Genomic DNA, 406,184 nt, shown 5'->3' with positions numbered 1-406,184 from the left:
TTAATTCATTATTTCACTATGATTTATCATTTTGCAAGATTCTGTGTACAAGTGGCAAGACCGATGTTGTCACAAAGTCAAAATTTTAAAACATTTTCTATGGTTTGAGATATTTCAGGTGAAGGTTTATCACCTAAATTCACGGTCCAATTAGAAATTCTGAAAAAGTCGCGCGCTATGTATCAATCGAGTTTACGATTTCTGACTTACATTAATACCTATGATAAATTTCAATTGGTCCTCAAAGCAGGGATTTAACATTAACCTTGCAGTAACAATATCAATTTTTCAAAACACACATTTGTGTTTTCTGGCGTAACATATGGGGGTTATTAGAGTTTCTTCACGTTTCTGACACTTTTCGCGAGGAATCTGCAAGTACTAATTTTAACACGCGAGTGTCAAACTGATTTAAATGTCGAGAACAGATATGGAAAACTTTAGTGAAGGAAGCCCCGACAAATTATATATAACTTCAAGTTTAATAAAAACAGCAAGTCACCGAAAGTGTATTTTCGTGTAAAGTAAACACACTTGACCTTACTCGAGGAGCTAAGATTTGATCTCCCAGATAACAGCTGCAATTTAGTGTAATAATATTTTGATTCGGATCATTAAAGAGAACAAATTTATTGCAATGACGTAGTAACATATTCATTGAAACATAAGCCATATTATACAATTAACTTAAATTCAACTTGAAGAATCTTTTACAGTGTTTTGACACTTTATAGTATTTTAACGAGAGTTCCATTTATCATTATTTCTAACGTGAATACTATTTGAATTTCGAACTATAAAAATTTATATTTTTTCATCTATTAATATACATTTATACAAGAAAAAGAATCAATCAAAAACATGTTTCTCAAAATTCTATGTTTATTTTAATTATACTGAACACTGTATAAGTTGAATCAATCTGACAAAAAATGTCTAATTAATTATAAAATAATATTAAATTCTATTCATCTCTTAAGATTATATAAAATTAATCAATTATTTAAGTATTGAACAGCCCGACATGTTATAAATGTAATAACTTATTTACCGGTTTGCGTGCACAAACATACTTGAGTGGTAAATCTATATCAAATTTCTGAAATTATAACATAAAATTCTCAATGCTCGAAATTGAAATTTTACGACTTTATATTCATCTGCAAGCGTAATTAGAGTTTTTAAATGGGAATTTTCTATTTCCGTTGGTTATTGTTTGCTCTAATAACTCATTGGCGTATCTATGGAAACACATCTGCAGTAACAATCAATATCGTAGTTGCAAGACGTTTTCCGTCTTTTAAATCTAGTCGCAATCTAGTCGTAAATGCGTAATGAACTGTATTATTATTTACAAGCATAAATTTTGACTCTTTATACTTGTATATCACATTCTCTTTTGACAAAATGGTGTGTCTCGCTTATTTGTTGGCTCCTTACATGAACTGTATTGCGGCATTTGGATTCAACGTGATGAAATCGTGTTCATGTGTTTCGAATGACACTCATCAGAAGGGACACTTTGCATCTACTCGGCTGTTTCGAATCTATACGCATTTCGTAGAGTGTTTTCTCTGGTTTGTCAATATTCTGTTTTTGATAAGGCTAATTGATGGAAACATTTACGGTTTACGAGTTAGCAATATGTACGGAAAAGATGCTTTCAAAGATTCAGTTGTAAATGCATTAATATCGAGTTATCTGTCAATCCAATACAGTATTGTCAAGAGGCAACAAGTTTCTCTTCATTGTGTGTTAAGTTCGTACAAAGGGGAACAAAAGGAATTTGACAAAATCGGAAAATATTTTTTTTCTGTTTTGCTGAGTACGATTTTTGCCCTAGCCATAGGAGCAACAGTTGTTGCAGACTTAATATTCTACAACGAAATAAAAAAACAGAACGGAGCAGATTTGGAAGCGTTTCTTGTCGCTGTTTTACACGGTTTGCATCTTCTGTATACCATTGGCCATATTACAGCAATTTTGACCGGAATCGCATTACCACTTTATATTCTACAGAGAAGATTGGTTAAAATGTCTGAAGAAATAGCTGAGTTGAATATTAAACAACGGTTCCTGCGACAAAAATTGGAAAGTATCATCCGAAAACACATTGAATTTTGGCTATGCATCGACGGATTTAATGAAGCAATGAGCGATATGTTATGTGTCAATTACACTTTTTACCTGTATCTCACCTGCTTCTTATTGTATGAAACATTGTTTATTGAAATGGACATTGTTTTGAAAATGTCTACGGCAATTTTCTCGACAGGGTTTACTATTGGAATAATTGTATTCACTTGGGGTCTTTCTATCTTTGCCTCATCAGTAAGTGACTAATGTTATATGTGAAAAAAAAGCTGGTTTGAAAACTATACAGCGGTGCCTCATATAACGTACTTAATCCGTGTCAGGTGCATGTCCGTTAAGTGAAACGTCCATTATACGAAACGCATTTTCCCATATAAATACATGTTAAAACATCTAATTCGTTCCGCAGCATAAAATAACCGTACTGTATCATAAAAAAATGAACATGGAGTGGGTTCTTTTATTCCTCCACGTAACTATGCGCGAGCGACATCCGTTTAAAAATTCTTGCGGAACGCTTTCTTAAATTCCGGTAAAAGTGCACGCCGTCGAACGGCAGAAACGGCCGCTTGTAGCAGTAGTTTAAATGGAAAGCAACATGGCGTCCTCCATGGCTCAGATAGGTTCGTTTCTGGGTCTATTATGTGGTTTTATAAATGAGAATTTAGAAACTGTGAAAGCGCGAGTTAGCTCACATGGTGATGTAAGTGTTTTTACGAATTTTTTTTCGAGGCTATTTTGAAAGCTCCTTCAACAAATAATCCATTTTATGGTTAAATTTTACAATTGGGACCCTTCTTTTGCCTTTTAAACTCATATTTTAGAATTATAGATTCCTCCATCACGATACTATCGATAGTGCGGGCGCGCCATTTTTCTTTCTTTCTCCTTCGTTCCTAAATGCCTACAAACTGCAGCGCACTCTGTAGTAGCGATGACGCGAAGCGACCGGTATTAAAGAACGCACCCATGGAGCAGTGACCAATTATGCCGGAAAGTTTGTTGTTCGCATCGTCCGTTATTCGAGGCGTACGTTATACGAGGCACGACTGTAATTTGTTTAATTTAAAACATATATAACATTTGAAAATTTAGTTTTAACAAATTTTAAATAACTAGTTAGCAATACATTACCAATTGTTTTTAAAAATTACGTGCTATTGAATTTCTATATTGCATATTTAGACACAAAGTCATACTCATCACGGTACACGTATCTTGCTCTTGACTCTTAACTCAATTTTGACTAATTAAATTCAAATTTATTTAACTGTACTTATGGTATATAGATTTAGTGTGCCGTACTGAAATTTCAGCAGTTTAAATTGTCAATAACTAAGTACTATATACCACAATTGAAAACAATACATTCAAAAACTACACAAAACATTTTGTAGGTTTCATATTCATTTGTAATTTTCGCTTTGCAATAATTCACTGTTTGAATTTCAGCTCTACGACAACTTCGTGTCCATCGAGAGACTTTCACCGGCAGATCTCCCATTGACTTTCAAGCTTCAGGTATTTCTTTATTTTTTTTTCCTTCGAATTTTGTGCTAATTAAAATATCCTAAATCTTGATGCATATTCAGAATAATTCATTGTGGGGATTAATGTTGCGCTAGCATATTTGAACAATTAATGAATAAGTATGATGTAGTTCAGTCGTATGTTGATACAACTGATCTACACCAAATGCTTGCTGAGAGAATTATTTATTTTACTCGTCTTATATTTATTTTTAAAAGCCTTCTTCAGGCTTGTAGATATAAACGTAAATCCTTATCAAAGACAACAGTTGAATAATTGTCTTAGCAAATATTGTTTTTGTGTATTACAGTTATTTTCTTTGTGTACAGAATGCCGTTTATATTGTAAGCTGTTCCGAACACTAAAAAAAATTGGTTTATCTTTAATTAATAATAAACAAATTTATCAGAATCACGTACTGCAAAGCTCTTTCAAATTTTAGAATATTTTCATCTTCGAGATATTTTTGGTAGCGCGTCACATTTACTGTAACGTAAATAATAATACAGTTTATAGTTTTCTGCGAAATCACATTTCATTTTGAAAACATTTTCCAACGTATCAAACACTGTTTTAATTGGATAATTCACAACATTGTTGCTAGATTTTGCTGTGATAAATGTTGGTAAATAATATGATTCATGTAAAATGTCTATTTTTTCGGAACAACACAACGACAGTTAGTGTACTTGTTAAATAATATTAATATAATATTCAAAAATTCGTATCGTAATTAATGTGTAACTTTTTTTAGTTGACTTCCTTTGTCAAGAGGTTTACGAAGTTTCCTTTGGGATTTTCAATCGGAGGGTTTTTCTATGTGAAAGAAGACTTTGTCATGAAGGTAAAGGTCATTCTATATTTACCCTTAAGCAATTATTAATACCGCTGAGTGTTTTTATTTTATTTTATTTTTTTTTTGTTTAAGATTTCAGAAGCGTTACATTCGATATTTACAACATTGATAGAAGTAACTGGAGTTATGGAACAGGAAAACCGCTGTGTTGTAAAGTCTGTCTCTAATTCCTCGTCCATTCATTAATTAATCAGTGCACAATAGCAGATAAATTCTCAAAGTTCTTGTCTATTTGTATAATTGAAAGTTAAAGAAAAACTTTATGTTTATTACTGCACTTGATTGAAAATGTAAATTTCAACAGTTAAACCGATGCATCGGTTTAACTGTTGCAATATTCAATTACATGCAAGATAATGACGCGTATTGTTTTGTTTTAGTTTCTTTTTGCCTAATATTTGGCTGGTGTTCGTCGCTCGCTTAGTGATTCTATACTTAATGTTTAGATCTGTAATTAATAGTGAATTGAAGCTTATGATAGCAGTCTAACTCTATTTGCTTTGTAAGTTGTTGGAATTGATCATGTAAAGGTAGACAATGTTTTCCTTCTGGACAAGAATATTCTAATTTATATCGATATGTTTTGACTTTTTTCCAAGAAACTCAAAACATATCGACAAAAATTAGAATATTTATTTTAATACATTAGAAAACAAGAAAATACAATGTTTAAGTGAAATATAGAGTGGATCGAAAAAAGATGCCGAACATTTTGCTTATAAGGCAGAAAAGTATACATTATGTTCATTTTATAGATAAACAAATATTGAATTTTACTTAAAAAATAGAAATAATTGTATCTTTTAAATACGTTCCGTGTGTGCGCACAACATAGCCTATATTCATTCAAATATAAATATAAATTTATCAATTGTCAATATATCAATCTTTTGTTTAAAGTTAGATTTTGATATTTAAACTTATAATTCACATAAAAAATGATTTCAAAGTTTCATTTGAGTGGAACTGTCAACTGGTTTTTTGTAAACATTTTAAAAGCTTTTTAGAATAAGCAGAGGAAAATAACACTTTTCAGTACATCTCCCGGCATTATGTTTTTGTATTTTTTAAAAATAATTGCGACTTGAAAATGTAATTGAAAATAAGTGACAGTGGTTTTTTTTATTATAATCTATATAAATCTGCGTGGACGAAGCCATTAAACACTGGTAATTAGCACTAATTGTGTATCTGATTAATCAGCTGGCTGCGTGAAGTTTTCCGGGTTTTCTTTACGTGTTCGAATCCTGAATAGGGGCCAGTTTATAATATAAAGTCTTCCCGGAAGGCACACAGATTTCACATATTGCACCGAATTGCATCAATTGGTTCGCTATGATAGAAAAAACAAATGTAAAGTAATGCTGTTTGAAAATTGAATATTTGAGATGTCGTAAACACCTAGCAATTTGATACATCCTTAGATGACAATAGCATAATGCTTACAAAATAAGAGCACAAGTAATAATCTTTAGCTTTTATCTAATGCGATAGAATGTTCTATATTATTGATATTCTACTACATGGAATAGTGTTTAGTTAATGTACTTTAATTATAGCATTAAATTGTTATAATAAAATTATGAACTAAAAAAATGCGGCTTTAATTTATAAACTGTTGCTGATCAATAAATGTATTAAAAAAGCGCATTCAACTTAATACTATCGATCACATTACCATTAAGTGTTTATCAGATTCTTAAAACTGGATTTACAGTTAAATGAGTTATTTAAAAAATTGCGATTTTTCTTCGCGTGAATTGTACCCTAATTGTAACCAAAAACGGACAAGTAAACACACTTCATTTTATTAAACTATTTCTCACACACTCAAAAATTTGTTTCTTTGCTACTGTACCGTGATTTTTCGTTTCGTTGTAACAGATATCCAATACTCATTTGGTCAATTTTTTCCATGTATATTTGTATTTATTTACTTATTACACATAAATCTATTAAACTTGATTTGCTAGTTTTACTTAAAATTTTGGTTGTATATGACACCTATTGTTTCTATGCATCTAAAACTAATTTTTGTCCCTTCCGTCCTTATTCAAGATTGTCCTAAATGATCGAATTATTTGTTATTACTAAATTATAAACAAACTACATTTAATTATACATGTGTACCTCTTTGTATTCTTACATACCGAAATAGATTTAGTAAATCATCCTAAAGGCATTTATTGACAAAAAATTACGCATTCAGATAGAATCGTCCGATTATTAAAAACTGCCACTTAAATGCTCTAAAACCACTGCCACATTAGCCTATGAGAAAGATTTAATATACTCGCTATGTTCAAAATTTTCAGCATACTTCTTTCAATATCTTCGAAAGACAGAAGTGACACAGTTAAAGACACTTCGAATAGCTCTCAGAATTTCAAATTATGCTGCATCGTCGGAATGATGTCAGTAGGATGACCGCTTTGCTGAATTTGCCGCCACTTCAGTTGTTCTGATTATACTCTGATGCCAGGTCAATAGACGAGGAAATTCCGCCACCAGCCAATTTTTTTTAAAGTCCACGGGATCGAATCCAAGTAGTTCGACATTCCGCAGGAATATTTCGGGAGAAAAAAATAAAAGCAATAACTTCTTCACCTCACACTCAGAAAGAAGTGAGGGTACAAGCAGAATGGTCTTCATCTCACATTCAGCAGATAGAAAAATTGCAAAGAGGGACTTTCCTTACTTCAGTATCCGCACGGTTTCTATTCTTACTGTCTTCGTTCCTCGAATTAAACACTGAATAAACGGAGCGAAGTTAAAGTGAAAAAGAATCATTAAATATTCGCATACAAATATCGATCTGAACATCAGTTCTATAAATGTATTAGAATGATTGTAAAACTTAATAAAAAGTACCAATGAAAGGAACGATTTAAACATTTCATTGATATTTGAAATTTTTAAATATAACTTGAATGGTTTTTATTGCGTATTTGTATTTTAAACAATTCTACAATAAAGCGAATTTTAGAAGAAATAAAAACTAACTTTATTTATTTTATCAACTGGTGACATTCCCATATTAAGAATACACGACAGAATACACATAGTACGAGTTTACACAGGTATTACAAGCAATAGAATTAGCCACAGTGACGTAATGAGAGACGCGCGTGAACAGAAGCGGTAAAAAATTTCAGGGCTCGTGGATATGGGAATCCGCAGAGGGGCAAGTGGAGCACTTGCTCTTACCTGAAAACAAAAAATTCGACAAATTATAATCGTAATAGAAATTGCCCATACTTTTACATGTACTGCGATACACGTACTTTTACACTCTGAACGATGAAACGTTTCGTGTGGGTGAAATTTCTTGTCTGTCTGAAAAAAGACGTGAGAAATGTAATAACTAATTAATAAACTTTCATTATATACTTCTAGCTTTCCTTTTTCCTGAGTAATTTTTACACAGGGAAAAATCCGTCGTGCAACGATGTACAGTTAATTGGGGCATCCTAGTCATAAGGTTTCCATATCTGGTTTCGTCTTTCTATGTAACTCCGTTCTCGAGTATAAGAAAAAAACGGAAGACTTTACAGGTCAATAATCTTTTGAAACTGTAGACCTATAAATTTCAAACAGCATTTTAAACAGACTCTTATAGAAACTGATCTTGGGAGGCATCTCATCGAATCAAACATTGGTTGCATTGATTTTTCTTATTAATTAAATCTGAGGTACAGCTATTTTCATAAGATACAAATAAACACTTACGTTAGTATGTTTCTCAAAAATATTAAACACTGAACCCTTTTGTCTATGAATTTTTAAATTTGTCATTTTGCGTGGTATACGACATTGCAGCCAGCAAAATATATGACCATCCAACTTCTAAATTATGTGAGTTTCCAGACAAGTCCGAAATCGTGTAAATAACGAAATTCTTGCGTTTAAATCATAACAATAGATTATATAGAAGAAAGAGAGAGAGAGAGAGAGAGAGAAAAAAACTCTTGATCTAGACATCGCGACGCAAAATGTAAACAACGAGTGTTGAAACATGTGCCCGAACACGTGCCAAAACACGTGTTAAAAACGATTCGTCCATGTCGAACGGAAGGGTAGAATTCTGACACGAAAATTCATAAATAGGTGAAGTTCTGATTCGAGTGCTCATAAATAGTCGATCTAAGAAGAGAACTTCGGAAGGGGGGACAGTTTTAATAGATAGAAAAACATCGCGCTTGAATCGTAAAAGTTCCTAGATGACAGAAATCGAAATAAACTGGCTAAATTATGGGTTTGAGTCTTGTAAATTTATCAACAATCTCCGAACACAATGGTCAAAAGGCGCCAGATGGGCACCCCGATCGGACCTTTCCCAGGACCCGAGTCGTCCCGAGTTTCGCCTAGAAACAAAGGAAAGACCAATCGGCAAACGGGAAAGGGGATGAGGGGCCAATCGAAAATTGGAATAGCGTGCGAAAAACTATAAAAATCGGAATCTCCAAAATCGGGGGAGTCTCTCCTCTGCATCCTGCCAAGAGTCGTGATCTGTGTTGTGTTGTGTCGCCGCCAACAACGTAGGACGCCTCAGCATTTCTGCGAGCAGATGTCCAGCGATCTCATCTCATCCGCCCCGGGGCTTCGACAGAAGGGAAATCCACGCCACTCCGGAGGACTGTAAAGAAGTGGAACTGTCAATTGTCGATGTAAGCATAAATGTTATCCAATAAACGGGTTTCCTTATGTAAAACACTCGTCATCATTTGCCTCCTCCGCCACACCCACATGCATACGTCCCTTAAATCCATCCTAATGCAGGATTAACTTATCCCCACCTGTCGGCGACCATACAATTAGTAATTTTAGAGTGAGTTTCGGATGGTCGTGGATTCTTAGTAAGGTCAATGTCGTAGAGAGTTCCTGCTATAAAATATTTATGTGAACGTTACTGAGGGGGGATCGACAAAGAAGATGGATGCGAAATGCTGTTAAATAAAACGTATGAAAATATAATTATTTCTGGGTTATTCCTGAACTCTGGAGAACAGTCGAATTAAAAGAATGTAACCATTTTTGTTTATTAGTCCATAAACCCTTTAAGGTGATTGGCTAAATAATCGATTAATGTATATTTATGGTAATTAAATTTATACTGAGAAGAAAACGTTTGAAGATTGGTCCATTAGAAATAAAGGAGAAGCAGTGCATGTATAAAAGTTTTTTTAATTTATATTAACTAGTTAAGTAACGCTGTATCTGCGTGTAGTCGGAACGAAGCTGCTCGCACCTTTATTTTTTAGATTATGAGGGAAAAAAGAAACAAATAATCATTCGTTCTCAACAATATATTTGATTTCTATTGGATCATTTAAAGGTACAAATATAAGGTCAGAATAAGCCATTAATTAATTGCTATGCCGACGTCTCACGAAATTCTGTTTATCACTATGGGCCTTGGACTTACAGATTGGCTCGTAGCGATCTTTATTGTAACTCTTTAAAAATACTGAGTTAGTTATTTTTTTCACTCGACTCAATGTAACACAGGTAAGACCGATAGCTGTCTCTTTCCCTCCATATATCTATTTTGATTTTTGGAAGAGTTAATCCCTGTGATTTATGTATAGTCATGGAGTGTGCTAAGGTAAGGGGAAACTCTACGAGATCGCAATACGTATATTGCAATCGTTCGAAGAGCGTGTTATGGGGATTATTGGAAACAGATTATCATAGATGAAAGGTCCTTGATAGCTATCGAATTCCACTAAAACAAACAGAGGAAGAGCTGGAGGGCGAGCATTAGGAACATATATAATGTAGCGTATAGTTCCTAGTGAACCATTGACGAGACCTCCTTGCACCCATAAGTTGACTCTCAGAATGATTCTGGCATTAACTGAGAGATTCAAAAACTTGGAGGGACCGAGAGACCAAGAGCTTGAGTCATCTTTGGACGAAGGCAGGGCAATATCTGGAGTGTTTTCAGATGATATATAACAGGCATGGGCAAGTGCGGCTCTTTTTGAGTTACATGCGGCTCTTGCTGAAAGTGGTATCCTTTCCAGCCTTACCATACTATTCACCACGATAGTACAGAACTGCGGTTCCCATGCATTTTGCAAAACCTACATTTCGGCTCCCACTGAACTCTTGCTTGCCCACCCCTGCTATATAAGCAAAAGGGCATCCAGTTGACTGCAAGTAGTCTTCATTGCTTTGTTTAACTTGCTCGTTTGTTGGATATAGCTCTACTGTCGTTTGGAACTGATCAAGTTCATCTCTGGATAAATAGACTCGATTTCTTGTCGTCAGAATGTTCAGATCTGTATCAGAGAAATCACCCGAAGCTAGATGTTGTAAGACATCCGTGAAGGAACAATCTGCGCTATTTTGTCTATGAGAATTACTAAGTTCAATGAACTTCTCAAAAGAATCAAATGCGAATCTACCTTGTTGGGACATTACATCGTAAAAAACACTCGAGTAGAGAGGAGTATCTTTAACAGGAGGAAGCTGACGAAAATCACCAAACAAATAGATAAAGAATCCACCAAAAGGCTCATCTTTCTCGGGGTTTATCTCTCTCAATCTTCTCTCGATTATGTAAAGCATTCTTGCACCAATCATTGACATTTCATCGATGATGATGAATTTGAGCAACTTCATCTCAATTTGGAATCTCTGCGCAGCTTCTCCATTTAGAGATCGAAATTTCGTACTAACGATAGGAAGACGAAGGAGAGAAGGGATCGTAAAGCCATCAATATTGATCGCTGCTGCTCCACGATTTAAAAAGAAGACTTGTTTAAACTTATTATTCTATAAAGATTCTTTATATTTGTTGTGTGTCCAGTTAGCGACAACATTTACCTTTCAAAATTACCGTTTTAATGCTTGTCATATTTTCCGACCACTAGATGGCGTTTCTACACGTGCGTGCAGGAAGCGACTAACACTTCACTTCATGCATTCCTTGTCAACAAAATAACTCTAGAATGAGTTGTCCGATCTTGATGAAATTTTCACGACGACTCAACATCACTCAAGGATGAACTGATTAAAATTTCAACTCTCAAAAATGATCCATACTGAAGAAAAACACCTATATCCAGTTCTACAAAAACGGATCATTTTTGAAAGTTGAAATTTTAAACATTTCATCCTTGAGTGATGGTGAGTCGTCGTAGAAAATTTCATCAAGATCGGACAACTCATTGCAGAGTTATTCTGCGGACAAGGAATGCACGAAGTCAACTATTAGTCGTCACTACGTTCCGACAATTAAAATTTCAAATTATATTTATAAAATATTTATTTGTTTTCAAATGATTGAACGACGTTTACACAAATTATGTCAGTCTTGTGTTTCATATCCACTACTTCGGTTTTCTGAATACCGCTACTGATCTCAATATTTAATTCATAATTCGATTGCTCTTCTTTATCTTTCGGAGTCTACACTCCAAAGACTAATGATGGATAATTGTCGTGCTTTGTTCAAACCTATTGTATTCAAACATTGTAAAGTTTGTAGTCCGTGAAAAGCCTTCTGTGGTTCTTCTATGTTTCATTTCTGGAATCAAACGTGGCCTTCCTCTTTTTTCATTCTACATTATAGCAATCTGTATTACTTCGAAGTAGCAAAAGAATATCGGTAGAAATTCACCAGTTTTGTCATTTGGTGATGAGAATAATTCACTAAAAGTTTCAGCAATTTTTTGCATCCAAATAAAAAGTCTCTTCACGTGCCGAATTTCTTTCCATTTCTTTTTTTCCACATTTAATGCCGAAAACGGAAAGAGCACCCACAAATGCTGTATTTTAGAATGACCTTTTTGTTCTTGCTAAAATCCTATTAATAACCGCCATTTAATGTTCAGCAGTTAATAAAAAAAAGACTAAGATTGTGTAACTTGCGATACAGTACACTAAGGTAATTTATTGTATGACTAAAAAGGTTTAAATAAACGGACGTCATCAGAACAGTAGAGAGCAGCCTTGTTAGATTCGGCTACATTGCGCCAAATTTGCTCACCCTTTTATCAGTTTGGCGTAAAAAGTATCATTTGGCGCATTGGCTACATAAATTTTACTCGGCTAAATTATTGGCTACATATTATTTATAAATATATCATTTGAATAAAAATGCACTTTAAATGGTTCTTTGTTTTTTATTAAGTAGGGACCCAAAGGAAACAAATATTTGTTTTTTTTCAAATATATTTTTGTTTGTCTCTTTTGTAATAAACGAATTTATTTATTTCTAAGAGAAAATTGGAACTGTCTGTAGGAGTAATTTTTTAAAATATTCTTTATCGAGATTGTGAAAATTCGATCCCGCCAAAACCAAACTGTAACAATAAAATTTTTTATTGATTAATTCCCACAGAGAAAAAAATGAATCATGCAGAACAAAAACCGAATAGTGCTGGTTGGTAAAGGAGAGGAACGTGACAGAGAAGATAAAAGAGTGACAAGAAAGGAAAATAGGGTCGGTTACGTAACGTAGTGTCTGTTAAGCAGTGTGTCCATCCCGATGGAACCTGACGTCAGACAAAAGGATACCCGAGTCAAGGATTACCTTGAACTTGAGAAAGATCTAATCGGACCAAGAGGTATGACCTCCCCAAATTCATGTAAACTTTCCCTCCGGGTCTTCTAAACTTAGGCAACGGTTTCTCGCCCTCATTTGTAGCTGTAGCTTTTAATCCTAATAAATTGTTATTGTTTTTATCGGTTGTCAATGTCTTTTATTCGAGTATCGCCGTCGCTCTATCGTCAGACCCATCCACTTCCTCCACTCGCGTAACGCATAACGCGTAACAAACCCGAACCGCCATCTTGACCGTAGGCAGGTCGCACCGACCTGTTAACCCAGAAAAAGGAGGTGCGACTCTGTCCATTTCCCGGTGCATTCACAAATTGGTTTTTCAGGAGTGGGGTTCGACTCCTTCGAATTATCGATAGAGCGAAAAGGACAATATTCGAATAATAAGAACAAGTCTAGTCGAATTAGGGATCTAAACATTAAGCAGAAGGGCTACAATAATTAGCAGAGGTAGTTCCAATTTAAGCGAAATTTAGGATAAATGGAGAGCGATCCGCAACCCGTGGCAGGACCAGCTAACCTGAACTCAAATCCCCTCACGCTAGGAGGTTTGGGCAGAATAATTCTGTTACTGCCGTGTTTACTAGAGAAACAGAAAGCATTAGAGTCACGAATTTTTTTGACACATTAGCAGACATGAGGAAAGTAGCGACATGGTCAAAGGCTGAAATGCTGGCCATTGCTAAACTCAAACTTACCAGGATAGCTCAGGAATTTGTCAGAAAGGAGCGACGACTTTGACGAATTCAAGCGCTTAATGATCGCGCGGTTCGAGCGGGAACCCTTTTCGTTTAGGCTTAGTAGATTCTATACCTGCATACAAAGACAGGACGAAGACGTACAAGCATATGCTGTCCCGGCTTCAAGTGCAAGCCATGGAAATCGAGATCACACCGGAACCGGGTGCGGATGTCACGGAAACTGCTATTATTCAGCGCATTTAAAGAAAAAAGTTATATGAACGTTTAAAAGTGCAATTTCTCAATGGAATAGATATCAGGATCCTCCAGCGAGTAATGAGCCGCGAGGCTGAAACCTTTGATAAGGCGCTCAAAGCAGCCATCAGCGAAGATCGATCGAGCAGCTGACCGCCCATCCTCGGGGAATTATGCGAACCGTTAGGGATAGCGAGCAGGTGACAGACTCCCCCTCACAAGACGAGACAGCTCAATCAACGTCGGCTATGCAAGAACTTAAAGCCAAAGTGGAAGGCCTAACTTGAACCTCATCGACAAATAATGCTAGAACCCCTCCATGGAGGTGAAATAATCAAGGGAATTATAACAACTTGCCTTTCCGGCGAGGAGGATACCGCCCAGTTAATACTAGCCATAGACCCCACCGACCAAATGATCAAAACTATAGGAACCGGAACCCCCGCGGCCACAGAGATACTAATAGTAACGCTTCTCCTACGCATCAACGAAATGAATCTGCAAGGAGACACGAAAGCGAAATTGATCAAAATAGCTCTCAACCTAAGGAAGAAAATCGAAACGAATGGACAGGCATTATTCGAAGTATCCAAGATCAACGACCTTAATATAATTAATCTACTAGGTCCCCTTATCCGGTATCTAAGTAAAAGCGACACTATACGGAATCAAGTAGAAACTTTTCTCCACCCCAGCCAGATTCGTCCGATTAAAATGAGACGAGGTGGAACGGCAGGATAGGAATAACTAGAACTATCTCAAAGCACGAACCTATCATATTAGTTTATATTAACAACATTCCAGTAAAAATGAAAGTTAATACTAGTGCAGAACGTACGCTCAAGTCAAATGACATAGCGAATAAATTGAAAAGGAAAGCTCCCATAAAATTTGGGCGCCGACAGAATTAGAAAACGGCTTGGGGGAGCCGATCAGTTACCGCTATAGGATCAGCGACGCCTACGTTTAAATTATGGGGAAAGAAATATGCCATGCCATGTGCCATCGTACGAGTTGAAGTCACAAACCTGTGTGAAAAAATCTTCGGGCGAGACCTCATCGAAACCGCACGATTAATTTTACATCTTGCTAATGATCAAGTTATCTTACCAAATGGGAAAACGATACATTTTTGTACACTTAGAAGGCCGCGCAGAGGAAGAAAGCAGCGTAAACACCGCAAGGAAAGAGACAAAATCCTGTCAGACATCCTTCAAGCAGAACGAATACCTCTTGCCAAAGGGAAGAAGAGTCAAAAACTACAAATCTAAAGCGCGAGAAGAAGGACCGCTGCTCATTGAAAGGCTAAGCGACCCCGAATACAACAGGATAACACAGACACTATCATCCAGCCACCTGTTGCATCACCCTGTCGAAGACGCATTAACGACCGTACTCCCTTCACTAACAGAAGAGCAATCTAATCCCAGCGATGAAACGGAACCAGAAAGAGAACGCGAGGAAGCAGAGTCCGACCTTCAAAGTGAAGTTTTCAAACCAGAACCGGAAGGAGAAAAGGAGATTACACCTCCATACGCCCTTCGAAGCCGAGTGCCAGTAGTAGACCAACCATGACTTATGCTGCAGCCCACTCGTAAGCGTAGCCGGATACCTCAGTTTATTTCTCCCACTACTAGTCGGACCTCTTCCAATTAAGCTCTGGGCACCAAACAAATGAGGGCACCAATGGGAAGGTACCCCAGAAGGTGGATGAAGATAACTTATCTAATAAATTTATCGTTAATCTAATTAATCACGACACGCTAATATATTTTCTCCCTTTCACCATCTATTCATTCGATATTTCACAACAAAGCTATGGATATGCGTTATTCAGCAGAAAGGAACTACAGGTCAAAGACCTATGCAATCGGCGATCATCAGTTACAATACGCCAATCTTTAAAAAGTTAGATCAACCAGGAGTATGGATTTATACCACTCCTGAGCCTCTCACTTTAACTATTAAGTGCCCAAACAGGCATCAAAAGGCTCCGTTATATCTACGACCAAAAAATTAAATTATACTGGGATAATCAATCTCCCAAATGCGTGTACAGGCTATTCGCAATGAGTTATCCTTACATCACATTTCCGAGAACAGTCAACTCTATCACTACAGTTGGCACAACAATTGGTCGTCCCACAAATCGACCTTATCATCAATCAAACAGAGATTCAACTATGTCAAACCTGTCTTAATGAACCGCAAACGCAAGAAATGTTAAAATTATCGACAGACTACGATATCTGGTTGGCAGATCGGTCCTTATTCAACGTCAAATACGATCTCAACTACTTGTTGCAAAGGATGTCAACCCCCACACCAACTTTTTACTTACATACGTTAATCACCACACTTGCTAATTGTTTCGGGCCTGCAATATTGTTTATTTGCTTTATCTATATGGTCTGTTCTATTATATGCCGCCGCCGACAACTCCGGCAGTACGACAATAACCGCAAGAGAACAGACAGGAAAAAATCCCTCTCCACAAAATGGAAGCTCCACTTCCGGGAAGTGCCCAACCCTACCGAGAAACAACCCCCCTGGAGCGATATAGCACAATCAACCCAACGTCCTATTGTTCAAACTTATTAACATCGCCATTTTAAGGTCCTTTGTTTAGAGTCCTATATCGAGAAGTCTTCGCATTTTGCATAAGCATAAAAATATCTTTCATATTATATTATCAAATTATCTTATATTATATTCGCCTAGAATATCCCATTTATTCGAATTTTATCTAGTCTTAGAAGTACACGAAAAGTATTAGCTTTTCCTATTAGAATTAATTTAGAATTTTATCGTAATACCAGCCTACCAGCCTGAGAGAGAGTACCCCAATTATATCTGTAAAATGCGTACCTCTATCCGAGAACAAATAAAATTCTCATTCCAATAACTGTTTTATAGGGGAGACTATCCGATTTTCTTTTGAACAATTGGTTTGAATTGCTGTTTTTTTCTTTTCTAGAAGGGACATTTGCATATGTGGTGTGGCGGACTTACCATTAGATGCGTTTCATATTATTGCTGTTTGTTCTTTTTTGTCAAAATTACGTGAGGAGACTTTTGGGGTTCCCAATTTTTCATTTAATCAGTTTAAAAAAGTTATTTCTGATTTTGATTTATTCTTTAAGGCTTAAAGCGAAAGCTGTGCTTATTTATGTAAATTACGTTTTGGGGCGTGGTCTGCCTACTATTTAATCTGTGGTTGCTTGGACTGCTTGGGAGACTATCCGATTTTCTTTTGAACAATTGGTTTGAATTGCTGTTTTTTTCTTTTCTAGGTAAGTCTAGTTTATAATTATGTCCAGGCTCGGAAGAGGAAGACCTTTTCTCCAACCTTTCCTGAAAGATCAACATCTAGGTTTAAGGGCGAGACTTCTTCTGGTGAAGAGGATATTGCGAACTTATTACAGGACTCAAATTTTGATGTGGCAGAGGGAGTTAGGCTTTTATTGCGATTGCATGTTTCGTTGAACGGTAAGGTTGATGAATTTATTAGAAGACTGGATCATCTGACAGAGTGGCTTCAGAATGTAGATGAGGCGTTGATTGACTTTGAGATGAGGTTGGGGGAGGTTGAGTCAAAGGTTGGAGGGGAGGTAACTGGTGTTGGGCATTCGTTGGATATGGATAAAATTTTCACGAAATTTTCTTTTTTTGAGAGAGAACTGGATGTTATGGATAATCAGAGAAGGATGAACAATGTTGTTATCCACGGATTGGAAGAGAGGAAAGAGGAGACGTCTTTGGAAATATTTGACACTGTTAATTCTTTTGCGGTTAATACATTAAATTTATCCCCGCTGCATATTGTAAACGCGTATCGGGTTGGGAAGAGAGTTGGAGATAAACCCAGACCAGTGATCTGCCAATTTGGGTCTTTTGGTGATAAATTGAGGTTTAAAAAGACTGTATTTGAGAATCGGAATCTTAATGTTTCTGTGTATGATGATTTTTCTAAACGTTTGCGGGATATTAGATACAACCTAAGGGTATTTGGGAAGAAAAAAAGGGAAGAAGGAGCAAGAAGTGTTCGGTTAAGTTATGCATAAAGTAAACATAAGTTACTGGTAGATGGAGTTTGGTATAAAGTCGATGAAGTATCAGCTAAGGTGGTGTCGATCTCATAGCAACCAGTAATGTCTTCTGTGTTTTCTATTATGGCGTGGAATTGTGCTGGGATTGGTAATAAACCGCGGTCTTTTTGGAGTTATTTATTGAAGTATGATGTGGTCTTTTTATCGGAAACTTGGTTTATTAAGGGTGGGAGCAGATGCTATTGGGAGGAATTAAGAGAATATCATTGTATTGTTGGTGATGCTTTGAGGGCTCACAGTAGGGGTAGACCTATGGCTGGTTGGTTGCTTTGCATTAAATCATCTTTGAAATTTAATATTATTTATAGGGATAGTTATATTGTATTGATTAATATTCTGCTACCATTAGGAGAGTTTAATATTGGTTTTGTTTATATGCAGGAACAAAGGTGGCAAGAAATTTTTGATGTACTGTCCAGGTTTGAGGTCGATGAATCGAATTGGATTTGGTTGGGAGATTTTAATGCACGGACTGGTAACGATAATGTGATTTCGACAAATATATGTGATAGTAGTGGTATTGCTGTTAATAAGAGAAATAGAGCCTCCAAAGATGTAAATATGAATGTGAGAGGATGGAAAGTTCTTGAGTATTGTGCAGATAATGATCTAATAATTTTAAATGGTCGTGCTTCTGGTGATGAAGCAGGAGAGTTTACTTTTGTTTCCAACCGAGGGTCCTCAGTTAATTGATTTGGGAATAGTTACTCCTTCTGTGTGGAACTGTATTAAATGTTTTAGAGTAGAGAGTTGTTTTTGGTCTGATCACTGCCCGATAGTACTTTATTTGGAAGATCGTGCTATAGATTCTTTGAGCGGTTCTGGTACTTGTTACCAGAGGATTTTCTGGGACAGTGGTCAACAGGAGTCGTTGTCCGCTGATTTGTGGCGTTGTTTGAAGCAGACCCCTAATTTATCTTTGTTGGAGCTAAGTAAGGTGATATTGGATTTTGCCAAAGTGAAGGGATTGACTCAAAGGAAAAAGACTATGGTTGGAATTGATGATTGGTTTGACTTGGATTGTCGATTAATGGTTAGAGCCAGAAATAGAGCTTGGTTAGAGTTCAAGAAAAATGGTTTGCCGGCTCAGAGGAGAGTTTTTGTGTTATACCGAAGTTTGGTAAAAAAAATTATGTTTAGCAAAGAAGAAAGAATTTTGTAAAAGGTTACAAAATGTTAAAAATTTTTATAAAAATAATAGATTATTTTGGAATTTATGTAAAGCAAGGGGAAATTATGTTAAGGTTAATATTAGTTTATTTGATTGGTTTAGTTATTTTTTCTCCCTTTATGGCTCTGAAAGTCCATATGATGTTGATTTAGTGGTTTTTAATGATTGTGTGACTTGGTCAAACGAAATATTGGATTCTTACATCTCGGAGGAGGAACTTAGAGTCGTTTTAAGTAAGTCGACTGTTGGTGGTGCTCCTGGAATAGATGGTATTCCTACTGAATTTTGGAAAATTAATAGTGCTTTTCTCTGTTTATTAGATAATTTTAATAAGGTTTTGAGAACTGGTGTTATTCCAGATGAATGGAAGAGTTCTTTATTGGTTCCGGTGCCTAAGGGTGGCTCAAGGTCAGTGCTTACTAATTACAGAGGTATTTCGTTGTTGTGCTGCGTTTCTAAGATTTTTTGTAGAGTTTTGTATTACAGGTTAATAAGTTGGTTGAATATGAGAGAGATTCTGTCAGAGAGTCAGGCGGGTTTCCGTGCAGGTTACTCTACTGTTGATAATATTTTTATTCTGTGTACTGTTATCTCTAAGACATTAAGTAGGAAACGGCGTAAGGCTTATGCTTTTTTTATAGATTTAGCATCAGCATTTGATTCTGTTGATAGGAATTTATTATGGAGGAAATTATTAAAGTTTGGATTAAGCTTTAAGTTTGTATCTTTATTGGCGGAGTTATATAGTGGTTCGAATGTTAGGATTAAATGGAGGAATTCTTGTTCTCAGCCTTTCTTTTCTGATAAGGGTGTTAAACAGGGTTGTATCTTAAGCCCTATTCTTTTTAGTTTATTTTTAAATGATTTATTAAATTGTATTGATGATTCAGGTGGAGATGGTATAGTTGTCGGTGGTGTGTCTGTTAATGTATTAGCGTATGCGGATGATGTGGTAATTGTGGCGGATTCTCCGAGGTCATTACAGAAGTCGATTGACCTTCTGGATAATTATTTAAGCGATAATAGTTTACAATTGAATCTTGCTAAATCAAAAATTGTGGTCTTTCGAAATGGTGGTAAGGCTTCTAAGGCTGACAAATGGTGGTTTCGAGGTGTTCCAATTTCGGTTGTATCTCAATATAAGTATTTAGGTGTAATTTTTAAAAGTAATGGTTATTTTAATACTCATGTGAGGTCTTGTCAAGTTAATGCTGAGATAAAAATGGACAAAGTTATTCATATGTGTCAGTCTGCTAAGTTGTGTAATTTGAAGGATCGGTTAAGGTTATTTAATGCCGTGGTGGGCTCATCTCTCCTTTATGCTTCGGAGGTGTGGGGGTTTCAGGCGGAGAGTTTGGATACGGTATTAACTACTTTTGTTAAGAGAATGTACGGGCTTCCAAGGTGTACTCCTAGTTATCTAGTGTCTATGGAATGTTCATTGATTCCTTTGTCTTGTTTGATCTTGAACAAATCTGTTAATTGGAGTTTTAGAACGTTGAGTTTAAATGAAGAACGCCTTAGTAAGATTTGTTTGCGTTATGTTGTGAAACACGTTCAGTTGCCTTTGTCGAAGTATTGGTGGGCTAGTTGTTCAAGGAACGGAATCGATTTTGATAATTTGTTACAAGATTTTAATAGTGTTTATTTACTAAAGTTAAATAATTTTGATAATTATATTTTGAAGTTGAATCATGGCATATTATTAAGTTCTTATTGTGAATGGTATAAGAGTTTGAATAAACCGTTTTTTGATTGTTCTATTTATAATAGTAATTTGTCTTCTAATGTTATGGCCGTATTAATGCAAATAAGATGTAATTCATTAAGTTTTTTATGTAATTACAGAAGGGACATTTGCATATGTGGTGTGGCGGACTTACCATTGGATGCGTTTCATATTATTGCTGTTTGTTCTTTTTTGTCAAAATTACGTGAGGAGACTTTTGGGGTTCTCAATTTTTCATTTAATCAGTTTTAAAAAGTTATTTCTGATTTTGATTTATTCTTTAAGGTATTTATTTTCATAAAGAGGGTTAAATTGTTTATTTCATAATGTTTATTGTATATTTGATTTTGATTTCCTTTTCATTGTTTTTTTTAGGCATAAAGCGAAAGCTGTGCTTATTTATGTAAATTACGTTTTGGGGCGTGGTCTGCCTACTATTTAATCTGTGGTTGCTTGGACTGCTTGGGAGACTATCCGATTTTCTTTTGAACAATTGGTTTGAATTGCTGTTTTTTTTCTTTTCTAGGTAAGTTTTAGCTCTGTTGGTTGCTAATTTTTTTTTTCGGATAGTTCTCCCAAGTAGTTCTTTAAGTTTTATTTTCTGATTTTGGATTTAGTTTAAAATGATAATTGCAAAATTTATAAATTACTAATGTTATTACAATTGATGAATATCTGTGAAATATGTTTTTGTTATTTTATAAGATTATGTATACTTTTGTTTTGTTCTATCCCTGCATCAGGGTCTTTGTACCAGAATGCTTAAATAAATAAACTGTTTTATAATTAAATTTTGTGAGTACCAGATGGGACAACATCATCACCTCAATAGAAACCCTCGCCTAAGGCTACAACTATCCACTGAAGTTAAGAATCACTTGCACTGATACCACGACCCTACAACGAACTACAAAAAGTCACCACTCATCTGAATCCTCCATCCATCAAGTTCCAGTTTCTATCTCTAACGGACAAGCAAGCTAGGTAGTACTATCTAGCAAGCACACTTCAGCAAAGGGGACTAACGAACACTTAAGACTTTGAACTTTTACTCTCGCACCCAACGACGAAAGGAACCTATGTCAGCACCACGTGCCAACGGGGAGAACAACCCTACTTCCGGGAACGCTGTTATTGTTTACCAACCCGAAGTGTCTGTTCTAACATAGCAAATTGTTATCACGCGCATATTTTTTTGTCGCGAAGGAATAATTTGTTAAATTCACCATTTAACTCACTGTCGCTAATTTAAGTTGCCATTTAACTCACTAATTAGGGAGAGAAAGAGCACTAAGTATACCCATCCTCCCAAGAAAAAATCGAACCTGCCCTTTAGGGACAAGTATGATTTTGGAAAGCCCAAGGTGGTGTGAAAATTCGAACCCGCCACAACCAAACTCTAACAATAGAATTTTTTATTGATTGGTTCCCACGGAGAAAAAAATGAATCATGCGGAACAAAAACTAAATAGTGCTGGTTGGTGGAAAAGAGGAACGTGACCGAGAAGATGAAAGGGCGACGAGAAAGAAAAAGGGGGTCGGTTACGTAGTGTGTGTGCGCAGGGAGGTGGATGGAGTCGCACCCCCTTTTTTTGGCTAACAGGTCGGTGAGACCTGCCCACGGTCAAGATGGCGGTTCGGGTTTGTTACGCGTCACGCGTTACGCAAGTGAGAGTGAGGAAGTAAATGGGTCTGACGATAGAGCAGTGGCGATACTCGAATAAAAGACATGGAAAATTTATAAAAACAACAACAATTTATTAAGACTAAAGCTACAATTACAATAGGGGCGAGCTATCGTCGCCTAAAGTTAGCGTACTCGGAGAAAGAGTTTACACAAATTTGGGGAGTCATACCTCTTGATCCGAGTGGGTCCTTTCAGAAGTTCAACGAAAGTATCCTCAGCTTTTTCGTTCGACGTCGGTTTCCGGACTCGGGACGCACACACTGTCTAATGGACACTACGTAACCGACCACCTTTCCCCTCTCGTTGCCCATTTATCATCTTGGTCACGTTTCTCTCCTCCACCAACCAGCACTATTCGGTTTTTGTTTCTCATGATTCAGTTTTTCTCCATGGGAAACAAACAATAAAAAATTTTATTGTTTGTGTTTGGTTCTGGCGGATTCGAATTTTCACAGTAGTGTCTGTTAACCAGTGTGTCCATCCCGAGGGAACCCGACGTTGGACGAGAGGATACCCGAGCCGATAATTACCTTGAACTTGTGACAAAACCTACTCTGACCAAGAGGTATGACCTCTCCAAATTCGTGTGAACTCTCCCACCGGGTCCTCTAAACTTAGGCGACGGTTTCTCACCCTCATCTGTAGCTGTAGCTTTTAATCCTAATAAATTGTTATTGTTTTTATCGGTTGTCAATGTCTTTTATTCGAGTATCGCCGCTGCTCTATCATCAGACCAATCCACCGACCTGTTAGCCGAGAAAAAGAAGGTGCGACTCTGTCCACCTCCCGGTGCACCCAAATGATTAACTTTTAATACTTATTACTATAATCTGGACATGTTAATCCTTAAATAAAAGTATAAAAGATAATATTATATTAATTTTCCTATTACAACAAACTTATATAACAACAGTTATTTAATTTGAGATTTCTTTATTAAAGTTATATGTGAATTTTCGGTTCATCAATACATTTCATCAACTTGTTTTTTGTTTTAAAATATACTTTAAAAGCGATTTTAACTTTTGTTAACGCTATTTGCTATGATAAATTTCACATTTGTTTTTAATATTTTAATTTTCTTCTGTGGTCTACTTTCTGTACTTTGGGATGTAGGCATTCTTTATCTGTCATTATTATTATTATTATTAAAAAGAATTTTTCTCAGTGGCTACTTTTTAGAAACTTTTTGGCTACAAACAGTAAAAACATCTGGCAACGTGAGTTGGTAGAGAGACAGAAGAATGTATTGTTCGTAGTGTGTAACTGTGTGTTGTTTAACATCTAACAAATGCGCGAATCAGTCAGAAAAACACTTTTTACGTAGATAATTAAGCAATATTATTGTTTTTGAAGTGGATTTTACGTAAATGTAAGTATTAAACTTAAATTCTGAAATTTATTTTATGGTATACATTATGTCAAAGACAGACCACAGTGGCAATTTTACTGTTTACGACTTCGTGGTTTTCTCTGAAGCGAACGTTTTCCATTCCGTAAAGAAATCTTATCCTTTACTAATGGGAATATTTATACCTAATCTGACGTCCTTTCGCATGCAAAATCGAATGATATATATACAATAAATGCGTACGAACTGTCGCGTACTTGAGTATATTTATTTCATTTAAGATTGCGTTTATTAATAAAATTTTTAGTGTTTAGCAGGAAAGCTTCAATGTCACATGACGTTATAGTCATCTTATGACTCGCGGGAAATTTTGCGCAGCGATCTATTTTATATCGAATTTGCATAATTATAATAATAAATTATTAATTTTTATTAAACAGATTTATTTATTGTGAATTAATTAAATTCATCGAGTTTCATGAAAAAAATTTTTAACATCTTTAGCATTTATTCAAAAACTTTTTGTCATGTGATAAAATTTTTCACAGGAGCATTCTATATGAATACGTTGGCAGCAGATTTTTGTAGAGTGTGGTTTGATGTTTCTATGTTTCACATTATCTTTCGAAGTTTACTGCGATAAATTTTTATTACGTAGATTCATACATTTTGCGTTGTTTTTGACAAATAAAAGGCGAAAATCTTACTGTGACTTTAAACTTTTTTGGAATATGCTACTTTACAGAAAGAAAAGTTAAAAAATAAATTATTTTTGACAATTTGACAATTTACGAGAACTGATCTTTGTTTGGATATAAATGTAGGCATGTTTACTAATTTATTTGTGCATATAATTATCTAGTTCTAATTTCGAAACATTGTATTGTTAGTGTTTATATGCGTGTTATCTAGACGTGTCTACCGATTTTCTGCTATTACGTAAAACAATGTCAAAAAAGAATACAAAGTTCAATTAGCAAGTAGTTCCTTTATTAGCACATTAATTTGTTGGTAGATTTTTTTATATTTTAAGTATAATTAGATGAAACTAAATGGATGTGAATATAGAATTTAGAATATCCCAAAACTAATAGATAAAAGTATTGATACATTATTACTCGATTAAAAATGTTAGAAAAATTTATAATTTAAGAATTTAGTTGTAATTATTATGGCCTAGTGATCATATTGAAAATATTTTTCAGTTATATTTTCATTCACAGTAATAAATTATGTAAAATTCAGTCTTGATATAAAAATACATCATTCGAATAGTAATGGCGCTTAAAATATTTAAAGGATTAATTGAAGTTTTCGAGTTTTGTTTGACGAAAAAATGTGAAAGGCAAGGGTATCGACAGTTGTATAATGAACTGAATTTAATTGAATTAGTTGACTTTGTATGTTTCGATTTAGTTTTTTCGTAATATTACGATATACGAACTTTTTATTTCGTAAATTGCATTATACTAAAAAATAGAGTTTATTCTCCTATATAATGATACATTTATAATGTTTCTGAACTAAATAATACTTATTAAATTGAAATTCAAGCTTTACAAAATACTATGAATATTAGAAAAGACCATTTTACTATAAATTACTACGTTTTACTGTGATATTGATTTTACAAAAAGTAGGTCAGACAAGGACCGATAGACAAATGATGTAGGCTGTTTACTTTTGTAACGGTACTCTCGCGATAGCGTCATTTACAGAAGTCATACATACTTTTTTCTGACGCGAGCCAATTAAAAATATTAATCATTTTAACCAATCAGATGACGGCGGTAAATTTAAATTCGATTTATATCGATAGATGGCCGTCTAAAATTTCATATTTATTTTAATTTTCTCTTTTTTATTGTAATTTCTCGAGAACTAAAGGATGTTCCAGAACAAAGTTGGAGAATTTAACTAACCGTGAAAATTCTAAGACTTCACGAAATGGTCCAGGTATTTTATAAGAATTATTTTGCGGATGTATAGGTCGCTCACCACTGCCACACGATTGCCCTTGACGTATATATACGTCGCTCATTGTTAAGAGGTTAACCCTTCAAAATCCTCTATATTATACAGAATAATACGTTATATTATACGCATTTTCTAAGCGAACGATTTGAATTTGTTGGAATTTCGATGCTGAAGATGTTATGCTTTGTTTGAATTAAATTATTAACGCTATCGTTACGTTAATTAAAATTAAGATTCTAATTATATTCAAGAGTTAATTAATTCCAAACGTAATAGATCTCATTTTATTTAATTAAAAGATTTGTGACGTGATGTAAGGGTGAAGTTTGCATTCATACATGCCAAAAACGTTTAAACTTCCCGTAAATATCGAGTTTTCTGCACCGATAAATTCAACGTAAGTTACTACTTTTGTCGTTTTATCGAAAAACTTGTCAAATCGAAGCAATAAATTCATTCTTGTACATTTCTTCTTCTCTGAAACTACAGTCCAGTCACCATTTTTATGATTTCCTTCATAAACTTTTATGCTTTATTTAAGAGTTATAGTTCTTCTTTTATATAAGGCCCTATTTTTTTCAAAAATATGAAGGTATGTAAATAAAGTCGATAAAATTTAGAGTCGTAAAGGGAGACCATTTGAATTTGCACTAATTAGAACAATCTTAATATTATTATAGGCCCTGTGCGAAGCAGTGCACTTGGCCCTGCATGCACAACCTATGGGTGATAAGAAAATCAGTGATAAATTCCGGTCTGTGCATAAATTAACGTGGTTGCGTTAAGACTGCACTGACAGGTAAATCATTTATTTGTGTTTCTATAGTACAAATGCTACACTACACTTCTTATGCGGATAGGTCTATACTTACAGAATTCACACAGTATAAACAGTTAAACAGTATAATTGTACAGGTAGTCCTCGAGTTACGACCGAGTTCCGTATCGACACCGTGTCGTAAGTAGAACAAGAAAAACGTAATAACAATAAAGAGATACCGCTCGAAAGCCTCATACAATAACTCTTTTGTAGGATTAATACATTATAATCACAAGTCATTTTTACATTAATTATTGTGTCATTTTAACGACAGAAACACTCAGAGCAATTACTGATTATGTTCGGTATTGGTATTAGCATTACTTAGAGGTATGGATAAACATGAATAAAATTACGAGTTATTGCTTTGTACAGTATATTTATTGTTCGTTATATGTTATATTTAATAGTTATTATCAACAGTAACATTGGCGAGTGCATGCAATTATTGCGACTCGAAAATGATGTTTTAAATATACTACTCTGGCCGTCGTAATTGAGTGCTGAGTAATCAGTCCAAGACTTGCTGCACACTACTACAAGCTTACTGCATAGATTATGCACGATAAATAATATTAGCAGTAAACATTACAGTGTATAGAATTCAGCTCTGTACCTACTGAAGTACTGTACATTACACAGTAGATTACAGTATGCAATGTATTATATACTGTATTCACTATCCTGTTGAATTGCTTAAAAACGTTCCGGATACTTTTTTATAGTTATAGAATTACAGTTTTTTTAATATTTTATCCTAAATACAAAATAATCTACTTTTATACTTAAAGTAACTGAATATATTTTTTCATATACAGTACAGTACTGTATTTGTGCAAAATAAAGAAATAATTTTTAACGATACAATAGCGACGATTATTACTTTTAAAAAAATTTTGTTAGACTTAACATCCATGAAAATTCAACGCGAAGTAGGTTAATAGCGATATACTAATATACTAATATACTATACTAATAATGTATTTTTTCATACTTTTCGGTTATTCGTTTTCCAGTTATCCGTCCAACTCCTGTCCCCAATTTAGTCGGATACACGATGCTCTACTGTATTTATATTTCTTAATCTTAGTATGTAAAATAACTTTAATTCTGTTATATAAATAGGTTTGATTTGATGGTATAAACATGTGAGAGATTTGTCAAAGGAGAATTCATTTCAAGTGGAATTTCTAAAGATAACTCGTTACTATTTAGATGAAGAAAAGTCCAAAATATTTGGGTGACTAATCCATTGGTGAGAATTAAACCCGCATCAAACTATTAGTTTTTTACCGGAAAAATTAAAGCATTACTTTCAGAAGTGTTATCTTTGTCATCAGCTTCATCTATGTGACCTTATCATAAAAAACTATAATACTTCTAATTGCAGTCTGTAATTTAAGTGCATAAATGCAAACTTATGATGTAGAAATGTTAAAATTACGAGAATCATTTGAGAAAGTAGCGGGTATACAAGATGATGACGAAGTTCCGATCATGATGTCTCGAATCTCTAATAGCATATTGAATACGGTATACAAACCATGATATGCCTGAAAAAAGAAAATTAAGTAATACATTTACTCAAATATAATTTCGTTTGTATCATTTATTTTTACGAAAGTAGATTAAACTAAAAAATAATTCTGTGCTAAAAATGAAAAATTCATTTATATATTTGCTTGATGACTCACTCATACCTCAATAGGCGAATCTTTAGAAAACATGAAACAATCGCCGCAATTCAATCCAATTTTCTTTTCTTGAAATCTCTTCATGAAATTTAATATCTACATAACAGCAATTATGTATATTTCTCTAGTATCTAGTAACATTAATCTATTACAAAACTTACCTTTAATTTGTCAGTTAACGAGAGGGGAGACACAGAGAATCTTCTGATTTCTTGAAAAGAATCGTAAACCTGTAAATCAGATTCACAAATTACAATCGGAACATTAAAGAAAATATTTGTAGAACATTTTAATTACCGCAGCGATAAAACGAGAAATCGCAAAAGCGATGACGATGGCTACAATTATAAGAATTATTGTAGAAAAGCACATCATAATGTGATGGTGTAGAAGAAATCTTCCGAAAATACATGCGTACATGCGAAACGACAGGACAAAGAGGCAAATTCCGTATAAAACGAAGATACATTTATTCCACTTCTCATTGATATCTTCGATAACTTGGCAAAGATTCACGTGGTTTGAAATCAACTCGTCGAATTTCTCTTCTACAGGTTGCATTTTTGCCTGCTGTAACTTTACAGATAAAGAATCGAATCTCTGCACTAAGCAGAGAGCAAACAATATGTTTGCGGAAATGAACCACATCCATGTTGTCGATTCGTACATGAAGCTGATTTGGAATGCGACAGAACAAATGAATGCTCTCGAATTACTTGAAGCCATTTCTATTCGTTTGAAAAGAAAATTTGAAGTGAGGGAAGTGATCAGAAATAACCCGGAGGCATAAGAGACGGCAATAAAGAGATGCGTGAAACGTTGGTACAGACGTAGATTTTGTTTATTCTCTTCGTATCCGGTTACTTTAAGATCAAGAGACAATTTTTGTTTTCTGCCATTTTGCATTATCAAAAAGGAACCGAATGATATACACAGACCTATTCCAGACAAAATATGGGCATTATCTTCTCCTGCTGAATTGACAATCGGGCTGCAGAGGATGACGTTATCTTCTGTTCCGAAATGTTGAATAGCAATCGTAAGAACGTGGCTGATTATTATCAGCTGCACGAAATTGGCATGAATGCATACGAATTTCTTTTGTCTGGATGTAAGTTGATGGCATTCGCATCTTTCGAAGTGAATGTCGCCATAAGGTATTGACAAAGAAAATGTCTGATGCAGAAGACAATACAAGCAATTTTCCTCCATGTTGCTTTGTTCAGTTTCTCGATTATTATTCTATCGATCGAGTTATCAATATTCACGCGCTTTTAAGGTTTAATTCGCAAACAACGATTTCAAGAACATGCATTAATCTATAATGAATTTTCCAACTCAAGAATTTTAATGATAATGAACGATTATACAACTATATCGGAAATTCCCTAAAGCGTTTCTAGTCAATTTATGATGCTATTTGTTATGTAGATATTTATTTTGTAATATAATTATACTAACAACGACAATCAATCGTAAAAAAAATGTATTCATTAAGGAAAAATGGTGCACACGTTAAATCAGATAGGAATTATACAATTACAAATAACAAAATTTAACTCAAAAAGAGAGTATGAATTTAAGACTAATTAATAATCCGAAACTAAGAAATTTGGCTACAGGTTGGCTACAGGTAAAGTTTAGCCGCGACGATGAATTTGATAACCATGAATAAATTAACTTATTACATATATAGAGAAAACTGAATTTATAAGATGTAAGTGTACCATTTGAACTTAATCATTAAACGGCTATAATTTTTTTCACAAGGAACATCTTTAATATTTTTCATTTCTGCTTTAAATAAGAACTTTACACAATTCAGTTTACAGATTTTTGTATGTATTAATTAGCCTATGTTAAATTTCTGTAATCACAAATGTGAAATGGAAACGATGGCTTGAGAAGTCACAAAATTCTATTAGTGCTCGTTAATAATTCGACTGATACATCTTTAATAAATAAACTAATTGAAAGTTAATAGGTTTTAATGTTAATTTCAAATCTACGTAAAAACTCGATATTGTTTAATCAAAGTTATGTACTGTTCAGTAAAAGTTTTCATATAATTCATTTTTTATGTCAGAGATATACGTTAACATACATTTTTGTTTATTGTGTGCATTATGGTTGTCAATAAAAAAATTATGTTATAAAACACGTTTGTTAGAAAGCTTTATGGAAACTTTTCTGTTAGTAATAGAGTCCTACCGATCCTGTCAGGGAATACATTTTGTATTGAAATAACGTGACTCCCGGTGTGCATCGGTAATTCTCATATAGTTACTCGGGGCCTACTTCTCTCACGCTTTTCATATCTGTCTTAATTTCATTTATCTAATTATCTGTTGAGATTTAGACAGGGCAGACAAACCGATACACAATGAGAATTTATAGGTGTACATTTTTTTCAAATTGCAACCCAATAAACAAGATGTCTCTAGAGGAACAGATAAAACTATGACGAAACTATGTTGTACCGGGGCAAAATACCACTAAACTCCAAATTACATACGCAAACCTTAATGCTAAGAAACTCGATTAACTATATACGAACTTTCGGTTGAGTCCAGCAGTCTCGTACTTTTTTAATTTGATGATGACATAATTAAAATTGGGGACCAGAATTGTAACAATATCACAATGAATAATTCCTCGTTTTAATTTAATTTATTCAAATCAGTAATAAGTATTTCTATTTTAGTGACTGTTGTGATATTGGACATTCTTCCGACTGTCATCTTGTCGGCCCATATTTTCTTCAAAATCAGTTGTGAAAGTATTAAGGGTAGAGAGAGAGTCGTAGTAAAGAAAAAGAAGAGGGAAAAACGGGAGACGGACGAGAGTTGGAAAGGTAAAAGTACGGTATGGTAAAGAGAGAAGACGTGGTGGCATTCGAAAGTAGGCAAAGGAGAGGTAGTAGGCAAAATTTAGTTTCTACGTACACGATCCGAATTGTAGTGTTTCCTGAGATATTTCACTGTTTCAATTTGGTACGACGAACCAGCAGGAAAAAATGGGTAAATGCTGATTGCATTATCTACAGCAACATATAGGAATATAAAAATGTTAAAATAAACTTTAGTATTAATACTTTTTTAAATAAATGCATTACATAAAGGAACTCGTGTTGCTTATTTATGCTAGAAACAACAATTTTATTCAGAATTAGAATATTATGCTTCCAAAATTATCAAATGACGCAGCTTTGCATATATGGCTCTTACGTCAAAAAACACCAACCAACCAACCAAAATTATCAAAATTACTATATGTAATCAGTTAATCTCTATTAAAATATTCTGAACGGAAATTATATATAACCTATTAAGCTCATGTACATAAATTTCCATTAATTTAACGACAACCAGAAAATTTTCCCACGTTTATATAGAACAAAGGAGCAATAAAAGTCGTCTTCAAAGTAGATTTACTCTTACATAACGTAATGGAAACCATAATTGATATTTTATTATGTATGCAATACACAAGAGTACAATTATTACAATATTTTGAATTAATTCATCGAGGCTTTTAGTGAAATTAGCATCCACTTTTCTTATATAAGAAAAACGCAGATAAAACAAAACAGGCACTCTATATCGACGAAGCTTCTCGTGTTTCTTTGCAAGTTAAGTCTTTCGTACTCGATCGTATCACTTAATTTATATTAATTTAATTTCTATAAATAATAGAAGCCATAACGTAAAACAATGTCGCTTGAACACAAGAAAATATGTTTGGATTATATTTTAGCTCCAATTTTGGATTCCGCTAAGGTTTACGGATTGGATTTTTGCATTCGATGTAAGTGCATGTCAAGCGAAAAAAACACGCAAAACCACAATTATCTTTCGACTTTGTTCAAAATATACAGCGGTTTCATCGAGGTATTTATGTGGACAGTGGCAGTACTTTTCATTATCAGATTGTACGACATAAATTTGTATGTTTTACGTGTAATTCATATGTATAACGATTATGCCTTACCAGCAGCGGTGGCATGCGCTTTTTTATCCATTTATGCAGCTTCTCAGTTCAGCATTTTGAAAAGGAGCAAGATTTCACTTCATTGCATAATTAGCAGTTACGATGGCGAATGGAAAATCACCGAGCAGAAACAAGTATACCTGATTAGCATACTTTCCTGTTTGTTTTTTATCTCCATGTTGCTTAATGTGATGACTGGAATTTCTTTTTTTATAATAATAAAGAAACTACACGGCACAGATATGGAAGCCTTCATTTGTGTTTCCGTTCACACAGTTTGGTTTTTATATGTTGCAGGACAGACCATGTTGTTCTTACTAATATGCACATTAATATGCATTACATTGGGTAAAAGATTGATAAATATCTCTTCAGAACTATTGAAACTAAATCTAAGAAACTTGTTGTTGTTAGAAATGAATGAAAGAACAAATAATATTAATGCGCTAATGTGGAAACATCAAGAAATCTGGGAGTTTTTTCAAATGATTAACGAGAAATGGAATATTCTCATACCATTTATATACATTCATTTTCTGTATGCTACGTGTTTTTCTTCTGTATGCGACATTATTTGTTGACATGGAACTAACACTAAGGACTTGTTTTGCAATTCTTTCACTCATATTACTTTCAGGAATAATTTTAGTGAGTTGGGCCCTATCTTTTTTCACGACATTGGTAAGTTATAAATACTGGTTAGGTGTTGATGTAAAATATTTTAAAATCGATTTACAAGAATTACACTTTCAAAAGAATATAAAAGCTTTTTTCGATCAGCTTCAATAGGTCTAAGTAAGTCTGTAACGATCCATTTAACTTCAGTCGAATTCACTAACGGCAAATTATTCCGTGATTTATCACTCCCAACGCAAATTTTTTGATAATTCAATATATACGCCTTTGTGTACTTATTATATATAGTTTACTATATAAATGTGTACTAAAACATATCGTATTATTAGGACTTAATGCACTGCTGTCCTTTTTCAGCGAATTGAGGAAAGTTATTCAGAGTCCTAGTAATGCGATATGTCCTTGTAGACATTTGTATAATAAATCGTCTGTAATACTGTAATTTATTTAGAAAAAGATTGAGGTTCAGATGCATTGCTGTTATTCTTCAAATTAGTTTCGGTAGATTATCATTTAAACTTTGCTATAAATATTTTATATGTTTTTATTTATATTTCATTTTTAATAATATGATTGTATAATAATAATATTGTATTTAATGATATATTGTAATTATTGCTTCGTGTTTACAACGAAAGGTCTAAGTTTGTAGCAGGACTCGGCTAACATTACAAGTTGTATAGTCGAAATTGTTTCGTGTGATTGTGATTTATTTCTATTTTACTATACATTAGATAGGTCTTTTCAATTGTACTTCATTTTACTTTTTGATATGTTATATATGACAGTAGGAAACTATCGATTTCGATCAAAAAATGACGATGTAAACGTCAAGAAGTACAAAATATCGTAAATTTTTTCTATATGTTTAAATAATGAACGTACGAGTGTTCTGTATGGAAGGCCCGATTTTGTTCACTCAATCTGAAGCGTAATAATTCGTACGCTTTTGTCGCAAATCTCTGAAATTTTGCAGGGAGGTTTGATTTATAGAGTCATTCAAGCTGTTAAATTTCGGTGGTTAAAGTTGTAAGCAGTAGAGAGATAAAAGGGATCGTGTATAACTCCAGTAGGGTCAAACTTAATGATGATTTTACTCGTTACTATGATTTATAATTTCTTATATATCTTATTCCTATTCTGAAAATTAAGGATTTTGAGAGTTTATAATAGTTGAAAGAATAAAGAGCTTCTTATAATACGATAACAAACAACGCCAACAAATGTTGCAGGAAAACCTAAATAACGCAAAACCGGATTTTTCCTCATTAATTCTTTCTGTGTTGTGAGACTATTTCACTAAATTTAATCTCTAATTAGTTACTTTTTAGGAAATTGTTGATTACGAGATAATTAATATTTCTTCACTGTCTAAATGAACTTTTCTTTGCTTTATAACAGAAACTTTAGAAGTGAAATATCTAAAAATTAGCAATAACTAATAATTATTTAACACTGCAATGTCATGTAATGAAGAAATTTACATCACTTTTCTTTTTTTTTAGATGTACGACAGCTTTATAAATATTGAAAAGATTTCTTCTGTGACCTTTCCTTTAGAATTTAAGTTCAAGGTAATGCGTTTATTTTTTTCATATTGAAATTTCTCATAAGGTATCAATTGACAAGCGACTTACTATATTAATAAATTTTAGATAAGATAAATAAATAGAAGGTTATAATCTTCATAAACTTAAATTCACAGACAAACTCTTGTATAATTAATATATTTTTAATAAAATTTAATTAATTTTTTTCAGATCGACGATTTCATGAAGAGATTTGGAAAGAATCCTATTGGTATATCCGTTGGAGGATTCTTTTATATTAAGAGGAATTTTCTCATAAGAGTAAGTATTTAGAATCACTTGTACAGGTGATTGCAAAGCGTAACGAAAACTAATATTCTGTCTGAAATTAGTAAGAATTCAATTGTGTTTAATTATAATTTCAGGTAATTAGCGGCTTATACTCTACATTGTCTTCGTTTATTCAAATTAGTGGCGTATTGCAACGCGAAAACAAATGTGTTATGAAGTACAGAAACCACACAAGAGCTGTACATAATTCGAGTGTTATATTTTAACTAAGAACATTTCAGAACTATTCTGCAAGTATTCTATAATTATTGAACATATTAAAGATCTGAATTGTGTTTGAAACTTTGCATTGAATTTTTACTTTCGAAAGTCAGTCTAGATGTCTAGAATAATAGATTAGAATTTGTCGAATAAACTGTTGAACATACAAACAAAACATCAGCATTTATATAAAAAATTAATTTCGTTTGAAACAAAAAAGATAACACAGAAAAGTCGGTTAATAAAACTACAGGAATGTACTGTTCTAGGTAAACCATAACATATGATATAACGAGCGATTATTCAATGTGATGTAGTGACAATGCCGAACTGCAAGTTTTAATCATATTTTTAAATTTATTTTAGTTAAAATATAAGCTCTCCATTTCAAATTAATCGGGACCTCATGCCCTAAACTTTTCATATCCGTGTTTAATTTTATTTACCTAACAATGCTTTTGAGATTTAGGAAGGTTTGAATAAATCCGTTAATGATTTCTTTGTTCGGTATACGGACAAACAAATTGTATAACACTTAATATCGTATTTTAAGCGTGTCTAAACTTTAATTTGTGATAATTAAATTTTTGTTTCTGTTCGGCTAACCTGTCTTTCTGTGCAAAAGGTTGTGTAAATCATCTGTTGTGTTCAATTACTGCATAAGCATTTCTTAGTTACCATCACGTTACCGACGACGTGTGGTTTAATTTAACATTTAATTTGTCAAAATCGGTCCATTTTTTCCGTAGTTACAGTCATTTTCTGTCGCGACCTCCTCGTTTTCTGCTTTCGGCGTTTTCGAATCACTGTCCCGAGTCCGAATTTACTCTTAATATTTTAAGCAATATAGTTCTTGTAGAATATTTTATGCTGTTTACAGCGTTATACTTTTTATTGCGTTACTGTAATTACACGAGATTAACGGCCGGTTAAATATTTGCGATTTGCGGGCTTTTAGAGTACTGCACGTTATGTTTCGCGGGCCATTTGTTAAGCGATACGTTCTTCATCGCGATATCTACTCCCCGCATAAATCTGAATGATCTAGGCCATTTTAAATAACGATATTAACGATTTAGTCGGGTGCGTTAGACAATGGTCACTGTTCCGTTACTCTAACCAACACTAATTCGGTATGTCAGCGATCTCTTCTATCGGTTTTTCCGGAACGGTTTAAACGTTTTTAACGGATTTTTTTTCCGCAATTTTCTGTATCGGTCTTCGGGACTAGGGGTTTTTAGTCTCCACTGGTAGCCGCGAGTCGGCATTGATTTATATACTGTACAGTAGATATACAGTATATACAGTACAAGAGAGAAATACAATAGAGCCAAAGTAATCGACATATTCAAGCCACACATTTTATAAAAGTTATATAAATACAGGATTACTGTTTATTCATTACATATTAATGCAAAAAATTTAGTATTTAGTTTATATCACTTTACAGCATTACATTAGTACGTTACTGATTTTACAGCAAAGTCATGTTCAAATGTTTGTCAATTTTAGAGCTATGTGTAGTGGCGCCATCTGCTTTTAAGAGAAAAACATTAATTGGCTGATACCTTGTATATTTGAATCAGGAAACAAGTATTTTTAATGCTTTATGCTGACACTGTGAAGTGACCTTTTTTCAAACACTTGACAGGTTTATTCATCTTTATTCGGTTAGAACGCAAAGGTACAAATTGCGTTTCGGGCATTCGCCCCTCCTCAGCTAACTAAATATTAAATTAAAACATGAGAAAACATACGTATATACACGCGTATTAAACATGCTAGCATCGCATAATTAAAAAGGTACATACCTTAAAAGTGCAAATTACACATTCAGAAATAATGGATTACATTTAATACCATTGTTTGCATTAGGAGTAAAAAGATTGACAGATAATAAACTTGGCAACGTGACATTCGAACCTAGCGAACTTCAATGTTGAATAAATGACACCTAAATGATATATAACAGGGGTGGCCAACAAGTCGATCGCGATCGACCGGTCGATCGCGAAGCCAATTTTGGTCGACCGCTCGCAATGTCTTTACTTTATGTGTTACACTTGTAACTGAACGCGACGCCTGAACGTAACAAGCAAACGCAACAGTATGCATGCAGTTATGACTCGACTCATAGAAAAACACAGCCATTTAGCTTGAATATTTGGTATTGTCATACGGTAGCTTCTTTTCTTTAATACATGTATTACCAATATTAATACTATTTCTCCCATTATTATTAAGGTAATAAAATAAATTCCAAATCTGTCTTTATCTGTAGCTAATTCGAATTAATAAATATTGTTAATAATTACTCATGTTGTTTTAATTCCCCTGGATGTGAGTTTTTGGCCCGTTAAATAATTATGTTGTTTTTTACGTAAGTAGATATACAGAGTGTTTCAGTACGACGTGCACTCCCGCGATCGATAGATTAACAAAGAATAAATCTAAAAATCTTATATCATTCTTCCATGATAATCTTCAATCAAATTATTAGCCATACTGTACTTTTTCATATTTACGAACAAATAGTACCACAACTTATACATTGCAATTGATTTTAAAAAAATTTAATTATATTGTAAGTTACTAAAAATCTATCTTGAAAGATTTTTTTAGGTACCGCCTGTACAGAATGAACTGGTAGCTGCAAATATCAAAAGTTGGGTCTGGAAATTTATTTTTTTATGAGCATTATATCCAGTGGTGATATTCGGCGGGTTCGCACAGGTTCGGCCGAACCCGTTGTTAAAATTTTCAGTTTTCCGAACCTTGTTAAACACACGGAACATTTCTCAGTGGGTTTGTTTTTTTAAAAAAAATATATTAAAATATGCGTATTATCCTCTGTAATACTACTAAACTAGGGCCTTATACCCAGCGGCCGGATGGCCGAGCGGTCAAGGTTAGCAGCCTGCCGCCCTGGGAGACCTGGGATCGAATCCGGACAGGTCGAAAAATCCCCAGGAATTTTTCGGGGGGTGATCCGTCCAGATATGTCGGTCCCCGTCCCTCACCACCCGGCTGCCCCATTGTGGGCCTGGCCGAACCCACAATGGGCTTGCTATAAGAGGCCCTCTTAGTGCCCACAGGGCGGAAAGAGTTACAAAAAAAAGGGCCTTATACCCCGTTTGCACCGAGCATTTCAATCTAGATTGTGAGCAAAATCAGGGAGTATGTCTTGGTGCGATCTCTCTCGACCGTTTCAATCGAGGTTTAATCGCGATCGATTGAAGAGTGTTCTTGAAAGTAGATCCAGTCATAAGAGAGATACCAGAATGCCACGCGTGCGAGACAATACAAGATGGATGTGGAACACGTGTCGGGCTATAGACAGCGAAAGAAAAAGTATAATGTATCTCGAGAGATAACGACATGTGCTAATTTCTAGAAGCGCCAGATTGCGGTAAAGAATTTCTCTACCTCGAAAAAAAAAAGGTCGACAGCTCTAAAATACTATTGTTACCTGGCCTTCTCCCATGGCTCGTTACGTTCTAAATACGCCACTGATTGTTAGATATATTGTTGCAAGAAGAGGTATTGTATTTATTTCTAGCCAAAACTTCCATTTCGTTTGTCGGTGATTGTCAGGGAAAAATTTTCTGCTAGCGAACCCCTTGTTAAATATTTCGAATATCACCACTGATTATATCTTGAAAACTTAATAAGTGATTTAAAAAATAGGAAAATGGTTTTGAATATATTTTCTTATCTACCCATAGCTCGCGGGAGTGCACCTCGTACTGAAATACAGTGTATAAACATAGTATGTATTACACACCTCCCCCTTGCCACTTAGACTATGCCTATGACGACAAGTCAATCGCGACACATTTTTAAGATAAAAAGTAGATCTTATGTACACAAAAGTTGGCCACCCCTGATATATAAAAAGTGGTCATATTTATAAAAGGTATATAACAGTAATTGTATTACCTTTAATTTATATTTTAAATTATTGCCCAAAGTCACACAATGACTGTTATAACATTTACAGACTTACTCCTCGTACATCCATAACGACGACGCAATCCAGTATACTAATTTACATAAATATCGGAAATCAAATTCAAAATGTACAATAAAATTGTCTACAAACGTAAAAATTTACCTATGATAGATTGGGATTTTTTACAATCATAAATTCGGTGTTCCAAATGTTCAACAACGATAGTTGACGCTGATAATTTAAAATGATTGACATGAGAGTTGAATAATCCTAAGATAATACACAATCAAAAAAGGAACATACCTTTAAAGCTTGCCGCCCGGACTCGAGATAACTCGGGCATGTTACATAGCGTTACAAAACAAACGGTACTTTTGGCCCCGAAAAAAAATTTTTTTTCGATTTCTTGGCTGTTTTTTAAGTCTCCAAATTTTTTTAAAATTTTTATCCGCGCGAAAAAATTTTATTGCAATTTTTATCAATCTTTAATAACGCACGGTTAACGCTTGTTTTTTATGGGAATTTTAAATAAAATTTAATTCATCGTTCTAAAGTTCTAGTGCACCGATTTTACCTCAATAAAGTTATTTAAAGCTACATTCTGATGTGAAAAACGACATCCAATAGTTTCTTTATTTTTTAATTAATATATTTTATTATACATACGTTAAATTAAGTCGGGGGGTCGGAAATCGCAATAAAAAACATAATTTTTGAAAAATGTTTAGAAATATATTGCCAACTGGTATTCACCCTACTTTATACCCTTCTCCTCCTGAGACTTCTATGAGAATGTCCCGCCAAAGACGACACCAGCTCTTCTCAAGGTCATCCAGCTGTAAACACAATAACTTATCGCTGTCAAATTTCACAGAAAGGCCAGACAAAGGAAATTAAAGTTTGAAGCATTCTCTTCAAAATTAAGGCATTTCTTTTCGTCAGTTTTAAGTATTTTTATTGCTTTTAATATAAAATTCTAAATTAATTCGTGCTCCAAAAAGTTAAAACGGTAGAAACAAAAAAGTTAAAACAGACAAGCAACATGTTGAGCTGTATCCAATTCCAAAAAACGGGTTGACTGATTTTACATGTATGGAACATGATAGCATGGTCTTTTAAATATAACGAAATTTAGTTTTATATAATATATTATAAATAGACTATAACAATAGCTATTTTACCTGTAATTCACAACTTAAATCGTGACCTAGATTTACAGTAACCCTTGTACACTGTTCAGATAGATCCTGCGCACGTCTATCCCAACGACACAATCTAATTTACTAATTTGCATATTTAACTGCGTACAAATCAATCCAATAACAATCACAATAAAAAATTTTGGACTACAATCTTGAAATATTAATAATCATCAGTTATGAGAGATGCGGATTTTTACAATTAACGCATTAATATATAAAGAGTTATAATTACCGGTAATTGACGTCACAAAAAATGTCCAATAATATGTAACACTATTATAGTGTTTTTATCCAGTTTATGCAGTTATCAATTCATAGTGTCAGCATAAAGCAACATAAATCACAATACGGTTTCATTGGTATCAAAAGTATTTTTAATTTAAATTTGCTTTGAATATTTTATTATTATAAAAGATTGTTTATTATTACATTAAAATAAAATAAAGTTACATTATGTTATTGTTTCGCATTACGACTAAGATTCTGAAACGAATTATACTCGTTAAGCGAGGTTTCACTGTACTATAATATTCTAAATTTTTTACTATATAATTTAATTTTTAATACAGTCAAACCTGTTTTTATGCGCTCTTTTTATGTGCGATTTTTATTTGTGCGATTTTTTTAATGCGAATTTTTAATTTGTGCGGTATAGTTGGCGACTAGTCTCGTGCGATTCGTCTGTCTCACGTTGACTTATTATAGCTAAATAAACTTATTATAGCATAAATGCACTTATTATAGTAATATTATTGCATGAATATGCGAAAAATGAAATAATTTACTTTTTAAGTCAACAAAACACCACCTGGACAAAAATATGTAAAACAGACGATAGACCAGACGATGCAGTCAAGTGCTGACATCTGTTGTCAATAAATTCTATTTCGTACGGTTTTGAGTTATTTTCTGTGAGACTTTTTTTATGCGGTCCCTGTTGACCGCATAAAAAAATTATTTTTTTAATTGTGTTGCGAAAACTATTATTTACAGCCATTCGTGAAGTTTCGTGAGATTTTTTTAATGCGTTTTTTTAATGCGGTCCCTATCTTCCGCATAAAAACAGGTTTGACTGTATTTTAAATAAAGCAAAAATTTTGAATATAGGTTTAAAATTCTGTAATGTTATTTTTATATTGATTAATATTAAATAAATATTTGTCACGCTTCGAATTATTTGTAATTGAATTAAAGTATAACTGACATATTTATGAGATAATAAACATATAAGTATTAAGACGACTTAACTAAATATTCGTAAAAAATTTATTTCATTTAAATGTGAAAGTAATTATTTTAATTATAAAAAAAATTCTACTGGTAGAGATCCATGGAAATATTTTTCTTTTCTTTTTATTTTTTCATCTAGGGATTACAGCTTATTGGGCTGTAATTTAAAAAAGTCGTACACCTATATATTCTCACATATCTATTTACCTGTATGTCCTTCCAAATTTTTGGCAGAAATGTCAGATAAATGAAATTTACGATCAGATATTAGAAACCATAATAGAAAGAGGACCCAATTAACTGTATAGAAACTTCTGATAAAAAACGGAGTTACGTTATTTCAATTCAAATCTTCCTGTGAAAAGAGTTCGACAGATGACTGGCAACACTCTTTTGTTAAAGAAAAAGTATGATATACAAGACCAAGACACTACAGTACTTATTTAAGGTGGAGAATATATTTTTTAAATTAAACAAATTAAAAATATGATTAAAAATTTCAGCCCGGCGTTGTAACGATATTACAATAAATAATTGATCGCCATATCTTATGTTATGGTCTGCCAAGAAAGGTAATTTTCTGTTGTTTTATTAACCGTCATTTGAAAATACTCTTTCTGGTAAAATTCATTTTAACTGAACTAAAATAAAATATGAAGGAATGCCAAATGATCGAATGAATTACACTACATAATGTTTAAGTAATGAATAATATATTTTGTGAAAAATTACGCAATATATTACACGGATCTTTAAGTGACTTTCGAAAGTAATGATTCAATGAAACGTTTCATACACAATTGAGATCTTTAATATATTCAATTATTACACAATTGCAAAATAGTTCTGAACATTTTTTACTTAAACTAATTAGTAACTAACTCGATTATAACATATCACTCGAATTATGAGCAGCTCTTGTGTGGTTTCTGTACTTCACAACACATTTTGTATTACGTTGCAATACGCCACTAATTTGAATAAACGAAGATAATGTGGAGTATAAGCCGCTAATTACCTGAAATTATAATTAAACACGATTGACTTCTTACTAATTTCAGACAGAATATTAGTTTTTATTACGCTTTGCAACCACCTGTAGTAGTCATTTTAAATACTTACTCTTATGACGAAATTTCTCTTTACATAAAAAAATTTTCCAACAGATATACCAATTGGATTCTTTCCAAATCTCTTCATGAAATCGTCGATCTGAAAGAAAATTACTTCAATTTTATTAAAAATCACTTAATTACACGAAAGTTTGTTTATGAATTTGACTTTATGAACATTTGAATATCAATCCAGATAATTATTCACACCAGACAATTCAAAGCCGCGTTTATTGGTAGTCGTGTTTAAGGAAATAGTATGAAATATATACAGATTTAAAAGATTATCTTGTAAAACTATTGATATTTATTAAACGAAAATATTAATGTATTCATCAGTGGCGTGCCGTGACATTTGATGATAGGGAAGCTGTGTTTCTCTAAGAAGCAGACTTCCACGGGCAATCAGTTAGCTGCATCTTTCACCTATGTTTTTTTAAACTAATAAATTTTTCTCTAAATTAACCGTTTTTTCGCGTCTTTCGTGACTGGTCAGACCGGTCCGGTACATGACATTTCCATTAAAGTTTTAAACAAATACCGGAAATGACAAAAATAAACAATTTATCTATTTTAGTTTTGAAATACAAATAACACATACATAATACAAATCGATACGATACAAACAATGTTAGAACAACTTAATTTTTTAATTTTTTTATAAACTAACTCTAGTCGGCGATTTCTTATGCAGAGTCGTTAATTACTTTGTCAAAAAATTCGCTGGTCGTCGAGTCCATTGACGTATTTAAAAATCTTTTTTATCGAAAGCAACACTAGCGACGACAATTTTTCCTCTGCCGATTAATTTAGATAAATTGTAATTTAGATAAATCAAAACATTTCCCATAAAATTTACTTAATATATAGAATTAAAACACGCTTGGAAAAATTGTTTTTCATAATATTTAAATTATTAACATCTAAAAGTGTTAAAAATTCTAAAGATTTTATGTCTGAAAATCTATCATTATAATAACGGTATAATTATAAGAAAATTATAATTAAATATGACATTGCAAGAAAAATGTACATAACAATAACATTGAATACTCTTTACTTTTTAAATCTTAAACAATTCACTTAGTCACATAGCGCCCTACCCAGTGGCTAAGGGATAGAATCGTTGGAAGCGTTACATGTGTGTAGCTTCCACCAGCTAAACCGGATGAGGTTGGTGCTCTGTAAAGCCCATGCACCAATGCTCTCTGGCTGCTTTACACTATTGAGTTATTCTCGCCGTGGAAGCTGTCTCGTGAGCGCTTCCATTCCTCCACTGATATTCGAATATACAATAGCAATCTTATCGTTTTTTTCAGATGTAGTATAGAAATTGATAATAAAATACATAATGCAATTATAATAAAATATTAATCTGAATCAATTCAAAGTACGTTAAAATATGAAAACTTATATTTTACAAACTACAAGGAAAGGTCACTGCAAGGTAGAAGCGGCGCTTCCACCGCTTCCAATGACGGCACGCCACTGGTATTTATTATTACTGTTTATTAAAATATATTTTTTACGTATGACAGTTAAAACTTTACTGCCTCTAATAATTGATTAATATAGCCAGTCGCTTGTCAATTAATTTTTCGTGATAAATTTAAATAATAATAATAATAAAGCAGTACCTTGAACTTAAATTCTAAAGGAAGGGCCACAGAAGAAATTTTTTCTATATTTATAAAGCAGTCGTACAGCTGAAAAAAGAAAATTAGTATAAATCTCTTCATTAAATAACATTCTGCTGTTATATGATTATCAGTTATTACAGAAGTACTTTAAAGCAATAAATGTTTATATTTTGGACTACCACAATTGAAGCATTTTCTGTTGAAAAACGAAGAAAAGTTCACGTAAAAAGTGAAGAAACGTTAATTATCTCCTAAGCGACAATTTTTTAAAAACTAGCTGAACAGCAAAGTAAAAATAAATGAAAGAACGTCTCACAAGACAGAAAGAATTTAATAGGAAACCACGGTTTTGAGTTGCTTAGCTTTTCTGGCAAATTTTGGTAGTGTCATCTCTTATCGTATTGTATTAAGAAAGCTTTTTATACAATCAAGTATTATAAACTGTCAAAAACCTTAATTTTGAAGTTAGGTATCGGTTTCGTGAAAAATTATAAATCATAGCAACGAGTAAAACGTCATTAAATCTCAACCTACTAGAGATATACATGACCCGCTGGTCGTGAATATCTATCTCCACGTATATATTATAATTTTTATACCTCTTCACTCTAGCTAGACCTTTATCCATTAAAATTTAACAGCCTCAATTCCTGTAATAATCAAACATGCATAATACAATAATCAATTTCATTAAAAATTAAATATAAATACATATGAAATATTTTAAAGAAAAGGTTAGATTATAATCCGGCCGAAAGTAATTGAATACATATGATCCTGTATTTTTTTGTAAATAAATCATAAAAGAATTGGCGTGAGTAGTTTAAAATCACGGAGGCGTTTGCTGTTAGTGAATTAAAGTGAAGCTAAATGGATCGTGAATTGCTACTGAAGCAGGTCTAAGAAAGTGGTTATATCAAATGTAATTTTTATAATTCAATTTTCAAATGCTTTACATCAACACCTAAACAGTATTTATAACTAATTGCAATTGCTTTGCAGTCCTTATTTCTAAAGTTATTTTTAATTGTTTCAATAGGCATTACTTATTACTACGACTTTACACTGGTATTTAGATTTGACAATTTAAAATAAAGTCTTTATAACTTACCAATGTCGTGAAAAAGGATAGGGCCCAACTTGCTAAAATTATTCCCGAAAGAAATATGAGTGAAAGAATTGCGAAACAAGTTCTTAGTGTTAGTTCCATATCCACAAATAATGTCGCATACAGAAGAAAACACGTAGCATACAGAAAATGAGTGTATATAAATGATATGAGAATATTCCATTTTTCATTAGTCATTTCAAAAAACTCCCAGATTTCTTGATGTTTCCACATTAGCACATTAATGTTATTTGTTCTGTCATTCAGTTCTAACAACAACAAGTTCCTTAGATTTAGTTTCAATAGTTCTGAAGAAAGATTTATTAATCTTTTACCCAATGTAAAGCATAGTAAGGCGCATATTAGTAAAAACAATATGATCTGTCCTGCTATATATATATACCAAACTGAATGAAGGCAAACACAAACAAAGGCTTCCATATCTGTGCCGTTTAGTTTCTTTATTATTATAAAATAAGAAATTCCAGTCATCACATTAAGCAACATGGAGATAAAGAACAAACCAGAAAGGATGATAATTAGGTATACTTGTATCTGCTCGGTGATTTTCCATTCTCCTTCGTAACTGCTAGTTATGCAATGAAGAGTAATCTTGCTCCTCTTCAAAATGCTGAACTGAGCAGCTACATAAATGGATAAAAAAGCGCATGCCACCGCTGCTGGTAAGGCATAATCGTTATACATATGAATTATGCGTAAAGCATATAAATTCATGTCGTATAATCTGATCAAAAAAAGTAACGCTACTGTCCACATAAATACCTCGATGACACCGCTGTATACTTTAAACAAAGTCGAAAGATAATTGTGTTTCTGCTTGTTTTTTTCGCTTGATTTGCACTGACATCGAATACAGAAATTCAATCCGTAAACCTTAGCAGAAGCCAAAATTGGAGCTAAAATATAATCCAAACATATGTTTTTGTGTTCAAGCGACATTGTTTTACGTAATGGTCTTTATTAATTTTATAAATTAAATTGAAATAAATTAACTTATACGATCGAGTACGAAAGACTTAACTTGCAAAAAAGTCTGACCAGCTTCGACGGTAAACAGTACCTGTATTGTTTTATCTGCGTTGTTTCCGTATAAGTAAACTGGATGCTAATTTCCCTAAAACCCTTGAATTATTGAAAATATTGTTAATATTTGCCTTCTTGTGCATTTTGTCATCTGTGCATTAAAACATCAATTATGGTGTCCATTACGTTACGTAAGAGTGAATCTACTTAGAAGACGACTTTTAGTGCTTGTTTGTTATATACAAACATATCAAGATTTTCTCTTGATCATTAAATCAATAGAAATGAGCATAAGCTTAATGGCTTATATCGATTTTTATTTGAAAAGATTTTAATAGACATTAATTGTAGGTTTAATATGGCAAGGTAAATCGTGATTTGTTTAATAAATTACTGATTACATATAGTAATTTTGATAATTTTAAAAGTATAATATAAAAATTCTGTGTAAAATTGATTAAAGCATAAATAAGCACCACGAGTTCCTTCGTGTAATAAAATAAATTTTTGTTATTTAATTCAACATAAGCATATTTAATCACGAATTTTTCAGTACCATTTATATTACGTGATTCTCAATTTCCTGGTTTTTATTAATCAATTTGCTTTAGAGTCAACTGAGGCACGTACCAAAAATGGAAACCGAACTGTTCGAAAAGCGAAGCGTTCGAAATCCGAGTTTGATTGTATACAGAATACTTGATGACGACACCAGAGGGCTTTTCATAATTCATATAACAGAGTATCTGTAATCCGACAAATATTGGACTGGCAAGTGTTGGATTGCTGAATTTTGTATGTACGTACCGTACATACAAAATTCAGCAATCCAACACTAACTCTACGTTCAGTAAAAGCCACACTGTCCACGAGTTATTTTTTTTGTATTAATCGAGTTATATTTTTGGGTTAATGTTACCTTAGGTTCCGAGATGGCGGCGGTGGGAATTTTTTCCTATCTTGGCGACTGCGGCGGAGAAAAATTATTTTCCTAGAGTCGTGACGTCGACGCCGTTGAGAATTTTTCCCCGTTCGGTTTCAACCCTGAGATCGACGTTGCCGAGTATCCTGTAACCTCGAAACGGCGACGGTCGTGTGTAAATTTGCGACGGTAGAGGGAGTCTTTTCGTGACGTCGTGCGAGCGGGAAATTCGTAGTTGTGTTACGAACGAATATGCAAATGCTCGATCTGTGACGTGATTTTCGTTCATTTCAATGCAATTTTATGCAAATCGACTCGTTTCCAGTTGGAATCGTTTACTGCAGTGTTGCGACGAATTGCGTATTGGAATATTTGCTGTTTATTTTTCTGGTTACGATATTTCATTTTTTTCCTCACCACCTCCCCGCGTTTAGTTTATTGCCAATTATTCGATAATGAGTAGTTTTGCCGATTTGAGTTTCAACGACGAATTTCGGTCAAGTTGCATCGCACGTGATTTCTACAAGTTAATGGAAGACGAGTTCTTGGAGCTAGATTTGCCTCCCCGTATCGATAACGCATTGAGATTTCCGAACTTTGCTGTAAAATTAAGCATACAGCCGACCGAGTCCGTTTGCATTCCGTGCGATTCTAAATGCAAATTATATCATCGGAGTAATAGAGAAAGCTGTTTCTCGCGAAGTAGTAAGTGCGGAACGAGGACTTCTGCCTTTGAAGGAACATTTAAAAGTAATTTTGGCCACATTTCTTGGGGTTGCATTCTGTCGTTTATATGGCCAAGTAGTAATAAATCGAACAGAGGGAAACGCCAATCGACCAATAAAAGAGCAGCCAAATCGAAAAGAACAGGGAAGAAAAGAGCCGTACCAAGAGAAAAGGAAAGTATCCAAGCTGGCAAAACCGAAGAAAAAATGGATCGGAAATGAAAACAAAAAAGTAGGAAGAAGTAGGCAACCACCATCGAAAAGTGAGTAAAATTTTTTTTTTTTTTTTTGTTATTTCGGTTAACGTCCGCGGAGTCTGCAGAGAAATTCAAGATGGCGGCCGGAAACGCGGCCATCTTGAATCGAGGGAAAAATTTTTCCCCGTCGCAGTCTCCAACGTAGGGAAAAATTTTCCCCGTCGCCATCTCGGAACCTAGGGTAACATTAACCTATTTTTGTATTAATCATGTGACCGCTAGTGACAACTAGTGACTGGCAGTGTAGTGCCAACGAAACATGCAAATTATGGCATAAACCGTTAGAATTAACATTATCAATGGTTAATGTTACCTTAGGATCCAAAATGGCAGCCAGGGAAAATTTTCCCTACGTAGGAGACTGCGACGGGGAAAAAATTTTTTCCTAGAGTCGCGACGTCGACGACGTGGGGAATTTTTCCCCGTTCGGTTTCTACCCTGCGTTCGACGTTGCCGAGTATCCTGTAACCTCGAAACGGAGACGGTAGTGTGTAAATTTGCGACGGTAGAGGGAGCCTTTTCGTGACGTCGTGCAAGAGTGAAATCGGCGGGAAATTCGTAGGTGTGTTACGAACGAATATGCAAATGCATGATCTGTGACGTGATTTCTGTTCATTTCTGGGCAATTTTATGCAAATCGACTAGTTTCCAGTTGGAATCCTTTACTGCTGTGTTGCGACGAATTGCGTATTGGATTAATTGTTGTGTTTGTTTTTCGTAACGATATTTCATTCGCGCACAAATTGCTATCGTTGAATATTAATTATTATTATTTCCTCCAGTATTAGTAAGTACTGTTATTTCTTTTATAACAATTTAATCCTAAAAGTTAGAGAACCAAGTAATCAGAAATTAAGGATAAAGCGTGTTTTTCCCTATCCTTACCTCCCCTTGTTTAGTTTATTGCCAATTGTTCGATAATGACTAGTTTTGCCGACTTGAGTTGCAACGACGAATTTTTGTCGAGATGCACTTCCCGTGATTTCTACAAGTTGATGGAAGACGACTTTTCGAAGCTAGGTTTGCCTCCCCGTATCCATAACGCATCGAATTTTGCTGTAAAATTAGGCATACAGCCGACCGAGTCCGTTTGCATTCATTGCGATGAAGATAAGAATTGCTTCATATGTCAGGTGAACGACGAATCAGAAAACACTGTAAATTGAATCGTTTATAAATACGTGAATTCCGGCAGTACGATAATAACGGACGAATGGAAAGGATATATGCATATTGACGACATAGAAGGAGTAGTGGTCGAACATAGAACTGTCAACGATTCGAAAAATTTCGTCGACCCCCAAACAGGAGATCATACTCAGAATATCGAACAATCGAAAAGTGAGTAAAAAACTCCTCTTTTTGTTGTTTTTTATTGTTTATTTCGGTGAAAAAATCCGCGGAGTCTGCAGAGAAATTCAAGATGGCGGCCGGAACCGCGGCCATCTTAAATGGAGGGAAAATTTTTTTCCCGTCGCAGTCTCCTACGTAGGGAAAATTTTCCCTGGTCGCCATTTTGGATCCTAAGGTAACATTAACCTTATCAATATATTGTACACAAAAATATTTTAATTATTGTGAAAAATAAATCAACGTAATCCTTGACTTAGGGGTAATCAACAGGTTTTGACTCCGGGCCGAATTGAAAAAAAAAAAAATTTTCACGGGCAGAACGAAATATTAAAATTAAATCCTGTTAGATACAAATACGCTGACCCGGGCGGCAGGTCAGGTTTGTTCTTACAGACGTTCCTGACGCATGCGCAAGGTTAGGATATCCAGCTTTCACCCAGAAGGCCCGGGTTCCATTCCCGGCATGGAAACATTTAGACGGCCGAATGGCCGAGCAATTAATTAAGGTGGCAGCCTACTGCTCTGGGAGACCTGGGATCGAATCCGAACGGGTCGAATAATCCCCAGAAATTTTTTGGGAAAGTGGTCCATTCGGATATGTCGGACCCCGTCCCTCACCACCCGGTCGCCCCATTGTGGGCCTAGCCGAACCCATAATGGGCCTTCTAAAAAAGAGGCGCTCTCAGTGCTCACAGGTCGGAAAGAATTTTTAGAAAAAAAAAAAATGCGAAGAAACATACAAGCAAAACAAAAAAAGAGGTCGACATGCAGGCGGCGCTGTGCGTCACACGTCAGCATAAACAGAATGGCATGGCGGAATGGCGGTTGAGTTTCAGTGAGTGTGTGTGGGGTCTTTCGTTCTTCAAATAGAGTAAATTTATAACAGACGAATACAAAAGTTGTAAATCTATACAATGAAATTTTTTAAAAATGAAGTATCGCGAATCGTCCGTTCGACCAATGATTGGAAATTAAGTAGCTAATATTAAATAATTAATTGCGGGCCGCATAAACCCATTAAGCAGGTAGTATATTGGCCACCCCTGCTTTGATTCCCCATTTATTCTATGAAACCAATGATATGATTGCAATTATTATGAGTTTAGTTACATAACATTTTACTGTTAAGCATATATATTATATACTGTACATATATATATATATATATATATATAATATACAAAACGAGAGAAAAATAAAATGGCGCCAATGTAATCGACACACGTTTGCCACGCTTCTTTCCAAAAAGCATATAAATACACGAATAGTGTTTATTCAGCATATATTAGTTTAAATAACGTTAAATCATTTTTTATGTAAAAAAGTACATCGCTGATTATACAGCAAAGTTACAATGGAATATTTGTGAGTTATGTGTAGTGGCGCCATCTGGTTTTAAGGGCAAAACCAAAATTTCCAAATTATTAAACGGTTGATACGTTAGTGGCGACATCTCTACTTCAATCTGAAAACAAACATTCTTAATTTAAATTTGCTTTGAGTATTTTATTATTATAAAAAATAATTATATTAGAATAAAATAAAGTTAGATTATGTTATTATATACAGGTTTAAAATACATACAGCATGTTTTCATTTTATAGAATGATTATAATTGACCTTCTGTACAATACAAATTATAAGACATTACAGAATGGCTCTGTTCTCTAGCCTGTCCGATGCAAAATTCTACAGCATAGCGTTATACTATAATATCTTAAAATTTTAAGTTAATAATTTCTTTTTTAATATTTTAACCTTCTAACAACCGACATATCTTCTGTGGCCGTTGTTCAGAGGTTTGGCCTTAGCTTTCATACACCGTAATAAGAGCGAGCAAATGTAATTGTAAAAGGTGTGAAAACATTCGAGGGTGGGCCAAACAAAAATAAAAAGTTAACTATCACAGATTCGATTTTAAACTTGTCTAAAATACTGTATTAAATGTTATAAAGTTTGTTTGTCTGCATACCGAACAAATAGATCTTTAACCCTTTAAAATCCTCTATATTATACAGAATAATACGTCATATTATACGCATTTTCTAAGCGAACGATTTGAATTCGTTGGAACTTCGATGCTGAAGATGTTATGCTTTGTTTGAATTAAATTATTAACGCTATCGTTACGTTAATTAAAATTAAGATTCTAATTATATTCAAGACTTAATTAATTCCAAAACGTAATAGATTCGATTTTAATTAATTAAAAGATTTGTGACGTGATGTAAGGGTAAAGATTGCATTCATACATGCCAAAAACGTTCAAACTTCCCGTAAATATCGAGTTTTCTGCACCGATAAATTCAACGTAAGTTACTACTTTTGTCATTTTATCGAAAAACTTGTCAAATCGAAGCAATAAATTCATTCTTGTACTTTTCTTCTTCTCTGAAACTACACTCCAGTCACCATTTTAATGATTTCCTTCATAAACTTTTATGCTTTATGTAAGAGTTATAGTTCTTCTTTTATATGAGGCCCTATTTCTTTTCGAAAGGTATGAAGCTATATAAATAAGTGTCTAAAAGTTAGAGTCGTAAAGCGAGACCATTTGAATTTGCACCAATTAGGGCCATCTTAATATTATTATAGGCCTTGCGCATAGTAGTGCAATAGGCACTGCATACACAACCGGTGGGTGGTAAGAAAATTAGTGTTAAATTCTGGTCTGTGCATAAATTAACCTGGCCTGCGTTAAGACTGCACTGGCACGAATTTAAACATAACTAATAAATCCAAATTATAAGCTGAATTATTTGTACATGAATCGTGGCTCATTGTTTGCAAAAAAGTAGTTTGTGTCTGTCTTTTCACGCACAGAATTCACACAGCATAAACACTTAAACAGTATAATTGTACAGGTAGTTCTCCAGTTACGACCGAGTTTCGTATCGACATCGTGTCGTAAGTAGAACAAGAAAAATGTAATAACAATAAAGAGATACGACCCGAAGGCCTCATATAATGCCTCTTATGTAGGATTAACACATTATAATCACAAGTCATTTTTACATTAATTATTGTGTTATTTTAACGAAAGAAACACACAGAGCAATCACTGATTAAGTTTAATATTGGTATTAGCATTACTTAGAAGTATGGTTAAACATGAATAAAATTACGAGTTATTGCTTTATACAGTATATTTATTGTTCATTATGTGTTATATTTAATAATTATTATCCACCGTAACATTGGCGAATGCATGCAATTATTGCGATTCAAAAATGATGTTTTAAATATGCTAATCTGGCCGTCGTAATCGGGTACTAAGTAATCAGTCTAAGACTTGCTGCACACTACTACAAGCATACTTCACACAGTACGCACACTAATAATATTAACACTTGGTAAACATTAGTGTAAAGAATGCAGCTCTCTACGTACTGAAGAACATTATACAGTAGATTACAGTATGCAATGTATTATATACTGTATTCATTATCCTGTTGAATTGCTTAAAAACATTCCGGACATTTTTCTATGTATAGGATTACAGTTTTTTAATGTTTTATCCTTAATACAAAATAATTTACTTTTATACTTGAACATTTAACAAGTTATGCCAAAATTTTCTCTAAAATTTACTTGTTTTTTATGTGTATATTGAGACTATTTACTTGCTCGATATACGACCCCTCGCTTTATAAATTCTCTATTTTAATTACATAATTACATAAATGCTTCCTTATGAACGTAATTTTAACTTATGAAACTGTACGATATTTTTTAAATTGTTTATGCAGTGGAACCTCTAAAAACAAAACCTCTAAACGGCGGACAATTCTTTTAAAATGCACCAAAACTAACCTCTAAACAGTGTCCACCCTTAACACCTATTTCTTTGTTTCCAACAGTTATGCCATTTTGAGATTTTTATAAATAAATTTTATTTAAAATAGGTATAAAATTGTAAATATACAACATGTCCGCATTCATCGTCTTAGTCCCTAGAAAACCATCAAATAGTCGTAACTCGAACTCAGTGTTGTAAATTGAAGTAAGGTTCCTAAATATAATCTTTGAACTGTACAACACTACTGGTCAGGAGAACAGAATTATGGTGTCTAATCGTTGTATACATGCAAAAATAACAATAATTTTACAGCCCCAGCTTCTGTAATGCAGATAAAATGATGCTTAAGCGATCTGCCAAAGACTTTCTATGAGAAAATGGCTTCTAATTAGGTATTTCTCGCGTGAAGATAATTGAAAGAACTTCATAGGCAAGCTCGTTTGTGAGGAAGGAACCTGCGACCAGTGTGTAGCGATTTTATCCACTCGACCGCTAGTGGGGAGGATGTAGAGAAATCGGTCGTAAAGCGGGGGTGTGAGGTATTCGAAGAATTTTAAATTTAAAAACTACGTAAATTTATTTATGTTACAAAGTTGCATATCAGTGAAACATTAAATAATTAATTAATAACTTAAAATAATAATCGAACACGAGAATAAATATATATTATAATAAACAGCCGTAGAAGATCGATAATTCCGAAACTACGATGTTACACCTGGTCATACGTTACGGATTTATAATGCATCCTATATTACAACCGCGGTTTAGATTAAGGTTAACATGTAGATCGATCATATACATCACAATAAGATCGATCATATGCCAATAAAGTTCAGTTTCGTGTTACACAGCACGTTACATAAACTTCCACATCGAGCGCACACACTGATATTTAAAAAGAAATAACATCGAATATAAAAATAAATCGAAAAAACACTCAAAAACAAAATACAGTATAATTAATACACGTGTAGACCAAAAATGGCGCGTTAGAACGTGACGTGTCAATTATTATTTTAAAAATAAGTAGGTGGCGTATCGTAAAAAAACAGCGTTAATCAACGAGGCGCTTGTTAAAGTGCTGCCAGTTCGCAATTATAAGTGACGTCAGAGCGGAGAGGAAAAAAAGCGATGACGTCATTTAGCGGCGGATAGAATCAATCCGTAAATTGATGGGCCCGATATCCAATGGCGTGATGTCAGATAAGGGATATCCGATACGAGAGAAGGTATCATCAATCATCCGCTTCATCCCTAGATCTCGTACGTATACGAGTAATAGCTCTATAATTTTCTTTTCTAATTTCAAAAATTAAAATCGAAAAATTGTTTGAAACTCTAATAAATATTTTAATTGATTATTTTTCTGTTATATAAGCATTTATGCTTTTATATGTAGTAAATGTTTAGCCTATATATTACAGTATAAATGTAAATCTATATGTACAAAATTTAATTTATTTTTGTTTTATCATATTTTAAGTTAAGTCAATATACATAATCTAACTCGTTGTACATAATGTGAATCAGTATATTTAACACTTAGTTGTTTGTACAGTTGGCTTGCATGCTTGATACTTGGTTGTGTTTGCTAAATACTTGGTTATGCACGCTGGATACTTAGTTGTGCACGCTGGATACTTAGTTGTGCACGCTTGACACTTGGCTATGGACTCTCATTACTTGCTCTGCATGCTCAATACTTGTGCACGCTTGACACTTGGTTGTGTTTGCTCAATACTCTATTGTGCACGCTTGACACTTGGTTATGGACTCTCATTACTTGCTGTGCATGCTCAATACTTGTTGTGCATGCTTGACACTTGGTTGTGTTTGCTCAATACTTTTTATGCATGCGTGACACTTGGTTGTGTTTGCTCAATACTCTATTGTGCACGCTTGACACTTGGTTATGGACTCTCATTACTTGCTGTGCATGCTCAATACTTCTTATGCATGCTTGACACTTGGTTGTGTTTGCTCAATACTCTATTGTGCACGCTTGACACTTGGCTATGGACTCTCATTACTTGCTGTGCATGCTCGACACTTGGTTGTGTTTGCTCAATACTTGCTTAATACTTAGTTGCGCATTCTTAAGCGAATACACAACGCCAGGGATGCTCAGAGAAAGAAAGATGCAAATTGTCCTAGATCCTAAGTAAGTAGGAGCTCTACAATGTTTTTTTCTTTTATTTCCTTTGTTTTAATATAATAATTTAATATTCTGTGGGGCTCCCCGCATGTATTTGTCCTGCACAATGCGTTCTGGATATATAATCTATATCAATACATACGATCTAATTCGCTATACTCAACAAAAAATGGTACATACCCTAAATCAGTGTCTATAAACTAAGTTGTAGGCTTCTCAAAGCCCATATACGTAATCCAAGTCTATATACATAATCGAGGACAAGATATAATAATCTAAGTCAGTAAATATAGGTACGTAAGCGTAAATAACTTTAATATGTGTACGGATTGACACACTGACAGACACAGTATACTGCCATAGGGCAGTCAGAATGATGTTCTCAGCATCTTTCTCTAAGATGATGATGACTGTTGATACTGTCATCCTTCATTTTAATTGAATAATTTCATTAGAAATTAATTATATTTTGTAAATAAATAGTAAAAACGTTATAATTTTTACTTAAACTTGTGTTTAGGCCTCCTAAAACACAAATTTTCATTGAGTATCCTTTTAAGATTCGTGGAGTAAGTGATGTAGAAAATGGCTTTTTCATTTGATTTTAATGAATTATGCGCTCAAATATACTCATAAAATGAAATTAACATTTAAGAAATTTTATTAAATTGTTTTATATAAAATTTAATTACAAAATAATTTAATTTTGGGAAGTTTTTCATATCTAAAATCAAGATATTTCAAGATTGTTTGCATCTCTATACACTTTACATTCATATCAGGAAGATTGAGATCTTAGGATATGAGTTATGGGAGGATGAAGAGGATAAAGAATGGAGAAAGAGAGACTGGTAATGAAGATGATGATAAGTTTTTTCAAATATTTAATGTAGGATCTTTGAAAGATTAATATTAGAAGAAAGAAAGGGAGAGGAAGAGAGAAGACAAGAGATTCTGATGATTTTGAATTGATGCTGCGCTAGATATACACAGATGGAGAGGTGTTGAGAACAGGATTTTATTGAAACAGAGAGCTTTTTTTTAAATTATATTACAAAGAAAAGTAACAGTGTGCAACTCTCTACTAACAGAGTGCAAATGTATTATCGGCAGCAGCATCCTCGGCGTTTTATCATCTTCATCTAACCAGGTTTTTCATTCCACTTCTCTAGAGCCTACGTGCAAAAGTGATGTTACTCTTCATTCCAGATAGATGATTTGTGAGACATATCTTCAAGATATACACGTTACACTTTATATTTATTCAGTAACGACTTGAAAACAGTATAAAATTGCCAAAAAATAGAAGTTTTCCAATTGCTTCTTCTGCAGTATCAGCATTGTACTTTAAGTGCGAATCACGAAATCGCCGGAGAATGCAATTAGAAAAGGTAACAAAACACCATATTTTATGCTAATTTTAAACACGAGGAAGTAACAGAGGTTTATAAACGTCAAACAGCAGAGAATACTGCATGATTCGCACCCATTAACTCGATAACACTGTCAAGTTTTACTCGCAGAGACGCCCTAGGTTTAAAGTTATCGACTTTCAAAATCTCATAAAGTGGAACGTAACGTCGAGTGACGAAAATATTGTCCCGTTAGCATTAATGGCTTACTGCCTGGAAGTGACTGCGTGTACAATATACACTTGTGTGTTGCATGCAGCATGCAAAGCGCCTGCATGTGAAAGATAAACAGATGTTGGATGGAGGAAGAGAACTTTGTAATTTTGTTACGCGACGTCCCTTTGGTCGATCACCGAATAGATTGAATAATTTCTCCTTTCTTCGCCGTCAACTTTTATAAACTCAATAAGAATTTGATGGACCACTCTCTACATTCAAAATCGAATCTAATTTTATTTTCTGGGCATTCTTTTATGGGTCATGCAAAACCAGATTGAATTTTTTTTCGGAAATCTTTCGTTTCCTCCTCCTCCTCCTCCACTTCTTCTGTTTATTGATGTGACGGGGTGGAGGTAATTATACGAGTGATGCGGATAATCTGCGTTAGAATCGATTAGTCGCGGTTATTTTGATGTTTTGTCTTGTTTTAAATTAGAATGATGAAGATTTTGCCCTTCGTAATGAACTGATGCGGAAAAGTGATGCAGATTTTATTGTTTTAACTGGGATTATTCCGGATTTTATCATCTTAATTCAAGTGATGCTGATTAAGTAATGCGGATTTTGTCATTTTAATCAAATTAATGAGGATTAAGTGATGCGGGATTTTATTATTTGAACTCAAATGATACAGTTTAATGATGCGGATCTTACGATTTTAACGAAGATGATGAGGATTAAACGATGGGAATCGATTCAAAGATCATAAAACTTAACTTTAAATCGATTTATTTTTAAATTTGTAGCATTTACATATATGTTTATAGCTTTGTTTAATATTAAAACGTCAAAAATATAAAAACTTGAACTAGATGGAGTGTCAGATGCTATTGTAATTTAACAATTGGGTGATGTTGTAAGAGGATCGTTTTCTGAGGATTTTTTTTAATTTTTCGATAAATAAAACACCAAAATGTTATATTACATGTTATTAAATATAAAAATAAAGGTTATAATGAGTAAATTTATTAATTTTTTATTAAATTTACTCAATTAAAATCCCGTTCATTAACGAGCAATTAGTATTGTTGACGATGAATTAATTAACTTTATGGAGGAAAATAATATAATATTTTAAAAAATATAACTTCAAAATTGATATAAATAGAATAATGAGAATATAATAAACGATTTAAATAAAAATATTCTCGTATTTATACAGAAAAACATCGAAAAAAAAACATGAGTTTCTTAAGAGAAGTACGACCTTTACCCGCATCTTGTACGCTGTTAAAATTAAATAACTATAATTTGATTGCATTTATACTTATTAATACGTTATTATTATACATCAAACATCCGTATCTTTATAATTATCATCAATCTTGACGTATAGAATAGTTTTATGATGATTAATAGCATCCTTAAGTCTCTGCTCTTCTCTTAAGGATAACTGAGGAATGTTTGCTAAGAATCTATAAAAATTTTATTATTTTTTTTAAATTTAAACGTTCATTCTGTTATATATTAGTTACTATAAGTCATATTTTAATTCATTATCATTCGATATCGCTAATAATATTTTATATAACTTCATAAACAGTCGATAAAACTTCGCTTCATCCTTCAAAGTATATAAGGCAATATATGAGATGAATTTAAGGAATATTCTTAAAATATTTTCAAATTTTTTATTGAGAAACATATGGTTCATCGTTATATTTTAGTAAACAAATCAAAAAATTTCGAAAATAAAAAGGAATTTTTACTTTAAACATGATTTATCTCCAAAGGTTATCGCTGGATGAATGTCATTGTTCAAGTCAACTTCTATCCCATCTATGACTGGTATTATACAAGTTATTTATAATTTTCACATTATTTTAAGAATATAATTTTGTTCTAAGCTAATTTTATATAATTTAAGCACTAAATTAGTAAATTAATATCCTTAATATCATATATTTTACAGCAGGTCGATGTAGTTTGCGAGTTACGTGTTGTTTCGGAAAAACCGTTATAGCTTTTGATTTTTTAATTCAATTTCAAATATTATCGCAGCGTTGGATTCAGAATTAAAAATCCTTTAAAATGATATGCTACATGCTATAGGTTACCATTTGAAATTTTAAAGTTACAACCACTATAACCTTTAAAGGTCAAAGGTGACGGCATGAAATGATAGAGATGCTCGATTTGTTAATATTTTCGGAGTTTTCAAAATTCTATATTTAATAGGGTCAGATATATAAGCATTTCTGTCACACAATATAAGTGATATACACGAGCTTTTGTTAAGAGGCGTAACACAAAGACTGCACGAGATATAACACAGAAGTTTTACACGAGACTTAATACAGAGACTTGCATCAGACTTAAGACAGAAATTCTATTCCAGGCTTAACAGAGAGGCTCTACACCAGACTTAACACATATCTGCACGAGACTTAATACGAAAATACAATGGTACAAGGTAAAAAAATGGTACAATGATACAATGGTAAAAAAAAAGGTTGAAAAATTGATAGAAGAAAAATAGTGCAAGCTTATTTAGATCAAAAAAACAATTGTTATTAATGCAAGAAGACTTTACATAACACTCGATGTAAGAGATTCAAAACAATTGGCACAAGAATATTCTAATGGATGATCTTTTAACGGTTTTAAAACTCTATAAACATTGAAATACTTACATTTATACCAATTTAAACCCGTTAAAACATATAAAAATACATTTCTTTTAAAGAAAATCTTCGTACTTTTATTTCTAAAACGCTTTTACAAACGATCTTATGAACTAAAGTTATTTAAAATGGCGTAGAATTAATACATAAACACACTTTTCATACTTATAAATCCTCTCTTCTGATGTTATGTACGCAATATGTGAATTTATTGAGTTGTATGCTGTACTTTAATATCTAAATTAATTAATTAAAGTTTAAAAAACATTTTAAAAGTAATATTCCATTAATAAAATACCGTTAAAATGATTTTACTTAACGTTTAACGTTAGGGGAGATGAAGGAGCATCAAGTTAATTTGGTAACTTAAATCCCAATTTTTTGACCAAAATAATGGGTCCAAGTATAATTTATATGATAAATTTGTTTATTTACAAATATCTAATAATGTTAAAATATATTTTTTTCCATTTTATTTCGCCGTTGTTTATTATTTTTCTTCTTTTATAACCTATAAACGAAAGTAATGGCGGCTTCCCAGCATAGTTGTAGTGTTGGCTGGAAAGCTACTTTTACAGGGGAAATCATAAAAATTTTAATTTAAATAATTTAATTTCGATTAACGTTCTGTATAATTAAGCATTAAATAATGTTTATGTTTAATTATATTTTTAAAACATTAATTAAAATTTATTATAATTAAATGCCACATCATTTCATATACCGTTTATTCCTTCATCGGTAGTATTGTTTATGATCAAATAGGTGAATTTTACGATTAAAAATAGCAAAAAGTATTAAAATATCGTGTGTAAAACAGAATAATTATATATTTTATATATATATTTGTTTTAATTTAATATTTTATTAAATAAACAGTTTATAATACTCCTTTCTCTTGCATCTTTAACTACACATAAATGATTACTTTTTATAAATTTTACATAAAAATTTGATTAAAAATTGCTTTATGAATTGTTAAAAACTTATATAAATTCTTATTTTTAAAAGAATTAAGGTTATTATTTCTTAATTCTTTTAAAAATAATAACTTTGATTTATTTTCCTCATTTTCTCCTCCATCAAGTATATGAAGTAAATACTTTAAACTATACCTTAATAATTAAAATATATATATATATATATATAATTATTTAAATTGGTAAATTCTATAATTTAAATTTTAAAAACAAATCATATTTTATAATAAAATACTTAAAAAGTAATTAAGTTCATCGCAGCATGTCATAGAGTTAGAACTTTTCCAATACAAAAATCCTTAATTTAACACTCATTTTAATCATTTAAGAACACTAAAAGTAATTTAAAACATCCAAAATATAATAAAATGTTTAAAAATATTATTAAATACAAGAAAATTTTATTTATAATTAAAATATTTCAATCATCTTAACCGCATCCTTGTGGTTAGCTGGAAAGCCACTTTTACAGGGGTAATCAAAACATTAACATAATTTTTTTGCCTTTTAAACTTAACTTAAAAAATTATTATTTGTTTAACATCACGCAAGAAGGAAATTTAAATTTATAAAACATAAATTTTACTCTAAAATAAAATAAATAAATCCAAAAAAATACAGGGAAAAAAAATGTTACTTTTCTTCAGAAATGCCATCAGGTTTCCCTTTATAAAAGTACGATAAAAATAGAAAAAAAAAGTAAATTTTCTGTAAAAAAAATAGACTTTGTTAATTAAAAAAATAGATTTTAATTAATTAAATTTTATTTTATCTTAATTATTACCAGTTATAAAGTATATTTATGTACTTATTTCCAAATATTGTAGCGAGTGATAAGGGAGAGAAAGATGGACTTAAATCCATTAATTATTGTAAATTATTATATATTATATGTTTCATAACCTTAAAATTAATTTAAAAATATAGTTTTAAATCATTAATATTGTAAAAAAATTGCTTAAATTGTGGAATTTTACGTAAAAAATCTTTCCAGTGGTAGTACAATTAATTGCACTATATATTAGTTACTTTAAATATTTAATGAAGTTTTCAGCGATTAAAGATAATTTATTGTAATTAAAAGATGATTTTTATATTAAATAATATTTACAATATTTTAGACATTGATTATAATTAGTTAAGATGGTTAATTATAAGCATAACAGCATCATTGGATTAGGAGGAGTACATATATAAAGCTCGTAAACAGCTTCTATTGACTCCTCATCCTCTTCCTCTTCCATAAATAAGAGGAGGAAGAGGAAGAGGAGTAAATGGATGTTGTATTTTGGAATTAACATTTGTTTTTTACATAAAACATTCTGAATAATTTAATATAAATGATGATTACTTATTAAAACTTTCAATTGAAAAATAAGAGTATCATTTACATCTTCCGGATGCAGAGAAGGAGAAGGAAAAGGAGAAAGGTTAAATGAAATTTTTATATAGAATAATATTATAGATAAGTAAAACAATTTAAGATGTTCAATTGAAAAACAAGAGCATCATTTGATAAATATAAAAATCTCATTTACAGCTTCCGGATGCTGGAGTAAAAGGAGGAGGAAGATGAAGATTAAATGAGATTTTTACATAGCCAAATATTACAAATAAGTGAAATAATTTGTTAAGATGCTCAATAGGAAAACAAGAGCATCATTGGATAAGACGGATTATATATAAAAATCTCATTTACAACTCGCAGATGGAGGAGGAAGGGGAGTAAATGAACGTTGTGTTTAGAAGGAAAAAAAAAGAACAAGAGTGTGTCCATGCCTTCAACACCAATAAAACATAAGAAAGTAAAAGGAGGGACTTAATATAGATCGCAAATGGCGTCTTAATAGAAACGTATAGCTCATTACTATCTCCATTATAGAGTCGTCATTATACATTAGAGGGGGAAGAAAAAAGAAAAAGTAGGGGAGAAAAAAGCGCTTCAAACGTCATTATCCAAACGGAAATTTCGATCTTTACCTCATCCTTTTTACATCTCGTCCCCTTTTAAAGTATGCAAACCGAACGTTTTGCAGCTGTTAACATCACGACAGCTGCTTACAGTCGAAGCTACCGTTTCCTAGTCATATTTAATCAACTATTGATCCCCTGTGGGAACTACCGCGAACAGATGGACCCTTTCAAACATTAAAACACTCTACCGAAAAATATTTTTCCCCTTTTCTCTTCTTCTTCTTCTTTTCTACGTATTCTTTTATACGGTCGCACGCAAGAAAATTTCGTCCTCTTTGGATTAGAAGGGAAATATATGGAATGGAAATTTGTCTATTCGGCCCCTTCCCTCTTTGGTTGCCCCCCTTTTCGTTATAGGGATGGATAAAAAAAGAGTCTGATTAAAATCACGCACTTTTAAGTTCTTCCGGAGTAGGAGGATGAAGAGGAGGTGGGATGGAGGAGAGGAGGATGCGGAGTAAATGATAGACTTTCGATGTTTTCATGTGTGATACGGGTTGCTAATAAATTGTTTTACTCTTTTCTAAGTGTTTTCTTATTCTCCTTACCTTTTATCACGTGTTTCTTATCATAAATTCATGGTGAAGTTACCATGAGTGTTATCGTTGATACGTGGCACGATTAGTGTTTAAGGTTAATAAATGTGAAATTTTTTGCTTTCTTTAAGCAAATTTGAAGAGTTTTTAATGAAATTTCTTCAAATTTCTTTCGTTTTAGGGAAAAATTCAAGTTAAACTTTATAGAATCAATTTTATTATAGCTCAAAAGGCACTTAATTACCATAGATCAACTCTCTTCTTGTCGTTTAGCATCTTTATATTTTATGTTTAAGCATGAAAATGAGCAGCTTGATTAAATTTTCTTTGTTTTTTTTAAATAAATTGTAAGAAATTTTATTAAAATCTTAATTTTTCATCAGAAATTTTCAGGATTTTTGAATATTTTCTATCGAAATTAACCAAACTATTATCTCTGAAGTATGAACTTTACTTGAAGTTAACTTTTGCTTTCACATTTTAACTTGTGTACTTCTGAATAAATGCTGCTGCAGTAACGTGAATTCAGCAGCTGAGGTGCAGATTCTACTGCTGTAGTAACAGAAAATCAGCTGAGGGGGAGTTTCTACAGCTGTAGTAATAGAAATCCAGTTGAGAATAATAGTGATATAGTAACAAAAATAACAGTAAATAAGCATATTACTCCGAAAAATACTAATTTTTGCAGATAACAGCATAAAGTCTATACCAATTTCTACAGGTAACAGCATGAAATCCTTATCAATTTTGTGCAAGTAACAGCACAAAATCGGTACCAGTTGTGTGAACGTAACATAAATCTATATCCTTTATGCAGTTAACATAAAATCTGTATTAATTTCTGCAGGCAACAGCTTAAAATCTGTAGTAACTGTACAGATAGTAACATCAAAAAACTGACTCGTACAATTTGTACAGATAATAACACAAATCTATGCACCTTTCTTATCATTTTATACACATAATAGCATATAAAATCTGTGATGTTTTTATAGCAGCCCGCATTAGGGCATAACAAGAGTTTTAATGTGTTATCGTTAGTAGATGCTTCTGTGATAACAAAGACGAGGAAGTTTAAGTTTAAGAATTAAGTTTAGTTTCTATTAAAGTAACAAAAAACAACAATAAACACATGACCGTTATAGAACAGTAACGTAACAAAACTACGTTACTGTAATACGGTACTTTGTTACAATAGCTGCATCTTTGGTAACTACAGCTGCATTTCTAGTGTTTTGTTACTATAGCTGCTTCTACTGATGTTACTATGACTGCTTCTACTAGTGCATTGTTACTATAGCTGCACGTAATATCTGCTTTAACTTGAAGTTTTTAATTCTGTGAGTGCATGCTGCTAATATAGCAAAGAGAATTTCGGGTTAAGTTACTGTTACGGTAAAGTATCACCAGACTCTTACTGTAATAGCACATGATGTGTAATTTAACTTACAGACAACTCGTTAATTTTCTAGCAGTTCAGTCTTCAGTACGTACAGTACCTTCGTGAATACGTACTGCTGCAGTAACAAAGACGAGTTAAAGCTAAGCTACTACTCTAGTAACAAAAACGATAAAAGTAGCCACAACACTACACTACAAGTAAATAAAAGTATCTTCCTTGCAATTTTTATCGTTACTGTAGTAGCATCGATATCTATTACAATATTCTTACTATTTCTTACTATATCTTTATTCTCTGATTATTCTACATTTTATGCTGTAGTAACAAATAATGAGCTCATTTACTGTCATAGTAACAAAAACAGCAGAAATAAGCATACTTTTGCTGTAGAAGCTACTTTAGATGTAGGCATCTAGCATATTTCTTGCAAGCATCCAGAATAGATCCTTCAAGCATCCAGAACAGATCCGGCAAGCATCCAGCACATTTCATGTAAGCATCAGCACATTTTATACAAGCATCCAGCACTTTTCATGCAAGCATCGAGGTCAGATCCTGCAGGCACCAGCAAGTCTTGTAGGCGTCAAGCACGTTTCCTGCAGGCATCCAGTACGAGTCTTGCAGGTATCCCGCACAGGTCTTATAGTAACAATAGTTGTTACTGTATCAATAGTATATGAATACACTACTACTACAGTAACAACTATTTTTACTTAATTTTTCTATACAAGTTAGTCTTTTTCAAAAAAAGACTTGTTTAAATATTAGATTTCTCGAAGGATTTTCCTTCGAATGCAAATTTACTGATTTAAATAATCAGTAAATTTAATTCGTGATGCTGATGATGATGCGATGAATTAAATTTGGTAGATTATCATTCAAAATTGTCCTTAAATTTGTATGATGATCTTTTAAATTAAAGTCCAATTTCGTGTTCAAAATTCAATCTTCTTAATCATTATCATCTTCACAAGTTTAATTAGATTTGACATTGCTGATGAATGCGACTTGACATCAAAATTTCCGATATAATTTGGATGATAAATCATTAAAATGCCAATTTAATTCTACTTTTTAAATCCAATTTATTGTATCACCGACATCTGGAATAAATTTACTCGGTGATACCGATGATGAGGATGATTTTTTAAGAAAGTTTTTGGAAGATTAACGTTTCAATCATCATCTCTATCTTTCCGAATAACTTCATCATCAATGTCACAAATTATATTAGCTTTAGTGATGCTAATAATGAAAATATGCTAAAAATTCTTTAAATGTGATCTCTAAAATCATTCTTGTATCTGGGATAATGATGATGATGATACCTGCATCATCATCATCATCATCATCATACCAGATTCCATTTTCTCAGTAATACGTAAGTGCAGATAATCATCCGAATTTTAGAGAAAATCTGGATGATAATCTTCCAAAAAATTTGTTAATTATGTTTCAAATTATGTATAAAGTTATGTTATTAATAGCATCATCAGCCTACTAGAATAAGCCTCTTCAATAATAAAGATGCAGATAATCGTCCAAATTCGGGAGGAAATCTAGATGATGATCATTAAAACTTTTGCTAATTATTATTATAACTATGCATTTATCCGCATCATCAACATCCCAGATTGAATCTCCTCCACAATAAAGAAGATGCGGATGAATCCGAATTTTAGAGAAAATCCGGATGATAATCTTCCGTAATTTTGCTTATATCAGCATCATTAGTATTTCGACTTAAACTAAGTGAGGCTGATGGTGCGATAATCATCAGAATTTCCTCCAAAAATTGGAAGTTAATCATCTAAAATTTGACCGATTATCATCCAAATTTACTTAAGTTATCAATGAGAAACACGAGAGAAATGATAAGATTTTTATTAACGTATCGACTTCTAGAAGAGGAGGAGGAGGAGGAGGAGGAGGAGGAAAACAGAATTTATCCGCGTGTTCATTTTTCTTCGTCCTAAATTTCCGATAAGAAGCAAGGAAAAAAACAAACATACAATTGAAAACACTTAAAAATAAACACGAGAATTTTTGACTAATTGCATCATCATCGAAGAGAATCTTTTTCATCAGTGGAGAAAACATCTTAAGTAAGAAAAAGAGATTGATCTAAAGTTGGACCTGACCTGTAAGGAGGAGGAAGAGCAAGAGCAAGGATAAAGAGGAGGAGGAGGAGGGACAGGGAGGAAAAAAAGAAGAAAACAAAGATAAAAAGACAATGTATGAACGTGTAAATCGGGGTCTAGAAGCGATGGTTGTGCGTTTTTTTTTCCTTCTTGTGTTTTTTTTTTGGGGAATCTGTCCATAGACAGTGGAATTCCCAGAATTCGTCGTTATTGTGGATGCTTGATGGCCAGCTACCGTGACTAGATGACATAAGCCCGCTTTACTACCCCTCTACAGGGTTGTGGGAATTGTAGCATGCCTCTATAGGTGATGTATAGAGTGGGCAGGTAAAGTCCGAGGAGACTGGAGCCATCTGTTCCAAAACTGCAGCCAGGTCATGACTCAATAGCAAACATGATTGGATATTTAGACTTGTCTGTGTGTTCTACAACTGTCTTTTTTTTTTCTTCTGATGCTTCTCTTATTTTTAGTCTTTCCTTCTTGATTGTCTTCCTTAATTATCACTTAATTTTGTACGGTGATAAGCGAGAGTAAATGTAAAGATGGGGATGCTGCGGATAATATCTTCTCTCGTCTTTCTTTTACGCTAATTTAAATGCTAATTCGATTTTATCCGGTTTAATTATTATTTTTTTATGCTGTTTGTTATAAGTGATAACCAAGAGGAAATGTGAGGATGTTGGCGAGGATGCTGAGGATGATATAGAAAGCTGGTTAATTAACTTCTGTTGAGGCTAATTTAATTATCTTAGCTTTAATGCTAATTTAAATGATTACCTCTTATGCTAATTTATGCTTCTCTTACTCTCACTTATGATTATATGAGACGATGCTGATCAGGATGCTGTGGAGGAGATACTTAATCTCTGCTATATTTATGTGTCTACGATCAAATATCTTATCACTTGTCTTTCTGTTGAGGCTAATTTTGAGGATTTACTTTAGCTTTTATGCTAATTTAAATGCTAATTTATGTTTTTATTGTTTATCTTAATTGTCATTCGATTTTATGCCGTTTAACTTTATAATTATACGAGATAGACAAGGATTTTCATGAAGATGCTGTAAAGATGCGTGATATTTATTTTTAAAAAATGTGCATTATTCTTAAATAATAAAGCTATTTTTATATTTTTATGATTCATTTATGCTATTCTTTATGCGTAATATCCTCTAATTTTATATTTTTAACGGATAATATCGATTATTTTTGCGCTTCTGACGTACAATATTGCCTATTTTGTGCATAAAATTTTCTATTTTTATGCTTTCATGCACATATTTCGCTTAGAATTTCTATAATTAATCATTCAAATCATTTATCCAGACATAAGATGCTCGTGTTAAACGGTTTAAAAAGAGTTAATTTTATATTTAAATTCATAAAACACGCTTAATAACTAAATAAGGTACTTTATGAAAGTGTTAAATGTAATTTTAAAGTCAAATTATTCGAAAATATTCAGTAAAATGGATCAAAAACGAAGATCAAACGATACAATGCAACTTCACTGCACGACATCTCTTCATGAAGGGAAACCGACTTTACAGGGGAAAAGCTAGTTTGTTTCCAATTTAAAATGTGTAATTTTCGATTAAAAAACGGCTTTAAATGTATAATTTTTAATTATTAAATGACTTTATTTATTAAATAAAAAGGTAAATTATACAATTTTACAAAATTAAATTACAGTAATAAATTACATCCGATTTAATCTCTCAGACGTGGGATGCTCCCGCCTAAAGCAGCGATTATTATACATTTTAAAGTAAAAATAAAGCTTAATAATTATTTAAAACGCTTTATATTATATTAAAGTCTAATCTCCGAGTGAAATAATCGAAGAATTTGCATTTAATCTTCGGTTTTTTAAATATATAACCGTAGATTAAAGGCATCGCCGCTTCACCACACGACATCGGTTCATCAGGAGAAAAGAAATTTACAGGGGCAAAGCGCAGTTTTGCAATTAGATTTCGAAGGGGAAAATATCGGGAAAATATTAACTAAAATAAATTAAAATTTTCATTTTACGTCAGCTTATGACAAATAGTGACAATCGTTAATTATGTAATGATGTCCCCGCTTTTAAAGGGGACAAAAGTTTGGAGATGGGGAGGGGAAAAAAGGAGAAGATAAAGAAGATGAGGAGAGAGACGAGATGTACATACAGGAGAGTAAAATGTATTAATCACCAATGGGAATTCTCATCTTTCTTTCCTCCCCATTACCGCTTCCATAAATGAAGCGCTGGAGATGATCAACCAAGTGCTGCTCGAATAATTAAACTGCTATGGCGTCATCTGTCCACTCTCTCACGTGTTATGTAACCGTTAGCTTACGGTTACGGTACGTGAGAATAAATCTTGCAACGATTTATCTTTTGCCTCTTTGAATATGGCTCCAGTACCAATTGGTGTTGCTACATAAGCTAAAGTCTTCATGCAAGAAATCCGGATTTCTAAGGTCGGGAAAATGGTGGAAAAATTAAATTATTTACCGTTTAATTTAGATATTTTGCTATGATAAATGAATTTTGGGATGTATTTTTAGCTTTCTAACACAGATTTATCGCTTATTTTAAATTTTATTGGGGTCAAAATCAGGGAGGAAGCTGTTATGATATCTCCATTGATTTACGTTGATTTGTCTAGTTTAAGTGAGTGAATTGGTAAAATTTCGATAAAAAAATGCTGAACTTTTTAAAATAATTATGTTTTTTATATAGAAAATGAGCATATTGTGCCTTTAAGTATGCAAAATTTAACTTTTTTTGCATTTTTATCGCGTAATGTCGAATAAAATCGTTCGTCTTACGGTAAAGAATTAACTTTTTTATCTCATAATGAGTTGATTTTAGCTTCTTTATTTAATATTTAGCTCGATAATTCTGTTTTCACAAGTTTAACACGCTTAAAATCTTAAAAAGCGGGTGTTCCTCCTCATTAAATTTCTATGGATATAGCCGATTTCTTCGTAATTTACAGCAATTTATATAAATAAAGTGTATAAAAGGATAAAATTTACCAATAAAACAGTTTATTTTCCTGCTTATCCGCATCAAAATTTTAAAATTTCGGCGTAATTTTAACAATAAATCCATAACTTCTCGTCGTAAATTACTGCATCACTCCCGAATCGATTCTATCAGAAAATATACATTTAAACAGTTAAATTTGGCAATTTTAGCCCAAAAACACAAGATTCTATCATAAAATATATACATTTAAACACTTAAGCTTACTTCTTTTGGCCCTCAAATACGCGAGATCTTACCACAAAGTATGCATTAAACCAGTTAAATTTGGCAGTTTTCTCCTTGGAATACACGAGATTCTACCAAAAACTATACATCCCACCCAAAATTGGGCAGTTTTGGCTCCCGAAAACACAAGAAACAGTCAACAAGAACGAAATTAAAAGCGCATAAATCATCACGAAAGCACGGAAACAAAAGGAAGAGAGAAAGGAACAATAATAAAAAAAAAAAAAAAAGGATTGATGACGTCTTTAACCCCCTCCGACGCCATTTTTAGGTAACTTCCAAACCGTACGTGATATTATAATTAATGTGTACAGGTCAAGGAGAACAGGTTTTGTATTCTCACGTGTCTAAACAACAGAGGAACCCCCTAACAGAAATACATTAATTTTCTCTTTCTTGACGTCTGTACCGAAAATAATGGTAAGTGATTCAGTTGTACACTCCGTCCTTTAGCTAAAACAACATTATTGGTAGCCGGGTGTACACGTGAACACGCAACTAAGGGGGCCGTAAAAAAATGGCAGCCGTTTAAAGGGGGAAACCACACACACACACACACACCTGCCCGGTGTTAGGCAACGTTCCTTCCGTTTTACTGTTGCCGGTTCCACGTTTCATTTAAATTAAGTTGGATTTTTCTATTGTTTACTCGATATTTCGTCACAATTGATTAAGGTTTGTCCCTTTTTCCGAGTCCCTGGGACGGAAATGATGGCGTTGTTAACGCTTTCCGGTAAGGTGTGTAGGAAAATTTTGTTGTTTGGGTCCAGTTTTGGTAGATTTTTCACGGTTTTCGATCGTTAAATCGAGGGTTTAGTAGTTTAAAATGCTCTGATTTGGTGATTTGGACGGTTGAATTCGGGTTTCGATGATTTAAAGTGCTTTTGTTTAGAGATTTAGGTCGTTAAATTGAGGTTTACGTGGCTTAAAGTTTTTGTATTTTCAGGTTTTGATCGTTATATCGATGGTTTATAATGATTTTATTTGGAGCTTTAGACCGTTAAATTGGGAGTTTTTGTACTTTAAAATCTTTATTTTGATATTTAGAGCGTTAAATTGAGGTTGTGCGGTTTAAAATTTGTGCATTTCATTATAACACTTCACATTTTATTATTCACTGAGATCTTCACTGTTTAAGTTTGGTTTTCTCTTAGTTTAATGAGGAAAAGTGCGAGATCACTTGTAAAATATGATTCGAAACCGAAATATTAGTATATTTTTAGCTTTCTGGGACCAAAAATTAACAAAAAATTGTTTTAATTACTCATTAAAGACTAATTTAGTGTGATAAGTAACATAGTATCCTGATAAAAGATGCTACACAGCAAACGTTGATGTTATTCAACGTTTGCTGTGTACATCTGATGATAGAAACTGTAAGATCTCTTATAAAACAAGCTTTATAAAGCAAAACTTAAACCTTTTTACACTAAAAATACAGTCTAAACTACTCCTTAAGCATCATTTACGTTGATTAGCATCACTGATTGCATCCTTTATCATAAAAGATGCTGACTAAACAGCTCCAGTGATGCTATTTAATTAACATCTGACGTGAGAAACTGTGAGATATCTTATAGGACAAGCTTTCTATAGTCAAAACCATAAGCTTAGCAGGCTAAAAATGTCATTTTATTAGCATAAATAGCTTGAGAAATGATGCTTAATGGCAGCAACTAGTGATGCCACGTAATATCTTATGAGAGGTGTCAAAGTTCAAGCTTTCTAGACTAAGAAAGCTGTCAAAATCACCAATTTTAGTCACAAAAACAGCATGGATAAACACAGCAATCAGAGATGCTACTCAACGTCTGATGAGAGAAACTGTAAGATAGAACAAGCTCTCTACACCAAAAAGTAAAGCTTTCTATACCAAAAAAATTTGCCTAAACCATAAATTTTGGCAACGTAAACAGCACCTTATCACGAAAAAAAAAGATGCTAACTTGCAGCAACCAGTGATGCAACTCCCCAGCATCCCAGTGATGCGGATGACAAGACACCAAAAATAACTCATCCTGGCATCATTTACATGAATAGAGATTAAAGATGATGATTTTTTTGGTAGCGAGGAACCCATTTTACCAAGAAGTTTGCAACGATTTAATTATGAATTCGATTTGTCAAAGGAAAAGAGAGCACGCTACAACAATTACCAATACTACTACAGCAACAACATTAATAGTTCCCAATCAAGATTATTAAGTATCTTAGTTTTTTTTTTTATTTTCATATCCAACCACAAATGAGGAATTGATTGATGATGCTGCATGCTCCTTCCTCTCTCTCTCTCTCTCTCTCTCTCTCCTCTCTTTCTCTTATCTTTATCTTCTTTTTCTAATGATGTAATTTGAGTGTAAAACTTTTAAGTGCTTCCCTTCTCATGTTCTGCTATCATTACTTAGTTAACTACCTTAATAGAAGAGGAGACATATTATTGTCAATCAGCAAAAGTATAAATGTATATATATCCCTTCTGTTTAATTAAACTCGAGCTTTCGTGTTGACAAAGAATGGAGCATCTCCTCTCTTTCCTCTCCTCTTCTTCTTCTTCTCTACTCCTTTACGACTCGAATGCATGCAAACTGCTCCTAAATTTACTAGCCACAGCTGCCTATTGACCAATTACAGCAGCTGATACTTGTTTAGGATTAGTAATACCGCGTTTATCCGTTTAATTTTGAGATTTTGGAGGGGGGATTTTATAAAATATCCACAGTTTTCTACGGAAATTTCGGATTTTTTAGAGATTTTTTGCAATAAATCCTACTTCTAGACCGTTATCTTTTAAGTCGTAAATTACTCCCTAGATTTATAGTGTAGATCCGTCTGGGTGTCTGTCGGTGACGTTCTTATCTCGGCGCGTTATAAGCAGATTTTCCGGTAATTCGTAAAGTTAATTGTGTTTTGTGGTAGAATTGATGGTTATTTACGCGTATTTAATCTTCTTAAGTGTAATTTTAAATCTATAAAGTGAAAAACTGAAGCTTTTTGAGCATCTGATTTAACAGGAAAGTCATGCGAGTTGAGTTAATTTAACATCGAAAATTAAGTTTAATTCTGATTAATTTAGGTTAATTGAATTGGATTTTAGTAAACAAACGTGTCTTTTACCCGTTTAAACGGTTAGAAATGTTTTTAAGTTGCTTTAAACGCCTGAAAACGCTCTCGAGGTAGCGCATTCTCCCCAGGCGTAAAATATCATTAAATCTATAAAATTAACCTTAAAACGTTCATAAACATCGATTACAAACAAAAATTAGCCTTAACCCCCGCTAAATAAACGCATTAAGGGCCATTAAAATCGATTAGAAACGTCAAAAACTCCAACCAAAGTTGGTAATTAGAATTTAAATGTCGCGAGAAAGAGAAATTAACTTTTTAAAACGAACGAACAGACAAATCTGAACGAAATTTCCGGCATTAGCAGACAATTTGGAAGCGAATCCGTCTTAATTTTTTAACTTTTTAAAAGCGAAAACAATTTCACGTAAGATAATCCCCATAAGAGAAAGTAAAGCATCCTCATCTCCGTGCTCCTTCTCTCTCCTCTCCGGATCCGATCCGTCACGTGCATCCTCTTCCTCGACTGCGCATGAGCCCGTCGACATCTGCCAACGTTCCCAAACTATTTAATTCCTACCTGAGCATAAAAGTCGAACAAGTCTCCCCCTTCATCCACTTGTTCGTTGGAGTTTACAACATCCAGGTAAGTCATCATCATGGAGAAGATGCTGATCCAGCCTTAAAAAAACTATTTAAAAAAAACACAAATTCTATCTATCTTATCTGTTTCTCGCATCCCACAACGCATTTACCATAAGAATTAATGGAAAAACGTAAGTTTCAACATATTATATGGGGTCTTTAATCGATAATTTAGTTAGAAAAGGACTACTCTTTTGTTATCCACACGCTAATGTCCCATTGAATTTGAGTACGTTCGCGTGTCTAATGATTTCTAGACTTTATCTAAATGGCAATTTTAAATGTTTGAATTAATTCTAGAGTGATATTATCCTCTAACGATAATAGAATTTTATCCCTTTTTTATCTTTTTACAGGTGATAGGTTACTTGATATACCTTGTAGAGTCTGCGGTGATAGAAGCTCTGGCAAACATTACGGAATTTACAGTTGTGACGGTGAGTTTTACGGTTTTATATACCTGTTTTGTCTGTTTTCTAACCTCTTCTACGGCTCGAAACCGTTTAAATTTTAATAAATAACCTGTCTTTTGCTAATTTACATCAATTTAAACTAGATATTTAGCTTTTCTCTTGGTTGTATAGCCTTAGGATGCGATTATGTGCATGTTGTTGTTCCTCATTTCTAACCTGTTTTACGAGCTTTCTACTCTCTTCTACGGCTCGAAACCGTTTAAATTTTAATAAATAACCTGTCTTTTGCTAATTTACATAAGTATAAAGTTTATACTTAGCTTTATCTGTAAAATATTTAACATTTTTCTTAGTCGTGTAACAATAAGATCCGTTTATGAGCATATTATGGTTCCTCTTTACTAACCTATTTTGTGAGGTTTTCACCCTCTTCTATGGCTCTAAACCTCTTAAATTTTAATACTTATTTTGTTTTTCACTGATTTAAATGAATATAATTCGGATATTTAGCTTTCTCTGTAAGTTATTTGGCTTTTTTCTTAGTCGTGTAGCATTTGCGATTATGTGCTTGTTGTGGCTCCTCTTTTCTAACCTGTTTTATGAGTTTACTCTCTTTTCTACGGCCCGAAACCTTCTAAATTTTAAAAATTAACCTGTCTCTTTCTAATTTACGTAAGTGTAATCCAGATAGCTAGCTTTGCCTGTAAGTTATTTAGTATTTTTCTTAGTTATGTAGCATTAAGATGCGATTATGTGCATGTTATTGTTCATCTTTTCTAACCTGTTTTATAGGTTCTCTACTCTCTTCTAAGGGTCGAAACTACCAAAATTTCAATAATTAACTAGTTTTTTACTAATTTTCATAAGTTTAAACTAGATATTTAGCTTTATCTGTAAGATATTTATCATTTTTCATACTCGTGTAGCCTTAGGATGCGATTATGTTCAGGCTGTAATTTCACTTTTTTTACCTATTTTACGCATTTTCTATCCTCAAATTAGGTCCTAAACTTATTAAATTATAATAAATAACTACATTTTTACTAATTTACATAGATTTAAATAAGTTATTGCCCTTTCTATGCAAGATTTTTAACATTTTTCATGCATGCTATCTTAGGATGCGATTATACTCAAGCTATGTCACGATTCCACTTTTCTGGCTTATATTATATATTTTCTATCGTAAATATGGGTTTAAATTCCTTAAATTATGGTAAATAACTTGATATTTTATTAATTTGCATAGACATGAATTAGATATTTAACATTTCTTTCAAAGAAACAAGCTACTTTCTAACTCATTCCACCAGCGTGCGATGCTAGATTTATACTTTGGATCACACATTCACATGAGAATAAATCACATTTAACGCATTAGATGTTGACATTTTATCAATTTTATGGGTTTTTAACACATTAAATGTTCAAATTTGAATGATTTTACGTGTTTTTAACGCAATAATTCACAGTTAGATGCTCATATTCGTTTCCACATCCCAATTTCCACACTCAGGAGAATCGTAGGCGTGCTTACATCCGAATCAATTTAAAGGATTTAAACGCATAAATATGCTTAATTAATGCTTATTATGCATTAAATTATGTTTAAATTTAAGTAAATTAACTATTTAATGCAATTAAATTGATGTGAGGTGCTTAATTTATGCTTCAAATCCGCATCTTCTAACATCGTGAGAAGCATCCAATCCCTCTATCTACTTTAAGCTCAGACTTGTATAATTGATAAATAGACGCTATATAGAGGTTAAATAACTCTATACAGAGGTCGGGAAGCGTATTATAGATTTCTGGGTAAATTAATTATATAGAAACTGTTCTTGCTCTGTAGTGATGCTGTATATGTAAATGTAAGCATCCTGCTCCATCTTATCCTTCTAAAGGTAGGCTAATTCAGGCTATAATTTGCCTGAATAAGGTTGTAAACATGAAAGTAGGCTAGATAATAGCCTGCGTAGGCCTAGTGACAACCTGTGCAGGCCTAGTAGCAAGCCATTAATTATGTAGGCCTACAGGGTATCGTGTGTTAGATACCTTAAAGTACACCGCCTGTACGAAATTACGTGCTCGTAAAACCTCACTAAAAGGCCTTTTTTTAGCCTTTTTGATCACGTGTTGGGCCTGAAACTAATCAACAATATCTCAGGGCACTATTCTGATGCAGAATACTCGCGAAATTTCGCGAATTTTATGCGAATTTGCACGCATTTGATACCGCTGTAAATGCTTTGTGGGAGGCGATAAACGCTTTGTAGAGGTCAAAAAAACGCCTTTATGAGGGTCACACTGTCTATAGGAAGCAAGAATAGTTTTATGAAAGTCAAGTAGCGCTTTATAGAGGATAAAAAGAGCTAAATGAGGATCGAAAACAGATTTATAGAGGTCAAGAAGCGTCCTATGATAATAAGAGACAACGATCGAGAAACGCTTTACAGAGGTTAAGCACGCTTTACGAGGAACAAAAAACGCTTTATTGAAGTCAAGAATAGTCTTATGAGGTTCGAGAGACGCTTTATAGAGGCCAAGAAATACTATATGAGAATCAAGAAGCCGTTTATGATGATCGAGAAGTGTTATAGATATCAATAAGAGCTCAGGAGCGCTTTATAGGGGTCGAGAGAGACTTTACGAGGTTCAAATAACGCTTTATCGAGGCTAAAATACGCTTTATGAGAGACAAGAAGCGTTTTACAGAAGCAAGAATCAGCTTAGCTGCTTAATAATGACTCCAACTTAATTTAATTACAAATCCCGCTTACACTATATTGTCCCTCAATATAACGCAACGTATTCTAAGGCGCTACACTTATGAGAAATTCATTTCCCCTTTTTAATGATTGTCTTAACAAAATTCGAATTAAGTAAATGTAAATGAAGTGTTAAACATTCAAGCGCGAATATGTTAATTAATAAAACCTCTATATAACGAATGAGCAAACTTCTGTAAATTATAGCAAGCTTCTGCGTAAAATAATTAAATTTCTATACACTTTAATGGTTTTTCTATATAATAAATTAAGTTATAAGTCTATTACAAACCTCTGTATAGCATTCAGAACTTCTATATAACGAATTTAAGCTATTTAAATTGTAATATAGTTGTATATAACGAATTCAGTTTCTGTATCCTATAATAAACCTCTATGTAATGAATTTAACTTATTTACAACGTAATATAACGAATTCAAATGATATAGCTTCTATTAAACCTCTATATAACGAATATAACTCGTATAGATTATAACGTATTCTTGCGTAACGAATTTAAGTTATGCACTTCTATATAACGAATTTAATATCTGTAGTTCATAAAATACCTCTTTATAATGAATATTTAATGAATCTTATAATGAATCTTAAATACCTCTTTATAATGAAGGTTTAATTTTTTATATAGAAGTGAATTATAATATACACTAGTTGTATTCGTAGTAACGAATTTTATTATAGCTTACACGTGTTAAAATCGTTATACTGAAGTACTGTACATTACGATCTACAGAAATTAAATTCGTTATATAGAAGTTTATTATAGCATGTAGAAAATTGAATGCGTTATATTGAAGAGTATTGCGGTGTACGTTATACAGAATTTTGAGTTTTATTAATCACAATGTTATTTAATTCCTATAGCTATAATAAACCTCTTTATAACGAATCCAACTCCATCAGGCTATAAGCTTACTAAACCTCTTTGTAGTGAATTTCTTATAACTCATAATGTACTTTATATACCAAAACTAATTTATATAGACTGTAATATACCTCTATATAGCGAATATAGGGTTTATAGATGATGATAAACTTTGAAACAACGCATCCTTCCATTTCAGTATAACGAATTCAATCGATATATAGGTCCTCTATTTAATCATTTTTGATGCGAATAACGAATTTAGAAGAGACTTATCATGTAGAACCTCTATTTAACGATTTTAACGCTATATCGCGACTTCGTCGTATCGCATCGCCCCGCGAGTTTGCGATGTAGTGCACTTTCTAACGCTAATTTATAAAAATAAAAATAAAAAAGTTAATTGTATAACCCCGTTTTAGCGTTGCTTTTATGGATCTGCTGGAGTTCGCGATCTACTTGCTGATAAGTTCAAAATACATATACCATGCTTTTTGAAGGTCCTAAGGCATAAAAATGGGCAAAATATATGTGTTACGTGGTATAAAACGTAGTGTTTGATTGGTTAATTATTAAATTATGCAAATTATACAGTTTATCTGATAAATAATCGAAATATATACAACTGCCGTTAAGTGATGATACTCATCACTCTTCAAGCAGAGAAGCAAAGAGGAACGTCATCAATCATCCGTAGATGAAGCTAAATTGATAAAAATGTAAGATTTAAGTTAATTCTAAGGCAAAATTAATCATTTAAATGTATTTTTTAATGCTTAAAATGCTTAAAACACGGTTTTTACATCAACTTTTCTTACGTCGCATACAAAAACGAATGCAAAACACTGGTCTTAAATTAGCATTTTATGGTAATTTGCATTAAATTAAAATGCGGAGAAGTGAAGTTAATAAGTCTGCACACGTCTTAACCCAACACTTTATATATTTATTAAATTGTTTATGAATTAAGTATGCAACATTGAAACTAACTCCACTGTAGATCAATTATGCAAATCTGCGTTAATTGTAAAGAAAAAGTCGAATTAATTTTAATTAAATGCAATTTTAATTAAAGCCCCTTAATGCGGGACGTGCGCTTTCCCTCGTAGCATGTCATTCCTCAGAAAATACAATGAAATTAATTAATATTTTTTCTTCCATTGTTAAGAAACTGATTACATTTTTTGAGTAAAAAGAAAAAGAAATGCATTTTTATAAAAATGTAATCAGTTTCTTTTAATGCCGTATATTACAGAAATGGATGGAATTTTAAATTGTAATTAAATGTCATTTTCTTAACTTAATTACGTTTAAAAAATTAAATCGTTTTCGAGGTAATAATGCAATTTAATCGTGTATTTTTATTTATATTTGAGATTTTTTTAAAATGTCAATTTTTATTGCATTATTATTTATTAAAGCTTAAAATTTCCTAATACTTAATTAAATAAACAATTAAAGAAATTATCTATATAATTATTAATTTAGGCTGTTCGGGTTTTTTCAAGAGAAGCATCCATAGAAATCGTGTGTACACTTGTAAAGCTCAAGGAGAATTAAAGGGCAAGTGCCCAGTTGATAAAACTCATCGTAACCAATGCAGATCGTGCAGACTCAAGAAATGTTTCGAAGCTTCCATGAACAAGGAAGGTATGCAATAATCTAAGCAAGCAACTAGGAAAAATTACATGTACGATCATTTAATTCGCGCAATTTACTTCCTTTATTTTGTAGCCGTGCAACACGAACGTGGGCCGAGGAAGCCCAAGATGAAAGATCCGAACGAGATAAACAAACCGACACTCGTCACCCCGTTTCACTTCGCTCTCAACAAAGAAACCACCGCCCCCTCGAACCCGGCTACCAATTCTGACGTCATCTACAAGGAGTTATCCTCCACGTCACCGAGTCTTTTGCAGATGTTACTCAATGCAGAAAAATCGCAAGAAAGCATGTGGAACTCCGGTAGGCGTGTCAATTTTCATACATCACCAATCATCTGTCCGTCCTTGCTGACTCCGCCGTACGTAGGAAGAGACGGATATCCTAACATCTCCGATTGGAGGACTGTTATCACCGGAGGCGTGGCTTTGTCGGCGGGAGTTGGCCATTGGGAATCGTTACAAGAAATTACTGCGCGATTACTTTTTATGGTAGTGCGTTGGGTCAAATGTCTGCCTACCTTTCAAACATTATCCAAGTGTGATCAGGTAATTTCCTGTTATTAATCTGTTATAAGATAATTTTATATGCAAATTACTTCGCATTCGAAATCGTTTAGGGGGCGTTACTCGAAAGATTTGATTTACCAATCCAATTACGTTTTTTTTAATTTGAAAAATGTTTAAACCAATCAGACAAACCTTCTTTTTTAAAAAGTGAAAGGAACTAATTACATAAATAATAAACCATTTATTCGGTGATGATGATGATGATACGGTAGTAACACTATTCAACTAAATCTCATAGATGAAAAATTAAATTAACGATACGATTATCTTCCGCTCGTATAGGTGACACTACTGGAAGAATGTTGGAAAGATTTATTCCTTTTAAACATGGCACAGTGTTCGGTGACACTTGATTTATTGAATACGTTACCCACCTCCAAGAGCAGCCAAGAGAGTAAAGATAATCATCCCATGGATCGTCACTACATTCAGGAAGTGCTGAGAAGATTCCGACAGCTATCACCAGACTGTACAGAATGCTGTTGTTTGAAAGCCGTGGTACTCTTCAGACCAGGTAAAAAAAAACAAACACACACACACAGATTTTTTATATAATTACTCATTAAGTTATTATTAAAACTCGTGCTTTTCGTAACTAGAAACGGTGGGAGTTTGTGACGTTCATCCGGTGGAGATGCTACAAGATCAAGCGCAATGCATATTAGGGGATTACATACGCCAGAAGTATCCCAGACAGCCTACACGTTTCGGTCGTTTATTGCTGTTGATCCCGTGTTTAAGATCAGTGACGTGCAGCGGAATCGAAAATCTCTTTTTTAAGAATATTATTGGTGATATTTCCATCGAGAGAATATTATCGGATATGTATCATATCGAGAGAATCGAATGAGATCTTTCACTCTTCATATTACCTCTATCTAGTAGATTATCATCTATCATATTATTATTATTAATAACAACACTCCCGAAAAAAAAATAATAATTTTATTGATCAAAAAAAATGAAATTAAAAATCAAATTTAAAAGCGAAATATCTCGTATTTTAAATCATTTCGAATGTATTTTTATTCCAGATGGCGCTATAATGACCTTGATTACGATTAAATTTAATATAGATCAATTACACTTTTAAATATAATTAAAACTGACATAAATACGATTAACTCAACGAAACTGATTAAATTTTAGCAGTGCCATCTACCGAAGACGAGAAACGTGAGTTTTTAAGTGTGTCGCCATCTATCGGCATTAAATTAAATAACTTTTAAATTTCTTTAAATTTTCCTTTTTAAAATAGAAATTTTTCTGTATCTTAAGGAAAAATATAATAAATTTAATTAAAAATAAGCCTATACAACATTTGTGAGAAATATATTTAATAACATTTCTTAAAAATTTGAAAATCTTAAATTTACAAAGATGTAAGTACATTTTACTATACCCAAACTTTGGGAAAATTTATTAATATTCTTTTCTTCTTCACATCAAATTGAAAATTACCTGGTTATGAAAGATTCTTTTTTGTTGTTGTTCTTAATGTTTTTACTTCAAAGGTAAAAACTTTGAAAATAAATAAATAAATATATATATTTATATTAATATACATATAAGATTCTTTTCTGTTTAAAAATTTACTATTAACTTTTTATTTCCGCTATATTTCCATTCATGGTAACTTCCAATATCGATCAATAGATGAGTGTAAAGAGGTAGAGGTGTTACAGCATTCAGACTGTACTTCACAGAATTAAGTCCTTCCTTCTTGGAACGTTTCTTCGCCATTTTTAATAAGGCATATCTGTAGAAAACACAAATTTTTTCTTTAAAAATAATCTGTAGAAAAGGTTTCATAATATAATTAAAATACTTTAAAAAAATAACCCATCGCCATCTGGTGACTACTACTACAACAACAACAACAAAAAATAATCTTTATCATTACCATAAAAAAAAGGAAAAAATTAGAAAAATCAATAAAAAATTATTATAGTGAATTTACTTTAATTTTTAATGGCTTAAAAATAAGAAAACATGGCACCATTACTGGCAATGCCACTAACTTAATTTACCTTCATTTGTTTTTATGTATAATTAATTATTATTTACAATTAGTTTTGTTTAATGTTCGTGATTATTTTTCTCTAACAGTACATAAGGAGAACCCTTAACATTAATATGGATAATAAAATATTACAGAATATCTAACACTGCATTTTATTTTATTTTTTCGCATACAGCAAGCAGATGAATTCAGTTATACCTTAAATTAAAATCACGAAACATGATTAATTATTAATAAGCACTGGAGATATCACGTAAGGTATTTCCAACAGAATATTCACGATAAAATAATTTTAAAAAATAATTTTAAAAAAATCAATATCATACCTTATATTACTTGGCGATTCTGTTCTATGGCTGTGCTTAATCATGGTATATCTCCCTATGAAATCTGCAGGCCGGATCAAATTTAACTTATTGTGCGTTAATCTGAATCGATAAAAATGAAAATTTAAAATTATAATGTGTAAAATACGAACAAACAACTTTTTCTCTCAACAGATGGCAGCATCACAAACATACCAACGTCAATTACGAATCGACCAATAATAACGAGTAAATTTATTTAAATACTCGTCATTGATTGGTTAGTATTTAAAATTTCGAAATCCTCGACGGTAATTGGGTATTATTTAATCGTTTAGTGTTAATTAAGTATATTTTAAAAAATTGAAATAATTAAAATTGATCGATTGGGAAATATTGATATGAAGCAATTTAAATATTGTGTTTGCTTATATTGATATGGGTTATTCACTCACCGATAGGCCATGTCGTCGTCTTCTCCGCCCCAACCCCAATACAGGTTAGAGTAACCGTTAACGAGCAGTAAATGATCGGTATTAATAGCCAGAACTCCACCAACTAATAAGCTATATGGAAGTCTGCAATGATCAATATTAAAAAATCATTTTAAAAAAAAATCTTTACGATATATACTTTATAAATTTTCTATATAAATCAATTAAACTACAATAGACTTTATGTAAGTGTTCCGCTCCTGTAGAAGCATCTTTCCAGCAGTGCACAAAAGGTACCGTACTGAACAATGCGGGAAAGATGCGTATCAATCATAGACTTTATGGCTTAAATCCAGTTAGCGTTCAATTTGTCATGTAGTACTTAGCCCATTATTAAAAAAAAAAATATATATATATATAAAAAATGAGTAACTATCGAAAAGCCATTTTCTCCAGAAAGGAAATAAGAAGCGGTTATCAGGAAGCGGAACGAATGAGAGGGGAGGAAATTGCTTTTAACTTAATTTTAAGTTTTCGTGTTATAATAAAAAATAAAAAAATACAACAAAACAAAAAATTTCGTCTAAAAATATAGAAAAATTAATGAAGGCAAACTCACGTATAATTAAACTTGTCTACAGCCACAGACATGTGTCTGGGTGTCTGTGGGCAGCTATACATATTTCTATCATCTTCAGGCAACATATCAACATCATGGAAGACAAAACAATGATAATCGAATTCGCGTAGAGCTTCTTTCACGCCGGCATTCATTAGGACACCCTTGTTAAACGTTTGATTGCCATTCTGTAATTACCATTAACAGAAAATTAAAAATTAAATATATATATATGCAATACAGAAAAGTTCAGTCCGAGTGGACTTGAGTCGGACTGCATTAAAGTGCGTGCCAAGAAAGAAAAACCAGGTCAATCATAAAAGAAACGTGACCGCGTTCCAAATATTACGAACGGAAAGACCCAAAAAATAAAATAAAAATTATATATTTAGCGAAAGAACTTTTATTAACGATTCTTTTAATCTCTCGTAGAAGCATAATTTAATTAGATAATTGAGAATCGAAACAGGAATTTTATGACTCTCGATACATTTAAAAAAAAAATGCCATTTAAATATATTAAAATTATTCCCAAAAAACTTAAGAACTTTCTAAACTTCAATAAATAATCTAAATTAACTGAATCGTTGCATAATTTAAAGCACGCAATAAAACTTTTCCCAACTCGAAAGTTCGCTTAGCTGTAAAACTTTATATAGCGCGGCTTACACACTAAATTATGCAGTAATAGAACTTTCACGATCTTCGCTTCGTATATTTATATATTTTATGCGACAAAAATCCGCGATGTATTCTATATTTTAAAACAGGGAGGGCGTATGCCAGTCTATCGCACAAGTCCACTTATAAATATCCTTAAATGTGTTTCTTTATCCATAAATTCCGATTTGTTTATTTTTTCTAAATAAAAAGATAAAAAAGTAAACATGACTCCTCCAAAAATACCCGTTTCGAATTGTCGTTGAGAAAATAAATAATAAAAAGAAAACCAACCACTTGGGGGCGTAGAGTCGTTACAATATAACCTAATCGAATGTAACATGAAGAAAAGAAAAAATAGACATCAAAAACGGTTTTTCCCTCTCACCTGTACTATAGTATACATATATTTATTTATTTATTTATATAAAAAGAACTGCATTATTAAAATTAAATATCAATTAGATAAATTATGCATTTAAAAAAATAAAGAAATAAAAGTATTCCGACCACTTGGGGGCGTATAGTCGTTAAATGGAGGCCCAAACGAACCTAATATGAACGAATAAAATTGAATTAAATTGAAAGAGTATTATTTTCTGTATTTTTTCTTCTTCTCACCTGTTCCACTACATATATTTTATATTCAAGTTGTTGGCGTTGTAGAATCGGATGTAAATAATATAATAAACTAGATAAGTGTTCTATTCTGTCGCGATAAGGTATAATAACAGCGACTCGATAACGAGATTTACAGTCTTTAGGTGAATAAGCACCGCCGAGCTTAACTTCAGGATTATTTATTCTTATCGTTTCCAAATCTTTCGATGTACCATTTTTCAAATCGATCTTCATCCTGCCAACTGTGAAAGGAAAAAAAATTAACTTAATTAAAATTATATACATTTCCTACCGTTTAAATACTATAAATTTGCTCAATTTATATATAATTTTGTTAAAATAATAGCCAGTTGATAACAGAAGAAAAAACTTCCCTCGTGACGTTAGAATGACGTCATCTAACCGCTTAATGGAAAATCGATCGGGTGTTTCCCAAGATCCTTTCGAGAACTGAACGATCTTTAATCATCCTAGGAGTCCAAAAATTTATTCGATTTACCGTATTTTTAAAGTTTACAAAGTGATTAAAAAATATTGGTTTACTTAAAAAAAAAATAATCATAAATAAATTATTTTCTCAGTATCTAAATTCGATAAAAATTTGAGGGGGCGCCACTGTATATATAATCACTGCAGAAATTAAATTAGAAAATAAATAAATTTTGATGAATTCCACATTTAAAATATTTTGTTTCTAATTCGTAAATAGAATAAAAAGAATTTCTTTTAAATGAAATATGCAGCATTTCCATTTCTTAGAATTATAAAAGACGTTATCTAAAGGAAGTGCTTTTAAGACGTTACTAGAATAGTACGATTGCTTCGTTTATGCATATTTAAAACGTACTAATATTAAACGAGTATTTTAATTAATTTTTAAGCCCCATAAACGAAAATTAATCATCAATTCTCTCTTTAGAAAAAAAAATTAGTAACGTTATTATACTGAATGACGTCGTTCTAATTCATCATTTAATATTTCTAAATCACATCAAAAATTACGACATTACTATAATATATTTATTCATTAATAAAATTGTAATTATTAACAGTATTAATACAGTTATATAAACATTGAAAATATAAAAAATACATTTTAAAATAATTGCAAAAGCAGACGATCCGTCGATGACGTCACGATCGTAATTTTTAAAATGAATTTAATTTGGTAAGAAAATTGAAAAAATTATTTAAAACTCACTTTAGTTTTATTACTATTATTATTATTTTAGTGCTCGTAAAAATAATTATTTTATAATCTGAATTTTGAAAAAATAATATTTTAAGAAATAATAATAATAATTAAGTAAATGAATGACGTCAGAAGACGTGTTTTTGACATGTTTGATCGTCTGCTTAGTTTGATAAATGAAGTTTATTTTCATCAATAAAAGAAAATGTTACATATAAAACAAGGTTTGTTTTCATTAATTAACTAATTTTTGATTAATATTAAAATCGAAATTAGCATGGGCCATTAGCATTAAGGTCTATGTTAAATTCGATTTTTGATCATAAAAAAAGTAGAATTTTAAGCAATTTTAGCCTGAAGTATGTGAAATTTCACGTATTTCATGTTAAAATTTTATCTAAAACACAAATTTAAGCAAATAACCAACTCAACCAACATATAATTAGGCTATTTGCTTAATTCTTTTTAATTCAAATGAAAATATAAATGAATTAACTCTTCCATGACATAAATATCTGATGGTTCTATAATCACAGGATCAATGTATGTTTTTGGAGGTTCCACTCTCAGAAGGGTCTCCTTTCAAACTTCTAAGAATATTTGATTCAAAAGAAATTCTATTGTAAATATTTGGCGCCCACTAATAGATTTTCCGAGGCCCCGTTTAAACACTTAAATTTTCATTTGATTAGAATAAGATTAAGCAAATCTGTGCAACCAATTGATTACAATCGATACAATTGAAACGAGTGCAGCAATTGAAGACTTAACCAAATAAAAATTTGAGTGAATTTAAGGAAAATGCGAGCAAATGTAAGCGAGTAACCGGTTAAAACCGACACAATTTACTGTAATCTGATCAGATTTAAATCAATTAGTGAGCCAACTCGTACTAAATTAAATCTGCTTTAAAACTTTAAGAAAGGCTAAACGAATTGTCAAATTGATAAAGTTAATTGCGAGGGACCATTTCTCTACATTTTAAACAAATTTTACTGGAGAAATAAATCATCATCTCTGCAATCTCTCGAGTACGTTTCTGTCTAAACTTAGCAAAATGCATCTTTCTTCCACTACAGAATTACTGTTTGGCGTAGGAAGCATCGATCAATACTGAGAATGTTGCAGATAAATAGAAATAGGGTCCAAGGATAGGCTTGAATTGAAGGGCGATGCTAAATTTAGAATCATCCTTATCTTTACTTTCTTACTATAGAATTAGTATCCGTATTTAGCCTTCCTTTCGCCTAGTTTTTATATTGGTTATGCAATTTAATATGCATATATATATATATATATATATATATATATCGAAATTGGAGCCATTATAATATCAAATACATATAAAAGATTCAATTATGGAAGCTAATTTATTACAAAATTATATTAAAAACGAATTTAAATAAGAAGAAACCAATAAGTAGAGTGATAAATTAAACCACAGATGACAGTAATATATATGTTTACTATCATCCCTACCTACTCGACGAAGGAACAAATATATCATACATTGCATAGAATAATTTTCATAATTGAATTAAATTTTAAGCAAATATTTCCAGGATATTAAATCTTTATTTACGTTTTATTTCTTTAATTCGTCTTGATAAATTAGCGAAAGAAGGAAAAAAAAAACTCTTCTGAATCGCTTGTAAACATGAAGAAAACGTCACAAGATGCATTATAATCCTAACACCGTATTTAAGCACCTTTTTTAAAACTAAATACACTCATAACCAATCCCTTTTAACTAAAATCGATATTCTCTCTTCATGCGAGACTATCATAAAAACGTTAAAGTTCCCTTTTAGGCGCTACCGAAGAACAAGAGTACATTCACTTTGGTAACACAATACTCGTAAACAATAATAATTTTAGGTAAATATACAATTTACCTGCACGAATATTCCCTTCCGTTCTTCCTCCCTCCCTCGTTCTTTTTATCGTGAAGGAAGATAATAATAATAATAATAATAATAATAATAAAGCAATCGTGGGCTTGAAAGGCACTCTATGGCAGGCATCCTTATGATCTGGCCCAGGATTTTGTTGACAAAACTGCGTCAAACAGCTGGTTAGCTCGGGGATGCCTCTTTGGGGAGACGGAAGGATTCATGATTGCCATACAGGATCAGGTCATAAATACTAAAAACTACAGAAAACACATACTCAAAGATACAACACTCACAAATGACACATGCAGAAAATGTCACATCATGCCAGAAACTATACAACACATCACCTCTGGTTGCAAGCTCTTGGCACAGACAGATTATTTACACAGACATAATCAAGTAGCAAATATAATACACCAAGAGCTTGCAAAGAAACACAAATTAGTAGACATCCACAAACCATATTACAAATACATTCCACAGACAGTATTGGAAAACAACACGCACAAAATGTACTACGACAGAGCCATAATCACAGATAAAACAATTTACCACAACAGACCAGACATCACACTCATTGACAAACACAATAAAATCACATACATTATAGACATATCCATTCCAAAACACTCACAATATACAAAACGCATGCACTGAAAAAATTAGCAAGTACACAGAACTTGCCCAGGAAATAAGGCATCTGTGGAGGATGGATAGGGTGCTTATTGTACCTGTTGTTCTCTCCTCTACAGGTGTCATACCACACACACTACACAAAAGCCTGGGCACATTACAATTGAGTAGAAACACATACATCACACTACAGAAGGCCACTATATTGAATACATGTCATATTGTGAGAAAATTCCTGAATACAGACACACACACTGATACACTTCTTTAATTTCTGTTTTGGTTACTATGCCTTGACTTTGGTCCGGCATAGTACACAGCCACCGGTGTTAACCGAGTATATCTCACTTAACCCAACATAATAATAATAATAAATTTAGATAAAAATATGCAGAATTTCAGCAGCCATAAATTAATAAAGTCGTAAATAATTAAAAATGTCACTGCTGTATTTAAACAGCACTTGTTTAAGAATATAAAAAGGCTGCCTCATAAGTCAGTTAACTGCATTCTGGCTTACAAAACACATTAAACGTGAGTTTAGGGCTCATAAAACTGATAAAATACAATTGAGCTAATTACAATTAATTCCAAAATGGCTGACTTCTGGGCGACTTTATATACTGCCCATTTTATATATAAATTTTTCTCGTTATTATTATTGTTGTATATAAATATTTTATAACGCTTTTTACGTCACTTCAACAGGTGTATGTATTTATTTTCTGTTTAATGTTTAATGCATTAGTTCTTTATATCCATCATAAAATGATTTTTCATTCCCGATAGCATCTTTTAATTATTTTTTTTTCTTGTTACTAATAAATAAAGCTACACAGAATAAACATATTCTCCTATCTGAAAAGCAATTTTCTTTTATAAAGGACACGTGACTAACCAGTTGAAGGAAAAATCACTCAGCAAAGGTCTAATCGACTTGGCATTTATGTATACGTTGGAGAGTCGTATGTACACTTTTTTTTATATATGAAATTATTTCTTATCGTAGAAAATAAAAAGGAGTCCACCTTTCGAAAGCTTTAAATTATAATTTAAAGCCTTGATCTGATTGGTCAATAACTTTATGACGCAAGTTTTCAAATTTTTATACTCTGTAACGGAAGATAACGGAAAATCGATCGAGTTGAAATTCTGTAAGTGGCTGTTCCTGTTTTCTTCAAAAAATTAAAGTATTTTGAATATAATGTTACCCCTTTTTTTTCTAAATTCACTCGCAGATCTTGCTTGACTCATTCTAAGAAAGGTTGGGGGATGCAAAACGTGAAAACACAGTTAGAAAGGATGCAAGGCTGGGACTTATCTGGAATGTTTTGATGTAATCTGATCGGTTTGTTTTTAAAATTGAGTCTATTCTGTATTAAAAAAAAAACAAAAAATAAAAATTCTGAGTAATCTATAAACATAACATACAGGTTGGCCCGAAAGTCTGCTCTAAAGCTCCCTTGTTTATTAGATACTAACTTAAGATTTAATCGTATTTTTCGCTAATTTTATAAAACTCCAGCTGCGTTTTTATTTAAATTACACCTATTAAAATTAAATTTATTTTTTTCTAAATCTAATAAATGGCTTTAGTAACAACTCATTTCACACCTCACTGATATGAATAATTCATTCCGCTTATGAATCATATATATTTTTTTTTCTAAAAATTTGAGCTTAAAAAACAGTAGTTAGATGTATTATTTGAAATTTTTTTTCTTTTTCAGGAATTTCTGTGCATTTTAGCTGTCATTAAAACAAGAATTTTTACTCATCGCAAAGAGAAAATGGCATTAAATATTCATTTCCATTTTCCACCAGTCGATAATTCATACGTACCCGTGACCATACATTCAATAGGAAACAAATAAACTACGAATGTACACTGATTTGTAAGTAGAAATAACGGTATGAGTATATTATACAGTAAAACCTGTGTAAACCGGACTCGCACGGTTCCGTTTTGTACAGGTTGTTTTTTAACACAGAAAATCGTTACCTTTCGAAGAATTTTTCCCCCGTTTAGACAGGTTTTCGTTTTATTAAGGTTCCGTTTTAAACAGGTTTTACTGTATTATATATAACTTATTATAAAAACAAACAATTTTGATATAATAGACGACAGAAACATTATACTAAACAATTGTTTATAATTGTTAAATATCTTTGCGGATGTACTATGACATTAAATCACTCCCTCTTCACTACATTACTACTTCCTTCTTCCTACGTAATATTAACGTAATTAGTTGTTGAAATTAGTATTTTATTTTAACAATTAGAACATATTACAGATTATTAATCTAACTGCATTCTGTTACTAATAAAATTAATACAGATAAACGCCGCAATTTTACAAGAATAATGTCAGAAGGTTATCCGAAATTTTAGCACTTAACAGTAAAAATAACCGTAAATCAGATGAATAAATAACTGTAAACAAACGTAAATTACCGTTAATATTAATAAAACCTTTGGTGTAATTCGATATCGATCGGTAAATTCGAAAATCAAACGAACTTTAAGGCAATTTCGTGCTAGTAAAAAGGTAAAGAATGATAAATACAGTAAACGAAATTAACGTGGCGTGGACGTTATGCAGCATCATACACTAAAAAGGAGAGTCATTAATAAATTTTTTTGGAATATTTTATACTGGTAACACGTACAAAACAAGCCGTTACACGTAAAAAAATAATTGATAAAAGCAGAACATTTAATCTGCATTATTCACACGGAATAAACTACAGGTATTGTATATAATAATTAGGTATAATTAAAATTATCTCACCTAAACCGGGTGGAATTTCCGGGCATGGTTTCAGGGAATTTACAACCCGACCGTCACCATTTTCCTCTTCAGTCCCGTTAGACCATTGCCTACTATCACTCATTATCCTCAATAGTTGCCTGATACGGGCTACGTTGATATAATTCCTAAAAAAATGAATGTTGGCATCAACCGTCAGAGCTGTCTGATCGTAGACTGCTTCTAAACGTAACGATTCTAATTTCTGTGATTTGTCTTTACTCTCCCCGCTCGAATCAATCTCTTCGTTGACTTTTTTAAAGCCACTTTTCTTTTTGATATGACTAACCGCAAGTTCCAGTAACGTTACAAATATTAACGAGCTTACCGTTAGCATAAGTAACACAAACGGCGTCTGTCTCAGTAGTTTCATCATAGATCTCACACAAACCACGTGTATCACACTCAATCTCATGTTGTTCAATTACAGCTGTTCCAGGACACTAGCGCAGTTGTATATTACACCAGAACTTGACAGTGCAGTCGAAGCAAGCCCAGCAACCAACAGCCATCATCCACTTTCCCCCGACTGCTGCACTTACATGACTAGAATGATGTAAACCAGCTGAAGTGAGTGGCTCCCTCTGACGAAATAAATAGTAAGTGGCTCCCTCTGTTCTACAATACTAAATATAGAAATTTTCAAAAAATATTATATTTAGCTAGTGTTAAAAATAGGTGTTATCAATTAATATTTCCATCACATGATTAGTTACACATGTACAGCTAGCGAGTTTATTTGTTACTTATATAAAATTAACACTAAGTTACGTAGAAAACACAGCTGTATTGTTATAAACGTTATTTATAACACCGTATTGCTTAAAGGGTTACGTTGATAAAGGGTGGGAGGATTACATTTAAAAAACAATTAAAATTATGGAATGCACGCTGCAAAAATTTATACTTTGAAGTGTTTAGTCCATTGTTCGTGTATTAAATTTCACAAGTAAACAGTGGGTGTTCATTGTTCGTACTTATGGGGGTGATGTGGGTGTCGGATCCCTCCACGTTACGCTTAATATTTCGTCACTCTGATTGTACTTTTTACATCGCTCCCAGTGCAAGTAAATGAACCGAAATGGCATGAAAGTATACATACAAATCCATTGCATCACTCGTGAATAATGTGTATAAAAAAATGACACGAGTAACTGCGGTAGAGTAACTTAAAAATCCAATAAATATTGGCATCGCTTCAAGTTCATTTTAAATAAATATAACCGATTTTATCTGCTGTATGTCCCATTTATATCGATTAATACGAAACCGTACAATGTTTTGTTACATAATATAAAATATTAATAAGCGTAACGTTACGTTTTTTCGCGAGATAACGATAACTTAATATTTTTACGCTCTATAAACCCACATACAGATTTGGTTATAAGTGCGTGTTACAAACTTTACAATAATACGATAAATAAACACCTTAATATAATTATGTAGTATTTTTATAACACTTTCCGAGTGTAACTAGTACAAAGGAAGTGTTGTTTATCGTAATTTTGATAGCGTCACATCCTCCAGTAATTTATAAGGGCACAATATAAATGTCATGATGAAATTGCATGTAACTTCATAAATTTGGACTCATTCCAGATAAACGGTATTTAAAAACCTCGTGTGGACTAAATGAAAGTTTATAGTTCAGCAAAAACTTCATTTATTTACTCTAATATAATTACAGTAATTTTTATACGGTAGGACCTCGATTTAACGCACTGATTGGGGAGGGATGTTCGCTATTAACGCTAAATCGAATGAAATCTTTTAGCGTGTTTATCCAAAAAAATCTCCATAAATGTTTTACGACAGAAATTTCGTTCGTTAAATCCGAAATCTTTTATATAGAGGTCCTGTAAATCCTAAATCCATTATATCGTGGTTACAACAGTCTACTGTATTGTGTGTGAATAAGTAACCGGTGAATAATTAATTATTTAATTTTGCTTCATAGAATTATTTTTAACAAATTACAAATAAATGTTTAATTATTTAGGGAAAATATTATGAAAAATTATATTATATAATAATAATAATAATAATAATAATGATAATAATAATATTTATTCGTTATTTATTCCAATTTTCCCTATTGACTATGTATAAGGATTATATAATTTATTATCTAAATTATAAATTACCCGGTGTGGCACTTACACTTTGCTGTGGCCTTAAGCTATAACATGTAACAGGCCCTTCTCTTTTACCCAGTAAAGGAGAAGGGCCTGTTACAAAAATACACGTAAAAATATGATGTCCCTTGTTTAGCTTACGTGCATGTAAATCAAGATACGAGTAATTAATATTCGAGTATTGTAGAGAGAATATAGGGTGGTCTATAAGTCAGTTAATTGTGTTTTATGTTTCGGGTACGATTGTGAATTGTAGACAACGTGTTTTCGTGGAAACGTCATAAACAACGTGATTAAGCGCTTAAGATTTGTGTAAGACAGCAACTTACGTGTTAACTGACTTTTGACCGCCTTGTATTATATAAGCTTATCTAGGTGTAGGTTTTATGGAGGGTGTTTAGTTGAATTCAAGGCCGAATTTAGACTTACTGTAGCGTATAAAATGCCCTTTCCACTCTCATAAAACAATGGAAACACGGGCTGTAGCCAGAACTGTTTTTTTGTTTTTTTTTTAAATAATACAAATTCAAATATACTTTTGCTTTCAATCAATAAAATCTTTCTATAAATAAATTAAATTATTAAAATTCTTAATTTAAATTTATATTTTAGCTTTTTTTTCGGCGAATTTTTAAGGAAAATTCAATTCTCATGACAGATGATTACCAGGAATTTAGTTACTTCCTAAAAATTACACAGCTGTTATAAATTATTAATGTTTATTTAGAATGTATGAATTTCATATTCTATAATTAAATAAATAAATTATCATATATATAAAATCTAACACTGATTATATTTCTTTCTTTTATTATTATTTACAGGGTGACTCAAAATTCACTTATCCCTTCCTGTTCGTGTGTTTCAAACACAGCTGTGAGTATGAATTTGTTTTGTCTTACAAAATGTGTTAAGTGTAATGACACTATCGTAGGGGGTCGTAGGGCCGTCAAGAGCTGCATGGGGCCCTATTAATTCACTAAGATTTAAATTTAGGTAATTTAGGGACCATTAGAGTCCTAAATTCCTCTCGACGGTTCTGAAGTCGAAGGACATGCCATTTGATCCCCCCTTTCTTAACCTTTCATAGGGCACGAATATGTATCATTTCTGTTTTAAACCGCATCATTTTAAAATAGTTTACTCTCCTTCATCAATTATAGCAACAGAAAATATTTTGTGTGTCCGTCTGGCTGTCGTAACCTTATCTCAAGAACTATTTGTCATTGTAAAATATGGCATTTCGTTTCGGCTGGTATGTGTTTGAATTGGCCATAAAATCTCTTTTCGTGTTCTTCTGTCATTTTCGAAAAACATGGCAGCTAGTTAAATTTGTACACAGCGCGTTGGAATATCGCATCGCGTATGAAATAACACAGGGACTGTATTTTTCTACAAATAACTATTCTTAGAATCCCTTCCCGTTTTATTATTGCGTGAACCACGCAATTATTCAGAAAAGTGTTGGTTTTTTTAATGCATAAAATTCAATTTAAACAAAAATTCCTACAAAATAACATACAAATAACCTCCTTCCTAGTTTTTATGCCTCCATCAATGGCCGTTGTTAGCAGGTTTGTCTGTAATTTTACTTAAATTCAAGTCCGTTTTGCTGTAAAATTAAAGGATATTAGTCGATATAATGAAGCATTTAACATACCCAGCGTGTGAAAGACAGACGTTTCAGAGGTTAAAGGTCCGATTTACAAATGTGATAACTGATAAATGACGAAGACAAGTAAACAAAAACTTAAATTATAATTAGAGATTGGTAATTAAGCATACGAATTGTAATCGTTTAAAACTGAAACAGTGTTAGTAGAGCTCTTACATTATTAAAAATGTCTAATTGAAGAAATTTAAAAATTCATTGAAAATATCTCGAGTAAACCTCATGAGGAAAATTCGAAAGAGGAAAGTAGAAAATTAAATATATATATATATATATATATAACACAAGAATATCTTTCTAATGTTGATCTCATTCCAACATCTCTGAATTCAATAGGATTAATTATAAATGCGTTGGTTGTAACAGAGAAAAGAAAGATCGATATGAAAAATAATTTAAAATATTTCACGGAATATTTAAATAAAAGCAAGAATTTATTTCAAATGGTTAAATAGTGATTATTTATTAAATATTTGCATTGTCGTTTCAACAGGATCATTAAACACGCTTAAATAAACCCGATACACCTTCCCACCAAGTTTGAAAATGGAAAGAATTACGTTGGAAGTACTGTACGTTGAAAGAAATAAAACAGGGACAATGAAAGAAAATAATAGGAAAGATCAAGGAAAGAAAATGGGGGATAGATCCGGACACTGTGGATAGATTTACGCAGCAGAAGAACAGAGAATGAACCCCAAGAGAGTTGTTTCGAAGCTGGGAATGAGGAACATACCAGGTGACACGGTGGGAGTAGATGTAGTAGATAAGTTCAATTTCGAAATATTGCTGCAAACGTTATATCGAGTAAGAGAATGGCAAAACAAAAAACATGTGGATTTAGTGATAATATATCAATAATTTACCGGTTTCGTCCGGATGGGACTGTTATATTACAATTGGAGGGATTCCCCCATATGGTGGGGGATGATACACTTCCAACTGTTACCGCTTCTATTTCCAATCTCGGATGAGTATTAACAACGTAAAATTATAATATATTACTTGTATAAAATACATTTGTACATCTCTCATTTAAACACCGTAATAGCTTATTATAAAATATATTACAACATCGCTTTAATGAGGTAAAAGCCTTGTCATTATGTTGCATAATATTATTCATACGATTAATTTTCTTATTATTAAACCTTTTGGTTTTATCGTTAACATAAAGACATAAACGTTATACTCTTTGCAAACTCCCTTCCTTCTACTTTTAAATTTGCATAATTTGAGTTTATGCAAATTAGACGTGGAAGTAAACGTTGCGTGCCATTTGCCGTGGAAATTATTTATTAATTTCATGCGAAATTGTCTTCTTTAATGCGTATTTTCTCTCTTAAATCCGAGAAAAAACGTAAGAGTTTGCAGTCGCAACAAACACTAAAAGCAAAATTGGAGACTATAAGGTTTGTTGCTATGGGAACTTTCGCATCAATAATTACTTTTCATTCTACCTTTCTATATACATAGAGGCATTTCCCTTTCACAAATAATAATTTTTATATTTTAAATAAATTTTTTTTTCCTTTATCGTAACGTAAATAAGTAACTATTGTCTTTGAAAAAAGCACGTATAATGCGCACTTTTATTTATTTATCTTTCGTCTTTACAGTTCAATAACTCGAGTTAAACCACAAGACAAGAAAGAAGTCGAAGGAAAAGCATTGAAAGGAGAGGAAGTGTAACGTATTTCCTTTGATTTATTATTATTATTATTAATAACAATAGAATAAAGCAATTATTTCCTAGTAACACGCACCTCCATTACGTAAACAGAAAATAATTATCGTACACTTTAAGTATTCCAAATACACTAAAAAAGAAAAAGGAAATGAATTCATGAAAGGATTCGATTTCTCACAAAGCTGTAATTGTTAAAAGATGGGTCTACTTCTAAGAAAAACGTAATGGATATTGTTTTATCTTTCTATATTTACATAAGGGGGGTCGTTGTTTCTAAAAAGGACACCTAAGTAAATATAATGGAGTGGTTCAATAAGAGAGGGTCTATGACGGAAATCCTAATAGAAATGCAATGATCTTCTCCTGTATGATACTGTCGAACTTCTAAACAACGGTCTCTGACGGGAATATAAAATATAGCCGTTGTTTGGAGGTTATTCTGATTTCATTATTGTTCAAAATCTTCCTGAAAAATGGCCGCTGTTGCAGGTTCGACTGTACAATACTTGTATCAAATAAAGGAAAATATAGTAATTAATTTACCGTGTTTTTCCAGCAATCGTATTCGAACTGTGATTAATAATACACTTCCCATAAATTTACTGAATATTGTATTTTTATGTAGGATTATTAGGAGCTTATATCACAGAAAATAGTAAATAACTTTCGAATTGTCTGTAGAAATCAGCATGTAATCTCATAAACATCCGTTCGTATATCACGGTTCTGCAGACGTTCTACTGCTACACAAAACAATAATTAGATCCATTTATAACTTGTTTACTATATTCATTTTTAAAAACGAATTTTAAGTAGGTTTATGGTGCACATATTTACTTAATTTTATGAAAGAGACTGAGCAAATATCATTCTGTATGCACCTTTTTCAATAGAGATAACAGAGAAATTTCTGTAAAAGATATAAATTGTATAAAAACACGAGATAATAAATGATGTAAATATAACAAAATAATCGATTATTACTTTCCCGGATGTTATGTATAATAGAGGAAAAATATGACTCTCAAGATTTTTACATTTTTGGGCTCGGTGGACCTTAAAACGTCGAGAAATTCAAAACATTTCGGGGGTTTTAGTGTATATATAGATGTGTTTACATGTGGGGGGCACCATTTTGTACAGCTTGATAATTCCTGTGCCTTTTGTCGAAAGTTTCTGAAATTTTGCAGGGAAGTTTGGGTATTAGGGGCATCGATGCTATTAAATTTTGGAGGGTAAAGGTCGAGAGGGTAGGGAGATAGAGAGGATCAAGTGTAGTATCTGCAGTGGGGTCGAGATTTTATCCCTTATTGCCATTTACAATATTGTTATATATATATATATATATATATAATATATATATATATATATATATATATATATATATATATATATATAAAACTCATCACTACCATTTTATAATTAAAAAGTTTTCAAAATAAAATCTCGTAACAGATGGCGCGCACGCACAATTTTAACTCTTGCCGGGAAAGTTAGGCAATTGGTAGCTGGAAATTATATTTATAATATAAATTAAATCGGTTAGTTGATTTTGTAATTTAGAGTATCAAAATTACAAATGCGTGAGTAAAATAAATATGCCAGAATTGATTTATTACTAGGGAGAAGGAAACATCGTAAATCCTCTAAAATAAGCGTGAATACATTAAAATTTTATTATTAATGTCAAGTCGTGCAACGTTTTAAAATCGTGTTAAATAATAAGAAAAGTTTATGCCGGAATTGTTTTTCTTTCAGACGTTACGATTCGAAGCTAAGACACACGAACGAACAATCGATAAATTTACTTTCTTTATCTTCTGAATAAAAACTTCGCTTACTGCATTTATAGCCATGTTAACGTATACTGTACTTTCTGTATCTTCTCGTGTGAAGTGATAGCGCTGAAGCAAATTGAGAAAATAAAAAATCTGTTGATGCAATCGTCAGTAAATTGGATTTTTTCTTCTTCTTCTTCAATTTCCAGTAATATAACGTAAGTTGTTTTCTGTTATTTAAGTAGTTTTAGAGTTGTTTTTTAAATAAATGACATTAAAGCTATGTTTTAAGAAATTGAAAGTTGTTTTCTGTAAATATTATCTCTCCTCCCACTCTTTCTCACCCTCTTCTCTGTTTAAAACGTTACTTCTAACAAACTCAGTTTTAAAAAACGGAAGAAAATAGAGTAAAATTGATAATTAAAAACGTTAATTTTATGCAAATTTAGCGCCTCCGAAATTGGCACTGAATCGAGTGTGGCGCTAAACCGAATAAGCTGAAATAATAAGAATTATAAATAGTAATGAGGTCTACACCCAAGTTGAGAATTGCGTGATTTAATGATGACAATGTCGTTTACAATAAAAAAAAAATCGTACATTTTGTAACTTATAGATAGTGGAGAGTCAGTAGACAAAGTTTTGCTTATTTACAAAGATGTGGGATTTCCTGGGCCCCCACATCTTTGTAAATATATTCAAAAAAATTAAAGATTTGAATGGGACGAGCGCATTATACACACTGACATACAATATTGAAGAGTTTATTCTTCATCCACAGTGGTACAGGGGGTGAATTTAAGCACGTTCCAACTCTGATCCCTCCTAATATCGGTTCTAGTTATGCCATTATGGATCGTTATCTAACATTTATAGGAAAAATACATTATTGGTGTTAGTTAGGAGTGCGCAATATCGAGATTTGACTATATCTTTCTAACTTAATTGTGATAAATCTTCTATGCCCTTTGACCAAATTTTTCATATTTACTCTGCAACCATGAGACCTGGGCACCCCTGATTTCTTAATAATTAATGAAGGCACACCCCACGAATCACATTCAAAGTAATGATTTCAGAGTATAGTCTTATAGGGCCTCCTAGATTTGAAACCTTACTTTGCGCTTATCTACTGGTGGTTTATATAAATACAGGGTGGCCCAAAAGCCAGTTGTGAAAACCGAAATGCTGTCTTTGCAAAAATTGTTCAAATTAGGTCATGTTTACTCAATACGCGTGTTAAGAAGCTTTTAACAAATCAAGTTTTCAATTCATAATCATTAAACACTCGCCGTTAACTTACTTTTGGGCTAACCTGTGTGACGAATTGCACGTAACGAAGTCGATAAATTAAGTTGTGGTAACGCAGAAACCAAATGTGCAATTTTAAATTATGTAAAAAGAATATAACAGATTACATGCCGCATGAAAAGATATCTATTCATTATATTTATATGTAAAAATGCAGATTAAAAAGCTATTTAGCTAGATTACTCATAAATATTCAATTTCATTAACCTACATAACACAAACTATATTTAAAATTCATTTAGTAATTTAATGTTATTAATTACACGTATCGCAGAAGGGTTGTTATTGATCCTAGTTCATTATATTAGTAGCAACTGGCATTTGATAGACGTTCGAAAATCCTTATCTAGCAATTAAATCTATAGCGTTTTCCTTTAAACATCTCTATATGGTGATTAAAATTTAATCTTAAATGAGAACATTATATATTTCTAACGATAATTATCAATTATAATTTATTAATTAGTTGAAAAAGTCTTTAAATCTTGTAATAATAAAGCTTTCTTTAATTAATACAGGTGACTCATCGCCCACTTAACTATTGTCTCTCCTACCATTATTTTCTTTCCACTCTTCCACCCTGCGGAGACTGTCTTTCTTTCATACTCAGCGTGGGGTCGATCAGGCCCGACGTATCTGGGATGAAGGTAAACATAATAGTGTAGTATATGTCATACATACCTACAAGCTACTCCACATCCTAAACTTGTCACCTTACTCTATAACATATAACAGGCCCTTCCTCCGAAACAAGTAATGATACGTGTAAGAATGTCATGCCTTCTTAAGCTGAAGCTCATTTAGCTTATGTGCAAAGCCACCCCTGTTGGCATCTAGTAATCTGTCATACAATGACACAAGTCATCCTGTGGCGTAGCATAATCTGTACGTATGTACTGTACAGGTACAGACCATTTTACTTTGCTACCTCATTGTATTGTATACTGTAATATCACCCTACATATACAAACATATACACTTACAATTCATCCTACGTCACCGCCAATTCATTCTATCTTATACTTCATACCCAAAATATTCATTAATCAAAAGCTAAACCAGACGTGCCTGTGTATTTAATTTCCATTTTTTAATTAAATTAATTTATTGTTAAAAACTTTAAATACAAAATTAGCTCACAAAGTAAATTATAAAAGATTATCGATTTATAAATATGGTAAACATGAATTAAATATATTTAACTTTAATAACGTACTGAACACGCTAATTTAAATAACTAGGATGAATTATTGATCTTAATCCACTATCTAATTAAAAGTTAAACGACAAATTTCAAGGATAAAGTAGAGAAATTAAATTGTGTAACTCAAATTCTTCAAATATTCTAATATAATTTACATTTTTCTCTATTATGAAGTTAGAAGAAAGCCTGACAGACGTTCTTACGTACTTAACACGGTGGATAACACCACCGAACACTAGAAGTCGATCACGTGGGCTGGTCACATGGAGTTTTCCGAGTTTACTTCACGTGTACTTCACCAAAACAAGGGCCTGTTTCCCATAGAAAGTCCTTCTGGGAGCATCCCCTCGGCAAATCGCCCCCATATCGCGTTGCAAATTCAACAAACAAATAATTCAAAATATGAGGCTATATTCCATAATAATTGACGACACAACAAGCTACATTAATTATCTGTTATTTATATATCTTATGATTCAACAGTATGACCTTTATCTTTAACTGGGAGCCTTAATCAAACCCTACAAAGTACTGTACCTAACTCCCCAGAACCTTTATAATATACGTAAAATGAGGGTAGAAGGCATCTAAATCCGGTGTATTGTTATATGAAAGCTCAATAACAACACGGTAAATACGTATGAATTAAGAAGTGATTCGAGCTCAATTCTTCACCATTTAAAAATAGCCACCCTCTCTCTGTCAACTGTGACGACATTACGATTGCCACGTCATACTACGGCACTAATTTCGTCATAGCAGCAATATTATTTTAAACCTTATTTTAAACCGAACTTCAAGTGCACGTGTCTCAACAAAATTTGGATGAATAAGCAATATTTTGAATTCGGTATGACATTGCAAATATTTAAATTTAAAAACAATTAAGATGTAAAAATATAAGGATATAGGCAACCATGAAATCTGGACATTCCACCCCTACCCCGATTCATCCCCCATATTGCCACTTAAACCAATTTGACCGATCTTTACCAAATTTTTCATACTTATTCTCTAGGACTGTGCAAACACTATAGGCTATTACGAAACCTAGACACCCCCTGATATTTTGTGATAATTTAAGTTTAAAGCATTGTTTAATAATTAATGAAGTGCCACTCGTCCATGAATCATGTTTGCTCATCCAATCCCTCCTGTTATCAGGGCTGCGATGAGAAGGGTTCGAGTTAGCACAATTACGCCAGCTCAAAATCTACTCCGTAAGCGCAGGCCCTTTTTATGTCCTATTCACGCACACGAAAAGGCCCTACGCTTTCGTAGACTCCAAAGAGCCCTAACGACCTCTCTGTCTAAATCTTCCTATTGCACACTATCAGTGTGAAAGAAAACGAAGATGGAGGCAATTTTCACCAAAAATCAAAGTAGTAAGAAAGTACTCTTAGTGCGCATATAAGACGTCTGGTTGTCTGTCCTTCGCAAATGCTGTAAAATCTGATTCTTTATCGAATTATTGGTTTATACATTGATTTTCGATTGTGTTAATTAGAAATCTAATATTGTAAGTTTTATCAAACGCTGTCGTATTGTCAATGCAAATAAAATATTTAGTGTATATAACTCTATATCAATAAACCGATACTAAATATACATTGTCAAATCTGTTTTATGGGTAACAATCAAAGTTATATTTAGTATCGTATAATGCAGTAGACTTTTCCTATAATTTCACTTACACATTAAAATACTTCTTGTATTATATGATATAAAAGGGGGTTCCCGATTATTTTCTTCTATTCACCCCATGTAGAAAGCATATAATCGATCCCCTTAACACTCAGATAGGGGCCAGGTTTTAATAAACTTCTGCCAGAGGCATCCCCCTGTGTTGTTTTGCCGTATCTCATTAATTCAAAACTAAAAAAAAATCCAGCAGAGTTGCGTAACTTTCCCGGCAAAGAAATTGTGACGCCATCTGTTACGAGATTTTACTTTTAAAATGGCAGAAAGTTTCATTTTGAGGGTAATTATTATCAGTCGATATAAATTGCAAACTTCATTTTGACAGAGACAAGTTTAAAAAAAATTTTAAATGATAATAACGAGTAAAATCATTAACTCAGATTTCACTCGAGATACGACACACGACTCCCTCTATCTCCACACCCCGTCGACCTTTAACCACCAAAATTTAATAGCATTAATCCTCCTAATATACAAACCTCCCTGCAAAATTTCAGAAATTTTTGACAAAAGGCACGGGAGATATTAAGCTTCAACGTGGACGCACAAAATCGTGTCCTCCACAAACATACTTAAACACACTAATATACATACATAACCCTTGGTCCATGACTTCGTTTTCGAGATATAAACTCGTGAGACGACCTTATATCTCGAAAACGAAGTCATGGACCCCCATGTTTTATTGCATTTTTGGATTCTTCTCTGCCACTGTAATACTGGTGGGCACAGTGGATAAAACCACTCGATCCACCAGTATCACAGTGGCAGGTTGGTCGTGGGTTGGCACACAACACTCCTGTTCGCTTAAAAATATCCTGTTAAAGTGGCTTTAATATAGCCGAATAAGTAAAACCAATTACATAACTTGTTTCATTTTTAAGCGGGTTGTGTCATTGGTTTGCTTAGCCAGGTGTATTAAAACCTCTTTACCAGGGTAAAATTTAAGATGCCTTCCTGAGTCGATACAGTCAAACCTCTGAACAACGGCCACACAAGGAAAACATTTTAAAAAATGCCGGTTGTTTGAAGGCTTTTCGTATACATTTCTTTTGAAATTTTCTGAAATAATGGTCGCTGTTTACAGGTGGTCATTATAAGAGGTTCGAATTTTTTCTAAGAACATTTTAAGTGTATTCGCCGGAAAATAAAAAAAATAATCTTAAAAAACCTACGTGAATTTTCTATTTAAATACTGCATACCATCGTCCCTCGATTTTACGACCCCGATATAACGGATTTCAGAAGTAATTCAATAATTTCCAGGAGCCTATCGGTGTAGAAATGCACCATTTGTTATCGTTAGTATGCGGAATGCCCGCTAGGTTGCGTTCTACAGTTACACCTATTGTTTCTTTGTTATTTATCACAAGTTATCTGTATTTGTTTTATCATTTATATTTTTAAGTTGACTGTAAGGACTTCGGATACAGCGTTATCAGGAAACTATTTTCGTTCTATTAATTCGTTGTATCAAGGGTCGGTAATATTTTCGAAATGGACGGTGATAGTGACGGAACAGGGCCAGATTCTCATTTATTAAATGAGAATCTGGCCCTATTTAGATGTTACACAGGTGGAAAAACCTGGAAAACTCCACATGTCCGGTCTGTTGGAGAGGCGCGAACCCGCGACCAATTACCACTGTTTAGTAGTTTTAACCACTCAATACTAGGGCCCAATAATCTAATAGAAAGAAGAGATATATCCCTATTATGCTGGCTACAGAGAAATTTAGTAGTCTTAATGCAACTAAATTTGTAACATCTCGGGACACGCAGAAGACATTACCACAAAAAGAAATAATAATAAATTAGCACGAACTCGCTACTATTGCAATTTTGGCGTTGCAAGCAACGAAAAAACAATTTCATTTTATAAGCACGCGTGTTACAACCGAGTTCAAGGTATAAAAGTAGGCATAACTGCTCAATACGCACATTTCCTTTGACGCTATTTTGTGAAAACAATGGCAATCCTTCAGCTGCACTTAGGGAATTGTGGTTTTAAACATATTATTACAGCTATTGTTGAACAGTCAATGGATAATATTACAGACACGTGTAGTGACTGGAGCCTGCAACATTACCTCTAAAAGCAATATTCCATTGTATTTAAGAAGCATCACAGATGATCGTGTGTTCAACGCCTTCCGAACGGAGACTTCACTGAGCCTTATGTCCTAAATTTCATATAGTATGATTATCTTGTGTAAATGTTTTGTTGCTTGCAGCGCTAAAAGTACTGTAGTAGTAGGTTTTAGTATAAATGTTTTCATGGAAATGTCATCAAACCTGATTTAATAGCATATATCTCCTGGCGGCATTGATACGTAGGTTCAGGCAACTTTAATTACGATTACCATGAACCCATTACTATATTCGTGTTACGACTCCATTGTGGAGCGAGCCAAATTCACCATTAGGATACACAACGCTCTCCATGTGTCCGCAAGTCAGTGCCGTAACTAGGGTGCCAGCGGTGCCCAGGCACAAGACGAAGACCCGGGGGAGGCGTAGAAATGACCTGGACCAAGCTTTGGGGCATAGTTACAGAAGTTCGCACCGGGCGCATAAAAGGCTAGTTACGGCGCTGCCGCAAGTAATTTGGATTGGATTCCATTCATGGAATAAGGTAACGCAACAGATGGAGGCCTTTCTATGATCATCTCCTTCAAGAGCCCACCTTGTCAGATCAACCTAATGTCACATTGCCTTATCAATCAATGAACCTTCCCGAAAATCTCCGTAAATCGACGAACCCACTGCAAAATCTTCCATTTTTTAAGCAACAGTTTACATACCAGACCTTATTTCTTTTTTATGCACCGAAAATTAAAGCGAGGCATTACGAATTTGCATGCTTAGGTCGTGACTCCACTAGCCGTAAAAGGGCCGTAAAACCCCTCACCGTAAAAGCTTTTAATCACGTGACCATGATATTTTACGCCTAAAAGCGAGTTGAGCAGTGTTCAACTCGCTTTTATGTTGGTTTTACGACCTGCTCAGGCGTAAAATATCATGGTCACGTGATTAAAAGCTTTTACGGTGAGGGGTTTTACGGCCCTTTTACGGCTAGTGGAAGTCGCGGCCTTAGAAGCCATTTTACTGCAAAAATGCCTGTAACCGATGCGTGCATTATACCGTCGAACATCGTAACTTACGCTACTTATTTCTTAAATTACTACACTACTAAGGTCACATGCACATTTACTTCTGTTAATATTCAAATGTTAGTAGTATAATTGTCCTTCTTACGCGAGTTATTACGCTTAATACACCGTTTAAATGCGAAATTTGGGGAAGAGAAACACGAACGTTTGACCTTTCCACCTTGTTTTTCCCCCTTCTAAAAGTAACCTCACCTCGAAATATTTTAGTGTAATTCTTCTTTGTTCTGCATTTATAAAATTTGAATTTTAAATTTTTAAATATTCGAAATGTACTGGTCTTTCCGCGTGTTTCGATTTGGCGCTGCAGTCGGACGCGGATTCAAAATGGCAGATTAGTCGAACGTGTTTGCGATTGCCGACAAGTACGTACTTTTTTCCTTTTTTTTGTTATTTCTGTGGTTAACTTGATAACAGATGATAATTACTTTATGATTAACGAGTAAACACTGCTTCGATGAGTTACAGTACTTAACTAGCAGGATTTATGAGTGTTGAACGCATTTAAAAATCATTATATGTCTGTCTGTCAGTTTGTATACACGCGTATACTCAAGTTTCTTGTTTAATGCCTGCTTGTACGCTCCACTAATTATAATTTTATGTAATTAGTTCGATACCTTTTAAGGCATTTGTGGTTGATTGCAGATTAGCTGGTGAGTTTACCCTCCAAGAACCAAAATTTGCTGATTTGTGCCAATTTAATAATTATGTTTTACTAATGTGACCCACAGTAGCTTCTTATATTCTTTGTTATTATAGGGACGTATGGCAGTTTCGCAGAACGCATTAAGAGATAATGGCTTTTTGGAGTCATGGTGACCCACAGCGACCCATGACGTCTGTGTAAAGAGGTGATGGGTCATCGTGACCCACATTCTGTCTATTTTCAATCACCCAACCGTTAGTGGTCACCTGCAAGTAGTTTAGTGTTTCCAGGAACATATTAGTTTCGTTAAATGCATTGAAAGGAAACGAATATTGTTTGATTTGCCTAACCCTAAAGGGTTAATGTTACCTATGGTTCCAAGATGGCGGCTCGTCTGATTCCAGCAAGGAAACTGGGGACGCACATTCTAACCTAACCTAACTGAACCTATTCTAATAATTTTGTTGGTAATAATTATGGTAATTTATTAGAATAGGTTAGGTTAGGTTAGAACGTGTATCTCCAGTTTCCCTTCTTCTGTCTGCTGGAATCAGACGAGCCGCCATCTTGGAACCATAGGTAACATTAACCCCCTAAAGCAATGGTTTACATTTGTGTGTAAATTTTACGGCTTGATTATAGTCAAACCACATCAAAGTATACTCATGAAACAGATGCAAAACCTAAGATTTGGTGGCAGGGCCGTGCGGTAGATTTTCTCAGTATGACGCAAGTCTTTGAAATGCCGCCGCCTCTCTGTATCATAGCACGGTGCGGCCCTGTTTGGTGGAGATGAAAGATCTTCTGGGACTTTTATATCCTTCCGGTGTATTGAAATCATCACGCTTACACACAGACGAATTGTGGGAAGATGACATCACAGAAGTTTCCATTTTTCGTACAGCTATGAATCAATGGCGATTTAGATTTTTGTTGAGGATGTTGCACTTTGATGACGAGAGATCGTCAAGTATGGATTGCACTTGATAAATTTGCTCCTGTGAGAGAAATATTTGAAGTTTTGCTAGAATACTGTAAAATAAATTTCTGTATAAGTGAGTACACAACAATTGATAAAATGTTGTGGAGTATTCATGGCAGATGCCCATTTCATCAGTTTATGAAAAGCAAGCTTGCTAAATACGGAATAAAGTTGTTTTTGCTGGTAGATGCTAGGACCTTTTACGTACTAAATATGGAAGTTTATTTAGGAAAACAACTTGATGGTCCATTTAATATTAATCAGACTCCTTCTGCCATTGTGAAACGTCTGATACAATCAATCTCGGGTACTGGACGTAATGTAACGTATGACAATTGCTTTACGAGTGTACCATTGTCTCAAGAACTCCTATGTCAGTACAACCTCACAATGGTTGGAACAATAAGAAAAAACAAATGTGAGTTGCCTGTGTGTTTTCTTATCACCAGTGGTAGCGAAGAGTATTCTTCTCTTTTTGGATTCAGAAAAGACTATGCAACTCTGGTTTCATATGTTTCTAAAAAAAGAAAAGTTATTTTATTGTTGTCAATGATCAAAGCAAAGCAATTGACCCATAGACAGGCGATAGGAAAAACCCGAAGCTATAACATTATATAATGCAATGAAGGGTAGAGTAGACACAGTCGATGAAGTGTCAGACAGTTACTCTGTTGTGAGAGAAAGTCAGAGATGGCCACTGACAGTATTCCACAACACGTCAAACATAGCAGCAATAAATGCCCTTATTATAGTTGCATGTAACAAAAGACTCGAAAGCCACCCTATTATACTAAGAAAGTTCTCAAAGGAGTTAGCTTTGAGTCTGGTAAAGCCCTACATAAAACACCCTCTAGAAATGTCAAATCTGAGCAGAAAGCTAAAAAGTGACATACTAGAACTTATAAAAGAACCAGATGATGATATTCCTGAAAATGCGGGTCGAAGTGACACGCAGCGACCCCAATGAATTGCCAAGCGACGTGTCATCTGCCATGTTGTCTTTCTGCATCTTAATTTTGTCACGAGTATATGATGGTTGTTGTTTGTTGCCCCCATCTTATGATGTTTTAATTAAGATAATTTATGCTTTTCACATCTTTTAATGGGTAAAGTCATCGAACTTCAGTTGTATGGGGGTTCCAATGCTCATTTTGATAAAATTCAACATCTGAATGATGCATTTGGGACCTTATTAGAGACATAGGCCATTTTGACAGAATAAAACATGGGGCAAGTTGAGTAAACTAACAGTATTTAGAGAATTTCACTTGTAATATTTAATTCTGTGGTACTAAAAGGATCTTTTTAATCATATCTATGTGGATGGGGCCCACCGAGACTGACAGATAAAACCGGTGGACATTGATAGTTGGTTACGGATTTGTGCCTCGCCATGTGAAATTTTCTGGGTTTTCTTCAAGTATTTAACACCAAAATAGTGGCCAGTTTCCCATAACAGTCGTCGTGAGAGACATCCTTCCTTGGTAGATTGCCCACAAACTCATATTCCGTCAATCCAAAACCTGTGTCAGTTCGGCCAGGTCCCCTTTGGAAGGAGTCGGGTGATGAGGATGGTGCCGGATATATCTGTGACAGACCATGCAAATAAATTCCTGGGATTGCTCACTTCCTAAGTGGTAGGCATTATGTCTTATTCAGAAATTATTCTAATTATTACTTTCTTTGTTGGACTAAATACATTTTAATAGTGAAGCATTGTGCAGGCTAATCAAGAAATTTGCAGAATAAAGCTTAAAAGAACCATTTTTCACATCATTACACTATAAAGTGCATTGCAAGGTGCTTGAAAACCCAAAGTAAGATTCTTTAGCACCCATCTTACAGCCTTTCTTCAAACTGGTCGTTTCCAAAATTAAAGATAGGGTCGAAAGTTCGGCACTATTTGTCGCGTGCCAAAGGTCAGACTGCCATATTTGAATGGATTAATTAAAGTTTTTCCTCCCGGAATACTAAAATGGATTGAATATTTGGAACACTAATTGATGATTATGATGAAAAATGAAGACAGATGATTAAAATATTAAAACTGATCACATTATTCTACTCTTCGCAAATTAATTTTATAAAAATGGAGATCTTTTGTACATATTCTGATTCGGGAGAATAATATTTGTTTCTGTAGGATCATCATCTGACATAGATTCTTTGTGACTTTTCATTGCCGAAAAAATTCATCATAACAATGATTATTCTACCGAATGAAGAATAAACGCTAATTCTGGATCACAATAGAAATGATGATATATTCTTTTTAACTTAGTAAATATAGTTTAAAAGAATTTATTAAAGAGTAAAAACATAAACAATAAACTATAGCTGATAGAAAGTAGACAATCCCTTCAGAATTTGAGCAATCATCCCATGTTTTATCAGCTAGAAAATATCTTTCTGGTAGAACTCTTCAGATTACTGATGCAGCTTTGGATGGCTTTCTTTAAGCTTTCTGATTGAAATTATTGCCCCTTTAGTTATCCAAAAACATTAAAATTCTGGGGTGAGAAATCCAAACTATGAGGAGGGCATTGGGGGTTTACCATTTTATCTTTCGTGGGGCATCAGAAAAGTTGCTGGTGTGAGGCCTCACATTGTCAGGAAGGAGAATAGCTTCTTTTGACAGAAAGCTTGGCATTTACAACTTCAAAAAACAACTTATGGTATTCGTCGTGTGATGAATTTCTTTTCCGCCTTCATTTCTTTGGTATGAAAAGCACTCCACGTGGCACGGCAACTGTTTGGTATTGCATACTCTTCTGCACATGCACATTCGCATTACATGTGGATCTCGGTAAGCTACAGTTTAGTATTTTCTTAATTTTTTCACAATATCCTGTCTTGTTAGGGGATCGCTTGTCACCCAAGAAGCTTGGCATAAAATTTGGACAAGTAACACCAAGAATTTTTAGGGAACTGTCTGTGTCAGATGTATTGGGACCAATACTTTCCATCCAGTCATCCCCATTGTGGTCTGGTCAAACCAATGACAGGTGTGGTTTTAAAAGATCTTGGTGCCTATTCTATAAAACACTTTTTGAACGTTATAAACATTGATGTTTTGCTGTTATTAAGTCTTGCCAGTTAAGAATGATAATTTATTTGATCCTAGTGTTAAGGTTTAGAGGTAGAAATGTGTTATAATATATACTCTACTGCATTATAATTTTGATATAATGATTATTTTATAAAAAGTTATTTAATAATTAATTTTTTACAATTTTATTTTTCAGAACTACTGCAGCTAGGATTGCTTTCACCTTCTTTTCTTTTAAACAGTATTAAACATGGCCATCTTCGGAGCGTTTCCGACGACGACGATGAATGTTCTTCAGCTATAATGAATCGTTTTAAAAAGTTGTAAGTTTAATTTTGTTATTTATTCGTTTACATTTGTTTTACTGAACTGCCTCAAATTTTCCTCGAATTTTATCATTACCGTGATAATGTCTGCATACACCGATATCAATACAGACAAAATAAATTTTTATATTCATTAAATTTTGTATAATGCAATTACACTTTAATACCAGAAATGCATTTTCTTGTAAATCTTATATTTAGACTAAAACATTAGTGATATGTAAATAACTGTAGACGTATACATTGTACAGCAGAAAATATTCATATTTGCATATATTATATAAAAGCGATATATAAATATCTAGAAAAATTACTCAAAATATGTGTGAAATAATGCAATGAATGTTTGACAAAAGTGTGAAGGATATTTTGAAATTGTCAGTAGTAACGCCAATTAGTTTCGTAAAGTGATATAGATTTTAACTCGTATACTCTGCCGGATAAGAGATCTTTATGGGAAATTATCCCCATTAATGGCCAAGCAGATACACTATCAAACAATGATAGCCACAAGATTTTTTTGGGGGTTTTTTTTTTTTTTGTGTATAAAATAAATTGGGGCCACTTTCTGCTAGAAAATCTCCTCCTAGGAGGTAGATTGCCTGTGTGTTGTGTTGCCGTATCTTATCGAATGAAACCAAAGTTTAGTTTTGTTTGCCATAAATTCGACAGAAGTGGTTCGGCAAATGATGATCAACCAGCTGTATACAATAATCAACGGCAACGAGGAAAAGAATAAAGCCAGATGAAAATAGAAGATACATAAGCAACATGGTTTCAGTTTCTATTCCCAGTCTATCATTTATTAAAAATTAACTTCTAATTATTAATATTTACATCACTGCAACATACTGTTAATCCAAATTTTAGAGTTACAGTAGAGCATTGATTATCCGACTCAATTGGGGACTGGGGTTGGTCAGATAACTGAAAAGTCGGATAACCGAAAAGTATGAAAAAATACATTATTAGTATAGTATGTTAGTATATCGCTATTAACCTACCCCATGTTGAAATTTTTCTTCGTTGTGCGTCGCTTTGCATTGAATTTTTAACGATGTTAAGCCTAACAAAAAGTTTTTTTAAAAAATAATAATCGTCGCTATTGTATCGTGAAAAATTATTTCTTTATTTTGCACAAAATAAATATGGTACTGTACTGTACATTGAAATATATAAAACAAAAAAATGTATATTCGGGTTACATATTTTTCATAAAGTAGGCCTACACATTAGGGAAAAAAGTCTAAAATTTTCTTTTGCTTCACAGCTGATACTCGTTTTTTTGCCGCTAAATCTCGCACACGTTTTAAAAACAGCAATTGGATAGCGTCACATTCTTCTTGCTGTTCTAACCACTTCATAGCTGTCTCAAGTCCATGAAAAGCTTCTTCACTGGATGGTCCTTTTTCAGCATGGTTGTCATCACTAGGTTCTTCCTCATCGTCGCAAGGGTCTTGGTTGTCGATGACACTGGCAATGATTTCATCGTCCGACGATATTTGATAGCCAGCGTCATCGGCATCACATTTGAGCCAGTCTTGAATATTTTCGTTGTTGCATTCTTCAAATCCATAACATTCTTTAATCAGCCCGCACAGATGTGATGAAAATTGGCTGTTTGGTGGTTCTTCAGGTGCAGAGATAGACTCATCTGATGGTAGGAGCTTGTTCCAAGCTGTTACTAGTGTAGTGTCCTTGACAGTAGCCCAAGCATCTGCTGCCATGTACATAGCATCCTTCAAGTTAATTTCAGTGTACACTTGCTGAATTGTTTTTTCACATTCTTCCCCAAGCATTACCACACGCAGCAATGCCTTTCTGTAATATCCTTTGAAGCTTTCAATGAACCCTTGGTCCATCGGTTGGAGGACTGAAGTAACGTTGGGAGGCAAGTAAACAACTTTAAACTTTCTGTTTTCTCTTTCCAATGAAATGTTTGAGGGATGACTTGGGGCGTTATCAATCAACAACAAAACATTTCCAGTATTCCCAGTTTTAAGCTGATGCTTTTTGACTTCAGGGATAAATACAGTGTCATGCCATTCTATAAAACTACTTGTATCCATATATGAATTCTTTTGATTTTTGTAGATGACCGGCAATTTTTTTATTCCCTTAAAGCACCGTGGATTTCTAGACTTTCCAACGATTAGCAAAAGCCTGTGCATTCCAGTAACATTTCCGCATACCATAACAGTAATGCGTGATTTGCTTGTCTTAAAACCAGGTGCTGACATTTCATTCTTAGAAACTAGGGTTTTTGTTGGCATTTTTTTCCAGTGCAAACCAGTTTCATCTGCTTTGTAGACATTGGTTTTTTTGTAACCATCCTTATCAATCATGTTTCTAAAAGACTTTTTCAAACGTTCAACTGATTCGGCATCAGCCGATAATTTTTCACCCTGGATGTCCATTCTCTAATTCCATGCCTAGATTTGAAACACAAAAGCCAGCTGGTACTCGCTTGAAAATCAGCGTTACCCCCTAGTTTCTTGTTCATTTGAAGAGCTTTTTCACAAATCAAAGGGCCTTATTGGTTGTCCTTGGCTACATACCTGCATGAACCAAGTGTAAACTGCAGTGTCCAAATCCTTGTTTTCTGCTATTTTCATCGTTTTTCTGTGCAAGCTTCCATCCTCACTGTCAAGTACACTTGCAAATTTTTTAATGGCATCACTGTTCTTTTTAATGTCCGTTATTGTGGTTTTTCCAACTCCATATTCTCCAGCTAAGCTTAATCTACTAGCACCACTTTTCAACTGATCTATTATTTTAAGTTTATCGGAAACACTGAGAACAACGCATTTACGTTTAGTTGCCATTGCGAACGGTACAACAACTACAGCACGATCCATTACAAGTGTGAAATTCACAGATCCAAAATTTATATCTCTGATGAAAATGGATTCTGATTCAGCATAATTAGAAAATTAAGCCTCGTTTAAATACTAGCCTCCGTTTCATAGTCGAGCCAGTGCTGCTAGCTAAAACATGCAAAAATTTAACAAAAATAATATTAAAGTAGCCAAGACATAGCCAAATATTGTAGCGCCACATCACTAGCGGACATTTGAATTTGCCGACTAGAACGCGGTCGGTTAATCGGGGGTCGGATAATCAATGCTCTACTGTAGTTTGAAAAAATTATTCTATGATTTTATCCTAACAATATTTGTCATGTAAGTTTAACTTTGGTTATATGATTCAGACTTTCATTTATATTATATACATACAATCATGTTTTTATACACAACACTGGCAGGAAAAGCAATTCATCTCTCTTTTTAACCAATTTATTTTGCATTTTAACAACAAATTTATTATTTTTTTAAATTTTTGTTTGATTTTAATTCTAAGAAAAAAATATTCATACTAAGTTAACAACTGCTACTTTACAACTGGTTAATATTAGACAAAAATAAAAACTGCAACAACCTAACAAACCAGCAAAGTGTGAACGTTTTCGCCTGTGTTAAATGGGCATTGTCAGGCTAGACACTACTCATCTTGGCTGACGATGCCCATTTAACACAGGCGAAAACGTTCTCACTTTGTGTATAATTATTTTGCCGGTTTGTTAGGTTGTTGCAGTGTTTAGTTTTGTCTAATATTCATACTTTCTTTTCTAGAAAACTGCATGTAAATTTTACATTTGGCTGTTTTCTTACACACACAAATTTTATACTGTCAACTGGGGTTTCTTTCTGTCACTTTTTATGATTTTTTTAGTGTGAATTACTGAATTATTGCATCGGACATGCCGTCAGTTGTCGTTTTAGGAATATTTAACATTTTATTTTCTTTACGCATAGAATTAATTGCAATTACATGATTATCAAGGTTTTTTTGTCTTCTAGATTTTTATTTTGCTGTTTGCATCTCACAATTCTACAATTTTACACCCTGTGCTTCTTGTACTACCACAAAATAATTTCTCGACTTTACAAGATTTACTTTTACAGTTCTCACCTGCTAAATCAATTAATAAAATTTCATTGTATTTATAGATAATTATAAGAAAGAATCATGAGTCACGGTAGTGACTTCCCGTCAATTAAACAATTCACTGACTGATTATAAATACAGGAATCAGAGTTGTCGATTTTTGGGGGTTGATTTCTTTGTCCAACAAACACCTGAAGTAATTCCAAATACATTGTTTGAAAGAAAATTGTTTTTTTGGATGGTATGCAAAATTTCAAGATTTTCTATAGAGCAGTTGCCAAAATATAAGCAATTGAAAAGTGCAAAACTCACCAAAAAAGCTGTATTTTCTTTTTTTTTGTTTTTTTCATTGGTACTGCAGATGCTCATAGAGAAAAAACTATTGGGTATAGAAAGCTCAGATTTTAAACTTAAGCCTTTCTCGTCATCAGTTAGATGCCCACAAAACTTCTGGGTCGTTAGGTAAAAGCTTACAGGCATTTACCATGGAACTAATTCAGTTTCATGGATTAATTTTATGCTTATAAAGATAAAATTGCATTGAAACAAATAAATTTTAATCAAAATGTTACTCGGAATTACAAAAGCAACAATTTATGCCAATTAAAACTTTTTATAACAATTTTTTAAAATGGCGTAGCGAAAGCATCGGTCAGCGCCGACTGAAATGAATACAATTATTAAACAGAAACATCTTGAAATGTAAAAAATTTCGCCAAGTTAAAACTTACGACAATTTAGACGACAAAGTTTTTTATGGTTTGTCTTTGGTAAAAGATAAGCTCGATGCTTCAAAGTGGTACCCACAAGACTTTTACTTACATTATTCTTTTCTACATTTCGCTTCCGAGTGCCAGGCTTATCTTTACCAAAGGAAAACTCCAAAAGAAATTTTGACTGTTTAAATTGTAAGTTTTTATTTGGTGAAATTTTTTTACGTCTCAGATATTTTTGTTTGGATAATACCTAACTTAAACATACTTTTAACATGCAAATTGTTTTCGTATTCTTACAGTTGTAGAAAGTATATTTGGTTCTAGAGTTAGGCGTTAGGCGCCATCTCTTGCTAAATTTAATAATTAGAATTTTAATTAAATAATTTAAATAAATTTAGGCCTAACTGGAAGAAAAGAATCGGCCCGAAGCGGGACTCGAACCCGCAACTTCTGCTATCCGTGCAGACACGTTACCAGTTACGCTACCCGGACCTTCGATCCGATCTCCCCTTCCAGTTGATATAAGATTACCGTACGACCATCGACGGTCATTACAATGCCGGCTGGGGACACATTAATTGCCCACGTCCTCCCAAAGGCACTCAACCGGCCATCACAAACCCCGGCAAGGCGTATATATATAAACAAACAACAACAATTAATGTGTCCCCAGCCGGCATTGTAATGACCGTCGATGGTCGTACGGTAATCTTATATCATCTGGAAGGGGAGATCGGACCGAAGGTCCGGGTAGCGTAACTGGTAACGTGTCTGCACGGATAGCAGAAGTTGCGGGTTCGAGTCCCGCTTCGGGCCGATTCTTTTCTTCCAGTTAGGCCTAAATTTATTTAAATTATTTAATTAAAATTGTAGAAAGTATCACACACATCATACACTGCTCAATTTCTTAGTTATCAGAAGGAACTCTGATAGTGAAAAATATCACATCCTATACCTTCCAGCCTTAGCATTGAGTAACATCACTGCACTGTAACGTCATTTGGTATCTTATCCACAGATAAATTTTGAAACGGATATAAACTCTCCATATAAATCATACCCGTGCGATGTCACAAAGTTTCCCTGCAGTTGTGAAGTAGCCTGGTTTATGGTATACGATTGTCTGTAAATTATGTAACACTATTTTTATGCTTTTCAATTATCATTCTGCCTTCCTTTAATGGTACTAAATTTGGTTTTAGAAATTACAAAATTTAATGTCTGAAGCATATAATTACAATAGAACAAAGTAAATTTTACAGTAATTTTCAGCGAGCTTTCCCCTAGTTTTTGATGATTGCTTGATTAGTAGAAACTCTTAGGAGTAAAATAAAGTTATCGAAATAAAATTTCTGTAGAAATTATCAAAACCAACCATTTCCGTTGATTCCAATAAAAACAATTGGCTTAGGTTTGTCTATTGTTTTTTATCAATTGACTAATTGTTTACAGTTGTGCCAAACACTTAATTCCTACTCATAATCTGTAGGATGCAGCATGATAGGTTGCAACTTACTAGCATTTAACATTGCTAAACAATGAACGTATTGAATTATAGTGTTGGTTTAACCGTGTACAATTTGTACTGTGGACGGTTATTGAAATTGAGGGAAGCTGTAATTGGACTCGAATGCAGGTCGAGAGAGTTTTGTCGCTTTAAAACTGGAAAAACATAGACTAATATTTGGGCTATTACAAAATTTTGTTTAAACACATCTTGTTTTATTAATTGGTTTTTAGGTCCTGATCCAATCTGCTATTTTTTCATACAGACAGATTTTTCAGGAACGTGTCTACATAATCGTCGAGCGCTTGTATGGGATCCGAGGATAGATGAAAATCTCGGTGTGCTGCACTTCTGTTCAAAATCTCAGGCAACTTCCAGTTGTTGCTAGCAAACTGCAAGCATCTTTCTCAGTGCTCGATATGCCAGCAAGCGAGATTCATAAGAGCTCTATTTTGCATTGACAATTTTGAATTTAATTTATTTGTTGATGAATATATCTTGCAGTTGTGTCATTTTCAACAGCATCTCACTGGATAACCGAAAAGTATGTTGGACACTAATGGATAGAGTAAATGTCCAAGTTTCGTCTGCCATCTATATACAAATGTCTTTTGTCTCTAGAGGCAGCACCATAAACAAAAATGGCAACTTCATAACAGAAAAGTATTTTGTGTTCTGTGGGCTGCAAACTCAAAATCAGTCGTTGTCGTACAAGAAAAATGTTTGCCTTACGTGGCAGATCACTTTGAAATTGTTTGCAAAGCATATTTGCACATTGCACAATGACGAATGATTCCAACTTTGCAAACTGCAGAACACAGAACACTTTCTCTGTTGCAGAACTGCCATTTTTGTTTACAGTGCTTTCCAGAGGCAGCACACAAAAAGACATTTGTATGATGAATGCTGTATGCTGTATGCTGTATGCTGTATGCTGATGGTAGATGAAACTAGAATGAAACTCTTATTGATTGGTGTACAATATGTATTTCTTGGGTAATAATTAACACAGTTACTGTAATTAAAATGGTTTTGCATTTATTTATATTTTTAATAAAGAAGTGTTTTTGCTTAGATAAAGGGCTTTTGCTCTAAACTTTCACTACAGATAAATTTATCTAATATTTTACACCATTTATAGTATTATCTGCATTATACTTTATAGTATGGCTTAGTTAATACACATGTCCGAAACATAAGACGAACACACCATGACATTGTGAGTGCTACACGGTAGTTTGAAGTGGACATATTTCATAACAATGGGTCTCTCTGTCCAAGTATTGGTAAGCACTCTCCATCCATTTTCCACTTAAGTCCCCTATTACCCCATATTAGAAGATATCGTTACCCCATACGAGATATCAAGTGATATAGTTTTTGCCATATTTGTCTACATTTGGCTAAGGTTTTGTCTATTGTGTACAAATGTCATTTGTCCTTAAGTTTTGGAAACGCGTGTAAAAGGCTAACCGTGAATGTTGCTATTAGTGGGTAGGACTTTGACAGAAAGATACTTTACTGTGTATGTCCTTTAAATTTTTAATGTATTTTATATAAACTTGCATTGAACTGTATGTTTAAATAAAAACAACAAATTCAAATCTTCCAAATTATAGGATTTGAATGTGTAATCTGATGACAACTGCAGAAAATACCCAAAAAGTTAGTTAGTTTGTTATATTAATATTTTGACATCCTTTAAAACAATTTACATAAGGAATGACTGTAATAACAGCTTAACGGTACATTCTGTACCCACTAATTGTATGCTGTCGTGTCTCTAAAGTTCTGCAGACTGCTGAAAACTTCAATTAAGCATGTATTAAAATTAGGCTAGTGTTGATACTGTAGGCACTTGTATGTTTTTTAGTAGTCTAAACTATGATTAAACATAAGTTAAATGAAGTAAACCTGTCGAAATGAATCATTATTTTGCTTAAACTTATACTGTATTTTGTGTTTTGTAAAGAATTCTGTTCAAAACAATATTATTAAACATGATTTGGTATAGAATTAAGTCCTGCTACCGTGAGAAGTCTATTGTGATGCCTAGTGCCAAAGAGCATATGGCAAAGTTGCATTTGGGTATATGCGTTAGGTTCTCATTCCGTATTTGGTATGACCGAGTTTCGGCCATAATTCTGTTTAATGCACCATAATTGACTCACATAATTGTAGGCAAGAAAGTGTTGACTGTTTCACCTTTTCCTTGCCTAAAACTATCAAATTGCTTGGTTAAAGTCCTGTAAAGATAGATCAAATTGCTAGTATTCCCGCGATGAGGGCCTAATTTATGCCTACTGTTAAAATTTATCGAGATCCAAAAACGTTTATTGTTTAATTTCATAATAAATCGTCTAGATAATGTTTATTAATTGTTATAAATTTTATATTTCAGGTGTATTTAAATAGAAGAAATTCAAAATGAAGATAATCCGATTACAACACAACAGGCTGGTCCTCGCAATATGTTGCATTTTGTTAGTGATGCTCATTCTGCACTTCTTATTTGCGACGGAGAGTGAAAACGAATACTGTGCAGTGACAAAGAAAGTACATCAGAAAATGAAGCTGATTCTTCAGCGAACCGAAGAAGCCATGAACGCCCTTCAGTTGACATACTTTCTGTGCTACGAGAGCCTGTGGGGTGCGCTGAAGATAGAAGGACCTCTACCGTGGCAGAACAAAATTCAGTTGTGCGTCTTGAACGAAGAACTGAATGCCGTCGACGAAGGCTTCCTGGTGAGAACCTTCAAGAGGTACCGTCTTCACATAACATACAATTCCGCCGACGGCACCTACCACATAACTCTCGTCAACGACTACAGCTGCGAGGTGGCACTGATAGTGTTCGAGAAGGATTCCATCACCCACCAGATGCGCCGAGTCGGTTGGAAAAACAGGCTCTTGCCTCCGGGAGCCTGTGAGCTCCTCCACTGCTTCCCGCCAAGACTATTATCCCCGCCATTACCTCAAGTCAACTTCTTCGGAATGAAGATGCCGGTGGCCAGGGAGGAGATAGAAATACAGAAGTATCTCTTCCCCAATTCTTGGTGGAAGGATATCGTTCCGGACAAGTGCAAACAACGGCTGAACATAAGTTAAAACAAAGCTAGTCATTCATTTCTCATTCGGCTTCCTGTAGGTTTCCTTTATGCTCATCCTTAGCATTGCCGACGAGCAATTACTTTGATTCGAGCGGTACTAAAGCATAACGTACACACGCTCTCATTCAGTATTAACTCGCCCAACGTTTACATTTCTAGCAGTTTCTGTGTTAATTACATGCTCCTTTAAGTGAACAGAACACTCCCAAGTGTGGTCAGACTGCCAGTATTTTACATACATGTTGTCTCTGTATTAGTATAAAAGATGTCTGTGATTAATACAGAACAATATTTAAGATAATATATATAAATATATATTTAAAAATGTATATTTTTAATGTATAAGTCAGTCATACTTCCAGTTAATTCCAATAAAAACACAAAAAATTGTTGGCAGAGTTGTATGTGTGTGACTAACTGTCGTTAGTTTGTCGTCGTTTCGGCAGATGGCGCTTCGACAGTTCGAGTGTTTTAGTCAATTGCGGTTCGAGTGGGTTCGTCACACTTCCGAGAACACGTGAAAAGGCTCTTTATTCTATCGCCTACGATTGCGGGTTCGAATTCGTGCGAATGCGATTTACGCAGGCCTTCTTTTAAGTGTGCATTTTAAGTTGTTAGCGCGTGTTATTAAATAAATAAATAAAATAAAATAGAAGGTAAGTGGATTAATTAAACCGACTTCTCCTTTTTGATAACACAAAACGGTAATTGTGTTTTGTTTTTTCTTTTTTTTTTCTCTTCTTTCGCCCTCGCCGATTGGTCGTTTCCATTGGTGTGACGTCAGCGGCGGGGGGATAGAGAGAGGCGAGTGGTCTGTCGTCAAAAGTGATGTAGACTTCAAAGCGAGCGATGGCTTTTCTACACGGGACCATTTTTGTGATGATTTTCGTCACCCTCTCCGCGCAACTTCAGGAGGAATGCTCGACGGAATGCGTGCAAAGGGGGGTGAGTATAGCTTTTATTTACCTAATTACCGATAGAAAACACTACTTTAAACTCTTAAAAACACGTCACAATTAAGCAGAAGCGCAAAAAACAGCGAGGGAACCACGCAGCATCACCTTTGGTGTTGCAAGGTGGCAATCTAAATTCTGCATCGGACCCGTTTTTTTTTTTTTTTTTCTTTTCTGCTGCTTCTGTGATGCGGCGGTGATGATAAAAGGGGTGCTGCAAGGATTACTACGCCTAAAAATTAGTTTTTCTGGAAATGATATTACGCAAATTCCGTTTTCGCGTCGTAAATACATACTTATGTTATTGATAAAGCCGATAATTTAATTTAGGTTATTGATTTCTGCCCCCCTAACCAGCGTTACTGATGATAACTTGGTAGTTTACATCTAAAACTCGACCGAGGTGAGCGAAAATCTCGAGTAACGCGGGTTATTGCACCCGGTTCTTTTTTCCTCCTTTGTCTTTAATTAAATCTTCCCCCGTCGGACGTATTTTTTAAGGCAAATTTGTAGAAATTTCGTCACGCTGGGCATATTTTATACAGGTTGAAATGTGTAGATGATAAGGCCAGCTCGATCGTGTTACAGCTCCATCTTCCCATCACGTTATACGTTCGATTTCGTAACTAAAGAAGCCTAAACTAGCTTTAGATATAATCTACATGTGTATAGAGCTGCAACGGATGAGTATCGGTTTCTTCTAACCCACAGCAATTCTCATGTCTATCAAGGGATTGGCCTTCTATGCAGAGCGCTCCTCTTTCACTCGACTCGACGTCACCCCGGTCACGTGACGGGGTTAAACAGCCTCCCCGCTCGGCACCCCTTTACCTCTTTCTCTCCCTTGTTTTCACTAAATTTTAGGCTTTACTGGCGTAAAACTGAGGCTGCACGTTACTAAAATGCATTGTAGAATCGCCATTGTGACCTCATACGTTTCGCTGGTTCGGGGTTAGTTCTAGGAAGCAGCCTCCTTGCTACTAATGGACTATCAAATGTCAAGACACTCGGAACGACAAGTGGTTGCAGAATTTCTAGACTTCCGCTTGCATCTTCCGCATGTTTTAGCTGGCATTAAACGTTTCTTAATGATGATAAGTGGATGATTTTGGCGCGAATCTTGGTACTTGATGCCATATACAGTAATTTTTTAAAAAATCCAAATAGGCAGGCGAATTGCTGGAGGGAGCCAAAGTGGTGGTGCAATTTTGCTCGTAATTAGGAAGCGTGCCCTATAAAACAATTAATTTAGCTGTACGATCTTTAAAAACAATTGATGGCACCTCTACAATACCAAAAAACAATTGATCGCACCTCTACAATACCAAAAAACAATTGATCGCACCTCTACAATACCAGAAAAACAATTGATTGTACCTCTGCAATACCAAAAAACAATTGATTGCATCTCTACAATACCAGAAAAACAATAGATTGTACCTCTGAAATACCAGAAAAACAATTGATTGCACCTCTACAATACCAAAAAACAATTGATCGCACTTCTACAATACCAGAAAAACAATTGATCGCACCTCTACAATACCAAAAAACAATTGATCGCACCTCTACAATACCAGAAAAACAATTGATTGTACCTCTGCAATACCAAAAAACAATTGATTGCATCTCTACAATACCAGAAAAACAATAGATTGTACCTCTGAAATACCAGAAAAACAATTGATTGCACCTCTACAATACCAAAAAACAATTGATTGCTGCTCTATAATTAATTTAGCGCACGAATATTTTGGGATGGGCTCCGTAATTAACGCATTCTGCATTGGGATTGGCTAAAGTCACACCTATAAGCGGTATCAAATTGCTTTTGTGTCTTAATTGTTTAAAGTTTAATGGTGTTTTAATGCCGTTTACACGGGTTAAATGGCATTAAATGCGCGCAAATTTAAATTACAATTAATTTGCTTCTAGAGCGCTTTTTTCTCTTTCTTTTTTCCTGAAACTTTGTTGCATCACGATTGACCTTCGCGAAAATTTGAGCTCGTTTTATACAAGTTTTTTGCGCGTTACATTGCTTAAGACGGACGGAATAAAATTGCGCGATTTTTGGCGCGGGACGAGGTTTACATGTTCTAATTTTGTGTAAAAAAAAGCAGAAAAATTTAATTTAGAAATGATCCGGTTAGAATCCTGCTGGCTTTCTACAAACGCTCGTTTGAAGAGGGGAGAAAGAGTACGTCAGTTTGTCTGCCCGCGCGTGGACGTTTTATTTTCAGATCTTACTGAAATAAAACGGTTCAAACTTTTCTGTTGCATTATGGGCTTAATTTTTAATAAGATTAAAACAAAATTTTTTGCTTACACGATAACTTAACTAGCAATGTAAGGATTCACTAGGTTTATTTGCGTCTCGTGAATTCTTACGTCGTTGCTTCATACAAAATGAATTCTTAGTTTGCTAGTTTCAGCATGAATCCTCATGTTGCTCGTTTGTCCAGCATGGATCCTCATGTTGCTCGTTTGTCCTGCATGAATCCTCATGTTGCTCGTTTGTCCAGCATGGATCCTTACGTGCTAGTTTCTTTAGCATGAATCTTCGTTGCTAGTTTCATCAAGAATGAATCCTCATTGTTGGTTTTCTAGCATGAATTCTGGTGTTACTGCTGTGTCCAGCACGAATCCTTATATTATTAGCTTATAGAGTCAATCATCAAGTTGCTGATTTGTCCATCAGGGACCCTTATATTGCTAGTTTCTTCTAGCACGATCCCTCAAATTGTTAATTCATTCATAAATTTTATATTAACTTTACGAATCCGTTAAAACATTTATTACTAATGAACGTTACGGACACGAGCCAAAAGACGTCACCTTCCTGGAAACACGACTTAAGTGTGATTTCTGAACCTCTTAATTGAGAAAATCTTAAAAGATTCCGAGTTGACGAATGATTTAGCACTCAAAAATAAAGAAAAATATAACAAGGGTGTGACCGGGATTTCTTCAAAACAGTGTGTGTGTGTTCTATATAAATTCCAAGAATCCGATATTGTTACAGAGTGGGGTGCAAACTGCTAACTCCATATATAGCTACGTTTCTTCTCGCATTGTTTCGCACTATAAACGTTAAATGCTTAACGTAACACACGAAATCCCTCTCCTCTTCAATTGTCAGAGAAAATTTTTAGAAAAGTGGCGTTTTCGACGTCAATCATAAATGTTTTCTAAACACTAGCAAAGATGTAGATTTATTAACGAGTACAACAGATACATTTTGTACGCGCCTCTGTACTTAGATACTCTTTAATTCTAATTAATCAGCGAAAGAAAGAGGTTAATTATAGAATGGTTACGCCACCGCGATCTTCCTCTTATTGAAGATCGTGCTCCGAGATAACGAAAAAAAAAAAGAAGAAAAGCGCTCCAGTACGCTTCCCGTTCGTCCGTCCGTCCGTCCGGCGCACGAAAATATGCCATCGAATTTTAGGTTAAGGTCAAACGTGGCAAGGATTGGATTCCAAATTTGGCGGATTCCAGAAAACACTAAAACCTCCGTAATCCACCAAAAAAAAAAAAAAAAAAAACCCGAGCGTAGCCTCGTGTGACGTGTTTTATAGTGTGATATCACACAGAAAAGGTTTAGTAATCGTATTTCTGGATATCATTTATCTGGAAAACACAACCGCACACGCGTCACAATGAGCATATTGTTAATTGCAAATTGTATAAAGCCAGCTGTTTAAGTCCGGCGGTCTGTTCAAGGATCGCATTGTCTCTAAACAGCAACTGGTGTAAAGAGTTTTATAAATATGCCTTTCAGTTTTGTTTTCGCAGAATTCGATTTCTCAGATACCGTAAATATTTCCCGATGCATAAACTTAGAATTATGTAATCCGATAACGTCTTCTCTGGTACATTTTATGAGTAATAATTGATGCGGTGGCTTGGTGTTGGCGTTTCTAATCAGTTCGAACACTAGGAAAACACTACGTACCACTGTAATTTGACAGTTTGTTTACGGATCTATGGTTACTGTCTACCAGGAATATTGTAAGAATAGCGTTTTCACACGGTATTATCCTACAACATGCAACAAGAGTTTGGGTTTAATCGACAAAATTTCGTACGTGGTATAAATATACCGTAAATAATCTGTACAGTGTTTATTATGCATTGTTTCGTAGAATTACTTGGCGTTGACTTTCCGTTTCATGTATATTTTCGCAGTAATCTGTGTACAGTTTTGAATATTTCTCTTTAATCTTTAATTATTTCTCTATAATTAAAGTTACACAAAATCCTCATGTAGGTTTTATGCAGATTTCGTTGTGAATTCTAGGCTTCGTGCGTAAAATACATTGTATCACGTAAAATATACATTCGTGCGTAAAATACCACGCAAAACGTAGTTTAATGCATAAAATACCACGCAAAACGTAGTTTAATGCATAAAATACCATGCAAAACGTAATTTAATGCATAAAATACCACGCAAAAGGTGGATTCATGCATGAAATACCACCCAAAACGTAGATTCCTGCAAAAAAACATCACGAAAAACGTATATTCGTGCATGAAATACCGTGCAAAACTAGTCTTAAGCTCTTATTTACTGTAGTGTTATATGGATGAACTCCTAAAACACCACAAGAATCGCTGTGTAATCGATAAAACTGCATACAAAAATCACCGTATTGAATCTGCATACGAAATCTGCGCCGGCATTCGTCATCCATTCCTCCACAGAATCGACGATCATCGCAGCCGTTTGCGCGTGTGTTTCACAGAAAAATCCCGCGTACGCACTCCAGTTTACACACCCAGGAGCATGGATTGCATAACCGTTGCATGCGGCATCTCGTGCCAGAATTTTAGGCCAACTCTTCCCCCCCACCCGCGCTAAAGTAGCTCCTTGTGTAACGTTTTTCTAGCACGCGACCTCACGATCCTGGGATCATTGATAAGCGAGTTCCCCTCATGCTTCCAATTCATCATCTCTTTATCGGCTGCTAACTCGTGACCCGTGACGACTCCGACCCTCGGAGATATGTCACATCGAATGGTTTTCAACTGCGCGCCAGCGTCACCCGTCACCAGAGTAACTGGCACTAGCCGGGCTGAACTGCAAAAAGGCTAGTGTCTCTCGTCAAAATGGCGGATCGAAGTCACTTATCCACGGATCTGAAGATAAGGAATGCGTAAATCAAGGTTACGCGACTAGTTCTTGGAAAGTTAGCTTCGTTACGTTGCAGATGGATTGTATGTCCTTATATGTTTCTTTTAATAACCAGACATTCGCACGGGGGATCGTATGTCAAACACGCAAGCGCCATGTCGAAAATTTTGCGGAAAAACGTTACTTTGGTGCTCCAGCTCGCCCCTGCGCCACGGGTTACGCACGCTTTGCATGCGTTTTTGGCGGCTCGAGTCTAAAAATAGCCCGCGGGTTCTTTTTTCTGCCGCTGCATTCTTGCGCTTCCTGTCGAAAATTGTGACGTCTTTACCAGTCCGTGAATGACCTTCGGATCGTATAGTGTTACCATCTATCAGAAAATTAAGATTGTCGAATATTTTGATTTAGTTACTTGACATTTGAATCTTCTTCCCGCTTGGCTCTTGCTGCGTTTACCGCGCGTCAAAACGGGCACGTGATCGCTGGTGTTTACGATTTTCGTGACCGAAGCTCGTGTTTAAACTGTAATCTTTACGTTAAACCCACCTTTATAATCCTCATCCATTTTTCCGTGGGTGATTTTTAGTGTTTTAAACCCATACCCCCACTTCGTATGGTATCTTTTTTAAACACTTGCAACGTGGTTAACCATACGAAAACTGCTCTTAAACCTCCCCTACATTTGGGGGTGATTTCTAGTGTTTTAAAGCTTATATCTTACCTCGTATGGTGCCTTTTTTAAACACTTGCAACGTGCTTAACCATACGAAAACTGCTCTTAAACCTCCTTCATAATCCAGGTCTACTTTTGGGGGGGGGGTTATTTTTAGTGTTTTAAAACTCGTGTTGCGCTTTTTTTAACACTAGAAACGTCCTCAACCATACAAAAAAAAATCGAACTTTTTCTTTTTCAGGTGTCTACAGAAAGAAGCTTTCAGTTGAACTGCAACGACACCTGCAAGCTGCAACAGGTAAGACCCGAAATTAAAGGAAGGAAACAGTCAGGAAACAAATTAAAAAAGAAAAAATGCTGTTTATCGTAGGGAACATCTTCAAAACATTGCAATTTCTCAATCCATCGTAAACATCTTAAGTCGATTTGCGTCATCGCGTGATGGATAGGCGTCAGGGATATTAAGGAAGGAACCTCTTTAACCTCCATTTTAGGGTAAAGGAGTCGCTTATAAGTTACAAAATGTTTGACAAATATCGGTCAAACACCAAGGCCAAACAATGTCACTCGATTAAAAATCGTTTTTAGTAGCCATCCGGTACGTTTGGATGGTGTCCTTTAGACCTTGGAACGACCAATAGGGTGAGGAATATTGTAAACCTCTTTTCACTGGTATGCCGTGTCAATAAACGACAGATTGTGCTTTCATTTTGTTTTTGTAAGGGGGTAAACATAATGATTTTTTTGTGTTTCTCGATTAGTAAACGATAATCTTCATAAATAGAAGTGTTACGAAGATAGAAAACATGTTTACTTTTAGTGTATCCGGAATAGAAACGCGGCGATTCGAGTGTTACGCGTTTCCCGAATTTGCCCAAGTAAAAATGTAGTGTGACGTCGGAAGCTTTTACAAATTTTTTGAAAATCGACACGCGTTTGACGTCACAATATAACGGGCAATTTTTGAATTTTTAAACGTTCGTGACGTCATTTAATACCGAATAAAACAGGCAATTTTTGAATTTTTAAACGCTTGTGTCGACACAAGATTCGAAATCATCGAGAAATCGATACGCCGGCTACGTCATAGGAATTTTAAAAAACGTCACACCGTGTTTACTGCGGGCGCCATCACAAAATTGGAAGAGATACTCGTGATTACGTGTTTTTTTTTTTTTCTTCTTTCCTTTTTTGTACAAAAGCCTGTTGTATATCTAAAAATTAAACGTCTGATAATACCAATCACTGTCAGTGTTTAACTAAAAGTCCTTGAATAGAACTATGTTACTTGAAAACCAATCTAGTTACACCCGCTGCGCGTCGTGATGTAACGTGGATGTAGGATCGGCTAATTACCCTTGTAATGGGTAACTTCCTTATTAGGTTAAAAAAGCACAGTCCGAACGTAACATCCAGCACACGGGCCATTGTTTTCTTTATTAGAAAGGGCGGGGGAGGGTCGCAGCGCATAGAAGTGTCGCATTACAAACGCGACACTTCTATGCGCTAACGCGACAAATGCGCGATTGAACCGATACAACAGCCGAGTCACTGATACCCAATAGTGACAAAGCTCAAGGAGAGGGGGGGCCAGAAAAAAAAACTGTTCTTTGTCCGTTTTGGAGATAAGCAACTTGAGGTATTGATTGATCAGTGTAATTTAAGATGGGGTGAAGTGGTCGCGGCCGTCCCAGCTATGGAATCTGAAGTGGTTTCCTAGAAAAACTTTACACTGCAGCGTGCTTCACATGTATACACTAACAGTATTAACTCTCTTCCCCCCTCTACCTCTACCTAATGAGACTGGAACGAAGATAATTAAGTATCTGGGTAACTTAATATGAATTTTTACTGACGGGCATACGTGCCGGCTGCCATATTTTGCATATTGCAAATGGGCGGATGAAGTGCCACCCTTTCAATACCTCCCATTGTTTTCTAATCGTTCCTTCCCGGTAACGCTTCAAGTATAGTTTTAATATATATATACTGTATATATATATATATATATATACACACACACACGAGTGCACACTACTCGAGAGACGGAAGAGAAGTTCTTTAAAGCCCCGATAATAATTAATTAAATTCCTTAATTTTTGAATACCGAGACACAAGGGGAGTATTGTGTTTATTGCTTGGTTACGCGGGTAGGAGGGGGAGGCAGATTCAAAAGTGCCGCAGGTTTTTGCGTACTTTTTTAGACCTAACGACGACAGAGGAGCGCTGCAATTAACGTTTTGGATGTTTGTACCGTACGCTTGGGGGCGCAATTTATCTAGGAAGCGGTGTTTTCGGTGTTGCCACCTGCTGTAACGGAGGAGGACGGGGGAGTTCGTTCACCTCTCTGCCGCTGTGGCGCTGATTGCAACACGATAATTAGCGGGGAGGTCGAATTTGACACCGAAATCATTAGAATTATTATGTCAAAAACTGCGCGACACTTCTCTCCCCCTTTTCCCCCCTTGCCGCGTTACTTTTTAGGGAATAATTCCATTTGCTTCTATTTTTAGACGTCACGTGGGGGTTGAAAATAGGGCGCTTGTTACGGTTTGACTTAATTATGCCATATTTCGTCGAGTGGGCTTTAGAATTTGAAGAATTTTTAAACATATTCTAAGAGTTCCCGGCGAATTAATGATATTAAATTGCATCTGGATCCTACTGTTACAGGGGGAGGTTGTCGGTTTCGTAGACGGTGGCGACATCTGATGGGAAATGCGAATTTTAATGCCCTCATTTTTTGGCTTCAATGAGGTAGGGCCCGCTGGCGATCTGGGTGAGTGACGGGAGTTTTTCGGGACTGTCCGCCCCGGTTACCTCTGGACTTGTACCTCGCCATTGACTGGGCCTGGCTGGACTCTTGGTGTAGCCCGCAGAGTAGAAAGTTAAAACACACTCTTGATTTGGTTTGATAGGCTAAGGCAATGTAACGTGACAGTATTATGCCACAGTGGAGTGCCTTCCGGAAGGACTCTGTAGGGAAATTGAACCCAATTAGGTGTTAGATGTAGGAAGAAAACCTGTGAAACTCTGTGCGGGCAATCTGTCGGTCAGACATCAATAAGAATGCTAGTGTTTGAGGCCATTGAGAGGAGGAGCTGGGGATTGGAGAAGACTTAGGGACCTGTAATCAGGGTTTCTTTCAGGATGGAGTCTGGGGTATTACCCAGAGATTGAAAAATACTCTGATATAACCTCATGTAAAAATGCATAAAGGATTATTGTCTCTATATATATATATATATATAAATTGACTGGCCCATTGCATTTGTCACCCTCTCAGTAAAGTAAAATAATGTCCCATGAATGCTTTTGAAAGAAATACTGCCCGTAATGATTCCTATCCCTATAAAAAATTACTATTATTTTTACTTACAGAAAATAAAATCTTTAAGACTACTTTTTATTGATAAAGAAACATTGGTAAAGGGTCCACAAATAGGCAAAAGAGATTACTCAATCCCTGGCCCCATATAAGCTCTCGATGGTCTTGCTGGAGTTTGATTGTTTTTGTCCTCTCTGACACACTGATGGGCATGAGGAAAGGTATTAGTGTTGACAGGACACCAAATCCTTTTATTACATATGCGTAAAGGCCCGCAGTGGTGCAGTCGGGCGATGAGACGTAGGGCTAGACGTACGACAGTGCAGAGTTGGGAGCTTTGAGTCAAATCACATGCAATTTCTGAGGGTCCAATACAGTTTCCAATTGAGCCTTTACAGTAGAAGCCTTTAGAGAAATAATAGAAAATTCTGTAGTCTCGTCTCTTAATATATTGCTACTTTCACATAATGTCTTTATGTAAGGAAATTTTTAAATTACTAAACAAGTAATGCATTTCACTTATCTCGACGAACGCTTTCCCGTTGTATTATGTTGCTGTTTGTCGCAGAAGCAAAAGATGAGAACGTTCCCACTCTTAAAAATGCATTCTTGACTAATTTACTTCTAAATTAAAGAGCTAAATGGCTATTTAATGAGCTACATTAAATGTTTTTTGATAATTTAGTGTCATTACGGCTGTGAAAGGTGGAAAGAAGGGCATGGACCTCTGTGTCATGATATCTGTGTAAGTATAAATATAATTAATGTAGATATAATTAAATTTATAATGTAATAATCCCTGATTGTTTGTTTTTTTTTTTGTTTGTTCTCATAGCAAAGCAAAACTCACGCATACCAAATTGGGGTGAGCCTTTTTAAAATGAAATTTATATAATTTAATTGCTCTTTATATTTTTTTTACACCATTACATTTCTTTTTTTTTAGTCTTTATATTGTATTTTGGGGTGTAACCTCGCTATAACGTCCTACATACAAAATCTCAAAAGTATGTGCTTCTAGACCGATAAAATTAATCGGAATTTTAGACAATATTTTAAATGTATTTTGTGACTTTAGACCAGATCGGCCTACCGGCGGCTCCCGTTTTATCTGCCGAATTACCAACCAACAACAGCATCACCATTCAGTGGACTAAGGCGTCATATGATAACATAACATATTTAGTTCAGTGGAGGTACGATTTTCCCTCGACGACCTGGGAATATTATCGACCCGATTATCCTCTGACCACTGCAAAGATTAAAATAGAAGGCTTGCATCCTTATGTAAAGTATAAGGTAAGTAATATTTATATTAAACTATTTTAGTGAGAACTTTTTATTAGGGCGAGTTAGTGAAGGTAATTAATTTGCAAACTGTTACCTAAAAGTAATGATTAGCAACATTGGGGTATTTGTCCAACTGTAGGGTAACTGAAACTCTGCAACAACTCAAGAATAAGCACAGAGATTTGTCATCAGATGGCGCAATCCTTTCACTGCTAATAAGACTTGTGACAAGTTTGAGAACTTTAATTGGGCAATTCCAAATCACCTATCTTACAGTCCAGACCCTTTGCCATTCAATTTTCATATATTCACTGAACTGAAAGGTTGCAGTTCAGATGGGCCACATTTCTTTATGCAGCGCTCGAGAAGAGCTCTAGAGCAAACACACTGAAACTGGTTTCTAATTGGCCAACACTGCTCGTGACGTCATTTCGCTAAACACTCGCCGCATAAAGAAACGCGGCCATGCAGAGGCGTGGAAGACGGTCATAGAATTTCTGAAGCAGAAACCAAATGATTTCTACGAGCACAAAATCACTAGGCTCATTACCCAAGAAAAAATGCCTTGATGCTTGCAGTTGTTACTTTTAACTTACAGATAACAGTTTGCAAATAAATTACATTGGCTAATTTTCATTTCACTCACCATAATATTTTACATACTTTCAGTTTCGCGTAGCTTGGATACTCCTACCCGAATACACACCGATTTTATCAAAGGAGAGCGTTGCTATTTCGACGTTACCTTACGGAGGTAAATGTTTAAGAAACGAATATAAACATTCGTGCATAGATGAAAATTCGGTATTTAATTAAAATTGGCTTTTTCAGCGCCGGCTAGCAGACCCACTATTACTCGATTAACTGCCGTGAGTCCCACACACATATCAATTAGTTGGAATCCTCCCTTATTCCCTAATGGCCCTGTTTTGTCTTACGTGCTCTACCTTAACGAACATCCCAAGGGATACAGTTCCATCAAGGTATTAATCCACTCTAAATAACCCACGGTTTGAATTTCGGGAAGTGTCTCAAATTTGTTCATTCGGTTAAGGATGTGAATGGTAATTTGAGAGAGTTGTACTACATGTTCAATAATTTGAAACCTCAGACCTTGTACAATGTATCAATCACCACCAGGAATAAATTCGGCGAAGGACCGGCCGACGTCAGATTTATCGAAACGCCGCCTCCTAAAAGGGAAAGTAGAGGTAAGTTTTAGAGCTAAATCTGACTCACAATTTGGCTTTTGTCTAGTCTAGCTTAGGGTTTCACACTTTTACACATATTATTATTTTGTGGAGAGGTTGGACCTGTTTTGTGTTATAGTGTTAGGGTCCCAACAATTCTAGGTCTAGCACCGAATTACTTTTGGACATGGAGTTAATTCGTTAAACCGAGTTGTAAGTGATCAGCACCGATAGCTTCTGGATAAAAGCCGAATTATAATTTGAATTAATTCTAAAGGATTCGATCATCTCCACTTTTCGTAACATTAAAAACATCCTTTTCAGATATTCTACAGCCATTCTTCATCTTGGCAAACAAAGGAAAGTTACTGAAACAGAAAGTTAGATTCTCGGAAATGTCCGATATCGTTTATGACAGTAACAACCCATTTGTCGTCATCAAAGGTAATTTTCACTTCTTTATCGATACTTTAATCAATTTTAGACGAGTAAGTTTAATGTATCTTACAGGCGTCGCCATACACGTAAAGCAGAATTTAGTTTTCATTTCCGATTCGTCCGGGTCTGTATATTCGATATCCATGAACGATTTTAAAAATGTGAAGACGATCATTACCAGGAGGCCAACTTTACCAGAAGTTCTATCCATGGATTGGCTAAATAATAAATTATATATGGTAGAAAAGAACCAGGTTAGTTTTATGGTTATGTATTTATTAATTTCTGTTAAAGTATGCATGAGATTATATACTCTCGTATAGTCTATACTCCTCATACACTACTCTCTTTTAGTCTATATGCAACACAATGATAAGTATGTACGTATATAAACAAGAAAATCTCTGTTATAATCTTATGGGACTGCCATCATACATATGGTGTGTTGTTAAACAGAAGTGGCACATTAATGTTAATTACTTGTAATGGAAAGTTATTAATGCTTTGAGAGTTTGTAAAAGAAACAAAATATAAGGTTTTCTGACTTTCATGCATTGTTATAAAGATTTGTTTGAGTCTTTGTAATAAACATAGATCTCGAAAGGAACATATGTGTGTATGTGTTAACATGCATTCACTATGAATGGAGGAAAGACATGTTTACAATGTAAATCATTTATAAGCATACGAATGCACTTTCCTTCACTTATAGTGAATGCATGTTAACGTGATTACATCATACATTATTAGTGATGTAAGCATGATGTATTGTATTAATGCCTGCATACATCATATACTATGACTTGTGAGTGCATAGTAATGCAATCTTTTCTTACTCTGTACTTTTATGCATCATACTTCAACACCTCTAAAGCTTTCTTGCACCTGTATGATGCCATCTTATCAGAAAAACCAATATTAATTAAAATCTATTTCTCAAATATATTAATATTAATGTAATTTAATTTATATATTAGTAAACTGAATAAGTTAACATTCGTTAATTTTATCATCTTTTTTTCTAATAAAAATCCCTAGATTAGTAGGTGCGATATAAAATGCCACAGTACCGAAGTTGTCGTCAAAGGATTTACGATGCGATCGCCTTACATGATGGTAGATTCATATCATGGGTAAGCAATTTTATAATACTATTATAGAGACTCTACTGTACTTATAACAAACAATACCTCAAAATTAATATAATAATTAAAAAATTGTTCTAGATTTCTATATTGGATCAATACGAACGGTGACCTCGCCACGCTTCACAAAGTTGACCTCGTTTCGTTAGAAAAAGGACCCGTGTGGCTTCAAACCACTCAAAAGATTTTGGAAAGCAAACAGCCTATTGTTTTCACCATCGATTACATAAATTTTAGGATAATTATCTCTAAATCCAACATCAATACTGTTTTCTCCCTGTCTCTGGACGGTACAGATGAGATCGACATCAGGAAAAATTCTCAAAATCCTATGTTCTCTAATGTCAAAAGTCTCGTTCTGTATAACAATCTCCTGTTCTGGGAATCCGGAGAGAAAGTTTTCGGAGAAGAATATAATGCTCAGAATAATAAATATTATGGGAATAATGTGTATTTTCTCATGAATACGGGACCTTTTTCCAATTTGAACATATTTCATCCCCACATTCAACCGTATCCAGGTTTGCTCATGTTTTTTCTCTTAAATAATGAATTATAGAAAGCAGGTGCTAAGTTAAAAATATCCTATTTAGTTCCCTTAGATCCCGTGGAAGACGTACAAGTCATCTTCGACGAGGAAATTGGAAAAATTTCTTGGAAGAAACCAAAATTGTTAAACATTCTCGGTATAGAAATATATTTTTGTTTATTAGTACAAGAAAAATTACACGTTTTAAAGTTTAACTTTGAAACATTTTATTCGACAGGCAAAGGCGCTTGGCAGCAATGGCTTTACGAAGTGCAGTTGCTGGATCACATTAACGGAATAAAGAAAATTGAAACCAATGTGAGCAGTACCAGTTACATATTTTATAATTTGTATCCTAACACTTTATACTCTGTAAAAGTGCGAGCCTTCAGTCCGGGTGGAAAAGGACCTTGGTCAAAAGATTTTTCTGGGAAGACTTTAAAGCCTGGTAAGTAAATATATAAGAATACTAGCAGGTAGGCCCGGCGTTGCTCGGGCAAAAGTAACGATAGCGAAGATTAAGATTATTACGTTATAGTCACAAAAGAAAAAAGTAATTTCATCAACAAACTAAATATTTCTAAAGAAAGGTCGAATTTGAAAATCGAATGTTCTAATATTGTTCGATTTTCATGACGTGTTCTGATTATATCGTTCGATTTTCATCAAATGTTCTAAAGAAGAAAAGTCGAGAAAAACCGAACTAATCTGTTTAAATTTGAAAATCGAATGTTCTAACATAGTACTCTTTTTCTTTTTTTTTTCCTCCAGAGCTCGTAAATCTTGCACATCGCTTTCTCTTGTTCTCCATTGTTATTTAACACTTCCATTGTTGATGGAAGTGTTAAGACTTAATCCTGTCCCTCTCCCCTGTGGGGAGGAATTTCGAAAAATCCCTTCTTAGTGTGCGTTCTCGTGACATACCCTAACTGTGTACCAAATTTCAACTTTCAACTCCTAACAGTTTGGGCTCTGCACTGATTATTATTATTATGTTGGGTTAAGTGAGAGATACTCGGTTAACACCGGTGGCTGTGTACTATGCCGGACCAAAGTCAAGGCAAGTAACCAAAACAGAAATTAAAGAAGTGTATCAGTGTGTGTGTCTGTATTCAGGAATTTTCTCACAATATGACATGTATTCAATATAGTGGCCTTCTGTAGAGTGATGTATGTGTTTCTATTCAATTCTAATGTGCCCAGGCTTTTGTGTAGTGTGTGTGGTATGACACCTGTAGAGGAGAGAACTACAGGTACAATAAACACCCTATCCATCCTCCACAGATGCCTTATTTCCTGGGCGAGTTCTGTGTACTTGCTAATTTTTTCAGTGCATGCGTTTTGTATATTGTGAGTGTTTGGAATGGATATGTCTATAATGTATGTGATTTTATTGTGTTTGTCAATGAGTGTGATGTCTGGTCTGTTGTGGTAAATTGTTTTATCTGTGATTATGGCTCTGTCGTAGTACATTTTGTGCGTGTTGTTTTCCAATACTGTCTGTGGAATGTATTTGTAGTATGGTTCGTGGATGTCTGCTAATTTGTGTTTCTTTGCAAGCTCTTGGTGTATTATATTTGCTACTTGGTTATGTCTGTGTAAATAATCTGTCTGTGCCAAGAGCTTGCAACCAGAGGTGATGTGTTGTATAGTTTCTGGCATGATGTGCTTGGTCCACTTCAATATGTGCACTTCCGGTGGCATGTACAACATCCAATCGGTAGAACGAAGACATTTTTGGATGTCTTTATTGTACAAGGGCTCTCCAATTAGACTTCTGCAGTAAATGTTGGAAGATGCCTGAATGCATTCATGTTCAGCTTATTCCAGCCTGACATGATGCTTTCATTCACACTGCCTGTCTGCATGCAGTTGTTTTAAAACTTTGCGTGTGGAGAGGACGGTGACTTCCTGAATTGTGTTCTCAAGTTCCTTTGCACTTGTGTGTCTAATTTGGTTTCAATAAGTCATATTACAGGTTGCATCTTTTCCTGAGCAGATATCATGTTCAGATTAAACAGTCCCTTATCATCTGAAATAAACAAGAACGGCTAGTCAATACTTGCCCTTTTTGAGTTTGTACACCATTTGAACCACAGTACGTTTTCAATGATGCTGCTCTGTTGATCTCTAGGAAGAGATTTGAAAGAAGAAAGGTAGAAGACAGATCTCCTCCACCTTTCTTCTTTAAAATCTCTTCTTAGAGATCAATAGATGAGGATTGAATCAGAATTAGTTGGTCTGAGAGGTAATACTTCTGGATTCTCTCCAATTCTAGTTGATTCTAGGGGTTTAGTTTGTTCTAAGTCTTCAGAAATACTTCGACACAATTATACAATATCCTTATCTCCATCTCTCTCCCATTACAAAGATGACAAGAAAATAATATAACCATGATCGCGTGATATTAGTTGGGGATGAAAGTATTTCGGATATTTTATCATTTGTTGCTAGCAGTCTCGCTTTGTTAGCTAACATTAAAGATACGATTGTACTGCCATTTAAGGGAGTAATCAAGTTAAAATGTATTTAATATTTTTAGGAACTCTTGGATATCCATACATCATCTGGAGTACTGGTGGAAAGTTAGCCACCTCAAACTTACTGGGCGATAACATTAGTCCTCTAATTCTTGCTTCGTCGTTCGATCAAGTTCATATCACAGGTTAGACTTTCATTTATGCGATATCAAATAATATTGATCGGCGTGTTAATCAAATTGACTTTTGTAGATGTCAGTTGGTATAATCAGATGGTATTTCTCGTCACCAACAACAGTAATATTCATACATATAACATGAAAAGCAAATTGTTAACTACACTTCCAAGCTTTTCTAATGTTACTAGCATTGCCGTAGATTGGCTTGCACCGAAACTTTATTGGTCTAGTCCCTTAAGACAAATGGTAAGAATTTATTAATGGATGATGTGCAAATTGGTTTTTCTCCCATTAAACTCGAGTTTTTTAAAACAGATATCGAGAGCAAATTTAGACGGAAGCGACCCCGAACACTTCCCCATAATTACCATCGCAAGAGAGCTCACTGTAGATTCGTTATCGGCTTACGTATATTGGGCAACGACTCATAGCATAGAATTTTCGAGACTGAATGGTGTGCAACATCAAGTGTACTTTCAAACAAGTTTATTTTCTGGAAAATATGGTAAGAATCAAAATTATCTGTGCAGAGTGTTTCTGTCAGTTAGCCGCCGTCATGGGAAAATCAATCAATGCACAACAATCAATGATATATTGGCACTTTCGAACAGTCTAGACTGTTAGAAGGCTCCAATATGTCATTGATTGTGTACCTGCTGATAAAGAAATGCATTGTCGCATTTATGAGAACTTCACAATTTAATTGTACACAGTTTTGAACATGTATTGTGCATATATTCAACATATTATTCAAGTAGTTAAGAGAAAATTGGCACTTCTATCACTGGATTTGGCAGTTTTTACATGTTTTTCTTGTTTTTCTGATATCAATAAATGAAACCGGCAGCTAATTGACTGAAACAAACTGTAATTTTATCTGAATTAAATAACGGTTAAAATAACTACGTTAAATTTAGTTATAGGATTAGCTATAGACTACGACGGCCAATCCATCTACTGGACCGTAAGAAGCTACGAAGGAACTACTCTGTACAAAGCTCCGCTTGCAAATAGAATTAAGGCAAACATACATAGATATGTAGAAACAATTGCTTCCCTGGAAGCACATGATGTGTAGGTAAACATTTCTTTCCATTTTTAATAAATGCTTCTAACAGTTACATGTTTAGGATTACATGTATTAATATGAATTTTTTGCAGTTCTGGTCCTTTTGGACTTTATAGTGAGAGGTTATTTTGGTTAAAGGATGGACAAAAGGCCATCATTAGTAATTTAACAGGACAAAATATGGCTTATCTAAAAGGACTGGAGTCTTATAAACTTCAAACTCTTGCTGTCGTCGACCCTTCTCTTCATTACATACCAGGTATTACCTTAATTTAATGGTTTTATCTTGTTAATTAAGTGAGAGATTTTAAGTGTGCCCTTTTTAGGAAAGGACAGGAGTAAAATCAATGTAATTCCGTATGCAATTCAAGAAAATCAGGTACAAGTTAATGGTTTATGGGACAGATTTAATATCACTTGGAATTTGGAAAGCGGCGTTAACTACGGAACCGTTTATTACGAAATGAAAATAGAAACCGAATGGAAATCATTTACATTTGTAAGTAACAGAGGATGAGGGTCAGTTTAAGGTCTGAAGGCAGCATGGCACCACAACCAGGGAGTTCCACTACATAGTCCGTCTTCACTCCACTAGACATCAAACTATAGACAATAGTTTGATGTCTAGCAGTTGCTTCTAATGATGCAACTCCTAGCATCACATTTGATGCCTATGCCACATGGCACCAAGTTAGTTGCTGCTATAAACAAGATAATATCTTGTCAATTCCCGTGAAGCTCCTGACTGCCTTTGGGTTATAAACTGGCCTTTACTTTGTACTCATTATTTGTAAATAATTTATTGAAGAATATGTTCTATTTTTAGAGTACCGAACAAACGTTTTATCGATTTCCAATCGATACTAGATTACCTCCGTACACACCAATAAAAATTGAAATGAGAGCCTTTACATTCTGGGCATCATCTCAAAAAACTTCTTTTGTTTTACATTCGCCAATGTCGGGTAGGTATCAAATAATTCTTTTTAATTAAAGAAAAACATTTACATTTAATTATTTTACCTTTTAGTTCCATCGCAACCAATAAATCCGAGAGTTTTTATCTCATACAAGAGACCTGAGCCGTACAAAAATCAAATTGATGCAGAATTCAGATGGAAGCCCCCAGTTCATCCAAACGGTATTATTCTCGGTTATTTTATCAATTGCTGGTTTGCTCATGGCGAACACAACGTTTCGGTGTCGAGTGACTTTAAGCTGAATGGAACCGTTTTGAAATTTCGATTACCAGATCTCCTGCCTCGTACTACTTATTATTTTCAAGTGAGTAACCATTTAGAATAAGAATAAATCCCCGGATTTTAATGTTTTTCGGTGAAGTGGCAATTATTTTTTTAGGTGTCTTGTTATACTCAAGCTGGAATCAGTCCACCCAGCGACATAGTCAAGGCGGATACTTCGGTAGAATTACCGGTGCCGAAACTACTTTTGGCTAAAAATGATGCGGTTAAGGTCACAGACATCGACACTCAGGAAGAACAGCTGCTGTCTAACAAAGTTTCACCACCTATCGATGTTGCGTGCCTGAATAACGAGGATAAAGTGTTTTGGATTGAAGAAAATGGTTCTTTGATGACATCTAACATCAATGGCACTAATACAGTTTTGGTAAGTTTTTATATCTTTGTTTTAAATGCTCGAAAGATATCGATTAACGTCTCAATTTTCAGATTCGGAATCTTCCGCAAAAGAGCACGAGTCTGACCGCAGACTGGATTACTAGAAAATTGTTTTGGACTCAAGTGGAAGATAATGTCGGCAGCATATGGGTTTTGGATTTGAATTATAATGGCGAACCCATATCTCTTATCAATAAATTGTCATTTGTAGCGGCCGTTGAAGTCGAACCTTTCGCTGGGTAAGTAATTATGATAAAATAATAAAGAATTTCATTGTTTCCTATATTTAAATTTCCAAACATATTTTCAGGCATTTATTCTGGACAGTCATTAATAGAAATGGTATTGGTCAGATGATGATTTCGGATACCAACGGACGAAATGTTCGTCCCTTCTTTTCACAAAACGATTATTTATACTACAATAGAACTCACAGATCGAAGAGGGAGAAGTGTAACTGCCCCGTCGCTCCTAGAGTAGGATCAGCAATAGCTATCGACTATACAGAAAAAGATCCTAAAGTCATATGGGTAAACGGTGAACAGGGTCACATATGGTCTTCGGATCTTCGAGGCTGCACTTGTTATCCTCTACTGACAGCATTGCCAAATAAAGATATAGGTAAATCTTATTTACGGTAAAGTTTTTCATGTTCGACAACAAGTATAATATGATTTTTGGTGTAGGATTGCCACCTACTTCGATCGCCGTCGATAAAAATAAGTTATACTGGTCAAATTCTGCTAAAGGTAGAGTTTACAGTGTACCAAAAAACAGAAGAGTGTCTAGTGATCCGGCTGCCCAGCATTCGCAGTACTACGATATCACATTTGAAGTTGTGGGAAGAGTGAGAGGTATTAGGGCAGTTGCTGATTCTCTTCAGCCTCTACCAGGTGTGTGAAAACTGAAGGAAACACTGCTCAATTATAAATTTTTATACAACAGCTTCTGTTTTGTAGATGCCGAATGTTTATTTCCGGAAGAGTATAATGGAATCGCCTCATTGATTTCTTCCACCGCCTCTAGTTTTATTCTGGATTTGAAACCCGCGACGTTGCCTTCATCTTGCCAAAACATGTCGCCTTCATCCATTCTGTATACCGTTTATTATGGAGAATATTATTCCGATAGAGAGAGCTGCGTGCAAAATTATACAGTTTTATGTTTACACTCGGTGAGGAATTAAATTGCAAGAGCTCGAAAACTCTTTGTAAAAAGTCAATCTTACAAAAATTTTAATTTATTCTTTCCAGAAAACTTATAATACGACGATAACAATTAATAAACTTCAGCCATTTACAAATTATACTGTTCAGGTGGCCATAAGTAACTTCTATAGTCAACAAACTGAACTTGTGGGTCCAGTTACAGTTTTCCAGACTAAAGAAGGAGGTATGTAAATCAATACTTTCTCACATTGCATAAATATCTTTTAATATTGGATATAACATTAGGTCCAATCCCAGTTCGTAACGTCAGAGCCATCGCAGTCGCACCTAATCAAATAGATGTGTCTTGGGAACCCCCTAGAATGGTAAAGAGCGGTCCACTGAGATATGAACTAAGATGGAGATCCGACGTTAAGAATAAAAGTTCGGAATCTGCCATTTCTGTTAGCAGATCGTCGCTTTTTAACAAACAATATAATGTCTCCCTAAAATATCTTCATCACGGTACAAGATATTACATTGTCGTAAGTGCTCCTCTCTATTTATTGGCTCATGTACAGTAGTACAATGTTCAAAGATAAAAAATTCATTATTTTCTAGGTCAGAACATATACCAATAGTGGAGACATGTTTAGCGACAGTTACGAAGCCACTGCCACGACTTACCAACTACCTTCTGATTTAGTTCTAATAAAAGTCACCTCAGAATCATTCCTTCTGCAGTGGAGATCGCCTGTGGATATAATTTACACTCACGCACTGGAAGTTACAAGGGTACTGCATGATACATTACACAAGATTCACGAATCTTGTGTAATCATTTATTGATAATTTATTCATTTCTTTCTGCATCCAGATTGCATCTAAAGAAATGTTCTTTTATAAAACGTATCAAACAAACCCCGGCATGCTCTACAACTTTACCGTCGATAACTTATTATCGAGAACTCAATACACAGCGAGGCTTATTCTGACTTATTATCCTCATTATGTCACTTACATCCATCCTCAAAATGAAAAAGGCTTCATTTTTAAAACTGTAGGAGATACACCGGGCATACCAGGTGCGCCATTTGTTAGAAAGATTAGAGCGGGAGATTACCAAGTAATTTGGGAAGGAGTAAGGAGATTTAATGACGAATTTCTAACTTATGAATTACAGTTTAGGTAGCATTTTTTTTCTATGATTTATGCATAAAATGACTTATTACTTGTAATTTAAAGTGTTGTTTCAATTCTAGTCCCGTAGGTGACGACGACAGTGTTTTAAATTGGAAAACCGCAACCAATACCTCGAGTACAAACTGGATAATCGAGGAGTTGCCGGTAAAAGTTACTTACGTGTTTCGTGTCGGTGCTACTAATGAATATGGTTCAAGCGATTACAGTGCGGTCAGCTCAAAGTTTTTTCTTCCCGCACCCGGAGGTATTAAATATATATATATAATATAATAAAAAATCCTCTTTAAAGTGACATTTTGTTGAAACAGTTCATTTTATAGGCTTCGTACATCCAGAAGATGAACAAATGGTGATCATTTTTGCTTCTTTGTTGGCTGCTGTAATATTAATAGTGATATTTCTCATTCTTGGTTTATGTATCGGTATGTATATTATAGTAAATGTACATAGTATGACTTTTACAGTAGCAATTACTAAATTAAAAACACAAATTTAGCCAAATCTCAAAGCAATAAGAAGAAAACCATGCTGCAGATGTCTATTCAGAACCATTCTCCTCATGTTGAGCTCGCTACTCTTCAAGAATTACCACAAAACGGAAACTTTGTTCATGAAAACAATCAGTTGTATGGTTTAGGGTGAGTATAAAACTTTAGAGAAGGCATCCTTTACAAAATTTATTTTAACAATTTACTTTAATTACAGTGATGCACCACCCGACGAAGAATTGACGGGCTCACAACAGATCCGAAGAGAACAAATCGTGTTGACTAAATTCTTGGGAAGCGGGGCATTCGGGGAAGTGTTCGAAGGAATCGCTCACGAGTTAATGGGAGAAGGTACGCCGCCCGTTAGAGTAGCTGTAAAGGTTAGTAAAGTTTGTATTTGCTTATGACTACTTTGCGGAACAGTTGCTTAATAAGAATTCTTCGTAGACACTCCGTAAAGGTGCCACCGATCAAGAAAAAGCGGGATTTTTGAAAGAAGCAAAGTTAATGAGGTATATACAAATAATTTATCTTATTTATTTCAATTTCTTTTTATGGACTTTAATAAAATCCATTTCTTTTTTAGCAATTTTCATCACGATCATATATTAAGACTGCTTGGTGTTTGCTTGGATAACAATATCAACTTTATAATTTTGGAACTGATGGAGGGTGGCGACTTGTTGTCTTATCTGAGGGCAAACAGACCCACTGTGGTGAGTATTCGGCAGTATTCTCTCGTAACAGTGCATGTAGAATTATATTTATTAATTAAATAATATTCCAGAGATATGCCAGTCCATTAACCTTAGATGATTTGATGAGTATATGCATTCACGTTGCTAGCGGATGCAAATATTTAGAAGAAATGCATTTTGTACATAGGTTAGTATATTTTAATTTAATAAATACTGTTTATAACTCAAAATTTCAAAATAAAAACGCATTTTTTTAGAGATTTAGCAGCTCGTAACTGCTTAGTTTCTGGCAACGATTCGTCAAACCGAATAGTAAAAATCGGCGATTTTGGTCTCGCGAGAGATATCTACAAAAACGATTATTATCGTAAAGAGGGAGAAGGACTTCTTCCCGTCAGGTGGCTCTCACCCGAATCGCTAATGGACGGCGTATTCACTACACAATCTGATATCTGGTACACACAATACCCATTTCCTCCATTCTCTTTTAATATTTGTAAACCAAATAATAATAATGTCATTTGTATATGTAAAGGGCATTCGGAGTTCTTCTGTGGGAAGTAATGACGTTAGGCCAACAACCGTATCCAGCTAGGAGCAACTTAGAAGTTTTACAGTACGTTAGAGAGGGAGGACACTTGGATAAGCCCGATAATTGTCCAGAAAACTTGTATGCATCTTTAAATTTTTAAAGTTTTAAAAATTAAAAGTAAACTAACACAAAAGCATTCTTTCAGCTACCAATTGATGCTCATGTGTTGGAATTATAGCCCTCTTGATCGTCCCTCATTTACTTATTGTCTACAGAGGCTTCAAGAACTCAGACAGACAACAGCCAACAGACTGATACCATTTGCCAGCGTGCACAATCACATATACTGTAGTTCAGTCACGACAGGTGAATCTAATTTCTGGGCATTAAATAACTTATATTTTACTCGACTGATCACATTTTTTTTTCAATTTTCAGACGATGATTCTACTAGCATTTTGATTGGCGAAAATTACATCGACACGGAATTATCCAGTACAAACACGCCTAGTTTGGATAACAGTTATCGTCACCAAAATGTAAGTTTCATTTATCTACGGAAATTCTCACAGAAACACGTGTAACTTACATTTACATAAATTCAGGCCAAGAGAATAAACAGGAGACGGAACCGGAGGAGGACATTTTCGGTTAATGACAGTTCCGACAGTTTGACCAGAACGGGTCTAGAATGTGGCATATGGCATACGTCGTGTCCTCAAGTTAACATGTCCCTACCCGTGGAAACCGTCAAATATTTAGAGCTTTTACCCGATCAAGGAGACAGTAGCGACGGCTACGAAATCCCATTAAGACTACAGTTAAAGAACCAACAGCAGTATGGTAAAATAAACACGAACTATCCGTCTTACTCTAGGGACCACAGATCGTACTCCAGGGACAGTAGATCGTACTCCAGCGAACAGAGCTTTTTATGAGAATTACTACAATTTTAAACTTCGGGAAAGATTAAAAAATGTAGCAAGAGGGCTACATTTCCTAATTTAAACATTAAAATGGGTACATCAAAATGACAATTATGTGATGCAGCCGGGACCAACAAGAAATCTTGTGATCCGACTCTGTACAGAACCGCATCGACCTCCGCGAACAAATGTATTTATGAGATTCGATCGAAGGGGGATTACAGGAAACGAGCTTGACTTATAATCTGTGATTTTTAAACTTAGCACACAAAGTTCTTCAGTACAAACAAAAAATATAATTAAGGATCCACACGTTTACAGTAGAAAAAACATTGTAGGAAACATGTACATACGGTTATACAGTAGAGTACAAAGTAATGCTTATTAGATTACCTAATAAATTATTAGTAGTTGCGACGAGTAGACAAAAAACACATATATTGTCTTTTAATTTTAATTACTTACAACTATATAATTCTCTTTCCTAAAAAAAATTATAACTCTTACACAGAAACCAAACTATTTTAATATACTAATATATCCAAAATTTTGTAATGAATACATAATATATATTTTTTACATATACGAAAAAATAAAAAATAATTTTGTACTTGAACAATTTTAATGTGATATAACAATAATAAAGTAATTTATACAATTATCTAATTCGTGCTTTGGTAATTTGTTAGTGTATTAACGACACTCCCGGAACAAGAAAATTATGCCTCAGCGGAATGGGTTAACTTCTGAAGAAACATTTGAGTGCTTTAAGTGCCACATAAATTGTCAGGAGCAGCAATTTGAAAACAGAACACTCATGTATTGAATTGCTGTTGTGTGCGTAATTATCAAAAGCACTTCTTAACAGCATACTCCACAATCTGTGCTGCTCATCAAAGCAGTTTTCGCATGCTCCTCTTCACTCTTTCACTTATTTATTCTCAGAAAAATATTTCTTAATTTCATTCAAAAGTTCTTTGTCTTTAAAGATATCGATACAAGTAAACGCCATGGCTTTGGCTACTTGTAAAGTAGTGAGATGTGCTTCTTTGGTTCCTGCCAGATTTGTAAATTCTACAGTATGTTCAGAAGCTTCTCCTATGCTAAACATGGGGTGGATACTTGGTACAACTTGCGAGACGTTACCCATATCGGTACTACCATTCGGGATGTCTGAATGCTCGAAGAACCGTAATCCTGTATAAAACAGTAGAAAGATTTACTTAAAAGCATTTCTGGTGTTGATATTTAATATTACTCACCAAGTTTATCGGCGTGTTTTTTAAATTGCTTTCCAAAAGGTATGTTAAAGAATGTGCTGTCATAAATCACATCATCCATCTTTATTGTGACATTACAGCCTGCTGCAGCAGCTCCGGCTTGACAACAAGTCTTAATTCTTCCGATTAATTCATCCATTTCCAACATGACGGGGGCTCTAATACCAAATTTCATTTCTGTCAGGCTTGGTATAACATTGGGTACTTCACCTCCTTTACTAATAACAACTGTAAAATGATCATAATTAAATATAATCTGAAACTTTATTAACAAGTACCAGTGATGGTACCCAGTACTAAAGATTTTTCTCCACTAAACAATGATATGTGTAATTGTGAAGGTCTGTAGCTGGTAGTTTTCAATCAGGGTGCTGTGAATGTCAAGCAGTGTCATAACACTTCTTAAGCATGTTATTGAAAGTACGAAAAGTACAATAACCAAACTAAGGTAGTAGACACACCAAAAGAAATCAATTACTGAGTCGGGGTGTTACTGTGTATTCTAAAACGGTGTCTCTGTTTTTACTGTCCCAACTAGGTGCATATACAGACACTGAGCATTTCTGACATCAATCTTTATTCAGGAATAAACCCATCTCAGCCAACAGGATACACTCAAACCTGTTTTTGTGCGGTCTTTTTTTGTGCGATTTTTTATATTTGCAATGTGTTTTGTTCAATTATTTTTGTGCAGTATACCAATTTGATTGAAATTCACATACCGCACACAAAAAATCACACAAAACAAATCGCACAAAAACAGGTTTGAGTGTATTCCCAAATAAAGATTGATGTCAGAAATGCCCAGTGTTTGTCTATGTACCTAGTTGTGACGTTAAAACAGTCACTTACACTAGAAATTATACTTAGGAAGAAAGAGATATTGACTTTCTGTTATCATAAATAGGACATTAAAACATTAAATGTCACGTGACACGCTTCGTACGCGTCCGCCGTACAATGTGCCGCTCCACGACGAAAACAAGCTTAAGCAAATGGTCTCCGAATGGTGCAAACTCCTTGGTAAGTATTCCTACAACTTTTTGTTTATAGCATATTTTATACGGATTATTCCAAAAAAATTATACGTGTTTTCAAAACGTTCGAGTCACATTAGTCTAGAATCGATTACTTTTATGGAAGAAAACCTTTCAAACAGCCGTACCCCCTAAACTGCACAAGTGCCCAGTAACCTCTCCTCTAAGACCTTTCCATCGTGGGAATTCCTTAAATAGTACAACTATTGGTAGCACATGGCGTCTCGCCTCCAAATAGTAATGTTTATCACTGTCTTAAGGTTATGGTAAGATGTCCTCTCTCCCGCCAATGTGCTGTACAGTACATTATAGACTTCCGACATATTAGCAGACCTGAAGATTAAAAAGCAGTGTTGCCAGATGTTTTTAGTGTATGTAGCCAAAAAGTTTTTTAAAGTAGCCCAAAAGTAACCAACTCAAAAACTTTTTTAATAGCCCGAGATTTGACGATAAAATAAATAAACAAATAAAACACACCATTCGTGCTTTTCCAGCAATAAGTTTAATCACAATAAATGTTTTCCGCCAATTTACAGGCCTGTAAACTGATCGGAAGACTCAAAATATATGCGCACACTGTAATTTACTATGGAACACTCGAGAACACTGATTTTATCTGCAAAGTGGATTGCAACAAATGATCTTGCAAAGACATTATAAAAAATTAATTTTTCTATGTAATATTCTTAATTGTTATTAATTTGCTATTACAAAAGATTTATCAAACTACTATTATTTAATTCATTTGAAAGTTGACTAATAGATCTGTTTATTAAGCCAATACACATTATACTGTACATTAATTAATAGTAGATAAAGAATGGGGATTATAGGCAAAGCATCGGGTTTCTGTATATGTAGATAAAGAATGCCTACATCCTACAGTACAGAAAGTAGACTACAGAAACAAATTAAAATATTAAAAACCCATATTAAATTTTCTATCGAAAATAACGTTAGCAAAAAATAGAAGACTCCAGACATTGCATTATTTATGATAGAAAGAAAGAGATATTGACTTTCTGTTAAGTATAATTTCTAGCGTAAGTGACTAACCTTCGACTCTGCACTCAGGATTGATCTGTTGCCTCAAAAGCCCTATACTTGTGTACGTGTTAACCGCAGCATCCAAGGCATTCTTCGCTAACCACGGACTTACAGAAGCATGGCTCGACTTCCCTTCGAACACTGCAGTCATCTATAAAAACACTAAAGTTTTCAACTCGAAATAGCGTAAACATTTTTTTAAAAAAATGTACATTTACATCAGTACAAGCAATGGAAGGTTGAAAGACTATACTGTCTTTCGCCGGATGCGCCATCATTGCCACGTCCACATCATCGAATGCCCCAGCTTTGACAAAATGAATTTTACCACCTCCAGCTTCTTCCGCGGGAGTTCCAAATACCACAAGCTGTAAAATAGGTACATTTATATACGATATTTAGAAAGTCTTCAGTACATAAATATGCAAATTACCTTTCCTCCTATCGAAGAATCTGCTTCTAATACCGCTTTGACTGCAACGGCGGCAGCGAAACCGGCTTCGGCTATCAAATTATGTCCGCAGGCGTGTCCTATTTTTGGTAGCGCGTCGTATTCGCACAGAATAGCAACGACCGGACCTAAAATTATCGATCTATTAATTTCAAACATCCAGAGCGGTATTTTTCGATCCGGTTTTTACGGTACAACTATTTTTCTACAGAGTTGCCAGAATTCCCGACACTATGGCCTGTTTTCGACTGTGTGCCTGGGTGCGACAGATATTTGGCCGCCCCCACAAATACTAATCGCGAGTAAATTCATAACCTGGAGAGCCTATTGGTATGTTTTATGGCAGTTTCATGTAGTTGACAGAAGTTATTTAATGCGGCCATTCACAATGAGTTACGTAAGTGTAACCTTAACACGTTCTATCCATAAAGAGCACAGCTGTATCATCGGTGGTCGTGCAACCATCAATCTGTTTCATGCCCATCACTATATTAAATTATATTTGAATTTTATTTTTAAAGTGCACTATCGGCCTCACGCGTGCGTGCAAGCACTGCACACCTACCAGAACCGGTTCTGCCTAACACCTTCAGAAAACAAAATCGATAAACCATCGGTTTACAAAAGCATGTTAAAATCTTACTTAACCTTTTGAATTATTAGCGAATTCGGCCTTGAAACCGGTGGGGAGCACGTGATTCCTCTCCGTTGTAAATCCCAAATTTTCAAGGTTGTCGGTCAGCAGCTCGTGCGCTCGAACCTCTTCGAAGCATACCTCCGGATTATTCCATATTTCTCTGGATATTTTGTAAAATAAATCTCCGTATCTGTCGAACGTTTCGTTAATTGTTAAGGTAGTAACATCCATTTTGGTTTCTCTGCCTCGACCGTTGAACGTCGAACTAGATTTATCCTTTGCTTGCCAGACCAGTGTTTAGATGACGCAAGATTACCTTCAACTGTGCAAACTCCGGAAGTCGAGTGGGGGTGTTTCCGTTATCGTATACAGCGTGATATTAAATTTCACGCTGTACTCTGCTAAAATTACGTCACAAAACAATATTTTTCACCGTATATATAAACGGAATGAAAAATTTCTTTTATTACTCATTTAAATTACAATTTATCATACTGTTGTTAAAACTTAGATTAGTAACTTATTTATTGTCAGAAAAATATTTCTTAATTTCATTCAAAAGTTCTTTGTCTTTAAAGACATCGATACAAGTGAACGCCATGGCTTTGGCTACTTGTAAAGTAGTAAGATGCGCTTCTTCGGTTCCCGCCATATTCGTAAATTCTACGCTGTGATTGGATGCTTCTCCTATGCCAAACAGAGGATGGATACTTGGTATAACTTGCGAGACGTTACCCATATCGGTACTACCTCTGTTCGGGATGTCTAAACGCTCGAAGAACTGTAATCCTGTATAAAACAGTAGAAAGATTTACTTAAAAGCATTTCTGGTGTTGATATCGATATTTAAAATTACTCACCAAGTTTGTCGGCATGCTTTTTAAATTGCTTTCCTAAGGGTACGTTAGAGAACAAGCTGTCATAAATGTCCTCGTCCACGTTTATTGTGACGCTACAGCCAGCCGCCGCCGCTCCTGATTGACAACAGGATTTGATTCTTCCAATTAATTCGTCCATTTCCGACATGACTGGGGTTCTAATGCCAAATTTCATTTCTGTCAGGCTTGGAATGACGTTGGGTGCTTCGCCTCCTTTACTAATGATAACTGTAAAATGATCATCATTAAGAAATACAATATGAACCTTACACTTGTTGCGATTCACCACAGATAGTTTCGTTCCACCAAGTAATGGTACATGTAAGAATGCGGAGCTATTTCCCTCCACGTGATGATACGTGGCCACCAGTGGTCGTTGGATAAAACCACAGAACACTGGTAGTTGATTAAGGGTTTTTGCCTTGTCGATAAACGGGACACGTGAAGCTTGTAACACCTAAATACGGGCTAGTTTTTCTTAGAATGTCCAGCATTGAGGCATTATTTAAATTATACGTATACGTGACAATTTGATCTTCGGCAGATTGCCACGTATGCGACTAAATTCAAACCCTAATAATAAGTGTAAGAATATGAAGCCTTAAGCCTGTAGTTTCCAGCCGGGTTGCTCAGGTACTGTACACTAGGGATGCTATAACAGAAGTTCAGGGACGACGCAAAATATAGTGCCAATTTCAGCCATGATACTTCTTAAGTGTACGAGTACTGCTAAAAGTACGGAAAACACAATAACCCGATATAAAGTAGAGGTTCCAGAGGTAAAAAACATACCAAGTTCGGTTGCCTGTTTTAGAAAGGATTCAAAAACACTGTGTGATTAAACTATGGCCCCATAAACGGAAGGTCCTAAACTGCAGCTTGTTGAGTATATATTTAAATCTGGCGCTAACGCTTGTGCACTCAGAACATTATGCAAATATTTTGTGACTTTTTAATGTGTACGGGATGGAGCAAAATTTACGATTTAGTTTATATGCAAAATTTGGATGTTTTTACGAGCTCTCGTGTTTCAAACAACGCTACAGAAATTCTAGTTCATCGCTCATAACATACTATTATTTACGAGTGCTGTACAAGGAACACACGATTACCAGTCAAATAAGTCGATCTATTAATCTTCTAGAGCAGGGATTCTCAAATGAGGTCATTCCAGGTGATTTCTCAGTTCACAGTGCCATTTTCCACAGCAATGTGCATGGTTATAAGAAAATGTTTTCTGAGAATCCCTGACATGAGAGAGTGGTGTCTTGTTAAGGTTTTTTTACACAAGGACTCTGTTTATCTCTCTTACAAGCTTTACATTCATACAAAAATACTACTCCCATATCTTTTTTTTAACTCTTTCCGCCCTGTGGGCACTAAGAGGGCTTCTTTTAGAAGACCCATTATGGGTTCGGCCAGGCCCACAATGGGGCGACCGAGTGGTGAGGGACGGGGCCCGACATATCCGAACGGACCACCCCCCGAAAAATTCCTGGGGATTATTCGACCCGTTCGGATTCGATCCCGGGTCCCCAGAGCGGTAGGCTGCCACCTTGACCGCTCGGCAATTCCGGCCGTCACTACTCCAATATCTGTATCCTTTATTTAATCGGACAAGCTGTCCTTTACAACGTTAAAGAAATTGAAGGTCATATTTCCCTAATATTCTCCAAATCTAGTTTTATCGCAACAAACTTCAGACATTGCATTATTTGCTTTAATTGTGATAAGGATAAAAGGGGATTGATTGGCTTATGAAGTATAATGTCTAATGTAAGTAACTAACCTCCAACTCTACATTCAGGATTAATCTGTTGCCTTAAAAGCCCTATACTTGCGTAAGTGTTAACGGCAGCATCCAAGGCATTCTTTCCTAACCATGGACTTGCGGAAGCGTGAGTCGACTTTCCTTCGAACACTGCAGTCATCTATAAAGACGTTCAAATTATTGACTCGAAATAATATGAAAAAATATGCAAAATATGTTTATTTACATGAGCACAAGCAATGAAAGGTTGAAAAACTATACTAGCTCTCGCCGGATGCACCATCATTGCCACATCCACATCATCGAGTGCTCCGGCTTTGATAAAATGGATTTTACCTCCTCCGCCTTCTTCTGCAGGTGTTCCAAACACTACAACCTGTAAAATACGTACATTTATATACGATATTCAGAAAATCTTCAGTGCATAAATATGCAAATTACCTTTCCTCCTATCGAAGAATCTGCTTCTAATACCGCTTTGACGGCAACGGCGGCAGCGAAACCGGCTTCGGCTATCAAATTATGTCCGCAGGCGTGTCCTATTTTCGGTAGCGCGTCGTATTCGCACAGAATAGCAACGACCGGGCCTAAAATTATCAATCTATTAATTTCAAACATCCAGAGCGGTATTTTTCGATCCGGTTTTTACGGTACAACTAGGTTCTACAGAGTTGCCAGATTTTCCGATACTTAGTACCAGCTTTATAAACGGGATCGAAAACCTACCAGTTTACAAAAATATGTTAACATCTTAACCTTTTGGATTATTGGAGAATTCGGCCTTGAAACCGGTGGGAAGAACGTAATTTCTCTCCGTCGTAAATCCCAAACTCTCCAGGTCATTGGTGAGTAACCGATGAGCGCTAATCTCTTCGAAACGCAATTCTGGATTATTCCATATTTCTCGGGATATTTTGTAAAATAAATCGCCGTATTTCTCGAACGTTTCGTTAATTGTTACTGTATTGGCATCCATTTTGATTTGTCTGCTTTATCTATTGAACGTTCAACTAGATTTAATATTATCATCGGCCTTGTACGTCTAATTACTTTATAAGTTATCAGCGCTGATTTGATAATGCTGCTAAGTGCAGTTGAGTCTATGTATTGAATATAGAAAAGAAAGGAATATAATCAAAATTGTGTTATCAGAGATGTAAGCTGAGTTTAGTATGTGGATTTTGACCTGTGAAGAAAAACACAAGATATATTCTCATTTAAAATTTCAATATCTACTAAAAAAGTAATTCATACGTATATAACCACACTCGCTCGTGCTCACATTCACACACACTCATACTATATACATGTGAAGTATGTATACAAACACTAAATTTCAAGAATGTATGGATAGAATTGCCTGCTCATGTTGAACAGGTAAGACATGGCAACTTTATCATTCAATCAGCAGATTTACTACGGATCAAAGTATTTGATTTTATTAATTTAATTAAAATAGAATTTATAAAATTACATAAAGTTACACATAAACTGAAGGATTTTGTTAGAAGAAAGTCAGCCAGCACTCTGGAGGATTCGGGTTCGATTCCTGTATAGAGGCAGTCCTAGTAAGTTGTCATAGGTTTCATGGGTGGTTCGTAAAAATCTGGTCTAAACCAGAGTTTTAGGATCCTTACTGAGAGTCAGGTTTGTTATAATGGGTTTAATTAATTTGAAGGCTGTATTTTAACACAATATGTTTGTATTACACAAGAATTATTTTGCACTTTTATTCTCTAAAAAATACTTTTTAATTTCTTCTAAAAGTTTCTGATCCTCGAATACATCCATGCATGTACGAGCCATGATTCTTGCCATTTGTAAAGAAGACAGATGCGATTCTTTCGTCTTTGCAACATTGGCAAATCGTATATTATGATTGGGGGTATTCCCAATACGATACACTGGATGAATACTTGGTACAACCTGAGAAACGTTACCCATATCGGTGCTGGCTCTACCAATATCTTCTGAACGTTCCACAAACTGTAAACCTGTATAAATAAATTCAAAAACTATACATTACTGAATTGCTCACATTGCAATCCTGCTTCTACTTGCCAAGTTTTTCGGCATGTTTCTTGAATCGCATGCCTAACGGTTTGTTATAGAACATGCTATCGTACGCATCACCTTCTGTGATGAAATCTACGTCACACCCGGCAGCAGCAGCTCCAGATTGACAACAGACTCTTATCCTTTTGACTAATTCATCCAATTCGAACATATTTCGGGTCCTTATGCCAAGTTGCATTTCAGCTTCGCTGGGTATGACGTTGCGCGCTTCGCCTCCTTTACTGATTATAACTGTAAATGATGGCAAATTATAATTTATAAAAACAATCGGGAGCTGAAAGGAATTTAACAAACCCTCGATTCTGCATTCAGGATGGATCTGTTGCCTCAAAAGACCTATACTAGTATAACTGTTAACAGCAGCATCCAGTGCATTTCTCGCTAGCCATGGACTCGATGAAGAGTGGCTCGAGATTCCTTTGAAAATGGCGGTTATCTAGAAGAATATTCAATTATTCTGGATCTGTTATTTAAAAATAAAAGAAAACTGACGATTCCGCAAAAAAGACCCCCCCCCCAGATTTTTACAATTTCGGGCTCAGGACACCTTGAAACGTGAGAAATGCAAAAAAATTCGGGGATAACTTCTTTATGTATGGATATTAGTGTGTGTGGGAGGGGCACGATTTTCTTTACCCAGTTTGAAGCTTAATAATTTCCGTTCTTCTTGTCGAAAATTTCTGAAATTTTGCAGGGAAGTTTGTTTATTAGGGGTATCGATGTTAGTAAATTTTTATGGTTAAAGGTCGAGGGGGTGAGGAGACAAGAGGAGTCGAGTGTATCTCCAGTAGAGTCGGATTTAATGACCATTTTACTCGTTAGCATTTAGAATTTTTTATAAAGCTCATCCCTACCCTCAAAATTAAGCTTTTTGCCGTTTTATAATAGTTAAAACTATAAAAAGTTTTTTAATAAAACGTGATAACAGATGGCGCCACCGAAATTTTAAATGTCGCCGGGAAAGTTGAGCAACTCGTTGCTGGTTTATTTACATTTATACGGGTGATGTTAGGCTTGAAAATTATATTACTCCTGCCCGGATGAACCATTAAAGCTACGTCGACATTCTCAAACGATCCAGCTTTAAGGAAGTGAATTTTACCACCTCCATTTTCTTCGGCGGGAGTTCCAAATACAACGATCTAAATGTAAGCAAAATTTAGTAAATTATAGTCTTTAAAATACAATGTGCATTGCGGAAACTTACCGTTCCTCCTACGGAAGGATCCGTTTCGAGTACAGCTTTAATGGCAACTGCAGCAGCAATACCAGCTTCAGCTATCAAATTATGCCCACAAGCGTGCCCAATACCTGGAAGCGCATCATATTCGCAAAGAATTGCCACAACCGGACCTAAATTTACCAAATTTTAAATGTAAACCAAATAAGAAATTAATATAAAAAGAAATTTAACGCCTAACCTTTGCAGTTGTTAGAAAATTCGGCCCTGAATCCTGTTGGAAGTATGTAATTTTTCTTTGTTCTAAATCCAAATTTGTCGAGTGAATCCGTTAGCAATCGATGAGCAAACTCCTCTTCGAAACCCAACTCCGGATGATTCCAGATTTCTTGAGATATTCTATAAAATAGATCTTTGTGTTTCTGAATAGTTTCGTTAATTGTCGCTGTAGTAGCAGACATTTTAATTCCTGTCTGGTCTGTTGAAAGCTTCACTAGATTAGATAAGCCGATAGAAGGATTATGTAATAGATAACAATTTTGAGGCCCTGGCGGGGATAAAAAACATTCCTTTAACCATATATACAAACAAAATTGTTACGAAGAAATGAAGTCCATGTAGTTTTATTATAAGTTAATTGTGTAATAAACGGGTTGTGTTGTTTGTAAATGAGGCATCGACCTCTGACTCAACCACTCCACATATGGTTGACTGTTACCGCTCGGCAGTTCAGACAGCAATAGAGATGATAATAAAGGCGGCCATATGACGGCCGGATGGCCGAGCGGTCAAGGTGGCAGCCCACCGCTCTGGGGGACCCGGGATCGAATCCGAACGGGTCGAAAATCCCCAGGAATTTTTCGGGGGTTGGTCCGTTCGGATATGTCGGGCCCCGTCCCTCACCACCCGGCCGCCCCATTGTGGGCCTGGCCGAACCCATAATAGGCCTTCTAAAAAGAGGCCCTCTTAGTGCCCACAGGGCGGAAAGAGTTAAAAAAAAAAAAAAAAAAAAAAAAAAAAAAAAAAGGCGGCCATATTTGTCTGTAAATATTGTATCGCTTGACTGGTTTCCGGAGGGAAAATGTCGCCTAGTGTTCGGTCTATCCACAAACACTTACGACAATAGTTTTTTTTTCTGTCCGCAATTTTCGTGTGGCCTTCTTCTGGTTAGGAAATTGTGCAAATATAACATCATAAAATTAAATCGAATCACAATAATAATAATTCCGTTTCGAAATTAAAAATTTTTTATTATAAAAATAAAAACTTATTTTTTAGTAATATTAATTCGATATAATTATAAAAATTCTAATAAAACATTTACATCGAGTAGCAATCAGTGCTGCCAGCTGGAGTGATTTACAGTTGGCAACACTTAACACTCTAAATTTGAAAAGATAGAGAAGCGTTTAGTGGTACTCAAAATGTCTTTGTACAACCAACTCAAACTTCTTTACGATCAAGGTTTATACAGCAATGTGACTAATTTGGTGGGTTTGTATTTATACGAATTTACATGAAATACATTAACACTCTTTAAATTAAACTAAAACACAATTCGAATCTTAGGTGTTACTTTTAGTTAAATGCTTTGGTAGATGTGTATATACAAAATACCTAAAAGTAACTTCTACCCACCTGATCATATTTCAGTCAAAGAATTAGTTTTTTTGAACATAAAATGAATGTAAATTTGCACTTTTACACATTTTTTACAACTAAATGTCATATGTTCGATGGAAAACAGTTAATACTCTTGTTTGAATGGAAATTATATAAACCTCAAAGAGAAGATGCATACATTTTTTAGCAGAATGAAGAAATGGCATGCTACTTTTTTATTGTATGCCGCACGCATTCAAAATAGACATGTTGCCCGGCAATAATCGAGCCAATAACGTAACCCGTTTTGTTTGAAACAGTACATTGTCGGTTTGCTTATCCGGCAGCAACGGTGCTAGTATTTTCATTCTGGGAGGGCACAGACAAGGCGGAATGTCGCATTAGTGGCACCGGTGTTATCTGCACATCATCAAACGAACTAAAGTTTAGTAATCTGTTTTCGGTATTTCTCCCTTTCTGCCATGTATGTCGGTTTACCTTTTGTGACCTCTCCTCTTTGATTTGCATACACAATTAATGGACGGTCCCGTACTTGTGTGGTTTTGCCTTCTCCAGATTGTATGCAATTTTGTTAGCCATATGCATGCATTCTCCTTAAATTATAACAGAAATGGGAGAGCTGTTTAAGCTTGTTGTACTAAACCACTTGCATGTAAAACAAGCAGTTTTATTATTTATAATGCTATGTTGAACTAACTATTGTTATTTTGTGCCATTGCACCATCAATACCATTAACGGACACTTTGCCATTGCGGTTACGTAAACAAAAAGAAAGGGTTCTCACTAAAGTAGGCCCAAAATAAATAATATAAACAATTAATTTTTGTCAAATAAGATTATAAAACATAAGGCCAATTTGAGCCTTAATTAGAATTGCCAAAATGACTTTGCAAGGCTGCAGTGTAGTGTAGACATGTTTCTTGTAGTATTCTATACCAAACTCTTCTAACACACCCCTGCAGTTGCTATTTATTTTCAGGCCTCTTCTTCCTCACAGTATTTGTACCCATAATATGCCAACTGTTCTTGCAATGGTAATGTAACATTCATAGTATAAATAAATTCTTTATTTCTAGAATGCATTCACATATGTTATATCTCAGTTTTTAACTTAAAATTAAAACACGCAACACTGAATTTGGGCTTCTTGCAAGAATTGTTTTTACTAAGTGACAATTTCTGTCAGTTTAAGTGACAATAATGTTAGCAGTCGGATAAAGAACATGTTTTACTCTACTTGGTATGGTGATAGAACAGAGTTGACTTGGAAGATGTGTTACAGAATTGTTTTTTGATTGTTGAAATTGGCTTGACAGTGAAGTGTGGGTTCTTTTGTAGATTAAAACACTGTATTTGCAGATCCATTTGTAAAAGTGTAGTGCTGACACCTTTACCAGATATGCATCCCCGTGCTGTTCGATTTGTCTGAAACTTTACATCTCTTTTTAGCACCACATGCAATCGTTTATTGATGACAGTGCAGCCTCTGCTCTATTTCACAAGAGAAAAAAACAATTACAGTCCTATTTCCCGTTGTAAACTTTCCCGTACAGTCGATAATTCATTGATTAAAGTGTGTCAACCTCCTACTCTGAGAATCCAGATTTAGACTCTCTTCCCATCACATGGTTTCCACTTTTGGCTGAACTGAACCTACAATGGATACAAAAAATGACCTTGTTAGTACCTGCTTAATAGTGGAAAGAGTTAAATTGAATGCAGTTAATTATTAGCCCATAGCTACATTTTACATAAATTCATGATTTTTTTTTTACAATTCCAGGCAAGCATGATACTGACAATTAGCGATCACAGTCACGATTTACTCCTGCCATCTGCAAAATATCAGATTTTGGTCTATTACGGAGATTCGTTATATCACGCAAAGGATTACAGAAAAGCAGAGGTTAGTCTCATTAGTATTATGTTGAATTTATCTATGTACTTAAGTCCAAAATCTTAATATTTACAATTTTTTACAGACGATTTTTCGTAAGGCTCTACAACTAAAGAAATCTATGGCAAAAGCTAAAGGAAAATCACAAGGAGTTACACAGGGAGTAAGTTTACTTTTTTACAGATTTTATTTATTATAAATCTTTTAAAAAGGTGTCGATAAATCAGGAAATGGCGTCCGAAGTTGACGTAAAGTATCAGATCTACCTCTGTCATCTACATCTGAAACAATACAGTCAGTCTATAGGCGTCGTAAGTTGAATTTTCACGTTCATTGCCGTAACATATTATTAAATACAATTTTAAAACATTTTATACATTCATCACAGCTCGAAAGTATACCCGGTAAGCAGCGAACACCAAAAATTAACATGGCTCTAGCAAAATTGTATCATCAGAGCGGAATGGAAAGATCTGCAATTACCGGTTATAAAGAAGTGTTAAAGTATGATGCTTAATTTACTTGTGAAGAAGATTCTGTTTCTTAATTTTAATAAGTTTTTGGTCTCGACAGAGTCTGTCCGATGGCCGTCGAAGCCGCTTTAGGTCTCTTGGCTCTCGGTGTAAAGGGAACGGAAGTCGCTTCACTAATGCTTCATTCTTCTTCAGGAATACCTAATATGGAATGGTATATCAAATTCGTATATTTTAATTACAGTATTGGTATTTTGACTATAGTCTTCTGTTTATATGAATTATTTGGTGTGGTTGTGACCTCAGTAATTAAACATACCTATATTAAATGACACTTGGAACATATAACACACACTTACATGCATAATATAATTAATATATACAATGGGGACAACACAAGCTCCACACTGAAATGAAACTGTGCTTCTGAAATAGCAAAGGGTCAAAGTTTTTTCACTGCTCTGTAATCATTAATGAAATTTTGCACTAATCATCATTGTTATTATCATTATAATTAATTTATTGATTCAATTTCAATCGTACAAATGGGTGAAAAATGGGTAACAAGTGATGAATTTACACAAATAAATAACATAAAAGGAGCATATATACTACATAAACAGATAACATTAATTACTAACAAGGTAGCTTACAACATAATTTAAATAATACTTGGTTTGCCAGCCAAATGCACCATCACAAACATAACCTTAATACATTGACAAGTAAGACAGGTCTGGTTCCACAGTTAATGAAAATCCTATCAGAGCAGTGACGTCTTCCACCACTGCAAAAAGCAATTTACTTTTATTTTTGAATACTAATTAAAAGATCATTTTCTTTCAAATATCTATGCATTAAGTTGACTTTTCTTCTTTTCTTTGAAGAGAAACTCTAGAGTCAACCAACAAAAGATCTGGTCCTTCTTTATGTCGGCTTGTCACGCCAAGGCCGACATAAAGAAGGACCAGATCTTTTACAAAAAGGTTAGTCTTTAATAATCACATTTCAAATTTAGATAAGGATGCATTTCAGGTACAAGGACCCCTCACCAGCTTACAAACACGTGGCACCAACATAATAATTATAACACTAATAGTTAACCAATACAAAGGAATATCTAATACATACAGTGCACTGTATTTACAATTTTTAATGTAGCCCATATACTAAAGAATTAAAACTATCAAGCATAAAATTTTTCAATATAACAACAATGTGATATATCATATTATTTGGGACCAGTAAATGTCTTATTTTCTTTCACATTTTCCAAATTCTGGTAGACGGTTCCACTATTAATAAATATTGTTAAGTATATTAAAAACCAAAAGGAGAGGGAAACTAACAATGAATCTTACTATTATTAAAATAATTGGTTTCCGGACTTTAAACAAAAACAAATACACCCGATCCATAAGACTGCGTGAAGTCAACTGCATTGTTACAATTCATTTTACAATGTGATGTGACTATACTCCCATATCTGTTCAGCATCCGTTTCAAGGTTACATAAAAACGATGTCAATCCACCCCTCGTGTAGCTTCAGTCCCGTGTTGTTATTAATTCTAATGTCTTTCTGTATTTTCAGAATTTCTAGGTGTTCCTGTGGTCTTCTTTTTAATTGATGTTTCTGTCAGAATACTCTCGATATGATCTTTTAAAATTTCACAACCTTCGGTATTGCAATGTCGTGCCACCGATGACGATATCAAATTGTTTTTAATGGCATATATATGTTCTTTAATTCTTGTCTTTAATTTTCTTCTGGTTTCGCCAATGTATTTCATAAACGAAAGAGTCAATATCTAGTATTCTTTTATCATAGACGACGAAACGGTCATCTACGTACCTTCGATAACTTATTATACCTCGGGTTTTATTTTGATTTCTTTATCAATTACGATCATACACGACTCTGCCAATCTAGGACCTATGCAGGATCCCATTGTAGGAGAGAATAATGTAGAAAATGTAGGAGAAAATAAGACAGTTACTTGTCCTAAATAATTTGTTATGCCGCATTGTCATTGTATAAAAATTTTATGCTCGATATTTTTAGTTCTGTAGTATATACGGGTTGCATTAGAAATTGTAAATACAGTGCACTGTATATATTAGATTTCCCTTTGTATTGGCTATCTATTGATGATATAATTATTACGTTGGTACCGTGCGTTTGTTAAGCCGACGAGGGGTCCTTGTACCCAAAATGCATCCTTACCTAAATTTGAATGTGATTATTAAAGACTGACTTTTTTTTAAAAGTTCTAGCCTTTCTGTCGGCCTTGGTGTGGTAAGCCCTCCAAATTGTTAAGTCCTATTTATTTAGATTATTTAACTCTGTCTAATTTATAGTCGTGGACTAAAAACGTTGTTTATTATCATTAAAGTATAACTGACACGCATTTATGAGATAATAAAAATGTAAGTATTAAGATGACTTAACGTCCTTGAACTGAGATATTCTTTCTTCTAAGTTCATTTGCCATCGTATCTGTACTTGAAGAAATAGAATGTCTTTCCTCTGTTCTTGATTCGGGTTTGGATAGTCAAGCATCGTAATCAGTATGCAAATTAGTCGGCCGATCTATTCGGACTGTCGAATCATTCAAAACCGAAAACAGTCTATCAAACCTTTCATCCGGATAGGATTTAATTTCCTTGGATAAAGACTTACTTGGGTCTGATGTCGAAGAGATCATTTATTTTTGCTACCTTTAAGGTAGGTTCACTCTGTGAGCGTAGTCTTTTTCCCATAGTTACGGCTGAATTTTTGGTCGAAGCGGGCGGAGTGCAAGGAAAAGGTCCAAGATTTTCCTTGCTACCACTCGATATCGACAAAATCAATATCACACATTTCTTGACAGTATAACAAAGATACGTCTTAGATGAGCACCATTATTATTTAATAAAGAGCAATGCTGTAACACGTGTAGTCTTGCCAGTTAACGATCTCCATTAAAATCTGACGAGCATATGCAGCCTCTCAAACTTACAATGTAGCAAAATACAAATTTAAAATTCAATGTATTGTCTTAATAACAACAGACATTGTTACACCTCACTTCAATCTTTCTAGGTTATCGACATGGATTAAGGCTCATGCTCATCTTCACGCCAGAGAACTCTCTCTCTCTGTTGCCACCTTTAAGCAGTTAGAATCAAAGGTATAGTCGTTATTTACTTAATAATTAAACTAATTTAAACTGATGTTTCATTATTTCGATTAGACGCTCCTGCGCGACAACGTAGACATCCTCGTATCGCTCGGAGAAGCTTATTATTATAGCGGCGATTTCACCAATGCTCTCGTTGTCCTGGAGCGGGTAACTCTTCGTTGAATTTAAGAAATTTTATTATTTTTGAGTTATAAGTCTCCAAATTTTTTTGTTAGGCCCATAGTCTCGATTCACTTCTCCTGAAAGGAATGGACATATACTCGGCCCTGTTAGCCAAAGATAGGAAAGTGAAAGAATTAGAAAAGTGAGTTAAATCTTAATAAAACAGAGAATAAAGTGTGTTTCAATATTATATTATTACTATTTTAAAAGTTTATCCACTCAGCTGATGTCAATAAGCGATTCGACTCCAGAACCGTGGATAGCGATGGCATATTATTGCTACGTGGCAAAGAAAGGTACCCGGGCCATTTACTTTGCGCAAAAGGTGAGATTTCTTTCTTGTAACGTATCGCATGTTTCCGAGATCAAATAGAAATATTAATTACGTCAAACTTGTTAGGCTTGTATGATAAATGCTCGTCACGTCGAAGCGTTGTTGCTGAAAGGTACTATACTGCTCGAATTGAAGAGGGTACAGGATGCCATTACCCATTTTGGAGAAGCTTATAAAATTGCACCCTTTCGATACGAGACTCATAAAGGTAAGAAAAGGCAGTCTTTATCCTTTTCGTGTTAACATTTGATCGTTCCTTCGTCTTCTCAGTCTTGTTCTTGCTCCTCTTTTCTCGAGTCTTCCTATATTTCTCTCTACATGTTGTTCTTTTTCCGTGTGAATTATAATCCTTTCTGGAACTTATACGAAAGGATTAAGTTTATTAAGTGACAGTTTGAGACAAGGCATTTTTCAGTATGAGTAACGTTCATGAAGAGTGAGTTACTGTAGTGAGCTCAAAGATTCATTAATCCGAATAGTTAATCACAATAATATAATGTACAGAAGCAGATTCCTTTTGTGTGCTGCTGTAGATGCTTGCCCTTTCCTTGTCACTCCAGCTTTTAAACATTACAATTTGCTTGCAATACTAATCAACAAATATCTTTACATATCATAGTACAAAATTTTTCGAGCCCAGTTATTAAACTCTGCTATAAACTAGAGATATTTATAATTATTTTTTTTTTTAAATTAGGATTAGTCGACTGTTATATGGCACTCCATCGTACACGTGAAGCCATTGCTTTTGCCAGTAATGCCTGCAAACAGCTAGGACAGACACCTCGATCCTTAACGGTAAGTGGATATTTTGTTATTCACGATTTAAGACAAAAGTATTTAAATTTTAACTCTCTTTCATTTTATCTAGTTGTATGCTTCCGTTTTAACTAAAGATCCGTTATGCGTCGAAAAGGTAATTGCCCCTGCCTCAATACTTCGACAGATTTTCTTGAAGGTGTTTTCAATTGTTTAAACTTTTAGGCCAAGACGCTATTAGAAAAGGCTTTAAAACAAGATTCCACGTATCTCGAAGCCGTGTATCAGCTGACCGAAATTTACGAGCAGGAACGCCAATATCAGAAAGGAATTGAACTGTAAGTTATTTTTGTCAATCTTTGGTTTATAGTTCAGCGGTGGTACAGGGTTTCAAGATTGCTAACCATTGCCAGATTTGGCAAGAACGTCATCCAGTTTATAGTCTAACTCTGGCCAGCAGCTAAATCTGCACCGACATCAAGTGAACGTAGCAGAACTCGGCTACCGTTGGACCATAAACCAAACATTAAATCATTAAATATTGACAAAAAAAAATTTATAGAAAGTATCTTCTAGTCTGAGAAGACAAATTGAACTGCAGAGCACCAGTCGCTTACATCAGATGCTGGGCGATTTATTAGCGAGAACAAATGAACACGAGAAAGCATTACACCACTTCAGCATAGTTCTAAAGTAAGGATTACATTTTAATGAAGTAGAAAACCAGTCAAATAAATCTTTATTTCTACAGCATGGATCCGAATAATGCCAGAGCGGCGGAAGGTAGGCAGAGAGTTGAACAGCATCCCGAATCTCTAGAAAGTTCTTACGAAGTGGAGGCAGAAGACATTGGCGATTCGGAAAATGAAGTAATTTTAGTATAGAAATTTCAGCCGCATTTTACTTTACTTAAATTCCTGATGAGTATTTTTGTTTTAGGTCGAACTAGAAGAGAGCGAAGTGGAAACAATATGGTCCGACATAGATTACACATAGAAAATATACACAAACGTCTTTGTATTTAAGTTATTTCGGTATTATTTTTCATTACCTTTATCGTACGGGTAAGCAGAATTAATTGTGGATTATACTAACATTAATTTTTTAACAGTGTTATTTTGTTTCGATATGAAACACTGGTCAAAGTTCAAATTGACAGTTTATAACTGGATACGTTTAATTTCTTTGCTCAAAGTTGTCGTGTAGAGATCTAATGGGAAATCCGGGACCATCGACTTATAGGGGAAGAGCACAGATCACAAATAACCGAATGCTCAAGATAAGCGGCGATGTGTGGGATAAAGATTGAAATTACTTGTAACTTCTGTGTATATATGCATTTATTATTGTGTGAAGTGGTCAAAATTTTTGTGGAGTCTAATAAATTGTGTATATATAAAATAATTTGTTCTCAAAATGCAATGACATGTGGGGCGTACATAATTCATTGTTACTATTTTGAAATGCTTAGCTTTAAAACAATACAAGGACAAATGAAACCAATTCTTTAGAGAGGTTGAAGTGCATGTATTCAGCCCAAAATGTGAACGGTGGATGGACAAGCGCCACCATCTGGCAATTCTATACGGTCGATAATGGCGTTCGCTACGTCTAGAATGGCGAGTAGATCGGTTAAACTTATTCATTTTTTGTGTTTGGGGTTTAAGCATTTACGAATATTGCAAAGAAATGGACGATTTAAGTGCCTATAGAATTTACATATATTTGTCTTCATAATAGCATAGCTTAAGGTAGGTTTGTTCTTCCACGGTATCTTCTACTATCAACAGCGTACTAAGTTTGTAAATTTTCTAAAAATTAATTTTCCGAGCTGCTTTTGGATTTACATAAGCCACTACTTCCCTCGACAAAAGTATGAGGTAGTCCTATTGTCCGATCGTATGGTAGGAGACACAACACTAATTTAAATAATTATTTTTGTGTTATTAAACATCCTATAAATACTTTTAAACTGTTTAATTTGTTTATTTATCTTTGCTGGTAACCCTCGATGTTAAATGTATCTGCCCATTTTTCAACAAATTTCCCGTGAGTCAATGCGTGACATTCACCGAATCATATGATGATGTGAACAAGCACCGCAAGGTCTTTTACTTGGACTTAAAATGTCAAATGTGTACTTCTGCTTGCCGTACAAGTTTAACGTTTGTACTTGCAGTGAAACTTGTGTAGTTCAAATCTGGAAAACTTCATTCCACCTGTTCCTCTCAAAATGTCAAACTGATGCAAAATGTTTAGCAGAAGATTGAATAACATGATGATGGTTTTAAATGTGTGCGTGTGCGTGATTCTTCTGTGTAAATTCAGCAATATCGGCCACTTTTGTATGGTACACTCAGTCCTTGACATAATCCCAAACAAAGTGTGGTGAGGTTATGTCTGGCAATCTTGGAAACTAGTTTGTCAGTATGGAAAACCTGGTTATTGAGTTTTCTGCTCCAAAAACTTTGAGCTTAATGTGCAGTGCTCCACTTCACTGGAACACTGCACGTTAAGCTCGGGGTTAGCTCACGTTTCCGATTTTCCAAATCCCAGATCCGACGGTTGCCATTCCCAATGTGTGGAATGTCATTTCATCTGAAAAGATCATCTTTGCCCAAGAACTCTAGGATTTCAGCACAAACAATAAGCGGCAAGGCTCGTCGACTTTCCATCACGCTTAAACAATTTGAAGTGTGTAGCTACAAACAACTTTGCATGCCAGAGCACCGCTGTCCTGTGTCAAACTGGTGGTGACTTAAAGCTAAAGCATTTTGAAATGGTAATAATAAATTATGTACTGTACTGTACATCCCATCCATATGTGATGCAGATTTTTTATAATCAGAGGAAAAATCTTGGTGGCTACTACTAGCAAAAAGCAAAGAACAGAGCAATACATAAATCATCTCAAACAATTTATTGTATAACAAATTAAAAACCATGTGTGTTTTCCATTTAACGCAATTATATACAAAATTCGGATCCGCTTTAATTTTCAAGAACTGTCGACTACTGTGATAAGATGCTGAGTCCACAGTGTCGTGACCAAATTCAATTTGTCACTTTCGGAGGGAAGCTCAAGATCGGAAACACGCATCTCCGCACGTTCCTGCAATTGCTCCAGGGCTTTTGCATAATGAGGCGGAAACTTTAAAGTGCTGTTGATCTGAAAGAGCAAAGCTTACTTTAACATTCACACATAATAAGATAAAACAAAAAAACGGAAAGAAATAAACCTGTTCGGTCTCATCCTCGTCGTCACCTCTGCTCATCATATGCCTGCTTCGGTCATTCATAACAGACGAGTATACTAACAAGTACTTGGAAAGGTTATCGTCTGTAACGGTAATAGGATTTAATTCACGCCACTAAGATTTTAATTAGATTAAAATAAAATCACCTTCTTCATCTTCAGATAAAATACAATGAACGTGGTCCGGGTATTTTAAGGACACTAAAGATTTTATACGGGGAGGACTTCCCGCTGGCGTGCTCTCCAATACTTCTTCTTGACGCACGCCAAATGGTGGAAGTCGAAACTTCATGTAGTCTTGCAACTTTTCGCAAGACGGGACCATCTCGACATTCTCCAAAACTTCGGGTAACTTTTCCAATAATGACTTTACAATTTCCTGTAAGAATAATAGATTTTTTTCTCTTTAAGACACTTTGAAATACTACACCAACTGTCAAAGTAATAGTCCTTACCTTTTTGACTTCAAAAGGACGCGAGTCAAGTTGTATGCCCCGACGAAATTCTACGGATTCGTTCATGGCCTTCTCTATTATTTTAGGCATCGTCGTCATCAAATAGTCTCCAACGGTACTATATTAATTGTTTAAGTACAATTTAATTTGCACGTGGAACACAAGTAAAACATAACAAACATAACAAACAACCAAACACCTTAAGTTGCTGAGAAAAATTTAATAAATAACAAACGTTTTCAGCCAAATCTGTTGGCCATCATCAGGTTAAACATATTCGAATGCAAACACAAAATGGAACAAAAAATTTAAATACAAATAAATAAAATAACGGATAAAATATACATATAAGAAAGTAAAAATTAAATATAAATAACAAAAATATATAAAAAATATGTATAGGTTAAATAATAAACTACACGAAACTCTAATAAATGCAAGAAGTGCATTTATCAATAAATTATACGAAATTCTGACAAATACAAGATATGCAGTGATAACAAAATCAAGGCATTAAATTAAGAGCTATCAAACCTCTTAATTAAATATTTCCATGCCGAAGGCAACCCTTCAGCATCCCTGGCATTAATGCAGGCATTATGTAATCTGCTCTTAAATATTTCAATTTTTTCGGCGCAAAACGCTAAAGTCGGTGAGTGTACAGGTTTAATGATGTCTGCTTCACCCCATTTGACTACCGAGCCTTCAACCTGCGCCATCTGAGATAGAATTGTGGCGTTAGATCTTTTGCTGATGTTGTATTTGTGCTCCCTCAATCTAATCCCTAAGCTTCTATTAGTAACTCCAATGTAGTTTTTATTAATGCCTAGTTCTTGGTTTTCACAGCAAAAGCCCAGATTTGGCAAATTACAGTAATGATTTGATAGAGCTAGCTAACCTTGTCTGCTATGAATCTTTTTTCGCTTTTAATGGCCGTCAATACAAACAAAAAAGGGGAGTCCCAATGGGAAGTCCTATGTCAGGATTGTTGTGTGAACTTGTATTGAGAAGATTAGAAAAGAGTGTTATTTGTGGCTTCATGAATGACATTATGTATTTTAAAAGATACGTGGACGATGTCCTTGTAATATGGAAAAATGACCGGAAAATCGAGGAATTTATTAATAGAATCAACAACAATGATGACGGCCTCATGCTAAAGATTGAACAGACGTGTTCCTCGCGGATACATTTTTTAGACATTGACATCGAATTCAAGGAAGGACATTTGATCACTAAAGTGTACGTAAAACCAACGCATAGCCCTTTGTACATTCCATCGCGTTCGAATGATCCTTACCAATACAAAATGGCTGCTTTCCGTGCCCTTGTTTGCAGGGCTTTTCTCTACTGCAGTTGTGTGGTTGATAGACAAAAAGAAATCTACAGGATATCGCATATCGCTAGAACTCTAGGGTACAGGGCGGATATGATAACCACACTAATCAAAAACTACAAGAATAACAAAACAAAAGCTCAAGGAGGGGATTTCCGCAAATTCACAAAGTTCACGTATGACAGAAAGAAAGAAGCTATCATGAAGGAAATCTCAGCCCGCAAAAATACCAAGTTAATTTTCAAGAGGGCTCCCAACTTGTACAAATTATTAAGGAACGACAAAGACCGTATTGATAAAGAAAGAATGGCTGGAGTGTACAAAATTCCTTATGAAAACCAAGAACTAGGCATTAATAAAAACTACATTGGAGTTACTAATAGAAGCTTAGGGATTAGATTGAGGGAGCACAAATACAACATCAGCAAAAGATCTAACGCCACAATTCTATCTCAGATGGCGCAGGTTGAAGGCTCGGTAGTCAAATGGGGTGAAGCAGACATCATTAAACCCGTACACTCACCGACTTTAGCGTTTTGCGCCGAAAAAATTGAAATATTTAAGAGATTACATAATGCCTGCATTAATGCCAGGGATGCCGAAGGGTTGCCTTCTGCATGGAAATATTTAATTAAGAGGTTTGATAGCTCTTAATTTAATGCCTTGATTTTGTTATCACTGCATATCTTGTATTTGTCAGAATTTCGTATAATTTATTGATAAATGCACTTCTTGCATTTATTAGAGTTTCGTGTAGTTTATTATTTAACCTATACATATTTTTTATATATTTTTGTTATTTATATTTAATTTTTACTTTCTTATATGTATATTTTATCCGTTATTTTATTTATTTGTATTTAAATTTTTTGTTCCATTTTGTGTTTGCATTCGAATATGTTTAACCTGATGATGGCCAACAGATTTGGCTGAAAACGTTTGTTATTTATTAAATTTTTCTCAGCAACTTAAGGTGTTTGGTTGTTTGTGATTTAATTTTGCTGAGTGAGTTCACTTCAATGTAAAACATAACGATGACAACTTACTGTTTTTGATAAGTGCTAATTGTAATGTGGGTGGAACAGTCTTCGGAAGTGCTTGGGGTTCTTGCTTGATGGATGGTGCCTCGCGGCATGTATAATAGATCACCAGGCTGCAAAAACAAGTCAAAAATTTTCATTTTGACAATTGAAAATGACCATATGAGAGTTTGTGGAAGACCATTGAGTTTTGTGCAAAAATGGCCCACACAGGGGATCACATTCCTCCAAATTCAAATGGAAACAAAGGAGCATCCAGCATACCCACCCATTTGGCTCACTATTTTTGTTTATTCCATTCCAGTCTGTTCTAGAGAATTTTGTAGAGACTAAGATGAAGTAATGAGGCACACCTCAAAGGATTTTTTTTCTTTGGTAGGGTCTATGTTTCTACTACGGCAGGATTCGAATTAGAAGAGAGATGGCAAAGGGTACTCAAAACAATATTTTGGCAAAGACGTCATTGGTTAACGACATATTTGCCAAAATTTTTCTAGGTTTTTCTTTAAAAACCTAGGAAACTTTTCTGACAACCCAATATTATTTACTTATTAAGCTTCTTAACTTACACAAAGAGTAAACGAGTGCGTCGGTTCGCCGATTTCTTCTTGCGTCAGATCTCTGCTGTATTCCCGAGGAAGTTCGACGGGTGGTCTGTACAGTTTCCACTCTTTGCATCCTTCTAACTGAATTATAAAAACCTAAGAAGAATCAAACGTGTTTATTCGTGTTCTGCACAAAAATCTACATTTCCGTAAATAATTTAAAAAACCAACCTACTTCGACGTCGTCGTAATGTGGAGAGAGACCTTGCGAATTGCGAGGCGTCATGTAAACGTTAGCACCGACCAGACACTTAAAGAAGCATTCTAATTTCTCCATTAGCATCCATAATTCATCCTGAGAAGAAACGTACGCAATTTAAATACCATTGTTTTTATTTATTATTTTCTCATTTAATTTCCACTTACTACAAATCGCTGAGGTTGATGAATTTGTAAGGTCGCCCCTTCTTTCTCCAGCAAGTGCAGTGCCTTTTTAACTGTTATTCTGCCTTTTCCGTTCAAATTCTTTCTCGCTCCGTCGACGTAACGACAGACATTTACGTCTTCCACGAATTTCAATGCATGTTCTTTTAGTAAGTCGAGTAAAATGTCCTTAGAAAACAGGTTTGGGGGTGCGACTACGTTGTCGGAACGTCTGACAACCAGAGGCTGTTTTTCCCAATAACAACTAAAGAAATCTTCGAGTTTGTGAGGTTTCAGAAGGGAAGACATTGCGGCGCGTGGAGAATCGTAGTCGACTACTTGACCCCTTGCGTTTCCGTTGGACTTTTCAGATAAATTATTTACACCCGACTCTCCATCAGAGCTAAATGTGAATTAGAAATTTAAATATCTAGATTAATAAATGCTATTTTAAATTTTATACAAACAAGCAATTAATAAAGAAAATAGATCTGCTAGATTGATTGTAAAGTCTCTTAGAAACCCTAAATTTCATCCTCCTTTGATTTTTATTTGAGAGCAAATAAAAGCTATTGGTGTTCTAAATAAAATTACAAAACACAAACTATATTATTTCCCATCTACCTTATTCTCTTTTTATAAACTGGAAACTGGCAAATCGTAACATTTGGATCAGAATGGCCAATTCTCCCACAATGTACACAAAAACCTAAACTTGTGACCATAAGGATCGGCCATTAATGCTCCTCCGACACACCGAACACTCCTGGTAATACGAAGTCTGAAGTCGACGTTTGTATTCCAGAAAGATGGGGGTTTGGCAAATGGGAGAGGGCAATCCTCCTCATTACTGTCCAAAATCTTTCCATCATCATCTTATCTGAAATTTTTCTCCCTGCATCAAATTAAAACTCTAACGATAGTCAAACAATTCCAATTTTTAAGACACCGTTATTAGCGGACAATCATAATGTTTGCAAGTTTTCAGCGCACAGAATGCTACAATCACCCATAATCGTGCAAATAATGCTTTTTTAAGATTATTGCTTATAAAATAAAATTGTGCGCGTGTATAGTCTTGCACGTTGACTCTACAACTGAACAATTAATGATCGATAAACTCCAAGAATATATGCTGTCGATTTGTCAATCCACCATTAAGCTCTGCTCATGTAGAGTAAATGCTATTAAACATGGTTAGATGATCCATGTTTATCTGAAAGGAATATGGTGGCAACAATCACAACATGCTTCTCGTTGTCTCTTAGTTTAGTGGCATTCTGTGGAATCTTAGGGATTTTGGAAACAAAAACTTACCAGAAGTCCTAAATTTGTGGTTCAAGCTTGTCGGGGACCAGATATGATTAAGGGTTCCGCAGTAGGTTCTGTAGTTTATTTTAAAGTTCTGTGCGTTAAAATAGTTTGTGATTTTGTCATTCTTAAATATCTAACTGTAGGAAACTTGTCTTAACGCAGACTGATATCATACTGTAGAATGTGTCGGCATACGATCCAGAACTGTTTTATTGAATGATATAGGGTAAGCAGTTTTATCAGCATTACATTCAAACCAACAATTAAAGAAATAAATAAAAAAAGATCTTTATTTTAAATTAATTTTAATAATCAAAACAAGGCTTACATGTTTTCGTTGCAGTTTATTTAAGAGAAACAAAGCTAAAACTAAATTTTCCGCTAGGATTAATTGTAAATTTCCTATCTAAATTTGTTCAAAGAAATTAAATCCATCTGCTAGCTTGTCGATTATTCTAAATCTTCACTAAATTGCCTACGTCTCGCAAAGTCCTCAAAGATCAAGTCGGTACTCATCTCTCTTGTCAACTGTTTCTTGGGTTTTTCTTTTATCTTTTCTGGAATGGTTAGATTCGGCGCTAGGTTCGATAATTTGAAAGGAACGTCTGCGGTGAGTTCGCCTCCCAGAGCTCCCAGATATAACCTTACTCTTACGATGTAAGAGATGATGATGCCGAGATTATCTCCGGAAGATACTGTGGATGATGCCAAGTTGGTGTCGCCTTCTTTCAGCATCCCGTCGAGGGCGATGCCCCGTTTGTCCTTGTTGTAAGCCGCCAACGGCAACAGGTAGTACGTCTTGTTCAAACTGGCTCCAGGAATGATGGGACAACCTTCTTTGGAGTCGACACTGGCCACGGTCTTGCTGTAATGACCGTTGACGATGGTGACTTCCGTATTCTGGATGATGGATACCTTAATACACTTCACTGTTTTCTTTGAATAGTTAGAAATGCTCACGTGAGCGGCAACTTTATCGCCATGGATGTATATTTCTTTATCCAAAGTGACCTCCAGCTGTAATTTACCAGGACTCAAAACAAAGCTCTTTCCGACAGAAGCACTGGGTTGTTTATTGTTCAAGGGAGATTTAACATACTGGAGTTTCCTGATGGCCATGTTAACCGAATTGCGTTTGTGAGGTTTCTCCTCTTCGGTGTCAGCAACATATAACTTTAATTCATATTCTAAACCCAAAGGTTTACCTTGATCATCAGGACTTGGCTGCAGAGTGACCGAAGGAGGTGCATTTTGAGGTAGTTCAAAGTAAAACGGAGTCGCATCCGGTCCCAGCTTTCTCAACAGTCGTTTCTGCAGATCAGACGTGGCATCGTCCTTGGTTCTCTTTGGATAAATCTCCTCCATGGCGAGATACAACTGCCGACTGAAGTGCAAACCCATAACTTCGTCCTCCTCTCTGCCATATCTGAAAGTGGTGATGACCTGCCCGTAGACTTTTCGACCTTTCAGATAGCTGGAGTCGACGAGCACGACGCCCTCCACGGGTTCGCAGTATTCTCCGAAATCTCCAAAATCACGCTTTCCCAGATACACGGTGATCTTTCCATTCGGCGACGCCTTCTTGAAAACTTTCACTGCGACGATATACGCAAAAAACAGGAGCTGAATCATCTCGACGAGGCGGCACCACTACTAGCAAATGAATAAAGTCCTCGGCACCGGTTCTCTTTAATAGCATTTACAGTCGGTGACGCATTCACCCGATACACGCAGCATTAAACAAGTAAGGCTTCAGTGTGACAGCCGTAAGGTTTCTCTGCATTTCACAACACCGAACAAAACTGCTGATTTATTTTACAAAAGGAACTTGAAATGAAGTAAAGTTCAACGTCCAACAGAGTTCAAAAACAAAGTTCAATGCTCGGCCAGTCCAAAAAAAAAAAGGAGTATTTTTGTAAGCGTGTGAGAAGTTTAATTAAAGTTTGTAAAGTATTTTAGCTCTGTTTATATATATAAAAGAAGCTAATTAAAAAGACTTTAAGAAAAATAAGAAAAATATGTATGTAAACATCATCACAAATAAATAATGAGGAATATAGGACGTGCATTTGTAGGCATTCCGTACGACGAGCAATCGTAATTGGATTTTATTGCACAAGAAAATGACTGTTAATGGTATAAGTTTATTTATAAATCATCCTAAATGTCAAATGTATTTATTGATGTTTATTTCTAGCATTTTTTTAACATGATAGCTATATTAATAGACTTTATCCTTAAGATTTTTCATAATTTAATCGGCTCTTCATGAGAAATGTCTATGTAAAGTTGTGAGGATGACGATCACGTCACACAAACTAATACGTTACACGTCAAATCACTGAAATCGCCATCCTTTCGACTTTATCAATTGTTAATATTACGCAACCAACCTTAATTCTAAGTAAGTTCGGTTGGGGCCTAACAGAGAGGGCCTTTTAATTATACCTTCTCTACTTTGCCGCAGCCAAACATAGATAAAATTGCGTACAATGATAGATAAAATTGCGTACAATGATACAACTGACAACCCATTAGAAAATTCGGGAATGTATAAAATTACTTTTGGAAAACATCATCTAATGCTTGCTATATTGTGGCCATTTGAGTACGATAGAATGTCGGCCAGCGAATACTAAACCTCGTCAAACTTTGGTACAACATATATAAAAAAAATAATAATAATTACCTTTTGTAATCTTTGGCACGTTTACCATCATTATCACTTCGATTAGACGCCTTTCTTTTCTTGGATGCAGCTTTCATCTCTGTAACGAAGAAAATATATTAATAAATCCGTAAATTTTAAAGTAGAATTAATATTTGAACGGGAGCTCTTTCCGTAAATTATATATCAAGTTTAATGTCACCTCTTATCAACACTACATATTTGGAATAGGTTTAATCGGCTAATGCTAACTTTATCCAAGTCGGGAACCGATAGAGCCGACTTTATCCGAAACCGAATGGACGAAATAAGAACAAAACTTAAAACACCAGCTTTATCCGCACCATTTTGGTAAAGTGAGGAGAAAATCTCAGGTTTCACTTTTCGGATCTATTCAAAAGTACAGTATTTTTCTTTTCTGGCATGCATCGTCGTTACAATGGATGCATTCCTCATCCCTGGACGGTCCCAGAATGCTGCTGCTTTTCAGAATCTCTATTCAAATTGCCAGCACCTTGCATGTATTTTCACTAGTTGGTTCTGTATCTTTGGAGTGTGCTTCCTCCTCTTCATTAATTAAATGATCTTTCTGTCTTCTGTCTCTCCATTGGCAACCTTATTGACTAAGGAGAAAGATATAAAACCTAACTTACCAACTGTAAGTTAGGTTTTATATCAAATGAATTAAGGTGAATGGCTTCATAAGATCACCTTAATCCATCACATTAGAGCCTATCAGACATTCATCATTAGCATATTCTGAACATCCCAATTTGTGCTGCAACCGTGTCATAGTTTGCTACGAGCCAATCCACATTAAAGACAATTCCTTTACGATCACAGTTTGTAAATTCTTGCCCATTATCTATCCGTAATACAGACGGCACACTTCTGAAGATGCCGAAGAGGTGGTGACAGTGACATAAGATTGCATTCGTCATTTATTTTCCTCTTCACTCGTCACAATACGGTGGTATCTGGCTAATCCGAACTAATAAAAAACAACCGCGCTCATTCACTTTAGTGAATTTATCCCCAAGAGACAACCATAACTAGCGTTTAAGACAAAATATAATCAGATTCTAATAGTGCTGTACATCAATTTAATTCTATAAAGAAATGAATTAATTGATAGAAAGAAAACTACTGCGTTGTAATGTAAAAGTTAAAACATTATACACAAGTTTAATTATTAAATAAGAAGAACAATACACAATAAATAAAACTTTTTTCCCTTTCGAACCGCAATTTGGATTAGCGAAATGGGCTGTCTCAGCCTTTGTCGAATAGAATAAAGTGACATTAAGTTATGATAAATTAAACGACATAACATTGCAGTAACACATCAATTAAACCATTCGTTTAATCCTTTTGCACCGGGGCCCCTCCTCCTTTCCTTAGGCTTAAGCCCACTCAGCCTGTGATTAATCTGCCACCATATACAGATAATACCGGTAGGAGTTTCCAGTTTACTAAAACCCGTTTGGATTTATGTATAGTACTTTATTTGCTGTTTCTTAGAATTGTAATTTGATCCGCAACCGATAACACTGCGTTACACCACCTTATGTTAATTTGGAAGAAATAAACCTTGTGTGTTATGACAGAAGGGAGCACATGCATGAGGCTATGTACTGTATTTATTAAAGGGTTCGTATGGACTTCCAAGATGTGTATTTTGATATTTTAAACCATTTTACATACTGTACTGTATTTAAAAATATTAAAATTAAATCATGTAGAGACTATCTACTTTTTGTTACTTGTAGAAATGATCTAGTATAGATTGGACCTCCTTAAATCCACGCTCGGTCATTGCCAGATTACAGGAAATGCTTCCAAATAGGGATTATTATTATTTCATGTAATATAAAGCCCAAAACCAGAAATAATACTTGTAGTACCTGTAGTTTTGATTATACGAGAAGTCAGCAGTCAAGATATGAAAAATTATCAGGTCATCGAGCTACATACATCAGAGGTGCAGGAAAGCGGATTTACTACATTGAAACAAATTTTAGCAACGTTATTAACCACATCTTTCGACCACCATTGCAAAATAAATTAGCGGGTGTACTATAGATTATCACCTATGGAATTTCAGGACTTTGATTATATATATGAACTCAGGGACCGAGACGAGTTCAACGGTACCCTACTTTTGACCGGAGACGAAAAATAAAAAAGTTATCATACTTTTTAAGTTACCATACGTTTTTAATGCTCTCATGCAGACGGCACCGTAGTTGCTAGTACTGCCATCTTGCGATAAAGTCTGCAAACCATGACGTCAGACTACAATAATCTCCCAGAGGGTTAAACATGCGATACGAGAGCGGAGAGAGCGATGTGACTCGTGGCAGTCGTTTCGACTGTTTGTGCTCTCGACTGACCTCCTGGAGGGGAGCCGCCAGCAGGCCGCCATGTGCTAAATGTCACTATTTATTGATTCACGGTAGTTCTTGAACAAAAGAAAAAACAGGAGATAGCGTTTATCAATATTATCAATAAAGATGACGAGATAATAGCATAAAATGCATTTTAACGGCAAGCGACGTGACTCCCGATTGCAATAGCGAGGCCGACTTAGCGGAGAGAGCAACGCGACTCCCGATCATCACGTGATTGCCGGAAAAAGGTATGATAACATTTTTATTTTTCGTCTCCAGTCCAAAAGTAGGGTATTGTTGAACTTGTCTCGGTTCTGAGTTCAGATATATACCCAAACACCCGAAATTCCATAGGTGGTAATCTATAGTATCCCCAAATTAGCTTGCTTTATTAGATGTATCAAATATCAACCGACTAATGACAGAGTGTGTGTTGGCCTTTGCCTGGTACAATTTAAAAATACAGACTACCTCCTAACGCAATGGCATATTATTGCTTCATGTTGCCCAGGAAAATTTGAATTAGGAAGCCCTGCAATGACTTAGGACATTTTTCTCCGGGGAAATTATTTGTGGAAACTATTTTCTTATAAAACATTGGTTTGGGGTCCCACATCATTGCCCTTTTTGCCCATAAGATGACCTAGTGGCTAAAAAACAAAATGCTTATGCCCACAGAAAGGCATCTTCTAGAGATTTGGATAGAGCTGAATTTAACTATATCCAAATAACAATGGTTAGAATCCACGTTCGGATAAAGTCCAGATTTTTAGTTTTGTTCTTGCTTCGTTCACTCATCCATTTTTGGATGTTAGCTTGCTTTAACATTTGCTGGCCCAGCCGACAACGGAGGTAGGGGACTGACATATCCAATATATAGCATCCCCGTAAATATCGCATCCTGAGTTTATTTGACTTCCCCTGAATGTCCTAAAAGTAATTTCTACCAAGATTTCGGTAAGAAAATATGGTTTAAAGTTTACCTAAGATTTACTATTTTGATATTCGACAGTAATACAAATTTACTCTATCATATTACAAATATATTCACTTATATCATTACCTAATATCTTGTAATTCTTTAAAGGCGACGAAAACACTAAAAAAAATCCGTAAAAAATACGATGTAAAAGCACTACACTACATCAACACGTGTCTTATAATGCTACAAGGGCGCCAAAACGGCAAACGAAAATAATAATAATAAATTTATTTTCGTGCTAAGGTAAAAAATATGAATCGGCTTGAAAATTGATATTTTTTACGATAATTTGAATTTTAATGTTTTTAATACCATTAATTAATTTCCCAAACAGGTAGGTTGCGAATTTACAAAATATTTAATAAAACTACATCCTTTATATATACAGAGCATTTCATATTCATAAACCGTTCAAACAGTGCTTTTCCGCCATATTTAGTCCAGTATTAATGTATTCATTGTGTTTGCACTTTGGTATATTTTCTTATTAAAAAATATACTCTTTTTTTGCGCTGTTACTGCATAAAATATATAACAACATAAAACATTTTTAAAAACTGGGAATTATAAATACTAGAAAGAAGAGAGGACTAAATATGGCCGGCCCGTTACTTGAATGGGAAACTGTATATCTAGGAACTTTACTATTTCATTACTTTCATTGAATACATTATAGAGTTGGTTATTGAGTTTCCATTTTCAAATCAAAGATTCCACTTTCTGATTCCCCAAACAATTACACAAACAAACCTTAATCTCAACAATAGAGGGTATAGAGGAAAAACAATATTTAGAACAAAAGAAAATTAAAAGATGAATTGTTTAAAACTTAAAACGCGATAAGAAAAAGGAAGCGATGAGACGCAATATGAGCGCAGGTGTCTTAATCATCGATGAATCGCAATCAGAGTCGACAGAATGGTGTCGGATAAACCACCCCCTAGCAGACCTTTCTCGCGACCTAGCTTGGTCTCAAATATTCTACCTAGAGACCAATCGGGGAGCGAGAAAAGGAAAGCCCGACCAATTAAAAAAGAATTAAACGTGATAAAGATATAAAACCTCCGTCATCGAAGATACGAGGAGCTTCCACCTCTGGCTTTCTCCACAGAGCTTCCCTGAGTTTCTTCCTCTGAACTTCCGCCTCCCAGTTCCAACCTTCTCTTTCTACATCTTCCCCGAGACAGACCAGTTGTGTTATCCTTCCTGTCGCCGCCATCTCGATATCTGACTCGCCGCTGCCCCGGATCTGTTCTTCAGGATCCAGGACATTCTCACCGACACTCCATCGAACTTAGACGTGCAAACCCGATTATGTAAGCACATGTCGAAAAATAAACGGGTTTCTTTTGTAACACATTGTCGTTTTCTTCCACCAGAACCGCCACCCACACATGCGAGGGTGGCGGTTCTGGTGGCACCCACTTAGACCATCCCGACGAAAGGGAATAACCCCCGTAATCGGCGTGCCTACATTACGAAGATAAATCGATAAATGCGGTATTAACTATAGCTACAAGTATACGACATAATCTGCAAAATAGCACTTTTCTATGTGAAAATAGTTTCGTTGGTCTGTCGTAGTTTCGTGCCTGACCAACGGGCTGGTCTCAGGATTTTTGCTGTTTTCTTCACCTGTTTAACACTTAAATACGAGCTGAACGAAAAATTCCTAAAGAAAGTCCTCCCGAAAGGCATCTTTCGATTGTCAGATTGTCCGTGTGTTCATATTGTCTTATACAAATGAATACATCAAATTTTGCATTTTAAACGAGAATAAAAGTTGACATTAATGGTACATAGTGTATGTGGGCCTCTAATTATTCATTGGTATGATCAGAGAGAGAAAAATTTCCTTGTACAGCTCATTTTATCTTATTTTCCCACATAAACACAATGGCATCTCACTAAATATACACAATTTCATATTGAAAATACACACAATGTAAAATATAAGGCATGTCTATATTTCTTCCAGCCAGGGACTCCTGTACACTGGAACACTAAAGGCATGTGCTGTCTTTTCGTAACACTGGAGGGAGCTCAAAATTCTATTATTGACAAACGAGAAAATCCATGACTTCTAGTCTATTCTGCAAATGTAAAAATAATTAATGGACGATATTTGTCTATTGCCCCATACAACTTCTTTGTGTGTTGAACAAAACTTGACCTTGAAAAGTTAACCCAATTGCGACCAGTGTCACCTTGTGGCAGCACTGATCCGACGTTGAATCAGTTTGAAGCTTCTTGCACAATGTGTGATGCCCGTGTAAATGGCAATGACGGCCTTTCCTATGATATGGCCTGAGTAGGGATACATAAGCATGTGTGATGGGAGTATGTGATTATAACAGGAAGCAATTGTACTAATCTAGTAAACATGATGGAAAACGGGGTCTTATATAAACATAGTTCATTTAAGAGCATGTTTTCCTTTTCCTGCTACTTTTACCACCTTTTGTATTTACTTTCATTAATAAGAAGTGCACATGAGAGAAATGGGACGGAATGATTACAAATTAAGGATTCTCATCCGTCTCTGAAATGCTTGAAAACATATAAGTAAAATTAATGCGTCGCATCTGTGTCTCGGCGCCATGTTTGATCCAAAGTTCATAATACAGAAAGAGTTGTTATTTTGGTGTTTAAATTAGTTACGAAGTAGAAAACAATTTTAATAATAAATGTAAAATAGAGTTTACACTCACATGTTCTAAATAAAAAAAAATTTTAACTTATATATTGTCTCTATCGTAACGCGTCAGTGCGACGAGAAACGTCGCATTCGCTGACAGATCGGTAATTTAGAAGTTCTCTTCTAAGAAACCTTTCTGATCTCTTTAATAATTAGTTTAGTAAAAGATTTAGATTATTTTAAACTAATAAAAGTTTTAAATTTAATTTTACACGGTTATGATAAGCGATGCGACGTCGCACGCGTCTTGTAATGTCGCATCGTTTACCACAATGTAGTACGTCTGTTATGATTCGTAGTCACAAATGAGCAAGATATAGCTTTTTAAAGCTTAAAATAAATGTAATTAACTGAATTATTTCACAATTCTGAGTAGAAAATGATCAAATTAGCACTATTTCCATTTATAATGATGGCGTCGAAATGATGGTAGAATAGACTTAAAACGTGTAATAACTTATTTTGTTTAAAAATAAATAAAATCGCCATTATCGTTAATAATTAACACAGACAACCATTCTTTACTTACAGAATTTTTAATTTCAGAAAAATGATTTGGAAGAAGACTTTTATTGTTTTTTTTTTTTTTTTTTTTAATATATATATAACAGAAAGATCGCTATGAGTTTTAAGCACCTCTACCGTCATTTCGACGCCATGTTTGATCGGAAGAAACGAAATTGCTTACTACGTGCATATCTACCTATTAAAGTACCAATGACTTATTCCTTCATATGAATCACTAAAGCATCATAGCTAATGTATGCTTCATTACTTAAATAAGACAAAATATTTACTTATTATTTTGCTCCGTCATTAATGGGGTTAACGAAGGGATGAATCAACACTAGATAAACAACAAATGAATCACCGTATAACTGTAATATAACTAATAATATTACTAATAACTCTCAGTTCGTAGCGCTAAATTCATCCTGGTAGTGATTTTGGCAACTATTTTCCCTGTGAGATTGCTTGTTCTACACTCGTTGTGGGCCTAAGCTATAACATGGAAGAGACCCTTTTTCAGTAGTAAATAGTAAATTTAAAAGCACGTAGCCTCAAGTTGTGACTTCATAATGAGAGGCCCTAAACTGTAGTTTTCTGGCTTATTTGTAAATCCAGATTTGCAAAAAGTGCTTAAAGGATAATTTGTTGATTTTTAAAGTAATTTTTATTGCCATAAATTGTATATTAATCAATATGTAGCGAATAGTTTTCCTGTTTATCATCATGCATGCTTTGTAAATGAAACATATAATTTATATATTATTCAATCATTTATACATAATTTTTCCTTATGCAATTAAATTAAATGAGGCCCGACAAGATTATTCATCGTGCCAAACTCCTAAGATCTTATCGGGATTCGAACTCGAATCACCAATGCCAGGCAGATTGACAAGGCATCTACAAGATCATTCTGCTAGTCCTATTCCTAAGGATTCTATGTAATTCTGATCCTCCAAGCGGTAGATGGACAGTTTCATATAATATTAACTGAAATTTTCAGTGATCTTACTCCATTCTGTTATCAAAAGTTTCATAGTTTGCGCCTGGAATCGATAAGCTTAACTTATTGGTTTTAATATATCAAATTTTCTATAAAACTTTAAGAAATTTCGGAAATGAAAACATTTTTTATATTAATAATATTCAATTTTTATTTGTAATAAATTTTTAACACTTAATTAATTTTTCAAATATTATTGAAAACTTAATTAGATATTTATTCAACAGATGGCAGCAGTAACTTTTTATATTTAAATTATATTATTTTAATTTTTTTATGTATGTATAAATAAATACACGATTAAATGTAAAATATAAATATATTTAAATTTTTATAGTATTTTATCAAATTTTTGTTGTTTTTTTTAACCTATATGAGCAAGTAGAAGACTATTACAATGTCATTTTTTAAAATTAATGTATACTGTTTTTATAAAAGAACAATTAAAATATTTTATTATAAATTTTAGAAAATATGCTTTTAATAAAATTTAATTATAATAAAAATCTAGGAATATTTTTCAAAAATAACAACTGTGATGTACAGATGTTGAATTTATGCATAGCCATGCATTACTTTAACTTGACGCCACTTTCATTTAGATTTATATGCAACAGCTAAAAATGCATAATATTTAATAAATAATAACCTTATTCTAACTTGATTAGGAGCTTGAAAATTTCAAATTCTAAAACTCTCCCTTACATTTTTACAAAACGGAATTTGATACGGTCTACTAAAATACTTATTAAATAATTAAATCCTAAATAAATCTCTACGTTATCATTAATACTTTAATTAATTTTAATTAAATCCCGAAACCCGATCCGATTGCCGAAAACAGGATGTGAGAAAATCCTAAATAATCTTTAGAATATTTATTACACTTTCGCTTTTGGTACTGCAACGACGCCCTTACACAAAAATGTCCCTTAAACCACTTTCAAGGCAGAGGTCACGGTGAGAAACACGATACACACAAACACACAAAAGAAGTCTAGCCATTCCCAAAATTGAAAAAAAAAATTAATTTAATTTCTCAGTGACGTCACGATTTTCAAGTATTCTGAAATCTAGATGGCGGTAATTTTTGAATATTTTTACGTAGAGTAAATATTAATATTTATAATGATATTAATTTTTTAATCGTAAATTTAAACGCAAAAGAATGAATATTAACAATTTTTAATGTATAAGTATAATAATATTTAAAAATTAAATTAGTATAACCGTTAAAGAAATATTAAAAAAAAAATAATTTAAAATCTAATTTGAATATGACGTCACAATTTTTAAAAGAGAAATTTTTAATATAAATGAATAAATGATAAAAGAATTTATTTGTAATTGTGATAATATTTCAAAAATAAATTAATATTGTTATAATAGGACAAAAGAAATTATTTAGTCACAAAAATTAAACGAAAAATTAATTAAGTTGTAATGACGTCAGGACATTCACATATTTTAAAATCTAGATGGCACTAACTGTAATTAGAAAATTTCGTGTTTTTTTAAATAAAAAAATAATTAAAAACTTAAATATGGATGAATAAATATAAAAAATTCTATTTTGTAACCGTGATAACATTTAAATAAATTAATTAATATAAAATTTGGGATTTTTAGTATATTTGGAGTGTAGTAAGAATAGGAGTCATGCAGTTAGGAAGCGGAATGATGAATGTATCGATCCTGAACGCGGCTGGAAAATTGCGCAAACATCGATGCGCAGAACGACCTATAGGCTGTGTGTATATTGTGTGTGTGTGCTGCAGGATCTCGTGACATTTACTAGCTTGCCTTCTATGAGTTAGGACGTTGCTCAAGTTTAAAACCTCTTCAAATTAGTAAGTATCCTGTTACGTTATTCGAAACGCGGAAATAATTTATAATAAAATAGTTAAAAATATCGAGGAAATTGTATATAAATTCGCGTATAAAACGCACGCTCTGTAGGCGAATAACATTAAACTTTCACAAAGAGCGAAAATTCGATTAATAACCTTGAAAGACGAGTCGTGCGGTAGGAATATGATTCGTGAGTGTGATTTTGCAAGCTCGTATTTGGAGATGTGTAGACTATTATATAATTTACTGCACTGTACGAGAGGACAAGAAACTCGTTGGGTGCATGGTCCTTAAATTCTTTATGGCGTGTGACATATATACAAGTTGACATCGCTTGAAGGAAGTGTTGTAATGTCTGGTTACTGAAATACTCGTGGAAAGAGTCACGTGGAGTGCACGTGTATCGTATTTAGTAACATGCTTGGATGCATTCCAGTTGGCAACGTTAAAAATCAGACACGAAAAGCATCTTTGATTGTTGTCGGCCATGTTTGAATCGCCGATTGAGTTAAGAGGAATGGAACGTTTCTTAAAGTAAATAAAGAAATGTAAATAATTATAAAAACGTTTGCGAAATGTTCTTGAATGAGTAGAAATATTTACAACACTCCAGGAGTGATTTTTATGACGTGGAAGTTGCGATTCTTAAAGTTATTAATGGAAACGCGCGGTAGAATAATTTTTAAAATTTAATATTTGCTCATAAAGTTTATTAAAGTATCATAAAAAAACTAAGATTTCACTCCTAAATTTTTTAATTAAAAATTTTGGCAAGTTTTAAAGTTTTATATGCTTTTTTAATACCTAAATTTACTTTAATTGTAAGTCATATATGCAAAATAAACAGCGCGCGTGTATAATGGATAAGTAATATTTAGTTTATCGCTAAAATTGGAACTATTTTCACGTGATATAAAAATTTCTGATAAAAATTTTGTGCCAAATTTAGTAACGTAAATATTATGAAGTAAACTTTTATCACTTATTTACATATTTATCTTAATTGAACCTTGGATCCCCGAGATATTTAGTAATAGAAAAATGATTAAAAATATGAAAGCACTCGATTAGATTTATAAATTTAGCAATACCCTTGATCTTATAGATTATGAAAGGCTTATAAACATTCTATTTATTTCATTCACCTTTGGTTTGTGAAGTAAAAGATTTCTTCATCTGGTCTTACATCGTTGCGGCATTTCAATCACAAAGGGAGGCGGCGTATGTTGCCAGTTTCTTTCTTTTTTTTTCTAATATTGTTTATAAAATCAATCATTCAAAGAAGGATAATTAATCATTTATTTGATGTAGAAATTATTAATATAACAAAAGGAAAAGTTTTATAATATTATTTAATTATATTTCATTAATAATCATCGAATTTTCCTGTTAAAACTTTAAAAAGATACGAAATAAAAATAAATAAATGAAGACAAGAAATAATAATATTTATATAATTTTAAAATCTGTATTCAAATTTCATTGTGTCGCATAATTTCTTATTGCAAAACGATGTCTATGAAATAAGATATTAGACTTCATTTTTAATATATTAATATAAATAAATAATATTAAAATTGATCATCTAACTATATATTTTTAAATTATATCAATGTATAACTATTAATATAATTATATTACTATTTTTAAAAAATTAAATTTTTAAAAATTCAAGTATCGTCTGCTCAGAATTCAAAAATATTTTCGCTTTTTCTGATTGGATAAAAACTATTTAAATTTTATTATATTAATTTTAACATCGTATTTAAAAAAATAAAATAAAATTTAAATAAGCATAAATAAATTATTTTTTTTTATTTTAGATATATTTTAAATTTTAACCAATTACATTCGAGAAAATTATTTAATGCCGCTAATAGTTACATTCAAGGACATCAATAATGCGTTTTAAACTTTTGTAATAAAATGTTTTATCTTAACTTTTTTATTTCTTTGTACATTTTTTTATTGTTAGACATTCGATCTTACGAATTAATTTAAAAACTCCTCTTACATCCATTCCAAATTATTATTTTCCGATTTTTACTATCGATGGCAACGTCCAAGTTTCGAATTTCAAATGGTTACCGTTATATTGAATTTAAATATATATATATATTTATAGTATTTATTTATTAATTTATCTCTATACGTCTTTTTATTTTATTAAACGCTCAGTTGTCATAAATGTAAGTGAAGTGATGACATAAACACTGTAAAGTGGACTCTCTCGGCCATTGTTGACACAACTAAAGCTCATATCGGTTGTCATGGAAACAATACAAGAAAGTGGGCCAGGAAATTGCTTCTGTACGTTATCAACTGTACAGCAACGTTACGTCACAATTACTCGATATTACATATTCCCAACCTTATGTTTATAACCTTAACCTATTTAGTATTATCTGCCCTTCGTTTTATTACAGTGTTGCACTTCATTTGTTTTCTTAACAATTACAGAATGGCAGATTAATATTCGTTACCTGTCTTTTAAGCCGTTACTTCGCTTCTAAATAGGCCATTTTCCTCGTGTTTTAGAAATAATTGAAATGATTAAAATGTGTTTTGTATAATGTCACACGTACGTTTTAAAAAATTTAAATATCCTCTCGCCACAATTTACATTATTATACCTAATTAACACGTGCGTTAGTTTGCAATTTATACGATGACACCAAAAATTATTACGTATTGACAGAACAGTGGAAATCTTAAAAGAAAGAATTGTTGGCATTTTTCGATGACGTAGACAGTACCGCAGTTGGTGATGTCAGCTGACGTCACACCGTGCGTGGGATACAAATAGCCGCCATTCTCTACATCAGATTTTCTGAGATTTGCCACTTTCGAATGTAAAAATCTCTCTTAAAGGTGGATTTTAAATAAGTAAATTAAATAATAATTTATTGATTAAAAAATTAATAATAATAATAATTTTATTAATTAATTACAAAAAAAGAATTTTATTTATCCACTATTGTCGGTAGTTAAACAAGACTCAAATTACGAAGTGTTGTAGTGAAGCCAAAACTCATTCGTTGCCAAATTTATTTTTACTAGAAGTTACTATAGCGCGATGGTGTGGCAGATAGTGGACAATCGAAATACCCTAGGACTTCCGCCTCCTACTGGACTGTACGATCCTCAGTACGAGAGAGAATCCTGCGGTGTTGGATTCATAGTCAGTATCGATGGAATATCGTCACATAAAGTAAGTACAATTTATAATTTACACAAATTATCTAACGTCGAATATGTAAAATCTTAAGCTGTACTGTACTCTGTACGGCTTTCCAATGACTAGCTGTGCTCTGTGCAGCCTCACCATGTGACTAAAGAAGTTTAAATGAGTATTATGATGAGTTAGATGAGAAGTAGAACTTGAAGAAAGATAGATAAGACTCTTGTATATTAAATTTTTAAAGTGTTGTTATCTTTTAATAATAAATTTATATATATATTTGTATTTTATAGCTAATACGTGATGCACAGTTTATATCTACACGAATGGAGCACAGAGGTGCGTGTGCTTGCGATAATAGCACAGGTGATGGAGCCGGTGTTACCACTTCCATTCCTCATGGATTTTATTCGAAAATACTCAAGCAAGTTTGATTATTTCTCTCTTCGTGTATACCTTAGCCATTCTACTACTATTGATTGTAAACATTTACAATGTATCACACGTAAATTATTAGAAAATGTAGTGAGTAAGTCAACTAAGTAAACGTGATTTTGGATTATTTCCAACTTGTTAAACATCTTTTTTAGAATACTAATTGCTACTGTTATTATTATTAAGCCCACTGTACTAAGTTTCAATGGATGTAAACACATGAAAACTTTTTTCTATTACAGGGAGCAACTTGGAATTGTATTACCAGAACCTGGAAAATACGCTACTGGGATATTTTTCCTTGATAGAAAAACATCATCTAAGGCAGAAAAACACTTTCAATCACTGGCAGAGCAGTTAAAGTTGAAGGTAAGTTATTAAAACTGCACGAAATTTTCGTAAAGGAGGATAAAATAAAACGTGTTGTTTTTTTTCCTTTTAATTCCAGATCTTGTGCTGGAGAGATGTGCCAGTTGATGACAGCATTCTAGGTGAGGTTGCTAGATCCACCGAGCCATACATGCGCCAGGTCTTCATCGCTGGACCAAATATGGATTATGATACATTTAAAAGAGAGGTCAGATGTCTTTTTCAGTTAAAACACATCCTTTTTTCCCCGCGCTCGATTTTTTTCCCTGTGATGTAATCTGATTCTGCATCACTCACGTGTCACGTAACAAAACTAATTAATGATCAGTTTCGCGGCTGTGACGTCACCCGCGTGTCTCTGATGGCTTCATTCGTATACATTAAGTTTATTCTACAACTCCCTCGAGAAATTACAAGCGAAATTAGTATTTAACCGAGTTGATTTCCTCCTCGTAATTCCATTCATTCATCATTTTTAAAGTTAGGAAACGAACTTCTTCCGTTTAAAAATATCCCTGTTTTGAGGTTATTCCCCCACACACTTTTAACTCATTCCGTTTAGATTTATACAGTATATCGCTTTTATTACCCTAGATAAAATTAAAAAGCTTTATAAAATAATAAAATCGCTTTTTTGTAAGAGGAACATAAAATAAAAAAAAAATAATAATACCTCATCAATCATTCCGTCTCGCGAAACGAGAGTGCTACCCAAGATTCCTTGCGAACGGATCGAAGCAGACGATGTAAATAAAAATTCTTTACGATAAATCCATTATTATCGTTTAAGATATTAGATTTAATGCACGCGTGACCTAATTTCCTAGTTTCTAAGACATTTCCGAGGTGTAAATTAACTTGATTTTTCGAGGAATTTATTGATTGGCTTCGGATATCTTTTAATATGTTACGCGATTGTCTGATTCGGTTGCCATGACAACGGGCAAATCCTTTAATGGAAGAAGGGTTTCGGCTTCTGATGCGAGGAAACTTTCCCTGATTTTATTTTTTCGTATAAAGGTATTTAAATAACTAAATTTAATAATAACTTAAACTTCAATCCATTATAAGTTCGATTTTACGGGCGAATTCGAACTAACGTGAAGTCTCGATTATCCGGCCCGAATGAAAACGGAAACGTTAAATAAGCATAAAAATCGTTTATTTATTCATTCTAGACACGTATTTACACAAAATTCTATATCGGATGCGTTATTTAAAGCCATTTTTCAAATAAACCTGCCACCGGATAATTGAGACTTGACTGTTTTTCTGCTACTTGTTTGAATATACAAAAAAAATTAAGAAATTCTCTCGATTATTCGGGAATAGGGCGATTTTTCCAGAATAATTGGGAGAATTCTTTTACTTTGTTTCGATGTAAACATGACATAGCAAAGATTTTATCTTAACAGAAAGCGGAATTTAATAAAAAAAAATAACAAATAAATTCTACTTTATACAGGTTTTAGAAACAAGGACGTTATAAATTGCAATGTTGTGTAATTCTTAATGAAAAATCGATTAAGATTATAATTATTTGTAAATGTTTCGTAAATTCAGAAAATAATTCTAGTCATCATTATGCTTCCATTTTTCTTTCTTTTCTTGTTTGCTCGAAGTGATGGCTTTCGTCATTATTACATAACCATGATTTACAGTTACACATCTAACTGTATACAGTGTTATAAATATATTTTAATCATGTATTATTGATTACAGCCTTTGTATATGTTCTAAAATCAGATCACGTTCTATAACGATTTGACAGTTATGTGGGTGGCTTTGTAGAAGTATTTGCGCTTCCGAATTTAAAAAAAAAAAAAAAAAAAAAAATGGCGGCGGTGACATTCTAGACGATGTAGAAATACATAAAAATAATCCAGCAAAATTGTTTTTTACGTAGATAAAAGGAAATTTTTTGTAATCTTGTAAGGTAAGCTCCTTCCTGATTTCGTTCATAAATCCTTTTATCTGACTTACAACCACAAATGACCGAGTTGAAATTCCTGTAAGAACCATTTATCTCTTGTCCATTATCATTTTAAGTAAATAGCAAGTGATGCACACGTTAGCGAGTAAGTTACATAACTTAATCTTTTAATAATGCCACTAAGCTCTAATCTTTTACCATTATCAATAAGCTTTCGATAATGTAGGCCGGAGGAATCGATGAATTACTTTGTATCTGGTAAGCAATTGGATATTTTGTTACCGTTATTTACGTGGTTACAAACTTAACACGAAATTAAACACGCAATGTAAATTGATTAAATTCTCATAATGAAGCAAATTGGACAAAATTCGCTTGTTGTTGCTGTAGTATTGTTGATATAACTGGATAATATACATAGTTAATTACACTATATAATTATATCCATTTAGAAATTTTGGTCGGGTTCTGTATTATAAGAGGCTCTCTCTTTAGTTAATGTATTAGTGTAGAAGAAAGGCCTCCTATGTTAATTTTTACGGATGATGCTGCTACTAACTGTGGGGAATATGAGGTCTTAAGCTGTAAATCATATAGTTATGTTACTGTATAAAAAGTACAAATTAACAAAACCTATCATAAATTTTTGACATAAATAGTAATTTTTCTCATGGCTCACTTGATGCCATTCTTGATGTTTTTCTTTTTTATTCAGAGCCGAGTTTTTTCCTCCTCTAATGCCAGATATAACGCTGGATGTGTCACCTTTTTCTTAGATATTATCGCCATTTTCCCCACAGATCTTACCCAATCCATTTACAGAATTAATCTATAGATAGTAACCTACATTACACGTACAAATATGGTAGCAAATTCCTCCGAAAAAATAAGAATTTTTCTAGTCATAAAAATATTTTTTTGATGATTCTCCTTTAGATATTTATGACACGAAGAAATTCTTTAAAATATTATTTATTTATTGAGGTTTTTCACATTCAAAATTGATTTTTAAACTGTGAAAAAATACAATGTTTTCCCCCTACAATTGAATCGAGAAAATCTATTTTTTTTTAAATTAAAAATTAGGAGGTGCGAAGTCTGTGTGTTTGTGGTGTGATAGAAAAGAGATTGTCTTTTCTCTTGTATTGATTCATGAATAAAATATGAATTAACGATGTAAATCACCAAGTCGATCCATCTCTTTATCATAAATGAATACGGTTGTACAGCAATAATGATAAAACAGCTATTTTGGAACCATAATTGATCGCAGGACTCGCTTTCCGTATGTCAGAAAAGGGTGACTTAATTTTCTAAATTGACTTTTGTGGTCGGTTTTTTTAATCCTCGCGTGAATTTAATCGAAAGAAAATTTAGTTTTTCGGAAATTTCTGATAAGAATACCGCGTTGACGTCACAGCAGGTAGGGTGATGAATTAAGTCTTTCAATTATTGACAGTCAGGACAGTAGTTCCTTGATTGCTAGAATGTAACAAAAGAACTTATTTGCCGAACCTGGAGTAAACCAATTATGGAAAAGTAAACCAAACAGGATGTAATAAAATAAAATCTTTAAATTCGATGATCGATTTTATGTACTCGTATTAATTATTAATGAATCTGCCGAAAGATGTGTTTGGAAAATGTGTTTAAAAGGAAGGTACAGGTTAAGATAATAGATTTTTAATTATTAAAGCAAACAAATTTGCCGAATAGTCCTCGATTTTATGCTAAAGAATGAAATTTTCGTAAATGTTTTAATAAATAAATTTACCATTTTATTTATTAAAACATTCTCCCCCTTTTTTTTAAATTTAAAATTCATTTTTGAACGAGAATAATTTTTGTACAAATCGATGGAATTACATCGATTAATAACGTTAAAAATCCATTTTTTTAATTCCCCATTCTTGTTTAGTTTAAAATAATTTCAATTTTTCTATTTGGGAATTTTCTGGGGCACAAAAAATTTATTATTACTATTTTTTATTTTTTGCAGTTATTTCAAAATCGCTATTTTAATTTCAAAATTATCTGATTATTTCCTATTTGTTGTTTAGTAGAGGAATATATAAAAATATTTTCTGTACTCCGATAAGATAATAAAAATTCTTATGTAAACTACTAATACTGATTATAATAATGACTTCTTTGTATTGAATTGATAATTAAAAATAGAGATAGCATCTGTTGTTTTGATGCTGTTATGAATTTTAATATATTGTTTATAATGTAGAAATCTAGTTATAATTGAATGTATATTCTATGTTAGGATGGATTTAATTTTATTGTGTTAAGAATTATTCTTGTAAATGATTATAGTATAAGCCTTCCCGACAATGGTAAATTTTATGCACGTATCTATAAAACTGTTCTCTTCTTTAAGTACTTATTAAATGTACAATGATTTATTTTTAATTTTTATCAATGTACTTACAAGAAACGAATGGCTCAACGATAATGTGATATACTGATAACAGTATACGCCTATTTACATAAAAACAATAACAAAACATTAACATATATTACTTTATTTCCAAGAATTAATCTATTTTAAGCGTTATTTTAATGAAACAATAAAGCATAAAGCTATGTGGCCATAATTACACCTAATAGGCCAGCTAGCATAACTAACCATAGTATTATTAATTTCCAATTTCAGATTCTGCTAGGCCATTATCGGCTACAGAAGAAGGGAATTGGGATAACGTAGAACAGAATATTAACAAATCACAATATTGAAAACAGTTAAATCACTATAACTATTTTTCAGGTATTTGTTCTAAGAAAATATGCCACTCATCGCATCCCTTCCGAAGATATTAGATTCTACATTTGTAGTCTTTCAGTACAGGTTGTGGTTTATAAGGTAAGATTTTTAATTTAAAAATCATTCCTGTTAGTATCGTTAATTTGTATCATAACAAATGCAATCAATGTCTAAGAGATCGAAAGTTATTCTAATAAGGTTAATGATTACAGGGTCAGCTGACATCTACACAATTATGGAAATATTTTAAAGATCTACTAAATCCGAAATTCGAAGCATATTTAGCATTGGTTCACGCACGTTTTTCAACTAACACATTCCCTAGTTGGGAAAGAGCTCATCCCATGAGGTAAGATTTGCGTTAATGTAATTTTATTATTATGCAAATATTAACTTTACATTTTATCTCCTTTGAAGAATGTTAGCTCACAATGGAGAAATTAATACATTAAGAGGAAATGTCAATCTTATGAGAGCGAGAGAGGGGGTAATGCATAGCAAGCTTTACAGAGAAGATTTAAAGAAGTTGTATCCTGTTGTAGAACCAAACCAGTCCGATTCAGGATGTGTCGATAACGTTTTAGAATTTTTAGTAATGGCGGGACAACGTTCTCTGCCAGAGGTAATTACTGTGTTTTTCTTTTATTTTTTATCAATTGGAACAATGTCAAAAATTCAACGTCAGAACTGGCAGCCTAAAACTTTCGTATATCCTGCTCTTTTTATTAATATATTCCTCCACATCCTCCTCCTCCTCCTTGTTGTCCTGAATGGTTCATTGACATAGATTTCTTATTTCTGAGTAAGATATATTAATAAACGGTTGCAACAGTTTTAGAATTTTGAATAGCCTATTCTTATCATTTTTTACATTTTTACATAATAAAATGATTCGTTGTAAGTATGAACACTTAAAAATTAAGAAAATTACAAAAAATGCAAGTTTATTAAGTCGTATGAAGACAAAACTGTCAGGTCACGCGTCACTTGCAAATCAAGAAGAATGTTATTGTTCCTCTTTTCCTTACTGACTTTAGCATTGTTGATTGTGTCAGGAAGTCAAGTTTCCGGTTTAATGAACGAAGCTTCCGTCTGAAGCGATGTCTGAATTACTTATTTTGGCTTTTAAAATAAGAATAATCAGCATTAAAATATGCTGTTCACGCTAAAGTTTATTCAAATCAATTAGATTTAATTAACATTTAAGTATCTTGCCTATTATCAATCAAGATTTTATTTTCAATAAAAAAAAATAATAAGTATGCTGTGTATACACGAATTTTCAAGGTTTCTGTTGTTATCAGAAGCATTCTAACAGTGGAATTACTCTTCTGTTTTCATTGATCGATGTATTTTCCGTCTGGTAAAAACATTGCAGTGACCTTTACAACGAAAAATTCCCCTGCAGCTTTGACCTTGTGATGTGACCGTTGCCGTAATTAATTGCTTAGCATTTCGTTAATTGATTTTGATGATATTTAATGATTGTTGTGGTCGTTCCGTTACCAAACACATTAATTTATATAAGATTCCGTAACTAATTAAAATAATTGTATTTAAATTAAGTTATACCTTTTCATATTATTATATTTTACCCCCCCCCGTAAAGGCTGTGATGACGATGGTTCCAGAAGCGTGGCAGAATGACGAATTAATGAATCAAGAAAAGAAACAGTTCTATCAATGGAGCTCATGCGCTATGGAGCCGTGGGATGGTCCAGGTATTGTTTTAAGTAACAAAAAATGGGAATAATTATTTTTAATTTATACTTCTTGACATATCGAATTCCTAATTATCTCTAGCACTACTCACTTTTACGGATGGTAGATACATCGGAGCTGTTCTTGATAGAAATGGATTGAGACCATCACGTTACTATTTAACTAGTGATAATTACATGATAATGGCTAGCGAAGTTGGTGTACTCGATGTCAAACCCGAGAGCGTTATCCAAAAAGTGAGCAGGTCTTTTTATTAATTATCTTACGTGAAGAGTGGAAAGTTAACGTGTGAGATTAAAACATAAACGAATTATTTATTAATTAGAATCGTTTAAAACCCGGGAGATTACTTTTAGTAGATACAGTAGATAAAGTAATCATTCGTGATGAAGAATTAAAACTTCATATAGCTCGTCAGAGGCCTTTAGAAAATTGGTTAAAGGAGCTGGTAAGTTGTTTCTCTCTATTCTTAATTCTAAACGTGTATAGTTAATTTATTGGTGTTCATATTTATGTCCAGATGACACTCGACGATTTACGTGAAGCTAATAGACCGAAGAAGATGAATGATTTTAATAACGTAACAAATGATCATATTAATGGAGTGAAATCTGTTTTAGATGACAAAAGATTGCCATTGTTTGGATATACGATTGAAACAATCAATTTGCTTTTATTACCGATGGTTAATACCAAGTAAGTAAAATATTTCGATGTATACCATCTGTGCGAGACAGATCTTTAGACGTCTGTCTTCGTGTAGTTGATGCTCATTAGAGATCAATGGAATGACGTCAAACGAAAAAGTGCAACTTCTGCATCTTCATCTTTAAAAAATGAAGGAAAAGATATGACAGAAAGCCAATTTTTCTTCGATATTTTTAGATGCTTGTCGATAAATCTCTCGCGCATTAAAATCTTTAAATGTCTCATAATTTATAGCGTTAATATTTCTACATTTTATGGAACATTTACATTTATTTTTCTTCATTAGAAAAGAAGCTCTTGGCTCAATGGGAAATGACGCTCCTTTAGCATGTCTGTCAAAGTGTCGACCATTGCTTTATGATTACTTCAAACAATTATTTGCTCAAGTAACTAATCCACCCATCGATCCGTTCAGAGAAAGAATTGTGATGTCCTTGGTAATATCTGTTATATATATGTTATATATATATTAATGCATAACAATTAACTTACACCCATTTCCTTTTTATATGTTTCGTAATTACGTTATGTAGGAATGTCCAATAGGTCCAGAAGCTAATATTTTAGAACCAAGTGCTGATCAATGCCGTCGTTTGTGGTTAAAACAGCCTATTCTTTCCTTGGAAGACATGGAAGTGATTAAAAACGTTTCTTATAAAGGATGGAAAGTAAGTTCATATGAAATTATTAAGTGTTTCAAATGAAATTATTCTTTTAAATACCTTGTTTCTGGCTTTCAGACTAAAGTCATAGATATGGTGTATCCTATAAATAAAGGCAAAGAAGGTCTTTTACCTGCCATAAATCGAATCTGCAACGAAGCGTGCAAAGCTGCTGAAAATGGATACACTTTACTTGTTCTTTCTGATAAAAAAGCTGGAAACGAAATGGTACCGGTCAGGTAAAACTTATCATTTGGTTCTTTTAGAAAAATGCGTAAAATGAATTTTTACAAATGTGCTATTTCTTGAATTACAGTATATTTAATAATAAATATTCAAATGATTCGATAGAATTTTAAATAGTCTGGAATTTATCGTTTAAACATGATAAACTGCGTAATTATGAGAAGAATTTATAAAATATAAAGCATTACAATATTTCAATCGTTCGAAGAATTGAATTTTTTATTATTCCTGCATTAGTTAAATGAAGAAAGCCTCCCCCATACTTTATTTTTTATGACAATGGCTTGATGGAAGAAAAAAAAATGCATTTATTTATTTTACCGTAATATTGTAAACACAAAGAAATATTGAATTTAAAACCATGAATTTCCTACGGGACAATCTTTTAATTAAATTTTAAAAATTTATTTTTCTATTGCCAAATACCAACAAGATAGGAAAGTTGATTACAATTCTTCAACACTATACATTTTTCTTTACATAGTTTTCTATTGCATTTTAACTGTTTTATATGAAACAAAATGACAATTACATGCTTCCATTTCCTTCCTGCATTTATGATTTTTACAATTTATAAATATTACAACAATTATACTAATTGTAGTTTCAATTAGAATTTATCAACTTCATTTAAATTAGAAACACTCTAGGCAATAAAATCATTGTTTAAGTTAAATGTTTTAATAGTAATAAAGTTTTTTGAGGAAAATCGTAGACATTTTAGGCTTTTAAAATTAAATACACAGTAAAAATATTATTGTACTTTATTAAAAATTTGACTTACGCCCTACTCATTTTAAAAAGTCGAATACTCGATCCTTTATTTGATTTTATTTCGTTTTTACTATCATTTCTTGGCTAGGAGCCCGAAAATAGAATATTTTTTAAATTGTCAATAATTTAAAGCCTTACTGGTATATAAAGAATGAAATACTGACATTTAAGTACAGGGAATGAAAAATTCGATCATCTCAAATATAAATTACGCTTCGTCTAAGTAGAAAAGTCAGTTTTATATATTATATTCACAGCATCCTTCATCTATCACTATTTTTATTAATTTAAAATGGCTATCGTTTGAATTTCGTGGAAGACTTTTTAACGAATTAAACCTTAAAATTTCAGTGCTCCTTTAGCTCTCGGTGCCGTTCATCATCATTTGATTAACGAAAGGCAAAGAAATAAAATTGGATTAATAATCGAAACAGCAGAAGCAAGGTAGAGTAATTTTGTATTAAAATAAAAAAGATTTTCGAATTTTCTCAACGAATTTCGAATATTTTCAGGGAGGTGCATCACATGTGTGTTTTATTGGGTTTCGGTGCTGATGCTATCTGCCCTTTTTTCGTCTGGGAGATATTTAGCAACCTACGCGAGGAGGGTCTTATAAAATCTGAACTAACAGATGAAGACCTTTATCAAAATTACGTTGAAGCTATGGAAAGAGGAATCGCTAAAGTATGGCAAAATTTTTTGTTAATTTCTAACGTTATTGATAAACCTACAACACTTGAATTTACGCTTATTTATAAAACTTGAGTTTATATATATATATATCTTTTAATGAGATCGAAACAATAATAGATAGATTTGCATGAAATAGCTTAGATAGAATTACACAAACGGTTGCTTAATTTCGAACGGTGTAACGGATGTTAACGTTTAATCTAACAGTTCATTTACCTTATTCTGTATATTATTTACACTTAAAAAAAAATCCCGTATTTTACTTCATTCTAACCTTATACGTAATGATAAATATTATCGTATTAGAACTACATTTAAAATGGAAATTTGAATAACAGATAATGGCAAAAATGGGAATATCTACTCTCCAAAGTTATAAAGGAGCGCAAATATTCGAAGCCATTGGATTAAGTAAAGAAGTGATCGATAAGTGCTTCAAGGTAAACTTTAACTCGACTCTCCAAGTTGAAACGGTTTTATAGATTTTTATTCATGAAGTATTTTCATCGATTTACAGAATACTCCATCCAGAATTGGTGGAGCCACCTTCCAGATTTTAGCGGAGGAAACTCTACAGAGACATCGTGCCGCTTATAATGACAAAGAATACGATAGTATGATATTAAGAAATCCTGGATTTTATCACTGGAGGAGTGGCGGTGAAGTTCACATTAACCATCCTGATGCCATTGCTTCACTTCAGGTAAAACTTCGTCCGATTTAAATAAATTTTCACCTTTTTTTTCCTGTTATTTCTGATGTGATGTTATCGATCAGGATGCATCAAAGAATAACAGCCACGAAGCATACGAAAAGTTTGTGGAAAGAACTATGGATTGTGTTCGTCAGTCCACTCTCAGAGGTCAATTTGATCTTGTATATGCAGAAAAACCAATCAAAATTTCGGAAGTGGAAGAAGCTAGATTCATTGTTAGGCGGTTTGCAACCGGTAATTAGTGTTCTAGTAAAATTTTGAGCATGGTAAATAAACTTAATTTTAATACGTAATTATCTTTTTTTAGGTGCTATGAGTTTTGGTAGTATATCTATTGAAGCTCACACAACTTTAGCTATAGCTATGAATAGGGTTGGAGCGAAATCCAATACTGGGGAAGGAGGAGAAGATTCTGATCGATGGTTGATCAAGCAAGAAAATCAAAATCGTAGATCAGCAATAAAACAGGTAATTGTCACATCAGATTTACCCTTGTAAGTTGAAAACAATTGCAAATTTTCATAAACTTTTTTTCTAATATTCTGTTATATTGATATATATTAGAAAGATACGATCGATTCTGTTAAAAATAGCTTAAAAAGTTTAAATATTTAACTATTTTCCTGTTTTGACCAATGGCTATTGTTATGTCTTTATTTTTTAAGCTATATTTTTGGAAAGTCGTTCTCTAGAACGGCTATTCAAAAAGTATCTTAAGATTTCTAACGGTTCAGAAACTTTTAAAGAATGCGGCTTCGATCTATATCAAAATTTTGGGCCCTGTGCCCTGCTCCCTTTCGTATTGGGCCCTGTTTTTCTTTCTACCTGCATGGTTACAGCACTGCAGATCGCCATTTATAATTGGATCCGAAAAGTTAAATTAGATCTAAGCATTGATTCATTTATTACCACAGCTGAAATGCAATCTCTCCACTAAATCTTTGTATTCTGGTACCTACCAAACTAATATAATTGATATAATTTTAAACCATCCCCTAGTACGGTATAAACGCCATCGGCTCTCTTCGTTAATTATTTTGATAGAACAAAAATAATGGCCATAATGTACTGTACATCCATTATGGAGTACATCCATGCACAATGGAATGGTTAGACAAGACAGCTTCATTTATTGTTTAAAAGTCGAATTTTTCTCGTATTACATTTGACAGATTGCTTTGTGATTTATGAATAATACAAAATTCCCTTTTTATTCTACTGTTTCTTTTTTCTTTTTTCTATATTATTACTTGAGATATTTGCTATTGCACTTGCACCCTCTCTCTGTGCCCTTGTTTGCTGTATATAACACACGTACAGTACAGTACATTGTAAAATTCAACGTATACTGACGTCTATTTATGTTAAATTATATTATTTTGTAAAAGAAACGGAGTGTAAAGAAGTTATTTTTGAAAAATTAAGTTCTCAACAATTACGGTATTAAATTAATAGAAAACACTGCGTAATTGTTTGTGTGAATTCTACTTATTTCATTACTTCGTGTTATAAATAGCACACGTCTAGTAATTTTATTGTCTTCTTATTTTCGATTGTACAAATGTAATTTTCCGTTGAGAATTGATAGTGCTATTTTTATTAATTATTAAATTAATTGGAGGCATCAGTAAGTGGATATAATAAAGATTTTGAAAGTATTGATGTACGGTTTCTCTTTTTTAAAAGCATTTTAACTATTTTAGCATTACAATAAAAAAATATATATATATATATTCAGCAACGAGTTGAGTAACTGACTCAGCAAAAAAGGTTAAAATTGCGTGTAGTGCCATCTATCATGAGATTTTTATATCACTTTTTTTATATTATTAATTACTATAAAATGGTAAAAAGCTTAATTTTGAGGGTAGAGATCAGTTTTATAAAAAATTGTGAATGCTAATAACGAGTAAAATATTACCTAACACACTCGAGATACAACACTTGACTCCCCTTAAGCTCCTCACTTCTTCGACATTTAACCACCAAAATCTAATAGCGTCAATGCGTCTAATACACAAACCTCCCCGCCAAATTTCAGAGATTTTTGACAAAAGGCGCAGGAGTTAAACTTCAAAATGGATGAACAAAATCGTACCCTATACATACACACTAAGATCGATACATATAGAAAAAACCTCCGACCTTTCTTGCATTTCTCGATGTTTCAAGGTGTCCTGAGCCCGAAATTGCAAAAATCTGGGGGGATCATCTTTTGACCGATCTTCATACTTTCCCCCTGTTATATATAACAGCTAGTAATTATTATGTATTAATATTTACAACATAAATTAAATCAATACGTATGATTTATTTAGAAAATAACATTAAGAAATAGCTCAAATTTTATTTTAATGCAAATTTAAAGAACGTTTTTCGAATATAATTAACTAAAGCGGGATTTTTTTAATTGGATTTCTTTTAATTGGCGTTTAATTGGAAATGGAAACAAATTACTTCCTCTGGTTTGTCTGTCAACAACGTGAAAAATCTCATTAAAGGTTTTACTTACATCTACTTTGATTGATACGCTAATTATAGGATCTTGTTATTTCGTGTTGTTTTTGTGTTATAAAACGTGTGAATTTAAACACACGAGTATGAATTTTAAGCATGTAAAAAGTTGAAATATTTAAAATCCAATTTATGAATTTTTTTCATAATCCATTGTTACTTAGGTTGCTTCAGGGAGATTCGGTGTTACTAGCGCTTATTTGGCAAATGCTGACGAATTACAAATTAAAATGGCTCAAGGTGCAAAACCGGGAGAGGGAGGAGAATTACCAGGACATAAAGTAAGGTTTAAAATGTGAAATATCTTTTTTTAAAATAAACTTAATTTTCATGATTTAATCAAAAAAATCTTTCAGGTATCGTCCGATATTGCAAAGACACGTCATTCTATTCCGGGTGTTGGCCTCATCAGTCCTCCACCTCATCACGATATATATTCTATAGAAGATTTGGCGGAGGTAGAACCCTTGGACTGATTAATTTAATTATATATTTTTAATGGTTAAACGTATCTCTTAATTTCTAATTAATTTTTATTAGTTGATCTATGATCTGAAATGCGCTAATCCTCAAGCCAGGATATCTGTTAAATTGGTATCAGAGATGGGAGTTGGTGTAGTCGCCTCTGGAGTTGCCAAGGTAAAAATTATGTCATTTAGAATAAATTCGTACAGATGGATTTACAGTTATATTAATTGAAATATGTGTATATTTTAAAGGGCAAAGCAGAACATATTACAATTTCCGGACATGATGGAGGAACCGGTGCTAGCAGTTGGACTGGAATTAAAGGTGCTGGATTGCCTTGGGAATTAGGGATTGCTGAAACTCATCAGACCTTGGTGCAAAATGACTTGAGATCTAGAGTGGTTCTGCAAGCCGACGGGCAAATTAGGACAGGTATCAGAAAGTTTTTACTTATTGTTTAATTGTTCTAACGTACGTTGGAATTTAATTATTTTGTATTCCAGGATTTGACGTAGTTGTGGCTGCCATATTAGGAGCAGACGAATTTGGTTTTTCGACATCGCCGCTGATTGTTTTAGGTTGTACCATGATGCGTAAATGTCATCTAAATACGTGCCCCGTTGGCATTGCAACCCAAGTGAGTAATAAAGATCATTCTAACGTGAGAATTCTGTATTTGTTCTGTCTAAAATATTTATTGTTATTAAACAGGATCCCGAATTAAGGAAGAAATTCGCAGGCAAACCGGAACACGTCGTAAACTATTTATTTTTATTAGCAGAAGAGGTTAGTTTTCAAGCGTACCCTCATTTCTTTTAAGTACTGTAATATGGTAGAAATACATAAGACTAAAATTAATTTCAGGTGAGAAGTATAATGGCTAAATTAGGTCTAAGACGTTTTCAAGAATTGATAGGTAGAACGGATCTACTTAAAGTATACAACAATAAAACCAACCCTAAAGCATCACTTCTAGATTTTTCTGCCATTTTGCTACCTGCCAATTCACTCCGACCAGATGCTTGTACAGTTGGTGGAAGTATTCGACAAGATTTTCAACTCGAGAAACGCCTTGTAAGATTTTTTATTTAAAAAAAAAAGGTTAATGTTACCTATGGTTCCAAGATGGCGGCTCGTCTGATTCCAGCGAGGAAACGGTGGGGACGCACGTTCTAACCTAACCTAACCTATTCTAATAATTTTGTTGGTAATAATTATGGTAATTTATTAGAATAGGTTAGGTTATATTAGAACGTGCGTCCCCACTGTTTCCCTTCTATTTGCTGAAATCAGAGACGAGCCGCCATCTTAAAACCATAGGTAACATTAACCAAAAAATAAAATATGTCTTTTGTTTCTAAATTTTATTATTTAAAATTTCGACAGGAAAATTTAGTAATAAAACAATCAATGGACGTTCTTGAGAAAAAAAGAAGTAACGTCACCATACATATGGATATTACGAACGAAGACAGGTGTTTCGGTTCCACGCTAAGCTATCATATTGTTATGTAAGTGTTAAATTAAATATTAATTTATATTTCTCCTGTATTGTTATTATTTATAATGTGTTGCCGTAGGAAACATGGTGAACGAGGTTTACCAAAGGATAGTATCCGAATTAAACTAGAAGGATCCGCTGGTCAAAGTTTTTGTGCCTTTTTAGCTCATGGGGTCAGTGTAGAATTGGAAGGAGATGCAAACGATTATGTCGGAAAAGTAAGTGACTTTATATTTAATAAAATTTAATTCACATTGTTAATAAAATCTTTTGTTTAATTAGGGCCTTTCGGGTGGAGAAGTTGTTATTTATCCTTCATCCGATCATCCTAAGAAATTTAAATCTGAGCAAAATGTAATTGTTGGTAATGTTTGTTTGTATGGTGCTACTTCTGGCAGAGCATATTTTAGAGGTATCGCTGCTGAGAGATTTTGCGTCAGAAATTCGGGTGCCATAGCTGTTGTTGAGGTCAGTACAGCTTAATATATTCAGCTTAAACGGGCCAATAAGTCCGAATTCTTAAAATTAAGTTTTAAATGTGTTTTTTTTTTTTTTTTTTTTTTTTTTAGGGTGTTGGGGATCATTGCTGTGAATATATGACGGGAGGCTGTGTTGTTGTTTTAGGGAAAACCGGAAGGAATTTTGCTGCTGGAATGTCTGGTGGGATAGCTTACGTTTACGATATGTAAGTAAAGAATGTAGGAAATAATGAAATAAAAATTTAATTATTTTCGCAGACAATATAATATCGTTTGTATGCTTAGAGAAAAGAATTTTGATAATCTCTGCAATAAAATGATGGTGGATCTCCTCCCATTGGAACATAAAGATGATCTTCAATTGGTGGAGAGTCTGTTAAACGAATTTTTAGAGAAAACTGGTTCAGATAAAGCCTCAGATATATTAAGAGATTGGCCAAAATTAGCGCAATATTTTGTTAAAGTAAGTGATTAAATTGCAATTTTTTTTAAAGTTTTAATTTCTAAATATAACAATAATAATATAATGTTATTATTTGTTTTAGGTATTTCCTAAGGAATATCAAAGAGCATTGAGGCAGATGAAAAATGAAAATACGTCAAACGAAGTTCCAAAAACATCTTTACTCAACGGGCCAATAGATCCGAATGAAGTTGCTAAAAAGAGCGTAGCAGATATCGAAGACACGGTGACGGATGTAGTTAAACAGAAAAAACAGATAGAGAAACTAGATAAAATGAGGTTTGTGCTTTTAAAATAAAGCACTTTAAAAATATATTTTTAAAGTTAGAACACAATGGAAATATTTATTTTTAGAGGTTTTATGAAATATAAAAGAGAAAAAGGAGTTTATCGACCTGTTGCGCAAAGAGTAAAAGATTGGAAAGAAGTTTATAATCACGCAGAGGTTAGAAAAACAATAAAAATTCAAGCTGCCAGGTATGACGTTTAAAAAAAGAAATCAAATTCTATTGTTAGAGTGATAATGTTAAAATTTTATTTTCCATCAGATGCATGGAGTGTGGTGTTCCATTTTGTCAATCCAGTAACGGCTGTCCTTTGGGTAATCTCATACCCAAATGGAACGATTTGGTATTTAATGTAAGTCTGACACAAATATAAATCACCATATTTAGATAAACAATAAAAAAATATTTGCTTTAACCGCGCTGAAAAGCACACTATGCCTTATTGTTATAAATGGTTCTGTTGCTAATGGTATCTTTGGTAGGAAGATTGGCGAAGTGCACTCAATCAACTCCTTCAAACAAACAATTTTCCGGAATTTACAGGAAGAGTGTGTCCTGCACCGTGTGAAGTAAGTTTATCTATAAACTAAAATTAAAAAAATTAAAGCATAATTGATCCACGTATGCAAATTTTACTTTTTTTTTTTTTTTTTTTTTGCTAGGGAGCTTGCGTGCTGGGTATAAACGAACCTTCAGTTAATATCAAAAACATTGAATGCGCTATTATAGATAACGCTTTTGAGAAAGGATGGATTAAACCGAACCCTCCGAAATTCAGAACGGGAAAGAAAGTAGCAGTAGTGGGTAGCGGACCATCTGGACTTGCTGCAGCTGCACAACTAAATAAGGTAACGAATGTTTCAGCGTTATTTATGAAAGGATGCAATTTTCAACTGAAATATTTAACTTTAGGCTGGACACACTGTGGTGGTTTTTGAAAGGAACGATCGTATTGGTGGTTTATTACAATATGGAATACCAACCATGAAATTAGGGAAGGACGTAAGTACAGAAATCTCGAATTTTAATATATTTTTTTAAAACAATATATACAAAAAAATCATTGACAGTTTTTGAGAAACAAAACGCATTAATATTTGTAATCGTAAATATACTATATTTGAATCGTATTTTTATCAATAAAAAACTAATTGAATAATTTAAAGAGAAAATATTCGGATCCGGAATAATTATTACTAATCATATACGGAAGAGAGTAAAAATTCCTATAATGTCCATTATAGGAACGCAATTGATTAGTGTATTTCCATAGATGGATTCAGAATCCACTCAAACAGTTTTAAACATTAAACTATATTTCCTAGTATTGCATAATACTGTGTAATAGAATGAAATGTATACATAAATACAAAAAAAATCCAGCAACGAGTTACGTAACTTTCCCGGCGAAAAATATCTATATTTAAGTAACACTAAGACACGTTAGCATAAAGTTAAAATTGTGTGTGGCGCAATCTCTTAAGAGACTGTATTAAAAATAACTTTTATTTTAATTATAAATTAATTATTAATTTTAAGAGTAGAGAAGAGTTTTTTATTTTTAAAAAATTGTGAATGCTAATAACGAGTAAAATTTGCAAGCTTCAGTTATGACACGTGATTTCCCTACCCCTTGATCTCTAACCACCAAAATTGAATAGGATCAATTCCCCTTATATACAGGTTACCGTGCAAAATTTCTCTTTATAATCTGCTCCATTCTGAGATATTAAAGGAAACAGACGCCGACACATACATATCCACAGAATTTTTTCCCGTTTAGGGGGGGGTCAAATTTGACCCAATTACAATACTTTCCCGTGTTATATAAGTTACTTTTACTTTCTCGGTTATGTATTGTAATTAATTAGATATATTATATCAATAGGTTTCACATGTCAAGTTAATTTATCTTTTGTGATGTTTCAGGTTGTGAAGAGGCGTGTAGATTTAATGGCAGCCGAAGGTATCACATTCCGTACTAATTCCGACGTTGGAAAGGACATTTCTGCCAAAGAACTCCTTCGAGATTACGATGCCATCCTAATGGCTATAGGTTCCACTTGGCCTCGAGACCTTCCAATACCTGGTAAGTACATAATTGTATTAAACGTTCTTTTAAGAGTTACGTCACAAATGGTTTATTACATTATATTATGTGGCAGGCCGTCATCTGTCCGGTATATACTTCGCTATGAGTTTCCTAGAAACTTGGCAAAAGAAGCAAATGGGCAAAGATATAGATCACTTGAGACTTTCTGCTTATAACAAAGACGTTTTGGTTATCGGTGGTGGCGATACAGGTGTTGACTGTATGGCTACAGCTTTGCGCCAGGTAAATTTTACTATATGCCTCTCTAACGCGGGCATTTAATAAATATCTACGACATAAATATATATATATTTAGGGTGCAAGAAATATTGTAACATTTGAAATCTTACCGGAACCACCAGAAAATCGATCCAACAACAATCCTTGGCCTCAGTGGCCCAAAGTATTTAGGGTGGATTACGGTCACGAGGAAGTGAAATTGAAATTCGGAAACGATCCTAGGCACTACTGTATTTTGAGTAAGGTAAGGAGTATATTCTGTGTTAGTCAGCTTTAAAATACAGTGACTGTATACACTACCATCGTAACGTACGAAACGTTTTTGCTTTTTAGGAGTTCGTGGATGATGGTAAAGGAGGTGTAGCTGGTGTGAAAACAGTTAAAGTTAAATGGGAAAAGGATGCAAGTGGGCGTTGGATCATGAACGAGATACCCGATTCCCAAAAAATATTTAAGGTGCTGATAAGTGATTTAAAAATAATAATAAAGCTACAAATAAGTGTCTAATATACTAAATATTTTTGGTTAGGCCGACTTAATTCTTCTCGCTATGGGTTTCCTCGGCCCCGAAAAGTACTTAATGGAAGACATGAAACTGGAACAAGATCCACGTTCCAATATAAAGACCCCGCACGGAAAGTATAGCTCATCTGTACCACGTGTATACGCAGCAGGAGGTATGTATTCCGATAATACTTAAGTTCCATGACGTCGAACACCGTAACTGACGTAGATGTGGTGTTTTACAGATTGTCACCGTGGGCAGTCGCTAGTGGTCCATGCTATTAACGAAGGGAGATCAGCAGCCCGCGAAATAGACCAAGATCTAATGGGCGAGTCCTTTTTAGCAGGATCTGGTGGTTTAATTCCATATAAATTATCCCAAACTTGCCAGGTAGCAGTTGGAAGTTAATTCTACATCTTAGTGCAAATCGTCAGCAAATATGCCCCTTAGACTAGAAGAACACTTTTAATGAATAGGATCCTATTGTATATCTTTTATTCTTTCTCTCTAAAGTAAGTGTCCTGTTCCGACACGAATTTTGCGACCACCACAGGTCGCATAGAGAGTCTTCCAATTTGGTGCCCAGGTTGCGTATCTAAAGAAAATGAAACACAAAGAAAAAAAAGGTTACGTTCATCTCCGACAATATTGTCGTGTTGTTGAACTTTTAATTTGATAGAGTTCAAAAATATTTTTATGTAGGACATCACGGTTGCCTTTTAAACAAAAAAAAAAAAGTTCGGACGGAGCCTTAATTGAGACGAAGAGTTCAAAGTTTAGCGTCAGTTTCTTAGTTTTATCAGAACACTAGAGGGAATTTTTTCTTTAAATGTGATATAAGAAGTCTTAATTCAGGAAATATATATATATACATATATATTTTTAGCATACACAAAGATGGCCGTCTGAAAGCGAGATGAAGCGAAGTAGCACAAAATTTCAGAAATACATATCGCTGTAATCTTCAAAAGAAATGTTGTGAAATTCGATGTTGTGCGATATTCAATCAAATTTCATAGTCCAGACGGATATATATACTGTTAAAAGACTGTAAAATGTTTTAAAATAAATCATAATCGAAAATGCCTCCGTATAGTGGATAGTATAAGACTTTAAAAACTTTATTTCAGAAAAAAGTAATATGTAAATTGTACATAAATCAGTATAATGATTTGTAAACACATAGGAATAATTTAAACACTTCTAAACATTTTCCCCCTCCCTCTCCTCCCGAATGCGGAAACAGTAAATCTACAATTCTCTTTTTCTTTTGTTCAGCTACACCCAAACACCACAAGCCTACTTTCCTACGATTTTTAGTTTATAAACTACTCTAAATATCGGACACGTCGTATTGCGTGTATCTGTAGTAACTAACTCCATCATCTGCGAGTGGCTCGTGGGGAAGGGTGCCCTCTTCATGTCAAGAAATCGCTTCTTTAGTTGTTACTGTGTTGAAACCGGTGAGGGGCATGAAAGGCAGGCCATTTTCTGGTTGGCGTTGCTCGCGTTTCTTCCGTATCGGTTTGGTCGATCCGCCACAGGTAATAGCAAATTTCAGTTCACGGCACAATTCTAAACATAACGGTTCCTAAATATAGTCGTATCAAGTGTTAACTATATACATATATACACACACACACAGACCGAAAAAACTAGAACGGATCTTACCCTTTCTTCGGTGGCGACTTTTCTGGATTTCCAGATGAATTCTATGACGGCAATGATGCAGGCGATACCCAAACCTGCTAACAGGACCACAAATACTCCGCCTACGTTAGCCAGACCGAGTGCATTAGCGGAACTTGCTGTGGAAGAATCTTCTTTTGTACACAATACCCCTCCCGTTTTCTCCTTCCACCATTTTTCTTTCAGTATGTGGATCTGTCCCGTTTCTTGTAATTTCAAAATGGCGCTCGAAAGGGCCGTCCTGTACGGTGAACCTGTGACGATGATGATAAGTTTAGTGTTTTTAAACAATAGTTTCGTATTCTTGGGTGTTCCTACCTGATGGTGTTGCGATTCCGTAGCCCTTAGAATCTAGCAAGCCGCCTATTTGAGTTAAATCGCAGTCCCTCTCGACAACGTACTCGATGGTCGTTGACTCCATAAGAAAGGCATAATTTCCCTGTTTGACCCTTTCTTTGCCCTTTTCGTTGGATTCGACAAAAACACTCGGTTTAGCAGATTCCATAAAAGTCCACATGCGCTTGAAAGTAGGGATGCTGGAATCCTGAAACGTACAACAAATGAAAATCTAACACGCGGAACGAGTGACCAAATTGGATTTACCCTAAAGAAAATCTTAGTGGTTCCGTGCAGCACGCAGCCATATTGAATTTTAGTCTGTTTAGCTAAATCGTCAGCGCTTTCGATCGGTGAAACCAGCCGTTCCACAGTGAGGAATGCAGCCAGATTAGCCGTGTAAGAGGACACCATGATCAAGGTAAAAAACCACCAAATGCCAGCCACAACCCGTGTGGACATAGCCCTGAAACATTTAAAAAAAAGTCCCGTTAAAACCGGTAATTCATTCCGAAACCAACCTTGCACCCGCTACTCACCTTGGAGTTAGTTCAGAACCTTGTTGCATGAGGCACCCGACGGTAAACCAAAGTGTATTGAGCAGAGTAAACTGGTTCTCAAGAATATCGGGGTTTTGGTTACACGGATGCGGATTTGTCCATTCATAAGGACTAAATCTAGCCACAATGAATAGGAACAAACTAACGCCAAGAAAAGCCGTTGCCATGTACACCCACACTTCTAGAGATAGGGGTGATAGAAATGAGAACAACTTGGGCATTTTCTTGGTGGGTTTCTTGAACAATATGCTTATCCCTAAATTCATAAAAGGCATGGTAAAATCCACAACTTCTTCCCTATCGAAAGAGATGGTCAAATCCCCAATTGCAAGATCCGCTTTCTGTAAATATGATCAATTTAAAAATGTATGCGTAAAAAATTTAAGCAAATTATCATAAAAACATCATACACCATCCATGAGCTCCCTTATCATCCCGTTCCATTCGTTATAATCATTTTTCTGGCCATAAGAGTTATCCTCCACTAATTTGATTTCGTAACGGAATTTCAGAAGCTTGGAAATTTCGTGTAACAAGTCTATGCAGAAACCCTCATATTTATCGTTTCCGTGTAGAAAGTCCGCATTCTTCTTCAGCATGGTGTATGGGGCATTCTTAAAAAATCAAATTACACCATAAAACACAACAGAATTTTCAAAAATTCTAGAAATCGGCGTCACACGTACCAACAAAGTAGTTACTGTTAAGGTCTTGTTCTTCAGCGACTGAATGGCCTCTTCGTACGCTCTAGAATAGTTACTAGTCAAGTTTAAGCCGGTGTGAACGTTCCATTCTCCTGCCTGAACAATAAAACAATTAAAAACAATACAATTTTCTTCTCATTTTTTTACAATGAGCACTTACTTCTTTCAGTCCTTCGTGTGTTAACTCCAAAACTTTCAGCTTAAAATCTGATCTGACACCGTGCTGATCGAACTTGATGTCCGACGTCAAACCTTTGATGTTAATCTAGAATTTTGCGTAAATTAACTGAGATTTAATCCTCATTAACTTAATTAAATAAATTTACCATTCTCATGTAATTGATGAGCGAGATCCCGTGTACCCACGGCTCTTCGGTAACGCACGAAAGGGGTCTTGGCCTAATTTTCTGCCCCTGGTCCAAGTCATTTAGCGCTTTGGCCAACAATTTAACGGCATCGTACATCAGCGCTACCTCTGTCTGGAATTTTTTAATTACAATTTAGAGACGAGCGGCAGAAAACCCACTCCCAAAAGATTCCAAAACGAACTTACCGTTATGTTCTGATAGCCCGGGTGAAAAATTACAATAAATTTTATTACAATTAAGAAAAAAAAATCGATTAAAAATAAACACTGCTTACTCTTAAGATTGTATTGTCCAAGTCTCGTTGATTGTGTACAGGAGATAGCGGTTGCCACACTTGATTAATCACGGAAGTTTGCTGCATCTCTTGCTCTACTAATCGATAACCGGAAATGTTCGTTCCGCCATACTGAAAATCCTCTAGATCTACCGTATCTATATCCTAAACAAGCATACAAATTACTGTACAACATAATGGAGAAGACCGCGCGGGTATTAAACCCATCTGAACTCACCAGAGACGTTAAGAAGTAATTATGGTATTCGGACATCATGTCAACCTGTTGAGCCTGAAGAGGAAGGGGACAAAATTAAACTAATTTCCTTCCACATACATAATTGAATTGTGAGAAATTTTACGTGTTTCAATGCCGTATGGATGTGGTTAGTGGGTACGTCGAGTACAATGTTCTTAATCCCGCTCCTTCCTAGTTCTTTAAGAAGTTTTCTGTACTCTTGACCGGGCATGAATTGTCTTACTATAATCTTACGTTCCCTTATAAATGGATCCTTGAGCAATTCTTGCAACCTTACGAGTGCTGTAAAGTGTAAAATTGAGTGCAACGATACAGATTTAAACTTATACAAAGTACAGTACGTATGCAACTAACCATCGCTCTCTTCGTACAACACCGCAAACGTCTTCCAATCCTTAAACTTTACAAAATCTAAATAAGCTTTCCCTAAAGCTGTAGGGTAAGGATACAGATTCAAGGAATGATTATCCCTTCTAGAACTATAATCCCAACGTGTTTCCATATGAGGTACCTCTAGAACGTTACAAGTCGACTGAACGGCAGAGTTGCATTCTCCAGATTGTGGACCAAAGATGGCGGCCACTCCTTCGCCTAGCAGCTCGCATACTACGAAAGAATGCGCTAATTAATTTAAGTGTTCTACGCGTCGTGCAAAGTTTAAAATTACCTTTTCTAGATGCTTGGAAGCTATCGTGACGCTCTATTTTCTCTACAACGGCTAACAGTCGTGACTTCTTCAGTAATTTACCATCAGCATTAACTTTCTCCACGGCATCAATGAATGCCTGTGCCATAACTTCATCCCCAAGTTCGAAAATTCCTCCTTTTTAAAATTATAAAAATGATATTATTTTATCCAATGCTAAGTGGTGATGATGATGATCACTCATAAGAGCATCCCCTCTGTCAATTATGCTTCATTGAAATTATTTTTGGAAGCATTTTAGAAACGCTTTTATATTTAAAAAATGGTCCCTAAATTTATATTATTTAACAATATTTTAGAAATTTTATTAAGGAACTTCACACAAAATCTTCAAGTGATGAGGAGGAACATCAATGGTTAAGCAGGATACATTGTTTATCATCATTAACTTATAATACTTTAAGGTGTTTATTATGCAAATCAACAGTAAAATATTTAAACACTTTTAAGAGGTTCATTAAGAGGTTTTTTTAAAGCATTTTTTAAAAAAAACATAAATTAAACCACAATAACATCAGAAAACTGAGAAAAAATATAGTTGCAAATGGGAATTTAAAGCAAAAACTAATAAAATATTAAAGTCTCATATCAAATGCACCCAATTTTGACATAAAACAATTAAATTTCTCATTTAATTGCTATAAAATCCACCATTTTTTTTTTAAAGTCTAACTTTATAAAATTCAACGGGAATTTCCTCATTAAACAAATGATGAGAGCTTAATATATATACAACTCGTCGTTTATTAATTTAATCTAAATCATGCTTAATATCTTCATTTAAACGTATTTAAATATTATAAATGATTATTAAAAAAAAAGGATATTCTGCATCACTCCTGGATGTAGTTGTCATGACAACAACAGCCATCGATCGTGATGCCATTTCACTAAGATCCTTATTTTTTTAAAAAATAAACCATTTAAACTTACCGATTTTAATATCTTCTGGTAATGGAAGCGTTACTGGAAGGTATAACAAGCAGAAAACGATCAAAGTTAACATTATTGTTGGAGAAGAGGAAGGATTTACTAGTTTTGGTATCTATTCGACGCCATCTTGGATCGTTCTACGTCAGAAGAAGGCTCCGCCCAGCCACCTGCTTAAAATTGTCATCTGCCAAACGGTGAACATATTTTAAATCATTATTTCGTATGTATTTTTCATGATTTTGTCGAAAAAAAACTAAAATTAAATAAAATTAAATAATTTTCGTTAATTTATTAACAATTTTTAAACTCGCAATGACGTCACTACGTACCATGTGACCCGATTCCGAAAAATTCGTTATTAAATTAATAAACTAACCGATAATGTAATCAATTTTTGCTTGAAAGAATAACGTAAGCGGATTTTTTTTTTTAAATTACGTGTTATTACGTATATCGAATACTTTTTAAAATCGACCAATAAAATAATTGAATTCGAATTATCTCCGTTTGATTGGAGGAAAAAAAAAATTTGAATTCAAATTTCGTGAATAGACCAATAAGATGAAGCGTTACCTTCTAATAACCAATGAATTCAAAATTATATTCGTTACGTTCATAAACATGAAAATACGTTGGCGCGATATAATATTCATGATTATATTTTTTATTTATTCTCTGTTATAATATTAATTACGACAATTAATTATAAATTAAACTAATTGAAACAATTTCGGATGAAAATTTAAACATAGGCGCTACCCGGAAGACAGTTTATATCCATTATTCACGTAGATAACACAAAATAGTAAATTTCGGCACATTTTTACAAATTAAATAAGTATTTTTTAAGTAATCTTCTGCTTAAAGTTAATATATTTACTTAAATTTTTTAAATATGCAAAGTTTCTCAATATGTTTTAATATAATCTAAGTTAAATGATCTAACACCGTATTTAAGATTACACGCCTAGCTTTAAGTTAAAGCTCAAAAGAGTGATTGAGTTTGGCGTTTTTGAGTAAGACAGTGGTACGTCAAATCAATATCATGATACGACTTTATTACTTCGTGGCATGGAACCAAAAGGTAAAGACGAAAAATATGTTAAATATTCCCGCCAGCCTTTATACGCGTGGCAAAAGAAGAGCGTCAAAGATAAAGTTATATGCAAGAGATGTAATGGGATTGTAAGAGGCAGCAACAACGTAAAACCAAAGAAACCACGAAAACCTCTACAAACCTGCACCAAAATATTTTGGTACCTGAGCATTATCATCTGCTGTGGAGGGTTTTTGTACCAAAGCATCTCTTTCCTCCAAAATTACTATGAATATCCGACAGTAACCGAAACTATTGTGGAGAATATAGGAGAAGTCGACTTTCCAGGGGTGACTTTATGCAATTATAACAAGTAAATATCTGTTTTATAATTATTAATTTTATCTAGAATGAGTGTAGATGATATATTTAAGAATATTTTTACTTTAGAAAAGGTTAGATATTCGTTTTTAAATGATTTAAGGATAAGTTGGCGTCACAACTCTTAGCGCGTCGCGTCGCGCATACTTTACATAAATTTATCAAAATATTCAATTCTCGTGCATATTTTATTTAAAAATATAACAATATGTTGAGTATTTTAGATTAAGTTAACGATTTAAATTGTTTTTAAGTTGTTTTATGCACGTTACAATACGACTGGAATGTTAAATCGCATCGCGCCGCGTCGCTTGCGTGCTGTTTTCACGCAACGACGCGGCCGAAGTATTTCGTAAAATTCCTCATAAGTAGATAGTTACTTATTTGTTTTGATCGAAAATTTCATAAAAATAATTGTTATTTTAATGTTAAAACCATTTAAAATTCGTTATAGAAATAGCAATTTGTTATAATGTCTTGATTAATAACATGGCGTGAAAACACGATGCGGCCATGTTAACTATTTTATGACGTTATTTTAGAGTTCTTAGAAGTAAGTGGTGTAAGCAAGATGATATCGATATATGCGAACAGGCAGAAAATGAAAGTTATTCTGTAAGTATATTTGTTACAAAATATAAAATATTTACGACTATAAATAGACTTTTTACATATTTAATTCCAGGAGTTTAAAGACAGACTAGAAGTCACGTACAAGAAGTTAACGAAGGAGGAGAGAATCGAAGCGGGACCACAGAAATCTGGATTTATAAAGATGTGTAAATATAATGGAAGAAAATGTATCGATAAGTAAATTAATTTACTTTACTTCTATTTTTAAAAAAATCAAATGGAAGCGATCTGTTTAACACCACTCTTTCACTGCTTAACGTTTCCATGCCGTGATTTTTTACATAAAAATGTAAATTTCGAGGACCCTCTGGGTCTTAAGCTTGGCATAAAGTAGCTTTAGGCCCTTCTCTATCTGGGCATGATAGTTAACATATTTATTTAAACATGTATTAATCATATATTGGACCCTGGAAGATCGGCGGATACTTTTTGAAGGCCCTCAAAACACGCTTGTAACTCTTGACTGGGACATACCGGTGGACTCTTATTTGGTCAGGACGAAGACCTAAACTATAATGCAGCGTGGCTCAGGGCATAAGATAAATGCTCGGAAAAAGTCACAGATAAACTTATTTTTTGCATAAAAAGTCTAGATTTTGGAGTTTTATTTTCAGAATCCAGTCAAATGGCTCCTCTATATGTCTTCCATATTTGTTCTCATATAAAAGGCGAAATGGCTCTTCATACAGTCAGTAGAATAGTGGATCGAAGCGCTAAACAATAGTAGCAGGACTTGTGGCCCTAAGCTATAACCTATAACAGGCCCTTATACCAAATAATGACACATGTAAAAATGTAAGGCCCATTAAAACTTTTACATGTATCATTATCAATGCCAAGCTCCGATACTCATAATGCGAGACCCTAAGCTGCAGCTTGTTTAGCTAGCTGGCGTCCGTGACTGGCAGTTGGTCACAGATTGCGACCACCAACAAACTGGCCACGTGGAGTTTTCGGGCTTTTTCAAGTGTCTCACACTTAAATAGGACTCAGTTTTCCATAGAAAACCTTCTCTGCAGGTACCTGTACCCCTTAGCAGATCGTTCTAGAGTTACGTTGCCTTCTATCAATCTAAATTTAATCCCGTCATATAGTGAATAAATATGGTAGCCATGACGGCCGGATGGCCGAGCGGTAAAGGTGGCAGCCTACCGCTCTGGGGGACCCGGGATCGAATCCGAACGGGTCGAATAATCCCCAGGAATTTTTCGGGGGGTGGTCCGTTCGGATATGTCGGGCCCCGTCCCTCACCACCCGGTCGCCCCATTGTGGGCCTGGCCGAACCCATAATGGGCCTACTAAAAGAGGCCCTCTTAGTGCCCACAGGGCGGAAAGAGTTTAAAAAAAAAAAATAAAATAAAAAAAAAAAAAAAATATGGTAGCCACAACAGAAAATGTAGTTTTTCTTATAGTTTTGCAGTAGAATTATAATAATAATGGTTATATTTTATTACTTTTAGAATGATATTTACATTCTATTTCAGCATTTACAGCTTCTTCGATTATCATTTTACCAGTTGTTTTACTTTTAATGCCCAATGGGACAATAAAGCAGCAGTATCAAAGGCAGTCGGATGGGATCCCTTAGACAGTAAATTACCAACTTGTAAGTTATTTTAATTAAATTAGTACTGTTTTATTGTCTACGTTCTTAAGAAAAATGCATTATCTGCACAACATTCAATTGTTTCGAAATTTAATTGTCTCTTGGGTATAATTTTATTGACATCCTTCTTTATAGAACGGTTTAGCAGGAAATTGTCATCGATATGACAAACAAACGATTGAGTTACCAAGCGTATTTATAAATTACTCATCCTTCATTATTAATTTCAATGGCGTGAATTCCTGGCTCTTAATCTTGTTTGGCTAGTGGAACACCTAAAATGCACTTATACTGTGTAATACAGACGAAACGGATATTGATGGCTTGCATTCTTATATTTAAAAAATATACAAATAATATAGAAAAGAAGTCAGATAATAACATTTTAGGGTTATATATATATATTGCCACACTGTATGCCATAGCACCAGTTGAGAACTACTTAGAGTAATGGTTCTCAATTGCTACTGTGACATACTAGTTCTGAACCGGTTTATTTTAAGCAAAAATTATTTCATACGAAGATCTACTTTAAATAAATAATACAGTATATTTTTTTATCTATTTTACAGTTCTTAGACTTTGGATAGACTTTCAATATAACGAATACACTCCTTTGCAATTCAGAACTTCAGGCAAAGTGGTCATACACGAAGCGACCAACTTACCAAATCCTGAATGGAGTGGACTTAATATAGAACCTGGATTCTTTTATAAGATCAAAATCCAGCAGGTATGTACTACATAATACAGCAGAGATTATTACATACATTATACTCATAATCCATTGTTTACAGCTTACTAAAGAGTTACTACCTGCACCTTATCAAACGGATTGTATCGATTATTCAAAATTCCCTCCGGATATGAGGAGCAATGCTAAATTAGATCAAGAAGTAAGGCATGTTGCACCTTCTTAACACGGTTTCAATTGTATATTTTAGAAATTTTTAAATATTATTTTCAGAGTTGTGTAGACGAATGTTTATTGAATCACACCATTAATATATGCGGATGTACTTTCATGCGGTTAGCATTAAGTTATAACAGGAAGATATGTGAATCGGAAGAGAGTTTAAAAGGAAGTTCATGCGAGAAAAATGACAAATGTATATATATTTTCCAGTTATCTTTCTTAATACGAGAAAAACCTGATAAGTTTTCACCGTTCTGTATCAAAATGGCGGAAATAGGCTATATGTACAAAGCCGACATATTGTTGAAACACATTTTTGCATTCAGTAAGTTTAAATGTAGATGTGTATGCTATAGACGGCACGACAAAACTATGTTTTAACAGGAGTTGTGGAATATTAAAACAATGCAGCGACATATTTATATTACGACTACAATTGACCTAGTGTAATCAGAATGGAGCGTGTACACCGGCGACAATTCCGTCGCTGCTTAGGGGCCGTCCATAAATTACGTAAGGGCGATTTTGGCCATTCTAGACCCCCACCCACCCCTGTGTAAAAAACCGTAATATTTTATTTGATTCCCCCTCCCCTTCCCTATCTTACGTAATATTTAGGCATAATTTTATAGAAATATTTTAACGAAAATGAATGTTTTTAATGAAACCCTAAAAATTTTAGGTCCAAAATATATAATTATTAATTAGTTAATTAATATGTACTATTATTTATAAAAGACTAAGTTAACAAATTTAAAAATATAAAAATTTAATGAATTCCAATGAACAATTTATTTTAAGAAGTTTATTTTTTAATTATTAACAATCTTTTTATTACTATCATTAATCAGCATCATAATATTCATTTTTATATTAATTTTAATTTTCACAAAAGGACGCAAAAAAACTTCGACAGATCGACCAGCTAGTGCACGTGTAAACAGAAACTTCATACAAAATAAAACAAGAGAGAATAGAGAGAAACCACATTCCGTTGCCATATTGGTTACATCCTGGCTAAGGCCAAGAAAATAAACTACATGCTGATAAAATGTGCTAGGTGCACCGGGAACTAAATCATAAAGCTTATAAAACTGTATATAATGGGGCAATACAACCAATGCTACTTTATGCGGCCTCTAGCTGGGATCACGTAACTAGTAAAAATTCAGGAGCAAGTAAATTACTCTCTCTTCAAAGACAGTTTGCCATCAGAATTTCAAAGTGCTGCAGAACTGTTTCTACTAATGCCTCTCTGATTCTAGTAGAGCTCCTTCCTTTGCCACTATGTCTTGTAGAAAAGGTTCTGAACTACTACATCAGAACTACAAGCATCAAAGCTCAACAACAGTCTTTACTCCTATCTACGGCTGTTCATATGCTACCACATTGCAATTACCCTATCTCTGATAATCACCCTGTAAACAAGGTTATCCCCACGGTACATTCCTCCATGGATAACCATGCACACATTAATATCTACACAGATGGGTCCAAAAGCCCCCTTCGTGTCCGCTCAAGTATCTGTATCTTCCTCCAAACTGACATATTTCGCCCAAAATATGTTAGAAGATACTTCCACATATCAAGCTGAAGAAGATGCTGTCTACCAAGCTGTTCAGTGGGCCACTTCACTACCAAACAAAACTCTGTCTATCAACATTTACAGTGATTCTTAGTCCGTCCTAAAATTTCTAATAAATACCAATTTCAATAGCAATAAAATCACATATATCCAGCAACATACTAAAAATCTTGTAAATAAGATAACTTTTATGTTTGTTCGTGGCCATACTGGCTTCCTAGGAAATAAAAAAGCCGACTTTGAGGCTAAGTCAGCTGCAAAGGACACTGGTCCACTCAACCACATGGTCTTTCTCCCATGATAAAAAATGTGTAGAGAGTGAGTCTGCTAGCGTTATTATTCTATCACGTCACATCTGATGGCGTCAGTACAACGAGCGTTCTTAATAGAAACCACCAAATTAAAGCCAAATTCAAAACTCCACCACTCAACGAGATCAAAAATTAAAAACAATATATTACGTAAGACAAGATCTAGTATCCCCTACCCCTGAGTAAGAAATCGTAAGAAATCCTTGACCCCCACCCACCCCAAAATATCTTACGTAATTTATGGACGGCCCCTTACCAAATTGTGTGAGAAATATATACATATATCGACTTATATTGTGGAGACATTATTTAAAAATGGCTGGCAACACTGGTTAGTCCCAAAATGGAGCTCATTTCGCACAGTTATAGTCCGTTTCCCACAGGTTACCTCTACAATGTCCATAATAGAAAACTTTTCAAGTATATATACTGGTTTCACGGCAACGATTGTGTCTTGTGTATATACACACGGATGACGCAACTGTTTTAAAATCAAAGAAGTAACTATAAAAAACATTTCAACAATATGTCAACTGTGTACTCAGCCTAAGAAATAAGTATATCTACTTCTTACATCTCCGCCAATCATCGTAAAGCTAGCGTATCTAAATTTAAATATTCGCTAATTTGTAGAGATGTGCTTATTAACAAAAATTGAAATATGCAAGCTTTACAGTGATTGGTAGAAAAATTGAAACGGATATATGTGCTTCTTAGCTATATCGCGGAGGACCGCCTATGTTCGTAGGAAGTTTCTAAATTTAATTTAAAAATTTTATAAGCTTATATTATTTTATATTATTGTTAATGTAAAAGAAAATTTAATTAATTTTATATAAATATTAGTATGTGTTTGCTACGCGAAAAAAGAAGCTGCTAAACATTGTCCGCATCTTTGCAAGTTATCTTGCAAGTAAGTAATTCTATTGATGTCCTAATTTATGTATATATATATATATATATATCGTGGTCCAAAAATAACATTTGCAAGCGATTTATGAGTCTGCCAAAGCGTTGTAGTTATGTGTATTGAACACGAAAGACACAATTTTTGGCAACCATAAGAAGGTTTGCAAGTGTTTAAATACACAGTAAGACTGAAATTTATTCTCTACACTGTCTAACTGATTTTTGGATCATCCTATCTTATTTATAAGTTAATTTGATAAATTTTTAGACAGGTTTATTACGAAGAAAAGGGTTTAGAAATCTTAAATTGGCCTGGAAGTATTAAGGTAGGTTGATCGTATCTTCTAAATCATACAACACTAATTAATGAAACTAATGTCTTTTTTAGAAAATATCGAATTATTACAATTACACCAATCTGACTGAAGCTAGGTAAGTTAAAAAGTAATAAATTACAGACTTTTGCAATTTTCTAGAAGCTAAATTCTCGCATCTTGTAACAGGAAGACCGTTGCTTCCGTTCAAGTATTCTTTACAACAATGGAGACGACTACAAGAAAATATCAACCTAAGTATCATGTAATGTATATATATAAATGGCTGATAAAATAGTTTAAAATTTCATAAAATGATTCTTTATATAAATTTATTTACAGTTTGTAGAGATTTTTAGTTACTTGGGTGGTTTCGTAGGATTGTGGCTCGGAGTATCTCTTCTTAACATTTTCGAATACATAAAAGATGAAGCATTGTGTCTTGCCAGATGTGTGAGGAAAATAAAAAAGAAAAGTGACAAACATGGCGATATTTCTTCACATAAAGGATAGGAAACTTTATTAGAGTACTTTTTCCATTAAAGGCTCTCAATACTGCTTTGAATATTAATCAAATTTTGTTTATAAATACATATTTTGGGGGTTTTTGCTATTAGGTTGGTTTGTTATGTAAAGTGTAAAAGAAATCCAAGCCAAATTATGTTAACTAAGTTAATTTTAAAATGTGCCTTTATTGGACAAGCTATAAAAAATGTCGTGGTTACGATAAATGTAATGCTTTGTTTAAAGTAAAATAAAACTGGCAATAAATATTCTTTACATGAGAACTTTTATTCTTGGAATTACTGTTTAAGATAGTATTCTCCGATTACCGAAAACTTGGAAACATTACCTGGCGTGCAAGAGGAATTAGCACAACTGTACAACTGTAAGAGTTGGCACAATGATTACAATTGTGCTCCTATTGCATGTACTCTAGGTCAGTGTTTTTTCAACCTTTGGTCCGCGAAATTTCTTGCCTTTAAATCTAAGAAAATTTATCTTTATCCTTCAGCAGGTCCGCAGGCGTGAAAAGATTGAAGGACGCTGCTGTAAGTAATGCCACCGAAATGCCTTAAAATCACTATTTCAATATCTTACAAAAAGATTCTGACGTAGAAATTCACAGTATGTCAGAATTTTCAGTGTACCTGTTGTTTGCAGGTCTTCCAGGTTTGCCCGCATGACGCAAAGACATTGACAAAATTCAACAAATTCCGCATCATCGGACTGAGAGAAGTGAAAATGGCCGTTTTACCGAAATTTTTCGCCATCTAGGCCGTTGTAATCTGATTAGATTGAAATGGCCTAGATTAGCTCCACACATTAACACAGTGATTAGATTTTTTTAAACTCTTTCCGCCCAAGTTTGGCTGAAAAGAGTCCTCTTTAATGAGCCTTTTTGGTTCGACCAAGCCTACAATGGGGTGGCCGAGTGGCAAGGAACAGACCCGACATACCTGAAGGGATTTTTATACCGCTCGAAGAGTGGTAGGATATGTTATGATATCTGATGTTTATCAATTAACCAAACAAATATAGAATTACATAATCTATCAGTGTTACATTCCCGTAAATGAAAATTTCAAAAAATTAACCAATTAAATTTGTTTATTTCATAAAAATTTTTCAGTTTTCCGGAACGACTTCCAGAGCTTCACACCACATACCTAATAAAATAATAGATATATTTTTATGAATTATTAGAATATACGCAATTATTATTTTATAATAAATTTATTTATTATCAAATATGATAAAAGTTACGAAATATTTTCTAATCTTATCAATTTCGAATAAAAATCCGTAAACTTCGACGAGGTGGCAACACTTAATCGGAGTTTGGAAGTTGTTTACAGCATGCTTTCCTGACCGTTTGCTTTGAATCTATATCATCAAAAATTCATGTTTATAAGTTATTTACTGCTTTTAAATGACCTCTTTCGAATTTTTAGTAACTCAAATGAATCAAGGACGCAAATTATCGTTATTATTCCCTAGACAGCGCGGTGAATGGTTTTATTCTATCAAATTCCATGTGAAAGTACCTGTTGCTTGCTACTCTACTAAACAACCATCAGGTAAATGCTGACATGTCCTTGACCTACATCACTTATCTCTCTAAATGTATATTTACTCGTTGTCAATGCTTATTTATGTATATTTTTCATTTAAAACTCAATTTATTCTAATTAAATTGAGTACACTTTAAGATTGAAGTTACCTTTAATGTAATTTTCATGTTTACATGTAAATAAGTGAACTGAAAGTGACTTCTATCAATTAAGTATAACTAATGTATTAGAAATATAAATTACATTATGAGTAAATAACACATTTTATAATCATTTTAATATAAATGAGTTAATTCATGATAAGCAAATTCTTCAAGAGATTAGAGTGTTCGACATGCGGCGAAGATCCAGTTTTACTTTGAGGTAGAAAATAAATACTATGGTGCAAATGCATCTCTGAATGAGATGGTTGGGCTTGTCGGAGCTGTATGTCGTGCCCTTCGGAATAAAAAAATGTCACAGGAACTGATGATGCACGTGTGACGTTTTGTGAGATATAGTGCGTGTCTCCTTATCAAGCTGCTAAGTAAGCAAACCAATGACATAGACTGTTTCATATGAAATGAACTAGGTCATTGGCTTGCTTACTTAGCTGCTCAACAAGGAAATGTGCTCATAGGCTCCCAAAGTCGGCCGTGCTGGTCATTAATCACGTAATAGGCTTAATGTAGTGCACGGCATGACTCTGACAGCATCCCAGTAGTAGTTGGTGCAATGGCACTTTTTATATCTTACAAGCTGTTTAAAAACTCTATTAAATGGAAAACGGTTGACTTTTAGCAGATTTTTACCTATTTTTGAAGATCTTCAAAATTCTGGATAGGCCAGTTTCATATCTCAAAGGCTCACATGTAAACTGTCTGTTCCTTTGACTTTTTGCTCTCATTGTTGTGGCATACAGCTCTGATAAGATCCCAACTGCCTCAATCAGAGTTGTATTTCTACTAAGTGTGCATATTTTTATGGAGTAAAACTTTATCTTTGCCATTAAAATTAATATTTTATTTTTCATATAAACCAAGCCTGATGTATAGTAACAAATATACAATATTGCCAAATTTTAATCTAGCTGTAATATGGCTAATTAATTATAAATATATTACATAATTTGAACTAAAGGTGGATAGTTAAGTTGCTGTCTTGTATTAAATTTAATAATTTCCAAGAATATTGGAATTATTTTTGGTCTGAAGTGTACGTAGAAATAGGTTAGATTAGGTTAGGTTAGAATGTGTTCCCTGATTCCAGCAAACAGGAGAAAAGAATAATTTGGTAATTTATTAGAATAGGTTAGGTTAGAACGTGCGTCCTCGGGCCCATGAAAATTAAAAATTTGCATTTCTAATTGCAAATGTTATTGCGATTCCGGAAGTGCCGCCATAGGAGTTACCTAGATACACTCTAACCGAAATATTAATTGGAGATGACTTGCCGCTAATACATTTGCAGGATAATACAAAATAATTAACACGGTGTAATTAAAATTTATGAAAATATTCTGTTTTCTGGTGCTGTAGCTTATTTTTCAGTGTTATTTCAGACAATAACTATCTGTTGTTTACATCTGTTTGCTACATACGTACACTTCTTTCTTTTGCTAAAGTCAAGAACAAGTTTTATGAGACAACATGCAGTTGACATCTAGTAACAGACTGTCAGCTAATTTAACTCATGTACATCAATCCATGTGTTAAAAAGAATAGTCAGATAGCCACACAGGAAGTGTTGTCACTTTATCAGCTATCACAATAAGGATCTAGGTTTGAATATAATTTATATTCTCATTCACCATAATGTCTGATTCCTTTTGGGAACATCTTTCTCTTATACAAATACAGCACCATTAGAGACTGTAATTTCAAGATTTGGAAGTATAATCTTGGTTTATGGAATTTAATATATCTTTCCAGTCTTCAGACAGTTTTTCCATTCTCGTCTATTCAGTCATATTTTCTCATTCATGTCTTTCTTGTCCATCCTTCATTGCTTTTGTATATCTTTCTCCTGGGTCTTCCTGCGCTCACACCTGACCAAGCTGCCGAGTGAAGTTAGCCAGGTTTTCTTCACATATCTACCACCCAGAGGTGTAGCTACCGTGGACCAGTTGGAGCAAACTGCTCCACATGCACGAATCACCAGGGCGCCAAATTAGAAAGGGTGAAATAAAAACTTGTAAAAACATTTGTAAAAAAATCTTTGGATTTAATAATTAATCAATTAACTATTATATTTGAATTCGTTTGATAATTATGTACACTTTTTAAGTGCTTATCACCTGCATATTTTGTCGTGTCGTCTGATAAAAATATTCTGGAAAGATGAGGATTGTTACAATCAGTGGTTAATGTAACCCTTGGTGCCAAGATGGCAGCTTGTTTCTGATTCCAGCAAGGAAACAGTGGGACGCACGTTCTAACCTAACCTAACTTATTCTAATAAATTACCATAATTATTAGCAACTAAATTATTAGAATAAATTAGGTTAGGTTAGAACGTGTGTCCTACTGTTTCCTTGTTGGAATCAGAGATGAGCCGCCATCTTGGCACCAAAGGTTACATTAACCCAATCGGCGTATCCCTCTGACTAGTTTTGGACCTTGACTACTTTGATTTAAAATGTATTTTTATACTCGGGTAAAAAAAAATTACTTCTATACGCCAAGTTGCCGAACTACTTTTAATTCACACTGCAGCCTCAAGTGGCTTCTCCGACATTATTGCAGTATGCCTGATTTTTTTAACTTTACAGGTGACGACGGCAATAGAAGAACAAAGTTTTTCAAAATTAAAATTAATTAAAATTTATTTAAGAAGCAGCGCGTCACATCACCATCTTAGCTCTTCGGCTACTGTATCGATTGAATGATCAATAGCTTGTCGACTCGATCTGGAGAAAGTGATTGACCGATTTGCATTTTTCGACTTAGGACACCTTGAAGCGTCGAGAAATGCAAAACAATCAGGGGTAATTTCTGTATATATCGACGTTACTGTTTGTGGCACAATTTCGTTTGCCCTGTTTGAAGCTTAATAACTCCTTTGCTTTTTGTCGAAAATTTCCTAAATTTTGCAGGGAGGTATATTTTGCCAATACAATTTATATAATATGTAGTATTATTAGGTCTTCCCTACTTAAAAAATTATATTTGTATTTATTAAATTGAATATCTTATTGTTGAATTGCTTTGAATCTCAAATAAATTGTTATTAAGGTTTTAAGTCGAAATAATTAAATATATGTTTTTATATTAGACGTTTAAAATAAATTTTGCGACTTCTTCCGCGGAACAAGGGACGCACTGATTCTACTTGCTCCAGGGTGACAAATCTGTAGCTACGCCACTGCTACCACCTAAATAGGGGCCAGTTTTCCTCTTTGGCAGATTGTCCACGTGTTGTGTTACCTTATCCTATCCAGCGCAAATTTTTCTTGATCTTCTACTCTTTCTCTTTTCTGATTTCCATCTTATGGCCATCCACTATAGTCTATATTCTGTTTAAATTTTATAATATTGAATTATTATAGGAGTTCGAAGCAATAAAACCTATTATTTTTCCGACAGGTGAAATTTTAAACGTTTACCAGAAGAAATTGGATTCTGGTGATCTACGACCCGACGAACATCAGTTGAAAATCGTCCATCATTTTTGCCATCTTCAACAGAAAATTAAAAACTATTCACCCAAAAAGCATGGATTAATTTATAGAGTATAATAAATCGCAACTTTAATTATTACTCTCTTTTATTTATACGAAATAATTAATCGATTCTTTTTTTAGTTTCTGAAAGGAGTAGAAAAACCCGAGAAGCGAATTAAAGGAATTTATTTACACGGATCAGTTGGTAAGGGAGTGTTCTGCAGTTGCATAAATAAGTTATAATTGTGTAAAGCTAAATCCTTTTGTGTTCGTTTATAGAATTTCGATTATACTTTAATTGGTAAAAAAAACCTGTTATGGCCCATTAATAGTGAGGTTGAGGCCGAAGTTTTCAACGCGAAACGTGTATGTCGGATGTCAGCGCCGCTTTCCCGTAAGCCTAGAAGTTTGACAATGGTGTTTGGAAAGTCAGTGGAATCATGCTCGACATTCTAAATTCCATTGTGAAACTTCTGGGCTTACAGGAAAGCGGTGTTGAACGTTTGATGTACATGTTTTCACGTTGAAAACTTTGCCCTCAACCTCACTAGAAGAAGATGCATTCAGATGGTTGTCTCGATGCTTGACCAATTTTTGACATCATCCACAAAGTGACCTTTGGCTTTTTCTCAAAACGCTAATGCTCAATGCATGTAACCTTCAAATCATATTAAGATACACATTCTTTTAAGGCTTTCTTGCGAGATCTAGATACATGAAAATCATGTGGAGATGACAACTCTGCCACACAGCCCATACTTATTAACCCTGTAAAACTTTCCATGCAGACTTCTATAGCAATTGCAAGAAAGCCTTAAAAGCATGAGGATTCTCTACACGTAAGAAAGTTACGGACTTTTCTGCGAAGTAGCATTCAAAGAGCTTTGCAGCAGCATATCCATCTACATTAAAAGGCTGTACAGTGTTATTAAAGTTAAAGTAGTCAAAATTCTAAAAATGAGCATGAACATACTTCATTTGATTACAATTTATATTCCCTAATTGAATTGAATTTTACTTTAGGATGTGGGAAAACAATGCTGATGGATTTGTTCTTTAATCATTGTGGAGTTACAGAAAAGCACAGAGTTCATTACAATTCATTTATGCTTGGAATTCATGCAAGTAAGTGTTCTTTTATTCAATTTATATATAGATTCTGGTGCTAATTGCGATTGTTTTGCATTTACAGAAATTCACGAATGCAAGAAAACCTTCGTCAGAGATAGAAACGTTAAATCCCTCCAGTTCGATCCGATCAAACCCGTCGTCCAAGAATTGATTAGTAAAAGTTGGTTATTGTGTTTAGACGAATTTCAGGTCATTATAGTAAATTACGAAAATATAGTTGCATTAAATTTCTTATTTTCTACGTAAATAATCAGTTTACAAACGTATTAGGTGACCGACATTGGAGATGCTATGATACTGAAACGCCTGTTTACCGAACTGTTTAGAAACGGCGTGATTGTTGTCGCAACCTCTAATCGACGTCCCGATGGTATGTAATTTAAATGTATCTTAAATAATATTTTGCACCATTTAAGTTGTTTTACTTCAACATACTTTTAGATCTATACAAAAATGGTTTACAGCGAAGCAATTTTGTTCCATTTATTGGCGTCTTGAAGGTACGATTAATGTTTTAACTTATTAACATAGAAAGTTTATATGGCAAGTTCTCACTTAATGTCATCAATAGGTTCGCAGAAACTATGACATTAAACAAAGCTTATAATGAGACCAGTTTTACTGTAATTTAACCTCACCTTTGCAACCTCCAGCATTTATTTCCTATTACGTAGAATTAAATTTAGTATTTATAAAGAATTCTGAGTGGTAATTGTAAATGATTACACATGTACTTGTTTCTTTCCTCAACAATATAATAACAAAATGACATTAAGTGAGGACTTACTGTATCTAAAATATCCTGGTTAAAACATAAGCGCATCTTAAAATAATATACCAAATTGTAACAGCATTAAAATGTACACAATTAAACATATACTTGAAATTCAAATACAAGGCTCTCGGGGTTCCAGCTCATAGCAAGAGCAGAAAAAGGAATGTGCGTTATAAATCATTTATTATGTTGCAGCAAAAATATGGGCTGATTCCTATAGAACTAATCCTAATGTGTGTTGGTTACACTTTATGAATGAAAATTTTAAGGTCTGCGGGACTGTTACGTTGGTTTTAAGTCAAACACATTACAATACAAAAAACATTACAAACTGTGTTGATACGTGCATCTCGGTGGTGGTCACTTCCAGCACAAACCAATTTAACTGTCCTGCAAATTTGAACACTTCATGCATTTGTTTGTGAATTGCAGCTGACACATTGGGTTTTATTCTGCAAGAATCGTCCTGTGTATGCAGACATACACTAGTTCTAGTTATTGTTTCTGATTGCGTTAATTTCTTTGCTTGTTTTTAATCTTTAAATGGAGTTCTGTACAGTAGTTTTGTACTTTTACTACATGATGTAAAATCATGTAGTAAAAGTGCAAAACTAATTAGGGCCTGTTTCCCATAGAATGTCTTCTTGGGACCATTCACCTTGGAAGATTGTCCACGTTTCGTTGTGTTATCTCATCAATCCAATCCATTTTTCAACTTAATTACTATTTAGAGAAATTCTGTAAAATGCTCAATCCATTTTTGATGTATTTGCGTATGTGCTCAAACTTTGGTATCCGATGGAAAGTACCAACCTTTTGACACCTCCTTTAAAATTAGGAATGACCAAAAGCCTCTTGATGCCAGATTTGGTATGTAAGAGAGTATGGAATAAACTGTAACTTTAGGTTCTTTAGTATTTTCATTGTTTCCTTACCTTCGGTGCGAGAACAGTGAGGACACACATCTTCCAAACTCTTCTACGTAATGTTTATACAATAAAAATATTGTATACAGGTACTCCTCACTTTACGACCGAGTTCCGTTCTGACGACTACATCGTTAAGCGAATTGGTCGATAAGCATGTCACCATTCGCCACTGATCGACACTCAAGCCAAGAAAGGGGATTCCCCGAATTGCAGGTCGAAACTCGATCGGTCGTAAGTGCGAGTGGTCGTTAAGCAGATAGGTCGTAAAGTGAGGAGTACCTGTATTTGGTTTAATTCAACGATAATCCAACGTTGCATATGTTGAAATAAACTCACGAGAAGATCAATTAACTTTTATAGCATTTGCTTTTCATGCTTTTTTCTGTTATAAACAACGCGAAAAAACATCTTACGAGGATAAATTTGAAATAGTCCTCGTGTAATAAGTACTGTACATTTTAACAATGCTTTCGAAATGTTTTAATTGCAGACTTATAAAATAAAAATAACTATAATACACAACTTATCATCATTATCATCATCAAATACAGTAGTAATGACAGCAAAAGCATATAATAAAAATAAAGTATTGTTTGTTCTACATTTTTTTGTCATTATATTAATATAGCATAACATATAATCCACTAACAAAAGGTACATTTCTAACAACAGTTGCAACAGTAATTATCTAAACAATGACAGGTCATTTAAATTATTAGAAGTAGGAACTCTCTTATTTTTCCGACATTGTTCATGCATATACACGACCAAAAAATTTGGAATTATCTGTCAAGATGTCAATTCTTCCATGCTCCATAAAATAAAGAAAAGGTTTAAATCATCTGTAAAGGTTTCTTGAGGTTAAAAGGAAATGTTTCCGACATAGTCTTTCATCCTGGATTCTGTTATAAAAATGTATAATAATTGAGTAAGTAAAAATAATTATTGAATAGATAAATAGCATTTATTTTTATACTGCCATTTATGGAGACTTGTTAACAGTAATCTGTAAATAGATAATGTATATAAGTTTCCTCTATAAACACTGGTTTACACAATATAATTGCCATTTTCTTGCTCAAAACTATAATGAGTACGGATACATCCCATTTAAACAGAATTGTAACTTGTTGACTTCGATTTGACAAATTGCAACCCAAAGTTTAATCCATTCGATTTTTCACGTGTCGCATCGTCGAACCGATCAATGACAAGATTGAAATTGCGTGTTAGACTCGAGAAGAACAAATGCCGTCTCGTGTCCTTGGAACTATGGTCATATTCCAGTGTTACCTGAATTGGTGACAAGATTTGCCAATGTGTTTTTGGGTGTGACAAAATGTCGGTGGTACTTTGGGTGTGACGAAATATAAAAATTTCTTGTTATTTTCATATCCTTCTATGAAAATATACAGAAAATTCTGAGATATGGTGGTCATAACTTTAGAAATAGATACTTTACATGAAAACAAGTTAAAAAGGTTATACGAACACTCATCTGATTCTCAAGTGTTAGAGTTATGCAGTGTCAATTAATTAGCATTCAGTTGTCTAGGATTTAGTTTTTATTCTATGGAAAAAAAGTAGTGTGTGCCATTATGACCATTAGTCGCCCACACTTTTGATCGATTGGATTGGTGGGATAAGGAAATGCGACACTTGTCAAATCTATCTCCCATGAGGACTTTTATGGGAAACTAGGTGTTATATGTATGAAGAAAATATGCAAAACTCCATGCTTTCGGTCCCTTAGTCAGGCACAAATCCCCGGACGACTACTAGTGTTTGGTGGTCTTATCCACTCGGCCAATGGTAGACGTGCTTTTGGCCGAGAGCTTCTGTTTTATTTTCATTATAAAACTTACGTATCATGTTACTGTTTTAATGCAAATGTCTCCTCCAATTACTTCTACGATTTCATATTTAGAAGCATTGATAATGCAGAAAATCTAAACAACGAGAACAGCACTCCAATGAACAATTTAGGAAGTGCCGCCAAAAGTGTAGGTTGTGTCATCAGTAAGCTATGCAACAGTTGCATCTATACAATTAGCATCAAAATAATTTAGGATGGTCAGCATAGAAGAGGAAATTGGCATCTTTGGGAGCACTATTTAGAGTTTGTATAGCCACACCCGATTGCAAAGTTATGACTGCATGTCACATGGTATTTTCGTCCTAAGCTCTTACCTTTGATACAAATTGATTGCGCACGTATGCCATCATTTTACAAATATGAATTGTAAAATAAGAGAATCGTAGCATTTAAACTAGTAATAAGAAATTAGAATTATTTATATTCTTTAATTTCATGCTTACGTTATAGAAAAATTGAGCATCACATTAACTTATAGCAAAAGTGATATGCAGCAGACTTGTTTGGGACATTTTAGGAATACTGCAACATCCTCCTGCTCGATTCGGGTATCGACTACAGGCAAAAGTTTAAGTCGGGAAAGCACGTTTGCTATTTTATGTAAGTATTGTAACTGTCCACTATATTTGCAATTTAAATCCAATCTCCTCAATTATTCCTGTACTAATTCTTACAGTAAAAGCAATTTGGATGCAAATAAAGAACTCAATCAAATATTTAAAATACTAGCAGCTCGCGAGACTGATGGTAAGCATAAATTTTGCAATTTTTTCATAAAAAGCCAAATGTTCTCTGAATAACGCAGATTTTTTTTGGTATTTATATGTAGTTGTCCGACCAAAGACGCTAACCATCAAGGGAAGAAACGTGCTGTTTTCTGTGACGTGCGGACAAGTGGCAGACTGCACGTTCGACGAATTATGCAATCGAGTAAGTTTTCTGACAGATTTTTTTCTTTACAACTTTCTTTAATCGTGTTCTTAATTGTGTTTAAGTGTCATTTAATTCTTTAATTTTTCACTTAGCCTCTAGGTGCTGGTGATTATTTGTTGATGAGCCAGGTCTTTCACACCGTTATTATTCGCGATATACCGCAGATGACACAGTCCCAGAAGACGCAGGCTAGACGATTTATTACTTTAATAGACGTTTTTTATGATAATAAGGTAATATATCGCTTCTTGGCTAAGATCAAAGTGCAGGGTTTGTGTACCCATAAGCAATCTGATTTACAGGCTATAGGAAGCTTCCAAACACTGCCTTTGACCAAGGCCTCTTGGTTGTATGCTCTAGCCTAGCTTAGCCCTTGGGCTAGGCCATTATGGCTATGTTTTTGGGACTTTCCGCTACCACCCTGGCATCTTAAGCCAGAGGGTCGCTCACTGATGACGGCTCAATGATCGTAGGGTAGGGTAGGGTAGGGTAGCAGGCATGTATGCAAGACTGGGTTAACTTGTTAGCCTGATTGAGGGTCCCTAAACTTTGATTATCGATATATACTTACACACTCGAACAATTTTATTATCATTATTTTTTCTAGTTCATCCTTTATCCTATATTTTCAGGTGCGGATATTATGTTCTGCCGACGTTCCCCACACCCAGTTATTTAGGACCGTTGACAATGCAGAAAATCTAAACGACGAGAACAGAGCCCTGATGGACGATTTAGGAATCACCGCCGAAAGTGTAAGTTGCTTAATTTGTAAACTGCTTGATAGTTTAATGTGTATAAAATTGCATCCATATAATCTAGGAAGATGCCAAGGCGAGCATTTTCAGCGGAGAAGAAGAAAATTTTGCCTTGATCGCACTGTTTCCAGACTAGCAGAGATGCAAACGGAAGAGTACTGGAATCAGCGAGGAATTTCGTAAATTCCTTAAAAATTTGCACCTAGAGACACATCACGCATAGAGTCTAACATGCAGAATTAAAACAAAATGCTACAGTATTATTTTGGAACTGGAGACACTGCATACATCGCTAATGAAGTTAGGATCAAATATTATTTATATATTTACTTTGTTAAGTTTAAAATAGTTAAAAATAATAATAATAAAACTGTTGAAAGAGAAAAAATTTGTAATTTTTTTTCATTATTTAAACCAGTGGTTCTCAACCTTTTTTTTACCCATGGACCCCTTTTCCTCTAAATTTTTCTTTTTGTGGACCCCCATAGACATTGCACAGAAAAACTTTATATTTTTCATTAATAAAAAAAGAAGGGAATTGTATCAAAAAAAAGAAATAGTAAATATATACAGTGGACCTTTGTTATAGCGCTGCTCACTATACCGTGCACTCGGTTATAGCGCGGGTGATGTTCGCAACACAATAAGCTCACATGTTTATACAGGTTCGTGCAGCGTTCGTGAGAAGCGCATTTTATTGTTACCACGTATTGAGTAATTGTGTATGTATTGGGTTCCTGCATGTATTTTGAATAGTGTTTAATTATTGTATGCATGATGAGTAAAAGAAAAGCTTACAGTGTGAAAGAAAAGCTTGACATTATTGCTAAAGTAAAGAGGTAAACCATGCCGCTCGGTAGAATGTGGTTCACCTTATAACGCGGGTGTTGTTTCCCACCCAACATGCACGTTATATCGGGTCCACTGTATATTTTTGTGGTTCTCAACCGAAAAAAGAAATCAGTGGTTGTCAACTGGGGATTCAAAAGTGGTTCTCAACCAGAAAAACCACTGATTTAAACTGTTAAATTAGTTTTTATTTAATTAAAATAATGCATGAAAGGTTCTTTTCTTTTCTTCCAAGTGGGATTGATTCTGATTCCAGCTCCTGAAGATCAATTCTTAATCCTTGCCAACCTCTGCTGTACTCAATGACTTCGGATGTGGTTCTTAACTTGAGTTTCAATCTGACTCAATGTTCGAGTTCAACTGCAATCCTCCCTCCCTTCCTCCAGGGGGGAAGTTGTGAGAGGTGGAAGGTCACGTCATTTGAAAACCTTCCTCCCAGAGTAAACTGCAGCATGACTGTCATTCCATTCTCTCGCATCTGGAGTCATTTTCCTCGGTAGATGTGATGGGGTTTTGCTAGGAAATTATGTCAACTTTCCCCATGCTTAAAGTTGTGCCAATTTTTCTCACAAATGCCTACAGGGCAGAAAAGTTTATAAGTGCTATCCTTCTACACTGGAACCAGCTTTAATGTGGAAGGACAGCACCTGTTGTGTCCTTCCACACTATGGTGAAGGATGGCACCTGATATTTCCAGATAAAACTATTCACAGAAATCTCTAAAAGTCCAACCTACATTCAAAACTGCTCTCTTAGAATGCTAGGCAGATTCCTTTATGACTTCGATAACACAGATTCTGGATCATTCATTGTTAGATAAAAACACTATGTCACTGAGACCTTTTTTTATGTAATTTAATTATGCACAAAATTTTGAAAGCTTACATCAACCGAGATCCACAGCTTAAAATCAGTTGCGAGTGGTTTGTATGTTTACGTCTTCTAATTAATTGATTTGGCAGCAAAGAGGATGACCAAAGTGAATTATCGGAGGTTTAAAGATTTGTTTTCATTTCATACTTAATTAGAAAGATATCAAACCTGATCTTTGTAGGGACTGGGTTCATCTAGTCCAGACTTTATAATTTATCATGGATAGTACAGTTGAAGAGATGTCATTCCCCAATTCTGCTGGCTGACCCCATCACAGATCATCTCCCATAATAGATAAAGTAGTGGCATCATATCTTAGCATGCCTAATTAAGGCATGACTGGTCAATGGTGTAGCCTTAATATGCTGATGTTTTGTACTAAGAAATTAAACAGTCAATTATTTTATATCTATAGAAATGAGGATGTATGTTTGTTTGTTCTGTATACACTCCTAGGCCGTTCGACCAATTGCTACGAAACTCGGCGGTTACATTCACATATTTCTAACTTAAATAATGTACAGTGCATCCAACTCCAAATTATTGATTAGGTTTCCATACATCAATCCATTCGTGGCTTTACACGTAACGCCATCTATTGGCAAAACATTTAGTTAAGTAATAAAATAAATACAGTCAAACCTGTTTTTATGCGCTCTTTTTATGTGCGAATTTTTAATTTGTGCGGTTTTTTTGGTGCGATTTTTTATTTGTGCGGTATAGTTGGCGACTAGTCTCGTGCGATTCGTCATGTCTCACGTTGACTTATCATAGCTAAATAAACTTATTATAGCATAAATGCACTTATTATAGTAATATTATTGCATGAATATGCGAAAAATGAAATAATTTACTTTTTAAGTCAACAAAACACCACCTGGACAAAAATATGTAAAACAGACGATAGATCAGACGATGCAGTCAAGTGCTGACATCTGTTGTCAATAAATTCTATTTCGTACGGTTTCGAGTTATTTTCTACGTGAGACTTTTTTTATGCGGTCCCTATTGACCGCATAAAAAAATATTTTTTAAATTGTGTTGCGAAAACTATTTTTTATAGCCCCTCGTGAAGTTTCGTGCGATTTTTTTATGCGTTTTTTTTTAATGCGGTCCCTATCCCCCGCATAAAAACAGGTTTGACTATAATACTTACAAAATAGGATATAATTTTAAAATATGTATATTACTACTTAATTATTGTAACAGGTAGCGTATAACACTTGCTTGAGTGGAAAAGAGTATGTTACTCTATGAAAAGTCTACATAATTTTGCACATCTAACTACTCTGGTATTTTCATTTCCGAACGGTACTTTATTTATTTTAAAAAGCGCCCGCCAGTAGCCGAGTAGATAAAACCACCGAACTCTGGTAGTTAGTTGAGATTGGGCATGGCCGCGTGGAGTTTTATGCGTTTTCTACACGTTAGTAACACTTAAATGGCTGCAGCTTTCCATAAAAGTTTTCCCGGGATGCATCCCCTTTGGCAGATCGCTCACGTGACGCGTTGCTGAAACCAAACTAATTGTAACGAGGGAATTATTTATTCTGACATCGTCAATGTTCTTAATTAGTTCAATGGTGTCTTGCCCCTGTACATCATACTTTTCCTGTTAGCAATAAAGTCGTGTCGGTTATCTATCTAACTCCTTTTGGAGGAAAGTTTTAAATCGAAGTAACGTGAGTTCAGTTTAAACCGGAAGTTCGTGTGTAGTTAACCTGGTCCTCCTGCCCCCAAGCTTTCCATATTTCGTCTAGTTTTTCATCTGTCTATCCCCTTTCTCGAGATTAAGGAACGACAGACAGCAGTGGCAATATTACAGTATTTGATTTATATAACTACAAAGGTTATCTTACGTGTTTATCACACCAAGTGATATTCCCCCTTGTCATATCCCTATGTGTTGCATAACATTATCCCATCAACCAAAGCCCACCGTTGGTCGAGTGGATAACACTACTAACACTGGTATTTGATTACCAATAGGCTGGCCGCATGAAGTTTTTTGTTGGACACCACATGTCCAACAAAATATGGAACAGTTTACTATAGAAACTCATGGAAGGCATCATCAACCAAATTAAATCAAACAAGTAGCATTGGAAGGCATCATCAACCAAATTAAATCAAACAAGTAGCATAATGGGATGCCATAAGAATGGATTGATGGAAGAAAGCAATACAATACATGGGCAATCTGAAAGGGGGAATGCCTCTCGGGTGGACTTTCTATGGGAAAGTGATCTGTATTTAGGTGTCAGATACATGAATAAAACCCTGAAAACTAATGCGGTCAGCCCGTTGATGAGGCATGAAGCTGCAACCAACTATCAGTGCTTAGTGGTATTATCCACTTAGTCTCAGTGCTGCAAAATATACTGCTAAGCAGTATACTCCTCACGTGTATAATTAAAAGTATTGGTACTAAAAGCAGCGGCAAATTTACTATACAATTGATAAAGCTTAAGCAATGGGATCCATAATCTAAATGATGCCCTGAAGCAGCTTTTATAATAACATTTTCAACAAAATCGATAGAGTTTAAGTATTTGTCATTAAAACAGCCATTTTAGTGGTAAAATTATAAGCCAATGGGTTGAAGTATTTAATATATTGACCTTAGAATATGCTCTAATATCCATTTTATATTACCTCAAAATGTCTCTGTAATTGATCAAATTTCAAAATTTTATCGGGATCAGAATTCCCAAATATCCAGCTTTATGGGCTTGTTTTAAACCCCCCCTTTGAGTACTATGAGGGTCTCTTTTAGCAAGCCCATTATGGGTTTGGCCAGGCCCACAATGGGGCGGCCGGGTGGTGAGGGACGGGGCCCCGCGAAAAATCCTGGGTATTTTTCGACCCGTCCGGACTCGATCCCGGGTCCCCCAGAGCAGTGGGCTGCCACCTTGACCGCTCGGCCTTCCGACCGTCAAGCTGTATGGGCTCACTAAGGCTCGCCAGAATCTATTCATAGCCTACATTTTTGCAGCTGAATCTTCGAACGCTTCGTTGGTGCACGGCTTTAAAGTTCTTTAGATCAGCTCTTAGGCTAGACCCCCAAAACTGTCCGACGATCCCTTGTAACAGTTTAAGTTTCAGAATATCAGTATGGAGATCCGCCATTAACTAAAACTCAATAACCCTACATTGATAAATAAATAGAGATGCCACAAGAAAAAGGTTGAAAAACTTTTTTGTGAAATACTTTTCGGGAGAACAGAAAAAGATCCACAATCGTCATTCTTCAGCGCTAAATAATAATTAGGACTATACTTTGACAATTAATGCTACGAGATAAATTTAATTTTTAAAATAATATTTATATAAAATTAATATTTCGTATGTTTATAGGAACATTAAAATGATTCCTAAATTATTAATTAACATTTTTTTAAAATTTAATAATTAAATTTTTTTAAAAGTGTTAATGTTTAGAGAGGGCGCTGTAAATACAAACTCACGTTGTTCTTGGTAGAAGACATTTTGATTTCTGTATCTAGAAATGGGCCAGTCTCAAACGAAGCCAGTCGAAGAACCAAAGAAATTAAAGCCTTGTTGCGCTTGTCCCGAAACTAAAAAAGCTCGAGACGAATGGTATGGCTCGTCTTTTTATCTTTCTTCATCTAAATTAATGTAGAATCGAACGGCATGATCATTCGATCTCTAATTTACTTGATTTTGTCTCAATTTAGTTTAAGGACGTCCAGTTAGCTTATATTTTCGAAACTTTGCTTAAGTAATTGAACAAATTAACACCGATTTGTCATACGAGAGAAATCCCATAGATATGCACTGTCAAAAGTAGTACTCAATATTTCCGTCAGGGGGAGAAGTGTTCTACCTATATGTCAAGTTCTTATCCATTTATCCATTGCACCTAATTCCTCTTCAGCTGTTGACAATTGTTTAAAAACTAATCGTAAATCACAAGGAAAACATATCTTGTTTAATATTAACACACAAAAGACACATTTAATACTTAGCATCAGTGGCGTAGCTACGGTTCTTCGGGCCCGGTGCGGAACCAGATTTGTGGGCCCCAGAAAAATTTTTCGGGTCTTTTTTCTTGTGATTTTAGGGCCCCCATGGGCCTATCGCTTTCCAGGGGCCTGGTGCGGACCGCACCTACTGCACCCCCTAGCTACGCCACTGCTTGGCATGTGATATATATATATATGGATCTTTATCATGCTAAAGCAGGGAATTGTACAGTACCTCGGTTTAATGTCATTGGAAAAACGATATTAAACCAAGGGCGGTGCAAACAGTGCGATGGCGCAAAACCCAGCAATTTTGACAAGAATTTGGACCCCGTGTGATCCAACTCTTGCAAAATTTAAATGTCAATTACTTCATTATTTGTTAATTTAACTAATATTTACTAATCTGTTTAATGAATGGTGTGTTTACTATTAAAATATTTTGTTGTTCGACACTGTTTTTTTTTTATTATGAGAAGTCCCCACACGACGACTTTGCATTAGGTCCCGCTTTTTCTCTGGCTGTTCCTGCTTACGTCTGTAGAAAATTCCAAACGACCCAAATGGTGTCAGAATTCTGTTTCGAGTGGATACTGCCTATTTTTATACAGTTTGTCCGTGCAAAACAAAACAAAAAAAAAATTATTATTATTAATTAAATTAAGTCTTCTTCATCCTTGAACTATTGAATGACTATTTCATAGCTAACAAAAAATAAAAGTCGTTTTACTAAATTAAAAAAGTACATTTTTAAAGGTGCAACTTTGATAATTTTTCTGGGAGTTGGCTTTCTAAAGTTTTGCAGCAGAATCCATGATCCTGCCTTATGTATGCGTGTAGTTTGAAATATAGGGTTTAATAAATTGTTTTAAAAGCCAATTATAAGCTGCTTTTGGGTGTCCATCTTTGCTGCATGAAAATATTGGATTTTTTTCTATCCATGACTGAATTATCTTGCATGGACGAAACATCACAGCTGGCTAGCGAATAAAAGATTGTAGAGCTACTTTGATTGCTTTTTCTAGTTGTAGCAAAAGTACAATAAATTCTGGCTTTGGATTTTAAAGTCCCCGACAATCGTTTAAATTTATTAGACTCGTAGAAGGGACGGAAGTCTTCACTGAAAAATCTGCAAATTGCCACTGGGCACAACACACTGGTTAAGAGCGAATGGCTAGGCTGTTTTATTCTGTGGGCTGTAGTCATACTCGAGTCCGTGCCAAGAGAATAAGAAAGGCAGTTAAATCCAACATGACATTGAGATGATGGTAGAGTGTGCCCGGTACACTCTACTGGGCACACTCTACTTATAGCATTACCTTTTTAAAAAGAGATAATTTTTTGAATTGATATTAAATTAAGGGTTTCTATAATATTGGTTATATTACTTATGTAGTTAGAAACTTGAAGTAAATATACATTTTTAGACATTGGACTACTAGCTTTGAAAGGAGCACATCTTTGTTCCCAATTACTGTACTTAAAACTCTCTGGGAAACGCGTGGAGTATTACAGATACCACAGTCGGGGATGGATAGTCAAATCTTTTTATGGGAGTCCGAGTTGATTTTAAAAAAATACCAACTTGGGAGTTGTATTTCTGTTTTGCCAACTCCCCATCCCTGCCCACGGTACCTATTTTTTAACTTTTCTTGTGTTTAAAATTTCGTAAAATGATCTGAAAAATTCCTAACTTGTTAACTTTTCAATTCAGATGATACTTTTTGAAGAGAAAACAATCCTGGGTCTGAAAACCTTTGCAAAAACACTGCTTTTGAAGTATCTATTGGGTGTGATGCAACTCCACACACTATTCTGGGAATTAATTTTAAATGGGAGTGCAGCGTTGCATGATTTTAAATACTGTTCCTTGAAGCATTTACAAATCTGACAGACTGTTTTGTTTAGAGTGTAATGAAACTTCTCTTGGTTTGTAGTATGTGATTGACTCTGGCCCTACTGATGATCTACCTACCCCTGATTGTGAAAGACAGTGTCTCTAATTGCAGTTGTCCCTCTCCAATTGCAAACAAACAGTATGTCAATCCCTGAGATCTGGCATATGCTTGTGGATTACACTTTGAGAATCACAGCTTCGTGCCAAACTTTTGCATCTAAATCTCGGCTGCTTTGAGTTAATCGAGCATATACTTAAATCCCATTTCAAGTTGTGGCTGTGTAGCCATATGCGCAGTGCCCCTGAAAAATTGACTCTTATGTTACGGCTATGTACGGTTAATGCTTATGGCTACAACAGTTGGCATCAACTATTGTTATTGCTAATAGTCAGAGGTGGTTGGTTAAGCTTGTCGTCGACTATTGCCTTAATTATCTGCTTTTATATCTCGTTAACTTATTTCTCTATAACTAAACTTCGTAATGAAACAGTAATGAATTGTTGAAATTAAAATAGCAATAAAAAGTGCATTTAGATAAAATTAGTGATTAATTAGTTAATAGTGGATTTTAATTATAAACTTTTGTTAAAATAATTAAAATTATACATATTGTTTTGATTTTATGGCAATATTTTAATTGTATTTTTATTAAATTTTGATTATAGCATTATCCAGAATGGTGAAGAAAATTGCCAGAAATTAATAGAAGCCCATAAAGAATGCATGAGGAAAATGGGATTTAACATTTAATATGTTATAAAGTTATTAAGGTGAATTTTTATGTTTAAAATTTATAATTTGTAAGCAAATGTACAATCTCACGTGATAGGCATAAAATTTAATTCATCTGTTAAATGTTTATTGGACGAACTGTGTAAAACAAGACCCCATTTCCATTAATTATGATGAAAGATAACATATTCTAATATTTCAATCCACTCACATGACAAGGCGTCGAGTCTTGAAATTTTGTATTTACCTATTTTAGGAATGAGAAAAACAATGGGCATAGTATTTAAGCAAATGTATGTGTCAACTGCTTCAGGGGTGTTAATTGGTTTTTATACACATTTAATACTAAAATGAATTGACTTATATTAATAACCACACTGTTTATGGGATTCATATATCCATTTATTTGTCTTTAATCCATTGTAGTTCGTTTACATCTGCATGGAATGCATCAAAAATATTAATTATCTTCAGATTTATGCAAAAATCCTTTCCTAATGATGTCTTTCTGGATTTCGGTTAAATATTTAGGGAATACAACTTGAAAATTGATGATAAGATCTCCTCTCTCCCTTCGGTTTTCTTCATTAGGCATTCCTTTCCCTTTTAATATCTTCCTAGTGCCTGGTCTAAATTGAAATTAATTAAAATGAATTAATTTAATTACTAACTAATATTATGTTTATTTTCAGAGCCAATATTTAACCCTTAGGAAACTATGAGCTGCCTTCAATCAAAGCTGTTCCTGTGTAAATATTCAGTAATTAGAATTTATATAAATGCCTCCAAACTTACTGTATTATCTCTGCGATTGCGATTGATAGAGAAGTGCCGTCGAGCGCGTCCAGATTCATTTTAAAGCCGGTCAGTGCATCCATTAATGGTACCTTCGCGTCGACACACAAATCGTTCCCCTCTCGAATGTATAATTTGTGTGGTCTTTAAAAGAAAATAAATGAGAAATTAGAATTAAATTTATAATAAATGTTTACATAAGTATAAATACTTTTGTTTTATCAACACGACAACATCTCCATATGCCAAGTTTAGATTCTGGTGTCCGCGTCTGCGATACACGAACTTTCGTCCGGAAGGACAGCCGGGTGGAATTTGAACGGACAAGTTTCCTGTCTCCGATCTCATCGTCACTCCATCTTCGTTCAACACCTGGCGTTTCACATAATCATCATGTAAAACCCTTTACTATTCAGATATACCTTCTATATTCAGATGTTACCTTTCTTTTATACACTAATCTTCTAAAACAGCCACTAAATAAATCTTCAAGTTCCACTTCTATTATGTGAGTCGGGTCAGGTACCGGCTGTGTCATTTTACCATCTGGCCCCAAATATTTGCCCATTTTTTCATTATTGGGGATAAAATATTCTGAAATTCAAATTAGAGAAATCAATTTTCTTGAGCCTCACAGGCTACTGTAAGGAGCAAGATTATCATCATAGGTTTTGCATTCCCCAAGATTTATTATGAATATTTTGGCTGTTACTCGCCAATTGTGTTTGAGCCCACTGTAGGTTAGACTCACCCAAATTATGCCATTAATTGGCATAAAACTACAGCTCAAAATACTTACCTGCGTAAGGATTATCAATACCAAAAAAGTCACGAAAAATCTTCTCCGCATCTCCATGAAAGCTGTAATTTTTTACAATGGCACCTTCTTCGCCCTCTGCCCAAATGGGCACACCCAATTTCAATCCGCATTCACCGTATTGATCATAAATTGCCTTGGTTTCGGCTACGAAAAAATCAAATTAATAGCAGGAACCGTAGGAAATTTCAAGACGTCGTCACTTACGATTCGTCAAAACGTCATACGCCTCGGAAATTAGAGCAAATCTCTTGTAAGCATAATCATCGTTACTCCTGAGAGGATGATATCTTAGTGCTAAGCGCCTATACCTGCAAGAATTGCTGATCAAAATCGATTTTTATGCTTGTATTCTGGTATGACTTACGCTTTTTTTATGTCCTCGTCCGTGGCTGAAGAAGTTAGTTCTAAGACACCATAATAATCGACGCCCATTTTTTTTTTTTCTTGAATAAATTCAAATTTTTCGCTTTGGAATATTTTGTTTTATGCTGCTGTGGAATCCGTTATACGAATTCTGTTCCAATTTTGTGGAAAATTCTACGAAAATCACGTGCATTCGAATAAATTCAATAGGGGGGAAAATCATTCCATAAGCTACGTTTTCGTTAGTTAAATGATTTAAATTACTGAATTTTGGTATGATTCTGCCATAAAAATCGTTGAAAAAGGGTGGGGGAGAATTGATGTGGAACTAAGAATTGGAAGACAGCCAATGGATAAGACGGAAGATATTTTGATCTTTACTAAGGATGATGTTAGCCATCTTGTATATGTTACAGTCAAAACCCGTTTTTAGTTAAAACGCGTTCTAACTAAAAACGGGTTTTGACTGACATATATACATATTTCCACAGAAATTGAGGGTATGCACTTGTAGGGGCGTTTGTTTCAGTGCCCCAAGTTATTTTTTTATACAATATCATTGCAGATTTCGGGTATACGTGAAATAAATGTTTAGTTAATTTTAATTACTATAAAGCTACAGTTTAGGGCCATTCGTTTAAAGTAACTACGAGAGGGAACACTTCACACTGAGTCTTAGTCCAAATGCAAGTCCAGGAAGGAGACACGAGGCTGAAATTTTGTGCATATTGAATTTCGAATCTAATATCCACAAAAATATATGTTACATTACGATAAATTACATAGATGCATTCTATTATGTGGCGTATTGATAGGGGTGTCATTCCCTGTTACCATGATATCTTACATAATAGGGATAAATAAAATGCAATTACAATTAGACTTAAAAATCACGCTTTTACGTTCCTGTATCGAAGATACATGGTTCTAATTTGTTAGGTATTTTATACGACCTGCGATGCTAAGTTTATCTGAGAAACAAAATTTCCCTTTAGTTCCAAATAGTTTCCTTCTATAGCACGAGAAGTCATCCGCAATTCGCCTCATGTTCGACTGGTATTTAAATTAGACCAATCGGAAGACAGAATGGCATGTTCTTGTTTACATTAATCACGAGCAATTTGACACGTAGAAATATGTAAACACAATGTTAGATCAGCTCATGAAATTCATGTTAGGTATGAAAACATATCCGTGCGGTGCATGTCGGAAGGTGAATGACTCGGTGGAAGTCGAGTTGACGAAAACGAAACGTCAGTATAAATGACGCTTTCGCAGTAGTCAATACTCCTTGTCGCTGTGATTCGCGGCGATTAATACGTCAAACTTTGCCGCTTACAGTCACAAATCTAGGTTTAACGCTGGTTCTAGTTAAGTTAAAGCGTGCAGCAAAATAACGTCGAATCCATGCTGCCCAAATCTTTCAGTATTGTAGGTATGACGTCATTTTGCTACACGCAAGAACTTAAATCTAGCTTCAAGCTCATTCTAGATATATATAAATAAAAAAAATTCTAAATCAAATACTCAAGAAGGGTGCCATTTATGCCAAGTGGCAAGAAAACAATGGCCGTTTTAATTAAACATTTTAACACTACAATTCTCTACACAAAAGACCGAAGTTCAACTTGCGAATTTTTCAGTATTAGAGCGACCAGAAAGTTTAGTTCTTGGGACTAGATGGTGAAACGCTTGCTGCACACTTCGCAGCAAGCAGTTTTCTTATTCAAGCAGCGATCGGTGTCTTGCAAAGAAGTTTCGTGCTGAAACTTCTTTTGGCACGTATCGCAATGGAAAGGCCCCTCTTGCAAATGTATCTTGGCGTGCTTCGTTAGTTGCCACCTGAATGCGAATTTCTGCAAACAGAAATCGCAGCTCAGTGGCTTAGTGTGAATTCGAACGTGTCTTGCCAAATCCGTTTTGCGCTTGAAACTGTGGTGGCATTTTACGCACTGATACGGTTTCTGCTCGCAGTGGATCTTCATATGCTCCTGAAAACGCCACAGAAATTTAAATTTCCGTTTGCAGAGATAACACTCGAAGGGGTTCACAATTTCTGTTCCGTCGTTGATCTCCATTTCGTTGCTGTGGCCTGACGTTTTCTGCGTTACGTGTGCAGAAATGCCTGCTTCGTTCTTTCGTTCGGGATCTGAAATTGTTAAAGTGAAATTTTTTACAAGGATTCGCAGCATAGAAGATATTCCTCGGAATGTACACTCGTACCAAAAATTATTTCAGAAATTTGACAAAGCCTAAATTTGTATGGTCCTCTTGATTTGTGAAATTCTTCGAAGATTCGTTCGTTAAATTGCTTTGGATTGCTAGAAATTGATATGGTGAAATCTCAAGATAGAGTGTGGTCTTGTTTTACGCGGATGTTACGTCAGCGTGTATTGCGAGAAAACGAATTTTTGTGTCAATTTGCGACTTCACCCCGTAGTAGTGTCAGATGATTGATTACCTGGACAATTATACAATTGGACTGGATTAGGTTGACGGAATAAATGCAACGTTTCACCTCTCGAAGGCTTTTCTATGGGACGGCGGCCCGTATTTAAACGTTATACGTGAAGAAAACTCGGTAGATCCGTTGGTGAGGCGCGAACCCACGAACATCAGGTGGTTTTATCCACTTGGCTACTGATGGGCCTTACAATTAACAGAAAAGCCTTGAGGTTAAGTGAAAACATTCTAAACATCATACTAAATTTCAAAATCAGCACGAGAATTAAAATTACTCCTAGGCGTTCAAAGATTAACCTAACCACACGCATAAAGCAAGACCCCTACTGTATTTAGCGGTTTACCTGAAGCATTTTCGGGAATTTTGCGTGAAGAATTTGATAGCATCTTACGAGGCTCTTGAGATAATGGATCCGCTCCAATTTTCCTTTTATCGTGTGTTGTGACATTTAAATCATTCGACTCGTCTTTTGTAGGAGAAGCAAATTCTTCCGTTTCGTCTTCCTTGAATCAAAAATTTACACTGGTTAATTAAATCTTCGATCAAATCTTGATGACAAAAATAAATAAAACTAAAATTTATATTTACCGATTCGGATTCATCAATAAGTGGGCTCGAAACGCAAGTGTATTCCACGTGCAATGGAATTCCTCCTATCGCATTGTTAGAACCAATTGTATCTGCCGAAATTTCGTTTATGGTCCCTAGAGTTTCAGTTTCACTCTCCCCAGAAGATATTTCTATAATATTTTTTGATTGTTTGCTGCGATTTTGTCTTCTTTTCTTTCGAACTGACGAAGATTTAATCGAATCAATTTTGTCGTTATCAGTTTGGCAAACAGGAGAATCTACATTTCTAATTTTATTGAATTCTTCCTCCACACTTAGAAAACTTTTAATCTGCAGGGCCGCTGCGGCTCTGAGTACAGATGGCAAAATTTCACGAGAAACACTAACTTCTCCGTTATATATGAAATCTATGAGGGTTTGAAGTTCCGAATACTTCGTATCGGGTACAATTACAATTGGGTGTTGACTAGGATTTTCCAGGAACAGGGTTTCTAGTAGGGGACTACTAGCCGATAGTAGTATTTTATGGGCCTTCAGAGTCTTTCCTTCACAAACTAACGTGACATCAAGCATGGCTTCTTTGGTAAATAAATTATGGAAAGTCTTCGCTAGATCTGTTTGTTGATCGTTCCATTTGAACTGCACTAATTGACTTGCCATAGCTTCAGTGATGTACACCCGATTACCCGGCTAAAAATAAATATATATATTAATAATACAATACATTATTAGTGTGTTATAAGGAGGTCAATACACTCCTTTCAGTATTTATAAATTGAGTAGACCCTGTGTGCAAGAGTAGTGTGGGAGCGTAAATTTTAAAAAATTTCCAAACTTCTTCGTGAATATGGCACTCAATGTCATACCATCACTAATACTTGCTTCTGATTATTACATTACTTGTTTTAAAGAATTACTTATTTAGAAAATTAAATTATTTACTTACTTATAATCAATAGGAGGACCTTTTAAATCAATTTCCTGAAAGAAATTACATTAAAAAATGTAAGCCGTGTTATTCCGTTCACTGTGGAAGTAATGAACAAGTTTCTCTTAATTGCAGCTTCATTTACATAAGGGAGCGCAATGCTCCCTATAGATGCGTTCAGGAAATTATCCTGAACGCATCTATAAATTTGTGCATATTTTAAAGAAATTTATATTGTTTTTCATAAAATTAGCGATTTATTAAAAATATATCGAAATGATTTTAATTTCTTTTTCTCAAACTTCTGTATTAAACTTTAGGGTTAATGTTACCTTAGGTTCCAAGATGGCAGCACGTCCGGTAATCTCGAAACAGAGTCACGCGCGCTACTGATGATAGAGGGAGCTATCTGATAATAGTGTGACGAAATATGAAAGTATGTTCAACGTGATGTAAAATGTGATTGTGAACGAATATGCAAATTTGTAAGATTTGACGTTGTAGATGGAAGGTTATCCTGGAAATATGCAAATTAACCAGTAGTTAGACAATGCTGACAGTGTCGCGTTGTATGTGTAGTGGAATAGTTGATTTTTTTACAATATTTTTTCTAAAAAAGTTAGATAGGTAAATATATTTTTCGGTTAATGTTACCTATGGTTCCAAGATGGCAGCTCGTCTGATTTCAGCAAGGAAACAGTGGGGACGCACGTTCTAACCTAACCTATTCTAATAATTTTGTTGGTAATAATTACGGTAATTTATTAGAATAGGTTAGGTTAGGTTAGAACGTACGCCTCCACTGTTTCCCTTCTATTTGCTGGAATCAGAGACGAGCCGCCATCTTGGAACCATAGGTAACATTAACCTATTTTTCTTAAACGATAGTATTTGAGAATTTCATTTAAATGTCATCAAAATTCGTTGTTAATTGTTAACTTTTTTTCTGGTTTTTTGCTAATTCTGTGACAATGAGTTTTGTAGAATTAAGTTCCGATGAAATTTTGGTTAGGTTGTACCACCCGTAAAACCTATCAGCTAATAAAAAATAAATATTTGAAATTAGGTTTGGAACATGATATTGATAATGCCTTAAATTTGCTTTAAAATTAGGAATACAACGAAATCAGTCAGTGTGCTACTCGTGTGCTAATACATGCGAATTATATTATCTTGTTTTCTAAGATGTAGTAAATGTGGCAATAAGTATTCAGCTTGTGAAGAGGAACATTTAAAAGCAAATTTGGAAATATATCTTGTGGTCGTCTTTTGTCGTTCATTTGGCACTCTATTTGTCTGCAATGTATGGCATTTGGCACTATCTGACTCATACATGTGTTTGTTTATGTATAAAGAAAACCTGGAGAAGGATTCCAAATTTTTGCAAAACAATTGGCTCTGATATATCCAGGGACTGGAAAAACGCCAAAATGGCTTGAACCAGAATCTGTTCGGTCTGCACCAGTGTCAAATTTTAAAAATAAGGAAAAACTGAGAAGGAAAAGGCAACAACCAATTCGAATACAAAGACAAAGAAAAAAAGTCTACATGTGTAGCAGAATCGACAAGCACAGGGAAGAAAAGACCCGCAACAAGTGCTGAAGAATTGAGAAAAATCAGGGAAAAAATGTAGGCTCGAGCAAAAAAAAGAAGCGTTAACGTGAGTAAATTTTTATTTATTTTACTATGGTAGTTTATTAAGGTTTGGGCGTCACGTGATTTCCGATCAAAATATCGCTTACCGCGCAGTCTCTAGGCTAATCCAAAATGGCGACCGGATGCGCCTCCATCTTGGAACCTAAGGTAACATTAACCAAACTTACTTTATGGAAATTAGCATCTTGCAAGGCGACGCGTTACCTTATCCCAAATGAATTCTTCAAGAACGTGAAGTTCGACGTCGAAAATATATTTTTTCCTCTAAAGAGAATGGAAATAATAATAATAAATTAAATACAGAAAAGATAATGCCCATAACGCACCCATTGTAAATAAAGCGAGTGCATCATTTACATATGGCTAGTATTGGTGACTTGTTAGCTGTGGTCTGTAATAGCGAGGTTGAGGCCGAAGTCTTAAACGCGAAAACGTGTACAGTACGTCGGACGTAAAGCGCCGCTTTCCTGTAAGCCTAGAAGTTTGACAATGGTGTTTGGAAAGTCAGTGGAATCGTGCTCGACATTCCGAACGTCATTGTCAAACTTTTAGGCTCACAGGAAAGTGGCGCTGAACGTCCGACGTACACGTTTTCGCGTTTAAAATTTCGGACTCAACCTCGCTAATGTCGTTTTCGTGTCTTCGTATGCTCGAAGCACGAAAGCTCAAGTAGCTTCGTTATTCGTAATGCATTAGCCTCGTGACTCGTGTAGCTTCGGCTGATACTATTTGAGGATCAAGCCTCCATATAAATTGTGTGAAAGCAAAAGAAGCACCTCAACTGCACTTTGTAGTCGACGAATCTTTAAGTTTGCAGCTGCTTCTATAATGGTAAAGGTCAGTGTCTTACATTTTCGATTTTAAATTTTTATTACTTGGATGGTTGTATCCGTACACTATAAAATTTAGTAGTGTGTTACAGGGGATCGTTCTTAAATTACGTAACGCACATCTTCAATATAACAGAGCACTACGTTATATTATTACTAAGGATAGGACATCTAGACACTAAAAATCACGTGTTTTTAGTGCCTATACATCTGTATAACGTATGAGGCAGTGACAAATAGTACAGATCACAATGCGACACGTCAGAAACAATAACGTTACGTAACATTGTGTAAATATTCATCTCCTTCTAATGCATTGTAACGATTACTTGAGTAACTTAGGGACAGTCCCTTCTTGTATTAAGCTTGCGGAATGCTAATTCGTTTACTGGATTTTTAATATTATCTGTAAATTATATTAACGCCATCTGCTGGAGATTGATTGTAACCTCTTGTTATGCACGCGTTCACGATGCGGAAATCGCGAGATTCACAAAGCGCTCCGCGGAATCTTAAAAGTTCTCTTATTGGTTAGTGCATTGTGTCTGATAAGTGAAGTTCGGTGGGAATAATGGCGACATTTATCTTCTTTTCCACCTTCTCATTGTCGGAGATGTTTGCGGATCCTCTAAATTTCAAACACAACTTAAAATGGAAAATCTGCCTGCAAACAGGTTTAGGAAATTGTTCTGCAATGCGAAACCGCATACGCCTGTTTTTCGCGTTGTAAAGAAGGCTTTATTGTTTGAATTTAGAAAATTTTCAATATTTATGGAATAATGCTCACTATTGACCACGTGGATAAAACCTCTGAACACGTGTTGTTAGTTGCGGGTTCGCGCCAGCCACGTGGAATTATCCGAATTTTCCTCACCTCACGAGTTCCCTCCCTCTTGGAAGATCGCTTAGGTGTTGCGTTGTCTTATATAAGGTGCATCCCGTAAGTATAAAACCACCCGTTTTTCTACGCGTTTCACACTATATTTAGAACAATGATACTGTTTACGTAAAACAGTAAATTAAAGCATGATAATGAAATGTAATTATGAGGTGGTGTTGTAGGTTAAATAGTTTAAATTAAAAAACAAAGTTTTCGATATGACCCTCCCATAAATACAAAGCCGTGTATTTTATAAAGCAAACATTTGTCACAATAACTGTATACTAAATGTATTATGTATAATGTAATGCTGCAGTTTATCGATAGGTGTTGGAAGAATATTTTTTACCCTATGTAGAAAGTATTGCAGGAACTGTTAAGAGCACGCGAGTGGTTCTTGAATAATGGGGATGACGATGGCTTTATATTTATGAACTTGAAAACACACGTTAAAAATGTTGAATTGCTTAAAATCTACTTACCCGACGTCTTTCTAAATACAGTCAAACCTGTTTTTATGCGGGGGATAGGGACCGCATTAAAAAAACGCATTAAAAAAAATCTCACGAAACTTCACGAATGGCTGTAAATAATAGTTTTCGCAACACAATTTTAAAAATAATTTTTTTATGCGGTCAACAGGGACCGCATAAAAAAAGTCTCACATAGAAAATAACTCAAAACCGTACGAAATAGAATTTATTGACAACAGATGTCAGCACTTGACTGCATCGTCTGGTCTATCGTCTGTTTTACATATTTTTTGTCCAGGGTGGTGTTTTGTTGACTTAAAAAGTAAATTATTTCATTTTTCGCATATTCATGCAATATTATTACTATAATAAGTGCATTTATGCTATATATAAGTTTATTTAGCTATAATAAGTCAACGTGAGACATGACGAATCGCACGAGACTAGTCGCCAACTATACCGCACAAATTAAAAATTCGCATTAAAAAAATCGCACAAATAAAAATCGCACATAAAAAGAGCGCATAAAAACAGGTTTGACTGTATATTAACACACAATAATATAATACATTGCATTATCTATTGCACTATAATAATATTAAAACATAAACATTGCAGCCCGTTTGTCTAGTAAATATTTTAATTTTAAAAAATCACGTGACTTCTGCTTTGGACCAGAAGTTCGTATGTATGTAGTTAATTGGTGTATTTTTCCCCTGAACTAGATTTCAATTAATAGTCTTGCCCCTGTACATCATACTTCTCCTGATAACAATCGAGTCAGGCCGGTCATCTGTCAGTTCATGAAAACGCCCACCGGTGGCCGAGTGGACTCCGTCTCCGCTCATAAAGGCGGTGACCAGACCCTAAACACTGGAGTTCGATCGGGGTTCGCGCCTCACTCGGACAGGCTGGCAGCAGGAGTTTTTTCCGGGTTTTCCTCCTTGCAGATGACGCCTGAATAGGGGCCAGCCTCCCCCAAAAGTCCTCCCGGAAGGCATTCTATCCCTTTCTCGCGTTGGCCGTCTTCTAAAAGGCCGATTCTTCGGTCGCTGAGCGATTATCCTCCTGTTCTTCCGGAGTATAAGCGAATAGCAATAAACTCCTCTATCAGGCAAAGTTCATGAAAACTTCGAATGGAAATCACGTGACTTCCGGTTCAGACATGAAGTTCGTATATAGTTAATTGGGGCCTAGGGTCCTAACGCTTTTCCGTTTCTCTGGTCTCGATTTTATTCTAACTCCGTTCTCAAGACGTACTCCTAGGACCCACTCTTCATTTAATTTTTGTTTCATCGAATCTGTGAAATACAATTTTGTTTTACTCTGTTTTTACTTGTTTTCTGTTTGCTTAATTCTTCCCGAAAGATAAATGAATTTCTGTTGATTTCAAAACGAGTAAAAGAAAAACAAAATACGTTTTATATTTATTGGCGAACGTAACCTGAACTTTGCGTAATGAGCACGCGAAGCAGATTATGCTGCTAAAAACTTCAACACTTGTCGTGGGTTCGCACCTCGCTAACGTGGTGTTTTCCGGGGTTTCTTCACGTTAATAACACCTAAATGGGGGCCACTTTCCCCATAAGAGACATCCCGGGAGGTTTCTCCTTCGGCATGTGTCGTGTTATCGCGCACGAATAAAACTGAAACCTGTTTCCACGGCTACTATGCCATGTCTAAATCCAGATCTGAATTCAAGTGTTGCTAAGCTATTTGTACTAATGAAGAAACAATTACTTGGCAGTCTCGTGCGCCAACTTCGTAATCTTAGACAAGAACTTAAGATGTATTTTTTGATTTCTATCCATTTGTACTACTAAAATTATAATTGTGGTTTAGTTTCCATTGTATAAATACGAGAATTAAATCTCCTAATTCGATACTACGTTAGATTTGTCGATGATAAACGTGTATAAAATTAAATATATTTTATATATTACGATTTTTAATACACATTTAGTAAGTTCCTTTCACGATCTTGGTTTAATCGCGTGTTCCGATACGTGACTAGACCAAGTATGTGATTATCTCGCATGTGAAGTGACCGAAAACTTAGCAGATTTGTGAATTTAACGTGTATTGATTTTATAAAAATGTTATTTTAATATTTAAGCATAATAATCTCTAAGATATTTTTAATTTTCGTGACTCACTTGATCATTTGATACGCCAATAACGTGTGAAATCAATGGACGTTTCCATCTGCTTTTGTGAGAGAGTCGAAATCTCCAGTTAATTTCGTATCGCATGACGATATCCCTTTCGGTTTCTGTATAAATTTTCTTATAATAACTTTGTGTGTAGTTTAAATTATAGTTCATCAATCATGCAAAATTACAAGAAAAGTCTATCAAGAAAGAAAAAAATAAAATAAAGTTGTAAAATAAAATTTTTACAGTAAAACAAAGCATAAACTTTCGTATTCTATAAAATCATAAATGTTCTAAATACTAAGTTGTATGTAAAATATTAAATATATTTTGTGCGCGTGCGACAAAACATTATGTGAATATGTAAAAACAGTTCTAGAAAAATTCTAGATAAAGTTTTTTTTAAAAAGGAAAAACTTTAAAAAGAAAACAGTTATCAAGAAAGAAGTGGCCCACCAGTGACCGAGTGGATAAAACATCTATCATTGTTGGTCGTGGGTTCGAGCTTCGCCTCGTCACGCGGGTATTCTTCACGTTAATCAATAGGCATTCACGTACCAAAAGTAACTTCCTCATCTTGTTCCTTAGTATCTATACAGTAGTCACATATGACATTAATGCCCGTATTCACAACTATTATAATCTTAAAACTAAAGATTAAGGATCTTTCTTAATAGGATTGAACCGCGGCTTACTGTAGACTGTACAAGCCATACTGCCCAGCAACATCAGACATCTTCTGCCCATTCTCTATTTTTGCTATTATACTCTCACCTTTCGAAAATAAAAACCGACGCAAAACTTAACGAGTGCCCACCGAGCCGAATACTATAAAAGAATTGTTTCCGTAAGAAAAATAAAAGTCTGGAATTACAAGGGAGAGGTCTAAAAGTTCGGAGAAATATTATCCGATTAGGATAAGTATATACCGGGTTGAGCGTCGATGTCGACGTCACCCGCTCTCCGAAAAGTTTCGAATTGTTGCCCGAAGACAAGGGAAGATCAATTGGCATTCATTATTTACGTGGTTCTTTTTCTGTATGTTCTGTGAAGTGTTCTTTGTCCGAACATAAAAATCTTTCGCGAAAATGTTCGTTAATTAACTGATCACCCACCGTATTAGTAAATTACAGTTTACGCTTGTATTTTGATTCTCGCGATCCTTATTTCCGGATCAGTTTACGGACCTGCTTCAGGCCCGTAAATTGGCCGAAATTGTTTGTTTTATGATTAAAGTTATTGCTGTAAAAGGTACAAAAGGTTTTTTTTAATTATTATTTTATTGTGAAATCTCGGGTTATTAAAAAGGAATTTTTTGAGTCGGCTACTTTTTAGAAAATGTTTGGCTACAAAAGCTAAAAAACATCTGGCCCGCTGTCGTATTCGAGACAAAAAGTTGGCATTTAACCAGTTTGAGTTTGACACCCTCGATCTAAACAGTATTTTAATAAATTTCTAGAAGGTATGAATCTCTCATCCTGTGATTATGAAACAAATTGTTTAACGAAAAATTTCCTTCATAATCCCTAGATCTTCGCTATTCTTGGTTAACTGACTTTTGGACCACCCTGTGTGGTAATTGCATTGATTTGTACGAAATAGTATTCATATATTCTAAAATCTATATTGGACTATATCAAACAATGCACATTTCGATAAACCTGGAGAAATTTTGATGATTATCCATGGAATTTTATCATTTATTGTGGAAATTTATCTACAAAAATAAAAAAAAGTTTTATTTAAAAAAAAAATCAAACGGATTTTTCATAATAATTTATAAATAAATTTACCTCTTTTTTTAAATAAGAAGAAAGTTTTTTCAGAATTTCAATGCTGTATTTCGATGGATAAATGAATTTAAAAGTTTATTTTATCAAACTTATGTGCGTTCATAAAATAAATTTAGATTTTTATCTGAAACACGTAATGTGATGAAGTTACTGTTCTCGAGATAAAGCGAGGGTTCCATTAGAAAGTATCTTTAAGTATGTTCTGATATCTTACGTGACTAGGACATTTAGTGTGTGTGTTATCAAAGAATGTGTGGGTTTAGTTCCCACCCGAGGCGACCAAAACGCATTTTTCTGTCTGGGTCTCGATCTCGGTTGCTGTCTTTTTTTTTTTCTTTTATGTATTGCTACTCGTTAGAACGTCTTGTATTTTTAGTGTCATTTATGTACTAAATCCATTATAATTTCCAGATTTAACAAGCAAAACTGTCCTGTATGTTTTACCACTTATTTTGTTGTTTTAGCAATGATTTTTTTTAGGTCTGTTATAAGTAAAATTAGATTAACTTAACAGTAAACACAATTATAAATTCACTTACCCACCGCAGATACTGATTTTAAGATTTATTTAATACTTAAGAAATTCAAAGTTTTACAATTTTTTTTTTCTTCTTAAACAACAGAAAACTGCAACAATGCAACATGTACCAATCGAAGCGAAAACATGTTCGAAAAATTTTAAAATCAACTGCATATAATGATTGCATACGTTAGGAAATCCAACCTGGCTTTTATCGATTTACCCAACGTTTCATGTTATCTTCCCAGTCTGCGTTTGCTCCTTCATCATCGTCATCATCTGTTCGAACATAACTCTCGTCGTCGGTGGTAAATGAGGTGTGATGATAAGACAAATCTAAATCCTGTAATCAACGATTAAAAACAGCAGAAGGTAATTCAGTAATAATAAAGTAATTTTAATGATTTTTCTGTCTTCGAAACAACGAAATCTTCTGAAGCGAACGAAAAAGGGAACAAACAGAAAAAAATAATAATTAAAATAAATAATAAGTGGAGGAACTAAAAGAAATAAAAATAGGGCATTGTGTTTCTTTGCTATAACATACTCACCCCAATTTCTCCATCGTAAAGTTCTTGAGTTTCTGTATCATCGATTCCACCTATGGCCCCAGGTGAGGTATTTGTAACGTTCCTAGCGCAGATCTCTTCAAGGAATCTATTCTCATCAGAACGGTGGCATTTTTCTTGCCATAATGTGCTCCCAATCTCTAAACTATCCCCAGGACTTTCGGTGTCTTCCGTTTCGAAATCTGTAACACCGAATGTATTATTTTTCCTGCTTCCAGAAACGATTCAATTAGCTGTCTTGCTTACCTCTGCTACTGCTCAGTAGTTTATGATCCTGTAATCTCTCCTCATCCTCCGATCCTGTTTGTAACAGTGGATTTGAAATCAATAAATTTCGAGTCAGGCTACTGGGAATATTTTTAAAATATTTAAAAATTCCTACCGGAATTCAGTTCTCTGACTAATGAAGACATGGCGTTTGTAACCGAATCTGCTGCGATTAATAAATCATTCTGTAGGCTCCGTGTGCTGGCGGAAGAAGTAAATGGGAGATGCTTGGCTCCTACTCCTGAAAAACTTTCAAAAGTTGGGATGCCACTTCCCGGAGTGGTCGGCGCGCTTCGTGACGAAGACAGTGGATAGGGTGTAGTAAAAAGAAGCGATCTGTTAGTTCCTGAGTGAGAGCTACTCGGTGTCGTAGGTAACCCTTGATGATTCTAATAAATATTTTAAGAATTAATTAATGGTAGCAAACCATGCGTGTATAATGGTTAAACTATTAAATTACTTTTAACAGCTTCATCAGTGCTTCGAGTTGAATCATTAATTCTCGTCTACTTTCTTGTAAATCACATAGATGAGTCTCTAATTCGTTTTTTCTTTGTCGAAGTATATGCAACTCGCTGATCAATGTCGAACTTTTATTTGTCGGTACCAAGGCACCCATTTGTTGTTGTCGAAGACACATAATCTTTCTCATTATATCCCTAAATAGTAGGTGATAAAATTATAAATAAATTGTTGCTGTAAACGGGAATTTCGGATATATAAAAATTGGATTATACCTGTTCTCATTTTCGAGCTGAAGTATCAGTTCTTGCTGCTTGTTAGTGTCTTGAGATAAGCTAATTTCAGATGGACTTCTTAACTGTAATATATAAACAAGAGGATTTGTTTTCTTTATAGTCTAAAAATTACGATAAGAACATTAAAAATCTTAATTCTTACTGAAGATGAATCTGCTAGATGTGCAGCGTATCGAGCTATAAGATTATGTTCTTCTTCTTGATACGCTTCCACGGACGAAGCATACTGTGGACTGAAATTTAATAATAATTTTTAGCTTCTAAAGGTTCCAGAAAGCAATAAAAGAAGGAAATTTTTAAGTAAATAATATTAATATTGTTGAAGTCTTCATTTTTTAAAAAAAATTAAGAGTAAAACCTGTCTAAAACGGAAAAACTCGACTCCGGTTCTCACAGGTTTTACTACATAACATTTGTTTTTTACAACGAATTCCGGAAAGATTATTATTATTATTATTATTATTATTATTATTATTATTATAGGTCATTTTCGTTAATAACCTTTTGAAAAACTGTTATGAAATTTAGCAAAATTTATTTATTTATCATTTGTTCTGTTTGAGTTTATTTAAATAAGATTTTATAATGAATTCAAGTCCTACGATTATTTACATTTTCCATATTTTACATTTAAATCAGCTTTTAATTTTGGAAAGTGTTGACTTATTTGTCTTTCTGTATTAAATTCATATATATATTTTTAGCAAAAATGAAGTATCGAGTAAACTCAATTTGTAGACCATTTCCATAAAGAAATCTACGTGTAAATATCTGTCGTCTATGTAATTAGCGATTAAGAGCCTGTTGGGATTTGCCTACTTTTATCTTAAAACTGATCATTAAGTTACTTCTGTATTAATAAACGAGATATGAATTGCTTTAATTAAGATTGTTTAGTGTACGAAAACCAATTAGTTAAACAGTTATTTATAATAGTTTAAAATTAGATTTGACTACATGTTTTAACGTATTTACACAGGCTTTTTGCTCCAAAAATTTAACATTTAATGTAATAACTCCTGTGCCTTTTCTCGAAAATTTCTGAAATTTTGCGAGGAGGTTTGGATATTCCGGGCATTGAGGCTGTTAAATTTTGGTGGTTAAAGGTCGAGGGGGTGGGGAGATAGACTTGCATTACGTATCGTATCTCGAGTGGGGTCGGACTTTAAGAGAGCCATACAATTTTAACTCATGCCGGGAAAGTTACGCAACTTGTTTCTAGATTTTTACTTGTTTTCTTACAAAAATTAAACTAGAAGGAATTATTAACTTTTTAGTTATAAATTCATCTGTCCATGAAACTTTTACTCAATTTGAATTACAACTTGAAAATTTGACAATGATTAAAAAAGGTCAGACATTTCCTAACATATTCTAAATGAAATAGATCCGTGAAGGAAGAAAAATATTTTAAGATCAATGAAGAATCCGGTAGTAATAAAGCATAAAGGACGTTTTGGCCTCTTAACCGGCATTTCTACCAATGAAATTGGATTAGGATTGATCAATGGAAGCAAAAATGTTCTTCAATCATTTTGGAACACGAGGCCCAATCAATTTTGCCTGAGAAAAACATGTAATTTTAAATTAACATTGATTTTACTCATCGGAAAATCAATTCCCTTTTCTCCAATTCCTATTTGATTTTGTACAGAAACGCTATCGTAGATGTAAATAGTATTAAATTGGTTCCTACTTTGTGGCAAGTCTTGAATACAAAGTATAAACCTCATAGAATTCCTTCATAATTTTAATATAGCGTGTAAACAAATTATGGTTAATGTTAGCTGTGGTTCCAAGATGGCGGCTCGTCTCTGATTCCAGCAAATAGAAGAAGGGAAACAGCGGGGACGCACGTTCTAACCTAACCTATTCTAATAAATTTCTAATAATTTTGTTGGTAATAATTATGGTAATTTATTAGAATAGGTTAGGTTAGAACGTGCGTCCCCACTGTTTCCTTGCGGGAATCAGACGAGCCGCCATCTTGGAACCATAGGTAACCTTAACCATACCTGAAAGAGATAGCATCCACGCAAGATAGACGTAGCCGCCATTTTATACTACAAAAAAAAAAAAAATATTTCTCAAATGCAAAATTCTTTTGCTTTTTAATTCTATCTTTTTGATTTGTTATGAGAATTGTTTTTTTAAATCGAGAAAAAACTGAAAGCAATTACACAAAATAATTAAATTTTAATTAGCTGTTTGTATTGATTTATCTGAATTTGCTGTAAACATAACTACTAGAAAACGACGCATGCATTGTTATAAATTGATAAAATTTTGTTTTATCGTATTAAATGAAATAGTTTTATATAATTCCATAAATCGATCTGTCAGTTTAGTATATATGATCTGAAAAGAATCTTTTATTTATGTCAATAAGAACAAGTGGATATCATTTTTGTTTCTTGTGGCATTACAGAACAATTTTAAAAGTTTCTTTTTGATGATTCAACAGAGCTTAATTGTATAATAATTTCAAAAGCACAGCAATTGTTCTTTTCAAATTATTCTTTTGATTAAAGTTTTGCAATACTTTATCTGACGTATTAAAAGTACATTCTATCATAAAAGAGTATAAATTAAACGAGCAATTACTTTATTGTTACATCGTCACAATGCCAGGCTGCAATTTTTAATCGTATTTCATATTGCGTGACTTCTGACCTATTCCGGAAGTTCGTATATAGTTAATCGAGTCGCTTGTCTGTCTGTTGTCTAGCTGTTAAGTAGTATTAAGATTCGCGCTCGTTCAGTTTTATTAGTATTAAGTAGATATAAGTCTTCCTACTAACAGCCACTTGGCACTAACTTCTACACTTAGCTATTCGTGGCAGCACTCGATTACACTCGGGCTTTCTTTGAGATCCTTCGGGGCCTTTCAGCACGCTATCATCAAACATAAAGGATACTGTAGCCGTATGTACGCCATTCAGACGGATCCTACCTTTCTCTACTGTTTATCTCCTCTCCTTCCCCCCTTTCCCTCTTTTCTGCCGGCTAAACACCTGGTATACGATCGATGTCTTTCTTGTATGTATGTATGTTAGTTAATTGGGGTGTTCTTTTCCTGAGCTTTCTATATCTGGTCTCGATTTTCATCTAACTGCGTTCTCGAGATTAAAGAAGGACAGACGGGCGGACGATAGTGGGAATCAATAAGTCTGCAATTTGAAATTTTGTAGCTCAATAATTTTATAACTTCGCTTTATTAGAAATTTTGCTTGCCTTGTATAGAAAAATCTACAAGTTCTGTTTTTATATACGAAATAACCTGTTGAATATATGTTAAAGAATAGAAAAACATATTTATAAAGACAAAAAATTTGTATTTAATGTCGGTAATAGTCATCAAAAGCGTCGTCTTAAGTAACACGTAAACTCTAAACACAAGTAGCTGACAGTCGAATAACTATATTATCACTACTCTGTTCATATCTCACCTTTTCAAACGTACACGATTTAAAAGAAATAGTTTAAATTGCGCTCTAGACTTTTAAATCGATATTCTCTTAGACCTCGTTAATAATGTCGACTCGAGATAGGAATAAATATGGAAAGCATTAAGCTGTGTTAGATTGAAAATGCTATTAATTGCATTGAATCATCATTACGTTAATTAACATGGTCGATTTTTTCCCTGTTTCTCACGAACTCGCGCCATGCGATATGACTTTCGATAAAATCCGCCCCTAAATATTAGACTTACAGGGTGGTCCATGTTTTGTTTTCTGCGTATCCAGGACACAAGATTGCTCAAAACTCATTTGACAGTTAGTCCTGTCTAAATGTTTTCGAATTGTTAATAATTATAATTTAAATAGTTTTTTCCTTATCGTTAAGTATGTTTAATGTGTTTTTCTTGTGAAAATGTATGCGATAAAAGAAATTTTAATGCTTTGAATCTCAATGAACTTATCAATTCTGATGAAACGATAAGAAAAATCGTTATAGAGAGAGAGAGATTTTCTAGCTCTTATTGGAGTAAATTCTAAGAAACTATTTTAATGAATGAATATAATCAGTTTGCAAATCAGAAAAAAAGCTATATTTTAAAAGGTAATTTACAAACCTTTTGGCTACAGCATGACTCGAATGACTTTCCACGGGATATTTTTCGACAGAACGACATGGCACTTCCGAAAATCCATTTTGAAACGTGGCAGGAGATGCTGGTCTTTATGATTTATGTTATTCGGAATTATTACACTCTAGAACTTTAAAAATGGTTATAAAAAAAAAATAGCACTTACACGATATGAGATAAATTAAGAGGTCTCTCCGGTTTTTCCGGAAAACGAGGGAAAACGCTTGCTGGTTTCTCCGGAACACATTGAAATGATTTTCTTAATGAATGGCCGAGTTGTTTACTGGGCGATTTCTGTAACATCGAACAGTATTTTTAAAAATATACTTCGAAGGAGAGCGAGTTTATGCGCAAAGAATCGCTTACGTATGTTGTATATTCCTTCATTTCGTGTTGATTTGAATGATTTCCCGAAATCCTTCCTCTCCAGAAACAATCCTGACATAACTGATAATTATAACACTGCTGGCATTTATATCTGAAACCTCTGAAAGATTCTCTGTTGCAACCATCGCACTGAACAGGATGAAAAACTATGAACGAAAATTAGATGTTAAATTAGTGAGATATATTATTTAAACTGTTTGTATTTAATAATGTAATCGGCCATCGTCTTACCATTTTCCACGTTAGACAAACGATGCAGAAGAGGAAGCCATACAAGACAGGAAGGACCGGGATCGGAAATGATTGTGTCCAGAAAATCATTAACTGTTATTTTAGATCTCTGGGAAAAAAATAATAAATTCAGATTTGATTAATTGATTTTATAAGTTTTTAAATAATAAAACTCTCTTGAAAGTAAACAATTACGTGATCAAAAATTCTACTAGCTAAACTCTCTTTAAACGAAAATGTCGGCGATTCATAAACAGCACATGGAAGAACCAATGCTTCTTTTAAAAAGTCGGCAAAACGAGTATGAATTAATAATCCATTTGGTTCGGATATAAGCGAGAATATATCTGTAATAATAAAAAGTTTGGTTAATGTAACCCTTGGTGCCAAGATGGCGGGCTCGTCTCTGATTCCAGCAAGGAAACAGTGGGACGCAGGTTCTAACCTAACCTAACCTATTCTAATAATTATGGTAATTTATTAGAATAGGTTAGGTTAGAACCTGCGTCCCACTGTTTCCTTGCTGGAATCAGAGACGAGCCGCCATCTTGGCACCAAGGGTTACATTAACCAAAAGTTTAGATTATATAATTTTAAAAATATTTACATAAAGATAAAAAGAATTTCCGTCCTAAGATCTGCTCTGCATCATTGCAGAAAAGCCTCAGTGTCGCTGCCCTTCAGCTTCTATGCTGTACTTAAATGCCAAGAAATGAAAGCGAACCTTGCGGTTTTTGCAGAAGGGTAAGGTTTGAAGGTAAGAAGTCAAAGGGCAGCAAGATTGATGCTATTTAGCAGTGCTGAAGAGCAGCTTCTTAAGAGGGGATAACTAGTCTGAACTTGAAATTCAGCTCTACGAGGGTTTAAAGGGCGATGTTTTTTGGAATTCCCCAGGCATCTCGAACACTTCCCACTTCCTCACCGAAGACTGTGTTTTGAATGCGCCAAAAATTGTTTTTAATACAGTACCCAATAATAATTATTGTAATATTCTCATTTTTAAGAAAAATAATCTCCAATAATAATAGCTAATTTTAGGATTTTTATTAAAATATCATCTATTTACAGCTTTTCGTATGTAGAAATTTACACTTTAAACACGAATAAGTTGGTTATATTGGAGTTTTTCAACTTTATTGTTACTAAAAATGCAATTAACACTCATTGAGGATATCATTTAACATATTAAATAGTTCTCCAATGGATTGTCATAATTCTAGAATCTAGATTTCCATGAAAATAAATTACGTCTCGCCGTTTAACTTAAAAGCAAATTCATCTTTAACGTCATTTACGTCAAAATCGACTTACATCTCAATTTATCCATAAGCTTCCCTGCACACATTGTGGCTAGCGCAACTTTAAGCGAAAATGCAGAAATTTTGCTTCTGTCTTCTCTATTTGAAATTAAAAAAAAAAAAGTATTTAATTCAATGCCATAACTGTTACTAATACAGAAACTTAAGACCTATAGCTTACTTATCGTATAGTGCCAAAAGCCAGTTGAGTACTTTCGCTGTACACAGATTGATGTCGAGCTGTTGAGCAGATGGCAGTCTTTTATTCAATTGGTAAAAAATGGACGACAGGAGGGTTTCCAGATGTGAAACGTCTATTTCGGTCCTGAGTTCCATATTGTTTAGACCATTTTCCCGGAAAGCCTCGATGATATTCCAGATATTGATCAGGTACACTGGGGCCCAGATAAAAGCAGCAGTTGTGGATGTAGTCTGCATAATGTAAGACATAATACTAGCAGTGCACGATCAAATATACACAGGCCATTTGAGGCTTGCCCTTTATGAACTTTTATATATTTTTTCTTAAATCGTTATATTTATTATATTTTTTTTTTCTTAAATATAATTTTTGTTTTTTTTTTTTTCGTTATATGTTCCCGCTTAAGATTATCGATTAGTCATTTAATACTTACAGTGAAGTTTCTTTTGTATAAATCTCAATTTGCAAGCTGTGCGGTAAGAAGCAAATCTAATGACATCAAAATTTTGAGTACCTAAAAAAAGTACAGCAGAGAAAACATTAAAAACGGGGGGATGCACACATAGGAAAATGCAATAAAATACCATCAAGGCACGTTCTCAGAGGCTAATATTATGTCTTAACTCACTCATCTCCGATAACAAATGACGATAATCTATTCGAGTGCCGGAACTAGAAGAAGTGGCGTATTCGCAATATCTACCGGAATCCATTTTTTATATAAAAAAAATCTATCAACGAAGAGAAAATTCAGAAATTATTATTATGCATTAATTTTTTTTTATATATATATTAATTAAAACTATTTAACTTGGTGATAAACTACAGCAGTACTTTTTAATATTTCTTCTTACCTAAATTAAAAAAGAAAAAAATTATCAATTAAAATAAAAGCTTCGTCGTAAATAAATGAATTAAAAAAAAACTTAATAAATTCCTTCTTAAAATATCGATATAATAATTATACAGGGTGGTCCAAACGTCAGTTAACAATTGTAAAAGCTGGCTTCTCTCTCAATCACCCTTACAGCAATTTTGTAAAGGGAAGAACACGTTTGGATTAGAGTTCGAGAACACACGGCCAACTTTTATATTAGCGTATCTCATTTATTATAAATAATTTTCGTTACTTCTCTGTGCAAAAAAATAAGCGAAATATTAACACATTTATTTTCAAAATTAAAAAGGAGGAGAAGTAATATTCTATTTAAGTATTTATTTTATTTCTCCGCGACATTAAAATCTTTCCCATTAGTCTATTCAATTTATAATGATTAAATTTTTCAATACACCGTTCAGGTTCTGTGTTCAGATTCGTATTTAAAATTGTACGTTTAACTGACTTTGGGCCACTTATATTAACTTATGAATACTTTTTAAAATATATATAAACTTTTCCTCTAATTTAAATTATTTAAAATTTATTCATAAAATGCGATACTTCTATATCAATTTAATCTACGAAATTCCTTTAAAATCACCCCCGACTTAAATAAACGAAAATAAAATCATATTTTAGATATTCTAGGATAATTTTAAACTACGGAAAACCTTTATGGAACGTTTCCCGATTGTTTTCTATAAAGCATTCAGCGAGTTCCAAATAATCCAGAAGATAAGCGGATCATTTCTGAATCGCTCCGTGTTTGAATAGTGAAAATTTAATTTCTCATGCACAGCAGCTGCATTTTCAATATAGACCCGCAGGCACAATACAATATGTATTTTTCAGTGTTTGGATCAATATTATAACTCCGACAAAAGGGAAAAGGCGAGAGAAGTTTTCCAGAAACCGCCGCTATCTGCTCTTCCAATTTTATCTTCTCCCATCATCTTGTTTTGTTTCTCTCTCTTTATTTTTAAACTAACACGTATTTAAATTCGAATAAAACCTTTTTTTTAATAACTTTTTTCTCTCTCTCTGCAATAAATTTAATTTTATACAAAAATTTGATTAAATTCCTATCGAAAAATATGGACTTGTTTTATGGATTTACAGGAAAACACTTTTCAAAAAATGTTTTTAGTAATGTTTTGTTTACTATTCTTTCTCTCGTAAATTTTTGATGATTCCCGTAAACAAGTGCGAGGTACCATTTTAAATAAAATAACCGCTTTGTATATATATAATTTATTCATATATTATTATATAATTGAATTCAAACGGAGTAATAATGCAATTATAAAAGCATTACAGTCAAAAATTTTCGGCGAGAAAATCTACATACGGTGAGCTTAATTGTTTAAAAACAAATTGAAATAAATCAACAACGAGTTGCTCGACTTTCCCGGCAACGTTTAAAATTTTGGTGGAGCCATCTGTTATCATATTTTATTAAACGTTTTAACTAATATGAAACAGCAGGGGAAAAAAAAAAAAAAAAAAAAAAAAAGCTTAATTTTGAGGATAGGGATGAGTTTTATTAAAAAATCGTAAATGCTAATGACGATTTTTCTCTCGTTATTAGCAAGTCCGATTCCCATTATCTCCCCATCCCCTCGACCTTTAACCACCAGAACTTAATAGCATCAAATCCTCCTAATCTCTGCAAAATTTCAGAAATTATATGCCATATTTGCAGTAAAAATAATTTTTAAATACAGCTTAAATACATTCACTTGCAATTTCGTGTTACAATTGTTAATTCGTAATTCCCACAAAGGAAAAAAAAACACACACACACAACATCGATCAGGTGTCTAAAACTCGCTGCCTTGATTAAAGCGAAGAATAAAAAAATTATTGTTATTATTATTATATTTTTCATACTTTTATGAATTCGACATTTACGATCCGTACAGATTTTTCCAAGTTTACTACTAAACGATCCGGAAAATCGTTTTGGCAGGCCATAAAATATTCTAAGTTTTATATAAACAAGCAATGTGCATTATTTGCTACAGTACTATTTTAAGAAGTGGATTACAAAGTACAATAATATAAATGCAAGGTGTTTTTTTTTGTATAAAATTAGCCCCTACCTAAACTTTTTTTTTCGCGCTTCCTCCCGTGCAGTGAAGATTTTTTAATATGTAAGCTTGTGCGAAGCTTCGTGCGTGACGTAATAGCATTTTAAATCGTGTAATCCTCCCCTGGAAATGTTTGAAATCTTCGCAATCTTACTTGCTTCTACACTCGGGGTCACGGGACAGGTCTCATAATCGATAATAACCGGTCTGAGTGTAACGCTCGAGCAAAAACCATTACATCCAATAACATTTTTAACAGCACAATACGACAATACTATTGTTAAGTTTCTTATAAACAAACTCTTCCACTTTCAACCTAATTAAATGAAAGTTATTTATCTTGGCTTCGTGATGTCACGTGTTCGTTCTTTTTATAGCGGGGGAAACCATGTTCTTTTTTCGTCTGCGCTTGTGTAAACACTGAATTCTAGAAACGTTTAGAAAATATCTTATAGAGAAAAAAGTTTTTTTTTCTTCCTATATATAATTTTTATATGGGAAAATTACCGTATGTTCGTTAACGGATGTGTTTGAGAAGTGGAATAAGACGGGGAAAATTAGTCTGAAATGCCTTTTACGATAAAATCATTTTTGCTTCTAAATAGTTTTCTGCTTGTGCTTGTTTTAAAAGGAAAATCTTTTAATTGTTTTCAGTTAAATGCAAACGGAAGAAAAACATTTATATGTCGGTAAATCATTACAAATGGAAGATTCTAACTGCGAGCGGGTTATAAATCACGCAATTTATTAATCAGCGATTAAAAAATTTAGCCAATTATTTAATCGATTTTGTAGTAAAAACATTTTAAACATTCGTTTTGATCTTCGGTACTCTCATTTTTTCTTAAATATAAAATGTTAAGCAAGTCCTGACTAAATCGAGCTGCATCTTAAGGTTTCACCATAGTTTAGGGCCTCTCACTTTTAAATTTATTAGTTTGAAGCAGCATGAAATAATAATAAAAGTAATATATATATACCCTATAATCAATCGAAAATGTTTAAAATAGTTTCTGCTTAAAATGGCAATTTAATTATAAACCGAAATTTGTTTATTATTTAACCCGGAGAGAGGGAATTCCTTGCGAATGTAATTGAATTGGCAGAAAGACAAACTGGGAACAAATTACACGAGCAAAGCAAATTATTGATTTAGTATTTCATTGATAGCTTTGACCTATTGTAGAGTACATATTAATTACAGACTTTGAATTAATTATAGACTGTGTGTCTTCTTATTCAGCGAAATGTCAGGTGCAGATGTAGAGATTAGAATACAAAACTCATTTTGGCGACAGTAGGACGTACCGTATACGTTTTATACTATTTATAGAAGTAAAACAACCGGTTGTACTTTGCACCTAGCTGCAAAAGTTAGTGGATTTTTTTAGGTTTCCGAAGCGACGATAATAAAAGGGAAGCGGCCTAAGCGACTACACAAACAAAACTCTACGTTAATACAATAAACTCGTGCATGTCAGGATTTTCTAAAATATCGATCGGCCAGTCAGGCATCCCGGAAACATCCATTAAACCCTGTCATAATAAATAAAATCCCAAAATTTCTGTGCTATCCTCTATGCTCGTCCGACTGGAAGAAGTGTAGCTTACTCGAATCGTTCCTCCTTTCAATCATCTGATTGCACTTACCCTACATTAAATTAATCGAGATGTAATGGTATGTTAACGATTATCTTGTGACTGCTTATTAGCTAACTGAAGTTTTAAATAGGGAGTTATTCAATCGGGTAATCTATCAACAATTGTAATTAATGAACTGTTTAGATCACGCTATTTAAGAGCTGCCCCGTATAGTTTGATACGTCAGCATGCTACACCCCAGTAAACTGGTGGTAAAATAATTATAGCAAGGAAACGGCGATTTTATATAAATGTATATCAGGCAGGAAGAGAATACACATTACAATTTCGAATTATTTTCAAAAAAAAAAAAGAAAAATCGATTTTATAGATTAGATTCACTCAACTATTTAGGCTTATTGTTTATTTAAGTGGCACACAACAGAGGCATTTCGAACGTGAATTAATAATAGAATCGTCGTTATTATTATTCATTATGGTAATCTGAACGAATAATACCCTTTTTCATAGGAAGAAAAATAAAGAAAAAAGCCTTGGTTTAAATTTAAAAGTATAATATAAGAGACGTAAATTATCTTTACGAATCACGTTTATACGGAAGAAAGAAAGAAAGAAAAAAATTAAAATACAAAGCACTACTTTCGTATAATTACCCGAAAAAACACTACATTTCCGTATCTTTTAAATGATCTGATGATCGATTAGCAATTAATTTAGTCTTATCTGCAATTTTAAACAGTTTTGTTCTCGATCGCGTGATCGGCTCAAGTGTACAACACGGTACATAAATGCGGTATTTATCTAAATGCTCTTGTAATTAATCAAGTGTTTTTTAAAATTCAGACCTTCGTTTACCGTTAGCAGGTCGCTGAATTATCGTGTAAATTCGTATAGCCTATCCGGTTTTCTTAACGTAACGGATGGTATCTGACTGGGTGATTTGGTAAGCGATCTTTACACGAAAACGTAACAAATTACAAGGAGTGGTTTCTATTCTAAATTACAATATTTATGACATTGTTTTTGTGTCTTATTATTGGCGAAAATTAAAATGCAAATGCCGAGATAAGACAAATCGAACTGGACTTCGCGACGTCTCGTTTTGATTTGGAAAGCGATGGAACGTCCTTCTTCCATCGTTCATCTTCAATATCTTTGTATTACACAATTGTTGAATTACACAAAGAGTAATCGAAAATATTTGAACTGATAGTGCATTTAATTATTATTTTCGGATGTGAATACGGTCCAAAAATCAGTCGTTCTAATCTAGACCTTTTATTTAATTACGAATCGATTTGTTTAAGTATATTTTTCCCAATACCGTTAGATATATATGCAGTAGTTTAAAATCACACATTTTATTTCAAATTTACGTTAATTTTAGAGATTATTTGCGTGTAGGAGTGAATTTACACGGTTTGGTGGAGGGATAAAGACCGAAACTAATCCAAATCTGACCCCTTAGATGTTACATTTTGTAAAATGCAGGTCTATTATTACTAGAATTTTTCTTTTAACTTTATTAAATGCCTAGTTGTAAAACAAATTCCGAATATTCTGGGCGATGATGTGAGTAAATATTCTCATAAATATTTAATATATATTATGCGAGTGTATAATCGATACGAGTAGAATCGGTTATTCATATTCTTTACGATAGACCTTCATACTGTCATCACATGGCGTGAGATGAGACCCCCAATAAACTTGGATATCCAATGTAAATAAATCTCTTACTATTGTAATTGTTTAACATTTATTAGACTAATTGATGTTCAATGGATAAATTCGAAACACGAATTATACAAAGTTTTTCAACTTCACAATTCGCGCTCTACCCGACTAGTCAATAATATACAGTAAAACTTGCTAAAACGGAACCTGCCAAAGCGGAAAAATATTCGGTAGCGTGCTATTCCGGTTTAAACAAGTTTTACTGTAGTATATTTTAAAATATCTATTATTCATGATTGCCTGTTTAATTACTATCGAGGAAAAATCATTTATAATATGAATCATTTTAAATAATCTTTCACAATCATTCGGCTTTTAATATGTAGATAGGCCTATGTAAATAGTTTAATGTTAAATACTATCATAACATGTATTTACTTTATATATATATATATAAATCATTAAATGAAAAGTCTGATGATATTGACGTTGATTCGTTAAACATTCATCACCAAGTATTTAAACTTTTTTTGGCTTCGATAGAAAAAAATGTTTAACCAAATCAACGTCTATATATACTTTAACGTATTTACATATGTTAAATACCGTTTAGAAGGCTTTAAATGCAAAACTCTTCTCATCTTTGTGTTTAGAAAAGCTCTAGAAAGGCAAAACGAGAGGCATCAAAATTTTATAAATTCTGGCTCATCTTAGGTAGACACACATAAGCGACTTCTGACTTCAACCCGTATAACTTAACGCCGTTGTAAAATCGAACTGTGTTGAACTAGAGAAATTTTTTTCGTGATAAAAACACATTATGCCGCCCGGTTGATATACACAAAGATGGTTGACTTTGATCGTAATATGTTTCTATCGTGGCAAAATCTCCAACTCTCGATTCAGTTCGATTTTTTCAGGGTGTTTTAAGCGGCTTTTGACTTACATATTGAGGTACTGTGTATATTATTAATAATATATAAACCGTAGATACCTGTGATAAAACAAATATTAAGGATACCTGAGGTGATTAAGAGAGAGAACCATATCTCATCATATTATATATTCAGCCTATAATTAACTCATAGGAAGTTCAGATCAAGACCATCCTAGACACAAGATTGGGGCCTCCCTCTACATAATTTTACATCATAACGCCAAATTGTAGTTATATAATTAATTAGTTTATTAAAGTATAGAATTCCAACGGTAAAATTGTTTTATTCTTCCAATTTCGGAGCCCCAATTTCCTCACGTGACTAGGTAAATAAGGGATTTCAAACTTAAACGCAGCAAAGGGCCAGTCAATTTTTTTAAAAAAACGCTCTAACAAAGGCCCTTTTGTTGCCAGGCCATTACGACTTACGCAAACAGAAGTTTGAATTTTTTTTTCTGTTTCATTGATTTTTAGAAAAGAAATCATCAAGGTGCGGGCCGGATACGAAGCCTTAAAGGGCCCGCATCCGGCCTGCGGGCCGACAGTTTTCCCATCCCTGTCCTAAATACATGACAACATATTGAGATAGATACGAATGATCTCAATATAATTCTTCATATGTTTAGGTAAATTTCAAAATTTTTAGAAAATTTATAATGATTTTTATGTGAATTTTTAACTGGAAATCTTAATCGATCGCATGCAGATAATCTCTCAAGCACAGTCTATCATGTGATTCGTATTTCCTAACGCCTCTTCTTTTCTAAATATAGACAACGTTCCATCAAATACATCGATAAAAATTGAATTTTAAATGTTGTTCTATTTCACATTATTAAAAAAAACGAAAAATTCATCCGTATAATCGGTAATTACGTAATTCATTTAGGCCTAATTTAAGCCTAATTATAACCTGGTCTGCATGTAATTAGGCTTAAATTAGGGTTCGGGTATACAACTTTTTTAATTTAAAAAAAAATCAAGTTTTATAAATTAATTTAGTTTTAAAATAGAAAATAAACTAAGATTTAATTAAATAATTAACTTAATCGATAATTTATTATAAAAAAAGACTAAATTTACCGAATTCCAATTTGCAATCCAAACGATCAAACTGAAAATGGCTGCCGAAACGTCGTCTGCTACGATTGTCACCAGGTAATTTTATAGTGTTGCCATCCAAACTAATTTTAATAATTTATTAATAACTCTAAGTGGAATTAAAATATTAATAGGAAAAAAATAATAATAATAAAATGTCGATTATAAAAGTACTTTTTTGAATTAATTTAAAACAAAAAATAATAATAAGAAGAAAAAAAATCAATCGAAATTACGGTAAATTATTCGACATTTTCACCGGAATTACTTTAAAGAATGAATCGATAAATTTAAATTTTAAGCAAAATGCGGAATTTAAAAATAAAAAATAAATAAATAGAAACGTAAAAAAACTTTTCTTTTTAAAAAACGTATGTTTTATTATTTTTTATTCGTGAATACGAAACAATTCTATTGAATGAAAAACCTTTTTGTTCGTATTGGTTGCTATGACAACGACTGACAAATTATCCGATTTAGATCGAACGACAAGTTTATCTCAAAACAGGTAAAAATATAAAACTATTAATATGCATCGAATTTAGAAACTTAAAAATAATATTTTCAAGCATTTAACCGCCAAAAAAAATAAAAATAAATTTTTTACTTCCACCTTTAAAAAAAACGAATTAAATTAACCGAGCGAAAAGTCACGTGATTAATTTAAATTTTAAACTGACCAATCATCAAATGATATTTATTATTTTAAATATTTGAATATTTTCAAATTTAAATTGTTGAAAATATATATTTGAATTTTTCGGAATACGATCGTTTCGCGTTTTTTTAACCAAGAAATGCCGAGAAAATTGTTTTTTTTTTTTTTTTAATGTAATTTAAGTTAAGAATTTTACAACAGATAGCTTTACGTTAAGTATCGATTTAAAATAAACAATGTTGAGTTATTTTTAAATTTTCCGCCACTTTTACGAATTTTATCGTTTTACAATACTTAGAAGAGTTTAAGGTAAATATCGTGTTTTTAAGTTATTTGTATATTTGCCTTACCTAATATCTATCGATCCATCGGCATCTACTGATCTTCAGCATCACAAAGCACCCGACTGCTGTTCGTCTCTTCCGTATCCGCCCTTTCTAAGATCATTAAAAGCCGAATCTTTCCGCCATCAGCGCACTCTGGCAACAGAAAATTGCGTTACAAAAAAATTAAATTTTCGTAAATATCATTTAAAAATTTTTTTCATTCGCGTAATAAATAATTTATTATATATAATTCTATATTGTTTTATTTGCATTATTTAATTCCAATTTTAATAAATTTTAGAGTAATAATAATGTTTTTCTAACTGGCAACAGTTACTTTCAACAGCATGTATTGTTCTTAAATGAAATTATACATAAAAAATATTTGATTTGTTTTTTTAAATAGCCTGTAAATTAACAAAATTTAAAATATAAATAAGATTATTGCATAAATTATTTTCATATAAGCTAAAATAATCGTTGGGATAAGTGAAGGATCCTCGATCCGATCAAGTCCCGAGCCGCTGAATTTCCTATAATTAACCTGTATTTAAACTGTATTTATCAATATCAAGGAATTTATATAGATACTGCTCAGGGAATCCGGGATCGAATCCGGCCGGTCGAAAACCGCAGACATTTTTCGGAAATTCTGTTCGGCTATGTCGAGTTTCGTCCCTCACCGTCCAGCCATTTCCATTGTGAATCTGGCCGAATCTACGATGGATGCGATAAAAGACCCTCCAAATGCTTACAGGGCGGAAAGAGTTTAAAATGAAAGGGAAAATCAGATAGACGGGATACCAATAGGAATTTTCTTACAGGAATAATTCTTATTTTACTCTTTGCTTTCTAGACACTAAGACTGCCTTTTTAGCTATTCCCATTATAAGTTCAGCAGGCCCACAATGACGAAAGCTAGTTGGTGTAAGTCGGTGTCCAGCATGATTGCGTGTCCCCATAGTAATAGGCCGATGCTTACCGTCTCGGATACAGCATTTGTGAGCGGCTCCTGCTCTATTTTATCTTACACGGGTCCTGTGTGCTTTAAATAATAGGTTCAAATTTGGCAATTTTTTTTTTTTTTTTTAGATTTAGATTTCATTTAATTTAATATGCATTAAAATTAGTTAAACTTGGTTTAGAGCGTTATTCTAGATCATCCAGGGTCACACACTATTTTTTAAGTTTATAGTGTAAAATCCTAAGCCAGGACTCGATTTACTTAAGCTGAACCGTGTGAGGCCCCATACCAATCCTTTATAATTTTAGAAGTCAATCATAAAAAGAAGAAAAGTAACATAAATATATTAATTTTAATAATACATGTTTTATTGTTAAAAAGTATTGCAACATATTATAAAATAAGGTACATTTTAAAAAGGGAAACACTAAAAAAAATTATTTTTTTTCTTTGAAAGGCACCTAGGAACTCGAGGCCCTAAGCTTAGAGTCGGATTTACTTACTAGCTAAACAGCCTACACATTAGGAGGCCCTTCGTTATGTTGTTTGGTGAAAGAAAGGCCTTTTGTAACTCATGGCGCCCCAAACTTTCGCGCCCTAGGCCAGGTCTTAGTGGGCCTAATGAGAGACTGTCCGCCACTGTCTATGACTCTAATTTTGGCAATTATTTTACATTTCAAGAGAAATCTTTGTCGGTACTTAAGTTAAAGTTTAGAAATTAAAACACAAAAATGATTTTAAAATGAGTACACAGAACGAATGCATGTATCTTGTAGACAAATGATTGTTGCTAAGTTGCAGTCGAGTACACAGATAATACAAATAAAACCTTTTTTATTAAATACACAAATGAGACGAAGCCATTAAAACTTTTATGTTTGTATTGCTTCTTGTGTAAACACTTTCATTACATTTTGATTTATTTTATCAAAGTATTAACGGCAACATCTGCACTTCTACTAACTTAAAATGGCCACAAGTGACTTGACACAATTGAAAATTTTCCATTTGGGGGTATACTTGTTTCATTTTGTTAACGGAGGGCATGAAATATGATCTTATTTACAGACTTAATGAATCTTTTTCTTTTTAAGTAATCCTTAATAACTAAAAGCACTTATTCAATTTTACTTTTTGTGGTGGTTTGTTTACTTATTAATTCTTTCTGTTCCACGGGTACTAAGAGGGCCTTTTAGCAAGACTGTTATGGGTTCAGTCAGGCCCACAACAGGGCATCAGGTGGCGAGGGACGTCGTTATAGAATTTTTGTGTGTACTTTAACTTATATATTACGTTTTCTTAGGCACATCTAGTGTGCTAGAGCCGCTTTAGCAGCCACTCGATAATTTCGAGTGGTATTTCCACTTCCTAGAACAAGGACTTGGAAAAGCGGCCTTTGTGTTATGTAATGGCATGAGGGGCCATACGGGGCTCTGGGATTGAATAAAAAATCCACAAATTGTAATAGTAAAAGTGCATAGTAAAAGTCCACATACGATCTGAGTGAGGAAAACGTGTTGTTGGCTGATGATGCTACATTGAATTTTAAGGTATGCATCCATATTTCATTTAGTAATGTACAGTTAAAATAATTTTCATCACATTTGCTTCAGTAATATAGAAATTACAGTGATTTTTTTCGATGCCTACTAACTTTTCACCCGCTATTATGGACTTTGAAGATGCCCTAATACATCTAGGGCTTGTTGAAGTTCGGACTTAAACATATGATAATTTGCTTTGACGCTTTGAGGAGCGGAGGATTTCTCAACTAAATCTTTAAAAAAATTAGTGGTTAAAAGTCGAGGGGGTTAGGAGATATCATGAGGTATCATCCTATCTCGAGAGGGATAGGACTTAATGAAGATGTTATGCGTTATTAATATTTATACTTTTTTTTTTTTTTTTTATAAAACTCAGCTTAATTTTGAGGGTAGGAATATTTGTCATTCTATAGTAATTAAAAATATAAAAAGTTTTTTATAACAAAACTCATAACAGATGGCGCCACACCCAATTTTATTTATTTTGCTTAATAATATAAAAGTTATGAGTTTTTTTATTTTAAAAAAATATCAGACAGGAAAATTACGCAACTCGTTGCTGGATTTTTAATTATGTTGATTAACATTAACCTTTTTTTATTTAATTAATTTTATTCGTAATTATTTTTTTAAAAATATAATGAATTCATTTTAAGTAAGCAATTAAAATAATGAGTTAAAAAAATAAACATTTTTAAATTAAATTGTTATTTTTATAACCGTTCTTTATTGATTTAAGAAGAAAATTTTATTAAACTCGTCTAACATAGTTCATTAATTTATACAATACAAGTCTATGGAATAACGCAGTAAAACACAGACATGCATACAAAACGAAGAGGAAGACATTTCTAGGATACATAACCACAGAAAAAGCCACTAATAAGGAAGAAGTGCAAGAACAGAAAATACCATAAGGGGGATTTGGGGCTAAATCCAAAATTTTCCTTATGGGAGCTTCTATTCCAGTTTCCTCTTCGAGATACAGCTGAGTACGTGGAAACAGCTTCATTGTTTTATTCGGAGGATAAGACTGGTATCTGGTAACTACGCTTACCAGATAACAAATTACGATTGGAGGACGTGACTTTCGTATGGTTGGGAATGTTTTCATATTAGAAAGCATAGCCTATCTTTCTTTCGATATCCTGGCCATAAACCCAGACGAACAGTTGGAATAAATAGGCCGTGATTGTTGAGGTTTATTTTATTATTTATAATTCAGTTGATGTGTCGTTGAAGTGTTTCCCTGCTTGTTTGCGTTCGTTCTATGTTCTAATTGTGGTATGCTTCCAAATTTCGGAACACTCTCGGTATCACTTTTTGATCTTCAGAAAAAGTGGGCCATTAATTCCATATAAACAGTAAAAAAGTCCATAGAGAGTTGCTTCTAAAAGGAAAAATTTAATTCTGTATGGGATTTAAAACAGTTTTTTTAGAAAGTTGGCTGAGTAGTTTAAAAGATAAATACCGCAAACGTATTATTTCCCACTTTATATATGAATTAATCTTATATAAAAACATTTTACTCTTTCTTAAATATTTTCCCCTGTAACTTTATTTATAAATATGAAAGTATTAATTTATGATGATTTATAAGTTTTCTTTATAATTTGGCAAAGAAAAAAGTTACGAGAACATTAAATTCACATCAAGAAACCAGCTCCCTTTTATCACTCTCATACAAGGACTGAAAAAAATAAATAAATACATTACTTGTCATCATTTTCATATTTAGATGTTCAGAAATCAAGAGTTTAAAAGTGATTATGACGCTGAAAAGATCACGATAGTAATAACATAAGCATTATTGTGTAAAGATAAAAGATCCCCTGCTAATTTTTTTATTTTTTATTTTTTTAGCGAATCCATACATAAATAAGGCAACATACGCCAGAAAATAAGGTGAGAAGGATGTTTACACCTATAAAACTATATAGGTGTAATTATTGTAAACACTGTGGGTCAGAAGATAAATAAAATCTTTAGTCTGAAGGATTCAGCCGTTGTTTGTAGAATGTATTTTACAGTAAATTTCGATGTAATTTACTTTTTGTAAATATTTTATATAATCAATTTGGTTAATGTTACCTATGGTAGCAAAATATGGCAACTCTTCCGGTAATCTCGACGGCATGAGTTTTTAGAAATGCAATGTAGATGGCGCTTATCGTACCGATGAATTAGTATGCTAATTTTCAGCAAAATTTTCCGTTCTGGACGTATGAGGAATATCGGTTTCGGTTACGATGTAGGTGGATCGTGCATATTGTTAGGACTTCTAAAGGTGTCCGTGGTTATTTAAAGTTTGTACAATTTTATCTACTTTTTTTTAAATTTAACGAGTAGGAAAATTTAGCCAATGTTAATTACCATGGTAAACGTCTCCTAAATGTGTTATATGGGTAATAAATGTATTAAACGGGTGTTAAACGTGTCATAACCAAGGATGTGTTTTTCGTGATTTCCGACGCCATGAGACAATGCGATTGACACATGAAAGGCGAGGTGTGCGTGGATCGCAGGAGCCAACATCTGTGGAGACGTTGCCTCTCGTAGTCGTAAAGGTGAGAGATGTGAATCGCAAGGTTGCAGTTCTTAGAGGCTAAAACTTCTACGTACACTCCAGGAAAATTCTGTTCGAACCACTGATGTATCCAATCTCGTAAATCACTACGTCCAGTTATCGATGGATTTAAGGTAGAATGATGAACTTTTTGTTTTTCGTCTTCGATCCGAAAAAAGGAAATGAAACCAAAGTCTCAGGAAAAAGTAAGTAGCAAATTCACGTTTTAAAAATGTTTTAGTTTTAAAAAAAAAAGTTTAAATTTAGTTGCGTATTGGTTAATGTCGACGATCGCCATCTTGTTTACACATATGCGTGCGCAAACAAGATGACGACCGGAAGGGCCGGCATGTTTCGCTACCCCATAGGTAACATTAACCATTAATTTTATAAAATTGCTTTTTTTTACATTAAAAATTTGGCTCAAAACATCTTCAAATTTTAATGTTCCACAATCTTTTTAAATTTCGCGCTCTTGAATTTAGTTCTGTTATTGGTTAATTGATATTATCACGAGCTGCTGATTGGTCAATGACGTAACGACGATGGTTTATAATACATTTTTTCACGAAAGATTAAATCAATTCATTTATTTATTATTATATTTAATATTAAAGTGAAATTATCTTAATTTATTACATTTTATTTTAGCTCCGGAGGCTGAGAATTTTTTTTTAATTGAAAAGTACAATAAATGTCTATATTAACAGCGAGACGAGCAGCCATATTGAAGTTGGACGCGTCGCGACGCGTCCAACTTCAATATGGCTGCTCGTCACGCGATTCACGTTCAATATGGCGCGACACGTTGAATGCATTGCGACGTGGAGGATGAATAGAATTCGATGCCTTTCATTATAAATTTTTGAAAGGCACGTGTCGGAACTCGTAATCTCCGATCTTGGTGAGGCCTCGCGAGATAGTAGAGCCTCTATTACGGGGTTAAAATTGATCAAGGGAGTCATAATTCGTGCGTTGCTACAACAGTTAGTCATGCGGAAACATAGACATCATTTCAAAATGGGGGGCATCAATCAAAATTTTGGCATCGATTTTTTAAAAATTTTCTGTTGTTTCTTTCTTCGTATTTATTATATTCAGACCATAAAATAATAAAAAAAAAACAAATGGCTAAATATAACCAGTATGAAATATTAAAAGACGAAAACATAAACATCAAATGATTACCAGATTGCATGGTAACATCGTCAAAAACATAAATATATAATATTCTAATAAATTATATTTAGTTATTTGGAAAGAAAACTTAAATAAATAAAATGTTTATATAATTAATTTTAGATATAAATTTCTCTTTACCATACTTTAAATATAATCCAGATAGAGTGGACCAACAGGCAATTGAGAGGGCGTATATTTTTATGGCTTCGGATGAGGAATAGGGCTCCACTCCTCCTCTTTGACGGGTCTTACCTCATCCTCTCAAGCCTTGCTTAATCTCGAGAACAGAGTTAATGTATGAAAATAGGGGCCTCCGGGACCTATGACTGACTATATACGAACTTCGTCTTGAACCGGAAGTCACGTGATTTTTAAATTAAAATATGACTGAAAATTGCAGCCTGGCATTGTGACAATGTCACAATAATTCGATTTTTTTCTAAATCTGTAGTTTACCGGGTGATTAAAAAAAACCATTATGCATTTTTATTATAAACTATACAAGATGGGTGTGCATCGACCCTATATATACTGTATATAGATATAATATATACTTTTATATAGATGCGTGTGCTTGTGTGTACTCAGGGCAAGACTTACAGCTCAGGATCACAACAACGTATAAGAGGCACTTCTCCTCCAGCAAATAATGATGCATGCAAAAACGTCAGGGCCTAAGTTATAAACTCACAGCGCAAGGCCCTAAATTGCCTCTTGTTTAACTTATGTTCAAATTCGGCTCTTTATATATTGACTCTTATATAGAATTTAAAAATTTTTTATAAAGATATTTACTTTTTAACTTTTGCTTTCGCTTTAGGACTATTTTTAGTGTAGTTCCCGGTATTGTTCTCTACTACTATTACATTTGTTTATTAATATCAACGTAAAGCATATTTGTCCCATTTTAAAACTAAAAAATTTTTAGTTTTCAATGACAAATACAACAGTAGCAGAGAACGATACTGGAAATAACACTAAATATAAGCGAAAGCAAAACTTAAATTTTTTAATTTTAATCTAATAGTGGGGCCCTTGTCAGTCACAAGAGTAGGGCCTCATTCATTTCTGTAAACCATAAAAATACATAAATAAAATCAATAAACCGAGTAAAAATAGATAAATTTTATAATTTTTATCAACAGAAACTAACTTTTTGCATAAAATATTAAATTTCTGGACCCTAAAAGGGCCCTGCTGAATCCTTGGCCTATCTGCGTATCTGTCTGTATAGCTAATAAGCTAATACATAAAACGTTTTATTTTTAATAAAGACAAATACTGTCGAACCTGCAATAACGGCCACCTCCCAACAGCGGCCATTTCGGGATTTTTCCCCCCCTCTGAACAAAAATGCATTAAAAAAATAATCTCCAAACAACGGCCGTTGTTCAGAGTTCCGACTGTAATTATAATTAAAATTTTTTTTAATCGTTAAAACTTATTTTTTATGAGAGAATTAATTTTTTAATATACTGTACTAGACTGCGTTTTTATTCGAAAAATTAGCAATTTTCTCGAAAAGAAAGAGTTCGCGTTAAGATTAATTTATTTAACTAATCAAGTACAAAATTTAAATTTTTAAGCGCTTATTTTGTTTGTTTTTTATGTTTTAAACAGTACTTAAAATAAATTGAAATTTAATTAATTAAATATCGATTCGCCATTGTCGCTGTACTGACGTTAGTATCTTTAAGAATATTATTTATTTTTCTAAATTAAATTCTTTCTATTTTTAATATCGGTACGCTTTTATGCGTTTTATAAAGTTTACAAACGTAAATACACCGTAGATAAAAGGAATATTTGTGTATTTTTTATTTAAATTTCTACATACCGATTCGAAAATCTTTAAAGTCGGGAATAAAAAAAATAATATATAAAATACTGTATTAATTAAATTGATATTTAAACGCATTATCGTTTACAAAAAAATAATATAATTAACTTGTAACGAATTATTTTTATAGTTTTATAATTTTTATTAGTTGTAAGTCATCTTTATCAACGCAATTAAAAGAAATTATTCATTATTATATTCAAGAATTAACGAGCTACGACGACCAAAGCGCCACACAACAGGAAAAAAAAAAATTTATATAACGATAAGCATTCGTTGAAACCATGGCTACGGTGACGTCAGTTGAAAAGCAGCCGATCTTTTGGTGAGATCGGAGTTTTGTCGTCTGCCTTTGGAAAGTTAAGACACTTTTTTTATATATGAATTTTTTTATAATGGAGTGACGTATATGATCCATAATGAATGTTAATGTAGAATATATTTAATAATTTTAACTTTTTAAGGAAATGTATTCGGTTTTGTTAGTTTTATTTACAATGACAACTTTTGGCTACTCCAAGCCAACCCTTGATCCTGATAAATATAGGAAAATTCAGGTAAGTTCTAACAAATAATGCTTCTTTTTTTTATTAAATTATTTAATAATAATCACTTCAAACACTGTGAAACTTATGAAAGTCAACAAAGTTCACTTTTAAGCATTTATAATGATAAATAATTAAAAGAGAATGCTATTTAGGCTATTTGCTTGTGTGTGGACATACACACATACACATACACACAAGAAAATAGCCTAATATACAGTACAATACATATTCTTACATAGTCTGTGTATATACACTACACAATACACTTCATATAAAATTGTATACCTTACAGTTATAACATATTTATACATGTATAAAATGTGTGCGCGCGTAGATATGTACTATACATTATATATAAACCAAACAGTCGATACAATATGGCCCTGTTTGGCATACTGTAGAGATGATGTTTTGCGTATAGATAATGTAAAATTAGGTTTAGCTTCTTTCAAACTTGTCAAAAGTGAAAATCTAGTAAAACGTAATGGTTGTAGGTTATGTAAAAAATATACTGTGTTTGTTCGTATGATTTGCTTATACAGTGTGTATGTAATCGCTGTATACAGATACATCTAAAGAGTGTGTGTAAAAGAATGAATACAACATAATGTTACACAAATATGGATTGTGTATATGATGTTTCAAAGAAATGATAATTAAATAACGTTTCTTTTGATTTAAACCATGAGTTACACACTTCGTGTATAATAAACAGAACTATACTTACTAAATACAGAACATTCTGTTAATTCAAATCTACATAAAATATTCGTTTCACGTAACTTTTTAAAAATTTATATAAAAGAAAATCGGTAAATTCGTTAATAAAATAACTGCTTTTTAAATTTTCGAGTTTAAAAACAAGTCGGTATTATAAATTCTACAAAAGGTATTAAAAAGTATTGTAAATAACAGTAATGAAAACAGCTTACATAACCAGGAATAATATTGAACTGAAAGGCATCTTATATTATTATTACAGATTTCGTATCCTTTTCTATTATTTTCTTTAATTTATATCCTAATTTGTGGAGCCAAGCTGCAACATTCCTTACTATTTTAAATAAATTTTCAGTACATTCTGCTTCAGTCTCTAAAATTTAAAGTCACGATATACAGTTTTTAAATGTAATTTCACTTATATTATTATAAATTGCAAACATCTCAAGTGTATATTAGAAATAAATGTTTTTCTAATTAACACGAACAAATAATTTATATATGTTGTTTACAATTATTTAGTCTGTAATTTCAAAGCACAAATGTTTAATTACGATCCTAATTAACTAATATCTTAATATTAAAATATTAATCCCAATGCTAACTTAATTTTAACATTTAAAAGAATCCCGAAACAAAGAAACAAAATATAATAAATTGAAGTGTAACAATAGATTTATATCTTTTAATTATTTCGAAACGTTTCGTTTAATGAATCATCATAAGGATGCAGTGAATTCTCTTGGCAAGTTTTATTAAATTATAAATAATGATGTCCTCAAAATAATAATGACACATCCACATAATTTGACTTCTTTTTATCGTAAAGCATATCATTAACAGGTAGTAAATGCGATTTTAAATTTATAAACGATTGCCATTTCGACTAAATTACCTTGGCATATGGCACAGCCAGCGAACTGTGACACATTACATTCAAACATCCCTCTTTCCAGCATCTGTTTAGTCAATGATCGTGAGAGGTGGGAACAGATAACAACAACGATCGTAGCCATTTATCTAAATCGCCTCTTTCCTCCGTGTAATCTAATTAAAATTTATATTATATTTTAAAATATTATTATTATTATTATTTTCATCTCATTGATCGTTAGGCGATTGGAGCCAGAAAATATTTGCTGTTGTCATAGTAACAAAGAAATATAACAAACATTAGTAGGGTAGTCGTTCTTATCAATTTTCTCATAAATATTGATTTGTATTAATATTTCTAATTGGAGACAATTTTTGAATCAGACTTACACTTGTACATCCAGCCTTGTAATACATCAAATTTGACCTTTATGTGAGAATAAAGCAAACTTATTTCAAATTTAATTGGCTAATTATATATAATTTAAGACGTTGTACACTATACAATCTTAATTATTGAATTATCTAAATTATCTACAACGTTATATTGAGATTTAATTAATTGTATGCACCTTCTAATCTACTCTTCATCCGTGAGTAATGTTTATAATGGGGATTCGAATATTTTTAATAAGTTATTTCTACGTTTAGGCTGTTGCCATGTAAATATTGACATCGTTACTACAATAAATGATTGATTTTCGTTCATATTAATTCATAATAATTGATTTTCAGTTCAAAAAAATGTAGAAGTTTCGAACAGTTTGTGTCAATCAGCCTGTTCTAAATAATATAAACCAGTAGACCTTACTTTGATCTTTCACTATCGATTTCGTGTAGGTTCTGTTTGTTTATATTTAGAACAATGGTTTTTTGTGACATCTGTTGTTTTTTATATATCACGCTAATACACCTAATAGGACCGTTATGTGTAAGTATATTTATTCTGGGCGCACGAAACATTCCAGCATGATGCTTATGCTCCATAACGAATTAATTCTTCGGATTACAGGATAAAATCGATACAGAAAAATTCATACAATGTATAAATATATTATTATTCTCACTCGATATCATCTACTTTGATAAAAAGTTTCCTTTTTATCTAAATAATTAATCGTGTAATTGGACAAAATTAGCCTGTAATTGTGTCACTTTTCTGTGGTCTATAGCAAATGGCAGGTTAATGATGGTTTCTAACTTAATTTAGAATTTCGAAACATAATTAATCGAGTATACAAAGATTGTCATCGGTCCACCAAACTGGTATTATAGTAGAACATAAATAAATTATTACATGGCATTCCTTTTTATTATCTTAGAATGATCGAAGTTCGAGTTGGATGAATCTAATGAATGCAAGATTAATATAATTTGAATGGTTTCTTTTATAGATTCCTGAATCGTTACTGATGAAGCTGAGTGATGTTCAAAATGTCAGTTACTTTATGTCTCATTTTATTTCGTCTACTCAAGTTACGAGGAAGCCTGCACTTGGTGTTTTTCTTGCCTATTTAGAGAAAGGTTTGCTAATATTTAACTTATTTATTTAACTTTAATAATGATCTAATTGCTTTTAAGACAGGCAAACACTATAACTGTAACTTTATTATCGCAGCAAACTTTGCAGAATGATTTTGATTATAATAATTCTAGGAATATCAAACTTACTCCACATTTTCGTTTACGCAAAGTAAAGTAAATTACAAATAATTATAAACAGTACATGGAAATATTCTTATTCAGTGATAGATCTGACGCCATTGTAGGTGAAGAACTATAGTAATATATTATTCACAAGAATCGATACAAAATGTTCAATATGATTATAAATGACACATGTAAAAATAACCAAACAATAGACTGACAAATGACATTCATCGATTTGATAATGTAGATTATTCGAACAGTATTGAAAATAAAGAAATAGTCAACCAGAATTGTAGTTTAATTCGTAATACTACCTTAATTCACAATGTGGGTAATTTTCGTGAGTGGAATTATTTATCAAATCGAACAAACAAGGTTGGTAATTAACCAACAAATTATCCTTTTGGCAAAGTTTTCTCTTTCAATACTAATTCTAGAAGCGTAGTACAAGCATAAAATATTCAGTAAATCCAAGCTTGCAAAACCTGCACACGTTTCTTAACGAATCACGTATTATATGTCGAAATTCTTATGTTATTATCATCATTATTTCTCACTTCGCTTCAACTCAAAGCGTGACAAATTGTATTACATGAGAATAATTACGCTTGAATGACTAAAATATTTTCATTTCAATATATTTACAGATGAGGATAAATCGGTTCATGTAAAGACTGATAGTGTATCGACGAATAATGGTGAGGATTGATTGATTTTTACACATTTCGAAGTTAAATCTGTATACTTTTAATGTCCCGTACGCTGCTTTTACTAGATTCGATAGTGCCAGTAGCAGATCAAGCATCTTGTATACCAGAATTGAAAATAGTAGAATTACCACGTCCTACGGATCCCACGGAGATTTTCTGGCCCCCGTGTACTCGAGTTCGACGCTGTGGTGGTTGCTGCACCAGTAGGTTACTCAAATGTGCTCCCGTGGCCACATCCACGATTAGTGTTAAGGTAAATCTGTAGTAATTTATCTTAAATTTGAGTTTATTAAGCGTGTTTCTTATGATGATTTTCTTCTTTGACAGCTTATTAAAGCTCGGTATAGTGTACCAGCTTCAAATAGATTCGATCATTTGGGTTATGAAATAGTACACCTCGAACAGCATGATAAATGTCGTTGCGTGTGTCGCGAAAAGGCAGAAGACTGTACTAGTTTACAGGTGTATTCGGCTGATAAATGCAAGTGTGAATGTAAAAATAATGCACTGATATCCTCTTGCACTGGTTCAGATCGTCACTGGGATAGAAGAGACTGCAGCTGCAAGTGCAATGTGTACGAAGATTGTTCTACGGGTTTCTTTTTTAATCCTCAAAGTTGCAAGTAAGATATTAGTTTGTTATAAATATCATTTTTAACACACGAAATACATAAATTTAAAAATCGATGCTGTGCTAGTCAACAGGGCAGTGACATGCCAAACATATATAGGCTCACATACGTGAACAGAAATGATCAATTTATAGGCCCAGTTATGCCAATATATGTTTCAAAAAACATATTGAATTATTTTAACTTTGTTTCTTTCCTAGAAATCTTTAACAAATTGATCTTTGCTGTTTGATTTTCCGTTTAAAAAAACAAATTTAGACTACTTGTTTCCATTTATATTTAATATTTGAACAATTGTTGACGTCAAATATTCCAGAATATCAAATTGACATGAATTTTTTAACTTAAATCTATTGCTCTACACAAATATATAAAATTACAATAACGCCAATACACTGTGTCTGACATCCTTTGAAATTCAAGTAGCTACTCGGACTCGAAGTTTTAAAGTTTTATATATATATATATATTAACTATTTATTTATTTCATTTAGAAATCGAAGTAGAGAATAAATAAATAAGAATTCATATAAAATTTAAATAATTTTTCAAACTTCGTCCATATAAGATATGAAAGTGCGTAAATGAATTCAGTTTTCTAAGATGAATTATTCCTGAATCGTTACTGATGAAGCTGAGTGATGTTCAAAATGTCAGTTACTTTATGTCTCATTTTATTTCGTCTACTCAGATATGTCTAAGATTATTGTAATTTTCTTTAATTTCACATAAACGACGGTACACGAAATTAAAATATTTAATAAGTACTTTTCGTTTGTTTTCACTCAAGCTTTGTCAAGAACAATCCTTGATGACTGGGCTTGAATGAAAACAAATAAAAGTAGGCCTACTCGTTAAATATTTTAGTTTTGTGTACCGTAGCTTATGTGAAATTTATGAAAATTACCTTAAATTATGATTAACTAAACATAGATTACGTCTGAAAAACACCAATTTTAACGTCAATCTTTGAAGTGTTTTTGTCGTTTTCTCGGTACACAGATCCTCAATATAAGTTTATACTATAGTATGGTCTTGTTTTACGGTTTTTATGGAGTTGCATATCTATACTCCATCCCAAGTAGTCTCAGATGATTGCCTAGACACTTATGAAGCCATTACAGTTAATAGAAAAACATTAAACTGTTTTAATTTTTACTACGATGAACAATATTTTAGTCCAACGTTTTTGAATGTACGAAGCAAACCCCACTTGCGTATACGGGGTATTCACCTTCACCCGAGCACCAGGAGGACCAAACTAGGGTATTCACCTAATATTCACCACAGTGAGTAGCATTCAGTAACTGTGTTCGGAATGACAGAAGCTGGATGAGCACGTAAGAATCAGATTCATTTAATGTAAATTTAATAGTAAATTTAAAAAGAAAAAAAATCCAGGATGTAATACATCTTAAAATATTACAAATCGAAGTCTTTTTACAACCTTCACCACTACAGGAACACAATTAACATTAACAGAGTCGGCATTTTTTTCTTCTCTCTCCGCTTCCGAATATGGAAATTGATTAAAAATTCCTCTATTTGTTCCTTTTGTTGTGAAGGGTGCAGACATCATCAAATATTATCTGTATTTAGTCTTCAATTTGTAATATTTTTTAAAGCCATTAATGGCATTAGATTAGAGCATTAATAGTCAGAATTACTCCTGTGTATCCAATGATTTAACCGAACCATTTGCCATCCGTGAAAACACGAATCCTCCTATATTAATCCTGCATAAAACAAGATCCTACCACATATATAGATATATATGTATATATATTAATATATATATATATAGTAGTTGTATTTATTTTAGCATTCAGAATTACAACTACTGTATAAATTTTTACAAGAATTTTTGAAAAAGAAATTTGTTTTGTTATTAAATATACATAACTAATGAATTATTATGTGTCATCGTTACATTATCACATCAGAAGCTCTTTATTATTCTTATAGATTAACTGAATATATACTTCATTATTTTAGTCCTGTCATCAAAGTCATGCACGCTCCTTTTAGTTTTATTAATTCTTCATAGTGAAATTTCGAAATAGCTTCTTTTTCTAGTGTTTAGAAAATAAAAAAATACGCATCATTGCAAAATTATTTCCTTTAAACTCGATATATTTCAACATCTTGTACGTAGAAGTCATTTATTTTAAAGTGTATTAGTGAACGGCCCAGAATCATTACTTACGTGTAGTTTAAGAGGGGACGAGAGTCGCGAAAAGTACATCGTTGTACACAACAGGGAGGAGGGAGTCAAAAACTGTAAATGTAATTAATGGATTGGTAATAAGAGTGATCATTTTCCAGACATGACACGTGACCCTCTCGACCTTTAACCATTAAAATTTAATAGTTTCAATTCCACAATACAGAAATCTCTCTGCCAAATTTCAGAAATTTATGACAAAAGACACAGGAGTTAATCTACAGATTAGATGGAAAAAATGTGCCCTCCCAACACACACAGAAAAAAAAAACCCAACTTTTTTGCATTTATTCTCCCACCAGTTCCCCAATATTTTTACACATTTGGTCAGTTTTTTTTTTAAACTCTTTCCGCCCTGTGGGCACTAAGAGGGCCTCTTTTAGAAGACCCATTATGGGTTCGGCCAGGCCCACAATGGGGCGACCGGGTGGTGAGGGATGGGGTCCGACATATCCGAACAGACCACCCCCGAAAAATTCCTGGGGATTATTCGACCCGTTCGGATTCGATCCCGGGTCCCCCAGAGCGGTAGGCTGCCACCTTGACCGCTCGGCCATCCGGCCGTCCCACATTTGGTCAGTTCTGATGTTCAGTTGCCATACTTTCCCTGTTATATAGCCCTACAGTTTAGATAGATATAATATATGATGATGCTAATCCAGCAATGTATATGTTTTTTTCAATGTTATTCTCGAAGAGACAATTTATAAACTAAATTCTATTAAAAATTAAAATTTATTTTTACCAAGTCCTGGTTTATTGTATAAAGAAAAATCGCTTCTATTTACTTAGATTGATCGTAACGTTGTTACGTCTGGTGATAATCATAAATAATATCAAAACATTCCTTCCTTCCATAACCTGCACGCCAGTGGCCGAATGGATAAAACCTGTGCGGGTTTTTTCGTGTGTCTTAACAGCTAAATAGAAACCAATAGAAAGTCTCCCTGGAGTACTTTTCCTTGGCAGATCGCCCAAGTGTTGTTACCTCATCCCATCAATCCACTCTTACAATCTCGAAATGAGTAATTGAATTTTATGGCCAACCGATAAAACGTCAAATACAATTTATACAAATTAGAAATTTTAATATTTATGTTAAGGAATTCATCATAAGATGATACTTACATCAATATTATACAGCGCACCGAATAAATCCAGATACATAATACACATTACGTAGGTTAAATTATGTATCTGTTAACTGGATTTTCGTCCATCCTTTCGAATAATTGTTACTCTTTTCTAATTATAACTTTATAATAAAAGATATTACTCATCTCGCTATTAATTCCCTACAAAATAAAAGAACGGGGGGGAAACAAAATTAATCTTGTCCAAGACAGGAAACATCCGCATTCAAAATGGCTATCAATCAAAAAGTTATGATGTATGCAGGTCGCTACCTAAAATCACTTCTGTAGGACATGCGAGTTTATAGCATTTTTTTAATTAATTAATTATTTTTTCTTCAATTTCAGGTGCGAATCTTTGAATGACCCTCTTCGGGGATTGCCTAGTTCCGAAAATTCGAGAAAATCCATCCAAATTTTAAAGACGACGGCGGTGAATACGATTCCTATCACTTAGGCCATATTGGAATTAATCCTATGGACGATACCGCTCGTTTTGCCAGGCCTCATTAATAAAAAGTAACAAAAAACGTGGGTATTTATTCAAAATAACAATATTAAACTAACCATATACTGTACATTGTTGTAATATACTAAAAGAAACCATACGTAAATCGCTAAATGCTTACAGTAAATTATTTTTTAAATATTCGCGTTGTAAATATACATCGAAAACAAAGTATACGTGTACAGTAGATATAGTTTTAAGTGGATATTTATGTTCGTATGTTTGTTTATTACATATACACATCTTATTTATGGTAACGATATTCTAATTTATGTAAATTCGCACTTAACGATTTGTCACTCTTTGCCATTATTTAAATAAATGATTTCTTTTTTTTCTAATTTAAAATTTGCGGTTGTATAGAAGTGATTCGTATTTAGTTTTTTTGGATAATTAGGGCCTCTGATACGCGTTACTAAACTCTACGGACTTCCACAATGCCGGGAGGCCCGAAGGTTTAGGGAATCGTAATTTCCATTATATTGATGGGGTCCAGAAAGAATTTTCGGAAATTTCTCAAAGTTATAGTTATGCCACTGCTTAAATATACGCTTGTTAAAATAGGCCTTTACAATACATATCTCTCATTCAATTAACTTATGAGAGGGCCCTCAAAAGTCTACGCTTTGCCGGGGCCTCGTATAACTTAGACTATCGCTGCTTACCTGTTTTATATATTTCACGATGGAGAATTTTGTGTATAAATATCGTACAAAACAGCTTGCTCCTGTACACTTAAAATTAACTGGTTTTAAATAAGCTAAATAAACGATACATTTCCACCAAGCTAATTAGTATCTAATTTACTCCTTTTGATTGAAAATCATTTGTTACAAGTAATTAATTTAAAAAAAATTAAAACCCATTCACAAATTGATTTTTTATAACATCCAATTAATGTTAAATTGCAAGAAAAACATTTAGACTAATTACTCATTAGTTCCGAATGTTAACTTAATTGGCTTACAGAATCGATCTCCTCGAGTCATACGATTTTAAATCGAAAAAAAAAAATTAAGTTCTAATGAACATTTTAAATATATTAAACAAATCGTATAGCTAGTAAATAAGATTTTATTAAAATTTAATAATAATTAGGCTTCGCTCTTTTGTCTTGGCTAGTAATGAATTCCGTATAGGAACAAGCAAGCATACCGGCTTTATTTTACATTATATAGGGCCACACTCGTATAAAGCCCCCAAAATTATATTTTTGGGGGGCTTTATACGAGAGGACAGGGGAACGACAGGGACTCGTTTAGCTAATTTTAATTTTCAATAAAACAATTTCTTAATTACTAATTAACGTTTAGAAAAGGCTCGATATTTAAATTAACAAACATCCATCCGAGATAGCTTCCGTTTAGTGTTAATTTAATTACAGAAAATTAGACAAATCGATTATACGTAATCGCCCGCACGCTAATTCCTCGTATAAATGCAATGCTAAATTTATAAACAAACTCATAAAAATTTAACTATCTCGTGATAATTGCGATTTACTAAAATAAACAACAAAAGTTTACGTGCGGAATGGTATCGTTTTCTATATCAAACATTAACAAAGGATAATTTTATTAATGCGTGTTTACGTGTGTTCCATATCCAGATTTATATTTCCAGACTTAATTATAAATGAAGAAAACATCATAATTTATTCATTTTATTGCTGATATAAGCAATTTTCCTGCTAACACTCCACCTTTTGATCGCTAAAACGGTCCTTATAATAGATCCACGCGTTTGCATTAAGACAAGCGACCAGATACGTGAAAATTCTTCGGGATTCGAACCCGGATCTCGCAGATCAGCCTTGTCCTCTTCGGCAAACCGTTCTAAGCGTTTATATATGGAAATTTTGTATCCGACGCTCTCACCTCTAGGATGAAGTAAGTGCTTTATGGCTCCTTTAGATAAGTAAAACAAAAAACTTCACATCCAAATTGAAACTATAGCACTAACGGCAGCACGTCTCATATGCATTTATTATTAAGGCGCACGAATTTCGGTCAGTAATAATTACAGAAATTATCAGATGTATCAATTATAGGTCATGGCAGAATTCCAAAATACAATCGCGAAACTGATTACAAAGCGTTTTTTTAGTCGTATGACACCCTTCCAAATTCGAATTACAAAAAGGCGCCGTTAGAAAAAGAAGCGTTAGGCCTTTTCTTCGGCAAGGAAATCGAACCCGGAATCTTCCGCCTTTGATTGGATGTTTTAAACGCTGCAGTTTGATAATTCGGTTAATCGATTTTGTAGTTTGATTGATGTAATTCGGGGATATATCGAGACGAGTAACTGAGATAATTAGTATTAAATGATTATACGCTTCGGTAAAAAAGCAATTTCCGATTACCTAATTGTCTTGGTTTATGTAATTAACTTTACTTTTCGATGTTTCGGAAAACGCGGAACGAAAGAACACGATGGTTACACTTTCGTCCCATCCAAACGTGGATTTAATTTTAATGGCTAATTTTCTGCTCTAATAGTTTATAACTCGGTATTTTTTATCTCCGAATTTCGTTTACTCGCATATTTAAGGCTCAAATGCATCAAAATTGCAGCCTTAAAAGCACAAATCGAGATGGAACGAATTGTTCGATAAAATTATTTTAGTAGTTCAGGCCCATTCTCAATATTTCGTGGAAACTTGCCCTTTTATTGATGATTTTTATAATCGTTTCATTCGCTGGCATATTTAAATTAACCTAAAGCTGTTTGTCAGGATGACAAATGTTTAGCCAACAAAGAATATAAATTATTTTCGATTTAGCGAATTGCGGAGAATTAAAATTGACTCGATTTTAGTTTCTTCCGCGTGCCAATAACGAATAAAATCATTAAGTCTGACCCCTCTCGAGATATAGGGTCGAGGGGTGTCATAACCACCAAAATTTAATGGCATCGATACCCCTTACGCACAACCTACCGTGCCGAATTTTGTTTCTTAACGATCACTCCATCCGAGGATATCAAACGAAATGTATGACAATACAAACACCCACAACTACCGTTTTTGGGGAGGGTTGTAGTTAAGGACTCCTCGAAAGATCTACTGAGGCACTGGAATTATGATCACGTGGATGAAAGATGAAAACTCATTGCTGTGGGTATTTTTACTTTTCCAGCTGTTTATATATATGAGGAAAAGTATGGAAATTGTCAAAAATTGACTCCCTCCAACATTTTTGGACTCGGGACACCTTGAAACATTGAGAAATGCAAAAATATTCCGGGGCGTTTCCTGTATGTACGTATGAATATTTGTTTGTGGGGGGCACATTTCGTTCACCCTCTGAAGATTAATAACTCCTTGTCGAAAATTTCTGAATTTTACAGGGAGATTAACCACCAAAATTTAATAGCAACAAAGGTCGAGCGAATAGAGATAAAGGAGGAGGTGTGTATCTATCTCCAGTAGGGTCGGACTTAATGACATTTTACTCATTATGGACTTTTCGTATTGTGTTTACTTGGTATCACCTTGCCACTCTGCATTCCCTGAGCATTTGTCGTAAATTGTTAATCAATATTAATCACCTATACAGTTAACATATGTTGAGGGCTTCGTATATGCTAAATTGAGCCTACCGTACAAAAATTAAGACCTGTGTTAGAAAATAATACTGTCATTTGCCTATGCTCTGATGCATAGCGTGGTGGGAGGTCTGGATGCAGTCTGTTTATTCTTTGGAAACTTTCGGCAACACAATTTACCTGTGAAAGAACAAACAACTCCTACTACAATCTTAAGGCTGAGGTTGGCTGGGAGAAAATTCTTTAAATAATTCTCTCTCTCGGTGAATTAGATGATGTAATTTGTAATAAAATTGTATTCTCTGTGCAGAGTACACCTGGTTCCACATAACTCCTACCGTTCCAGACAGCCAAATCAACCATACAGGCTGTCCCATGTCTTGATAAATGCCAGTTAAACTATGATTTTCATCTAAAATTATAAAGTATACTTTTCTATCATAAAAAAAAAAAAAAAAAAGCATTTTATAAATTTGTACCAGTGGTAGGGCCCATCATTACAATATACAATAGAAACAGATTGATCTTTATTCTTTTGAGAGTTGTACAACTTTTGACTTTTAATAACAAAATATCTCGTCCGATCTCATTTTAAGTGGTATTATAAAACATTCGCAGCTTATATCGCATAGACTAAAAATTGCAGACTTCGGATCCGATCTCTAATTGGGACGGTCTTCGTCGCCAACCCGCGTAAAGCGACAATTCGGGAATTCTAATACTGGGAATGTGATATGTCAAATTAAATTAGTTTCTCGGGGGGAAATGTTCGAAATGCAAACGAAACATGAAATTATGTACTTGGATAATTACAAAGTATAATTATATACATAAAACATTCGAGATATATATATATATAAAATTAAAGCAAGGAACGAGATGTGCAATCGGTACTCCGAGTAATTCGACGAACAGAGGACAGTTACGACACTGGAACGGCGATGTTTCGATGGTCCCGGAAACGTGTTTTTAATTACCGTGCTAAGAACACTTCACACAAAAAAGGCAATCTTCACTTGCTCCCTTCGGAGCTCTTTTGCTCCCCACTCTCCTCCTTTTCTTCTTTTTCTAAAAAGCAATGTGTTAAAGTCACTTGATTTACAAATCATTATGCTAATTTTTATACAGAATTTTAATTATCAGAACAAGAAACTCATTCAACACACGTCAGTTCGCCGTTGAAAATCATCACTCAATTATGCAAACCGACAAATACTTGAAAGCTCACCTGTAGTGTTTTCTTTGGCATCTTGATCATTTTGGTTCAAAGAGAGTGCTTCAATTTTCGACACTAACTTTTCTTCTTTCACATTGCTTTCGTCTCCTTGAAAAAAGACAATCAATATTAATATTGTGTTTATTACAGAGCAGTGCTTAAAGCACGATTTGACAAACAAGACACTATGCCCAATTAAAAAATAAAAAAACTTTCAAAGATTTTGCATAATGACGACTAGGGTGAAACAAAACCATAACTGTTCAGAATGTCACTTTGCTTTGTATAATAACTATTGTGTCTGCAACTTGACCCATGCACCAAGGTCCAGAGTCGACAGACCGCTACCCAATTTTATTCTTCTGCTGATCGATCCCGGCTTTAAAGGGCAAAATTATGGTAGGTTGTATTTACCATATTTAGTTAAAGTTTAGCTATTAATTTCTCTACTAATATCTCAGTAACAGAAAAAAAAAATTAGTGCTTTATGAGTGGTTACAAAATTAATTAAACACTAGAATTTCTGTCAAGTCATGGTCATTGCTGTCAAATATTACAGGAAACATATCAAGCACGATTTTTATTTTTTAATTATTTCAATTTATCTGTTTCAGAAGTGTATGTGTTTGTCTTAAAAGAGTAGAATCTTATTTTAACTGATTGCTCTAGCCACCAAAAATCATCCATTGTTCCGAGAATCTGTTATATCACAAACAACGGATTATCCACACCCCCACGTAGATATTCGTTATTCGAAAAATTCCAATTTTTAACCCTCTACAGAGAAGAAATGCGTATACTTGAAATTATTCAATCTGCTGAGATCTCTATACAATATTCTATAGAAACATGTATGTTACAAGAAAGAATATTATGCCATACATGTATATGGCAAAGCTGACAGAAACTGTATGTACTGTAAGCACAAAAAGAGGCAAAGTATGTATGCCCATTAACACTTCACTTGACTTCACAATTTGTTAAAAAACTTGTCCATCTTGGTTGGTTTTAATACTGCTTCGCTGCTTATTGAATACAAACGCCATTTGACATTAGCAATGTCATCAAGACTTAGTGGGGCCATCTTCACGAATAGGCTGTTGAAGACCTTTTGAGGTCTTTCCAAATTTCGGTGCTATGGACCAGGTGGCTCCTCCTTGATTGTACTGTCTTCGTACAATTCTTCAATTGTACATATCCCAGACAGAGTACATCATCAAACTCTACAAATTCCCTGTATATACAGGAAATCCCCCATGAAATACCCTTTTCTCTTATCTCTCAAAATACAGCTGGGTTTCCGGATTTCAAGACTGGGCTATTAGATTTGGACAATTTACTACTTTCTGAGCCACTTTAAAAATAATTTGGGCTACATTTTGGGGAATTCTGTTTTGCATTTTATAAAACCTATCTGGCAACCTGCGAGGTTCTCACCAGACACATGCTGTTTACCTGCAGTTTATTATTACTATTATAATAATGAAAATAGCTTTCTGTATGCCTGGCTGTATTCGGTTTGCCAAACGCCATGTAATTTACTAAGCATACTGTGCAGAAATATATAAATTTTGGGTAATTTAAAACCTACAATGACATACATACCTCCTTGCTAAATAAAAACTACATACAATTGTGTGTGGAAAATCATCATTGACTTCCCTCAAATTTCACTATTCTCCGCACCTGCTAAATTTCAATGTTTAGTTTATGAGATTTATGCAACTATGACCTTTTAACCCTTCTCCCAGCTTTCATATTAGTCCACACTATCAGAAATGAGTTTGGGTGGAAACAAATGATGGGAGGGCTGAGGCATTTCTTAGGATCAGAAAATAGTGAGGTTGTGGCCAAAGTTTCCAACACGAAAACGTAAACATCAGTGTTCAGCACTGCCTTCCTGTAAGCCTAGAAGTTTGACAATGGCATTTGAAACGTTGAAACGTTCATGGTTGTAAGAACTTGTGTCTGAGATAATTGACAAACTGGTGAGAAATTACCACAAAAAACTAGCGGGCAGAAAATAGTTGCTACCACGTGCAATCACAAGTTACAAATGAACTGCTGTATCCTATTTTAAGTCAGGCATCCTTAACTTTGAAATGTATAAAGGTAGTTCCCAAGTTCATATTTTTCAACAAAACAATTACGCACTCACCTTTATCGTCGTCCTCCTCATCTTGTTCCGACTTATCCGACTGTATACTACTGTTCAATTTTTCACTAACTATTAACTTTGCTTTCTCAAACGATTCCTTGAACTTTAAACAATCTATATTAAATTAAACACTCCTGTTAGTGATTAAATGTTAGGTAAAGAAATCAAAGTAATTTAAAGAAATCAATCAGAGAAGAACGTTCATCTAAGATTTATCAGACCGCCCGTTCTGAAGTCATCACTCAAAACGGCAAAATGCCAGAATTTACGGAACGCATGTACTTACTCTCGGCACTTGCAAATTTGATGGCTAAGAGTTCCGACTTGGGTTTCTCGTCGGCATAGTCGGCTGGTGTGCTCCACACCAGAGCCTTGTCACTTCCAGATTTTGGATTCATTTCCATGAGTGGCTGTACTAAAAACATTAACAGTTAAAAATTACGAGAATAGTCCCAACTTCGTCGATATATAAAGAAGCACTTACTGTAATGATTCGCACATATTTTTAAAGTTTTGTCTCTTCTCATAACTATCCTGACACTATTATTTTTCTTGTGCCGGAGGATTTTAACTTCGCCGGTTCCTCGCTCTTTCCACTCCGCGGGAGTGTCCTTGGTATCGTATCTGAACAACTTCGCCCGCCTGTCGAGGAATAAAACTTTTTAGTAACAGACATTTGTCTCGTTACGATTCAGTCTTAGTTTCGAAAGACTCAGAAAGGAACGCTCATCCGTAACATAATCAGACCGCCCGTTCAGTATCATCATCGAAATTTACAAACTGCATACAGTAGACCCCCTATAACACAGTAGATACATTCCGTGTTGTACGAGTCACTTAGATTTTACAAATACATGAGCCGTTCACAGCCCAAAGTGATTAACTTACTTCCTATATTTAAAATAACTTTCTTTAGTAATCAGGCTTAAGGAACTACGTGACAACAATTTTTATGGACGTTGAATAAATGTTTTTTTTTTTTTCTTTTTTCACAAAAAAACTCAACTTTCCCGCCTAAACTGTCTGTATAAATGCGTGCCTCTGGTTGGCGATCATTCAATCAGAATCCTCGCTATGCTGGTAGCTATCAAATAGGTCCGCTGCTCGTCCACTATTGGTCCAGATTCGACCAATCCTGTCGAGACACAAGTCGGCCAGGACAATCTGTCTCATTCTTTTACCGTGTTATACGAGCCTCTTTTAGCATGTTATATGAACACGATCACAATTTTTCCGCCATGTTATACGAATTTGTCTCATATGAACCCGTGTCATAGGGGGGTCTACTGTACATGCAAAATTTGCACACACAATTTCTTACATAAATTGATACAACCTTATTGGTAATAGAATCTTACAATTTCACTAATTCCTCCTCATCTTCTTCCATAGTCTTAGTTTCTACCAGTGGCAATTTCATAACTGGTTCAAAATGCACATCAGGACTCTCTGGAACCTCTTCCTAAAGAAAAAAATGAATTAATCTGTAAATAAATTCTGATTTTGTATATAGTGTATAAAACAAACAAAATAACACCTATACATTTATATAATTACATAATATCCACATAATTTGATCAGAGAATGATTGCTTTATGGAACACACAAATACATTTTTGGTAAAAGTTTTATCGGGATAGCACAAATAAGTCCGCTCGTCCCAAAGACGGCATGTGTCTGTAACCAGCTCCACTATTTTGATCTCCACAATCGATGGCGACAACAGATAATCGGCATTTGTTACGGACTCTATGTTTATTTTCTGTTTGTACACATTAGCATTTATGTGAAAATACAGGCAATTGTCTTGCATCACCATGTACTGTACATTGCAACACACAAAAGGTATTATTATTTATGCTGTGGCACATTTAAGATTTTAAAATGAAGAAAAGGGTAATTATACTCTTACTATTTTCAGATTTAATATTAATTTAACAGGTAGGCGACAACATCGGTGACAGATACGACCAATGCATATTCATAATCAAACATCTTTACTACACCCGATACATGTAAAGCTATCTACCAACCAAAGCCGAATATAATCGGGCGAGAAATGGCTATGATGTAACAAGTTAATATCATAGCCATTTACGGTCCTTAACATTTCCGATTTGTAGATGAAGAAGTCGCTAGCCTCCGATCTACAACTTAATTAAATTTAATTCTAAAAGAAAGCGGGATTTCATAACAATATGTGACGGAATTACAATATTTACAACTCGTGCAGTAATGTAATCAATACGTAATGGAGAGGTTGAAATCACTTCACCTTTGAAATCATAAACTTGTGTTAGTTATTAAGAGTAATGCATTTTACTCTGCAAAGTTTCACATTATTATATAACATAATTATACATGAGTAATTAAGAGAAAACTATTTGTCTTAACTGTAAGAATGACTGCATTTTCACCTGTTACTATACTTATTAGGTGTATTATGCGATCTACATATACCTTGCAAGAAATTAGCAGTTAGTTTGGAAATGCTTACCAATTAGGTGGGCAATAATAACGAAAGAAGTTGCCTGTATATAGTTGACATCACTCTAGCACCCTCAAAAATCAGCAAGAAACCGGTAAATCACTAGAAAATTTATAGGCAACACTTTCGAATGATGCAGACTCTCGGCAGTTAAACCGATAAGCATTTCCGAACAGACCCAAAGGCCAGATTATAAAAATGCATATTTTTTATGCCGAACGGAACAGTACATTGTTCAAAATGAGAGCAAACACTTCTCCATAAAGAAAAGTGCACCGAAAACCAAAAACTATCGTCCGAATCATCATAATCTGCATCGAAGTAGTTCGGCACAAATCTGACAACATACAAGAGAACACCACAAAACTTGGCACAAAATCCAGTTTGTTTATTTTAACAAATCACAAGAATTGGCCCGGTTCTCCGACTTCCAGGAAATAAATACCTGCTGTGCAGAACCACGCTTAAATTTTATGCCCAAAAACATCCATCCACACATTCCAAACCCAAATTTCCTACATTGTTTCGGTCATTTTGGTGCCATAATCAAACATTTAAACTCAGTACATTCTTTACATAACTTTTGTTTGATGAAATTATGAGAACTTTTTTAACAGTATATTGTACTTATTAATGTAGTACAAGTAGTATAGTACAGGGCAGTGTTTCCCAATGTGGGGCCGATGCCCCACAGGAGGGGAATTCGAATGTTAAACTCTGGACATTTTCGAATTGCCCTGTTTGCTGGCAACAACCGGAAGTCATCCAAGATTTTAAACAGAGGTGCCGGCTACATGCCGAGATTTCAAATACGCCCATTGCTCGAGATGATTTATCTTTTGTATCTTTTCCTGATACACCCTGCCTCCAAACGGAAAAAAAATCAAGTGAGGTAAAGTCTGAGGATCTGGGATGCCACTCCAGAGGTCCACATATGGAAACTTACAAGACACCATGTATAACGTATATTACTACTATGCCAGCACAATCACTCGAGCTAAATAGTCAGTCACGGGGAGATTTCCAGAGGCTCGTACTTCACAAAGAGAGGTAAATACAGGTACGGTTCCCTTGACTTTTTTTTCCTATGGGTATTGTCTGTTAAGTTCCCAGCACGGCTACAATTTCTATTATACATTTTTACCTGGATTCCTTAAAATAATATTTAAGTTTACCTATTCAAAAACGGCAAGTAGAAAACGAATTACACAGAATACAAAGGTGAAAGCTATGAGATTCCAACATGGGAAATTAAATTATTTAATTTTCTGTGAAAGTAAACATTTCCACTTCTTTTATTACAAAGGAGTCATGTGCCCATTGATTCTTATATATACAAAAGCTTCAAACCCTAAAAGTGCCCTTAAACTTCGTATACTTAAAATACGTAATTTAGTTAAGATAATTACATAAAATAATATAAATCGCGTAATTAACGTAATCGTCGATCGTCCTTCCCGAATAAAAGCGATCGTCATTCAAACTTAAGCCTAATTTGCAATTATTTCGGCCGCGTAGCCGATTGTTTTCATATCTAAGATGATACTAATTAAATAATTAAAGAATTTATCGTATCCGAGATATTTTTATAATACTCTCACCTGGTCGTTGCCCATTTTGTGAACGGATGTTTTACGATTTTAAAAAAATATCGTTACAAAATACTCCGTTAACCGCTTAAAACGGACGACGAAAAGACACCTGGCGGTCGTTTGTGTTAAACACAAAAATAAAAATTACGGATTATTTGAAATTTAAAACGGTTATTTTATTTCTACGTCGAATAGCTTTGAGTTTAGACTAAAATTTATTCCAAACGAAAAACTAATAATAATAATGTTTAGTTATTATATTATTTTTTAAAAACGTCTATTTATAATTTAAGAATATTTAATTCGTCCTATAGGGTAACAACGGCACTTCAAAGATCTTATTGGATAATTTCAATCACGTGATTAATAAGTAAACATTTCAAATATAAAATTTTAAGATTTTCATGGCGAATTTAATTCTAAATTTCATTTTTCTCGGTTTTTTTTAATTTTCTTCCATAAAAAAATACTTTAAATTACGTTGGAAAGGAGACTACAAAAGGAAATCTAACCCGGATTCTTCCACAATATTTACGCCGACTTCAGAGCAGTAAATACTGTGATTGTTTATAATACTCTCTCTCTTCGTTATTGTGTGTTTTCGGCATTATTTTTAGTTCTATTTTCTTTTCGGGGACGTTTTATTATGTTTTTAAGAGATATTTTTGTGTAACGCCGCTTTTTTCGGACTTAATTTTGATCGCTCGGTACGTTACGTCTTGTTAATCTGGCCATTCCTTGCATATGGGAATGCCAGATTAGCGATGGTATCGATTTACTGTGTGTAGGCCCAAAAACAATGAATGGCGTGACCCGTCGCCCTTCGATACCGATACATTTTGGATGCAGGAGGGCAATAAGATGCGCCGACGTGCAATACTTTACACAGAAACAAAACCCGAGTAAACAGGAAAACGTGGTGTGACTATTATTTTCGTGGAAACGGGGAGTATGCCGGATTAGCGGGAGGTCGGATTAGCAAGCGTATGTTATATATAATTCTATTAATAAAATTTTTACTTCGTCTTCCGCATCTTATTTTAAAATAGAGATAATCAATAATAATGGCAGCTGCTAAGACATTCAGTTGGTTACCGATTTTTGGTTTTCTCCTTTTAACCAATAACTGCATTCCTTACAATTTAACGTATCTTTCACTTAAAATGTCTCGTCCAAAAATATAGTACTTTATGTACATACGTTCAATTCAATTATCACTTTTACAATTGATTTTATGGCAGACTTTAATGGAGCCAATGGGCGACGGGTTGACAGAGGAAAGATAGCAAATAATACTTACAGCTCTAATTTTCGATATTGTTGTTGTTTGGAGGTCTTTGAATGCCGGACTTTCCTGTATCATGCAGTCGAAGACACATACTTGATGTTTCAGAAAGGCTGCAGCATTGGCAATAATAATTGCCAATGCTGCAGCCTTCCCAATCCTGCTTTCTGCCAACTGAGCCACTCTGACACAACTGTGAAGCGTTGGGCAGTTGATACATGATACCAGGCACACGGTAGCCGGCAATGGCTGCCCCACACCACTACAGAGACATGATCATCTGATTGTGAAACAACCATGGACAGCTGCAATGGCATCCTTGTCTGCCACCCGGATACAAATGGAAGTCTTACTACAGAACTCCACTGCTTCCTGTGCCATTGGCATGCAACTAGCATAGGCAAATTTGTGTACATGGATCGTTATTTGTTCTGCTATTAAGCACACCTACATTGTTGGCTTTGTTTGCACTGGTGTCATGGCAGAGAAATGAATTGGCAGTGTGTCTTTAGTGCCGAATTCTGGTTCTGTTTGGGAACAGATGACCACCGTGTTAGAATGTAAAGGATCGGTGACCACTAACCATGCCTTTTCCATTGAGTAGCATACTACCCCACTGTTGATATGCTGGTTTGAGGGGCCATCTTATATGAGTCAATCAGTCACCCCAGCAGGCCAGATGGCCGAGCAGTCAAGGTGACAACCTACTGCTCTGGAGAACTCAGGGCTGAATCCAGACAGGTCGAAAAATCCTCAGGAAATTTATCAGTGGATGGTCTATCCGAATGTGTCAGGTCCTGTCCCTCACCACCCGGCTGCCCCATTGTGGACCTGGCCAAACCCATAATGGGCTTGCTTAAAGAGGCCTTCTTAGTGCCCACAGGGAAGAGAGAGTTTAAAAAGAAAAAAAAGAAAGTCAGTCACCCCAGTAGTAGTACAAGAGACACTGATAGTGCAGCAGTATGTTCAGGAAATCTTGTGTCCTAATATGATACCTTTCGTGACAAGGGTGCAAATACACATTATCCAGAAAACTAATGCTTGGATTTACCAGAACTGTTTCCATTATGTTGCTGCACTTTCTTGGACTGCTCAGTCTCCGGAGTAGCATACAACAGCCATGTCTTAATGCCCAATCATATTGTCACATCCCCAAATAGAAAAATCTTGCTGCCACAAGGGATCAGGGTTCAGATAGGGTCCAGTCTTTGTGATTTCTGTAAAGAATTGATGCAGAACTTCTTTCTTATTCTATACCAGTGTTGCTAATCCATTGTATATCATGCTAGCCCATTACTGACAATTTTTTAAAACTTACTTGTTGCAGTCACTAAAAGAACCTTTACACAAATGCCCATCCAAACTCGTCCAGGCTTATGACACAACTGTCAAGCAGCAAGGGAGGAGATCGAGTGTTTGGGCCAAACCTAATTACTAAGCACTGACCTGAACTTGTACCCAAGACCCTTAGAGCTTTCTGAAGGACTCGGGACTGATAGATAGGCTGATGCTTTTAACACTAGGCTGCTTGTTTCATGTATTTTTTGTGAAGCTACTTTCTAAATTACCCATTTCCTGATCCATTGGCTGAAAATGCTGCGAATCTTGTGCTTAATGTTAATTTTTACTTTACTGAAACTAGTAATAAGTATGACATGACTTTTGGCAACCCAAAATCAAATGCTTACAGAATTTTAATTGTTAAAATTACAATCATTGCCCAATCATTACAACAGTTCAAAATGTAATGGCCGGAATGTCGAGCTCCATCCAGAAGCTTGACATGTCCGGAATGTATTAATGTATTGAGCCTCATCAAACTCGCTGCATGTGAGAAATTCCTGGCCAAGACTCAATTTCGGTCTTATTTCCATTCCAAAAGAAATGCATTCTTGTAACATCTCTGAATTACAACTATGTGAAGAGATGATAATATTCATATATTTGTAGTGTTTTAATATCTGTATCATCTCTCTTATCCACTGAAAAGATATCGAAAAGAACATAAGGAAACAAATAAAGATGAGCAGGACGTGCAAAATGAGGATAAAGCACAAACAAGAGTATTGGACTGGATGCTGGAAAATGGAAGAGGACGACCTGGAAGATGGCAAAACACTCTCAAAGGAAAAGATGAGGAAAAATGGATAAGATTAACAGACCGATGAAATGTTTCGATACATGTTTGCTACTGTTCTTCAATTTGTGTCCTGAACAATTGAAAAACATGACGACAGACATGTGTTTCAATTTGAGTTTAGTTGTTTCAGTTCATCAATTTGTAATCCCATGTTTTCTTTTTATTTGCAAATATTGATATCGATAAAGATGCAACTACACTCAAGAGAAGATAAAGTTGCCATTTTTGAACAGAATTGAGAAAGAATAGGAAGGATAACATGCAAGGTGTTCTGTGAGAGACGTCTTGATAAGTATTTGACGACAGATTTCTGCAATTTTCAAATAAAAAAACATGTTATTCCCTACCAGAATGAACTTCCGAGACATCCTGTACACGCAATTTGTATTTTAGCAAGTCATACAAGTGTACACCACATAAGAACCTTTACCCCATTCAAATTCTACAGTCTAATTGAGAAAACAAAGCGAATAATAGCATTGCTCATTGAAAGATTGCATTTGCTCAAGTGCGCGCATGTGGAAGCAGTAATAGTCTTACCAATATAAATAACACAGTATATTTAATTTTTATTCAATGAATTAAAATACATTCCGATATATTAACAAGATGGTAATGAATTGTGATACATCGTACGTCTAAAAACATTCTTCGATTCTGCTTCGTACCAAAATATCGTTAGTATATTTCAAGTGGAGAAAAAAACGATTACTTCGATCATCTCTAACAATAAATATAATATCGGTTCTCTATTAAAATCTCAACGTTCTATGCCCATGGCCATTACGGCTGACAGAACTGGTTTTTTATTTTTTATTTTTATAAATTTTAACCTGAAGAGGTAAAAACGTCGGAATTTTTTCCTCCTGATACAAATTTGCAAAAGGCAGTTTTCATTGATCGGTATCAAATTCAGATTATCGAATGCGAAAGAACGGAATCACAATTCTATAGATGAAAGCTTTGCAAATATAAGAAATGGTACAAGAATAATAATAATAATAATAATAATAAAGTCGATCTATCTTATAATCTAATTACATTAATTATGTACACAAAATCATCTGTACAATTATCGAGGGATAAAGAGAAATATGTGATCGTTATAAGTTTTGATGCCATAGTAGAGTTTTAAGATCGAATCTTCGAAGAATCTAGAAACGAACTGAACGTTTACACAAAAGAAACGAACTCTTAAACTCGGCTTAATGCCTAATTAGCTATTAAAATTATCACGGGCATCAATGGAATTTTCTTAAATGGGCATTTGTGCAAAATTCGATGCTGGAAATCTTACGTGAAATGGCAATTTCTTCCGGACAAGGAACGGACATTGTTATTCCGATTCTGGTTTGTGTATTAGATGCTATGCAATGGTGTTTGTAGATGATTGTCGGGCCGGGGGTTGAATAGAACTCCGGAATAATTGGCCTGTACAGCAATGGTGGGCTTAATATAGGAAATGGCAGCACCGAAATAAGTTTGTTCTAACAAATTTAACTTTTTGATACGTGCCTTCCTTTCAAAATGCACAATGGGGCAATCGTATTGTCCATTAAGTTAATTCTAATTTGTACAGTTGCTAAATCGTTAAGGGGGAGTTAAGTGATTGAGTGCAGTCCTAAAAATGGTTTTTCGGACTTATAAAATGTGTTAATATAACAATCTAGACAGCTAGAAGAGCCAAAATTTTATTTTTTTTGAAAGTTAAAATTGAGAAATTCTTAGAATTAGTGATATTCTATACCAAAATTGTGTGTACAAGAGATGCTGACAATATTTATCATGAATTCGTGTATTGTTCAAACAATCGAAAACAGTGGCAAACTTTAGAAAAGTCCATTGATGCTCAACACGCGCAATAACCTTTCTTAACGACGATATAAACATTACATGTATTGTGTATTCTCTATTAATAGCTGCACTAGGACGGATAGAATTTAATAATTAACAACAAAAGCAATCAACGTCAATTAACTTTTTTGAATTTTCACTAAGGCTCGAGGAGATGTATCTTTTTATAAAAGATATTTAACCTTTCTTCCCAACGTTCTTAAGGAGTGTGAAAAACCTCTCAAAATTTACTTTCTGCCAAAATTTCTCATTGTTGAAACTCTGTGTCCACTAGCAGACCCAATTACAAGGATTAAAATTTAAAAAAAAAGCTGTCCAAGAACAAAATGTCGACAACGATCCTTGAAATGGACTCTCTTTTCTGAAAAGTTCTTTCAGAATTGTGTAAAATACAAATTTGTAAATGCAATAACAAAAAAGCTACACTGATTATAAAATAATAATAAGAATAATAATAATAATAGTAATAATAAAATTCCTAAAATGTACTCATTTAAATTGATTAAATTCTAAAAAACAAAAACAAAAAAAAAACATATAATGTACACAATTTCCTTAAAGCAGATTTGAATTTTTGCCTTTTTGTTTTTCTTGTCTTATAAATAAATGTAAACGAGGGCAACACATATCGATGGGAAGCAAAATAGATTCCATAACGTCGACGTTATGCACCGGAAAACGTTGGATCCAAATGACTTCTGCTCTCGGCCGGTCGGTAAAATTCCAAATTTGGCAATTTGAAAAATAACTCGTATAAAAGTTTGTCTGCGATTTGGTTCTTCACTGGAAAAGCGTAACGAGCTGTTTGGCCGCTTTGGCAATGTCGTAGGCACACTGTATTACCTGCTGGGTGATAAATCGGTGGTCTATCGGCGGATGATGCTTGCATAACAAACTCTTGCACTCGGCCTGCAGTCGAAAGGCACTTCCAATTAACTGCTTTAACGCTACGTGAATGTTTTCTTCTTTTATATTCTAAGAAAAAAAGAAAGTTGAAATTTGATATTAATAAAGTTAAACAAAACATGTAAATATACACAATATTGGTATCCAAATTCCTTCCTTATATCACAATTTTTACTTTCCCGATAAGAATTATGGCAATCAATCGAAAAATGAACCCCCCAAGATTTTTACATTTTTGGACTCAAGACACCTTGAAATGTCGTAAAATGCAAAAAAAATTTGAGGGGTTTTTTTTCTATATGTATGCATATTAATATGTGTGGGGGCACAATTTTGTTCCCCCTCTTTGAAGCTTGATAACTCCAGCGTGTTTTTTCAAAAATTTCTGAAATTTTGCAGCAAAGTTTGTGTATTAGGGGATTGATGCTATTAAATTTTGATGGTTAAATGGTTGATGGGGTGAGGAGATAGCATGTGTCGTATCTCGAATAGGGTCGAACTTAATGACGATTTCAGAATGTTTATCAATTTAAATGATCTCAAAAAGATTAATTTTGATATAAACAGCGCCATAGGGCATTAATATGTATATTGTGTAAATTTACTTTATAATATTTTTTATAAATTAAATTTTTTATAAATTAAATAACTTTATAATAATAAATTTACTTTATATATGATGTCTTCCACACAACATCTTATAATTGTTGCACACATCGATATAGGATGTGTGCAACAATTCGATTATAAGATGCTACAATATGTGAGATGCCACACATCATAGCATCTTATAATCAATGAAATATGACAGTTCTTAAATATTATGTGAGCTGTATATATACACAGTATTTTATTAATTACTTTACTTTATTTCGAAGAGTTCAAAATATCAGCGCAGGCTCTGTCGCAATCGTAGTTTACTGATGACGGATCGGTGAGAATTCCAATTCGAAATGCGCTTAAATAAAATATACGAGAATTAATCGTCTTCTGAGTAAATCTTATACTCAGGTGAGCGCTGGATTCGAAGGACTTAACATTTCGGTTTATTTGTCCAAAAAACCTCTTTTAAGTGGTTATAAAAGTGACCAATTATATCCAGCAAACATAACAAATATTGATTGGTTTTTACAACCTGCCTTCTTCCCCTACTCCTATTTTTAGCCAGTCTGTATTCAACACCTAAGGTCAAAATTTGTCCCGTGAAAGAGTATTTGAACCCATTCTCTGTTTTAGTTTTAAAACGTTTCATACGTAATTAATTATTTCAGAATATTGAAGGCGGACTTTGTGTTTTCGTAAGGTAGGTTATACATAACAGCATCCATTATTTATAGTGTCTGCTATTTAGAGGTGAATACAACAGATGTCCTATTTGAAGGGTCTGGGAATTGTAAAAATGTCCATTAAATAGCGGTGTCTGCTATTTGGGAGTGTCTGTTAATGGAGATTTCACTGGATATAAAGTTCTTATATATTTACCTGAGGGAAAATGCTTGCCATTTCCAACACCGCCCGGTAAACTTTCTCCGAACACGGAATGAAACTAAAAGAAATTATTTCAACATAAGATAAACTATTATAATTTATCTTTCTGTGTAATAACTTGTACCTTTCTTGCTTTCCCTCTTGAGCAGAAATCAATAATTCCTGTATTTTCTTTGTAATCTGTTCGGTTTTACGAATGACTTCATCTTGCGTCGGTAATTTTTCCGTCACTTTTTGTTGTAATAGCGAGTCATAATGAGTCATGGCGTTCGAAATCTCGAACGGAGGACTGAGAGATCCACTTCGACTCTGGAGACACGGACTAAAATTAAAATGAAAGTTTTATTTGAGATTTCAGTATCAATTAAACCATTTTTAAGTATTTTTTTTTCTTCTTACCTGTTACTATTAATAGGAGGTATTGTATTATCGTAATCACCACTATTTCTCGACGAATGACTAGAATGTATGTGGCCCTTGAAAATAAAATGCCATTAATTATCAACTTAGATTAATTAAACGATGCTTTAATTATACTCACAATTCCGCTATCGTCTCGAGGAATGTTGCTTCCCGAAATCGAACTGTTGTATGAAAAATTGGCATTCCACAAGTGGTGTTGAAACTGTTGTCTTTCTCTTGGTTCGTACATAGACTGGGGTCTCTGACTTGACCGGGGAGAACCCCGAGGTGATCTGACCGACACGACTTCGTTCGCAACGGCGGGTGGGTTACTTGGCGGGTGCGAATGCCCCGTTTGAACTTCGTATCCATTTAGCAAGTTGGATTGGTGAGTGTCGAAACTGCCATATTGAACAAATGATCTCAAATGTGAATTTTCTTGCATTAGTTTTTGTATCTACAACATAATTAATTCGTTATTATTACTATAATTTCATATCTTATATCAGATTAATCATATTAATTCCAATTTTAGTACTTGAATTCAAGTAACTCACATGTCAAAGTGGCATAAAAATCCGTTCAAACTCATGCATTTTAAACTAAGATTTATCTAAATTAATTTTATACTTAAAAATCGAGCCAACTTCTTTCATTTTTTTATATGAGAAATTTGATAATAAATTGCAATGAGATATAAATTTAATTAAAAGCAATTAATATTAAAAAATAGTATAAATGAAATTAGATTAGAGGATATAAAGAAATAAAAAAAAAACAATCGTACAAGAACAAGTAAAGAGAATACAAAATGAGACTTCCAAAAGTTGCCGTGGAGATAAACCTACAATGTTTGAACAATACAAGACAAAAAAAAAAAAGAAGATTGGTGATGCAACAGGAAAAGACAAAAGAAATTTCTGCAAGTCAATGACACCAAATGCAGTAAACTGATGAGAGATTAATAACTCTCATTAACTTCTGCCGATTCGCTAATTGCTGTGCCCACCACTGACAAAGTGGATAGACAATCAAATGTCAAATAGTCGGTTGCAGGTTCATGCCTCGCCAAAGGACCAACTACATGCAGTTTTCCAGATTTTCTCAGCATTTCTAACACCAAACTACAGACTGGGTTTCCATAGAATGTCTTCTCGGAGGCATAGAGCATTGCCCTCGCCTACCCCGTTAATCCAATCCACTAATTGTATATTATTCTCAATAAATAATGAATATTTTGATATATTTTATATCAAAATTTGTTAAACTGTTATATGTTTGCAAAATCCAAAATAAATAAAAATTAGTGTACTCTGACATAAAAATCATTTTCCTATATTAAATAACCACACCACAATAGAAACTTTAAAATGGAGCTATATTTATAACAAATTAGACAATAATTATCTTGCAAGAAGAGAGATAAATATAAAACTATGGATACACGAAGTACATAAACGGTTCCATACTTAAAAATAATTTCACTGAAAATGTTTCCTATGTGGGAATTTTCTAAGCATATAAACAGAATAATTTTAATTAATAATGTACTACTATCGAAGACAGAAACATTACGGATCTTAACAGAACAATAGATTTTAGCTCTGTGAATTATTTGAATTCAACAAATTCTATGAACACAAGAAAAAAAGAAACCGAACTTCAGACTTACCATATTCTGTAACAGCGATATCTCTTGTTTCATATCTTTGTTGTTTTGCATAAGATGATGTACGTGCGCTTCTGAAGTTGCCAACTGCTTTTTCACAACTAGATACTCCTCTAATGTTATCGGACCGTCCGAGAGATCGGAAGATGTTACACTCTGAAATTAGTACATGATTCTTAAATATAATTAAATACGAAACAAATGATAGTATTATAAAAAAAAGATTAAGATTACTGGTTTAGCCTCTTGTGAAATAGCCCAGATAGTGCATTGTCATCAATAGGTGGCAACATTGAAGAAAAGCCAGATCGGGAAGTGAATGTGCAAGTATAATATAACATGTCGGGATAGGATGCCGAAGCATCTCGGCCTGTGAGAATGTACCGCTAATTCTTCCAAATCAAGAATAAAGTGGGTACACAGCAAACAAGTAGAAAAGCATGTTATACACATAAGAAGCCGCTATCAGTAAATAAAATGTTCAAACAGTGGGTTGTCTGGACTAAACAGCATGTGGACTGGAGTGTCAATGTGTGGAATTCTTTCACGTTTTCAGACAAATTCAAATTTTACTTGCGTAAATCTGATGGCAAACCCTCCCTACATTAAGTTTAAAAAAGCTATGGCCTATAACAGGTTTGCTCGATGCAGACAGTAGAGTTTCCAGTGAGACGAATGATTTGAGAATGGATAGCAGGGTAAATGTATCGACAGACTACACTATAAATGAATTTGTGAATGAAAAATGTTACAAAGACATCTTATCTGTCAAGTTAATTTCAACAATCAACAAACAATTACTGCAAATTCCAGGACAACCCTGCATCGTGTCACTGTGCCTAGAGTGACAGCGATATCTCTTGTTTCATATCTTTCAGGTAAGTAAAGTAAAATGTATCCTTTCTCTAAGTTTGTTAGCATTGTCACTTAAAACAACACACCAATTGTTGTTCAGGTTAAAAAAAAAACTCCCATAAGAGGCCCAGATCAGATGCCTTGGGTAACAGTCCTCAGCTCGACCTTATTGAAAACTGCTAGCATATTAAATTGCAGAGAGAAGACCTAAAAGGAACTCGTCTGCTCTGTTCTGGAGTGCCAAAAAGCCATTATTACGGTGGGAGATGACCTTACAAACTACTAGGATTCCATTCGACAAGAACTAACTGTTAATGTTACATTTTTTAAGGCTTACTTATGCTATAAACCTTTTTTCTTCCGTAATTGTAAATGGAAAGTTCATACAAAAGTACTCATTAATGGCATTAGTGAGGTTGTGGTGCAACATAACACTAACTTGAGTGCAATGCAGCACTAATTGTATAAATTGCATTTTTTTTTTTTTTTTTGTTTATTCTTCTTGATTTCTGCTCTGCACTACATGTTATCATCACAAATCATGATTATAGCTTAAATAGGTTACTTTGTATATCTATCGAACACTTAGATGACACTTAAAAATCAATGCCATTTTCTTCTATAGACAAAGAGTTAATTCGATGTCTTATGTCAATAAAATATTTTACTTTCTCCAGATTTCAGTCTAATCTATTGCCATATTCAATGGCCAACACGATTTGGTTTTACTCAGAGAAGTCTGTTTCCACTTAAAACACTTTCATGTTGGCGAATGAATGAGTCAGCTACACTGGAGGATCCAGAATCAAATCCAGACAAGTAACTCCCAGGGAATTTTTCAGATTGGTCTGTCCTGGATATGTCGCGCTCCGTCTCTCGTCACCTGGTAGCCCCCTTTGCGAACCTGGCCAAACCCACGACGAGTATGGAGTAAATCGGTGATTTTCAACCAGTGTGCCATGAACATTTTTGAGGGTTATTAAATAAATTATTTTTGAAAGAAACCCCAAAAAACAATAAGTGTACGTGTCAAAATTAAAACCTCTCTGAATTGATATATGAGTTTTTCATTGTTATAATAAATAAACGTATACATAATATAGTAAAAAAAAATATATATATATATATATTCATATGCATAACACCAGATTATTTCATTTGAGCATTTAATGGCAATTATCGTTTCACTTTTACATGCAACTTTTAATTAAAATAAGTATTGTTGTAACCTGCTGCTATTTTAAGGAACAAAAATACTATTTTATTTAATGTAGACAAAGAGAATTAGGTTAAATGGCAAGTAATATGGCAATAGAATGTTTAAGAGCACAACTTTAAATCGTGATTTTTTCTGCGTAAATTTAATTATAGGTTTAAGTGTGCCGTGAGATAAAAAAAAAGGGTCGAGAAACACCAGAGTAAATGCTGTAGTAGTGCATTTACTCCATACCCAATACAGCAGAGCACAGAAAGTTATGGAGAGAACGATAAAGTACATTTTTCATCATGTTTTTGTGTGCATAAACAATTAAGTTTTCGTACAGTTTCGGGAATCTTTAGTAATTACGATCTGAATTTATAGAAATTATTCTCAGTTAAACAGCAATAATTCTCTTTTGTTTGTAAATATTAACCATTTACAAAATTTAGAAAAATTACAAAAATTTTAATTTTTAAATAAATTATTTGGCGTTAATTTAAAAAAAATTACTAGCAATAAAACATATTTATCACCAACTGAAAATGTAAAAAGTAGAAACAGGATATATTCAATCGTATCAAATGAAAATATTTTATCAAGCAATTTTAGATCGTTAAGGAAACTTCTATTAGAATAAAGTTACTAAATATAATGTCGCCTATTACCGCAAGAAAATAAGTTTATAATATGTTAAAAAACGAATTACCAAATACAGTAATACCTTGGTTTTCGTTGACTTTGGTTATCGTCGGTTTCGGTTTACGTTAATTTTTTTCTGCAAAAAATTTGTCTCGGCTTTTGTCGATGTGCCCACGTGACCTCGCTGCTAATTTTGAAAAACGAAGGGCAACCCACACGATTTACTGCTCAGTGTGGCATTGTTTCTCATTGTGTGAGCATTACTCTGCTGTCTAATCAAACAATTTCATTGCTTTCCTTTCCTTTTAGCTCCATCGTGGGACCAAAGAAAGTTTCCTGAGCCAGCAGCCTTTTATATTGATTTCTCATTGTTTTTAGTATTAAACACTATATTTATTCTCTATAAAATGTGTTTTTGGTGCGTATTTTGGAGTGTCTAGAACGAATTAATTGGATTTACATTGATTCGTATGGAAATAATTACCTCCGTTTTTGTCGGTTTTAGATTTCACCGATTGTTTTCAGACGAATTATCAACGAAAATCGAGGTATCCCTGTATTCTATTATTGTTAGTGAAGCAGATAACACTTCAATGAAGATGTAAAAATTCTTTCCAGATAGCTTACTTGGCACATTTACATTTTATGATAATGTATTTAACTATTATTAAATTCTTGTATATGTTTATTAATTGTATAATTTGAATTATTGGCTAATTGAAATCCTTTATTCCCCTCAAAATTTGTATTTAAATTGGTGTTAAAAGGATACATTTTGTCGTTCTAGAAGCCTACGAAGAAAGGTCGGAAGAGGTCAAAGCTTTGTTTGTGTGAAAGATCCGTCACTACATAACCCTGGTTATTCGCAAATTTAATGACATTTGAATTAAATACAATTACTTCTCGGTTTTTTAGAAAAATTTGAATAATTCAAAAGTATTATGTCTCACATTTCCAAAAGTGAAACTCAAACAGGAAGCACGTAGTCAACTAATTTATAGAATGTATGTTATTAAAACTCCCAAACACAAATAAAATTGTCTCAAGCTTCATTGTTTTAGTGACATTTGCATCAAGACAGTGGTGCTGTGTTTAGCTATGTTTTTACAATGTCTAAATATGAAACATAAGCTAAAGCTTAAAAACTCGATGTTAAAGGAGTGAAAAAGAAAAACAAAAAATATGATAAAACCAAAGAATAAAAAAAATACTACCAAGCACTAGAAATGCACAGAAAAATCAGTCAAATTTTCAAAAATTAATTATATGAATTTTTGAAAACAAACTATTTTGTTCAAATTAAAAGATTCGGCAGTATTTACACTTAAAATATTAAAAAGGTGTTAGAAGAAATAAAATAATCTTTACCTGCAACATACTTACTTCTGACCGATCGTTTCCGTTTTTCTCTTTAGTTTCTGCCGAAACCTTTTCGTCGGCGATTTCTTCGTCCGAAGCTACGCTATCGTATAACGGTTCGTCGTCGCTTACGTTTCCTTTTGTATCCCCGTCGTCTTTCTTTGCATTTCTCTCCCTTCCTCTTTGTTCTACATCTTAAGTAAGAATGATAATTTACAATTCAAATTATACGGTACATAAAAATTTAGAAAATAATTAGTACATAAAGTATTAAAGAACTAAAATACTGTTTTAAAAATATTTATTTTCCAAATATCATCTCATTACACATCTACCTGTATAAAGGAAAACTGTTAGTTTACTGAAACTTAAAGCAGTTTGGTTTGATTTGATGGGATATGGAAATACAACACTTGGACAATTGTCGGGGGTTTGAGAGAACTTTCTAAGAGAAACTAGCCCCTATTTAGGTGTTAGACATGTGAAGAAAATCCAAAATATTCTAAGTGACCGGCCCAGTGGCAAAGTGTAGATCCCAACTGACTACAAGCAATCAGTGGTTTTATTCATTTGGCCATTATGGAACCAGCAGATAAAACCACCAAATTTATAGTAGTAAAACAAAATGAATCTAAGATCTATTTCAAGTAATGCTAATATAAATTTGGTATCCTGTACATCACAAGCGTTATATATTTGTAAGTTTAGTATGATAAACTATTATAAAATACCAATTCTTTAAAGCTTTAACTAAGATATTATATGAGATTAACTCAGAGAACCGATAGTTTTGAAAATTATTGTTTTAAATTTACTTTTCTCCTTGGGATTATAGTTGCCAGTCGAAGGTAAACCCTGCTGTCGACGTTTAACTTCACTTAGTATATCTATAATTAACGTTGCAAATTCTCTCGCGTTGAACCTTGCCAATTTTTGTCGACCCTACGGTTATTAAAACATAAATATTTACTAAATTTAAATAATTAAATTAATATATTTGCTATTATTGTAAATCTTTTACTTGGTTTCTTGTAGAAGAAAATTCGGGATTGACTGGAAGAAAAGGAACTGTTTGCCTGTCGGTTACTAATGCACTTTGATTCTGTGTCGAAAGCCAAACTGTAAAAATAAAATTTAAATTTAATAATTAACTTTCTGTGTAAGAATTCGATAGTTTCAGAAGTGGCCATCTCCGAAAATGTGCGGATCTTGAACCAACGGATAATAATTTACGGAAAGAATTACGTTCTTTGATTTTCCCGAATGGATATGGCCACTTTCGGAACTAAACAATTCATACTTAAATAATTTTTTTGTATCTTATATAATTATATCCATAAATTATATTCAACAAGATTTACTAATTCAATGATACGTAAAAATTATTTCTTACTTGCATCTGTTTCTCTTCTGTCGACTTCGTCGTAAACATCTTTTGCTAACTCTTCGAAAAGGTTATTTGGTAACTGCAAATTTTTAACGGTCATTAAAATTCATATAAAGCGAGTTTATAAAAAAGAAAATCTAAATGGCTGACTTGTTAATAAATAAATAACATATTAAGTTAAATATAAAACTTTAAATAGTAATTCTCTCTTTTTCTTGTAGAAGTTCGAATTTTAAAACCGAAAATTGTTAAGAAGTATTATGTTGTGTGTAAAGCTACGGTCATTGTAAAAAAAAAAAAAAAGTAACTTCATTGTGTCGGCATAAAGCAACATAAATCACAACACGGTTTCGTTGGTATCAAAAGAATTCTTCTTGAAAGTATTCAATAAAAAGATTTTATTTCTGATTCCTAATAGAAGCTAAAGAAAATTCCTATGTAAATTAACTTATGCAGTTATTCTGTGGTTTCAATATTTAATTAAAATACAGGATCAAAAAGAATTCTACCATTTTAAATTACTGTAATTATGTTAATTATTATCCAAGAAGTATGCGACATACACCAATTGATAGAGTAACCGTCCCAAGTTTTCTCTCTCATCTCATTTAAACTTCTTGTCGTCAATTATCTCTAGCTCCATAAATGAAAATGGTAACTCTAACAGAGAAGACGTTTTGCACCCGACAGTTTGCGAAGTCAGAATTGCTCGTCATTTCGTGACCCAAATAATCTGCGGGAGCCATAGAATTGTGACTTCTGCGGGAAGAACGACAAAGAATATGCTGTGGCAAGTTTAGGAAGAATTTGAGTGTCAATCAGACGTGTGCCACACGATGTGAGGCACGCGCGTTGAGAGAAATTGCATGGGTAAATGTGAAACTCAAACAGTTTTCCAATGTTTTAATGTATTTTATGACATTCTTGGATAACAATTAAAATAATTTAAAATGATAGCATTCTTTTTGCAAGACCCTGTATTAATTTGCCGAACTTCTAAACGAGTCGACAGAATGCAAACTGAATTTAAACAGGTACGATTATTTGAAAAATGAAATAATTTTACAGAACTTACCGCTTGTAGTTTCTTTTTAGCTGCATGCGCTAATTCGGATAAGTCTAAACTGTATATAAAACATTATTATTTTAACTTCAAAACGAAATAAAGTAAACAAATTCTGCATTTAATAATAAATTCTCTAACCTGTCAGCCATTTCGGGAATAATAAAATGTTGACCAGACTGGTGATCTGAGAAAATATTTTATAAATAAAAATAACGTTATGACCGGAGGTACCTTAGTTCGTATCTACCGTTTTGATGGAGTATTGCAAACTTTTTCATTAAGAAAGTGTCTTAAAACTACGTTTAATTAGATAATTAACCAATATAGCATTCAAACGGCTAATGGAAACGGAACTACCAATCTAAAGTATGTCTAACTTAAAGGAAAACGTACCTGGTTTCCGACCGCAAAGATAGTAAGCGAGCCTGTCTGTTAATTCAAACTGAAATTCGACTAACTTATTGGCCAAATCGTGATGGCCGGCATTTCTAAAACATTCATTTTTAAAAAAATTACAAACATTAAATTATTATAAAATGATTTATGGATTAAAGAATACCTAGCGTAGTCGACAGGCGTTTTGCCATCTTCGTCGGTGGCGGCAGCATCGGCACCATAAACAATCAGTAATTCGATTTGGGAAGACTGTCCGCACTTAGCCGCCATGTGAAGCGGAGAATTTTTTTTGTCCTATTTTAAATATAATTAAATGTATTATTTACTCAATTACAATGAATTAAATTATCTTAGTATGTAATTAACACTACAAAAGTTCGTTTCTATACTTACCGAATGCTTATAATTGGGATTAGCACCTAACGATAATAACCTTAACGTGGTTTCGACATTTGGTGTCCTTACACTCGAATGTAGTTGCTTTAATAAATTAAAAAGCAAACTTAAATATATATTATTAAAGATGTCAATAAATCTGAGAGAACTACAAGCAAAATAACCTTATTTATATCGTCTAACTGGGGACTTTCATCTCTACTCGGTCTATATACAAAAGCCATATTTTGATACTTGGCACGGATGAAATCAGCTTTTAAAGGACTGAAAACAAAGAATTATTAAGTATTGACTACATCGAAAAATAATTATTTATGTAACTTACTGTACGGGATCTTTGGGATTCGGTTTACGTCTCCCGCTCTTAACGTTAGCGGGATCGAGGAGTGTGTATTCCCATATAGAATTGGCACCGCTGCTATACAGTGTATGAACCATCTGCATAGACGACGCAGAAATGTTTAATAGGATAACTAACGAGTAAGATAAGAAACGTTTTAAAATATTCGTCTTACAGCCAATTGCGAGGGACTCCAGGCTCCTTTCTTCAGACTCTTGACTTGAGAGATGTGCCTTCCGAGACTACGGTGCACGCTACAACATTCGTCGCAAATCAGTAGCCCTCTATTTACAGAAGCCCAGGTCGGATCTAAAATTGTTGTAGTCAATTTTATATTTTTTAACATTAAACGATCTCTATCAACTTTATTAAAATATATATATATATATATATTACGTTCTTAAATAGTGTAAAATATTCAAAAATACATTTGTAAATAAACACTCTTAAATACATTCACCTTTAATTTCAATGAAATGATTTATTTAAGCTGGTATTTGTAACAAAGAACACACAAATTAAACTTGACCAGTGAAAACAAGTAACAAGTTTGCATTTCATTAGCATATATTACTTTAGTACCTAGTGTACTAGTAGTTATGGGGTATGTTGGTACTTGGCAAGCTTAATGTCTGCAGCTGTGTACAATAAGAAGACATATGCAGCTAATCGGAAGCCTACGAAGTTTGCTCGAAGTCTGCAGCCAGCAAATATTGCTCGTTGCCGAACTAAAGTATTATTGTAGAACGTGCCTGACACATTTGATCTGGCAAAGGATAATTCTAAACAATAAATATGTAATACCATTCTTGCTTAATTGTAACAAAATCAAATGAAAATGCCAAATTTAATTCTTTCTTCGCTAATTTTCTGTCTGTAAGCTTCATTTACGTCTGTGATTTTGCAAATTATATGACATATTTAATAGCTACAATTCACTTTAATTAAGGCAACATCCGCTCGCAATTCTGATTTGTCAAAAGAAACTACAAAAATTTAACACGGGAATATAAAAATTCTACAATTTCATTTAATTTAAATATAATTAGATAATTTACGATTTGACTATGCAATATCAGAATCAATCCTAATCATTGTCTTCCTCGTTCGTTGTAATTTAACACTAACTATAAAGGATCTTATTATTGGATTAACCAAATTTAATAGTTTTGCACTCAATTAAAGTCAACAGAAATAAACACATTGCATAAAACTCTTATAGTTTAAATGGAATGTAGAATGAATTAAAAATAACAAAAATCCGCCCGAAAGCAAGCCAACGAAGCTAACTTCACTTGATAATGATGAATTTAGAGTAAAAGATTTCTGGAATTACGTATATGCACACCTGTATGTAGGTTGGAAAATTCTGGTAATGAATATACGCTGGTGACTTGATATGCATGGTATTCGGAGTCCAAAAATTTGACTGCATCATACATGAGGCTGCATTTTAAGGAGAAACCCTTTCTGCCACACGTACAAACAATACACACAGAATATTGTCACTACCGATCAACAACTGTCTCGCAAATCTTGAGTGTATGACCTTCAATCTACGATTGCAACTTAGCAAATGTGAATGCAACTAGCTGCACGACTGTAATTGTCAACTTACCCTTTGCCTTATTTCACTACATGCACTTATGATCAACCAAATAGAATTTTTGGCATTTAACATTTTCCCTTTTTTTCAATTTAACTCAGTAGCCTACAATAATATAAAATTAAGGCAATAGGATTTGAAAAGACTGGACAATAAACTGTGGTAGAAAGTCTGCATTCTAATTAAAACACATTGTATCAAGTCAGCAGTGTATTTGAAATGGATATTACGGTAAGTTATTTTGATATGGAGCACTATTAAAAAAAAACTAAGACATTGCACGACTTTGTCGTATCGAGACAAAGTTGAGGTGGAGTTGGAAGAAAAGAAGTGATCCCTGCACCTGTTAGGCACGGAAGAGGCAATCGTTATACAGTACCCGATGAATGCGGACGGCTAAACTCTGCACTTGCTGCCACAAAAGAGGTTAACCTCGTATCTGCAGGCCACGGGAGACACGAACCTTGCACCTGCATCCAGCGAGACGATCCAAGAACAAAGCAATTGATGGCAATTGCTTTGTTCTCGTATTTTGTTTGTTTTTCACACCTATTTTCAATTAGGTGCACGTAGTACTGTTTTTATTTTTGATTGCTAGACCTAAATTCCGTTAGGTGCACTCATCGCATCAGAGAGCACATTGTCACCAATATCTCTTATATCAAAAACAAAGTCATGGACTCCTATTTTTACTTTCCTGGCTCTGTTATAGAGGAAAGTTAGCTTCAATGAGGGTAAACAAAATCATGCCACACACAAACACACACATTAATATTTATACATACAGAAAAACCTCTGAATGTTTTTGCATTTCTTGACATTTCAAGATTTATGTATTAGAAAGATTCGTGCTATTAAATTTTGGTGGTTTAAGATAGAGGGGTGGGGAGATAAGGATGTTCCTGTGTCATATTTCGAGTAGGGTCGGACTTAGTGACGATTTTACTCGTTATTAGCATTTACAATTATTTTTTTTTATAAAACCCATCCCTGCCCTCAAAATTAAGCTTTTTGCCATTTTATTATAATTAAAAACGTAAACAGTTTTCTTTTAATGAAATATCATAACAGATAGTGCCACCAGAATTTTAGATGTTGCCAGGAAAATTAAGCAATTCATTGCTGGATTTTTTTACATTTAAATGAATCCACATTACATTTCTGGATTCACAATTAACGGAAAATGGCACAAGTTTTACCAAAATCGATCCATTAAATTTTGAGAACGAACTCCATTCTATAAGCCCATACAAGATGTGCTAGTGACCGTGGAATATTGCACGACAAAGTCGCGCGATTCGTGCAATATCACACGCACTCGTGAAACGACCTTATATCTCAGAAACGACATCACGGACACCATTTTTTATTACATTTTTTGGATTCGTAGAAAATGGGAAAGTTTAATCAAAATCGATTAAATGGATTTTGAGAACAAAAACAATTCTGTAAGCGTCGTATAGATGCTCTGCTTAAATTACGAAAAATTGAAATACTGTAAAAATAATCATCAATTTTATTTCACAAAACAGCTGTAAATCTAGCCACAAACTTCAGATGTATGACAGTTTCGAAGAACACTGTATGTATCAAAAAGAATATTGGAGTTTAAAATTTGTATAATGTCTTACAATGTGGAAACCTTTCGTTACATGACACAAATCTGACTGGTAGTCAAGTTCTTCCCACACTCTGGTCAACGTTTTCGGTGTAATAGAAGTAACAGTCTTGACAATCCTGTGTTTCGAGTCCATTACATTTGAAGGTAGTGGTGGCACATAAATCCGCTGTTTTACATACCATCACAGACAGAAATCACACAGGGTGTTGTCAAGAATCTTGGAAACGACGGGAATTCACTGCTGCCGTCAGGCAGTGGAACGAGAAAACAGCTTTACGGTGTTACCGGTCAACATTTCCAAGTAGATTATTAAAATATGAAACTTACGAGCAAGAAGAAAAACCATTTGAACAGTTAAGATAGTGTTTATATAAATAATATCAAAAATAATAATAATAACGACAATCAATCAAACTCATTACCTCATATTACTTAACATTGTAGAAAATTACTTAATACTTATATTCCATTAAATATAACGCTATAGATTTTTAAAGCTTAGCTCGACAAACGTCGCACGATCTCTCCAAAGGTCGAAAGGTGCCAGCCGCGATAAAAAGTTACTCCGAAGCATTGGCGACAAAGTAATTAACTTTAACGTTTTTAATAATATAACTATGCATAAAGAAATAATCATTTATGTTAATCAAAGTTATTCTCCAGCATTAATTGTTTGATAAAATCGGAAAAAAAAAGAAATAATAATAATAAATTTCGGATGACATAATATTAAATTAAGCTTCAAAGATAATTAACGACGTCTATTGTTTTAATTTTGCTCGTAATTTATGTATCAAACTACATTAATTTTGATAGGAAACACGTGTAGAAAGCAGTAAAAACTAAATTAATTCGGCATTAAATATTCTACTCTAATACAGATGTATAATTAAAATAATAAAATATATGATAATTATTTTAATTTCAAAGTTCTGTTAAATATTTTATTCTTTAGCATACTAAATACAATTGATGTAAAAGACCATTAAGAACAGGACCACGCCCAAACTTTCTGCTTAGAAGATCCAATTACGACCAGAAAGCTTTCTATTACATTTATTTATCTGCCGTTCCATAGAGGATCACGTTGATTACCAAAATTAATCAATACGAGTGCTGCCTATTTAGTTTAAGTTTACTTTGGATAATCTGATGCTGTTTATTGTATACAAATGAATTAAGAGGAGATTAAATGTAGTCCATAAACGTATACTCCAAAATATAAAGTTCCGATTTGTAGTCCCTGAAGACGGACTAAAAAAGTCCCCGAACACTTGGATGTTTTGTGCACGAAGTAATATACTCCAATAAAACATTTGTGTCTGATTAATCTCCAAATATACTTTCACCTCTTATTGGTCATTTTACGGCAAGCAACACACTTTCGAAGCAGCACCTCCATGTAAATGCAAAGAAAAGGGAAAATCAAGCGATGTTTAACTCAACTTTCTGTGGGAATTCAATCAAAAATAACCCGATTTTTCCAAACGATAAACTGTTAGTGTGTTTCTATCCTTAACTGAGACATGGGTACTGTATGATTTATATAATTTGGATCAATTATCCACGTCAAATGTCATATAAGCTCTGTTATGAAAATCATATAGCACAGTGACGAGTAGGAATTTCTGGATGTGGGCCACAGTAAACTCTGTATTACAGAGTTGCGGGCTTTCAGCATACCGAGTACCAACATAATCCGTAATTACCAGTTCACTAGATAACAAAATAAATAGAAAAAAGCAAAAGCGAATTAGTATGTCCACACAATGCATACAGTATAGAATCAATAAATAACATTTATGAAGCAGCAATCAAGGAGAAAATATGGATTAAGAGCCAAGAATAAAGTAAGAAATGGAGCGATAAAAAAAAGACCGATATATGAGAATAAGTATGAAGAGAAAGAGAGAGACGATAATTCATCAAGGTAGCTAATTAACTTCTTTAACAACATGGTATTGAAAGAGAAGGGCACGAAAATCTAACTTCAAAAACGAGAGCCGAATATTCGATCCTAATACCGTTTCGGTTCTCAATCGTATCTTTCGACAATGCATAAAATAGGAGAGATTTTAAATATATCAAAGCAATGGTCAAACAACCAAGTTGATAGAGTTTGTCGAAGTCAAACCCTAGAATTTCCATACCCGGATACGTCGGTCTTTGTACTTTGCACTCGATACGAGCCCGACGAATCCACAAACAACACGAAAAAGGCTCTCTTACGGTGAAAAAAACCATAATATTCACTTACAGAACCATTCGGAATAATGCTTTGATATATAACAATGATAATTAATACCGCATTGTTCAAAAAATGCTCTTGTAAAATAGAAATATACGAATAAACCTTAATATATGAAGCAACTAACAACTTAAAAAGACAATCTGTCAAATAGAAAATATGATTTTAATGTAACGTTAAGATAATCTCTTAATTAATTAAACATGAATTATTGAATTGTAGAAAAAAAAAAACTAATCATTGCAATCTGATAAACTTATCTAGTTCCACGAAGTAACAATAGTTTATTTTCAATATCTATATAAATATCAAATAAATACCTACTTACGCTAGTTTTATCTAAGCTGTCCTAATTATCTCTTCAAGATATAAAATTATATGATAGCTTTTTTTTTTTTGATAAATGATTCCTTCCTCTAGACTCTTTTTCTAAAACTACGAGAGCTAACGTTATTTATTAAATAAATATCAGATAATATACAAGATACATTTCTTTCTGAATAGTATTTAAATTAATTACTTTGGTAACTGGTTTCTTAATAGCAATTTAAAAAAAAATAATAAACTGGAAATTTCTCCGAAATGCTCGTAAAAATATAAAGATATAAAAGTCAGAATGGTAACCGTTAGTTTTTTTTAAGTAGAAACACTCTTTGGAAAATTCTAAATATAATTAATGACCCACGCTTAGACAATTGCTCCCGAACCGAGGTTTATATTTATTAATAATACAATCAATCATCCATTGAAATTCGCTAAATTATACGTTTTACAAACTAGGTGACGATATTTTATAATATTTTAAAAGAAATATCAAATTATTTCGAATTCAAAATAAAATTTTTTGCGTTTCCGAAGTTAAAATTGGGGCGCACGAGTTAAATTTCGGATATTGTTTCTCGTTCCGAAGAATCTGCACGTAATCGAATCGTCGTATAAAATACGACAAGATAAACGCCGTAAAACCTTTTGGCAAAAAAACAAAAAAATCCATTTGTTTAACAAATGCGAACGTTTTCGGTCGTTTTAAATGGCTTTCCTCGGGCAATAGAAATTTGAATACAAAGACAAAGAACATTAACGATGACAAAACAAAGAACGGCATTCGAACTTAACAACAGATATGTATAAACACTATCCGGACCTACGTGCACCGCAACCACACAATAAATGGGAGTTGCAGGTTTCGGTCCCATCCTAGATCGATCTCTTTTTCCGGCACGTCGAAATTAATTAATTTAATATGAGACGGCAACTTAATCGCATACCTTTAGTCCGAATTATGTAGCATTTGTATATTTAATTAACCGAGACGTATCCCAATAATAAATCTGGCTAGATTATTTCATTAGTAATATGCTACTGGCTTGATTTCTTATTTTATAAAACTTCCGGATTTTTCAGACTCTCTGCAGTCCCTCGATCGCTGCTCCGACACATCCGGTAATCCAACTCTGCAGGGTGGTGCGCGTGAAGTTTTTGTGTTACCCTCATCAATGTATTCAACAGATAGAAACTATATAATTACAGTCCGTCATGAGAAAATGGTCAAGAAATGCCACTTTACGAGACGATACATTCATCTAGATCAAAGATCCGACAGAACACATTTTAAAAAACTGTTAATTATCAATCATTTGTATAATACAATGAGCAGATCAATCCAGAAAACAAAAACATATCCATTAAATATATCATCAAACGATTGCCGAGCTAAGAAGAAAATTGAACTTCCGACGGCCAAGATTGTATCTTGTCCGCCCGATACGTATGAATAGGAGTAGCGCGTGAACCGGTAAATGTAAATCTACATATTGTATGAATAAATTATACGATAATCATACATATAAAACAAGCATACGAATCACACACACAAACTGGTACAAAGAAAATTATAAAAATCGTACGAATAAAACAGAACCGTGCGAATCTCTTCGATAAAATGGAACTGAATGAATTGCGCAAATAAAATAGAATAAATCCTCGAAAAACAAGAAATTGTAAAATAATAAGGTATTAAATATCAAATTTTCCTGTTAAACAAGTACACAATTGACAGATTTATTTATAGTATTTTAATTATCATCACTTTTACGTATCAAAACTTCCCATTTATTAGAATATTAGGTTAATGTTACCCATGGTTCCAAAATGGCGGCTCGTCTCTGATTCCAGCAAATAGAAGGGAAACAGTGGAGACGCACATTCTAACCTAACCTATTCTAATAATTTTATTGGAAATAATTATGGTAATTCATTAGAATAGGTTAGATTAGGTTAGGTTAGAACGTGCGTCCCCACTGTTTCCCTTCTATTTGCTGGAATCAGAGATGAGCCGCCATTTTGGAACCGTAGGTAACATTAACCGAATATTAACAGATTAAAACAATGATAAATGATTATAAAAATATCAGTAATAATATTTTACTTAAATTATTAAGGAAAAATCATTTTAAAATATAAAAAGAGAAAATGATAACATAATTTATATAAATTTTACTTTATCAAACAATATAAGTTGATAAAATAAACTTATTTTGACGTTACGGCTAATTAAAACAGAAGTTTTTGTTATTATTTATCGAATATCCGATCGTATATTTGTTTAAAAGAAAAAATTAGCATTAATGTTTTATAAAATTCCACGACAAATTGATATGTTAATGATTACCAAATGTGCAGTGTAAACAAATATAAGATTTCACGAAAAATTCCAAACGGATGAATTAGCAAGGTTAAAAAACTAACTGGAAAAATATGACGCAAATGAAAATATTCGTAAAAAACATTAACTTTGTGATGCAATTTATAGAATTTGATAAGTTATTTTTTTATATTTTATGCGTATAAATGTTTTTATGTGGATGTTACGTCCATATATACATAACATATATGTATATGCATGCTTATGTATGTGTATACACACATACATATGCAAGCAATAAATAGTTTCCAAGTTTACCGACTCCCCAGAGAATTAATGAAAATGTCAAAACACTATAACATATAGGAGTTAACATTGGATACATTCCGGTATACATTGAATGGTGTATCGGCAAACCAAGACGTACCGAAATGTGTTCAGATATTCCCCGACGAGGTCTTTGGTACGGCAACCAATGCATGTCGCACTCGTTGGGCTGTGGATATGGCTGTGTGTTGTAGCACTAGGAATGTAAATGTACTAGTTTACGTTAATAAAGAAGTATAATGATGACGTGGGTACAGCAAGCTCCAATGAAGCAATATGGCCACCTCTACAGTTTTATCATTAACGCCATTTTTACTACTCGCCCGTGTTAACCAAAAGTCTATCAAATAAAGATAAGTCGGTACACGAGTTGGTCAATTTACACTTCGACGGTAGTGTGGAACTGTGACAGTAGAGTTTGTGGAGTTCCGCTACACATCACTCATTCTGCTAGATGTCAAGACGTCAAACTATAGAAACACTCTTCCGGTCTAGCGACACAACTCCAAAGTCGAGTAGCATTCGGCTTTGATGTTCGATGCCACACAAATTAGCTGCCAGCCGGAGTTCGACTATAAACTGGATAATATTCTCGTCGATGGCTTGCCACCACGGACTATAAACGACCCATACTTTCTACTAACTAAAGCTTTTAAAGCAAGTGTTCGACCACTAACTATAATTATCCGTTTTGCTAGCCGTGATCAAGATCCAAGTAAAGGTACTTAAGTTAGTTTTGAACATTTCACAATATTTCTTACCTTTTTAACACATATTCAAAGTCAATTTAATTCAAAATAAACTCCTTTAGCATTAAAAAAGTTACTTCTACAGTATAGATGTAATATGTCAATGCTTCATAGCTTGTAAAGGCAACATCAGTTATATTTATAACCATATTAAATGATATTTGATAGAAAAAAAAGAATAAACAAAATGTAACTTGGCTCTCGAGAGTAATACGAATAACCATTTAGTTTAACGATAACGATAAACTGCCTCCTTTTTTTTTAAACAATATAATTTATACTCTCGGTATGTAGCGTTTGAAATGATTTATAATAACGGTTTGGAAAAATGTAATTTATTACTTAATTTTCTATAATTATAAGCTCATTAAGTGTTAAACTATTGGATATTTATTTACATCAAAGAAATATATAACGTATAATCTAGGTTTATAAAGCAATTGACTCATTCACCTCTAATAGTATCATATAATGTAACCAGTATTTAATTACACAGGTCTGCAAATTTCAACTAATAAAAAACTGTTTGGACTTTGAGATGTGATTTTTACTAACAACTATCGATACAACTAAAAACAATCTCTTAAATGTTTCCATCACGTAAAGTTTTGATACAAAGGCTTTACAAAGTTTTGTCAAAAATTTATAAAAGCATATTATATAAATATAAATAACAGTGTTTTAATTTATTTTAACATGGAAAAAATTACCAATTCCAGTCTATTATCAACATGTATGGGTACAAAAATACAACATAAGCCACTAATTAGCTTTGGTGCTTATCAGTTTTCCCTAAAACTGCATTTCGTGGACCTTCTCTAGGTTCTGCATCTGGAATGTCCCTATGTATCATCCAACAGTAATTTGCCATCATACTGACATTCCACCATCCCTTCTATCTCCTTAATGTTCTGATGGAATCTTTTGTCTTGTTCTTCACTTACAGACCCTAGATTTTCAGGAAAGTAATCCAAGTGCAAGTTCAGAAAGTGTACCTTTAGGCTCATATTGAAGCCCAGTTCATGTACTAAGGCTATAATCTCCATATGAACCTAGGGGAGAAGAAGTAGAAGTAAGCCCAGTTCATGGTACTTAATTAACAAGTTCTTTACTATTTCTTTATACTGCACTCTTAGAACCTATAACCGGCGTGATATAAAAACAAAGGATGCTTATCACCACAAACGTTTTCGAACTGCTGAGAGTTCTTCTTCAGGTGTGAGACTGAATTACTGATGGGACAGAGCGAATCGTTAAAGGAAATTCGAGAAACAATTATAAGGTGTTACATGAAACGCGTGTGTGTTCAGTTCATCTAGTTGACCCAACATGACCTTAAAGGTCGGAGTCTATCAACGTCTGCCATGCTGTCGACATAATCAATTCATCCTTAAAATTGATGCAGTTCTCACTGAGGGACGATTTGTAGATTTGAATGGCCTCTAGCCACTTAAGGTGTTCGTTGTGTGTATGAGTTTCGCCTGGTGGAAGGCCGCCACAGTGTCCGGGTTGGCGGCATACGTGGCGAGGGCAGAAGTACTTCTCTGATGACGTATGTCTGCTATATGTTCCTGGAGTCTGACTTCCAAGGAATGTTTTGTGGATCCGATGTAAACGAGGTTCCTATCAAACCTGTTGTCCCTAATGGGAATGCTATATATTCCAGGGAGGCTGTTCTGTTTAGGGGAGTCCTTTCTGTTGCAAAGGATGTCAAAGATTGTAGGACATCTCCTGTACGCAATCTTAATACCTCTTTTCTTGACCGACCGCCACAATAACAACCCCCCCAATATGATACAACCGGTCCCTAGCGCTCTCGACGAGGTACAACAGATCCCTATCACATTCAATCCATACCTAAAAAACACTCTATTCCGAGATTGCCAAGAAAAGAGATATTAAGATTGCATACAGGAGATGTCCTACCATCTTTGACATCCTTCGCAACAGAAAGGAATCCTCTAAACAGAACAGCCTCCCTGGAATATATAGCATTCCCATTAGGGACAACAGGTTTGATAGGAACCTCGTTTACATCGGATCCACAAAACATTCCTTGGAAGTCAGACTCCAGGAACATATAGCAGACATACGTCATCAGAAAAGTACTTCTGCCCTCGCCAAGTATGCCGCCAACCCGGACACTGTGGCAGCCTTCCACCAGGCGAAACTCATACACACTACGTCACACAACGAACACCTTAAGTGGCTAGAGACCATTCAAATCTACAAATCGTCCCTCAGTGAGAACTGCATCAATTTTAAGGATGAATTGATTCTGTCGACAGCATGGCAGACGTTGATAGACTCCGACCTTTAAGGTCATGTTGGGTCAACTAGACGAACACACACGCGTTTCATGTAACACCTTATAATTGTTTCTCGAATTTCCTTTAACGATTCGCTCTGTCCCATCAGTAATTCAGTCTCACACCTGAAGAAGAACTCCCAGCAGTTTGAAAACGTTTGTGGTGATAAGCATCCTTTGTTTTTATATCACGCCGGTTATAGGTTCTAAGAGTGCAGTATTTTACACATCCTGGTGTTCTGCAGTGTAGTGTAGTATATTTCTTTATAATCGGGATCTTTATTGTTTCCTAGAAACTTTGAAACTATTCCCTTAAATGAAATCCAGACATTCCCGTTCATTGAAGAAGTTCTGTGTCTGATATTGATTTCCTTATATCAGGTCCTGTAAATACACCTTCTTTTAGTATTGCTTCAGACAAGGCTGGAAACTTTTTGCATAAATACAAAAAGCAGTCTCCATCCTTTGGCCTTTATGAACTGTTTCATTAATCCCAGCTTAACTATGCAGGGGTGGCAACAGCCCTTTCTCTGAGTTCACCAAGCCGCTCCTCACAATATTCTTTATGCCAGGTTGTAATTGTTTTCTAGGTAGCCATTGCTTTTTTAACAACATAATTAAATAAATTACGGCTACTGAAACGTGTCACTAATATGGGCGTGAAATATGCGTAGAGAACATCTATTTATCCAATAAAAATGGTTTTGTAGAAAAATCTTACATGATAGAGAAAAACTAGTAACATTTTTAAATTCAGCATAAAAAAGCATGTAAGAATCACACAGAAAAAGTCAAACAGTTTTTCCACTGCAGACCTGTGTTATCGGGAGACGGCAAATGAAAAATTAAGCAATAAATTAGCTGGCTTACAGAATTAATCATTTCTTTTAAGGATATAAGATAAATCTTCAAACCTAAGGTGATATCTATTAATGCATTAAACAATTTATTATTATAGTAATTGATTAAAACAGTGCCGAACAGTTTCTTCGTAAGTTTATTTAACAAAACAGTCGGCAGTTTTAAGCAAAGGCAACGGGTACATTCCAATATGCATCAAACAGTGCATCAGTGAACCAAGTTGTACTAAAATGTGTTCGGATATTCACTGGCAAGTTCGTCGGTGCAGCAACCGATACAAGTTGCACTTGTCGGGCCATTGATAAGGTAAGCTCTGAAGTAGCAATATGGCCACCTCCATTACTCGTCTGTATTAATTCAAAGTTATTTTGACAAAGTAAGTCTGCAAATGCTAATATAGTGCCATTTGCTTCCACTGTCTCGTTAGGTTGCCAGACAATACAGCCAGAAAAAGGTTATCGAACCTTTCACCATTGCATCAGTTGAGACCAAGATTAAAGCATACTGGATAGTATCCGATGTGTAGCCTCTTGTGCTCTTAAGGAACTCATACATATAGAAATGCAGGAATTCACTAATTATAGAAATTAAAGGTTGAAGAATGGCTTTAAGAATAATTTTATTTTGGTTCATTTTATTTTTTCATTCATAAACAGAGCATTTACTATATGTTTAAAATCTTAAAAGCCTTCTTGTAGTATAAATAAACATTCTCAGACAATCCAAGGCTTGGAGATTATATTAAAAAAGTTTTGATGTTAAAACTCATGTTTTAAACTTCCAAAATATAAACAAATATTTAAAACGTGGGTTTCGACATCAAAATACATTTAAAACAGCCCATCGGAAGCTGTCAGAAGACCTAAACCCTAAGGTAAAGGTGAAGATTGGAAGAGACTCACCAGTGGCCAAGTAGGTAAAAACAACTTAACAGTGGTAATTGATTGTGGGATTTTACTTTGCCAATGAGCTAGCCATGTGGAGTTTTTTTTAGGTTTTCTTCACTTTTCTAACATGTAAATAGGGTCCAGTATATCATAGAAAGTCCTCCTGGGAGGCATCCTTCTAGGCAAATTGCCATAACCAAATAAACCAAACCACAGAGGAACAGATGCATATAAAACCAAACCTAATATATGTTAATCATCAAATGATACAGCCAGTTTCTTACTGAGCTATAACTAATCATATATCTAATTATTAAAATTTTAGAGGGCCATTTAACCATCAATCTCTAGCCCAAATTACTTAGTATCTTAATAATTAATTAGCCATATTTTATCCCGACGAGTACCCAGAAGAGATGCGGAGAAAACGAAAGATCATATTACAGTGGATAGTCAATTTTGAGAGCAGTCAGAGTAGATATATGATTTTTGTATGCCTAAATTAATTCTTAATAACAATACCACTATAGCTAACAGTTGGAGAAAGATAGAACTTTATAAGCTCATTTATTTTAAAAAAAGATATCTTGCATGTCTGTGAATAATCTTTCACATTAATACATTCAAATGTGTAGTGCATAACTGTTATATCTTTACACAAAAAGGTCAAATTGGATGAGTTTCTCGAGACGCCCACCTCACGTACGTCCAAAATACACATCTGTTAGTAATGAACCATACAACTGTATTCGTCGAAAAACTTATGCAGTGTAATTTACCGTACTGAGAAATAATTACCTGATGTACAGTACAGTAGAATTGAAAAGTATTAGAATGTTAAAAACTTTTTAAAATTTGAATAAAGTTACTGTACATATCAAATTGTATTGTATATAAACTTGAATTTCTAAATACAGTTTTCTTCACAGAGCTCATTTATATTCATTAAAGGATCTTTAAAAATGCAGTTTTCAATCTAAAAAATCAAATCTTTATCAATTTTGAGTTTATCTGCATTTAATATCACATTAAATTTTATCCAGAGCAATATAATAACCATTCAGCTCGCACAATATGGATTATAAATGTAAAAGTAGACCGACAATTTACACGAAACTATACAATTACTGGGACATTGCATGATTTTTGTCATATCACAATGCAATTGAGGAAAGAAAGAAGCAATCCTTGCACTTGTTAGGTACAGAAGAGAGGATCCTTGCACCGACGGTCACAAACAGGGGAACTTTGCACTTGCCACCATAAAAAGCAGGCTATCCTCATACTTGCTGACATACAGAGGCAATCCAAGAACAAAGCAACAGAACTCCTATTTTTTACATTTACATGGACCATTATTGCATTTATGGATTCCTCATTGCAATTAATGGAAAATGACAAAATTTTATCCAAATTGGCCCATCAAATTTTGAAAGCAAACTCAATTCTACAATTAAGCTATAGAGGACATGCTAGTGACTTTGAGACATTGCCCTACGAAGTTGCACAATTCTTGCAATATCACTTTGTCACATGTGCTCGTGCTACGACCTTATATATCAAAAACAAAGTCACGGACCCCCATTTTTTATTACATTTTTTGATTCCTCATTGCAATTAATGGAAAATGGTAAAGTTTAATCAAAATTGATCAAGCAGATTTTGAGAATGCACACAATTCTGTAAGTCACATAGAAGAGACTTCGCTAACACTCCACCTCAATTAACAAAATATATAAGTCAATACAAAATCGAGATTAATACTTGTTAAATTGAAGCATGAACTGAGTTTATAAAAATTATTCAGCATTCTTATTACAGGAAGAATTATTGAAAATTGATGACAATTAAGTTTTTCACTTAATTCACCCAAAAGTGGCCAAACAGATAAAATCACCGAACACTGGTAGTCAGTTGCAACTTTGATTCTTGCCAACAAACTGGCCATATGGTGTTTTTCAGATTTTTTTCGTGTATCTAACAACTAAATAGGAGCCAGTTTCCCCTAGAAAATACACCTAAATGGCACCTGCATGGCAGAGCACCCAAGTGTCACGTTGCTTTATTCAATCAATCCAATCTGGCAGTGAACTTCAATGTCGCTTGTGCCAAACTGGGACCCAAAGCTAACAAAAGTCCTAAACATGTCAAACAAAACCCCTACAATCTACAATCAAAACAATTGTTTTGATCATGGGTCGGGGAATTCTTTTTTCAGTTGAGAACCAAAGGCTTTTGTTTGAGAATGCAAGTCTCATCCTTTGTAGTGGGGACCGCATTAAAATTTCAAACCACTGCTCAAAATGAAGTTGTTCTTCCTTTGTTCCGATCCATTACGTTAATTCCCGTTATCTCCCTATGTTATTATCATGAATAGAAGGGTTACATTAAACTCGAAACTCTTCTATCTTCGACGACTGATACACCATAAAGCACTCTAGGAAACGCTAAATTAACTAAAAACTCCAAAAGAAACAGTAAACCAGCAAGTCCTAATTGAAATATAACGCTTAAACAATTTCATTATCATTACACAATCCAAATAAAACTTTTGGATTAATTACAATTCACTAATCTTATTATCTAAATCTATCATTCACAAAATTATATGACAGAAATGAAAAAAATAAAAATAAACAAGTTATAACAATAACTCCTGTTATATAATTATCTACATAAAATAGCAATTGCCTATACAAATGAAAAAAAAATTAATCATAAAACAAGCTGACGTTTCAAGTATTCAGACAGATCGTTCGAGCCGCGACATTTCAAAATATCCTCTCAATCTAATTGTTTAAATATTAAATACCGACGATAAATAACCTTAAATCTTTATCGATATTGTGTTGAGACATTTTTACTTCTGATAAAGATTTCATTTGATAGGATACATTTTGATTAATAACATAAATATCTTGATAATGACAACATTATTAATTACAAATGCTCGTCTTAACCAAATGAAGCTTCTGCTAGGATCGATGTATATCTTACCACTCATCAATACCGGTTCTGCCTATTTTTTTTTCCTGTAATTAAACCATTTTTTTGCTGCAAGTAGCTATTATCGAGTTGAAAACATTAAAAAATTCTCTACTAAAGCTTCGTGCATTACAGAATGTTCTAAACTTCTATAGAGAAATTATTCCCGACGATTGCTAAATGTCAAAAGTAGCATATCCTGAATTTTATATCAGTAAAATTACTATAAAAACTTATATAAGATCTAGTTAATTTTATATTAAGTTTCTTATCCAATAATTATTACTAAACAACAAAATACAGTGTGTGTGAAAAGTTACTGTGCAATGGAAAAAAAATTTAAGTTTCGCATACAATATTACAGTTCTTCCAACCGCAAACATCCCTTGGAAGTCCCAAAATCTAGGAGAGCGAGTTCCTGAGACTTAGCAAGCCAGATTCCAAGGGAGATTACAAGACAGGCAAAAAAGGATTCAAAAACTGTAATCCAAAAATTGAAATATCCTTGAACAAGCAGTAACGTCATCTTCTGCAAAGTGGAAACGTGCGGGACATACAAACATAGGGGTCTCGTATGCAACACCGTATGTATAGCTTTAATGCCATTACAAATTTCTCACTGCGCGATAACTTTTCGGGCACCTGTATATATAATATTTATTACCAGTATATACTTTTGTCAACCTTTCATTTGAGGCTACTCGTCTGCCTCAATACACAAAACGTTAAAAGATCCCTCTGGCGATGGCACAATATTAAATTTCCTCGTGCACACGTGAAAGGGCAAAGTGATAAGACACGATTTTATGTAATGTTTACTTACAAATTTTCTTAATCAAACATTATATTTACAAAATTTAAGTCAATTTAGAATATTTTATTTGCCAAGAAACCCTTTCGATTTTCTCAAAGCCACCGTCTCTCCTTTGAGACAGAAGTTACACGTTCGAAAATGGAATAAATTCTTTTATAATAAAACATTTTAAATAATTAAAACAAAAATGAAACTAAATTACACAGTTTTAGTATAAAACGATCAATTTATAGATGCTTAAATCTAATTTTAATATATAAGTCATAATTTCAGACGTTTCGCATAATTATTTATTTTCACAAGCCTTGATTCGGCTTACGAGAATCATTTAATTCCATTCTACTTTCGTCTTATTTTCAACTTGTAAATCTATGCATCCTTTTTTAAATAATTACACAGCTTCCTTTTTATAAAGGAAATACAATAATTATACTTTATATCTATTAAAGAATCCAACTTACGGTTTTATTACAGCAAATAAAAGTAGGAAAAATAATTTGTGGGTCGACTCGATATTAAAGTACTCATTTTTAATCGATTAGATATGAAAATTATACGAAATAATTGGCATACAAAATCTTTTCGTATTAAGTTTAGCAATTAATTTATGTAAAGTCAATTGTTTTGTGATAATCGGAAATAATAAATTTTAAAATTTATTCTATAATATAATTTCGACCGGGTGCTTAATCGATTGTCGTTTACGAGAGATTCCGACAAAGTTTAACGCTGTCTTTCAATGTCGTTCGGTTGGTATTGCTGTATTTTTCCAGCTTAGTTTATACATAAAATAAAATATATATCTACTGTAAAATAAACTCGAATATAAAATACGACAATACATCACGCACGACTTATTTATTACGTTGATTTACTTTTTGAAAGTTTTACGATCAAAATAATTAATTTATATAGATTTAAGAATTATTATTAAACTGGGAGGTAATAAATACATTTTCGGGAAGACAATAATTAAAGAATACTTCATTTTAAAGGTTAATGTTACCTATGGTGCCAAAATGGCGGCTCATCTCTGATTCAAGGAAACAGAAGAAAGAAAACAGTGAGGGCGCACGTTCTAACCTAACCTAACCTAACCTATTCTAATAATTTGGTTGGTAATAATTATGGTAATTTATTAGAATAGGTTAGGTTAGGTTAGAACGTGCGTCCCCATTGTCTTCTTTCTTGTTTCCTTGAATCAGAGACGAGCCACCATTTTGGCACCATAGGTAACATTAACCATTTTAAATAAATTTTACTCTAATTGTTACAAAGAACATTCATATTTATAAAATTACATGCAAAACCAAACCAGATACTTGTTAATAATCAAATGATACAGCTGGATTCTTCTCGACAATAAAGCAAATTCATATTATAGTCGGACAAGAATGAGCTGTATCGTTTGATTGTATTTATAAAATATTTATTTCTCTTTAAAATATTTCATCGTCCAGAAAATCAGATTAAAAAGAAGTTTTAATTGTAAAAAAATTCATTAAATACTGTTGAAAATAATTTATAAATACAAAGCAATAAACAAAAACAAATTTATGAGAATGTTGTTAGAGTTTATAAGTACTTTAAATGTTTCAATATATAAAACTGCATCCGTTAGCATTTTTACAGTATTTATTTATTAATATATATTATATTACTAATGTATACAAGCTTGTTGTGAAGTCAGGTACAACATATGACAGACCATGTAATCATGTATAAAGTATTTGGACTGTTTACTGTTTAATAAATATATAACTGATAATAAAAGGATGTTAAATTTTAGTTGAAAGTACATTTTTCACATTGCTAATAGGACCTTACAGTTTTATTTGTAATGCTCTACCTCTGAATGAGGCAACTGGGACCTTATCAGAACTGTAGACCATGTCCATGGGAGTAAAAGAAGTCAAAGGAACCGACAGCCTACATGCAATCTTTTGCAAGATATAGTCACCTATTCGGAACTTTGAAATGTAAAAAATGGGAAAAAAATTTAAAGGTAAAATAATCTATAACTATTTCTTAAAATAATGCTAAAAATCAAGCACTTTCTACTTTACTAGAGATGGCTAAAAGCTCGTAAAACACAAGAAGTGTCATTGCACCGAATACTTCCAAGCCACATTATGTTAAACCCGTCACGTTTACAGACCGATTTTGAGGGCCTATATCTTGCCAAGTCACATGCAAATTGGTTCCTTTGACTTCGTTTTTTATTCTTACGGGCACAGTCTGTGATAAGGTTCCATCCACTTCGTTCGGAGTCGAAATTTTATCTTTTACCATGCACACAGAACATTAAGTCCCGAACGATAAATAAAATGTTTAAATTGACCAATATGTGCCATATTACTATTTCAAACTCCAGTCAATATGTCCAGCACAGTTTTATTTTAAATATTTTGTTAAGAATAGGATACTGTTCTCAAAACTTTACAAATTAAACCATTTACAAGCTTTTTAACAGATTTTAATTTATGACGTAAATAGTCAAGGCAGATCCCATAAACAAGAAAAATGCAGGAAGGTAGATTAAGACGATTTGAACACAGAAATATGTTGGAAAGATCGGGAAATCGGAAGCAATCGAAAGGAGGATGTTGGGAAGACCAAAACCAAGATGGAAGAGACAAATGGAGAAGACAGATCAAAGATGGAAATGCCTGTATAAACATGGGAAAGCAAGACAAAGATGGCGTAACTTAATAGTCAGGGTAACAGTAAAGGTGGTCCTATAAGAAAATTCAGAAAGATAAATTTAAGACGGTTTGGACACGTGGAGTACGTCAGAAAGGGGGAAGACCAAAGCCAAGACGGAGGACCATTTGTTTGTTAAGTTAAGGCAATGCAACACTTGGACAATCTGCCCAGGGGGAAATGCCTTCCGGGAGGTCTTTTTAAGGGTAACCGTCTCCTATTCGGATGTTACAAACACAGAGAAAACCCAGAAAACTCCATGTGGCCCGGCGATGGACAAACCCACAACCGAGCTCCCAGCATTCAAGGAACAGAACTGCTCGGCCACCAGAGAGTCAGAGAAGCGGAGAAGACAGATCAAAGATGAAAGCATTAACCCCATACAAACATTGGAAGGAGCAAAGACAAAAGAAGATGTAACTTAATAGTATGGAAGCATTGACTCATAAATATTAAATTAAACCTTAAACAAGACACATAACATACCGATTCGGTTAAAAAACACCAACTAATCCGGAAATATTTTGTATTTAATGTGTTTAACGCACCAAATTCTGGTTGTGGATAGAGTTTTACGGGGATTTAATTAGGAAATTACGGACTAATCATTCGTGACGTTTACCGTAAAGATTAATGACGTAATAGAGTATTTTAAACCGAAATAATCACCTTTGGCATTGCAATCGGCACAAACATCGACGCAACTTCTTAATTTTCCTCTCGACATCTTATCTTCCACCAAAGAGGGGCCACAGCTGTCGACTGACGATCATGAACGGAAATTACAATCCCACTCTTAACGTAACCTGCCGATAACTTCACCATTTAACATTAACTCGCGACGTGTAACAATTAATAAGGAAAAAAATAAATAAACTTTATATATTTTTGATTTTTTTGTTTGAAATTCCTGCAGCCGACATTACAGACAGCGGAAGTGCGTCGCGGGCGCCCTCTGTTAGTTACGGGAAGTGACGTGTTATTTCCGAATTAAATATATTGACCCCCACCCGCGAAATGAATTCCGATTTAAAATAAATTCCTATTTTTAAACGTAATATATTTATTTACAGAAATTCTAGACGTATTTCGATTTTTTACGTTTTTTTTTATTTAAATTTTTAGTAATTTTAATGTTGGGTGGTGTTTTTAATGTTTGGGAAATTTCTTTAAACATTAGTTATGTATTAATTTAAATAAAGCCTTCGAACATCTGGTCTATGTAATACTATCGACAGGAAAAAAAAAAATGTCAATGGTGCAGTTTGACATCTGCTGGAGCAGATGGGAAACAGCACAGGATTTTTTTAAAATGTAAACAAAAAAAAAAAAATACATATATCCTTTCTACTGAACGTTTAAGCATGCATTACTAATTTCCAAAGCTATCCCGTGTGTTAAGTGGACACAGTTATGTAATTTTTGTGTGTAATTGCATGCAGCATTCAGAATAAACATTCCTCAGCATTGTATACTTATAAACTAATGTTACTGAAGTATATTTGTGACTTCTGAATCGTTAAAAATGTTAAAAAACATACAAGCAGTTTGTTATATTATTACATGTTTAGAAATTTAATTTACTCTATTTATTGTTCTTATGAGTTACATGATCTCTTACACTTTGATTTTCACTTTATATCAAGTAAAAAAATAATAATAAATATTTGCAAAGTAAACCTTCAAGCATATAAAGATTTTACAATCATCACCACTTATATATTCGGTTACGAGTAATTATGGATGAATAATCTGTCGACTTGCATAATTCATTAATTAAAATTGCAGTTAGTAAATCAAAGTGATTGCTTGAAAGAATTTTAATCTGTATGCTTCTTACAAACAATTATGTGTTAATTCATTTCATTTTCTTCCGATTAATCAACAAATATAACTTGCAATGCTTTGAAATGATAACGATTGAATCACACGGGTCATAGGGTATTAATCGTTCCGCTTCCGAATCTAGCAACCCTCTTCAATCATCAATGAAATTTAATATGAAATTTGGAATCACACATCCATTTGCAGGACCACAATTCTAATTTGTCCTAACCTTGCTCTCTCCATTTCGTGCAAAAAGGAATAAAACTGCAACAGCGAAAGCTCCAGATATACACTCTGTAATCTATCATCCTGTCAAATCATCAGTGAAATTTACTGATATGAAATTTGGAATCATACAGCCATTTGTGGGACCACTGTTCTAACTCAAATATTCCAAACTTGCTCTCGCTCTCTTCGTTCCATGCAAAAAGAAATAAAACTCCAACACAAAGATCCAGATATACATTATATAATCTATTATCTTCTCCAATCATCAATATTATGATCAACAAAATTTACTGATATGAAATTTGGAATTATACAGCCATTTGCAGGACCACCGTTCTAACTCAAATATTCTAAACTTGCTCTTGCTCTCTCCATTTCATGCAAAAAGGAATAAAACTGCGACAGCGAAAGCTCCAGATATACGTTCTGTAATCTATTGTTCCCTTGATCGATGACCAATTTCAACTGTAGAAAAGTGTTTCCAACTTTATTTAATTCACTACTAGCTGCAGTAACTCCAAACTTCCACTCCATGTCCACTAAACGATTAACCATTACTAATTCATTCAAATGCATCTTTGCTATTTCTGAATAATCTTTATTCCATTTATTAGCGAGATAATCGATCTTGTCTTCGTTTAGGCCCAATTTTTGCAGATCTTCTCTCAATTGTGCCACTGATATTCCTTTCTTGATGGCTTCTTTGGGTACAAACAAGAAACTCTTGATTATATTCTTCAAACCTGCCAAGTTAAGGCTTTCCTCATTGCAGTAGGCTTCTAACTTGTCTAACAGCTGAGATTGTTGTTTTGACGTTAAAAACTGTAACACAATATCGGTTAGACGACAAAACTGATCTTTGTTCAGTTTATTTAACGTTTGAAAATCATTAAATAACGTCTCGGTAGGCGTGCCTTTACAAACGTGTAGCGTGGTCGCCATTTTTCCCCACAGTAACACAGCCCGATGAGAATGTTGTAAAAAATACCCTAAAACTTCCCTCGTCGATGCGTTTAAAAAACGTCAATGTATCTAAAACATTCATTTAATATTTATTGTAAAAAAATTTTCATATTTTTTAAAAATTTCAACGTTTATATTTTCTATTCTTTTTACAAAAATTGCTAAAGTTACTGAAATTTCAGTAGAAATACATTCAACTCTGAAAGTTTGAAGCGACATCTGTCAATGTAAATTTTTCTGATTTATTTTTAATATTTATGAATAATAAATTATTAAAACAAAACTTATCGTGATAAATTTTGTTGTATTAATACTTCTCGATTTAATTCATTATTTGTAAATAATTATTCAAGCATTCTATGTTTACTTTAATTTTAAAAATATACTTGAATTTTAGGTTCTGTTTTATATTTTCATTTTATTATTAAACAAAAAACGTTGCTTTATTAAATAATTTAAATAAAATTGCGAAATATTTAATTTCAAAAATAAATAACCAACATCGCGGAATAAACTGCGATAAGATTAAACGAAATTAAATTTATGAAATATTTAAACTAGCGATCTATGGATTGGAAATTGAGATGCCACCAGGCATCTTCTTAATTTTCAATCTTAAATAAAATAAAAAATTAAATTTAAAATATTTAAATATACGTATAACAAGTTGTGAAATTATAATATTTTTAATTAATTTCTAAAATTTTAAAAAATAAACTTCAAAAACTGAACGATAAATTCATCAGCGAACCGCCATTGATTCTTCTGCTCTATGAGCACTTTTTTAATCAATCCCACTGTGGATTCGGCCAGTCCACAATAGGGAGATCATAGTCGAGGCATAAAATATCCGGAACTGACAATCCCCGAAAAATTCTTGAGGTTTTCCGTTTCTTCTAATGGGATACGGCATCGCAACACGAGGGCGATCTGCCAAGGAGGAGGTGTCTTATAAGGAAGCTGATCTTTATTTAGGTGTTAGACACGTCAAGAAAACTCAGAAAACTCCACGAGTTTGGCTCATTAGTGAAATAGTGTTGTGGTTTTATTCATTCCGCCTGTGGAGATGTTTTAACCTGATGTGTTTCAGGGTTCCCCAGCGATTGGTTGACACTCTAAGTGGTTAACTCTTTCCGCCCTGTGGGCACTAAGAGGGCCTTTTTTAGTAGGCCCATTATGGGTTCGGCCGGGCCCACAATGGGGCGACCGGGTGGTGAGGGACGGGGCCCGACATATCCGAACGGACCACCCCCCGAAAAATTCCTGGGGATTATTCGACCCGTTCGGATTCGATCCCGGGTCCCCCAGAGCGGTAAGCTGCCCCCTTGACCGCTCGGCCATCCGGCCGCTCAACACACCTGACACCTGGTAAGCCTGTACCTAAAAAAAGAAAAAAAAAAAAAAAAATTTTACTATGATTTATTCTATAAATCTAAACTCATACGTCGCGACATCGCATACTCAATATAGCGTTCAAGTTGCTCGAGTGCGAAGATATTACAATTCAACAGTGTTTTATAAAAGAGTTAAAAAGGGTGACACCATGATATCCGCACCGGGTGTCACCCATGCTAGCTACGCTACTGTTACGTAGTATTCTTATTTTTATTTTTGATCTCGTTGAGTAGTGGAGTTTTGAATTTGGCTACAATTTGACAGTTTCTATTAAGAACGCTCGTTGTCTCGTGTGACGTGACGTGATAGAATAATAACGCTAGAAGACTCACGCTCTACACATTTTTCTATCGTGGGAGAAAGGCCGTGTGGTTGTTTCTGTCTCGTTTTTTTTTTTTTTTTTATTAGAATAAGTGCACCCTATGCGTGTATAACACTAAGAATACATAAACCAAAATACATGATACAAAGTAAACATAAAATTAGTGTTCGGCTTTAGTAAAAACTAAAATGTAAAACTAGAAATTAGAAATTATAGTCTTTTCTTCCATATATTTTGAACATAATTGTAAAAAGCATCAAACAGTGGCTTCTGAACAAGCATGTCGAATGGACGTGGCCACCTGAAACCAAGCGTAAAGATTTCTAATTTAAGAATAAGTTATCTTGATCGTAAATTGGACAATGATAGATCATATGGTCGACGGCGTCTAGATTCTCTGTAGAGCAAAAGCAAGAGGCAGTTTCTGCCCGGTTATGCACCGCCAGGTAGCTATTAAACTTATCGTGCTCAGTAAGTAGTTGAGCAGCAGCAAACGTTAAGTGGTGATGAGAACCTGATTCAACACTAGGAAATTAAAGTCTTGTTATTCTGTCAGTTTTACTGCCCAACCATTGTTGATCCCACTTTTGCATAGCGTTGTCATGAATATAATTTGTAAGGCTGCTACGTGAGAGAGGGATGTGAGTGTAGTCCAAGTCAGTGTCCTATGCAGCTTACTTAGTCTCAAAGTCGGTTTTTATATTTCCTAGCATGCCAGTGTGACCAGGAACAAGTATAAAAGTTATCTTTTTTACGTGATTTTTAATATGGTGCTGGATATATGTGATTTATTGCTATTGCAATTGGCATTTAATAGAGTTTTTAGGACAGACTGACAATCACTGTAAATGTTGATAGACAGAGTTTTGTTTGGTAGTGAAGTGCCCCACTGAACAGCTTGGTAGACAGCCAGCTTGATAGATGCGGTATATGGGGGTACATTCTAGAAAATATTTTGGGCAAAATATGTCAGTTTGGAGGAAGATGCAAAAACTTGAGCCGGCTTTTGGACCCATCTGTGTAGATATTAATGTGAGCCCGCAGAAAGATCCGATCCGATCAGAAAGAGAAACCAAAAATCCAAGGCATCGCGATCAGATCAGAAAGAGAAAACAGAAGTCCCAGTCATCGCGAATCAGCAAAGTAGTCATCGAGCATTGAATAATAGACTGGCTCAATGTCAACAACGATTGTATAAAAACCTGATCGACTCTGGAAAGGAGGCGATCATCCAGGAAGGTCTGAATCCAGTGTCTCCAGTCCCGGACATAAGACTGATTCCAACTTCCATAGTCCAGGAGGTCGTCGCATACGGTCATCGGACCACCTATCAAGGTATATCGACTTTGTAAACTCTCTCCCACTCGAGGTTTTTTTTTTTTTTTTTTTTTTTTTTAACTCTTTCCGCCCTGTGGGCACTAAGAGGGCCTCTTAAAGTAGGCCCATTATGGGTTCGGCCAGGCCCACAATGGGGCGACCGGGTGGTGAGGGACGGGGCCCGACATATCCGAACGGACCACCCCCCGAAAAATTCCTGGGGATTATTCGACCCGTTCGGATTCGATCCCGGGTCCCCAGAGCGGTAGGCTGCCACCTTTACCGCTCGGCCATCCGGCCGTCTCCCACTCGAGGTTAGGCACGTGACTAATTTATTGGTTAGATCGCGATTAGCGATAGGGATATTTTATCCGCATTTTAGCAGTAATTATCTGTATACCTTTATTTTATGTGTATCTTTAGTGTATGTTCGCTTTTGTTAGTTAATAAACCTTTATTGTTATTTGTCAAACCTGTCTCCTGTCAAAGTAAGGACGCCTGTCGACTTACTGACGCACCTCCCCACTCACTTTTTGCCCTCCTAGCCATCCAACGACAACGAGGTCGGGTTTTACCAACCCGTGCAGCGTAAGTGGTCAGCGAGGTTTTCCCCCTGACTCTCTGCTTATCTCACATTAATGTCTGCATGGTTATCCATAAAGGAAGAAGATGACACCAAATAACTTTGTTTACAGGGTGATGATCAGAGATAGTAGGGTAATTGCAATGTGGTAGCATATGAACAGCCGTAGATAGGAGTAGAGACCGTTGTTGAGCCTTGATGTTTGTAGTTCTGATGTAGTAGTTTAGAACCTTTTCTACAATACATAGTGGCAAAGGAAGGATCTCTGCTAGTATCAGAGAGGAATCAGTAGAAACAGTTCTGCAGCACTTTGAAATTCTGATGGCAAACTGTCTTTGAAGAGAGAGTAATTTACATGTTATTTAATTTTTACTAGTTACGTGACCCCAGCTAGAGGCCGCGTAAAGTAGCATTGGTTGTATTGCCCCATTATAGAGTTTTACAAGCTTTATGATTTAGTCCCCAGGTGCACCTAGCACATTTTAGCAGCGTGTAGTTTATTTTTTTGGCTTAGTCAAGATGTAATCAATATGGTAACGGATGTGGTTTCTCTCTATTCTCTCTTGTTTTATTTTGTATGACGTTTCTGTTTACACGTGCACTAGCTAGTGGATCTGTCAAAGTTTTTTGCGTTCTTTTGTGAAAATTAAAATTAATGTAAAAATGAATATTATGACGTTGATTAATGATAATAATAATAAAAAGATTGGCAATAATTAAAAAAAAAACGTTCTTAAAATAAATTGTTCATTGAAATTTATTAAATTTTTATATTTTTAAATTTGTTCACATAGAGTCTTTTATAAATAATAGTACATATTAATTAACTAATTAATGTTATATTCTAAAAAAAGAGAAAATGATTAAAAATTTAGGTTAATAAAACATTCGTTAGATTATATCAAGGTAATTACAGAGAAAATAATTACAGGTTTCTTCTAAAGCTGTTTATTTTTATCAAAAAAAGATATGTAATCAAAGTGGATCAACTATAGAAGATAACTTGGATGTATTGATATTTCTCATTATTTTATTCATTAAAATCCGTTTTATCACCCACAATTCTCAATTACAACTGAGTACTCAACACTATAAATCGATAAACGTTAATATATTTTTTACAAGTTTAATTCTTTATGTTCTGAGAGTATTAAGATAATCTATTTTTATCCCATAGTGAACTCATCTTGTTTGTGAGGAAGGGTCCCCGACATATTTGGGACAGACCATCCCCTCAAAATTCGTGAGGTTTTCGACTCAATCGGATTTGTTCCCGGTTTCCCAGAGTGGTTGGTTTCTTCGTCTTCATTTAAAGCCTTTAAAGCCCGAAATGAATATTTGACTAAACCACAAGACAATAAAAAAACTTCTTAAATAGTGAGTGAGTGGTTCCTTGTATGATTAGATAGATGGCATAAGTACGTCACAATATTTGTGTATACACTCACTTTATATATATAAAGTATATCAGGATCTTATCAGTGACTATTAAATTTGAATTCTGATCAGAAATCCCAGAAATTTTCTATGGAAGCTTATCCTGGATATGTCGGGCTTCCATCTCTTATCACTTTGCAGCCCCACTATGGGCCTAACCGAATCCGTAATGATGTTGTTAATAACGAGGTTGAGGCCGAAGTTTTAAACGCGAAAAACTTGTACGTCGGACGTTCGGCGCCGCTTTCCTGTAAGCCTAGAGGTTTGACAATGGTGTTCGGAAAGTCAGTGGAATCGTGTTCGACATTCCGAACGCTATTGTCAAACCTCTAGGCTTACAGGAAAGCGGCGCCGAACGTCCGACGTACACGTTTTCGCGTTTAAAACTTCGGACTCAACCTCGCTAAAATCATTTATTGAAATACAGTATTACAAAAAGATGAGTACAAAATTGGTCGCGGGTTTGGGTCTCACTAACGGGGAGATTTCATGATTTTCTTCACGTGTCTAATACCTAAAGGGGAGGCTCTGTTCCCGTAGAAAGTCTTTCTACCCAAGAGTTACGCTTCCTTATTCCATCCATCCAATGCCGGTTTTTGCACGAACAGTCTGAACTTCTGTATATTTGTATATATTCACACCATACACAAAATATACATTTAAAGTTATCCTGATACTCGGAATAATTACCATTTATAAATCAAGATCTTGTACATTATAACGTAACACGAATTTTACATTATATAAAATTATATTTAAAAAAGAAGACTTTCGCATATCCACACTTGCCCAGAATCTGGCGCGATTTAAAACAGTTGCTAATTCAGAAGAAAATCTGATAAAATTTAAATGTTTCCCTTCAAAAACTTCGATTAATTCTTTCTCATTCCACCCCGTAATTCGTATACGAGTATATTATACAATTTATAAATTTTTTAATTTGAAATTTCTTTATGTTCAAAGCAAGTTTTCACGCATTTCATTAGATCGATATTTTAAATTTCAAAAATACGACGTGAACGGCGATTAAGTGAATTAAATCTTACATATATATAAAAAAACAACAAATTTTAATGATATATAAAGTTAATTTAATAAATTTATCAGCTTAATTTTGTGTATTGAAATTTTCCGAACGTGTTATAATTTACAAAATCCATACGAATATCATTAAACATTGATACGTATAGCGTACATCTACTCCGAATTAGGTTCGATTAGAATACGACGGTATTTAATCAATCGTTAATAATAATCTTTCAGCGAATATTAATTAATAAAAATTAAATAAATTCAATTATAAAAAACTCAAACGTCATTAAACACTCGCTCGATCTTCCAATTCCGTAAAAAAAGAAAAAAAAAGAATAAAATAAAAAAAACAGTTAAATTAACGTTCAATAAACACCAGAGGGCGTTGGTCAATTCTTCTGTCTAAAGTTTTCTAGGTTCATTTTTGTGGGTCGACAAAATGCGCTTGAATTGGATAAGTTCGAAAGTTATTTAAAGTGAATAAGAAGCGAGAAAGGCGTAAAATCGCCAACGAATTAAAATGGCAACCGTAGAATACGACTTGGATACGTCAGGCGGGCTTATGCCGGTAAGTAATGGAGATGATGCGAGAGTGGAAGGAAGATGGCTTCTTTGTTTTTCCACCTCTCAATAAACCCATCTTTGCAGCAAATACAGGCGCTGATCGCTCCACCCGCTAGCGAAGAGAGTAAGAAACCGAAAAGGGATCGCTATCGTCGTCCTGGACGTGCGGTTAACCACGATTCGTGCGACAGTTGCAAGGAAGGAGGCGATTTGATATGTTGTGATCGTTGTCCGGCAGCTTTTCACCTTATGTGCCAGTAAGTCGTTGCTTATTTCCTCCCTTCTCCACTCTCTAAGCTCGCAAAATCCGATCAAACTTTAAAGAAAACACCTCCCCGTTGTCATTCCTGTGTTTATGGGTAATTCTTGTGTAGAATTTCGTGATATTTATTGGAAAAAAGTAAAGAGTTTACGGCCCTAAACACTGGAATTTTCATCGGTGTGCGTCAGTTGTAGCGTGCGCCTTCGTTAAAAGTTGGCCGGAAGCGTGCTGTTTTGCTGCGGAATTATTATTATTATTTTGTATGGATTATATATTCTGACTGTTGGTGTGTTTTATCTTCTTCTTCCAGTAATTGATTTATTATTTATTATTCCATGCTTTATGCTACTAAAGATTTTGTTATTTCTAAGGAAACGACGTCCGTTTTCATATTCATAGCGTTTGTCGGTAATTCTCGTGTAGAATTTCGTGTCATTTGTTGCAAAAGAGTAAAAGTTTATGCGGCTAAACGTTTTGAAATTTTCGTTGGTGTGCGTGAGTTGCAGTGTGCATTTTTGATTTTCTGACGGAAAGAAGATTCCGCCTTTGATTTTTCACATTAAAAGTTAGTTAGGAGCATGGATAATTTGTGGATAATATATACAGGTATACCTCGAGTTACGTCATTCTCGATTATACGTCGTTTGTCATAAAAGTATATGGAAAAATAAAAATCAAGCTTAAGTCATTTTATTCGACTTTACATCCGTCCGCCACAAATATTGAAGTCGTAATAACACTAGAAAAGCGTTAAAAGCACGTAAAATCATATTAAAATATGTACATTTACAGTAAATTTTAATATAATCATCATATATTTTAGAGAACGAAACATGAAAACATCCGTGTTTCTGTGTTGTCGTCTTATTTAGCGGTCTTTAAGTGCTCATTATTGCCGTTTTCCACTGTAGTTTCAACTTACGTCGCCTCTCCCGGAACCAATTACCGATGTAAGGCGAGGTATACCTGTATTGTGATTGGTTAATTTCTTACCTTCTTGTGCTAGTATTTTATCTGATGATTTACGCTTCCTAAAATTGTTTAAAATTGGTTTGTTTGTAAGGAAACAACTTCCCTTTTTGTATTTATGATGTTTATTGGTAACTTTGCTGTAGGATTTTGTGATATTTATTGAAAGAAAGTAACAGTTTATGCCATTAAACGTTGCGAGATTGTCATTGATGTGCTTGTAAATGTCAGAAGTTGCATTCTTAATTTTTTTACGTGCCATCGATTTCCCACATTGAAAGTAATTTTCTGTAAAATTATTTCTTTTTTGTATTAATTTTAATTCTAAAATTGATATGTTATGATTGATGGCAAATCAATTTTTATGTTTTTGTGCTAGTAATTAATTAATTATTATTCAATGCCTTCCACTTCTTAAAATTCATTCATTTAGAAGAAAATTAAATTCCTTTTGATATTTCTTGTGTTTATTTGTAATTCTCCCTTCAAATTTCATATTTATTGGAAAAAAGTAAGAATTTATACCATTAAACTGTAAAATTTTCATTGTTGTGCTTGGAAACATCAGAATTGCAATGTGCATTTTCTAATTTTTTGACGAAAGATTCAGCTTTTGATTTTCCCATGTTAGAAGCTTGATAAAAGCCTGGCTAATTTGCTATAAAAATTCTTTTTTATACGCTATTCAATTATTGACCAATAGCTTCTCATCTTATGTGCCTGCAGGTAATTCATTATTAATTGTGATTCGATGCATTACGTTTAATCTAATTATTCTTATAGTAAATTCATTATAAAATTTTAATTACTTCTTTTAAAAATTACTGTTTGCCGCTTCAAGAAAGATTGATACGTTACTATCATTGGCCAGTTTTTCATCTTATAAGCTAATAAATAAATCATTATTGCTCGTTACTCGATGTTTTATACGTAAAATTCAATTATTCGCAAAGAAACGACTTCGTAATTTATGCATAATTTACTGTTAAGTTCTTACTTATTGTATGAAATATCGCAGTTGTCGGCTGGCAGAATCATTGTTAGTTGCTATGTGATGCTTTACGCTTAAAATCCAATTATTCGTAAAGAATGAATATTCTTTTTCTTTTTGATAATTTCCTTTTTGAATTCTGTCATTTATTAGAAAAGCAGAATTTATTCTAATAAATGTCATCAAATTTTTCCATATATAAATCATTGCTTGGTTCTTGTATTAAAATTACAATATGACGTTACTGTATACAGGTGTCATTGCGAGGAGAGCATTGAGAATACGTTGTGCGCATAGCTTTTCCTTAATTTTAGATGAATCCAGAGACATATATATTTCAGAAAAAGGCTAAATTTTTAATTGTTTGGTTAAGGTGCATATAACTCCTTTCTTTGTCTGTCTATATATGGCAATGCCAAGGGGAGATTCCTCACAGGGTGAGTTTCTATGAGAAATTGGATCCAATTTAGGCCTTACAGGTGTGGAGGAAACTCAAAAAAGTCAACATGGGTAGTATTGGTGAGGTGCGAGACAAACAACTATCATTGTCTGGTGGTGTTATCCACTCGGCCAATGGGTGCAGACGTCTCCTTTGCCTCGTTCCGATCGCATGCCTGTGGCGTTAAATATTTATAACCTTTAATAGTGAAAAGATTCTGTTTTAAATCTATGTTAAGGGCTGAATAAATATATAAATAATTCACTGCAAAATAATTGTTAATTCTAAAACAGCTAAATTTTATGTTTGTGAAAATATTAGGAATAATTTTAGTGCATTAAAATATAAATTGGTCCTGCATGCACCCAGTGTTAGTCGGGCTTTTGAGGGGTGGGCTTTATACCATTGACGACCAATTGTACTATTTACTGTATTTTTTTAATGAGTCAAAGGATAGCTACTTGTGCCTTTTCTTTCTTTCTTTGTTGGTTTATATGGAGGTTCTAGCCGGATTGCCTTTCCTCCGATGCGCTCCATTCCGCGGTTAGGCGAAGCAGTGTGTGCGATATATGAAGCACTCGATGGCCTCCGCTCAGACTTTTGAGTGGGAAGGGAATTGACAAGGTTGGGTTTGGAGGGGATGATAAAAACAATGGTTTTATGTAACTAAAATGTGGATTTATTGATCCGAGTTTTTACGATAATGAAACTGCAATGTTATATTAATGCTTGCTCTGCCTTAAGAGAGAGAGTGCTTCAGGGGTGGTTGGGATGGTGACCTCTCGATAATTTTTCTATGGTGTCAAAGAATTTTGGTGTGAACTTATTGAACACTATATAACACTGTACCTAACATAAGTACATACTTGTTTTTAATTGTGTATATATATATATATATATATAACTGTACATAGCTTGAAATTATCCCTCACTCTTGTTAGCAGAGATGAATATCTAACTGAATTGAATTTAGTACTGTCATATAACTGTTATATAAATTTTCTATCATATATACTATATTTATATTTGTATATATTCGCCATATCGGGCTAAAGTGATAGCTGGAAGGTGTTACAGACTATAGATGCCAAAGATGTCCTTAGTTTGCCCTGTGAGTAACGAGTGCGGTTATATCTAAATTAATAGTCCCGAGGTAATTGTCAATGCAATCGCAGGGTAGGTGGGAGTTGCAGGTTTGAGTCCCATTCCTGGTCGATTCTTTTCTTTCAAAACTTTCTAAATTAATTTATTACATTTATCAAGAGATGGTACATAATGCCTACTTCTAGGCCAATTTAACATTTAATTATTGGTAGCATTAATGTAGCCCAGTGTAATTTGGCATTAAACTTAAAAAGATCAGGTTAAATGGTGTTTATAATTTAAAATCTGTTACTGTTTAGTAATTAGATACTCGAAAGTGCTGTTTTAGGTGATGATAAAAAGCAAAAGTATATTATATACTTATGTTCATTAGTACTGTTAAGCTGTAATATAGTTTTTGTATTAATAATATAAAAAAAAAAGAATTGCTTTCTAGTAAAATTGCAATGGCTGCTTCCAGAACCATTTATAAATTGTCTTTTAATTTTCTGTCTGATGCGAATCTGTGACCTTGTGAGGCTTGCTTCGGTTTCCCAAAACTGCCAGAATTGTGGAGAGGTTGGGACTGTAATTGAGGTGGTTAAGTGTTTCCCGACGGAATTGAGCAAATGAGTATTCAGTCATGTTGGCAGTGTGAGGATTGGCATTGTTGTGAAGAAGGATAGTGCTTTTGGCCATTTGGACTTGATTGTTTGTATTGCAAAGTATTGACGGTTTCACCTGTAATTAGGAATTTGATAAGGAGGGGCCAGTTTGATCATTTGCTGTTGACATTATCTTTCCTATGTTGCTTGGATTTTTTAGGGAATCCTGAATGTGTTCCATTGACAACTCTAGTGCTTACATTTGGCTCAAACTGGTGGCATCAATTTTCAGCACCAGCCACAATTTTGACAGGAATTCATGTGCTCTAACAATGTGGTCATTCAGTCTGCCATTGTACACAGATCTCTCTGTAGTGATATTGTGGCAGAACTATGACTAATGTTAACTAAATGGGCAAACTTGTTTTCTGTGATGCATCTGTTAGAATGATTTGTCAATTCTTTGGATGGTGTCATTGCATGTCACAGTTTTGGGTGCTTTGTTCGAGCACTATTTGTCAACAGAGTGCACCCTTCTCGAAAATACCAGTCTGTTATGGCTGTTATTCTTGTCATACACTGCAGTTATTTGTTGATAAATTTGCATGGTCTTTTTCCTTCTGCAGTTAAAAAGTGCACACAAGCTCTACGCATTTTGTTTGTCGAGTCTATTGCTAGGTTCAGATTGAAATGTTATTGATACGTCGACGTTTGTGAGGTCTTATTCGTCAGAAATAAGCACGATCTTTGAGAATGTGCAAGAACATTCATTGCAGATGAGTCATCTTAATTCATTATTCGCTGTGTTTCCAGATCTTGTATGATTATCAAGCTATGTTGCATTAATGGTTTTTTTCATTGGTTCTCATAGAATAGAGCTACAATATTATTTAATTAATAAACAAATAAATACTTTTAATCTCTCGTAATTCTAAGAACATTACAAGATACCGTTGGTTAATTACTATAATTATATATTAACTGTGGATCTTATCAGTTATCATTGAGCCAATCAGCCCAAAAAAATGATAAAACTATTACTAAATCAATTTGTTTACACGTAATTTAAGCAAAACTTGAGTGCACTGTAGAGAAGTTCTGTCTACGTGCAGGTACGTGACCGATAAATGGAGCTCTTGCTCTCGAGACGGCACCGCTAATGGTAAAATTTGAAAGTTAGTACTCCCTTCTTGAAAATGATGCATGATACAGGAAAAAATCTATTACAAAGTAATAAAACGTAATTGATTTAGTACAAAAGACACCCGGCGTACACGAATAGTGCTAATAGAAAGCGTAAAATGCCGACATGCACGTCAAGCACGGTCAGTAAAATGTGTATTTCTTGAGTGTTCGTTCATATGTTTCTCAAATCTTCGTGCTATATTCATTGCCATGTGTAATGTGTCATTAGTACATCATTCACACATGCCAGTGTATAAGGACTTTATTACACACACAGTATAGCAGGTGTGAAATATAAATGTATATGATTGTAAATGCATTTCTAGTTTTGTTAAAGCTGGTTCAGAATTAATGTGAATATCAAAAATCCTGCATCGTGTTTTGAAAATATTATTATTAATTTTATTCTATTTGAAATTGAACATATTAAAATCGTGTAAAATTTAGAAAACAACTTCAATTACAACCAAAATTTTATCATACTAATTTAATTATTATGTTTCATTTATTAAACGACCTAAATTATTGATTTTAAACAAGCCGTAGTTCAAAGCATTGGCATTACGAGACCAATTAATTCATCGCCATTAAGATAAGTTAATGTTTTAGTATGTTTCCATTCTTCCTTTCTGTTAATTTAGCTTAAATTCCATTAAAAAAATGGATAATTTTTTAAAAAGTACCACTCCGAGTCAATCTCTTTATCCAGAATATTTTAAAATTAATAAATTAATTTATCGTAATGATAATACAAGACGTAAGATTTCCTTCCCCTAGTTAATCGAACCCGAGTAAAATACATATAATTGTTAAATTATTATATTTAATGAGAGACGGCAGCCTGCTTCCTGCCGCATTGTTTAGTAATTGTTTAGCCTTAATGGCGCGATAAACGAATCCGGATGTTTGTTGTATAATAGATTTAAACTTACCGGGGCTTACGTTTCCCTTCTTAATGACGTACGAAACATTATACATCAATGTATATTGTAGTTACAGTGCCAAAGAATAATTAGGTTATTTCTGTTGCATGGAATAGTTTATCGTATCTCCGGTTTAAATTAAATATTTGCCATTCCTGTTTCCGTTATTGATGCCGGCTCAAAGTACGCGTTCGCATTTTCATTTTGTTAATATTTGCATGAAATTTAATACATAAATTTGATTAGATTATTAAGTAGAAGACATTAATGTGTCTCGATTTCATTTAATTAATGAGGTTGAATTTGTAATCGCATTTTTTATTGTATTCTGTATTTTAAATCGATGGCTGCGGTTATTAAATTAATGCACGACAATTAAAATTACAAATGTAAACATTACAAAATGTTGACGTCTGTTAAAGTGACAATTTTGTGTAATAATTTATCAAAATCGGCATGTGTTAGTGCTTCAAAATACAAATGTATAGCACTCGAGTATTTGTTTTATTGTTCGAGGAGTCGAGTGCGCGACATTTGAGTATTATCTTGTCTAATACATAATTTATATTCTTTAAATTGTTCATAATTTTTCTGTCAGTTAGTGTGCTTGTTTCGCCTGGCTATTATCAATGCTATTTTAAATGCAATATTATATTATATTCTAACATTTCTTCCTTTCTTTGTTTTATGTGGAGTATAGGCTATGACTCCGAATGAACGTTATACTGGACGCACGTGTCCGAGTAGCCGGCCATAGATGGAATGGCCATATGTGCGCACAGGGAAATAATGCCTTCTGGGAGGTCTTTTAAGAGAAACTGGTCCGTATTTAGGCGTTACAGACGTGGAGAAAACCAGGAAAACTCCACGTGGCCATCCCGTTTGAGCGATATTTATTTATTCTAATAAAATGCATTCTGTCTATAACTATTTTCATCTGACAGCTGTGCTGTTTATTAAATGGAGTGCATTTACTATTAGGGGGCAATTATTATTTCTATGCTTTGGAAATTAGGTGCAACTGTTATTTGAGAATGACTATTAATGGAGTAAGTCCAATAATTTGTTTTTATGTTATTATTATTTGAATGACAATGTGATACTCGACACACTTATGCTTTATTTCAACATGCGGTAAGAGTGATGGGCTATTTTTCAGTTTATGATAAGCCATATTATCCTCTGATGTACAGCACACTTACTATCAGAGGTTGCCATCCATAACTTCTTTTGTCTTGCTGTTTATTACAATCGATATAGTATTTTGCATATAATTCATACTGGTGATATGCTTGCTAATTCTTAACCGAAGATATATTTTCTTGCCGAGTGTAGCTATTTGTATTTTGTTTTCAGAAGATTTTTCAGTTTAAAACCATTGTTAAATGTCAAATTTCTGAATTATACAATAGAATCTGCATATTGTAATTATTTGCAACTCCTTTACCTATACCGATAATGATAACTGACTGGTAACATTAGCCTGGTAAGCAAATACGGCTGTAATTAGGATATTCCGGTTCTATTGATTTTGATGTTAAGACAACAGCAATTTAAACCATTATACTTTGTGCAAATAATGATTAATACGTAATGTTTAAAGTATTAGTTAAGGCCGCTAATTATACGCTATTGGCTATACTTTGAGGTTGACAGACAGCTTAAAAATGCCTATTTTCCTGAAGATAATTATAACATATTGTAGAGTTTGATTACAGTTAAGTTTTATAAGTATATTTTAGCATATCCCAAAATACAGGATGTCCAAGAAGTTACTGGACAGCAAAAATTTGTAATGACGGTAAAGTTATATGTACAGCATTGTAAACAAAACCCTTAAACTGTAAGCATTTTCGCTTTGTGATAGATGATGTTACTGCTTGCTCAGAAGCATTACAATTTTTGGAAGCCCATATTTGTCTTTTTAATACTGAAAAGAACTATCTAAATTCATTTGCCGTAAAGTAGACCAAACGGCATCATTCTATTACGATAGCATTAGCGTACATAGGTACGCTTGAAGTATTACAAATGTAAAACAATATTTGCAATTGCATTACTATCTTGCATTTGTAAGATAGCAATGCAAGATGCAATGAGCGTGGAGGCCTCACAATTAGATCTAGTGAGGCCTCCAAGCTCACTAGATCTAAATCCACCAGACTTCCGAGTGGATAAAACCCCCAAATGCTGGTGGTCAGTCGTGGGTTTGTGCCTCATCCATGAACCAGCCAGTGGATCTTCTTCACGTCTAACACCTGATAGGGGCCATTTTCCTGTAGAAAGTTCTCCCACGAAGCATTTCCTTGGTATATTTCCGTGTCACATTGCCATATACTGATAAACAAACATAGACCACACACAAGTAAGAAATAAATGCAAAAAAAAGAATTAATAATAATCTTTTATGTTTTGTAGTAAAAGTTATGTATTTAAAGCTATTTCTGTAAGAGTAATTCTTAGTTTGTCTCAACAACTCAGTGCACGTGTATCATTTTTGAATGGTTTCAGGTGATTCAGTTGAGTAAATTGGCAATGAAAGTTTAAATTCAAATTATTTTTTGAATTAATTCTTCAAAGAATCGAGGTAAGAAGTAGAATTCCGAGCTCTTTGTACAGTAGAGAATCTAAGGATTTATGCAAGTTTTGAATCGGTTAAATAGAAAAAAATAATACGATAAATGAAATATCGAATGTGTGGATCCATCTTTACCTAAAACCACGTGAAATCTATATTTTAATTCTTTCTCTAGAGTTTAGTCGCCCAGCAAAAGTGTATTAAATTTGTTCAAACTTATACACGTTTCATGTTATCTTGACCGGTTCACTGTGAAAATGAGAGAGAAGTCACTTTTGATAGAAAGTAGAATGCGCAAGTCACAGATTTTCCCCATAGACTTTTCAAGCGAGTGTTTTAGCAGTTCGCAAGATGATGTCCATTTGATTCTTGAATTCTTTTCACTGTTTTTCTTTGATTCCTTAATGCATTTGATGCAACTTTCAATATAAATTTTGAATGAATGACAAAAATTTGCACGCCGTATCGGCTGCCGATCCGAGAAACCTATTCTTTTCGAAACATTTCTTCCAATAAAACCGTCCACGTAGCAAATATAGCTTTCCCTAGCTGCTTTTAAAAGCACCTTTGCACGGGATTCTTGTGAAAATTGTAAATCAATAAAGATCCGGGACAAATATTTACTGTATTTGAAAATAAACTGTCTTCTTATATCATAGGTACAGCTTATATGAAGGTGGTTTTAATTTATTTTTGTTTGTCCTTAAGCTATATATATATATGTATTTTAGTTTAATATTGAAACAAAGTTCAAGGGAAACGTTTTGGCAAAGCAATTCTGAATATTCGGAGGTCTTAAATGCATTTTGTACTGAAAATTATCTCTACAAAAGCTAGAACGATAGAGCTTTCTAGGCTTTAAAATGCTACTACCGCCGACTATATGCATTAATTTCGATTTAAGTCTAGTACTTGTTACGGCAGAGTCTATCAAACTATTTGGTAAACATTTTCAAGATTTAGATGGCAAAAAGTATTTTAATATGAAATAAATTTTGTTTTTTGACATTTTGGGATGTAGCCAAGAATTAGTAATCACATATAATAACTAGAACGTTAAATTTTATAATTCTAGTTTTTCAAGCTCGTAATACAAAATAAAAATGCCGGAAGTGTCAGGTAAAGTTTTTTTTAAAGGAGAGCCCGATACGTGCGGATCTAAAGTGCTGCCTTTGACTCCCGTTCTCTAGCCGACGTTTAAAAGTCACATTTAAAAGGTTTTATCATCGTTCTAAGTGGTAAATTAATTACCTAATGGACATGCTAAACTCGTTCCAATTAACTATAACAGCTAAACGAGACTTGTTCTGCAAGTTCTTCAAGTTACAGTAAAGTAATTTAACTACACTATAATTTATAGGTTGATAAATCACCAGAAAGATTTTAATAAATTTGGTAAGATGAATCGTTTTATTATACTAGCATTCAGGTAGATGGCGAGGACAGAGGGAAAAATCTGCTTGCAATATGTTATGAATGTGCACACACTCTTTCTTTTACTTTAAATTCTCAGTCCACTGCGATTCTATCCATTCTGCTTACACCCTGCCTGTTACATACATGTTAATAGAAAACGTTTGGTGGATCTGGTTGGCCGAGTTTGTGGCCAGAATCGTCGGTATGCCGACATCTAACACTTAAAACAAGCAATTGTCACTGCTTGGAACTCCCTCGAGGCATCAATCTTAAAAAATCTTGTTGATAGTATGCCAAATTACATTCCCGATGTTATTAGCGAAGGAATTACTAAATTAAGCTGTTCTGTAGTATTTAATACTTTTTGCGTTAACAACACACCCAACAGCTGTAAGTAAACGGGTTAATTTTAGTAGCGCCATCTCTTGCGCAAACTAACAATTAGAATAATTTAATTTAGAGTAAACCGGAAGAAAAGAAATCAGCCCGAAGCAGGACTCGAACCCGCAACTCCCGCTTGCCGTGCGGACGCGTTGCCAGTTATGCTACCGGACCTTTGTTCCGATCTCCTCTTCCAGCATATATGGCAACACGTCCGCACGGCAAGCGGGAGTTGCGGGTTCGAGTCCCGCTTCGGGCTGATTCTTTTCTTCCAGTCTACTCTAAATTAAATTATTCTAATTGTTAGTTTGCGCAAGAGATGGCGCTACTAAAATTAACCTGTTTACTTACGGCTGTTGGGTGTGTTGTTACTTATATTATCAGGTTTCGTTGGTGTTTATTTGCTTTTTACATTCATTTATTAGTCGATTCTATACTTCTGTGGTGCTTAAAATCAGTTTTTTTTTTTTTTTTACAATTTTTGCTGCGATATACGAAGCTACGAGTTTCAACAAATTATGTTTTCATAAATCATGAACGATATAAGAAAGGTAGCTACATTAGATGTGTAATTCCTAACCTTTGTGTAGTATATTTGCAGTGGTTCTATACTTTTGTGGAGTACCTTAGTCTGTAAACATCTTGGATAAGCAGTTGTGGTACTTTGGCGCTCTGGAAGTTTTATGAAGTTCAAGAGTCCCTCTGGTTAACACAATGAGCTCAGCGCATATTTGACAAATAATCAGTTTCCTTCGCTAAATAAATAGACTAGTCCCTGCTACTACACATTTTTACGACCCAGACGAGACTCGTGAAAAATGAACCGTACATGGTTTTACTGTTATTTTTTAATAATATAATAATTAATAAAAATTATTCGTTTAATATGTATGTAAACTGCCTTAATAAATAATTAATTCATGAAATTTTTTCGGAATTTTGCATAAGATTTACTGTATTTTTTTATTATTCTTTAAGTAAATTTCATATACTAGAGAATAGGACTTTGTATCCAAATATAATTCCTGTTTATTTTAAATAGTTTTTTAATTATACTTCATTTTAAATGCATTTTTTAATGTTTTTACTTAAATAATCTTTCAATTTTTCCTGAAAATCTCTTTAAAAATCGGGATGCACCTTAGTATCAAGTGACCAAATGGATAAACCACTAAACAGTGGTAGTCTATTGTGAGTTTGTGCCCAGTGGAGTTTCCCAGGTCATCTTAACACGTCTAACACCTAAATAGGGGCCAGTTTTTCATAGAAAGGCCTCTTGGGAGGGATTCCCTTGGCAGATTGTCCACGTGTTGCATTGCCTTATTCCGTCAAGCCGATTCTTAATTTCAAAGCAGTGCGATGTGTAATTTTTTGGTTGTTAATGGATAAAGTTAACTGTTTATACATAATAGTGTGATAATTCTATTTCTATTTCTAATTCTAATTCGAATGCTAAACAAAACAGGCAGCTGTCGATGGGATACCCATCAATAAGTGTTTGCCAAGGGTAGTGGCAAATGCAGAAATTTAGAAATCCTGTGTTAGCTTAATTTGAGAGAAATAATACATCTATTATAATTAATTTTAATGTAATATTATTGATTTTCATACGTTAATTGGAAGATTTAAAAAAGGCGTAGGGTTTTAAGTATTTGAAGTTTTCTCACAGTTTTCATGTAATGTAATCTTTTTTTATTGCTGCTCGTAGCTTCTTGGTTCTCGGGTTGTTTTTCTTCTGCTTCTCCTTGAATGACTGCTTCGACGAATTTATCATCTGTTAACACTCCATTCTCTAGAATGTTAGCCTCATCCTTCCAAGTGTTGATGATGCCATTTCTTTAAAAATAGGCACCAATGTGTAAATTGCATTGTTGATAGTAATATTTTAAGGGCTTCGGTGTGTTCTGCTTCTATATTGGCACCCCACTCGAGACTTTCCGAAAGAAGTTTAGGAGAGCTGTTTGAAAAGTCTACCTGCGAAGGAATTATTCCAGGCAAGTGGTATTTTAACATTTCTGTCTGTAGTCCCTGTGGAATGTGATGTGCTTCTCCCAGCAGTGCTCCGGCTTTGTGAACCCACAGCAAATAAAAGATTCATCTTGGTCCTTACAATGTATACAGTGTCATCCCTGTTGAAACATTATCCTTTCAGATGTTGTTTGAGCATTGGGAACAAGTAAAAAAAACTAGGTAATACTGTATGATCACTTACATTGCCTTCACTCTTGCTTGATTGACAGTGTGCCCTTTCTTTGCTACCTGGCACTGTTGGGCAGAGGCCGTCAAGAGCAGGCTTCAAACTATTACAAACTTTATTTTGCTTTGACAGCTCCTTTGCAGGTCGGCTCACTACATTTCAAACAACCCTCATACTTCTGTAATGACTTTTTAGACTATCACATCTTAATCTGTAAGTTTCACCAAAGACATAACATAGGTGACGAAACACCACCTCGATATCAATAGAAGCAATATTCAAATACATTAAATGCATCTCAATTTTTGAGAATTGAATTTGGTCGAAAGCCGTTTTTCGAAGAGAAAAGAATCCATTCAAGTCGACTAAAGAGCTTTGTAGTAAACTCATAAAGCATTGGAGCTTGTTTTTAAATTCTCTCGGTCTGGGCGACTTTCTTACAATAAAAAGAGGCAATTTGCGACTTCTAGCAGCATTTGGAAAGAGATTCTTCCTTTATTCATTTTTAAACCATTAAAGAATACTTCTGGTGATACTATTAGCAGAAACTTAAAATAGGGGCCAGTTACCCTTAAAAAGACCTCCCGGAAGGCATCGCCCAAGTGTTGCGTTGCCGTAACTCGACAAAACAAAACAAGCATTCTTGCACAAATTATACGTCACGACGTTCTCGGATAATAATTAATATAATTACAATAATTTAAAATTGTAGCATTATTGTATGAAGATCCTATACGTACACGTACAAAGTGACTGCAATCCAAACAAGTATAGATAATGAAGACAAAATAGAGTGAAAAGTATATAGGATTATTATGTTGTACCGTAGCTACTGCTAGAATCGACGCCGGAAATCCAATTTGCGTGAAAAAATCTCGACTAAAATGCAATTGGTTAAAGCGAGACGGGATAAGAGGGAGTCTTCTGTGTCGGTTTATCTATAATACATATGTAATAATCGGCAATACATTTTGTAGTTTATTTTTAAGTAATGACATTTTCTAAAATTTTCAAGTTCATCACAAATCTTAATTTTTTTTAGTCGATTCCGAAGCATTCGAAACTCGGTAAACATGTTTATCAAGTGATTTTCGATGACTGTCGAAAAATAAGCTTTTGTGTTATTTTATTTCCAAATACTTTTGTAAAACTAATTCTGTCAGATTTTAATTCTAAAGGGTATGAAAACAATATTAGAATTATATACTTATAGTATTAATTTATCTCTCTTGAGATATCAAACTTTGTCGGTCGATATTGTTGTCGATTAAAGGGAAACTCGCCATTAATACGGCATTGATTTAAAACGGGTAAAACTTGGCACCACATTTGAATAAAAAGGAAACAAACTGCTTGTTAAGGAAGCTAAAAATAAGAATTTATTAGGAATGTTTTCAGCCAACTATTTGGCTAGCTTCAGCTAACCACACCCAACTTGGGTGTAATTAGCTGAAATATTCTTAACCACTTTAAAACCTAAATATCTTTTATCTCATAAAAAAATAAATTAAGAGCAGCCGTAAAAACTTTGAAATGTATCTCGTTAACATAAAATTTAAATAATGTTTACTTAAGTAAAGAAGAAACTTGCCTTCCAAATTTAATCGACATAATTCTTTTCGGATTGTTGATTGAAACAGTTTAGATAGCAACGACAATATTTCTGTGCTATATGTGCACACTTACAAGCATATACACGCACTGGCATGCTTACAATCGTACCATGTAAGCACACAACACATACGGGTGCATGCACAAGCAGATACAAACATATTTGTGTGTATGCATATGTTATTGCATGTAAGATTAGGTGTGGAATTCGGCGCCAGCACTCACAGATGCATATTTATTGCACAGACTAGGCCAGTTTGCATGTTTCACTTGGTGATGGATTTGGCACCAAAATTTCTGTGCGGAGGGCTGTGTGTTTGCTCTCATTTCAACACATTCCCATTCCGTGCATCTTCGAGTGAAACACGCAAATCGACCCTGTCATCTGACTTCCGCATGATAAATATTTGTCTGTACGTGCCGGTGCAGAATTTCAAACCTAATTTTACAGGCAAAAATATCCATCCACGTGTTCTGGCCCTTAACTTAACAAACATCTCTTCCTCTTCCTCTTCTAGTATTATTAGACTCACTTCTCGTGAATCACTGCTTTTCCCAATATGGTTTTTTAATGACCAAATGTCTTTCCTGTCGCCTTCCCTTCCTTTTAATTCAGACTATGAACCCGCCAGATCTATCGAGCTTGAGGTGGGATTACAACCTGGCAGTACTGTACAATTCCTCACCAAATATTTCTTGTTACTTAACTTTGCTAATCTGATGAGAGTGCACGTGTTCAGCTAATATTAGTATACTGAGTTTAATAATAAACATAAAGTAATATAAAGAAGACTGCTTTATTTAGAAAACGTTTTTTTTCTTCTGGCTCTTTCTTCCTTGTTGGCTCTAAGATATCTTCTTCCATGCTGTAGTGAGTTTGACCAGGCCTGCAGCAAGTGAGGGATGGCTTCGACGAAGTCCTGGAAGTTATTCACCTGGATTCGATCCCCATGTCTCCCATGGTGAGAGGCCAACATTTTTGGAGCAGTGGCACATAGGATACTTCGTGGCAAACGTTCCCTCCCTGTGTTTGTGTACAGGAATCACCAAGACCTAGCCACAGTGACAAAGTGTGTCCAGTTGAAATGAAACTTTGTTGTGGCATGTCGCCTTGGTGTGTGCAAATGGAACATGTTGTATCGACATGCCACTTAACACATTAGCATATATCTCAATGGATCTGTTCGGCTCCATAAATTTGCACTTTCTCCTCCTCCTTGTGGCACCACACAGCCACTGTCGTGCCAAAGAGCTTTGCCGCGGTACCATATGGCACGGCGTCACTGGCCTAACCATCTCTGTCATCAAATTACTCGGGAAACTAAAAAGTTTAATAAATAAGCCACTGTAGTTACTCTGCTGAATTAATTGGCGTACCTTTAATGGAGATTTCTGACTTAGATACCACAGAAGGTAGTGATATTTATTGCATGCCGACTTTCTTTATTGTGCAATAAATTTGTACAGAGTTGTCTACTTTGGAAAAAATATCTGCACGCATAGAAATGAAGGTGCATGCTACATTCGAGTAAATGTGTTATTTCAAATTAATATTTTCGCGGCAGCAATATTTTATCTTTACATATTTCCGGATGCAAATTTGACGTCTACAAGTATCGAAGCATTCTTAAAATTTAATGCATTTTTCGTTTAATTACTCTTATTATTCAAGCCACCAAACTTTATTACAGTGTACACCCATAAATTGAAAGTGCATACATATTTGGGAATGAGATTTGTAAACCAATATGAGCTACAAAAATTAAACTAAACTGTATTAACTGTAGCATTAACAACTAGAGGATAAAGCGTTATTGCCATCGGTAAATATAAATTTCTGCGTCGCGCGCAACAAAATAAATACGGAACTTCTCCGTCCTTCAAAAATATCTTCATAAGTGTCCGCAGTGATTATTTTATTGGAAGAAAATGTCAAAATTTATTATTAAATTTATTGATTTGTCAATAGTAAATAATTCAAATTCACTCCGTAGCCAGAGAGAGAGAGAGAGAGGCGGTAAAAAGTACATTCCGACGTTCCCATCCGGCTTTATTTAGTTAATTTATTTAAATAAATTATCATTTCAAATAAGTCTGATTGTTTATGAAAGCAGATGAATTATTTACTCGGGATTTTCCTTAAATTTCTCATTAGAATAAGACGTTACTAATTCTTCTAGGTGATTGACCTCTGCAGTAAACACGTACGCAGTCCTGTACATTTGTCTGCTTGTTTTTTTACTTTGTTTTTTTTATTCTAAATTGCAAAATTATTGCTCGGAATCGTGTTTTTTAATTACATTTATGGATTTATAAACTGATTTTAAGGGTTGTTAACTGAATCAAATTGTTTTTTTTTTATATAGTCGGCACTTAATTTTATGGCGCTAAAGTGAGAAATTTATGGAACGCATTCCAATTTTAAATTGAAAGATATATTAAAAATAATTTGTAGATGTATAAAAATATTTTAACTAAATTTTGTTTTGTAAATAACGTTTAGGATAAGCTTTCGTCTTTAAATATTTGTGTTTTTTATATCTTTTCTTATAAATTATTTTTAATATGTTATTAATGGTATGCATTATTTCTGTGTGCTAGTATTTATTGATTGATGCATTCGCCTTCTACTCTTTTTTGTTTGTACATTTTGTATGTCTCTTTGATGTACGTCTTCCTCTAATCTATATATATGTTATGGAATATTGTAACATTGTTAGATCTGTTGTCTATGTATATGTTAGTCAGTAGTGTGTTACGACTGGAGAAGTATGCCTTACGTGTTGTTAGATTAAACATCTCGCAGATATTAGTCGTCGATGTGTTGCAACCGCAAAAGTATGCCCCATTTGTATTGGTATTAATGTTAAGGTCATAATTCTGTATATGTTCAAATTTCTGTCGGTTCTTTGTCGTATATACACGTAGAACTATTATGTTTATTAGCTTGGGACTTGGATTTTTTTATATGTCTAATGTGGACGAAATTCTCCTTGTCTTAATGTGTGTATAATATAATTTAAATTAATTTCTCAATTATATTTTTGGAAAAAAATGGTGCATTTTGGTAATCTTAAGTTTTAATTCTTTATTGGTATCCTTTGCATGTGAGTTGTGTATAAATGCTCCCATTATTAGGCTATAAGGACGGATAATTTGTATTACCGTGTTGTATGTATATGTAGAGCAGTGATTTCCAATGTGGGCACTACCACCTCTTTGAGGTTGTAGAAGACTCAATGGGATGTCAGAAGACAAGGGGACAAGAATTTATTTTGAAGCAAACAAAACAAAATGTAAGAAATACATATGCTAAAAGGGGGTAGCAAGTTTGAAATGTTTGGAAAGTAGTGTTTTTCATCAACCCAGAGAAGAATATTTGTCCATGCCGACGCAGTTGATTACGGGCGACATTTAAATAGTAATATAGAGTTATCATACATGCTTTGTTATGTGTGGTAACTCAAGATAAGCATGTGTATATGTAATAAATAAGCATAATTCATAATTGTTGTATATATTACTGATCTGTGTAAAATTATCCATAATTTTACTGCTCTGCAATGAGAAAAAGGTCAAGAAATGCTGGCATATTGGATTCTGAGTTTTTTTTTTTTTTTAATAAACTTTTATTTGTAATTTCTGTATGACTTAAAGGGAAGTAAAGACACGTTGAGTGCAGCATTAACTGTTTTTTTATTTTTGCTAGTGCTTTCAACAAGCTTATGTTCATCATCATCAGGCAAACGAAACTTTAAAAACGGAATATGTTGTTCTAATGTAATTGGAACACATATTTAAAATTAAAAAGCTGTTACGAATGTGCAACAAAGGAACACTTCAAATGTGGAAAGATCTCTCTGTACAAAACTGATTAGGAACAAATGAAAATATCTTGCGGAAAGTCGAGCTCAAGCTTTGTGTGGTGCATCTCCGGTTTACCAAAGTGTGTGATCTGTCTACACTTTATGATCTGTTGGATAAAATACATAGTATATCAGCCAGTTCCATGCAAGTACTACAAAAGAAATTAGACAATAAACTCCAGTGGTTAGTACGTTCAGCTTACAAACAACACAAGGTGGTGCTCTCCATATTATAATTACATAGATGAAATCGTGCCTTCTGCAGTACATAAGATTCTACAACGGGGGTCTAAGTATAACCCCCCGCCACACCAACCTTTGCCAGTTGATTCCATTCATTAGCAACACTCAAATCTTGCCAGACTGCAGCCATGTATCCACAAATGGAATTATTGGTAATTACAAAACTTGCAATGGTAAGACAAGTATCTGATGTATCTAAACGTTGTGTAGATTACTAAATAGTAACTTCTTCACCGGGGCCAACTTGAGACTTCACCTGCTAAGTTCACACACGTGTAACATGGTTTGGAAATCTTTATTTCCAAACACAACACTACACAACAAGAGGGAGGTGTCATTAGTTCAACTATCATTACCATACCTCAGACCCCTTTCCATATGCCTTTGCCATATATTCAGATAACATAACTTTCTCCTGCCCTTATCTCCACTACCGAATTTGCACAGACTCATCTGCCAATGATTGGGGTAAATTATCCACCTTTGAAAAATCGAGAATCTATGCAGTACTGTTGGAGAATCCCATAACGGGTGAATACAAGATACATTGGCACCACAACGCAAATGCTTTCTAGCCACCTAGCCGAGCACCAGGATGACATGGTGAAAGGAAAGTGTACCACAGATTTCGCAAAAAAGGTGCTTGAACAGAACTACAACCCATTACGGGCTCAAACAATGGTACTCAGATGATGCAGCAACCGGAACCTCTTGTTTATGTGGAGATCTCTCTTCACAACTTGGAGCCATGCAACACTCTCACACTTGACCTGCCCATTGTGCGAGTTGCACTATATAAATTGTTAAATAGATGTACTGTACATCTGCTATCACACCTTTAACATGGGTCTATATCCGTGCATGCACTGCAAGATGTCACAACATCTAGCATAATCAAACTTTGTAGCACGTTCATAATGGTTTTTTAATTTTAAATAAAATAAAAAATAGTTAATGCCACACTCAGTCCGTCTTTACTTCCTCTTATCTAACATTTGGTGTGAAGTCAAACTATATTCTGTGTGAGTGTGTTTGTTATGTCTAGTGTTCTTAGAACTGTCTTAGCATAGTTCTAAGAATACTAAAAAAAACAGTTCTTAGAGCTGTGTTCTCATTCGGTTGTCTTCATTCTGTGACTTATGTAGATTTTTACCGAGCTCCCACACAAATAGTTATAACTTTGATCTTTGTTTCTATATAATTATGTTTTCGAGTATTATTGATAATCTTGTGGGAAATCTGTAAAAAGATTCAGTGTGGATTCTAGTTGTAAAACAACTATATCAACACAAAATAATGCATTGGATTGGTGGTGTAAGGCAACACTACAAAGGGGCAATCTGCCAAGAGGGAGGTGCCTTCCAAGGATGGCACCTTCTCTTGACAGAGTGCCCTTGCTTTTCTCTGCAGATACTACTCCACTGTTTAGGTGTTAGACACATGAAGAAAATCATGCATCTGCCCATTAGCGAGGTACAAACCTGTGATTGGTGTTTTGGTTTTTTTATCTGCTTGCCACTGGTGAGCTTATGAAATGATGTATTCTCCCAAATATAAACCATAACTGTATGAAAGAAATGTTAATGTGAGCTCGGGTAGTCCATTTTTATAAACCAATCTAAATGCTTTGTCGTTAATAAATGGAAAGGAATAATAGGATAATTTTTGAAATTTGTAACTGCTAATTTTAAATTATTTTGATTTTCACAAAATGAAGTATAATAAAACTTATCTTTCAGTGATCCTCCTCTTTCCGAAGACGATCTTCCTTCCGGAGAGTGGGTTTGTCATAATTGCAAGGTCTTACCTTACAGAGTAAGTACAAATTTCTGATTATGAATGGGAAAATTGTTGATTATAATGATAATATAGCCTTCTCTGTATATTCTAATTATATAAAAACTACAACCGGAATATTTAATACAGTCTCTCCTCGACTTAGGGTGGGGTTATGTTTCGAAAAATGCATTGTCAGACGAAAATTAAAGTAAATACTGTAAATAAAGAGAGACTGTATGTAAATAAGTATGTAACATTGCATATTATATCATGAAATGTACAGAAAAAAGGGAAGAGAGAATGAATAAAACAAAAGAAAAAGTACATAAATATATAATGCTAACGTTACACATACAGTAATCTTTTAAATATCGTAACATCCACCAGAAAAGTATGCAATAAAATTTTATTATAAAAACTTTAAAAAAGTAATAATAAAGGAGATTGTGAATATTAATTACTGGATGAAGGAGATGCTATAGCAACAGGGCTATCGATATCTTCTGAAGTGTGCCTCCAGATTGGGGATGCTATAAGGCATGAGCTACCCAAATTCAAACTCTTAGCAGTTTTTGCACTTCCACTACATACACATTGGCCATTGTACACTACTGGCTATTGCTACACCAGGAAGGCAGCACGCCACACATGTGAAATTTGCATGACAGATAGAACATGCTGTGATATGCAAGTGATTAGCTTTTCAATGCATTCATGCAGGCAGGCAGTGGTAGTGACACCTACAATGTGTATAAAAGAAGAGATTTTACAGCAGGTTTCTCATACAGAAATTGCATTTGAACGTTGTTTTGTGGTAAGAACATTGTTGTTATGCCTCGTGTAAAGAGAAATGCCTACCAGCATGTGTGTCACATTAGTTGAGGTCGAAGTATAGCCTACTGGGATTGTGGTTTATTGTACTGCAGTATTGCTGCTCGCATTGGTCGTGATCCATGACTGTCAACAGAATATGGAATCAATGGGTTCAGGACAGTCATGCAGGATCTCAGCAGCCCCCATCACTAACAACCGAGAAGACAGACATCTTATCCGCATGGCTTTAACTGATCGTACAGCCATGTCACAAATCCTTAGTCAAGAAATGGGGTCGTTTGCAAGACAACAAGTGTTTACGCAAACAGTTTGACGACATTTTCAGCAGCATGGACTGTCAGCACGGCGACCATGGCTTCGGCTACCCTTTTCACTGCATCATAGGCAGGAGCGCCTCAAATGGTGTGATCAACGACGAACCTGGACGCAGGAATGGCGTCACGTCATCTTTTCAGACGAATCCCCAGTTCTGTTTAGAGCACCATGGTGGCTGCATCCATGTTTGGCGGCATCATGGAGAACATACATTGTATTTGACATTGTCGTACTGGCCCATCATCTGGAATGATGGTAACGGGGTGCCATTGGATACACATCTCGATCACCTCTTGTTTGCATTTCCAGCACTTTGAACTGCGTTTTACACAGCAGCTGTTACATTTCTGATGTGTTAGGGCCCGTGGCTCTGCCCTATCTTTGAGGCCTCCGTAATGCAGGACATTGCACAACCACATGTTGCCTGTATCGTCCTGACCTTCCTTGATACAGAACATGTTTGACTGGCCAGCACGTTCTGATCTCTCACCAATTGAAAACATTGGTCAATGGTTGCCAAGCAACTGGCATGCCACCACTGCCAGTCACTACAGTTGATGACCTGTGGCATAGTGTTGAAGCTTCATGGACAGCTGTACCCATGCATGCCATCTAATCTATGTTTGACTCCATGCCCAGACAGATAAGTGCTGTTATTGCTGCGAGAGGTGACTGCTCTGGGTATTGATTTCTCAAGATCTATATCTCCAAATTTCCTGAAAATTTAATTACCTGTTCCTCCCACTTAATGTATATGTCTAATAAATATCATTCTGTTATTTGCATTCCTTCCCGGTGTAGTAATTTTAATGGCCAGTAGTGTACATGCAAAATATTGTACGTCGATGGTTCGGATGCCTACGCGAGTTGTAGGTTACAAATCACTCCGAGCGTGCAAAATAGCATTTGTTTCTCTCGAGTGGATGTGACAACTTGCAAAAACCGATATATTAGATTTTCTGCACTGCAGTCAAGACATACCAAGGCTGCTAATAAGACACGAGTTTGTACAAACAAGGCAAACCTGTGCATATTGCAGTTTTGTGTATATACAATGTAAATACTCTAGTATTATGGTATAGAATGCAATCTTATTTCATGTTTGTCCTAGTTTGGGATGCTGATAATAGCGATCCAGCTTCTTGTGATCTTTATTTCTCTTGTTGACTTCAGAATCTAGAGGATTCTCTAGCTTTTCTTTTTTAGATTGCACTGGTTTTAAACGTCTCTTAGACTTTTAAAACCAGTGCAACACAAATGTTGGAAGTTTTATATGAAAGGAACACAATTAAGTGTAGTAAATGGTTGAATTCTCTAGTGTTTGTGTACTTATGGCACAAGAATGAAGAAGTATTTGTTTTTTGCCTTTATCTTCAAATTATGTGTAGTTTTAAGCATATTTTTATTTCTGTCTTAGATTTATTGTTATCAAGGTTATTGTTAGAAAGGTTGACTTTTCTAGCACTGACCTCTAATATTATGTACAGTAGAGAGTCGTTTATCCAAACGCTTTCCAGTCGGACTGTGTCGTGCCGAATCGAACTTTTTCGATACTAGATTTACTTCTAAAGTATAATTTTTATGTTTTTATATTTTTCAATATATTTATTTTGTTTGTACAAAATAAAGAAATAATTTTTAATGATACGACAGCCTTGATTATTATTATAAAAATTTTCGTTAGGCTTAAAATCGATGAAAATTCAACACGAAGCAACACGCAACAGAGAAAAATTTCAACATCGGACAGGTTAATATATTTTTTAATCGGTTATCCGAACAACCCCAGTCTCCAGTTGATTCGGATAAACGACTCTCTACAGTATTCAAATTGCAGCATAAATAGCAAATTACCTTATTTGTTAAGAAGTCGGCTTTATAAACACAGATGTTGTTAAACTTTTTCGACGTTGGCATTAGTTTAAATTTGTTTTTCCTTCTTTGCGATTGACTCCTTAAAAGTCGGTCAGAACAGTTCGGATTAGTAATACATTGGATTAATTACAACCGGTTTAATTTCAGAAAATTTGCCGTAATAATCGACTAATCCTTGATTTACTTTATTCTCCACAGGAAAATAATGCATTAGTGACGGCTACTCAGGGTCGACAAACAAATACCAAAACCGTATCAAAGTGCAATGCGGAAGGAGGAAAAGAGAGTGCCGCGACCGATCTTCCAGCGAAAGCGAAAGAAAATAAAGAAAGTATTAGCAATCCTTTGTACAGTTTAGTAAAAGCTGCCGCTGCCATGAATCCAAAGCAATTCCAGCTGCCAAATGAACTCACCTGCACAACACAACTACCTGGTAAGTTATTTTAATTGCATTTTAACAATGTAAATGTATATTAGGTTTCTTTTTGCTCGCTTTCATTTTTTCAATTCTATTTTGTCAAACCTGTTTGTAAGGGGACGTTCAAGGAAGCCACACTCAACCAATAGTCGTTTATTTAATTAAGGATGTGTTTTAGGGATAGAGTGTTTTCCAAAAAGAATGCTACCATTTCAAATTACTGTAATTAGATTAATTATTATCCAAGAAGTACACAACATAAACCAATTGATAGACTAACCATCCGAGTTTCGTCCGAACTTCTGCATCCAAGCATCCTGTCTTCTACCACCTCTAAGAAGTGTCATTCATTGTTATTCATTGTTATTTTCGAAGACCCGACTTGTTTTACGACTTATTTTTAAGTATAATTTCAAGTAATATTCAGGTTATTCTCTCATTATATTTAACAGATACAATTTCCATTTGTGTAAGGCTTGTAATTTTACATCTAGAGCTTCAGGTTTTAATTATTTAAAAATTACCATCTCAGATGAAGCGATTAAGGATAATATTTTATTAAAATTTGTCCGAAAATTTTGCACGAAAGATTAAATTACTTTCAAACTAATTACAGGATCGAGCAAAAGACCGAGACCAAGGGAAGGATACAGATCCAATAAAAAGTTGGCACATGAATTGGATAATGGCATAGTGCCTTTGCCTGCCAGACTGTGTTTTCAATGCCGAAAGTAAGTTATAATTAGAAATTGCTAAGTAACGGGGAAAAAAATAGAATTTTTAATGTACGACATAGTTATAATTAGATTTTTTTAAATGTAATATTTAGCAGATTAGTTCATAAATTAATTAATTAATAAAGTAACTAAGTTCGGACAGCCAGTACTTTAATAAGAAGGATATTTTTGGCTAAAAGTCTGATCGTCCGCATCATGCAACAGCTCAGTTAACATATTAGAATGGCATGGATCATATTTGACATTAAGAATATAATACATGTAAATAGAAATTCTTGTCTTAGTGGCACTTAGAATATTTCTTATGTTAGCTTGTCCTCATTTTCACGCTTGTACTTGATCACAGTTAAGCATTGTTGTGTCTTGACCGGGGTTTCGAAAAATGTTTGTCTGCAGCTACACACATGGCTATTGGAGATGGCTTGTGAACGCACCTTTATGAAAACACAGTAAGATTGCTTGCAATGACATCTGCATTCTAAGCTCTGCATCTCATTTTTTGAAAGTGGTCTGTTGTATTTGAAAACTGTTGCAATCAACTACTAAAAAAGCTTCATGTGAGATACAATAAGAGGTACGAACGGCCTACATTGTAATAAATATGCAGAAACAAGCACTGTACTACCAACAGTGTCTGACACACTGCTTAGCAGAGATTTCTTACACTCACAGTTAGTCCAAATTCTGTATTTCTGTTTCTACAGATACCTCACTACAGATGAATTCAGTTATTTATTTGTGAAATCCATTATATTGGTCTGTAAAGGTCAAGGTTGACAGTGTTTTGTGAAACAACTAATTGCTGAGTGCAGAATATTACAGTTAGACTGTGGATGAATATTCTACAGTAAATTATTTTATATTGTAGTAGACAATTTGTCCAGACATTGTCTGATTTTTTTTTTAAATTACTTACATTACCAAACAATGAATACTTCTATAAGATGCATATATAAGTTTCTCTGTCAAGTTCGACCTAACGTTGTCACAATATGCATAAAATTAAGAAATGTGGACCATAATATTAACATGTGATATAAATTATTGGATAAATTTTTTCAATAATAGTGTGTATTTGTTGCTATATGTTACAAAAATTAATCGAAAGACACTTCTAGGAGTTGTCGAAAAGCTCCGCTCATCCAGTGTGACTACTGTCCCTTGCTTTTTCATGCCGACTGCCTTGATCCGCCACTCACAACACTGCCAACTGGACGATGGATGTGTCCTAATCATCCAGAACATATTTTAGTACGTAACCTTAAAACACTTTGTTTACTAGCATTTCATTTTTTTTTCTTTAATTACGATTTTCCTGTTTGTGCAAATGAAATGTACTTAGCAAATATGTATTATTTAGGATCAAAGGCTCTTAACGTCAGTAAGTTTAACAGAACGAGTCAAGTTATGGGATAAATACTCAGGTCCATTGTCACAAGATGCTGTAAAAATAGAGTTCCTAAAGAAAATTCATAGAAAAAATCCTCCCTTTAGGTATAAAATGAAAGTGCAAACAAGGAAGAAGATTCAAGTGAGTTTGTTTTTGCAAAATTATATTTCATTTTTATGAAAACTTTTTTACATAAAAATGTTTATAATATAGGTACCGAATGCAATAAAAGAACAGTATAAATATCCTCCTCCGTTACTGCCTAGGGTAACTGAAGCTCCGTTTAAACTGGGAGAAAATAACTCGTTAACGACTACGGCAAATACAGAAGTCACACCAGAAGAGCAGGACGAAGTAATAATACAATTTCTTAGATGTTAATATAATTTATAAGTAATTTATTGTTTGCTTAAGTTGAATTTCGTTTCAGTGGTTATCCAGCGTGGTTGCTTTGCAAGTCAGTATGGCGAAATATCTCGTACAAAAACAGTTAAATGCAAATAAAACTTCCGAAACGCAGAAGGCCGAAGCAAAAGCGAGCGAAACTTCATCATCTACAGTTTCGGAAAGCAAAACGGAATCAAATAAGCCAGTCGTTAATGGCGGAATACTCCCGGAGTGCGATCACACTCAAAAAACTGTCAAGTCGAATAAATTAACTTCCTTGCTCAATCATACAGTGTGCGATAACATGCCAAATGGTGAATTAGAAGAGAACGAACTTCAAAAAATTAAAGTCGAACCAGTAGTTTCTGTAGGAAATAGGACAGAATGTGTAAGTAATTCCATTGTGAATAAAAATAACAATAATGTAACTACGACTAGTGTTCAAACAAGTGCTTCGAGTTCGGTAGTGTCGACGCAGGTTCAGATAAGGCCGGCAGTCACGCAAGCAAAGACAGTTGTTGGAAACAGCACCAATAAACAGAACAATATCACAATGGTGACGCGAATGGTAAGAACTACCACTCCGGTAACTAGACTGAACGTGTCGGGGGCTTCTACTCAACAGAACCAGTTTACGTTTAACGTAGGCTCTTCTCCAGTATTACAATGTAGACAACCTTGTTCTAGCCACATAGTCTGTTCCACGTCGGGAGGAACGACGATACGATCTTCATCACCGGTATCTGTGTCAAATTTATGCCGTTCCGTAGCTGGTGCAAATAGTAAAGTAACAATAGTTCAGAGTCCTCATAATATATCTGGTCCCAGAGTTGTCACGTTACAAAATGCAGGTAAATTGATGTTTTAAGTACTTAATTTTGAATTGTTTTTGCCACAGATTGTAAATTTGATACTTGCAAATATTTGAATTGAGAACCTTTCTGTTTGGATAGGAAAAACCGGATGCACAAATGCCATTCTGCCAACCAAAGTTAATGTAACGTCTGCTTTGAGTACGTCTCCCGCCATACTAAATCTGAATAGTACTTTACAAGCCTGCATAGAAGGCGTCGGAGGTAAGTTTAATATTCTAGTTAACTAATATAAATTTAAATGAAAAAGCTTAAAACAATTTTCTTTTCTTATTACAGAAGTAGAACTTAGTAAGTTAGACGAAAGGTTAATTCGGATATTAGCATGGCAGAGACTCCAAGAGTTACTCTTACCTAAAAATTCTGTAGTGCAAGGATCAAAAAAGGGTCTGAATGGAATTGTTTCGTCAAGTATGTTCTTATAAAAGATTATTTAATTTGATTAATTAATTTTAATGCGGTAAATTATATTTATTTGTATGTTTATGTAGACGCTACAGAGGTAAGAGCTAGGGCTGTGATGTGCTCGTTAACGGGAAAAGGTCCAACAGTTCCGATGCCTTACAGAACTTTAACAGTTGGAAAAGGTAAGCTGGCCGAGTACAGAAGCGAAAGCTATATTATCTGTAATGCAATTGTAATCAGTTCTGGTTTTATTTAATTTTCTTTGATGAGCGTATACGAAGATCATTTGCCGATTGCCTAACCTTTCGTATTTTAAATTTAAGAAATTAATTTAAGTACAAGGAATGCTCAATAGAAAAGCAATATCATAGTAATTTTGACACACAAAACTTCCAAGTCAGAGTTAAACTGCAAATTTGTCGATATGCAAGAACACAAGATAATAAACTAAGAAAATGGTAGCACCTCTGCACCTCTCCAGAAGGGCATAAAGGAGAGCGATATAGTATTATCTGATTTTGACAAAGAAGGGTGTAAAACTGAATGGCATTCATCAACACATGTAGGTATGGTACAGAGACACTGTACAAGGTGTACAAGTAGAGTTTCGGGTTCAAAAATGGCTAGCTCTAAGAAAGAATCTCGACAGCTGGGACTAAAGTGAACACCATGGAAGATTTGTGCAGAAGTTTTGTATGTCAAAATTATTACGATATTGCTTTCCTTCCCGAATCTTAATGATGCCATCCTATTGTCATAAGAATTTGGATTCAAGTCGTATCTGGGTAACTAATTTATTTGTTACCACAAATTTAGGTGTTGTTCTCTATTCCGTGCTCGTGCCGGCTGGACCCATTTGGTTTTGGCCTTGTGACTAGTCATATTGCCTTAGTGCTAATGCCATGTGTTGAACATTCAATCAATCAGTTTTTCAGTAGAAAATTATCAGACAAAATTTTTTGAGAATATGGAAATTAAATTTGTGTTGCCCAAATGAAAGAGACATTTGGTTTTCTCTAATGATTTATTGATTATATATAAATGTACAGAAAGTAATAGTGATATGTGGGCTACATGTCTGCTTGTCAGTTCAAGCAAGTGTCCTAGCATGTCATCAGATATTGGATATCCCAAGTGAAAAAAAAAATCTGTGGTTGGCTGCAGAACCAGTCCTTCAAGAATATTCTTTTAACAAATTACTTGCATTGAAGTTACAAACTTGTGAGGGTTTTTTGATTAAAGCACTATGGGAATGCCACTCTAGGATTTTGCTTAGGTCTGCAATGGTATGGTTATATGGTGTGAAGAAGAGGACCCTACATATCTGGATTAAATCGGGACTCTCAAACCCATGTCTCTCAGAGTGGTATGTTGACATACAAGTCAGATCTACATATAAATTGACCTGAAAAGTGTATTTGTTGCTACTGTGAACACGCTGTATACAATTACTTTCACATATTAGCTATATGTATTTAGATGTTTGTCCCAACGTTACAGAAGGATTGTATATTTCACGCATGAACTCCAGGTCCTTACAGAACCACTTTTAGACCACATTGTTTACATCAACATCTGATGAAAACCTTCCATTCTGGATATCTCTTCAGAGGGTGTCAAATGGACGATAGTTGCCGAGCCGCCTGCCACCTGTGCCACTATCATACCTTGAGAAATTATCACTCTGATTAGTGATTTTGTATTGGCAGTTTCATCTCTGTGTGAAATAAACAATAGCTGTTAGATGACTGGTCTAATATTGATTTTAGTTTTATAATTTATTTCAATACATATTTTCCTTTCTTTCCAGGTGCAGATATGGATGTCTGTTTAAACAATTACGGTCACTGTAATTTCGTCTCTGCCAAACATGCATGTATATTTTATGACGAGGTGAGAAAAACGTTCAGACAACATTCGTTACCCAGAATAACGACAAACATATAAAATTTATTTTATTGGTTTTTAGATTACGAAACATTACGAGCTTCTAAATTACAGCGAGCACGGAACCACTGTAGATAACGTATTGTATTCCTGTGATTTTTCCGAGAAGCACAAACCCTCCCCGTCTCCCAATTCTCCGGTTGCCTCGGTTCGGCACCTGACCGAAAAGGCCAGAGAGAAGAAAGAATCCGGTTCTACAGAAAGAGCGACGATGAATGGTCGTGCCGGAGAAGTGAGGATGTTTAATTTTATTATTGCATTTGTCGTTTTGACCGTTACTAATACTTTATTTTCATTTCAGTCGTGGAAACCTTGCAACTGTAAGGCGAGCAGCTCAAGCCTGATAGGCGGTAGCGGAGCGGGGTGGGAAGGAACAGCACTGTTGCATCACGGAAGCTACGTAAAGTGCGGATGTCTACAGTTTGTATTTACCATAATCGATTACGGCATTAAACCAAACTCAGTTAACGGCAATCAAAAGAGCAGCACCGTGTCCTCTTCGAGTAATTCGTTATCTTAAGGATAAATTCCTTTTTAAATTTCCAAGTAACTCTGTATATACGGAATGTATTTTTTTGTGACTCGCAGCACAAAAACTCAATCATCTCACACTGCGACAAGACATTCTCATTGTTTTGTTTGTTTTTTTTTTAACCCCTCAGAATGGCCAAAATGAAGAAGAGATTACTCGCGTGCAAAGTGATCCGTACGAAAACACAAATCATTCCTCCGTTTGGTTAAAATGATTCGAGTCGGAGAATGTTCTTTTCATCAAAAACGAAGGAGCATAAAGGTGCAGTTTCAACATTCGCAGGCTCGCATGGATGATCTTGCCATTTCACTGTTTATAGTGTATACTGAATTGCGGAAAGACTGTACATTTTGTACATGTTTGGAGCACAAATCATTGTCTAAAAAACATCATACACTTTCAATGTAATATTTCTGTGTACGTTCACGTGCTTTAGAAATCAAGGAAAAAATATCTGTGTGCATTTTAAATCCCCGTTTTTATTCATGTGAAACATGATGTGTTGATATAGTTACATCAGGATGTTGTTGCATGTATCTATAAACAGTATAATTCTATATCCCCCTTTATCATGTAGTTCTAATTTTTTTTTTTTTTCTTCATTTCCTCATTATACAGGAAGTTTTCCTATAATTATTACATTTTTAAGAAAACAATGGAAAACGAGGTGTAATTAAAATTAATAATAATAATTTTAAACTAACTTTTTACTTTTGACAGGTCTTTAAAACACACTACAGTTTTGTATCAGCGTAAATATGCCAACAATAGTTGAGTATATTATTTACAATAAAAGTTAGTTGTTAAATTTATCGTATCGATCTTTAGTGGAGTTATTGAGGTGTAATCGTTGAGATAAGGTTCCAATCGAAGGTTACAGGCTACAGTTTAATTTATTTATTTACACTTCCTGCCTTGTTGTGCCATTTAGTTTGCCCGAGATGGTACATTCGCTCGAAATGCATTTTTTAAATTATTATTTTCGTAAAAAAAGATCAAAATTCGTATGCCAAAATGCCCGGAATTGAGTTTTGCAACGAGAAAGTTCTGTAACAGCGAGGTTTCATTTGAAGAAATTCCAATCGTAATACGCAAACGCAACACAGGTTTGTTTGCGATGGTCTACGGACTGCCAAATCCTCGAGATATTACGATTGTTTTACTCGTGGCATATGTTTCCGTATGGTGTCGATACTTAGAGTTCAATAATAATTAATTAAACAATTGTAATATTAAATATGAAGACTTTAATGTACATAATGAGTTTGATCCTTTTTTATTTTCTAATAAAAAAAAATACATTTTAAAAATTTTAATTGTTCGTATATAATATTCGTATTCGAGAGTATAGTAATAAATTCACACGTTACGGGTACGCGTTACGTAATAATGGGCCACACATACGAGAGAAATCCTATAAACCTATAATAGTGCAGAAAATTTTGTAGCCACCTGTATCTTGTCTACGTTTAGGTATGTAAATACTTACCATTGTTTTATATATATAAAACAATGGTAAGTATTTATATATAAAATTTCTCTGTGATTTCTTCACTTAAAGGCATATCCCTATTGTTAAGTAGCACATACCTGTATGTTAACTATAGAGAAGATGGATTGCCATGGTTAATGCACTATCATCTCTCACGTGATAATACTAGATCAGTTGTCACCTTAAGTTACATTACCTAATGTGATTTGTAGTTACATTTTACTTTAAACACCGCAAACGGGGTCTCAATCAAGTTCCCAAAGCAGATTTGCGCCTTTGCTCTAGCAAACTGATAAGTTTGCGCATTAAATAAGACAAAAGTGGCTTCAAATCCAATCCAGACTTCTATTGTAGATTACAGGGAGTTGTTCCCCTTGGTGTTCAACGTCATTGTAACAGGTGAGAGTGCAGAGTGAGTGATCGTGAGATAGCCAAATATGTTAGTGCCTTGTTTTAATAAATTAATCAGCGGACATGTAAATTTCATGTTTTGTTTGCATGATCAGACTGGCAGATCAATTTTGGATTCTAGTATCAAGTGATCTGAATGTTCATCAAATAGTTTCAAAGCTTATGGCAATGATTTCAAAACAATGGTGTCCAGAGATTGTTGTAACTTTTTGCATTACTGCCATTGTATGTTAATGAAAAACAATAGACTGGCGACAGTTTTTTCTGAAGTTAGCTTCATTCGTTCACAATTATTTCAAAACAAATGTGTAGAGCAAAAAGATCAGGTCTTGTGTCCTCTTCAAATCTTGTAGCAGAGCTCATTTGAATTGATGGCCAAGGTGGTTTAAGACGTTGGCCTGCCACTCTGAAGGATCTAGGATTGATTATGGGCAAGCAGCTTCGAGGAATTTTTCACGGATGGTAAGTTTTAGATATGTTGGGTTTTGGCCCAACATATCTGAAACTTATCGGTCTCCACTGTGCTCTTCTGGGTCTGGCCAAACTCACAATGGGCATGGAAAGAAAGCTCTAGATGTCATCACTACTAACATCCAGACTGAGAGAGAGCATCATTTTTGAGTCAAAATTTATTTTATACATCAAATTCTCAGTGTGTTTTATGCCCGTCAGTGACTGAATGAATACAACTGACAATTCCATCTGTCCTCTGTCTCTGGAGCAGCTTTCTTGAGAGAGCCTGGCCTGAGATGTTCCAAATGTACAGTAGGTTTCTGGAAAATAAACCTCCACACTCAACTTGTTTGATACAGTTTATCATGATACCACACCATACTGATTGACACAGCAACAACCAAGGACAAGTTAGAATAATTGGGAATGTCCACTCATTAATTTCCATACTGTGGAGGGGCTCTATCCTCTATCCGTGCTTTCGTCCAATCTCAGACTACTTGCCCGAGTGTAGCCTCCCTATCCTCCATAGGCTTGCCAAGTATTTGAGATCTAAGTGCTGTCAGTACCAAGCCTACCCTCACCCCTATTCTCCGATCTCCACCAATTTAAAGGTTTTTTTGGGAACCAACTTTCGACCAATCAGAAGGATTATCACATGAAAAGCTTTCTTTTTATGTCCACACCAACCTGGGTATGGGTAGTCGTCCTGCCTTTTGTGTACTTGTTCAGTTGCCGTTCACATACCACGGCAAATGGTTTTACGACTAGACCGCACCCAGATCTAAATTCCTTCGTTTTTCTCCCAAACTAATACTTTACAAAAACCATGAAAGCACCACACTACTAATTAGTTGTGGGTTTGTGTGCTTATCACTGGGCTGGCCACAAAGTTTTCTGGGTTTTCTTCAAATGTCTAACACCTAAATAGGGACCATTTTCCCATAAAAGACCTTCCAGGAGGCATTGTTTTGGCAGACCCACGTCACATTGCCATATACAAATGAAACCCAAAATCTTTGTCCATAAAAGTGTTGTGTGCACATGGACTTCCTGGACATACAGGGCAGTTGCAGTCTCAGAGCACTGCAATATCCTACGATAGCCTGGTATTTAACGTCGTCATAGTATGATGGTCCTAATAATGGCCAATGCTTGAATTCTCCTATTTTTATTTTTTTTATGTTGCCGTTGGGCACTACGAAACATTTCATATTCATTATGGGTTTGGCCAAGCCCACAATGAGGGATGGGGACTATGAAAAATTCCTAGGGATTTTCAAATTGATTAAAAACATTGAAATTTTTAATGTTGATGGGCAGATTGGCCTGATCTCTGGGAGATCCGTGTAGTTAAAAAACCAGGAATTTTTATGGGTAGTGTAGGGGAGTCGTGTCATATCTCGAGAGGGGTTGGACTTAATGGACGTATTATTCGTTATTAGTATTTATAATTTTTTTATGAAATCGTCCCTACTCTTTAAATTAAGTCGCCATTTTATAATAATTAAAAATTTATATATAAAATTGTTTATAACAAAATCTTGTAACAGATGGCGCCATACGCACTTTTATTTATTATGATTAAAAATATAATGTAAAAGTTATTTTTTAGGAACCGAGAAAGTTACGCAGTTCGTTGCTGGACCAGGATCAGGGGATGGATTTTGGAAAGCGTGTGCTCGGGTTATGTCATTGTAAATACGCGTGATATGCAAATGAGTGGAGGCGAAGATTGTTCGAATTTGCGCATATCGAGGTAGGCTGATGATACGTAAGTACTTTGTTTTAAATTCTTCTGTAAAAACCTTTTCTTTGAAAAATTAACGTCTCTAAAAGTCAAAACTCTTTCATTTCGTTGATACATTCTGATTTTCATTGGTTAAATTAAAATATATATATATCTTTTCCGGCTTTGTTATATATAACGGGAAAAGTGTGGAGATCGGTCAAAAAATGACCCCCCCCCGCCAAGATTTTCAGTTTTTTGGACTCAGGACACCTTGAAACGTCGAGAAATGCAAACAAATTCGAGGGTAATTTCGGTATAGACCAATATTGTCACACACACAATAACATTGTTAGTGTGTGTGACGCGATTTTGTTCACCCTGTTTGAAACTTAACTCCCATAACTTTTATAAATTAAAAACTTATTTTGTTGTCTAATTTAAAATGTATGCTTGGCACCTCAAATTATAGGTGTCTTGCCCCCGTACATTGCATTTTTCCTCATACCAACAGAGTCGTGCCGGTCATCTACGTAATTCCATTCCGGGAAAATTCTTGAATTAAAATCACGTGACTTCCGTTCTAGATCGGAAGTCACGTATATATATGGAAATCGTATACGCGACTTCCGATTACCCGTGACAATAGCGACGTAGGCGGAGAGTAAAGTAAAATCAGCATAATCTCGACCGCACCGAGCGAAAAAAAGGAAGACAAAATAAGCAATTTAATCGAAATTAGCTTACATATATAGCGTCGAAGCGTTAAAATTTCCGTTTTTATTATTTTTTTAAAAAATATTTATTTAAATACAATTGATAAATCAATAATAACAAGGAAAATCGGTAGTAGATAGAATTAAATATTTACGTACTACTTCAATCACTGGTAGAGGGCCAGTAAGGAAAGCAAGATGGCGATGTCGGGTCGCGAGATACGGAACCCCAATCCATTTTACACCGAAGAAGCGGAAGATGTGGACGATTTCGAGTTTCTAAGTCATCCGAAACACGGTAAAACGGGTTACATCTTACGAGGAAACGACGATAATGTTAATACGGATTGGGAACAGCGCCGTATGCAGCTACTGGACGAGAAACGTCAGATCGAAGAGCGAACTCTTCAAGGTACCAAATTCTCTCTCGGATTGCTTCACGAATCCGAACAAGTAGGATTCGCCACCGCAGATGTGAGTTTATACTTAATTTTTCTCAACGAAAGAAGCAATTTTCTATAAATTTTTTATCGGTTTCCGAAACCTGGCGTCAGATGGCGCTTCGTCGTTATCTTTTGCAATTCCCGTCGTCATTCGTCATTGCACACTTCCTAATAATCTTATCCTCAATATCTATTCATTCGAGTAATTAAACACGATTCGGAAACTTTAAGAATTAATTAAGTCGTTTCTTAAAATTTCTGAATCACACGCGGTCCAAATAATGCTGCAAGACAGTTGGCAGTATCAATTTACTTAAGTGCATCATTGTGTCAATAGATGATAAATGTGTTTATCATTACTTCCATTGTTGTTATGTAAATTTATTTAAGCCAATAGGAAAAACAAACTGCGCCTTCGTTCGGCTTCGGTATGCAAATATTTGGTCGGTGACCGTACAAATCGGTTTTTGACCGTCAAGTTTATTTTACCGGAGTGTTTTTGCACCGGTAAATGTAAACATGAAGCACTCCGGAGCAGTTTTAAGTGTATCGAGCCCGGGGCTTTGGCATGTAATTGTCAATTCTCCCGATCTTGATATACGGAGATATTCCGGCCCCACCGAGTATATAAAAACCACCGAATGCTGGTAGTCGGTTGAGAGTTACTGCAGTGGCGCAAACTCTCAACCGACTCACTCTCGGGTAGCGGTGAGGTTTAGCTCGCAACCTTTTTGCATTAGTAACACCTAAATAGGGGCATTTCCTGTAAAAGTCCTATCCCCCTAGCAGATTGTCTGCGTGTCGCGTTGCCGTAATCAAATAAACCGACCGAATCAAAGAGGCATTACGAGAGTCTACTTGCAAGGGCCTACGTGACCCGAAAGTATCACTAGAAATGATTCATAATAAGATTACTTAATTTTAATTTACATAATTTAAGTGATAATTTCAACCGAATGGAACAAAGTGTGCAACGGTTTGGCATAAAGTAACAATTAAGTAATTATTTTTCCTGTTGTGTAATTTAAGGAAGTGTACAGGCCTTTACCTTACAATGTATTTTATATTTTTCTCTAAAAGGGCCTTAAAAATGTGAGGCCCGACGAAAGCCTAGATAAACTGTCCCTTACGTTGTCGTCATTCTACGGGCATTATTGAAAGTTAAATAATAATAGTTTGTATAATTCAAATATATCCCTCCCTCCCTATCCGAATTGTTCTCAAATTTAATTTTCAAAACAGATCCGTCTGTCCAGATTGGGCTTAATTAGTAACTGACCCAATTACCAATCGTCGGTATGCACACGTCGAATTGACCTCGGGTATTCGGGGAATGGATTCTCGAGCAGATCGAAGTCGACACGTATCGTCGATGATTAGTGTTTAAGATGTTTCTGCTTGTATTATGTTAAATACAAAAAATATTTTGATGCCCCATTAATTTAGATAAAGTGGTATAGTGTTTAATTAAATAAATTAGACGTAAAAAAATCCATCGACGATCGACGGCATGTGTTAAAATGTTTATGTAAATGCAAAAACTATCGGCGGAACAAATTAAAAAGCAAAAATATAATAGAAAGACGAGAGATAAATTGCATGGAAACAGTTTATTAAGACTGGTTGCCAATTAAATTAATGTAGATGTCATCCTCATTTAAAACTTTAAATGGACGTAGGTTCGTGTCGACGGCCTTGAAACTTGTCAAAGATTATGTCATAAGTCACAGATGGCGTAACTCTTACTTTATTCCTCTTCCTTTGCTTAATTGTTTTTAAATTGCTTGTTTTAGGAACTGATGAGGCAGAGGGAACAATTGAGAAACGTAGAAGATAAGGTGGACGAAATAAATAGCACCATGAGAATAAGTCAGAAACATTTAAATTCGATGAAGGTACGAAAGAAATAATGATAAAATGAATTTTTATCGGTCGGTAGTGTGTTAACGAATTCGAATTCTAGAGTATCTTCGGAGGGATCAAGAGTTACTTTAGTCGCAGCAACAGTAACGCCACCCTGCCAACCAAGACGCTTCAGGAGGAGCCATTGGCGCAGCCCTGTCCACTCCAGACGACCGTCGAGAAAATAAGAGGCGACGGCGGCTTCGAGAGTCGGGAGCACCACCCCGCACTAGCCGCCAGAGGTATCGACTACAGCTCGACCTCGCCGGACGACAGACTCCGCGATCCCGGTTACGACTTCTCTGAGAGAGTGGAGCAGCAGATCAACACCAACATAGGTAAGTAAGCAAAACTTTTTAATTAAAACGGTATCGTAAAGCATTATTCTGACGATCGGCACGTTGATTCTACGCTAGACCAGATGAGCCTGGGACTGGGGCGCCTGAAGAACCTGGCCATTGGCCTGGGAGATGAAATCGAGGAGCAGAACAGCATGCTGGATCGCATCACCGGAAAGGTGGAGAAGTCCGACGAGACCGTAGAATATCAGAACCGGCAGATGCGACGAATTTTAAAAAAGTAACCGTCGGCAGATCTCGGAATCAAAATTTATTTATCCGTCTCCTCAATTAGTCGATTTGGAGGCAAAAATTTTTGGCCGATGCAATGTTTTCCTATTATTAATTATTATTATTATTATTATTATTTATTGCAGGTTCTACTTGATTTTTAATGCATGCGTGTAAAAAAATTTTGTTTGTAAATTCTGTAAATTATGAAAAAATTATTGAATTAAAATTTTATATATACATACAGAACCTCCCCAATGTTATAACCGAAATTATATTTTGCGATAATTTAAGTTTTGTATTATAACAATTATGTACATTTTGTAATAAAAAGTTTTGAAAATAATCTGTTTAGAAATTCATTCAAATTGGCGCACTAAAAAAAAAAAAAAAAAAAAACAATTACACAAGACATTGAAAGTACAAAGTTTGAACAAGGATCTCTTATAAGAATTGGGAAAGCTTAAATCATACGACGATAAAATCGTCGACCCCGAGATGGTTCAAACAGGTTTATCCATAAAACTGGTATCGTTGGTGTTATGTGTACAACAAAGTGGTGGAGTGCAACAGCGATTCTGGATGTCATTCGGGAAATTCCAGGCTGAGTATTCGTACACCGGTGTGTCGGAATTTGGCATCCAGCATCACAAAAAGAATGTCTTGTGTTTGTAAACACTGCAGACAAATTTGAGAAGGCTTGAGCACAACAATGAATTTATGTTTAAAAACAATTTGACCAAAATCCTACAGGTTTTTAATTTCTGCAAATGAGAAATGGATGTACCTACGTAATGCAAACAGCGAGTTGCACCAGGTTTTAAGGTTAAAGGCTTTACTTTGAACAAAATAGAAGATTTTCTAAGTTTGGATGTGTAATCTATTTTGAGTTTGTGCTTGGGGCATGCAACGAATGGAGAGCCTTATAATAGCCAATAGAAGCACATCTATGACACACTGCAACGAAAACACTCCTCTTCAATTGAAAGTGAGTTTCGTTGTTGCACGATAACACTGGTTTATTAGTTTAGATATACCCCTAAGCCACACTACGCCAAAACAATGGATGCTTTTACAGTGTCATTCCACTAGATGTATAACCTGTCGTTGCATCCTCCAGTTACGGAAGCAGACATTAATGGGGACCACCACAAGTTTTTTTAGTTTCCGAGACCAAAGATGGGCAAGATTTACATTTTGCCGAATAAATTTCATTTCTATTCCACGTAGTTTGCTGTTCTAATCGTATGTTATGTAGCAGAACTTACGGGACAGCCTGGTATTTTCCCGCTGTCAATATCATTGTTTTAAAATGTTTTTAACTTATCGAAACATCCGGTTTAACTGTGAGAAACATACAGATGTTAATTATTTACGTAACCTGTTATGAATAATGTTAGAGTTTACTTCATTGAAGATGTTAGTAATACATCTTTGCAATTGATAATCAAATGAAAAGTAAAAGAAAAAATCATAGAAACTGAACATCCATAATAAGTGTAGTTTTTTTGTGGCCAGTATATGCCGAGCATCCTCCGGAATGGCAGACAGACATCTTTAAACATGTATTGTGGCCAAACATTAGAGAAGTTATCTCGATGTTTATAGAACTATATTATAATATAATTGATAAAAGGGAAGGCAAACCTGATGTACTTGTAAGCATAATTTATTAACATGTATAACTCAAATATTCTTTTAAGTACTTTACAATCATAGGAAACAATATCTTATAAGTCAACGTTTTGTGAGAAGATTTAGTTATCACGTTTATCTTAAAAACTAAAATCTCGTAATATACAACTGACGATAATTCGATTTGTTACGGAGCCCGTGCGGTGCGTACGTTAAGTACGGCTACGCCGTCCGACGTCCCGGCGTGAGCGGATGGTTTTAATTTTTTTGTCGCGAAAACAACTTGCAACAATCGAAGCTCGATTACAACAGACCCGACTGGCCGAAGGGTATTTTGTAAATGGTTACTTAGTAAGGCGAATTGGCAAAACGTACCTTTAAAATCGCTATTAATTTGCTTTTTTTAGAAACTATAAAAAAACTAACCCTCTTAACAAACTGATGACTACAGTAGCAACGATTGGCCTATTTTTAAAATGTTTTAAAGTTCGGACTTTTTTGCCGCGAGGCGTCAAAATGTCTCGTTGTCGTCGCAGTCCGACGTCCAGTGCCCAAACACTTCGCAGATGTCGCAGTACGGCCTCTCTTCGTGTCTCTTACCGTGATGCTTGGAATGGGCATTGTCGTCTTCGGTGGAAGCCTGACGCGGACAGTCTTCCGTGTCGTGCAAGTCAAACATGTCGCATATGTCGCAGAAAAGTCGAGGTTTGACGATCCCCTTGACTCCGTTCCTAAATTTAGAAAGTTCAGTCTTTGTACTATACCAGAAATAATTTAATTACATTTCCACGAAAACTTACAAGTTCAAATCACTGCCGTCGTATATTTCTCCCGTTTCAAGTATTTGTATCCTGGCAGTTAACTCGTCATTTTTTTTCTGCATGTCCACTATGACGGAATTGAGAAATTCGATCTGGAAATGATCAAATTTAGAAAATAAAACAAATGCAAACATTAAACAAAAACACGAAACGTATCCGAATAAAATTACTTGACTTTCGAACGTTTCTTTCTCTTCTTTAATTTTATCGTATCCCGAATCTAGGAGAAGATTGGACAAAATTTAATACCAAAATAATATAATCAGCCAAAATTTACAAACATTATACCTGTTGTATTAGAATTTACTTGAGAATGAGCCAGAGCCACTTGTAACTCTACGATCTTGTTTTCTAATAACTTTTTCTCTTGTTCTGCAGCTTCCACTAATGATTTATAATTGAGCAATTTACTGTCGTCGTTTCGAAGAGCAATTAACTGTCGACAAAATATAAAGTTAAAATCGTACTATGTTTTTCAAAAGCAAACAAATTGTAAGCATCAAAAATAAATTACCTTTTGGTTCTGTTGATAAATGTCTTCCTCTTTCTGTTTTATGAGCGTCTGCATTTGATTTACAGTTTTCTGTAGCATTTCCTGTTCACTTTCAAAAGAATGGCGTAATTTTGTTTCCCTGAGTAAATTAATAAGAATTTCCATTGACATTTTGAAAACATTTGTGTATGTAGCAGTGTTTCAGTATTAAAAAAAAAATTTATGATTTTTCTAAAATGAGAAATGCTCATACCATTTATCAAATCCAAATTTTTAGTAAGTGTGCACAAGAAGCAAAAGGACTTAATGTGATTCAAATAAGTCCAAAATAAACAAAAATTCAATTGTTTTAATGGATTTTTAAATACATCAGAGCTAGAGTTACCTTTCTTTCTGTTCTTCTAACAGCCTTTGTAGCTCCGTAGTTTTGTTTTCTAACTAAAAACGGTTGAATGAACTAATTAAATGGAGTTTTACAAAGCCTCGGATAGATGAGAATAGACAAACCTACCTCTTCCTTTTCTTGCTTAACGATTTTAAGCACGTTCACTTGACTTGCTAATTCTTCGCGTTCGTTTTCGACCTTCATTAACTTGTTTCTAGTTTCCTCTAACAGATTTCTTTCCAATTCCCTTTAGCAACCAAACTTGTCAATTTAAGTGTATTAAATTTCAATTTAACATAAATTTATAATAAAACAAACAATTACATCTGCTTGTGGAGATCCTCCATAGCCTTTGCTTCTAGCTGATTCTCGGCCAACTTAGACATGAGTTCCTCTTTGTGACGTGTAAACTCCGACTGTAGCCTTCCCACTTCTTCTCTCTCAGTACAGATACTTGCGTTTCTTTTTCTATCATTGCAGCATGGTGATCCATTTTCAGCTTTGATAGATTATCGCACTCTGCTTTTAACTGGGTGTTAAGTTTTTCTTTAGATTTTAGTTCTTGCACTAGCTGTTATGTAAATGCATTATTATAGAAAAAGAATACTATAAGGCTCGACTACAAAATAAATTTTACCTCTTCCTTCTCCATCATAATCTTATCTCGTTCCATCTGTAAATGAGAGATTCGAGTCTCGAGGCTTCCGCGATTCAGAGAGTCTTCGTTTGTTTTATGTTCCAGTTTCATCTTCAGGTCATTCAACTGAACGTTCAGATCAGTGACCGAGCTTTCTAACTGGTGTGCTTCTTTTTGCAGTCTCGAGATCTCTAAATCTTTTGAAGAATTCAATAATTCCTTATCATTAATTGTATTTGTAAGAGTTTTAATCTTTTCTTGTGATATTTTATAGTCTTCTTCCTATAAAATTAAAATAATTGTCTCAAAATGTATATTTTATTATCGTCATCATCGTGATAAACAATTTTCTACCTTATCATCCAATTTCTTTTCTAATCGAACTCTCTCGTCGGCATGAGTTTCGGTGAGTCTTCTCGTCTCTTCTAACTGTTTTTGTTGCAAGTGTTGGATCTCGCTGGAGCGTTTCTCATTTTCTTGCGTCATTTTTTGAAGTTCCTTCTTAAGTTCTTCTAATTTACTGCAAAGTTCAAATTAAATGAAAACTCGTGCTTTAATCATATTCTTTATTGAATTATACATCATTACAGAAGACTAAACAAACAGGAAAGCCAAACAAAGTATAATTTAAACATTTTTAGTGGTTAAATAGAAGATCAGTTCGCATTATATGATTAGCAAGCAACATATCAAATATTGACGATACATTAAGTGTTATAATGTAGCATGTTAATAATTTCAAATTTGAAAAAAAAGTAAGAAAGTAGAGCACCCTTAAGCTTTAATTATGCAAAATTTAAGCGAATAAACCATTTGTACAGTAAATTAATAATTATAAACCGAATGACTGATTGCTGAACTTGGCTAGGCAGGAAAGTGCTTTGGTTTAAAATACAGTAGAAGCCCAATTATCCAAGGCAAACCGACAAGTGTAATAGACTACTTTTCTTATAATTCATTCGCCATGAATATATACAGTATATGCAAGTCACTCATTCCTCTCCTGCACACACTGTCTATTCAGCTATGGTCAGCCTATCATTACATTTTAATAAATTTTAATGTCTTTTTATAATGGGGAAAAGGAAGCTTATTGTGCTATCCTTAAATGGGACAGTAGCGGCATTTTGAATTTATCTGATGTAGCGTCGGTCCACATTAGCTTGGATAATCGGGGTTCTATCATATCTAAATTTACTACATAGAAGTACACCATACAGAAAATTCAGGAATAAATGTCTGTGGCCAAAAAAGGATTAAAATATACAATTTTTTAAATAAGCTTTTCATTTGTTTTGATTATGAACCATGCAGCTCTGATTAATACTATTAAAAAAATCACTTTTACTGAACATATTTGTTGAGATTAAAGTTAGGTCATTGCAATGCATTCATACATACAAACGCAATTAAATTCTACATTTGATTATGTTTATCAGGATTTTGGACCAGGGCCACCCACCAAAATGCATTGTCATTAGATTTAAAAAGCCGAAACTCCGAAGACACGACACAAAGCAAGTAAAATAATGATTTCGTTACTATGCAATTGTACATTAATATAGTGTCTTATCACTGTATTTAATTGTGCGTGCATTTGAATTCATACTTAAAATTTAAAATCCAACTAAATATTTTACGATATTTGATTATACAATAAAATTGATAAAAGAATGATTACTTAAGTATTCTTTGTATGTTTGTCTGATTAGTAAATCATATTTTTGAATTTCACACCATGGGCAGATTATATAACTTCGTTATTACTGATTATCTTCTTTAATATCATACTTTCATTATATGTTTCAACAGAAAACAGTCAGTATAATTCCAAGAGACATAGCTAGGACTTTATTTGAGCATCATTCTTGAATATGCAGGAGCATATCCAGATGATCACTTTTTCTAAGTAACATCACATCTGATTAGTTATCCAGATTTCCAGCATACTAGCCAGTTACTAACATTAACACCGATTCTCCTGCACAATTAAGAATAGCACTAAAATATGTTCCTAGGGTTACCCAATGACCTTTAATAGATCATTCTATCTCAGAATGTTTCATTAAACAATTATCTATTTGTTCCTGTTCAGTATTTTTGACGTCAAATATACATTTTTGCCATTAAAAACAATCGTCTGGTTTTGATTGGATGTCATAGTTTAAATTATGTCTCTGTTAACTTTACCATTACTTAAATAACATAATTTTAACACGAGTAGATTTGAATCTGAAATAATATTTAATACATAATTTAATTGATTTATAACTTTACTCTCACATGGACAATTAATCGCAAAATATTACGTTACAATAATTACAGGGTGTTTACAATTAAATTTCCGCTTTGAAATGGCCATAAAATGAAAACTACTGGACAGAATGTTATCAAACTTGGTATTAGTGTACATCGTGGGATTTTATTTCCCGCAAAAAAAATAGTTCAAAAACTCATCACCAGCAGGAATGGTGCTGTATGCAATATTGTTAAAGGAAATAAGACACGGAGACATCAGATGAAAATATTTTTAGTCTTATTTCCTTTAACAATATTACATACAGCACCATTCCCCGCTGGTGGCGAGTTTTTGAACTATTTTTCTGCGGGAAATAAAATCCCACGACGTACACAATTACCAAGTTTGATAACATTCTGTCCTGTAGTTTTCATTTTATGGCTGTTTCAAAGTGGAACTTTAATTATAAACAACCTGTATATTGGAAATTTCAAAATTAATAAGACCGGTTTTATTTTTAAAATCAGATTAAAGATATCAATGTTATCAATACATAAATATGAAATCAAAATTTTGAGATATGGCACAGTTAAAAATTATTAATATGCAAAAGCAAACATGGGGTAAACTTTTTGATATACGTATAATGTGCATACGAATGACAAAACTTCTAATTAAAAGAGCAATACGAGGTAAACCCCTAACAAAAATATTTTTGGACGTGCCACTGGTGTAGGTATCTATATTGGTTTAAGTTTTAATCATAATTTTATAATAAAAATTTTGATCACCCAATCCTACTGGTGCCCTTGGAAATTTACTTACTAATGGCACCACAGCAAACAAATATTCATAATAAACTGCTTAAAAATAAACCCTAGGCAAAAAAATTCTTGCTCGTCGATGTATTTCTTTTTATGAATAATGAAATTTAAAAAAAGTTAACAACAAATAAATTCTTTGCATATCTGATATATTACAAATAAAGAACAGAGAAAATACATTTTTGCAAGTGCTATAAGAGTTGCTTTCTTAAGTTATTTTTATGATTATTGCTATAAACTTTAATTTGTAAAAGCATATCTTTTACATTGTTTCTCTACTCAAATCTAATATTTTAAAGGTTGAATAAGAGCAGTTTTGACTATAATTGTCTAATAATTTTTTTTTTTTGGAGTCAATTTGGAACAACTAGTATACATGTTTCACAAAACCCACAATCAAAAGTTCAATTTAATAAAAAGAAAATGTACTCACTCTTTTTTCTTATCGAGTTCATTCTTAAGAGATGTTAACTCTTCTGATCCGGCTGTTGATAATTTCTTCAACTCTGAAACTTGCTCTTCCAGTTTCGATTTTGCTTCTTCTAAGCCAGTACATTTCTCTATGCTAGCTTTCAATCGATTTTCAGTATCTACAGAATTTGTAATCAATAATTCTTTTCATATTTATAATTTATAAATAATAAAATTTTATATGTATATATACAATAAATACCCTGCGTCTTTGCTTTATATGAAGAGAGTTCTTCATTTAGAGCAGACGAAGAAGACTGAAGTTTCTTTATTTGTTCTTCTTGATCTGGAACAAGTTTTAAAGTATGTTAAAATAAAATCTATACATTAATGGCTTAACATTAATGGCACTCACCACTGATTGTTTCTTGAAGTTTTTGCTGTTTCTGTTTACTCTGTTGCAATTCCTCTTCCTAAACAGTTATCATCATATAAATGTATTCAAACAAATTAATAATACAGTTATTTAAAAATGCTCTCACTGTATTGCTCAGTGTTCTTCGTAGACTCTGTACTTCTTTCTTGTGATTATCAATTACTGCTTCCGTTTCCTTCTCGTGATCCTTTCTAACCTGTTCGATGGTGTCTTTCAGTTTTCCATTTTCTTGTTTGTACTTCTGTACTTGTGATTTGATGTCCTCCAATTGTCTATAAATTGAAATATGTCATTTAAATATTTTTCCATCTTTTATCAAGATAACAAAATGGCTTTAATTTAAATAATTTTTTGTTTACTTCAATAAAATATTACCTTTCTTTTTCACGAATTTCTTCGTTCATTTTTGTCAGTCTTTCGGAATTGCTTCCCGACGATTTCATGAACTCTGCCACTTCTTCTTCAAGCTGTACTTTCCTTTTTGTCAAGTCTTTTGTCTTTTCTTCACTTGCTCTCAACTGTCTTTCTAAATCTATTAAAAAGACAGTTGAGATTTAGAAAGATTTAGAAAGACAGTAAACAAATATTTTATCATAAAATTTAAAAGTTTTCTATGAAGTAATGTATTTACTAACCTGCAGATTTTAGACTAACAGAATTAAATTCCTTTTTCAGATCAGAAGATAATTTTTCAGAATTTTTCAACTTTGCGTTAAGTTCTGGAATGAATTAAATTTAATATAATTTTTTATTCTATAATTTTATTTTTTTACGAATCTGAAAAATACTGTTTTACCTTCTATCATCTTATCGTTTGCTTCATCTCTTTGCTTTATTTGCTGCATTATTTTCTCCTAAAGAAACATAAATGCACTTGTTAATATTCTACATACATTTCGGGAAAGTTATAAACTCGTCTATCTATTATTATGGCAGAAAACTAATTATTTACTGTATTCGAAAGTTGTGCTTGAACTTCTTGCAAATCTTTTTTATGTTTATCATTCAACTGTTCTATCTCCCGAGCTTTTTCTTTCTTGATCTCTTCAACTAGATCATTTTGTTTTTGATATTCTTCAGTTGCCTTTTCTAATTGTCCTCTTAATGTTTCTAAATATCTAAATTTCTTTGTAAGTCACATAGTAAAAAACCAACTAAGTAAAATTACAGAAAAATTGCAGAATTACTTCTCTTTCTCTCTAAGTTCTTTATTAAGTCGAGTCAGCTGCTCGGAGCTGCTTCCAGAAGATTTCGTTAGTTCTTTCATTTGTTCTTCTAATTTTGCTTTTTGTTTAGATAAGTCTTCGTTCTTTTCCTCGTTTGCTCGTAACTGTCTCTCAATATCTGCAATCAAATATACAGAACTTTCAGTTTAATGTACACTATACATTATTAAAAATAAGATCAATTTACCAGTAGAATGTAATTTTAAATTATGAAGTTCTTCGTTAAGTTCGGATGATGATTTTTCAGATTTTCTTAGCTTGATGTTTAAATCTGAGAAAAATAAAATTATTACATATTAACCCAAAATATCACGATTAAATAAAACAATGTTACAACTTACCATCAATAACATCCAAATGTTTTTGTTGCTTTTGTTTACTTTGTTCTAATTCTTCTTCCTATAAAAAGTTTTAAAATTCATCTAACTGAAGATACATTCCAAATAAACTTTTTAAATATACACTATAAAAGCAATTTATACAACATACCATTTCAGATATCCGTTGCTGAAGACCTGAAACTTCTCTCTTTCTGCCTTCAAACGATGCTTCAAGCTGCAAAATGTTTTCATCTTTGCGAACAAGATCCGCTTGTAGTTGAGAAATTCTTTCACTTTCTTGCATCTTAATGAATAATAACTTTTAGTTTTGCACCTTTTTTTCTTCTAAATTTTAAAGTCACAAAATTACCTGACTAGATTCTAAATTTTTAACTCTTCTTTCTGCATTTTCAAGTTGCATTTTTAAAATTTCATTATCTTCTTTATACTTTTTTAGCATTTCATCAATAGCCGCAGTCTTTAAATTTAAAAAATCTAATTTAGTTTATCATGATTAATTATTTACAACAGAATTTAGCAATTATCACTTAACGAGTAATTTACTTTGCTGCTAGACTCTTCAAGAATCCTTGAACTTCGTTTTTCCATTTCTAATAAGTTTTCTAACTCCTTTATCCTTTCAGCTTCTTTCAACGATTGAGCCTAAAAAAAATAAATTAAGAAAAATATATTTTTCTGTCACTAAATTATATTAATCTTTAATTATAAATTCCTAATAATCACCTCCAAATCGGCCTTCGATATGGATTCTTCTTCAATTCTAAACTGCAAATCCTCAACTTTTCTGTAAAGCATTTTCAAATAAAACATTCTAAAATATTTTAAATTTAAAACAATATGACTGTTTTCTCCATGCACAAATCTTTGATGTTTACACGTCTTCGTTGCTTACCTTCGTTCGTCTTCTAACTGAGCTAATAGCTCTTTCCGTTCTTTTTCTGTAATTTCTAGGAGTTGTTTCATTTGCATTGCGTTCCTTTCGTAATCTTCGACAAATCTGTTATGTTCGGATTTGAAAGACACTAATTTTTGTTCGGCCTTTATAAAAATATTAATAATTAATTCAAATAATTCTTTACATTCGTGCATAACAACATATGAAAATACTAAGATATGTACTTCATCTGCTTGCGTTGCTGCTCTTGCCACTTCGGCTCTTTCTAAATCTCTTTCTTTCAGAAGCTGTTCTATATGTTCTTCCTTTTCTTTGAGAGCTTCCTTTGGAGTAAATAATGTTAAACTTTTACCTTCTAGATATTACTAGAATTTCACTTACTAGTTCTAAATCCTAATCTATAATTTTTAATGTGAGAAATCTGAAATACTCGACTATTCAAAAGTATTTAAAATTTTAAGTATTTACCTGTAGAGCGGTGTTAGTTGCTGAAACATTTGTAGCTGCACTTCTAACCGATTTCTAAGTAAAAATAAATTGTAGCATTATAAAAACTAGAAGGAATTATATATAATGAAAATGAAAATATGTAACTACCTGAGCACTTGTTAATGAAGTAATGCCTAATTTAACCCGTCCAACTCTTGCAGCACTCGACGTGGAACTCATGGAGCTGTTAAGAGATTCGTGGCTTCCCACTCTGTGTGAAAGGGAAGCTCCCGAACCGGAGCACAACCTGGTAATTCTTCCTTGAGTATTTGTTGATCCGACCCTACTAACCTTGTGGACGGGAGCAAACAGACCGTACTTCATTTGACACTCAAAATACCTAACAAAGATAACATGTTCTGAAGTACAACTTGCTTAAATTCATCTTTCGTATAAACTGCGAGAGTTTCATTAGAAGCATTTTACGAAGTTAAATCTATTCACTTATGTATCATTTAATTTACAAGTCAAGGACTAGATGTTCAAACGACCCTATATATCTAAAAATAGGTCAAAATTTATTAAGCATTCATCCTTAATTTGTTACTTAAATGGACAACTCTAGTAGAAGTGGGTTGTTAAATAATTAATTTTGATTAAATATTAATTATCTTTAATTAATGCATTTATGTATACACAATTATTATATGTTAGATGAAAGTAGAAAAAATGTACTGCAATTAAAATTTTTTTAAATGTAATATAAATCACAAAATAGCCATTTTTACTTTATTGTCTTCTTCATACATAAAAAATTTTAATTTCGGTCATTTTTCTCATTTGAAATACTCAAAACCTATCGTTAAATTGATTAAATCTGAACAGGAAGTATGTTAATATATGGACACAAACTAAAAATCCCACTCGGGTGTTTCCTACCGATCACGAATTTAAATAAATAAATTATTCAATCGAAACATATTTACCTTTTCCCCGATACGGATCCGTCATTCTTGCCCACTGGTTCGTCTAATTCAACTCCGGCCCATTCTCCGGCAGCAAATTCCGTAGTCCCGAGATACCGGAGAACACCTGTTTTCGTGCCACTCGTAGCATTGACTACGACTCTGTCACCAACTCTGGGAGGAGAGCTTGTATTACCACTGACTGAAGCTGTCCTAGAACTGGGTGGAGTAACAGTTTTAATGCTGCCTGCAGGTGATGCAGTTGCTGCTAACTTGGTTGAAGACGAACTCACTGATTTGAAAACACCTAGTCCGCTATTTGATTTCACAGTTCCGTTAACAACACTAACGTCCCCTTCGGCATCCGTAGGAGCGTGCGTGAGCCTGTGAAGGCGAGCAAACACGCCTCTTTTGGGTTCGCACTGGAAATAACGAATGCCTCCGACCGAACCGTCATTTTTCCCCACGGGTTCGTCCAAAATGATTCCCGCCCATTCTCCGGGAGCAAACTGCGTCTCTCCAATGTACTTAATAAATCCCGGTTTTGTTCCATTCACCCAAATTCTATCGCCAATCTTGAATTGCTCCATGTTTGCAGGAGCATCACCAGCTTCTGAAAAATATATTAGAATTAATATCAAATGTAATTTTATCAATATTGTAATGGCTGGCCTGACGTACGAAAATTTAAAGTACGTACTTATAAAGCCATAGATTTATCATAAAAAGTAATAATTATGAATTCTATCCACTTTCGTGGACACATTATAATTACTAAAAGAAATGCCGGTTAATTCACACTATTATATTTTTGTACAAATTTTAATAGATAGAACACTTAACAGATTAATTAACAATATTAGTAATACTTATCATATTAATTACACAACGATCTTAGTTTGTACAATTAGTGACGGACAGACATACAAAATGTGCAAAGAAAAACATACAAAGTGCATTCAGTTTGACAGTTTACTTTATTTCGTCATGCTTTACTCAGAACCGAACACGGCATCAAGAATTTTAACAGGAAGTGAAAATATTTGCAGATAGAGTGCAGAACAAACAAGAAACAAGACAATATTTACATATATACAGTGATAACGAGTGCAAGAATAAATGTACAAACAACAGACACAGCTTTTAACATCTACGTACACATAAATCCGTACACGCGAAGTGATTAGATTTATATAGTTTTTTTTACAAAAGTTAAAGAACACAGAGTTTTTTAATGAATAAAACATGCAAATATGTTATAAGAGAGGCACACCAGTACATAAAATTGCAGTATTTTTCTGCGTAACGAAAACATTTGTTATGAGGAGGAGAAAAAAAAAAAACTACATAAATTTATGTTTCCGCGAAGACGTTCCAACTTTTAGAATTGATTACTCGGTTGGCCTGGAGTGCAATGCATGCATACTAAAGAAGAAAAGTCAACTAGACCCACCCTGCCCATATCTAATAACTCTCTCCTCTAGAATTTGAGGGGAGTTTCTCGGAATAATGCAAATGCGATGACATTTCCGTTTCCGTTAATCGCCAATTTAAAGCAAAATAAACAGTTTTAATGCCAATCTATCCGAGAAACCGCCGATTTTCCTCTCAGTTGGCCTGTTAGATACCATAATCGGTCATGGCGCGACGCCAACGTTTATCACGTGTTCGCGTCGCCTACGTACTGTACAAATAACGTTTAAAAAATAATAAAGGAGGAAGAATCGCGTTAATTAAATACGCACCTGCTAGAATAGGCATTGCAGAATCCGTTCCGAAATTCGTATGAATCGCAAAAATCGAGATCGGATCGTCGATAACCTGCGAAAAGTTTAACGGCGCGAGCCGTCGCGCGCCGATCGCTGCGTGACGCGGAAAGACGATTAAAACTTCGGAAACACTAAAAATACCTTTTGTAAAAAAAGTATATTTATGTATATATATTATCCTTTGCGCTATTGTTAACGAATGCGAAAAGGCATCGGTTATGGGCGACGATTTTGGGAAGGGTTCAAAATTCGTCGATACGTGGGCGCGATTATGAAAGAGAAACAGGTATCGAGGAGGCGATACCCGAGAAAATATTATTAAATTATTCAAGTACGCCTCACAAGGCGAAGAGATTTAATTTTTGGATAGGTTTCGTACTTACTGGTTACCTGACGATAAAATTTAACATAACAGACTTACGACGCAACCGATTCAACAGGTGGGACGATCGTCTCGTCCCACACCGAAATCCATAAACCAATAGATTTACGATCGCGCGTATCGTCGAAATTCGTCTCGGCCAGCGCCGCGTCACACCTGACTCTTAAATAACGAAAATTCTCCATTTACGCTAGAAAATTAAACAAAGTCGGAACGCCGTCGTTAAATTAAATCGTTTCGAATTCTTTTAACTAGTAAAAGTAAACTTAAAAAATAAAATAACATAAAAATACGCCATTGGCTTCGGACGCGGCGCGGCAGATGCGATGCGACGCAATGCGCAAAACATTTTTTGCATCTAGGGTGTTGCTAGAAACATGGAGTTCCTTTTAAATCCTCTGTACTGAAAAAACAAAAAAAAAAAAAAATAAATTACTTACCGGCTTGGTGTCTGCTGCGGCTTCGGCCTGTGCGGGTACATTGGGCGTCGATTTGTTAATCAGCGGCAACGAAGTTGGTTTATTAATTTTATTGGGTGCTCGGAGACCCGAACTTTTCTGACTCATCCCGATAACTTTCTATCTAACAGACATATCTGAAAATCAGAATAACTTCTACGTAACTATTCCGTAACAAAAAAATCCTCGGGCGAGGCGAGGGACTTTTCGAAATTCGACAATTTATTAAGTTAAAATGCGTTTCTATGACTCCGAAACAAGCATCTCGTGACACAAAAACACGGTCGGAAACGTGACATTGAACTACGCCGCTCCTCCCACACTTAAAGAACCTTCGACCTAATTTTTTACACTCTAAATAACGGGCAGGATCTAAAAATACGCACTGTATCCTTCTTTATTTTCCCCCTTCCTCTCAATTATAAAATATCGTGATGTAATCTTTTTATTCTTTTATTTTTTTTACCGGCGACTCGGTGTGTGGAGCATCTTCGGGTTTATTTTGGTCGAAGGTATTTTTACGACCGCTGGAGCCGTGCCAGAGTAGAGAGGAAGACGTAGTAAGGATGTGTTAATCAACTACATCCAACATATATATTGAATGAGTGTTTTAACAATAGTTCCTCTTTAACGCAAAGTAAGGTTGGAATTGATTGGAATTGATTTCGGAGACAATAGGCATTCTGCAGTTTTTTAACGTTTTTAGATATGTGACAAAGTTTTAAGTCCAAAAATTCTGTTTAAACTGATTTAAATAATAAGATAAGTGAAGGATTTAATTAAAAAAAGATAGAGTTGTCATTTTTTTAGTAGTAAAATGAAATTTTAATGGATTTTTTTAAGTTGTAAAAAGATGAGATCTTTATATTGTAATGAACACACACATTAATGATTTTAATGCTTAACTTTTTTAAAGTTTCTGTCTTTATGGATATTTTTAATTATGTTCTATTACGAAGGGCTATAAAACAACACATATGTTTTGATATTTTACAATCCAACTCGTGTACTATTTTATCAGATAAAATGTACGCAATACAGATCTATAGTCGACACTCGGAGAACAATTACGGTCGAATAAAATGCGGCATTTAATTCGTACGTGCAAAATGGCATATCGAATTTCCAACAAGGATATTTACGAGTTACATAATATAACATCAGTTTACAAATTGGCCTATTTAATGCTAATCCGACATAGCTATTGTGAACATTCGACTGAGCGTGACGTATACTGTACGATTTCTTTTTTATTCCTTAGCGTATCATCACATAATATCAGTTACTAATCTTACTTATCGGCACTGATTTATCAAAATCACTCGTATATATTTGTGCTCCCGACTGATTTACTCATACCAATTGTATGCCTGCCATCTTTATATAAAGATTGTTCCTAATGATTAAAGAGATGAATTGGGCAAATTTACTTTATGTTAAGGATGATAAACTTTGCAATTTTATTTACAACTAGTAATTCATTTCTTTTTTTTTGTACTTGTAGAAAATAAAACATTTTACTATTTAAATAGATAACATGCTAAAACGTTACAAAGTGTAAGGTAAACATTATCAAGATGGATGATCTGAAGATGATAGCTGATCTCATTTGTCTTCCACAGACGTTTTATTTCAAGAAATGTTTTAAAACTTAAACACATTTAAAAAATGATGATATAAATTAAAATATATTGATTGCATAATATTATATATTAAGCTAAAACATTATTACTGCTATATATTACAGTATTTTATTAAAATATAACACAAAAATAGTGTTCTATTTACATTCTACAAAGTACTGTACATTGTCATTTTTTTTCTATAACAAACACTCAATCATCAATAGTTTATTCGAGAATAAATACCAGAATTAAATATTTTTTTCCTTGAAAGAATGTTAAAAATAAAACAAAAAAATAGCTTCTCTGAATGTATAATGATCAAAATTTAAAAAAATAGCAGAGTGTTAAAATTTAATATTCACTTTTAAATACCATAATTTTCCAATGTTTCAATTGACCATAACAAGTATTTTGTTTTAAAATTACAAGAACCCCTTCTTTTTTGTGTCTACAGTAGATTTAACTCTGTCGACAAAAGGACAATTGGGTGACGAAGGGTGGGACCCAAAATTTGGATTGTAATATGCACAAAAATTTCTGAGGATTCAAATGGGACTTGAACTTGAATGACAGACAAGTCTTTACTGTCAACCAGTAAATGAATGTTTAATAGATAGTTTAGTATTTTCATTATCGCAAAATCAATTTATATAATCATCATAATGACTTATAGCTTGATTATAAGACCAGAAGATGGTTTTCAATTATGCAATTAGTGCTTGCATTACCAAATTAAATTATTACAATATAAATATATACACCTGCATATTTTTTTAATAGAAACAACAATTTTCTTACAACAAACAATTATTTTTTAAATTAAATCCATTATAATTTACTATTATATAAGTTTTTCAATGAAAACATAATTAGCATAAAAATAATTTTAGATTACGCAGAATTATTTAAATTTATTCTACTTACTAAATAATAATTCATTATCTTTACACGACAAACAAACTTTACAATTACTGTTACTGATTTATAACTTAACACGGTTAAAACTATAAAATTTATAATAAGAACTTAAGATTTATACAATATACGACTTCCGATACTTAAACCGAACAAAGAATCGTACAATATAAATTAAAAGCTCAAACTTTCTACTTCCTTTGTAGCTGAGGGTAAAGGTCAACAACTGAATGTAATAAGTTAATAAATTACCATTTATTTTCAATTTTATGAAAAATAGATAACACCATTTTTATGAATTTATAAATATGCTAAAATACCAATCCTTTTATAATATTAATTTAATATATTTTATAGTCTTACATATGCAGCATACAGTATAATGCCGAATAAAACTCCACATTCTCTCAGTTAAAATGTGGATTATTTTAAAAGAATTCTATGCATTTTTCTATTTAAAATTAATTATTTTATGTTACATTTCAAAATGATTAATGTAATTTTAACTTTCCTAAACAAATAAATAATTTGTGGAAGAAATTAAACCAACAAAATCCTTAACCGTTTATTGTAAGCATAAAAAATACAAAACTCTTTCTGAATGAATGAAATGGAATGCTATCTGAAAATTATAACATTTGAGATAAAAAATGTATAAAGTAATCAAAAATATTTAATTCTTATGGCATTACAGGCATTAAAATAACCTTTTTCCTATGCCTATCATAGATTTGGTTAGGCCCACAATAGGTCAGCCAGGTGATAAGACTCATTGTGTAACTACACTGTATGATTTAGCGAATTTGGACTCAAATCCAGGTCCAGAATGACAGGCCGATGCATTGACTGTTGGCTGTTGCTACATATTAATGAGTAAAGAACAAGTAACAATATCAAAGGTAACACTTAATAACAATTATATGACAGAAAATCTTAAATTAGGCCTAGTACACTTTTCATCTCTATAATAAACCTTGCATCCACAGTTTAAATTTTGTCAGAACATTAATAACTTTACATTTATGCGGTATATCAAAGAACAATGTCAAGAATAATACACAAAACTGTCAAAAATTCAGATTTGTTCACCGAAAAATGGGTTTAAACCCTTTTCAATAATAATTTCATTGTTGTTACCATTCCAACATTCATTTGGAATTCATAATTTTTAATTTTGAAATTATAATTAGTATAATTATTGTTTACATATAGTTTAAATATTCTGTAAATTATATTTTAAATCTTTGTAAGTATTCCTACATTCCTTTCAAAATACAAGTTTGAGTTTCGAACATAACATGATTTACAGTTTATTCGGAGTTTATAGCCCTCGAAATTCCCATTTACGCACGTATATTTGAAAATCCAGACTCGGTCCATCCCCAATTATTCAAGATTTTTGATGCATCACCATAATATATTATATAAATGGTACAAAATCATACAAAATACGAAGTTAAAAGTCATCAGTTAAAGCATTGCATAAGACTCAACACAAAAAAAATTGGTAGAAGTTACATTCAGATTATTTGTTTATATATTTATAAACGTAAGTTAACTAAAAGTAACTTCTACAGGAAAAAATTGTTAGAAAATCTAAAAATAAAACTTGGATTCATCTTGTAGTCACAATACCGAAAAAAGCATCATCATCATCATCATCATCCAAAATAACATACATCATTGTCTACGATATATTATTTTGAAATTTAATCATCCTCATCATGAGGATGATTAAATTTATTATTATTGAATGATGGCATCATCCTCATCATATTATTTTGAATGATGAAGATGATGTTCAAGCATCATCCTCATCATTCAAAATAATACACATAATTGTCTATGATATATTATTTTAAAATTTAAGCATCCTCATTCCTCATCCTCATCTTCATCATCCAAAATGACACACATCATTGTCTAAGATATTTATTTTGATGCTCAAGCATCATCCTCATCATCACCAATGTATTTAGGACAAATAATGTACAGTACAGTGTATTATTATTATTATTAATAATAATATTTGGGTATTGTATAACACATTAAATTTAATACTGCTTTAATCATCCTGTAAACAACGAATTAATGATTTTACTCATGGAAATTAACTGTATTTATCTATTTAAATTCAAAAAGGAAAGCACTAATTCCCCATAAAGGCAGAAATTCTCAAGTTTAACCCATAAAAATCAATGTAAACAAATGAATAATTTATGGAGTTAAGAGTCATATTGATTTCGTGTGACTTAATTTAAGCTTTGTGAGTATTTTTACGAAATTCGGACGCCGAATAAACTCACCTGACGCTATTTAAACTAAATTAAAATCCTTTCGCAGCCAATCGAAGCCATTCGTAACGATAACGAAAACTTCGTTTTGTGTTATTCATTCATTCAAAATGGAGGACGGCGTTTAGTCAAATGTGATTTTGGTCGTCTGTCACGCGACTGAACGAAATTTTAGCATCTTCTCATAACTTATAAATTATTGTTTTATTGCGAGTGTTATTAATTCTAATTTTGCGCCTTAAAAGTTATTATTGTTATTTTTTTGAAATTTATTAATCGTGGCGTGGCGCCACTTCCGGCGTAGTGTGTTTTGTTGCTATGGTTACCTAATTGTTTCAAAGTTCGGACGCCATTTTTGTTTTGTTTGATGGCTCTGGTGTTACTCAAATGCGATTTTGATTGTCTGTCACGCGGCTGAACGAAATTGTAACGTTATCTTACAGTTTATAAATTATTATTTCATTCTAAATGTTACTAATCCTAATTTTGCTTGTTAAAAATTATTACTGTTATTTTATTTATTTATTTATTTATCGCACTTCTGGCGTAGTGTGTTTTGTCGCTATAGTCAGAGTCGATATATACTGGTCCTCGCTCTATGCTCTAAACGAGTCTAAAGTACAGTTAATGTTTCGGATTGCCGATAGCTGGCGTTAGAGTCGCTCTACGGCGAGAAGACGTCGCTTTATCTGTTTGGTTAGTAGCTAGTTTTACCGCTTTCAATCATTTTTGCAACGTTTTCTACTGTTCTGTCAAATAAATGCTATTTTCTAAGCACATTTTTAAAATTTTATATCATGTTTAAAGAAAGAAAAACTATATTTGATTTATAAAAATATCTAATAAGATGGTAATATGAAATTACAGATGAGGGTGTGGATCAGTGATTCTAAACCTTTTCTCGTCACGGTACATTTTTAATAATGTAAAAATTTGGCGGCACACACGGTTACTTCAGTAAGTACCGCAGGACAACCGGTGACGTCATAACTGTGACTTTTAAACGCAGTTGGTTACTTAGGTAACATTTTCTAAACGCCTTGGTAACTACCGGCAGTTACCGGTAACACCGGTTACAATTTCCAAACGCACCCTAGGAAGATAACTACTTGTCTGACGTTTGGGTATTCGCAGTGGCGGCACACTAAAGTGCAGCGGCACAGTGGTTGAGAACTGTGTGGAACTGTGTGATCACTGGTGTGGATAAATCGAAAATAATTATATTTTCGATTTAATTTATCCAGGTTTTAAATAGAGATTTGTTTAAAACTGTTTCATTCCCAATATGTAGCAATATAAGTTTTGTACATAATGTTCTGTATATATCTGTTCAATACATAGGTAATGATAAAGTC

The 406,184-nt window shown here is 34.0% G+C and overlaps 26 protein-coding genes and 1 long non-coding RNA gene across 45 annotated transcripts; 12 read left to right on the top strand and 15 right to left on the bottom strand.

Annotated features, from left to right (window-relative positions):
* The first annotated feature begins 34,643 nt into the window (after positions 1-34,643).
* Positions 34,644-35,221, top strand: LOC136972991 (uncharacterized). The gene is made up of 3 exons (XR_010880426.1): positions 34,644-34,722; positions 34,909-34,998; positions 35,103-35,221. It is a non-coding gene; the product is annotated as an uncharacterized lncRNA (long non-coding RNA).
* Positions 35,222-74,057: 38,836 nt separating this feature from the next.
* On the top strand, positions 74,058-81,203 carry LOC136972990 (nuclear receptor subfamily 2 group E member 1-like). Its single transcript, XM_067267670.1, has 6 exons — positions 74,058-74,125; positions 74,351-74,431; positions 79,551-79,712; positions 79,797-80,272; positions 80,576-80,807; positions 80,893-81,203. Exons 1-6 carry the CDS (start codon positions 74,116-74,118, stop codon positions 81,141-81,143), a joined length of 1,212 nt encoding a protein of 403 aa, XP_067123771.1. The 5' UTR covers positions 74,058-74,115; the 3' UTR covers positions 81,144-81,203.
* Positions 81,204-81,613: 410 nt separating this feature from the next.
* LOC136972979 (beta-1,4-N-acetylgalactosaminyltransferase bre-4-like) lies at positions 81,614-92,118 on the bottom strand. Its single transcript, XM_067267658.1, has 6 exons — positions 91,470-92,118; positions 84,956-85,197; positions 83,675-83,862; positions 83,077-83,199; positions 82,643-82,744; positions 81,614-82,052 (listed from the first exon to the last, which is right to left on the bottom strand). Exons 1-6 carry the CDS (start codon positions 91,900-91,902, stop codon positions 81,878-81,880), a joined length of 1,263 nt encoding a protein of 420 aa, XP_067123759.1. The 5' UTR covers positions 91,903-92,118; the 3' UTR covers positions 81,614-81,877.
* Positions 92,119-106,482: 14,364 nt separating this feature from the next.
* On the top strand, positions 106,483-120,833 carry LOC136972982 (uncharacterized). Its single transcript, XM_067267662.1, has 3 exons — positions 106,483-106,515; positions 111,027-111,153; positions 119,729-120,833. The coding sequence occupies exon 3, from the start codon at positions 119,755-119,757 to the stop codon at positions 120,433-120,435; it is 681 nt and encodes a 226-aa protein (XP_067123763.1). The 5' UTR covers positions 106,483-106,515; positions 111,027-111,153; positions 119,729-119,754; the 3' UTR covers positions 120,436-120,833.
* LOC136973000 (jerky protein homolog-like) lies at positions 112,389-113,573 on the bottom strand. The gene has a single exon (XM_067267680.1). It carries the CDS (start codon positions 113,571-113,573, stop codon positions 112,389-112,391), a length of 1,185 nt encoding a protein of 394 aa, XP_067123781.1.
* A 115-nt stretch (positions 120,834-120,948) lies between the features above and the next one.
* On the top strand, positions 120,949-146,149 carry LOC136972978 (proto-oncogene tyrosine-protein kinase ROS-like). Its single transcript, XM_067267657.1, has 45 exons — positions 120,949-121,093; positions 121,222-121,382; positions 127,442-127,498; positions 131,214-131,273; positions 131,364-131,393; positions 131,475-131,535; positions 131,607-131,827; positions 132,488-132,572; positions 132,650-132,801; positions 132,873-133,029; positions 133,333-133,452; positions 133,519-133,700; positions 134,485-134,579; positions 134,673-135,112; positions 135,185-135,277; positions 135,359-135,568; positions 137,663-137,785; positions 137,853-138,025; positions 138,095-138,284; positions 138,697-138,853; positions 138,941-139,107; positions 139,175-139,347; positions 139,675-139,813; positions 139,879-140,132; positions 140,208-140,477; positions 140,540-140,727; positions 140,799-141,109; positions 141,175-141,381; positions 141,448-141,662; positions 141,742-141,880; positions 141,943-142,181; positions 142,258-142,431; positions 142,514-142,824; positions 142,899-143,083; positions 143,160-143,261; positions 143,336-143,477; positions 143,545-143,707; positions 143,775-143,839; positions 143,914-144,043; positions 144,115-144,212; positions 144,283-144,480; positions 144,561-144,695; positions 144,763-144,923; positions 144,996-145,096; positions 145,163-146,149. The coding sequence occupies exons 2-45, from the start codon at positions 121,287-121,289 to the stop codon at positions 145,493-145,495; spliced, it is 7,302 nt and encodes a 2,433-aa protein (XP_067123758.1). The 5' UTR covers positions 120,949-121,093; positions 121,222-121,286; the 3' UTR covers positions 145,496-146,149.
* Positions 145,987-150,258, bottom strand: LOC136972981 (xaa-Arg dipeptidase-like). Its single transcript, XM_067267661.1, has 6 exons — positions 149,947-150,258; positions 149,281-149,426; positions 149,066-149,215; positions 148,857-148,998; positions 146,746-146,991; positions 145,987-146,680 (listed from the first exon to the last, which is right to left on the bottom strand). The coding sequence occupies exons 1-6, from the start codon at positions 150,164-150,166 to the stop codon at positions 146,415-146,417; spliced, it is 1,170 nt and encodes a 389-aa protein (XP_067123762.1). The 5' UTR covers positions 150,167-150,258; the 3' UTR covers positions 145,987-146,414.
* Positions 150,259-150,451: 193 nt separating this feature from the next.
* Positions 150,452-153,619, bottom strand: LOC136972980 (xaa-Arg dipeptidase-like). Its single transcript, XM_067267659.1, has 6 exons — positions 153,341-153,619; positions 153,026-153,171; positions 152,811-152,960; positions 152,603-152,744; positions 150,796-151,041; positions 150,452-150,724 (listed from the first exon to the last, which is right to left on the bottom strand). Exons 1-6 carry the CDS (start codon positions 153,558-153,560, stop codon positions 150,456-150,458), a joined length of 1,173 nt encoding a protein of 390 aa, XP_067123760.1. The 5' UTR covers positions 153,561-153,619; the 3' UTR covers positions 150,452-150,455.
* Positions 153,620-154,300: 681 nt separating this feature from the next.
* Positions 154,301-156,369, bottom strand: LOC136972999 (xaa-Arg dipeptidase-like). The gene is made up of 6 exons (XM_067267679.1): positions 156,082-156,369; positions 155,868-156,013; positions 155,653-155,802; positions 154,955-155,096; positions 154,642-154,891; positions 154,301-154,586 (listed from the first exon to the last, which is right to left on the bottom strand). Exons 1-6 carry the CDS (start codon positions 156,299-156,301, stop codon positions 154,301-154,303), a joined length of 1,194 nt encoding a protein of 397 aa, XP_067123780.1. The 5' UTR covers positions 156,302-156,369.
* Positions 156,370-157,184: 815 nt separating this feature from the next.
* Positions 157,185-165,676, top strand: APC7 (anaphase-promoting complex subunit 7). Of its 4 annotated transcripts, none has more exons than XR_010880423.1 (18): positions 157,185-157,330; positions 159,248-159,370; positions 159,447-159,524; positions 159,574-159,672; positions 159,750-159,865; positions 159,935-160,048; positions 162,918-163,005; positions 163,069-163,164; positions 163,233-163,321; positions 163,390-163,504; positions 163,580-163,721; positions 164,211-164,311; positions 164,385-164,429; positions 164,498-164,610; positions 164,849-164,965; positions 165,024-165,141; positions 165,212-165,336; positions 165,468-165,676. XR_010880423.1 is itself a non-coding variant. In XM_067267655.1 (18 exons), the coding sequence occupies exons 1-17, from the start codon at positions 157,265-157,267 to the stop codon at positions 165,266-165,268; spliced, it is 1,677 nt and encodes a 558-aa protein (XP_067123756.1). In that variant the 5' UTR covers positions 157,185-157,264; the 3' UTR covers positions 165,269-165,306; positions 165,384-165,676. The 4 variants fall into 4 exon arrangements, 3 of the variants coding, with proteins under 3 accessions (XP_067123756.1, XP_067123757.1, XP_067123755.1); XM_067267655.1 differs by having other exon boundaries at positions 165,212-165,306; positions 165,384-165,676; XM_067267656.1 differs by having other exon boundaries at positions 159,589-159,672; positions 165,212-165,676.
* Positions 165,677-167,177: 1,501 nt separating this feature from the next.
* LOC136972975 (ribosomal oxygenase 2-like) lies at positions 167,178-178,854 on the bottom strand. The gene is made up of 10 exons (XM_067267653.1): positions 178,763-178,854; positions 175,331-175,409; positions 171,331-171,730; positions 171,140-171,259; positions 170,929-171,060; positions 170,366-170,472; positions 167,984-168,101; positions 167,676-167,907; positions 167,512-167,612; positions 167,178-167,441 (listed from the first exon to the last, which is right to left on the bottom strand). Exons 2-10 carry the CDS (start codon positions 175,405-175,407, stop codon positions 167,271-167,273), a joined length of 1,458 nt encoding a protein of 485 aa, XP_067123754.1. The 5' UTR covers positions 175,408-175,409; positions 178,763-178,854; the 3' UTR covers positions 167,178-167,270.
* Positions 172,929-174,481, bottom strand: LOC136972989 (arrestin, lateral eye-like). Its single transcript, XM_067267669.1, has one exon. It carries the CDS (start codon positions 174,271-174,273, stop codon positions 173,092-173,094), a length of 1,182 nt encoding a protein of 393 aa, XP_067123770.1. The 5' UTR covers positions 174,274-174,481; the 3' UTR covers positions 172,929-173,091.
* A 5,738-nt stretch (positions 178,855-184,592) lies between the features above and the next one.
* Positions 184,593-208,587, top strand: LOC136972973 (uncharacterized). 5 transcript variants are annotated; one of them, XM_067267646.1, is made up of 45 exons: positions 184,593-184,742; positions 187,804-187,954; positions 188,218-188,348; positions 188,602-188,728; positions 188,808-188,936; positions 193,435-193,530; positions 193,644-193,780; positions 193,849-194,053; positions 195,041-195,152; positions 195,235-195,389; positions 195,479-195,601; positions 195,674-195,849; positions 196,148-196,298; positions 196,395-196,529; positions 196,602-196,762; positions 197,895-197,987; positions 198,056-198,227; positions 198,575-198,676; positions 198,754-198,939; positions 199,014-199,185; positions 199,259-199,419; positions 201,630-201,746; positions 201,822-201,923; positions 202,006-202,104; positions 202,185-202,365; positions 202,437-202,570; positions 202,645-202,719; positions 202,798-203,007; positions 203,320-203,444; positions 203,514-203,652; positions 203,717-203,902; positions 204,004-204,119; positions 204,199-204,376; positions 204,459-204,655; positions 204,731-204,853; positions 204,925-205,015; positions 205,146-205,232; positions 205,326-205,511; positions 205,576-205,665; positions 206,593-206,752; positions 206,829-206,998; positions 207,072-207,239; positions 207,329-207,451; positions 207,525-207,672; positions 207,745-208,587. In XM_067267646.1, the coding sequence occupies exons 2-45, from the start codon at positions 187,820-187,822 to the stop codon at positions 207,906-207,908; spliced, it is 6,228 nt and encodes a 2,075-aa protein (XP_067123747.1). In that variant the 5' UTR covers positions 184,593-184,742; positions 187,804-187,819; the 3' UTR covers positions 207,909-208,587. The 5 variants fall into 5 exon arrangements, with proteins under 5 accessions (XP_067123747.1, XP_067123746.1, XP_067123750.1 ...); XM_067267645.1 differs by having other exon boundaries at positions 188,218-188,352; positions 188,606-188,728; XM_067267647.1 differs by lacking the exon at positions 184,593-184,742 and adding an exon at positions 187,555-187,595 and having other exon boundaries at positions 188,218-188,352; positions 188,606-188,728.
* A 4-nt stretch (positions 208,588-208,591) lies between these two features.
* On the bottom strand, positions 208,592-213,489 carry KaiR1D (Kainate-type ionotropic glutamate receptor subunit 1D). Of its 3 annotated transcripts, none has more exons than XM_067267650.1 (15): positions 213,330-213,488; positions 212,358-212,513; positions 212,045-212,296; positions 211,794-211,972; positions 211,670-211,723; positions 211,423-211,596; positions 211,116-211,268; positions 210,950-211,054; positions 210,772-210,885; positions 210,496-210,699; positions 210,065-210,426; positions 209,793-209,991; positions 209,508-209,733; positions 209,172-209,443; positions 208,592-209,091 (listed from the first exon to the last, which is right to left on the bottom strand). In XM_067267650.1, the coding sequence occupies exons 1-15, from the start codon at positions 213,400-213,402 to the stop codon at positions 208,924-208,926; spliced, it is 2,691 nt and encodes an 896-aa protein (XP_067123751.1). In that variant the 5' UTR covers positions 213,403-213,488; the 3' UTR covers positions 208,592-208,923. The 3 variants fall into 3 exon arrangements, with proteins under 3 accessions (XP_067123751.1, XP_067123752.1, XP_067123753.1); XM_067267651.1 differs by having other exon boundaries at positions 211,432-211,596; XM_067267652.1 differs by having other exon boundaries at positions 208,814-209,075; positions 213,330-213,489.
* An 897-nt stretch (positions 213,490-214,386) lies between these two features.
* On the top strand, positions 214,387-215,560 carry LOC136972998 (acid-sensing ion channel 5-like). The gene is made up of 3 exons (XM_067267678.1): positions 214,387-214,738; positions 215,289-215,361; positions 215,432-215,560. Exons 1-3 carry the CDS (start codon positions 214,401-214,403, stop codon positions 215,558-215,560), a joined length of 540 nt encoding a protein of 179 aa, XP_067123779.1. The 5' UTR covers positions 214,387-214,400.
* A 1,280-nt stretch (positions 215,561-216,840) lies between these two features.
* Positions 216,841-221,665, top strand: LOC136972997 (amiloride-sensitive sodium channel subunit beta-like). Its single transcript, XM_067267677.1, has 9 exons — positions 216,841-216,985; positions 217,558-217,718; positions 217,783-217,881; positions 217,953-218,094; positions 220,644-220,710; positions 220,975-221,032; positions 221,095-221,138; positions 221,210-221,285; positions 221,363-221,665. The coding sequence occupies exons 1-9, from the start codon at positions 216,841-216,843 to the stop codon at positions 221,531-221,533; spliced, it is 963 nt and encodes a 320-aa protein (XP_067123778.1). The 3' UTR covers positions 221,534-221,665.
* A 1,196-nt stretch (positions 221,666-222,861) lies between these two features.
* On the top strand, positions 222,862-233,532 carry LOC136972969 (putative ATPase N2B). The gene is given in 14 exon segments (XM_067267639.1): positions 222,862-223,101; positions 226,659-226,804; positions 226,877-226,940; positions 227,759-227,860; positions 227,928-228,055; positions 228,137-228,236; positions 228,308-228,366; positions 231,964-232,046; positions 232,123-232,193; positions 232,276-232,376; positions 232,472-232,612; positions 233,012-233,134; positions 233,202-233,247; positions 233,250-233,532. Coding segments are annotated over 14 exon segments (1,383 nt in total). The 5' UTR covers positions 222,862-222,953; the 3' UTR covers positions 233,321-233,532.
* On the top strand, positions 226,888-379,250 carry LOC136972965 (PHD finger protein 12). Its single transcript, XM_067267630.1, has 16 exons — positions 226,888-226,891; positions 347,631-347,698; positions 347,779-347,951; positions 368,183-368,258; positions 371,445-371,679; positions 372,281-372,395; positions 373,520-373,652; positions 373,762-373,932; positions 374,005-374,145; positions 374,222-375,029; positions 375,132-375,254; positions 375,330-375,461; positions 375,542-375,637; positions 377,266-377,348; positions 377,425-377,634; positions 377,704-379,250. The coding sequence occupies exons 2-16, from the start codon at positions 347,651-347,653 to the stop codon at positions 377,920-377,922; spliced, it is 2,763 nt and encodes a 920-aa protein (XP_067123731.1). The 5' UTR covers positions 226,888-226,891; positions 347,631-347,650; the 3' UTR covers positions 377,923-379,250.
* On the bottom strand, positions 241,810-243,524 carry LOC136972988 (dnaJ homolog subfamily B member 1-like). Its single transcript, XM_067267668.1, has 7 exons — positions 243,455-243,524; positions 243,295-243,398; positions 243,070-243,234; positions 242,713-242,864; positions 242,482-242,642; positions 242,271-242,414; positions 241,810-242,104 (listed from the first exon to the last, which is right to left on the bottom strand). Exons 1-7 carry the CDS (start codon positions 243,520-243,522, stop codon positions 241,936-241,938), a joined length of 963 nt encoding a protein of 320 aa, XP_067123769.1. The 5' UTR covers positions 243,523-243,524; the 3' UTR covers positions 241,810-241,935.
* LOC136972996 (myoneurin-like) lies at positions 245,130-247,504 on the bottom strand. The gene is made up of 5 exons (XM_067267674.1): positions 247,434-247,504; positions 246,506-247,177; positions 246,261-246,420; positions 245,706-245,774; positions 245,130-245,602 (listed from the first exon to the last, which is right to left on the bottom strand). Exons 2-5 carry the CDS (start codon positions 247,145-247,147, stop codon positions 245,130-245,132), a joined length of 1,344 nt encoding a protein of 447 aa, XP_067123775.1. The 5' UTR covers positions 247,148-247,177; positions 247,434-247,504.
* LOC136972971 (vascular endothelial growth factor A-like) lies at positions 249,719-290,218 on the top strand. Of its 5 annotated transcripts, XM_067267641.1 has the most exons (8): positions 249,719-249,908; positions 281,097-281,251; positions 281,357-281,449; positions 284,428-284,557; positions 285,331-285,381; positions 285,459-285,646; positions 285,721-286,016; positions 289,731-290,217. In XM_067267641.1, the coding sequence occupies exons 3-8, from the start codon at positions 281,360-281,362 to the stop codon at positions 289,837-289,839; spliced, it is 864 nt and encodes a 287-aa protein (XP_067123742.1). In that variant the 5' UTR covers positions 249,719-249,908; positions 281,097-281,251; positions 281,357-281,359; the 3' UTR covers positions 289,840-290,217. The 5 variants fall into 5 exon arrangements, with proteins under 5 accessions (XP_067123742.1, XP_067123745.1, XP_067123741.1 ...); XM_067267644.1 differs by lacking the exon at positions 281,357-281,449; XM_067267640.1 differs by having other exon boundaries at positions 281,097-281,449.
* On the bottom strand, positions 255,750-272,945 carry LOC136972968 (dystrobrevin beta-like). Of its 4 annotated transcripts, XM_067267634.1 has the most exons (18): positions 272,821-272,945; positions 271,795-271,895; positions 264,154-264,256; positions 263,959-264,039; positions 263,505-263,718; positions 263,337-263,422; positions 262,221-262,372; positions 262,026-262,134; positions 261,774-261,940; positions 261,574-261,701; positions 261,393-261,497; positions 257,457-257,547; positions 257,294-257,376; positions 257,017-257,215; positions 256,672-256,945; positions 256,536-256,589; positions 256,272-256,471; positions 255,750-256,063 (listed from the first exon to the last, which is right to left on the bottom strand). In XM_067267634.1, the coding sequence occupies exons 3-18, from the start codon at positions 264,236-264,238 to the stop codon at positions 255,932-255,934; spliced, it is 2,160 nt and encodes a 719-aa protein (XP_067123735.1). In that variant the 5' UTR covers positions 264,239-264,256; positions 271,795-271,895; positions 272,821-272,945; the 3' UTR covers positions 255,750-255,931. The 4 variants fall into 4 exon arrangements, with proteins under 4 accessions (XP_067123735.1, XP_067123738.1, XP_067123737.1 ...); XM_067267637.1 differs by lacking the exons at positions 271,795-271,895; positions 272,821-272,945 and having other exon boundaries at positions 263,505-263,755; positions 264,110-264,249; XM_067267636.1 differs by lacking the exons at positions 271,795-271,895; positions 272,821-272,945 and having other exon boundaries at positions 263,505-263,755; positions 264,154-264,216.
* Positions 293,942-300,996, bottom strand: LOC136972964 (ran-specific GTPase-activating protein-like). Its single transcript, XM_067267629.1, has 7 exons — positions 300,900-300,996; positions 298,169-298,272; positions 297,295-297,452; positions 297,097-297,225; positions 296,811-296,924; positions 294,665-294,760; positions 293,942-294,504 (listed from the first exon to the last, which is right to left on the bottom strand). The coding sequence occupies exons 1-7, from the start codon at positions 300,912-300,914 to the stop codon at positions 294,449-294,451; spliced, it is 672 nt and encodes a 223-aa protein (XP_067123730.1). The 5' UTR covers positions 300,915-300,996; the 3' UTR covers positions 293,942-294,448.
* Git (ARF GTPase-activating protein GIT1) lies at positions 304,861-338,968 on the bottom strand. Of its 3 annotated transcripts, none has more exons than XM_067267631.1 (19): positions 338,696-338,968; positions 318,449-318,582; positions 318,259-318,371; positions 318,098-318,197; positions 317,931-318,017; positions 317,701-317,831; positions 317,535-317,629; positions 317,280-317,325; positions 317,151-317,199; positions 316,082-316,154; positions 315,710-315,807; positions 315,504-315,630; positions 314,698-314,882; positions 310,638-310,790; positions 309,105-309,422; positions 308,963-309,039; positions 308,688-308,885; positions 308,558-308,621; positions 304,861-307,144 (listed from the first exon to the last, which is right to left on the bottom strand). In XM_067267631.1, exons 1-19 carry the CDS (start codon positions 338,751-338,753, stop codon positions 306,950-306,952), a joined length of 2,301 nt encoding a protein of 766 aa, XP_067123732.1. In that variant the 5' UTR covers positions 338,754-338,968; the 3' UTR covers positions 304,861-306,949. The 3 variants fall into 3 exon arrangements, with proteins under 3 accessions (XP_067123732.1, XP_067123733.1, XP_067123734.1); XM_067267632.1 differs by having other exon boundaries at positions 314,713-314,882; XM_067267633.1 differs by lacking the exon at positions 304,861-307,144 and having other exon boundaries at positions 308,543-308,621.
* On the bottom strand, positions 339,574-341,050 carry LOC136972987 (COMM domain-containing protein 7-like). The gene has a single exon (XM_067267667.1). The coding sequence runs from the start codon at positions 341,021-341,023 to the stop codon at positions 340,418-340,420; it is 606 nt and encodes a 201-aa protein (XP_067123768.1). The 5' UTR covers positions 341,024-341,050; the 3' UTR covers positions 339,574-340,417.
* Positions 379,251-382,898: 3,648 nt separating the features above from the next.
* Positions 382,899-385,995, top strand: Snap29 (Synaptosomal-associated protein 29kDa). Its single transcript, XM_067267628.1, has 4 exons — positions 382,899-383,209; positions 384,972-385,073; positions 385,142-385,418; positions 385,497-385,995. The coding sequence occupies exons 1-4, from the start codon at positions 382,934-382,936 to the stop codon at positions 385,661-385,663; spliced, it is 822 nt and encodes a 273-aa protein (XP_067123729.1). The 5' UTR covers positions 382,899-382,933; the 3' UTR covers positions 385,664-385,995.
* Positions 385,996-387,302: 1,307 nt separating this feature from the next.
* Positions 387,303-404,981, bottom strand: LOC136972962 (CAP-Gly domain-containing linker protein 1-like). The gene is given in 33 exon segments (XM_067267627.1): positions 387,303-388,015; positions 388,085-388,197; positions 388,276-388,325; positions 388,394-388,541; positions 388,620-388,737; positions 388,984-389,036; positions 389,110-389,230; positions 389,308-389,423; positions 389,426-389,554; positions 389,621-389,902; positions 389,975-390,140; positions 393,117-393,273; positions 393,357-393,440; positions 393,510-393,567; positions 393,637-393,802; positions 393,906-394,062; positions 394,166-394,249; positions 394,327-394,384; positions 394,483-394,648; positions 394,718-394,874; positions 394,944-395,027; positions 395,098-395,155; positions 395,246-395,380; positions 395,447-395,554; positions 395,641-395,739; positions 395,821-395,881; positions 395,990-396,135; positions 396,217-396,315; positions 396,461-396,514; positions 396,590-396,821; positions 397,408-397,996; positions 399,974-400,132; positions 404,842-404,981. Coding segments are annotated over 32 exon segments (4,398 nt in total). The 5' UTR covers positions 400,104-400,132; positions 404,842-404,981; the 3' UTR covers positions 387,303-387,795.
* Positions 404,982-406,184: the final 1,203 nt, after the last annotated feature.

This window comes from Centruroides vittatus, unplaced genomic scaffold, assembly GCF_030686945.1.
Source record: "Centruroides vittatus isolate TY-2023 unplaced genomic scaffold, ASM3068694v2 contig_3068, whole genome shotgun sequence".
Classification (NCBI taxonomy): domain Eukaryota; kingdom Metazoa; phylum Arthropoda; class Arachnida; order Scorpiones; family Buthidae; genus Centruroides; species Centruroides vittatus.
The sequence above is the reverse complement of the archived record's forward strand: the minus strand, read 5'-3'. Positions and strand labels throughout refer to the sequence as shown.

Coding starts and splice junctions, on each gene's coding strand:
- LOC136972990 (XM_067267670.1), top strand. Junction 74,432..79,550: donor CGGAATTTACAGTTGTGACG/GTGAGTTTTACG, acceptor TTATTAATTTAG/GCTGTTCGGGTTTTTTCAAG. Junction 80,273..80,575: donor CATTATCCAAGTGTGATCAG/GTAATTTCCTGT, acceptor CCGCTCGTATAG/GTGACACTACTGGAAGAATG.
- LOC136972979 (XM_067267658.1), bottom strand. CDS start 91,902: ATGAGATTGAGTGTGATACACGTGGTTTGTGTGAGATCTATGATGAAA. Junction 85,198..91,469: donor GGAAATTCCACCCGGTTTAG/GTGAGATAATTT, acceptor TTCCTTTCACAG/TTGGCAGGATGAAGATCGAT. Junction 83,863..84,955: donor AAATATATGTAGTGGAACAG/GTGAGAAGAAGA, acceptor TGGTAATTACAG/AATGGCAATCAAACGTTTAA.
- LOC136973000 (XM_067267680.1), bottom strand. CDS start 113,573: ATGGACATCCAGGGTGAAAAATTATCGGCTGATGCCGAATCAGTTGAA.
- LOC136972982 (XM_067267662.1), top strand. CDS start 119,755: ATGAAGATAATCCGATTACAACACAACAGGCTGGTCCTCGCAATATGT.
- LOC136972978 (XM_067267657.1), top strand. CDS start 121,287: ATGGCTTTTCTACACGGGACCATTTTTGTGATGATTTTCGTCACCCTC. Junction 131,274..131,363: donor CTCTGTGTCATGATATCTGT/GTAAGTATAAAT, acceptor TTGTTCTCATAG/CAAAGCAAAACTCACGCATA. Junction 143,840..143,913: donor AAAGAAGCAAAGTTAATGAG/GTATATACAAAT, acceptor TTTCTTTTTTAG/CAATTTTCATCACGATCATA.
- LOC136972981 (XM_067267661.1), bottom strand. CDS start 150,166: ATGGATGTTACTACCTTAACAATTAACGAAACGTTCGACAGATACGGA. Junction 149,216..149,280: donor ATTCTTCGATAGGAGGAAAG/GTAATTTGCATA, acceptor CCTATTTTACAG/CTTGTGGTATTTGGAACTCC. Junction 146,992..148,856: donor TCCTGAGTGCAGAGTCGAAG/GTTAGTCACTTA, acceptor ATCATTTTACAG/TTGTTATTAGTAAAGGAGGT.
- LOC136972980 (XM_067267659.1), bottom strand. CDS start 153,560: ATGGATGCCAATACAGTAACAATTAACGAAACGTTCGAGAAATACGGC. Junction 153,172..153,340: donor ATTCTCCAATAATCCAAAAG/GTTAAGATGTTA, acceptor TGATAATTTTAG/GCCCGGTCGTTGCTATTCTG. Junction 151,042..152,602: donor TCCTGAATGTAGAGTTGGAG/GTTAGTTACTTA, acceptor ATCATTTTACAG/TTATCATTAGTAAAGGAGGC.
- LOC136972999 (XM_067267679.1), bottom strand. CDS start 156,301: ATGTCTGCTACTACAGCGACAATTAACGAAACTATTCAGAAACACAAA. Junction 155,097..155,652: donor CTAACATCACCCGTATAAAT/GTAAATAAACCA, acceptor ATATTCTTCTAG/ATAACCGCCATTTTCAAAGG. Junction 154,892..154,954: donor TCCTGAATGCAGAATCGAGG/GTTTGTTAAATT, acceptor CATCATTTACAG/TTATAATCAGTAAAGGAGGC.
- APC7 (XM_067267655.1), top strand. CDS start 157,265: ATGTCTTTGTACAACCAACTCAAACTTCTTTACGATCAAGGTTTATAC. Junction 159,866..159,934: donor GGTTATAAAGAAGTGTTAAA/GTATGATGCTTA, acceptor TGGTCTCGACAG/AGTCTGTCCGATGGCCGTCG. Junction 160,049..162,917: donor GGAATACCTAATATGGAATG/GTATATCAAATT, acceptor CAATCTTTCTAG/GTTATCGACATGGATTAAGG.
- LOC136972989 (XM_067267669.1), bottom strand. CDS start 174,273: ATGATTCAGCTCCTGTTTTTTGCGTATATCGTCGCAGTGAAAGTTTTC.
- LOC136972975 (XM_067267653.1), bottom strand. CDS start 175,407: ATGAAAGCTGCATCCAAGAAAAGAAAGGCGTCTAATCGAAGTGATAAT. Junction 170,473..170,928: donor CGCACTCGTTTACTCTTTGT/GTAAGTTAAGAA, acceptor TTGTTTTTGCAG/CCTGGTGATCTATTATACAT. Junction 167,908..167,983: donor GTCCTTTTGAAGTCAAAAAG/GTAAGGACTATT, acceptor TTATTCTTACAG/GAAATTGTAAAGTCATTATT.
- LOC136972973 (XM_067267646.1), top strand. CDS start 187,820: ATGGTGTGGCAGATAGTGGACAATCGAAATACCCTAGGACTTCCGCCT. Junction 202,366..202,436: donor CGACGGGCAAATTAGGACAG/GTATCAGAAAGT, acceptor TTTGTATTCCAG/GATTTGACGTAGTTGTGGCT. Junction 203,903..204,003: donor GTGCCATAGCTGTTGTTGAG/GTCAGTACAGCT, acceptor TTTTTTTTTTAG/GGTGTTGGGGATCATTGCTG.
- KaiR1D (XM_067267650.1), bottom strand. CDS start 213,402: ATGTTAACTTTGATCGTTTTCTGCTTGTTATACCTTCCAGTAACGCTT. Junction 211,269..211,422: donor CAATCTTAAGAGTAAGCAGT/GTTTATTTTTAA, acceptor AAAAAATTCCAG/ACAGAGGTAGCGCTGATGTA. Junction 210,700..210,771: donor TAACAGTAACTACTTTGTTG/GTACGTGTGACG, acceptor TGATTTTTTAAG/AATGCCCCATACACCATGCT.
- LOC136972998 (XM_067267678.1), top strand. CDS start 214,401: ATGGAACCAAAAGGTAAAGACGAAAAATATGTTAAATATTCCCGCCAG. Junction 214,739..215,288: donor ACTTTATGCAATTATAACAA/GTAAATATCTGT, acceptor ACGTTATTTTAG/AGTTCTTAGAAGTAAGTGGT. Junction 215,362..215,431: donor CAGAAAATGAAAGTTATTCT/GTAAGTATATTT, acceptor ATTTAATTCCAG/GAGTTTAAAGACAGACTAGA.
- LOC136972997 (XM_067267677.1), top strand. CDS start 216,841: ATGATATTTACATTCTATTTCAGCATTTACAGCTTCTTCGATTATCAT. Junction 217,882..217,952: donor ATGCTAAATTAGATCAAGAA/GTAAGGCATGTT, acceptor TATTATTTTCAG/AGTTGTGTAGACGAATGTTT. Junction 218,095..220,643: donor ATGCGAGAAAAATGACAAAT/GTATATATATTT, acceptor TATAAATATTAG/TATGTGTTTGCTACGCGAAA.
- LOC136972988 (XM_067267668.1), bottom strand. CDS start 243,522: ATGGGCGTCGATTATTATGGTGTCTTAGAACTAACTTCTTCAGCCACG. Junction 242,865..243,069: donor TATTGATAATCCTTACGCAG/GTAAGTATTTTG, acceptor TTTGAATTTCAG/AATATTTTATCCCCAATAAT. Junction 242,643..242,712: donor GATTAGTGTATAAAAGAAAG/GTAACATCTGAA, acceptor GTGAAACGCCAG/GTGTTGAACGAAGATGGAGT.
- LOC136972996 (XM_067267674.1), bottom strand. CDS start 247,147: ATGGCAAGTCAATTAGTGCAGTTCAAATGGAACGATCAACAAACAGAT. Junction 246,421..246,505: donor TTATTGATGAATCCGAATCG/GTAAATATAAAT, acceptor TTTTGATTCAAG/GAAGACGAAACGGAAGAATT. Junction 245,603..245,705: donor AGAGGACCATACAAATTTAG/GCTTTGTCAAAT, acceptor TAACAATTTCAG/ATCCCGAACGAAAGAACGAA.
- LOC136972968 (XM_067267634.1), bottom strand. CDS start 264,238: ATGGATTCCGGTAGATATTGCGAATACGCCACTTCTTCTAGTTCCGGC. Junction 263,423..263,504: donor CTTTTGGCACTATACGATAA/GTAAGCTATAGG, acceptor AATTTCAAATAG/AGAAGACAGAAGCAAAATTT. Junction 256,590..256,671: donor AGTCAGAGAACTGAATTCCG/GTAGGAATTTTT, acceptor TGTTACAAACAG/GATCGGAGGATGAGGAGAGA.
- LOC136972971 (XM_067267641.1), top strand. CDS start 281,360: ATGTATTCGGTTTTGTTAGTTTTATTTACAATGACAACTTTTGGCTAC. Junction 281,450..284,427: donor ATAAATATAGGAAAATTCAG/GTAAGTTCTAAC, acceptor TTTCTTTTATAG/ATTCCTGAATCGTTACTGAT. Junction 285,382..285,458: donor TAGTGTATCGACGAATAATG/GTGAGGATTGAT, acceptor TGCTTTTACTAG/ATTCGATAGTGCCAGTAGCA.
- LOC136972964 (XM_067267629.1), bottom strand. Junction 294,761..296,810: donor TGAGGAGGACGACGATAAAG/GTGAGTGCGTAA, acceptor TCTTTTTTCAAG/GAGACGAAAGCAATGTGAAA. Junction 294,505..294,664: donor TGCCAAAGAAAACACTACAG/GTGAGCTTTCAA, acceptor ATTGCTTTTTAG/AAAAAGAAGAAAAGGAGGAG.
- Git (XM_067267631.1), bottom strand. CDS start 338,753: ATGTCGAGAGGAAAATTAAGAAGTTGCGTCGATGTTTGTGCCGATTGC. Junction 316,155..317,150: donor CTAAAAAGAAACTACAAGCG/GTAAGTTCTGTA, acceptor AAAAATTTGCAG/TTACCAAATAACCTTTTCGA. Junction 308,622..308,687: donor CAAGAGGGAAAGCAAGAAAG/GTACAAGTTATT, acceptor AATTTCTTTTAG/TTTCATTCCGTGTTCGGAGA.
- LOC136972987 (XM_067267667.1), bottom strand. CDS start 341,023: ATGGCGACCACGCTACACGTTTGTAAAGGCACGCCTACCGAGACGTTA.
- LOC136972965 (XM_067267630.1), top strand. CDS start 347,651: ATGGCAACCGTAGAATACGACTTGGATACGTCAGGCGGGCTTATGCCG. Junction 373,653..373,761: donor ATCATCCAGAACATATTTTA/GTACGTAACCTT, acceptor TGTATTATTTAG/GATCAAAGGCTCTTAACGTC. Junction 373,933..374,004: donor AAACAAGGAAGAAGATTCAA/GTGAGTTTGTTT, acceptor TTTATAATATAG/GTACCGAATGCAATAAAAGA.
- Snap29 (XM_067267628.1), top strand. CDS start 382,934: ATGGCGATGTCGGGTCGCGAGATACGGAACCCCAATCCATTTTACACC. Junction 385,074..385,141: donor AACATTTAAATTCGATGAAG/GTACGAAAGAAA, acceptor TTCGAATTCTAG/AGTATCTTCGGAGGGATCAA. Junction 385,419..385,496: donor GCAGATCAACACCAACATAG/GTAAGTAAGCAA, acceptor ATTCTACGCTAG/ACCAGATGAGCCTGGGACTG.